The sequence below is a fragment of the Stigmatopora argus genome, chromosome 3 (assembly GCF_051989625.1).
Source record: "Stigmatopora argus isolate UIUO_Sarg chromosome 3, RoL_Sarg_1.0, whole genome shotgun sequence".
Taxonomy (NCBI): domain Eukaryota; kingdom Metazoa; phylum Chordata; class Actinopteri; order Syngnathiformes; family Syngnathidae; genus Stigmatopora; species Stigmatopora argus.
Window position 1 is genome coordinate 12,262,668 of NC_135389.1, and position 410,000 is coordinate 12,672,667.

The 410,000-nt window shown below is 40.1% G+C and overlaps 11 protein-coding genes and 6 long non-coding RNA genes across 48 annotated transcripts in view; 5 read left to right on the forward strand and 12 right to left on the reverse strand.

Moving 5' to 3' along the window:
- The first annotated feature begins 5,635 nt into the window (after positions 1 to 5,635).
- On the forward strand, positions 5,636 to 31,623 carry il34 (interleukin 34). Of its 2 annotated transcripts, none has more exons than XM_077596400.1 (9): positions 5,636 to 6,117; positions 19,151 to 19,438; positions 23,734 to 23,837; positions 25,239 to 25,316; positions 25,389 to 25,466; positions 26,046 to 26,153; positions 28,925 to 29,105; positions 29,611 to 29,703; positions 31,150 to 31,623. In XM_077596400.1, the coding sequence occupies exons 2-8, from the start codon at positions 19,393 to 19,395 to the stop codon at positions 29,658 to 29,660; spliced, it is 645 nt and encodes a 214-aa protein (XP_077452526.1). In that variant the 5' UTR covers positions 5,636 to 6,117; positions 19,151 to 19,392; the 3' UTR covers positions 29,661 to 29,703; positions 31,150 to 31,623. The 2 variants fall into 2 exon arrangements, with proteins under 2 accessions (XP_077452526.1, XP_077452527.1); XM_077596401.1 differs by lacking the exon at positions 5,636 to 6,117 and adding an exon at positions 6,762 to 6,847.
- Positions 31,624 to 32,097: 474 nt separating this feature from the next.
- On the forward strand, positions 32,098 to 55,681 carry lonp2 (lon peptidase 2, peroxisomal). 4 transcript variants are annotated; one of them, XM_077596983.1, is made up of 24 exons: positions 32,098 to 32,149; positions 32,452 to 32,671; positions 34,757 to 34,892; positions 35,085 to 35,198; positions 35,925 to 36,056; positions 36,193 to 36,315; positions 37,614 to 37,777; positions 38,268 to 38,362; positions 44,391 to 44,509; positions 44,591 to 44,730; positions 45,929 to 46,070; positions 46,397 to 46,547; positions 47,815 to 47,941; positions 48,056 to 48,192; positions 48,921 to 49,018; positions 49,787 to 49,994; positions 50,811 to 51,001; positions 51,496 to 51,779; positions 51,862 to 54,005; positions 54,188 to 54,288; positions 54,935 to 55,010; positions 55,089 to 55,171; positions 55,281 to 55,409; positions 55,552 to 55,681. In XM_077596983.1, exons 1-18 carry the CDS (start codon positions 32,119 to 32,121, stop codon positions 51,724 to 51,726), a joined length of 2,559 nt encoding a protein of 852 aa, XP_077453109.1. In that variant the 5' UTR covers positions 32,098 to 32,118; the 3' UTR covers positions 51,727 to 51,779; positions 51,862 to 54,005; positions 54,188 to 54,288; positions 54,935 to 55,010; positions 55,089 to 55,171; positions 55,281 to 55,409; positions 55,552 to 55,681. The 4 variants fall into 4 exon arrangements, with proteins under 4 accessions (XP_077453109.1, XP_077453107.1, XP_077453110.1 ...); XM_077596981.1 differs by having other exon boundaries at positions 55,281 to 55,387; XM_077596984.1 differs by lacking the exon at positions 55,281 to 55,409.
- Positions 55,682 to 55,931: 250 nt separating this feature from the next.
- On the reverse strand, positions 55,932 to 57,124 carry LOC144071815 (uncharacterized). The gene is made up of 3 exons (XR_013299739.1): positions 57,061 to 57,124; positions 56,174 to 56,258; positions 55,932 to 56,099 (listed from the first exon to the last, which is right to left on the reverse strand). It is a non-coding gene; the product is annotated as an uncharacterized LOC144071815 (long non-coding RNA).
- A 924-nt stretch (positions 57,125 to 58,048) lies between these two features.
- Positions 58,049 to 68,651, reverse strand: siah1 (siah E3 ubiquitin protein ligase 1). Of its 2 annotated transcripts, XM_077597032.1 has the most exons (6): positions 68,484 to 68,576; positions 64,485 to 64,541; positions 63,686 to 63,756; positions 62,859 to 63,040; positions 60,050 to 60,346; positions 58,049 to 59,427 (listed from the first exon to the last, which is right to left on the reverse strand). In XM_077597032.1, exons 4-6 carry the CDS (start codon positions 63,036 to 63,038, stop codon positions 59,056 to 59,058), a joined length of 849 nt encoding a protein of 282 aa, XP_077453158.1. In that variant the 5' UTR covers positions 63,039 to 63,040; positions 63,686 to 63,756; positions 64,485 to 64,541; positions 68,484 to 68,576; the 3' UTR covers positions 58,049 to 59,055. The 2 variants fall into 2 exon arrangements, with proteins under 2 accessions (XP_077453158.1, XP_077453157.1); XM_077597031.1 differs by lacking the exon at positions 63,686 to 63,756 and having other exon boundaries at positions 68,484 to 68,651.
- Positions 68,652 to 70,951: 2,300 nt separating this feature from the next.
- On the reverse strand, positions 70,952 to 79,252 carry n4bp1 (nedd4 binding protein 1). The gene is made up of 12 exons (XM_077596962.1): positions 78,700 to 79,252; positions 77,698 to 77,925; positions 77,414 to 77,587; positions 75,414 to 75,931; positions 75,006 to 75,330; positions 74,410 to 74,751; positions 74,083 to 74,300; positions 73,485 to 73,615; positions 73,080 to 73,176; positions 72,468 to 72,575; positions 72,279 to 72,380; positions 70,952 to 72,050 (listed from the first exon to the last, which is right to left on the reverse strand). The coding sequence occupies exons 1-12, from the start codon at positions 79,006 to 79,008 to the stop codon at positions 71,726 to 71,728; spliced, it is 2,877 nt and encodes a 958-aa protein (XP_077453088.1). The 5' UTR covers positions 79,009 to 79,252; the 3' UTR covers positions 70,952 to 71,725.
- Positions 79,253 to 123,075: 43,823 nt separating this feature from the next.
- On the forward strand, positions 123,076 to 168,317 carry LOC144071648 (uncharacterized). 4 transcript variants are annotated; one of them, XR_013299692.1, is made up of 4 exons: positions 123,076 to 123,146; positions 125,845 to 125,941; positions 128,973 to 129,110; positions 154,936 to 155,900. It is a non-coding gene; the product is annotated as an uncharacterized LOC144071648 (long non-coding RNA). The 4 variants fall into 4 exon arrangements; XR_013299691.1 differs by lacking the exons at positions 123,076 to 123,146; positions 154,936 to 155,900 and adding exons at positions 123,843 to 123,877; positions 166,931 to 168,317; XR_013299689.1 differs by lacking the exon at positions 123,076 to 123,146 and adding an exon at positions 123,843 to 123,877.
- cbln1 (cerebellin 1 precursor) lies at positions 145,230 to 157,009 on the reverse strand. The gene is made up of 3 exons (XM_077596920.1): positions 156,302 to 157,009; positions 155,171 to 155,290; positions 145,230 to 146,812 (listed from the first exon to the last, which is right to left on the reverse strand). Exons 1-3 carry the CDS (start codon positions 156,557 to 156,559, stop codon positions 146,615 to 146,617), a joined length of 576 nt encoding a protein of 191 aa, XP_077453046.1. The 5' UTR covers positions 156,560 to 157,009; the 3' UTR covers positions 145,230 to 146,614.
- A 4,994-nt stretch (positions 168,318 to 173,311) lies between the features above and the next one.
- Positions 173,312 to 174,509, forward strand: LOC144071488 (uncharacterized). Its single transcript, XR_013299650.1, has 3 exons — positions 173,312 to 173,365; positions 174,329 to 174,413; positions 174,481 to 174,509. It is a non-coding gene; the product is annotated as an uncharacterized LOC144071488 (long non-coding RNA).
- A 4,446-nt stretch (positions 174,510 to 178,955) lies between these two features.
- On the reverse strand, positions 178,956 to 203,274 carry peds1a (plasmanylethanolamine desaturase 1a). Of its 2 annotated transcripts, XM_077596653.1 has the most exons (7): positions 202,890 to 203,274; positions 201,739 to 201,822; positions 193,179 to 193,298; positions 192,872 to 192,963; positions 184,334 to 184,478; positions 181,974 to 182,186; positions 178,956 to 180,347 (listed from the first exon to the last, which is right to left on the reverse strand). In XM_077596653.1, the coding sequence occupies exons 1-7, from the start codon at positions 203,047 to 203,049 to the stop codon at positions 180,226 to 180,228; spliced, it is 936 nt and encodes a 311-aa protein (XP_077452779.1). In that variant the 5' UTR covers positions 203,050 to 203,274; the 3' UTR covers positions 178,956 to 180,225. The 2 variants fall into 2 exon arrangements, with proteins under 2 accessions (XP_077452779.1, XP_077452780.1); XM_077596654.1 differs by lacking the exon at positions 201,739 to 201,822.
- A 1,197-nt stretch (positions 203,275 to 204,471) lies between these two features.
- On the reverse strand, positions 204,472 to 295,584 carry znf423 (zinc finger protein 423). 5 transcript variants are annotated; one of them, XM_077596010.1, is made up of 22 exons: positions 294,686 to 295,584; positions 282,801 to 282,860; positions 274,137 to 274,328; positions 255,023 to 255,200; positions 254,247 to 254,371; positions 253,967 to 254,048; positions 253,804 to 253,879; positions 253,427 to 253,710; positions 252,371 to 252,654; positions 251,900 to 252,280; positions 251,272 to 251,453; positions 250,491 to 251,030; positions 250,241 to 250,391; positions 249,512 to 250,051; positions 249,240 to 249,424; positions 248,699 to 249,111; positions 248,392 to 248,605; positions 247,513 to 247,597; positions 245,018 to 245,038; positions 214,950 to 215,081; positions 213,754 to 213,869; positions 204,472 to 205,132 (listed from the first exon to the last, which is right to left on the reverse strand). In XM_077596010.1, exons 1-22 carry the CDS (start codon positions 294,723 to 294,725, stop codon positions 205,103 to 205,105), a joined length of 4,311 nt encoding a protein of 1,436 aa, XP_077452136.1. In that variant the 5' UTR covers positions 294,726 to 295,584; the 3' UTR covers positions 204,472 to 205,102. The 5 variants fall into 5 exon arrangements, with proteins under 5 accessions (XP_077452136.1, XP_077452134.1, XP_077452135.1 ...); XM_077596008.1 differs by having other exon boundaries at positions 282,801 to 282,863; XM_077596009.1 differs by having other exon boundaries at positions 253,427 to 253,707; positions 282,801 to 282,863; positions 294,686 to 295,583.
- A 1,150-nt stretch (positions 295,585 to 296,734) lies between these two features.
- Positions 296,735 to 297,334, reverse strand: LOC144070846 (uncharacterized). The gene is made up of 2 exons (XR_013299469.1): positions 297,199 to 297,334; positions 296,735 to 297,125 (listed from the first exon to the last, which is right to left on the reverse strand). It is a non-coding gene; the product is annotated as an uncharacterized LOC144070846 (long non-coding RNA).
- A 1,714-nt stretch (positions 297,335 to 299,048) lies between these two features.
- LOC144071794 (nuclear receptor coactivator 5) lies at positions 299,049 to 307,366 on the reverse strand. 3 transcript variants are annotated; one of them, XM_077597201.1, is made up of 10 exons: positions 307,291 to 307,366; positions 307,145 to 307,220; positions 306,904 to 306,984; positions 304,506 to 304,576; positions 304,105 to 304,225; positions 301,978 to 302,177; positions 300,963 to 301,241; positions 300,711 to 300,878; positions 300,211 to 300,417; positions 299,049 to 300,062 (listed from the first exon to the last, which is right to left on the reverse strand). In XM_077597201.1, exons 2-10 carry the CDS (start codon positions 307,204 to 307,206, stop codon positions 300,031 to 300,033), a joined length of 1,221 nt encoding a protein of 406 aa, XP_077453327.1. In that variant the 5' UTR covers positions 307,207 to 307,220; positions 307,291 to 307,366; the 3' UTR covers positions 299,049 to 300,030. The 3 variants fall into 3 exon arrangements, 2 of the variants coding, with proteins under 2 accessions (XP_077453327.1, XP_077453326.1); XM_077597200.1 differs by having other exon boundaries at positions 307,145 to 307,360; XR_013299733.1 differs by lacking the exon at positions 299,049 to 300,062 and having other exon boundaries at positions 300,270 to 300,417; positions 300,711 to 300,874; positions 307,145 to 307,363.
- A 2,299-nt stretch (positions 307,367 to 309,665) lies between these two features.
- On the forward strand, positions 309,666 to 310,989 carry LOC144071797 (uncharacterized). Its single transcript, XR_013299737.1, has 3 exons — positions 309,666 to 309,719; positions 310,519 to 310,603; positions 310,678 to 310,989. It is a non-coding gene; the product is annotated as an uncharacterized LOC144071797 (long non-coding RNA).
- A 69-nt stretch (positions 310,990 to 311,058) lies between these two features.
- LOC144071795 (uncharacterized) lies at positions 311,059 to 313,170 on the reverse strand. Of its 3 annotated transcripts, none has more exons than XR_013299736.1 (5): positions 312,777 to 313,170; positions 312,494 to 312,594; positions 311,768 to 311,841; positions 311,605 to 311,689; positions 311,059 to 311,278 (listed from the first exon to the last, which is right to left on the reverse strand). It is a non-coding gene; the product is annotated as an uncharacterized LOC144071795 (long non-coding RNA). The 3 variants fall into 3 exon arrangements; XR_013299735.1 differs by having other exon boundaries at positions 311,059 to 311,483; XR_013299734.1 differs by having other exon boundaries at positions 311,059 to 311,188; positions 312,777 to 313,169.
- A 2,208-nt stretch (positions 313,171 to 315,378) lies between these two features.
- On the reverse strand, positions 315,379 to 374,913 carry LOC144071792 (cGMP-inhibited 3',5'-cyclic phosphodiesterase 3A-like). The gene is made up of 14 exons (XM_077597199.1): positions 362,744 to 374,913; positions 334,724 to 334,774; positions 330,081 to 330,341; positions 328,357 to 328,514; positions 324,091 to 324,164; positions 323,022 to 323,170; positions 322,775 to 322,912; positions 321,353 to 321,464; positions 321,095 to 321,208; positions 319,621 to 319,820; positions 319,351 to 319,554; positions 318,945 to 319,106; positions 318,609 to 318,867; positions 315,379 to 318,218 (listed from the first exon to the last, which is right to left on the reverse strand). Exons 1-14 carry the CDS (start codon positions 363,539 to 363,541, stop codon positions 317,944 to 317,946), a joined length of 2,955 nt encoding a protein of 984 aa, XP_077453325.1. The 5' UTR covers positions 363,542 to 374,913; the 3' UTR covers positions 315,379 to 317,943.
- Positions 374,914 to 393,080: 18,167 nt separating this feature from the next.
- LOC144071791 (zinc finger protein aebp2-like) lies at positions 393,081 to 403,981 on the reverse strand. The gene is made up of 9 exons (XM_077597198.1): positions 403,391 to 403,981; positions 402,936 to 403,146; positions 402,695 to 402,802; positions 402,410 to 402,596; positions 401,668 to 401,792; positions 397,907 to 397,974; positions 394,856 to 394,969; positions 394,343 to 394,372; positions 393,081 to 393,764 (listed from the first exon to the last, which is right to left on the reverse strand). The coding sequence occupies exons 1-9, from the start codon at positions 403,909 to 403,911 to the stop codon at positions 393,734 to 393,736; spliced, it is 1,395 nt and encodes a 464-aa protein (XP_077453324.1). The 5' UTR covers positions 403,912 to 403,981; the 3' UTR covers positions 393,081 to 393,733.
- Positions 403,982 to 405,248: 1,267 nt separating this feature from the next.
- Positions 405,249 to 410,000, reverse strand: part of LOC144071086 (pleckstrin homology domain-containing family A member 5-like) — a 50,480-nt gene continuing 45,728 nt past the window's right edge. For 12 of the 15 annotated variants that reach the window (XM_077595875.1, XM_077595876.1, XM_077595882.1 and 9 more), the window contains 8 exons: positions 409,510 to 409,624; positions 408,787 to 408,902; positions 407,575 to 407,790; positions 407,332 to 407,493; positions 407,058 to 407,191; positions 406,768 to 406,907; positions 405,776 to 405,857; positions 405,249 to 405,614 (listed from right to left, as the gene is read on the reverse strand). In XM_077595875.1, coding sequence (XP_077452001.1) covers positions 405,557 to 405,614; positions 405,776 to 405,857; positions 406,768 to 406,907; positions 407,058 to 407,191; positions 407,332 to 407,493; positions 407,575 to 407,790; positions 408,787 to 408,902; positions 409,510 to 409,624 — 1,023 coding nt within the window. In that variant the 3' untranslated portion in view covers positions 405,249 to 405,556. Of the gene's footprint in view, positions 405,615 to 405,757; positions 405,858 to 406,767; positions 406,908 to 407,057; positions 407,192 to 407,331; positions 407,494 to 407,574; positions 407,791 to 408,786; positions 408,903 to 409,509; positions 409,625 to 410,000 lie in introns of all 15 variants that reach the window. The other 3 variants (XM_077595878.1, XM_077595877.1, XM_077595880.1) reach the window with 2 other exon arrangements.

A 410,000-nucleotide genomic window follows, 5' to 3' on the forward strand; every position in this document is an offset into this window, starting at 1 on the left:
TAAAGGTCAGTCCTAATCAGGTAGGTTTGGTCCTTCTTCATTAGTCTCGTCTGCAAGACACGAGGCTTCATTGTTCGGTACAGTCGGGATCATTCTGCAAATATCGATTGGAATTCTTAGATTTCCTGTTAGATAAATTTCGTACTTAGAGATGAATTATACATAGTTTTATAATTGGGTGGATGTTGACAATTTGTGTTTAAACGCTTCATTTATTTTTTGTACCAAATGGGTTTTTTGATTTTGGTTATTCAACATTTAACAAAAAAACTTCCTCCGTCAGTCCATGTTTGTAACTGGTCTTTTTCATTAACAGCCGCTTCAGGCCAAATTTCCCAAACTCGATGTGACTGATAAAGTTGCGATGAATTGAAAGTGGTGAATGTCTTTGTATTATGGTTAGTGAATGGTACACATATTTTCATTCATTTCGATTGATTCATTAGGTAATCTGCTCTTACATGGCTCCTTATGTTTTGGTTTCGTTTTCATAAATCAAACTGAAACAAGTCTTCAATGGTATTTCTTAACATTTAACTTCCTGACAATTTGCTGTAAATTTTAGGCTACCCGGTGGAAAAGTGGTTAGCGCATCGGCCTCACAGTTCTGAGATCGAGGGTTTAATCCCAGGTCCGGACCTCCCTGTGTGGAGTTTGCATGTTTTCATAGGTTTGCGTGGATTTTCTGGGTGCTTCGTTTCCTCCCACACCGTGAAGACATGCAAGGTAGACTGGTTCACATCTCATCTCATTTTCTGAACCGTTTTATCCTCATTAAAGCGGTACGGATAATGAATGAATGTCAGACTAGAAGCCGTTACTTTTTCACCAAGCTTTTAAACCTCTTAACTAAATGTACTCCAACACTATTCATAACTGATTTGATTGTGTGTGTATGATATTTGTAAGTATTGCTTGTTGCGAAAGAAATCTATTTAACTGTTATATCGCCAATTGTAAAATTAAATTAGTGCTTTCATCATTTCAGTGCTATTGACAATCAATTCATTTGAGCTGGGAGGGCAGTAAGCTCTCACATGGATTGCCTCTCCATCAACGCATTGAATCAATTCAACATTTTTTGAGGTTTTGTTGTTTGTGCAGCAAAAAAAAACACCAATGCGTCTTGCTTTCACGCTTGGAAGAGCTATTAATAAACAATAATACACGTTCCGGGCAAAGTAAAATTCCAATACCACCACAACATTTGTCACTGAATGCTGAATGAAGGGGGAAAATCCCATGAGAGACTCAGCAACATACAGATGGTCAGTTTAAACCAAAATGGAATTTTACTCCCAAGTATTATTTCTATGCTCCATTTGATCAGGCTATTATGATTTTCAAACTGGAAAGCGCAAATAATTGGGGGTTTTCAGAAACAAACAGTGAGCCCCAAATGGCAAAAAGTGCCAAAGGACTGGAATAACCAATGTAAAGTCGCATTAACCGTTAAGAATATTGCTGATAATCAAAGGGGAGGACAGTCATACCTCTACTTACAAACGCCTCTAGGTATTTTCAGGTTACGAAACCCTTTGATATGCCCCGATATACAAAAATAATATCCAAGTTATGAAATCCCCCTAAACGTCAATTCATTTCCTGTATCCGTTATTTTATTTTGAACTTGTCCTGGTAACATTATTGCGGCGATATTTCATCTTCATCATCATTGGTAGTTTTTTTGAGGGCCATGGAACAAATTACAGAATTTACACATAAAGTACTGCTCTACTTACGAAATATTCAAGTTCTGAAAAAAGCTCTGGAACCAATTAATTTTGAAAGTAGCAGTACGACTGTGTTCTGAAACAACACTAAAATAACGACTACACATTTGCACTGAAACAAGGCTCATTGAGTTTCCAAGCAAGCAGTGATGTTTGCTGGCACATGGATAAAGGCAGAATCCTTGAAATGGTGGACAAGATCTTAATACCGTGGAATTTATTTTCCAATTTGACCACGTTGACTCGATTAGGATGTTGCGAATGAAATTGAATAATTCTGTCTTCTGACATCTGATGCTACAAATCGTACAGATTTGGTTCAGCCTTGGTGGACGTTACACAGTATGCATTCCTCCAAATAAACAATGTGCTGAGTTTGTCCTCAGTTCATGAACTCACGACGGGGGGGAAAAGTGCTACAGTGCTCTCATCTGTTGCTAAATGCATCTCAGCTCAGTAGTAAAAGATTGTCACGCTTAGAAACAGCAATCCGAAGTCATTTCGCTTTCACAAAATAGAAGAATTATTGCATCTGGCATGATAATTTCTCCAACAATTTCTTTGATTAAGACCAGCTTCTTGCCTACTCTTCAATCTAGCTGCAGTTAAATTCGATAGCAGTAGCTACATTTATACGCTAACAGTATTCAGTTTTTGGCAGAGATTTAAAATTATGCATTTATATACCCGGCTGCCTAGAGGGCTGGAATTCAATCTACTTAATATTTGTTTTTATGTTCGCCACACTGAGAACGTGATTCTGCTGAACCCCCCCCCCACGAACATATAACTTTTTGCTCAGCTTCTACATTCTTCTCTATAAAATGATGAGACTAAATAATTATGTTGTCAAAACAACCCGATGGCCACTAATTTGAGTTAGAAGAATTGTTGCGGTGTTAAGCTACTGTGGGCTTACTTGGGCAACATTTAACAAAAAGTCTATTCTTGGAGTTTACAGCAGAGAAGACAGCAGTATTTCCGATCTGATTATGAGACCAAAACGCCTAAGGGAGATTTTAGAATCTATCAAGTGGGGCGATCTTCACCCACGCTATCATGTGCGAAGGCACATGCTCCATGACGTCGGATCTCCTCATTAAAAAAATAAATAAATGAAAATTTGTTAAGTCGTCACATATTTTGGCAATTTATTTTAAAACGCCAAGGTACGATCCTTGAACGCGAGATGCATGTGTTGTCTTGTTCAAGCGGGAGTCGCAGCCTGTTCTAGAGACAGTTTGGTTAAATGGTGACTGCAGAGCTTCCCACCAGAAACATGTGGTTCACCAATAAAACACTGTCTCAGTTCCATGTCTGCATTTGGTTAAGAATTTTTTTCTGATGCAGATAAACGTCTTTAACAGTTTTATTGGATAGCGCTAGACATGAAATGTTTAATTAATAAAGCAAATGTATCTTTTCTACGGGGCACAGTTGTAACAGGAAGGCAAATCTGAAAACTTGACTAAATCTTAGAGAAGTCTCACAATATCTTGCCAAAATGATGCTTGATGAGCAGGTTTTTTTGCTGAAGAAGTCATCTCATTGTAGGTAATTGTTTGCATGAGATCTTGGTCTCTGAGCTAAACCCTCTGTTCATCGTCCCGATATTGCTCAGAATGACCTGAAAGAAAACTCTCAAAGTACCGACATGTCTACGTTTACAGAAAAACATTTCGGCTCGCCAATTAGAAGAACAAGTTTGTCCTCTTGTCAAAAATCGCTACTCAGAAAAGAACCAGTCACCTCTTTGAGACCCTCAAAATTTTGAATTGAAATCTAATTAGAAGACAAACAGACTCGTTTTGAAAGCTGCAGGTCTCAAGTAAAACTGACTGGGTATTGACAATAAAAAATCAACTTCTGAAAATATGTTGTCTATATCGTGTTCCTCGAGATGCTATGTGTTTCTTCTCGAAGATAAAGCATGAAGTCGTTTCTACGCAAAAAATACCCACGTATATCATTACACATTTGCCTCAGCCACACAATTTAGAAAATAATCTGGAGTTAATGCAAGCCACATGGCCATTTTTTGACTAGTAAATTCCTTTTAATCTCACGAGACAGCATTTCTAAGTGTCTGTAAATCACTGCCACTCTGCCATAGCTTTATTTTTCTAAGCTTTGCTCGAACGTACAATTGATATTTCTGAGTTCTACTGATGACAATTGCTATAGCTAGATAAACATATCAAGCAACACATGGCTGACAAAACTGAGGAAGTTAGCCCGCGCTCATCCCATTTGGCTTATACTCCCAGGCCAATGGGGAGTTGGGATTTCATCACGGTGATGACTAGGGGAGGTGATATAGGGGTAAAATGGGAAAAATGTAAACCTTATGTTAAGCAGCCCGACATCTATTTAGTTGACCAAAGAGAAACCCAACGTTATTTACCTTATTTATGTAGAACAAAGCAATATTTATGTTAAGCAGTTCTTTTCACGTCATTTCTACCCTCTAGTTAATCACGGCTTGTGCAAATATTTTTGGGAAAGTAAAGAAGATACATTAACAGGACACCGTCCTTGCAGTGCTCGTGGCCACAAACTTGCAGCGTAATTTCTGATGCAAAGCGTTCCATCCGATGAGAAATGATTAGAGCAGTTTGAAAGTGTGACTAATATTCATGGCGTTCAGAGTTGAGCTCTCAAATCCGATTTGACGGTTGCCTTATTTTGAATTTTTAAGCTCCCTTGCTTTTTGTAGCTGCGCTTTGACTTTACAAGCTAGTCTCCTTGTGCTCCCCCCGACCAAATGTCCTCAGGGGTGAATCCTTCCTCCTCGTCAGTCCATGCGGGTTTACTCAGAAAGTTGTCACTGATATGTGTCAAGTTTCAAACAGTGGTCAGACAACACTGAGCCCACTGAACGTTTTCACGCAGCCTCAAGCGAGAAAAAGACTTTAAAGCTGTTAACCCATTAGATGACAAGTGACTATTTTGGGGGATTAAAACAAAAAACTAAAAAACAGGCGGCTCGTTGGGCGAGCGGTTGACGGGTCGGCCTCATTGTTCTGAGATCGAGGCTTCAATCCCAGGTTCGGAGTTAGCGTGTTCTCTCTGGGTTTGTGTGGGTTTTCTCCGGGTGCTCCGGTTTCCTCCCCCATCCACAAAACATGCATGGCAGGCTGGTTGAACACTGTAAATTGCCCCTAGGTATGTGTGTGAGCATGAATGGTTGTCCTTTGTCTCCTTGTGCCCTGCGGTTGGCTAGCCACCAATTCAAGGTGTCCCCCACCTGGTGCCCATAATTGGCTGGAATAGGCTCCAGCACCCCCCGTGCATGGTTGACTGGTTTAACGATCTAAATTGCCAGCCAATTGCAGGGCACAAGGAGACAAAGGACAACCATTCACACTCACACTCACACCTAGGGGCAATTTAAAGTTTTCTTTTTTTCTATGGAAGAGAATTAAAGCCACTGAAGAAAAAAAGGTGCCCAAGATCTTGATTTTAAAGTATTTTTAACGCTCTGGGGAAAATAATGAGGGTGCTGATAAAACTTCTTCAAAGTCACAATTCTGACTTTAAAGTCAAAATCATGCCCACCTTTTTTTCTTCAGAGGTCCTAATCCTCTTTTGTCTTGTGTTTTTATTCAATTTAAAATAATAAATACAAATAATAGAAAATTACAAAATGAAGAGAACGTTTGCATAAGTTTCCCTTTGGGTTTAGCAAGTAAAAAATATATAAATGAAAGGATAAAAACATTTAAAAAACAACAACAAATGAGGGAATATATTAATGTACAAGCATATTTTAAAGGATTAAATGAGATATCGGGGATGAGGAAAGCGAGGTGATAAAAGGGGGTTCGTTCGGTGGGCGGGGCCAAACACGTTGTTACGAAAGGTAAAAAAAATAAAAAACAAGAACGCGGGCGCCGGGCGACAATTGAATGTGTCATTCCACAGCAAGCTTCCCGTTAGACAGCAAACACATTATGTTAACATTTCAAAATAAACGTTTTTTATTGCAATCCGTTTGAGTTCCCCTTCCGCGGTATAAGGTTACGCCCTCATAAAAGTGAACGGAAACACTCTTAAATGAGTCGTCCTTTTCCCCCAATACCAAATGAAATGTTTTTCCCTCTTCAGAGCTCAAAACGTGTTTGGCGGCGTTTATTTTGAAAGGCGGGCGTGGGTGCGCAAGTCAACTTTTGACAGGATAACCTGTTGCGCGTCAGACAGTTTCACATTTGATTCCAAGTCACTGCTCACACGCAGGAACGGACGGAGCAAGTGATGGACTTCTCCTAAGGAACTCTGCACGGGCTCTTTTCTCAGAGGATTTGCTATCATCTCAGACCTCAAGCTGCGAGTAATCGACTTGGACGCACCTGACACAAGTTTAGGGACTTCAAATTAAAAAAAGGTAATGTGCCATCATTAAGGTGTTTTGCCAGGTTTTAAGTTTTCAGATTGGTTCAATGAACGGTATTAATGTGTGTTTTGCTTGTTTTTAAACATATTTTGTTGCTGAAATATTGAACAGCTGAGCCCACGTTTTGTCTACTTGTAAATTGTTTGCAGGGGTGCTCAAGCTGTGTTGATTCATTCATGATGCCGTAGATGGTTGTCAAAACCGGAAGTATATGATATATGTTTGTCAGGTGAAATGAATTGGACGTTTACTGTCGTCAATGGTAGGCAATGCGTTAATTACTACTAAAAGAAAACAACTGCGGAGGCCATATTAGACTCTGTTTGCATGGGTTTTATTTGGTTAAATTCTTTTAATATTTTAGTTATTCCTAAAAAAATATTGATTAATAATACAATAACTAATATAATTATAATTGAGACCTGGGGTCATAGGTGGACAAAATATTTATGGTCATTAAGGCCAAACTTGTATATTAAATGTTAATATTGTGTCCTAGATTAGCCAAAATGTGATGTCCATATTGTATCTATCTGTAAGCCAGGTCTTCATGAGGCAAATTATTATTATTATTATAAAATAGACACTTGCCCTTTAAGACTTTGAATGATGTGTTATAAACAAGTGTGGCTGGCACTAGATGTCACCTGTTGCCCATTTGATTTCATTGAGATTTGAATCCACCCTGCAATATTTCTTCACAGGACAACTCTTTTCAATGGTGAGAAGTGACTAAAATCAATTTTTAAGCACCCACTGGCATCATTAAGTTAGATCACAAGTAATGTATTCACGTTATTTAATTTAATGCATGTGATTCAGCTAATTCTAACCTTATAAATTTGGTCAGATGAGTGTGCATCCGAGTCTTGATGCTAAGTTGGATGCTCGGACCGTGGTGTGTATGTTTTTAAGTGTCATTAAATATGACTACACTCTTAAGTACTGTGATAAGATATTTTCTGTGTTGTTTTAATTCAAGCCAGGCGAGATATTTTGTCAATGGATTCTTCGTTGAGCTGAATGTGGGAAATTTCTAAATTGAGGCATGGCATAACACTCCTTGACTGGCAGTTTTTTTTTTGCATCTCGGACAAACTCAAGTTCCTAAACCAGGGGTCCCCAAACTTTTTCTTGTGAGGGCCACATAACTTTTCCCTTCTCTGATGGGGGACCGGTGTCAGTTTGTAACAGAAAAAGTGTGACGATCGTAGGGGAGCTTAATTTTCTTTTATTGTTTTCCAGAAAGCCACACATAACCAAATAACCCTTTCCAGGTTCTTTACAGAAAAAAAAGTCAGGAAACATATAATAACACTATTAATGAAATAAATAATAACTAAATAACCCTCTCTGAGTTCTTCACAGAAAAAACAGGAAATAAATAACACTATTTATGAAATAAATAATAACTAAATAACTCTCTCTGGGTTCTTCATAGAAAAAAAAGCCATGGAACATTAACTTTCTGTTGTGCCATGCACAATCTTCTCCCTTTGCTCTGAAGTTTATGCACGACACCACAACCGTCATTACAGAATCCCACGTCAACATTTTGCAGCACAGTGCTTGCTGGTGAATTTGGCAGTGGACTCGTAGCGGGGCGGTGAGACCCCTTTTTTCCAACTCCCGGTTCATGCGTCCCATTATTAGACCGCGAGTTTCGGCCACCATGCTAGGAGCCCCGTCAGTCGTGATGCTAGCTAGCTTTGACCAGTCCAGGTCCAACTTCTCCATGGTTTGGCACACTTTGTCAAAAATATCCTCTCCCATTGTAGTCCCTTTGAGACTTTGGAGGGCTGCCAGATCCTCGCAAATCTCAAAGTTTGCGCTAACTCCACGAATAAAAATGAGCAGTTGCGCTGTGTCTTGCACGTCCGTGCTTTCATCCAGTGCTAATGAAAAAAAGTCAAATTATTTCGTCTTCTGCTGCAGCTGGGCATATACATTACTCCCGATTTCTTCAACACATCTGGTCATTGTACTCACCGACAGACTTACCTCCTCCGCGACAGTATCCATACATTTCTTAACAAACTCTCCGTCAGTGAAAGGCTTACCGCTGCTTGCTATCAATTTAGCAACCCAAAAGCCGGCCCGAACGGATGCCTGGTTCTGCTGAGATAGTAGTCCACTTTTTCGCTTTGAGAGTTTGTCTGCTCGTATTTGGCCTTGCAAGCTATCGTACTTGTCTTTGTGACGGGATTCATAGTGTCGGCAAAGATTGTATTCTTTGAATACCGCCACCGTCTCTTGACAAATGAGACAAACTGCCTTTTCTTTGCATTGAACAAAAAAATAATCGTTTGTCCACTCCAGGTTAAATACCCTGCATTCTCAATCAATTTTTCTCTCACCTAACTTTTTCGCCATTATTCCGTTCTCAAACAGGTTGCAGTTTTAATATGCTTGAATAGTCCGCGATGGTCCCAGGGCTCCGCCCTCACCTGCGATCGTCCAGATGTCTCGGTAACACTGCTCGTGCATGCAACGGTGGACGTGCCCGCATGCATCAAAGGGAAGAAACACTCTCCCCGCGCGTGTCACCAAAGAAGCAATGCGAAGCCCCGCTTCACTGGGATGATTTGTGGGCTCAGCAGGGGTGCAATGAACCAAACACAAGATTAAAACGTCCCAGTCTTCAAGGCCAAATAGGAAAAAAAATCCGATAGCGTCTCTGGTATTGTTCATAGGGCCGGTCCAAATGTGCCGGCGGGCCGCATCCCAAAAATTAAAAAACAAAAATTTAAAAAAAAAAAAAAATTAAAAAAAAAAAAAAAAAAAAAAAAAAAATCCGATAGCGTCTCTGGTATTGTTCAGAGGGCCGGTCCAAATGTGCCGGCGGGCCGCATCCGGCCCGCGGGCCGTAGTTTGGTGACCCCTGTCCTAAACCTTTAGCTATTGTTGTAAAATCATACAGGAAAAAATGTCTTTGCCAAAATAGAAAACATTAGAAATTCACTTTTTAAAAAAAAAATTCTATTTTTTTTTATAGAGTAAAGTCGTATCCATTTTCTTTCCATTTTCATTTGCTGTGAAGAAAATTTGTGGTCTTCATTTATACCACTGCACTCCAATTTAAAAAAAAAAAAAAAATTTTTTTTTTTTTTTTTTTTAAATAAAAAAAAAAAAGGGCAAATGATTGACTGGTAACCACATCTGGCCCAAAGTTGATATCATACATTCCCCACCAATACTACTTTGTCATAAAATCCCAGCAGGAGACCGGACAAATCCAAATGCTGGGGTTTCCAAACGTTCTGCATACTCACTCATGCATATGTTTTAGGTTTGCGTTTCAGGGTTAAGCAACCGTGACAATTTGCTCATCTCTCCCAAACTGGCTTCACTTTGCTGCCTACATGCACACACACACACACACACACACACACACACACACACTTTCCAAATGAGTAAAGATGCAATGAAGACAAGGAATTCTTGATATTTTGACGAAAGACGCAAAGATTCCTGTTCAATCTCCGGTTTGGTCCGACCTTCCTGCGTAGGGTTTGCATGTTCTCCTTGTGCCCATGTGGGTTTTCTCTGGATACTCCGGTTTCAACCCACATCCCAAAAACATGCATGGTAGGCAGGTTCATCCCTCAAAACTGTCCCTACGTATGACTGTGTGTGTGCATGGTTGTTAGTGTTATTGTGTTCTGCAATTGGCTAAAATCCGATTAAGGGACCACTACGACACGTGTGAGGATAAGCGGAAGAAAGATATAGTATACATGTTTGGAAATGAAACTTCTCATTTGGTACAGCATGTGTGCAACCTTGTGTATGTTCGTCATTCCTGACATCTGGGAAACTGTTATATGGGTGTGAGGAATGTGGTATATCCCCCAATGCAAGCAACACAGATTTTTTTAACAAATGTTTTTTATCAAACATTGACAGACTCAAAATAATGATGTTAAAAATATGTAGCATTCCCAGTTAAAATGGATGGACGTCCATTGTCGTATTAGCAGTAAATGTGTTAATATAGCCTTCAAAAATTTGGCGGCAAGGAAAACATCCATCTATCCATCACCTTTGCAAACAAAGCAAGGTGACCTTTGGCGCAATCCCACCGCCTTCATGGAACCTAACCCAGCCCACTACGATCACCAGGCGAGAGACGCCCTGAATCGGTGTCCAGCCAATTGCACAAGGACGCGAACAGCCATGGGGGGCAATTCAGAGTGTTCAACCAGCCTACCATGCATGTTGTTGGGATGTGGGGGAGAGGGGAACCGGAGTACCTGGAGGAAACCCACACAAGCCCAAGAAGAACATGCAAACTCCACACAGGAAGGGCCGAACCTGGGATTTAACGCTCGATCTGAGAACTGTGAGGCTGACGCACTGACACACTGTCCATTTAATCAACCATTAAAGTAGAAGGAACTCAGTGAGGGTCGAACAAAAAGAAGCCAGATTTACGTCAAATTAAGTTACGTGATGGATGAACTTGCCACCCAAAAGTGAGAAAAAAATTGTCATTTTTTCCCCTTGCCAGAGCAACCTTTTCTGGGCCTTCTAGCTCCCTCATGATGGTTCGTTTCCAGCCAATCTAAAGGAATTCAGCACAATTATTTATCGCTCAGGGCTCTTTTCCGTACAGTGGCGTCTTGAGAATCCACCGATTGATTCTCTCCCATAAAATCTGCAGATTGGATAGAGACCAGTAACCTGATATGAAAAGAGGTGGAGAAATTCTGAGCCAAATTGACCTTGGGCACCAAATGAAGCCATATGTTCTCGATTAATGGAAGGGCATCTTCAGAATAAAGTTGTTCCAAATCAGAGTGGGCAACCTGCAAACATTTTTCAATTCGCTTGAGCTCCTATAGAATGACCCAACAGTCATTAGGGTTTTCGTGTTTGCAACATCAGTCTCGGAACTTTTCCAACACTTTTCTACATAAGTAACGGGTGGACTTACACGGTTATAATTTCCTCATGGTTAGTCATTTCCTACTTCCCTTTGTCATTCACAGACAGAAGCGGCTATTCATAGAAAATATATATAGGTCAGCATGTGACTCATTTTGCGTGTGTGTACGTTTGCATGTTGTTAAACCATCAACAATCTATAATTGATGATCAGTCTGAACAACACTGCCTCTTTGCCTCATTTTACCGCCGGCAAATACTTCTAAGGTCAGTCCACTGTTATGCATTTGCACTACCATCCAAACTGCAAGCATACAGCTGAGTCAAACTACCTGCAATGTGTCCTTAATGAAAACGGCAAGCCGTTGAAAGTGCGTCCCAACATAGACTCAGAAGCTGGAAAACATATGTATAATATTTTTTTTTAAACAAAGGGAGCATGCCTGAAAACACGAGGATGGCAAAGTACAAGAAAAAACAGCACCTCCGAGTCGCAGGGTAAACTAAGAAGGGACAACCGGCCAGCGAAAGTCCAAAGTAAGGAATTGCAATATTCCTTTTACCTTTTACCAAAATAATCATAACAAAAAATACAACCAGACCAAGGCAGGAGAACCTGGATGAACCGTATAACACACACACAGCGCTAAGCAAGGCAATAATCTGATTGCAACTGACTGTGTGTGTGTGACATGAGCCCTTAAATCCCGAGAGCTCTTTAAGCAAAACTGGTTTGTCGCTCAGCCCCGCCCATTAAGATCATCCAGGTGCAGGAAAAGAGGAGAAAAAAACAGAGACCAAAGTCAGACGAGTGAACCGCTACCCCATCAAGTAGCTAAAAGGTAGTCCAGAATTGAAATTTAACCAGGAAATACTTCCTTTGAAGTAAACATACTTGAAATCAGTGGGTTAACATAATCAAGCACTTTAGACGAGAAAATTATCCTCAATCATGGAGATGCAGTTGATTCTTTCACAAAGTTTCTCCCCCAAAAATAGACCTCATGGCTGCATGAATTGACTTTTGCACAGAATCAAATGTTTTGATATTTAGACAAAGTCCGTCTCGGGTTGTTTGTGTAAAATTCTCGTTTCCTTGTGAACATTTTTTTTAAATCCGCTAATTTAGGTTTTAAATGTCTCACAAATGCTGTTGTAACATTGGAGTAGAGCAAAGTAAGACGTTGCCATATCAGTTTATGATTTCTGGATCCCAGATTTGGTACACGTTTGTGCCTGTTTAGAGGAAGTGTCAAATTTTCCAATTTTACTCTTCGCCGATATAAAAAAAACCTAACAATTATCAAGGCAGATTTGGACCACGGCGTCTTGGACATCTGAATAAAGCTTTGAACATGTGCATATTGTCAATTTTCACGAGAACAACAACCTTTTTTTATTGAGGCAACTTTTCCAAGGAAATTGTTGTAAATTCCCAAGGGTCAAAGGCATGTGACCTCTGACCTTTCCCCTCAGGTTAAAGCTCAGACACCTGTCATTTCTCGTGTCTCTCAACAAAGACGCAAACGTCTTTCTTTCTCCCTCTCTGTCCTTTTGTTCCCTGCTTGCTGACTTTGTTTCCTCTTATCTTTTTGTCTGATCTTTCTGTGACTAAAAGGACCTAAAATTCATGGAATTGATCAGCTGCACTCCCATCACTATCAAATGATTTTTTTTTTCAACCCGAGGAACGAATAAGCCAGCCTACCCTGACAAAATCTTTGTAGCTGGATGTTTGATGGACTCCAGGAAAAGCAGAAGATCATGTGTATTCTGCTCTTTCGAATAAGCAGTTTTCTCATTCAAAGTTTAAAAAGTATTGGCAGCACTTTGGTCACCCGTCAAAATGGCTATTATAACTGAGGGAACAGACCGGGCTGTTAACACTCAGACCCGACCGAGGACTACTCAAGATCGATAGGAATTTATATATTCCTTAAGTTTTTTGAAAATAACAAATGCATTTTTTTCTGTAATTCCAACACATTTTCCGAAGTATGGTCACCAATGTTCCCTCTATTTTTCATATATCTGGGCATACAGACAAGCACACTGAGGACCAGTGTAAGCAACAGCATAAGTGCTCGCTATGGGCACACAACAGTATCCCACCTGCCATAAGCAGGTGCATGTATACTATCCACAAATGAAATAGTCATAATAAAATGTAATGATTAATATCTATGAATAAAACATCTTAATAAATCTCATTAGAATATGCACACATCTGACTTGCATTTTTCCTTATTTTTGAGGTCTGTCCTTCTCCCTTCTCATTCAAATGACATTTCTGCTCAATGGGTCACTTGAAATAGTCAAGCTTCCATTTATATCAATAAATATATTGCAAACTCCCTTGCAACTTTAGCTCCGCTGCATGTTTTGCTTGTTCTTCTATTGGCACATACTCCGACAGCCATTCCATCTTAAAATAATCGCATTTCTTTTTTTTTTTTTTTTACCATGGCTTGTTGAGTCGCTCTGCCACAGCCAGGTTGTTTCACCATGATAAAGGGTTGGCAGCAGCTCCAACTAACCTGCAAAGCACTGGCGTAACGCGTAACTAACGCAGCCAATCAATGTCGTTAACATTCACTCATGCCGCGGAAGTAAACACACGTGACTTGAACCGCATCATATCATTGGCTGGACACAGTGTTAGTCATAATTTTATTCGTAATTATCGTGTGTTGTCATTTGTCAGTGAGAGGCTGCCACTCTCTGAATTGCTTTGCAGAATGGCAAAGAAAAAATTCTAGTGTTTATTGTTTTTCTTTACAATTCAGGTTGGATTTTATTTTGTGCGCCGTTTGCTGTGCGCAGAGAACACGAGAGTAGTGCGCAATTGCGCAGTTTAGAGAGAACATTGCTTGTCACTATTGTGATGTGAATTTGTTGGTGATTTCAAAGGATCAAATGTGCTTTCAATCACACTTAACCAAGAGGTTTTCTAATATTTTGTGAAACATGTTTGGATGGAGGAGAGCTTTGACGTAGTTAAGAGGCATATAATAAAGTTTTGGAGCTTCCACACTTGCAGTGGATGAAAATGTAATGCACCAGTGCTAAATTTTTGAACTTTTCATCTATAAATACAGTCTTCCCTCAATTATCGCGACTTCACTTCTTTACGATTTTTGTTCTGCTAATAATTATTTTTTAAAAAGTAGTAGTAGTTACAATAGGGGTGACCCTATTTCACGATTTTTCGATTATCGTGGCCATGTCTGGTGTACATTAATCGTGATATTCGAGGGATGACTGCAGAAGTATTTTTGGAGTTAGGATAGAGTGGTATAGTGTTATGGTTTAAAGCACAAGTGGCCCTTGACCTTGTCTGGTGTGTTGAGTGAGGCTCTTTCTCCTGGTTCTAACGAGACAGCGTCAAAGTATTAAGTCAAATGACCAAATGACCTCCTGACCTTTTCCCCATTTTACTGTAGTCATGAGGTACACGCTCTCAAATTCCTTCCCAGGTGAGGAAATTCTGTAACAATATCATCTCTTTGTGAAAAGTGATCATATTTGTTTCCGTTTGAAGCTACTCAGGTCAAATTAAATTGAACCACAGGACGAAATTGTCCACTAGCCATCGGTACTTTTTCGGGGGGGGAAGGGGAAAGGAAATTAGAAATTATGTGTGTAATCTATTGAACAGTGTTGGAATAATGATTCAAACCTTTTAAATCATTATTAGTAATATTTAATTAAAAAAGGAAAAACATCTTTCAACAAACTCTGCCTACAACTTGCAAGGAGATGCAATGCGACGCCGTCTTAGTCCACAGTGCATTCTGAATTGCAGTAACTGAATCATTGTATTTAATCGCGACACTCGAAAAACATGGTTATGTAATCAGTACAATAACACCCTCGCTGGTTAGAAAAACAACAGTGTGAGGAATGCTTTCAAGGTAAACAAAGCAAAGCCGTATTTTCAAACAATAATGCGATTATCGCCATCTTCTGCTGGAGTCCCGTCAAAACAGTCCCGTTGTGTTCTGCCGAAAAGCGTGTGTGAAAACAATGTGTCCTCGAGCTGTGGGGCCTTGAGGAGACGATGTGGAGGAAAAGTGTCCATGGTTCCATGAATTGGTTTATAGCCTTATTACTTATTGAAAAATGCTTACAACACATAGAATATTCCATAATAATTCTAACATTCCCTCCTTTTACTATATGTTTGTTATTCATTTTATGACAAATTCAAAATGAGAGGGATATCACCGTTGGCTGTTTTAATTTTACCCGCTTAGGCTCTACTCGTTCGGCAGGTCTGAAAAGCAGAACACAAGATCATTTTCGTCCAATCCATCCTCGTAATTACCATGCTCCTGGAATTCACTGTTAGTGTCAGCACTTCAGTAGGAGATATAATTCATGCAATTTGGAATTTGTAGGGGCAATCGCAGTGGTTATAAGTCGGCTCATCAAAGATCTTAAGCAGGGAATAATACAACACCCACATAATGTCAAAATCGTAGCAAAAAGGGCTACCACAAATTAGGCCAAATCATTATTAGTGAGGCCACAAATCTGTCAGCGGACATTATTCTACTCCAGGATGCTTTTTCATCTTGCGGTTTAGGGTCTGCAGGCCATCGTTGGCCCTGGTGTGGGACCCAGTGGGGGGCGTGTTGTTGAGTGCAACATTTTCAAACGTTGCATACGCCCCCTGCTCCTTCAAGAAGCATTTCAACCGCTGCACGATCCTGGAACGCCGTCAGACTAGTGGCTGCCAGTTGTTCCTTTATCGCCACAAATCCCTGTTCAGTATAATTTCCAAGTTTTTGGACATTGTAATGCAGGTAATTTATCCAATCAACATTTTTGTTTGGAGTAATTAAAAGAAAAATATACTCCCAACCTGCTGCGATCTGATTAGCCAACTTATACTCATCATCAATGTATGTCGGATCACCCTCTCTCCATGCGACGCCGTCGCGAGGGGCCCGCCATCATACCGGATTTCTGTGCAGCCAATTGTATCTCCTCTACTGTAGATGGAAAAACAGACACTGGTAATTGCAGTGAGACCAAGGCACAAAGTCCTGCTGTCATTTTGGCAGGAGTCGTATAATTTGTTTTGACCCCACCACCACCATAGGTCAGAACGTGGAATCAGGGGTGCAGTCTGTTTTAGGACGTGGGCACACCACGTCACATTTATCGCTCCCAGTGCCGGACCGTGCCCTGTGAGGACTAAGCAGGTAAAATGATTAAACGCGACATGTGTTGAAAAGTTAGGCTTGTCCTTTGCTGCCGTTGTAACTGGGTAGACATTATTCCATTTCATACATTTTGAGTCGAGTCGTACGGTGTTTGTAAGGTTTTTGGGGGGTTTGTAAGGGGAATAATAATCATTTATAAGGGCAGTTATCGGCAGAGGTTGACAGGTATGATATTACTTCTCGTTGGCAAGTGGTCATGCGTTATCCTATTGTGAGGACATTTGTGTGCATCATTTTCGGAATATTTTTAAGGGAATACAAAAGCAAACAGCCCATCCATAGAGAAAGTCAGGGTGGAGGCGGGGCAAACAGCCAACCCGGCCCGAAGAACAAAAGGTATAAAAATGTAAAACAAAATGAGAATTAAGTTTAGTGTAAGGTTAGATTAAACTTATTTTTTGAGTGTGTCTGCATCGTAAATCAAGTTCATTTAAATTTGTTTATGTTATATTAAGATTCACCGGTGCAAAAAGTCTCCCCCGCTTAACACCCCCCCGCCCGCCTCCTTCTATGTCCCTCTCTCTACCCTTCACGAAATTCGTCTAATTTTAGTTCTATTAAACACTTTAGTAATATTAAACCACTAGTTATGTGTTACTTTGTTAATAGATTGCGATTAGAAGAAATATAACAATATTTTTCCAATCCAATATCCTGTTTTTTTTTTTTTTTTCAGAGGGTTGGAACGAATTAATTTGTTTTTAGTTCATTTCAATGGGAAATGTTCGTTCGAGTTACGAGAATATCGACATACGAGCTCAGTCCCGGAACAAATTAAGCTCGTATCTCGAGGTACCATTGTACTTAAAATGGGCCCCACTCAATGTTCCCTCTAATTTTTCGTTGGTCTGAGCAGAAAGTCAACCTCCCTGAGCGCACCGAGTACCAGTGTGAGCGACATCATCGGTACTCGGATGATTCGCCTAAAGACGTTTCGCCGACAGACGTTTGACAGACGGGCAGGTCGCCGAATGAACGTTCGGCGGAACGTCCATTCGGCGACCTGTCCGTCTGTCAAACGTCCGTCGGCGAAACGTCTTTAGGCGAATCATCCGGTCACGACATCATCATTGCTCGCTATGGGCACACCAGTATCACACCTGCCACAAGCAGGTGCATGTCAATGTTCCCTCTAATTTTTCATGTAAAACATGCTGTAAAACACGAAAAACATAAGTGGACAGAGCTACTGCCACTGGCTGCCGCTTGAACGGCGCCATCATGGGGAAAGGGGTAAAAAAAAAAAAAAAAAATATATCCGATTTTTTTTTTTTTTTACTGCGCGCCATATGATTGCTGCTGCGCAGAGAAGACGAGAGTAGTGCACAATTGCGCACGCGCGCAGCTTAGAGGGAACACTGGCCCCACTCCATTTTCGAGAATATTTTATACTTTTATGTGCGCCTGTTAGGTGTGAAAATATGGTAATTTATGGCGTCCAAGTAAGTGCACAACACAAAGGGTTTACTTCACACTGATAATATAAAGTACTTTAATTTACATTGAAAATTCTCAAATTATAAAGAGAAATATACATTTTATTTACTTTTTACTACTCACACTAAAAGAATTAAAAAAAATTGTATACACTACACGTTTGCCCTGCAATTGGCTGGCCACCAAAGTCAGATGGTGCCCAAAGTCAGATGGGATAGGCTCCAGCACCCCCAGCGACCCTTGTGAGGATAAGTGGTTCAAAAAATGAATGAATGATCGTTACATGTGATGTGGTACACAGCTTGATCCTAATAGAGATGAGACTTTCCTTAAAAACTTGAACATTTTGTGGTTTTGGTCGCACTTTACTCCTCACGTCATCTTTTCTTTTTCTTATTATCTGTTTTTTTCCCAAGATGGCGCCGTTCACGCGGCAGCCAGTGGCAGTAGCTCTTCCCACTCTTATGTTTTCCTGTTTTACAGCCCTTCTATCTTTTTTTAAATTACATTTTAATATTTCTTAATACTACATTCCTTTTTACTTTACTTTGTACTTTATACTTTTTACTTTAATGTTTTTATAACTTCCCTTGTTCTGTTAGCCTGGCTTCTTTCTGCTACTTCTTTTTTTGGAACCATTCAGCCATGCCTACGCTGTCATACACATGGGACTAGCTGTTACAATACGCAGCAGAAGGAGCAACACTTCAATGCCGCTGGAAATTCGGAGCTGGACAAAAGTGCCGGGAGAAGAAGCAACGCTTCTGACCAACCATTCCATCATGGGATAAGATGGAAGAGCTGTTGGCGCTTACTAGGCCGGAAACGGAGTCGAGGAGTTCTACTCTGCTACTGTTGTCTTCAGCTCCAGACTACTGAGGACCTGTGTGGATAAGCTTGGAAGAGTGACTCTGCATATTCTCTACCTCGGTCACAGTCTGCAGAAGTTCCCCATCTTGTGGAAGACTTCCTGTGTGTGGTTCCAGTTTTTGTCCAACTTTACAACGTCTTTTTGAGTCTGTATCCGTCTTTGCTACCGCAACCAAGATGGCGCCATTCAAGTGGCAGCCAGTGGCGGTAGCTCCGTCCACTCTTGCTCGTTTTTGTGTTTTTGCTGCTTCTTCTGTCTTAATGATTTGATTTGGTGATTCTTAATGATCCCACTTACTTAGATTTTCTTTGTACTTTGTGCTTTGTTGTTCTGTCTAATCACCCTCGTGCTACTGTCACAATGAAATTTCCCGAATACAGGATGAATAAAGTTATCCAATCCAATCCAAATAACAATGTGAGACCATTTCAACAGGGTACTTATTGTTGGCAGCCAAGCACTGCACTCACTTCACGCTCAATTGGTTAGACTGCATCCAAATCCTCCCTCCATCAATTACACTGAATGAGCCAAAATGATTATTTCTCTATTCATATGTCTAACAGCATTTCCTATTTTGCTTTTTAAATTCTTCTAGCATCCAAAGTATGAATCGCAGCTGCCAGCATGTACTCGGATTGCAATGAAGACCTGATGCCAACCACCTGTTTGGCGCGTTGACCATCCTCTGAAGAGGCCCGTGTTGCAGCAGTTGTCAGAACTCGCTCTGCGCCTGGACTCACATATACACATATATTCCTATATGTGCTACAAATACATCACAGGACGCACACTGCTAAATTCAAAGCACTCTGGAGCTGAGGAATTGAAAGCAAGAGTATGGTCCAACGGTTCACCCCAGTCCACCTGCTGGGAGCCCTCTTGGGTAAGATGCAATAAATTTGAAAAAGACGAGAAGCATTTCTTCCTCTGTCACATTTTTACAAATTATTGTTGTTTGGTCCATGGAATGAGAGCTTTCAGTCTTCAAACAGGAGCTGCAAGAAGATAAACATCAGGATGTTCACATGGGAAGCCTCGCCCCAGAATTGCATACCTAGATGTAAACAATTGTAGTTTACTGTAGCAAAACATATGTGAGGGTTTTCATCAAAATCAGTTGTGCCAATATGAGATGTGATGCTCTCTAAAGCAGATATTGAATATTTTTTTAAAGTGATATTTTCCTAATGATTAATGACTGGATCCATATTCAAATGGATATTGAGCGTCCTGATCTATTTATTTTTATTTTTTTTAGATTAGGTTAGATAACTTTATTCATTGTCACCATAGCAAGAGGGTGAGAATACAGACACAGGAAAAGACATTTTTGACATCTAGAATAGGTAATAAATAAGTAAATAAATAAGCTTGTTGCATTTATATATGCATATACATATATATATGTATATATACATACATACATATATATATATATATATATATACATATACACATACACATACACATATATATATATATATATATATATATATATATATATATATATATATATATATATATATATATATATATATACATTAAGTATCACACATGCTACAAAAGTGCTATGCCTGACACCAAACACATTTTCATTCATGCATTCCTGTTTGATTTGTTTCTTCTCTCGCGTCAAAATCTGTATTTGAGTTGCTATCATTTTTGATGTCCTGAAAAGGGCATGCTGCCCACTCGTACGGGCCTATTCAAAACAAATTGCCCTTCACCGCCATTGTCGGGTTTGAACTTTTAACAAATTCAATGGCTGGATTGTGTCAGCAATGTATTGCTTCTCATTCCACATGAGAAGCAGATTGCATTCTAGACCAAATGTTTTCAACGTCCTTCTATCCAATATGTTTAGAACGCCTCAGTCCATATTCATTATGTAGCAGTGCTATACTTTGGAGAAAAGCTGCATTAAAGAAAGACAGGTTTGTTCTGTTTACCATACTTCATATCAAAGTATAAACACAAGGTGACATAGGTTTACAAATCACAATCACTCCCACATGTGAAGTACTCCATCAGTCTTGGAAAATGAGTCCAACATTTTAATGTTGCATGTTATCCTCTGACTGGAGTGGCTGGACCTTGTGTGCAGAAGATTCCATGTTTTAATAATTTATAGTGCTGTACTCAAACTCCTCTCCCTTGACAGAGAGATTCACAGGTATCCAGGCTAGGCATGTTAACGTTGTTTTTTAAACTATCAATCAGTAAGTACCACCGAATGTAAACCATCATGTCTCTATATGGTAAGATTGACCATGTCTTTATATTAATGCCAAATGGGGAAAACAAAGACAGAAATCTCATCTCAGCCAATCCCAGCCAACTATGGGCGCACCATGTAGGCGAAATACTAAATCGGTGGCCAGCCAATCGCAGGGCATAAGAAGAAGAAGATGGACAACCATGTACCTTCACACCCCTACCTAGGGGCAATTTAGAGGATCCAACCAGCCTACCATGCATGTTTTTGGAATGTGGGAGGAAACCGGAGTACCCGGAGGAAACCCACGCAGGCACGGGGAGAACATGCAAACTCCACCGGAGGTATGTCTTTGTTCCAAGTGGAAAATTTCCAAACTCATGTTCAATAGGAATCTGGATACATCTGCCACAATTTAGTGTCTTTGATGATCTCTGAATGTTCAGATGTTGTTTCCTTTCCAACAGAATCACAGAGCTATTATTCTTATACTGATACTAATTTGGAACTGTTCATAGTTCCCTCCACCTTGACCAAGGTCTCAGTTCCAGCTGAAGAAAAGCCTGGCCAAAAGTTGCTATCACCATGGGATGTTGCTATTGTTTGTTCTGGGTGGTTATTTATTTATTTTTTGGGGGTGAAGAATAGTTGCTTTTAGAGGAGGACTGCCCTAGAATTTCAACTGGATTGCACATTTATCACTGTCAGCGGCACATTGACAGCTGCCACTGTTAGAAATAAATTGAAGTCAATCGATGTCACTGGCAGCGAATTATTTAATCATTCTACTCTCTCTTAACCACTGCAGTCATTGGATCGTCTTTTAGCCTTTTTATGAGCACAGCAGGGAAACGAGTGGAGAACAAAGATGAATAGTGATTTGGAATAAACATGAAATTGAATAATTACATTTGAAGTAGGTGAAATCCAGTTAAATTCAAGTCTCCGTGCAGGCTAGACATATCGAACGACTCGAAGTACACATCCCCAGACGGAGGAAAACACATGAACCTAAGTTGTTCCCAATTGACGATTACCGCCCTGCTTTGACCTGAGAGTGAAATTACACGGAGGATATTCTTCCTGGTGTTTGAATGTAAAATATTTACTACTTTCCGAAAATGTTAAACTTTTCAGCTCTGGGCTCTTGCCATTTTACACAAGCACTGTTTTGCCTTCCTGCCCGGACTGGCTTGTGATTGATGTGTAATCTAATTCTCTAGAGTTTAGCGCACGCCAAGAAAAAAAAAGATATAAAGACAAACACTTTGTTTATTTCCCAATGAAAAGGACTAACAGGGAAAGCCATTAGTCATCTGTTAGATATGACCTTTGCGATTCTCATATTACTCACTCCTTCACACTAGCATCCTGTTCATGTCAACAATCAGCCCCTTTCTTAAGATCCAAAATCAAAGACCAAAGTGGTACTCGGATCGGCGAAACGTCTTTAGGCGAATCATCCGGTCACGGACCGAAGTTCGTTAAAAAATTGAACTTTAGATTTATGTATCATGATGCAATTATTAGTGTCCCGATTCCAGGTCTCTAATCTGTTCTTGCCTTTAGTCACGTGCGTGTCCTACAGGAATGCTCTTAAATAGTGGGAGAAGCATGTGTCTCCAAGCACAGCTCAACTCAATTGTCCAGTCGTACTCTAGAAGTCTATAAACTCAGGTTAGATCAGTGCTTTTTGAAGATATTTTGCTTGGCTTGAAGAGAGATTATAGACATAAACTTGAATAGTTGTATGGTATGTCATTGCTTACAGCAACTCTCTATGAAGGAAGCGTGAGAAAGATGCAATAATGACTTAAAGCTGCACTGACAAAGCAGGATGTGATGGAAAATTTAAATGACTTGATCCTACTTTGCACGTATTCAGCCAAAAGACGATTCTACAGCCTTAATTTATGTATTTATTTATTTTATCACTGGGAGGTAGTACGCCAAGCCAAGGCTTCAATATGTGCCAAACTGTCTTCTCAACGTGGGTGATAATGCTTTAGGCATTTGGCAGAAATGATCAGAAGGTCCATTTTTTTCTGTGTAATTCAGCATAAAAATCATTTTTTTCTCCTGATTGCTCACTGTCTCCTCACAAGCAATTTTATATATTTCTGCGTGGTCTCACAATGGTCGAGGAAGAGGCTTGCTTGGAATTGTCATATCGGACATCCACATTTGTTTTTGGATTTATTCGTTATTATTCCGATTTTTTTTTAAAAACTAACTTAAGTATTTTACACATTCATAAATATGTTGTTTTTAAATCAAAAATACATTTGTTACGTCTCACACAGCGGTTCAATGTATGTATCTGGTGTAGAATTGTGTACATTATTCATTCATTCATCTTCCATGCCAGGGGTCTGGGACCTCTTTTAACGGATCGAGCCTTAAACAATTCATATTTTCTAATGTTATTCCTTGATAGACATAGTCAGAATTTAAAAGGATATGTGAAAATGTGTGCCTTTTTTTGTCATGCCACCAATTTTAAAGTAAAAAAAAAAAGTCTCAATTATTTTGACAACATTGTTTGTTACGCTGTTGCAGAAGAGTCTAATAAAAAAATATGATTAAAAAGGCACGAGAGGTAGTGTCAGCGCCACGTGACGGTCCTATTGGTGCGTTGGGACTTCGCTCTCTCGCCAGCGGTTTTCACATTTGACCTGACAGGTCTAAACAAAACAAAACAGCCAGATTTGAGTGTTTTTGTTTTCTACATGTAACATTTCAAGTTAGTGCAGTCATTTTCACTTTTTGATATGATTACCAGTTCATGACTTGACACTTGAACAAATGTGATCACCTCAAACTGTGGATAGACAGTACTTTTATAGGAAGTGATGTACTGTAGGCAAAATATCAACAGTTGCTGAATACCATCTCAAAAGGGTATTTGTTGGTTTAAAAAAGGCTCCCGTTCTAATGTTTATTGTTTGCTTCTTTTTTTAAAGGGCTGTTTCTGCTAGTGCCTGTTTTAATGGCACCAACACCTCCAAGCATGTGCACTCCTTTGAGGACACTTAATGAAAGTCTGAGCCACAGGCGACGATACATGGTAAGAAAATGATGGCATGTGCCCAAGAATGTGATATATATGTAACTCATTGGGGTGGATGTGTGCTCGACTGCGATGGACGGGTCGTAATAGCTTAAAATAAAAATATTTTCTTGTTTCCCATTGAGCATTCGTTGCAGGTTAGTTATACAGGTTAGTTTCGTTATACGCAGCTGTGTATAATGGCAATAAAGGCTTTTGATTGATTGATTGATTGTTAGTGAGAAAAAGTTCTTTGATACAATATTCCCTCGATTAGCGCGAATTCACTACTTCGTGATTTTTCCGCTATTAATTATTTAAAAATTATTATTGTTTTTTTTTAAGTTCCTAAAAATGTGAAAATCCACGCTGGACTCAGCGCTGAAGGAAAAAAAAGTTATAATAAGGGTGACCCTACTTTGCGATTTTTCGATTATCGCGGCCATGTCTGGTCTACATTAACTGCGATATTCGAGGGATTACTGTATTTGGAATAGTTCAAAGCAAGAAAAATGGTCTTGAAAATGCCACAAATGACAAAAGCCTCAATTTTGGGGGTTTATATGACTTTAAAAAGTTACATGTTCCAGCATTCAAAAATGCTTCACTAATAAAGCCAAAATTATTCTTATTCATGAAAGACTAGTACATGAAATGTTTGATTTGTTTCTCTTTAAAAAAAATACATGGATTAAAACATTTCAGGTTGCAATTAATTTAATTTCAGTTTAATTAGCAAATAATTTTACACGCATCAAAGCTATAATAGTAAATATAAATGTCCAAAAAGAGTATAATCATTCTTCATCAAAATGTATTTGGACATAATTTATATACTCATGACCACTTCAACCACTGGAAATATCACAATGATCACACCTATATTTTTCATTTTATGGACATTTTTAGTATCAAGTTGGTTTTTAGAATGTCCTCACCAAATCCCATTCAAAAATTCATCAGAGAGAAAAAACAATTGTAGAATAATGCTTGTGTTATCCTCTAAGATTTCATTTAGTTGCAACTTTTATTGGTCAGTACTGGTAAAATATACAACCAGATATTTCAATTGTCTCTTTTTTGACATCGGCATGAAGTCTAAAGTTCCTGAAATGCTCTATATTGTGAAAACTTAGAAATATGTTAATACAATTTCAAATAAGTTCAAGTTGGTGAAGTGTTGAGTTTTACAGAGAGGCTTTTAAAGGCATTCATAGCACTGCACTTAACCAAAAGGGCGAAGTTTGGTGACCGGGGACTTAATCGTGTGATTGGAGCCCTGACATACAATGCAAGAAATTCCTTCATAAATGAACAATATACAGTAAATGTGAAAGAATACGTGACAGATAATAATGAAGTTGCTGATAATTATATTGTGGAAAAAACGACAAATGTTGTGTTCTTGATTTCTTGCAGAAGCATTATTTTCCTGTCAACTACACCATTAGGGTTCATCAAGAGGAAATTTTTAAAATATCTAACATCAGGAAAATGGTAAGCCCATGAGGACAGTGTCTGAGTTAAAGATTTATTCCGGTTGGTGCTCACGTCTTCATCATCTTTTAGAAGTTACAGGTGAAGGATTTAGAAGAACTTCACCTACAGAGGATGTGGTTCCTTGTAAACCACAGCGTCTTAAAAAGGGTAAGCGTTTGGGTTGTCCTGGTTCACATATTTTTGGAACCAACTTCCAGTCTATGTCCTTTTTTGATGACCAATCTTATACCATGCTATTCTTATGATAGCTTCCCATTGTAGCCAACATAACATTTCACTGCTTGGAGTGTTTACTTCAACTTCCTCTGTTTTTGTATATTTTGTAATGTTGCAAAACACAACACACATTTCCTTGATCAATTTGTTGCTTTTTAGCCCCCAAAATACAGCAAGTAAAAAAAACATCTCTAAAAACTACATATTTTTCTTTGCATTCCGATCCTGTGAAAATGACTTCCCATTTCTGATCTCATGATTGCATCAAGGACATCCCTTGTAAGCCCGCATTTTGCTGTAATATATAAAATCATTGGAGAACATTACCGTGTAATCGTGATCTACAATATTTAGCCATCTATTAGAAAGTCTGTATGGTCAATGATAAGCAAACAAACTAGATTTATAGCTGTGTAGGCTACCAATTTGCCGGAAATCTTTATTATCAGTCAAATAATTCTTTTAAAATCATGCATGGCTTGTCTAGAACATCTAAAATTCAATTTCTAGATAATCCGGGTGTTGCCAGAGAGACATCCTTCGCGTCCCTACACGACAACGTTGGAGAGGCGTCTTCAAGACGCTGAGGGAGTCTTTGTGCAGTCGCATCCTCCAGAGGTAAGGCGCAGGTCAGGCTTCTCTGACATGTAAGTGGCTCCTTGATTAAAGGAATTTATCACATGATTGAGTTTGCCTTGGAACGCAAAGTTCCAAGGACATTTGAAAACAGACGGATGTCACATTTATCCTATTCAAGATTCATTGGAATGAATACACAAATGGGTCCAGAGAGTAATAAGGGTAGGGCAGTCATCATGAAGAGGAACATTTCTTTTGCCTTTTTAATGATACGATTAGGGTTGGAAGTTTAAATGTTGTTATAGAATGGCGGCTTTTGGGGGATTTGTTTAGAATGATGGGCCTGGGAAACTTGATACTTGACATATGGGCTAGGGCCCTCAAGTCAATTACCACTGTTTATGCCCAAATTACCCGGTGACCCTCATAAGTATAAATTGTTTGGAAGCTGAATGACCGAATAAAAAGAGCACACACAAACATGTATAGCTTGTCGCAAATTTCTATGAGAAATCAAAGACGCATTGTGGTCCTTTTTGTCAAAGCCAGTCCCCCGGTTAGTAAATTTGGTAAAATATTGGCACTAGCCCTTCAAGTCCACAGAAATAGAACAAGAAAGAATCAATGTCAGCTAAACTCTAAAGAATGAAAAACACACACAACTCGCTGGACATGTGATCCTATGTGTAATGTTCGTGTCAAATACCTAAGGTGTAGAGCAGGGGTCTCAAACTTGCGGCCCGCGGGCCAACTGCGGCCCGCGGGACGATAATTTGCGGCCCCCGTCTTAATATGAAAGATCGATTTATTTATTTTTAATTTTTTTTTTTTTTTTTTTTTTTTTTTTTTTTTTTTTTTTTTTTTTTTTTTTTTTTTTTTTTTACCCCTTTCCCCATGATGGCGCCGTTTAAGTGGCAGCCAGCGGCAGTAGCTCTGTCCACTCATGTTTTTCTTGTTTTACAGCATGTTTTACATGAAAAATTAGAGGGAACATTGACATGCACCTGCTTGTGGCAGGTGTGATACTGGTGTGCCGATAGCGAGCAATGATGATGTCGTGACCGGATGATTCGCCTAAAGACGTTTCGCCGACGGACGTTTGACAGACGGACAGGTCGTACTAGTATTTGTTAGTTTAATGATTAAATACAAATACTAGTATTTGTATTTAATCATTAAACGCTGTTTTCAGCTGGATTTGACCGAATTTGAGAGCATTTTGAGCCGTTTGGCGAATGGACGTCTATAGACGTTTTTTTGCCTCCATCGCGATATCATCCAGTATTTGTATTTAATCATTAAATGCTGTTTTAGGATGGATTTGACCCGATTGCTGTCATTTTACGGCTCGGTTCTGCTACATCTGCCTGCCCAAGAGTGCTTATTCCCGGACTGCCATTGATGGTAGACGAACATTGATTTTTACTATAATTTGGACAACACCGGCGGCGGGCCGGATTAAAAATCCTAACGGGCCGTATATGGCCCGCGGGCCGAGGTTGAAAAACTTGTACACACACGATCCGGCGGGGCGAGCGTTCGAATCCCGTTTCGGCAAAACCTCCGTTCGGCCGAATGAACGTTCGGTGGAACGTCCATTCGGCGACCTGCCCGTCTGTCAAACGTCCGTCGGCGAAACGTCTTTAGGCGAATCATCCGAGGACCGATGATGTCGCTCACACTGGTACTCAGTGCGCTCAGGGAGGTTGTCTTTCTGCTCAGACCAACAAAAAATTAGAGGGAACTTTGGTTCGGAGCTGAATGAACCAATCACGGTGAGGTATACGGCTCTGGAGGGCGGGACATTGGCCGGGCTGTCCAGTGCCTCGCTCACTCACTCATTCATTCCTCCAAATCAGCTGGGCGGAGGAGAAGCCGTGAGGCTGATCACTCCGCTCGGCGCGCACACTCCTCCGCTGCTCTCAGCATAGAACTGAATGTTTTATCAGTGCTTTTCTTGTGGAAATCCTGATGCGGCCCAGTCTCACCCAGACTCGGCGTCTAGCGGCCCCCAGGTAAATTGAGTTCGAGACCCCTGGTGTAGAGGGTCTTGCGTCCAGTTTGGATACGTGAGCGCAGCTGCACCATCTACAAAACTGGAGATTTTTCAAGTAATGTCAAAAAAAAAAAAAAAAAAAAAAAAAAATATATATATATATATATATATATATATATATATATATATATACACATACAATAAGCATGTAGATGAGATAAAGACTTTTTGGTCATCTATTCGTGAATGAGTCACACTGTTTTTAAAATTTACCAACCCGTAGTCTCCCCCATACTATTGTAAAATTACTCTACTATATATACGTACGATTTTGTTTATTCTTCTGGTAAATAATAGCCTGTAATAGATAAACCCAATGAGTTCATAATGATTTTATTGATTCCAAATTGCAACTTCCTTCAAATCAATGCAGTTGTACATATTAAAAAGTAACTTTATATAGCGTGTTAGTCATTACTGGACACAGATTGTTGCCCATCTAGATAAGCAGCCAACAAGACAGGCTATTGCTACTGCTCATGGGCTAAACAGATGCATTAAATTTAGCTTCAACTGACAGTCTGAGCTAATGAAAATAATGTTGCTGTCTGGCTTGCAAATCACTTCACCAGTCACAAGTTAGCTGCTCGTTTCTCTTTTCAGCCCATCCGGATTCATTCTACACATCGAATTTGCCATTGTAATAAATGTTGGGAATTCTTATTTAATTTGTCAAACAAGTTCAGTTTCTCGTGAGGTATTTTTGCACTGCCATGATGGAAATATGACTGAAAACTCTGGTGTTTGTGTGCAGGCATTCCAGCAGGAGCTTCCAGGTGCAATCCAGGACATTTGGGATTGTTTAACAGAAGAGTCAGGCAGAGTGCCTGAATCCAGCTGGAGGTCTGCTTCTCCAAAATCTCTTTTGGACAATTTGTGTCACACCATGCATTGCCTCTACAGTGAGTGCTTTTCCAACGCAGAAACACAGGACCGTGAGTATATTTGACATTGGAGAATAACAAATCTCTTTTCCACTTTTTGGACGCAAGATATAAAGGTGTAGTTTGAGTTTACTATATGGAAGTTGTCAGTACCTTTCCCCCCCCCCTTTGACTTTTCTGCTTTACCAAGTGACATCATAGCACTAAATTTTTGAACAAACCTATCTGTTATTGGAGGAAGGGGTGCAACAACAAACCGGTCGGTACCTCTGGTACTTCACTAAATTCTCTATATTCTAGAATTGTTTTCATATCCACCATCAAGAAGAACAATATGTAAACACGTCTTTTTTTTGTCCCTCACAAAAGTTGAGTTTTAATCTTGTTATCTATATCATGCACAAAATTTTGTGCAACTTTAGAAGGGTATTTTCTAGATGTTGTGACTTGGATGTTCATTTGCAAGGTTGTATATATTAACAGTCTAATATTTTCTATTATTATGTTAAAATTTGTAATAACCATTATTTTCTGTGTGCGTTTTTGTTTTTTTCAGACTTGGATTTCTCCAGTTGTAAGAAAAAGCCTCCAAGGGCAAATAGCTGAGAGGAGGTCAGCGGGGCGAATCGTCCCCTGTAATCCTGAATAGGTATTGTTTCTTTTAGCCTTGAGGGAACAAGTACAATCTATTTTTCCCAATCCATATCTGAACAATGCAGTGGCGTTCCGTGCATCTTCTCGTAGCGCCTTCAACGAATCAATCCAACCCCCAAAAACTATTTTATGGCTATAAAACCTCGACCGCAGCTACAGCTGCGACACGTAACAAAAAAATCAATAAATCCGTGCACAAAAATGGGGTAAGATCCACTTCCTAGCAGCATTTCATGATTAAATACAAATACTACTGGAGCTTTTCAGACAATACAACCGGGCCAGGGAGGTGATTTTCCCGGGAAAAGACAGCCTGCGACAAGGCAATGACTTATCCCTATGCCCGCGACAATACATTGTGGTGTTGCCAACTCGAAATCTGATTGGTTAAAGCAGGGGTCGGGAACTTTTTTGACATAGAGAGCCATAAACAATTCCTATTTTCAAATTGTATTCCTTGAGAGACATACTCTGAATTTAAGAGTAAAAATGTGAAAATTAGATGTGATTTGTCTTTTTTTGGGTCATTTTACCACTTTTAAAGTACAATTCTTTTGACAGCACTGTTACTTAGTTGCTAATCAATGAAAATATGCATGCAGAAAAGTTTAATGAAAAAGAAAAAGATGATTGAAGTTCGAGGTAGTGTCAGCGCCATAGTGCCGACGTGACGCTCCTATTGGTGCATTCGGGACTTAGCTCTCTCACCAGCGGTTTAAATACATATTTTACCTCACAGGTTAGCGAAGAGCCACATGCACCCATCAGAAGAGCCACATATGGCTCCTGAGCCATAGGTTCCCTACCCCTTGGTTAAAGCAACAGACTTATCGGCGCTTGTTTAAAGCGACAGAGCCCGCAGAACTGATTGTAAAGGCTTTGAGGCAGATTTCTGACCCTGGCAACAAATAATGGCTGAAATGTGATTGGTTAAATGCTTCAATATGAAAACACATCTGGAAGCAGTGCAACTAGGGGGAAAGGCAATGAAAGGAAGCTAACAGACAATTTGGAATTATTTAATAAGTATTGATGGACAAAATATAATATATATGATTCAGATATTTCTTAGGCCAGCAGAGAAGGCCTTGAAGCCCTGACGGCCCGCCACTGGGACAATGTGATAGTTGTCATTTGACTTCAATAACTCCTCACCAAAGATCTTGACATTGCTCTCTCAAAATGCATGATCTCCTACAACCTGGTTCACATGGGATTCATGACCATTTGATTTTGTGCTTGTGCTTATTTTTAGTTTAGATTTATTTGTCTTAGTTTTTTCCACAATGGGTATTTAAAAAAAAAACTCAAGATTTTTTTCAATGAAAGCTCATCAACATCCAATTTTAGGTAAATGTATTAGCTCACTAATTGAACTATCACCCACAAAATTTTGGATCTGAAACCAACTCAGTAAGGATGTTTTCATTCTGTTTTACAGGCTTCCACGCTTCAAAGAAATGTGTACCAGGCTAATGAATAAAAGCTGAATTGTGTGCTGTACTGTAAATGCACCAAGTAGTATATATGTGCTCACATTATCAAGCAAATGTAATGACATACATATGTTTGTAACAAATTGAGCATTTTTAAAGCCTATCTAAGAAAAACGGTTTGTCACAATGAAGTGTTATTTGCTAATGCTGAATAACAAGAGCCAACAGATAGATACCTGCAAAGACACTGATTGTTATTGTCTGGTTTGAACATATAGTATGTTTGTTTTTCTACACAGGATTCAAAATGTATTTATTTTTGGACATCTATAATGCTACTGTATGTGACGATACTTTTATAAAAAGAAGTATAATTAAATGGCTATTTTTATCAACTACAACTGTGTCTACACTGTTGTGAAGTGAGGACTTTGTTTTTAGTTATATTTACGTATATATAATAAATAAAATAGTGCTCATGTTGGGATATTGTCAAATTTCTAAGAAAATTGGGGTACAGAATTTTTGTTGCTTTATGTCTGACAGCTGTCATTTTTGGATGTGGAATCCAATATCATATTTTTTTCCCTCTATCCTGTCATGTGAATTCCTCTAATATGAAAGATATTGTACAATGCACTTGTTTTTTTTAAATATTGACGTGCAATGAAACATGAAAAATACAAGGATTACTGTAATGTTTATATAACTTTTTTTAAATAAAGAAAATAGCTAGTCTAGTAACATAGATAAACTGGATAAATTACTTGATTATTAATAGAAGACAAAAGTGAGATCAGATTTTTCTCCTATATAGACATATGATCAGGTAAATGTTCACTTGTAAAACAAACTTTAAAATATGTCATTTACCGGTAAACAAAACAAGATCAGATATTTAAAACGAGATACGTAGTTTTTTAAAATATATTTATACAAATTTTGTCCCTTACGACCTGCCGTTGTCAACTCGGATGGCTACAGGAAGTGAAGATCTTGTTTATGGTTGGAAACAAACAAATAATTTTATTTGAAAAAGTTTTTTGCAAAATCCCGCCGCATGTCATTTAATTTTTTTAAAGGAATTGAACTATTAGAAATTACGCCGTTTACTTTTTACTTAAAAATACGTTGCTCGTCCATGACCATTTTACTCTGAAAATAGGAAGGAAAAAAAACGTGATTTGACAATCAACGACCGAAAGTTCTGACGGTCAGCGTGAATGTTTACGAAATAGCGACTGTTTGTTGTTGATCAGCTCGCAACAACACAAGCGTCCTCGTTCAAAAAAAAATGTCCTCGTTAGGCGGAATTAAGATGCCGAGCCGCCTCCCGCTGCTCTTGACCCACGAAGGGGTTCTCCTCCCGGGCTCGACCGTCCGCTTCAGCGTGGATACTCCTCGGAACATGCACCTGGTCAAGCACCGTCTTCTCAAAGGGACTTCGCTTCAAAGTACCATCATTGGAGTGATTCCTAACACCAAAGACCCCAGCAAGGAGGCCGATGAGATCCCTACTTTGCACAAGTAAAGCTACTAAAACAAAATTATTGTTTTATTGAGGTAAACGTGAACTGATTTTGAGTCGCACACAAGTATGGACTTTAATCAGGACGCTCTTCCCACCAGCAGTGCACTAGTCAATTATTCATTCGTTTTCTCTACCGTTTGCCCTCATAATTGTTTTTGTGTGTGTGTAAATCGTGGCTTTTTCTTTGAGCTCATTTTCTGCTATTGACAGCGATAGATCTCATCTCTCATTTTCTGAACTGCTTTATCCTCATTAAGGTCGCGGGGGGTGCTGGAGCCAATCCCAGCTGTCTCCGAGCCAGAGGCGGGGGACACCCTGAATCGGTGGCCAGCCGATCGCGGGGCACAAGGAGACAGACAACCATGCACTCACAACCGCACCTAGGGGCAATTTAGTGTCCAATCAGCCTACCATGCATGTTTTTGGAATGTAGGAGGAAACCCACGCAAGCCCGGGGTGAACATGCAAACTCCGCACAGATGGACATGACCTAGATTTGAACCCAGGACCCCAGAGCTCTGAGGCCGACCCGCTAACTACTTGCACCATGTCAAATATATTTGAAGTGCCATAGCTCATTCAATCGCTATCAGCCGTTACAAATGATTTGGACGGCTACTGCTGTCAGTGGCTGCCAATGTTATTTTCTGAAATAAAATCAAAGCTGATAGAACCGTAGGAAGGGTGTTGACTTATGTTGATGACTTATTTATTGATTATTTATTTGTGCACTTCATGGTGGTGAAACTTTAAATTTCATTATACTTGTATAATGCCAATAAAGGCATTCAATCAGTGGCGGTCCGTGAATTTCCTAGCGACGCCTTCAGCTGACAGAATCAATCCAACCCTCAAAAACTATTTTATGGCTATAAAAACATCAATAATAACCTCATACAATTGAAATATTATTTAGGAATATAGCCATATTTTACTCACCAAAAATCCTTTTTAACTGTACACAATATCCATCCTCCTTTCTTTCCTCCTCCTTTTCTATCGCCATCGAAGCTAATGCTGAAAGTCGAGCCTATCCTGTCGTATTTCTGGCAAACGTTTTTATTCGATTTAGTGCTGAAAATGTTCGTTCCCGGTTGTGACAGGCTTGCTTGCTTTGGAGTTGTCTGACCTTTCTTAATGATCTCCAGCTTTTTTTTCTTGAAAAGTCCGTCTTGAAAATGGCTTTGACAGTAAATGTGCAAACAAATCAATTTCTTCTCCTCCTTCAACCAATGCGGGTTGACAAAACCGCTATTAAATCAACACAACAATATATTTGCTTGTGCAGCTCGCTCCAGATACAGTTTGGTAGCTCTGGCTAGTCCACTCTATCACTAGCCAAACATGGTTGGTGAAAGCGATGACGTATCCCTACGCCTGCGAGAAGGCAATGACGTATCCCTACGCCTGCGAGAAGGCCTTGGTGTCACCAAATCGAATTTAGGAATATAGCCATATTATCAACAAATAATGGCTGAAATGTACATTGGTTAAATGCTTCAATATGAAAACACATCTGGAAGCAATGCAACCAGGGGGAAAGCAATGAATGGAAGCTAACAGACAATTTGGAATTATTTAATAAGTATTCATGGACAAAATATAATTAACAACAGTCTGTGATTCAGATATTTCTTAGGCCAGCAGAGAAGGCCTTGAAGGCCCTGACGGCACACCACTGCATTCAATTGATCTGTTTTGACGTTGAGGATATATTCTCAGATTTTTCTTAATCCTATTTAAATGTAACTATCGTTTACGTGAAATTGGTATTTTAAAAAAGAATGTAGAAAAGATCAAATTCTGATTATTTTCATTTCATTTCAATGGAAAAACGATCACGCCGTGCCCTACAATTGGCCGACACCTGGTGCCCATAGTTAGCTGGGATATGCTCCAGCACCACCTGCGACCCTTGTGAGGATAAGCGATTCAGAAAATGAATGAATGATCGACATTCAAAGGAGCAACACTACAAAAGAACATTTTTAAATGATTCAAGTTGTAAAGCTAATCAATAGATGAATCGAATGTTTACATAAATTGACAGTATACATACTGTAATGTTTCTCTTTGTGCAGGATTGGTACGGCTGGAATCGCAGTGCAGGTTGTGGGCAGTAACTGGCCAAAGCCACATTATACTCTTCTCATCACTGGGTTGTGCCGCTTCAGCGTGTCAAGCCTGCTGACGGAACGCCCTTTTATTCTGGCAGAGGTGAAACCAACATGATTCTCAACTTTCTCCAATGTCATATCTGTCTGTGTCTTTGTCAAATGCAAAGTACAAACAAAACAGTCCTGAGCAACTTGGTGTTCGATGACAGCTAAAGAAAAAAAAAGTGGGCGTTTAAATCTGTTAGGAATGAGAGGATGAGTTAGTTATCTTAGTCCTATTTAAATAATGCAGGTGGAGCAGTTGGATAAACTGGAGCATTACACCAACTTGACACCCGAGGGTGTCGAAGCAGAAGACGGAGAGCTGCAGGAGTTGTCCCAACAATTTTACCAGACGGCTCTACAGGTGCGCCTTTTCTTAAGACATTGATTTAACGTCCAATTTATTTTATTTGTCATACTCTCAAGAGTTCGTGTCGAGTTGTACTTTAATCGTAATGTGGTCTGTGCTGAACGTTGACGTTGGAAACTAAACCTTATCCTTGGAAAGCCTTTGTGTCCTTTTTGCACATTTTCCTTCAAAAGGGTGTCCCCTGCTAACCTTTTAATTAATTGGCTGGGATAGGCTCTTGCAAACCCTAAAAAATGGCACTTCTTTATTCTCGTGCTCAGATTTTTAGCACCTCAAAGATCTTCTGTCGTGTTTATTATCCCCAGGCTCAAGTTTACTTTAAAAGCTGTTCATTTTACTCATTCATCTCGACTTTTTTTCTTTATTCCTTCCTCACTTTGTTAAGACGAGACAAATAATGCTCAAAGCCGTTTTTATCTAACCGCTGCCTTTGATATGTTTCCTAGAAAAACACAGCAGAGAAAGCCAAAGACATCACATTTCAAAACACACAAACACCATCACATATTCCTGTAATCTGTAAAAGAATTGCCACATTTAGACCAGATGCCTTATCCAGTCTCCAACATGTTTTATATTTCTGGCTTCCACATGTTTAAACATAGATAGCACAAGAAATACAACTTTAAGTCAATACTGTTGTTAATGGCTTTGTGCTACTAAACCCGGTTTACCTGTGTTAGTAATTTTATCCATTTGTCTTCTTGCATGTGTGTGTAGTTGTTAGGTATGCTGGATGTTTCTGTTCCAGTAGTGGCCAAATTTAGGCGTCTCTTGGACAGCCTTCCCAAGGAAACTCTTCCAGATGTCGTCGCCTCCATGATTCGCACCTCAAACAAGGAAAAATTACAGGTCAGGTGTCTCCTGTATTAGAGTTAGAAGTTAATTGCTAAATGGAAGCATTTCCATGTTCTACAGCACATTATCTCAAGGTTTAAAAGGCGCCAGTAGCGTGCTAACTTGTTCACCACTGAACTTTATCATAAAGGTCCTGGATGCTGTGGCCTTGGAGGAGCGTTTTAAGACTACATTGCCCATGCTCACCAGACAGATAGAAGGACTTAAACTGCTTCAGAAAACCAGGAAAATGATGCCAGACCCGGAAAAGAAGGTAACAAGCATATCAAGTACTTCAGTTTAACAGTGTTTTTTATTTTTTATGTTTTTATTAAGGCTGGACAAGTTAACATTCATGAACAATTACTGTAGTTTTCAGACTATAAATTGCACTTATAAGAGGAGGATAAATTATATATAACTCGCATTTTGGGAGGTCATTTTATTTTTAATTTTATCGAAAACCTACCAAAAAACATACAGTGAAACAATGTTTCCAAACAATGTGGAATGGTCAGGTGTGCTGTGGGAAATTGCAAAAAGTCTTACAATGTAATATTCAGAGAGATAAATGAATATGGATATAGCGAGATTAAAATTTAACTATTACAAGGTTATATTCAAAATATGATGAACGTTAAATTATAGATTATAATATTACAAGATTCAAATTGTGAAACAGTCATTCTGTTGCTTATTTTTTTGTTTGGTTTCTAGGGCATCAAGTTTTGGTGACGTAAAGTCTGTGTGAGCACAACATTTTTTGGCGTAATATTAGGAGATTGAAGTCATATTTGGAGAAACGTCATAAAATGATGCGATTAAAAACATGACATGACTTATTTTTTGCATCACTCGAACTGGAAGTTGTTCAGGATCCACAGACATCGACTTTTGGTGACATTAGCGAAGTCAGTGTGAAAAATTACATTTTGGAATAATGTTGGAGGTTTATGTGATTCCTGCTGATAAAACTTTGATGAGAATGACTATTGTTAATATAGGCGACATAGTTTAAAATAAAAAGATTTTCAGATGGTGGTGTCCCTTGGGATTTTTTCAATGCAAAAAGTGTGCTGCAGCTCAAAAAAGGTTGGGAAACACTGCAGTGAAGTAACAATAGTCAAATTTAGAACAACATGCTAAAGAGACATCTGTAACATTTTTAAGATAACTATAGCCTAAAAAAAACAACATTACAGGCTCTCAGGGGTCAGATAGAAAAATATAAAATAAATTGCACTTGAGTATCAGTCGCCGGCCAAACTATGAAAAAAGTGTGACTGATAGTGTGGAAAATAAGGTAGCTATTTTAACTATACATTGTGTTAAGTTTCAGTTAATAAAGACTATTTCCTTAATATGACAGTAGATTAAAAGTGCTGAATACTACTTTTGAGTTATTTAATCTCACAATGAATTATTTTTGTACTTCATTTTTTTTACCAAATGTGATTTATTGCATAAATCTCATGATTAATTGCAATTATTCTCACACGATCTATCATGATTAAGATTACTGTATTGCCCGCCCCTATTTATTGAACAACAATTGTGTACTTGTCATGCCAGGTGCTATCCGTACGCGAAGGTGGAGGTTTTCCCGGCCGGCATTTCAATCTGAACGTGGAAGAGGAGGATGACGATGGAGATGATACAGGCTCCTTGGAGAGGAAGGTTCATGCGGCTAAAATGCCAGACGCACCTCTGAGGGTTTGCTTAAAAGAGCTCAAAAGGTGAATCTGTCATCACAGCAAGATTCATTTCAACATATTCACAGCCATTCAACTAAATTATTCAAGTATTAATAGTGGTTGAAGTTATTTTCTCAAACTTTTGACTCACACACTCTTTCTTCTCTATTTTCCCGTCAAACTGTTTGGGTATTTTGTGTTTTAGAATTGCCCATGTGCCAGGAATTATAGTAGTGAGAAATCATCTGTGCCCCTTGAACTGCATCGATATACATCTCAGAATCTTTGATGCTTTTTCTGTGGTACTTTTGTGTTGCTTTCACCCAAATCACTGCTTAATTGATTCAATGCTGACCTTAAACAAAACATTCTTAAAGAAACATGAACTAATCTATATAGGGCATTTGACATATTTTCATCACTGAGACTGCAACTAATGAAATACTTAAAACCTATTTATCAATGCCTTAGTCCGAACCCTGGTTACGGATCTGTTGGTTACCAAATATTTCCAATGTTCAACTTTTTATAGATTGAAGAAGATGCCACAGTCCATGCCCGAATATGCCCTCACTCGAAACTACTTGGACTTAATGGTCGAGCTTCCCTGGAGCAAAAGCACCAAAGGTAAAGCCTTAAATTTTTACATGTAGAGATTGCTCCTATATACAAGATTTTCAGGTTACAAAACCCTTGCTGTTCCAATATAAGAAAATAAGACCCAGGTTACGAAATTCCCCAAAACGTAAATACATTTCCCATATCCGTTATCTTATTTTGTAACTATTGCGGTAACATTGTGTCCTGCTTGACAATTACCCTATACTCTGCTAGCTTCCCATTGGCTGTCATTTTTGAAGGGTTTAGTTGGTTTAGGTTTTTATTTAGGACTGTGGAACAAATGAGAGAATTTACATATAAAATAATGCACTATTTACGGAAAATCGAATTTACGAAACAAGTTTTGGAACCAATTAATTTTGTAATTAGAGTTATCACTGTATATTTTTATTATATAGTTGATTAATTGTGGCAGCCCCAATTGGAATAAATAATAATGCTGTGAATGAAAAGCATGATGATGTGGCCCATGTCAAAAATGGGTTTAACACCTCTGTTGTAAATCAAATTAGGAAGCGTATGGAGGCCAGAGATCTGCTGATTTTGGAAGTTCACACAGTAAAGTCATTTAACCTGACGCTTGACCTTCACAGCTTGAATCCTTTGCCTCTTTGTTTTACGTTAACATGCGGTATGTGTTCTGGCAGCCTATTGAGTCGCACGAGATTCCACGATACAAGGCAAAAAAGTTTGTCTACTCTTAACTTAGAGTTCATTGTGGGATGCTGAGTCTAGGTCAGAAAAACATGATGCGAGATTGTCTTATTAAAGACAAACTTTTCTCAAGGTAAAAAAAAAAAATATTTTTAAAAACATTTAACAGCTCTTTGGAAGAAGATAGAAGTTGCTAACTGTGAATTTGGATAGTGTTACTAGTGCATAGCAGTGCTGGTGCTCGTATGTCTGTGACCATATGAAGGTAGCGATTGTGAGAAATCACATGGGATACACATGGGAGTAGATCTCGTTGCATGACTTCATAAAACACAATCACAGTATTTCGAATAAGTGATCCTGGAATATAGTTGAGTTAAATGTTCAAAGGGACTGGTCTGCCCTGGGGAAATGTTCTTGACATATATTCAATAGGTGAAAATCACTGTTCAAAAGCTTAGTTAGACCATGAAGCTCCTATCATTTGAAGTGTTCTGACCTTTCACCTCAGCTTGCTGACATTTGTCCCCCACAAGAGAGCAACAGATGTCTTATACATCAGTGGAAACAAATGAAAAGGATAGCAGTCAAAATTGTTGATTCCGAACACCAAGGTTTTCAAGAGTAATAGGTGTCATCAGGACTGTTATTACTTGTTCTATTCTGGAATAGGTCACTTCAAGTAGAAAAATAAATGCGCCTGCATTTCTCGATGTACCACAGTAGTAGTTAAGAAATCAAGAATGGAAGCGGGATTTGTCCTCTTAATTACTTTAAGCTTGTGCGGTTTCTTTTAATTCAAATTCTTTGACGGCGATAGACATCCAATCCATTTTTTGACTATGAGGGATGGCAGTGAGTGACCTCTTACTGGGAATGATCGGTAATATTGCTAATTGCTAATATTGGTAATACGACAATTTTGAGGACTAGAACCCATGGCCAATTCATCGTCAACCAGCCTGGAGTCGAACGATTTGTTTCATGATTTCATTTGGGGAATTTATTTCTATTTTTTTTTGTTGACTCGCATAAAAACAAAAACAAAACGGAAATGGGGTTGTTTCCCGTTGAGAAATGAGAAGAAAACACGATTGGCCGAAGGTACATGGACCGTAGATGGTAGTGGTGTTGTTCTTGTACAGTTGTGGTCAAAAGTTTACATACACTTGTGAAGAACATAATGTCATTGGTCTCTTGAGTGTCCAGTTATTTCTACAACTCTGATTTTTCTCTGATAGAGTGATTGGAACAGATACTTATTTGTCACAAAAAAACATTCATGAAGTTTGGTTCTTATATGACTTTATTATGGGTGAACAGAAAAAGTGATCAAATCTGCTGGGTCAAAAATATACATACAGCAGCGCTAATATTTGGTAACATGTCCCTTGCCCATTTTCACTTCAATTAGGCGCTTTTGGTAGCCATCCACAAGCTTCTGGCTAGCTTCGGGTTGAATCTTTGACCACTCCTCTTGACAGAATTGGTGCAGTTCAGTTAAATTTGATGGCTTTCTGCCATGGACTTGTTTCTTCAGCATTGTTCACAAGTTCTCAATGGGGTTTAAGTCAGGACTTTGGGAAGGCCATTCGAAAACCTTAATTCTAGCCTGATTTAGCCATTCCATTACCACTTTTGATGTGTGTTTGGGTCATTGTCCTGTTGGAACACCCAACTGCGCCCAAGACTGTCAGGAGTGGCTCATTTGTCACTCCTAGCTTGCCGTCAGGTCAGAGCAGCTGCAGACAATCCTTGATTGCCTCCTGGTGTGGCCAAACAGCTCGATTTTTGTTTCGTCTGACCACAGAACTTTCCTCCAGAAGGTCTTATCTTTGTCCATGTGATCAGCAGCAAACTTCAGTCGAGCCTTAAGGTGCCGCTTTTGGAGCAAGGGCTTCCTTCTTGCACGGCAGCCTCTCAGTCCATGGAGATGCAAAACACGCTTGACTGTGGACACTGACACCTGCGTTCCAGCAGCTCCTAATTCTTGGCAGATCTGCTTTTTGGTGATTCTGGGTTGAATCTTCACCTTCCTGACCAATTTTCTCTCAGCGGCAGGTGATAGCTTGTGTTTTCTTCCTGATCGTGGCAGTGACAAAACAGTGCCATGCACTTTATACTTGCAAACAATTGTTTGCACTGTTGATCTTGGGACCTGCGGCTGCTTTGAAATGACTCCAAGTGACTTTCCTGACTTGTTCAAGTCAAGGATTCCCTTTTTCAGATCCATGCTGAGCTCCTTTGACTTTCCCATTGTAGTGTTTGTGGGAGTTTGCATCCAATGAGCCCTATTTAAATGGCCTCAGAGAAGTCACCAGCTGTAGTTACTCATAATCACTCACAAGAAGTTAAGAGGCCATGCTATGAAGCTCATTTCACTGACACAACTTTCTAAGTCACCAAAATTGCTAATTCGTGTTGCTGTATGTATATTTTTGATCCAGCAGATTTGATCCCTTTTTCTGTTAACCCAAGTGTATGTAAACTTTTGACCACAACTGTATGTTGTTTCCATCTGTCCTAAATACAAAACCGACAGACGTCCTGTGTCTCGTGAAAACCTATAAAATCATATCCTTATTTGACCAGACAGAGGGATCCCTATTACTTTGGAAGCAAAAAAACACACCTCTGGCTGCCTGTTCTGTCCACCAACTTGCTTTTAGATCAGTGGTTCCCAAACTGGGGGGCGTGCCCCCCTAGGGAGGCGTAAAGAGAATTCAAGGGGGGCGTGAAGTCATCTGCTAAAAAAATGTTTAAATAGATTATAAGAATAATAAAATCAAAGAACAAATATCTGCCATTAAATACATGCAAAATATGATTATAGCAGTCACTCCAACGGTCCAACCCGTTTTCTATTAACAGAGATCTGTTTTCCTGAACAATGCTAAGAAATAAATGCAATAAAATAAAATAAGTTCACATGAGCAAAAGGGGCGTGCGGGTCTACTGGAAGCAAGAAGGGGGGCGTCAGGTAAGATAGTTTGGGAACCACTGTTTTAGATGGTCCCGATGTTGTGTGTGGTGGCAAACAAATGTACTCTGGAAATGAAATTAATGAATTCCTGCATATTTTTTGGAATAGCGTGCTGCATTTTAATGGATCTTTCTACGCACCAAATTAAGCATGATGCTAAGATCCATGATGCATATATGCTTGTTTAAATATGCCAAGTTTACAAGTTTCAGCGTGAATTTTCACATTTTTATAAACTTAAAAAAATAATAATTAATAGCGAAAAATAAATCACAAAGTAGTCAATTTGCGATAAGTGAAGACGTGATAAGCGAGGAATTACTGCAGGGGTCCCCAAACTTTTTCTTGTGAGGGCCACATAACTTTTCCCTTCTCTGATGGGGGGCCGGTGTCAGTTTGTAACAGAAAAAGCCATGGAACATTAACTTTCTGTTGTGCCATGCACAATCTTCTCCCTTTGCTCTGAAGTTTATGCACGACACCACAACCGTCATTACAGAATCCGACGTCAACATTTTGCAGCACAGTGCTTGGTGGTGAATTTGGCAGTGGACTCGTAGCGGGGCGGTGAGACCCCTTTTTTCCAACTCCCGGTTCATGCGTCCCATTATTAGACCGCGAGTTTCGGCCACCATGCTAGGAGCCCCGTCAGTCGTGATGCTAGCTAGCTTTGACCAGTCCAGGTCCAACTTCTCCATGGTTTGGCACACTTTGTCAAAAATATCCTCTCCCGTTGTAGTCCCTTTGAGACTTTGGAGGGCTGCCAGATCCTCGCAAATCTCAAAGTTTGCGCTAACTCCACGAATAAAAATGAGCAGTTGCGCTGTGTCTTGCACGTCCGTGCTTTCATCCAGTGCTAATGAAAAAAAGGCAAATTATTTCGTCTTCTGCTGCAGCTGGGCATATACATTACTCCCAATTTCTTCAACGCGTCTGGTCATTGTACTCACCGACAGACTTACGGCATTAAATGCATCTTTCTTCTCGGGACACACCTCCTCCGCGACAGTATCCATACATTTCTTAACAAACTCTCCGTCAGTGAAAGGCTTACCGCTGCTTGCTATCAATTTAGCAACCCAAAAGCTGGCCCGAACGGATGCCTGGTTCTGCTGAGATAGTAGTCCACTTTTTCGCTTTGAGAGTTTGTCTGCTCGTATTTGGCCTTGCAATCTATTGTACTTGTCTTTGTGACGGGATTCATAGTGTCGGCAAAGATTGTATTCTTTGAATACCGCCACCGTCTCTTGACAAATGAGACAAACAGCCTTTTCTTTGCATTGAACAAAAAAATAATCGTTTGTCCACTCCAGGTTAAATATCCTGCATTCTGAATCAATTTTTCTCTCACCTAACTTTTTCGCCATTATTCCGTTCTCAAACAGGTTGCAGTTTTAATATGCTTGAATAGTCCGCGATGGTCCCAGGGCTCCGCCCTCACCTGCGATCGTCCAGATGTCTCGGTAACACTGCTCGTGCATGCAACGGTGGACGTGCCCGCATGCATCAAAGGGAAACACTCTTCCCGCGCGTGTCACCAAAGAAGCAATGCGAACCCCGCTTTACTGGGATGATTTGTGGGCTCAGCAGGGGTGCAATGAACCAAACACAAGATTAAAATGTCCTAGTCTTCAAGGCCAAATAGGAAAAAAAATCCGATAGCATCTCTGGTATTGTTCAGAGGGCCGGTCCAAATGTGCCAGCGGGCCGCATCCCAAAAAAAAAAAATATATATATATATATATTCAAAAAAAAAAAAAAAAAAAAAAAATAATTCCGATAGCGTCTCTGGTATTGTTCAGAGGGCCGGTCCAAATGTGCCGGCGGGCCGTATCCGGCCCGCGGGCCGTAGTTTGGTGACCCCTGGATTACTGTTATAGGTAATGGGTGTTTAATATCAATTTGCCTTTTTTACTAACAACATCAACACACTATGTGACCCAGCCTGGCAGTAAAATGAGTTAATATAATAATAACATTTGAATAAATGTCCACCGTAGTGGCTACTGTTACTGAAAGGGTTGGAAGAACAATATCTGTCATTCAGTACATCAAACAAATAAGCAAAAACATTCTTTACATAGTTATTGATTCATAGAAGTTGCTTTTTGGAGAATATTTTTTTCAGTTCTACTGTTATTGTTTTGGGTTTTTCCCCAAAGGAATTTGTTTTCTTTGAAAAAAGTAATTCACTGCCTGTGTACTGTTATTGTTTTGGGGTTTTCCCCAAATGAATTTGTTTTCTTTGAAAAAAGTAATTCCCCGCCAGTGACGGCGATAGACATACAATCCAGATCCATTTGAACTGGAAGATCTGGAATAGACATTTTTTTTCTGTCAGTGGCAATTGTAATTTTTCACCCATTACTTTTCCCATCCTTCCATGCACTCTCACAGACTGCTTGGACATCCGAGCTGCCCGGACCTTGTTGGATATTGATCACTACGCGATGGACAAGTTGAAGCGACGAGTGTTGGAGTACCTGGCTGTTAAACAGCTGAAACCTACACTGAAGGTTCTTACGGCTTCGTAGATGAATTCATACAAGAGGTCTGTTAGGCCACTAAACATTTCAAAACTTTGTATGTCTGGACAGGGTCCCATCTTGTGTTTTGTGGGACCACCTGGAGTCGGTAAGACCAGTGTGGGGCGCTCCATTGCCAAGTGTCTGGGCAGAGAGTTCCACCGCATTGCTCTCGGTGGTATTTGCGACCAGTCGGACATCCGAGGACACAGGTACAGTTGCCCTGGCTAATGTAACCGATTTCCTTTTAGATTTCTTTAAACTAGTGTTTTTTGTTGAATCAAATTCTGGTGAAAAATAGTCCACTGACTTTAAAGCACTCTTGAGCACAAAGCGTAGAAATGTGGGACGGAGCTCACAACTACATAGTCACTCTGGGTGCCTTCTCTCATGTCCTGCAAAGAAATTTGAGTATCAACTTGCAAAATGTGAAGTTAACTCATTGACGGCATTAGACGACCAATCATTTTCAACTGGGAGAGGCATTTGTTCATTGCCAGCCTGGATTGGATGTTTTTGGCCGTCAAGGACAGCCAATGAGCTTTGAAAAAATGGTCACTTCGGAGACTTTCACTGAAACGTTACAATTCTCTGCCAAGCCTCCTTGTTCAAATGAATTGGATGTATATTGTCGTTGATGGGAATTAACGAGTTAAAGATCAACTTTAACCTCAAAGTTTCATTTCCATTGAAAAGCAAACGTACTGTCAGCCTTTCCAGTTAAAACGGATTGACGTCCGTCGTCTTCAAATTAGTAAATTAGTGAAATATTTAAAAAAAAGTATATATATATATATATATATATATATATATATATATTTTTTTTTTACATAAACATTTAAATTAAATGATTTTTAGTTCCCCAAATGTGACATCCCATTGCTCCAAATTCAATGAGAAGGACAGGAAACTTGCGTCATGTATGTCAAGTAGTTAGTGTCTGCATGATTGGTATTGACACTGTGTGCACAAAGACATGCATGCGTGCGTGTTTGACCTTCGTGTCAGTACAAATACATTTAATCATATCAGTCTGTTCATTGTAATGAAGTTCACATGTTTTTATTAGGCTGTGTAGACCATTTGAAGTTGTTTAAAACTCAAAAAAATGAAGGGGAAAAATTGCACTAAATATCCAGATTGTCTTGATTCTTGTTGATCTGGTTTTGGTAATGAAAAATCTCCTCTCGGGGGCTAAGAAAGAAAGTTGTTGTTCATTATTATAAGAGAAACGGTCAAATAGTACTCCATGATGGCAAAAAAGTCTAGAAAGTGTGATTTGTGACTTGATTCATGATTGCAGCTTGGTTACATGTTGTATTTGAGGTTTTATGTGTGTCAAGTGAAAGCATCTCTCAGATTTCTTTGTTTCCTTGAGCATTTTTCTAAGATGGATAACTCTGCCTCCAGACGTACTTACGTAGGCAGCATGCCGGGCCGCATCATCAATGGTTTGAAGACGGTGGCCGTTAATAATCCGGTTTTTCTTCTGGACGAAGTGGACAAACTGGGGAAGAGTCTGCAAGGAGACCCGGCAGCTGCACTGCTAGAGGTCAGCTCTTCTCCTCACTCATCCCTCGCCCGTACCAGATTTGTTTCTGCAAATTAAATCCGTGGGCAGGAATAATAATACCCAGTTCTCATCCCCACTCGCCACAATAATCACTATCAGATGCGAAGCAAGCCTATCGCTGAAATTTCAGGACCTCTTCCACACCAAACAAAAGTGCAGACAGGGAGAACTGTTGCAATTTGAGCCTTTCAGCGCGAGAAGCTCTCTCCAAAGATTCTATGGAATGATTCATCTTATCTTGAAATCAGCAGTGTTCGATTTCCTTTTTGGCACACTTCAGCTGACGCTCGCCGTTGCTCTCTTAGGTGCTGGACCCGGAGCAGAACCACAGCTTCACGGACCATTATCTCAACGTGACCTTTGACCTCTCCCAAGTGCTCTTCATCGCTACGGCCAACACTACCGCTACCGTCCCCCCTGCCTTGCTGGACAGAATGGAGGTGTTACAGGTGCCCGGTAAGCACTTCGTTACACCATTAACTGATGTCGGCCCCGTCTTGGCAGCGGAAGCGGAACATATGTCCGGCACAGCAACAAAATGTAGTCAACGAAAACATTAAATGTGCATATCTCCGACATATGTCCAAATTTGTTCCGCCAGTTTTACATAATTACGCAGTTACTACCGTACGCACTGCTGAACATTTAATTTCCAAGCCAAAAATGGACAGATAATTGTCATCTAACACCAATGCACACTTGTCTCAATTCGACACATTCGGTTTTGATTATGCTGCACTTTGCAAACAAAGTGGGCGTTTCAGGAGTTTTTAATCCATCAACAAAAGTTGAAGTTGTTCCCTTCACGCGTTAAAGTTGAGCATTCAATTTAACAGACTATTTCACTAAGCTGGTAGCTCACGGTTGTCCAATTTAAGACCTGGGCCCAGATAAATTACGCATCGACTTTAAGGTTCTAACTAAAAGAAAAGTTATTCCAATTTCCTTAGTCCTCATTAAAAGATCCTAGTCTACAGAAATCAAAGTATCTAAAATGTTCTCCCCATTTTTAATCAGACAAAGAAATCTAAATTCACCTGAAAGGTGAACATGGCCTAAGATGGTGCTTAGTAAGAACAAGTCTGTTTTCTCCTAATCTTGGGAATAGAAGTGGGATCAACCAACGAACTTCCAGTTGAAATTTCTCAGAGATGAAACATCATATGTCAAATCCCCCATTTTTGACAAATGGGTCACTGTACAGTAATCCCTCGAATATCGCAGTTTCAACTTGCGCGGCTTCACTGCATCGCAGAATTTTTATTTATAAAAAATCTTATAATTTTATTTTATTTTTTTTAAGTTCATAAAATGTGAAAATCCATGCTGAAACCCGTAAGCGGAAGCCACTCCCATGTCTTCCGCTTGCTACTAGGACTCAGGACTGAAGGGAAAAAAAGGTAATTGTAATAGGGGTGATCCCACTTTGCGGTTTTTCATTTATCGCGGCCATGTCTCGTCTACATTAACCACGATATTTGAAGGATTACTGTAACTCATTTTGGGTACAGATGTAATCCTGACATCCAGCTAATGCCATTACTATACTGATGCATTTTTGAGAACATACACATGTTTCCTTTAATGCAAAGTGCCTAGAACTCACTGGAATGTCAATTAATCGCTATTTTTTATTTTTTATGTTAAGCAATGATGAGTACTTAAGAATGTTGTTTACATTCCCCCCCCCCCAAAAAAATCACTCCATCTCCAAATGATACAGGCTACACACAGGAGGAGAAGGTGGAAATAAGTCATCGTCACCTCATCCCTCACCAACTTGAGCAGCACGGACTATCATCTCAACAATTACACATACCACCAGACACTACCAAGGATATTATAAACAGGTGCTGTATTACATGCCAGCGGCTTTTTAACCTTTAGATCTGACATCGGATGAGTTCAACTATATTTATTTACCCTATGTTGTCTAAATGCTGCTTGTACATCCATTCTGACAGGTACACGCGCGAAGCTGGCGTTCGCTCGCTGGAGAGAAAAATTGGAGCCGTTTGCCGAGCTGTTGCTGTGAAAATTGCCGAAGGCCAAACGGATTCCAAGACTGAGGAAGTTACTGACCGTCTCACACAGCAGGGAGGTGAGATCTGTTGATTTGATACAAGAAAGCATACAAAGGTCGCTTGCGCAAGTTAAAAAATAAATAAAAAAATTAAAAAAACAAGACTGAGAAAGGTCTCACTGGATGGATTGGACATCTTATCGAACTTAGCTTCTTTTTTTCTCCAATCTGTTGGAGTTGGGATCACATCCAGCATGTCTTTTCTTTTTGCCTCTTTTGCTAGTCACTTGTCTCCGTGCTGACAGATGGAATTTGGAGTTTTTCTCCCCGCTAATTTAAAGCAAGTGCCTTCACATGTTAAGAATTGAATGATTTTGAAAAAAAACCATTTTCACCTCCAAAGGTTTATACTGGGTTATTGCATTTTCCATCTGAGCTGTAGTTTGGTAACAAGAGAATACCAGCATCAGTAAAGTATTGTTTTTATTGTTGGATAACCAATTTCACAGCTCCTGAGATTCCCAATGGGAAGAGCAATAGAACAGTTTGTCCTGCCAGTCAAATGATGGCTACGTAACCAAGAGCACACACATTTAGTTAGACAACTAAGAAACACAACCATTATGTGAGCCGTCAATCACAGCGGTCACTCGATGATAACCTTCTCAAATGAAATAAATTTGATGTTTACAACTGCCAATGGCAGTGAACAAGTTGAGGTCTACAAGAAAAAAAAATGCTAACTTATATATGTACGTATATGCGATCACTGTAATGACCCTTACGAACTCTTTTTTGCTGAGCAGAGAATGCAGTCCCCCTGGCGTCCCCTCCAGTGATGCCGATCGTGATTGACAACCGGGCCCTGAAAGACATACTTGGAGCGCCCCCCTTCGACCTGGAGGTAAGTGGCAGGCAGTGCACACGCGGATCACTACAAAACATGCGATCTGGGATCATTGATGTAGGAGACATTAAGCAAACAATAAAAAAAATATATATATAATATATATATATATATATATATATATATATATATATATATATATATATATATATATATATATATATATATAATGAAAAATAGCCTTACTATTTATGGTCTTTTTTACCAAATAAAACCCTTACTATACATGGTCTTTCTTTAAAGAAAAAAAGCCTCATGTTTTTTTTTACTTAATATACATGGTATTTTTTAAGGGAAAAAGCCATACTATACATTGTCATTTTTTAACAAATAGAAGCCTTGCTCTCATTGGTCTACCTTTTTTTAATGAAAATAGCCTTACTATACTAGGGCTTTAAAAAAAAGCGTTATTATAAATTGTCAAAATTTAAACATATAAGATCATATAACTGTCATAAATATTACTATATTAATGAAAATAGCTTAGTTATATGGTCTTTTCTTTAAGAAAAAAAGCCTTACTATACATGGTATCTTATTTTTTAATGATAAATAGTGATCTACTTTTTTTATAGGAAAACCACCCTTGTTATACATGGTCTTTTAAATAAATAAATAAAAGGTGGTGTGCTCGCTCATGAGCGCTCATTGCCGTGCGTCTTTCAGCCTTTCCATCTGCTGCCCATCGTGTGTTGATTTCTTCTTTTGTCGCGGTTTCAGCCTTTTCTTCTCTCACATTTGAATCTAGACGTGTATGTGCGACAGGTGTCCGAGCGCCTAACTCTACCCGGCGTGGCTCTGGGTCTGGCCTGGACCCCTCTGGGTGGCGAGATCATGTTTGTGGAGGCCAGCCGAACGGAGGGCGAGGGTCAGCTGACTCTTACCGGTCAGCTGGGCGACGTCATGAAAGAATCAGCGCATCTGGCCATCAGCTGGCTCAGAGCTAACTCCAAACGCTACCAGCTCACCAACAGTGAGTCCGCCGATGCATGCATTTTGAATTCAAACTGCACTGTTTAAAGCACATGTGTCAAAGTGGCGGCCCGGGGGCCAAATCTGGCCCGCCGCATCATTTTGTGTGGCCCGGGAAAGTAAATCATGAGTGCCGACTTTCTGTTTTAGGATCAAATTAAAATGAAGAGTATAGCTGTATATTAAATTTCCTGATTTTCCCCCTTTTAAATCAATAATTGTAAATTTTTAATCATTTTTTTCTGTGTTTTTAGTTCAAAAATACTTTTGTAAAATCTAAAAAATATATATAAAAAAGCTAAAATAAACATTGTTTTAGATCAATGAAAAACTGAATAATCAGGGCTTTTAATCCAGTTCTTTTAATCCATTTATAATAAAAAAATCTAAATATTATATCTAAAATGGTCCGGCCCACATGAAATCGAGTTGAGGTTAAAGCGGCCCGCGAACCAACCCGAGTCTGACACCCCTGGTTTAAAGGGACGGAGACAAAGAACTCGTTTTGATAAATTGAAAAGAATACAGAGTTTTGTTTTTTTCCAATGTGTATCAGTAGAGAAAAACGTCTATTTCCAGGAAGTGAGCGACGAATGTTCGTTACATCTCAGATAAATAATTATCAATAATTGTTGTACTTGAGGTCATTGTTTTCAGGATCCATTCCTCATGAATAGTATCGTATTTTAAACTTTATTTTCTCCATTATCGGAGTCGAAGAAAGTCGCCTTTTGAGTACCCGAATACTTTGAGCAACCATTTTTCACATGAATTTTTACTCTGTATTTTATGTTCTTTTAAAATTATGTTGAAACAGTGTCGGGGGGTCCGGATCCTTTAGAAGGAACAGACATCCATCTTCATTTTCCCGCTGGAGCAGTAACCAAGGACGGCCCCTCTGCCGGTGTTACTATAGTTACATGCTTGACTTCGCTGTTCAGTGGGCGACCGGTCCGATCGGATGTTGCCATGACCGGCGAAATCACTCTGAGGGGCCTGGTTCTTCCAGTGAGTGCTAATTATCATTTTTATTCATTTTTCAGGACTGAGTAGCTGCTTTTGACAAAGATATCCATTTGAACTGATTGCTCCCTCAGTTAAAATGGATTCAAACTCCATCCCAGTTTTTATTTGGCACCGGTAGAAATGCAGTAGGACAGATATTTCTTTTATTCTACTTTTTGAATCTTTTTTATTTCATAATTAAAAATACATTGTTGATAATGTCATACTGTGCAATCAATCTGGATTTTTGCTCTTGTTTATGTCACTCGAATATGCAACCTATTAATTCCAATTGGAGTCAAAGTATTAAAATCATTTTACACACCCAACATTTTTTTAAAGGGTGACAGTTATCAACTTTACCGATGAGGTGTACTTTATTTTTTTTTGTCATTCTACAATTTGGAAAACAAGAAAAAGATTTACGGGGAAAACTGTTTTTAGGGGGGCAGACTTTGTGCTTTGATTTTATCCGTTATGATTACGGTCCCCATCAGGTGGGCGGTATCAAAGACAAGGTCCTGGCGGCACACCGGGCGGGAGTCAAACGCGTCGTCGTCCCCCGACGCAACGAGAAGGACCTGGAGGAGCTTCCCGCAAACGTGCGGGACGACCTGGACTTTGTGGCGGCCGCCGACCTGGACCAGGTGCTGAACGCCGCCTTCGACGGAGGCTTCCCCGGGACGGACGGAGTGCGCCGAGACGCTCGGCTCAGCAGCAAGCTGTGACACGGACAGCTGGTCAAGGAAAGCGTCTTTCTGTATCCGCTGTTCTGTTCTAGGTTTGTTACTCAATTGTCACATAGTACATAAAATCCGGTGTTTGACGTCTAATAGACTTGATTCTGATCCTCTGTTTAACAGTGCGGCAGGATTTGAAGTTGGCCCTCGCATCCTTTGATTTTTCTGAAAGTGGCCCTTGGAGACAAAAGTTTGGAGACCCTTGACTTAACGGAAGTCTGGAATTTTTGACATTAACTTGACTTAGAGGAACCAGTTTGAAATGAGGAGAATAGCTGGATGATTTCTTTGGGAGATTTGGAATTTGAATTATGCCATTAAGCATCAGTGGTGACTCAGAGATCTTTCAAAGCAGTTTGGTCAGATGATGTGAGGGTAGTCAGTTGGTTTTGTAACTTTTTGTCCAGTTAAGAGGCAACTAATGCTATTTTCTATTATTTAATCAACTTCATTTGGCAATCAAACATTATATTGAGCTGACATTGACGTTAAGACGCAACATTTTTACGAGAGCGAGAATTGCCAAAAGTTACGATGAATGACCTTCAAAACAATTGTCCATTGCTATACATAAATTGACTTTAGTTTTATTGTACTGTGTGTTGTGATTGACAGGTGATGTGTCCTTGGGTGTTCCCCTATTACGACAGCCATCAATTGTCCCGGACTACGTTTTCCATTAGAAATGTTTTTAAAAAAAGCCCTTTGGAGTTTCCAACACATGCTTGTGCTTACCATTTGTTGATCTATAGGATTGTGCTAAAAGCACGTCACGTGTTTCTGGGTAGATCCTTTATGGTTTGAACTGTTGAACTGAGAAAATATACATATCGGGAATTCTGAAGTCTGCATTCATTCTCATTCATATTTTTTTCCCCACCCACCCACGTCATACCACAGCGGTCGGGATCACAAAAGTGTCAGGCGCCTTTTTGGAGTGTAAATCAGCTAGGTGCAAAGTAACACCACTTGGATCACTTGCTGCATGCATTCTTGTCTTCAGTCCACAAAATATTTACACAGTCAAAAGGTCCATTTTTTTTAAAGTTCATACAGTAGCAAGGGAAAGAAACTCCTTTTTTTTCCTCGACTGGCCGTTAAAAATATCGCAAAAAAATCCACGACTGACGGAGACTGTAGTCCATAGATTTGCTAAAGTGCTTTACAAGACATGTAAATCTGCAAAACACAATTGAGAATTGGAATCACAAATAAAATGACACATAAAAGTCACATTAAATCATTAAAGCAGGAAAGAGAAATAAGTCATATGACTTTGAACGACAAGGGCCGTTATGAATAATGCACAGTAATAAACAATATCGGTTATGAACTTATGACCCCGATTCCCACCTCAACCGAAGCATCTTTTGACCGTAAAGTTGAAAGCAGAAAGCTTTGCTTTATATCAGCCACCCTGAAAAAAACCCAAAACACTGCACTAACTCATCCCTCTTCCACAGTACAATAAAGGCTATGGCATATTCCACAAAAAAATGCATGCATAAAACACCTCTGGGCCATGTATAAATAAAGTCCACTTTATCCTGTGATAAAACCCCAGAGGTTAACCTCTCGAGAATACTCAAAGCTTTATCAAAGCACATTTTCCACTCGTGCTAGAAGAATGGTTTCATTGATATACAGCATCCATATAATGTAAAGAAAGACAGCTTTCATCTTTTTAGCCCAAGACAAGTTTCCAGTGCAAGATACTGGGACACGTGCCCGCCCGGCACATCTGCCTCACCACCAAGGAATGCTACTCGAGACTCTCGGCTCACAGCCTCCTGCACGTATGTCCTATTTACACAATTGTAGAATTATATGATTATGCATAGACTGTGACTGAAGAATGCTCTATATCATGCGTTTACTGTCATTGGAAAAGTATCAAATATGTGCTGCCAGTACTTGATTATTTTCACATTTGAATTCCGGTCACTAATTTGCTCACCGCGGAGTTAAAGTATGCAATAGACTATAGGCTGCGTGTGTAAAGTACAGTACACAGCTTGAGATTCACACAATGTGGTTGCACATTGAAAAAGTGACACACGGGTTTTAAATGCAGATTTCCTGTTAAAGCCATTTCCAAGACGGGCTTTTTTAATAGGCGTCACCGAGGTCAGAGTTCAAATAGCCTTCAAAATGGCGGATGAGCCAGGAGCTAGCTCCGGAGTGGACTGCATGCAGAGTAGGTCAGAAGTGACCAGTTACTGAAGAAAAACTTGACAAAGCTCTCGCAGGACAGTGCAGCGAATTCGGTACGTTGTCATTTGGGGATTTCGAAGCCCCAGTTCTCATTTTAAGAGTGCTTTATGACGGTAGCATGCTTCGATTGCGTGATGTGGCCAAACGTGGATGCAGACCGAAAAATGTTTGCAAACAAATTGGCTGCATTGCGTTACCTACAGCTCTTAATGTGTCATTCCATTGTGTGTTTCAGTTCCTCAACAAACACCGATTGCTGGGAAACATCAAGAATGGGGCCATAACAGCCAAAAAGGAGCAGCTTGTCGACGCCATAACGAGCTTTTTGTCAGCAACGTGAGTCTTTTTTTAAAATAGTAGTTTCTATTTACTCTATCCGTGTAATCATTAAATATCAGCGTTCAGTATTCACGGCTTTGCCAAAGTAGCTTGTTTTCATTATGATACATTCCAAATTTGAATGAAAACACTAACTGGCTTGGTGTTGATTTTTTTTAATGGCAAAAACATGTGTGGATAACTCACACCCACATAAATGCCATCAGTGGAGGTGTAAGGAATAAACCATACACTTTTATAGAATATAGACCTTTTCCATTCACTTTCTTAAAGACCTCAGAGCTTGGACCTTTTCATTTTTTGTTTTAAATGCGTTTGAGACAGTCAACAATAGCGCAGGGGTCATTTTTCATTTGAGTTTAAACATATGATAAAATAACAATTTTCCCTCATTATAGGTCTCCCAACTGGTCCTCGGGGGTTGCTGTGGGTGCAGGTTTTGGTTCCATCAGATCCAACATAAACAATTTAACCAATGGGGTTTCTACTGAAAAAAGAATCACCTGAGTGCAATCCAGTGATTGCACTTTTAGGACACCAGATTGGAATGAAAACCTGCACCCTCTGGCCCATTCTGGAATAGTTTGGGGACCACTGGTCAAAATGGTTAAATAAGCAATTGTATAATCATGCTGTTTTGTAGGTTTAAAGCCACGGACACGGTGGAAGAGGTGACAGCTTTCAAAATCGACGAGAAGACCCAAGAAGTCAAGGCAAAGGTTGTGGATGATGTAGGACCCGAGTGTTTCGGGTAATGTGTACTAAACTTACTCATTTTGTATCTTGCTTCTCTTCAGTGTCCAACCAAGTTGACCAGACAACCTTCCCCCAAGAGGGTGACATTGGCGGACCGCAGTTTTTGACACCAACATCCCCTCAGGTACTTGTCATTATAGAGCAGGGGTCCCCAATTCTGGTCCTCAGGGTTCCTATCCAGTATGCTTTCCACATCTGAATCAAATGATCAATATCCTGATTATTTGATTTAGGTGTGATGGAGGACATGGAAAACCAACTGGACAGGGACCCTCAAGGACTGCAGTTGGAGATCCATCTTATAAAGACTTTAAGTCTCCGTCTTTGCAGTGGACAAAAAGTACACCAGGCCATTGTGCAAAGTCATCAGAGGAGTTTTTAATATTTCTATTTTTTTCCCTCCTGGGGCTTTAATATTGTCTGCCTTCTTTTGCAGTGGGATTAAGGCCTTTCTGGTGTTGGTAAAACCTAACTTGTGTTTTTTATGTTGACCTTTTTTTCCAGAATTCCATCCAGTGCCAAGAAGAGATTCTTTGTCCATGGACTACAACCTCATCTTTAAATGCTAGATGGCTAATGTGATGCTATCTTGATAACCCCTTATTTGTGGAAAAATAAAAAATTTTGAAATGTACACATGTATTTTTCTTCATAACCAGCAAAAACCATGATATTTTAAAGAAAGGTACACATTTGCATCAATCATGTTTATTTATATGGCAAATATTCACATGTAAACAGTTATATAAAAAAAATACTAACACTTAGAATTTAAACAGCGAAAATAAAAAGACCAGAAAGGAGAAAAAAAAATTAACACTTAGAATCTAAACAGCAAAAATTAAAAGGAATAAAATATATTTTTTTTACACTTAGAACTTAAAGGAAAAAAAAGACCATTGAGGGTCTTGGGTCTTTTTTCTCCAAGTGTTTTAAGATAGACAATTGACACTCAAATCTCCTTTATTAAAATTTCTGATTAAAAAAAAAAAAGTAGATCCTCCTTACCCTGAGGATCTGGTCATCATGAGCCAGAGAACTCTGGACTTCACCTAAGAGAGGGGAGAAGTAAATTACAACTTAGTCAATAAAATAGATCTGGATGAATACTCTACAATAAACTAACCTCTCAGAAGACTGCCAGCAGAGTTCAGAGACACCACATCTGCAAGGAAGATCACTTGGAGACCCTCCAAAGTCTAGACATGGACCTGATGTGTACAAAAAAAGCAAAAGTTAGCATATATAGACACTGGAGATTCAACAGATACACTTACATTTTTGTTGTTGTTGCTGTATCTAGTTTTACCTTGACGAAAAGATAAAATGATGCTAAACAGGGAAAACTTCATTTAACAAAGCTATTTGGGAGTTGCCAAACAACTAATACAGGAAGCGAAATCTTACAAGAAATTTTATAAACGATCAAGATAAAGAATGTAAATAAGTTAGTGTTACGTGCTATTTTCCCTTGTCCAGACAAGGTGATTCAATATACAGACTGACGTTCAGAGGTAGGAGAAAGTTGGCTTAACCATTTTTTTTAGAAATGATTTTTAGTGTGAAAACAGAACAAATACAATTTGGAAACGGCTGTTTAGTACTCGCAGTGAAAACTATTAGTACATACAACACACCGGGAACTAAGTCGTACATTTTTGAGTGAGCCTTTACCTAGCAATCTGTCCGTTTATATCTCGGCTTTGTTTGAATCAATCAAGTCTTTCTACACGACTCGACAATGGAGAAAACGGACTAGATCTTTTATTATTAACATCAAGACGACGCTTGACGTGGTCAAATGGAAAGCGTTGTCGTGACGCTAATGCTACTGCTAAGATAGCTTGTCAGATGCAGCACACAGCCGGAGCCCAAACTTAAATTGTCAACGATGTATTTAACCTGGCATTAATCTAACAGATTTGTTGGCGTTTTAGCTCAATTGATTCCTAAAAAATCTGCCGGTAGCGTGATAAAAATGCACTTAGGCCAGTAAATTGCTCAACGACTTACCTCGCTGGCCTGCCAGTCGGCCATCAGCATGGAAATGGCTGTTGGAGAAGACGAGGCACTGCGCATGTGCTTAATTTACGCAGCTTCGTTGACGATAAGCCACGCCCATATTGTCCCGCCATGTTGAAAGTGGAAAAGATGGTGGCCTGCTTACCGTGCTCTACGAGGTGCTTTGTCTTCCCAAATCAATGTCTATGATTTGAAGATGACGTATAATGGTCATGATTTTTGTGATCTAGATTGGATTGGATACCTTTATTCATCGCTATAAAACAGTGTGTTAGTACACACATTTTACCAAATATTGAGTAACATTTTTAGTATTTTACATCAACTCACCTTTATTCCAGGCCATCTGACTCCATTAAAAGTTTAACATTTGAAACGCAAAGAATGCTTCATTCTATTGTATACAATAACAGTTATTAGTTATTATCATATTGTACTTTTCTTTTTTTGGTGAATAAATGAAATTGTAAATTTGTATAATTGTAATAATACAATTACAATGACTAAAACCAGGTTGATTAAAAAGTAACAATACCTAGTGGGGCAGCCTGGTGAGAAAGTAGTAAGCGCGTCAGCCTCACCTTTCTTGGATCGTGGGTTCGATCCCAGGTCAGTCCTCCGTGAGGGGAATTTGCGTGCTCTCCACGGGCTTGCTCCAGGTACACCAGTTTCCTCCCAATGCCAAAAACATGCATGGAAGGCTGGTTGTGCATTCCAGTTGGCTGGCCTCGAAGTCAGTGTCTTCTCCTCTGGTACCCATAGTTTGCTGGGATAGGCTCCAGCACCCCCTGCGACCTTTGTGAGGATACCTGGTTGGGAAAATGCATGACTGAATAATACCCAAAGAGAGACATCCTATTAAATAAAACTGAGAGGACTGGCTGGGGATTCAATCCTATTGATATCACAAAATATAAAATCCATTTTGTGTAGAGTGCAATAAAACTGTAGACTTTTGGAAAGAAAGGCTAACACCTGATATGAAAAAGATAAATTTATTTAATGACATGTTAAAACAGAAAAGGTCTAAGGTGGGTCCATTTGAGGGGAAAGCAGCAAGATGACGGCGACTCCACATAGACACACTTAAAAAAAAGTATAAAGAAAGAAAGAATGTAAGCAGACTTACAACAAGAGGACTGACGTACAAATGGATGAAAGGAGAAAACAATCCAACAGGCAAGAGGAGAATATAACTTGTGTTTAGCAAGAGGTCTGGCAACCGCCTTATTTTAGCAAATTCATTTCCACAAACAATAATAAAGATCATCTCCCTGTACGAACAACAGCATCCCGCTCAACGAGGAGAAACGAGTCCTGCGCAGATGCTCGGAGGAAATTGATGGAAGAGGTAAGTTTGTCCACCTTTCAAACTCTAACACACGCACTGGCAAAAGAACATTTAACACAACTGAAATTCTGCAATATCCCACCCACCCTTCTTTTTCCTCTCAAAATGACCAAAGACCCTTTTGTTTGTCGGTTTTTGGGACGCCTTTTTTGGGGGGCGCAGCTCCATACAAGAGGCGAGCATGATTCCACAATCGAGTCGTGCGGCTAAACGCTTGTCCTGGCGCGCAGTCAGACGGACGCCCAGGGTTCCGAGTTCCTAGTCGGAAGCGGGCGCTACGGGACCTCCGGCGACGACGAGTTTGTTTGCCTTTGTGCTGCGTTTCGGCTGGCGGGCGAAATGTGGGCGATTGGGCACTGGGCGGCCACGAAAACGAGTATGTGATACGGACAGATGACAAAACGCCCTACGACTAAATGATGCCAGACTGCAACAGTGGATCTCGCGAGTCCAATGTTTTGTTTTGCGTTTATAAGGCTACCACCTTGACACAACTGTACCCTGGAGTCTGTCCACCCCCCCAGCCCCCGGGCCCGCGGCTACTTGACAAGACAGTCCGCTTTCACGTCCGTAGTGTCTTTGAGGGGTCCGGCGGCAAGAAAGAAAGGACCCCCCCTCACTTATGTGGCGAGTCCTTAGCACATGGAGATGGTCACGTTAATGCCCAGGTTGCCGTTCTCGGCAAAAAGCTGCGCGATGGACGTGTCGAAGACCAGGCAGTCGCTGTTCATGATGGCGGTGGCAATGCCCTCGTGGATGGAGCGCGGCGTGGCCTCCCAGGTCAGGCGGCGCCGGTGGCCATTGAGCTCCAGCCGGTACGCAAAGTTCTCCGCTTGCTTGCGAGTCCCGATGAGCTGCACGATGGCAAAGAACTGCTGGTGGCCGTCGTACTTCTCCTGCTTCTCCAGCACCAGCATGAAGTGGAAGCCGAAGCACGACTGCATCATGACCCAGTCGACGGCCCCCGGCAGGTTGATGTCCGTGGCCAAAAACACGATATCCTCCCCCTGGAAAAGACGCTCCTTGTAAGTCTCCCTAAAAAATGGCATGGGATTTTTACCTACATTGAGCAATCGCATTTGAAAGATGACAACCACCGCAAAACTCAAATGGTCTAGCACTATCGCCCCCAAAAATGGATTAAAAAAAGGTGCTTCTAATAAAGAGTGCAGGGGTGGCGAACACGTGGCTCTCACCTACAGTTTCGTGCATGTCGTCTTTTTATGCGCATATAAGCCGCACCCTCGATTCTGTCATCATTTTTTTTGTCCGTAAATACCGTATATTGTCGCTCTTTGCCTCATGTTTCTCTTTATTTTTACTCTCTTAAAACATGCTCAAATTCATCAGGGTCCATTAAAAACAAATAACATCTATTTAAAAAAATAATTTGGCAGATTGGATTGTTGTTTTCTAAGGGGAAGAAAGTGATATGGCGAATACATTTTTGTGTGTGCGTCTGTCTGTTTTGGCAGGTGTGGCTCTTTGACTCACGGTTTAACATTTTTGCTCTGTGTTTAACTTGTTGGCCACCCATGAAATAGTGAGTCCTCGCTCTTCTCATCAGGCTGGTGGGATTAAAATCTTGGCCAGGGCGCCACCACGTGGCCACTTTTCACATTGACTGACCTGCAGCGTGGTGATGGACTTGTGCTGGTGCATCAAGTGAGGCATGACAGCGTCCAGCGAGCCCTGCCACTTGCAGGAGGCGCCGGGGCAAGGGCAGGAGTACGGCCGGAACTCGCATAGCTCCTCGTGCTCCGTCTTGTCCGTGTGCGGCAGCGTGACTTCGCAGCCCGACGAGGCGTACTTGCATGGGAAGAGCACCGAGTTGGCCACCTTCTCCATGGCCAGATTCCTGATGGAGCCCAGCGGCCCTCGACAGGTCGGGCAGCAGGTGAGTTTGGGTCGACAATTGGAGCACACCTGAGGGAGGCAGGCGGGCAAAATCAATTGAGGCGGATGGAAGCAAACAATCTCAACACCAAGTTGTCAAGACGGCCAGGGGAGAATTACGGTCTGCGTTACAGCCGCGCAATCTGGAAGGAAGCTCCCGTAAATATATGTGCGTCCACCAACGAACGTGCCTGGCTAACATTAGTCATCAAATAGTCATTTGCACTAATCTCAAGTTTCCTGGTTCATGACAAGACAAATGTTTAAAAGTCCGGCCAAAAACAATTCATTTTACTAAGTGGGTCACGGTGAAATTTGTCTGTGCTTGGCACACCAAAAGGAAGCATTCTTTGGAATTTCTATGTTGTTCCTTTTCCAAAAACATTTCACAGAACCTTCGCGGAGTGTTGATTTCACCGTTTCATTACTATGACAATATTTGGATTTTGCTTTACAGTAATACCTTGACATGAGTGCCCCGACATACGAGGAATTTGAGATAAGAGTAAAATTCCGAGCAAATATTTACCTTGAGATATGAGACAAATTGAGATTTTTCACAAGGCAACTGAATGAGTAAGTCTCTCAAAACAAGTTTACACATGTTATTTTGGATTGAAGGGCTTTCTATTTCCATTCACAACATCTTTCTTTGTCAGTCAGGGCGCTTCTTTAATTTGGCAGCATTCCCTTTTAAGTCACAGTTGCGACCCCAGAGATGTTTTTTTAAAATTCTAAATTCTAAAGTATGCAAATGAAAAACTTTCTGTGCCTTGTCGGGTGAAAATAAAATCACTTGAAATGAAGAGCTAAAAGCTAATTTAGCAGCTATAAAGTAACTGGTAAATAGTGAATGCTAATTTAAACTGTAGCTTTGTCCTACTTTTTAATGGTACCACTTTCATAACTAGAAATCTACAATGTAAAAGCCCATAAAAATAATAGCACTTAACATTTTGAAAATGACCTAATTTTTTTTTGTCTCATCTCATCATGTGCTTCTTACATTAAAGTAATTTGAGACTCTACAGTAAAGACAATGTACCGTATTTTCACGACTATTAGGCGCACAGAAGTCTGAAATTTTCTCCAAAATAGACAGGGCGCCTTATAATCCAGTGCACTTTATAGATGGACCAATACTAAAATTGTTATCACGATAAAATAAAATAAATCCGTCGATAGGACAACTATAGCAAGCAGCCCCCGACTCTACTATTTTCCCGTAGATAAAGTACTGCGCAGTGACTGCTGGGATACGTAGTTTTTTTGTCAATACACCCAATGGATTGTCCCTGCCGATCGGCATCAACACTAGCTAGCTACTATTTGTGAACGAATTGTGGCCTGGCGATCGCCATCAACACAGCTGCGGAGCATGGAAGACAGCCTTGGAATACTAGTTACGCTAGCTACTATTTGTGAACGAATTGTGGCCTGGTGATCGCCATCACCACAGCTGCGAAGCATGGAAGACAGCCTTGGAATAGTTACGCTAGCTACTAGCTAGCTACCATTTGGGAATGAATTGTGGCTGCCTGGACGAACGTATTAAACTCAGCGTTTTCGATGGACAGATGTTCAATTCGGACACAGATAATGAGGACTTTGATGGTTTTGTGGGTGATGATGACGTGAGTACATTGTAAAATGGCTAAATAAAGTACAACCGAACTCAGTCTTGCTTCCGTTGCCTTTTTAAAAACGTGTTTTTAGCGTGCGGGTGTAGCGTGCATTTGGTACATGTAGCACCAAATTAGTGTGTTCGCCGTTGTAGTATATTGATATTATTAGTGCAAAGTTTGTCACAGCCGTCAACCTGGGTGTATTGACAAAAGGACTATTTATCCCAGCAGTCACTGCGCACCGGAAATAGCGTCTGTGGCTGCTTTCGTAGACAGCGCTATTACGGTTCGATAATCATCCATAAATAATATATATATGCCATGCCTGGCTTCACGAAAAGTGGCAGGCAGCGCCTGGCTTCTTACGCTACGATTTGTGAATGGATTGATGGAAATGACGGTGACTCTGAGAACGAAGAGAGGGGACCCGGCTTTTTGGAAGGCTTGTTTGGGCAATTGTTTAATTCGGACACAGAAAATGAGGACTTTGAGGGATTTGTGGGTGATGACGTGAGTGAGTTGTAAAATGTCTAAATAAAGTACAACCGAACTCAGTTTTGCGGAACCCGGAAATAGGCTGCTTCCGGTAGCCAGCGCTATTGCGTTTCGATGTTCATCCATAAATAATATATATATGCGTCTAATGAAACGGTGCGTGCGTTGTGTGTCTAAAATACAGAAATAGCACTCGTTACTGACACTGCGGCTTAAAATACGATGCGCCGAATAGTCGTGAAAATACGGTAGACTTAATATTGGCACAACTCTAGTAATTTGACCACTGATATTGCACAACACCGCCCTCTGGAGGTTGAGTTCTAGCATGTGTGTAAAACCAACTGGGGTGACAATCATTCCCGCTCAAATATTTTGCCATTTAAAAAAAAAAAAATACACCAAAGCTGGAGATCACATACCAGGTGTCCCGACTGGCACTGAAGTATAGGTGGCAGAACATAGTCGAAGCACACTGGGCATTCGAACAGGCTGGCCAGGTCACTGTTTGAAGCAGTGGTTCCTGAAAGGGTGGGCACGCGCTGGGAGGCAGGGCACTTGGAGGTTCCTGTGGGCAGCGCGGTGGCAGTCTGGCGACTCATTTCTGGCCGAGAAACATGTCCCCACACATGGAGAGGAGAAAAAGAATCAGGAATGAAAAAGAATGCACCACCAAACATGTTTTCCTATGCCTGAAGAGGAAAAACAGTATTATTTGAAATAATAAAAAGCAAAATTTGCATGGCAGGGCTACATTTACACAAGTTGTCTAAAGAAATATTTTTAGAGAAATAAAAACATTCAATTAAAGAGATTATAAGGAAGGGTGACACTACGGTGATCCTGCATAAATCATCTGTTTTACAGCCTGCCCACAATTTGACAAAAGAGGACAACCCAGAGCAGAGAAAACCAAAGATTAGAAAAGGATGTGTGCGTGTGGAAAGTGAAGAATTAGGGGATTGGGTGATGGGAAAGCAATATCTACAGTCTTCCCTCGATTATCGCAAATTCCCTTCTTTGCGATTTTTTTCAGCTGTTGTTAATTTTTTTTGTAAAGTTCATAAAAATGTGAAAATCCATGCTGAAACTCGTAAGAGTTAGCCACTCTTGCTACAAGGACTCAGCACTGGAGAAAAAAATGGTAGTTATAATAGGGGTGACCCTACTTTGTGATTTTTCGATTATTGCAGCCATGTCTGGTCTAAATTAACCGCGATATTCGAGGGATTACTGTAGATTTATGTACCTCAAGATGAGCAATCCAAATGTTACACTAGGTTGCACTAGATGCGATTCGCAGGGAGGAAGTCAGGGAGACTGCAAACACACTGAAAATACTCAGCATACTATGTAGGTTTATTCTTTTTGAATTGCAAAAACCTAGCATTTAAATAAGTGTGTACACAGTAGCCTTGGTTAGTTTTACACCAAAGATGATGGCGGTAAGTGGGGGCAAGCTTATTGTTTATACGGACGGCGTGCTTGTCCATTGGTAATCACATCTGCTGCGTTGGGATGATGACTGCGACTATTAATATGGTTTGTTTAGTTGGCAAGCATGCCGACAGAAGCCAAAGCAATGTGACTGAATTAGCGCGGGGCATTGAGCCAAATGAAGGCCAGGGTCACAGCCATCTAGCATAGCGCTGCGTGGCTGTCAAGGCGCGTCGTTGCAAGCAAATGACTCAGTAAGATAATCCATTTTAAGGATAACGACATACGCTTTGACCTGGAGAAGAATGACAATGACGCATTGCCAAGAGTGCACAAATGGAACCGAAACTGTGCGAAAGCAACTCACTTATCAAAATTCCACTTTTAAAGACTGACAAGCTAAAAACCTAAGATATTTCCCAACAAAAATTCCATTTTTACTAACTAGAAGCACAAAATCGATACCAAGTGCACAGCTGCAGAAAGATTCTTCAAATTGATTTTAATTCCAAGACACTGATATGACTCGCATTTTTTCTTACTTTCTGATTATTTTTGCTTAAACTTCAGAAGAGGATATGCAGTCACAACCATATAAAGAAAGCACTCACCTTCGTCCATAAGATTTCCAAATAAGGCTTTCGTCTTCTCTTGAAATGTGGAGACCTCTGCAAAAACCGACAGACAAACACAGGCAAAGAATGCAGATTTAGTCTCATCACTTTTTAAGACTTAACATAAAGTCCAATTATTTAGCTTCAAAGCCTTTATGAATTCATTAATAACTTAACATTTCAAGAATACATGGGAACCCTGTTGAATAAATTGAGAGCCATGCTTTTTTTCTTTTATATAAGCTATTAAATGAAATTAAAATAAGAACATTTACTTTGTTTAAATATCAACTCATTGGGTGCCATTGACAACAATAGACATCCAGTTGTTTTTAAAACATGGGACTTCATGTTGTCTAAGCATCAACGTGGCAAACAAAGGATGATAGCAATTTTTTTAGCGCATAATAAAAACAGTGCCGAGTTGTAGAACTTTTGGAAACCGATCTAGTCGAGCGGTGCTCCAGTGAATAAGACGCTTAGACGTTCTGAGTACAGAAGGGAAATTCCCAAACTAAGTGTCTTGTCTGTCTTGCATGTTCTCCCGCTCCTAGAGTGCATGGTGTGGATTCTGTGGAGCCGAGCCGACTGGTGTCCAATGTCAACACTACCAGGGCACGCTCACTCGCACACTTATTGGCTTGCTGCCTTCCCCATCTACAGCAAGCTAACCAAATGAGTAACTTCATCTCTGCTTGCTTTGTCTTGCTCCTTGCGGCCACTGGTGTCAACAATCTCTGTTTCCAGCTGAACGACTGTTAATTTGGTTACCACTGTGGACATTCTCTCTTACTCTTTCCCCGTGCCACCCCCACCCCCTGCTCCCACCACCCAACTGGATGTGCAAAGCTCAAATTTCAGCCTGTCTAGCACCAGCTACCCTACTGGACACCATAACTCTCTTTCACTTTGCTCTTTACAAAGAGCCAAAACATAAGCCCTCCACACTTTTAAAGACAGCCAAACTGGTTCCCACCCAAATGCGTCCATTAACACTTCATATTGCACTTATTAAATTCATTGGCTGCCATCGACGATCATTCAATGCCAAACCTCGAAGTCAAAACTGGATTGGATGTCTAGCGTTCTCAAAAGAAAAAAGAGCTTTAACAGTTAAAATTTAATTGGTTGTCATTGGCTCTTATTTCGATTTTTAATTATTTTAAGAATGTTTTGATTAACAATTCAATAATTTATCATTCTATTATAGGCATCGATTAAAATAATATATACAGCTGACGAAGCACGCACACACACACTATCTTAAGGGTTGTCAAGCAGCAACAATCACTTTTCATCAACACACTTTCAGCCGAGGGCTTGATCCAATTTACTGAGAAAAGATAAATGGATGAAGGGAGAAGAATGAGAACAAAGGTCCGCATCAATAGGGCACAGGGGTCACTAAATAGGCTCTGTTAGAACATCTGAGACAGAGGCAGCAGCTGCACTTGCACATTTACTACTGATACAAGCACATTAACACAATCTCAGTTCCAAGATGGCTATAGGACTCCTGCCAATGGGCTGGTGCTTAAAACGTAAATCATTTCTCGTATTGTACTTATGACGGCATATTTGGTTTCACGAATTAGTTGTGAGAAATGTCATGCGTAACGCTTTCCATGGCCCACGAACTACTACACTTGCAGTGTGGTTTGGCGTAAAGGATTTAAGTTGTTGCTGGGCTCCAAGTCCCGCTGATTTTCAAACGAAAAAGTCAAGGAAAACTCCAAAACTTAATGTGCAATTATTAGTGTTGCACCGATATTACTATCGGCAAAGGCTATGATCCCGCATTAAAATGCATGCACCTGTATCAGTGAGTACCGAGAAATGAAAGAAATAAAAAACCATCAATTTGTATACAGTGAGAATTACTATATAGCATAACGAACTTGAGAAATGATGGTATATCTAAGAGTTTTATTTCATACATTTTACTTTAACTCATTGGCAGCGATGAACATCCAATCCATTTGAACTGCGAACTGCTGGTGGTGAATAATCATCTTTCAGTGGTACTGACAGCGAAGGACGTCCAATCAAATCGGATTGGTCTGCGGCACAAGTTAACATGCTAGAAACACAGTGGCTGTAGTAAGAAAATAACGGCGTAGTCAAAGACCGTGAAGATTTGTCAAAATCGTTCATGTTGCATGTCCCAAAAACAGAACTATTTCACACGCATAGAACATTTGTTGATATTATTTTGCATTAAGCCTTTATAGCAGGAGTCGGGAACCTTTTTGACAGAGAGAGCCATAAACAATTCATATTTTCAAATGTTATTCCTTGAGAGCCATACTCAGAATTTAAAAATAAATGATCATGTGCATTTTTTGGAGTCATTTTGTCACTTTTAAAGGTCTCTGAATTCTTTTGACAACATTGATACACTGTTGCTAATCAATGAGTATCAGTGAGATTACGCATGCAGAAAGGTCTAAATTAAAAAAATATATATATATTTACGGGGGGGGGGGGGGGGGCTAAAGGTAGTGAATGTGACGTGATGCTCCTGTGCAACCATCAAAAGAGCCGCATATGGCTCCCGAGCAATAGGTTCCCTACCCCTGCTTTATAGGAAGATCTTTGCTGACATCATTGTTTACATTTCTCACGTTGCATCGTAGTAATGTGTGGCAAGAACGAGCGTATTTCACATGCAGTTTCCTTGTTTAACACGTTTGGGGAAGGATTTCACTCTTGCTGTGTGTTCATTAGAACTACATACAAATATGAAAAATACTATAATGATTAATGAAAAAAGAAAAATGTACACTGAACTACATTGAAGTCGTCTGTTCATTCACAAATGATTGCCAAAAAAGGATTAAAATGTACAATTGAGACCTAATGACCTGACATGTTTTTATTACCCTTTGATTCAGTACTTGAAACACACATCGACCAAGCGACCAACAACGAACGCGTCTAGCTGGTACGCAAATATTTGTTTTGTAACATGCTGCGGCCCGACTTGTGTTGGAGAACATGCATAAAAAGAGCCCCTCGCGTCTACCAGCGTTAGAGCACCACTGTTGATGCTTGACTCAGTGGTTGTTGTTATGGCAACAAGCTACTCAGCTGATCACTAGCAGTTTATTCGCGAGGCCAATGAAGGAAAAGGGACGATGAGTCCATTTTCATTTCGTGCTACATAAGGCTCACTTTTGGTCCATTGAATATTCAGCGTTACAATGAAGCACAACGATGTCGCACAAACTCAGCCTGACGACAGCCTATTTCGCATCACGTTGCTATTACATGGAATAAAGATTCGAAACGTGAGGATTAATCCCCACGAGCACAAACAAAATGCAGCTTAAGGATGTCCCGCGTACGATCGCTCGGTACACGTATTCGGGTGTGCGTGTTAGGGTCAGTTCTACTCAAAGTTGTCAAAACCTAAAGATCCCATAATATTCGTTTCAATGACATATTCAATGCTGACATTCAAACCTCCACTTGCCTGCAGGTCACTCACAGCAACCATTCGCCAAGTCGCTGTGGATCATATTCCTCCCAAGCTCACAGAACTAAACCATACTCTGAACAGAGTGCATATACGGTGTGCTAATTTGAAATTAACTGCGCCCTAATAATTAATTGCGAAGCACATATTCCCAACTAGTTAGTGTTCCAGACACACAAGGCCTCATCGTGACGGAGAGTAGCTTTAGCAAGATTAGCATGTTAGCTCGCCGTATCGATGATTGGGAGCTTTGCGAGGCAGATAACCACCAAAACAAACGAAAACGGCCTCATTTCCAACAAAAACAACCCTTTCCCACTTGAATGCCACGACCCGAACTGAATTAGACGCTTGAAGCACGCAGACAAGTTTGCAACCCGGCTAGCAAATGTTAGCCCACCGCGCTAATGGATGGCAAGCGAACGCTGTTGTTTTGACCACAGCACACTGGTTCCCCGCAAATGAAAAAAAATCATAATTCCCCGCTTTTTTATCGCGAATAGCACAGTTCGTCTCACCTCGGACGGAATATCCTTGAAGAATTCGCGGAAGGGGGTTAGACAGAGGCTCGCTGTGGTGCGTATTTGCTTGGTTTGCTGCAGAGAAACACATTCGCAAAGCTGGTAGAGCAGAGGCGAGACGCCAGGCGCTAAGTAGTAGTAGCCGCCTCGTGCGCGCGCACAGTTGTTGAAGTTTGCATCGGGAGCGCGCTCCTCACGACCTACCAGGATGATTAGCGTGAAGTTTCCCCCATACAGGAAATTAAAAAACAACAACAAATTATTATTTTATTCGTTGGTGCCACAAAAAGTTTCGTTTTTTTAGATATTAGAGATTCGTTATTTTTTTCCTTTAGAGTCCCCCCCCCCAATAACGTCAGATTCACCCCCAAAATGGTCGCAAACGTTTGTGCCGAAAAATGTTTCGTTGGTGCTGTTTTAGTTTTCGAGATATTGAGGATTTTTTGGGGGTGGTCGTGACATCATATTGTTTGGGTGGTGACGTCATCGTCTAGTTAGCCCCCATACTGGAAATTAAAAAAAAGTGGCATTCGTTTATGCTGCTTGTGCAGGTTTGTAAGTGTTTTGTGCTGTTTTTTTTTTTTAATATGATTATTGAGAATTATTTTGGGGGATGGCGTCACCATGAAGTTGGCCCCCATGGTGGAAATAAAAAAAAATAAAAAAAACAGTGCCCTTCGTTTGTGTTGCGTTTGTGCCGTACAATGATTTGTTTGTGCTGTTTTAGTTTTTGAGATATATTCACAAGACAGAGAGGAACACTCACGTTAAACCAGGGGCTCTTGAGCCCCATGCGGTTCCCAGCCAAAATGTATGCGGCTCTTTGCTTCTTATCATATTTTGTATACATTGTGGTTCTTTGCCTGGTTTCATGTTTCTCTCTTTTTTTATTCTCTCTTAAAACGCACTCAAATTCATCAGGGCCCCTTAAAAACAAATAATAAATTATATTAAAAAAAATAATTTGGCAACAATTGGATTTTTTGATGCTGCTTCTGACGTAAGGTGTGGCTCTGTGGCTCTCACAGTTTAAAATTTAAGATTTAAAATGATCAATCCAGTGCGTACAGTGCAGTGGCTAAAAACAAAAGTTGGTCATTGATAACAGAACTACGGTTATAAAACTTTCCGGAGATACTGCAGCAAGTAAATATTTGAGATAGTTGAGGTAACTCAAGTGTCAAAGGTTGTATAGTTGCACTCAATAAAAGAAAAGGTCAAATGACAAATGATCATCTTGAAGGAGTAAGTGGCTGCTCCAATTTTATTGCAATCTAGGTAAAAAAAAATCATTTTTACGCACTTGAAATGGATGCAGAGAGACAAATGTGTGGAGCGAGCCAAACCTCAGTGTTATGATGCTCTGGTATGCTGGAATTTGACTTTCTGCTTGGATCGAACAACGCACGTATTGTTGGAGTGCTTCTAATGTGCGGGAAAATGAAGAAAAGGGTGGAGGAAAGCCACGGAGAGAGGGTTTCCGCAGGAATTGTGTAGGGACGAGAAGATGAGGTTTCAAGAAAAAAGGGGCGTAACTCAAGGTGATGGAGAGGTAGCTCTGTTCCCACTGCCATTAGCAAATTCCACGCATAACTCTGCGTGGCAGCAGCAGACTCTCATTCAAGCATGCAAATTTCGGACTCTGGCTCCTTGTAGAAATTTGATGAATTTCTTAAGGGGATTACATACAGTCCAAATTGGAACTTATTGAAAACTAAAACAACTAAAATAACTTGTGTACTTCTACACAAATAATTTATGTACCACTACGTCGCGTTTCCAAGGTACATGGATGTATGTTAGAATTGCCATTATTTTCAATGAGAACTCTTCCAAACAAGAGTCCAAGTTACTCTTTTATCAAGTTTATTAGACTGAATAACATCTTTAGTTAGGATGACTTGAACCCCTGTTAAAACCACAGCAGATACAGAAAAGTACAGTAGATTTGACCTAGAGCACGTTGACAAATTGAGAGTTCTCCTGTTTCTTTGGTTAAAAAAAGTCATTTCTAAATCCACTGTGGGATACTTACACTTTTAGACACGTGAAACCAGGATTCCAATTTAAGGTTTTTAAAAAGATGAATGCTATTAAATGGCATTTCTATAGAAAGTTCTGTTTGAGGTCCACTATATTGTAAAAATAGGGAGATTCACTCCCGTATTTTCAAATGCAAATGTTATTTGTAGAGCACCCATTCTAATCCAAAACACAAATTTGTAAGTGCATTCAAGTACTAGTTTCCTTCATGTTCTGGGGTGTGATTTTAGTCTTTCCTTCTTTTTGTAAGATTGTCATTTTGCATATTCATGATGGCATATTTGCACTAGTCACACAAATGGTGTCAACACCCATTGGGAGATTATTTACATTCTTCTGCTGCCATTCTGTACGCTCAATGCATGTCTGTCTAACCTTTAATTTTCTCATTCAGGCACCCTTGAAAAAATGAAATGTTAGTGTAGCTCAAAAGCCAATTGTGAACTGTGGCATTTATTTAATTTTGTCAAAACGCAAAACCACACCAACACCCCCATCCTCAAAAACTCAAATTTACAAAAAAAAACCCTACCAAAAGCCTGAACATCAATACTTAACAGCATGGTGAATGAAACATTTGCTTTGGGACAGTATTTTACATAACTGATGCACATCACGTATGCATGCAGGGGAACGCCATCTTCGTATTCTGCTTGGAGGGTGAAAGCAGCCCAACGAGTCGCTAACACAGGCAACTTAAATTTTTTAAACGTGATTCAAAAGAACCTATGTACAAGCTTCAATGCTACCAAAGTACAGTGAATAAATGCATGTGGTCTGCTTTGACAGCAATTTGTTTATCAAAACAAACAAATGCAAACCCCAGAATTGTTCCTTCTAGTGTTTTAAAATGTCACACAGTTAGAACATGAAAAAAGGTTTATTTGACTAACAGTCTTTAGGTGCCTAAATTTGTGATAGGAAACTAATCAAGTTATATGACCACTCTTTTAAACCTGAATCATGCTGGTCATAGATCTGGAGAACAACAAAAAAAAAACATTTTTTTTGGATTGCTTTGACCAAATTGTTCCAAACTAGAAAAAAACTCAAGGAACTTGGCAGGCATAGCAGGTGAAAAAATACCATTTAAGACCAGTAAAACAATAAATACGACTACGTTGGAAGAGTGTGAAAAATAAATAGTTAAATTGTGTTCTGAATCACGTTTTCCAAATAAGAAGTGGGCCAGCGAATCATCCCAGCAGCAGTCCTGACAGGGCGTTCAAGTCCCTCATGTACGGATTATCATTGAGGATGTGGTCAATCTGTTGGTTCTGCTCGGGGAAAATCAAGCACAGCTGCTTCTTCAGCTCGGATGTCTCCGCTGGCGAACGTTGAGGTGGAGGCGACCGGGAGGGAGAGGCGGAACGATGGCGTCCTGGGTTGGAATGAGGAGCCTGTGGTTGGACGGCAGGTGTCCACGGAGCTGAGTGAAGAGCCTGCACATAGACTGGATTCTGCTGGTGGATGGACGGACGCTCTGGGGGTCTCCAAGGGGGAGGGGTGATGGGAAGATGCCTGAATTGTGAAAGGGGCAAAAGAGAGAGAGGCTGAATACACACAGTATTTTAGGGATGCGCAGTTAATTCAGCTTCAGGCTGCCATGAATAAATAATCCATAAACCATACATGACCAAACCTGGTAAAGTTTAGCACACTCACTTTGTTGATCACATGACAGTTTGAACCCACACGTTTGTCAAATCTTACCAACGGTTAAAGTTTTACAATTGAGGAAGCACACACCTGTTTGTTTTTCGAAGAAACAAGTCCAGGTGAGGTCCATTTTTCCCCAAAGGGTCATCAGGGATCATGAAGTGGTCCTCTACAAAAGTAAACTGCAGTAACCTGCAATTAGATTGGTTTTGTTTTAAAATTTGGGTAGTTAGTTAAAGTTGATTTAAATTAGAATTGTAAAATACGATGACCAAATACCGCTCTTGAATGATCCGCAGCCACGAGTTCGAAGTTTTGACAAAGTCTCTCAGGTTGTCGTTTGTCACAATGATGCCATCTGTTTTCTCAGCTAAGTGGAGCAGGAATCTAATCGAGCATTCAATTATTAGGCACCCGTGATGTCCTTTGTCATAGAAAACAATTTTCCAATCCTATTTTTTTTCAGCCATACATAATTAGGGTTGCTTACAGATTGCCGGTACCGGTAAGTACCGATTCTAAAGCAAAAAAAAACCCACACATTTTGCATCTATCCGACTAACTATATAAAATTCTACACATGTAAAATAACATTTTAAACACATGTTGTCTGAATACATTTACATATTGTGTAGAAGACACTAAACTTAAGTTTGTGAGCGTTTTTACTTTTTTTTTATGTACTATGACCCATTTACGGCGGAACAGTTGTAAAAAAATACAGAGAAGTAACAGGTATCCCATAAAACCTAAACGTATCCCAACCTACCCATAATATGGGTCAAGACTCCAATTACGTAAGGATGTTTAAAACTATTTTCCTGCTTCTTAATGAGTAAAGTGTTCCGATATTAAAAGTCAGATCACAATTGTGTATTTTTAAGTATGTACCTGTCATCATGCGAGGCTATCCTTTGTCCACAGACCTCTCTGGATGGCGTGAAAGAAAGCAAACGAAGGTCTTCTAGTTGGTTTAAAAAATGTTGCTCTGCGGATTTAAGTCAACACATGGAATTAGAACAAACCCAATCACAAGATAAAACACTATCCCCACTATGAGCGCTGTATAATTGATTATTGTGAAGCTTTTAGTCAGTTTTGATCATATTCATGCAAATAGTCTTTGAACACCTAACAATTTAGCAAGTTCTCCCTCTTATTTTAGTGATGTCTCTGAGTGAAAATGCACATATGATGCAAAATTTCAGATCCCTCAGTAATTTTTAAGTTGGTCAACTTAGCAAATAGCAGGGTGTGCAAATACTTTGTGTTTCTAAATGTACAAGCCATGGATACCTGTTGTGTGTGGGTCTCTCTTCTGACGCCACTGCGGAACAAATACAGTGATCTCCCTGTGGCCCAACTTCCAAAACGTCTCCACCGCGAGAGCAATGCCTCGACAGGAGAAAAAACGATGTAGGCCATGTCTGATGAGAACAAAGATCTATTTCAACATGTGTGCTCTTGTATCTATCCATTTAAAAAAAATCTAAAATTACTGACTATAAAATTTTGACATGTTTACTACAACAGAAAAAAATATTCTCTTGTATGTATAGGTGAAAAATACAGGTTAATTATGCTTTCTTGGGCACAACATTTGATTTTTCTCCCTTTCCTGCCAATGTTTGCAGGTGAACAAGTGTAAATTAAAATGAAACTCAAAATCAGATTATTTCCCTTTTTAGTAGTCTGGTCCACCTTTGTGCTTACAATATACTTATGTGCTACACGATGATAATGTGCTTTGGCACAGTGGCTGCGAATCGCAATGCTAGATAAAATTATTTCGTTTGTATTTTTCCAAGTAGACAACATCACTGGAATTTAATTGGGACAATGAGCCTATTGAACCAAAAGAAAATGAACTGTAAAATTCTGTATTTCCACTCACGCCATAGCCACATTGCTTCCATCTATGATGATGTGGCGGAGGCCCGGTCGTCCTGGCTCGTTCTGCAACTTCAGGGTGTATGGAGTCTTCAAAGATTGTTGAAAACGAGCCAAACCCGTCACAGGGGGTGCCGGAAAAGTATCCCTGGCCCCGCTGCCGTGAAAGCCCATGTGCCCCAGGGTCTGGTAGGGATAGGAACTGCTTGTGATAGGACCTGACTGTAGGGGATAAACAAGTCCATTATGTTTTCCAGGAAGTGACTCTGAAATAAGAAACTTGATTGTAAACGCAAAATGTTTGATGACATGAAAAGAAGAAATCCATTACATTGGGGGTGGAAGCCACAGAGGTGGTGCTGGCTGTCAGCCATTGGGGTGCACTGCGTAGAGCCGTCACACTCTCAACTTTCATGGATCCGCCCAAAGTCCGAGTCTCGCCTCGTGACAGGTGATCATCGCTTTGTGAAATGCTCCCACCCCCCCGCGCCATATAGTCTGTTCTTGATCCCGTCTGGGTGTCGGCGTTTGCCATCGTCACTCTTGATGTTCGAGTATTGGCGGTTTTGCTGTTTGTCCCTCCAACATAATCCTCATCATCGTCGTCAATGGTGATAATGTCGCAGTTCCCGGCTCCTCCTTGTGCACTGGAGCTTCGTTTGATGGTAATGGCCTATTTGGGGTGAGAAATTGTATGACACAGTGCAATTATTGGAAGATCAGCCTAGCAAACATAATGATTTAGCACTATCCTGCTGCTCTATCCCAGCTGAATGGGTCAAGTGCCAATCACAGTTCACTTCAACCAATCATATCATGAACCCCAAAAAGGTAGGCTAATGTATATGTACATGATTCAACACATGAAATACTGGATTCTGTCAATAAAAAAAACGTCACTTAGTTGCCTTACAAGATTGACATTACCTGTTGAGTGCTGGACTCGCTACCACTGCACTGCCTCCGGTGACCAAGTCCATTTGTACTGGCTCTATGATTGGACTTGATATTCCCTTTGGACTGCCTAGTCTCCGGCTCGCCGTCAATGACAAGCGCGGAAATCACCGAGGAGGATGAGGGAAGATCGGAGGAGTACACGTTGTTCAATTTGGGTTCTTCTACTCCACTTTTTGTTTCTGTGGCACAACTGTTTGTTTCTGCCACAATTTTTTCAAGAATAAGGAAAGTGTCTTCTGTTTGTCCTGTATCCTTGATGACACGCTCCACTATATCTTGCTGGTAACCCATGGTTCTAAAAAAAAAAAAATGCAATTGCAGATGTAATTTGAAGCAAATTCATAGAGAATTGCCGTCATTCTCAAGACTAATGTTCACCTGAAGAAATTGACCAAACAACGCAGGTTGGTTTCTGGGCTGACAGCCTCGCTTTCATCCACAAAACCCTCGCAAGGGTCCAATCTTGTTGAAGCAGCAACAGTGTTAGATTTAGCTGAGTGTGAGGAGATTGTGCTTGATGCAGACGCATTTTTGGATCGATAAGTACTGGCCCCGAGGCCTTCTCTGCCCCGGTGGCGTTCTCTATCCCGTGACCTCTCCGGGGACTCGTCCCGCCTCTCTAGAGAGTATTGTCTCTTTGTGTCCCGAGTTTCGCTCTCGGAAGAGCGCCGCTTGTGTGAAGGCCTGATCCCATTGAACAGAGGGGCCTCAGAACCCAAACCAGTGCCTGCCCCTGTTTTTCCAGCACCATCATCAGAAGGCGTCTTGTGTGCCCCCCTGTCCTCAAAGCTGGTGTCCAGGATGCGAATAGAGAGCTCTGTCACAGGGGTGCTACTCTGTGAGCGGTCTTGCTCCAGGTCTGCCGTAGTGAGATGGAGGTTCTGATTTGAGACAGCCTGAAAAGCACAACCCAATATCAAGGTTGGGGTGAGTGTAATCTTAAAAAGACAACATGATTTATGTATTAGGATGCATTCAAGTGAGATGGGAACATTTTGTCTACTAGTTGCTTAACAATGCTGCAATCATTGCTGAGAAAATATACTACTATTTAAAAGCAACCCAAGTACTGTGTTTTGCGTAGCTGCAATTTTAAGTTTTTTTTAAAAGAGGAAAGAAAAATCTATGTAGTACAGTACGTAAAATATTTACCATTGAAAAATAGACCCAAGCATTGTCTATACGTATACGTGTGCATTTACTGGCACTTGTGTCTACTTCATGGTTTGTTAGCTATGCTAATGTGATATCGCTATGTTGCCAAGGCAAAAGAATTGGTAAATTATTTTAGGAACATGGATAAATGTTATCAATTTTTTTTTAAATTGCAAACTAACATAAAAATCTGCTTTCGTGTTCACATTTTCAATACTTTAGATTTTTTTTTTTTATAAACATTTGAATAAAAACTAAGCCCATATTTTTAAAAAAACATTGGCCTCTCAAGACTATTCAAGGGTCTGTAAAAACCCTGGTATGAATTGTGATTGACGTAAGATGGCAGGCAGTTACATAAAAGGCATCGCCTTGGATACATTTTTGCTGCCACTTCCTTGTTCCTTAATCATGATGAATAAGCAATTTAGAATTTTCCCTCTTCCTTTGTGTATTACTATAAATTCCGTATGTCTAATCTGAGAAGTTATTTACATGGTAACGGGGGGAAAAATGATTTCCATATTGTTTAGTGCGACAGTTTTACGGGGCTGGAATTGCAAAAATCTGAAAACTACACCCAGGGTGCAAACCTTTATAATGCTCCACTTTCGTTTCTATTTAAACTATTGAAAACGCAAAATTGAGATTTGGTGACATCTGTTTTCCATAATCTGGAACAGTAAATGGCAGTAATGGTCAAGTAAAAGGTTCCCAGAAAAGGGGATGAATATACTTAAGGTGTCACAATCATGAGCCAATTCATTGGTTCACTTAACAAGCAACTTCTAGCAGCGGTTAACACTTCTAGAACTCATCTCATTTTCTGAACCGCTTTATTCTCATTAGGGTCACAGGGGGGGCTGGAGCCTATCCCAGCTGATCCCGAGCCAAAGGCGGGGGACACCTTGAATTGGTGGCCAGCCGAGACAGACAACCATGCACTCACACCCATACCTAGGGGCAATTTAGAGTATCCAATCAGCCTACCGTGCATGTTTTTGGAATGTGGGACGAAACCGGAGTGAAACCCACGCAGGCAAACTACGCACATGTGGAAGGAGAAATAATGAGGCAAAATGGAGACATGCAAAGAATCAAGTTTTGGTGGAGCTCCCACCTGTGCACTGGGAATGTGGACTACATCTGCAAATTGGAAGTTTCATGTGCTGTTGCGTAGCCGTACGTCCAAAGAATTGTAATGATGACATCAAAATACAAACCTGTGAGGGTTTGAGTGAGCTTGTAGGACTGTGAGCCAGTCCAAGCAATTCTTCTTTCAGTGCACTAGGGAGTAGAAGAAGCTCCATGGTGTACTTATCGTCCCTTTCCTCCACAAACGACTTGAACTCTCGTTTCACGGCTTGCTCCGTGTCACTCATTAGACTTCGCTTTTCCTGTATAAGACACAAAACACAACAACATTTTTGACATATCAAACAGGAATTCTGACTTAGAATTGTAGTCATTACAAGAGCTTTGATCATTCATAATGGTATGGTCAAACCTGGAAAAGCGCCACAAACTGCTGAACTCTGCTCTGCGCCATCACAACAGGCTCAGCACGGCCCATCAAGCGCAGACATCCTGGCTCAGGAACTATAACCTCAGCACTTGTGTCCCGTATGAGGCTGTCCAGAAAGAGGCCACGGGCTCCGAGAAAGATACAGTGCATGTCCACCGGATAGCGCTCTTCTTTTTGCAGCTCTGGGTCACACAGCCCTCTTACATACTCCTGTAAAAGAACAAATGATTTGTATTTTTTTTTTAAAGTTTTCCCAAGAAATCTATTTGACACATTGTGGAAATTAGGTGATTTGGAGAGGGCACTTCCGTATCATGCAAAATACAATTCTGACTTTACCAGGGTTACAATGGACTAAGTAATGACTTGCTAACTCAAAACTTTTAAACACCAGTACAATGTTGCCGTATGTTTTGTATCACTTGAAAATGAGTTGGGGTTCATGATGAAACATGCACATTTGTTTTATCGATATTAAAGTGTGTTTGTACGGTGATGAGAGTGGCAACCCTCCAAATTTCTGAATAGTCGGGGACTAGCTGAGTCCCTTTGGAGAGCATTTCCAATATCATATTTGGGGGGCTCCCAGAAGCAGCCAAGTTATCTACATATTCCCAAGGCAGAGGAATATTATTGAAATCAAAAGCCGGTACCATTTTCCAATGCAAAATAATGCATCAAGTGAGTTTATTGGTGGAATAAAATGGACCACCTCAAGACCCTCGCCCCTTGCTAAGAAGTCCATCATAAGATGGTTTCTATATCAGCATGTATTGGTTTTCCTGGCCTAAATAAACACATGAATTTAGTCAAAGGCAGACATACTCGCAAAACAAGGAACTGATCGTGAACATCAAAAGGAAAGCAAAAACTCCAGCTACTAGCAGCCATTGTGCTTTTTGATCGAGGCATTAAAGCAACCAGAAAACACACCCTCACACCAGGGTCACATTAAGCCGAAGGTCATCGAAATAAAGACCTCACCTTTGCTTTGGAAACGTCGTCAGCCTTTCCTCTGAGCTGCAGCCATATCTGACGCGAAGCTGTGCTCCCGTGCGCTTGTCCCGTGTAATCCAATAGCCCAATGATGGTAAACGTCACTTTGAAAACGTGCTCCACTCTCGGTCGGACACATTTCAGTTCGTATTCCTTATTTTCCAGGACAGTAAACTCGTCCGTAACGGCGTCTTGCTTTTGCCTCGCGGCCGAGGTGGGGAGCCTACTGGTCGGCTGCTCGACGTACGCGAGCTCGGGGACTTGATTCTTACCGAGAAGGGGCCGCGTTGTTGACATAGCCACTCTCGGTGTTGGCGTCGCCTCGGACGAGAACGTCTTTATAATTCAACCTGTCGGCGTGCCTGGGTCACTCTGCTGTCTACATTGTATGATCAGGGAGTAATACGCGGCGACACAGCAAAGTTTATAACGTCTAATATAAAGAACACCACGGGAAGACTAGCTAAGAAGTCGGAAGCAATGAATGACGTAGGCGGAAAGTCCCACTTACTACGTCATCAAAGGTCGACAGTTGATAGGATGCAACAACTCAAGTCTCGTTTCTCTGTTCAGTGGTGGCGGAAGTTTTTGCGCAAAAAGCCACTGCCTACTTTTTATAAAACATTGGATGTCGGTTTGAAGAGCTCAAGGGATGTTTTTAAGATCAAAATGTCTAAAAGCTCCCTGCCATTGCTATGTTAACCAAATTCTGACTCATTATTTGTCCCATTCTATTAATGTTGTATTCATTGAGTGACTAATTACATTACGTATTACGGATGGCATATTAACTAATTACGCTCATCTAGTTAGGTAAAAATAATTACAATCATATAGTCAACTAAACATGTTTTTTACAGTATGAAATGTACTTTCAAATACAAAACTCAAAAATGTTCACCCTTGTTAATTCTATATAATGGTCATTTCACCAGTGCTTTTTTGGTGCGAAAACTCAGCAATTTATGCTTACACTTTTATTACAACTCTTGAAATATGACGAAAGAAAAAGAAAACTGACAAAAAGAAATAATTTTGGTTATCCTATCATGCTCTTTATTCATATCTATTACAGGATTATCACAGGCAGAATTATACAATATTTTAGAAATAATTCAACTATTAAACAGGAATTAAAAATAATTTATTGAAAAAATAAAGCAACTTTTATTTTATTATAAACCATAGAATATGTTATACTTTTAGCCACTTGATGGTAGTATAAGCCTCAACATTGAAGTGGATTGAATTGAAAGCGTTTTATTGTCATTGTACAAGTATAGTAATGAGATTTAAAGCTTCACCACGAAGTGCACAAACACAACAACAAACAGACAAATAAATAAATAATAATCAATTAATAACTAATTTTATATAATTAAGACACTCTTCCTTTTTGGGGCCCAGATAATGGAATATGTAGATCATGGCTCTCCAAACTATTCCACAAAGGGTCGCAGTGGTTGCAGGATTTCATTCGGACTAAGCAAGACCCCATATTTTCAACATTCTGAAGTTTTTCAAGTGTAATCAGTTCCTGGGAGCCAGGTGCTGCTTGTTTTTGGCAGAAACCAGATTAGTGATTTGTCAGTGCTAGATTGGTTGGAACTAAAACCAGGACCCACTGCGACCCTTAAAGACTGGTCTGGAGACCCCTGATGTAGATAGTGCATTTATTTTCTGAACCATTTATCCTATACATAAGGGTTGTGGGGGTGCTTAAGGCTATCCCAGCTGACAACAGGGACAAGTACGGGGACACCCTGAACCAGTGGTCAGCCAATTGCAGGGCACAAAGAGATGGACATTCACGCTCATACTTCTACGATAAAGCACAAGTACTTTGACCAATGAGATTGCTGCAGAAAACAAGAAGCACCCAGCAAAGTTAAGAAAATTTATATATATATATATATATATATATATATATATATATATATATATATATATATATATATATATATATATATATATATATATATTAGGGAGCTGGGAAATGCAACAAATTATATCCATGTATGTTTTCTGTCTTTGGAAAATAAAAGGTAAGCCACACCCACCCACTTAACAAATACACGTATACGCGTATACATCAGCAAAATTCTCCCACTGTTTTCCAAACTCACTGACTTAGTTCACCCTCCCCTTTCTTCAGCCTCATCACTCTTTCTCTTGCAGGTCAAAGCAGATAGTGAAAAGATAAATATCAGTGGCAATAAAAGGCTTGCATCATGAATAATAAAACAGCAGTAATCTTCTACCAATGATTTATATATCTACAGACTGAAGGCTGTACACGAGCAACACCAGCGCAGGGGGGAGTCGCTCATTGAGCGCTGTTAAATTGAGACGAATGGTGATGCAGAGTGCAGAAGTGGCTGTGGACATGTACCCACACAAATTCACAGGGCAGCAGTCATTTACCCTGTTCACACACATAGACAAGATACCCACCCACACGTGTCAAAAAAAAGAACAGGAGATTTATGCCGAAAATATGGAGACAGACAGACAGACGGAGAATGTCTCAGTGATTGCAATGCGTGATGTCGGCAAAGAGAGACAGGAGTTTACAGGCTTTTATTTTGTCAAAAGTCAAACTCACTTTAGCTGATGGAGGAGAAGAGGTGGGGATAAATATAGCTGACTGGGGCACATTTTCTCCTGCTGCTTCATGTTTGGCCCAGGACTTGAGATGCGAGGTCACCTTAGCCGTCAGAAGAGAAAGCTGGTCTACCTGTAACTACAACCTGCGTCACATTTCAATGTCTACATTCAATTTATTTTTGGTTTTATGCTATCTTTTTGCTGACCAGTCAGAAAAAAACCCATACATTCAATGAAAATAATTATAATATAATAATCCATTCATATTTTTATACTCATAATGACTCTAATTTAGTTTTTCTTATGTGCGTAGTACGCATGGGTATTTTTTTTTTATAATCCTTTTATCTCAAATCACCAAAATGTATGACATTCAGATGAGATCAAACATGCCAGCTAGTCTCTATATGTCACATCATACAGCATGCTGCACCGTTGTAATCCCTGTTGACATTCATTGGGGGACACAAATCATGCCGATGGTGTTAGGAGAGCCCTGAGAGACTCAGGTGTTTGAAGTGACAACGACACGTCATATAATCCTTTTTAATGTCACTTAAATCCATGCGCAATGATTTTATGGGATCACATGAGAGCGACATAATATATATAGAAAGCTGAGTCTGGCATCTGCAGCCTGTGGCAGAAAAGCCACATGTGGCTTTACATTAGATACAGTAAGAACAATTACTAAAAGTTTTAGTGCTGCATTATGTCACTTAGTTTTAATCTTGGAATTTAAAGTAGCTATCCCTGTTAAAAAATACCCATAAGATCTGAAAACATGTCTATGGCATGGTTAAATAAGTGACAGTAAGTTCAAAATGACTTAAACAATTTTACTATTAGGTTAACGCTATACGGCTACTTAATGCTCTGGGACTGGTTTAAGTACCTTTTTTTAATCACCCTTGATTACCGGCCTACCAACAATATTAATGCAACACATTATGGTAAACTGCCCTGCAATTGGCTGGCCACCGATTCAGGGTGTTCCCCGAGCTGGGATAGGCTCCAGCGACCCTTCTGTGGATAAACGGTTCAGAAAATGAAAGAATGAATGATTATGGTAAATACCCTGTTTAGTATTTCTTTTGTAAAATAGTTCAATGCATCTCTGAGAAGGTTTGTTTTCCAATGAGATAACTGTTTTGTAATGGCGGTTAGCCGTATTTGTGATTTTGCATTGATTTTACAACGGTCGTGAGGGTCCTTGGAGAGATCAATTTAGTTTTCTGTGTTGCATCACACAAATTGCATTTCACATGAAGCTTTGTTAAATCATTGGGTTAAGCTGTGTAGAAAATGTCAGCATCTTTTCATTCCAACCCACCGCCCGCCTTTACATTCACAGCTTTTCATCATCTCTCACTTCATTTCTTTTATTTCTTCTCGTCTCGCTCATCTCCCCCTCTTCACCGGCTCACACACACAGTCCAAAGATTAACATGCAACAAACACTAGTCATGCTGCTTCGTTGTCTCGGCTCATCTTTCTCCAGCCAGCATCTGTATCTTTATTCCTCCTCCTGGCTTCCTGACACTTCTCTTCTGTCCGCTTCTCCAGCCAAATCAAAACTTTTCTTTTCATCCTTTTTATTTTGAATCTCCATCTCTTCTCCAACAAGTCGCTCTTCCTTCCTACTTTCCTCCTCCTTTTTCCACTTCCCTCCTACTGTGTGATCCGTCGCGGACATGCCTGTTTGGCGTTGCAACCTATTTAGGATCCTGCTGCCGAAGCGGCAAAGTAATTGGAAGTGGAGTCACAGCCAGCACAGACAACATGGTGTGTGCGTGTGTCCTTTGAGAAAGGTGACCACTCTCTTTGTGTAGGAAGGGGAAACGAATCAGGAGTTGTAAGAGGAAGATAACATACAAGAGCTATTAGTCGTTTAGTGATCTCATCAATAAGAGCTTTCATTTCCACCACACTTCAAATTCTGTAGGTGGTTTATCGTTGTAAATCCCACCCTAAAACAATTATGAAAAAAGAATAGTTCAAAGCATATGTCGTGTCTGTTGGAAACGGTACTGAGTGGCTGGTAAGAGTACTACTAATATGTGTACTAAGTATCAGTATTTATTTAATTTTTGATCAAGGTAGTGGATTCAGCCCAATCTAAGTTCATCTTTTGCCTGAATTAGACTTAAATTTTACGATCAGGGCGGGCCGGCGGGTGCGTGGTTAGCGCGTCGGCCTCGGAGTGGGGGACCTGGGTTCAAATCCACCTCGGTCCTCCTGTGTAGAGTTTGCATGTTCTTCCCGGCCTGTGTGGGTTTTCTCCGGGTACTCTAGTTTCCTCCCACATTCCAAAAAAACGCATGGTAGGCTGATTGGACACTCTAAATTGCCCTTAAGTATGAGTGTGAGCGTGAATGGTTGTTTGTCTCCTTGTGCACTGCAACTGGCTGGCCACCAATGCAGGGTGTCCCCCGCCTCTGGCCCAAAGTCAGCTGGGATAGGCTCCAGCGCCCACCGCGACCTTAGTGAGGGTAAAGCGGTTCAGAAAATGAGATGAGATGAGATCTTAGAATCGATGATAAATAACAAATAGTACTCATTTCAATTGAAAAACCTTCTCTTATAGCAAAATGAGATTTAAAAAAAAAATTCAAACCATATAAACATGTACATAGTAGTATAAGAATGCCGCACTTTCACACTACATTATTGTTATTAGAGCACCATAATGAGACAGATTTTGTCTGTCTGGGTTTAATCTGTCATCTTTTATTTGTTTGACTCGCACAATCATCAAACATAGTGCATGTCAACCAGCATTCAGTGATTGGTCAAAGAATGGCCTAATCAATATAGGTTATGTAGGAAATTGTCCAATTATGAGTTTCAATAAACAAACATCCCTGATTTGTGACCATAAAACCACATTATCTGTGGTAGCAATACACACAAATGAATTTTTTTTGTCTTTAAATGTAAACATAAGCACATAACTGTCTTTCCTCATGACAGAGATATTGACATGAAACATGCTGGCGCGTAAAATGCTCTCACAGCCAACAAGGCTTTTGCTGATGATGATGATGTACGGACAAATAAAATGAAGACTGGATTGCAGCTGTACTTTCTTGTGTTATACGACGTGTAAAGTGATGAAAAGACTTTTAGCTGTTGTTAACCAAAAAGCTTCATGTCAGGAGTCATTGTCTGGTGAATAAAAATGGTTCAGGGATAATCAGTCACAAAAGTTTAAATGTTTTGAGTGCACCAAGCAGAGACATTAAACACAATAAACAAAAGTATATAAGTAAATCATCTTGTTTTAAAATCAGCACTTACAAAACAAAGGGTGTCAGCTCCTCAGACAAGGAATTTCCTTTTAATCAACTCTAGCCATACATGCATTCCAATGTTAGTAATATATATTTTCCCCTTCCCCATCCACTCACTAATGTGTCCATTGCTCAGACTTTATGCAGCGCCGTAGGGGGGAGCAGCAATTGGAGCTCATTAAGTAAAGTACTATGCTATAGCTTCTGTGTGTGTATGTGTGTGACATCAGTATTTTTTTAATTCATCATATTTATATTGGGATATCTCCATCTAGTCTGGATCCAGTGTAAAAACTACAACAAACATGGTAAAAAATGCTTTAATGCTAATCATATTCTTGTGCCCGCATAGATAATCGCAATAACCTTTGATTAGACTCAGAATAACCTCATTTTAAGCATGTCTTGAACAGAATGCAAAATGTAGTCAAACGCTCTGCTTATGTTGAACAAAACCAATGCACTCACATTATGTTTTTGAATGGTTGGGGGTGTTCACAAAATGGATTTGGCAGCCCCTGGTGTGGGAATGTGGGTGTTGTGGTGACATACTAGAAAACAAGATTCATCCCACCAATATCACTTTCACTTGATGTTGGAAGGAAGTCATTGACATGGATACAGATGAAGCAAAACATTTGACCCCAAAAAAACAAAACCCAAAACAATTTGATGAGTTTAAAAATAATACAAAATCAGAATAAAAGACCCCCAGTTTTGTGAGGATTTGAATCGCACCAAACAAGCAGCAGGAGGCCTATAATAGCTTCCTGGAAGGACGTATTTCACAAAAGTGTGTGTTTGTCATGTGACCTGGTAGCTTCCCGTATGCTGCCTGGCCAGCTTTGTTTGAACTCTTTGTTTTCTCTGCACCCTTGCTACTTTGATCTGATTCCATCTCCCTTCTTTCTTCTCACCCCCCACGGCGCCCGTTTCCCCTTATTACTTTCTGTTTGGTTAACCATTTTTTTCTATTGTTCACATATAGCCATTTTTTATTTCACGACATTCTTTATTTTTGCTATGTTTCTTGATATTATCAATCTTTCCTTCATATTTTCAAAACCAATAATCACTGGCTGCTCGACTACATTGTACCAGAAACAATGTTGGGTGAGTCCTTTGGGATTGCGGTGTTGTAGCTAAATAAACCAAAAGAAAATAACACCTGTTTCACACGTACACTAGATACCCAAACAAGCTGCCACATGGGATTCTGTCTATGGCTGTACCTCACACCCTCCGTTCTCCTGTATGTGGGAGAGAGCAGGTGCCATAGTCTGGGTGTGCTTTAATTGTCTTTTTTGGGATTGATGAGAGGGAGTTCGACCTACTGCAGTGTGTTTCTCAGTTTGCGTGTACTTGTGTGTGTGTATGCGTGTGTGTGAGGGGGTGTGGGGGTATCTTTGAAGAGGCAGCAGCAACAAATAATTGGAGAGGCACACCTGGACACTGGTCACCTCTCAACCTTGCCCCATCTGCCCTTCAAACAGCTCCATTCACTCAGGGTGCATTCTATGTGTGCCTACTGTAATTGCATTGCCTGTTCAGAATGGAATTTTGTCATGGTTATAGTATGTAAACCAACATGAAAAAGAATAGCAAATTAAAATATACAGCAAACATGGCCCATTGGGGCCATTTTTTGGAACTGTGGTTCTTACAGTAAAACATGGTGGTTACAGTGTTGTTATTTGAGGCTGAATGAGTGTTGGGGGAGATTCATTTAACTAATGGAATAATGAATTCTTAGAATACGTAATAACATTTAAAAACATTAAAAGAGAAGATGCTACATCACTCCATGTTTTTTCGTTGTTCAGATTTGCAGCGTGACAACGAACTCAAGCCCACAACCAAGGGCAGAGTAGCATTGATAGATTGATTCAGTAGCCTTGGCCTATGTTGCCTGTTCTGAACCCAACTGTGCATCTGTGGGGAATTCTGAATAGACAGTTAGAGCATCACTCTCTATCCCATATCAATAAAACAGCTCATTTGTGAAAAATGGAAAAAGCCTGATGATGTAACCTACCTTTCTACCAACCTAATTACCCACCACCCTTCTCCCCTACCTGAAAACCTAAATCCCGCCCACCCACGTACTTCGTCCATCCATCCAGATTGGCTAATCCTTTGCTGAATTATCGTCACCCTTTTCTTATCTGCTTTTCAGCGGGATTGAAACTAAACTTGGTGCCTTTGTGTCTTGATCCTTTAGTGCTTGCCCCTAGCTTTAACCTTATTACCTTGCACGCCCCCCGGGACATGTAATGAAACACTTCCCTCATTCAATGGGTCAATTTGCTCCATTTCCCTTATGAAGTCTACATTCTTCTTCATCCTCAGCAAACACGCCTGTTGAACTGCCTTCTGCAGGGAATCCACTGTAATTAGCCAATGTTGTTGTGAAGAAATCCTGTAGAATAATACCTGCTTTGGACTTATTGATTTTAGCTTTGAACTGTCAGTATTCTCTTTCATTCCTCATAAAATTTTAAAATAATATATGTACAGTCGGATAGCTTGCTTGCTCTCTCTGGCTGCTTCTGCAGCAAAACAGTCGTACCTCTCCAATTACAGAGGACATGCACAATCAACTATCGTCGTATTCTTTCACAACTGTCGAAGATTCAAAAGATCAAATGCAGCGTCATTAAGTGTCAAAGAATACAGATTTGCCAGTGATGAACAATCCGTTCCTTGACAGATTTTGTGACATGACCATTGCAGGCTGTTACCGTTCTAGAAATCCTGTCGGATGCATAAAATATTATTAAAAAGATACAATAAATAAAGTCACACATAGGGGACAGAATATTTTTTCCTCACTGTTGATGTAAGATACTGTACTATATCCGTGCAACAATCTGGTGTGAGACAATTGATTTTTATTTAAACACGATTGTCACTGTTTGAGTGTGTTGGTTAAAAGTTTGAACTAATATTGACTGGGAAGAAGACTGTAGACCAAAGATGTTAAAACAAAGACACTTTAAACCAGACGTTCACACTCTTTTTCCTCCGAGTTATGGGGCGACTTCTATTTTTTTTTAATCACCAAAATATTTGTCAATTCTTATGAAAATAATTTAAAGTTAGTGGTCATAAAAGTTACAACACAACATTTTTTGCATCTCTTTCTCGCTCACTGCACGGGCGTCCATCCTTTCTTCACCTTTGCCTTGTCTTGTGTGTTTGAAGAACAAAGACTGTCGCGGTCTAGCTGAGGGTCAGCGTGATATTTAGGTGTGATATTTCCATTGTCTGCTTTAAAGTCTGAAGTCACCCAATTTACTTGTCTGGACAAGAGGTAGCAAAGTTTAAAAAATACACTAGGCTGCTAAGAAAAGGGCATGGTGTACTACATGCATGTATGAGAAAAAATAAAATTCCAGGATTGCTTTTCATGTTGAGATAAATTTCAAATTATAAATATTTTTTCCAAAGGAGACTAAAAAGTGATTTTTTTGTTTTTGTTTTGGTACTTGCATGTTGAATTCCCTGCAAATATGTGTTATGTGTTGATATTGACTATTGTTGGGTTAATTCTGGGATGTTACTATATGTTCATTTGGAATTAATGGAATAAAGCTGAAAGGAAGTTTTATTAAGGAGATCATGTGCAAATTTATAATATAGGGGGGAATGATAGAATAATCATTATTATAAATGTGTTTGCAATGAATATAAAGCCTTATAATATTATGCTTACTATATTAATCAATATATTTGCTTATTAGGAATAGTAATGCTCATCCTAAATGTGTAACTATATTAAAATATGTGTTGATCGCTTCCAACGAAGACAAACGCTTACGCCAAGGTCGCTCTCCAGGACAGCTGGTTTCCAGCGAGAGATACAAGGCAAAGACATAAAACAATACACCGAGTCCTTGCTCCGAGGACTGAGTACTGGGAGATACACCTCAACCTTTTCCCCAGATGCGAGTTTCACAATGAAGATCGGTGAAGGACGCTTAAATTGTTGTTGGGTCAGCGGATGACTATCAAGCATATTGTTTTAATTTGTGACGCTAGGTTGACGCTTGGGTTGCTTGATTATGGAATTGTTTTGTTTCTTGCTTACGCAAATGGAATTGTTTTGTTTCTTGCTTACGCAAATGGAATCAATAACCTTGTAATTGTTTTGATTTGAAGCCTTAAATGGGCAGGACATAATGCCGTTCTTTAGAATAATCTTGGGTGGGCCGAGCTGCCGGATGTATTCTCTTCTTGCAAGAATTAAATGTGATGTGACTACAGATGCCTTTTTTATTGAAAGCTGAATTGGAAAAACCTAAGGAAACATACAATTGGATGAACCTAACAACTATGCTGATGTATTACATCTATATCAGAAGCATGAATTTGGCTTAAATCCATAGACGCGACTACCTTTTTTTTGTTGTCAAATGACATGATTTACCTAAAGTCATTGGTTGAAATCATCAGTTTATGTGAAAACAGTCACTGTACTATTAGTCATGAGTTTACTTACAGCAATAAGCATTTTCACTGTTAATATGAGGAGAAGATTGACATAGAGGATGTACCTTTTGTATCTAAAGTGACAATTTACTACAGAATGACCCAGTCAAAATGAAATATGGTGTTTGATGGTGATTATCTTTGTACCTGGCAAGGCCCATCATTCATCTGGCAAGAAAGACATAATGACTGTTACCCTGTCTACACCCCAATGAAAATACTGTTATGAATGAACGATAAAAACAGAAAAGAACCACGTTGAAATGATCCATCACAACACACAGGCTTCTCACTGACTATCTTTAAACTAGAGTGGAAAAATGTGAATGACTATTTACACATTCAAAAGCTAGAGTGTATTATTCGGACAATTATCATGGAAATCAAAATCCATGCTTATTACTGTTTCAAATCGTTGACAATTGATCTCCCTCAAATGCCACATGTTCATTTTATTCTAACCACTATATGACTCCAAGAATGCTAATAATCTGAACTCATATTGCACTCATTGCAAATGCCTTTTATCATTTGTTATATACTGTGGTTTTAACTAAAGCAATAGAAGCAGTCATGTCTAACTGTGATTATTATTTAGTATGTTGGCAAAAATACCATTTTCCTTCAATACTCACCATTTCATATCCAACTATTTATTGCAGGCTCTGTAATCAGAGGTTGGAGTTTAGTTCCAACAGAATAATTTGCCTTGAAGAGACATTTGGTCAATTCATGATAAGAAATGCTGAGGAAATACCCTTTTGCTTTTCTGGTACACAAAGCAAATCCATCAAAGTGGTAAAGTGTTAGCATGTTTTACAAAATTAATGCCACCGTGGCTTACAATAAAGTAAAAAATAAACTTTTCACTAAGATTTTAAAAATACACCGTAATATCTTACTATTTTCCAATGTTGATTGTGATGGAAGTACCTGAAGAATTAAATAAAAAGTTTGAGATCCACCATGTTATACAGCTATAAGAAAATATCCAAGCAAATACACATTTGCATATCTGTAGTATGAAAAAACAAATGTAAAAGAACATCAGCATTTAACTTTCAGCATGCAGCTCTTGTCATTCCTCCGTCTATCTCTGGTGGTTTGAACGCTTTATTGGATGCCAGCAGGACCCTTGAGGGAAACATTTTAAATGTCTCTGCAATTATACTTCTAATAACAGATACACACACAATTTCTGCCATGGGCTGACATTGACACAAAGGAATTAAGTGGAAGTTACTCCATGGGTCTGCAAGGCTATTAATCTTTTTCACCCCAAGCCGTGTGCAGTTAGCAGGAAGAGAATGTGTGCATGTCAATGTTAAAATTTTGATTTGATCAACAGTTGGTAAGAGATTCTCTATTCCACTTGATGTCTTTTTATACAGACAATAGGGATGATGCAAAATAAAACAGATTTTATCCAACACCTTAATAACATATTTTTTATATGTAAAGCACACCAGATTATAAAGCGGACTTTTGCATCACTGTACTGAATTTATAATTGTCCATTCTGTTTTCAACAGTTCTTTGAGTAATAATTAAAGTATTTGTTTTATACCACTAAACTTGTAATTAAACCACTAAAACTACTACTAGTACTACCAATACTACTATTACAATGTTTAAGTGGTTTACTTTTATTTTAAATTGATTTACAAAGATGATATGTGTTATATTCAAAGTATCTCTCTAAACCTCAAACATATTAGTCATTTGACGAATAATTTTAGAGTCACTAAGCACAATTAGTGACCTAATTTCTGACCTTGAATACAGGCATACACAAATCCTTATTTCCTTCATTGTCTTTGAATTAAATAATATATATTTTTGTGCCTTGTAAACACGAGGGTGAGTGATAGCTTGTTGTTTGTCTTGCTCTAAATGAGGCTTGTAATTGCCTTCTGTTACATCAGAATCAGATGTCCGTGCAATATGGGTGCCAGACGTTTCGTCCGTTTAATGAAATCTCACTTAATTGCTTGTTTTAGTGGCTGCTGTGCTCTGCCTTCAGACAAAATACATTCCATTCAATGCATTTCAACATATCTAACTAAATAATGTCTTCACAACTGCCTTGGAATTACACTGTAATTTTATATTAACTCATACAAAAGTATGTAGACATATATACTGCATTATTCCAACAAAAATTTGTCATTGTCTTAATTTACTTCAAGACAAAAGTGCTCAGATGAGAAATATGTCTGTTTTGCAGCCCAATTAAAAAGGAATATATATATATATATATATATATATATATATATATATATATATATATATATATATATATATATATATATATATATATATATATATATATATATATGAATATACATATATATAGTCTGTATATACTAAATTTATATTTGCCATTTTCCTAACAGTACCAGTGATAGTATTGAATCCGAGGTGTCCTTGCATAGTGAAGAAGCAGGGCTGCGATAAATGTTTCTTCCCGTGCTGCTTGCTTCTCTCATATATCTGTGTTAGACTACAGCAGCCGTGACTGCACAAGACAAGGCCAATCTGAATCCTCCGTGCTTTTGTGTCCCACATAATTGTTTATTAGAATAGATGGGGCAGGTGGGCTTTCTTGGTTGCGGATAAGTCATCAAAGCTGCCAGGAAGGCGTTGGCGAGCAAGGACAACATGCGCATAGGTAGATATTTCCTCTTGAGATATATTGTACATCTTTGCGCATTCAAGTCTTGTACGTATATGCCAAAGTCAGCTGTAATTAAGCATCAAATGCTGTGCTTTTTGAAAAATATATTTTTAAGATACTCTAAGATTTCAAAATACAGATGCTTATTTCTAGTTTATATACTCTATCAAATGCAAACTGATTGGTGTTTGAGCCTTTTGTTCTTCTAACACAGAGTGACAGCAGGAAACCAATTTCTTATCTTTTTCCACATGAATCACAACACTTGTCTTCTCTTATTTTAGCTCACATTTCCCCCATGAATTCACAGAATATCTTGTGCAAATTTAACTGCGCCATTTGTTTTTACAAAATTAAGTCATCGTTTTGGAGCTAAATTTTGTGTAAATGTAAGTTGTAGAAAATACATTTTATAGTAAGTGCAACGGTGACTTGCCGTTAAACTGAAGAAATATTGTAGTTGTAGAACTACATTATAGTTATAGCCAAATAGCTTGTCGTTGTTGCATAAGTAAATCAAAAATGTAACTTGAAGTCAGGAAATTCCACTCAAAATTTAATGCAAAAACTCACTTTTACCTCAATCACAAGATGGTTTTGCTGTAAGGGCAAAATGTAATTTCTGTAAGCTACTTTTGCACCAAATCTACCTCTTTCACAGCGAATTAAACTCTACCCCATTCTTATTATAACTATATATTAAGTTACTTTAAAGTGTCAACATGCAAGTTACTTTTGCATCAAATGTTCATCTTCGTTTTGTTACACCAACATTTCTCCCCAGGTTACCTTTTCATTTTAGCTCTCTTACTTTTTTTCCTCTGATTGGCCCAGCACCAATTAGATGAGCAGCCTGGTTTTATTTCCTAATGCTTTAATAAAAGGCATCCCATCCTTTGCATATTACCTGCTGATGTAGCATAAATGCTTTCAGTTGTCATAGAGAGGGAATGAATGAATGACTGCCCAAGATAAACTGTGTGTGAGGTTCATTCTGTAGCCTCACAATGAATTTCAATCCACTTTTTACAGAGGGATTTGTTAAAACCATGCAATCACAAAGCCACAATTTAGTCGTATATCCTCACCCTCTTTGTGAATTTCCATCTCTTCCTTGCCACTCAAAAGTCCATTACGCCTCCTGCCTGCAGCTTTGTGTTTATCTGCTCTCCCTGACATGTTCCCTGCCTCTGCCATGAACTCCTCACTATCTCTTCATTATTCTGCTCAAACCAGATCTGATCTTTCTCCACCGCTGATTTTCTTTATCATCTCATACTCCATGTGGGCCCAGCCACTTCTCACCATTAATATTTGTCTCTTGCAGCTGCCTTGTTTACAGCACTTTGCCATTCTTAAAAATATTCCTAACTCCACTTTTGCTTTCAGATGCTGCTATCAGCTTCATGCGTGCACTTAATCACTTTTGGCAGTACTAGAAACTTGCGAGAAAGTTATGCAGATTCACACCTGGAAAAAAAAGGATTCTCTGTTTGAATAAAAATGTGAAAGAATCAAATAAACAGCACACATTACAATATTGTTTGGTGCACTTGAATAATAAGATTTATATACTTCTCTTATACCTTATATATCTTATACTTTACACATAAAGATAAAAAAAAATCAACCTAAAAGATGTTTAACGTCAAAACAGTGTTTTGGTTCATATAAGTACTCATAAAGACAAAATGTCAACCAAGGGTCAAAACCGTGCTCCATTGAGAGTTTCGAATTTCCACAAAAAAAGTAACGCATAAAACAAAGCTGTGGGTGAACATAAGAATAAACCCGTTCTTTGAAATTAGCATGCCCATATGATTAAAAAGGGCTTTTGCACATCTTAAATGTTGCGCAATGCTTTTTTTTAAATAATACTTGAAAATTCAACACTTCAAAACTGTGTTTTCATAAACTTATATGGCTGCCAACTTTTCTGAATTATAATGCAGATATCACTGGCGGCTCATCAATTAAAATAATAATTGAAATTAATCAATTTTAGAAAAAGGTATAAACACTCCAAATCTAAACCAAGAAACAAAATTCATTCAAACATTTTATTCTTACTTTAAATGAATTGATCAAGGCATTTCATATTGGTGGTGAAGCTTTAAATCTCATTATACTTGTATAATAACAACAAAAGCATTGAATTCAATTCAATACGTTTCAATCGTGAGTGACATTTGTCAAATAGATGTGAAAGTGTGCTCATATATTTTTGGCTAACATTTGACTTTCTGTTACATACATCTCATGAGTCATACGTTGTGGAGTGCTGAGATGTTATTATACATTTTTGGGGGGCAAATTTTGGCAAAGAAAAATGGCTTCCTCTCTTAACTACACATCATCAACACAACTTGATGTTACCACATTCCCAGTAAGAATCACTTTAATATAAGTAGATAACGTGTCTCACACTGTGCAAGCCTACGTCCTCACGTCACCACATAATACATTTCCGGCCCACATTGTCAGAGGGTCCAGTCACACTAGTGGATTATCTCAACGGGTTAGCTGTCATCTATTTTCACACTGTTTGCGACGCAGCATTACTACTGACAGAGGCCAAGTAGCAAAGTGTCAGAGGTTAAAGCTACAGAGGACGTCACGTCAACACCTCCTTCTGACACATGGGCAGACTGGCGTATTTTACTTAAACTAAGCATGTGACAACCTCAGAGAGAAATCAAAAGTATCTTTCACCAAATAAGGGAACTACCTGTAATAATGTAGGAAAAGGGAGATAGATGGGTATTTGTATACCCAGCTTTGTCCTCTTAAATCTAGATCTTGACATTTGGAATTTGCGTGGATATTTTCTTTCTCTTGATAGTTGTTATCACTTGAATAGCGAGGAGTTTCACATTTTGAAATGGCTAGTTAGCTCTGTAGAACGCCTCATTTGGGTCACGCACTAAGCAATCCCGTTTGAAGGAGCCTTTAAGAGAGGATGAGGATCGCAGAGTAGTAGGAGGACGAAGAGGAACGAAGGGTCGCTGAGTGTGTTCTTGCTCCAGTTTCTCATTGCTGCCTGTCATGGTGAAAGGGGATAATGTGAAGAAAGGCGAAGCGGCTTGGGAGGAAAAAGGAGGATAAGGAAGTGGTCGGTACTCGGACGTTTTGTCGAAAGACATTTGGTCCCCGGACGTTTGGTCCCCGGACGTTTGGTCGACCGGACGTTGGGTCGACCGGACGTTTGGTAGAACGGACGTTTGGTAGAATGGACGTTTGGTAGAACGGACGTTTGGTAGAATGGACATTTGGTCGCCGGGTTGTTACTGTTGAAACCAGCTCTCAAAATTATAATCATGAGAGAGACAGAGAGACAGAGAGAGAGAGTTTAATATCTAAATATCTAATATCAAAATATCAACAGTAAACTCTCTGTCATAATTTGACAGCGAGCGAACCCGGCGACCAAAACGTCCGTTCTACCAAACGTCCGTTCTACCAAATGTTCGCTCTACCAAACGTCCGTTCTACCAAACGTCCGTTCTACCAAACGTCCATTCGACTAAACGTCCGGTCGACCAAACGTCAGGTCGACCAAACGTCCGGTCGACCAAACGTCCGGTCGACCAAACGTCCGGGGACCAAACGTCCGGGGACCAAACGTCTTTCGACAAAACGTCCAGTCACGTAACTGGTCATATTCCTTGCTAAAATGTCAGAACAAGTTGAAAGAGTAAAAAAACAAAAAAAACAAGAAACAAGACATGGCTTACAAAAATGACAAGGCAGACACACTTATCAGTGTTTTTCTGTTGGACATCTTCATTGTATTGAAAAAAGTGTTGGATGTATGTGTGCTGAACATCTGTTGTGTAGAACACTATGTCTGTGTGTACTGTTTATGCAAGGTAGCATTTCAGTTTTAATCGTGAAAGCAGTCTTTTGTTAGGGGAGTGAAAAAAAGGAAAGAAGCATATTTACTCTATTCAAACGTTCAGATGGAATGAAAGGAAAAAATTCAATTTGTCCGTGTCTGACTTGCTTGAAGGACGAACTCTTTTCATTGGGTGAGGACGCAAACGCACGTGCACATATTCGCTGTACACCTTTCAACTCTTTCAATGCCTACGGAACACGCACAAGCACACAAAGTTCTTCCGGAACCAGTGATGAATGTGAGAGAGACTCTGTGTGTCTCTGTGGTAAATCTGCATGCTGCAGCTAAACTAATAACACAGGCTGCAAACTTTATTTGACTGTAATAACTATTGAAATCCGGTGGCGAGAAAGTGCTTCTTCAGGATATGAAAGTGTAACTCTTTCGCAAGACCTCATGCTGGTACATTTGATGCTCAATTGTCTAATGTAATAACACAGTGTGAAGTCTTAATTCAGTGTAGAGGTCCAGCATATGCCACATTTTCATGTTTCTCAGATTAACTCATACACTTTGTGCTGGTTTCTGCCCGTGTAAAGGTTTATTGCAGAGAGTTTTGTTGAAAACCAATCCATTTAAACTTGGGGGTGACAATGCCACTGAAATAATTCACAGCCAAAGCTCCCAGTCTATCACGTCAATGGCAGCGCACTAGTAATAGAGACACTAACGTCTAATTTTCCTATCTTTTTGAATTTTCACGCACAAAGTTGAAATAGGAATCCGCCCTGGTTCAAGTGTGTTATCTTTGTATTTTTTAAAATTTGTATTCCAATCATGTTTGCAAATGACATCATTTTGCACATGATATGTCTTAATATGCAAGTATATACCTTCTTTGTTCTTCCACCACATACAATAATATTGAGCAGAGAAAAGCTATCTGGAGATGACCAAGTGAGTATGTTGACATAAAGTGAGTATTTCCTTTAAATAGATCCACTGCGGTATGTTAATGAGAAAGCACACACATTTAGGAAAGGCACAGACAGAACCACTAAAATAATTTAAATCATTTTAATGTGTACACCTGGTAAAATGGTATGAAAGGGTAAATAAATGTGAAATAATATACAATTATAACGCCAACTCCACTATATAGTTGTAGCAGTTTCTTCATGTGCATGTGATGGCTCATTACTCAACTAGAGGAGGTTGAAAATATCGGGAATGTAAATGGGTAAAATTGATTCTTTTGTCTATTCACATCACAGTTTGTCATACTGTGTCCAAAATGTCCTCCCGACAGAGCTAGCCTTTAGAAATACGATAAATATGTACATTCATTTTTACTCAGAGATATTTGCCTCGCCATAATCAGAACACATACAGAAAGTAAAAATAATTGAGCAACAATTTGTTTGAGAATTTAATTACTTACTTTTTAGTTAAATGATGTCTTTGTCAAGAAGGTCCATTTTTTTGCCTTTCACAGTGAGACGGTCCTCTTTACTTTCTTGACAATTTCAAATCTTCCAAACAATTTTCGGCCTTCATATGTTTGAGTGCAAATCGTTTTAGTAGAGGTTTTGTCATAGATACACTTAATTTCCTCATTAAAATCAGCACAAATAATGTCACCAAAAGCTCTTTTGACGGGAACTCATATTTTTGGTTTTTCCCGACCAATTTGTCATTTGTGGCATTCCACTTCTTTTTTCGCTTTGACTTCCCAAGTGTCTCGATAGCACTTTTGTTACGTCGTTAGACTTCAGCCCTCATGATATTTGCTATGAATATAACGTTTTCAGATTATTTTGCCTTAATAAAATGCATTGAATTATTAATAAAGATTAACATTAGAGTCTCATGGGAGTTGTAGCCCATATTTACCTGAATTCAAGGAAAAGCCATCCATGATACAAGCAAATGCAAGACTTTCCTCAAAGGACGTTTTAAGGGTATGAGACATATATTCACTTTTGTTTGCATTCGAACACAGAATGCTTGCCAAGGTCTTTGGTTATGGCTGTCATCAAAATGCCTTGGAAAATGCAAATAAATCATTAAGCACCCAATTGGCACTGACAACAAACACTTTTATACCTTTGCAATGTTTCGCCTGTATCCTGTTACTAGTTTTAACACACAATCGTTTTAGGAGCTTTATTATCCAACAAAGATCTACAGATCAGAGTGACGCTTTAAAAAAAAAAAAAATCACCACTGTTTATTTCCATCCATCCCTCTTTGCTGAGTTCGGAATTACTTTTGTTGTCATTCAACTCCAGCAGTTCATTTTTATTATTTTTTTATCGTTATAGGTATGTTCTATGCAGAACAAGTAGAATGAGACAATGTTTAGAACAAGTGCCGCGGGTGAAATATCTTCTGTTATCAATCTTGGTGAGATGTTTTGTCTTAGTTTTCTCATTCAGTGCCATTGAACTGATGGATGTCGAATCCATTTGAACATTCTTTCCACATAGGTGACATTTTCCTTGTATTGATAAGAGTAAAAACTTTTCTATACCGTATTTTGAAGATGACATCCTTTCTGATGGTTGTTGTAAAACCCAATACCAGGACTTTGCACTTTGCAAGGCTTTGCATTTCCTCCCTCTCTGTGTAGTTTATAGCGCCTGCTATCCCAAGACAGTCTTCCATCCAAGCACTGACCTGCAAAGTAACTAGAATCCCTTACCTTGCTACTCCAAACAGCTCACAGCCTTCATTTCCTGTCATCTCTCTCCTCTCCAATAAACATGCTGCTCAGCTCTTGTGTCTCCATGTGCACATTAGTGGACTTTTTGCATATATTTAAGAGTTCTTCATTTAGGCTTCATGAAAGCGAGAGTGTGGGAACGTCGGCAAGATTTTACTCTATTGCCGTGACTTGCATTTAAGCCATCAGGCGTAATCAAACGCTGTCTGCTTTTGTCTGACTGACAGTATTCTGATCTAGAGTTAAAAGTCCCACTGGCTGGTCAGCTAATTATAGACTGCTGGGTCTCAGCAGCAGTTAATACTGTTCAATTATGAATCAGCGAGAAGAAAGCAGCACAATCAATGAAGGAGAGTGTCGGCAGGATGGTGGGCTCAACAAAAGAAGAGTTCAAATGATAATCAAACCGGGAAGGATTAAAAAATACGGCAAATAAGGGAATTTATGGAGAAAGCAGCACAGCGTCTATATCCTTGTTTAAATCCAGGCCAAAGGCGACAAGGTTTCCAGTATTAGTTTTTATTTTTGTTCTTTCACTAGCCGGAGGCTCCTCATTCCCGGTTATGTGACTGATGCTTGTCATATTCTGATTTTGGATTAAAGATTTTCCTACCCAATTCTGCCACCACCTGCCTTACTCTTTGACTGAACATCAGCTTTGATAAAACCAGGTGAAAGGTTCCTTTTGCTTCCACAAGTCAGGTCTAATTTAGCCTATAGACCTGTAAGAGGAAGGAGTGTAATTTTTTCGAGAGAGTAACATGACTCTGCAATCGTTAAAGTTAAAACTCTTTAAATTTGTGATCACAAATCAATACGAAATGGTCAACACTCGTGTTTGACTGAACCAAACACTTAGTGATTGTGATGTGAAACTGAACATTGCTTTACATTTCTTTTCTTTTCCAAACTTTCTATTCCTCTTGTTGTGGATGTCAATTCAGCTGCTATTCCCAAAGTTTCTATGCACAAAGGCACTGTTTGATTCTATAAAAAACAACATTGCATGGCAAATTATACAAAGTAAATACAAAAAAGAAAATCAGTGTGAAATGCCACCGCGGTGTGGTTTTCCGAGCAGCACGGCTGATTAAATTGGCGAAGCAGGTCTGACCACAATGGCTGCGACATTCACCTTTTATGTGGAGGAGAGGGCAAGTTGAGGAATGAGGGGAAAAAAGGAAGGTAGAGCAGCAAAGAGGTGCTGAACTGTGCTATTTCAGAGTTTCTAGACCTAGAGTGTTGTGGGGGCCGAGAAACGGTTTACTTCGACACAAACAGCCACTTTATGTCCTGGCCATAGAAATGAAAGAAAATAATGTATGAGGAAACCGGAGTACCTCGAGAAAAACCACGCAAGCCCAGGGAGAACATGTAAACTCCACATTGTGAGCATCGACCTGGGATTGAATCCTCGACCCTGGAACCGTGAGGCAGATGCGCTAACCATTTGCTCCCCAGGCCGCCTCCACAAAAACATGTAAAACTTTATTATACAGTACAGTATCCACAACATGGAGCGACATACGTCCAGATCGCTTTACGACCGATCTGTCGATCCCGAATGTGGTCGTAAGTCACCAACTGCCTGGATCTCTGGTTTTGCAAAGCCGTCCAAAGTACAGTATGGATTGTTTTATTAATTGTGAAAACTGATCGTCGTAAAGCAGCAATTCTATCTTGAAGTGAGGTGTGTAAAATGCAAAAGGAAGTTGTCCCAGGCCGCCTGGTGGAGCGAGTGGTTAGCGCGTCGGCCACACAGCTCTAGGGTCCTTGGTTCAAATCCAAATGTGGAGTTTGCATGTTCTCCCCGGGCCTGCATGGGTTTCCTCCGCGTACTCCGCTTTCCTCCCACATTCCAAAAACATGCATGGTAGGCTGATTGGACACTCTAAATTACCCCTAGGTATGGGTGTGAGAGTGCATGGTTGTCTGTCTGTCTCCTTGTGCCCTGCGATCAGCTGGCCACCGATTCAGGGTGTCCCCCGCCTCTGGCCCGGAGTCAGCTGGGATAGGCTCCAGCACCCCGCGCGACCATAATGAGGATACAGCGGTTCAGAAAATGAGATGAGATGAAGTTGTCCCATATTATTCATTGTGCACTCTAAGACCAACCACAAGGCAGGCGATGAGGATTGCATCAAAAAAGACAGACGATGTCGCATACGCTCACTTCCGTAGACATAAGCTCTGATTAAATTGAGTGTGTGCTACCTGTTCGCATTTCAGGTGTTTGTGCGTGTGCAAGCGAGAGAACGGTAAGAGAGAGAGAGAGAGAGTGTGTGCGTGTGTGTCCCCTGTAATATTGTCTTCAGTCCCATGGGCTGATGCTGAGCAAACTCAATCAACTCCCACTCACCTCTGTGGCCCTCCCTACTATTGTCAGGACACAACCAACTTCTCTAGCTTGAGCGAGAAAAAGATACACTGTTTATACTGGTGTGTGTATGTGTGTGTGTGTGTGTGTTGTCGACACTGTAAGAAATACCCCATCAGATTGAAGAAATCAGCACACGTTTTGCGTTTAAGCATATGTGCAAGGGTGTAGATATTTGAGTAAGAATATACTGTATATCTCTGCATATTAGGACATTTGTATTCCTTGTTGCCTTGTAGTGTTTCAGGTCGTTGTTAAATATATTCATGAATTGGACAGATGCACCAATGTGCGACATGTATGCACTTGTCTATCGGTGGCAACGGCGGTGACAGGGTTGTCATGGGAATGGTGAGTCTCGGGAGGAGAGACAATACCAGTCAATCATCAGATCAATCATTAAATGGCCCGCTTTGCATATTTACTACATATTCGTGATTCTGATTCATGTATGCAAATGAGCAGCAGGCAATCGGGTCCAGCGGGAGAGGAGGTTCAGCACTGAAGTTGAACCTGTTGCATTGTGAGATATCAATTCGGGACCTTTATTTAGATTTATTCAGATGTGAACCGTAATGATATACAGTGGCCACATCATCCTTTTTTGGTCACTCATGTAATTTTTGAATAATTCAGTGAAGTCAAGTGAAAAAATGTGGATGTGCATCCTATTTAAATAAAAGAAAATACAGGAATATAATGATTTGCGATAAAAATGTGATTAATCGAGAGTTTCAGCAATATTGGACTAATTAATTAGACAACCTTTTGAAATCAAGGAACAATGGCTGGATGCTGTAATTCACTGTAAATGACGTATATCTTTTTCTTTAAAACCTTTTTAAAGAAAGCAGTATAACCTAAGATGATCCCACACAAAGACAATGATGCATAATAGACATCTAAAGTTTCTTTCCTCTTTCTTTTTGAGAGCACCACGCTACGCCACACTGTCCATTCTGGTAATTATGTGATGACTTTTTCTGTTTTCAAGTGACTAATGTGATGTGACCACAGTAAGCCGGCCTTCCTACCTCGATGCATGCTTTTTCGATAAGAGAGAAGTGGACGATTATTCAGAGTGGATTCTCAAAGCATTTAAACCAACGGGAAATGATAATTCTATGTGAAAGAAATAAGAAAGGAGCCCCATATCCAAAAATAAAAGCCAGAACGAGTTTGAGGTACATTAAGAGAAATTGGTGATGTAACAGTGCAGAAAAAAATGAAAGAATAAAAAGTACATCAAGAGAAAAACACTAAATTACTTTAAAACAAATATCACATGGAATAGAGCAAACATAAAAATGTGACAAAGGCGAGGACGTGGACATGTTATGTAGGTTTAAAAAAAAACATAATTACAGTAAAAGAAAGTGAGAAAATGCCTGACATTTACTTTTCATACTTTTCAGTCAACAAAAGGGACCAACTAGAACATTGGATTGAGATACTGTGTGTCCACAAAACTCGGATGATGAAAAAGGAAAAAAACCCTAAGCAGATGGTCACTCAGCACCAGTCTTCTCTTTTTCCTGTGTCCTTTATTCCTGTTAATATCTTGCCCTGTTCACGGTTCCATCGTTGTTAGATGCTGTCGCTTACTGCAGCTCATTTTTATTCAAACCAAAAGAGACGATGCTGACGTGCTGTCCATTTTACGTATGCAATGTCCAAATTCTCCCAGACATGCTTAAAGGGACAGTCAATACCTATACTACTTTAAATGACCTTCACATGAAAGATGGATGCTCAAAGTATTTCAGTATGCAAATCATACTCTTTTATTTTAGACCTGTGATGAGGGAGAAAAGGTTCGGACACAATAAAATGATGCTGCTTACTGAATATTAATTTGGCACAACTATAAGTACAACTTCTTTACAAAAAGTACAGGTTCCTTTTTGGTCAAATTTTCCATTCATAGTGTTGTGCTGAAACAATCCCACATTTGTACAAACACACATACACGCCAGACACAATGTAAATTAATGCATTTAATCCTTACTAGCCAAAAATGGAAATACACAGAGAGTGAGAGAGAGAAAATTGTGGAGTTTCAATAAATTGCAATCAATAATTCTTTTCAAAAGAGACATTGAATTGTACAACACACAAATAAAAGAGAAATCCCTGGATTAGAGTAACATTGAATTGAATCTGTAATGTTTTGGTCAACGACTGGATCTTAAAAATAAAGATGTTTTTTTTCTGTTAATATATGATATTGCTCATCATCCACATATAAACCCAGGTTTAAACCATTAAAAAAACATCAGAACAAAGTGAATGTTTGCAAATTCCAAGATGGTGTGTACGCAAGTACATATTTTTCTTGGGAGTTTTTGCAGAATATTCAAGTTTGCAAAAGTACATGGCTTGATTCCATTCTCAAAAAAATTCTGTACTTTGATTGCCTTAGAAACATGTTTTTTTTTTCTTGCCGTATTGAAGCATTTTCCAGCCAATGACCTTTTGGAATTCCTTGGACAACACATTTATAAAAGACTATCTCACCAAAGGCCACGCGGTCTTTATTGAACAAATAAAACATGTTGGGATATAGGCAAACCTGTATTCACATCCAAATGACATGTATACACAGGGACTCAAGGATTCTTAGGACTTGTATTGTCGGATCAAATTTATGTATGCTAACATACAACATAATGTTAGAAAAGTCTTTTCACACATGTATAAGCAGCATCTATTTGGTTTTCTGCATTACAGGAATGTGTGGGTGTTGTAAATAAAAGCACAACAGTGAATAGTTCATGAACCCGAGCAACATTTGTCTGAAAAATGTGTTTGCAAATCAATTTATTAGTGAACAGGTTAGATAAGGAGTTTAGTCTAAAAGTTGCTGGTACTCAAGGAAAAAACACTCATTAAAAACTTTTTGAACTACTTCCAAAATGCATCCATTTTAGCATTTAACTAATTTATCTGTCAACAAATTAAAATTGAATTGATTTAAACATCTAAGAATGAAGTCATGCAGATTTCATAGATTTGAATCCAAGGGAATAAAATATTCTTACATTATTTTTTAATTTTTTTCAAAAGCATCAGTAGACTTGTAGACTGAGTTACAACATATTGCAGATTCATCATAATTCTAACAAAATATTATGAAACCAAAATGTATCTCCTTAAAACACAGGGATCCGAGGCCCTCGAGTATAAGCGGCATGGAAAATGAATGAATAAAAACATGGAACATAAAAAAAATATTTAGTCCCCAAAACGTATTTGTACCTGTTTGACTTTTTTTCATACATTGAGCTTGTAGAAAACCTGATCCACTGTACATTGCAAATTTAAAAAACAAGGTTAACTCATTCCTTACCATTGACAGTGATCGACATCCTATTTATTTGAACCTTGAGGGGTTCATACATTCAAACGGATTTGATGTGCATCTCTGTGAATAAACTGATCTTCATATTTTCTGATTTTAGCAACAATAACATTGCCGTCCTCTTCCAAATGTTCTTGCTGTTAATTTAATTAAAGTCATCCCCTCCATGCAATGAGTCACGGCATGAGAAAAGATGGCAAGTGTACTTTCGTCAACTAATTGGAGAGCAGTGACCTGGTGTGGCCTAGCTGATAAATGCCACATTAAGGATGCTAATAGGAGTTGACAGAAAGCAGTGTTGAACATTCAGACCGTAATCACTGTCACACTGACCCAGAGGCTTCAGTCTTGGAGCTTCAGTCTGCACATGCTGCCTATTACATGGATCACTGGTCCATCAGATATATGTGGGGACTATGTTGTCCTTACATTTCATTTCTGTACTACCTAACTTTAACAGATACTGCAGGGTCATTTCATCTATATTTTCCATGCTAATTTTATTGTACTTTTGTAAAAGTAGCATTTTAGTTTTGGTGTTCCAGTGTAAAGGCTTTCCTGTATACTTCTTGTTGCTCAAGAGCTGTTTCCAATCTATGATAAAAATTCCACTGGCAGCATGAAATAAACCATGACAATGATCTGATTTGGCGGAAACTGGAGAACACATTTCCAAAAGCTAATACATCCTTCGTGTGTTTCCATCATCCCAGTGATGTTGCACACTGTTTGACTTTTGGATTTTTTTTTTGGGGGGGGGGACTTTTCTTCTCCCGTCTACCTTTTCTTGTCCATTTACCCATTTTTATGAATTCCCTGAGTATCAGACACATAAACTTCTGACCTCTGATTCTTTTTAGCGGTGTCCTCTTAAACATAGTTGCTTCATACAGTCGTCGGGGTCTTTAGTCAGTTACTTTGAAAAAAAAAGGGGAACGCAATTATAATGAACCTAACCCTGATTAATTACCTCTGTATGAAAGGCCTTAAGTGACACAAATCAAATGCATCTTTTATACAAATTTATTCCTCAAGGATTTTTTTTCTTCATCTATCTAAGCATGCAATGTTACAAAGCTGCTTTGAATGAGAAAAGAAGCAAGCAGGCTGCTATGAAAAGACAAAGTCCTTCAGGGCGACGTGTCAGCTCCAAGTCACACCTGTTCTTCTTTTACAAGGTAAAAATGCCCCTTCAATGCTCAATTTCACTTTGTTGTTTCTGTCCTCCCGTGCTCCCCTTTTCACCTCCTTCTTGTCTGCTGTCTCCCCTCCGCAGGTGGCAAACAGCTGGCCACAGTGAAAAACAAACCACTCTGATGTTGACAAGCATCTGGCATATACAAAGCACAGTGCAAAACATACAACAGGTTGACAAATGGTTTACATCTGCGGAGGACAAAGTTCCATTATCATTTTAGAAGCAACAGTGGTAGAATAAATGCTAAACATTTATTATCATAGCATCCTCAAAAGCCCTTTCTTAGTTTATTTTCTTGGGGAAGGGAAAAAAATCATTACCAATCATTCCCTCTTGGCTCATCAACAGGCATACTTAATCCATTTACGCCAGGGATAGCAAGTCAGTGCAGTTCCACACATTATTAATTTTGCGGTGGGGTGCTGTGTGTGTGTGCATGAACTGCATCTAAAGGAGGTAACTATCTAGGCTGAGTGCAGCAATTACAAGATTTTTGTTGGACTCCTGTTCTGTGACTAAAATTTGGAGTAACGTGATGTATATTTTCTAAATTAAATGTGTTCAAACTCCCCAAATTTTCTCAACCTGTCAAATGGATTTCACCTGGAGTCATACCTGTCAATTTATACGTTTTTTTCCGTATTTTATACATTTTTTTTGATCATTTCAAAATGTGTACAACTTTTGTACAGGAAAAAAATGTTTTAAAAAAGTAGGGTTTTTTGTATGATTTCTTGTTTTCCTAATTTTGGCTCTAACCCAGATCGTCTCGGTCACTTGTAGCAGACCTAAACATCATCATCGATTGCTAATGTTGTCATGCTATAAGCATGATATCCACATGCAGTCACTCCTGCCCTTTTCACTATATACATATAGCGCTTCAGCAAGCAATGTACCCAGACAGTCAAGTTGTCAGCGTGATACAGAGACATCTACAGAATCTTGAATTTAGTGCATACAAAAGGCGCACCGACTGATTGGGCACCCCGTTCACTTTCGGGAAAATTTTAGACTTTTAAGTGCGCTCTATGCGTTGCATTTGTATGGTTTATTATCACTTAAAAAGTGGCATTGCAATCATTAATAAGGGGAGCGATTGGCCGAGGTTGAAAGTTATGCCTGGAGTGGCTATTGGTCATGCCTTATTGTCGGAAAAAGTAGAAATATTCTTGCGCAGCCTCAAGCAGGACTCCTTTATTTGTCTTCCGTTATAGAGTCGGACCTGAATCCAACACACTCGAGTGGGTTTGTAAGTGCTTGCTGTATTAAGATTGTAGACAATGTTAGGAAATTACTATTATATACTTTAACATGTAATATGTTTTCAACTTGAAGGGACCACTGCCATAGATGAGTGGAATTTATTTCATACATTTGTGTAAACATTGTGTCTATACAGGTTACAAGACGGACAGTAAACAATGAATGAATGAATGTTAATAATTTCTATTGGACTGCCTTTTTGATTAATGTATATTAATAGGTTCGGCTAATGTTGATGTGTACAATGTTTGGATTAAATGAGCTGCCAGAGTTTGAAAGAAGATCAGAAGTTTGACGTGTTAGGTATATGACAAGCGTCCATAATTTTGTGCTCATTCGGTGCTGTGCGTAAATGCACAATAAATAATAACATCCGTATTTATAAAAACAGATTTTTGGATTACTTGTGTTGTCTTTGTTCAGATTTTTTGTCCAAATTCTTCACGATGCTGTTTTTATTTCTGTTGCTTTGCAGCAATAACAACAATTTGATAAATCGCGTGCTGGAAATAGAGTGAATTTGGCTTCACATTCAATGCGCAATTCTGGAAGTGCAGCGTAGGAAATGTTGTCATCTTAACTGCAAACAATATACTTCATTCAGAGGGTACATTTATAATACGCAAATAGATGCTTGTAAGGCCGTGTGTTCGTGTGCTCATTTGGTATAGTCGTGGGTCAAAGGTTAATTTAGCCCTGCAGTGAAGAGCCCTTGATAAAGAGCAGACTGATCCCTGTTTAATTACCTTCCGTCTACTTTTCAGCGGTTCACACAGGGGCATAGGTGTGCATTGGTGTGCGTGTAGGGAATAAAGGGTCTTGGTTTTTGCTGCATGCACACACACCGAACAAGGGAGTGGGAAAGATGTGTCAAGTACCATTTACATTCGGGGCTCGTTGCAAGAAGGCATGAAATGAGATTTTATTGGAGTACAAACAACAAAATCCAACCTAACGGTGGTTTTCTCTGTGTGCAACAATTTATGTATCGAATGCATTTACTATTTTCTAATTCATACCCATTTTATTCCTTAAATATAACATCAAATTCTTGCATACTGCAATGCTCTGTATCTTGTTCACCTCTTTGTCCAACTACAGTTTATACCCAATCAGGTGTGCTGACTATTGAGCCAACAGGACAGTAAGTTGACAAGTAAGCTGCCAGTACACTCTTTTAAACACTTTGATTCTTGTTTTCTTAACAGCGAGGCCTCCATTTTGTCTGCAGTATGTCAGTAGTTTGCACCTATGACTGGAAAAGTGATGGTGTGGGTTGAAATCCCGACTAGAGAGCGGGTGCAATGCATAAAGGCTAAGTGGGACCAAGACTGCCAACATATCCGAGTGTAAAAGTGTATCAATATTGAAATTTACAATCATGATTTTAAGTTAAAAGAAAAATAGAAAAAAATAAACGTATGTAGTAATAGATTTTTGCAGAAGCAGTATTTCATTTTTACATTTAATGTGGTTTTTGAGCACATTTGAGTTTTTCAGGGTATTGGGGTGGTTCATGCAAATTTCCAGAATAAATCTGGAGAGTAGCATAATGCTAAATATCAGCCCCGTAAAGCTCTGTGTTTATCCAAATGCTCATTATCTCATCTAAACGCAACACAAGTATTACGCACACACACCATCATAACAACTTTCCTCTGTGTGTTGTGAGAATGGAAATAATTTTAATTAAATTAGGCCCAATAAACAACTGACTCCCACAAGTGTAATGCCATCACTAGCGTGAGAATGCCGCGAGAATTAAATGACTGCGAAAACTTGAAGGCTATTTTCACTACCCGAATGAAATCCTATTGAAAATACATAGTTTGAATTGACTTTGGTACGTTTTTCATCCCATTAAATTGAATAGGCTTGTTTGTTGTTGACCCACACTATACTGTTCTGTCGTATTTTTGATATTTGAGAATGTTAAAGTTTTTGCATTTATAAGACTTTGTGTGAATTTGTTCACATTTTTTCCGTTTCATTTTCAGTTTTCTTTATGCTTCATTTCAGCACTTTCTTTCATCTGCTTGGAACTCTTCTTTCTTGTTTGGCTGTCCTTGAGCTGAAAATAAAGACATAGGGCATGTGAAGGGAAGCAGATATTGCTTTGACACTCGTCTAACATCCTTTTGTCCGCCCCAAACTCATTCCAGTTTGGGTGCGTGTGCGCTCGGAGCCTGGTCCTACGGTATGTGTGTGTGTGTGTGTGTGTTTTCATGGAAACGCTCAGTGAGCTGTCTCAAGGCTACAGCCGCTTACAAAAGCAGTGAACTATATGGCAGATTTCAATGAACATAAATGAACACGTGAACAACAGAAGGGCAAGGGGAAAAATAGTATTGATGTGGCGAACTAACGGTTGCTAGGCAATTTCAATAACCTTGATTGGTGGCTTTTGCTGCAAGTACACTGCGGTATGCTTACTAACCAATGGCGGGGCACTTCATTCCAGAGGCTAAGCCAATGGCTAACATAGTTCAATAATATCTACCCCACTACCTAAAAAAAAACTAAACAAGAAAAAACCAACGTTAAACTGCATCCCTAATATAGCTGTCTCATTAGACTGTTATTATAGTCACAGGCTATGCTTTATCCCCCTAATCCCTATATGTTAACCCCCATTCAATGAAATGTCTATTTAAGCACACTATAGAGATCATGCGTCAACCTTATTGTCTTCATCGTGGTACAATTTCAAGTCACTTCCCCTCTTGCTGATCAATCTTTCTTTAAAGCGCAGCCACAAGCCATTCCATTCCTCTCCATCTTGCCCTCTATCATTTGCCCCCTTCCTCTTGTCTGTTTTGTCCCAGTTGCTTATTAATGGTTTTAATTTACACAGACAAAAGACCGTGGTGCCGGCAGAGGCGCGTACCCTGCCCTCTCCCCCAGTGTGTACTTGCGCATGTAAAAGACGGAGTCCCGCTCATCCTGGTGTCACCAAGCTGCAATAATGCTTTATCTTCTTTAACTGTTCTGCATCTTCAAGGTATACCGTGTTTGCTAGGATTTTTCTACTTGCGCTTCTTTTCCTATCTTATTTTATTGTTGTTGTTGTTGTTAAAAGACCAACTTTCAGAATAGTTTTCAGAAATCCTAATTACTGTTAGTTTCTACTCAATCCCCCATTAACACAATAATCTGTGTTCCACCCTTGATTGGTCACCAGTCAGTTGCAGGGCCCAAAGAGAGACACTCACACATTTACATCAACAAGTGTGAGGAGAATTCAAGCTTCTTGCACAAAGTCAGGCAAATATTCCAAAATGATCATCATAAAACCTATTGTTTTTTCTAAACCTCTTTTGTAGTTTTTCGCACTTAATTTATTACCTTTGCTGGAACCTTCCCTCACAATCCAATTACTGCTAGTTTCCTTTACCTTCTTATAATGTGCATAGCGCCCAGTTCTCTGCTTCAGCAGCTTTGCATTTGGATCCTTCCCCACAAATGAGATGGCAGTAAATGCAATTAAAATGAAAGTAAAAGGCAAAAGAGAAAACACACCCTCTCAGCCTCTCCAGAAAACGCATTATTTGCCTCCATTAAAAAGTGATGGGTGAGCATCACATGTACACGAGACATATTACAATAATACACACACACACACACACACACACACACACACACACACACACACACACTTGACTTTGTCTTGTGGGCTTTTCTTTCACGTGGTGGTCAATATACAAAAAAAAGTAGATATTTGCAGCACCTCATTTTTTTTTATCACTGGTAAGGGCAACCAATATGTTAATGATATTTAGTTTATTTTTAAATTAAATATTTTTTTAAAGTCAGGAGGTAGCATTAAACTTTAGAAAATGAACATTTCTGAAATGGGTACAGTGTAGTGAAACATGGATTTAACTATACTGTACTTTAAAAAGTATTATACCCTAAAAAAAATTAAACAGAAATAGATACCCTTTGGAATATCTATAAAATGTAGAATTTTAAGAAAAGCCAGATAATGCAGATTGGCTAATTAGATTAATGCAGGACATTACTACAATTCACCAATTTGAAACCAAGCATTGAAATCTTTCAATATTTAGCTTGTCTAATGTCATTGAAACAGAATCTAATTAGCATTTTCTGCCTAGATTAGGCCAACCCCTGAAAACAGTAAATTGTGGTTCACGTAAATGTCAGTGCTTATGTGTGTACAAGTGAGAAAAACAAGTGCATGGAAATTCAACGTGCCTTTAATAAACAGTGTCGATACTTTGTGTTTAAAAATGAGACATCGATGGAAATTCATTGACCCTACTTTTCTATCAGTTTTTCATTTTCACATCTCGAGGACAAACGATTGGTCGTAGTGACACACCCGTACAGCGTCTCGGTCAAACGGACCCTGGGGAAAAGTGATGCCGCAGTCTATGGCACACTCAGGGTCATGTGCAGCTGCGTGCAAACAAAACCAACACAGTGGAATGTCTTTTGAGCATGTTGGGCCTTTGGTGCAGCATGCCTGACATGTGCGCTGCTGCTGGTGTCGCCCGGTGCTGCTTAATCACCCTGCTAATGTCACTACACTGATTGGTTACTCTGGTTATTTGGGATTTTTATTAGAAGAACCAGCACGCGACAATGTGACTAAGTGACTGAGTCATCGCTCAAAATGGCTGTCATATTTAGAAGCCTCGGCAACAGAGGGCGGAGAGGTTAGGGAGACAGGCAAGCAAATGAGGTAGAATACAAGATTGCTCCTTTTGAAATTGAATTAATGAATGGTGCGGTAGCAGAGGTTGGGTGCTAGAATTTGAAATTCTTGCGAAATAATTGCTGCCGTTGTTTATTTCTTGGAAAGTTGATTCTAAAAAGATGCGTTTGCTGTATATATTAAGAGAAGAAAGGAGATCTGGCGCATGTTTTTATCCTGCTTTTTGCTGACTTGCTTCTGACACAAATGTAACTTTTCACCTCAACTATTCATTGTTGGATTTAATTAAATGTGTTGGTATATCAGCAGTGTTTTAAAAAGTGAGGTAATAGGGTAGAAGAATAACTTGCTTTAGTTTGTTGGGTCAAATTCAATTCTTGAATGAATAAAAATGACTTGTTTTCTAGGTGAATTTTTCTAGAAAATGAAATTACAAAGCAGCGACATGTTACGCAAAGTTACAATCGTAAAAAAAAACAGATATACTCTCAGGTTGTTATAAAAATTTAGTTATTTCAATTTTAATATTTTGCTTTGCCTTAAAAATAGTCTTTTTTTCTGAAATGTTGGCCTCTGCGGTTTTAAGCAATGATGCTTGCAAACTTTCCATTTAAAAATGATACCGAAAACTACCTAGATTATTGAGGTTATATAGAAAACAATAGCTATGATCTTTTTTGTTTTTGCTAATCAGCCCTCAACTATATGTTGATCTGTATTCAATTTAAACATTTAATAGGCAGACTGACTCTATTTTGCGCTGCTTTAATACTCAAGGTCTTTTGTTGTGCTCAATCAAAAAAGAAACCCAGAGAAAAATATGTGAGAGCCAAAGAAGATGACTCATTTCTTCTTAAGTGACGACAAAATCTTTCATTCCTTGACCTGAGCAAAACTGACAAAAGAGAAAGGGAAGGTGATATACATTAAGATAAGCACTGATGTTTTCATTTGGCAAATTGAACTGAAATGTCACTTTTTTGGAGCTCCATGTTCTTTCAGTGAACTTTGTGACGTCTCACACCAGTCTTGAGCCACTGTAAAATAAATTAGAGTCAGCAGCACACAAAGCGTGTCGGCTTCACGTCCTCGTAACCTCATCAACCAGAGCACACGTTCAAATTAGGACGTTAGATTGAAGGAAAATTAATTAAGTGACAAGAATAAGTCATATTTAATGCTAAGCACGAGTCAACACAGTTGCCGTGTGTTCATTTTCCAGGTTGCTGTTAGGGTCATCTCATTCTACAGCAAAGGCTCATTCGTTCATTCATTTTCTGAACCGCTTTATCCTCACAAGGATCGCGAATGGGGTGCTGGAGCCTATCCCAGATGACTTTGGGCCAGAGGCGGATGACACCCTGAATCGGTGGCCAGCCGATCGCAGGGGACAAGAAGACTGACAACCATGCACGCACACAGTCATATCTAAGGAAAATTTAGAGTGACGAACCAGCCTACCATGCATGTTTTTGGAATGTGGGAGGAAACCGGAGTACCTGGAGGAAACCCACACAGGCCCACATGCAAACTCCACACAGGTGGAACGACCTGGATTCAAACCCAGGACCCCAGAGCTGTGAGGCTGACACGCTAACCACTCATTGAAGGCTCATCTGGACTGAAAATGTGAATCTACTTCACAATGAAACAATAATTGATTACATTTTTATCTTTAGTTGAAAGATTTAATGGATTTTGAGCCATAAGTTGGTTGTGCTAAAACCACCTTTAAACTTCTTTGTTTTGCCTCAGAGTCTCATGTGTTTTGGGAGATTATCTGGGTCACAATGTCAGTATTCACCCCAAAAAGTTTTTGTCTCTAGCAGGTCTTGGTCGTAGATGGTGTCGTCTTAATTCAACATTACTTTACATTATACATTTACTGTGGCAAACCAATGGTCTTTTCATGAAAATATCATTACTGAAACTGAAGGTTGGCTTGTGGCAAGCAAAATACTTCTCTTGCTACTTGAGGCAACATGTCTGGTGAATGAGGGTCTTTTTGCCATTAGCACGTAGCTATAATGCAGTAGATAATGAGCTATTGTAAGGAAATCTTTATCCTGATGTCATAGATTAACTTTAAAATGTATGTAGTCCGGTCATCAGAATGTGAGAGCTGCAGCAATGGAATACTTAATTCATAGTTATTGTCTTGGTTGGGAGTGGCGTGCAAAGATGAACGAGGACAAGCAGAGAGGGCGACGAGTTGTTTATTTAATCGCCTTACTGCCTGAGGTAGAGCCTATTGGCCTGGAGGTTCTAGCACACATAGACCTACACCCTTTCTCAGAGGGCAGCAATTTGAGGTGATGTCCGGGAAGTTTTATACCCGTCTTAGACACCAGGTTTCCTTTTGTAAATGAGTTGTGAGCAGAGTTGATCATAGAAAAAAAACAATAAACACCTCAAAAATGGACCTGGCATTTTTGCCTCAGCTCTGATAACAAAAACATCATCTTTAACACCGCTTATCCTTGCTGAAGCCTATCGTATCTGACTTGGGCGAAAGGTGGACTACACCCTTAACTGGTTGCCAGTCAGTCGTAGTACCCACACAGAGACAGATAACTGTTAACAAGCACAACCACGCCACCACTGAGTGAGAACCAATCACATGCTGCCTGCACTAAAGTCAGGTGAATGGACCACTACACCACCAGCCACCGATAACAAAAATGAATCTTAATAACCATTTGTTGAAATCATTTGTGATATCTATTACTTAAATTTCCCTACTCAGGCTTCAGTTTTAATCATAAAAAGAGTGAACCACACAACTCTAATCTCCTGATGATTGCGACACACACAGAAAACAACATTGTCCTTCACATCCTTGAACAACAGGTTAATAAATTGCTATTATTAGCTGTGCTGATCAATATCTTCTAAAATGAAACACACTTATCAGTGGACATGGCAGCCACTTTTACTTATAACTTCCCAATATGCTTAAGATGCATTGTGCGGTGTTAAAGTGCGGATGTCTTATCTCCCCAGACAAGAAAACAGATCACTGGAAACTCTTCATATAATAAATGGCTCACGCTATAAGAGAGCACTGTGTTGAGTTAACATTCTAGTATCGCTCCAGGACAGTTTTCATGAATAAAATAAAAATTTGCAACCTGTACATGCTTAACAAGATGATGGGCGGAGAGGGTGGAAGAAAATGGATTTTGCCGACCTTCGGTTTTTGGACAGGGTGGTGGTCTCCAGAAAAACAAGTGGAGGAGGATCTACAGATCGAAGGAGGAAAAGCAGTAAAAACAGGCTCGGTCCGTTAAAGCAGCTGCAGGGAAACTCAGCGTGCGTGCTACAGAGTAAATAGCCACCTAAGAAGGCAAGAAAATAATGAGGCGCTAAACAGAAGCGTGGAAAACACATGAAACAGTGTAACCTAAAGTGCAATGTACAAAGGCGGTAGAAGACAGAGGAGACATTTTGAGACACAAGGAAACTTGGAATATGTGAAAAGTGAAGTCAGAATAAAATAAATAGAGATGCATGAATGGAGTGTCGGAGCTCCCTTGTGTCATTACTTTTCAAAGTAGCTGTTTGGGCTCCACAAAAGAGAAATTTGTCTTCAATGTGGGAGCTTCCTTTATACCCAAGGCTAAGAACCTGAGGGGGTGTGCATGAATGTGTGTGTATGTGTGTCTGTTTGGGACGTACGTATAAAAGAATCTTGGCTCACTGCTCTGCAATGACTTCTTTTCATTGGAACCCAAGCGATAGCCTTTACCTTAACATAAAAGAAAACCAAGGCCAGTGTACGTCATTGGTCAGATCACATGCGCTCTACGCAAAAAATACTGCATGCATGAATGATAGTCTTCTGTCAACACATTTCCACATGTACTGTATGCTGTATGGAATTGGACAGGGAAGCCACAGTGATGAAATATAAAAGTACGTGCTTGTCATGCTTATGAACTGCGGTGCACTTTACTGGTGGTTAGATGCAGATGTTCACCAAAAACGTTAAAGTACTGAGCAGATTTGAATTGATATCAATGCCTTTATTGTCATTATACAAGTACAATAAGAATAAAAGCTTTACCATAAAGTGCGCACATAAATAAGTAGTCATAACAGGATTCATTCATTCATTTTCTGAACTGCTTTATCCTTGTGGAGGGTGCTGGAGCCTATCCCAGCTGACTTCGGGCACGAATTGGTGGACAGCCAATCAATTGCAGGGCTAATTGACCTAAAAAGACTGATTGGCTGCCATTGACAGTGATAGTGATCCAGTTATTTTGACTGCGTTAAAATGTACTTTGTTGTTTTGAGATGACAGACGATGACTGACTTTCATATCTTGAAAACCTGATGCAAGTGCAATGTTCCACTCAGTGCCAATTGATTGTTGCTTGACCATGTCACACTCAGCCCCCCTTGCTCAGAATTCGGTGTGCTTGACACTGTCTTTTTCCAATCTTCCTCCTCTGTGTGTGTTCACTGGTGCCATGGTGACAACACAAGCCTATATTGGGACCAGGTGTGAATCTAGAAAAATATTTTTGGACTGGCGAGAGGTAGGCGGGAATTTTGGAAGACTGGCAACATATGCCAGTTTTTGGTGTAGAAGGCTGCATTGAAACAACGTCCAGAGATAAATTAAACAGGTTTAAATTGATATCAGGTAATGATGAAGATAGACTGGACTTGACTGAGCCACAATCCCAGAGTTATTTTCTTTGTAAAACATGAAAAAAACAAAACGGAAAACACCGATTCAATCCCATTTCTCGCAGGAATGTTTTGGGGACTTACTCCTCTGTACACCTTTGATTTTGTATTCCAACACCTCGTCTGATTATGATGAGTCTTGACTGCTGCTTTTCATTGAGTCATATGCTTTTTCTGGAATCCTTACCTTCAATTATCCCATCGCTTTCAACTATGCAGAGGCGAAGCGCTACATCAAATATTTTTGTTGGAAAATTTCAATAATTATGGATATATATATATATATATATATATATATATATATATATATATATATATATATATATATATTATTTTATAGCCTATTTATAGAAGAAAAATGTGTAATTGACAGCCGCCATTATTCACTCACGGAACAACAATATCTTAACATTTATGAACAATGAAACATTAATTCATTGATAAAAGCAAACTATCAATTAACAATGATTGTTATTTTGCAACCATTTAAAAATGCTACTTTTAATCATGAATCTTTGGTCTAATAAGTGCATTATGAATTCCAGCTAGATATACATATATAAATAATATGAATGTGTTCACATAGCTGCTATTAATAGCATTTATATGTTGAAACGGAAATATTCAAACTGGCAACTTGGACTCCAGCAAAATACAGACACGTGATGATAGTCCTACAGTTGTTGTTGTTGCCTTTGACATCTCATTATCCATTGCTCTTTTACGGCTATAGACTGCAATAGACGTAAAATCCATTTGAACTGTGAAGGCTGGCAAAAATCCTTTTTAGTGCGACTGCCAAAGGCGTTCAATCCATGTGGACATGGATCAAGCTATCACTGCCAGCCCTCCCAGCCCAAACAAATTGCATATCTACTGTTGTTAAAGGCAGCAATTGGGTATTTTATTTTTTTAATGAAGTGTTATAACAGTATAGGGAGGTTGTTGATCTGTTTTCTCATTTTCAGTGTTGTCAGAGGTAATTTGCAAAAAGTTATTTTGTTGTCAATGTCAAAAGAGCTTATTTTTAAAGCATCTGTCTCATCTATCGCTGTCAGTGGCAGCCAATTAGTAAAAAAAGGATGTCAACAATGGATTTAATAACATGTCTGCAACCATCTTTTCACAGAATCGAATGAAGAATTGCAGTAACACAGAAATAAATAACTTGTTCATACAAACTGTAGTCATCCACAAGCCACAAGTTCAACTGACAAATTGAATCATTAACATAAATTAGGACCAGCGACCCTCAGCTCCATTTCCCTATTTTTTTTTAATTGAGCTTTTCGCCGAAGCCTACTTACTTCCACTCAAATATTGAGATGTTTACAAAATATGCTCTCTTCCATCCTTGACGTTTTGCTTCCTTCCACTCCCCTTTCTCCTCTCCCTCCATGCCCTTTGCTGCCAATCATCTGCCAGCATTTATGCACAATTTCCCTTTTAAAAACAAGCTGAATTCCCAATTTACACGCCTCTCCATAGCAGCTTAAATAAAGCCAATGACCTCTCCTTCATTTAGAGGAGCAATATTTTGCATTCATTTCCTTTCGTCGGCATCATTAAAGCCTGACCTGACCAAGAGGCGTGGTGCGCAAGAATAAAGGGTCCATTTTCGTGTCCTTGCACGCTTGTGCCAGTAAATGTCAGTTGTGGCATGATTGTGTACACCTCGATGTGTGTTCATATTCCGAGGTGTGTGCGTGTGTGTGTGTGTATGCCTCTAGTAATGCATAGGAGGGCTTTGGTTTCTGTATAATGGGTTGACATTAACTCTGCTTTTATACCCTTCAACCATGGCCTGAAGTATACTGGAGATGCTCTGTTGCATGCTGACCGCAGCAATGTTAAAATTAAGTGAGGTAAAGGTGAAAGTGTCATGCAAGGTTGATTCCATATTTTAAACGTGGGGATTTGTTGGATCCCTCAAAGAGGGCTTCTATTCAATTTTGTATGAATAACTTTGAAATCTAATCTTGGACAGTAATTGCATACTTTACTGTACTACAGCATTTGTGTAGTGCCGTATGCAGTGTTGCTTTGGAGGTGTTTTATAAAGGAAAAGCAAATAATCAGTTAAATGAAAGTGGAAGGACTTTTGGATATCATAGTTTCTAATTGCAATCACAGATTTGTCCAGATTTACAGAAGCTTTTGATGATGTCTAGCATTGTTGATGAAAAATCCTCATATTTTATATGGCAAAGGAAGATTGATTAAATGTCAGGCGAAATATGACCGAAAATGTGGTTTAAATTTTGGTCTGAAATGCTTTTTACAACATTTTACTAAAACTGTAAGTTGAGTTGACACAGGCAAATATTGTAGAACACTAGTGCAGACCTCTTGCTATTTCAGGTAAACAATGGTGTGTTGGTTGGGACACCAATTAGAACCCTCAACATTCACTTTACACCTTTAGAGCTCTTCTTATACTATAAATACCAGATTTTTCGATCCAGCATTGGAATTTTTTTATTTTGCCTTTATTGCAACATAAGGGCAAATTCCCTTCTCACTGTGACTTGGATTGGATTGGATTGGATAACTTTATTCATCGACTGCATTATAGATTGCATTGAAAAACATCTCTGAGAAAATAGTTTCAAAATGATCCCTTCAAAAACACCCAGAATCACAACGAAAGCAACAATATAATATAATCCGACCACTGAAAATAATGTACAAAGTGGTTGTTTGTGAACTATAATAGCAGATTATTATTAGCATGTAATTTCCTTTGTAGTGAGTCAAGTTAAATATTTAAGTTTATTTTTAGAGCAATTCTGGTTCATTTATCGCGGTTAGCAGCAGCCAATGAGTGAAACTGTTGGTCTAAAACACCTTTATTATGCAATTGTGCGCAAAGTGACAAACATTGCCCCTTTTATTTAAAATTTATCCTTGAAACTAACATAATGCTCTAAATACAGAAAAGAAAAGAAAATAACACTTGCAAAATTGTGCATTTCTGACAGGCCCACACTGCACTCACGCATTTTGTGTGTGTGTGTCTTTCTCTTCCATCCTCAGTCCTTGACAGTGGGGTGTCAGAATCCACTGACAAGCTGACCCACACTGACTGCATGACTAATGAAAACCACACACAAATGCACACTTCCTGAAAGTTCATCTTCTGTATTCATAACAATGCTTTTCACTTCTCTCCCTTCTTTCTCTGCACATTATGCCAGTCACTTTAGTGTAAGTGTGTGTGTGTGTGTGTGTGTATGTGCTTGTGTTTGATTCGACAGCTGTGCATCACCGATCTTCCTTCCGTTCCTGCGGACAGTTCACACTGTGCAGGTGTGCGCCTGTTCTCCTCTATGTGTCCTACACGCACACACATACCCACCCCCACATATCACTGATATGAGAAAAGGTGAGAGTGGAACAGGAAGACAGCATGTTGAAGGAAGTGTTCAAAATGTAACTTGTCATTCCGCTGTCATGACACCAATTCCCAATGGACACGCCTTACACAATTGATGATGCCCATTTCTTAAAGCAATAACGTACTGAAAATATCTAAAATATGGCAAAAATGAACTATTTTTACTCATCAAGGTGATATTTTGTATTCCCTATACACGATATTATTGTATCATAATATAACCTTATTACAACTGGGTAGTCCAATATTGACGCTTATGTTTTTCCCCCAAAAAAATTTCCATAATGCTCAGAAATCTTCCAAAAGTGTGCATTTTTGGGGATAGCCACTTTTGTAAGGTATGCAATATTTCCCGCACACATACGCACATTGGTTTAAAACGGTGGCGATTAACTATTTCCGTTTTATGGAGTCTTAAATCACCCTTTTATTACCTCAAACTACTTTTGGTGCGTGTTTTCCTGGCACATCTTTTTAAGCATTGTGTTGTCTTGTGGTAGCTTCAATGCCAAGTGTTGATGTGTTGACTGCATTAGTCACCTAATGTATGTATAGAAACCTTTTTTGACATTAATCAATTCCAGTAGGTTCCTTAAGGGATTTTTTAATGTTCTGTATGCATCCAAAACAAACAAGTAGGTAGTAAGTGTGGTTCGAGGTTTTCCAGGGGTCGGAAATTTTAGCAGATCACCGTTTAACTTTAATCTGGGGGCAGTAATGCACCAATTGTGTTCCAACTAACTATATCCAGGTTAATTAATTCACCAATCTTATCAACCTATTAGAAGAACTAGCATTAACTCACCAACTAGGTCAAGCTATCAAACTAATAAACCAACTAGCCTAATCAAACAAGATAATTATTAAAATCTAGCACTCAATAGACTTTACCAATTAACCTGACAGAACCCAATCAGCAAACAGGGAAAAGCCGACCTTTTAGATTCAATTTTGTCCACGAACCATGATGGTTCTCAGACAGATTAGATTGATCAACTTTTCATTTTTTCCTGCTATAAAAAACATCTCCCTCATCTATATGTAAATTCTTATTAACATTGCTCAGTGGTATGAAAAAAGGTATTAGTCCAAACCTGTGCAGTTCACAGCAGTCAAAATCAGGACAAAAAAGAAAATTATCGGAAAAAGAACAACAAACCGTCCTATCTATTTTTCCAAAGCAACGATATCAGACTAACTAAAGATACATAAAATACATAAAAACAATAATATTGGTTGGAATAAAGAAAACGGACTATGGACTTTCCTCGTTTGAATAATAATATGAATTATTGACAATAATTTGGTCCAACCCGAAGCAAGAACCTTTGGCACAATGCATGGTATTAGTAAGTATTGATTCAATTTCAACTTCATGTATAGTATATCCTATATATCAAATAATGCTAATTTAAAATAAATTAATAAACACAACGTATGCCTCCACACACTCACGAACCCGCGCACACACACCCCGATGTCTGTCTTTCCTATGAGGGCAGAGAGTCAAGTGTTGGACTGATGTTTTCTTGTTCTCATGAATATTAATGAATCACTTTCTCAATCAAAACACAATCTCATTTAAGCAGGATCCTTTGTGGGGAATAAAACTCTCAGCTACACTGATCTACATGCATGCCGACATAAGAAGTATTAGGATCGTACATGTGCCATTTACTATATCATGTCGAGTGTTTTTGACACGTGACATGTTTAATCCCAGACGCATGCCATGAGGCTCCTACTGGAGAAGTAGAAAACAGAAGTGTTGAAGTGTGTTTTAATATTACTGAAGCTGGTTCTATTAAAACACAAATGTAGAACATTGTTTATGGAAAAAAGAGAACCAGTGATAAGTTCAGGTGGTGTGCGAGAGTTGCTTGGCTGGCAAAGTCTGATTTGTGGTCAATTAAGTTGGATTTAGCGGGCCCATCATGGGATCTTCAGCGCCTTAGTGCATTTATATTGGACTGGGCTCCTAGTAAGCCTCCTGATTTCTTGCTCTCCCTTTCTGTGTGGTGCTGAAACGAGACACACAACCACTACCATAACTGACTGCCCTTTGTTTGTTAAATAGTCACACAATAAGATTTTTACAAATAATTGATTTGATTTGAATTTAATTAAATGGAATATATATATATATATATATATATATATGTATGTATATATATATATATATATATATATATATATATATATATATATATATATATATATATATATATATATATATATATATATATATATATATAAATAAATCGGGTTAATATTATGTTGGTGTGACTCTCAGTGGGGCTGGCTTTAAGCTGCTGCGGGAGGTTCTGAACGCTTGGTGTAATGAGCTTTTGAGCCACAGAGGGAATGAATGAAAAATCAGTGAAAAGTATTGCTAAGCATCCTCCTTCCGTGTCTGTAATGCAAAAATGGGAAAGGGATACCACATGAGTTGACGAGATGCAAACTGCAAGAAGAATTAGATGAGATGGCGTTCAAGAGTCACAAAATGGTCTTTCTATGTTCTATGGATTAGAACTTAAAATGGATATAGTAAGCACATGAATGAGCTTCAACAATTTGCAATAGCCATTTTCAACCTCATAACCCCAAACTGACAATCATTCTTGTGGCGATTGCTGCAGTATTTTGTTTTATTTTCTTATGAGTGATTTATACTGTATATAGGGAAGAGCTTGCAATACGAATGTATCACTTAGAGTGCATATACATGCCTTCACATGTATGTACATACATACAGGACTTAAAAACTTTTCACTAAGTAGGCATTCCTTAGAGTTTTTTTTTACAATTTTAAATTTCATTGTGAGCTGTGTACTTAATAGATGACCACATTTCAAGTACTGAAATAAATTCAACATACTGTAAACTACTCTGAAAGTGTTAGCTTTTAGAAAATTTTCAGAAGAATCCAAAATATACTACAAAAGTCTTTACAAATGATGTTTATTTGACCTTCCCTATATTTCACTGAACTAGCTTCAACTTTTTATTTTTTGGGTTGCAAGTGTTGGGTATAACATTAGGGGATTCTCTTGCCTTTTTTTTATTATCCCCAATAACCACAGGAGAAACAAAACAGAAATTCTGTCATGGATGAAAGGACTTTAAATGCACAGATGACTCCAAAGCTGACAGAAAAAACAAGCGATAACAAACAGGGTTTCAACCACGGGTCAAAGAGTTTTCAAACATGCCAAATTTGTAACTGCACAAGAAAAAATATGGTCACTGTATAAACTGTAAAGGAAGATGTGAACATTGTTTGACTGTGCAACTGAACTCCATACTTGTCAATACAATGTTTTTGTGACAAATACAAAAATCACCCATCACATTTTCAACTTAGCTAAAATGGTTAGTGGAGGTTTCGATATGTCAGGTTAATTAAAAACAGTTACATCATAAAAAAGCAAGTTTTGAAAGGTGACATTTATTTCTATATATCAGAAAAGCTGTCAAGTAAAAGAACTGAATTCTGCCAGAAAAATCAGTTGAGATGAGAATACATTAGTTTGACCCCTTCAAATGAAAACCTATTTATCAACAATGTGTTGTAAGAACGATGAGTGGATCACCATGCCATTTTTCCAGCCAAGAATGTTGTCTATTCTCTGCCGTTGTTGTATATTTCAGCAGATCACCACGGACGGATGCACAATGGCACATTCACGCACAGTTAGTCAATAAAAGTTGCACTCAGTCATTCCTGACCCTATATTTACGCATGCGCACAGGTCAATCCATACCGCATTATCCGCGATAATGCACAGCAGACTTCAGTCTTTTTCCGTGGGATATTGAAAGGGTGAGCGCACTTTTATTTTGCTGCTAGAGTTTCCCATAAACGTTTTAGAGGATGCTTCTAAAAGTCAGCTACAATCGTCTGCATTGTGCTGGCACCAACAATGACTGCGGCGAGTGACCCCAACAGATGTGGAGTCCTTTGCAGTAATGTGATACAAAGGTTCTCTGCGGGCCAGCACCGACCAGCCTGCTGTATAGACAAAACGTCCATGTATTGCTGAATATAGCCAGGCAAAGTATTGACAAAGGACGTGTGGCTAAAACTTGCTGATTGTACTCTCAAACAGCAAATATGTATATTGAGTCACGTCAGATTCGGCAATGACAGTGCAACCTTATAAAAACATTGCAAGTGCTTGTGTCCTTTTAATTAAAAAAAGTAGTTTCTGGAAAAAGAACATTTTAGTATCTTCAAATAAATGTGGAGAGAAGTTTTTAATAAATTATTCATATTATTAAAATGTACAACATGTAAAACTACATATGAGAATTAAAATAATGTTCTCAACATAACAAGGATTGTTTTGAAAGATCATGAGGTTTTTGAGGATATTTTAGATAGGGTGTGTTAGGGATTGGCTTTATGTTTTTTTTCCCCCTTATGTGACTTGCCCATGTGATTGAACATTGAGTTCACCTGTTGTGTTGACCCAAGTGTTTCTGATTGCCTTGTCAACTCATGTCAGATCATTGTTATGCCCATGTCCGGTGATCCTGGTTTCTCCACGTCAGGTTTGATTTTTTAATCTGATTTCAAAGTCTCTGTTATTCTTTTGATAATCCTGCCATGGTGATTAAAGTTTTTGTTGGCTACACATTCACAACCCTGCTAAAACGTGAGAATGCCAACAATGGTTTCACTATATAAATATAACAGCTTGCAGTTTGTGTGAATGTATTTTTTTCAACTGAATTACTCTTATTGAATGCCATGCATGTACTCCTTTGACAAACAATGTCTTTTCTCCCAAAATCTAAATAAAAATAAAACAACTTGTTTTCTCCAAAATCTTACCTGCATTGTAATTGAAATAATACATATACTGACATAATGCATGCATTTTTGTCCACACCTGAAAAAAGTATTAAAAACATACACTCCTTTTGAAGCCTCTACTCAGAATACATGCAAAATATGCAATTATTTCACAATAATCCCCCATTAACGGAAACCGGTTACCATGGAAATCATGCAATAACTCTCAAATAAAATGTTTAACTGATTGACAACTATATTCTAGAGTTAGTTTTGGCTGATAATCAACTATAGAAATTGCTAGTCAAAAAGAGCGTGCGTGGCTGAATGTGGCCTTGGTTTGCCAGGACAAACTATAGCGGTAAGAGCACATCTGTTGACATCCTTCCGCCCATCTGTCTGTATGTCCCTGTGTGGGAGGCCTCAGTCACCCTGTGCATCCCCTGCGTCCAATCAGCACCATTGACCCACTCACAATGTGGCAGCACCTGGTGCCACATGACCACATATAATTGGAAAGGCTACTCTGTGTCTAACTACCAAACAGTAAATGGTACATTGTTAGCACAGGAATCGGACCTTTACAAAAGAATTGTTTACTGACAGCTACAAAAAGTTGTCTAAAACTACCTTTGCACTGTATAGCTAAGCCCTTCCACCGGATGTCAAATTGAACTGTTACCCTATGGTGAAACATGCGTAGTTTACTCTCAAGGGAATAAACTCTCACTTAAGAAATTTCCATTTCAAGGTCTGCATCTTAAAGTTATTTTTTAAGCGTCCTTCAGTAAGAAGAACCTTGATAAATTTCAAAACCAAACATGTCTTCCGTCAAGCATCTTCCTTGGACATTTCATATTTTACCTGCTAGTATTTCATTAAGTTAGAAGGATAAAACTACGTTTGATTAGCTAATTCTAATCAGATATCCAATATTGTTACATTTTTCAAAAGCACAATAATAATCAATCATTTGATTTGATGTCAATGGTATGGGTGAGCCGTAAGTTTCAGCATTCGTATTTATGTCTTGCACTGCATGAGGTTCTCTGCCAAAGCAGATTGAGAGCTCATCTAAAGTCACACAAAGTGAGTTTAACTTAATTTTAAAATAGACTCATGTCCAACTTTGTGTCAAGAGGCCGCTTAGTGAAGGCCATCTTCTTTCCCCTATTGCCACTGTTTTGTTCTTAACATGATTAATTATTACTTATTTTTTAATACGAGTTTTCCTATAAGCCCCAGCTATTTTAATCAAATTTTCTCTAGCAGATGCTATATGTTATGCTAAGTATTAGAAATGGCATTAGATTTTGCCTTCCTATTAAATATACTCTCTCTGACAACTTTGTGTGCCTTTATGATGGAGCGGCTGCTTGCTTTTTTGTTTCAATATTTTTTATTCAGACAATAAGTGGCTTAGCATTGAATTCCATTGCATACACACATGCACACCCATTCATCTGCCAAGTCACGGCTCAAACTTGCAGGGAATTTATGTACAAATAATTACTTTTTAATAGTCGCTAATGTGATTTCCTGCCAAAGAAATATTCAAATGTGTCCCAGGCAGTCCGGTATATTATCTGCCTGGAGCTGTGAAGCCGACGTAGGGGAGACAGCACGAGGAAGACAGATTATTGTTTGTGTTATGATAATAATTATGTCACCTCTGTCATCTGTATGGAGAAAATGGGAGATAATGTTTCTCCTTTTTTTTCAGTGGCTCCGTCTTGCTTTTTGGAGAACAACTTGAATTCTGTAAGGCAGAGCTTGAAATCCACTGCTGATTGTCAACAAAACTTTATGCATATCTGAAGGTGAGGACTTTTTAGTTCACTAATTTGAATAAACAAAACAACAACAACATTTAATATTGATTGATTTAGCCAAACTGAGCGTGTTGGCCTCACAGCTCTGGGGTCTTGGGTTCAAATCCAGGTCACATCCACCTGTATGGAGTTTGCATGTTCTCCCGGGCCTGCGTGGGTTTCCTCTGGGTACTGCGGTTTCCTCCCACATTCCAAAAACTTGCATGTTAGGCTGATTGATCACTCTAAATTGCCCCTCGATATGGGTGTGTGTCTGCATGGTTGTCCGTCTCCTTGTGTCCTGCGATTGGCTGGCCACCGATTAAGGGTGTCCCCCGCCTCTTGCCTGGAGTCAGCTGGGATAGGCTCCAGCACCCCCCACGACCCTAATGAGGATAAAGCGGCTCATAAAATGAGATGAGAGATTTAGCCAAACCGGTCCACGGTATTACAGTGGTCACAACAGTAGTGTAAATTTAAACCTTTAACCCCTTTATAGAGTAAGGTTTTGATTATTTTAAAAAAGGATTTATAATTTATTAATTCATTTTCCGTACCCCTTATCCACACAATCCATTCTGCCTGTTAACGAGTGAACTGAAAAATAGTTTTTTTAAATCACGAGCTTCCACATTTTATTTTTGAAACAAATGAATACCAACAAAATTGACAGCAAACTGCACTTCATTTTAGTCTTTGTTAATTATTTTCATCCATGACTGTAGATTAATTTTCAAATAAAATTCTTCTGTCTGGAAATCACAGCCATTTGATTTCCAACAATGGTTGAGGCATTGTAATTCATTTCCTGTGTCTCCCCTAAAGCCAATTCATTGGGACTCAATCTATGCCTAGTAAATAAAAGCATAGTACACACTTATAGTGGATGGAAAAATTTTCTAACGTTAAAGTCCTCTTGAGAAGTTTTCAATTTACAGCAATAGAAGGAAGCCATGCAAATAAGGACTTCAATTTGAAATTCTCCTTACAAAAAGGCCATCAAGTTACATAAATACAGTAAAAAAAAATACTACAGCACATCTTTCATGACTAGTTTTAACATTAGAAGCTGTATAATGCACAGCAGCATTTTGTTTTTAATACTCGTGCCTAATTTCTGGTCAGTTTGTCTTTCACAAAATCTTCATTGACAAAAATCAATCGTTGTTAAATATTTAGGGTGCAAGGTGTGTGCTTGTTAATGAATTGTGAAAGCCTGCTTAAACTAAACCTCAGGGGGTCAAAGTACCTGCTGTGTAGCTTTTGCTCTGAATGATTGTGTGTGTGTGTGTTTTAATTCCGTGTGTGTAGCACCAGCCAAATCGCTGCTGTCATTGACACACTAAAAATTACTGCATGTTGATGCGATAATATCGAGACGCTCTGGGTGCGAGAGAATTGAAGATGGGGTTTGAGATATGAGTTATTGACAAATAAGTAGGGGTGAAAATGACAATGGCTCACTTATTTTCAGCTCTCGTCTCCTTCCATTTTTCTGTCGCAGCACATCAAAACTGCAGGAGAGCGTGCCCGTGTGTCAAATGTGTGTCCACGTGCACGTGTGCGTACTTACAGGTGTGAAGGTGTATGACAAGTTGGTAATGGGAATGGCTTTGGGCCACACCACCTACCTGGAAACACACTATAGTATCTGCCTCAAGGGAACACACGCACACATGCGCACGCATACACGTTGTGTCTTATCACAATGGCAGCCTAGCCAAGAGGAGTCGGATCACTTACAGTCACGGATCAGCACACGGGCCGAGCACGCTCACATGCACGTATGTCGTGGCTGACTGTGATGTCAGCGGCTCACTAAAGATGATCCCTTCAAATCTTCCTCTGACCTCACTGATGCTATCGACATAGTATATGAGGCCCCTTCTGGCCCCTAGATGGAAAAACTGTATCCTCTCCTAGTTTACCATGAAAATACAAACATTCGAGCATTTCAATACAAGTCAGTTTACAAATTTATTTGGCATATGGCAAGTGCATTTTCTTTCTTTTGTTATTTTACTAAACCATTTTTTAAACCAAATCCGATGGAAAAATTGTCAACTGATTGACATTCACTGTGATTGATTTACTATAGCCATACATATCTTTGCGTATGATCAAAAAGGAATTAGTAATTGTGAAGTGAAATCGCCCAAGGCTTTTGGTAGACAATAACACACAAAAAAGTCAAGAATATTTTTGCCCAACATATTTAATTTTGCACCACAATGACAAATCCCTGTGTTGAAAAGTACGAGATGACCTCTAACCACTTCTGCTCCCTTAATTTCATATTTGTGTGGTTGTTGTTTTTTCCCCACCCATTTGTCTTTATCCCTTTTTTTATTTTTTATATCATACTTTCATCTCTTTTTACTACCTCATGCTAATGACTCATGCTGCAGTGGTGATGGGAAGCCCCTGGCGCGCACACACATATTGCATGCATTCATCACTGCCACAACCCAAATTCTACTTTGTAATATAGGCACACATGTATTGGCAGCCTTTGGTCATGCATGTTTGAAATCAAGGCAGATCATGTATTACTGTCTTTGTGGTAAGAAGGACTAATGGCATTTCTGTGCAAAATTTAGTTAGGGCTTTCAAATCAGCACTGCGTTGTCTCAGCTGACTAGTTGACCAGACGGGAAAGTGCGAAAAGAGATGTTCAATATTGAAGACTTTCTGATGGATGATGGTGTTGGCTGAGGACTGCCTGCAGGGATTAAACATGATGTAACTTTTCGGATCCCTCCCCGAACGAAGCTTTTCCACATTGTTCTTTTTGTGTTTGTCTCTGTGCTCTCTGGGAATAGAGGGTAAACACAAAACTCTTTTTGCTGCTAAATGTACATAAAAACAAGTCTTGTTTTAACTGATAATTGATGCCGAAGTCGCTTTGGCGATCTACAACCTAATTACACGGAGTCAATTAATTACCTCCCCTGTATTTGGCCAGGAGATGGCCCTGATTCTTCTTGTTCCCCTTGGCCAAAATCAATAGATACAACAACTGTTTCTTTCTTTCTCTCAGTTTCAAGCATCCTGGGAGTTCATTTGTTGTCGAAAAAGTGCTTGGATGAGAAGGAGATGATAATGTATCCTCTGAGGATATACGCAGCGAAAGGCCTCTAACTGCAGCAGCTTTAAACGTGACTGACTGTTCAATGAAGTAAGTGATCACCAGTTTTAAAGCCTCCTCTTTGTCCACCGCAACTCACATTCACATTTCAGTCACTTGGTCAAATTGAACGTTGCCTTTAATATTCAAGTTAATATAAGTTACTATATACACTGACTCAGAAAGAAGTATGTATCACCCATTTCACTGTAGGTAAAGTTTATACATTCCAGTGGCCATTGTGAGTTTAATGGAAGAATACTCACACATTTAATTCATTTGCTGCCATTGGCATTTATTCAAAGTCCTCTCAGTTAAAAATCAAAATTGGCAGGGGTTTGTAACCATGTTGAGGGGGTCACAAAGTTTGGTGACCCAACACAATGCAAATTCCATTCTCCAGACCAGAGCTACAGTCTTTGGCATCGGCAGCCAAGGACAGGTCAAAACTAATCAAGTCAGAGTGAGGACATGGAATATGATTACAGTATCCATCTCTCAAACAATATTTTCTTATTAAAAGTTTAGACAAGTGGAATAGGGCTAAAAAAAGCACACGTGCAGGGTGCACGTTAATTGTTTATCCATCATAAGTCCTTCAAAATCGCGGGCAAAGCAAGAACATTTCAATCATCTCATCTAATGATGTTTAAAATCACGTTTTGTCATCCGTCCCGGCATGCAAGGTAAATGTTGAAACCAATTGCTCTACATTGACATGTGACGCCATCACAGAAGGTGCAAAGCAAATATGTGGCTGACAAATCAGCCTGATAGGTTAAGACACCACCTGCACGCAGCTGCTCTTCACAGAATTTACTCACAAAGGAACATTTCGACGCGCACGTGCTTGCTACTGTGCAGCAAATGTGATTTCTGCGGTAAACTTGGGCAGTCTGCAGGGTCTGCAGTCAATTATAAACACATTAGGTTTTGTTTCCTATAATGTACAACGACAGAATTACCTGTAATAACGCAGTCTCACACATCTCCTCCACAAATTCACTCTTATTGGTTACATCAATAGGTAGGCCTTTTCGAACTGCTTACATATTTCAACGTATTTCTGAGGTAACTGACTATTTCGTTACATTACCTTCAAAATATCTCGTGTTCAATCATAATTCCATGCGTCACACAATAATTCCCATATTGTGCTCACTAAAGAATTGAAGTAAACCTCTTCAATTTTTTTATTTTGATTTGAATCTTCCTGACTCATGTTAGTTTAATATTGTGAACTTCTTAACTAATTGACTGGAAATAACTTGCATAATGTGGTTTGTGGGCCATACAAAATGCTGAATTTAAATGAAATACTGAACTAACTGAAATCATTTTGTATTTGAAATGTTGAGTTGAAACTACTTTCGTAAAGTCCAAAGTGCTTTAACTTATTTTATTTTCGTTTTCCATAAAAACTCAAACATTCAATTGGTGGACTTAAAATTTAAACCCCCACTCACACATAATCACTGCACATAAAGAGCATTTGTCATAATACATAGGGGTAAACAAACTTTTTGATCCAAATAAAGACTGACTTTGCAATCGAGAACCTCACAGTTAAGTAAGAAAATTCTACTCGTAGAAGAGCTCTCATAAAAAAATAAAAAATAAAAAAATCACAGGCATGCGTTTTCAATTCCCAGCAGTCGTGTTGCCTTTAATGCTACAAAAGTATCAGCGAGGCGAATGAAATGAAACTGTAACTGACAGATGAGCTGAAAAGAAAAGAATATCTTTGTAATACTTTGCACTTTGATCCATAAAAACACAGGGGTATGGCATCAAGAGGTGTGTGTATTTGCGGCAGGCATTGCCCACATATTTATTTACTGGCATACTGGGAAAAGCTTATTTTTGATTGACACAATCTTATGAATATCTTTTTAAATGAGGGACATTTTTACTGACTGGACTAATGACAGCTAAGTTTTGATACACTGTTTGAAGAATAAAGTATAATGGTCATCTAATATATAGTAGAAAAGCATGGTTTGAGTTCCGCACAACTCTTTGGCGTTCATCATTTGTCTGTCATTTTCAATGAAAACAGCCCTTCTTCACTTGAGGAGGGAGGAAACAGGTTGGCGAAATATTGTATGTTGAGGGATAAAGAGGGGGACATATTTGAGGAGAAAAGAGATACTTTACATTCCAAGCTCGATACCTTTCAAGGCTGTAAACCTTTGTGCATGAAATTTGTGTTACCGGGATGTAATACAAAGGCCCAAACATATGTGACTTGGCATTGTAAAATCCAAAGTCCTATTGAGCGTGTGACACAAAAGGCCATGTTTACCATGCCAACACTTTTGTGATTTAAAGAGTGGGAGATAAAATATGCTACAATTCTGGAATGACCCATTAATACTTAATAATGTATTTTTAACAAATCAGAGACACAGTCTGTTTTCTTTCCGAGAAAAGGAATGTGTGCGAAATACACAACGTCGTCAACACTCGAAACACAAATTTTACAAAGACACATGCAAACATTTTAATCGGCTTCATTGATGCGCATGGCAGAGAAATGTCTTTTTCGTCAATACTCATTCTTTATCTGACTCAAAGAATGGATGGTGACCTTTACCCTGCTGAAGGCGGGACATCATTCATGATCTTCAACCATAACAAGCCATTCGGTACCACGCCTTGACGACTCTTTTACAAAAGTGAAAGGCGAACAATACAAAAGAATGTCGGATAGAAAACGCACACGAAGCTCATAATGGGAAACAACTTTTGATAATGCTGAGACAATAGTGTTTATCAACACTAAAAGGGAGGATGGTGCGAAAAATGAGAGGACAACAAATGGGGTGACAGACAAGCATTGAAAGATAGAAAGCAACAGAGAGAGAGAGAGCCATGCTAAAGGGAATAACTGAGTGACGCTCATTAAAACTGATTATTAAAGCAGCAATGCTGAAGAGCGGCATTCATGCATAGACGCAGCATCCCCAATGTGTCTCCTTCCAAGTGTGTGTGTGCAGTCTTGTGCATCAAGTTTGTGTGTGCAGTTGTTGTTGCCATCAGGGCTGTAGTATTACACATGCAGATAAAAGGAACTGTTGCTCATAAAACAAATATTTATCTTTTTTTGCATAAAGTTTGCCAAAGCCTAAGTGACAAATGTCATTTTAGATTTTAGGCACGTGCTGTTAGAACATTGGTAGACAAATGACTTGAAATAGTAAAAGTATGTGATCATAATTAATTGCATGACCTGGTAACGGCTCCAGCTTCCCCCGCGACCCTTGCGAGGATAAGCGGTTCAGAAAATGAATGAATATTTCCCTCAAAATGCTGTTGATTCTTTTGTGACAGCTTTTATTTTTGTGAATGATTGAATTATAATTCAGCCTTGGAAAAAATTATTTGATCCTTTTGATGTGCAATATCTATATTTTTTTTAACTCTCCCTTGGGAATTATTTAAGTAAATGACTGCCATTGACATTTGTTTATTTGCCCCTGCCAGTCAAAATTGATTGCAACAGGCTTCATCACATGGTTTTACTGGAGGCATTGCTGTTGTTGTGTGTGAGTTGAGGGAATACTTGTTTAGTTTTTGTTGTTGTTGTTGTTGTATATATTGGTTTGAAAGTGTGAGACATGGACTGAAATGGTAGCTGCCGCGGGGTGTTGTTTCTAGCATGAAGAATACAACAACAGTATTGTGCGACATGCTCTTGCCTTTGGCAAAGCCTAAAGATGTGAACTTCATTTTTTTCTGTTCCGCTCAAACAAATGTCAAATCATGGTAGGCCTCAATAAATTACCGCAAACGCACACAGTTTAAAGTAGTACGCAATCCCATTTATTTCATGTCTATGTTTACAATGCATGGATGACCCCCTCGCGAGCGGAAAAATTGTCAGGGTGTCTCATCGTAGTTCACCAACTCAAATGGATCATTAGTATGTGATGTCTGTTCTTAGGATATTAACAGGCAACGAACAGGACAGCCATTTATCCATCAAGATCATAATCTCAGGTTTTATGTACATAATCTCTCTGCATTTATCCTTCATGGTTTCTCCCCATCTTTCATCTTGCAATTGACCCCTCACGCATCCCTTTGACTTTCCTCTGATGGCGGTTAACTCGTTCAAGCGCTCGCGGCGCACGCCAACTTGATGGGAAGCTTACTGTGTTTGCTGTTACCTAATTGCTTCAGACGGTGTAAGAGAACAAAACGCTCTTTTGAAATGAACGACGGGGGGAAAAATTAAAGAAATGTTTTAAAAATAGATCTTAGACATCAAGTTAAGAATACAAGCAGTTATAATAGTGCCAAACATGTCTTTTCTACTCTTTGTATAGAAGAGCCAGCGTACTTGTGTATTTACGTAAATTCCTTTTCCTTGTTAGCACTTAGTACTCACGTCGCCGCTCTGATTTATCCAATGATTGATGTGCTGCAGTAAAAAGATCATTTTGCCAGGAGCGGTTCAATTCAAGATGGGAAGTAGAGGGCTTTTAAAACTATTATTCACTTATATCACCTGGAAATGAACGGGGAACTTTTTGTCAACATATGTCCTCTCATGCGCGCTAGTTATATTGATAAAATATAGGATAGATAAATGTTACACAATGACAGCACGTCAACGTTTGCTTGACATTTGAATGATCTCTATATTTTGCTAAAGTAGAATGTCAGCAGTTTATTGTTTGTTTGTTTTTCCCTGGGTCAATTAACGAAAATGAATGTGTTGCAATAAACAGTCAAATAAGAGTTGGCAGAGGAAAATCGGTATCACATTTGTCAACATTTGTGGAAATTTATGTAGTACATTTTCCATAGCGCCTAAGGGTTGTGGGTTATTCTATCCCAAATGACTTTGGGTGAAAGGAAGACTACACTCTAGACTGGTCGTCAGTATACATATACTATGTGTGTGTTTGTCAAGAAAATAGCGTCATCAGTGTGGCACATTTTCTGGATGGCATCTCTTTAAACTTAAAAAAGCACAATAGCTTTTTTGTATGGGCAAAGAAATCGAAAACAAGAATGTCATGCTTTGACCTGCTAACACACACACACACACACAAGGACTATCTTTTTCCCCCCTCGTCCATCCCCATTTCTCTGCCCAAAAGGTTAGTAAATGTCAGCTGGGAGTTGTCATCATCTTCAATGCCGTCATCTCTCTTCATAGAAACACTCTGTCCACTTATAGCAGCGTTTTTGTGTGTATGTGTGTGTATTTTGTGTGTGACAAGTTAAAGGAAATGATAATAAGTGATCAGAATGTACAGCATACTAAAAATGAGCAATTAACAAATTCAACACTTAGTGCACTAAAAAAAGTGGGCATCTTTATTTTGCCTTGGAAAGCTAATACAAAATTGGAAGGGAACAAATTCGGTGCAGCATCCTGTGTGTTGTCCGATAACACAAAGCGCACACATACACACGTTACTGTGCTGCGTCTTCACTATATTTTATGGCTAATAGAAGAAGCAAGCCTTTGTGGCGATGACAAATCCCCACACCTCGACACTTTTACGAGTCCTAAAGAGCCCCTTGACAAACGACCGTGCTGTTACCCTAATATTCTAATGTTGTGTGTTATTGTAATGGCGTGTGTGTATACAAATGACTCTTTTCGAGCTGTTGGCTATCACCTAACTATTACAACAATAAAAAAAAGCTTTAGCACTGCCAATAAAACAGGGAGGGATGGCAGTGAATGATCATGTTTCACTGCTGTCCCTGCCAGTTGAAATGGACTCTATTGCCATCAATACCAGGCAATGAGTTTATGACAATTGCTGTAATGGCACTTATTTTTGTTTCCCATTCGTTATTATTATCATTTTTGTTATTGTATAGTTATTCAACTCTGCGCAAAATACACTTAAAATCCAGTTTCTCTGTCTTTTGTCACTATCGATTCATGAAGAAAACATGTTTGGTTGTAGTTTAGTTTATTATATATTTCAAGCCCTAGTTGTAGTTGTACGTAGAAATGTTGTACACAAGCTCTTCTTTTCAGCCGCAACATTTTCAATGCGGCGGATCAGTGCCCAATCTGTATTCATAAAGATTTTGTCTAGCCTTTCAAAGAGCTTCTAACTTAAGCTAAGCTTCCCTAGGTTGGATTCTTGGCTTACTAGTGATTCCAGAACATTCTCAGAGAACAGTAAGTAAGAATAAGATAGAAACTCCTAGCTTAGTGAGGAAGCGAGGTTGACTCTGTAGCTAGGTGTGAGTCATCATTCCAAAAGCGGTGAATGGATGATCCTAAAAGCCTGATTAAAACAAAACTCTTGCAGATGAAAAGCAATTAAAGATGGACCCTCTGGTATTCTTACAATGTAATTGAAAAAAAAGGTGTACTTATAAATAACAATGTAAACAAATTCTGCCCTATTAGTTTTATTATGCATACGTACAATGTACAATCATGCGATTTGCAGACGATTGTACAACTTTCGTGAAGGTCTTTTCCTTTTTGCAACATAGAATTTGCAACCATGGTCATTGGTTACACTCAGGAAAAGGTGCACTTTGGATCTTATAATAGTTTCAGACATGTTGTGAAAAGATAGTTAGGCTCTAATGGGATTCATCTTTACAAGTTGCGCAAGCGTGGTCAGTGGTTACAATCAGAAAAAGGTGTAGTTGGGATGTTATGATAGTTTCAGACATGATCTGAAAACATAGTTAGACTCTAATGTGATTAATCTTTACAGGTTCACAGCTTTAAGACCCAACATCCCACACGTTCCAACGTCATTTTGTAAGTCTTAAAGGAGTCTCACGTCTCACACCTTTTCCTTGCTCTTCTCACTCTAATCCCCTAATGGCCACGTGCTGTTATTTCCCCCGAGGCCCGACGAGCCAGGCTGTTGCGGGAATGCATTAAATTCAAGAGTTGTTGACGCACGCTTAACAGAAAGCAATAACCTGAGCAGGGTCATTTTTCCCCCTTTCCTTTCATTTTCTGAGGGAGGAACTGAATTGCCTTTCAGAGAGTGCATGATTATGTTGCGTTTAGCATGGGAATTATGAGATCCAGGCGCACCTCCACAAGATTAAAACCTGTCGACAGGGAGCGGAAATAAGGGTCGAATGGGAGAAAGAGAAGCGCTGAGAGTGATGAGCGCCACATGTATCTTTACTGTTTTAATAATACCGTACCTTTTGTAGGGGTTGACAGCGATTATTCCAAATGTCAATGCTGTAGCCTGCAGCCCAAACAATGACCCCTGGCTATTTGAAAGAAAACAGGAGAAGGCTTACCGACATTTAGACTCCTAAGTCTCAAGTGTACACTTGTGAGCATATGTTCTATAATAACCAGAGTGCTTCCTTCCCTGGCCACCTGTTAAAAAAACCTCTGCCAGATCTGAAGGTGCCGGCCACTGCTCGAAGATATACAGTGATAACTGGGAAAGTAAAACACGAGTTGACTCAGTCATCTGGTTTCTTTACAGTCTGTACAGGAAGGAAATCTCTCTTGTCTGTTCTTGGAGGCTGAGGTTCGATAATGTTTGAGTGCCAATAACAACAAAACTTAAATCAGAACTCACACTGACTTTCTTGTCAAACATCTTGTTTAAAGGGACATAGAAAACCATTGTCAATTTTGTCAAACTCCTCTATGTCACGAGCCACATCATAGTTAGGGTTTCTTTGGGAAGGGCTGCTGCGACCAATCATTTAATTGACAACTAATTAATAATAAAATGAACTATTTAGTTTATCAGTTTTGAATTTTGTCAGCGCTTTGTTTACTCGGTTGATCCAAATATGGTCCGTATCTTCATTTATTTTCCTAAATTTCAAAATTCAGTAAGCAATTTTTTACAATTGAACACTCTAAATTGGCTGTATATATGAGTGTGAGCATGAATGGTTGTCTGTCTCCTCGTGCACTGCAATTGGCTGGCCGCCAATTCAGGGTGTCCCCCGCCAAAGTCAGCTGGGATAGGCTCCAGCACCCCCTGCGGCCCTTGTGAGGATAAGCGGTTCCGAAAATGAATGAATGCTGCTTTGATTTGCATGAACCCAAATGAGACAAGTGTTACCAAGCCAGCAGCACACGTCCGGTCATTCAGCAGGTATCGTCACTTTGTTACCCTAGCAACAGGCGGCAATCAATGTGTAATGTGTTTTTCTTGTTTATCGGGGGAAGGGAAGGGCGGACGCTCTCTGCAATTTGAGCACCTCCAATTACACCTAAAAAGGACTCACAGTCTGCCTGAAAACAAGCGGGCGCTGTGGAGACATCAGTACCGGAGCAATTAAGGGTGCTTGTTTTGGCGTGAACAGGCATGGAACCGTGTATGCACGCAGGCAACTTCTTTTTCCACCTGTAAAGTGGAAGTATTTGAACTTTTACTTGTGAAAAAAGTTTCTGCACTTAGTTTCATTAAAAAGAATTGGCTTTTGTCGAGTCAACGATAATGACAAAGCCTATGTCCAATTATTATTATTATTATTATTGAAGAATACTGTCAAAACAATTGTAAAAGAAAAAAAATAGAGAGAACCAAACGAATACAGGAACCTGGATGAATGGCAACCATGAAGCATCATCCGCAATGGCAAAACATTGGAGAAGCAAGATATTATAATTGAGCCTTACTTAAGACAAAAATAAATAGGTTATAAATAAATAAATAAGCGTGTTGCATTTTATTTACTTTTATATATATATATATATATATATATATATATATATATATATATATTACCATTTTTAAAAAGGTCATTTGCTTTTCATGTATTTTTGTTTTATTAAAATTCGCTTTAAGATTAAAAGCAATATAGGTTCAATCTATTTTAATCATAAGGATCTGGCAGTCAAGTGTTAATCATTAAAAGTTTTTTTCGGGCTTTGCTAATTAGAATATTTTAGTTTAATTAGAAAAAATCAAATACTATCATTTTAATTGCAATCTATTTTCATTGCATTTTGCTATTCGTGCAGTATGATGTTTCGTATAACCTAAAAGCCTAAAAGCGTTGCCAATTCTGAGGTTTTTCCACTTAATTGAATACCACCCATGTTGTAATTCTAGACATTTATTTTCCCTCTTCCACCTTATATAGTGTTTGCCAGCCAATCGCAGGGCACCAAAATGCAACTAGTGACAAACAGCAATGCAGCAAAATATGTGGAGTATAATACCAGGTCAAATTGAATCTTCCCTCATCATTCACACAAATAGTCACATCTCCCACACAATAATTACACAAGCTGCTCAAGCCCTTTTTATTTTTAATTGCCCCTCTCCACCCATCCATCCTTGTTTCCTCTTTGTCCTCCGCCCGATCCCAGGGCCCGTCGGCCCCCCGCCATTTGAAGAATTAGCCCATCTCACGTCACCATTCTTAATTGGCTGTCACTGTGCGCTCAAAAATGTGAAACCACTTCCCGGATATAATCATGTTTACATTCGAGCACGGGGTGGCCGTCCGTCTCTCTGCAGCTTGTACTGCGACTAATTTAGTGTAAAATTGACCATGATTGTCCAACAACGAGGGCGAGAGAAAGGAACTGGCTCGGCGTAATAAGATAAATAGATGTTGAGACGAACTGAATTACTGTTTTTTTCCTCGCCGTTAATTTGCCAGAGGGGTGGCATTGTAGTAGTAAGACAAGTGAGCCTCATTATCACCTTGTTACTTCAAATCAGCAGCAAACATGTACAGCTGCTTTTAATAACAACACGCAAATTTCATTAGATACAGCATAAAAAGGCTGGAAGAAAGCAGGTTGGACATTTACATTTGATTTAGTACTATTTTACCATATGCTGGGAAAAATCCTTTACTACACTTTACTTTTTTAAGAGTAAAATATTGGCAGCTATGGTTTCCAGTATTTTATCTTTAAAAAAGAACAACAGAGGTGTAAATAAAGCACTACGGCAGTCGAGCCAGCTGACTGCTGAGCTACTGGAGACCAGTTAGAGCAAGTGCTGTGCATGTAGAACTTTAGGCAAATCTCACTCCCCGAGAACTTAAAAGAGGCTATAGGCAAATGAAACTAAACTAGACTGGACTGTTCTCTCTCTGCATGTTTGAATGACACAGTCATGGCGTGGTTTCAAATGCTGCTTGAAGGCCTGGTGTACATATATAATTTAAACAGTTGTTTACAGTAAACAACAGTTATAATGTAGTTCTTTGCACGATATTATGTTGTTAACTTAACAGTAACTACTTGACAATTTTTTTTTAATGATTCAATTCTGGCAACCACAGCTCTCAATATTATCCCGTTATTTTTGCCGTATTTTTTTCTTCCAAGCCTACCATGGCACTAAATACTAAAATATTGAATTTTACTGCCAACCTTACCAGTTCAAACGGATGAGTTGTCTAGCAGTGTCATTGGTAGCTAGAAAGCAGTTCACCAAAGGGCATTTTCACATGCAGAAACAAAAAAAAACATTTGAATGATTTAACCAACTTGGGAAAAAAAACCATCTTGTTAATTGTGCCCCAATGTTCCTATTTTTTATCGCTTTATTAATAATTCACAGCTTTTGGAATGGAACAAATTTTTCCAGACACTAGAGTAGGAGGACTATATAAACATATGATCGACGTACACTCATCTCGCTGCCATCTGAATCACTTAAATCATCTCACGCCAATCATTCTAAATTTGTGCTTCTGTGTTCGTGGCCACTTGGTATTTGGAAACGTCTTCTCATAACTGCTGATCCATGAATAGCCCAGATAGCCGCTTCGCCACATGTCCTGTCATTGAGTGCCTAATTGGCAAAAAACATGCACACAAACAGAGAGATAGATGAATGAGTGTGTCTGCATGCTCGCACACACAAACGCACAACCTAGAAAAGGAGGAAAACACAATTAGAGTTTAAAAAAAAAGATGTCAAAACTACTTCACAGTGTGAGGATGTCTCCAGCGGGCTCCTCAAAAGGCGCAGCCCCCACTGTGTTGGGAATAGGAATTAACAGGACTCATAAATATGGTATGTACTCCTTGGAGAATTGCCCTCTGGTCTGCATGCTTCCAAACGGTGACATGTATTATCGCAAATATCCTTGCCACTTATGGTAACTCATTGCAGCAGATGTCTAATCCATTTTGACGGTGAGGGATGGCAGCGAATGGCATGGCAAATGTGGCATAGGTAAATTCACTGAGTATGTGCTGTGGTGGTTTGTAAAAGAAGAATACACTATGTTAAAAAAATGTTACCTTAACTGTAACTCTGTCATTGTTCCTTTCACATTTTGTCTCTACTTCTCAGCCCACATCTAGTATCGGTTTTGAAATCGAAAATTATAAAATTGAACTGAAACACTATTCAGTGCCCATTCAATCCACATTCCAGCCCCTGAAAGTAGATAACAAGGTGAACTTTTGATAAAGCCTTTTATTAGCAGCCATCATTGCAACGCCCAAGTGCCAATAATCAGTGAAGTTCATCCAGGTTTTTTTTGGTTCTTGCTTTTTTTGTATAGAGACAATTCCATACAGATGGGAGCAAAAATTGTTTAGTGCCTGGTTGTTCCAATGTTTTCCCACTGGATTCATGTGGTTTTCATCACCCGTTCCAAGAGTTTTCCCCCTCTCCTGTTGGGATGCCATATGGGCCTCCTCTTCCCTTTCCTGATTTGCACCAGGCAAGGACACAGGATGAAGGACTTTGGCTAAATTTCCATAGCCACATCAGTACCATGTTGTGGTTTTTAAAGAAAATAATCTGTTTAAAAATCTGATAGAGAAGATTTGAGATCGGTTGGGTTTCTGAATGCAAAAATTAGTTAAAAACAGCTGCCAGACCTTTTATTTTTTTGGATTGGCCCCTATCAAGGGAAACTGCCCATGTAAAACAAAAGCAGAAAGGGCTGCACTCTACTAATATGACTACTTTTAATGCTAAAATTGATAAATTAGTCGTGATTTTATTGTCATTTATCACATCATCTAATGTGATAAAACATGTTGGACTTTATTTAATCAATTTTATATTACGGCAAATGATGCCAGAACACACTATTTCTCTTCCATAACTATTTTCCCATAGTCTCTTGTGCATCTTTTGTCCGTGTGCTGAGATGTGGTTCTGAAAAAGTCCCTGTAAACATTTTTGTGCTTTATTCCACATTATGTTTTCTTATTTTGGGAAACGACACAAAATAACAACTTTTGAAAAGAGTAGTGAATGACAGCTTCCCTGATCAGAATGGATTCATAGGAGTCTTTATACATTATACATTTTCACGTTCTCTTTGCTGATACAGAAGGCCTTGCATTGATGCGGGAAGTCATTTACGATGAGATTTGGAACCTTTGTATTATTAAATCCAAACATGAAACCCCCCGACCGCATTCCGAGTGTGCTCGTCTCTGAACATCACTGCTGGAAATATAAGCTGTCCGTGTTCATTATCTTCCTTTCTTTGCGCTGTCCTGCGTCTTTCTATAACTCATGGTTTCGCACTCCCTCGTCACCTCGGCTCATAAGACACAATCTACAGTCGTGCACTTTTAGGTCAGCTGCAGCGACAGGCGTCCTACTTGACATTTTGCCACATTCCCATTTGGACACCGTCGTGGCGGCTAGTTTTCAAATGTTACCTTCAGGCACACACTTTTTTTTGGTTTTGTTTACCCATTCAGGCGACTAACATGGCAGTGAATGATCATGTTTCTGCACCATTTGGGATTAGTCACTGCCAACCCTCCCAATTCAAATGAATTGGACATCTGTCGCCATCAATAGTGGCCATGGATTAACCTGCTGATGTGTTGAGAAACATCAGAGCTTGGTTTCATGCATGAATAGTGTGTCCCATCACACAAACCTCCGAAGGCACATTTAGCTCTTATTGTTTTATTTATGTGTTCATTTTATGAATTATTGTTGCTTAAGCCATATAATAATTAGCTCGGATAAATTTTGCACACGGTCATACCGAATGCAGAGGAAAAAGCAACATACATGCATATCTGCTTTTTTTATTTTTCCAAAAATCAACATATGCTTTAGATAAGCATGCTAAAATTTAAAGTTGTTTAAGCACAATGCAAAACCAATATCATTAGATTATTGTTACCGTTGACCCCAAAAGACGTCCAATCTCGTTTCTAACCCTCCCAGTCGATCTGTATCACTGTTTTGAATATAATTCTTCTTATTTTACCAACTACCACAACACATACTGTATTTTTTGGACAATAAGTCACCTGAGCATAAGATGCATTAGCCAACGAATGTACAACGAAAAGGAAAAAAAATGTATAGGACGTGCTGGAGTACAAGTTGCAGTTTTGAGGGCAGAGTTTTAATTGAGCAGAAATAAAAAACAAATGTTATAAGTTAAAGTAATCAAATAGGGAACAACAGCCCAAACAGGCTCTTGTTAAAGTAACATATTAGCAGTTTTTGAATAACTATAGCCTCAAAAACACACCATAAGATGTTGGCAGTCAGAGTGGAAAAAATTAGACGTAAGTAGCACTTGAGTCTAAGTTTCAGGGCCAGCCAGACTATAAAAAAGTGTGACTTACAGTCTGAAAAATATAGAACTATTTTACTCCTACACAGCAAGATCTGAATATAGTTGATATTCCTTTGGAAATTATATTGAGTGGATCAGTGTTGTTTTACACTTGCAGTGACCAAATCGATCTCAGATCAGTTTGCCCCCAGACCTGTGTCATCTGTGTACATAGATTCAAGTTGGGTCCGATCCCCATTGTCCTGGAAAGTTCCAAATAAAAGCCAAGAAGACAAAAATATACATTTGGTGCACAGAGAATGTTATACTTGGTCACAACACTTGTTTAAGAACAGCTATTTAAGAGATTTACAGTATGAGTGTTTAAAATGTTTAATCCAGGTGACAATTGTATTTTCAGATTTGATGAAAACATGTTTACGTTTATCATTGCAAGGCTTGCTGTCGCGTGTCCTTACCTGTTCTGTGTAAGTGTTTGTGTGTGTTTTGGGGGAGAGTTCATTAGCACCCACTATACGACATCAGAGTCAGTAGTTTCCCACTCTAAAAGAATTCTTCTTGTTTTTTAACCTATGGCTCGTGGGATTTTTGCTCTCACTTGATTGGCCCCAGGCGTGAAAATTCGTTTATATGGGGCAAAATTTTACAAGCTCACCTTCAGGAAGTCTGGTTGCCTCTCTCAACCCCATGAGTCGGTTTCAATAAACATTGTGCTATATCATGCATCCACTGACTCGCCAGGTGCTTTGGGGTCGTCTTTCCCACACCGTAACACGGTGATGAACACGTTTATGTGTAGTGAAACAACACAGTGAATTTTTAAAATTAACATTCCTAGTGAATGCAAATAACTCAATTTATTTTTAAAAATACGCTTTTGTGTATTATAAAGCAACACAATAAATATGTCAAATTCTGTTAAGGCAAGAACTTAATTTGTTATTGAAAGTTCATTTTCATTTCATATTTAATACTGTTAAATAGTTTAAATATTAACACTTTCCAATGTGATATTTTCTTTCAATCATTCATCTTCCATAGCGCGCATCCTCGAAAGGGTTGGGGGGGGGGCGGTTGCTGGAGCCTAATCCAGCTGACTTTGGGCGAAAAGCCGACTACACCCTAGACTAGTCGCCACTTTTTGAACTGGGGACCTTTCGCGTGTAAGGCAAATATGATAACCACTACACTATGGAAAGACCATATTTTCAGAATTTATGAAAAATTATATAAACTTGGGGGAAAATGTGTAGATTTCAATTACTACATCTGAGTTGTCTTAAACTCATGATTTGATCATCAAATCCTTATATTAGGTTACAAAGCTGTATAGTACAATTTTATTGAACCACGAAACCCTAAAATTAACTCATTCACTGCCAGCCCAGGTCAGGAGAGAGAGAGAGATTTTTATTTTTATTTTACAGATTCTGTACTGTGGCATTTAGCAAAAGCATAACATCCATATTTAAAAAAATATATGTTCAGCCCATTTTGGCTGGGATTTTTCCAGTCGTATTTTACCATTCAAAATGGATTGGACACATTTTGCCATCAATGGCTGTCAGAGTGTTATTAAATTGAAAGGCAACAGCTTTATCATCCCGGTGGAAATAATTTTGCATAAGAATCTGAAAAAGCACAGAATTCAATTTTTCATTGTTTTTATTGTGGAGGAAAACTTGAAAAGTTGTCCTTGGAATAGTCAATTGTTTGAGGGGAGGGCATATTATCAATGCCAATACTATTTAAACCAATCAAATGCGAGTACTCCAAATTGTCTGTCTTGGTCACGACATCATTAATACCCATTATCACAAAATGGCTACACGCAGTAGCAGTGCTATGTTTTGGTGTCTCAACATTAATTTCTCCCTTGTTAGATACCTAGGAAATTCACATTATGCATAATTAACTGCTTTGAGCAACTTTCATGTGAATCTCTAAAATAGGTCCATAAAAGTTCTCTGAATAACTCATTCACTGTCCAACCAATGTATATATCAGAGTATTCAGTAATTAGGGCTGCCATCCCTTTCTAGTCAAGAACTAATTGCCGTTAATTTCCAATCCGATGGGATTTTGACACCCAGTCAAAATGGATTGGATCTCAATGACAGCCAGAGTTAAAATGGGCCAGGCAAACTCTTCCCCTTTTCATTAGTTATGTAAAAACACAGGCTGGTATTCTCCTTCTACAAGTTTGCCCTAATGCTCCTAATTAAAGTGTTCTATACATGCAGTGAGAAACAAACAACAATGAGATGAAGTTTTGTTTACAGAGTTACGATAAGACCTAAAGAGAAATTGAGGACGAGATCTTTAAAGAGAGAAGGACAAGTGGCGAGAACATAAGACATGGAGAAGGCGAGATGAAATGAAAAAGAAGGGAAAGAGAAGGAAGGAAGGAAGGAAGGAAGGAAGGAAGGACGGAAATGATGTTTGTGTTTTCTTTTCTTTCTTTTTTTTTATTCGAGCACAAATTTTCCCCCTGGAGCTCATTAGTCAGGAGAGAAACAAACCACGAAATCTTAAAAACCAACAGAGTGGAGAGAAACAGCAGAGAGGGGAAAGGGGGGTTCAGCCGGAGGAAAACTAAAAAGAGCGCAACTGAGGAAGTCGAAACAATTGCTACAAGTGCGACTGAACAGGTTACAAAATATGGGAAGTGAAAAAACTAGCAGCCCAGACGTGGAATAGATTAAAGAAAAATAAAAATCCATTGAAATTTTATTGATATCAGAGCAAGGAAAATAACAAAAACAGTTGATAAATACATTTGATTTCGTGATATATCAACATTTTGATAGTCTAAATATTCACGCCATTTACAGCCAAGAGAATTATTTATCATAATAATAATAATGCATTAGCTTCTAATATAATCTACAATGTATGTATTATCTGAGCTTTAAAGCCACAGTTTGGTTTGAACAAAAAATAAATAAACAAAAATGAGAAAAAAAATCCAAGAAGCAAAGAGAACAGCATCCCAATATCCCACACAAAGTCACTACAAGATTCCCTTAGACTATTTTTCTCTTTCATGTAACACTGAAATAAACAATATACAGACAAAGTCATCAGCCAGATTAGGTATTATTGTTATCATCATTATCACCATAGTAGCAGTAGAAATAGTAGGTTGGATCTTTTGTATAACATCTCGTATATTTTCGCTTTTGAATATCCCATAGTCCCAAGTCAGACGTCGAAGTAAAGCGAGGATTAGTCCGTGCGAGGGAGCGAACGTGTACAGCAGCAGATAAAAGTACACGTGGGGGGTGGTTGGCAAGGAGATGAGATGGACCACTCATGGAGGAGGAACAGGGGGGTCGGGTGAAGGTAAAGCTAAACAGTAGCCTTAAGACAAAGTCTTCCTGAACGATGTCAGACTTGTCGAAGATTTTGTAGCAGTTTTGGAATCTTTGAATTTTATTTGCGCAAAGCATTCCGTTCAATGAACAGCCCACCTCAATTTGGCATGTGTTTCGCAGTCAGTCACAGCATAATGATGAAAAATAAGTAGGCAAAACGTTAAGCTGACTAAAGCTGTGCTAGACAACCAAACAGCTTCCGGAGGGAAAAGGAAGGCGTGCGGACAATATTTATGATATATTCACACAAAAGGAGTAAGATACATGTGGACATGGTGGTGGGGGGTGTTACCTTGCTTGCTCTAAAAATCTCAGCAACTTTATTTACCACCAACAATAAGTAGAAAAAACTCAATGGGCGTAAAGGATGAAAGGAAAAATTCCTGAAAGCAGCGGATGAAAAGGAGGGAACAAATGGGAAACACTCATGTTATATTGGATGTGGATGATGTGTGGAAAATGATACAAAAACATAATTTGGCCGTTCACTGGGCAGCACGAGGAGGAGTAGAAGAATGGAAGGATGAAGAGTAGTGAAGATGGCGTTGCGTTGAAACTCTGAGGTGACATCCCAAACAGATGTCCGTCGTAACTGCCGTTCCGACATTTTCTCTTACCCCATCCCTCCATCTTGGCGCTTCTCCATTGTACTTCCCATCAACCTCCTCCTTTTTCCATCCCTTGCTCCTCTCCCTTTATTCTTCTCTACATGGGGAAGACCAGGAAGCCAGAGAAGGTGGAGTATTTCCATCCCCCCATTAAATTTCCTCTCTCCAGTTTGAGGTAGGCCCGGTCTCCCTTCTCCATCTGGATCAGAACGCCGTTACTGGCCGCCTCGCGGGTCACATCTTGGTCGCCGGCGAAGGCCGAGATGATGGGCCATCCGTTGTGCATGAGGCTCACCTGCGTCAGACGTGAGGATAGAAACAGAGAGTAAGGACTGACAGAAAAAAGTCAAGGGCGCAAATTTGTCAGTTGAACTTGCGACAAGCCTGGCCGTTTGGGGGAAAAAAAATGAGATCGATCTCGACGAGTTGTGTCGTATTGACTGACTGACTTGGGCAGATTTTGGACAGTGCCACAAAATAAAATAAAATAAAAGGTCAAAGAAAAATGTGAGTGTCAGAATGATATCGGGTTCCGTTTGGTGTCAAGGTACCATTTTTTGTGGATAAATTCGAAATTATTTATTGTAATTTTAAAGCCACATTTGCCATATTTTACAAGAGAAGTTATTCTGTACATATAGCAGTCAAACTGCAACATAGGATGGAAAAGTTTAAGGCTTACAGTTAAAAATAATGGTGTGAATAATCGTTAACCCCTGAAATTTTCAGCATTGTTTTTCTTTGTGATGCGTCAAATTCAACCCTTTGCACGTTTATAAGTTCAAAAAAAAATCTAATACAATTTGCATAAAAATGAATCAATGAAAAGTTCAACACTCGGAGTATTATTTAAGAACAAACAAGCCCATGAATCAGGCCGCAACCAAAATGGTGGCAACCTGACTAATATTTTGTGACCATACCCTGGGCCACATTTCATGAGCAAAACTCCAGGTTACATTTTTCAGGTTATCAGGCTTTCGATCACAGAAGACATCTTCACATCAGTCTGATGTTTTTCTCACCGCTATTCTGAAATTATTCCAACTTCGTCACTAAATCAACTAATGCTGCAGAAGCATAAACATCGGATAATTATACACTTAAACACCACTCCACCTTCTGGCGCATGTGCAGGCGTGTGGGCAGAATGAGGAGAGTGGAGAGCGCTTTTGGCCTTCTACTCCTCTTTAATGGACAACTTGCTGAGGGTGACGGATGCAGAGCACATGTGAGAACGAATGTTAGTATGTTTGCTCGAATAATTACGTAAAAACACCCTCAGACGCTACTTGAACTCCCTTTTTTTCATTATATCAAGATAGAGATGTGTCGTAGGTCAGCATGGGAGGACTGGCAGTTAACAGTAATATTTTGCTGCTATTGACAGCCATAAACGTCCAATCGATTTGAACTTGCGTTTTTTTCTTTGTTTTATAGTTCTTTCCAAAAATATTGCGTGATTTCTAAATGCAATAATATGATGGAATTTGGTTTAAAAATGCCCTCGACGCTTTGTATTACAGCTGTAGACCGTTTCTTTGAGGCATATTTGGGATGCGCTTAGTTTATGTAAATGCCATTCACTTTGATGAAAACCTTAGGGAGTCAATATAATCAAATATTCATGTTTTTCCATTTGGAAATCTGAGATGAACCCACAGCCAGACAAAATCGTGACATCAAATAGAAGATGATTAAAGGTGTCGTATTAGCCTCTCGACCTATAAAAAGGTGACGTGTTGGCATGTTGTGTGAGAAATTCACAGGGAAACACACATAGGCAGAGTTTTCTACACTCTCACAATTACCAGGCATAAAAATAAAAGCATGATAATAGAGCTGCGCGTTGGTCAGGCCTAAATTGACCTGCATTCATTATGCATAAGCATCAATTAAGTGCCTTATTATGGAGCAGGAGACAATAACCTACCGAGTGCAACAAAGGAGGATGCAGTTAAGTCAAAAATGGAAATGAGCCAAGCCCTCATTACAAAAAAAAAGTACAAATAAAATATATATCTTCCCTGGCCAACAGATTTCATTTTGGTTATACTTTTTATTCTGTCATTTTAAATCTCGTGCTATTTTCAAATACGGGCAATCGTGAGGGTTGCCTCAGGAAGCGCATCCGCTATTGAGAGAAACCACCGGAAGATTCCAAACGCTATGATGTCTTAAAAGTCCTTCCCGTATTCTTCGGGGCGTATTCTGTTCTTGTGCCAAAACATTACACACGCATTGTTTGGAGGTCTACTTTGCGATGAACACATCTGTCTGACAGATTTGCCGTTTTGGTTTAAAATCGAAATTGAAATTATTTTGTTTTGATCAAATATTTTAAAGTGTATTCATGTTGTTTTGCTTTGATTGAATTCAAATCCCATTGCTCCAATAGTGTCAGTAGTCACGTGAACCCTCGTGGGAGCAAAAACAAACATTGCAAGGAAAGCTTTAGTGGTGGACTCAGCATGCTTGCAAGTGACCTCTAGTGTCATGTTTGAACGCCATGTGGACTAGCATTAAAATGAAAGCGAAAAGTGCCAATATTTACAAGTCAGGTCGTCACAAGGAGCATATCTTCGCAAGCTATCTCGGGCTATGAATAACAATAGAAATTCCATTGAATTCCCTTAATCAATTATGGGTAAAATTAACAACCAAACCAAATGTTATATATTCATTGGCCAACACTTCAATATTTATCACTCAACTGTTCTTTATGTTGAAATGCAACTGACTTCCGAAACTACTTTAATCACCTATTTGTTAGCCACTTATATCAATCTATATATATCATATCCTTGCTTATTTGTAGCCAATCAGCTCTTTGCATTCTCATGTGTTGCCCTAACTGAATCATTTGGTCTAATTAGTTGGTGCCTTTGTTCAATCTGTACATATGCCTCAAATGCAATTAGTGGAACCTTAACGCCATGTGCGACATCTCATTAGCTTGTTATTTCTTAGCTTTGATTGTAGCTGATTATTGAGACTCCAAATCGGTTGGATAGTTTGTGAATGTGATACAGTTTCCATATCATCATAAAATACTTTATTATATTCTATTAACTAAGTACACTTTTCCCATCCTTTTTAAAAAGAGCCCTACAGCAATTGTATTAGTATAAATAAAACTGCATCTAATGTCTTATTTGGGTCTTTACATAAATATTTGATCAATGCAATTTTCTCTTGTCTTTTGGCTAAGTTCTAACTATGTTTACAATCGTACGAGCTAGATAATTTGGGAATAATCAAGCCTTAATCAAGCCTATATAGGGGCAGGTCACTATTATTGGGAATTGTAAACAACATCTTAACCCAGGGCTGGGCAAACTGGTCTTAATGAGTCTTGGTCTTTGTTCCATTCGACCCAATCCAGACAGTTTAACAAATACTGTGAAAAGGTGTCCTCTTGATGGCTTTAAACGAAGAAGAAAAAAACGCACACACAGCGGTCCTTTATAGAATAGTTGGCCCACCCCTGTGACTTAACCCCATGGGACTTGGCAGCTACATATGTGAACATTTACATTTTGAGTCATGTAGGTCTCAATATTAACATTTGCTAAACAAGTGCGGTTCACATGACCCAATATGTGATGTCCACATATACGTAGATGGCAGGTCTTAATTATAATTATATTTAATTATTAATAATCAATATGGTATTTTGATATTATTTTCATACAATTCTTTTATTAGTCAATACAATTATAACTGAATAATATATTTATTTAAACATTTCATCAAATAAATTAAAATGACTATAAACAGAAATACACCCGCTACCAAGTGTAATGATCTAAAGTAGGGAAGCTGCAAACATTTTGTGAATACTTCGTGTGAACGCTTCGGACACGACAATGTAGCGTTTCATGGAGTTCTTTCTCAAAGGAGGAGGCTACACTGTTTTCCCTCTAATATGGCAATTTTCATGGGATGCGGGGTGAAAGTGGCTCTTGAAACAAGCCCACAAAAAGCTCTGATGTTGAGCACCACGTCCTGAATGGAGTCACACATCCATCGTTTGTCATCCAATGTACCAAACAAACCATTTTGTCAAGTTCCTGCCTGTAATTGTCTCAGTTGCCTAATACAGGGGCAGGGAGCGTGCACTATTCATACTTTTCTTTGACACAGTGCATTTTCATACTTTTCTTTGACACAGTGCATTTCATTCCGCACACTGTTTATTTGGCTTTCTGAACATCCATTTCATGCATGTCATTTTGATTTTACAATTGGTAGTTTCCTAGAGTTTCATGTGAAAAAAATTTTCTTTGTGTTTATTATAGATTTTTAAAAAATAATTTTGAAAACGGTTTTAGTTCCCATTAGTACTGTCAACACAGATGCATACCCCAAAATGTAAATGTATTTTATTTTAAAATTGGCATGAAAGAGTTGCTCTCCTATTGGCCATCTCCCAAAACCTCGCTAGGCGATGCTTTTCGCATGCTTTCGGACCCTCGTTTGTCATGGAGTTCTAATACGCTGTTTCTAGAATTTTTTCGAGTGTGCTTAATGCAACTTTATTTTTTGCTTTTCATCATGGACCTAAAAAAAGTGTGACCACGTAATACCATGCGCGTTTTAGAAACATTTTCAAAAGTCGTCGTAGTCATTGGTGGTTAGATTGATATTTTACCAAACGTAACATTTTTGTTGTTGTGTGTGTACGAAATTTTTCTTAGCTGCCAAACGCTTGCCTCCTTCTTTCTCACCCACCACCAACTTCACTTAACTACCCACTCACCCTTCAAATCCCATTTCATACAAAATTGATATTGTTTTAAAGTTTTTAAAGGGTTTAGGCTTTGTGGACCTTGGAATGGATGAGACATTTAAATTGTGCTTTTAATGAGGAACAATAATTAAGTTGTGATTTGACAAGACTTGACTTGATCGTATTGAGACCCTGGCATATCAAGGTGGATTGTATCGTGAGTTTAAGTGTATCGTCTTATCCATACTCCCTATTGCATTTGCACTCTGACAGCTATTGTTTGAAAAGATTTGGGTGCGTAATCCAAAACAGATGTTTTTTTCTGTATCATGATTTTGTACATTATGATCTGCAATTTCCTTGAGAAAAAAAAACGTTTGTATTAGCAGCACAATGATTGAATTGAATTGAATTGAATTAATCTTTATCTTTATACTATATATGTCATTATCATTAATTGTCATGATGGGGAGTGTAGCAATCTATGTCAAACTTTTTTCCCCAAGAACTCTGGTTTCCTTTCACATCACAAAAACATGCTGCCAGGCTGGTTGAACACTATACATTTTCCATAGGTGTGATTGTAAGTGTGAAAGGTTATTTATGTTCCATGAGATTGGCTGGCAATAAATTCAGGTTGGTTCTGCGCCTCCTGCCCAAAGCGAACTGGACATGAACATGTTCTGCTCCCCTTGTGATTTGTGAATTCAAGTTGTATGGAAAATGAATGAATGAATGAATGAACGTACTTATTAGATGTGCTTGTTTTATATACATGACGCCAATGAAATATGAAAGAATGAGGCATGAATGCTATTATATTTTCACAAAGGATATGTTTAGTTGTGTCCAAGTAGTAACAACCAGTAGTTAATAAGCTGTGGAGAAAAATCTGACTGAAATTTTGGAATAAGGATGCGAATGTCAGCAGATTTATTACGCCAATATTGTTCCCAAGTTTTTTTTTTGCTGGGATATTTCGTTTCGTCACTGTAGCCAAATTATTAGCTCCCCCCCCAACACACACCATCAGCCCTGTTTGCCAGTCTATGATGGGAATTGGAACTTCTCCCAATCCAAATGTTTTTTATGAGTACTGTGAAGTACTCAAGCCTAAGTACAACTTGTACTCATTTTATGAAAGCGGTATCGCCTCATCCTTATTCTGTTCATGATACTCTAACTGTCCACTGTAGGAATTGGTGCATTCACAGAAACACTGGCATTGCTAAGCAAGTGTCCAGTTAAGAATAGAATCCAGTCATTCTTAACACTTTGCAAGATTGACTATTCATTTGTGAGGAGAACACCTTGTGGTTGAACTTGATGGGACGTATTACCTCTGTGGTTACGGTAGGGACCATCGGGTCAGCAACCTTGGCTAAAAAGTCACTTTCTACATATTGGAATCTAATCATGCTGTGCGGATTGATGTGTTTGGTAGAAACGCTCGTGAAAAATGGGACCTATAAGTGAAAGTGGGTCTAAGTGAAAGTCTACACCACGACCTTAAAATTTGGGGGGTGTTTGGGGAAGACATGAAGGGTTATCTTGCCTTCTACTGAACCACATATTTAAAAAAGCAAAAGTCTTGCAGATATTCTATTATGGTTTTTGGCTGTTTTTATCTTCCATATCATGTATTTGAATTGTGTGACTTCACTATTTCAACTGCTAATTTGAGGAAAAAGTGAAAGGTCACCTCAACTTTCAGTTTTAAAGCCTGGCTAATCGATGACAGGCCTTTGCACTTTTTAGAGCCGTTCTGCCAAAACTAGATGTATCTTGTACAGTGTAAAATATGATTTTGCACTCTTGGAGGCAATGTGTCTGAATGATGACCGAATAAACTGTAATCTCAAAAACTTTCATTCAGGTTTTGCATTTGAAAACTTTGTTTGAGGGTGCTTTTGTAAGCAGACTTGTCAAAAATATTGAGAAAACAGAGTAACCTACCAGCTTCCCTGATATCAGCTTTTATTGTCGAAAAAGTTACTTTGAAACAAGGGTGGTTTCTAAAGAAATTTGAAAGGCAAACATGTCTTCTTTGACCATTTCTAATATCTCTGTAGGGTTATGACAATTAATCGATCTGGATCGATATATCAATTTATTAAGCACAATCAAGTTAAAAGAAAAAACATATTTATGGATATTATAGGCTTTTCGATACCGTTTTTTTTAAATCAAATGTTTAAATGTTTCAGGAAGAAAATTGCCCAAAACATTTAGAATAGCTAATAGTAATTTTTGGACTTTAGGTGAAATAGAACTGATGTATTGTATTATAAATCGAATTGAATCGAATGCCCTTGGTATCAAATTAAAGCAGGCTTGCTGATATCGGACATATATCGTTGTCCAAAGACTCAATATCATATCGTCATGAAATTGATTATACACACCCTTAATTCTTAGGATCTTGAACATCTTCAAATTTGAAAACAAGACGTGTGATTACTTCGCCAATTCTACTGGGATTTGAAATATATTTGCAGTTTTGGAACACTCATCAAAAGGACACTCAAAACAATAGGAGGGCTCACATTCATTGAAAGAAAGAGTAGTAGTTGCTTGTAATCTGTTTAATTTCAGACAGCACTGATCAGTCATGAAAAATAATGCTACTAAAAAAAAAGTCTAAAGGCACACATTATTTTTATAGGAAGCAACCAAAATTGCAGAAATGGGTACAATTATTTGCAAAATAAGTACTAATCGTTGTCGGTAATGAGTTTGATGACTTCAGTTTCCAATAAAAAGTGCCTTTATTTTCTCGTCATTAAATTGACGCAAGCAAAATGAGTATGCTATATACCCTAGCGTCTTTCACTTAATAGGCATAAGCAGTTCCTTGCCCAGAAGAAAAACTTGCGTGTTTATAGATCAATCCTTTGTCAGACTTTTTTCCTTCTGCCCTCATTTTCCTAGCTAAACCGCGCTTTTCCTCACTAATGTCTATCATTAGCGTGTTTTCTCTCCTTACAATATCCAACCATCCCTCCTTGGAACTTCTATCCGAGTGTATTTTCACCTTTCATTTTTCTCACCCTCATTTCATGTGTTTTCACTCCCATCCCTTCATGCTTTGTGCCATGCTTTTTATACGCCGCCATGCACCACGGCAGATGCCTCTCAGCCAATTAAACAGTGGGAGTTTTGGACACACCAGGTGCCCTGAATGGATGAGAGCTAGAACGGAGCAGGCAGGGGAGGGGCGGGTGTCATCCAATTCAACACCCGTTCCTAATTTAAAACCAATTTTCAAAGACTGTTTTCATCGGCTTCCATATTTGGCATTGTTTTGAACTAACTTAAATACTTACTAGACAACAATGTCCTTTTCAATTTTAGCAGCACACAGCCAAGTCAACTCGCGCCAAACGTTTCCCACCTTCCTCTTCGTTGCTGCAGATATGCCACAGTAATTAATTCGGTACTACAATAATAACTTCTAAGTAGCGACACGAGGACAAATCTCGGGGGAGCCAACAGCATAATTACACAACAGTTAAATTTGCAAAGAACAAATTCCAATTAACACTGGTTGTTGTGAAATCCCTCATTTTCCACGTTTAACGGGTTTAGGACAGCTAAGAGTTTTTTTCGATATGACACAACTCATCGGTGAATGCGAATCGAGCGGTTTGAATGAAAGTTTATTAAGAGATATTTCTTTGTGGCAGAAAACCACACTATTTGTCCAGAAAGAAATGAAGAAATCGGTGCCGAAGCTGCAGCCGCTGCAGTATTCCGCCCTCCTATTGTGCTCCAGGCGCCCCATTTGCTTCTGCCCTCTGTGCATGTATGGATTAATTATGACGGTGCCTGCGGGTGGAGAGCAACTAACCTTCATCTGTTGATGCCCACCCTCATCATTGTCTCTGGGGAAAGAAGGCACACACATATACACACACTAACCTGTATTGTTTGGCGGTTGTAGACTTTGACTACGTGGAAGTTAAAACTGTAAATCCCTTTTCGCGGTGCAATGAAATTACTTCTCTCTTCGTCAAAATTCCGCCCGATGTTTACGAGAACCTGAAACCAAGAAAAGAAGAAACGGGATTTTCAATTAGTTGTCGTGTTTGACTTTAATGATGAGGTAAACAATGAACAAATCTGAAGTTTTCACTGGCAAGAACACTCAAGAACATTCCCGTTCTTGGTAGTACTGTAAGGTATCCGGATGAAAATAATTAAGTAGTCATTGTTCAATTAAAAGAACATGGTTCAAACAGGCGCTTCATGTCCACATTGTACTCACGTCCCCTAAATGAAGGCTAATAACGGAAGCCTTTATTCTCCATTGCGCCACTCATAAACCATAACTTGATGAGGAAAAGGGGAACAAGACTCAATCCATCTTTCAAATGAAATTTCAATTATGCATCTCCACAGTCAAACGTCTGCTTTAATAGATGGAAGCGGACCACGGTGGGCAGTCGTATGGCAATTTGAGTAAAAATTAACCTTTTCCAGCAAATAGGTAGGACCTCGCCCTTGAGACCTCAGTTACTAAATTATTTGACGTCACGTCAAATCACACCGCTAAAATCGTTGCCTTGAACAGCCAGACTGGATGAGAATAAGTATAGAATTTGTTATGGTTTGTAAGGATATAGACTATTGGATTGTTTGGCAAGGTTGTTTTTACAACACTTTTTTTAAAACGCTACATTTGGAAGCTTGTCTAATTTGAGAGAACTTAGAGTTTGGGAGACAAAATGTGAAAATTCCAACTCGTTTTTTGGACTTTTGTGTTGTGATTTTGGTTGTATTTGCATGTAAATTGCATTTGGTCTTCAGGGATTACAGTCTATGTAAGGATTTGATTTTTTTATTATTATTGTATTTTATCATTGTATTTACAAGAGGCAATCATGCTGACCACTCTCTATTTTCATAAAAATGAGGAATAAACTTACTGCTCAGTAAAAAATGAGTTGATGAGCATGTCATCAGCACAAAGGTATCTCCACTTTACATTCACAGAGTATACACATTTTGATTGCATGATGTCAGTTTATAAATGGGAAGAGGGTTCCCTACCCGATCAAAGTAGATAACCATAGTCCGGTTGCTCATTTCCGAAGGCTCGTGGTTGGTGTTCCGGACGGCCGAGAAGGCAACTTTGGCACTGCCCGAGCGCACTGAGATGCCCAGCGCGGTGCCCGTGGGGTCGGACGTCGGGTTGGAGTCGCACACCACCAGACACTTGCCCTCCAGGATGATTGGTTCCGTCTCATTTTGAGCGCGACTCGGGCTCGTCGCGAGCCACACGACACTCAGCAGGCAAAACGCCAACATACCCAGAGCCGCAATCGACGACTTAGAAGCGGGGCTTTTAGTCCACTTTAGAAGGGAAAGGACGGTGGGTGGGGTGTGCCCAGCTTCCCTCCAAAGTCAGGCCAACTCTTTCTCCTCTCAAAGAACTCTCCCGGTACGTCTGCCTGGACTTCACACTTTTTGTCCGTAGCTTCTCAGTGACTTGGAGTGGACGAGCGGAGTGTGCGTCGCGGTGAGGCGGGGCAGAGGTATGTGCACGCGGAACAAGCGGTCATAGCGCGCGCAGCGGAACGGGAAGGAGGTAGAGATGCTGGATGCTGAAGCTTGGCGAGTGGGTGGTAGCGGTAGTGGTGATAGGGGGGCGAACTCCGTCTGGCTCGCGTGCAACTGAATTATTGATACGTCACATATGAGAGTTTGATACAGAAAAGGCTGTGGAAGAAGAGACACGGCGACAAAGCTCAAGATGCCCCCACCTCGCCTTCAACCGCAGAGGCGTCCCTCAATCCCTCCCTCCATCCCTCCCTCCCTCCCTCCGGTCGCAAAGAGCCATCATCCGATTAGCGCGCCCTCCCTGTTTCCAATCGCCTCCAAACCCCCTCCCTCCCTCCACCCACCTCATCTCTTTCACGCCGCCCATCTTTAGCCAACCCAACTATCTCTCGCTTTCTTCCATCAAGCATGTACAAACTTTTGTGTTGAAGGACCTAATGCTTTCACATTTATAGGGCACTCTTTTTAATATTTTCATTTAAATCAACTTCAGAGTGTTATTGGGAGGCATAATCATATTTCTGTTTTTATCGGTATTAAATTCATTCATTCATTTTCTAAACTACTTTATCCTCAGACAATCATGCACACACATTCATACCTAGGGGCAATTTAGAGTGTCCAATCAGCCTACCATGCATGTTTTTGGAATGTGGGAGGAAACCGGAGTACCCGGCGGAAACCCACGCAGGCCCAGGGAGAACATGCAAACTCCTTACAGGCGGACCGACCTGGATTTGAACCCAGAACCCCAGAGATGTGAGGCTGACATGCTAACCACTCAGACCCCGGGCAGCTCCCGGTATTGAATTTAATTGGGTTTTATTAAAATTTTACTACTCATTTTATTTATTCATAAAAATACATACAAACATTCATCCATTCATTTTCTGTACTGCTTATCCTCACGAGAGTCTAAACTGGTGCCTTATGCATGTTCACACGAAGCAGGGCTTTATTTTGCCATCTTTGTCAACTAAAAAAAGTCTGCGTCCACTCCAATTCGTTTGTGGGGGAAAAACATGAGCAACAACCAACCGCATAATTGCGGTTTCAGAAATATTTTAAATAATTTTCTGCTACTGACAGCCACAGATGTCCAACCAATTTGAAGGAGGAGGACTATCATTCACTTTCAGCCCTCTTATCTGCTACGTAGGACTTTAAGAAGTCATGCTCCATGTGTTCGAACACACCTTCTTTCAGATCAACTAAAAGAGCAGCTCCAGCCTTAATCTACAGTTCAATCCACTATTATTAGATCTGAAGCCTTGTTGAAACACTCAGTTTCTTAGGGGAAATATATGAGTATTAAGGTATCAGGCCAACACTGAAGAAACACACACACACACACACACAAAGTCATGAAGCAATAAGCCTATTGTCAAAACAAAAGTCGCAATATTCCACTTGCATGATTTTTAGCCATTCTACACAAGCATAAACAAAATACTAGTCTGAAAGGGGGCAACTGGACCAAAAAGGTTTTAGAAGGACAGAATGAAAGGAAAAAAAGACAGGCCTATTGCCCATATTCAGCTGGGATATGCTCCAGCACCCCTGTTATTCTCATGAGGTAAAGAGGTACAAAGAGGTTGAAAGAATGCATGTGATATAATTTCCTGCCTTTCCCCTCATTTCGCATGAGTAGAAATTAGCTAATACAATACATATTAATGAATAAATAATGAGATGACATGTAAGACATACATTCTGGTAAAATACATGCTTCGATGTCGTTAACTAGGTCATTATTTTGCCATCCAGAGCCATTCAAACTCTTATTGCTGTATCTAAAACCACTGCTCAGGTGGAGGAGTTCTCTTGAGATTAAATATAATAGTTCTCACTATCTACAGTATGTTCTCTTGATAATTACTGAAGGACGAAAAATGTTGAATCAATGTTTTTCTTTGTGGTGGAGGGAGTCCATTCCTTCCCTTATTTTAACTACATATGAATAAGATTGCAAAATACATTTTTAACAAGCCCCCCGCTTGTAAGTTGACATGATGAGGAGGTGCATTAGAGCAGAAAGTGTACCAAACAAGCACCTTGGGGAAGCCAACGAACTGGGACGCACATGACATGAGGTATTCTCATAACTGTTAGTAGAAGGGTGGCTTTGCTGTCTTTGCCAATAACCCAAGCGCCATTGCTATCAGAGTTGAACCTGTGGTGAATAAACGCCTCACTGCAGCGACGTGAACTTTTTTCGTAGTCTCGTTTTAGAGATCAGGGTCCCAATTCCCTCTTGAACATCAGTCTAATAAGGCAGTCACAGTAACTACACAAAGGAAATGAATACATTAATTTGGAAGAACAGACTAAACAAATGTAACAAAGGGTTCCTGTGAGAAGGACTGACCTGATGCACGAAAAATTAACCAATGTACGGATTCCTATTTATTGTATTATGTGGTTGCCACGGCAATGCGCATGCACACGTTCTCTTATGAATTACATGTTAGTTTGCTGTCCAAGAAATGATCATGGTCATATTGAATGACGCTATTTACTGCTGCGTTTTGTAGTGTTTTGTAGTGTTTTTACTGTAATTACGTGACTATCGCAGGGAGGTTGTGTATATAGTGTTGGGAGATCAGGAAAATGGCATAAACCATCAAGATCAGAGTTCCTACTCCTCAGGGGAAAATAAAACGTGACTTCTTATATCTGTTCTAGTTCATTCCAAAAGACGACCCTGCCAGTCTGAAGTCTCCTGAGGCTTTCCTTCAGGCCTTAAATAAGCTGGCAGTGAAAGACAGGCCAAAAGAACTTATAGTAGACACATTGCAAGTTAAATCCACAAATTCGTAGACATTTAATTCATTTTGCCTGACAGCCCTCCTCGTTCAAATATATTTGATATTTATCAATGTTAGTTTAACAAGTGAAGGGTTCGCCTATTAGTTTATTACAACAACAAAATATGGACACATCTGCCAAGTAACATGACATGATCATTATCTGCCAAGCCTTCCAGTTTAAACTTTTATGATTGAAAAGATGTATTTACTCAGTTGGCATATTGCTTGCAATAAGCTGTGCTTTTTCTCACTTGATTAATGTGCGATTTGGACACAAAATAGGTGTGAGAGTTGTTTTTTTTACACTGAAACAATCCATTTTCACTTCATTTTTTGGTGTATTTTGAAAGATGAATACATTTTGGAGAGTCAAAAAAAAAGTCAAATATTCCCAACATTAGTATGCTTTAAAAATCTTTCGTGTGTGTGTGACTTTAGATATTTTATTTTCCAGAAATGTGTATTGCTATTCTCATGATTTAGTGGCAAACTAGAAATATCAGATTTTAATGGAACAATCGGTTATCAATCTAATTGGTTATTTCATAAACACTTGTCCTAGCATAAGATTAATCAACACCCACTGCGCATTTATAAGCATATTTTGAAGGGTAGCTGCCATTAACTGAGTTATCGTCTGTCACCACATCTAGCACTTCTGTTGAAATAATCAAATCACATATGTAAAGTCAAGCTCTAATCTCATTTTCAAAACCTGATTATGTTTTATGTTTGAGGGGCCTGGCAGACTCGTTCCCTTCAAGGTTGTCATGTCCTATATAAAGCCATACATTTGTGGAATATTCATGGGCTATAAAAATACCGTACATCTACATACTATATAGTGTTTTTTATCACAGTGATTCAAATCTGTGCAAAGTTTCTCTACTCCTTTCAAACTGCAATGTAAGGTTCGCATGAAAAAAATGTCTATGGGGTTTTTAAAGAGAAATTGATCATTGAGATGTAATATCCAAAAATTCTTGCGTAAAAAACGTATTTAAAGAACTCATAAGTCTAAAGAACATTTAAACAAATCTCAAAACAAGGCAACTTGTGGTCAGCTCAAGTTTATGGAAAACTTCACTCACTCTCCATTGGTATATATTTCGATTTAATTCAAGTTTCTTACTGTGTGTTGATCTGTATCAGGTCACTATAATATGACAGTATTTAAACACGCCACCAATGAGCTAAAAATGACTGGTTCCTTATTGTAAGCATAAAAAGAAGACATATTCAACCTGTAATATAAAAATGGAATAGGCTCTTTGACATCACAAGTGCCATTAATATTCATATGAAAGACAATATAGTGGAAAAATAATTGGTGATTTGTCAATCTTAATGTGATCTGATTATTAATAAGATTGAATAAAAAATATCATGCTACATTATAGTATAGTAGTATCTTAGCTGCAAGTTATCAGTATTCTGAGATAATATAAACTTCTACCACATGCACAATTTGAGCATTCTAATATTCTCAGTTCATCGTCTACAAGATGAAACATTTAAATCATTTAAATCGTGCCTCTTTAAGAGCCCCCCACTTACGTAGAAGTGGTCGGCGTGGGACACAGCAGTCTAATGTCAAAGAAAGGATTTTAGAGACAATCACCTGGTGAAAACAGCACAAAAACATGATAGTTACCTTTGGTTAAAACACTTCAGACATTAAGATGCCTCACATTTCCACGGATTTACTAAAATCTTATGCCTCTTTAGACTCTTGCTGTATTGCACGGAAAACCATCTGCAGTGACAAACTCCATCAATCCTGCCATTAATATTACATGATATTCTTCTACTATTAAGTAAATGCACTCAGAAGTGTTCTGTATCTGGATATGACTCTGCCTCTCCACATTTGAAATACTTCCAAATGCATTGACCAGGGTTATTAAAGTAACAGAGACCATTTACTGTAACTAAGTAGTTTTTTTTCCTTTTTGAGTATTTGCTGTTGAAAGGAATTTACTTAATGAAATTCTGCTGTTACTGCTGTGCTTATATTATAAGTAGTTGCTATTACATGTATTTTGTTAGCCTGCCCTGTTATTGACCCTTATTACTTTGAATTTGATTCAATTTTTACATGTTTACTCACTAAAATGTATTCGTACTTTTACTTGACTAGATATTTGGGTACTTTTTCAACACCTGGGAGTCTACTTCTGCCTTTTATTCTCTTGTTCATACTCATTTTCCCCAGTGTGGGCAACAATTCAATTTCCCACTCTTCCCTATGTGTCACATTACTACAAAAGAGTGAATAACCTGATGGTAAAAGTGGCGAATTAGGAGGAACATTCACCTTGGCGATGTCTTTCACGCCTATCTTATTAGCTGTCATCACCCATCTTCCAATGTCTTTATCCCCTTCTCACTTTCAGTACTTCCAGTAAAAATCCACTCCACCATCCAACTGACACGCACGAAAAAAAAAGAAAAACATTTTTAAGGTTCTTTTACTCGGTGTGAGCATCATTTTTTTTCCTGAAAAATCCCAACCTCTGAATGCATATCTAAATTAATGAGATTTGAGGGAGTTTGTGTTGCGTGATGTATGTCCCATGCGTGCCAACTCAGCCTCATGAACAATAATAAGTCTCTAAAAACTCACTACGGAAAAATTAAATCATCACCTGACGCAGCCGTCTGTATGCGACCTCCTCACACGCCCACAGTAAAACAGTAAAAAAAAGCTGTGAACACTATGGGAATAATATGTTTGATAGACTACTAATCATAATAATTAACGTAATTTCCCTAGGCCTGGCATGGGGCCCTCTGAGGGAATGCCACGGACCCCAAATTCCATCAGCATGCACTCATTTGCAGGTTACACAGTAATGTAAAATGTCATAGTGATTACTTCTTGTACACATTTTAACTCATTGGTGACATTATGACAGTGACACCATTTGCTGACAGCTTTCGTGGTTCAAATGCATTAAACGTCTATTGCGGTCCATGTCATCGAAATATGATTGGATATAAAATAAGATAAGGCATCTGGTGTAGAAAGGTGAAAAATAACTTGTCATCACTTTCCCCCCTCTTGTCTGCTTGCTCTCTTTCAATCTCTTCTTAAAGGCTGTTCTCTCACTCTAACCTTCAGTTCATCTTCCCACACGCGTTCTTATTCACACTTTTCACCAGCTCATTGCTCGTCTCTGCCAGTTTTACCCCTTTGTTGTTTTCTAGACAGTGATTGGCGTCTTGCTGTCTCCGTGTCAATAAAGAGACATAATTAAAGAGTAAGCCCAAATCCACGTAGAGACAAATCTAAATTCTGCAGTGTACGTACATTTCCAGTGTAGCCCACATGAGTGGATTGACATGAAGCTAAATCAAGAATATTGAAAGCAAAAATCCTTCTTAATTTTTTTTGAAGAGAAGATGACCCCCCCCCCCAAAAAAATTCACCTTCAGAGCTTATTTCTTAGTTGAAAATTCTTTTTTCGCATTTAAAGTTGACCCCCACTAAAAAAAAACACTTTCAGAACTTATTTTTCTATTTAAAATTCCTTTTTTGATTTATTTTTCAAGGAATTTTAAACAGAAAAATAAGTTAGGAAAGTGATTTTTTCCAATGTAGCCCACATGAGTGGATTGACATGAAGATAAATCAAGAATATTGAATGCAAAAATCATTCTTAATTTTTTTAAAGATAAAATGCCACCCCCCCAAAAAATTGTTTTACCTTTAGACCTTATTTTTTAGTTGAAAATTCTTTTTTTCACATTGAAAGTTGACCCCCCCCCTAAAAAAATCCCTTTCAGAACTTATTTTTCAGCTTAAAATTCCTTTTTTAATTTTTTTTCTGCTTTCGGGCCTTTCTGCCCATAGGGATAGGCTCCAACAACCCTTGCAAACAAAAAAAAATGGTTAAAGTGCAGACAAAAATAGGAACAATAAAAAGTACATTCTTGAAAGAAAAGTCAGCATTATATGCTAAAAGAAAATACACATTTACAGACTATTAGAAGATTTCCTGAGAGGCCAGCACATTGGTGAGCATGGCAGGTGGCAAGTGGAGGAAAGATGAAATTGAACGAAGGTGTTCGATGAAAGAACAACGATTTCTTGCAATCCTGGGAGCCATAAAGTAATAGAGCGCTGCACGGCAGTCGCTGCTTCGATAAAATGCGATTAGATGGTGATTTCTTCAAGACTGTGTGTCTCGCGTAAGTGCAACGGCCGACACATGTTACTCAGAGACCTTTGAACCGTGACAAAATGTTCCATTGAGCATTCTTTTTAGCACTCTATTCTGTATCTGCTACGACTTTGCTCGTAGTCCTACACGTGCGAAGTAGCATGGCAAAGAGAGCGCAAAAATAGAGCGACTGCTGCTCCGTAAGCCGCAGAGAAAGGCTATTTTAATGCCTTCGAATGGGAGGTGTGAAGTAGGCACTCAGTGAAGTCATTGTTGTCATCACAGGAGGAAGCCAGACATGTTGGAGGACATTTGGTGTGCAGGACACCCTGCAAATAAAAACATGGCACTGGTGCCAACGCTTAAATAGCCCTTGCTGCTTTTGGTTGCCAACACGTGTTGTGTTCACTTGCAGGAAGGCAGTGGGACAAGAGATGCTTGTGAAAGCCAGAATATCACAATGAATCTGTGCTCGCAGTCTTAGTCTTACTGCAACATTGTGTGTGTACACAGAGGGTAAGGTGATTTCATATGTGCAGACTTTTTGAATGTTTGCTTCCACCTTTGTGCAAATATCAGGAGAGTCCGAGGTGCCATGTTGACTCAGCGGATCCATAGTTGACCTCTCAGGAAAAGGAAAAGGCCAGTCCTCCACTGTAATGACAAAGATGTGCTATATGTACCTTGACTTATGGGAGGCACACCAGATGCTGATGACAAAAATGTCAAATCAGTATGAGCATCGTATAAGATGAAGGCATTCGTGTGACCGTGGCCATCATTTTTGAATGATGGGAAAATTTGGTCTCTTGTGAATTTTCAGCTGTAAGAAAGAAAAAGTCGAATAGTGATAAGGGAACATTTAATATTTTAAATTAATATGTATATGCTACCTCGCTATGATTAGGCTTACAGGATAATAAAAGGTAGGGGTCAACGTTTGAAGGAAAAATAACACAGTTAAGTCTACTTTTCGCATCTATGAACTGATGGGATAGGACAAGAGAAGAGAAGATGTCAAAGATATAAGTTTAAATACATACTATTTATCTATATGTAGCGTGACAAGATCATGAGGGTAGGGATGATAAAAGTTGAGAAGGAAAACAAAAAGTAGGATGGAAGAAAGGAATGATTATGGTAGGTCAGAGTGTGCAAACAGCGTTAATGATTTACAGTGAGGAACTCATATTAAGATGAATCACCTCTGTGAATGAGTGAGTTCTCATCCAAAATATTTATTGTTATCCCTCCCAGTACAAATGGATTTGATTTTCTTTTCCTGTCAATAACAAAAGATAACAACATCGGTTGTCATTACAATAAGCAGTATTGCCTGCATGTGTAAAATATAACTAGTACTGTGTAATACAACTGACACTCATTACTTTTTAAATGTTTCAACATCTTTTTATTTTCTCTGCAGCTATGGATGACAACATTTTTAAATGTTTAAAAACATCTGGATAAAAATGATCAAAATTGAATAGAAGAATAGCTAAGAAGAGGTCTGGTGCTGAAAAGATGAGCTATTTAAAATGTAGTCACGAGAGACAGACTAAGAGAGGTAGTGAGCACATATTCAAACAGCACTTATCTACAGGTCACACACACACACACACACACACACACACACACACACTGTTAATGGAAAAGATGGATAGATGGATAGATGGAAAGGAAATACGAGGAAGGAGGGTGAATGAATGGAGGGAAAAAGCTCGGCTCGTAGAGGTTAAGGAGAAAAAACACATTTTACTTCTACTTTTCGTTCAATCAATTATTCAAATTATTCAAATCTTGCACTGAAATGTTCCTTCTCGGTGAACTTGACTACGATTTGTTTTGATACGCTCTCATCCGTTCCAAATATTGCACAAGTTGTTACTACGGGATGATTGTTTTGCTGTAAAGTTATCGTCCTTCACTTTTTGATACACTAATTTAATAAATAACTTTGTTCGAGGTGGATAATAATGGTTCCGTTTAAAAGACGCTAATGTTTTCTGCCAAGGCAATTTTGGCTTAATAGTTGCACAACCGAGTGACCCTGCTAATGTTGTTGCTGCAACTAACTTGACACCTTACTGCTGTTTACTCAGAGATCATTCAGATGGATAATTAACACTAGACTTTGTGAGAGCTGAATTATGAGTCATTATCCGCTATTGACAATAATAGACGTCTACTACATTAGTGTTATATTTGTTTATTTGTTTTGTTATCATTTGTTTTATTTCTTCGTCAGTGCCCCAAACTAAAGCTGATGAATAAACAATAACTACGACAAGTCGGTACACATTTTAGTTGACTAATATAGATGAAACGTGAATTTTGTCGACTAAAAAGAGGCTTAGATAAAAATAAAATGATCATTTTATTTTACGAACTTAATAAGGGGTGTAAAATTTTTATTACATAAACCTGTACGCTCTCCTCCACATTCAGACTCATGAACACTTGAATTGGGAAAATGATTAATATATAAAATAGTAAAATTGCCATAATTCAAAGGGGGGTCAGGAATAGGAGGAGTATATTTTCGCTACATCGATTTATTGTAGCTGAATAAATTCAATATAGACGCAAAACAAGTGGGAAAAACAATACAAACTTTACCACACACGTCACATTCATCATAAAGAAATTCAAGTGTGTTAACATAAAGTTGCTGTGTTTGTTAACAGTGTATGAACATAGCGTAGCGTGTTAAGTTAATTTATCACGATAACACCTACATGGCGCCTAACTCTAACTCTTGGTACCTTCTAAGTGCGTTGCTAATTAATCATCTATGATCTATTATCTTAAATACCAATTTAAGGTGGCTCGTTAGCACGCACATCCACCTCACGGTTCTGAGATCAGGGTTCAAATCCCGGTGGGTTCCGACATTCCTGCTGTGAATTTTGCACACCCTTTCATTGACCAAAACACAGAAATAAAGAAGTTCCATATTATAATTATAATTTTAGTTTATTCTGTACAAAATAATGATTTATTTTTGCATCTTTGTGCGTCACAACTACACTCTTTTACAGAATAGGCATTTGTTATGAGCATGTTTTGGATTTATTGTTGTGTTTTGATCAACAAAATGATCATCCTTGCCTGGAAATTAGCATCCTCTTATTTGTGCACAGATGTGACATGGTGGCAAGCTGACAGCTGCATATACAAGCCCACTCTTCTACCTGTCCACTCACATTACAAGGCCGATTATTTGGCGTGCTCGGCGTACCCATCTTGCATCTGTAATACATTTAGAGTCCATGCAGCCTTTTGTCACACAGATCTATTTTTAACAGCAGCTAGGTGGGTAAGTGTAGACCACTACTCTGCAATATTTACCAGATGTACTACCCTGGCAACATTTCCTACAGCTTATTGGCTATGTGACTTGCAGATCCATAGAGTTTGGTTGAACTGTCATCTTATAATATTGCCAAAGGTCATTCTTTTGGCGTTGTTTTTTTTGGGGGGGGCGGACTAAAATCAATATCTGTTGTTTGCTCCACCTTTTTTGACTTTTCCCCCCTTCTTACTCCCCCTCATCCTTTAATCCATCTCCTGTTTGTTCTTCTCTACACACACCAAGAAGGTGAGCTTTCGCTTCCCTTGGTGTGTGCGCGTAGGCACTGTTGGTGGTGGAAGCTTTTGCGGGGTTGGGGGGTTGCTCATAAAGGTCAAAGCTGACAGCCTTTTAGCAAGGTTGGCAACAGCACGTTGGAGAAAAATGCTCAAGCTGTCCAATGGAGAAAGTGTACACGGACAGGCATAAAGACCAAGGGCACCCATTTATATACTATACGATATGCTGCATGGAGTGAGGAACTTTTCACACTCAGGCTACTAAAGCGAAATTTGATACAAAACCATAAGCTATGCTGTCTTTTAAGGCAACTGAACAAAATTGCAAAGTTTTCATTCTCTCCTACTGCAAGGCTAGAAGACATTTCTATATTATCTTTTTGTATTTTGTAAATGCATTCCTACTGAATTCACCGAAAACATACTACAGTTTGATTTTGAAATCAAATCACTGTGAATATGATGTGATATTCATACCATCAATGCTTCATTTCATCATCCTTTGTTGGTAATGAGACACGTCTCTGCTGCCCTCTCTCCAAACTTCATGCTTAGTGACCCCTCGATCTCAGAACTGTGAGGCCTGATGCGTTAACTGCTCGCCAACTAGGCTTTTTGACATTTTGCGATATTTCTTTAAATGTGAAAAAAGTGTGAGAATCCACATATACTTTAGAATCTACAGTTCTATATGAGCCTGAACACTGTACAGATGTTTGTTCTGCCCTCTATTGCCACGTAACTCTGATCAATAGCGCGTGTGGTGACAGTTACCATGACAACGGGTCATAGTTCCCCACAGGTGTGTGTGACTAAGAAAAGAAAAAGCCTTAGGCGTGACCTTGTGCATTAACGTGTCACAATATGTTCTATCAGCATGATGTGGGAAGAAAAATGACTTTTTGCTTCCACCAATCATGAGCAGCCAGATCGCCAAACCTACAGGCAGTTCACGCATTCTATCATCACCTTACTGCAGATCCAAAAAATCTATACTAATCTTATTAGGAATGACTTTGTCTGCCAATTAAAAGCCTCATGGACAGATGTGACCACTTTATGGTAGCAAAGGTAAAATGAGGACTTTATACATCTGTCAATAGACACTCGAAAAATGAGTTTTTGGCGGTCAGAAGGAGGAGTCATGCCCCAACGACCAGAAAAGTAACATTTTGTCTTGGCTTTTTCAGTGTACTGAATCAGCAATTTGGCGCTGGTTAGGTTCTTGATAAAAGATTGCCATTTTAGTAGATTATTTGCAACATGCCCTGCTTTGTCGGTCTCATGTTTTGTACTTTGACACCATTTTTTGTTAATTCCAAACACAAAGTTACGAACTCTTTCAGTGCCAATTACATGAAAATCTATCACCTCATTGATTTTTTTAATTTGCTAGAATTGAAAAATGTTCACACAAAGGCAGATTGTGATTGACCATTTCAACTTTATGTATTTAGTTTAGTTTAAAAAAATCAGGAAAAGTCATTTCCAGTGATCCCTTATTGTTCCTTGGAAGCAAATTATAACTTACTCTCAAAAACAAGCTAAGTGATTTTTTTTTTCACTCGTATTCCCGCGCATTGCACTCCCATGCCTGTAGAACTTGCGGTCGAAATTGGAACAGCTATTAAGAAAATTCATTTTTTTTAAAAAAAGGCAAAATATGAGGCCGCCAGAGCTGAATCTTCTTCTAGAGAATGACAACTGCGTTGGACAGTTTTTTCCGTTGTCCACTTTGTCAGTCAGTATGCAGTGGGGACTCAACTGAGGTTATTAGCTGACGATCAATCGGCCGTTTCTCTCAATTGATCCTGCACGGACATTTAGCGAGAGGCCAAGGGAGGGAGATTTAGAGTATAGGGCTCAAGAAAAGAAAGCAACAGTGAGGCGAGGAAAGATGGATGAGAGACAGGAGGGCAGTGAGTTTTGTCTCAACCTTTGTGTTTGTCTCAGCATTGATCTCTGTCTCACCTCAACACTAAGGTCAGCCCACACACACACCCAAACACACACACACACACACACAAACACACACACACACTTGCTGAGGCTCTGGCTTTGACTGGCTGACTGGTCAAATTAAACCTAGATCGCTGCAAGGCTCCAGAGACTTACACACAAGCACACACACACCCCCATGACTATGAAACCGTCGCGACCTGGGAGGATTTTATGCAGCGATTTGAGAAGATTTCAGAGTTTAACACAAACCACCGGGAAAGAACATGAGGATGTGACACTCAAACCACATCACTGCTGTGTGGTTTTTTATTTTTCATATCGAGCACTAAGAATGAATGTCGGTGTGTGTGTGTGTGTGTGTGTGTGTGTGTGTGTGTGTGTGTGTGTGTGTGTGTGTGTGTGTGTGTGTGTGTGCGTGTGAGATGTATCCTCGTAGGTCTGCTGTGTAAGCACCTTAGACAGACAGCGTTGTTGGGTATACACAGAGGAAATAAAATAACTGCCCACGTCTTTTCAACCCACTGACAACTAACTCTCCCTGTTTCTCAATTCACCTTCTTCCTTTGTTGTGTTACTTTCCATCATTAGCACCTTTTGGATTTATTTTTTTCTCCTGTACTCACAGTTTTAGACTTTTTCTTTAGGTAACTGTATTAGAAGACAAAAAAGTACTGATATTACAATAACATTCAAATGATAATTATTCCACCATTAATTACTTTGCCCATCACTGTAATGAGCCTATGCATGAGTACAAAATATTAATATTTAAATAGTAAAAGAAAGAGAAAATAAAATGAAAAATTCCAAAACAAATTGAACTATAAATTGGAGTATTCTCTCCAGTCTTGCAGTAGATTTTCTTTAAATACCTAAAGTTTTAAATATCTCATTTTAAATACCTAATGTTTTGAGTATCAATGTGTTAATATAATGATGCTTAAAAGACATGCTGATCTAAAAACTCTCCTCTCTTTGTGTCCATCTTGTTGTTTGGGATACAATGCTCCCATCTAGTGGACATTTGCTAAAGCGCTTGTACAATAATATACTCATTGGGTAAGAACTGAAGTAGAAATTCCCTGTGTCTAACAGAGATAGCAATTAAAGTTGATTCTCTCATTCATATAATGATGTTCACTTAAAACTCAACACAAGTTTTTGATCAGAATTTCCATCTTTTTCTGTTATATAATTGTTGACTAAACATAAAAAAGTCATCCCCTGGTACAGTGGTTCTTCCACCTGACTTTGGTGCATGGAGTCTGGGTTTGATTCCCACTCGGTGGAACTTTGAGTGGTTGTCTGCCTCTCTCTATGCCCTACAACTGACTGGCGGTCAGAAGAGATTAGAGTCTGCCTTTCACCCGAAGAAAATGTGAGACATGCTTGTCTATGTACAAGATGGAAAAAAGAGAAAGAATGTGAGTATTTATCTCCTTATTTTTCTTCTTTACCATCACTAACGCCAGAATGAATGGCTTTCAATTAAAATCAAAAGATTAAATCTGAAACAAATTGACTATGAACTAAGTAACTGTAAGACTTTTCAATTGTAGTTTTTGTATTTTCTCAATTATTAGAAACATGGTCCTCTATTAGAAAATCTATTGTTAGTATACACTCACATTTTATATTCGCAGAATGATTTCTAATATATTGAGGTATGTATGTCGAGAAAGTTGCGGACTGCCATCGAGTTTGAACATCTCGTAATTGGATTTCACGCTTCACCAACCACTTCTTTGTCTGTCACACATAAACACGCACTTCAATAATACATCACATGTGACTTTGTGAAATATTGACAGACCAACTGATATGTCAGGAGTGTGAGCACACTCCAATTCTTAATAAGCATCTCAGTAGGATTTTCTCACACAATCTCAAGTCACCTGTACTAACACTGAGAATTGAATTAATGAAGTTCTTTGTGAGTACCATTTCATTCGGATTCATAATGTTCATGTGAACTATGATCCTATAAGGGTTTGAACTACAAATTATCTTATTTTGCCAATTTAAAAAATAAACTCCCTTTCTTGGGGTAATCTTGCATTGATCTAAATTTTGGCTGGGCCTCGATGCAAAGGTTAAAAAACCAGATGGAAATTGGGAATGACAAAAGAGAGCTCACACGGTAAGACGTACAAAGACATGTGACACACAATGACACCTTATTTGCGCCGAGGACAAACGAAGTTGACACTCTTTATTGGGATGATTAATTAACAGTCATGTAAAGCCGTCAGAACTGCTGTCAGACCACATGTAGCTTTAGTTGAATTGAGTGCAAAAATAAACTGTGACAAGTACATGCGCGCCTAACAGTGTTGCTACCCCCTGTTAATGAATGTCAAACCCAAAAACTTTCAAAGCTTTTTTTGTCTTTAGATTTTGTGGTACCTTACATACATTCCAGGCACTTTTTGCCCAATTTAGCAAAGCCGTCATTTTCAGACAAAAGCAACATCTAAAAACTAACCAATGAGCCGCGCAAAGCATCTTTAATACCGTCGTAGCCCATGGCTGAGCAACTCAAAAAACTTTTTTTTTTAAATGTTCCACCCAAAAGTGGGTGTCAGCCCTTCGGGTATTTCTCGGTGGGCCCGATGGCCCCTGAGCAGTAAGCAATAAGGACTCTGTTTTCTTGCTAGACCACTTAAATAAGGCACAGTGAAGTGAAGAAATTGGCCAATCACAGCACAATAGGTGACCTTTTGATTTATCTTTGACGTACTGCAGGGGTTAAGTTAAGTTGGGACATTCATCAAAAAAAGCAGAGAGAAAAGATGAGAGCTTTTTCTTGTTTTCTCAACTGTCAAATGACAGGTAATCAACATGACACTGGAGGGCAGTATAGACATACGTACTGTATAAAAGACATCTTCAAGCGTTCAGTTTTCTATATTGCTACATCAGTGGTTCTCAGCCAGTTTCAAATGCGCATACACCGAACCTTTAGTGTAAAATAAAATTTGATTTTTTTTTTCAAATTCAAAATGTTGGGCCCGGCGGATGAGTGGTTAGCACGTTGGCCCCACAGTGTGGGATCTGGGTTAAAATCCAGGTCGGTTCACCTGTGTGGAGTTTGCATGTTTTCCTTGCGCCTTTGTCGGTTTTCTCCGGGTACTCCGGTTTCCTCCCACATTCCAAAGACATGCATGGTAGGCTGATTGGACACTCTAAATTGCCCCGATGTATGAGTGTGGGTGTGGATGGTTGTTTGTCTCTTGTGCCCTGTGATCGGCTGGCTACCAATTCAGGCTGTTGTCCGCCGCCTCTGGCCCGAAGTCAGCTGGGATAGGCTCCAGCACCACCCGCGACCCCAGTGAGAGTAAAGCGGTTCATAAAATGATATGGGACACATACTGTTTTATTGCAGTGTTTCCCAACCACTGTGCCGTGAGCAATGGTCAGGTGTGCCGCGGGACATTGCAAGAAATCATACAATGTAATATTCAGAAAGCAAAATTTATATGAATATAAAGAGATTAAAATTGATCTATTACAAGGTTAAAATAAAAACATGAACGTTATATATATATATATAAATATAAATATTATATATATATATATATATATATATATATATATATATATATATATATATATATATATATATATATATATATATATATATATATATATATATATATATATATATATATATATATATATGTATAAATGACCAGGTATAGTAAAGCTGTTTAAAAAAAATAAACACCATGTAAAGTAAGGCATTACAGAATAGTATGATATGAGACAGATACTGTTTTATAGGATGAAGACCACAAAAATCATGACCATTATACGTCATCTTCAAATCATAGACATTGATTTGGGAAGACAAAGCACCTCGTAGAGCACGGTAAGCAGGCCACCATCTTTTCCATTTTCAACATGGCGGGACAATATGGGCGTGGCTTATCGTCAACGAAGCTGCGTAAATTAAGCACAGGCGCATTGCCTCGTCTTCTCCAACAGCCATTTCCATGCTGATGGCCGACTGGCAGGCCAGCGAGGTAAGTCGTTGAGCAATTTACTGGCCTAAGTGCATTTTTATCACGCTACCGGCAGATTTTTTAGGAATCAATTGAGCTAAAACGCCAACAAATCTGTTAGATTAATGCCAGGTTAAATACATCGTTGACACTTTAAGTTTGGGCTCCGGCTGTGTGCCGCATCTGACAAGCTATCTTAGCAGTAGCATTAGTGTCACGACAACGCTTTCCATTTGACCACGTCAAGCGTCGTCTTGATGTTAATAATAAAAGATCTAGTCACTAGATCTTTTATTATTAACATCAAGACGACGCTTGACGTGGTCAAATGGAAAGCGTTGTCGTGACACTAATGCTACTGCTAAGATAGCTTGTCAGATGCGGCACACAGCCGGAGCCCAAACTTAAAGTGTCAACGATGTATTTAAAAATGGACTAGATTCTAGTCCATTTTCTCCATTGTCGAGTCGTGTAGAAAGACTTAATTGATTCAAACAAAGCCGAGATATAAACGGACAGATTGCTAGGTAAAGGCTCACTCAAAAATGTACGACTTAGTTCCCTGTGTGTTGTATGTACTAATAGTTTTCACTGCGAGTACTAAACACCCGTTTCCAAATTGTATTTGTTCTGTTTTCACACTAAAAATCATTTCTAAAAAAAATGGTTAAGCCAACTTTCTCCTACCTCTTAATGTCAGTATGTATATTGAATCACCTTGTCTGGACAAGGGAAAATAGCACGTAACACTAACTTATTTACATTCTTTATCTTGATCGTTTATTAAATTTCTTGTAAGATTTCTCTTCCTGTATTAGTTGTTTGGCAACTCCCAAATAGCTTTGTTAAATGAAGTTTTCCGTTTAGCATCATTTTATCTTTTCGTCAAGGTAAAACTAGATACAGCAACAACAAAATGTAAGTGTATCTGTTGAATCTCCAGTGTCTATATATGCTAACTTTTGCTTTTTTTGTACACATCAGGTCCATGTCTAGACTTTGGAGGGTCTCCAAGTGATCTTCCTTGCAGATGTGGTGTCTCTGAACTCTGCTGGCAGTCTTCTGAGAGGTTAGTTTATTGTAGAGTATTCATCCAGATCTATTTTATTGACTAATCTACTTCTCCCCTCTCTTAGGTGAAGTCCAGAGTTCTCTGGCTCATGATAAGGAGGATCTACTTTTTTTTTTTAATCAGAAATTTTAATAAAGGAGATTTGAGTGTCAATTGTCTATCTTAAAACACTTGGAGAAAAAAGACCCAAGACCCTCAATGGTCTTTTTTTTCCCCTTTCATTTTTGTGGTTTAAATTCTAAGTGTTAATTTTGTTTTTTTCCTCCTTTCTGGTCTTTTTATTTTCGCTGTTTAGATTCTAAGTGTTAATATTTTTTTTATATAACTGTCTACATGTGAATATTTGCCATATAAATAAACATGATTGATGCAAATGTGTACCTTTCTTTAAAATATCATGATATATGCATTGTTTTTGCTGGTCATGAAGAAAAATACATGTGTACATTTCAAGAAATTTTATTTTTCCACAAAAAAGGGGTTATCAAGATAGGTTCGCATTTAAAGATGAGGTTGCTGTCCATGGACAAAGAATCTCTTCTTGGCACTGGATGGAATTCTGGAAAAAAAGGTCAACACACAATAGACTAAGTCCAACATAAAAAAACACAAGTTAGGTTTTACCAACACCAGAAAGGCCATCATCCCACTGCAAAAGAAGGCAGACAATATTAAAGCCCAAGGCGGGAAAAAAATAGAAATATTAAAAACTCCTCTGATAACTTTGCACAATGGCCTGGTGTACTTTTTGTCCACTGCAAAGACGGAGACTTAAACAAAGTCTTTATAAGATGGATCTCCAACTGCAGTCCTTGAGGGTCCCTGTCCAGTTGGTTTTCTATGTCCTCCATCACACCTAAATCAAATAATCAGGATATTGATCATTTGATTCAGATGTGGAAAGCATACTGGATAGGAACCCTGGGGACCGCTGCTCTATAATGACAAGTACCTGAGGGGATGTTGGTGTCAAAAACTGCCGTCCGCCAATGTCACCCTTTTTGGGGAAGTTTGTCTGGTCAACTTGGTTGGATACTGAAGAGAAGCAAGATACAAAATGAGTAAGTTTAGTACACATTACCCGAAACACTCGGGTCCTACATCATCCACAACCTTTGCCTTGACTTCTTGGGTCTTCGTCGATTTTGAAAGCTGTCACCTCTTCCACCGTGTCCGTGGCTTTAAACCTACAAAACAGCATGATTATACAATTGCTTATTTAACCATTTTGACCAGTGGTCCCCAAACTATTCCAGAATGGGCCAGAGGGTGCAGGTTTTCATTCCAATCTGGTGTCCTAGAAGTGCAATCACTGGATTGCACTCAGGTGATTCTTTTTTCAGTAGAAACCCCATTGGTTAAATTGTTTATGTTGGATCTGCTGGGAACCAAAACCTGCACCCACAGCAACCCCCGAGGACCAGTTGGGAGACCTATAATGAGGGAAAATTGTTATTTTATCATATGTTTAAACTCAAATGAAAAATGACCCCTGCGCTATTGTTGACTGTCTCAAACGCATTTAAAACAACAAAATGAAAAGGTCCAAGCTCTGAGGTCTTCCTTTAAGAAAGTGAATGGAAAAGGTCTATATTCTATAAAAGTGTATGGTTTATTCTTTACACCTCCACTGATGGCATTTATGTGGGTGTGAGTTATCCACACATGTTTTTGCCATTAAAAAAATCAACACCAAGCCAGTTAGTGTTTTCATTCAAATTTGGAGTGTATCATAATGAAAAACAAGCTACTTTGGCAAAGCCGTGAATACTGAACGCTGATATTTAATGATTACACGGATAGAGTAAATAGAAACTACTATTTTAAAAAAAGACTCACGTTGCTGACAAAAAGCTCGTTATGGCGTCGACAAGCTGCTCCTTTTGGGCTGTTATGGCCCCATTCTTGATGTTTCCCAGCAATCGGTGTTTGTTGGGGAACTGAAACACAATGGAATGTCACATTAAGAGCTGTAGGTAACGCAATGTAGCCAATTTGTTTGCAAACATTTTTCGGTCTGCATCCACATGTGGCCACATCACGCGATCGAAGCATGCTACCGTCATAAAGCACTCTTAAAATGAGAACTGGGGCTTCGAAATCCGCAAATGACAACGTACCGAATTCGCTGCACTGTCCTGTGAGAGCTTTGTCAGGTTTTTCTTCAGTAACTGGTCACTTCTGACCTACTCTGCATGCAGTCCACTCCGGAGCTAGCTCCTGGCTCATCCGCCATTTTGAAGGCTATTTGAACTCTGACCTCGGTGACGCCTATTAAAAAAGTCCGTCTTGAAAATGGCTTTAACAGGAGATCTGCAACCATATCCATTTCTTCTCCTCCTTCAGCCATCGTGGGTTGACAAGAGCGTTATTAAATCAACACAACAATATATTTGCTTGTGCAGCTCGCTGCATAGTTTGTTAGCTATGGCTTGTCCACACTATCACTAGCCATAGTTTGTGAAAGCGATGAGTATCCCTACGCTTGTGAGAAGGCCTTGGTGACGTCATCTCGAAATCTGATTGGTTAAATCAACAGTTTTATTCACTCTTATTTAAAGCTGCAGTGCCTGCAAAACTGATTGTGACGATCTTCAGGTAGACTTCTGACCCTGGGAACAAATAATGGCTGAAATGTGATTTAAATGCTTAAATATGAAAACACACCTGGAAGCAGCGCAACCGGGGGAAAAGCAATGAAAGGAAGCTGACACACAATTTGGAATTCATGGCCAAAATATAATAAACATCAGTGTGTGATTCAGATATTTTTTTAGGCCAGCAGAGGTCCACCACTGATGTATTGTAAGGTTTTTACTTATTAAAAAATAACCATGTATAGTAAGGCTTTTTTACTTAAAAAATACCATGTATGGTAAGGCCTTTTCCTTAAAAAATGACCACGTAAAGTAAGGTTTTTTTTTTATTAACTTAAAAAATGATCATTCATAGTAAGGCTTTTTTTAAATTTAAAAATGACCAAGTATAGTAAGTATTTTTTAATTTATTTAAAAATAACCATGTAGTGTAAGGCTTTCATTTTTTTACTTTAAAAAGTATCACAATGTGTAGGAAGGCTTTTATTCATTAAAAAATTGACTAAGGCTTTTTTTCCTTTAAAAATTACTATGTATATATATCGTAAGGCTTTTCTTTATTTTCAAAAAATGACCATATATAGTAAGGCTTTTTTTAAAACAAAAAATGAGCATGTATAGTAAGGCTTTTACTTATTAAAAAAATAACCATGTACAGTGATGCTTTTTTTCTTAAAAAAAATGACCATGTATAGTAGGGCTTTTTTTTTAAACTTAAAAAAGACTGTATAATAAGGCTTTTTTTCCCTTAAAAAATGACCATGTATAGTAAGGCTTTTTTTTTACAAAAAAAATGACCATGTATAGTAAGGCTTTTATTTATTAAAAAAATGACCAAAAGGATTTTTTTTACTTATAAAATGACGAGGTATAGTAAGGCTTTTATTTATTTATTAAAAATGACCATGATTACTAATGCCTTTTTACTTAAAAATGACATATTATATATTTAGTTTTTTTAACTTAAAAAAATGACCATGTAAGTCTTTTATTTATAATAAAAAATACCATGTATAGTTAGGCTTTTATTTATTTAAAAAAATGACCAGCTATAGTAAGGCTTTTATTGATTAAGAAAAAAATGACCATGTATAGTTAAGCTTTTTTTTTATACTTAAAAAATGACAATCTAGTGGTTCACGCAAGTGACTTTGAATCGGGCAGTGTGGGATCGACTCGTGCCCAGTTGTGGTGTGTCAGGAAAAAACGGCTTACTATACATGGTCATTTTTTAAAGTAAAAAAGCCTTACTATAAATTGTCATTTTTTAAGTAAAAAAGTTTTAGTATACATGGTCATTTTTAAATAAATAAAAGCCTTACTATACATGGCAATTTCTTAAACCACAAAAAGCCCTACTATACATGGTCAATTTTTAGGTAAAAAAAAAGCCTTACTATATATGGTCTTTTTTTCAGAAATAAAAGCCTTACTATACATGGTTAATTTTAAGTTAAAAAAGCCTTACTATACATGGTCATTTTTTTAAAGGAAAAGAAAAAACCCTTACTATACCTATTCATTTTTTAAGTTAAAAAAGCCTCACTGTACATTATATCAGCATCTCAACAAAAAAAGCCTTAATATGGATGGTCATTTTTTAAGTAAAAAAAGCCTTACTATACATGGTCATTTTTTAAAAATAAATAAAACCCTTACTCATTTCATCTCATTTTCTGAACCGCTTTATCCTCATTAGAGTCACGGGGGATGCTGGAGCCTATCCCAGCCGATCGCAGGGCACAAGGAGACAGACAACCATGCACTCACCCACACCCAGGGGCAATTTGAAGTGTGCAATCAGCCTACCATGCATGTCTTTGGAATGTGGAAGGAAACCGGAGTACTCGGAGGAAACCCACGCAGGCCCAGGGAGAACATACAAACTCCACACAGGTTAACCGACCTGGATTTGAACCCAGGACCCCACGAAACACGAACATTTGGAAGTTGTTGTTTTTTTAATTCAAATTAAAGATCAGATAAAAACATTAAGGCAGACAAGCAGCGAGCGTTGAACTGAAAATGCAAAGTGTGTAGTCTAAATGTATACGGCTCGATTCATTGATAAGAAAGTAGAAAATTAGAAATCCCAAGAAAACAGCTAAACAAAATCAGCATGTGTGCACTGATACATTTTTGGAATTAAGAGCAGTGGGGATTGACCGACATGAATATTGTTTTTTGGGTTTTTTTTTAATACTGATTCCAATATTGTCAGGGGAGAATCATTCATCCCATTCATTCATTCATCTTCTATACCGCCCGTCCTCAAAAGGCCTGTGGGGTTGCTGGAGCCTAACCCAGCTAGCTTTGGGCGAAAGGCAGACTATACTCTAGACTGGTCGCCAGCCAGTCACAGAGCTCTCGTTCGGGAGAATTGCAGCACAAACATAACACAGCACTGGAAAAGTTACAGGGAATACGGACCAAACACTGAAACAACGTTATCAACATCTCATGAAAGATGCTTATTGGATTAAATTACTCTGAACCTCCTATAGTGGACAAAAAGCATGGGAACATTGTGTTACATTTACTGTTTTAGTGAGAAATTAGGGTTAAATCAGCATTTCCGATGCCAATAAATTAGAATTATTTTGAAAAGTGTTCAAATAAAACGAATAATTAGGTCTTCCGCCGTACTGATGCATCTAGAATAGTGGTCCCTGATTTCCTTTTGCAAAAAACACTGGTTTAATGCAGGCAGAATTTTCAAAGACCAGCTTTCATGGTGTGACATTAAAATAATGCACGTATAAAATGAACCTTTTCATGCACAAATTGTTACTTCAATTTTCTGTGTGATTTCAAGACCATTACTGTTATTATTCTAAACTAAGTACAATTGCAGGGATTATTCACTATTTGATTCAATTTGACGTGTGCATTTGTGTGTGTGTGTGTGTGTGTGTGTGTGTGTGTGTGTGTTAGGCAGCACGGTCACCATCACCCCTGGAGAGCCCAACCTCCAGTTCTTCCTACACCTGGACATCGACATACTTGACTGCCTAAATTGGCCCTTCAAAATGCTGCTTGGTTCTTACCAGTCTAGCGAAGGTACATTTTTTTTACTAGACTATACAGCTGTGCATACTGAGAAACTTTAGCAAATACACGGGAAGCGCTAAAACACACGTAAATTCGACAGGGTGTGCTTTCCTTTTGACAGTTAATCTTTTCTAATTTACGTCCATCTTTGAATTCATCTTTCAGTCAGTCCTCTTGGCCCAAGCCAGGTCATCGGATCGGGGTTTTTGACCCGTCAGACGCTCAATTAGATGCTCCATGCACCTCCAGAAGCCAAGCTGGTCCAGGGGATAGTTACACCAGCCTGGTTGGACACCACAGCACACAAGGAATTTAATAAGAAAGGAGGGATGGGATTGAATAAAGCAAGCAGGAAAAATATATCTCTTTCATTTTCTACTGAATTTCAACTGGGGTCATTCCCAGCAAGCTTTGGGGTTGCCAGCCAATCATAGGAAATAAAATAGTAATGTCAAGCATGCAAAGAGCAAACGCTGCCTAGCAGTGCCTGAACTCTAGTATCAGCTAAGCTTAAATCGTTCTTCTGCTCTTTTAAAGTGAGATAATATTTGATTACGCCTTGTTTCATCTTTCGTTAGTAACTTTAATGTCTATCTATAAGTGTCCTGATCAGTTCTCAGTTGCATGTCGACGTCAGTTTTTTTCACTCATCTCACACAAGTTTTTTTTTTAATTGCTATAACTAGTCATTGCTGTCACACACTGATGCGATCAATTAGTGAGTAAAGACTAAATGATCATGTCTTAAGTACTCAGATGATGACTTAACAAATTACCCAGGCACAGCGAGCTACCCATACGCAATGCCCGCAGAAGTGACGTGTTTACATAGGGTGCAAGATATGTGGGTACGCCGCGTGCGAGCATGTGTGTTGTGTCCCTTCGGTGACCCGCCCTCTGCTAGGAGACGGCAAAGCAGCCAGAAGTTGTGTTTGATTTCCCTCCGCCTTCAACCGACGCACTTCTACCCCCTCTCCTTCAAAATCTCTGCTTCCTACCCTTCCTCATCCTCCCTCTGCCTGTGAAGTCCTATTTGTTAGAACAGACAGCAGGTTAGCATTAAATATACATGGGGATTGTCAGCTAGTGGCAAACACAAAGGCAGCTCGGCGAGCCCCAGTGGAATCGGAGCCCGGCCCGGGCTGCTGTGCTGGGGGAGATTGAGGTGGTGGTGGTGGTGATGGGGGCTGTCACATTCCCCTGTGGGTCCTGGACTGCCACCAACGCACACAGGCACACACACAGGTTAGAAAACTGTCAAGAGGTCACAAAGACTAGGTTGAAAGCAGATGCTCAAGTATGCAGAGGCGGGCGAGCGCGTGCATCTACAAACATACACTTTCCCCCCCGCGACACCCCCCTCGGCTCGCCGGCGCGCATCTGGCGTCCGCTGGGGCGCTAGGGTGACGTACGAGCTCGGCCCCCCTGGTGTATCCCGCCGCTTCGCTTCTCCCTCTCACACACACGCTCGGAGAACAGCCAATGCAGTTCTAATATGGGCCCCGCGTCCCTGAAGACGCAAATGCACGCAAACATTTTCTTTTGAGTTATTTAAAAGCGCCACCATTTTGTCTGACTTTTTAAGTGGAGTCATTCTGCACTCATTGGGTTCCGTTAAGGCAACGTAAAATGGCCGGCCCAGTCGTGCGCTCACATGAGACATTTCATTTTTAAGAAGTAACTTATCTTACTCTCCAATACGTATAGCAAATATACCACATCGAGGCTTATCGCTGACCCAACCCAGTTGAAAAGAAATGTCTATTCCCGTCAATGGCACTGAAATAGGATTTTCACTGCCAGCCCTCCAAGTTTAAATCGATTGGACATCTTGTTGTCAATAGCCTCAAGTGATTTAATAAAAGTATGCTCCTGCAGTACATTAAAGCAATTGGGGGCACAGTCTTACCTGTAGTGATACAGTAGTAAGTCTCGTGTGGCGAGACGTGGTGGATGCGGTGGTGTTTCCGTGGCAACACCACATGCCAGTCCTGCAGCAGCATGACCCAGCGCGGGAGCCCGAAGTAGGAGTGGCTCCACTTGTGAATTTGATTGGTCAAGGTGACGAAAACGGCCAGGGCGAAGACGTAGCAGTGCCAGGGATAGGACGCCGCCAAGGCCTCTGAAAGTGTACGTGAGACGGCGACAGAGCGAAGACAAAGTGATTAGAAGACTTTTGAAGTGTTACGACGAGGGCCAACACAAAGGCGTAGCACTCCCACGGAGAGAATGCTGGCGGGAGCCTCATCGAGATGAAGGAAGCGAGGGAGGGGGTGAGGAATGTGGGAGACAAGAAGACAGAACTGGGGAAGAATGGCAGCAGGGGAGAGATGAGGGGAGGACAAGTCGGTTACCACATGACACCACTTGGTGCATTTGCACTGTTGATGATCAAAATTGACTGCCAAAGACAAAAACGGAATGGGCTGTGAAAAAATAATCATTATCCAAACAATCAATATAGAGTAGTACTATTATGATGAAATTGGTCATTTACACCCTTAATTAAAAATTGGACTGTCAAGGTTTAAATTTTTATGTTTAAATTTCATTGCAGTGTCATCTGGCAAGCCATAGTATATCTGTTTAGTTTGACTACTTCTGACACTTTGTTTTTCTCTTTGTCCGGCTCGCATGTCCAGTTTTTGATCCTGCAAACGTATCGACGGGATTTCCGTTCACTTTTTCGAGAATCTCCGTCTTTGTCCGGTGACCACTTGCCACCGTCAGGACTTGACATTGTGTTTAGATGTCACCTCACTGCGACATGACCGTCATTCCCCCCCCACTCGCCCTTGTGTGGGGTCAAAGCCGTTGGTTGAAGTCAAAACGACATCCTTGAATCTTGTGAAGTGATGCAATGTCTCCTCATCTATTTCAGGGCATATCGGTCACCTTTTGACACGAAATGGTGGCCTGCTTAATAGTAGGTCGCGCTTTTTCCACGTGTTGTCTTCCTCCAGACCCGCCCTTGTCCCTGTGCGCTTTTGAGGTCAGCGCACATGATTACCAGTACAAGTCCCCCAATGTTTTCCTTCACTTCAGCCAACCTCGCAAGCTGTGCCATCTTGAGTCAAACGGCAACATGTCAACATGCTCAAAGTCACGGCCTGACACTGCTAGGGGCAACTTTCAGAAGTTTTTACACTCCCGTTAGCCCGTTGTCAATGTACACCTTCTGAACCAAACGATCTGATGTTCCCCAGTCCAAGTGTTGAATGAAATGTATATTCTCATTGTTAATATTGTCTCTTTCATATAACAAAGAATATTAAAAATTCCTGGAAGTATGATTCAGTGTATTACTGTTTAAATTCAAATGCTTTTGATAAGATTTGACCGATTCATGATTTAAAATTATTTCACACATTTCTATTGTCAAGATTGGTAAAGAAAGGGATGAATGGGCAATTATTGTTATATTTTAAGCCTCTACTGATAAAAAAAATTATAACTATACACACAATATAAGCCAGTTTAAAAGTATTTTAATGTTAAAGTGACCATATGTCACCTTTGGGGAAAAAATAATGTATAGAAAGGCTTTTTTCTGTGCCGTGAGCAATGGTCAGGTGTGCCACGGGAAATTGCAAGAAGTCATACAATGTAATATTTAGAGAGAAAAATTAATCTGAATATAACAAGATTGAAATTCAACTATTACAAGGTTAAAATAAAAATATGATGAACGTTAAATTGTAGATTATACTATTACAACATTCAAATTGTTAAACAGTAATTTTGTTGCTTTTTTTTCTCCAACATGATGTAATATTAGGAGATTTGAGTAATATTTGGAGAAAAGTCATAAAATTATGCGATTAAAAGAAATTACATCACTTATTTTTGCATCACTCGAACCGGGAGTTGTTCAGGGTTCAACTTTTGGTGACATTAGGTCAGTATGGAAATTTAGATTTTGGAATAATTTTGGAGGTTTATATGATTCCCGCTAATAAAACTTTGATGAGAATGACTATTGTTAATATAGGCGACATAGTTTTAAATCAAAAGATTTTCAGATGGTGGTGTCCTTTGAGATTTTTTCAATGCAAAAAGTGTGCCCCAGCTCAAAAAAGGTTGGGAAACACTAGCTTGATGTCTACTACATTAATGAATAACTGTTTACCCGACACCCTTTTCCTCCGGACCTACTGCCAATGAAACAAACACACATTTTAAATACAATCAAAGTGCCCCTTTTGCCTTGTCTGCGTTCCTAAGCTTGCAAACTTACGTTGTACTGGATGTACAGAATGCGCGTGTTACCTGGGGTATAAGTGGAGAACTTGTAGGCCATGTGCATCAGCGGTAATATGGGGAACATGCAGTTGTCTCCATTAGTTTCAATGAAGTCGTGGCGAGTGATGGCTGTCGGGTCAATGTGGTGCTCCCGAAATGGTCGAATAAATGCCTGCAGAGACAGAACACCATGTTTTACTTCTCATTTACAGACTTTCAAATTGCTCCCTTAAACATGTTAAGACACAGAGCCGGTTTTCAATACTTTCCACAATGTCTTTGGGAATAATAACCTATTTCCTAATGAGAATTTAGTGGCCTTGTGCACTCAAATCAATCGCACAAATAAATAAATAATCAAAGTAATCCCACTCTGCCTTCTTTTTTTTTTTTAAACATGTACTCCAATTAGGAGAATTGATGTACATTTTTATCAAACATTGAGCAAAGACAAATCCAATTTAAGAGTGCGAACACAACCACGCACACACAAAAAGTCAGTGCATGGCGCTCAGCAGAGGCGCAAAACCAAAACTCACATCCAGCATCTTAATAATCCGCAGAACAGCAGTCAACTTGCACAAATCGTACACATAAATGAGACTGGGACAACGCGTACACATCCAAAAGTGTGCGCTTCCCAACACACACACACACACACACACACACACACACGCGCAGCGCGAGGCATTCACCTCTCTGGGAGTGCACGAGGGACAGCAAATAAAAGAATCTGCATCTCAGACGCACAGAGGGCACAAAAAGCAGCTCAAACACTCACACAGAGCATAAAGATAATTTATTTACAAGTGTGAAGAAATCCAAAAGGGAAGGTGTGTATCTTTACAATACACGAGGCCGTGGAGACATCAGCGGGAAAACTCATTATCGTGGCACGTCGGCACAATGGCGCGTGTGTTACACCCTGCATTCGATCTTGACACACAGGGGGAAATAATCAGAACAGCGAGATGTTGTTGTTAGTTCAATCCAAACTTTTACTGTAATCAATTAACACAAAAACCCATAACATACAATTACACCCATATATATACATTATCAACACGTTAGAACCCAAAACATAATGTACAATTACACCTATATATATAAATATATATATATTCAACACTTTAGAACCCAAAACACAATGCACACACACACTCGTTCAACACACGGTCATAACTTGTTATATCTTTTCCTATTACAACTTCTAGTAGTCCTACTATTATTCAACAGGGCAAACAATGCAATATCAACAATATAACATCCTTTCTATGACCGTTATAGACACTGTCAACGATAATGGTGGCCGAAGGTAGCGTGCTAAATGCTATTCCATGTGCGTGCCCCGAGACTCTCACATTCACGCCCGTAATTCAAAAGTAAATAAACATTAATAACCATTATCTCTTTTCTCACACGCTAAACAGTGTATATTACAAACCCCAAACTCAAACAGCCTTTACAACAAACAGCATACCTTGACACACAGGGGGAAATAATCAGAACAGCGAGATGTTGTTGTTACTTCAATCCAACTTTTACTGTAATGATTCAGCACACCTCCCGTGCCTCAAGCTACTTGCTAAGACATCAATAATCGAATACCGATCTACTTTAACATGCCCCACACTTGCCATGTGGATCCAAGGATCACCAATCGAACACCGATACACACATTCAATCCAAACTCGTCATAGCTTCTTTACATGCAATCGTTAATAAATCAAACACTCTAGCATGTCACACTAATAAATCAAACACTCTAGTATGTCACACTAATAGATCAAACACTCTAGTATGTCACACTCTCCCCCACAAAAACAAATGTCGTCCCGACATCAGTATATTCCAAATATCTTCCCCTTGTTGGTTGTTATGCTGAACAGTCTAGCGAACTTGTCATTTCACATCCTCTTCTGTAAACTGATACTCATGAAAACTCCAGGCGGCAAGGGCCACAGTTCAAATATAATCCACAACTCGTACGGTCCACGTTCACTGGATGGAAACTGTAATCACAGTCGTAACAGTCCATGTTCGCATAATACATGCCACCCTTGTAGGCTCAAGCCCGTTGGAGTCCATACATAAAGGGTGGTTGAATGTAATATGGCTGCAGGTGTACTAACCAAGGAACCACTCCTGGTGCAGGGTAAGGAGGTAGCAGCTGATGTGGTGACTGAGTACTATAGCAGGAGGGGACACCAAGCTGATCATAGGTCGTTCGTCGTGGTGGATGTCTCTCCCTTCTTGGCCGTTCATAAGTCAACGCCTCAGGTTCATTCACAGTGGTTGGCGGAGAGGTCTCTGATAAATGATCATCACGAGGATCTTCAACAGCCAGATTTGTTCCCTCACCAGGCAGGTCCTCCCGCTGATAGTCATCTTCTCGTTGTACTGGTCCGGAAGCAGGGCCCTTCACTCCGAGTCTCCGATTCGCTGACAGTGGCCTGTGCTCAGACTCCATCCCTTGGGCATCTCCCTCATTTAGCACCTGGAGGGGCTTGTAGTGAAAGTCATCTTCGTAACCACTGTCTTGGTCTGTCTCTTGAAGATGAGATACCGGCTGCTGTTTATTTCTCTCCATACTCTTGTCAATTTTTCCTCCTTCTGGTGTCAGGTTTTTTATCAGGATGCGCTCTCCTGGTTGTAGCACGGAGCTCCTCACTTTGGTGTCATAGTGCTTTTTACCTCGTTCTGCAGCTTTTCGTACACTCACGGTGGCAATGGTGTACGCCTCCTCCATCCCTTGTCTCCCTTTCTCCACTTTGGCCTTGTATAACTCCAGCTTGTCAGCTTTGATTGCGCGTTCTCTCAGCGCATCCAGTTCATCGCGATAGGCGCGGGCTGCACGGGCGTCTACGAGCAGCTTCAAATTCTCCTGCTGGAGCCTCTTTATTTCTTCCTCCATGTTTTCCTGCTGGTGTCTGTTGTCCAGCAGTTGTTCATTCCTCTCTTCTAGCTCTTGTCTAAGTCGTCTGATCTTTGCCTTTGAATCGGCAGGTTCCACCATCAGGTGTTGCTGAGTTCCCACCTGCTGCTGTTGCATGCTGGGAGGATTGACGATGGCCAGTGGACTGGGTGTGCCACAAAGCACACGAACCACACCTTCCCTTTCCCGAGTTAGCTCTGCTATAGTCTCTTCTTTTAGTGGTCTGCCTCCTCGGATTTTACATCCAGCTTGGAAATGTTCTCCACTCCCACACCGATAACAATGTGTGCACTTCACATCTCGCCCTCCCTGCTGACAAGCAAAACACCTTCTTGGGACATAAGCAGGGCGGCTAGTGTTCCAGGGGGGTGCTGGGGGCTTGCTGTAGTAATTTTGTTTTGCAAAAGGTGGCTGGGGCTCCCTAACTGGTCTTCTAACTGAAGGTGGGAGGTAGGACTGAGGCTGAAACATAGCCTGCTGTAGTGTCTTTCTGATCTGAGCTATCTCTGCACTGAGATCTTTAAGAGAAGCAACACTTGCCTTAAGTTCAGTCAACTCCGCTCGTACCTCACGGGACACTTTTGGTTTTTCTTCTCCAGGGCAATTGGTAGGTCGTAGTTCTTCTAAGTGCACCTTGCTAATATGTGTCGCTGCCTCTGGGGTACTAAACTTCTTTTTATTTCTCCTTTCTGTTTCATTAGCACAGGCTACATTTAACCGCTCTAGCAAAAGCTCATCTGAAGTCTTACAGTTCAGCAAGAGAGGCTGCATATCTACTCTAACACTGTCACTCTGGAGACCAGTGAGTATCGTGTGCAAGCACATACGCTGGACTAAACTTGGGTTGTACTGGATCCCTGATTCTGATTCTCGAGATGCAAACAGTACCTTCTGCCTAAGAACTAAGACTCGCATTAAGAAACTTTGAGGAGTCTCTTTGATATGCTGCACTTCTGAAGCTAACTGCACATAGAGGTCGGTAGCACTCCTTTCCTGAAAATGAGCGCGTAGGATGCGTTTGAGTGTGGGAAGAGTGAGGTTAGGTTTCTCTTCCAAATAATTACGTAGCTGCAAACTGGGGGAGATAGCTCTGATAACTGCATCAATAATTTCCACATCTAAGTAACCCCTATTCAGTCCATTTTCAATTTGATGAACAAGGCTGGAGAATGTCAGCTTGTCCCTCTGGCCTGGTTCACCTATTTGGCCGGCAATTTTGAAGTCCTTGCGCCAGTATGAGCTTGGCTGGGGCTGGGGAGACACACCCCCTTTAGGGTCCGCAGCATCTGGTAGCTGGGGCAAAGTTATTGGAGTCTCTTCCAATCTTGATCCTTGCTTTTCGTTTTCATCTATTTTGACTTCATGCTTCATATCTGATATTTTATCTTTCAGTTTCAACAATTCAGACATGCCTTCATCCTGCAGTTCCTCTAGTTCTTCTCTTTCTAGGTACTTTACAATGTGAGCCACTAATGATAGACGCGATTTCCGTTTAACACTTCTTAATATGTTAAGAAAATCACATATTTCCAGTAGGTTATTTTCCGTCAGGTTGTTCAATGTTCCTACCACCTCTTCGAGTAACTGTTCCATTTTGTTGACGATCTAGGAGCTCTGTTGACTGTACAGGAGTGAACTCTGAACTGGCACGTCTTTACTGTCCATCTGATGATCTCGTAGGCCTCAGATGACAAGTACTCAACCGCCAACTTCCAGTTCTTCTTAAACAGCAACACCTCCTCTCACTGCCATCGGCCTGGTTTGTGGGGGGATTTAGCTGGCTCAGAATTCAGTGAGCAGGTCTTGGACACTGGACATCTGAACAGCAATCCCAGCGGTGCCTCCAAAATGTTACACCCTGCATTCGATCTTGACACACAGGGGGAAATCATCAGAACAGCGAGATGTTGTTGTTACTTCAATCCAACTTTTACTGTAATGATTCAGCACACCTCCCGTGCCTCAAGCTACTTGCTAAGACATCAATAATCGAATACCGATCTACTTTAACATGCCCCACACTTGCCATGTGGATCCAAGGATCACCAATCGAACACCGATACACACATTCAATCCAAACTCGTCATAGCTTCTTTACATGCAATCGTTAATAAATCAAACACTCTAGCATGTCACACTAATAAATCAAACACTCTAGTATGTCACACTAATAGATCAAACACTCTAGTATGTCACACGTGCCTATTTGCCGACTTTGTTGCTAGTCGCCACTGGTATCTTGACAATTAGAAGCTCTCTCCTCCGGCCGCCTTTTTCCACCTCCATCACTCCCGTCTTTGCGCCGCAGCCCTCAGCCACATGAAAGCGGCGGAGCTCGTGCCGAGAGGGGCAGCCTCACTCGCTCCCGGTTAACGGCGGGCCGCCGGCCACTGCGTGTCCTCTAATCCCAAACCGTTTAAAGGCCCACCTCGCACGACGTCTGCTAATCACCATCTCACATCGCCCATCACCCTGGCAACCAGCGCCATCCCATTGCTTGCACAGAAACGCCCTGCCGCCCCCTTACGCCCCCTTCTCACTCGACCTTCCTACTGTAATTTGGCCTCAATTTCTCTTGGATTCTTCTCACAAACCTTGTTGCTATGCTCCTGGCACAATTTCAATTGACACAACTGGCAAGATTCAATATTTGTATAAGTAAATTTATACATCGTAATGCATGAACACTAGACGGCCTGGTGGACGAGTGGATATTGCACCGGCCTCACGGGTTTGCGATCGAGGGTTCAATACCAGGTTAGGACTTGTTTGAAGTTTGCATGTTCTCCCCGGTACACGGTCGATTGGTCGCCAGTCTTTTGGTCGCCGATCTTTTGGTCGCCAGTCTTTTGGTCGCCCGGAAGGAAAGTGATAATCACAATTTAAATCGTTGCTCAAATTCCCTAAATACAAACTGCGAATTACTATTTAGTCATACTTAATGCCCTAGTAATTATTAGGCTAAAGAAAAGCTCCAAATTTCCCAGACTTTTATTGTTTTTTGTTGGAGAACTTGTTAAGACCCTGACTGACGTAGCTTCTTAAAGGGACAACGCATGTACATACAAACTCTTATAGACTGACACGTCAGCTCAGTGAAACTTCGCATGGCCATTGTTGGCTTTTATTGATGCATAGACCGTGTTCTTTTACCTTGTTTTGTCGCCGGTCTTTTGGTCGTCGGTCTTTTGGTCGCTGATCTTTTGGTCGCCCGTTGTCGCGGTCGGGGCGACCAAAAGACCGGCAATCGATCGACCGCACACGGTTCTCCCCGGGCTTGCGTGGGTTTTCTTTGGGTAATCTTAATCGGTTTCTTCCCACATCCCAAAAAATATGGATGGTAGCCTGAATGAATTTGGCTGGGATAGGCACCAGGACCCCCATGGCACTTGAGAGGCAAAACGGTATGGAAGATGAATTTAAGTGCTTTCCTATAGCTTTTCAACAAATGCTTATTTGGTAAATGGTAATGGGTGAACTATTGAACGGCCCGGACTGATAAATTTGTGGTACATTTGCACATATGCAGGGAGAGAAGACAAAATAAAATGAAAATGTGTTTGAATGGCTCGACAGCCACTGCAAGCCACCGCTTTTAGCCTCGGGTGTACCATAACCTGCTTGCTTTTCATATTCAAATTAGCTCCAAATAGGTAAACAGGACATCTTCATCCTCAGCCTCAAAAGACGAAGAGATTCAAAAGCAACTGTGGTGCATCTCGTATTATTATTATTATTGTTATTTTTTTTGTCCACACAATCCAGCCTTCCTACAGGTCCATTCTTGTGGTACGCGCCATGCAAATGTGGGGCTGCAGCAGGGTCTTCTGGGCTGGTGGCGTTCCCAGAAGCCCCAAAATGCCTCATCAAAAATGAAATTCACACACACATTGCCTTAAGCTAGAAAATACGATTAAAAACAATTAATGTTATAATAATAACTAATGTTAAATCATTCAGTATTTTGTTGCTCTCTGGAAGGTATACCAGACAAAAAAATGCACCAGGTTTTCCACACGTGGGCCATGTCATTCGATGCAGTACTGAAGTTGATATGGCTAACATTTAATGAACAGCATTCCCCACATTGACCCATTGCCAGTATGTTTTGTTCTATTTAAGCCCCTAACCGCATATTTACATTTGGCATAGTCAACTTGAACTACTTTGAGTTGCCTCAAGATGACAATGTCTGATATACTACATAGTGTATATATAGATGATGGATAAAAGTGCTATTGGAAAGCAGAGAGATGCTTGTCAGTTTACCTTGGAATTACTATGTGTCCAATTTTATTTACTCGACGTGAAAGCAAACCAACCAAATTGTCCTAGATTGGATGGAATCGATAAGGAATCAAGCTCTTGCTGAGGTAATCATCCTAGTGACGTTAAATTGATTGAAGTAAACATTTTGCAATAATGTGAAAGCGCAAAATTGAACTATACAACATTTTAGGTGTTCCAAAAGCCTGCAACCACTGTGAAGTTATTATGTACAAATTAAATATAGATAAATTAGAACATTAACCATACACTGATTAATTATGGCTTTGACAGAAATGATGGCTCCTTGTGTAATCAGGATGCCTCAAGTCTCCAAACACACACCACGTTAGTGCCATCATGTAGGTATTGTAATAATCCAGCTGTCCCATCATGGGAGTTTTGACATGAATTGTACAGTATATATATATGAGTGTTTAAATACTGTACTGGCCAGGTCACCCTGAAGATCTTGATTATCTTTGTACAGTAATACCTTGACATACGAGTGCCCCGACATACGAGGAATTTGAGATATGAGCAAAATTCCGAGCAAATATTTACCTTGAGATACGAGACAAATTTTGAGATACAAGCACTGGGCAGAGCGTTGAATTTTTTCTGTGTTTTATGTTGCGTTATTCAGTGCAGAATTAAGGGAAACACAATGGATCCAAAGCAAACCGGTGCAATGAAGGGAAGTGCAAAGAAAAGGCGTATGATGACAATCGACATTAAGCACGAAATAATAAAAAAACACGGGTAGTGCACGTGTGACTGAGCTGGCTTGTCAATACGTATGGCGAAGCAGGAAGTTCACCTCGAAAGCGGTGGTGGAATACATTAACCTCTTTGCCTTAGTTATTGTACAAGAAGGTTTACATTTTGTGTAGTGTAAGATTAAAACTTGTGTGTGCGCATTGGAATCTAAGTTCATTTAAGTTAAATTTATGATATGTTACGAGCAGATCTGTCAAGTCTCTCCCCCCCCCCCCCCCCATTGTATTGAATAATGCCTTATTTTATTATTAAACATCATAACCACTAGTATTTGTTACTCTGTTAGTAGATGGTGAATTACAACCAATAAAAATATATTTTTCCATTGTAATATCCTGTGTTTTGGTGTTTCTTTTTTTCTCGAGGGTGGGAAGAAATTAATTTGTATTTAGTTCATTTCTATGGGAAACGTTGATTTGAGATACGAGAAAATCGACATACGAGCTCAGTCCCGGAACGCATTAAGCTCGTATCTCAAGGTATGACTGTATTAAAATACCTGCCTGTTTTTCTGCTATTACAACAAATAGCCCAAATGGTACATTGGTGTTTTTTTTCTTCCCAAAATGTCTGCTCGAGCTCACCTTGCCGATAAGAGGGATGTTGACAGATCCCCAAGTATCTGCCCCCCAGTGTACCATCCCAGATGCAAAGTCTGCCGTCAATATTCCCAGCACTACAACACAAACAGAAAAATAATACATATATACATAATCATAATATTATTATTTTATGGTCATAGGGGTACAATACTCTGAAAAATGTCCAAAGATATTTCATTTCATCTCATATTTAGAAAAGCTTAACTTATTACTCACAATTTTGCCATTTTGATTCCACTCAAATATATCACTCAGTCGTGTTTTTATTATTTTATCCCGTCCAACTCACCTACACCGAGGATGATCTTGTAGACGTGTAAGGCGGAGAAGTGCAAGAGGAGCAAGGTGAAGTTAGCCACAAAGAGGACGAAGCACACAATCACGCAGACCCACTCCTGGAGACGCTTACCTGAGGACACACAAGCATTATTTGAACCAATCTTTGGAACGATTTGAGCGAGGTCACAAGAAAGTTGAGTTTCATCCACTGGACGGTCACAATGTGTGTGTGTGTTTAATATAGAATGGGTCATATGAAGACAAGTGTTCTCTGGACAGTGGGGTCAGGACCTCTCATATGTAAAACACCGATGCTGATGCAGCACTGAACCCGCTCGGACTCGAATAGTGGGCCCGTTTCAGGTGGGATGTCGGACTCATCAGAAAGGTCAGCAGTATTCATTTAAAGACAGCGCTAAGCTTTCTTTTATTCTAAATTCGCTTATCAGCACTTTTATGAGCAAGGGACTTGCACTAAGTAAAAATAAATTATTCAAAAAACACACATCCCACTGATCTCATTAAATATTATAGAAATAGATTCGGTCCCTTTCCAGAATTCTCTTTCTATCGAGTCGGGATGGTCAGGTGACGTCTCACAGCCAATCTGATTTTACAAGTGTATAAACAAACAGAAATTGTCCTTATTCATCTTAAAAGTTCTTTTTACTTCTGTCTTTTCGTTCTTCCTCGTAAAAGTTTAATGTGCTCAGATCCTCCATTATGACAGCATTAGCAGCCTATAAGATATTAATGACAGTTTTTGAATAAAACGCACAGATCTTCGAGCGTTGGCGCCTATAGACCAGAGCCGCTATTAATATGCTCTCATAAAGGATGCAGTAAAGTGGTCACGGGAGATTTGAGAGATCTGATTATGGATATTTCCCGAATTGTCAAACGTGACCTTTCACCCTCTCGAAAATGAAGTTGGAGAGAGAAAGAAGAATTAAGTTAGGGTTTCCTTCATGGCTTTAACTTCAGTCAGTAGGGGTTATTTTTGGAATTAAACACTCGAAAATGAGTTCTGCATCAGCAGCATCTAAAAAGTATGAAAGCGATGGACCATCCACAGCACATCATGTTTGTGTAAGCACTTTTACGAGAATGGCGTTGCGCGGCAGTTCGAGGCCTGTTGATTTCCATTTGCAACAACCACAACTGTAGAGCAAATCCCTAGAGTGGAATAAAACCTCCCGAAAAATCTTACTAAGCCTACTGCTTCTTAATACAGTGTACATCGGCACATATTTGAGTCGTAGAGCGGTTGATATTTCATTGGACACAGGAGCACACGCGTGCATGATCCAATGGATCAGTAGGACAAAATTCACCGTTGACGCACAATGACACTCCAACTGACGGCATCCCTAACTCGCTCTCACATCATCTTGGCACACACTCGTGTCAAACACACATTCAAACACTCCATTAGGAAACTGCACGCGCACACAAACACACACACACACGCGGCGTAGGGTCGCGGAGCAGAGGGGCGGCTGTCAGGTGATGTGCGTCAGTCCTTGGATCCTCGGGCTCCCTGGTGGGGGGATGGAAACTAGGACAGGTCTCCACTGAGCGCGTGCGCAAACACACTCGCGTGCACACACATAAGCTCATGTCCCTCAGGCCGTGGCATTGCTGGATATCACACAGCAACGGACAGACGCACAAAAACAGTTTTCAAAGAGAATGTGGACAAAAAAAAAGAAATAAAATAAGCCAACTGCAAATGCTTTGCAATTTGAGATACAATAACTTAATTAGAGTGCGCACACATGCTACGTCAATTACAGCTGGCGCACGGACAGCAAAATTTAGAAGTTGCACACACAAGCGCACTTAAAGTTGGCACCAAAACAGAAAAACGAGAGGCCCCACACACACATACACGCACACACACGTGAACACAGCAACCCTCATTAATATTATTCTGACAACAACCCTCCGCGGTAAGCCCTCTGCCATCCCTCACCCTGCAGCACCCCTCGCTAGAGAGCGTGCACGTGGGCGTGCGTGGCAATTTAACCTGGGCGGGGCCAGGGGAGGCAAAGCAGGCGTGCTAATAGGCTGAAATTAATCAACGCGCCTGATTTGCCGTCTGGGGGATGAGTGGCGGCCAGCAGGCGGCCGACACATCCGGAATACTAATGCGGGATGCGCAATGGAATACACAACGCAGTTTTCACACTATCATATGGAGAGAATTACACCAAATAAGAAAATGGCTTCTCTGTATTGTTTTGAAGGAAAGGTGAAGTCTGGGCCAAATAGAGGCCATCACATTAAGAATGGCATAAAATCACTTTTTCAGCTTTTGGTGGAGCTCTGCGCTACACTGCCTCCCCGAAGTCATGTACTTTAGTTTTTTATGAGACCGCAATGACTAACATATGATGTGTAAAGAAACAAATGACCAATCAGGAGCTCGTTCAGACACACAAGTGCTGCTTTATTAGCTTTATTGTGATTTATTCCTGGCTTCTGAATTTAATAATGTTCAACGAAGAGCAGTCATTAAAATGTGCTTCTTCAATAAAAATTCAAAACATAAAGTGTAAAGAGGAGTGGAGAGAACGGTGCAGCTTCACCCAAGAAAAGGGTGATGGCCAAACAGTGAATGAAGTATGTTACTGTTTAGTAAAAACAAAGCAGAAAGTGAATTGGGATGTTTTTTTGTGGGGGGGTTTCTGAGGGCAATTTGATTACTTTAAAGTGGGCAAAATGGTGTACAGACACTCCTCAACTTACGAACGCAATTGGTTCCGAGCGATTGTTCATAAGTTGAATTTGTTTGTAAGTTGATTTAGTGCTATATTTTGTATTATAATTTATGTTTAAGGCCTATATAAGTATATTGAAGGTTTATATAAGTGCATTTGTATGTTTAAGGCTTGTATAAGTAACACGCATTGGTTTGTACTGAAAAAAAAAACATTTAATAAAATGGAGAGAATATGTACAGTACTGTAGAGAGAGAGATAGATTTATGTATTAGAAACTGGCCAAAAGAAGCGACCTAATGACGATTGCATAGTTTTCTTCTTTTTTTCATCATAAATGATGCAGTAGCACTGTATGGCATCATTCAATTGATTTGCAAACTTTGTGCAACGTTCAATATTTGGGTCCTGCTGCTCGATCTTTCTGTTTATAAATGGTACTGAATGTGCAACGCTCACCACTTTCTGACGCGCATCAAGCTTCGTTATTATTGCCACTCGTTTCAAATGAAATGGCTTGCCTCTTCCTTGCAACTCCCTCAATAGAAGCCTTTAGCTTTTTACCAACCATATTCAATATTGGATGCATGAGATATTTAATGATACAAATGAAAAAGGTTCTTTGCACACTGGAGATACATTCACGCACTTCCGCATTGCAACGAAGAAGGTGGATGCTGGGTGAGCCGAGGCGTCGGTATTAGCGGCGGAAAGAAGTACTACTCCGAAAAAGACGCGACATACAAAATTGGACTTGCGAACATTTTTGGACTTAAACGCAATTTGCAGACATGTTCGTATGTACCGTTGTTCGTAAGTTGAATGTTCGTAAGTAGGGGAGCGTCTGTATAAGTAACCTGTATGTGTAGAAGAAAATATTTGTACTTGAGACAAAACTTACTCGTAATGGAAGGAGTATATTTGGTGCAAAAGTTGCTAAACTTAGTTGTTGCCAGAAGAACCTTCGTTTAAAAAAAAAAAATTGTCGTTGGGGCAAAAAGTTGTAATTGCACAAAATATTCTTTGTGTAGGGAAAATTGAAGCCAAACCCTTGTTCAATTTAGCAGCAGATAAACATGGAGAAATCGGCTTGAAAGCAAGCAACATTTCCCAATATGGTCTTGTGAAGCTATTTTCTCAATCCTCAGTCTGGAGGTACAAAATCTCCCTTGCAGTAATGGAGATGAATGTTTCTGGGCTCAGAGTTTATTCATGACATTTTCTCATATGGGGCATTCAGAAAGTAACCTTTCATTCTCAGAAAAAACACATTCATGGAGGTATGGAGAGTGATTGCCATAAGGATGCAAACACCAAAGGACAATAACAAAACGCAGACGAATGCAACTGTTTTCATTCTGCGTCTCTCTTTGTGTGTCCCTGGTTTGCTCTCAGTAGACCATCTTCAGATGGGACGTGGAGCGAGCGAGGGGGGTTGTGGGTGGTAAAAGTGGGTCACATGCTTGGAGAGAATGAAAGTGGCATAGGGAGATGGGGGAGACAGTCAGTATCAGGGTGAGCGAGGCGAGGGAGGGACGCACAGAGGATGGGAGGAGGGGGGGGGGGGGGGGGGGTGTTAAATTCCCTTGTTCAGGAGGAGTGGATCAGTCACAGGCCTCATTCCTTTCATGTGATCTCGATGGATCCCAGAACTTGGGACATGCACACACGCACTTATTGGCGCACACACAAAACCAACATGAATGCAAAGTACACATTCAAGAGAAGACGAAACAATTCACACACACACATTGGTGCCAGACAAACTTAATAAATCTATTACCCTGTAGATTCAACAGCAACAAAGAGAGGAATGTGGCAAATGAGATTCACCGAAGCACACACGCACTTTTTAAGCCACATGAGATTGAGTGTAAGTAGGCCCTGCTCCAGCCTCTCGCCCCTGTAGAGACATGCACACATACACACACAAAAGATTGGACGAATCCAATCGTATGTGTGTGTGTGTGTGTGTGTGTGTGTGTGTGTGCGCGTATTGGATGGCATCCTGTCATCCCTTGGGTTTTCATCTACTGCCATATTCATCTGTGGCCCTCATCATAATAATTGCACACACACACACACACACACACACACACACACACACACACACCTATACATACACGGTCAAGGTCAAAAGCAGAGTGGTCGCTACAAGGATCGCCTGAAGCCACCGTGTGTACTTTGGTATATTTGATGCTGTTGTGTATCATTCAGAAAAAGAGGGTCTCTCAAAAGCATCATTTGCATTCCTCCCAAATGTTTGGCTTAATACAAAACATTTTATCATCCAAGCTAAAAATGGTAATTGTTTCCAACTAACTGCAGAGGGAATTACATTTACAAACTATGCAATACAATATCTGCACTAATTAATGCTTTTAAAGGGATTTTGCTGCACATCATTCAGGCTAACTCAACTATTCACCTGACAAAATAACAACACACACAAATTTTCTTAAATTACTCAAAATATATGTACATTTCTTCCCCCAAAACACCAACTAGTTGAGGCAGAAGCACTCTAGTTTGGTCTCATTTAACCACAGCACCTTCTCACCGTCTCCGTCAGTCATTAATAGATTCATTGGAATTTCAAGCTATAGTTCCCCAATAATTTTCCTCCGTGAAGAATATAATTCTACATACAAGCCACCTCATTTGTGGGGTGAAAAAACAACATCCACGACCACTTTCACATCTTTTTCACATCTCTACTCAAAATCTCGACAAAAACAGTTCAACACGAAGCTAAGCATTGTCAAATCTCTGGGCAGACCTAATACAGCACTGGAGACTTAAAAGGAAAACATGCCTTGGACGTGTGATGGCAAATATAATAAAATCATCTTTACATTGTCCTGTGTCTGTGTTCTTGAATATGAAGCGATATGTAGACTCTTAAAAACAAGCTACTTGACTAGAAGTGGCATCAAAATCACCGAGTTAAAGCACATGTTCCTCTGAACGTATTATGTGACAGGCAGTTATTTTTTTACATTGTATCTGTGTTTTAGGTATAGGTATATTTACGTATAGTGTGTGTGTGTGTGCGGGTGGTATTCGCCTATCGCGTCCTATCGTACGTGTAGGGCAGAGCAACGTGATGAGGAACAAGCAGGCCGAGGGTGACTGACTCTTCGGTCCCTCGGGGACGGTAGGAGATGACAAGAGGCTGAGGGGAAGGAGGAGAAGTGAAGCGGCAGAGACAAAACGCAGACGTCTCCAGCTGTTTGTCCATCCAGGCTGTGCCGTAATGAGGCTGCATTTGGCTCGACGGAGCGTCTCGGCCGCCTCATCTAACTTGTCCAAAGTCTAACAAGGCAAACTACTATTTAGATTTACCTCCCGCCAGCGCCGAGACGGAGCCAAACATCTGAGCGCGTAACAGTGTGGCGCTGCCTTAAATGGACTCTTTGGCATTTAGAATTGAGCCTGTTTAGTTGTCTTTAACAGACACTTGTCAGCATGTGGGAAGCATTTTTACTTTTAAGTCTGCCTTAAAATGTCCTGGTGGCATTGTTAGTGTGGATGAGCGCAAGCTCCGCCTGCGGCCTGCTGGGCCCTTTGCCTGTGAGCACCAAAACAAATCAGTCTTTTTTATTCTACCTGCTCCAAAAAAAGGAACAGTTACACTGTCTGACTGGAACTTAGACACCGGTATATTTGATTAAAATAAATATAGAATTTTACAGGTGTTTCTGTTGGTCTTTTTGCTCAGTGGGTATTTGCATACATTTTATCTACTGAAATAATGACAGAACACTTTTTTTGGAGCACAGGACATTTCATTTATTCATTTTTCGTTCCGCTTATCCTCACAAGGGTCGCGGCGAGTGCTGGAGCCTATCCAGGTCAACTAGGAGCAGCAGGCAGGGGACACCCTGAATTAGTGGCCAGCCAATCGCAGGGCACAAGGCGCGAACAAAAATTAATTCTCACATTCATACATAGGGACAATTTAGTGTGTTCAACCAGCCTACCGTGCATGTTTGGGGGATGTGGGAGGAAATTGGAGCACCCAGGGAAAACCCACGCAGGAAAGGGGAGAACATGAAAACTTCATAAAAAGGTCGGAATCCACCGGGGATTTAACCTTTGATCTCAGAACTCATCAGGCGGTCCTGCTAAGCACTCTTGCACCGGGCCGCACACATTTAATTTAGTTATGCTTAAGTTTACTATCAACTCACATTAGAACAGTTAACAGACTACGTTTAATGGAGGGAATTTATTTTAACTGAAAGTGATCCACGTGTCCGACTAGTCGGGATTATTTTGACCGTTTGGGCAGTGTGCTAACTAAACAGCCACTAAGTGAGGGGATAAAGTGCTGGTACCCCAAATGCCTGCATGATCCTCTTAGGCATCAAAACACTCAGAAACAGTGCAAACATGACTAATCGCTTTTTTGGACAATCACATGAAAGTTGGTACGGCTTGTTGAGAATAATCCACCGCATTCAAAAGGGACACAAGTTTTTGGTATATTTTCCAGTTGTGCAAGTGGATGTTCATGTTTCAAGTGCCATTGACGCCAATAAAAGGCCGATCCATTTTAACTGGGACCGACTGGCAGTGAATCACATACTTCCCCATCTGTAGCAGTGAATGAGATAATAACAAAAGTCAATGGAATGAGCAGCTTAAGAGTTTGTTTTGGTGCACGACATTATGGCGACAGATGTTCGACCACATCAAGTCTTAAAAGGTCATGAGCGACCCGTAACATCAAACGATTTGGAGTTCAGTCAGTCAAGGCAAGGCCATGCGACAAGAGTGAAAGGGGAAAAATTTTGGGGGGGGGGGGTCTTCATTACCTCATATCAGCCTATCTAATGATGGCATTAAAGCCCCACTTTCACAATGGTGGTATGGTGGAATAATGGTTAGCACATTCGCCTCAAAGCTTTAAGATGGAGGGTTCAATCCCTGGTGGGTTCCAACCTTCCCGTGCCGAGTTTGCATACTCTCCCCGTGCCTGTGTTGATTTTTTCTGGGTACTCCGGCTGACTCCCACATCCCAAAAACATGCATGATAGGCTGGTTGAACACTCTAAATTGGCCCTAGGTATAAAGTGTAAGAGTGAATGGTAGTTCATCTCCTTTTGCCTTCTGATTGGCTGACAAATAATTCAAGGTGTCCCCCACCCATTGCCCTCGAATATTTGAGATGGCTACAGATTCCCATGCGACCCTTGTGAGGATAAGCGGTACTGGAAATGAATGAATGAATGAACATTGATCAATACAGTTTTGTCAAGGATTTTTTCCTCACTAGTAAGACAATTGGATATCCTACTGGTGTGCTTCAATTAAAGTTCCAATTGCTTTATTGTGTCAACAACAGAGGTTTTCTCGCATACATGCCGAATTTGTCGCACAAAAAATGATGACTCAATCCAGGGTATGGCTTCTATGCGCATAAATTAGACTTGAGATGCAAGAAACTGCAATTGACAAAGACGAAACGCCATAACGCAAGATAAATGACCGATATGGTCATTTATTTCAAAATAGAGAAAAGATTAACATATAAAACGCTTAACAAAAATTATTTTGACGTCTATGAATACATACCTGTCAACCTCTGCCGATAACTGCCCTTATAAATGATTATGATTCCCCTTACAAACCGCCAAAAAAACCTTACAAACACCGTACGAGTCGCATGATGATTTTTCTTAAGATTTTCCCTTCAACGTAACACATTTGTACTCCCTATTAAAACCATGAATATGGAGGTGAAAACTGTGAACCATACAACAGAAAATGTAAAATTCAACAGTTTTAAGGGTACGGCTTATACGCAGAGGCGGCAAATATGTGAGAAAATACGGTACTTACTGGCTGCTTCACTTTCTTCTATGTCACAGGTGTCAAACTGATTCCAGAAGGGGCCAAGTGGGTGGGTGCATGTTTTCCTCCCTACTGAAACAGTGCAGACAGGCCAATGAGGTCTGCTGGAAGAAGCATCACCTGACTGTAATCAATTCATTACAGTTGTAAGAGAACAGATTGGTGAGAAAAAAGTGTCATCTTGGTGGGTTGGAACTAAAACCTGAACCCACTTGGCCCTTTCTGGAATGAGTTTGACACCTATGTTCTGTGTTTAATTCACTCACTTCACAACTCGGTCCGACAGAAAAAAATTGAGCCTTATATTGGCAGTGTTTGTGTTGTTTCAATATCTTACACAACACATATTGAACATTTTCCAATAGAATCATTGAATTTCTTGGTGAAAAAAACAACAACAACTAAAAGCAGTGCCATCACTGTAATATGTAGTATTCCAGTGACTCGGTAACACTTGTACCAAAATGTGTGTCCTTTTTGGGAAATGAAGCATTATATTATCCATTACCGGTGGGCTAAGAAATGTGTGATTTGCATCATTCAGGGGTGGGCAAACTATTCCACAAATGGCCGTAGTGGGTGCAGGTTTTCATTCCAACCCATAAAGAGGAAGGACACCTTTACACCAATCTGGTGTCCTACAAGTGCAATCAGTGGTTGCAGTCAGGTGCTTCTTGTTTTCTGCAGAAATCTTATTGGTTAAAGTGACTGTGCTGGATCGGTTGCACCAAAAACCTGCACCCAGAGCGGCCCTCGAGGACCGGTTTGGCCAACCCTGGCACAATTGACTACTTTGTGCATCCATATTTCACATGGTCATTTGTACAAGGTGTGGCCAATACCTGAGTGCCTGCCATTGACGGCGATACAAGTCCAACCCATTTTGAATGGGAGGGATTGGCAGTAAAACGTTTTAAAGCCATCAACGGCCATAGACGACCAATTATTGACTGCTGCCAGCTCAGCTGTCAAACTGGATTGGACATATATCGCCGTCAATTAAAGTGGATTGTGCGCATATAGAGTACGTTCTTGCTAGTGAGTGTGGATATCAATATGGATGTATATTATATATGCAGTGATGACAGCTGCAGCACAAAAAGGCGAGACAATGAGAGAGTCGACTCGTCGGTGCTCACCGCGAGAGTAGAGCCGAGCCAACTGCCGGGCTCCAGCGTGTTGCGGTCCCCAGCGGGGCACCGCGCTGCGTGCGGCCGCCCCGTGCTCGTTACCGTTCGGATCCTCCTCCGCCATCGACCGGTGCCTGATGTCGCTCTCGGAGAGTAGCGACGCCGCCATAGTAACACAACGTGCTTCCCTTGCGTCCCACCGTTGTCGTCTTTCAGCCAGCCCGCGCCATGTGTGTCGTGGGGTGGGCTGGAGGGGGGTTTGTTTAGCCCGGCCTGGACGAGTTTGTGGCGGACGAGCTGCACGGGACAGCCCGCCGCCGGTGACAGCTCACTCGGTCTACCTGAAAAATGGACACGCGGAGCCGCTGTTTGGTCCTTCGCGGACTCGTGCCTAAAAGCCGTTTCCAATCTCTACACAATAAAGCTTGGCTTTAAAGGCAATGTTTTTAATTCACAAATAATTGGTTTGCTTCCAGTGTATAAAAATAAAAAATAATACACTATATATGTATGTATATATATATATATATATATATATATATATATGTATATATGTGTATATATATATGTATATATGTATATATATATATATATGTATATATATATATATATATATATGTATATATATATATATATATATATATATATATATATGTGTATATAGATATATATAGATATGTATATATGTATATATATAATTTTGAGAATAGCAAGAGAAAGGCATTAAATAAAATCAAGTCTTGTGACCCCCTAATGGCAAAACATGTAGTTTTGTGTTTGTAAAGTAAAGTGACTATTGTGCAGATCGTGTTCTGCACAAAAGTGGTACTTAAGGTAACTTTCCTTTACTTACGTTGTTGACAAGATACCATAAATGTATTGTGCTGGTCGTACATCATTCCATTTACTCCAGCAGTTGTCTCTCTTGATCCCAGTTGACTTAGAGCAAGAGGATGCTAGGAATGGTCGCCAGTCCATCAAAGGGCACAGAGAAACAAGCACTCACACTTACATGTGTGGCACATTTTTAATTAAACTAACATATACAAGTTTTAGAAAGTGGGATGATGTGGCAGAAAACCAGCAATGAAAATAGAACCATTTACAAACACCACAGGAATTCCCGAACTCAAATTTAAATGACCCTGATTGGAATTGACATTGAATGTTTGTCAATAAAAGGAACTAAAAGGGCATTACAATGTTCTAAGTTCGACACACAAGTTAACCTGTCTATACATCTAATCCTAATGAGAACATCAATTTGCAAATGTCTTCTGCGTGATTGTGATCATTTACATTATTGCTCAATTTCATTTAATCCAACTGAATATTTCCCACCATTACTATACAATGACAACAAATGATAACAAAGTCACTCCACACAAAATGTTTTCATTTGTCATGTATTTATTTTTTACCTTGTTTTTTTTTGTCTAGACTATATTATTGCCACCTGGTCCAATCACATTTTAAAAGCAGTCATTTACCAGATGCACTGAAATTTATGACAGTTTTTGTAATTTTTTTAAATGGATTTTTTAAACAACTTTCAGAGGCCACAGGTACTGAAAAAAAAAGAAACATCAGCAAGGTTTTCTGCATTTTAATTTTTTCCTTTGTCTTTCTTTCATAGTAATTACAAAAAGGGAAGAAAATATATATATAACAATAATCATAGAAAGGAGATTTGGGAAGGGAAATTACAACTGGAGGACAGACAGTCACAAGTACACGGCACGAGTACCTACTTACGGCGAGAACTGAAAGACAAAAAGAAACAAAATCCCAAAGTGTATGAAAGAAGAAAAAAATACATTTTTTATCACATATAAATAGTACAGATGAACTTGAATACTAACTGAAAATGACCCAAGGTGAGAGGTTTGTTTTCCTTAAAAAAAAGAAAAGAAAAGAAAGAAAAGGTAATAGAAACAGAGATTTGGCAGGGACGATTAAAAATACTGCACATACAATACCTTGTTTGACTCCACTCCTTGCTCCCTTTCATCCTGCCTGCCTTTCTTTATTTAATAGCATATCCCATTAATATTCCTTTACCCCGCTGCTGCTAATAGCCACACCCAGTGGTGCGATCGTTACACTTTTACATTTGAGTGGCAAATGACACTTTGATTGGCTGTGATGTGGAGATGTAGCTCCCCCGTCGGCTCTGGGTCGGGGGCCCCGACTGAGCCCGGAGATCCTGCCGGGCCTTGGTCTCACTGCGCGTGCTGACTCAGTGTGTGGTTCTGGAAGGGAGGGAGAGAAGGGAGAAGTGAGAACACATGATGGGAGAAATAATGGGCTCTGTAAGCACGATGCCGCTCTCTCGCCCCCGTCGTACCCCACCCCTGATAATGAAAGAGACCTACCAACAAGATGGGCGGCGAGGACGTTGGGTTACTGAACAGCTGATGACCCGAGATGGAAAAATGGAGGTCAAAACAAAGAGCAGATCATGCGATGCTCACTTGCTACATCAGCATATCCAGAAACGCAGGCCGAAATTCAGCTCATGAGCATGATTCAAAATGATTACTATGGCATTGTCTTAAAACGTTGCCCATCTATCATTCTAATATGTGGTCTATTTATCTGCAGGAAGTAAGATATGTCGTACAAATAATGCATGTGTGTGTGTACGTGTCACTAATCGCTGATGATGACCAGAAATCACCAACTGTGATACGAACCACAGGAAAGCTATTTTCCATATTTAATCAGAGCGGAATAGCAATCCAACTAGAGAAAAGCGCGTTTTCAAATGACAAATGAAATTAGATGAAAATCCGTAAACTACAACTTGAATGTGGCATTCCAACAAAGTCTTTCATTAACATTTTTTTACAGGGATAGGTATGACAGAATTTTGGCCGGTGTTGACATTCATATAATATTTGAAAAAGTACAGAAAAAGAGGCATGGTGGTTTGCACGTCTGTCTCACAATTCACGGGCCCCGCCTTCCCGTGTGGAATTTGCATCTTGCTTGGGTGGCTGCATGGGTGTTCTCAGGGAACTCAAGTTCTCTCCCATATCCCCAAAACATGCCAGGTAGGCTTATTGGACTCTCCAAATTCTCCACACATAGGCATGATTTTGAGTGTTGAGTGTGGTTGGCAACCAGTTCAGAGTGTATCCCGCCTTCTGGCCATAGTAAAATGTGATAGGCTGTAGCACAACCACAACCCTCATGAGGATAAGCGGTACAGAAAAGGAATGAATGAATGTCAACAAAGGGCCGCTTTTGACTTCCATCACATTAGTTGTTACAAAAAGGTGAGAAGGACAAAAAAGTATCCCTTCTTGTTAGGTGCAGCATGTACAGAAAATGTCTCGTGAGACTGAAGCACACATCTCCTAAATCAGTCCCCTGTGGATCCTGCATTTCAGCTGCTGAACTGATAATCTGGATTTGTTGGTTTGGAACGCAAAGCCATCCCATCAAAAGCAGGGAAAATACTCCACTCGACACTCTGTGTGCACGATGGTACGATGATTGGAAAGATTTCCCTGGGAATCAATGTGTGTATCAGAGAAAAAAAAATCTTCCCACATGCTTTTCTCCTCCTCTCCTAATTTTCCCTTGACTGTACAGCTTGTCCCGTGAAATGTTCCTTATCGCTCCTCACACATAGGCATGCACTCCAAGACTTTTCCCAGTGAGATATTCCCAATCAACGCCCACCCTGGACCGCACCTCCCATCAGCACCCCCTAAAATGCAGCTTCCCTCAGATTAATCACTCTGGTTCTCCGATAGGCCTAACTACAGACGGCAGGAGGGGGGTTGGGGGGTGTTTGGTATAGCTTTGAAGAAAGAGAGGAAAAGAAAAAGAGAGAATGACACAGAGGAGAGTTGAGGACACAAATGTGAAGGATTATATGTGGTTTTGGGTTGATAATACTTATTTGTCATTCTGTGGCCCTTATCTTTTCGAGCATGTTCCAGTGAGCCCTTTGCTAAGCATGACAGAGATTGAGCGAGTGCAAGACAGAAAGAGAGAGAGAGAGAGAGAGAGAGAGAGAGAGAGAGAGAGAGAGAGAGAGAGAGAGAGAGAGAGATTTTTGAGAGAGACTTTTTAGAGAGAGAGAGATTTCTGTCAGTTGGTTTTACTCAGGCCCATATGGGGGAAATGAAAGCATATTATTGAAACACACATACAAATACATCCATTTCATATGATACATTTGTCCTCAATCAAGTTACGGGTGAAATGGCTCATGTCCCCGTTGATATTGGGCCTAGAGGCAAACTAAACCCCAGACTGTTCACAAGAAATAATAATGGTAAACCAATGAAATAGAACAACATTGATTGGCTTGACTTACTTCACATTTAGGATATGTGATATTAAACCAGATCAGACCATTTTTACTCATTTAGCTAATGGTAAACTCAAAATTGTTCTATTTAAAATGAAATATTGACTTTAGATTATCCTAAAATATTATCATAAGTATTTTTATAGTATATAGTATGAATTATAAAGTTTTTTTCCCATTATTCTTAACTGAAATTACTAAACCAGGCACACACAAACCTAAAAGCACAGACAAATATGTCTGAAATGTTTCAACAATAAAAAGGTCAAAAACATGCTTATTATTCTGCATGTTTCATTACCTGAAAATGAAATGTAACAGATTGTGTTAAATGTGTGGATAACATTTTATCAAATCAAACAAAGACCCTTTAATTGAATCGTGGCGTTATTTATGACTGTAATTCATTTTTAAAAATAATCCCCCTCCCTCCATGTGTGTTGTTAATGTGCGAAGATGTCTCAAGTAACATCATCCCACCACACATTGCACTGGAAGGCTACTGACCCCATTATGACAGAAAGACCATCTCTCTCTGCCACTCTGTTTCTTCCTCCCTTTCCTTGCAGTTCTTATCCAAACCAGCGGAGGTCATGCTCATTCCTGTTTCAGGGCTTGAGAGGCAAGTTCTATCCTTCAAGACCTCCACTAGGTTCAAACCCATTCTCTCCTCCCTTAAAATAAAGTTGAGCTCAACAAGGGAAGTATTCAAGGGACACTTTCATCAAGTGTGCACAAAAGTTAAATACAGATCACGTGTAAATTATGCTACTAAATCATTAAAAAGTTGTGTTTTTGGCTTTCTTAGAAGTTCGCTGAAAGCTCACGTGGACATCTTAGCCTGCTGGTGACTTATTGATTGGTAGATGTCGAAGTGAAGCATGAAACATGAGGGTGGGGAAGGTTGGCGTGATGGAGGAAAACCTCCTAGAGGGAAAGGATGACCAAATAGAAAGCAAATGTAAGATGACACTCTTGCTACCTTCTCCTCATGTATGTGTTTGTGTTGTGAGCTTATTATTGATCATCTGTGGGGTGGTTAATCAGAAGTGTGCCTTTATGAAAGTGTATGAGCATCTTGCTAGGTAATATACAGGAAGGATATCGATATTTGTTTCATTGACGGCAATAGACGATGAATCCATTTGAACTGACACGTGAACTTCATCTTTCACGACCAATCTTACCAGTTCAAATGGGCTGAACTTCTAACGTCATCTATGGCAGCCAATGAGTTCATCTATGTATGAGTCAGATATTGTTTCTATTAAAAATGCAGTTTCTTATGTAATATTTACATTTCCCAAGATAGTGAATTTCAGGTCCAAGCTAAGCTAAGGCGGCATGAAATGTTTTGATCTGTGTGCGTAATAAGGGCAGGAAAACATTTTTTTTTTTTTTTTTTTTTTTTGCATGTCCTCAGATGAGATGTCTTCCAGGCACGACCAGACCGGTTGGTATCGAGGCATGTCATTGTTTTTCCTAAACTGCTTAGAGCGAGCGAGTCGAAAGCCAGCAGAGCCCCAGGCCTGAGGGAAATATGGCCTTGTCGCATTACCTACCCACAGCACTGCCAGACGCACACATGGGAATGAATTCATGGCCTTGCACTTGCAGCTAAGAGCACATGCAAGCACCCCCCATCTACACACACACACACACAAGTATACACTTATACACATTGGATATGTACACACATGCACCAACACACAGTCTCCCGTGGAAAGGTAGAAGGGGACAACACAGGGAGAGAAGATGAGATGGAGAGAAAATGTAATCTGCTTTGTCGTTGCGCACGGAATGCATGCGTGTGCATTTGGGCTGGGTTTTGTTGTCACTTTGCCTGATTATCTCCACATGTGTGTGCATGCATTGATCATGTAGAAAGGTTAAAAGGAAGCAGTGCTAATGGATGTCTTAAAGCAGTCAATTTTTCCTGTATTATTATTTTTTTACTCAATTTTTTGAAAAGATTAATTTGCTCTTTTCACGTGAATTTTCCTATTTATATTTATAATCCATTTTGATTGGGAAGGGCTGCCAAAACAATGGACGTATATTGCTATGAATTATAAGCGACGAGTTAACTCAGTTAGTACTTGAATTTGTTCGGTGTGTAAAGACGCTTGTGTGTGTGTGTGTGTGTTTGCAAATGCTGGCCTCATGTGTAATGGAGTGTCTGTCAGCACATAAATGTGAGTCGAGTACATGTACATCTGAGGGTAATTGGAGGCACTCCAAATGTGTGTTGCCCTTTTTACCAGCAAATGAAAAATCACCTGAGTGGCCTTGTGGCCTGCTTTGAGTTCAACATATTTATAGCTCAGTTAACATTCTTCCAACAAGGTGTGTCTGCGTGGCTCCGGGACGAGCAGATGGGCCACCCCGTTGGCCCCCCTCCCTGGCTTGTCTTTAGTGCCCCCACCCGTGCTGCCCAGAACAGGACGCTGCCTCAGGAGTAGCTTGAAAATGAATGCACCCTCATTCCTTGCTCCCCTCACACACACTTGCCCAACTCCCACGTTGACTTGTCCACGTGTCTCCCTGTACTCCTTCATCTTTTCAGCTGAGTGGTAAACGACAGCTGCTCAATTATCCAAAACATTGCTTGTTTAGCTCACAGTGCAGATTTTCCTCCTCCACCAACTCACCCTGCATGACCTCCTGTTAGGAGTGTTTTCTCCCAATGGGACTTCCACTCCCCTCTGCCCCAGACAGTAAGACTTGGACCCAGTAAACACGCCCAAAATAAACTCACAGTACGAAAGGGCGTAGACCCAAAACTGCAAAACGAAAGGCAAAGGCACTTGGTGCTCTCAAAGCTCACCACCCCACCTGTGATTCACAGCAAAGGTGCGAGATCCCTTTTGGAAGCGGTTACACAAAGGAGGAAATGACCTCACTTCCAGCACAAGCAGCGAATCACAACGGCGCACCACACGACACAAGTGAGTCACTCCAAGAGAGCATTATGCATATGCAAAAAATGTGATATAAATGCAAAATAAATCACACAAAAACAAAACAATTCCTAGGATTGTGTATCAATCTGCTAGACTCCAGACTTGAGCGCACACACAGAAGTTATAAGGCTAAACGGCAACTAAAAATACAAAATGAAAAAACAAATACTAAAATAGAGGGCCAATTTTAGAAAATTCAAAAGATGCAGGGGCCAAACCTTTGTGCAGCGTTATGCTCGTGATGTGGGTGCCCGCTGCCATATATAGACCCACTGAAAAAGCTCAGCACAACAAAATGCCACATTTTGAGCCCCCTGACCACCTCACCCCTTTTTTGTTTGTTTGATAAAATGTGCTTATTTATTGAGATTTCTCTATTTAGGTTCTCATTCAGTGAGATAATGTGCATACCAGCTTTGTCACTACACCATAAAATTGTGCATTGACAGGTTTTGGATCTGGAATGCAACCTGCGATTAAAAAGTGTGAATTAAAAAAATGTATTAACCTTTTTTAATGAGCTAAACATAATTAATCAGTTAAATTACCGGCCCTAATATCGAATTTAAAGTTCAGCTGCATAAACATTTGTTAGACCTGAAACCAGTAAATCAATCATTTGTATGTGCTTACCAATACTAGATTTTGACAGACTTTCTAAAACCTATTTAACATAAAATGACTAGAAAGCTAAAAGAAATGCTGACCATTGGTCTGATTGTGAAGGCAAAATATTGGATATGGTTCTCTATAGTCTAATTAAATAGTGAATGTGTACATCCAAGCTTTGGGCCATGAGTGCAAAAAAAAACCCAAAAAACGGTACATGCTCTTTAATTGCATCTAAAACTACTATTGCTACTACTGTGTGAATGCAAGACAATAATATTCAACACTGCAGGGATGCAGCACTGCTAGAAATACACAACACATGTGCAAAGCAAACTATCTTCCCATCCATTCGCTGACCAGAATCAAACCCATCCAGTGCTGATGCAATATTAACTAGCGCTAAAGGAAAACAACAGAACCAGAGGAATCAAAAAGCGGGATGACCGGTGGAGGTTTGCTGATGAAAGGATGAAGGCAAACTGCAGAACAGCACCCCTCGAAGGCTAAAACAAGCAACGTGAATGGGAAAAAATGTTGCATTGACAGGCAAAAATCTGAAAAAAATAAATTTAAAAAAGAAGGGAAAAAAACTTGGGATCAAATGAAATGGAGAAGAACCTCGTTGATCAGGGCAACAGCATTTCTTATTTACTTACCCTTCCTTAGTCCCCCCACATAAACACCCATGCACAAAGACACGTAGCAAAACATCTCTTATTTACAAGCTTACGTCTGCACTATTTATGTGGCACCAGGGAGTGGCACAGAGGAGAGGAAGAGAGGAGAGGGGCTAAAATATGCATAGGGGCTGCTTCTTCTGGGACACACGGGGGGAGTCAGAAAGCGAGAGGCAGGAAGACAAAAACGTGATGCAGGACAGACCGGAAGAATGAACCAGTTCGATAAAACACGGGCAATATTGAGGCGTGACGTATGACAAGAAACGGGACTTTGCATGCAGAATGAAGTACAGAGTTGGAAGTGAGGGAGGAAGAGCGCATGATGATGCAGAGGAGTGTCCGTGCTGCAGTGACCCCTGGGTATGCGTGCACGCGGGTGTGTGTGAGCGAGATAGAGAACGACGGTGTGAGCTGGACATCATATAAACCCCTCAGGGCTTGAAAGAGGCCAAAGCTTCTTTTTCTGAGCTCGCCAAGCAGCCGTCTTCATCCATCCGCACCTCATTAAAACACGCACACAAATACCTCTATTACACACACACACACTCACACATGATAAACACTAGCAGTGGCATTAGACTCCTTGGTAGGCGCTCTCCATCTCCGCCAGCCGGCCTTTTTTGTCAAAGCCCACTTAGAGAGGCCTCCCGGGGGACGACGGAGCCGTGACAAGGCACACTGAGGCAAATTATCACAAATGTACAAATGCACACTTGGAATGGGAGCTAAACAGTTAATGAGGTGGATACAGCCTTAAGTGTAGCGGCCAAAGGGGAGAGAAATGGACTTGGTTGAAGTGGCTCCCCCCACAAAATCATATTTCGCTGCCTTACGTAAATGTTTTGCACTTTGATGTGAACTCCTAATTGGTATAATTATGAATTAGTGGACCAATGCAATTTTAGTTACTAGGGTAGAAAAGATTAATCATGACTGCTCAATACAGCACTGGTATAAAAAAATCTTATGTGGATACATATTCAATCCATTTGAAATAATTAAAGGGAGTGGAATTCTGTCACCGTCAATGGCAGCAGCACACTTTGAATTTACAGCAGAGCAACCTTAGACATCGTACACCCATCCCCTGGTTAAAAAAAAATAAAATAAAAACTTTAGAGATGTATAAAAAACGTACTTAAACATTCTAAAATCTCCCTAGGTATGAGTGTGAGCATGAATGATTGTGCCCTCCAATAAAGCAATTCAGGTTGTCCACCGCCTACTGCCCAGAGTTGGCTGGGATAGGCTCCAGCACCCCCTGCGACGCTTGTGAGTATAAGCTGTACAGAAAATGAATAAATGCAAAAAAAAGAAGGAAATTCATTATTATTATTTATTTTCAATCTTTTTAAGGTATATTATTGCCATAAGTGAGGAACTACCCATGACTGTGTTTAGTGATTAAGACGAATGACAATGTCTGAAGTGTGAGTTGTGTCTGAAAGGCCATTATCCGACAGGGCCCAACAGTCATCCTGCTGTTAAATGGATTGGCAGACCATATGCCAGAACCTTGAGTCCTATCACTTTGCTACTTTGTGGCTTTTTGCTGCATGTAAGTCTAAATGTCGTATCTAAATAAAAATATCAACTGCCAATGGATCAAATATGGTCAACTTTGAATTTGTTTATAAATTGAATCAGGCATCCAGTACAGTTGCACTAAATGCTTCTGAGACAGAATAAACGTGAATGCTTAGTTCAAGAAAAGTGTGAAATGATAGATTGCAATCATTCTTTCAATGCAAAGAATGAATACTAACTAACAAACAGACTGATTAGTTTTGCAAAGTAAAATGACAGCAGTTGCAGTTATGTTGCAGAATTCAAGAAAACTATGCAATGGGACGTTTAAATTGTGTTTTGTTTATCCTGCATTAATTATTAATACTTTCATCTGTGCGCTGCAAACAAAATGCTCATATTTATCATAGTTTACCAATAAAACCGCGGTTTGTGTATAGTTTGTCATTTTCTTCCAGCATTAAGATGTAAAAGGTCAGACATCGTCCCTCTTTAGATTAGCAAGGGGGCAACAAGCCAGGCATGGTGGACAGGTTCAACAGTTCACTGGTCTAGTGCAAGATGGCTCCGGTAGATAATGACGCGATGAACTGCAAAAGCGGTACTAATTACTGTTTAACTGACCAGACCACACGCTTGCTTGCCTATGACATCACACTTGCCATGAATCTGGCTGTGGCTAAAACTCAAATTAAGGTGGCTGTGGCCGCTGCTCTCATTCAGACCAGATTACAGTCCCCAAAAAGTAGATCGAGCCAACCCACCTGCAGTTCAGTCTGAAAGAAGAACTTCTGAGGACACTGCGAACAGTCGTAAATCTTGTCTTCTTGACCGTGGACTGCAAAGATGTGCTGCTGCAACTTGTTGGCTTGTACAAACACTGGAGGAAGATTTCGTAAACATTAAAGCGGAAATATTTAGATGAAAAATATAACATCAACAAAATACAGTGTGCTATGCAATTTTAGTAAGATCAGAAATCTTAAAATATGTGCAGTCTCACAACCATTTTTATTCTCTAAATCTCATTTATGCACTGAGGAGCTAAATCAGTAATACTACAATAAATTGCAACAAATAGCACAAATAATCAAACGATTAAAGGAAACGTCAAGAAATGGGAGTGCATAAAGGAGGAGGAAGCGAGGGAAATAAGCAAAGAAAACAAAAAGAACTATCCTCAGCAGACCTTGTGATATTTATCAATAAATTATCTCTTCAATTTAACTGCTGCACAAGGGTTGTTTCATGTTTTTTTTTTTTTTTCCAATTGGTACTTCTTTTGTTCGCCTTTTGTTTCAGTAAACTTCTAGTTTTCACTGAGTTGTGTATGTGTTGAATTATTAAAACCTCCCCATAGGAGGGGTGGCCGTTTTACTAATTCATATCCCACTGAGGAATAGAGTAAAAGTTTAAAGCATGCTTGTGCACCTGGGGATGGACACACAACACAAGACACAACTCAGCAACTAGGGAAGGCTAAGCAAGATGAAGTGACATGGAGAGCAAGTGCACAGGGACGGACGCTAGTTGGTTCGGGAAGTTTCTATCCTTTTATCTATGTCAATGGTCTTAGCTTTTTAACGTTTTAAGCATCCCATTTGTGAAGATGCTTGTAATAACAGAGGTGACGCGATGATTCTGGCAATTTAATACACGGAATATCTCACGCAACATTAATAGTGGAAGACAATAAGTTTCGCACCTGCAACCCAATTGAAAAAAAAAAAGGTTGAAAAAAACCTGAGAATTTCGTTCTTTTTTTAATTGTCTAATAATGAAAAAAATACTATACAAAAAAATGCAGGGTTTCCAAGGACTGGCTACATTTCCTCTTCCGTAAGGGTTGCTGGAGCCTATCCCAGCTGACTTGAGGCAAAAGGGGTAATCAAGCATAAATAGCCTCAACGGTTCCCTGCGGACTGTCCTTGAAGGTGAACGTGCGGTGTTTTTCCCTCACCTGTGAAGCAGACGGGACACTTGAAGGTACCTCCCATGCCTTCAAAACTGTGTTCTATCAGGTGGCAGAGCAGCTTGGCAGGTGAATCAAACATCTGGTTACACAGCTTGCACTCGTGATTGATGCCCTCCTCTGCAAATAGGACACAGATACATATGCACGTGAAGGTTGGATTGAGCAGTATGAGAAAAAACAGGAACATATTTTACACTTAATAATACAGCATTCATGACAGATGTTTGGTGCAGATTCAGCAGGTAGAGCAACACAGTCCAGTAGTGACAGAAGTGTATATGTGCTGTCTCTCAAAAAATGTGAAGCCTATAAACATCATCAAATGAAACAGATATTGATAAACCATTTACCTGAACATTTCATGAGAGCAACCATGGGGCTTAAAAGTGATGACATAATTAATCAAAGCACTAATTTTCCAATTGTATTTAGATGTTTGTTGCAGTGTAACAAAAGTCCATCAGGACAAAATTTTCTCCACGCTAATCACAAAGCAGTTGCTTTAAAAAAAAAACATGAACTTGCTGCAGATAACAGATGAAAAAAAATCCCTTTTTTTTTTTTTAAATAATGCGTATTTTCGACTGTGGGGGACATTGGCTTTGAGATACATCAGTCTGGTCCATTCTCTTCTCATCACTGCCACGTTTTGCTTTTATTTTCCATTCCCTCTTGTACACTTAACACCCAACAGTCCCAGTGCTATGCATGCCCCAACTGGTAATTGCCTGTCCTCCCCACTGGGGCTGTGAGTGATCTATCTCCATCCTGGAGCCACCCGTCCCTCTCTTGGTCCTCGTTATCCTACCACCCCCACTGTCAACTGCCCATCACTCACTTCATTTATTCTCATTTCTGTCCCTCAGTTGCTGATTAATTTCAATGGCCCAAAACCCATTTCCTTGTCCCATTAAAAACAATTGGACATAACGCCATAATCTGATGATATTATAGTATGATACTATTCAAGTTTTTATTTTACATTTTATGAGTGCACATCTGCATGATTCTTTGCGTCATGGATTCTCATAGCGTCCTTTACATGGTCACAACTCACAAAAGAGTGGCAGCTCATTTTACAATGCCATGTGTCCATCTGCTGTCTCCATCTGCAATTTCTTTCTTTCCTTCTTGCTTAGTGGCTCTGCAGGTTGGCAAGAATTCGACTCGGGAAAGTATGAAAAACTAAAACGGATAGGTGTCAACGTCACTGTCCCTCAAATGAATGTTTGCTATCTGCAGTACACAGACTTCAATATGAAATTCTGAGGGGGAAAAAAGATACACTACAATTCCACCATGTGCATTTCAACTAATACTACATAATATGATATGAATAGAATTCCTACTCATATATCATTTGACATCTCAAGTCTTAACATCATGCGTGATGAGTGACATAAAAGGCACTACTTGTGTACGCACGACCCACTACAAGCTATTTGGAAGTTGATAACATCTTCAGGCATACATCCATGACATCCAAGTTGACAAGTACACACACAAAGACTGCATCTAACAAAGGTCCCTAATCCTGGTTCAATAGACGTGACATGTGTATTGTGGGTGTTGGGTGCTAGACAGGCTTATGACGATGGTATTGTCCACCACCGGTGTCCCCAATCACCCTCAAGTCCACACATAAACAACATCAAAGGTTGCTAGGTTGTGTGCGCCAGAGAGTCCTAGGCCTAGCTAGACTGACAAGAGTTCATTATCGTTGACTACGAAATTAAAGTGGTACAGGCAGCAGTCACATAAAAGGTGGCACACACTGAAAGCAGGCGTATGCAAAGCGGAGACGTTTTTAGTAGTGCTGGGGAATATGATGATATACATATCACCAAAATGTAAATTCTCACAGGTTTCCTTCTATCGTCACTATCATCTTGAAGACAATAGGTTTTGGAGCTGGTCACTAAAATCTCCCATATTACATAGACAGTATATAAATAAGGCATTATTTAAAGCCAAACGTGCAGTTGCTGTGTTTAAATAAATTTTGTTTGTCGTGCAAACTGTTTCTGTTTCAAGGAGTTACAGACATAATTGGGCTGTCCGCAACAAGGGAAAGGGCAGCAACCACTGCACAGTTATGTGTGTGTCATGAAAGAGTCTTTTGTTATAAAAGCATTGTTTTGATCAGTATATTTGGGGACCGTACACTCGGCATGCTGTCTCCCTCTGAGATTGAGCCCGTATGACAGCGTTTGTGTGTGTGACCCATAGTGAGACGACAAAGTCTCAGAGCATCCTGCCGCTACACTTTGTTTCACAGCGTGCCTTAGACGCACATGTGTGCACACAGGTCTGCACACACACACACACACACACACACACACCCATGGAAGGCCCATGCTGGGACAGAGAACCCAGGGAAGAGAAGGAAGAAAGAGAGACCAAAAGAGACAGTTTGGGTGAAGGTTAATACTGGGAATTTGTAACAAAACAATAGACAATGCATTTTAGGTAGAACTGCAGCTCTTGTAATTATTTTTTTCCATAGCCTTTTCTGCCTACATGCGGTAACTTAATTAAGTAGGGTGATATTTCAAAGGCCTTTTCCAGCTGTTCTTAAAATTCTTATAATATTACTTTTTTATTTTTTAATATTATTACCTAACTATTTATGTCTAAAATGCCTTTTCCTATTTCTGCATCCTCACCCCCTTGCTACTGTGACAACGAAATTTCCCGAATACGGGATGAATAAAGTTATCCAATCCAATCCAATACAATATTGCTCGTATAATAGTATTTAATTGGTTGCTATGACCAAAGCTAATGAGTGAAGCAACAAATGAGGAAGAGATGTTGTCTAATTTCATTATTTGTGGTAAATTGGAAGTTCTTGTTTCAAAGTGAGAGTTCTACGTGAAGGTGAAATACGATTTGCATTTTATTTGCTTCTGTGAATATAAGGAAATTCCTGATAATTAGAAAATGGTAAGAAAACAGACAGAAGGACATATTTGGATTTTAAAAGTCATTGGCAATCATCCCAGTATATAAAGATAGGCTTCTCACCGAAGTTTTGATCATTTATAGAACAGAAAAATGGCAGCTGAGGCGAAATCACCACAGTTTTTTCAGCTATATTTTCTGAGTGGTTATGATAGTTCTGTCGGCAAAAATAAGGTAAAACACAAATGGAGTGCAAACTTTGAAGTGGAAGTTACAATTGCGAGCTGTAACGTTGGTTCAGGTCATTTTCTAATTTGTTATATAGCCGTCATGAATATTGAAACATGCTTCTTTCAATTCCTGGCCACAACCCATTTCTGATATCTTTGATATCATTGCCTTTTTTCACTTGGATTGGAAGACATTGTCAGTGTCTATGTATACCCCACTTTACCATGAGTTTTTCCTTCTTACCCCTACACTTCCTCTGCTAATTGACCAGAGGAGAGGCATGAGGAGGCATCAACATACACACTATCACATACACACACTACACACACTGAGTGAAACATACAGCATAGCATAAATGAGCTCCCTGATCCCTAAATTGGCTGCCTACCGATTTCATACCACACTCAAACACATGCATATCGTGTCTTATTATCGAGTCCTCGGAGTATTCAGGCACCCACTAACCCTAAAAAAGCCCAGACCCCTTTTTCCTCTATTGCTATCTCAACACTGGCTGCAGGCGTTCCCTTGGGTACTAACCCTCCATTACTACCCCTCCTTGCACTTGTGAAGACCCTCCTTCCCAAAATATTGTGAAGCTGTGTGTGGGGGTAAAGTAGGGTAGGGGCGCATGTGTGCGTTTGCTCCCTCATAGCGGAAAGACCGTCAAGAATGTCAGCCGATAGATAGCGAGGACAGGAAGAGGGCTGGTGGCCAAAAGCGAGAAATGGAGCGAAAAAGAAGGATGAAGTCGGGATGGAGGGAGAGATGCCAGGATGGAAGATGAGTTGGGAAAGGGGGGGTTGGGGGGTGACGGAGACAGTGGGAGTTAAAGTGCATCCGGGAGGAGAGCGCTGGATGGTAGGTGGAGGAATATGGACCTCTCTAGGGGGTTTGCTCAAGGTGTGTTGCCATAGCAACCAAGTGATGGGGGTTGCGGGGGTTCAGGGAGTGAGATTGACCCATTGGTAGTGTGGGGGCTGGACAATACACACACACACACACACAACCTGCTGCAGTGCTGGAGGGGTCCCAAGTGTACCCCACCTTACTCATACTCTCTGTCTCTCTTGCTCCCCCTCACACACACTCACACGGACAAAGAATGCTGCAGTGTGGGGTCCCTCGGGTCTCCTACACCCACACACTTTCTCCCTTTCTCATTTTCTATCTCACCTCTAATTCTATCACTTGCGCTGTGAGGTAAATGTCAATATTTTCACCATCTGAATACTCCTTATCTCTGTGTGGATTTTTATTTGTACTTTTTACTGAATGATAGTTGCAGTATATCATTGCTATGGAGATGATTTGTAGGTATCAGCAATAAAAAAGACCCTCTAATTGCAGTAGTGAGTAGGTTGGCAAGTGTTATTTTCTGTTTACTTAATTGTGTTGGTTTTGGAATCCGCCTTGGGGTCGACAATCCTCACCACATCAATAGAGAAACAGAACAGAAATCAAGACGGCAAACAACTCAACACTGTATTTTCAAGCAGTAGCAGTTCAAAGGTCCATTAGGTCAATTAAAAAAGCTAGCAATAGGAATTGAAGCTATAGTAGAAGATTGTAAATCAAAATCCTGGAATGCTTTCATCAGAATATGTTTTACGGGACTTAAATGTTACGTGTTTGTGAAAGTTTTGCAAAAAATAAAAAATCAATTGAGGAAAAACAACAACAACTAATGATTTAACAAGATGAAAAAAAATCTAAATCGTGTGCATCACAGAGGAAGAAAACTAATTCTAATAGAGCACAATTAAATACTGGTATATTTTTGCTGTTTGAATTTGTTCAATAAAAAAAGTTACATATATACACAAAACAAGTAAGACAGGTATTTCGCGATGACAATTAAGGTTTGTGTAAAATGAAAGCAAACACAAATTAAGCAAGGCTGTGTGGTGTCTTGAGGACAGGATTTGGTGTGTGTATGGGTGCGTGCATTTACGTGGGCGTTATAAATCCCTCCAAGATTACATAATAGTAGAGTTGCGCTGTGAAACCCAGTAGTCCAAAATACCAAAAACTCGCACACCGTTCTTTATCCAACCATACAACTCCAACAAAAATGCACAAAAATGTTGTAGCACTCTGTGCTACGTTGCCCGAATATTGACAGGAAAAACAACCAAGCACAAAATGAACAAACAAACAAAAAATCATCATCATCATCATCATCATCGTAACACCATCACAGGATAAATGTGGAGAGCGCTTGACCGCAACAACAAACAGCTAATATGAATGTCTCGTATCTTCCTATCATAATGAGAATTTAATTAGCATTCAACGAGGAGAGCAGCACACATCATTGCCCCAGCCTTGGAATCATCGCTCAGGATTTCACGGGAAAATAGGGAATTACCTCTTCCTCCAACAAACACAAAGAAAGCCAAATGCACAAAGCTGCACACACACGTACACAATCTTTTTAGCTTGTTAGGAGGGATGAGGGTAATGAATGCAGAGTATATTTCTGTTTAGAATCTTAATTGAAAGCTTGAAAGTAGCCAGGAGGGAATAAGCTTAATCAGTGTGAATAAACCATAAACACACATCCGCGAACATGCAAAGAATGAGAGAAGACTGATGCCTATGATAGTGTTTAGGAGGTAATGACCACCCTTACTGTAGATAGATTTGAATTTTGTGCAAATACTAAAAACACTCGCGCATAGTACCCATTTTATGTTCATGATATTCCTCACAAGGGTAATCTCTGGACTAGATGCCAGCCAACATACGTCATGACAAGCATACCTTCACACCTAAGGAACATCTACAGTTCTTTAAAGCACTATTTAAAGGAACGGTTGGTACGCGATTAAAATGATCTGACTGTTAAGGAGGAATCTATTCACTTTTTGCTGAATTATGAACTTGACTACAGGGCAATTTCTCAGCAATGTTGAACACAGACTAAATTAAAAAGGTAATGAAAGATTAGAACGTGCGTGCTGGCCTCCTCGTCAAGGTTAGCACGCATGTCTGCATCTGAGGAAAATCACTATGGCAACCCCTATCAAGGATCTGATCACATAGTTGTCAAGGCAAAGAAAAAGCGTCATCTTTTTGTAAAATATGCGATTTTTTGTGTGCTGTCAAATAATATAAAGGTAAAGCATGTAATATATATATAGTATATATTTATAGTATATATATAGTATATAAATATATATATATATATATATATATATATATATATATATATCTCGTATATATGATGTATATAATCCTATCCTGCAGCTAGTGTGTGCTGTTATATTATATTGCTTAAATCTGCTCTCTCAAAGTGGGTGGGAGAGAGCAAGGTGTCTTAACCCAGCCACATACATATTTATTACACTGTACGAGTGTAACACGCAAACACTTTTTGTTAACAGATGTAAAAGTAACGCACGTTCAGTCCACCTTTGTACGGTTAATTCCAAGTCTTCACAATCACACCTTTGATGACCCCGTAAACTGGCTTGAACAAAAAGCACCAGTCCTAAAAGAGCAAGGTAGGAATAGAGGAGTCGAGCCAATAAGCATGCACAGCAGGATGCTAATAATGCAGCTCCAGCTGTTCGGGTTAACCTGCAAGCTGCCCATCTGGACCCAGAGAGAGGGAGAAAGGTGGAGAATGAATAGACAGGAGATAATAGATCGAGCAGGGTGTTTCACTGCAATTTGACAGCTAATTTAGTCTCAATTAAAACCATTCCAATTGAACTAATAGTACAGCTAACCTTTATGGAACTTCAAGCTTGAGCTAACCTTTATGATTAAAAAATGTTTGTTTTTTCCAAATCAAGTGCAACAATATTCATCACAAAATACAGAGAGGAAAAATATTACATTTGCTATCGTGGTCATGCCTGTGGACCATGAAAACACACACACACAAAACACACTAGGAGTGACCTTGCTTCTAGCCTGTCCGCCATGTCCTCGCCCTACATGCCCCCCACCAAGACCAACTGCCTGCATCCATGAAGCCCTCACTAGCAATGCCAGGGCAGGGCATGCCAAGATGCACCTTGCTGTGGTCTACAAACAAAACAAACAGGGTTTTACCACACGTATTTTCTGATAATAGAATTACAAAGACATTTTTAGTGGGCCTAACGCAAGGTTCTTTAGATTCATATCGATTCCAAACTTTCGAAACACAGCAACATGAAACTCAGGAACTCTAACCCCCCTCCTCCCCCCAAAGCACTATGCATCGCCCACACATACACACCCACAAGCCCACTCACAGCAGAGTGATGCCTTGCTAATGAAGACATTAAAACATGACTAGGTCACATGTGGAAACGCTCGCCAGATACCTTCAACATGGTTGGAGAGATCCCCCCCGCATGCTTACTGTATTGCGTGTGCATGTGTCTTTTATGTGATGCCTGCTGGCGGACAACATAACTCCTGCAAGAGTTTAGAAAGAGAGCAGACTTTTCACCAAAATGAACAATTTATGCACTGTTTAAATAAGTGACCGTGTTTCCATGTGTGGGTCGTCCAACGTCAGGTGATCATGAAATGGACAGAGGCTGCTTGTAGCAGAGCTAATCCACAAGTAAAGGCAGTGCATTCTTTGAAGGGTCCAAAAGTAATTTAGAAGTTTCAAGGTCCAACGCTAGGATGTAAAAATGCTGAGCTGACATGAACACAGGTCATTGCAAACACACACAGATCCGAAAACTGATCCACTAATGGGCCGACTAGACTGTGGCTGTCAAATACACTTTGATTGCTGTAGTGTCCAAAGTATTTCACAAAGGGCCACAGTGGCTGTAGGTTTTTGTTTCAATTGATCCAACATAGGCAGTTTAACTAATGAGGTTTCTTCTGAAACGAGCAGCACCTAACTGCAATCCACTGATTACACATTTAAGACCCTGAATTGGTGAAAATATATTTTCTTTAATGGTTAGAATGACAACATGGGTGGCTGCAGCTCTTGAGGACCAATGTGGACAATAATGCCAGAGGGTTTTCAGCATCTTAGCAATAACAGGTACTGACAAAAAACAGGTTATGGAGATATTTTAAAATATTTGTATAAAAAAAGGAAATGAAAGAATATTGTTCATATAGTGCAATACAGTGTTTGCCACCAGAAAAATCTAGCGATGGAGGAATCAATACCCTCAGAATGAAACAACCTAGATTAACGAGAATATACAAAGGCGGTGCAGTGATGAGCGTAATGACCTCTACACTGAAGAGACTAAGCAGCTGCAACACAGACGCATCGTGCTTCATTACGGAATGGCTTTTTCAAGTCTGGAATCAGTGTTTTCTGAGAGGATTTAGAAGTTAGGCTGTCATCTGTCGATAATAAAAAAAATCCTGATTTTCCTTCTAGATTTGGCCTCATTTAACGGACAAAGGGACCCTGACCAACTGTTTTAACACGATATGAGTGAGTGACTGATTGGTATGAAAGACCGCAATATTGAATAAGACCTGCATTTATGCAGACAAAAGAGGCAGAAAATACAAGTGAAAATTATTTTCTAGATTGGTTATTGTCCATAAACATGTACACATTGGCACACCTGATCACACGAGTTATTTGCCAAACACAAAGGAATACATTTGCTAACCATTTCCAAGAGTGGAAACCTGGCCAAACTACTTAAAATGCCAATGCACTTCATTTAAATAATAAACTACGTGCGTTTTCTTTCGCTCACTACTACTAGCACACAAAACACACTTTTCTTTGTCTGCTTCAAATACAAACAAATAAATAAATCAACACATGGCTATTAATTATTCTGAGGCAGGAATCAAATATACATGTGCCTAGAGATTTGTGTGTGTGTGGGCGTATGTGTGTATGCGTGGAAGTGAAACTCGTAAAGAGAATCCCCAAAGATGGATGGAAAAGCAGCCCCACAGAGCAACTGACACACAGGAGCAGAGCAATGAAGAACAGTCAGGTAAACAGTACCATTTGAGAACATAAAATGGTAAAATGATGTTGTATTTTGCTGCACTAAACCATTCGGTTCTGATTTGTTAATTAAACAGTAAAAAAGGTATGCCTAAACAATCATTTAAATTAGTTGGATGGAGTCTGTTCCACCAAAGACATAATAATCCCAAAAGACATCTTTGGGAATGTCTCGTTCATTCCGGTAAGCAAGTGGATGAAAGCTACAAAATTACATGAATGGAATGAGAAATTAAAGCTTCATTAACATTGGAACAATTGAATCCAAACCATGGTTGGGTAATTTCATGGTTCATAATTGACGCTGTTTTAAAGCCATTAGATGTACCCCACTGAAAGATTGTTTAATTCACATTATTTGCATAATTACAGAGTAAATTCTGAACTAAAGTGGTTCAAACTACAGCTGTACAAAATAAACATTGTAGAAGTAATATTTTTTGAGCATGTCAATTGCAATTGATGTCATTGGACTGTGGAAGGCTACTTAATGAAATGTGCGGTAAATGTGTTAATATATCTCCTTTTGTTTCTCTGATTCTAGTCTAGTTATAGTTTGGGCACTTTTTGAATACAGCAAATCAAATAGTGGGATAGATCATGTTCTTCAACAGCAATCTCACCACTGTTTTATCTATCTTGGAGCTGGAGTTCAAATTTAAAGATGGCAATGACATACAATTGCTTAAAAATGAATTGGATGTTTTTTTTGCCATCAATGGCATTCAATCAGTTCATGAAAAAAAACTGTTAAATACGCCATAAAACACATAGAGCAATTGAGCAAATGATATATTTTACATTCACCCAGCTTCCAACCCAGTGGCATACATTATGTGGATCAAACGGAAAAATATATCCTTTGCTAAAAAATCATAAAGTAGCTGATGGAGGATTAAACATTTGGCTTGATGCGCACACACATACACACAAGTGCTCACTCATAGACAAGAGCTCAGTCAAACAGTTCTCCAGCCTACTTAAGAGAGTTCACATGTAGAGCAAAGTCACTACTGGGAATCACAGTTTAGCCTCTTTCTCTCTCATCGCCTGGGTCTCTGTGACTCACAAACACCCAGAGATGCAAGAACACACAAATGGATTTATATTCACAAAGTCTCACACATTTTCGACACAGCGACTGTGTCTCTTTGTCAAGGTTTCAGGTTTTATCATTAATTATATTTGACGTCTCTTGGTGTGTGCTGGATGTGTGTGCCTCTCCTTTACAACATGTCCCGAGGGGCTGAGCAGGGAAAGTGAGGTTCAAAGACCCCCTGACAGAATGCTAAATCAATATTAATACATGCTCGCACACGAGCGCTTCTAAGCATACACACACCTCCAACAAAGAGACGCCGGTATGGTGGTTAGAGGGTATTGTTGCATTGTCTTTGCTCTCTTTTTCTTCTTCAGCAACTCTTTGTCTTCCCTCTCCAAAAGAAACATGTGTTTATGGATGTATGATCCTAGCAATCAGGTCGTCGTAAGTTTAGACACACTCGCTCGCCTTATTGTTAATCCCGCAATTCTTCTCCAAATCAATAAAATACATAATGTTTAATCTTTCACTAGTCATGAAATATCCTCATTCTAAAAGCATATTATGGTGCAATTTGCTGGTTATTATGCAGCAATATAATATATCTATATCATCTATATCAGGGGTCACCAAACTACGGCCCGCGGGCCGGATACGGCCCGTCAGCACATTTGGCCCGGCCCTCTGAACAATACCAGATATGCTATCGGATTTATTTCCTATTTGGAAAAAAAAAAATCCAGAATTCCCCCCCCCCCCCCCCCCCCCCCAAAAAAAAAATCCCCCGCCCTGTCAAAGAGAGAACGGAATAATGGCGAAAAAGTTAGGTAAGAGAAAAATTGATTCAGAATGCAGGGTATTTAACCTGGAGTGGACAAATGATTATTTTTTTGTTCAATGCAAAGAAAAGGCTGTTTGTCTCATCTGTCAAGAGACGGTGGCGGTATTCAAAGAATACAATCTTCGCCGACACTATGAATCCCGTCACAAAGACAAGTACGATAGCTTGCAAGGCCAAATACGAGCAGACAAACTCAAAGCGAAAAATTGAACTACTATCTCAGCAGAATACATTTGTACGCCAAGCTCAGCTGAACCAGGCATCTGTTCGGGCCAGCTTTCGAGTTGCTAAACTGATAGCAAGCAGCGGTAAGCCCTTCACTGACGGAGAGTTTGTTAAGAAATGTATGGATGCTGTCGCGGAGGAGGTGTGTTCCGAGAAGAAAGATGCATTTAATGCCGTAGTCGGTCGGCGAGTACAATGACCAGACGCGTTGAAGAAATCAGGAGTAATGTATATGCCCAGCTGCAGCAGAAGACGAAAGAATTTGACTTTTTTTCATTAGCACTGGATGAAAGCACGGACGTCCAAAACACAGCGCAACTGCTCATTTTTATTCGTGGAGTTAGCGCAAACTTTGAGATATGCGAGGATCTGGCAGCCCTCCAAAGTCTCAACGGGACTACAACGGGAGAGGATATTTTTTGACAGTGTACCAAACCATGGAGAAGTTGGACCTGGACTGGTCAAAGCTAGCTAGCATCACGACTGACGGGGCTCCTAGCATGGTGGGCAAAACTCGCGGTCTAATGGGACGCATGAACCGGGAGTTGGAAAAAAGGGGTCTCACCGCCCCGCTATGAGTCCACTGCCTAATTCACCAGCAAGCACTGTGCTGCAAAGTGTTGACGTGAGAGAGATTCTGCTCTGACAACTGATCTGAACTTTTATCTGTTAAGATTGTGCATGGCACAACAGAAAGTTAATGTTCCATGGCTTTTTTTTCTATGAAGAACCCAGAGAGAGTTATTTAGTTATTATTTATTTCATAAATAGTGTTATTTATTTCCTGTTTTTTTCTGTGAAGAACTCAGAGAGGGTTATTTAGTTATTATTTATTTCATTAAGTGTTATTATTTGTTTCCTGACTTTTTTCTGTAAAGAACCTGGAAAGGGTTATTTGGTTGTGTGGCTTTCTGGAAAACAATAATTTGTTTAAGCTCCCCTACGATCGTCACACTTTCTGTTACAAACTGACACGGGCCCCCCATCAGAGAAGGGAAAGGTTATGTGGTCCTCACAGGAAAAAGTTTGGGGACCCCTGATCTATATCATATCTATATATATACACACACATGTATCTATATCTGGCCTTGCTACATATACTGGGGGGAAGTAATACTAGTGTGACAATTTTCAACATTTTACTGGATCAAATATTTCTCATGGATGGTGTAAGCATGCATTTGGGATGTTGTTGAATACCTGCATTTTGCGCACATGTTACAAAACAAGAAAAAAATGTTTGCTAGAGTGTAAAATTAGTTCAAGCCCAGCATCTGTATGTGACAAGCAGATAGTAAAACCAAATTGGTCTTTAGAATAATAGCATACATCAACACTTGTTTGCATTAACTGGAGCGCATGCATATATAGGCGCGTGTACGCACGTGGACATAATGGGCTGATTTGTAGGTACACAACAGCTGGAGTTGGAAAACCACTGTCTAGCCAGCCATGCACATGTAGCTTTTACTAATTGCCTCTCCAGCCAACCATGCTCGACCAAACATTGTCTCATGGCTGATTTCATAGCAGAGATACTCCGTGTGTGTGTGTGTATTGTTAGTTCATTGTTCTACTCTTTGTCCCAATATCATTCTCAACCTTCAATCCACATCAAAATAACATCTGTCCGTTTTGGTCTAAACACACCTGAAATACACAGCTGTTGTCACATCGACAACACACACACACACCTTTTACCACATAGGAGCACATCTGGGCGAAAAGAGACCCAGTCTGTTCCAGATGCGTTTTCAACAACAACAACAAACCTGAACATTACATCAACCTCCTCCCCCATTAAAGGCAAAGATCACAAATAATTATTCAATACCTGAAATGATACCTGAAAAGCAGCAGCATAAAATAAACATCAGATATCTATTCTCTTGTAATAGATGCAGTGATGATGTAAGGGCATCGTAAAATCAACGCCATCTCGATCTACAATCCTACTAAGAGCGCAAAGGTGGAGGACGCTGCCTGCGAAGCCCCAGGAAATGAAGTCAGAAGACCCTTCTAATGACATAATTGAACTAATTAACAGTGATAAGACATCCAATCAGTATGCTGCCTTCCTGCAAGGCTCTTGTTAGAAACTAATTAAAGAACCAATCACAGCAGGCAGGGAGGTGGTGCGGAGTCACAGTAGTTGAGCAAGATGAAACACAACTTTCTCACTCTTTAAAAAAAGCACTTGAAGAATCAATGTACTGCCTTATCTATTATTTTGGTTTCATAGTTATAGTATAATATGTGATAAAGTATCATATATTTATTGTTTTAGCGCCATCTTCACTTCACTTGAATTTTCTTTCTTCTCTTGTCTTCCAGTGGTAGTGTGCATGCAGTGTGTCATTCTCTCTCCCTCTCCTACTGAAACCCCCCCAATCCGGGCACCATGCTGCGCCGGTTTAATTGCAACAGCACCCTCGTGCGCAAGCTGGGCACTACAGATGTGTGTGTATGTGACTGACGGGGGTGGGGGCAATATAGAAGGAGAGACCTCCTAAGAGTGTTCAAGGATAAGCAGCAGGATGCAGGCCACCTTCCTATTTCATCTCCCACCTCGTTTCCCTTCGCCTCTGTAGCTCCACATTCGCTTTCAAGCATACGCTTGGCTTCCATGTCACCACTTTTGCGAGTCAACACTGCTCCCTTTGGTAATTTGGCCAGTTTTCATTTCCCAAAATAAAATGTGAGGGCAGGATTCATTTTTAATTATTACTCTCTCCTTTTTTTGGACTTATTCCCAACAACCCCCACTTTATGTCCGCGGCTCTCTCCTGGTTTCACCTCCCATGATTCCCATGGAGATGTCCTGTCAGAGCATCCTGTCTTTCCTTAATCAGCTGTCAGATATCAAACTCCCAATGAGCTCTTCTCACGCCCTCTGTCCAAAATGATAAACACACCCACATATAAACACGCACAAGGCTGAATGCATCTGGCTTCCAACACACATGACTGACACGACTATACAGTGGTACCTCGTCATACGACCGCTCGTCATACAAAATTCTCGTCTTACGGCGGAAATTTCGATCGAATAATTCGCCCGTCATGCGATCAAAATTTCGTGATGCGACCAAGCCAGGTGGCCATGGCACTGTCTTTTTTGCATATCTTTCGTGTATAACAATATCTACGAGCACGGAACGATTAATTCAGACGAGTTTCTCCTAAGACCAGGAAACGCACAACGCGAATGCGCGGGCAAAAAGAGGGCTCTCTGGGTAATGAAGTATACTCGTGCACACAACACCCATAGCAATGGCAACCTTTCTCAGAATAAAACTTCATTACCCACAATCAATGCGTGGGTAAGCTCAACTATTGTATTTCCTGTTATTCTTTCTAAGGAAAGAAACTCCCGCGATCGTTCTTTAAAGACTATTTCTCGTTGGCAAGTGGTCGTGCGTTATCCTATTGTGAGGACATTTGTGTGCATCATTTTGGGAATATTTTGAAGGCAATACAACAGCAAACAGTCCATCGATAGCGAACGTGAGGGTGGAGGCGTGGCAAACCGCCAACCCGGAAAACGAAGGTAACAAAAGATTACAACAAAATTAGAATTCAGTTTTGTGTAAAGTTACATTAAACGTATGTTTGAGTGTCTGTATATATTAATCCAAGTTAATTTAAATTTGTTTGTTCCGTTTACGAGTGCGTTGTCGTGGGAAAAAAAAGAACCCCACCCCCCCAAACGTCTCTGTCTCCCGTCGGCGAAATCTGCCCAATTTTAGTTAGATTAAACACATTTTATTACTATTAAACCACTAGTTATGTGTTACTTTGTTAATAGATGGCGAATTAGAAGAAATAAAACTTTTTTTCCAATCCAATATCCTGTTTTTGGTGTTTTTTCAGAGGGCTGGAACAAATTAATTTGTTTTCCATTCATTTCAATGGAAAACGTCCGCTCGAGTTACGAGAATCTCGTCATACGATCTCAGTCTCGGAACGGATTACGATCGTATGTCGAGGTACCACTGTATAATGTGTCCATATCATACATAATATTCATTTAACTGAGTTTTAACCTGAGTTGAATGCCACTGAAAAGGGCCACTATTTCTCCAAAATAAATTTAATTTTACACCACTAAAAAACAACAACACAGCAACAAAAAAGAGCTGTTCATACAGTAAATAAAATTTGAAGTAGCATGACTCTAAAACAAAATTAACCAGTATAATAACCTAATTGAAAAAATGATTTTTTCATGGTATGTTTTAACTATGGACTTAAGTGAGGGTTTAAAACAATAATTGTGTAGTTCAAGAATATGGGGAGATCTGTGTTCCATGTTGGTGTTAAAAGTTGTGTCATAGGGGGATGTATTTCTTTTCATTATTTTTTTCTCTAGATGTGCACAAAAGACAAAATAACATAAAAAAATCATCAGAATTGACTTGGCATAAAGGAAAAAAGTGTGAGTCCTTAGTGCTTGTTTAAATTCACTGATGAACTGAATCACAAAGACTGAACATTTGCATCAAGTATTTAGTAGTTAAAGAACAGCAGATTACTACTGACAGCAACACATTTGATGTCAATCATGAAACCGTGAGAAGGAACTTGCAAAATAAAGTGCATATGCTTGTCAGTGTGTGATGTCGAGTACGTTTTGCTGAAGTGACAATTAGACAACAAGAAAGACAACAAAACAACAACAACAACAAAACATTGTCGTGTTGAGTCCTGATGTTTAAAAGTAAGTCCTGATGTTTAAAAGTAACTGCCTTTGGACATTTAACTAGGCAAACACACAGCACCATCTCTGAATGTTTTCCATAACTTACACTGATAATGATGAAGAGCTGGATTTTCCAACTTAATGACAGAAAACGATGAAGCCAATCTGTCAGCCCTGCTGTGTGCTCACGTTGGAGTGTGTGGGCTTTATTAATGCATTCATCTCCTAATGTTATACAGCTGGGGAGGAAACCATGGAATGATGATTAGCAATGGTACATAAGGAGGAAGAGGAAGGAGAGGGTAGGGAGTGAAAAGAAAAGGGTCGAGGCAAAAAGAGAGCACCATGAACGGGTGGTCCAAAGATGATGAAGGGTTGAGGGAACGTTGTTTAATCACCCCAGGAAACATCAGCTGTTTCCAGACATGCAACAATCACACTGTCTAAATGATTAGTTATTAGTCTGTGATCACTGGCAGATGGAGCTTGCAGCCAAGTGGCAGGAAATAATAAATTCCACACAGCCATCGTTGTATATTGAAGGAAGAGCCAAACACAGATTCCTTTCAGGCTATGTCTCATAATAATAGAGTCTGAGATGCTCGGTAACATTAGGAACCAAACAGAAAGCCAGCGTGACTGCAATTTCTTACAGTATTTCAAACTCTGATAAACATTTACATAAGCAAACTTTTTTTTTTTTTTTCTTAATTCAAAATATTCATAGGAAATTCATCGTATTCTGTGCTTACAGTACAGGCTGGGTGCCAAAATGGAACTTCTAATTGCCTGAATACACATTGTGCACCAAGCTTCTCTGAAAACTACCAGGTCCCATGTTGTGTCCTGATCTCTCAGTGACCAGAGTCGCTTCTTTTCCACGCTTTCTTTCATTTTATCGGTCTTTCTTTCAAACAATAAAGCTATCTGGTTAGTGGCCTCACATTAACAGGGCCACACAAGTATGTTAAAAAGACACAAAAGAACAGAGAAAATGGATCTTAATGACTGGACAAACCCCCTGCTTGCTCCCTCAAAACAAAAAAAGTGCATAGAAGGAATGATGTAGGCAGGTACGGCACTGGGGCAGCAAAGGGGGAATAGCAAAATGTAACAAGCGAGGAGATGGAGGTCTAAGCGGGATGGCTGTTTCTAGTTTACCCAACCGGAGAGATACAGTAGAGAAAGATCAAGAGTGGATGTAACAGTGGGGGTTGGGAAAGTGTGAGGGACATGGCTACAACTAAAGAGGGACAAATATGACACAGTGTGGGTGTTTACTTTCTATAGAAAAAAAAAGTTAAACATTTGATATCTCTGCTATCATCATCCTACACAAGTTAACAAATCTGACACATTAATGTGATACGATGATCATAGAGGGTGTTTTTATAGTATGCGACAAAAAGCTTTACTCCTGTCTTGTTTAAACCGGATGTCCAACATGATAGAAACGTCTTATGAGGCCAAGTTGGCAGTTATAAGCAAATAAATAAATAACATGAATAATTATGTAAATACATGGATTGATTATGTTCCAATTAGATGCATATCCACTGTAGAAGTGTACCGAGTCGCTCAACAGAAGAATGAAAATGGAATGGTAATGGGGAAAAGCCAAGGGGAAGCTGTGTAATAAAAAAAAAATTAAAAAAGGGATGGAAAAGGGAGGCATAAAAACATAATTTAACATGAACACGCGCAGCGGATGGGTGGGGGGTAGGAAGAGTGGCAGGAGGGGGTCTGATGAAGGGATGATGTGGGGGGCTGAGATCTAAGCCACACCACTCCTCCCTACACTCCTACCTAGGAAAAGAGGGATTTGCGCTCCCTGGGTGGGATGGAGAGATGGAGGGAAGAGAGATGAGCAGAACAGGAGGACTGCTGAGATGGGGGTGATGCGGAGGTGGCTGCGGTGAGCTAAGCGGAGTAGGGGACTGGGGATGAAGGTATAAAGATCAAGAGGGGAAAAAAGAAAGGAAATCTTATGAACATTGTTGAGGGCAAAAGTTTGTATTATGCTAACCTGGTTACGGGTGTAGGGGAGACTTAAGTCAATCATCTAAACTGAATTTTGTAAAACACTTACTATAACAGTAACCTACGTTTGAGGCAAATAGCGTTAATTTGCTCTTTTACTCACCTAACGCCCAATTAGTAAATCAACTTCCACCTCGCAGACAGTGTCCAACATTTACGCAGACTGACCTCACGTTTACCATATAAAAATTTGGATCCAAAATATTTTGAGAGAACGATAAGGATTGAGTAGAAGAGATGTAGTTCCTCTCTCTACTTTGCAATATATTAAGAATGAACTTTGGCGAAATCCCTGGGTCATTGCCCCTCAGGGATGCTGGGAAATACGAAAACAGAAGCAGCTGGTACTGACATGACTCTCCTTACAACTCCAGCCAAAACACCCCCTTCACCTCCCTCACCAGACCCACCCTTTGCTCACCTCCTCCAAGCAAACGCTCAGTGTCTCCCCGTTGTCGTCTTTGCAACCTCCAGTTAATACTGGCATCCTTCCTTCTTGTCTGTTTTTGTATACTATTGTGTACCATAGTCTACCTTTAAGTCAGGTCTTACACCAAAAAATGAGAGTGGTATGAATAATATTAAATTCAGAACATACTTCGATCATACTCCTAATGCACATCTTGTCATGTCCTGCTGGTATGAATTGAGTGATATGACAGCCTTCTTTATAATGTGGCAGCAGGCTTGAGAAGCCCCTGTCAGTAACACAGCAGATTTACGCTCACAGACATTGATAGGATGCCAAGTAGTAGCACGGCACACTGCACATGAGCAACTAGTCCATGCCATCTATTTTCCGACTTTCTTTTTCCAATGAGCCAAGTTTGCGTCGGCCCCAAGTCTTTATTTTCAAGCCCCCTTTCCCAGTCTTCTCTTCCATCACAAAACTCAATTAGTAAATTAGTTCCAGCTCGCCTAGCGATAAACAGTGGCCTGGGAGCACATAAACACACGCGGTCTACCCCATTAGGGCTTTACTAGCACCACACACAACACAAAACCTTTGTTACACAGGTATACACTCATCCCAGAGTAATTAATTTATCAATTCACCAAGGGGTTTACGCTGAAACGAAAAGACTGTGTATACTGTACAGTGTATGCAGGTTTGGCTTGACTGGGAGTCAGCTATACACAGTGAAGGGTTGGTGCTTACTGCTTTGGCATAGTTATGCTAATTTGTGTTTGGTGACCATATTGGATGTGCCTTGAATCATGCAAAGGAATTATTTTATTTATTGGCATTTTGGGCATTTACGTGCGTCATTTCGACTTAAGATGACTAATTTATAGTATGAGTTTCCTTAAACGGGTACTGGGAATTTATCTTACATTGATAGATGAAGCTTAATTCAGAAGTGAAATATGGTTAAATATTAACAATTAAAGGGAAATGATAAATACAAAATACAAAAGAGGCAGTGGCAATCATCAAAGACAACAGCGGATGCCAAAACGGTGTGCAAGGTGTTCTGATGTCATTGCAGCAAAAGAGTTTGATGTGGGGTTAATTCATTTGGTTTCAGAACAAGCCCTGCAATTGAAATTCTACTTTGGAGCCTGCATTCCAAAGCTAGCGACTTTGCTCTCCATATTGACCATTGCCGTCAAAACGCAACGCCATCCACCAACATAATTGTTGCAGATTGCTGTCGCAGCGTCTCTGTGAAAACGGCCCCTAAGATAAAATGACACAAGGCAAATACACACGCACAACAGAAATGTGCATGTGACCAAGAATTGAGCCTGAGGGTTGGAAGCATTACACACTGTCATGCAAAAAAAAAACCAGGCAGACACAGAGTGTGCACACATAGCCACAAAATGAAATGTAGACAAAGAGAAGCTTGGTTTAGCACCAATGTTGACTGTATGAATGCGAAAGGCATAACAGCCTGTGTTGTTTGAACTCCTCAGAAATTGGAGGAGGAGGAGGCTTCCTGTTGGGGTTTCTGAACCTACAGTTAAACTAAACAGACTCCATTCACTATTGCTTCTCTTCAGAAAAAATACAGACACTTGAATTTAGTGAATGAGTTTACCGCTGGAACGAACAAGTGAAAGACAGCTTGAGTGGTGAAAATGAAAGACGGAAAAAGGAAGAGAGTTTTTGTGGAGCAAAGCCAGCACTGAACAAAGAAGTACAGTAAGCGTCCGCTGGCCTTCCAGCTGCTCACTGTACACACAGTGTCGAGGTTCCACCCTTGGGGACCGGCTTGTGTATGTGTATACATAAAAATATGTGTGTGTGGATTTGTGCAGCCTAAATCCCTATAGGAGTCCATGCTTTCAGTGGTTGGACTGCCAACTCCTAACCCTCCCGCTTCCCATTTCCAGTTCTTCCAACAGAAGAAAAAGGAGGGGAGTTAAGTAAAAAGAAGAAAGATTGAAAGGCGGAGTTAAAACTCAAATACCACATGGTTGAAACATTGAAAAACAATAGTATGAGATACACCCACACAAAGCCTAACAAGTGTCTAAACCTATGAGACCTATCAGATACTGTAAGGCGGGTATGCCAACCATTTGTCCACCATACTAACATCACATGTTTATTAATACATAACCCTACAAACACAGGACAACCTGCTGCTGTAATTAAAGGTGTCCTTGATAATGAGACAGGCCACTTTCACACTGTCGCACCTTGGAATGACGTCTGATTTACAAACACACACACACAATTTACTCCGATATACAGCCCACTTTTTTGCATGATCCATCTGTTGAGTTCACACAGCTGGCAGTCTGTCATGACTGGTAAATGTGCAACCCAGGTGCTTTTGAAAAGAATGACTCTGAATATTGTTTTCTTCATTTTGGATGAACTTAGGTACAATTAGTAAAATAAAATGGCACCTCACCAATGGGGAATAAGTATTGTATGACCTAACTTGTGCTGAAACCTTAGTGTTCCTGCAGCACACTGAGACTGCTGTGCATATTCAATCTGTATGCGGAAGGGGGGGTGAAAAAAATGAAATGACGGTAGACGGGGTCAATGAGTGTGTGTGTGTTAATCTGTATGATAAATTCAGGTGGTGGGACCAAGCATATCCCTTGGCAAGAAAAGCATCATTCCCCGGACTCCTCTCCACTCTGTGCTAACGAGATATACAATATACACATCTCCACACACCCACACGGCATGCACATTGATCAGGGCAAGGATGAGGGTCGCTCTGCATCCCCTTAGCCAAACACTAAGGACCGAGTGCCTGGGGGCACGCTGAGCCTCCCACCCTCGACTACACCCGCACACACAAAAACATTCATGCAAACACATGCCTATCTCATCTGGATTCTCCTGGAGTATAAGACTCCCAATACTGTGTCACATACTAAACAGGTACTTGTGTGTCATTACTAGAATATGGAATGTGTGCCATAGCAACAAGTGTTGAATTATAGCGCAGCTTGGCTTGAATTGACTTTAAAGGGAAGATGTTGATGTTTAATGCAAAATGTAGCATGGGTGTACCTTAATAATAATTGATTGAGTACATATGCACCAGTTTGATTTTAGTTAATGACTAAAAAATAGGGAATAAAACATTTTAGTAAATAAAACTTGTGTGCTGTATTTTAATTTTTTACTATTTATTAATTTATTAAGAACTTTTAATAAAGGTGCTCAAGAGGTTAGCAGTTACTGTATCGGTACTTAATTTTGCATTCCTATTATTCCATTTAAACAAGTTTGTTTACTATCATTAAAAAAAATCAGTCATAGTGTATGCCCGAAGACAATTTATTTACTTCCTTGCATTAATAACCCTTCAATACATGTAGTTGTTTCCTAGAGGTTGTAACCGCAAGAACAGATGTGTCTACTGCAAAACCTTTTGTGTTTTTGATGTCAATATGCAATTTTGCTTGCCAGTTTTCAACCAAAGCAAATATTGGATTGAGGATGATAAACAAACGGTAAGACTGCACTCCCAATGTGTGTATATGTGTTTACTTGTGCACACACGTTTGTGATGGTTCGGCTGTATGAATAATTCAAATCCATGGAGACGACAGCCTGCCGTGTTAATGAGGAGGACATGCAATGATACCAAATATCGCTGGCGGTAAGCTATTGATCCGATAAGCCATTTGTCCAAATTTAAATCGAGAAATTCAGGCTCAAACGTTCTGTACAGCGACATACTGATGGAATGGCATACTGTCGCATTAGGATTTTGTTAAGGTGTATTGCTGCATTAGTTGTAATGTTAAAAGAGAAAAAAAATAGTATCATAAAGACTTTGAAGGACACTTATTCTTGTTATTTCAGTTTTTAACAGTATATCCAACAAAGAATGCAGTGTGAAAGTAATACCATGGGTCCTGTCATGGTAATGACTGGTCTAAAAAGAACAAGTGATTGAAAAGATAGCGTGTTGATAATGAGCCAAATAGCTAGCAGTTCTGGTTTCAAGAGAAAAGTTTGCTCTAAAATTGAGTAGGTCTACAATGCTCAATTGCTTCCATGATTAGATCCCTGGACGTCATTCATAGAACTGGTGCTTTTTAGTCACCTGCGGCGCTGAAAGCATGCATATGTTGGGTATCATTTTTTTTAAAAGTGTGGGCGGTGTCTCTCGACACTTTTACAAAGCCCAGTTGCTTTTGGCGCTGCGGTAAGCCTGGGATATAATGACATTGGGAGTCAAACACAACAGTACCGTGAGCCACCACAGCAGGTTGTATGGGAGTCTGACACACACCCACACAAGTGCCTGACAACTAATCACACTATGAAAGCATGGATCAAGGTTCAGTATAATTAAGGACACACTAATACTCGCCTCCAACATTTTGTCGGCTAGTAGAGGGGTATAAATTTGGCACCCCTTGGCGGCGGCCGGGCATGAAAACAATAGTGTGCTTTTTCAAGGGACATTCACTTCAAGGCAGTTTTACATCAGAAAAAAACATTCACCTGGATACATTAATTCAAACATGAGCCGAATGCTTTACTTTGTTTACACTCACACTTTGTGTTCAGTGTGATTTAGCCACAGCAACTTTAAAACTCATAGTCTTTGAGTTGTTGTAGTTTAGAATGGTATTCTGATGAAGGTTTTAGTAAAATATAACGGTGGATTAGGAGAAGGAATGTCTTATTATAGGAGTACTGCCAACTAACGTTTCGAAAACATTTTCTCTGTATCTGTGTATTTTAGACGAGCACAATTTTCTACATGCATACATGCTACAAATAAATAAATAAAGCACTGTGTGGATATATGGACTGGGCATGTAATGTGTTCTTGTAGAATTTACTGAAGATTGGACATTTGCATGTTGAGCCACATTTTCCTCTAAGGGGAGTCCAGTTTGATGGATTTTCTTCGTTTGTTGATTGTATTTGTTATCATTTTGCCTATAGTTGTGTCTTTCTTCAGTCAACTGTTGGTTAATGGCCTGTAGAAAAGCCACGTTTGACCAAAACACATATGGTGACATAATCAGCACATGTATATATGCAAGACCAGATTCTGAACTCAAATGTGATATAGATGCCCAATCCATTTCGACTGCAAGGCTAGCAGCGAATGATCATTGCGATTAATCAGCCAATTGAGTATTTTGATGTTCAACACTGCCAATGGCACTGAAATATGATCCATCTTTGCTAGCATTCCCAGTTCAAATGGATTGGATGGCTACCGTCAATGGTAGCGAATGAGTTAGAAGAGAGATGGGCAGTTGCATCTAGGACACATCCAACTCTTCAACTATAAAGAAAAACATCTGGATGCCATCCAAAAGTACCATGCATCAACACACTCTTGCACGCACTCTAATGAAGCCCCGGTAGTGACGCAGGGAGCAGCGCGGATCGCCGAAGACACGCGCGCGTGAGCTTTCGTCACAATGTATGTGTACGCTTTGCACGAGCGCGCGTCTCCGGTGGGATAATTATGTTGCTCCTCGGCAGCTGAGCGTGCCAGATGTACTGGGAGACGGAGGAGGCGGGGGAGGAGGGCGAAGGAGGAGGACGACGAGGAGGTGGTGGTACGGCACAGAGCAGAGAGGGAGCACAGCACCGGGGGCGATGCAGCGGGGAACATACCGAGTGTTACGTGAATACATGTGTACCCATGTTGTGTTTGGATGCACTGATGTGTGTCCGTGTGAGTCCAGCTTGCAGCAATGGCTGTGTGTTAGCCCGCATAAGAGAGCATCTCAGCGTGTGTATTTCCAGACGGATGTCCATGTTTGTACACACTAATGCACTATGGCGAGTGTGTGTGGATTTGGCACGGGTGCATTAGTTGCTCGCCATCCACGATTAGCAGGCTGGATCAGTCGCCAATGAGAAGCTCTCATCCAGGACAAATGATAAGAGGGGATGGAGAACACCAACTTGGTTGCTAGAAAATATTTGGATTCAAATGTAGTGACTGGCCTCTGGCACAACATTGTCCTACTTTTAACTGTTCTGACGTCTGAGGTTTAGAGGTTATGAAAATAGTGGCATGAAAAGTATAGGGCTTATTTTTCTTAAGAACATTTTACAAATATTTACCACCTGCACTTCTGCATTTGTGTTGCAGACAAATTTGGCTTATGTCACCCCTCCCAGTAATGTAACGCAGTCGTAAAATGAGGACCCCAATTCCATGTTAAAAGAAAGCCTATAAAAAGCGAAAACACAGAGGAAACAAACGAGAAGAGAGGCCATAAAAATTCAAACAACAGCTTAGAACAGCAGAACAGAAAGTACGAGATTCTCTCCCCTGGTTGGCTTTGTCACCTCACTCACCCGAGAGAAAAAAAAATACCATGGGAAATTACTGAAAGCAGAATGCATTGATTTATCTCGGGTGATGTGTGTGTTTCTGTGTGTGTGTTTATGTCACAGCAATAAACAGCCTGAACAGCAATAAAGAGAAAAGCCTGGTCGACATCTGCTTAGAGACAACAGATAAGTGTCAACATATACTGTTATTTTTCTTCTATTCCTCCGTTTCCATACTGGAATCTCCTATACTGTGCTATGTAATTAAGAGTCAAACACGACCCCCTTCAACCACTCCCAGCATGGCTTTGCATTCCATCTCCCGCTGTGCTGGTGCTGCTTTTTTCTCCTTTCCTTTTATGGGATCTGCAACATATTGTGAATCTTGCCTTGAGCACAATTTGGGAAGGAGCCGTTAAAAATCAACATCTTTTAATCTTCACTCATGATAGCTGACGTAACACATCAATTACCTCACATTTGATATACATTGCTTGATCCACACTGAAACAACCATCAACAACGGGCACAAAAGTCCAACGTATGCACAATATGTATACATATTGAAAAACATCTTAACCTGATGGATCTAATCATTTTACACCGTGAGATGATGCCAAATATGAATGGTCAAAATGTCTGAGTGCCTAGCGCCATCCACCAATCACTCTGCTGGTTCAATCAAAGCTAGCTAGCAAGGTGACCCTGAATGCAAGTGTGTGTGTGAGTGTGCATGTGTAACTGTGATTCTGTACTTATATAGGCACATACGCTGTATGTGCACTCGATCCCTGTAATTAACACAGGCCATTAATGAAGTCCAGCTGCTCAGCAAGAGGACTGAGAGCAAGCCAAAAGCAGTCGCAAATTACTCTCCTGCCTAACTGTTCTCCATCCTTCCCTTCCTTCATGTTCGTCGTTCAGAAAGGCGTTTCCCTTTACTACATGCTCCTCTTTATCTAATCTATTTTTTTTACCTGAATGTGAGGAAGAGCAATTTTAACTTCCTTTCTCTTGCCTTATTTGTTATATAGCATGGTGACACTAAACATAATGACAAAAACATAGCCGCAGCGCAGTGAGAGCTTTCGCGAGTTCAAAAGTTGACTCAAATAAATGCGATCACAAGTCCCGATGCATTTCATATTATGTGACATGATATGCATGCAGTGTGCCTTGAGAAAAAACAAACAATTGAACATATGCCATGGGCATTTGAAGGTAACTGTCAAACCACGTGGTACCGTTCCTACAAAAAACTAAACGCTTGATGAAAGCCATACAACCTAGCCTTTCATGATTCACTGTTATATTTAACGATACACGATGAAGAGTTAAAAACAAACAAACAGCCCCATAGAGAAGTAGCAAATTTAGTTAGTCTTCTCAACAACAAGAAGAAACAAGAACAAAGTGAGTGTCCTTTTGAGCTCAACCCTTGGTGGTCTGATAAAAGTAAGCCCAATTACAATTGTATGGAAGCAGATTCTCTTCCATACAAACACACACACACACACACGTTGCCACCTCCCTACCAGCTGTGGCAGATGCGCCTGTCATGGCAGAAAATGAATTCAAAATACTTAGCGAATTAAGCAATGAGTTAATTGTTGCTCGGCCTCTGTTTATGAAGTGCATACAGGCAAATCGCCTCGCCAAGGAGAAAAACTACAGCGTGTTTTGAGCATGTGTATGTGTGTAATTGTTGTTTCGCAGCTGGCGCTGCCACACCTGGACGGCTTGCGTTAAGAACGAGAAGACAATCGGGGAATGCAGGTAAGGAAGCTATATAGTCGTCACAATACAATACCGGAAACTTTCATGAAACAAAATGCATGAAAAATACACAAGAAACTCAAAGAACAATACTTTTACATACAAGAACATCTAAGTGTTCCTGTAGGTACAAATATCCTCCCAGGTACAAGTTTGCTGGCATGCCAGACTTGACTGTGTTCTACTGACTATACTGCTCATGTCTCTCCTGTCTATTTGTCAACGTGTCCTATTAGGTTTCCAAACAGCTTGTAATGACTGGTAATAAACAGCAGAAGAAAGAAGTAAATCAAGCGAGAAGACGACAAAATGAGCTCTCCTGGGCTCCTGCATGTTCTTTGTTTTCAACACACACACAAATTTACAAATGGAGACACTAGCAACTCTTCTCTAGTGGTGTAGGTACATTTCTAGTTGACTTTTAATGTGAGCAATGTTCTAGACAATTGCAGAGGAAGTGTATACTGCAGCGTGGATGTCTGTTGTTTTCAAATGTTTGAAACAATGGAGAATCCAACAAACTTAAGAATAAATATATGATCAAGATGGTTGATTCTGAGTGAAAATTCTCAGATCTTATTTAATTTTCAATCAGCCTCATATAATCTTTTATCTTGTCTTTTTTCTCCCTTCATCTAACCCCTGTGATCCTCCCTTCTCAGTCCCTCGTCCCTTCACTGTCGCTCCCTCCCTCTGGTGTCACGGCTCACTAGCTCCAGGTGGCGAGGTAAGATGGGAAAGAAAGAGGAAGGGCTTTGGATGGATGAATAGATGGAGAAAATGCATAACGGGATTAAACTAGGTTAAAAAAGTCTCACCAGCATAAAATCCTGTTGACAAAGACAACTATTAAAAGAACATATTGTTTAAAAATTTATTTGACAAATGTTCAAATATAATATTAAAAACACTAAAATCCAATGACTAATGTTTAGTTGAAAGGAAAAAAGATTTGGCTTTTCTTTTAAAGTTTTTTTTGAAAATGAAAACAGAAGCTGTGACATGGAAACTGGCACAATGCACTTGATAGATGAGGGAAAGCGGTGAGAACAATGAAGAAAATATTGTAAAAATTATCAAACTAAAACTTTTCTTTTATACTGTCAAGGTTTGTTTTCCTTATTTTCCAAACTGAGTTCAACTTGATGAAAAATTACATCGTTGAAATTGAATGTTATATCCTATTGTATTGGTCAATGTATGTAAAAAGTATGTATTTATTCATTTTCCATTCCGCTCATCCTTAAAAGTGTCTCGGAGAATATACCAGCCAACTTTGGGCGGTAGGCCGGGGACATCCTGACTTGGTCACAACCTAATGGCATCAATGACGTCCAAAAAGTGTTTAATGGTTTTGTAAGGCGGGAGGACAACTACTTGTGCCACTTTACCGAGAAAGTTGGTTCATTTTCAAGCGTTTCGGTTCAAAAGCTCTCAATTAATAGACTACTGCAGAGAGTGCAATTGGGGGTCAGTGTATAAAATTGCTTTTAATGCTTCAATCTTTTAAGAAACAACAAGTCATTTACACATATCCACAGAGACAGGACATTTCCTGTGGCGGTTCAAAGTCTCTCAGACTGGACGCTTGTGCCTATGATGGGATTAGCCATGTTTCTTAAGTACCTTTTCCCCCCCAGTTTATTTAAGATTTTAGTCTGCTTTGATAGTTGCTGTTGAGGAACGTTGGTAAATCTCCCTGTGCTTGTTGTGATATCAATTTCATGTAAGACTGGTGAGCCTAAGTGTTTTCTTAAGTACAGAGCATTAGTGAAGTCACACACCAAGAGAAAAAAGGCAGATTAGTCTAAGGCTTATTAGTTCAGGTGTGGCACAGCAGAAGAAAACACCAATGTGTCTAGCTGGTAGCAAAGACACACACACGCGCTACATGAATGAACTGTGCACCACATTATCCACCTCCTTTCACTCTAAAAGCCTCTTACGCGCCTCATTAAGTCTTCAGCGACACAAAAAGTAACCAGGACAGACCATGCTTATCGGGACACATACACACACACATACGCATACACATACGCATACACAAACATATTGTTCAGTGTATTCATGCACAAGTGTAAAAGGAAGGTTAAGTCCAGAGGACAGTGAAGCAGAGAGACACCAGCTCTGCAACCGCCACTGAGATGGCTGCTTAGACAGAAGACAGACATCACAATTCAAGCGCTTCAGTGATTTCACTGCAGGCTAATAGAGTGGATGACAACAGGTTGACTGATGTTAAATGGCACCCACATAGAAAGCAGTCTGTCGTGTTTATTTATGGGCTTACTTCCCACATAGGGTTTTATGAATGTAAAAATAAAAAACAACAACAACAAATAAACAGGCCTATATTTCGCGCCTTCGCAAAAACATGTACGGTAGGCTGGTTGAACACTCTAAATCAGGGGTCTCAAACCGGTCCTCAAAGGGACGCAGCGGGTGCAGGTTTTCATTCCAACCCAAGCGGACACCTTTTGCAAGTGTAATCAGTTGATTGCAGCAGGGGACTACTTATTTTAGAAGAGCCTGATTGGTTAAAATGTCGACACTGGATCGGTTGAAACAAAAACCAGGACCCACTGCGGCCCTTTGCGGAATCGGTTTAAGACACCTGCTCTAAATTGTTCCTAGGTATGAGTGTGAGCGTGAATGGTTGTCTGTCTCTTTGTCGCTCTGTGATTGGCCAGCCCGCGAAATACATGCAAAGTCCACATGGAAAGGTCAGAACCCTCGATCTCAGAACTGTGAGGCGGCGAGCAAACCATTTGAATACATGCCACCCACATATATACGTGTGCAGTGTATATATATATATAGTGAATATATATATATATATATATATATATATATATATATATATATATATATATTCACTATAGCATTAACGACTTCAACCGGTGAAAAAAAACAACCCACTTCAAATATTTTTGATTTTATGAATGATAGTTTTTTACGCTCTCATCAAAATGCCATACTATATTCATTCATCATACTATATACACACTTTTGTATTTTTTTGTTTGTGCATGCTAATTAGATTTTCCCCATTTAAATATACGTGCCTTCGGCTTGAGGAAACGTTGAGAAACACTGCCCAAGAGCTACGGGTGATTAAGAAGTCATCAGTAGAATGTGATTAGGTAAGGACAGCTAGTGTCAGAACATTAATGAAAATAGTAACGTTCATCCAAAAGACACATCATTAGTGAGCTCAGTCCACTGGGAAATCCAGGTGAGTGAACAACCAAATATTGTTTGTGTGTCTGCGTGAGTGTGCGGGTATATGGAGTTGGAAGGACAATGAAGCATGCAGGTGGGATCGGGAGTGTGGATGTGAAGGACTATAATCAGCTCTCACTCTGTCAAGGTTTTAGATAACTTTTCCATTATAAAGAACATCTACAGTACTGCCACAATATGTTCTGCTTTAAAGTGTTGCTCGACACAACATGCAGTGTGGTTGAGAAGCAAGATAGGGGGGCATATTAAATTAGGCATAGCAAGTCATAAACTGTCAATGAGATGCTGATGGGTGGGCAGTGAGGCAGTAGAATGCTTGCTGCCTTGCTCAGAGGGTGAGACAGAAAGGGGACAAACCTTGCCGACAGGTGGGCTCTTCTACGGGCCGTCCCGATGGCAGGTAGGGTTGGGGAGAGTGGAGGAGAGAATGGTCACGGTTAGTAATATGTACTGTTAATGTTGTGAGTGTGTTTGGGGACGGAAGGCAATGGGTTATTACATAAATGACTGTCCTAAAGACTGGTCATCCACAGACAGTGTATGAAAGGAAAATTAACAATTGGGCTAGTGAATTTTAGACAAAAGTACCCCCAAAACAACCTAGTTAAAATGAGCTAATACTGAAAGTAAAACAATTGTATTCTAAAAGGAAAAGTTCATGCACAGGATTACTGGACTATCCAAAAACAATGGCCACAATCAATATGCTAATTGGTGAGTTGTACTGATTAGAAGCAGCACAAGTGGGGAGCGAAAGAATTGCTCAGTATGTAGTCACAGAGTGCACATCGCTTGATGTTAAGCATGTGTATTATAAGAGAGAGAAGACATACATATTAAGAGGGCGTCTACACGTATAGTAGAGGTCAGACATCATGCTGAGGAATTCAGATTGGGGGATATTAGGGCGACATTAATGTCTGCTTGCAACACTGGGAATGCGGAACGACTTGGCTGTGCCACTGAACACTAAAAAGGAAAAAAAAATGGTGGCCAATGACATAATCACAACCCTTGAACGTTGACAAGGAAAAACAAACCAGCAATAAAAACCCAACTACATTGGAAAAATAAATAAAACAACATTTGGTAGATTCAGAAGTGATTAAGGATTCCTTTAAACTTGCTAAATGCTATCTTATTTTAGGATTTATTCAATGAAGCCACCATAATAGAATAAAGCAATACTTGCTTAGGACAATTCTATTTTAATGTGGTAACCAGCAACTTGTTTATAAGCACTTAGGAACCATGGAAAGACACTTAAGTAATTGCATTCAAATTGAAACAATTTGTTCAGTTGTGGGAAAAAAACTTCAATGCAAGAAAAACACATGCTCCGATGGTTCCCCTTCTGACAGGAAACAACGAACTTCTCCTTTCTCTATCTGCCGAATGTTGTCTATTTCACCCTTTATCTGACAGCGTAATTAACAGGGCCACAGGGGGTATCATGTATTACCCATGGAGCCATGTGACAGTCACATTACTGGCCTTGATCTTCTCTCCACAGCCAGTCAGCGCTATGATAAGTTACACATTTGACACATCTTTTTTCATCTGTCATTGTTAGCGTTATCGATAGTTAGCATAAATCCAAAAATGAGAATGGATTTCTTCATTAGCTTCGGGCTTGGAGGGTGGCAGTTACAACATGTATGTGTCGAAAATTGTGTCATTATGAGTCACAGGTCATAGGTGGTATGGTGGACCGAGTGGTTAGTGTGTCGGCCTCACAGCTCTGGGGTCCTGGGTTCAAATCTAGGTCACGTCCATCTGCGTGGAGTTTGCATGTTCTCCCCGGGCCTGTGTGGGTTTCCTCCGGGTACACCGGTTTCCTCCCACATTCCAAAAACATGCATGATAGCCATCACTCTAAATTGCCCCTAGGTATGAGTGTGAATGTGAATGGTTGCCCGTCTCCTTGTGTCCTGCGATTGGCTGGCCACCGATTCAGGGTGTCCCCCGCCTCTAGCCAGCTGAGATAGGCTCCAGCACCCCCCACGACTGTAATGAGGATGAAGCGGTTCAGAAAATGAGATAAGATGAAGTCATAGCCACAACTTCATTTTAAAGCAGCAAAATGAAAGAATAAAAAAAGAAATCGCTCAACATTTGATCATGTGATCTGCCACAATTTGATAATTACTCTGTACTAAGCTTTCACACAATTAGTATTTTAATAAATCCAAACTACTATGACCATGTGTGTCTGTTTTAGTGAGTCAAATAAGAAACAAGAAGAAAATTATAACTAATGAGAGAATGGAGAGAGCAATGGCTACGTGGAAGACATAGCAGAGAAATTAAAGAATAGGGAATTTAGCAAAGTGAAGTGAAGCAGTAGAGAGTCCAGTATATAATCAGAAGTGGTCAAGAGAAAATGGCATAGGGTTTTTGTGGATCTTGTGAATTGTAAGGTTGTGTGTGTGTGCGACAGGGAAATATGTCAAAATGACTCAAGCGGTGGGTTACAATGCTCATCATGTCTCCAGATGTTACTGGAAGATGTTGAGCGATGTCAGCAAATGAACACTCGCAGCTTCTTTCACAAATGTTTTTTTTCTTCCCTTGAGAAGCACTCATCAGTCCACTTTGTTCATCTCCATGGCGACAGAGATGATAGGGTAGCATTTTTAGTTTGAAGAGAAGAAAATTGTCTTTGCAAATGTCATTTACTGTGTACGTGTTTCATGATATTATGTATATGTATAATATTAGATAAGTGAAGAAGAGCACACATTTTACTGTCATTCATTTACTGAATGACATAACACACAGAGACAAATATGCATTCCCACACGTGCACACGAAGGGAATGCTAACAAACGGGAAAAATGGGGCTCACTCACCGATCATGTGATTTGCAACATGAATCTGGATCTCCCGTTCCGTCTCAAACGTCATTTGGCACTTAATACACTGGTAGGTCTTTTTCTGTCAAACACAATAGGGAAAACGGTTTTCTTAATATTAATTGTCAACACACAGACTATAAAAGAATGAAGGTTTCAACGTGAGATTCATGAGCATAAACTATTACACGCTAAGACAATGAATGCTAATCACTCTAAAATCCTGAAATAAGCTGAATTAAATATCTGTATAGAGAATGTGTGTACAGGAGAGAAATGAAGATACCAAACGATTACAAAAAGCTAGAAGGTCCTGTTTACCCATTCATTGCACACTGATCACTCATGCACAAACAAAATACACGAAGGCCCCAATACCACTGTCTTTGTCATTTGCACCTTGATAGACATTCATGCGCAAGCACACAAAAACACACACAGCTATCCTATTTGGACGTCTATGTGTTGTCAGACTATACCGAAACAATGGTACTATAAAGACAGAGGGTCTCTGAAAAGTCCCCCCCACACACACCAATACATGCTCAAACACAGACATGCGTCTGGTCCCAGCGAGCCTAACTGTCAATATCAAGTAGAGCACATAGCTCCCATCATGCCACAGCATGCCACTGCCACAGAACCCAGTGGGCAACCACAGCACACACCCCTCTGCACACTCACGCCTGCTAGCTTCGGAAAACAACAATAGTCCAACATAGCAACACTTATGTTCTAGAGGAAGATTGACCGCATGACATCAACTCCCAAATTCTCTTTTTCTATATGCTACATTTCCACATTAAGTTACACGGTGTACATTTGCTTGTCGTTGTTTTTGCCTCGAAGTGACGGTTGACAGTAATCACATCTCACCTTAGGTGCAGGTGAAGCTTCGGGCTTCTTTCCTGCTGAACTCGTGTCAGGGCTGACCTCGGGGTGATCTGTCTGGACGTGGTTCTCCAAGTCTTCCAAGCTTTCAAACTTTACCCCACACTCGGGACACCTGAGCCCAGATACAGGTTTCTCTCCCTGTGTGTCTCCAGGCGTGTGTGTCCCTCCTTGGTTGGGACTCTGGCCATTAGTACCCCTGATGGAATTGAAAATTCAATATCCTCGAGTCAAAACTAATACGGGTGAAGGCGGAAATAATTATAATACTCCATAAGACCGTTTTTATTACCTGCTCATGCAGCTGGCGCAAAGTCCATAAGGCAGGCCATTGACATCAAGCTTGAGCAGCTCGCCTTTGTTTTTAAACTCCTTTAAACAGAAGGCGCACTTATACAGCTTGTGATGTTGCAGCTGCCCATTGGGAGAGGATGATGTCGAATTGTTCCCCGCTCCGTTCCCAGAGCCCGCTCCGGTTCCTCCAAGACTCGAACCAGCGGACAGTTTCTGCATGTGGAAAGTGCCGTGGATCTTAAGTTCCAGGGTGGAAGTAACGGTCTGCATGCAGACAACGCAGCGGAAGCCCGTAAGGGAGTTTCGCAGGTCAGGGTGCATCTGGCAGTGCTCGATAAACTCCTCCTCACTGTGCAGAGGCATTTTACAGATTCGACAGTTTCCTGTGTCCAGGCTCTTACTGTGGGTCACCTGGGTAGTGTAAGGTATAGGAAATATGTCACCATAGTTGAGATTAAAATCGTGCTCAAGATCTTTCAGGAAAAAATAAAGACTAAATATTAAAGAGTCTACTGTGTAAATCAATAGTGATAAGATACCTTGTGTTCTGTCAGGGTTAACAGAGAAGGGAATCGTTCGCCACATATTGGACACATGTAATGCTTGGCGGGTCCACGGTGCGTCTGTGCGTGCTCACGAAGCCCGGTCTCGGAGAAGAAAGTTCTGGAACAGATGTTGCACTTGTGGTTCCCCTTGATGAAGTCGGCCTTCTTTTTCCGAGTACCTGTTTGTCAGGTTTCCAGTTGACACATCAGAACAAATAACCTTAGATTTTTAACAAAACGTGCATTTGAAGGAAATAAGCTCAAACCGGCATCATCTTCTCCTGGTCTGATGTTATGGTCACGCAGCCGATGGTTCTGAAGAAGGGACTCCATGGTGTAGGCCGCACCACAAATGTCGCAGGCATACATGGGCTCAGAATTGTCCAGCTCCTCCTCACCGCCACTGGCTTCGTGACTGTTTGCTGTATCTCCTCCTCCACTGGCGTTGCTGTTCTTCAACAAAATGCTTTGAAGGTCGGCCTGCTCCGTCGCCACAGTCGTCCTTTCGCCAGCACCTGCGCCACCGCCGCCCGTGCTGCCTCCTCTCTTCACAGACTGAGTCAGTCCGTTCGGTGTGCCATTCTGGCTGCCACTGCTGCCCGTGCCACCTCCGTTGCCTGTGACGTTAGCCCCGTCGAAGATGCAGTGCTTCTCCCGGAGGTGCCTTTCTAGCAGTGAAATGGCGTGGAAGGATTTGCCACAGAAGCGGCATGTGAATTTCTTGCTATGAGTGGTGATGTGACACTGTAGCTCCACCTCTGTTCCAAATGTCTCGCCACAGAAGATGCACTTCCTGGGCTTAAGACCTTGAGGGAAGAAAAAAAAACTGATTGGAAAAATGGATTCATAGTTTATCTAACAGTCTTACAGACCTATAAACACTGGTGTTGTTACTACAACTTTCAAACTCCCCTTCACTGTACAGATTTCTTCCCCTTCATATTTTTAAAAGTAACAGAGTAATCCCCACATCATACATACACTGGCAGTCATACCTGCACTGAGCCCTCCTGGGAGGCCTGACCTCTGGCCCACATGGTTATGCTTAACGTGGAGCTGAAGTTCTGTCTCTTTCCTGAAGTCCCATGCGCAGGCTGTGCAGCGGAATAGCTTCTTTTCATTGCTGTGCTTCACTGCCAAATGAACCTAAAGAACAAATTAAGGTCCTTATACACCATTTTATCAAAACAGCTTAAAGAATGATTCAAATAACATTACTCATCCATGTAGTAAAAGTTTCTTCACCTGTATGGAGACTTTGGAGTCAAAGACCTCTTGGCAGAGTGTACAATGGTACAGCACAAAGGTGTGCATGTCCAGCAAGTGTTTCTGCAAGTCATCCACTGAGGAGAACTGCTTATCACAACTTTCACACATGTACTGAGTGGATGTAGTCATGTAGTGCACAGTCAGGTGTTGAAGCAAGGCCTCCTGGGATTCAAAGTCCTCTTTGTTACACTGGGGGCACGATTGGCGCCTTAGAAGCATCTCCAGGTGTGATTTCAGGTGGGCTTGGAAACCCTCAAAGCTGGCAAATCGCATATCGCACTGGTTGCATGGATAGTCCCCGTTGCTCCCTACCGAAGGCGTGGAGTCCCCTCCGAGGCGGTGCCGTTTTGGGGAGGAGATCTCTACATCGGAGGAAGCGGGGCTAAGGTCAGCCACCTTTGCCTGTCTCTTGTTGTTAGCCAACGGAATGTTCTTGTGGTTCTCCTTTATGTGCTTCGTGAGCTTGAGGAGTGACCCGAAGATTGGAGAGTTGGTGCAGTATGGGCAAGAGTAAACCTGCATGTATAAAATAAACGTAGAATGTCCTTAGAGCATAAAGGGAAAAATGGTCTAGCTCCCATATACACAACATATCTTTTTAGTAGACATACTCCATTTTTCCCACAGGGGAAATTAAGTAGATAATAAACTAGGCGGCTACATTGGATTTGGTGGTCTAATGAGAAAGCATCATAATGCCAAGCAGACAAAGGGCTGTAGTTTAAATTTCCATAGTATGTATAGTTTTGTGTTTTACCTCCATGAATGATTGGGATGCAGACTGTAGTACGGGAGACTCGAGTTTAGCCAGCGCTCCCCCAGAGGTTGCCCCACCCCCTACAGCCGAGTTGCAATGAGTCTGTTGAATGTGTTCGGTCAATGAAGACTCTGTCAGGAATCCCATGGAACATTGGTTGCAGAAGAAGGCGTGATTCCCCTCTATGGTGAAAAAAAACAATTTATTTTGATATGGCTGTGCTTAATGAAACTCGGCCAAGATCATTCCTATTTGAACAATGACAAGAAAATACTATAAACAAAAAGTAACGATCTCCCATGTGCACCCATCAAACTGCAGATCAATATAGGAACAACTTGCACACTGATTTACTTTAAGTAAGTAGATGAGAAAATGGCATTGACTGTTCTTACAACAATTGGGGATATAAACAATTTGATTCGATCATTCTGAATGTCACGAAAATCTTTTTAGTTGTTTAATTCCCCTAAAGCATAGAAGGGCCATAGTTCCATTGTATCAAAAAGCCTCTGCAGCTAAGTGGCGCCCTGACGTTTTCCTCAATACGTCTTCATGAAATCATCCATTCTTCAAAATCTCAAGCATACCATTTATTTAGCATTTACTTCATGATCTTATTTCTTACCTAATGTGGTGGAACCTGCCAAAATTCCACCAGGCAGACAGTGAGACACTCGAATATGTTCTTGCAATGAGTTAATATCGCTGAACATATCGGGGCAGTAGTTACAATGGAATGCTGTCACATTAGTGAACTGCAGAAGGGGGAAAGCCGCTGCTGCGGGGCTTGCAGTTCCTCCGCTGGAACGGTGAGCTTTGCGCACATGCTCGTTGAGATTGTAGAGTGTCGGCAGAGTGTCCAGGCAGATCTGACACGTGTGGCTCTGCTGTGGTTTGTCGACGTGGATGGTTTTTAAATGGATCTCTAACACTGCTAGGCTATTGAAGTCTCTCTTTGAGCAGTAAGGACAAGTGTACGTTACTTTAGCCCAGTTTCCTCCTCCACCTATGGAGGTGGACAGTGAAATGTATGTTTAAGCAAACTTTGTAGAGTACGTCAAGGGAATGTCAGAGATACAGCTTGTTCAAGACGTACCTCCACCCGGATGCACTAAGCTTATCCCCAACTCCTCGCTGCTGTCGTTGCCTCTTCTTCGGCCCCGTTCGCTGCCTTGGCCGGGCTTCAGGGTAGAATCAGGGGTGGATCCTCTCTCCAGGCTGGCACTGGAGTCCGGAGTGGCCGAACTCATTGAAGCCACACTCCCCAATGCAGGATCAGGGCTGGCGGCACTGTGATTAGAAGAGTCAGGCTGCCGGTGGCTGTCGAGGTGGCAGTAGACGTCTTCCACGGAGGGGAATTGTTCTAAACAAACAGGACATCTGGAGATAACAAAAAGCAGACGGTCACTCATTCACTTCAATTGACTGACACAGCCATTTAAAGCATTTTAACTGGTATGGCTGGCATTCAGGGATTATCTTTCAGTGCCATTGATGGTAATAGGCATCCAAAGATTTTAATACTTTTACAACTATTGCGAGCTAAAATATACAGTAAATATAAAGGGACAGACAAAACCTAGTATAAATGAACTTAATGTGAAAAGACAGATGATCAAAGTATTTAATAAGGCAAATAGTGAATTTCTTAGACCCTTTATAAGGGAGAAGATCATGTTTAAAAAAAGAAAAATTACATCGCCTACAAGCAGCCAATTTGTTAGCAGTCTCATACCAGCACAGAGACCCCTCCCCATAATTTGGGATACATGCAGTTAATTGGCTGAAATAGTACTAGGGGTAGCCACTTCTTTTCTTATCCACTTACAGATAAAAAAATGAAATTCTCAGCTTTTTCCAATTCGCTAAACAAGATTATGCTCGCTGGGATGCACACGGTAAAGCTGTTGGCTGTCCTTTGATATCGGCCAAACAGTTGTCTGCTGGCCTCTTTACTCGTTTACTAAAACTAAATGATTTCCTGAAATTATGCCTTTTTCTATCCGTGTGCCACTCCAATATCTTAAGTGTCTTCACCTGGTAATTTGACAATTTTAGGAGGTGCCACTGAGTCACCATCAATAGCAGCCAATGAGTTAACATGCTTTGTCTTTCTTCCAAAATGAGAGTGAAAAGGAATGCAGTCTTATACTTGTGTTTGCGGTTGGCGTGTTGTGTGTCAATATGAGTAAGGAGCGAGGCCTCATCCAGGAATATCTCAGGACAGTGGATGCATTGCAAGTCTGCTCGGTCAGACAGCTGGGGGTGCCGGGTCATGACGTGTTTCTCCAACTCGTCAGTTTGGCTGAATGTCTCTTCGCAGTAATCACACATGTAAAGGTCCTGCTCCAGGTCCACCTCTCCAGCGGCTCCCTTTTTGCCGCCGTCCTTGTCGCTCCTCAACGCAAGATGCTCACGGTTTTTACGGTGTGCCTGCTTGAGCAAAGTTTATTAGGAAAAACTAAGTTGAAAAAGATTATTCAATTATTAGTTGTAACAAAACCCGTGCAAGAAGACAGGATACCGTACCTGCATGTGGCTCTGCAAAGATGATGTCGAGGAGAAGCCTCGTTTGCACACGCTGCACTTAAATGGTTTGCTGGAGCTATTAAGTAGAAATTTTATATAGATAAATACACTATAACATCAAACATTTAAAAGGTCAAATATAAATGACACATCATATGCTTACCTGTGAGTCTTGAGATGGATCTTTAGATGGTCAGAGCGGGAAAATGCAGCCTCGCACTCTTGGCAACTATATTTCTTGTCTCCTGCATTAGTTCACAAATGAAGAATAGATAATTATCACACAAAAAAAATAACTCAATAAAATGAATGGAGCTGCAAAGAAGAATTCATTTCAAACTGCTCTTCAATCTCTGATGAGGCTTATCCTAAACTTTCTTATTTCGGGTGATCCGCCATATTATCAATAATTACAAAAAATAATGTGTGATTCCCTTGTCTACCTGTGTGGAGTTTGACGTGACGGTCTCTGCTCCGCTTGTGTTTAAAGAGCCGGCTGCAAAAGGTGCACTTGAAAGGCAGTTTGTCACTGTGGATCTGCTCGTGGCGTTTTAGGTAGCTCAGCCGGCTGGAGAAAAGAATGAGAGAACTGCACAGTGAAAAAATGTGCATGTGGGATGACGGGTACAAAGATGTTCATTCGTTTGTTTTACTGGCTATGATTAGGAAGGAAATTGGAGCTTAGTGGAAGAAGTAAATAAAGTTCCAATACGATTCAGACAGATTCATTAAAAAGAGAAAATACCTACAGCTTGCACATCATAATATCTGTACCAACAATTATATTCCATGGTTTTATGTCATATTCAATGTTAATATATATATATATACATATATATACATACATATATATATGTTATTTAATATATATACACATATATATATATGTGTATATATACACATATATATATATATATATATATATATATATATATATATATATATATATATATATATATATATATATACACACATATATAGTAGTGAGTTTTGTTATTTGAACAAAACCAGTGAAAAAACATTATAATTTTGTATTTTACCAATTGAAGTGGAGAGCAAGAATAATGAAATAATAATGGGTAAAATTTTAACATGACGTTTAATTAATTAATAATCACATTAGAATGATTCTAGGTTGTATACAATTTAAGTTCAAGCATATGATAAATTTTTGTTCATTTGACTGTCGCTAGGAATTCAAATGTGTTAAATATGATACCTGAAGGACTTGTCGCAGAATTGACAAGGATATGGCAGACCGGCACCTCCTTCCTCCTCACCACCTGTCGCCATGCCGAGGTCACAACATCCGTCGGGCATCTGCGAAGGCGACGCCACGTCTTTACTGGAAGGCGAGGAAGGCACCCAGGACAGCCCCGCCGGGTCGTCATCGCCGTCTGGGGGGGGGGGATTGAGAGTGTCTCGTTGCTTTAAAATACTTCATATTGATGTGCCGCCAAATAGGAAAAAGTACATAACCACAGGATTTCCTCCAAAATTGCAATTAGAGCACAGACAGAGAAGGGGGTAAAACAGGGAACATTAGAATGATTAATAAGAAGTTACATCGTTCTTGGAAGGCAAGAGGCAGCCTGTGGGAGTTCTCAAATATGAGAGAGGCTATAAACAACAAAATAAGATAAATACATTTATCCTGGTTATATACAACCATGCAAATACAGACGGCAAATGAGGGTGGCAGAGATGAAGCGCAAAAAAATAGAAGACACACTCCGCCGCAGCAGCAACATCTAAATAGAAGGCTCCGAGAACTATGTATCCCCAACGGGGCCCCGAAATAAGGACAGAGTGTATTTTTTCTCCCTTCATCCTCCCTCTGCAGCCATCCCTCCCCTCGCAGCCTTTCACTCATCCCTGCGGACCCGAGATCCGCCTCATCATATTTTCATTAGAGCCTTGGCAGATTGAAATGTCTGAATAGCAATTAGGATATATTTCCAAAACTGAGAAAGACTGATTTACTCTTACTTATGTTGGTGGGAATTAGTCTTTTTTTCCTTCCCTTTCTTATTATGCAATAGGTTGGATCAAGCGGAGTTTGGTGAAGGGCAACCGCAAGCTTCTTTAATGCAGTGTTAAAAATTTTCACACAGCTAAAAAGGGGCTGAATAATTGTTTGCCATTGTTCTATATGTTTTAATGAATATGGGTGGAGTTTTAAATATAGTTTTTCGACCATAGAACAGAATAAAATGAAGAAGAGGAAAATAAGTGAAGGACGGATTCTTGTAGAGGCAAATTTCTGCATCTATATTTGCAAATCGTAGAATAGCATGTGTTCCATTTTTAAATGTGTTTGCTGTCAACTAAGTAAACCTTACAAAGAGTGCAGGGAAATAAATTCTTGTAATGAATCGATTGTCAGGAAAATGTAGACAGAGCGACGAGCAAATAGAACTCCACGAGGGGTTAATGAGACACAGAAAAAGTATGAATTATAAATTTGGCAAGAAAAAAATTATATATATAACTGATAACTTACTCTTTAAGTAAACTAAAACTATTATAAAAGAAAAGAAAAGGATAGACACATTGTTTTGTCTTGTATGAAAGAAAACATGTTATATTTCATTTGGTAGTTTCCATGAGGAAATGGTGCTGATATACAAAATTTTAGTGGGCCACAAAATACCCTAAATGGGTTGGCACTCTCGGGGTTGCCCTTTGGGAAAATGGCTGGCACTGAAAGAACACTAGATCCCGATTTGAATGGCCATGTCCCCAAATGTTTAATTGTTAGAGTCGGAAGGCAAGGCGGAAAAGCAAAGCAGCTGGGGTGAATCAACTCTTTTTAAGACAGACTGAGCCGGTTAGAATGGAATACTTGTAAAGTCGGAGAGTAGGAGCAGTGAGGATGTGGAAAACAAGAGGAACTGAACAGACCGATTCGGTCCGAGCCAAAGGGAGAAATCACTTTTTGAAGGGTGGGGTGTTGGGGTGTCGGGAAAGAATGGGAGCAGAGATTAGCGTCATTAAAGAGCCTTAATCCTCTGACTAGCGTGGCTGGCGCTAAAATGGAGGATCACACGGTATTTTAACGCCGTCTTTGTCAGTCGGCCACGAGGGGACCTGGCAAGACAAGGCCGAATGGCAAACTGGGAGGAATAGCGTGATGCAGAGGGGAGGGGGGGCAAGACATTTTCAGTTTAATGTTAAATTATAGAAGAAAGCTCAAGAGGCCGCATTAAAGGGTGGATTGATGTCTTTTTTTTAAGGGGAGATACTTTAGGAGGAAATGTGGAAAATCCAGCTTGAAAAAAAAAACGGGGATAAGAAGTCGAGTGGGTTAATACATAATATTCATTTGTTGACGCCCGCCCCTTTTTCTCATCTTCTCTTGTTAAGGAAAGGCAACGAGGGGACAAGCGTACACGTGCGACTCCCCAAGAGTTATGTTGACTACACTAATGGGGTCCTCTTGGGTACAGCCCGAAGAGGCTACGTGAGTTCCCCTTCCCATAGGCTCGCCGCCTGTGGGAGGGGCCAAAGAGGTCGAGTGTGCAGACAGTTGGGCAGCAGCCAATGGAGGGGTCCTTGTCGGTCTGATCCCTGGCTGCAAAGACTGGCTCTTTGGACGTGGGATATCACCTCTCTGTGCAGCTGAAATGATTCCAAATGTAATTATGGTCACTTTAATTTACTCAACTCCAAAGTGTATTCCTCCATCAGCCTCGCTTCTCCCATCAATTTGCCTATTCCACCTTTCTGTTTGGCTATTGAAAAGAAGACTGTCTTTACCCTGCTTCCTTCCGATACCTCTACCCTTCACCCTCTCCCTTGCACTGCAACCAGGCCCCCCTGCGATGGCCTGAGGCCACTCTAGCACTAGCATGCACAGACTCAGACTCACCATGGGGAGCAGAAAAACAACTTTGCACTCTGGGTAGCACTGAACAAACTCATGATTGCCAGGCTTAAGGGAAAAAAACCTGAATGAAGTTTTATTTTTTTTATTATTATTATAATGGGTTTCTTTTTTTGATTTGCAGCAAAGCAGCCCACATGGTGAGGATGAAAATACAACTTGTGATTGGGTTTAAAGAACATGAGAAACAATGCGAGAGTCCTGCCTGTTTGTGTGATTATCATGTGAGTTGGCATGGCAACTGATAATTTAAGCACAGATTTGTGGTTGCAATGCATCATGTGAATTGCACAGTAGGAACGTGTATTGGACCAGTCAGATTGTTTGGCTGAAACTACCTGTTGCTGATGGAACTGTGAAATAAAATTGGTAGCAGACTTTCCTTTTCCTTCAAAGCAATATTGACATTGCAACTGATTCTACAAATATTGTCTGCTTGACATATTATGCTGGACTGTTAAATGAAACCCTCAGTTCATCACATATGTTTAAGAGCAGCTCTGATTTATGCTTGTGGGGGAGCAAAGACCTCTGCTGGCGTCCTTGAAGTTCACATGGGACGCAGTCTGTTGGGACATACATATACTCTACATACTGGAACACAAGGACGAGAATGCAGTCTGTCCCGGGTCTTGAGCTCTTGCCGATACAAAACACACACAAATGCGCAGTAGGCAGGCAGTGGGGACCCTCACCTTCTGCCCTGGGAAAGGGTCCGGCTGCTTCGGACGCTTTTGGGCGCCAACTGCTCCATATGGGCAGTGACTATGTGTCTGTTTGTGTGTTTGTGCCAGTGAGTCTGAGGGCAGAAGGTTAGGAGCAGTGGGCTAAAGATGGGGTGGGCTGATAGTCGATTTCGTGAATTTCTGCTTAATGTCACATATAAAAGAGAATAATAATAAAAAACTTGTTTTAGGTTTGTTAATAAAATTGCCAATAATGGGTGTCCTTTCCTTCCTGCTGAAAGTCAAGCCTATCCAAATTTGGGCAGTAAGCTGAGGACACCCTGAATTGCATGTCAGGCAATTGCAAGTCACAACGAGAGAAACAACCATTCTCGCTCACACTACATACATCGGGACAATTTAGAGTGTTCAACCAGGATACAACGCTGTTTTGGGGATGTGGGAGGAAATCAGAGTACCAGGAGCATACACAGGCAGGCACTCTGAGAACATGCAAACTCCACTCAGGGAGGTCAGAGCGTGTTTGGATGATAAAGGTCTTTTTTTTGCCCATTACAAGCATAGTAAATCCCTATTTTTGGTACGTGTCTCCGTGAATGATTAACAGATGCTTGTCCCACTTTCTGACGTTGTCAACTGTCGGTATTAGCTCTTTGCATCTATATTCGATAATCGGGCAGGCTCTGATACTTGCAGTGTGGCCATACGTCTGTTCCAAGACACTGAGCATCATGAACGACCAAAATTTGTGTGGTCTTAGTCAGACATTTGTCATACATAGACACAAGTAAGGAGACCATTGATTTTTACAGATTCAAGAGTTCTAGATCCAACTCGGGTTGTTCTTCTTGTGGACAATAACTTTGAAGTCCTTCTCCTCCGTCATTCGTAAACCGCTCGTTTTGAAACTTGGTAGGAAAGGAGAATGTAGCAGAATTTTTCGACCCTTGGAGACAGACTTGTATTTATTTTTGTAAAAGGGCATGTTAATACATTGCAGATTAGTGTTAGCTGTTATCCAAGAGAAGGAAGCCTTCTACAGTTTAGGACTTTGAGGGTATAGAGGTAACCGCGGAATATATATATTAACTGAAGGTTATGGGTTGCCTATAGGTGACGGGTTACCCAGTAGAGGGCAGCCTTCAGCCTATAATACCACAAGTACGTTGTAATAATGCTACAATAATAGCAACCAGGTTACTTTTGAAATACAATTGTGAGCATAAGCAATAGCATCCTTTAAACCCATGGGTGTATTTATTTTGAGACAAACATCTACGATACTGCAATTGGACCTAACTGATCTGAAAATACATCCACTGTATTACTTGGCTGAATCCAGACGCCCTTCTTCATTAACCAACGTGTAAATGAGATGTATAAATAAGTGAGACAGGCAGCTGGAGCTCACAATTCAAAACACAAACATGCAACTATGTACATTAGGGCACATGTGAAGGAATGAAGCGCTTTCTGGTGTGAATATGGCATAAATATGCCAAACACAATTTTATCTGTCTGAACCGGAAATTTACTGAAACTTCTGTACCAAAAATCTGATGCAATGCAGAAACATAAATTCCTGATGATAAGGGGCAGACTGGAGTGATAAGAATATAAAATGAGGGGAATGTGAGATAGTAAGGCAATGAGGCACTTAAGACCCAGGGGACTGTGGTAGAGGGGGTCTTGTGCTCTAGGGAGTCCAGAAAGCAAGCTGTGGGATGCGGGTACCTCCCGCCTGCCATTCCTCTTCCCTCCCATCCCTTCTGGAGGATAGGATCCTGGACAGCCCCCTAGTCACAACTCATAAACCCCCCATGAGTGGAATACATGTGAGCACACACACGTACACGCTAAAGAGAGGATCCCAGGGGAGAGGAGAAGCAGAGCAGAACACCTGGACCTGCCATTAGTGGCATATTCAGGGATTAGAGGCGCAGACGGCAAGAGAGAATGCACACTGGGAGAGGTGCTTATACACTATATGCAGAGAGTAATAAATAATAAACAGCCACAGATATTTACAATCCGAATGCATATTTGTACACCATAATTTTTAGACTATAATTGGCACTATCCAAAGAATGCAAAATGAAAGGGAAAAATATATAAATGTCACACTGCAGTATTGGACTAGAAGTTTTTGGGGGGCATTGTTTTTATTTATCAGAAACCAAAATCAAACATTATATGTCAAAGACATAGTAAAATGAGGGACTACAGACAAAATGGGCGCCTGCCCATGTAATATAACTTTTTGGGGGATAACTAGAACCAAAATACAAAGGTTTATAATAAACGCCTTCCAATAAGGTAATCAGAATATTACACTAAACACCTCTTATAATGTTGTAGTGCCTCTCCACACCATCCAAATTAAAACCAGATGTTGGCACCACGTTAACATACAGAATAGCAGACATAAGTTAAACTGCTTTGATGCCACCTGTACCTGGTGTGGAATAATTACTGATGCAACAAATCATTCAGTCCCCAAGAGAGTCGATATTAACAGTTGAGGGTCAAGCACGGACATAGAAATTAATGGGTGAAAACGGCAAACAAGAATGCAGAAAGAGAACGCGAGCGAGAGTGAAAGAGAGATAAAAAGACAAAGAGAAAGATTAAGACAAAAAGAGAGAAAGAAAAAAGAGAAAGAGAAAATTTATTCATCTTGGATGAAATTAATCATGTTAAAGGCACACTAAATAGGTAAATACATATAATCACCTTATAGGGAATTACATTAGTATTAATGATAAATATCCATGTATTATCACAAAATAGTTCTTAGTGTATACTTACCATGTTTTTCAGGACCTTATTTTAACACATTGTTTTTCACTTTGTCCGTTAACTCCTTTTCTACTAGCTATTGACTTTTTACCAGACAAATTCGCACAAACTGGAATGGAATAATCCCCAAGTATCAAGTCCAAAGTGAGTAGGACGTGGACGTTTAAAAACAACTGTCCTGAAAAAAAAGGCCCCTGGGTGAATAAAAGACCACACGCTGGCTTTAACAAAAAGCAAAGCTCAGACACACACGAGGAGGGATGCATGGACAGAAACAAAGGTGGGCTTAGTGCTTCGGCTTGTGTGTGCGCGTGGGTGTGTATGTGCGTGTGGGTAAGTGTGTGTGTGGGAGAGAGAGAGAGAGAGAGACAGGGTGACATAAAACAGATCAAAGTGAAGGGAGGTCAAAAGAGCAGGGAGGGAGAAGAGGGAAAGGGGGTCCCATTATTGCAACCTGCATCTGCAAGTTGGAGTGCAAGTTTGTCATCGTTTATTCTAATAGCAGCCTTAGAAAAAGCCTTTTTTAAAAGTAAATTTAGCAGAAGCATGTACTCTGAAAATGTTTAACCAACATAAAAATAATAATAATTATAATAAACGTAAAAGCAAAAGAAGAAAAGCAAGTTCTGTTCCAAAATACCAAACACACTATAACACACGTAGCCTCTCCAATGAATATGTCCCCAGCCCGTTGGGGTGAACTGAACTTCACCAATACACAACAGAATACTTCGATTAGAGCACCGCTGAGCTGTTAGTCCACACATGGCTGCAAGTTTTTAGTTAATGCAAACAATACGACTTGTTTTCACCAATACAGTGAGTTACAAGTGTAATCAGTTTGATTCCTCAGAACCCCCCTTGGTTGAACTGTCTGTACTGCATTGGCTGGAACAAAGACCATGACCAGACCCACTGCGGGCGGCCCTTTGTGTAATACTTTCCCACCTCTTTTTTTATAGCTACACCAGAGTACAATGTTTAAACATACTTTCATATGCGGCATCAGAGGAAGCAAACCACATTTTTGCTTAGGCCAACCGAAGCCCAACGATTGTGAAAGAACCTCCTTTTGGATGGTCCAGCTGCGACTGCACTACCAAGTTATCTCCTGTCTCTCCCTCTCTTTTGTAGCCACCGCTCTTCAGTGGAGGAGCAAGTGAAAAGCACAAGCCTGGCCCAAAATCAATTTAGATGGAATTAAATTAAAAGCATAGCCTCTGGAGTTTTGTTATGTACTAATGTTTGAACCGTTAACTTGGATTGTATGACTAAAACATGAATAATTAAGTACTAATGGGGTTATTATTATTTCAGGCAAGACAATCACATTATGGGACTTCAATGGGTTTATTAGTCTTTGAATGTGTGGGTTAGGGAGGTAGGAATTAAGCAGAAGGGACAATAGAAAAACGATGACTGTGTGGGTAGGCTTTACCTTGAAAGAGTTTATATCACCACGAATCACATTAGGGATAATGCGTCAATAAGAATTTTTAGTCCATATTTAAGGTGTTTGTTAAAGTGGAGGGCAAGATTCTGAGCCAAAAATAACTTCTGGTTATTAAACTGTCTGCATAGAAAAAATTAAAAAAGGCCTTTCTGAAGCTTTTTTCATAGCTTTTGAAGCATAGCATGCAAATATTTCAAAAGGTGTTGATCAGGGAAGGGGAACTTGATTAGTTGTTTCCCAAAACTTTTGAATTAGGCCTGACAAGCATCACTCAGGTTTTCCTCAACCTGGCTCTGGTCAGTGAGGCGCACAAGTGTGTTTGTGTTAGGCACAGCTAAACTATTAAGCGTCTCTTCATGTCACTAATACAGAAACCCCTCCCTTATCAGTCAGCAGCAGTCAGCCCCAGCACCCCTTCGGCAGCTGTCACTGCAGCCCTCATCACAAACAGTATACACAGAGGACAAAATCCCCAACACACAGGATAAATACCCACATCTACTCAAAGTGTATAGTATAACAAACACAGACGCATATCTCTGCGCCCAAGACTGAAGCATTCTTTACTCATATTCACACACAATTTTATCTGCTAATTCACAGACCGCATGTTTTGGCAGCTGACAAGGGGGAGAAATAACCACTTAGCCTCTCACCCTAAACCCCCAAAAGTCTGCCATCTACTATGCACACACTCAATACAATGAACAATCTAACCAAATAATATCCGTTCATTCCTTTTCAACGCCGCTTATCCTCGGGTCGCGGGGTGCTGGACCCTATGCCAGCTGGGAGAAAGTTGGACTACACCCTAAACTGGGCACACAGAGACAGACAAGATAGCACTTAAAATCACTCCGCCACATAGTGGGAATCGAACCCACGCTGCTCACAGCGAAGTAAGACGGTTAAACAGTCCTCATTAGAATTCTGAGGAAAGCAAAAAACTGAGAATCTGTCAAAAGAAGAGCAAGGGAAAGAGATTTATTGGACATAAAGTAGTTTCTGGGTGGATGTATGGATTGACACGAAGATTAATAGATGGGTCCATTATCAATGGGATTGCCTTTTATTATTGTTGTGTGTGTGGTTTTATTGTTTATTTGAAAGGTCCTGTGTTACCACAACCCTCAGCAGCCCCCAATCTTGACTTATTTAGTAGTATGTTTTCGATCATATTTGAAAAATGAAGAGCAGTTTGGTTAATATTTCAAGACATCCCACTTGCACTAGACAGAGAGACACAAAGAGAGAGCGGGAGTGCTAACCACATCAGGGGAAAGGAAAGGAGGGAATACGAAGGAGAAATTCTCTGGTTACCTAACCTCAATTCAAGTAGATGTGAACAGAAACATACAGTGCAAAATAATAAACAACACATTCAACAACTAATAATAACAGTGACAATAACCCTTAAGAATGCATTCATAGATGACTTCAAAAGTTTATATGGAGACAAAAATACATGCCATATTTCTGAAAGTAACCCATCTTTAATCACCAGTAAGAGCGGTCTGTCATGTTTCTACTCTGCACACTAAACAATCACTACATGATTGTTAACAATTTGTTCGTAAACTACACTATCTTCATTCATTTTCTTTTCAGTTTATCCTTACAAGGGTCACGGAGGTGCTGGAGCCTATCTTAGCCAATTATGGGCAATAGGCGGAGGACATCCTTAATTACTCGGTTTCCAGCCTAACCACATTACACTATTATACTATATACTGTGTGTAGATATATAAATTCTTTTTTTTATTATCATGCCACATGTTTGTTCGTAAACTACACTATCTTCATTCATTTTCTTTTCAGTTTATCCTTACAAGGGTCACAGAGGTGCTGGAGCCTATCTTAGCCAATTATGGGCAATTGGCGGAGGACATCCTTAATTAATCGGTTTCCAGCCTAACTACATTACCCTATTATACTATATACTATATACTGTGTGTAGATATATAAAATCTTCTTTTTTTATCATGCCACATGTTTGTGTAGTTTGATTTGTACTTTTGGGCGCTTTAGATAGGAGCCCGCAAATGTGTTCTTTTGCGAAAACCTGCAGACTGTTGACAAAATATAGCACCGATACATTTTCTACCACACACATCATAATGATGTGATTCACATGAGAGCAGAGGACAACCTTTAGTACAAGTTTGTTCAAACTATTCCACAAAAGGGTCATAGTGGGTGCATGCTTTTGGTCCATCTGATCCAGCACGGACAGTTTAACCAACGAGATTTCTTCAGAAACAAACAGTACTTGACCGCAATCCACTGATTACACATTTGGGACCCCAGATTGGTGAAAAAGTATCTTTTCCCCGGTTTGCATGAAAGCCTTCAGAAGTCCCTGGCATTCAAAAAATTATGCATACGTACTATGACCATCTCACACAGAACTACAGCTACATATTTCCTTGTGTACCCATATGCGGAATAACAATCTTGACAATGGAGTACCCGTGAGACTTCCCACAGTGTAGTGAATTCCAATCAGGCAGTTTGGAAGACAGCTATTTCAGGGGGCGAAGGACAGAGAATTAAGTGAGGAGGGTGGAAGGAGAGTGAAGAGAGGATATGGAAACAAAAGGTTCTGGTAGCACCCAGGGGAGAAGGCCCGGAGCAGCTGACGTCAGTGTGCGTGCATGTGTGTTCGGCATCAGAGTGGGTGGGGAGAAATGGGAGTAGGGGGGCTGGCAGAGACTGTCCTGATGCTCCTCAGGGAGCTCCTGAGGCAGGGAGAGAAGAGTACCGAGCAGGACTCCCAGCCCCCACAAAACCAGGTACCCAGACAGACAGCTTGGCACAGACATCTCATTCACTAGACTCACCCCTCACTTGACAGAGATGTGTTCATAATCTATGAATACATTTTACTAGGTGGCTGTTTATTTCAGAAAAGGTTGTGTCAAGGCACGCAGTGCACATTCCGGAGGGTAAATCTATCCCACGTCACGCTACAATTGCATCATTTCTACTTTGTCCAATTCAGTTGCTCCCCAGAGTTGTGCTTTTCTCTGACATTTGGCTGGACAAAGGCGACTCACACCTCAGTGCTAGGTTAAAACTATTATAAGCGGTATCCCTGTGGTACGATGCCCTTTGCCACAACTGTCTGTGACTGAAACTGTGCATGAATGCATGGAAACCTGGTGATAGGAAAACTGAGCTTACATTGGCTAAATTCAAAGAGTTTTCAGTCACAGCTAATAGGCACACTTTGTAACCAAACTATTCACTCGAGTTCTGGAAAAGAATAAGACCTGATGGAAAAATATCTCACACATAAAAAGCCTGCACTGTTCCAAAAGAAACGGAATCAAAAGAGACTGGAAACATATCAAATGTTTTTGTATGGGTTGGACAAACTTAAGTTACCAACTAAGACTTACCTATTTCTCTGCCTAAATCACTATGACTACAGGGTCCGGTCTAATAATTTACACTCTAGTCTTTACTTTGCCATCATGTTTTATGACTTTTTTCAGTTGCAAAATAAGTGTCCGGAAATGACCGAATAGAGCCATAATAAATATAAAGGAGAGAATAATGGTTAGTAAAAAATATCTCTGAAACCCAACTCGAATCAAGGGCATAACAAATCAAAGACCTCAAAGCGGGTATGGGAGACAGAGGTGAGTTCCAAAAAGCAGAGGAAAAACAGAGGAAGGAAGACAAACAGGGGCTGCTTTGGGGCTACTCGCCACAGGGTGTGGGTGTATGTATGTGTGTGTGTGTGTCTTGGGATGCACAGTGGGGAAGTTTGGGGGCATGGTGGAAAGGATCAGAGCTTTGGGGCCTGCTCGGTGGGGAACAGAGGAGTTTGGGAGAAAATGGGGGAGGAGGCTAAGGGGGAAGGGGAGTCAAAGGGTGAGCGGAGGGGATGCGGTCAGTTTGGGGTTTGAGAACTCAGTGGGGAGTTACAGCAATGAGGGAGGGAGGAAAGGAGGAAGGGATGCAGACACCGGGGCCAATGTGCTCGGAGGCGAGTGACATGTGACTTGTGATCCAAAGATGAGTAGGAGGGATGAAGAATAGGGAGGGAAGGTAGAAAGAAAGAATGTATAAAATAAGGGGGGACATGTGTTCCACTTGAGAGGGAGAGAAAAAAAGGGAAGCTGGGCTGGAGGGGGGAACGGAGGGGAAAAAATCCCAGGTGTCAGCAGGAGGGGGGAGAAAAAAAGAAAAGAAGAGGGGGGTTGAGGTTCTGGGGGTCCTGGTTGTTGGCAGGGGTGCAGGAATCCAAGGGAATGGCCTGTTCCTCATTATCCAGACACCCCCTACACACAGAGGCCCCTCATGGCCCCATGACAACTTTATCCTGGCCCATTTAAACACACTGACAGAGACGTAAAACACAAAGATACATCAATTATATTTCAAATATTGTGTTGTCTATGCTCCCAAAATGATTAAACCACAGGTTCAAAAACATTGGTGTGGATTATGTTCCTATAAAATTGGTATTGTCATCTTTTACTTTCTGGAAGTTAAAAAAAAGGCGCAAATCCTTGAGACTTTATTCTGAAGCGATTTTGGTGACATCTGCTGCTTTAGGTGGCAACAACAAGTATTTTCTTCAGGCTGTGCAACTGAAGCTTGTATTCTTCCTAAATGGAATATTAACCCATAGCTTTTCAACTAGGTGCTACATGACATTACACTTCTTTTATGGCACCTTTAGGAGGCAGAGAGGATAGAAGGGGGGGGAGGGGGGGGGGGGGGGGGGGGAAATATTAAATGAAATGGTTCTATATTTCCAGTGATTTTTTTAAACATTATCAATCCAGCATCTTTTTAATATTATGTTTTAATTTTCACGTTTACCATCAAAATACAGAGACAAGACTACATAACGGGCAGAGCACAGCACCCCACCGGCTCCGTCTAGAGGCCAGATTTGACTGGGCATGAGATAAGAGTGAAGCTCTCTTTATCATTCATTCATTTTCCGAACCAATTTAGATAATAAATCATGTTTTTGCCAGCAACTATTTTTCTCTATTGTGTTTTTTGTGTGCGTTACAATCAGTGGCAAAGAAGGATTAGGGTTCCCAGCACTGGCCTCCAGCTAAGGGACACTAATGATGCTAGGATTGGCAGTAGAATAAGTGATTTAAAGGCAGAGTGAAACCACAACATTGCTCATGCTTGTGTACTTCGGTTCCAGCTACTACAGTGTCAGCGGAGAGTTCATTTTCAGTGCTAATCAGATTTGAAACATACAGCACTGACCAATAATGACTTTCTTTCCTGGCACCGATCTACATCGAGGTAGAGAGACTTTCAAAACTTAAGGCACAAAAGGAAGGCTTCCACAAGCAGGTCATCGATGCATTCATTCAGAAGGAACGGTGCATGAATACAATTGGTAAGGAATAGCAACGACGTGGGACGAGCGTGACGACTGACGATGTGGTGTAAATTGACTTACACCACATTGCATATTGCCGATTATCGAACGTCTGCATTCTTGACTTAATCAACGAACCACCTGAAACCCAGAAACAGGTTTTTGGTTTTCAAACCCTTCAGCATCAATGATGACTGATGTTAATATACCTCTGATTGGACAACAAACACTTTCCCTGAAAGTAACATCTCGTAACTGCTTCGTAACAGACAGTAAAAGGCAAAAGCAAATAAATCTGAAAACTAAACAGAAATGGTGACTGCAGAGATCAGGCAATTTATTTATTCAAAGATATGTAAATGTATATCTTCTTAATCTGACTGTGTAAATATTTGATCAATACACACAAACAGAGATAGAAAACAGAAAATCTGCAAAACCCTTTGGCTGAAGAATTCTAATGAATGTTTGGAAACAGAAGCTTTTGCCTGGTTGTCTCCCCTTCACTCACACGCACACACACTGTATAGTGGACCAGGAATGGAGGCTATTAGCTGACTACATCCACAAGCACACACAAATATTTACCCTCTGCAAGATCTACACACAAGGCACACGAGGACACAGAGTGAGAGAGGCAAGATGAGAGAGAAGCAAGAGGGGAAGTTACATTTTTAATTGAGTGCTTCTTTTCCTTTGAGCAAACTGGGGCTGAATACAAGGGGGCAAGCCGGTGCCAAGACACACGCGTACATGCACACACAATCGAGTGTCTTTTGGCAAATTCTTGCTTGCACTCTTGCTTAAGTCAGAGAGAAGAAAAATAGTTGAAGTAGTAGGAAACGGGGAAGGAAAAGATGAGAAACGGTAAAAAAAAATGAAGGGATATGGGTAGCGAAAAGAGAGAAAATGTCCCCAAAGAGTCTTTCTCCTTTCCTGGAGCGAGCTAAGGCCCCTGCAGCGCCGCCTGTGTAATTTCCAGCGGCAGTGAATACAGGTATTAATAAAAGCCTCACAGGGAAGAGCACACAATATAACCCTACATTTTCAGGCATTATGAAAGGACGCCCCTAGGGGTGCTCGGGCTCAAATTTCTGAGATGCAGGCATTGTAAAAAGACGCCCCTGGGGGAGAAGCCCGCAATAGAAATCTGCTGAATTCAAAGCATTTCCAGAGCCCTGGTGGGAGCCATTACTCCCACTGGAGGAGGAGAGATCTTTTTCACGCTCTCCTCTCCCCTTCCAACCGCTCTCTATTTTTTTTTTTACCAAACATGTGTTGCTGACATGTTGACAGATTGCTCAGTGAGGTGTTTAGGTGCATGCACAAGGAGTTTCTGCCGAGACACCGGCTGCATCCCACTCCCGCCCCGTCTCTTCTTTCCCGTGCCAGTTCCTAAGTTGCCCCCCACCCTCCCATCCGCTTTCCCCGAACTGCAAACCCTCTCAGCGCACCCAAAACTGCTCCCATCCATATTTCATAAAGGAGAAACTAGGCTGAAAGAGAGCTGGGGAAGGAAGGAGGATGGAAAGAGTTTGGGTGCAGAGGAGAGAGAATGGGGGGAGGGGGGGACAAGAAAAGGGGAAGATAAACAGAGACAAAGCGGGATCAAGGGAGGGGAGCAGGAGGAGAGGACCGATAAAGAGGAATAGAGCGATGAAGTCAGTAGAAGAAGTGCGGTGAAAAATGAACCCTGTGATGAAAAATGACTCCACAAGAGCCCTCCACTATTGCTGCATGCTGTGACAACGTCCCCCCCCATCCCCTTTCTCCTCCTTCCACTGCTCCATCTCTCCTCTCCACCCCCTCTTTTCTCCCTGGAAAACTTGAGCAGGAGCCAGCTGTGTCTGTGTGGTGTTATCGTGCACGTGTGTATATGTGCGCACACGTATATGCCAAGGGCTAAGCATAGGAATCTTTGGGCCACCCCCTGGGTACACGCACACACAAACACACACAAACACACACACACACACACACACACACACACACGGAGGAGGAAGACAAGTCAGGTAAGGAGAAAAACAAATCAAAAGAAATCAAAAGATGAGGTGTGATTCCGAAACAAGAGTAATATTTATTTTGTCATTCACTTGCGCCTACTGGATGAGAAACACACACGCTGATGGAGTCAGAGTGCAGGAGGTGGTCTGTAATTCTGCTTCAGATGAAGCTCCTCCTCCCTTTCCTGCTAGTAGAAAGTGATCTGTGGTTTTAATAAGAGTCCTGGCCTCGTAGGATTCAGCTGCTATGCCGTCGACAGACGCAGTGAGGTGCGTGCAAAAGAGAGAGAGTGAAAGAGTGAGAGAGAAAGAAAGTGAGAGAATGAGAGTGAGAGAGAGGTAGACAGCGGGTAGCAACAGACGGTTAGAGCTTAGCAGAGAGCAGACATCCCACGGGGGGCCAACCAGTCACCCAAGGGCCCCTGCACTAACAGCCCTGCTCTCCTTCCTGCTTTCCATTGCCTCCATGTTTTTTTTTGCCTCTCCTCATCGTCAAACACTTTTCTTCACCTCACCCAGCTCCCCTCCTCACTCATTGCCCCCTTGATTTGACTGTGAACATCTCCCAGTAAGACGGCAGAGTCCTTCTTTGCTTGACTTAGAGAGGGGAGGAAAAAAGACAATTGTGCAGCTGACTAGCTCAGTTGAAAAATACTTTGCAAATACTTTCCTCGGGAAATTATGTGCAGCTCTGACATACTGGCTTCGACACACTATCCAAGATGCGACCGGCTGGATTAATGACTCGCTATTTGTCACTGACAGCAACTGTTTGGGCCCTCCTGCTTTGAAAGACAGATACATCCTTTTCTATTTGTCAGCTGCTTCTTTTTATGTCTATTTTTTTAAGTGTCACTAGGTGTGTTCTTCTGGCTAACATTATAAATATATTGTTTTTGTATTTGGGTGGGTGTGAGTCCTGGGGGGAGGGACGGTTTCACTGTGGTCACAGTTTTGAAAACATTACCTAGAGGAAACTTGAAAAACAAAAAAAGAGGGTGCTTCATTTAACAATGTACCATTTAAAATGATTCCAGTAAGTCTGATCATGTGATGTATTACATTTTTGGGGTGTGAATCTCAATTTTATTGATGCTAAAATCTATTCTTCTTCAACTGTACCATATCTATCTATGTCTATATAATGTATGCAACAATTCAATTCAATTTAATGGCCTTCGATCGATTTAAGACGAAATGCCACGTCTAATGCAATCATTTACATTTCAGCAAAATAAAACTAAAAAAATACAAAGGATATTTCGTTGTTTTTGACAATTTGGTTGCTGAAGGGTTTATTATAATATTTAAAAGATGATCAATGTTTTGCATTTTGATTTCAATTTGATTGTGCTTAACTAATCATAAAATATATCCATATCTAGGTATCCTTATTCCCGTGTTCAACAGAATTCTCAGGAACTATACATTTAAAATATTAGAAATGCAAACTCATAAAGAATGCTCTAAACATGCAGATGAAAGTAATCCTCTTTCTTGTTTTGGAGAGTAACAGATTCTAATGCTTATACATCATAAAAGCTGTCTTCCTCCTACAAGAAACATACTAAATTGTACTTATAAAAATCAGAGAATGGAGATTTGAGGTTAGATTTAGGTTAGATGTATGTGAGCCTGTGGGCAGAGTGAGGCCAGAAAATGTTCTTCATTTGATCTGTGGGATTTTTTTCCTGTGCTCCTTCTCTCTTCAGGGAGCCTCTGCTCCACATTCTGACTCCTACTGAGACCCATCGACACTCCCGTGACTCTCTTGCTCACTCTTTCTCTTGCATGCACCGCACACCCACAGGATGCATACCCCAATGTATAACACAAAAAGCACCAGACATACACATATACACACATCTGTTTGATGAAAAGGCATATCTAATGAAAAAAAAGAGAGAGAGAAGAATCTAATCTAATCCTATGTATTTGGTGGGCACAAAGAAAAGGACAATGCTTGGAGTTATGTACATGGTTTATTAGGTGCACACACATTAACGTGTCATTGATCTGTGCCACAGTGTGTGTACGAGTGTGTTTGTCCAATTTGTTCTCAAATTAATGGTGCCTCTTTATAGGCCTTCTGCTAGAGTGCCACTGAATTACTTGGTGCTTCAAGATTGCACCTGGGACCCATTCAGTGTTATAGCTGTAGCTCCATGCTAACTCGGGACTCATTTGCCACAAGAGTATACAGGGTATGCTCCTACGTCATTTCCTTGCCACAATAAGCCGACTCAGGCAGACTAATTGGGGAAATCTGCTGCAAAATGGACATGAATGCAATTATCTGTATTTTTGTAGGATTCACCTGTATCTTTATGGTGGCTAGCTTATTAAGTAATAGATATTAGATCTTTATAAAACGGACGTTCTTGCAATGAATTGTGAATCCAGCCACTGAGTATATCTTGTCCACAAAGTTGGGGGCCACAGTAGAGCAACATTAAACATTCCTATATCTTTGACAATGAATAATATGTTGTTATGATTGATTTCAACAATAATTTGAATGAGTGATAGTTGATATACAGTAGTTAATGTGTGTGCACTTCTATTCGCCACCTGTGTATTTACTAATGAGGAAAACTGCAATTTCTTTGAGGAATTCAGAACTGACTGATGTAATGATATTCTATTCTTGTCAATTTTAAAATGAAGAAGCATATGTAAACTGTCCCCAAACCTCCTTACACAAGAAGATGATGTTCATGCATTGCATTATTTCTGAAGTAAATACGGTTGCCACCGAGGACGAAGAGAACTTTTTTTTTTAATTTGGGTATTGTGTTTATCCCTAAAAGGCGGTGGGCGTACATCCCATAGGTCCGGGTACATTGGCTCCCAGGAGCATGAAATAGAGAACATAAAAGGATTCTTTAGTCCACGCTTTTAATTCAGGCTTCTCCACAATAATAATCAGAAAGCAGTGGTCCCTCAACAACATTCATACACACTGTTATACCATCAACTCACGGATGAATCTACATACATAAACCAGCACATGCCAAACTGTGGGATTACACTCTAATCTCAATATTTCTTCAGGGAGCAAAAAAGATTCATCATTTCATTCCATTTCTTTCTCCTACTCTCCCAGTTGCCCTCCGTGTGCTCTTTCACTCACTAACATCTCAGCCTCCCTAGACTCCTGTGCTGAAAATCACAGGGCACATCCAATGCTCTGACAGCGACACTGCTTCTAACAGAGCGCAGTAGGAAAAAAGACTCGAAAGACAAACGCGTGCTGCAGGGCCTTGTGTGTATTGTAAAAACACAAAGGCAGTTAAGAAAGCTGTACGAATAAATCCTACATTCTTCTTCATTTTCTGTCACGTCACAATTCACATTTTTCTAATTAAACTGATGCATATGCATTCTAAATTGGAAAAAAGCAAAGCATTCAATACAGTTGACTTTTTCCATTGAGATTTTTGGACGAGAAGCAGAACACCCAGAGAAGGGTTTCCGTTTCCAAACGGAGAAATAGCAGCCGGTTGACATCAGGACAAAGAACTCAAGCATTCATTGACTGAACTAGCACATGGGCCTGTCTGCTATGACTGGATGTTGAAGCAGCAGGTGAATGCAACGTTGCTTACAACTCACAGTCTGTAAAAACACCATCTTTAGCACTTTCAACAAAAACACCCCCTTTACTCCCATATCAAAGTCAACACACTCGGACGCTCGGAGGCAGCACACTGTCTTGTAGCCTGAATGTGTGTAAGTGTGTGTTGGGGTGTTAAGTAAGCATTTGGATTTAACTGAGGGAATCACATTCCTCTGTCCAATTCTTTCAGTTACACCAACATATATGTATACTATTGATTTATTTATAAGAGAAATATATAGTGTTGCTTAGCATTGGTTCACATGGCACATGTTAGCAACGGACCAGTCAAACTCACCTTCAGGATCTATCGAAATTTTAGACATTAAATTGCATTTTCTGCATCTTCTTGGAATGTGAGTGAAAACCCATGCAAACCCAAGGACAGTCAAACCCATAATATCAAAACATTGAAGAGAATGTGCCAACTACATGTTACCCTCCACACAAGCACGAAGATAAAAAAATAGAGACAATAGGAGATCCATAGCAGATGACGTTGTATGAATGGATGTCATTACCCACCTGCTGGACAGTGGTTTGTTCTGTGTTCCGTTAGCTCTGCCAAACATTCGAAATCTTGCTGACAGTTGTCACAGGTGAATATAGAGTCATCATCTAGCTCGTCGTCATGGTCACCGGGCTCCTCTTGTTCCCTATCGTCTGGTGCTGCTCCGCGGTCGTCCTTCGACTCGAGTGCTTTGACTGATGCTGATTCTGAGGAAAGAAGATACACGTCAACTATGTTACAGATTTGCATCAACTTTCCTATCATTATATTGTGGAACCTAACAAATGTTTGTGGCTTACTTTTGATATTTAGACAAGAACACTAAACAAGTGGTTCTCTTTAACCATGGTGAAAAAAATAAATTACTTTGCAACTTGTGATTTTGTTTCTGTTGAGTTGAAGCACCATTTACTTTCACTTTTGTAATTCACTGATGCCCTGTCATTTTTTATTTTGTTTGCATTTCATTAAGTATTCTTAAGCAGCTACACCATATGCTTTCTTTTCATTTTTGTAAGCTGAATTAATTACAAAGGCAAATGACATATCTGTAAGGCGCTACAGCATGTGAAATAACTGTAATATGTATGTGAAATAACTGTAATATGTATGTGGGCATGAGAGTCATATGAGGGGCAATCAGTGGAGGGTTGCTGTGCCCCAATGCTCTATGCCCTATTTTGTCTCCATTTTCACACCTTATTATCACTTTTTAAATGCGAAGATTCCATTAGGACTAACTCTGACGACACAGTGGGCACAGAATTAAAAACGGCCAAGGAAAATATAGTGTGCACCATGTGGACTAAGGCACGGTCATGGTGTAACACAAAAAGTCCCTCCACAACCATAAGGTTCAAGTTAACTGTACAAAATCTATTTGTCAGTTGAAATGGCGAGTGTAGGGTAAAGAAAAAAATCATTCAATCATTGGTTGACTAAGATGTGCTCCCAGATGACGCAGTCCATTAAACAGCTCTACCTTAAGAGCAAAAAAAGCGAAGCTGAACATGAGAAGTTACAGCCACCCAAAGATCCAACCATCACATATATTACTGACTAATTTATTATAGGACGGTGTGATGGGAAAGAGGGATGCTGGGAAGTGGGGAATGAGGGACTGCAGTGATGGGATGCAGTGGGAGAGGACATTAGTGACGGAAGGATAGAAGGAGGGCGAGATGAACTGATGGGGTTGAAGAGAAGGAGGGTGTTGGCCATCTGTCCAGTGGTGAGAATACCGTCTGGCCAGCGAGAGTGCCTAGATTCTGCACACACACACGTGCAGAATCACATTTATACCCATAAATACAAAATCATTCATGTCAACACAATAAATGGAACTACGGATCATAAAAAAACTAAATGTTGTGCTACTTTTAATTCCATAGAGAATTTCTGCCGCCAGTAAATGCATGCATAAATGTTATACATTTTTTGGCTTCAACACTCAAATACAGTGCTTCAAAGGGAACATTTTCACAAATACACACAGGTACATGCACACCCCAGTTAATAGCAGGGGGTGGTGGTGCCAGAGGTGAGGGCAGTGCCAAATCCAGTGCATGCCAACACAACCTGCTGTCATGGCAACAGTGGGACAAGCCAGATGAAACCATCGCCTCTAAACTTAGGAAGCAACTTAATATTTCGGGGGGGAAATAGTGTAATTTGAGTCATAACATTTAGCCTTCAAAAAAGAGAGGAATTTGATCATCGATTGGTCGTTTAATTAGGGTAAATCTAGTTTATAATAATGTCAATTGCAATATAAACATTCACCAAGATCTTATGAAGTGGTTATTGATTACATGCATGTAATTCTTGATAGCAAGTAAGCCTGGATTTAGATGTGGAAAAATGCCTGTTTGAGGGCCTGTTTGAGGGCCTGTTTGAGGCCCCAAGGGGGGTATGCAATAAGTAATATTCGAGGTTGTAGTCATCAGCCTGAGTAATCTGAGGACAATGGCTGTTTATTAACAGGTACAAATATAAATATGCAAACTGACACCTCAGGAATAATTAGGTCACTTTGCATATCTGCTGGAACGATTCATGCCGTGTTCGTGTGTGTGTGTGTGTGTGTGAGGAGTATTACTGACGCATGCATTTATGTGTGTGTTTGTGTACACCCTGGGTAATTAGATAAAGAGAAGTGAATTAGCAGTGTCCACGTGCAGCGTGATGTTACGCATCCTAACCTCGCCCAGCTGAGACCCGCTAATCACCACTCGTTAGGCTCATAGAGGAGCGTGTGTTCATTGCATGAGCATGTCTATGTGTGTCTCTCTCATTAGCCAAGTTTAAATGAGGTAATTGTGGGATGTAGTAACTCATAAGTGATAGGGCGCGCTATAAAATTTATGGTCATATTGAGCGGACTTATTGAAAATCTAACGAAGCAAAGCAATCAAGAGTAATCATCTGTATTTCACAATTCCATTTAGGCAGAACGACTGTGTGATCCCAAATTGTAAAAGGTAAACCGTCACATTTAGTGATCTCCTAAAATAAACAATTGCACGATTTTATTATTTACATTCTGATATCATATTTTACAGCATCATGCCAGACATTAGACATTCAATTCTGAGAATACAATTTGAGTGAGAGAAGAAGCAAGAAAAGTTTTACGACTACTTGCGTTAAGTTTCTAAAAATAGGTGATTTTAGCTTCTTAGCAGCAAATAAGGATTTCTTTGAGATTTGTTGATTAGAATCAACAGTACGTTTTTCAACATATTTTAAACGTCAAATCACAACCATTTAATTTTAAAACCAGTTCTATGGCCATTTTAAGAATTACTGAATTTGGTTTGGTGTCCTTTAACCACATTATTTTAAGATTATGTTTATCTTAAAAACTAATGTCTTAAAGACTTGGTAGCTTAAAGTATTTGTCAATCTTTAACTTCTTCATCTCGACTTTTTTAAAAGAAAATAAAGTTAAATTTACCATCTCTTCTCTTGTTTTAGTAAATTTAAATAAAACAAAAACAGTTTATTTATTTACTACCAAGGAGGTGTGTTTTACAGAGAAGAAGTAAAGCTTTTTTTAAAATTATTATGTGTAGTGGACTTAGCCACAGTCAACATGACCATCACCCGGGGAACTAATGAACTGGGAAATGTTCCTGAGCTGTTCCTTAGTGCTAGAAGTCAACTGAAAGACAGTCCCAAATCAAAAGGCCTTAAATGGGAATAAAACAGTGCAACACTGCGAAGGAAAGGGGCTTACTTACAGTACGTGTTAGATTTGGCAAGCAGAAAGTGGTACTTTGGCCTGACTTGCACACCGCTGCTCGGGGGGATGAATATCTGCAGGCCAAGTGTACATAAAACACCTAGATCCACATGCGCATGTCTGCATAACCCTTAAAGGGGCATCAAAAGGTGTGTAAAAGTGTGTGTGCCGCTTCCAGCTGAATATTTAGAAAGCAAACAGCCCTGACACAAGTCTTTCATTCTGCTCCACGTCGTCACTGTAGCTGAATTCACAGGCACCTGGCTGTATCAAGCACCTTCAGCACGGCCTCCAACAACAAGCTGTGATGTTCAAATCAAACCTGCACTGGGTTGCCCACTGATGTTATTGATGTGTCTTCAGACACATGCGACCAATGTCACACACACAGTATGAATCGCACGCAAGCTGCCCACAGCACACATGCTCTAATTGGAATGTTACATTAAGCAGGGGGCCAGAGCACACAGTACCAGAACATCTCGCATGTGTGTTCTTCTCAATCTCTTGTTTAAGGTTATAATTAAGGAGTCTGTGTGTCTTTGCCAGGTGGGTAATGACATTGTTGACTAAAAGATTTGTTAAGCATGATTCACAAAATGAAGTCGACGTACGAGGGAATTCCAATACTCTACTACTACCTGTAATGATTTATTAATGGTCCCTAAGGCAAAAAAGGAGGGGGGGGGGGGCACATTTGGTGCCACAGACTGTTATAGACATCCAATTTGAAATAGGAAATATACCACTGATCATAGCTGAATTAAAAGATGAATTTATTTCTTGTTTGTGGGACGTTCTGCTAGGCAGAATAAGTATTTCTAACTTTTTTTGCAAATATTTTCCCATATCTGCCATGCAAGCCTTAGAACAGTGTACCAAGCCTAGATTCAATCACTGAACCTGATTGTGTGTCAACTATAGCACAAGTGTAATTAACACAACACTAATGAGAGAACATGCAAAAAATTAAAAACAAATATTACAAGCTGTTTTTTAACAGAAAATCGTACGTCTTAGTTCTGAGTTCGACATGCTCAATGAAATAAATGGTTGCTTTAACTGCACTGAAATGCGCGTGCAGACACACATTCACGCACACACACGTGCACATGCACGCAAACACTAGCTGAACAGGTGCAGATGGACACAACACAGCCCCCTGCCTCAATCTCCCTGGGGAATGCCCCCACCCTCTGCCTAACTCTGTTTGTTAGTGTGAGTGTTTTTGTTGTGTAAGTGGGGAGTATGGGTGTGTGTTATGTGGCTATATTAGGAAGACATCTCTCCTCACCTCTTCCCCTCTGCATCCCACCTCATCTTGTTTGCCCCAGCAATGCTGTGTTGTGTCTGTGTTTTCGCAATAGAAGCAAGCATACCCCCAAACGCTCCCTAACCCACCGTGCCAGGAGGGGATCTGTTGAAGCACAAGAGCTAGCTGCAATTGTACACGAGAAAACACAAACCTGTCAAAACTCACAAACATATCCACTCTCTCGCATGCACCCACTCAGTTGAATAATTGCGTCAAGGGAGCAGAGCACCCACAATGCCCACTGCGCCCAGGTCTGGAAATAAGATGATGAAAGAGATGCTCGTGCCAAGAAAGGCTGAAAAAACGGACACTAACAAACAGGCACTAGCACCTAAAAGTTGGGGAAAGAAGGTGAAACAGTATTACCAAAAAGAAATGTGTTACAAACATAAAGAATCTGAACAAATGCAAGTAACAACTTCCTAACAAAGGGTTTAAATGCTGCAATACAGAGAAAAGCCTGTGCATTGTTGCAAGCAGGCAATAATCGTTGACACACAACACACGAGCGTGCAGGAACTGTTTTCCTGTGGTATAGCCTTGGGGAAATTAAAACTACATTATGGACCTCAAGAGAGAGCCAGTGAAAGAGGGATGGGGGGAGTGAAAAAGAGGGAAGAAGAAAGAAGGGCCGGTGTCCTTCTTTGCGGCCATCACAAAGAACCAGGATGACGTGTTATTATTGCCTTTTATCTCCTCTTGCCATCCCTCACTAATGTTGACCTTAGTTCCTACCCAATAACCCTTTACTGTAAATGGAATTCTATTGATTCAAACAGTCGTTTTCTATTACGTGGAAGACACGAAGATGATATTGATAACAATAGTGGATCCTTTGGAGAATTAACAATGATTCTTCTCAAAAGATATAAGAAAAAATGTTTTGGGGAAAAAAATCACTTGATTTTTTGGTGATTCCCAATGATATGTAGGTGGGATTGTGAATGTGAATGGTTGTTTGACAATATGATCCCTGACTTTGGCGACCCAATGTGAGTATACGTCTATTTCGCCATGCCAGCTATGATGGACTGCAGGCTAATGAGGTTGAGCTGTATATATTATTATTGTCTTCAGTTTAAAAGCTGACAAAGTGTTTTATCTCATCAGGGTGTTTTGGCTTTTTTTGCAGGCTTTTAGTCACATGAGTATGCACACTGTACTCAAGCTGTGACCAACTAACAATAGAGCAAGAGGTCCCAGTCTCTCACATTGTACTTGGGGAGCTGACAAACCTTTTCCACGATGACTCACTGCCTGGTTCTGCATGTGACTCTTTAGTGTTCTTCAAGAGAAATACTTGATGTGTGTACAGACAGAATGGTGGCTTCAGATGACGGACACAACTTAACAAAACTGCCTTTACTTGCAGTATTTTCATGTCTGAACAAAGTTGGGTGGTGAGGCACCTTTGGCCTACGACTGGTCCTTTGTGGGGCAGAGAGGCGACAGAGGAGGAAGACGAGTAGGAAATAGCAATGGAACAAAGGAAAGATTGAGATGTAGGATTTGGGGAAGAAAAGATTGTCTTGATGCAATTCCCTTCCGAGGCTCTCTCCCACCTCCCTCTGCCTTCACTCCCGTGGGTCTTTCCAAACTCAACACACATTTTCCAAAGAAAGCAAGGGAGAAACAGACAGAGGGGGTGGAAGCTTGTAAATTTAATAGCAGGATGGGGCGGTATAGTGTATTCCTCCAAATTTCCTCTTTTCTCCCTTCTTCTGGTTTGCTCACCCGATCCTCACTGACTCTAAAAGAGCCCACAAATCAAGGTCTAGTTTCATGATTTTCAAACTCTCATTCCTACACCGCGCAGACCATGAACATTAGAATGAGATCCAAAGGAAACAGATGACAGTGAGAGAAAGATTTACAAATAGGTATAAATAGAGTGAGAACTACAACAAAGATGTTAGATGGGGGAACCATCCATGCAATCTAAAATGTAAGAGTGGCTGAATAAGGAAAAACAGGACAGTTTGCCTTTTGGGGGGGGGGGGGGGGGGGGTTGGGTTCACGTTGAGATAGCACCGTGGTGCATGGCATGTATTTGTGTGTGCATGCGTGTGTGTCATGGGACTCCAGTTTCCTGCAGGAACTGACACACACAGCAGTTCTTGTGAGCCACCCAGGACCTCAGTCAGCACCCCCTGAAACACACACACAGACACGGACCCGTATAGCTGCCCCTGGAGGAGCCTGAGCTCAGGTCTGAGTGAGCAGGAGGGTTGAGGGAAGCACAGGCAAGGGAGGCATCTCTACATTACAGACCCCCCACCCCCAAGGGTCATTCTATGAAAGTCTCCCAATGGAGCAGAGCAGGAGACAGGGCACGAGAAGAAGCAGGGAGAGTGATAAGTTGGTATTTACTGCATTCAGCAGTATCTTATTTCCCTGCTGAGCTGCAGTCGGAGGAAGTGTTTTAACTGTTCTCTGATAGGCTGTAAAAAGTAGCCACAGCTGGCAAACACCTACAGTAGTCCTACTGTTTTTCCCGTGTGTGGAGAATTTGGGGATTTCATCTTTGCTAAGCACAAACTACAACAAAAGGGGAATCTTCATTTGGGGCTTCTTCCATCCTTTTTTCATTTTTGATTCACTTATTTTTTTGTGGATTTATTTTTCCTTTTCCCTTTGTTAATAAATAATATGAGATATTCATTGGCACATTTTCTCTTGGTAAATGCTAATCATTCACCCAAAAAAGTGTTTTTGAGACCAGATTACACTTGCTCATCTTCACTCTACGTCAGCAACAATTGTGTACTTACTACTGTCCAATAGCTTGGGTTTGTAAAAAGAAAGTAAATTGCACCAGCCAAAGAATACACAATGAAGAGGAAAAATATATACATAAGTTGCACCAGCAATAAAAATATCATTGTTGGGAGAGCTTTTTTTAAATATCAGAAACCAAGAACGAACATTCGCAACAATAATAAAATGGAGAAAAACAGACTAAATAGGCATCTATTAACATAATTTTTCATATTTCCCAATTTTTTCAGATACCTATAGCATAAAAAACGAAATAACTGGCTGTCGGTAGTCAGAGTGAAAAAAACACATTCAGATCATTCGCACTTCAATATTAGTCGCAGGGCCAGGCAAACTATGAAAAACATGCAATTTTGTCAGGAAAATATGGTACTTTAAGTGCAAAAGGATTTGTAATGCCTAATATAATATATAGTATCTATAAGAACAATAAAACAAATTTAAGATTAAGCATGAATCAGACTTGTGTGCCCATTGTGTAATCTATGCAGACATTAATACTAATTCCTTCGTAAATATCAGAAGCATCACGCAAATAATAGTGTTTTTCTTTTGGTTTTACACAATCCTAGAAATTGAGGTACGTGTTTTGGGAATGCCAATGCTCTTATTTAATTTGCTGTGCCTCAGATTTAATCCAAGATTAAACATATTTTGAAGGATGATTATGGGGTGCGTACAAAGTACAAAAATATATACTTGAGAAATTGCTGCAATACAAATCAAATGTGGGAAGAGTGAACCTAGTTAAAACACACGGAAAAAACACTTTCAGTATAACAAAAGATACAATAAAAAGCCGGCCATCTTGCCGACTTCCTCCCAGGATATCACCATACAACAGAGAGCAGTGAAAGAGCACACAAATCTCTCCTGTCTTGCTCTCCACGTCCCCTTTGTCATATCTCTTTCCATTGAGTCTTTCTCCTGGGATCAACGAGTTCACCGTCTCTTTCCACATCTTGCTGTGCTTCTTTCAAATCTCGTTCATTTCACCACTTTTGTTTTTTTCTTCATCTATCTTTCCATTCTAATCCCTCCCAATGTTCAAGCCATCTTTCAGCCTCTCTTTCTTCACCCTATCCCGTGGAGAAGTCCTTCATATACCATACGGAATTGAAATTACAAAGGCAGTGGCGGTCACTGTGTTTTATGTGTGAGGGTATCTCTATATATATATTCACCTTCAGAACTGTGGGCCTGCATGCATGACTGTGGACATTGGATTGGATAACTTTATTCATCCCGTATTCGGGAAATTTCGTTGTCACAGTAGCAAGAGGGTGAGGATGCAGGAATAGGAAAGGCATTTTAGACATATGTGTGTTTGTATAAACTAACCTGTCTGGAGAGTTGATTCGTCCCAGGCTCCTCCACACTCTGAAGATTCGCCTTCTTCCACTGCTGAAAAGGAAATTAGAAGTTAGACAGAGAAACATACAAGGTATTCCCACGAACAAGAATGCATGAAAAACTATAACTAGCAGACCAGAACCAAGACTCCAGTAAAAAAATAATGCACAACAAAACAATATACTCTTAACCGTGAATTGGACACTACCTCCCATGCTTGAACAAAAAGGCACACATTAGCTTCGTGGACTCTTGGAAAAAAAACCTAAAATAAAGGAATGCGGTGATGACAGTCTGAAGAGTCATTGGAACACTCAGAAACCTGAACAGACCTGGAATGAGACAGAGACTTCCTGGGTACAACAGGAAGGAGGGAAGTACTGCTGCCACACAAACAGGAAATGGCTGGAGCCACCAAACAATGGAGCTTCCTGCGAGCCCCCCTACGCAACACGATTCTTTTCAGTTCTCACCTCTGATCTCCCTTTTTCTCTCACGAGTCCCACACATCATAATGCTCCTTTTTCCATATCTGTCAGCCCCCCTTTGGCAACAACAACATCAATGAAATACTGCAATTTTATATACAATTTCTTCAAAGACAACTGTTGTAGAACAAATAGGTGACGAACTGTTCACAAGACTGCACCTCTTAGTTAGACATGCACAAATGTTTACAGATCATGGTTTTAACCATTCATTGCAGTCTATGTATTTGTGGCAGGATTCCTCTGCTGGCAATCATTCTACTTTACTTGAAATCTTGTTAAAAGTACAGGTGACATACCTAAAAGTACTGGCAGCTCCACAGCTAATAAAAACTACTCTTTCTTGATGAGACTGCGGGGGATTCAGTGTGTTTCATTAGCCAAGCACAGTAAGCTTTATTTAGATTTCCACATCCTCCTCAGAGACATACACCGTTAGTGTGAACCTTGCACACACCAGGGGGTTGTAAAGAACGCGAATGTGATTGTGAGAAGGCCTCAAGACACAAGTAGAACCATGAGTAGGACAAAGAAGAGAATGTTCAAGCATTTAAGGTTTATAAAGGATAACCCAAACAGAGTTACGCATAGTATACATAAAATGGACACAATGAATACACGTACAGCGGATCGATCTTGCTGCTGCTTTGTCCATCTTTTTTTATATTTATAGTAGAGAACACACGCACAGCCGCCTCTTGGTGTAGAGGTTCACTCGCCTGACTCTGGTGTGGGCAGGCGTGGGCTCAATTCCCGCTGGTGGCGGTGTGATTGGGAGTGAGGATGGTTGTTTGGCACACAAGCCAATTCTTAATCAGATTTGTATTTTTTCGTGCTATTTATTAATGTGACTTTCTTGAAATATCAATTATCAAATTGTACCGGTATTTCAACAAGGCAGAAAATGGAAATAAATGTAACAAATATACAAATGTATTTGTATATGAACTGCAGAAAAGCCATTTATAGTTCTTGAGGTAACCTGTCAGTTTTTTTTTTAACGAACGTCTGTTCCGCCACTCATCGAGAACGTGCAGTGGTAAATCTGCTTCTTTATTCCTACATGCAAGTAATGCTCTTTATCACGCGTGTCCAGTAAAGTTGCTAGGAAATACACAAACTCCGAATAGACCAGAGTTAAACGTTCGCTGGCAGACTCCAATAGTAGTTTTGTTTTCACTCCGTGTTCTCCCAACTTCAGTGCTTGGAAGACAACGAATGAGTGTCGTAATTAGAGATGCATCAAGAGTGCTATCCCTTTAGTTAGGTGTTCAAGCGGGACAGAAGGAAAGGAGATATACTGTTGGGATGTGAATGTTGCAGGAAGACAGTCATCTTCGCAATTCAATACATATGCAGCCAAGACTCTTTTACGAGAGCATTTAATACGTGCTGTTCCACTCAAAGTTCAAACTGCTGCATCGAACCACCATGCCCTCATTCACCGGACAGGTTGCAGACTACTAAGTTATTTGCTTGCTCTGATGGAGCATCCAGTTTCTGAAATTTTATTTCGGTAAGAGGAAAAAAAAACCTTCCAGGCCGAATACTATAGAACACATTAATGATGAAAATTTAGCTGAAGATTTTCAACCACAGAATTTACAGCACAATTCTCTTAGATATATTTCGAAGATGTCATTAACTCATTGGTTGCCATTGACGGCCATCTTCATTCCCTCTTTACTTGTCTCTTCACTCACTGGGGTTCCCTGACAACTGCTTGTTGTCATGCTTGGTCTTATTCCATCATGTGATTTTTGTACCATTAGCTCACGTCTTCCACACATCCCTCAAAAGTCACTCTTGATCCCTTGTCTTTGTCTGTTCCGAGCCTCACAAAAACAGTTACAACCTTAACAAGGAAGTCTTTTTTTCTCCAAAAACAACAGGCACACATGCACAGACGCACACACCCGGAAAAGTGTATCAAGGCCACGTATTCCCAAAGCAGCCCAAGGCTTTGGTGTTCCCAGATCTAGCTGATGAACAGGTCACAGCGGCCAATCACACGCCGGCCATGAGGCCCAAAGGGGCGGAATGTGGGTCAGTACAACCAATGATAAACTGCTTTTTCCCAGGAGAGACAGCTGATTGACAACTGGTACTGGACAGAAGTCAAGAGGGTAATTGTCATCCGACTCCCTCTCACTCTCTCTCCTTTCTGACTCTCTCTCCTGATCCCAGATACTTTCCTCTCTTCCTTCAAATGCATTCTCTGCATCCTCTTCTCTCCAACCTACTTCCTGTTCCTCACCTCCCCTTCCCAACTTTCTACGCCCCACCAACTCCACACGGACCCTCTCATTGGCTGCCCTCTCGTCCCCCCAGAACATCTTTATGACACTATTGGCAGAGGATTGATGCCAATCTTTATCCCCAGCTCGCCACCCTTGGGAGTCTCCCCAACTTCAACCGTCTGTGTTAAACACACGCACATGCTAGGCTCACTTGTCGGGGGACAAGGCCAGAAGCTGATTAACCAAATACTTTTATCAGCACTAAAACCGCTCTCTGTATCCGCGGCAGTTGGAACAAAACCGCCTTAAAATACAAAACAGTGCATGCACATAGAGAGTGCCAGGCCAGTTGGAGGTTTGGGAATGTTTGTGTTTTTGCGCTTTTGTTTGCAAGTGCATGTGTGTGTGCGTGTGCAAAGGGACAACGGGTGCAGAGGGCTTAGATGGCTGGAGGAGAAGCAACATCACTACAAAGCCTGACGGACAAGCTTCATTGCACCATACATATTTTTCCCCAACTCCCTTGACTGTTCTTATCCTGGTCAAGCGTCCTATTTTTTAACAATATTTGACTTTCTTCAGTTACCACATCTTCCCCTTTTTGCCATTTATTAGATCCTTATGGTATATGTGGACATTATGGCTTTATCATGCTCAGTTTCCAAACAACCTCTCCAATTTTACTGTACATTGCACACTGAACCACATAAAACACAACAAATATTATTTACAGCAAAATTACATAATTCAATGGTAAAAAACATTTTACTCTACAGGAAAATGCATCACTGGTTACTAAACTGTAGCAAAATGCTCCTCCGGAAAAAAAGGAAGTGTCTCACACATGACAACAAACACCGTGTTGATGTTTCAAGGCCAAACAACACAGCGTGAGAATAAAGAGCCTTCTGATCTAACATTTGTTTTGTTTTTTGTTTTTTGTTCCTTTTTCTTTAGCTGTCAGAGTCAATTGGAAAAGAGTAACAAGAGTAGGAATGTGTGTGTGTGTAATCTTGTCTTTGTGTGGCACAGCCCTTGGCATGCCACTTTGATTAGACCTTGTGTGTGTTTGCGAGTGAGAGGAGGACAGTGCTTGAGAAAAAAAAATTGGACAGAAAGAGGGGAGGGAGCCATTCCTCTTGAGTACATCTGCACTGGGGAGGTATACTCCAGAAATAGCTTGAGGAATAACTACAAGCTCCCCAGTAGCTTCCCCTCAGCCAGGAACAAGCCACTTAAAACAGGTACCAAGTTCAACAATGCTAAGCCTGAGTGCAGGCTAGTGAGGAAGAGCAGAAACAGATCACATGCAAAGAAGTGGAGGAGAACAAGGTGGAGGGTGGAGGGCTTCATAATTGCCTTCTCATGTAGTACAGGCTGGGGAGCATTTCGTGACTGAAGACGCCAATTTCATGCTTAGGCAGCATTTAGCTCGATACATACTTGATTAGGAGAAGAGGAAAAGGCAAATAAACCGATTTGTGTCATTTCAAGGCAGACAACAAATCTGCCATGTTTCTTTTGAGACAAATGGAATACAGTCATGCCTTGAGATACGAGCTTAATGCAATCCGGGACTGAGCTCGTATAGAGATACTATATTCCCACTATGCCCAGAGCAAAGGAATCAGGACAGACCACAAAGAGTGAAAATCAATGAATAATTGACACTGCATTGGAGAAAAAGGAAAATGTATCGCATTTGTGTATTTTCAAACCCTAAAAGTGAGTAAAGTTAAGAACCAAGAGGCAAAGTTTGTTTCACCAAACCTTAAAAGATCAAATATAAAACAAACAAATATCTTTGAAACGCTGAAAATAATAATCCACAAATATGGGACTCTTTAGGTCCCAAAAGACAAACCTGCTCAGCAACAATATTTTCTCTTGCCTTGCGTATTAGCTAAACATATGTGCTTTTCAAAAAACATAATACACAATGATTTTCCCAAGACCTTGCATTTGTGCCTTTGTGGAAAAAAGTATTTATTCTCATATTGCAATTTTTTATTTAAAAATGTATCTAAAACTGAATAATAATAGTAATAATAATTATAGTAATAATCATAATAGCAATAAGAATACCCTACAACTTTGGGTTTTTATTCTCCGAACATTTTTCTCCATAATTAAATCACCCATCCCTCCAACCCTTTATAACATGGCCTTAATACCTCACATTAAATGGAAGCATTATTGTAGTCTAAAACATATCACTAATTAATGAGCTTTTAAGACCAGCTAATGGGGGAATCTAGTGGAGCGAAATGTAATATTTTAGCAAGCAGGATTTTCTTCCTGCTCAAGTGTAATCACTTGTGAAAAGTTAATCAAGTATTCACCAAAAAAGTTTACCAGTAATTACTGAGCTAGGCGCTTTCGGAATTAGCCATAATTGTACAGTACCTTGATTTCAGCACGTTTGACAACCTTTTACAATGTCATTAAACTGAGCTGAAAACCTTTGTTTTGTCTGCGAAGATCTAAAAAATATATATATATAAGTTCTCTGCTACCAATTCTATTCTGCTTAATTTCATTAGTTGTCACTATTGCTTTCAAATTCTCTTTTGCTGTCACCCCCACTCATTCTATTGTGTGGCTCACAGGGGGGGCCCTCTTGCCTTTTGACTGGAAAGTGAATAGAAAGGACGTAGAAAAACCAACTAAAGACTCTAGCACTAAAAACGGGCAAGTGTAGCTCTATTGCGAACCAAACTACAAAAGCCAGTCAAAATGTCCATTGAAAAACGAACATGACGTAGTTAGCTTGTCTTCTTTAACACTTCACAATTGACACTGGCTCGTCTCACACAAACAGAAAGGAGATAAAAAAATAATCTGGGTGGCCAGAGAGCTACAACAGTGCGCTAAAACGTTACATAAAAATTGCAGACCTTTGAGAGAGACAAAAAGCACTGAATCTAATAAATATATCATGAAACAGGGACGTATGAAGAGGGGTGCTGGTAATTGCCCCCACCAGTAATGTTTAATGTACAGCCGTATCATTAGAGAAGGGTTGAGGATGGAGTCAAGAGAGAATTGCTATTGACTGGAGAAAAGCTTCCACCATTGTGCATTCATATCGTGCAATGATATTAACTCATTCGCTCTCATTGGTGGCAATCGACACCCAATTTATTTGAACCAGGGGGTTCTGACAGTGAATGATTACCTCCAGCTCTCCCAACTCAAAGTTGGGCATCTATTGCCGTCAATTGCAGCAGAAATAATTTAACGTTAATCGCAAATACTTGTGTTTTGCCATGAGTTAAGTCTTTTGGGACCACCACGTAGGGGAGTCTCCAGAGGTATAGGAGTTAAGGTCCAGTGAGTTAGCAGGAGATAAACAAGGTCCACAAAGCTGCAAAAATGGCACAATCCTAGTCCGTTATGCCTGGTTTCCCCCATACACACACCCCTGCACGAGCGTACCAGGTCAGCCGCTGATAAGGAATTTATGTTGGCATCCAAAAGCAATTGCCATTTCTGGTTGCAATCACACAAATACCACAGAATATAAAGTGGAGTGCGGCCATCAGATGACATGGCCCTCACACATCAGTCACCATCAATCCATTTGCAAACCTGCTGGGGGATCAGTCACACGCTACACTGCCAAATGATATATAAAGAACCATCAACCAATGCTTATTGAACACTAAATCACAGATTGAAATTGAACAGCTTCACAAACCAAAAAGCTCATATTAACATTTGTCAACAAGGTAACAAGAAAACTCCAAATTCTTTACAACCGCAAACGCAATAAAGAATAGAAAACGGAGGAATAGGAAGTCTGGGGAGAAAAAAAATGACGTTGCAAATTTACTATACTATTTCAAGTATAAGTTGTCATCTCTAAAAGAGAAGCAAAAAATACAGCAAAAAATACAGCAAATAATCCGGTTTCCTCCCACATTCCAAAAACATGCATGGTAGGCTGATTGGACACTCTAAATTGCCCCTAGGTAGGAGTATAAAATGTGTCCAAAAAAAAACTTCAGGTTTGTCCGATTCTGAGCCTTCATGAGTGTTATAATTTGCTACTAATTGGGTCCGGATCAACGTGAACCCCATTATATTCAATGCATGTGCCGCTGGGTTCCACCAATCACCAAATTTATATTAGCTTGCTTTCTCCCATTAAAAATAAAAATTCAAATCTATTCCCCGCTGAGTAGTCAAAGTCAATACAATTTCGAACAAAGCTTTCCAAAAAGCCATTTAATAGTTTGACGAGCCATTTTGCAAATCCAATACAACCTTTTACGCAGGAGCAGCCCCTTACAGCCCAAACAATGCTTGCACTATTACTTTTAAAGTAACATGACATGATTGCTATTGATAAGCAAAAATTAGATGTTGGAATTTCTCTTCAATTTTGGAACAAAACGGTTGTATGCCGTACACTACTTTCAAAACAAGCTCTCACTAATACAGCTAGAACGCCTCAAGTGGGTTATTTAAAATACAGTCCGTTTTCCAACTGTTAAAAATAAATACCTTCAGTATTACAAATTGACCAGTGCAAGAATAGGTTTTAAAAGGGCCAGCGAAGGACCGCGTGCATTAACGCTACTCTAATTATAAAGCCAGATGTGACCGGAGAAGAAATGGTGGAAAGCAAAAACCAAGCAGTGCTTGCGCAGAGTAGAGAAGGACAGACGAAACGTGCAATAACAAAGCAACAGTGTGGACGAGCACAAAGCTTATAAAAAGAAGAGTGACACAACAATCTGTATGTTGTCACGTAAATCAGCCGAGTCTCGTAAAAATCAAAGCTCTAAACTGCATCGGAACTTAATGATATTTCCCGACCACAATTAATTTTTACTTTTTTGGCAGCTTGGCGCCACTTAATTTAATGTCTTGAACACTTAATTGACAATAACTTTAACGTGCAGTAATGAATAATGACTGCCCTAGCGTCTCTTTTTAGATTGAGATCACTTGAAATTAAATTTCACTTCAAGTTTATTCATTTAAAAAAAGAACAAAGAAGAGCAAACAGGCATCGTGTGAAGAGCATCCAGGCTCAGTTCTTAATAATTCAACTCAAAATCTGTTTACATGGTGCCAAAAACAATGAGACAGGGTGAAAACAGTAGGAAGATGCTAAAAGGAAGCGATTGAGTGAAATTAATGCCATTAGCCTGGAGGAGTTGACTTGCTTGCTGGTTTCTCATCCGTCGCTCGCTTTCACCGAGAAAAAAAACTCGTCGGGCTGGGATGAGTGTAAACAACAATCTAAACAAACCTAACAGACGCTCAAGAGTAAGTGCTCCCTGTTTCACCCCCTTTTCCCGTCTCCCGCCGACCGCCGTCTCCCTGTCATATGTGCTCAACTCTAGTTTAATGTCCTGCAAATGAAGCGGATTTATTAATGTGTAATTAAGTAATAATCATCACTACATAATGCATGAGAGACTCACGAGGGACTAAGAGCTGAGAGCGTGAGGAGAGATAGGATAGAGAGGTTTGCGGAACAGACCGAGCAGGAGGTTTTTGCCGCTGCGCCCCACTAAAGACGCACATTAAAAACGGATTAATCCACTGAAATAATATTTTGATAAGAGAGAAGCGGCTCTTGCTCGTTCGCTACCTCCTCACCCCGCCTCTTCTCTTATCCCGTCATGCATTTCTACCGCCATTTGTCCATGTTCAATTAACCAACTGCAATTAGCCGAGTGCCCTACTGCTAATACAGACCTAATCTAAAGATGAGACGGGGTGAATTATGTAAAGATTGAAACATAAAAGAGTTCAGTTTGCATATTTAAACATTACATTTTACAAATGAGAACAAGGTGACGAGTTTTCAATAGACAGAAATTAAAGCTTGATGGACCATTACCAGCTGTTAAAACTTGAATCTAGTGCATTATGCTATATTATGAAATCACGCATCTGATGTTATGTTTGGGCTACTTTACCAATACTATGATATATGACTGACTAAAATGGTGTCTCTGCCAAGTAAAACCCTCTGTTTTGCATCAACTGCTTTAGAACACGATTAACCACCATTTGTTAAATTAACAGACTTCATGTCTATTCTTTTTTTTTTTTTGCAATCAGCCTTTAAACCGAGCGTCCAAAAACAACGTGCAATTGTTGAGGATCAATGCTCAATTAATTACGGCCTTATGGCAGCCGAAGTGCTAGTAATACAAAAAGATTTGGTTAAATGTGATATTGTAAAATCACAGTGTGTCCCCGTAAGCAAAGCACTTCCTAAAATGAAAAGGTGATTTCATAGTGTACTATCTGTCAGTGGGAATGGAAAGCAGAAGATGGATGAGGTGGGTGTTTTTCCTCCTATTGTTTTGACTCGCCAGCACAAGCCAGCGAGTTAGACTTGGGTGAGCAGGTGAAAGACAGAAGAACATGAAAACACCGATAATCCCCCAGTGATGTTCACCTCACTCTGGCCTCCGTTGCTCCCTTTCGCCTGCCTACTCACCTGCTCTGTGCAAGTGTTGCCCACCCCAAAACACCTCTCCTCCCCTTTACCCTTCACCCCTCTGTGTTCCCCTCCAACTCAATCTCCCACCTTCTCCCTCCACATCCCACAATGTCAGTTCTTGTCAAGCTGTCAGTAGGCCAAGGTGTGAAGGGGAGATAGCAAAAGGCATGAACACACGGATGCGCGACTACACATCGGCTTAAGCAAGCTAAACTACAAGGCCAGCGTCACCTGAGGTGGAGATACACAGAGTGCCAGAGGTGGTAGTGGTAGTCCTTTGCCCTCGACTTTGCTTCGCTCTGCTTCACCTGACTAAAGCTAAGCTGGTTATATCCCATATGCTGAGATCAGACTGTTTTTTATGACAGGGCCAAAAAGCTTGAGAATGCAGATTTCCCAAGCAGGTAACACACAATGTCTGTCCTAAACAAATGATCTGTATGTGAACACTGGACAAGCATCACTAATATTAAAGCAAAATACCAAATCGTAGATGTAGGGAAGGAGCAACTCAATGTCTGAAGACAATATTACCTCAAACTGCAGTTTATACGGTCAGCACATATTTTCACAAGCGGTTCAGTAAATGAATAAATGTTTTGCCAAAACATTGGCTACACCTGCGTAATGCACATCATTGAATAGTAAAAGGTTTGAGAGAAATTAACATAACCTTGCTTTATAATTTCAATAATAAGTATAAGCAATAAACTGATTGGCTGTGCCATCCAAAATAAATCACATTTCTGTAAAGTCAGAGTATTTGAAACAGCGCATGCGAACTACCGTAATTAAACTAACATTTTGACTAATGGGTTAATAATTATTACAACGGTGACAAGACATATTTTCTAATACATACTGCACTTGGCACTATGATAGTAAGACTGTGATTAAGGGCATGATATTGTTTTTCTTTTGCAAACAACTACAACACTGAGGAAATGTAAAACAGCCCATTCAAGAAACTGTCTACATTTTTCCATAGACTACAATGTTGAAGTTTATCGACCCAGCTTTATTAGTGTAATAAAAAGGGGAAAGTACGTGCTGTAAGTCACATTTAAATGTGAAATTATATTACATTTAACATCATTTTTTCAAGGCTGTTTGTTTTTATATATTAATACAAGCACTATTTTATTCACCTTTTTTCGCAATACATTGACGCACACCTTTTCACTGATCGTAGAAATAGGAAATGTAGAAACTGAGCACATTGCTGTACTGGCTTTCAATAATATTAAATATCATTTTTGAAATTGGAGTACAGTAATTTCTAGTTGATTCACATTCAAACGACTATCACATTATATGTTCACCAACTGGAAAATCTGCAGCCGATATTGATTTTCGAGACCAAGTAAAAGTTAATTGAATTTTTGCATTACCACAACGAAAAAGCTTCACAATTTTGAAGCGTAGAAAGTTTAATTTGTCAGGCTTGACTAACAATAAGCTTCCACTGTCACGGCTCGTATGCATGGAGGTGGTCATAAAACTTTAATTTTAAGAGGAAAAAAAAATGATACCACAAAATGTTTTTTAAAAAAACAATTAACCCAGTGAGAGATATTTAAAAAAAAAAACAGCTTTCCCCAAATTGCTTTTAGTAAAAAAAATATAAAAACGTGTTAAATTCAGGACCAGGTTTTAATCACATGCAACAGTTTTCCAAATTTGACCATTTCATTTTGTCTGAGCATGACATATCACACAAGCCAGGCGCCAAAGCTTTTTGTTTGGATTTTGCACATTGACAAATAAACCACACACTGGCTGACATCTTACAGGACAATAAATCGTCCTTTAGATCAAAAAGTTCGGTCAAACCCAGTAGCACGTTGGAGTTTGTATCAGGTCCGGTGACTGCCTAGAGAGTCCGATTGGGGCAAGCTCTATGGAGAAGGAAATGGGAAATGGGAAATGGGGGCGGGGGTGTCGACCACATGGTCAGCCCATCCCGTTGCCCATCTGGGTCCCATAAAGGAAACATGGAGGCCAAGGCCACCACATGCCCTCGTGCATGATGCCCACTCACCCGTGCACTCAAATGAATACTATATTGAAGTAATTAAAAAGTAGGCTCGTTTCATTCAATTGAGGGGGGGTGTGGGAAAAAAAATCTGAATTTTCAACATGATGGGAAAATAATCTGGCAATATTACAATAAAGCAGTCAGCATACAACCAACGGGCATCACGCCAGCGTATGAAGAAGGCACATGTAAAAGCGTGGAAAAACAAGAGTGATGACTGACATTCCTCAGATCTTGGATGAGAGGCATCAACACTTAGAGGGACGAAAAGATGCAAAACAAAACAAAAGTGTGACGTGTATTAAATCCAACTCATACAATAAAAATCCGGCTGACAAAACAAGGAGGCACAACACACTGCACAGTCGAGATTTTACAGGATGGAAGCAATTAGAGGACGTCAGGGGATCCAACATAATCAATTTGAAAAAATTGATTTGAAAACTATTGAGTTGACCAAATGCACTTTTCTTGTCTTTTACTAGATCACAGAAAACAGTTTATACTCAGTTCCACTTTCAACCTTAGTCTAAATTAAAAGTCAAGTGACCAAAGATGCATCAGAGTTGCGCGCTGGATTTTAAAATGGAAAGTACATGACGCGTGTTTTTTCTTTATTTAATTGATTTTCTTACCTTTGACAGAGCGCGGCTTGGCTTGTTTCCGTCTGGACATTTCTGCTCTCGATTGAATTCGTCTGTTGTTGCTTTTTTGGGGGGGGTGCTCCGTTCCGTGTTTTCAGCGCACCGTGCAGGCGGGCACAGCCGAGGGTTAAACCGCCCTCCTCCGCCTCCACTCGGCTTCTTCGCCTGTTGCAATGCGGCACCTTCGCTCGCTCGGGTCGGCGTAACGGGGGGCTACAAAAAAACCCACCCCGTGGGTCTGGCGAAAGCGAACCCGGAATGCGTGGAGTCTGCAGCAATTTGCGTCAGCGGGTAGCTCGATCTCTACGAACAGGAAGCAACCTGTAGAATAAATGCACGCTTGGGCTAAAAAATAAAAATAAAAAAATAAAAAGCCCCGATTCCGAAGGAATTAATGTTCCCTTTACTAATGTGAACTAGTGTCTGTTTCTAGTTTTGAGTTGATCTTTTGCCCCTCCGGGAAAGCGTCAATCGGGCTCCGTCCCTCGGCTAGTAGTGCTCGGGTGGCACGGACATGGCGCGTCTGCACCCCCCACGCGTGAGGAATTTGACAAGGAACGTGTTCTTATTTCCCAAAGCCCTGTGCCCTGCGGTGTTAATAAGAGCCAGATATTCGCTAGCCTCTGTCTCCCTGCTTTTTCTTTGTCCTGACTCTGGCTACCAGTCTCCCTCCGCCTCCTCTGCCTGCCTCTGCTGGCGGGGCTGCGGCGCAGACACACATAATAAAGCCAAGGCAGGCAGTGCTTGGCTGGAAATGTAGCCGCGTCCCAGCAGGGGGATGTGAGAGAAGGGTCCCGGCGGGGGAGCGCTCTGATCCCGCAGGGAGCAGCTCGGCACAGCCCGGGTTGGCTGAGGCAGAGAGGCAGGCAGGGCTTGAAGAGGGAGAGGGAGAGAAAGAGGAAGAGAGAGAGAGAGAGAGGGAGGCTGAGAGAGAAGCGGTGAGTGCACGAGGAGAGTTGGCCGACAGTGCCTACCCGTGGCCAAACTTGGTCACTACGCTTGGATGCGAGAGACTGAGCGAAAAGATGGAGTTGGATTCCAGTGGGTTCAGTGAAACGGAATTATAGCTGGAATTGTTTCCCAAGTAAGCGGCCCGGTGGATTGAATGGTCAGTGCGTCGGCCTCACAGCTCTGGGGTCCTGGGTTCAAATCCAGGTCGGTCCACCTGTGAGGAGTTTGCATGTTCTGTGGGGGTTTTCTCCGGGTACTCCGGTTTCTTCCCACATTGAAAAAAACAAGCAGCCTTCTGATGATCAAGCGGTTCAGAAAGTGAGTGAATGAATGTTCTTTGGCCAAAAGTTGGGAAACTGTCATTCATTTTCTGAGGGAGAACATGCAAACTCCACACAGGTGGACTGATGTGGATTTGAACCCAGGACCCCAGAACTTTAAGACCGGCATGTTAACCACTCAGCCGCCGGGCTGCCCGGACAAAGGACATACAGCAGGGGTGGGCAAACCGGTCCTCCAGGGCCACTGTGGGTGCAGGTTTTTGTTCCAACCGATCAGGAACAATGAGATTTCTGTAGAAAACAAGAAACACCTGACTGCAATCCACTGATTGCACATGTAGGACACCAGATTGGTGAAATGTGTCTACTTTATGGGTTGGAATGAAAACCCACAGCCATTGCGGCCCTTTGTAGAATAGTTTGCCCACCTCTGACATACAGTTTTTGCACAAGCATTCACGATGTCTAGCTCAATGGTTAAAACATAAAAAGATTGAAAATTTACAAGAATTCATTTAATTTGCATGCAATAGAAAACAAAGCAATGGATTCACTTAAACATGAATATTTCTTTGCGGCATTTGAGCATGTTCCACCTCTAAATGCCTCCCTTTGTCTTAAAAGGGTTTAATATTTTACTCATTTGTAGCAATTTCTTCAGGGGAGTCTCTGAAAGGATTAGTTTTAAGCCCATTCATTTAAGCAGAGCAGAGCCTAACCGTTATAATTAGCATTTTTTACACTTTGGGTCCAGACCATAAAATATATCTTCATATTCAGTCTGCTTTCGATACAAACCCATAAAAAATCAATTCTTAAAGCTGTTTATTACAGGGGGGAAAAGAAATATACATAATCCCATGGAAAGAATCCAATTTTAAAAAAATCAATTGGCCACTCAAGTATAGTATGTGCATGTTGGTGTAGGGTGAGATTCTTCTTCAAAAGCTTCTTTATGTCCAGTGAAGAAAAGCGGGACACTTGTTTGTGTGCGTGGACAAAGTCAAGCAGACAAAAGAAGGGAGGGGGGAAATGAAAATCACTGGCTGCTTTGTTCTTCCCTCTGTGCTCCAACTGAGTGCTCAGTGGCCACAGCTGAGCTTTTGCATGTTCCCTCTCTGGTTGTCATGGATAACTGGGTAACGTGGAGCTCCTGGTGCTAAGCTGCAGGACCACTAGCCTCTGCAGACCGCGTCCTCCTGTGGAGAGGCAGAACAGCCATTAAAATTGACCCCCACCCCCCCACACACTCTGCGTCTCCCTCTTCCTCACCCGCCGACCCTCACCACTCCCTCTTCATGAAATGAGTGCACACCAGGAGACCCGTGTGTGCGTTTCTGTGTGCAGCGCTTCCCTAATGTGACTGCCGTTGGCAAAGAGGGGCCAAAAGCCTTCACTCAGTGGTTGGTCCCCCTTCGACTCCCCTTTTTCCCCTCTGCTCGTTTCTGCCGGTAAACACAAAAGAGTGTGGAGGGGAAAAAAGGCCACATTACAAGCTCCTTAAGGGTCAAGGACAGGCCCAGTGCTGAATAGTTTCTAAGAGCGGCATTGTCAAATCACATAGCTTGCGATTACACCCTCTGTCATCTGCGCAAGGATTTGACACCCTTATGCACACAAGAGGAGAACATCAAGTAGTTGCAATAGAGTAAGCCGCCCGACTGACGGCCCACTGATTCTGACTAGACATAACAGACCAAATCAGCTTGGATTTGAGTATAGGTTGCTCAATTTTTGGCTTGGCTTTTCATAAACCACACCTTGGCAGTAATTTTACCATAGTGCATATTCAAAACATCTAAACAAAACAAGAGCCAATAGTCAGTCTGGATCATCACCAGGTGAAATTGTTATGAACGTTTGTAAATTTGTCAATAATTCAGCAGGTTACGTGTACATTTGTCAAATAACTAAGTACATTAAACATATATAATAATATAACAGGCAGACTGAGTCACATCCATCTCACAGTTTTGAGATCTAAAAATCAAGTGCCGGTAGGTTCTGAGCTTCCAGTTTGGAGTTGGTATGTTCTCCCCCGGGCCTGCATGGGTTTTCTCCCGGTTCCTTCACACATCTCATAAATGGTAGGCTGGTTGAACACTAACTTGCAACTAGATGAAAATGTGAGTGTGAATAGTTGTCTCCTTGAGCCCTGGGATTGTTTGACAACCAATTCAGGATATCCCCGCCTGCTGCCCATAGTTGCCTGAGATAGGCTCCAGCACCCCCACGATCTTTGTGAGCAAAACTGCACGTAAAATGAATGAACCCTTTGTGACCTTGTCATTGCAGAAAAACCTAACAGCAGCACCATATTAGCGACTATTTGCTGCTCTCTACTGGCAATGAAAGGTACGTCCAAATTTAACCAATATACTATACTACCTCGTTTTGAAACCCTTTAAATAAACTATAGGCGTGCAGCAAATTAAATGGAAAACATGTTAATATTCATCTGATATGCAGCTAACTTTTTTTTTACAATTGCTTTGAACATTAATTTTTATTCTATTATTCAGAGTGGTGAACTTCTAAGTTTCTTCAGCCTCCTTAAACATTGTGCAGTCAATTCAATTCCACCAGGTGCCAAAAAACAAATGTCTAAAAAGTAGTATTTGTCTAGTCATTGGCCCCTAAATGCAGGAAAGATTGGCACAGAACATCCAGGGATTCTGGCATCAGTTCCTCTCACTCTACAAGTGCTATCTGTGGAGGACAAACTTAACCCAATTAATTGGAGTTGTTGTGTTGAGGCTTGGCTCGGGAAAGAGACAGCATTGCCAAGGAGGCATCAAGCCAGAAAGCCAGGAAACCAACCAGCTGCATGCAGATGACATGACAGCTAACCAGCCAACAAACCAGTCTGCCAAATGCTTAACTGGGGATTCTGTCAGGTAGGCAGCTTACAAAGGAGCTTGTCTACTTACTGGCTTAACCATGACTGGGTTTTAGCTGTTGTAAAGCTCATTTCAACAATTCTTCAGGTATAGTGGAAATTATCTAGGCACACCAAGTGAAGGAACGCACCCCAAATACAAGTGGATAATTGCAGCCTAGTTATCGGAAAGGACACTGCCACAATAACACTACGTTTAAAAAAAATTCTTAATGATACGGAATTAGTTTGCTTTGATATTCTGGATTTATTCTTGGCATCAAACCATTTCTTGGGGTCCACGATGATACACCATCTATTAGATCATCATTTTGCTGAAGATTATTTAAAACCTAACAGTTCTATCGATATAAATTGAAATGGTAAGGGAATTATCATAATTGAGGGCATTTACAATATTAATATTTTTGTTAAGTATAGTGACAACGAGGGAGTAGTTGTAGTTTCACATTACACAAATAGTGAAACCTAGCACGTTTATTACAAAATGAAAGGATGGCATAAACAAAACTAAAAAATAAAACAGTAAGCCTACAATGACTAGGTCTTTAGTTGAGACAAATCTTCCGATCAATTTCTGGCACATGCCTAAGCACATTAAAACATCGAAGATACAAATTCTCAATTTAAACTGTGTGCAGTTTTAAAAGAAAACGAAACCAACTTTGTCTACCCGAATTGCAAACAACTGAACAATTAACATGAAATTATTAGCGTCACATTTAATTATATAATACAAAGTGATTAAAAAAGATAAACTTTCAACTTGACACACAAAAACGTTAACATGACATGGAATTTGTTAATTCTTAGCAAGTTCCATGTATTGTGCAACTTTTTTCATACCGCCAAAGGTTTTAAAACATATTTCATCTTGAAGCCCATTTTTTTTTTACACTTCTAGAGATTTGGACCATACTGCTGAGATAAAAACAAAATATTTAGAACAAGAAAAAAACATGAAAAAAGTCCCTTTCAATTAGCACCTCTACATTATTTTTGTGTCATTTTTTTAAAGTGAATGTACAAAATACCATACTTTGAAAATTGCCCAACAAGGGAAGCGCCATTCTAAGCAAGTTAACTTGCCGAACCATAAATAAGTGTATTTTCCTAAATTACCCAAGCCTCTGAAAAGCTGAATCCTCCAGAGACGTACAATTCCATGTCCATTCAATACTGATTGGTTGTTGGATGCTGCATGCTTAGTGCCTGGGGCCAGTCAGAGGAGGGACAGCTTCAGAGACACAAGAGAAACAAAATTATGACCAAAGTCCAGGTTTAACACATAATCAACACCATGATTATGTAGTACCCAACCAGACAGAGGTAACCATGAATTTTCATATGTATCGATTTGAATGGAAATATTACATGTAACCCACCTGGAGTTGCTAAAAGTGGAGGGCGAGAGCTTTTGAGAGAGGGTGGAGCAACTCTCATGCCGTGGGACCCTCTCAGGGCAAGGTTACGTTGTGGAAGAGGACGCATTAAAGGGGTACAAAGCAACCCGGGGCCACCATAGGAATTGTGCAAAGATTGGGGTCGATGGAGTGATAGTAGAGGGGGAGGCTTGGTTTTCGGAAAGGAACCTAAAAGTGAGGAAACCACAAATGGAGCGAGTGGCTGTGATTAAAGAATGACACCTCTTAAGCATGCAAATCAGTTAGAAATAACTGATTCTTATATTAACCACTATTTGCTTATATATGAATATATACACATTTATAAAGGAATACAAGTTGAAATTAGATGTCATGGAAAAAAAGTTAAGTAAATTCAGTATGAGCTAAAAAGCAAGACGCATTTTCATTTGTTGACTACAAAATGTGACCGGACCCAAGAGCAGGCTTTGAGTTTGACACCTGTGGTCTAAGCTTTTCACCTGGGGAAGGTAAGAGTGGCATTGGTGTGGGTAGGGTACAGTCTAGCAGTGGTGGGCGCCCTGCTTCACTGGGACACTGAGGTGGCTCTAGCGGTGTCGGGAGAAGAGGAGGTGGCTTTCCCAATCCTGAAGGCAGAATGTTACGTGGTTGTTCTCTGTCATTGCTTGCTGGTGAGAAAAAAAGACAGGCAGAGTCAAGGTAATAACCAGAGATGTGAAGAACCAACAGAGGACAACAGAATCGCATCCCACCTCTTAAAAAATCTTGACGGGAACGAATATACTCCAAGATGCCCTCTAGCTCTGCAGGGTAAATATGCATGCCGTCGGACATCATCTGGAGAGACTGACGTATTTTTGTGGGAACGACGTGGCGCTCCATCTTTTCCCGATCCAGAAAATCCCCGAGCAACTGTGACGCTTGAGATGCAATATCTGCGGGGTCCCTTGGCATACGTCCCTTACCGACACAAAGTCTATGCTCTGTTACAACAAAGTCCATAGCCTGGTCTTTGGGCATGTTGCGGTGTACTGTGGGTGAAAGTCAGGGGTTAATGGTAACGTGTCCACGGACCTCAAACGGTGTGACTCCAAACCCAGAGGGAAGTGAATTTACTGAGTATTTAACCCTCCAGTTGATTCTACACTGAAGTGGGTGGGCATGCGCAATCTCGGGTGGATTCCTTTAAAGTATGATTGGTCGGCTTGGTGACATGTTAATGAAAAGCTAGCAAAAATCCCATTGGATTTCATTTCTTATTTTTTTTAAATTGAATTGATTGCTTAATTTTGGGAAATGTGTGCATTGTGATTGAACTTGTTGGATGTTATGATTTTGCTTTTATTTTGTTTTGCTCTAAAATGTCGAAAACAATAAATGATTATTGGTTTGAAATTAAAAATAAACTTCTCATGTATTTTTAAATGTAAATTTGTAAAGAGATATTGTGTTTGAGTTGAATCATTCACACTATGCTCTGTTTTTGTTGAAATGAATTGATAGTTGAACTGTGTATCAACTTTGTGCACATTACAGTCATTTTGAGAATTGAGAAAAGTGAACATGGACATTTTATGATTTTATACTTAACACAATGAACTAGTGTCAAGTGTGAATTATAACTTTTATGTGTTGAACTGTGTTTTTAGATGATTTGCATGATAATAATTTGGGGGGGGAGTGTATTGTATTTTGAACAGTCAGTGGTGGGGACCTGGAAGGAAGGAGGTTCATATTTGGAAGTGGTTTTGTGGGGTAGGGACTTACTTTTGAGGGACTCTGAGAAAATGATAACAGTGCAGGAGGACAGAGCTATGTTTGTCTGCTCCACCAGAATACATAACGGGGAGCCGACACCTCGGACATCCTGCAGGGCTTTGGTCAGGCCCGACTCCGCCTGCAGGTAGAGCATATCCACCGATAGGCCACGCTCCTGCAAGCACTGGTTTAGCGATTTGGGGTAATCCCTTTGAGAGGAAGAGAAACACATTAACTCAACACCTCTATGTTGACTAACTCAACTTGATTGAAAACCAACTTAAATCATATTTAAAAGAAAATCAATTATCTTTGGATGACAGTATGAAGTCTTAGTCGCAGAGTGAGACCAAATGATTTGTCGCTGCTCAAAGAAAACTCGGGAGTATGACATGCATTGTGTTGAACCAGTGGACTTAAGCAACTTATGAAGCCCAGTTTATACTCTGGGTTTATATTCATCATCCAATTTAGCATTTAAAACCCTGGATTGAAAATGGGATGTTGTCCGTATGACAAGTATGAATGTGTCCCACTCAAGTGACAACATTGGGAACCAGGAAAGTTATCAGCTTTACCCACTGAAACGCTGTTGGCAAACCCCTCCCATTCCTGTTGTGTAAAAAAATAAATAATAATAACCTCCATCTCTTACGGAGGCTCTGCCACAGGAGTTACATGTAAAAGGGGAAACACTATCACGCCGAACAGCGCAGCGTAAATGCCGAATAGACGTACTATGTCCATAGCGGCGCTAATTCGATGCTCAGCAGCGGCATCGATGCTCGGCATATTTTGTCCTCGGCAACATCGAAGCTGTCAATGTTGGGTAATCAGACAAGCTGTGGGAGGCAGTAACGCACCATGTGGCTGTATTGACAATTACCATTGACCTCCATAGAAGAAAGAGGCATCCAAGAAGATTCAACCAATCTGAAAAAAGGACTGCGACCAAAGTTCAACATGTGTGTCGGGGGGAGGAAGGTGGATGCGGGCATATCGGTGCAGGGAAGGGGACTCAGTAATTGTAACAGAGAAAAGTCGCACAGTTTCCAAACTGCTCGTTTTGGCTTCAGTTCTAGGAAAAATGGCCAAACAACAAAATTATTGGACCGAATTTCATCATGTTTGTCTTCGTCATCAATGGCATATATTTAGGTTAAAATAGGGTGATAAAACCATAATACAGGTTTTTGAAATCATGTATTGAGAATTTTTTTGAAGTATGTGAGTATGTAATTTTACCGAATTATTATCCATCATAAACTGAGAACTGCATTAAACAGAAATATTTGTGTACAATAAAAGGCTGTGAACAATATTTAAAGTACATGAGTCAAACAGTATGTTAGCAGTTGATATATCAGGTTGACATTTTTGCAGCCACATAGTTGTCAATTGTGGTTGAGTTGTGAAAAGCAATGTCAACTACAGTGTCAGTTCAAGTGGTTTCATGCTGTGGGCATGGTTACAAAGTAGTAGGATTTTAGTTACATATATAAGATTGCACTTGTCAAAATAAATGTGTAATAAGATAACATTCTTAGAAAGCATTTAAGATTGTTAAGTTCAGTAACGGCGAAAATGTCTGATTTAGGGATTTGTGTTCCCTACTTATATTTTCATGGACAGTAGCTTTTATTGGGAGAGAACTGATAAGACTGAGGAATTTTGACGATATTGCTCTTGTTATGTCCAAGGTGATATGTCTGACGTGATACGGTGATGAATTTCTTCAATTAAGAGTAATTCGAGATGTGAAGGATTGAGAAGCAATAAGGAATGAATTTAATGATTTTAATGATAGTTACAGTAAAGGATTTACTCTAATGTTAGGGAAAAAGCAACTACTTATCATTAAAACTTTTTGTAAATCAAAACATAAATAGAAGTGTTATGAAACCTAAGGTAGACCAGATTTTAACATTGTAACTTTTAATGTCTGAATTTAAATGAAAAAAATGTATTCTTCATGAATTTAATGTCAAATAATTTATTTTTAAATGTTCCTTATGAGGCACTGAAAGGTTATATCAAAGTTGAGAGTTAGCAAACCTCAAGTCTACTCACTCAAGTCATCAATCACATTGCTGAAAAGGTTCTTAGACTTCCGGAATATTTGCAATTTGCACTTACAAGCAATGGTTGGTTAGGGAGATGATCACACAGTCAGCCACAGTCTCATCCTCCTGCACTTGCTTGTAGAACTTCTGATACAAGGCTTTCCGTCTATCTGCTGGAGTCATCTCAAGCTTGGCTGCAAGTACCCAAAGACACAAGTTGATGAAGAAGAGAAAGTGCATGAAATCTGTTGCTTGGGATAATAATAAGATTTTTTTCAATATACTAATGCAATGCATGTTAACAGGGTCTCTTTTAATTCACTTCCGTATAATAATCTGGAGAAATCTGTTGCTTGGGATAACAATAGGATTTTTTCCAATATACTAATGCAATGCATGTTAACGGGGTCTCTTTTAATTTACTTCCGTATAATAATCTGGAGAATATGCGAGAAGAACTTTTGAAAACCTTACCATTCATTTGATGTTTTGCGCCATCGTGCTGGATCACATTGTAGAGTTGTTTTTGCTCCAATTCTTTGTAACTGAAAGAGAGATGGTAAACAGTTTATATATTTATTTTATTTTGATGGTTTCTCTAAAATGACTATTCATTGATTTGAAAGCTTCACTTTACACTGAAAAAAGTTGGCATAGTTATTTGAAAAATATCACATTTAAAATACTATTCTTTTCCCAAACATGATGAATTCTCATGCTTAATTATTGACATTTTGCAAGTCGTGCTCCAAATATGACCATTGACCAACCAAACGTCTTAGGAAGAGTTGTTAAGGGATAGCCTCGGTCAAGCGCTACCATTCCCCCATTGTTCTAATGCTTATTTCTGTGCTTGCTGTTATGCGATGCCATACAACTTTCCAAAAGCATCAACGAACAGTGTCCTTATAACTCGATCTGTTCATTATTACTTTGTTATAGCTCCAAAACAAATACAGATGCTCCCCTACTTACGAACATTCGAGTTACGAACAACGGTACATACGAACATGTCTGCAAATTGCGTTTATGTCGGAAAATGTTCGTAAGTTCGATTTTGTATTGCGCGCCTTTTTCCGAGTAGTGCTTCTTTCCGCCGCTAATACTGACGCCTGGCGCTGTGACAGCTCAGCTCACCCAGCATCTACCTTCTTCTGCCCACTTCGCACGCGGAAGTGCGTGAACATATCTCCAGTGCGCAAAGAACCTTTTTCATTTTTATCATTAAATATCTCGTGCATCCATTATTCAATATGGTTGGTGAAAAGCGAAAGGCTTCTATTGAGGGAGGTGCAAAGAAGAGGCAAGCCATTTCATTTGAAATGAGTGGCAATAATAACGAAGCTTGATGCGCGTTGTACGGGAATACAACTTGAATCGTTCAACCGTCAGTACCATTTATAAACATAAAGATCGGGCAGCAGGACCCAAATATTGAACGTTGCACAAAGTTTGCAAATCAATTGAAGGATGCCATACAGTGCTACTGCATCATTTATGATGAAAAAAATGCAATCGTCATTAGATAGCTTCTTTCGGCCAGTTTCTAGTAAATCTCTCTCTCTCTAATGTATGTATAAAGTACTGTATGTATTCTCTCCATTTTATTAAATGTTTTTGTTAGGTTCATCCAATTGTACGTTTATCCTTAGGTTTTTCCAATTCAGCTTTCAATAAAAAAGGCATCTGTAGTCACATCACATTTAATTCTTGCAAGAAGAGAATACATCCGGCAGCTCGCCCCACCCAAGATTATTCTAAAGAGCGGCATTATGTCCTGCCTATTTAAGGCTTCAAATCAAAACAATTACAAGGTTATCGATTCCATTTGCGTAAGCAAGAAACAAAACAATTCCATAATCAAGCAAACCAAGCGTCAACCTGGCGTCACAAATTAAAACAATATACAAGTTGATTGATAGCCATCCGTTGAGCCAACAACAATTTAAGCGTCCTTCACCAATCTTCCCTGTTGAACTCGCATCTGGGGAAGGGGTCGACGCGTATCTTCCAGTAATCAGTCCTCGGAGCAAGAACTCAGTGGATTGTTTTATGTCCTTTCGAACTTGTATCTCTCGCTGTCCTGGAGAGCGACCTTGGCGCAAGCGTTTGCTTCACATATTAATTCAACTCTAACATAAAGGCGATCAAACACATATATATATTGTTTAATATAGTTACACATTTAGGATGAGCAAATATATTGATTAATATAGTAAGCATGTATATTATAAGGCTCTATATTCATTGCAAACACATTTATAATAATGATTACCCCAACAGTTTTTTTCCGTACAAACCAATGCGTGTTACTTATACAAGCCTTAAACATACAAATGCACTTGTATAAACCTTCAATATACTTATATAGGCTTCAATATACTTATATAGGCCTTAAACATAAATTATAATACAAAATATAGCACTGAGCAACTTACAAACAAATTCAACTTATGAACAATCGCTCGGAACCTAACTCGTTCGTAAGAAGGGGAGCGTCTGTAACCAACATACGCCATTTTACACACCCTGCCATAGAATTTACTGTACGGTTCACAAAGCTTGACAGAATAGCAACAGTATTTAAGTGGGGCCGAACTTTTTGCAAAAGGTCAATTGTCATTCCAATTTTTTATTAATTATCCTACAGCTTGAAAATAATGTTGAATGACATTTATTTGTTATTTTGAGATTCGTCTGTTATGCAATTAATTCATTGCTCGATTCAGGTTATTTCAGTAATGCTTGATTTTGGATGAATGGATGGATAGCTAGTTCGCAGGGTTACTCTTAGTCTTTTGATAACTGAGTAGGAACTACAATTTTAGAACTGACACACCGTGTACTGTGACGATCGCATCGACTAACCCACCTGTCGAGAGCATCCTTGAGATCTTCAGTCCTCTGGTCCCTGTTGTAGGGCGTACTTCTAAACAACCTTAACGCCTGTGCGCTGCATCACAAAAGTGATATTTTCAGATAAAACAGTTATTCTTCAGTTCAGTGGAGACGCACGGTCGCTAACATGCGAAAACAAACATCAACGGTCGTCAAAGACTTGATTGTTTCGGACGCCAGAATAGCATGCTAATGCTAAAAGCTTAAGAACTGACCTCCCGTTTGAGTTACCCTGCTGGCGCCGGGATGCTTTGGAGGATTTTGGCCAAGATGACATTTTACTGGAGCTCCCTGGCCAAAACAATTCGGTAAGCTCGATGGTCAGTTAAGTGAACAAATTCGTCGGTTGTATTTTCCCCACCCGTGGCACCCTTTTACTGCAAGTAACCCAACAGGGACTGGAGACGTACCGCAGCTACAGAAATCACGCATGCAGTGAGACAACCTGGGCAGAGCGTTATTACTTATCAGCCATTTTGTGTCAGAACCATTCGATTAAATATAATACCGTTCAACGTCAATTGAGCGTGTTTTTTAAAAAGATAAAACGTGCTGCATTTTCAAACTTCTTGGTACTTCATAAACATCAGGTAGGCAGTAACTTAACTACATACTCAAAATGTGTTTTTTCAGCATTCGACTTGAATCATAGTAGTAGCAAGTCGTTATTAAATAAACCTTTTGAAAATATGCCTAGGTTTTGTCGTGTTGAGTATTATACATACTGTGAAAAAATTACAACCTGAGCACTGTTTTAAGATGGCTGCCGCTTTTTAACGCTGTCATTGTGCAGTTAGCTCAATGTACAGATGCTATTTATGATCACCGCGGCAGTGAGACAATTCTTCTTCTACGGTTAGATTCATCGGCATTTGAGAGTGGCAGTCTAAAACTTTGCCAGATTTCTGACATTCTACCAGTGGCGGACCATCAGGGTCTGCAAGGCCTTCTCTGCTGGCGTAAAAAAATATCTGAATCACAGACTGATGTTAATTAGGTTTTGTCCATGAATACTTATCAATTAATAAAAAAATGTCTATCAGCTACCTTTCATTGCTTTTCACCTGGTTTCGCTGTTCCAGGTGTGTGTTTTCATATTTAAGCATTTAACTAATGACATTTCAGCCATTATTTGTTGCCAAGGTCAGAAATCTACCTGGAGGCTTTCACAATCAGTTCTGCAAACCCTGAGCATAAAATAAGCGTAGATAAAACTGTTGCTTTAACCAATCAGATTTTGAGTTGGCGACACCCACGGCTTCTCGCAGGCGTAGGGATACGTCATCGCTTTCACAAACTACGATTGGCTAGCAAATCTATTTCCTAAAAAATCTATTGGTAGCGTGATAAAAATGCACTTAGACGAGTAAATTGCTCCGCCTTACCTCGTCGTGACCGTCGCCATCAGCATAAAAACGCTGCCCAAAGGGTGAGATACTGCACATGTGCTTAATTTGCGCAGCTACTTCGCCAATAGGCGTAACCACGCCCATATTGTCACGCCATATTGGAAAAGATGGTGGCTTGCTTACCGTGCCTCACGAGGTGGTTTGTCCTCCCAACTCAATGTCCATGTTTTGAAGATGACGTAGAATAGTCGTGCTTTTTGTGGTCTTGATGCTATAAAACAGTATGTGTATTCTAAAAATGAAACTAATGCATCTTTAAACTCAAAGAGGGATGCTTTAGTAACTATAGCATCCCTCTTTGAATGAATGAACTATAGTAGAGTTCATTCATTTTCTGAACCGCCTTAACCTTACTCAGGTCGCAGAGGGTGCTGGAGCCTATCCCAGCTAACTTCAAGCCAGAGGCGGGGGACACCCTGAATTGGTGGCCAGCCAATCGCAGGGCTCAAAGAGACAAACAACCATTCACGCTCACACACACCCAAGTGGAGTTTGCATGTTTTCCTTGCGCCTTCGTCGGTTTTCTCCGGGTACTCCGGTTTCCTCCCACATTCCAAAGACATGCATGGTAGGCTGATTGGACACTCTAAATTGCCCCGATGTATGAGTGTGGGTGTGGATGGTTGTTTGTCTCTTGTGCCCTGTGATCGGCTGGCTACCAATTCAGGCTGTTGTCCGCCGCCTCTGGCCCGAAGTCAGCTGGGATAGGCTCCAGCACCACCCGCGACCCCAGTGAGAGTAAAGCGGTTCATAAAATGATATGGGACACATACTGTTTTATTGCAGTGTTTCCCAACCACTGTGCCGTGAGCAATGGTCAGGTGTGCCGCGGGACATTGCAAGAAATCATACAATGTAATATTCAGAAAGCAAAATGAATATGAATATAAAGAGATTAAAATTGATCTATTACAAGGTTAAAATAAAAACATGATGAACGTTATATATAAATATTATATATATACATATATATATATATATATATATATATATATATATATATATATATATATATATATATATATATATATATATATATATAAATGACCAGGTATAGTAAAGCTGTTTTAAAAAAATAAACACCATGTAAAGTAAGGCATTACAGAATAGTATGATATGAGACAGATACTGTTTTATAGGATGAAGACCACAAAAATCATGACCATTATACGTCATCTTCAAATCATAGACATTGATTTGGGAAGACAAAGCACCTCGTAGAGCACGGTAAGCAGGCCACCATCTTTTCCACTTTCAACATGGCGGGACAATATGGGCGTGGCTTATCGTCAACGAAGGTGCGTAAATTAAGCACATGCGCAGTGCCTCGTCTTCTCCAACAGCCATTTCCATGCTGATGGCCGACTGGCAGGCCAGCGAGGTAAGTCGTTGAGCAATTTACTGGCCTAAGTGCATTTTTATCACGCTACCGGCAGATTTTTTAGGAATCAATTGAGCTAAAACGCCAACAAATCTGTTAGATTAATGCCAGGTTAAATACATCGTTGACAATTTAAGTTTGGGCTCCGGCTGTGTGCCGCATCTGACAAGGTATCTTAGCAGTAGCATTAGCGTCACGACAACGCTTTCCATTTGACCACGTCAAGCGTCGTCTTGATGTTAATAATAAAAGATCTAGTCCGTTTTCTCCATTGTCGAGTCGTGTAGAAAGACTTAATTGATTCAAACAAAGCCGAGATATAAACGGACAGATTGCTAGGTAAAGGCTCACTCAAAAATGTACGACTTAGTTCCCGGCGTGTTGTATGTACTAATAGTTTTCACTGCGAGTACTAAACAGCCGTGTCCAAATTGTATTTGTTCTGTTTTCACACTAAAAATCATTTTTAAAAAAAATGGTTAAGCCAACTTTCTCCTGCCTCTTAACGTCAGTCTGTATATTGAATCACCTTGTCTGGACAAGGGAAAATAGCACGTAACACTAACTTATTTACATTCTTTATCTTGATCGTTTATTAAATTTCTTGTAAGATTTCTCTTCCTGTATTAGTTGTTTGGCAACTCCCATATAGCTTTGTTAAATGTTTTCCCTGTTTAGCATCATTTTATCTTTTCGTCAAGGTAAAACTAGATACAGCAACAACAACAAAAATGTAAGTGTATCTGTTGAATCTCCAGTGTCTATATATGCTAACTTTTGCTTTTTTTGTACACATCAGGTCCATGTCTAGACTTTGGAGGGTCTCCAAGTGATCTTCCTTGCAGATGTGGTGTCTCTGAACTCTGCTGGCAGTCTTCTGAGAGGTTAGTTTATTGTAGAGTATTCATCCAGATCTATTTTATTGACTAAGTTGTAATTTACTTCTCCCCTCTCTTAGGTGAAGTCCAGAGTTCTCTGGCTCATGATGACCAGATCCTCAGGGTAAGGAGGATCTTTTTTTTTTTCTTAAATCAGAAATTTTAATAAAGGAGATTTGAGTGTCAATTGTCTATCTAAAAACACTTGGAGAAAAAAGACCCAAGACCCTTAATGGTCTTTTTTTTTTTCCTTTAATTTTTGTGGTTTAAATTCTAAGTGTTAATATTTTTGCTGTTTAGAATCTAAGTGTTACAAAAAAAAATCTCATGTAACTTTTTATAATTGTCTACAGGTGAAGATTTGCTATATAAATAAACATGATTGATGCAAATGTGTACCTTTCTTTAAAATAACATGATATATGCATTGTTTTTTCTGGTTATGAAGAAAAATACATGTGTACATTTCAAGAAATTTTATTTTTCCACAAATAAGGGGTTAGCAAGATAGCTTTACATTAGCCATCTAGCATTTAAAGATGAGGTTGTTGTCCATGGACAAAGAATCTCTTCTTGGCACTGGATGGAATTCTGGGAAAAAAAGGTCAACACACAATAGACTAAGTCCAACATAAAAAACACAAGTTAGGTTTTACCAACACCAGAAAGGCCTTCATCCCACTGCAAAAGAAGGCAGACAATATTAAAGCCCCAGGAGGGAAAAAAATAGAAATATTAAAAACTCCTCTGATGACTTTGCACAATGGCCTGGTGTACTTTTTGTCCACTGCAGAGACAGACTTTGTTTAAGTCTCCCTAAGAGGGATCTCCAACTGCAGTCCTTGAGGGTCCCTGTCCAGTTGGTTTTCCATGTCCTCCATCACACCTAAATCAAATAATCAGGATCTTGATCATTTGATTCAGATGTGATAGGAGATATGGAAAGCATACTGGATAGGAACCCTGAGGACCAGAATTGGGGACCCCTGCTCTATAATGACAAGTACCTGAGGGGATGTTGGTGTCAAAAACTGTGCCGTCCGCCAATGTCACCCTTTTTGGGGAAGTTTGTCTGGTCAACTTGGCTGGACACTGAAGAGAAGCAAGATACAAAATGAGTAAGTTTAGTACACATTACCCGAAACACTCGGGTCCTACATCATCCACAACCTTTGCCTTGACTTCTTGGGTCTTCGTCGATTTTGAAAGCCGTCACCTCTTCCACCGTGTCCGTGGCTTTAAACCTACAAAACAGCATGATTATACAATTGCTTATTTAACCATTTTGACCAGTGGTCCCCAAACTATTCCAGAATGGGCCAGAGGGTGCAGGTTTTCATTCCAATCTGGTGTCCTAGAAGTGCAATCAATGGATTGCACTCAGGTGATTCTTTTTTCAGTAGAAACCCCATTGGTTAAATTGTTTATGTTGGATCTGCTGGAACCAAAACCTGCACCCACAGCAACCCCCGAGGACCAGTTGGGAGACCTATAATGAGGGTAAAATGGTTATTTTATCATATGTTTAAACTCAAATGAAAAATGACCCCTGCGCTATTGTTGACTGTCTCAAACGCATTTAAAACAAAAAATGAAAAGGTCCAAGCTCTGAGGTCTTCCTTTAAGAAAGTGAATGGAAAAGGTCTATATTCTATACAATTGTACGGTTTATTCTTTACACCTCCACTGATGGCATTTATGTGGGTGTGAGTTATCCACACATGTTTTTGCCATTAAAAAAAATCAACACCAAGCCAGTTAGTGTTTTCTTTAAAATTTGGAATGTATCATAATGAAAAACAAGCTACTTTGGCAAAGCCGTGAATACTGAACGCTGATATTTAATGATTACACGGACAGAGTAAATAGAAACTACTATTTTAAAAAAAGACTCACGTTGCTGACAAAAAGCTCGTTATGGCGTCGGCAAGCTGCTCCTTTTTGGCTGTTATGGCCCCATTCTTGATGTTTCCCAGCAATCGGTGTTTGTTGAGGAACTGAAACACACAATGGAATGACACATTAAGAGCTGTAGGTAACGCAATGCAGCCAATTTGTTTGCAAACATTTTTCGGTCTGCATCCACGTTTGGCCACATCACGCGATCGAAGCATGCTACCGTCATAAAGCACCCTTAAAATGAGAACTGGGGCTTCGAAATCCCCAAATGACAACGTACCGAATTCGCTGCACTGTCCTGTGAGAGCTTTGTCAGGTTTTTCTTCAGTAACTGGTCACTTCTGACCTACTCTGCATGCAGTCCACTCCGGAGCTAGCTCCTGGCTCATCCGCCATTTTGAAGGCTATTTGAACTCTGACCTCGGTGACGCCTATTAAAAAAGTCCGTCTTGAAAATGGCTTTAACAGGAGATCTGCAACCATATCCATTTCTTCTCCTCCTTCAGCCATCGTGGGTTGACAAGAGCGTTATTAAATCAACACAACAATATATTTGCTTGTGCAGCTCGCTGCATAGTTTGTTAGCTATGGCTTGTCCACACTATCACTAGCCATAGTTTGTGAAAGCGATGAGTATCCCTACGCTTGTGAGAAGGCCTTGGTGACGTCATCTCGAAATCTGATTGGTTAAATCAACAGTTTTATTCACTCTTATTTAAAGCCGCAGTGCCTGCAAAACTGATTGTGACGATCTTCAGGTAGACTTCTGACCCTGGGAACAAATAATGGCTGAAATGTGATTTAAATGCTTAAATATGAAAACACACCTGGAAGCAGCGCAACCGGGGGAAAAGCAATGAAAGGAAGCTGACACACAATTTGGAATTCATGGCCAAAATATAATAAACATCAGTGTGTGATTCAGATATTTTTTTAGGCCAGCAGAGGTCCACCACTGATGTATTGTAAGGTTTTTACTTATTAAAAAATAACCATGTATAGTAAGGCTTTTTTACTTAAAAAATACCATGTATGGTAAGGCCTTTTCCTTAAAAAATGACCACGTAAAGTAAGTTTTTTTTTATTAACTTAAAAAATGATCAATCATAGTAAGGCTTTTTTTAAATTTAAAAATGACCAAGTATGGTAAGTATTTTTTAATTTATTTAAAAATAACCATGTAGTGTAAGGCTTTCATTTTTTTTACTTTAAAAAATATCACAATGTGTAGGAAGGCTTTTATTCATTAAAAAATTGACTAAGGCTTTTTTTCCTTTAAAAATTACTATGTATATATATCGTAAGGCTTTTCTTTATTTTCAAAAAATGACCATATATAGTAAGGCTTTTTTTTTTAAACAAAAAAATGACCATGTATAGTAAGGCTTTTACTTATTAAAAAAATAACCATGTACAGTGATGCTTTTTTTCTTTAAAAAATGACCATGTATAGTAGGGCTTTTTTTTAACTTAAAAAAGACTGTATAATAAGGCTTTCTTTCCCTTAAAAAATGACCATGTATAGTAAGGCTTTTTTTACTAAAAAAATGAGCATACATAGTATGGCTTTTATTTAGTATTTAAAAAAAATGACCATGTATAGTAAGGCTTTTATTTATTAAAAAAATGACCAAAAGGATTTTTTTTACTTATAAAATGACGAGGTATAGTAAGGCTTTTATTTATTAAAAATTACCATGATTACTAATGCCTTTTTACTTAAAAATGACATATTATATATTTAGTTTTTTTAACTTAAAAAAATGACCATGTAAGTCTTTTATTTATAATAAAAAAGACCATGTATAGTAAGGCTTTTATTTATTTAAAAAAAATGACCATGTATAGTTAAGCTTTTTTTTGATACTTAAAAAATGACTATCTAGTGGTTCACGCAAGTGACTTTGAATCGGGCAGCGTGGGATCGACTCGTGCCCAGTTGTGGTGTGTCAGGAAAAAACGGCTTACTATACATGGTCATTTTTTAAAGTAAAAAAGCCTTACTATAAATCGTCATTTTTTAAGTAAAAAAGTTTTAGTATACATGGTCATTTTTAAATAAATAAAAGCCTTACTATACATGGCAATTTCTTAAAGCACAAAAACCCCTACTATACATGGTCAATTTTTAGGTAAAAAAAAGCCTTACTATATATGGTCTTTTTTTCAGAAATAAAAGCCTTACTATACATGGTTAATTTTAAGTTAAAAAAGCCTTACTATACATGGTCATTTTTTTAAAGGAAAAGAAAAAAACCTTACTATACCTATTCATTTTTTAAGTTAAAAAAGCCTCACTGTACATTATATCAGCATCTCAACAAAAAAAGCCTTAATATGGATGGTCATTTTTTAAGTAAAAAAAACCTTACTATACATGGTCATTTTTTAAAAATAAATAAAAGCCTTACTCATTTCATCTCATTTTCTGAACCGCTTTATCCTCATTAGAGTCACGGGGGATGCTGGAGCCTATCCCAGCCGATCGCAGGGCACAAGGAGACAGACAACCATGCACTCACCCACACCCAGGGGCAATTTGAAGTGTGCAATCAGCCTACCATGCACGTCTTTGGAATGTGGGAGGAAACCAGAGCACCCCAAGAAAACCCACGCAGGCCTCAGGAGAACATGCAAACTCCACACATTTAGACAAAGCTGGATTTGAACCCGGGTCCCCCACTATGAGGCCGAAGCGCTAACAACTCATCCGCTGGGCCGCCAAGGTCATTGTTGATGCCACTCACCTCAGCTATTTTAATTATTCCATATATGCATCGGCTTGCTTGCATTGTTAACATGGCAGCATACATTACATTCAGCATTTTACATCATGTAATCAATTCATCATGTTTCCAGGCTAGTAAAGACAAACACAGGAATTCCACAGAACTTCTGTCTTATAATTGAATGTATTCACATTACAACATCAACTTAGATCAATGTGTGACAATTTCTAATGATCTTCAAATATATCCATATATGATTCATACCAATAGGCACTTCCAGTAAGTCTGGCAATATCGAAGCCACAGTATAGTGTCTAAATTACAAAATGGTAAAAATAAATAATGCTTCTCTAAAAATGTTTTTGTAGTTTTAAATTGTCTTTACTGTACAGTGTATATTCATGTTGTACAAAATGGAGCATCACCCTGTAAGGGAAAAACTGTGTATTTGGACAAAATATTCTGAGTAGACATGGTAAGTGCAATGTACTGGTGAGAGCAAACATACTTACTATATGATTATGTTGATGCTATACAAAAATATCAAACAATTTTACTGATGCATTTTTTTAAAGCTGGTTTAGCTCTCGTGAATACAATTATACTTACTATAAGTGTGTGATGATTGACTAAAAGGAAAGAAGACAAATGATGTAACACATCGACTTAAATCATTATTATTACCTTCTCTACCTCCAAAGCAATTTAATTGTTTTTGTGACGAGGTGACAATTGTGCAATGAATGTTAAAAAAAGAGTCTATTGTTGGCATTGAAGATGAATACAAAGCAGCTGTTAGGTCAGAGTGGAAGCACAAGGAGAAATACTGTATGAACACAGGGTCTTTGGAGAGCAACTATTTCATCTGAGCACCTCAGAGGAACTGAATGCATCACCTTACCAATATTTACTAAGTGTACGAACGTACTGGCTGCCAGAAAGCAGCTTCAGAAACAGGACAGCATTGGTCATATACACCTTTGCAATTGGACAGTAAGATGAAACGAGCATTGTCGTGGAATAATATACATTCACTAAGCAGTCAAATTGATCCTTGTGGAAGCACCCGCTGTGGCATATATATTGAAATGGAACTAGGGCAGCAATAAGCTTGCTAATATGAATCTGAAAGGAACAATCTTATGTGAAGTCATCGGAATGATGTCTACCAAAGTCAATGACACATTCTTTCTTTGGGGCATTTTTGCTCCAAATTCAGCTTTCAATTTGTGATGATTGACATTATTTTCCATAGAAATAATTTGTTTTGTTCTTACAAAACCAATTGTAAGAGAGCAAAGTCATATATCCAACTTCAAAAGTGAATAATTACTTCTCAGATTTAATTAACATGCGTTTTGGCACAAATCACCCAAATATGCATAAAGGCCTACAATATCACTATCAATGTGGCAAACATTTCCGAATGCCAATTTTCTGAGGCATCAACTTACAGTAGTTGATTCGATTTTTCAGTCTGGACTCATCGTGGTTACAATTATGGTTGTTCTTAACTTTGCTCCCTGATTCATATTTCCTGTGCTATGTGAGTTAAGGACATCATGTAAAGTACTAGCTTGCAATAATATCACAGCATGCATTTTGCTGTCTGCGCAGGTCAGAGAAGAGCTTTAGCGTTGAATCTCAACAGTGGAAAGTTTCCTGAGGGTTAAAGGTTCACATATGGAGGAATTTGGTACACACAGAGAATAAAAAATTCAGAGCCATGAAGAAATAAGACAAAAATAAAAAGGTATTGCGTTAGTCGTCTCGTATCTGCCGGACACCCCAGTCAAAAGGATTGGACGTCTATCACTGTAAATTACAAGCAAATATGTTAATCAAATTGTCCATTTATAGTCTTTTTTTCTACTCTCATTGATGTGACTGTCTACACTTGAAATTTGCTACATTGCATTTGACTTTTTACTAGATTATTCCCTTTTTTTACTAATCTTTCCAAAATTGTTACGGTGTCAATTCTGAATGCCTTTGAATTTCAAGTATTTTGTACTTTCTACCACTATGACACAAAAGGCGAACCTCATTCATGTATTACATGACTACGACAGTGGGAGTGTGATGAGAATGAAGCATCTGGATTTAAACATACATGTGTATACAGTACTTAAAAAATGTGAAGTATAACATTTACAAATATTTTATTGTGTGAGTAATTCATGTTGGCCGAGTTTAATGAAATGACAGTTACACCAATGCTCCTCACTGGATTGCCTTATTTTATATGCCATAAAGATATTATGGAGCATTTTTTTTACCCACACTCAAAAATTCCTGCTGAAACTGAAGCACAAGTACAAGTGTCCATGTCTAGGTATAATTGCATTCAGAAAATAAGGATGTACTGTATAAATTGGCAGCAAATCTTAGCAGTCCTGTGTTACCACACTATGGTTGAGGTCTGTATAGCCAGTGTGCCTCTTGTCTTGACAGTAACAAAAGAGTCTGTGTTTCAAAGTACATGCATAATCTCATATTGCAAGACCGACAGCTCCTTTAATTAAATGTTTGGTGAAGTCAAATATTTTGACAAAATGTGTAAAGCACAAAATTTCCCACCCTGTTTTTTTTTTCTTTGTAGGCACAAATTTCCCAATCTACAGTGTTGTGTCTAAAGTGATGTGCTGGCAAAAACAGGATTCAGTAAATTAGTGTAAGAAAGCAAAAAAATACTTGTCCAATTCCTGAACGTTTCTGTCACTGCGGGTCTTGCGTAGGTGCAGGCCAGTCGGGTTCCTCCGCTCCTTCCTCGGGATCCTCACCTTCAACTGGCTCCTCTCTGCTGCCTGGCTCCTCTTCCTCCTCATGTGTAGCTAAACTCAGGTCCGCTACACTGTTCCCGTGGATAGACTCTGCTCCTTGGCCCTGCTTCTGCGCCTCCTCCCCGATCACTTTCTTCCACATCTCGTGGTTCTCCATCAGGTGATGCGTGATCTGACAGAACACTTTCCTCCTCTTCTTGGCTGCTTTCTCTGAGATAAAACAATAGAAATGAAGTGCTTAAATAAATGAGTGACCACAATGTATAACAGCCAGGATCATCCTAGAATGCAAACATTCTTAAATGTACACTTCATTGAATCAGCGTGATGTTAAAATACTATTTCACACACAGCACACTCATTACTATTCACGAATTATGTGCTATGTTTGAATTTCTAAGGCTGTTGTACATTGAATTCTAAATTTGTAAATAGGGTTCATCCACTCGCTACGCCGGACAGTGATAAATGTCCAGTCGATTTTAACTGTGCTGCCTGGCAATGAATGATGACTCCCAAATTCAAATGGTTTGGACGTTTATCGGCATCAGCGGCATGGAAACACCATCATTCACTCCAAATTAAGCGCAATGGCTTTACGTGATGACTCCGAGCTGGTGGATGCATCTTCCTCCGCTGTATCTTCCTCCTCCTCCTCCTCATTCTCTGTACTCTCAGGTTCCTCCACATGTACCCTGGGTTCCACCCACCGTCCCGGCATGAGGCAGGCCGAGTCATAAGAATTGCACAAGGGTCCCACGATGTGCGTGATGAACGACTCCTGGAGTTTGGCCAACTGCGGTGCGGCTCTGTCCATGAAAGGGCTAATGGGGAGACCCTGACTTGCCTCTTCGTCACCCTGCGTACAGCACGACCCTCATTAGCACAAGGTTGCAAACAGAAATATGTGCCACCGATGGAGCAGGTTCCTCCCACCTGTTCATAGAACTCATTGACAATGCCTTCTGTCCACTGGAGATGCAAGTCCTTACACTTTAGAGGTCCGTTGATGTCAGCCAACTTTATGCACATCTGGCAGACCAGCAACCTGTCATTCTCATTGGACCAATCAATACCTGAAGAAGGATCATCCCCCACCTATGGGAATCAACGGAAAAACATTACTTTTGACTTTTACCCAAATACCTAATGAACTGTAAGTTTCATTTTAAAATCCTTGGCAGGTATATTGGTAAATAAACTGACTTATTATTAGACTGTCGTTAACATGCACATGTGTGAAGTGATAACTGACAATGAATGAAAGAATTCAATTAAAATTTTGAAAATGTAAGGTATCCTTACATTTTTGCGTCCCCATGGATATCCATAGCATATATACCTTAGCATTGAATTCTGCCAAAAAATCAAAGTGCTTCTTTAAATCTGTGGCCAGAATGGCCTCAATGACCAGGAAACGGAACCGCTTGAACTCTCTATGATCCAAGTTGAGGAGGAAGTTGAACTCCGGTCGTGACAACAAGAGGTTCCATGCCGAGGCAGCGTGGTGGTTTTCCAAAACCGAGCGGTCATTGTAGAGCACTGCCTGCACAGACACAATAAATTTGACAACACTTGCAAAGATACTGTAGAATGTAGTAATGTAATTTACCTGTGGGGCGCTGGTAGCTACGAGGAAAGCGTTAGTCCGCCCTGGGTGATCGTAGTCGTGCATCGCAGCGGCCACATAGAGAGCCATAAGCTCCAGGGCTGGTATGAGGCCCGACAAGCAGCCATAACCATCCTCTGACACAGTGTACGTCTTTGACACCAGGAAGCCCATATGACTGTGAGTTATTCCGCTGTCTGAGTCTGGCCGTGGGGGAAGCAGAGGTAGGGGGTAAGGTGAAACATAGGGTAGTGCAGTATCCACAAACACTCATCTATTGTTGTGCTTTGAGGGTACAAATTCTTAAGCACACACACTTGGTTTATTCAATGTGCGCACCAAGAAACAAAGTTTTGAATTCACGAATCCACTCGCTTTTGGATCAAAGGGAACGTCTTGGTAAGGCATACAAATGAGGGTATGAAAATATGGTTGTGAAGAAATTCTAATCTGCCTCCAATTTCATGCTGCTTGGGACTTCAAATAGTTTTCTCAATGGAAGCGCCCTAAGCTGGAATAAGATCAGACAAACTTTGAAGAGTAGAAAAATTAAACTCCTAAAGGTTTCTCTCAAAAGCATTAACGAGGTAACTTACTGTATAGTAAGGCTCTGGATAGGTGGGAAAGGGAAAAAAAATAGTTTGAAATAGCAAAACAACCAGTGGAAAGACAAAAGAAACATTATTTTTAAAAACCCATTTTAATTAATGGAAAAAAACCAAACTTGATTTTTTAAAAAAATCTACAATAATCCAATTGATACAGTACTGGAAATAAAGGGGAAAAGACGGGGTACGTACTCAGCTGCAAACACGTGGGTCCTACGGGACTATACCACTGGGTCTCAAAATTACCACCCTTGAAAATACTTTCGTTCTCCAAGTAGCACCAACATGAAAATAGTTTAAATTATCGTACTTCCAAGTGTGTACATAAGACGTGATTTAAACACTAAATGTACTCTTAATCTAAAGTGACCTTAATATATTTAGATTCACAAAAATGCAACAGAATATTTGATAAAAGTTACCAATGTTACCGCATAACACCGATGAAATACTCATAAATTTACTGAAATACTCACTAAAAGTCATCTTAATATTACTACATATATTCAAATGCTTATTTAAATTATTATTTAAAGACTCCTAACCTATTCAGTGCCAAAGACGTGTTTTTACAGCATTTGCATATTTTCACATGGAGGATTGTCTAAGGCTGCTCAACTGTGAATTCCAAGTTGGTAGCCAAGGTTAACATTCACTGACAGCTCCTCCCAGTCCAAATGGATTGGACGCCTTTCACCATCAATCACCCTGAAGAAATAATTCACTGCCATCCCACTGAGTTTATACATATAGTTATGCACGGGGAGAATATGCAAAATGTAAGGCTAAGTGAAACCAATTCAAAAAGCATAACGCTGGATGACAATTAATGATCTTGACAAGATGTGCGTGCATTCTGAAGAACTCACCTGAGTCACTAGCAGAGCTGTGGTCAGCAACAAGGCTGGGCAGACCCGGAACCGGCTGTGTGGTGAGGTACCAAACTGCATGGAGCACATCTGTGGCATGCACCCTGTTATGATCTGGGTCAGACAATAGTTTACAGTCAGAGTTATTTCTCCACCAGAGTGCAGTGTTGAGTTGCTTCATAAATCCAAAGTTTAACCCAATTAACTGTGTGAAGCTCCAAAATTTAACAAAGGCAGAGAGGATGTGTATGCGCTTACATGGTATATTTCTGTAACCATTTTCAAGGGCGTGGAAGTAGTTCATGAATTCTTGGATTGGAATTTTGAATGTCTGAAACAATCCGGTGTCCTCAAAAAGCCTGTAAGAGACCTGGGGAGGGGACATACATCATCAAAATCTGTTCAATTGCTATATTGCTTTTCCTCAACGTGTCATTGGCAAGATGGTGTTTCTCCTAGCTAAACTCTACAAGAACAAGGAAAATAGCAAACTCCATACACCCCACTAGTGCCTGAAATGATAGACAAACTAAGTGTATCCTTGCACTTCACAGAAATTAGAAATTCAAGACGAAACAAGAATTTCTAAAAACTGTTGGGAATTTTTTTTAATGATGATAATTATTAAGGGCGGCATGGTGACCCAGTAGTTAGCCCAACTGCCTCACAGTTCTGAGATCGAGGGTTCAATCCCCAGTGTGTGAACACTAGGTATGAGTGTGAGCGAGAATGTTTGTTCGTCTCAGTGTGCCCTGTGACTGGCTGCCAATCAATTCCGGGTCTCCCCTGCCTACTGGTTGGCTGGGATAAGCTCCAGCACCCCCTTGATCCTTGTGAGGGTATGTGGTAGGGAAAATGAATGAATGTTAATAATCAGGCGGCCCAGCGGGTTAGTGATCAGCGCATCAGCCTCACAGCTCTAGGGTCCTGGGTTCAAATCCAGGTTGGTCCACCTGTGTGGAGTTTGCATGTTCTCCCTGGGCCTGTGTGGGTTTCCTCCCACATTCCAAAGACATGCACGGTAGGCTGATTGGGCACTCTAAATTGCCCCTAGGTATGGGTGTGAATGTGCATGGTGGTCCGTCTCCTTGTGCCCTGGACACCGATTCAGGGTGTTCCCTGCCTCTGGCCCGGAGTCAGCTGGGATAGGCTCCAGCACCCCCCGCGACCCTAATGAGGATAACGTGGTTCGGAAAATGAATGAATATTAATAATCATTTACGTGATGACAACAATAAAACATTCTAATATTTTTGTTTCAGGAGATCATGGAAAGGGTTATTTGGCTGTATTATATGTAGTTTAAATAACAAAAAGTAGTTCACCACCACACAAGCAAATTATTCAGCCGCATATTTAACCGTTTTGAAATTCACAGAACTAGATTAAATTGCTCACATCTACATACATACCTAAAGCTACATTTAAAATTTGGATGAAACAAACTAGAGCCCAAATATAACGCGTTGCCTGGAAAGTGGCTTTCCCGGGAGGAGTTTGCATGTTCTCCCAATCTCCAAAAAGATGTGAAATTCATTGAGGCATCTAAATTGCTATTAGTGTCTGTGTGTAAATGTTATGTCTTGCAATTAGTTGGCCAGGTGAATCCTGCACTTTCTCTACAAGTACTTTGAGATATGCTCATTCACACCCGTTGCACTGCAATGCTACGCTACTAACCTGACTGAGGATCCGCCCACATTTTCCATTCGTCTTCTCCATCAAGCTGAAGATGGGAAAGTTCCAATTGTTCAGCTGACTCATCATCGGCTCTAAATCTTCCATTAATAGCGGCTCAGGGGCCAGAATAGGTTTGTCCTATGGAAGTGACACATGATGAAAAGGGGTTTATTCATTACACTTATACCACGTGGAGCACTCTTGACCCCTAGGGCTATTTGAGGGTCTTTACGGCTTCCTCTCTTACCTCAGGAGATATTAGTGGGTGGAGAATGACATTCTGGGAGATTTTTCCTTCTTCTGTGTCCTCCTCGGTGTGCGCTACATCACTGCTGTCACTGTGATTGGCTTCGTGGGTACTGTCATAATCTGATGACACAACCACTTGATCTTCGGCTATTAGAAGAGGCAATAACAACAAATCACGTCTGAGGCCTCCAGGAAATGTCTTGTATTTAGCTTTAGTAGGATTTAATATTACATGTGTTCTTGGAACACCATGATGTAGGGATGGAATAACATGAACAATACTTTTCAAGCTAGACAATCTAAATATAGCTCCTCATGAAAAAATCATCCCAGTGTGCAGTTTGCATTTTGATATTCCTATTTTTAAAAAAGGTACTTGAGGTCCCATGGCGGGCTGATGAAAAGCATATGATTTATACGGTGCCCTTTGATTTGAACAAAATCATCTTTCATTGAATGGTTATTTTAACTATGATTGCACAGTTCTAAAGGAAACAGACACATCTTGGCCAAACCTGAGCTATTTAAATGTTATTTACTGAATACACTTTACACTTGTTAGTTAAGAGGTCTACAATACAATAGGTATCATCATTTAGGTATGCTGTTTTATTAAAAAGAATAGTTGTAAAAGTTTGACATTTGTTCAGCAACATAATTGCCTTTTTTTGTAGGTTTCACGTGAATTATGTGTCAAATGTGCAACTAATATTGTATTAATCAATTGATAGCCTTAGAATAGATTCAAATCATGGGAGATTTTGCAAATATCGTATCTTTGCCCAATGAATCAATATTCTATCGTACCCTCATGAAATTAGGGATTCAGACACCTGGCCTACAACAGACCCTAATATATACAGTAAAGTCATAGACAACTACAATTTCATTACAAATGGAACCAGAAAAGTTTGAAAACAAAATATTGATGACCCAACAAGATTAGCTACAATCAAATACTTAACTTGAAAAATGTCCTAACCTCGTCAAAAAATAATTAGTATATACCAACCTCTACTCCATACACACTACATTTAAAGCAAAAGTGCAACTTCTGTTGAGTCTACCTGAGCGTGGTATCCTGTCTCCTTTGTCTATGGAGCCCTCACCATGGCTCAGTCTGATGTACGGTCTTCCACAACTGTATGAAATAATAAGGGTGAAATAAATATTATCGACACAGTGCTTGGAGGAACCAAGTAAAATCAAAAACAGGCCTCCAAATTGGCTGAGCATATTCAACAAAATACACTAGGGGTGGAATTGTACACGTGTTTACTTGTCAAAAACAATGCGCACAAGGTTTTACGGTCAGCCACTGAGCTGAAAAATTCCCTTCAATATGTCTGTCTTGAATGTCAAGATGTTGACAGGAAAACTTAATTACTTTTGTTGCTTCTTCCTATGCTAGAACAAGCAATGCGTGCACTGACAAAAAAAGATTAGGGAAAATAATGGGATGTAGACACAAGGTAGGCAACATTCTATGATCTGAGTGCTGTGAGTCCATCTTAGGCACTACAGGTACCCTCTCGATCAGCCCTCAAGGAACTCCTCGTTGTTGCTTCATTGCAGCCAATGTCAAGCTGGAGGTGTTTCCAATTAGAATAGCTCTCTCCAAATGGTGTGAAACGCGGAGGAATTGCCTGCCGTTGGAGCATGATGTCACAGGGAGCACAAAGGCATGCAGTGTGTCTCCCTATCTCCCTCGGATAGCTCGGATAGATTGTTTGGCGAGCTGTGCCGTGCCCACCCTAGACTAATGGTTCCGAGACCCCGACAAAGAGTTCTGTTGTGTCTGAGCGGCTGGGTCGGACCACTGCGCGTAATGTCTAGCAGGTGTGGAATATAAAATAGTTTGATAGTTTGGCGGGCGAACAGTTAGTGCATTATTGTCAAGGGGTTTGCACAAGGTAGGTACGAGTGCTTGGCTTAAAAGCTTTGACTTTTAATGAAAGTTGAAAATCTGGCAGCCATGCTTTCTATTCTGCTAATGCAGCAGAATAAGCGCAGTGACTGACATTGAGCTCTGAGAGCAAAATAACAACGTTGGATGTGTTCGCATGCTGCCGGGTATCAGATGACTTTGCTTTAACAGCAAGAACGTCCTGAGTCTCCGCAGGTTCTTGTAAATAACCAAGAGTGTACTCAAGGTGTCATTAGAATTGTTGTAGGGCAAGTATTTGACTCGGTGTGACTTCTCCGTGAACTGTATTTGTTCAATACATACAATAGTTAGTAGCAGCGTACGTAAAGTGAAGTGTATATGTACTGTTCATATGGAAAGATTGCTTGTGTATATGCGAGCGTGAGCAGGAACTTCTCGCCCAATGCCAAAATTAGACATGATGTCTGACGTTACATTCTCAAGGCGACAGGGTCCGAGATCAAGACCGTAACATTTTATTTTTTCAGTCATTCATGGGAGTTGTGGATTGTGGTGGAAAGTGCTGATCTAAACAAATAATCCCAAATCCGCGCTACTAGTTTGTCCGGGGTCAAGACGAAACCAGGATTTTCAAGGCCAAAACCAAAAAGGGCTGCTAGTCATCATAAAGATGATACCATGTATCAATTTATGTTCTTTCATACTTGTCATCATTTAACCCGTTCACCGCTATTGGTGACTAATAAGTTCAGTGACAGATGGGCTACAAAAAAAACAACTAATAATTACATTTGCACCCAGCCACCCGATGGTGCGATGGTTATTCCGCCTGACTTTGCTGCGGGAAGTCTGGGTTCGATTCCAACTCGGTGGCAATGTGAGTGGTTGTCTGTCTCTCTGTGTCCCCTACAACTGACTGGCGACCAGTATAGGGTGTAGTCTGTCTTTCGCCCGAAGACAGCTGGGTTAGGCTCCAGCAACCCCCGCAACCCTTTCGATGATGGGCGGTAAAAGTTTTTAGGTATACCTAACCTGTATAATTTGGAAATATGACAGATCTGCAATACTCAAAGATAACTTTATCAATAAACAAACATAACTAGTTTCTAAGGGTAAAATGTCTGGCAAACCATGAAATGAAATCCAAATATGGCATGCAGTGCACATATTATTCTACTAAAGTACAGAAAGACTCACACATTGCGTAGTGCAAGGCATGGAGTTCATCAAGTTAATTGGCCAGTAAAAACAAATTTTAAAGAAACATTTTCCTTCCCCTTTGTTTATTTTAAGGCTTGTGGACTATTCTGGCTGGCCCTTGCCGCCGTCTCCTCACACTCTGCCGCAGATTTGATGTCTAACCAATCACAACTCACTGACAAACTAGCTTTGTTTCGTGGTCCAACCAGACAACAGCCAAACCACAGTAAACACAGGAGCCATTTTTTTCTGCTTCCAGTAATCCACTCTTTCTTTGAGCCAGATGACGTAGAGTAGATAACAGCACCGCAGCTGCAATATGGAAGATATTCTATTTCCTCACCTTATAATAAAAACATGTATGGTAGCTTTGAGGCTGATGTTATTCCTAATTCTAATTCTAAACAGTACATGTAAAATGACACAATAGCGATATTCAAGAGGCAAGGAAAAAAGCCCTAATGTCTAATTAAGATTTCAAAGATATGATGATGAAGCAGTAAGAAGGAAATTGAAGCCATGTGTTTGTTTTTCTTCCCTACAATCTATTCTCCTCAATGCCTCATACATTACAGGCATGATTACAGCACGTCAAACTCTAAAGGTACAGGTTACCTCAGGGCACACGTTGAGATTATGTTATTGAACAGGCCAACGACAGTGTGTGTGTGTCTGTGTGTGTGTGCGTGCGTGCGTGCGTGCGTGTGTGGGGTCACTTAAAAAGTACTTGCACAATACATTTTTCAATTCAATAAATAAAATGAGAGCACTCTTTTCGACAGTAAACTAAACCTGGGCCTCTCGGTACACTCCGATTTCATGTATGTTTTTTCCACAAAAAAGCACTGGTGACAGAGTGGATCCAAATGAGTATGGGTGTGATAATTGCGGGGTTCTGGTGACAGGGGGAGGGCCTGGTGTTTGTTTATACTCAACACTACTTAAGTGGTCAAAGCTGGAGCCTTCAACAGTTGAGCTGAAGAGCAGTAAAAGTGGGTCCTTTAAGAGCTTCTCAGTGTGTTTACATTCATTTTATTTGTTTTCGTTTAACGCACATTCATTGTGTAAATACACAGCCAAACAGCCTGCTGACAGGTTTAGTCCTCATACGTTTTTCACGGGATACCCATAAATTCAAAGCTCAAAATTATTAAAAACTCAATTATCATGTCTTGTAAAAGCCATCAAATGCATTGGGTAACAAGTGACATTTTTTTCTCCAGGTTCATTCAGAGAACAATCCAGCATATTAGAGCTGGGCGACGTTAAGATAGAGACTTTAAAAGTGCATTTTTTTAACATTTATCGAATTAACAGTGGTAACACAATAGTAGTACCCATTGTATAAAAGCTACTTTCTCAAGGACAGTTGAACACAGGTAAAGTTGAACCAAGTGCAGGATATGACAATAGGGAGTGGGATGTGTGCTGGATTAGAAATACACTGCATTGATTGATCATTTTAAAGTGGTCATTTCAAGTGGCTGGCTAGGCAAAAAAAGTGTGGTCATCTCTGCTGTATATCATATTGAAGCACACAGCTGGGATCATTGGAAATGAATCTTGACTGAACGGCATTTGGAAACAAACTCAAAGCATACTCAGCTGTCCGGAATTCATCCAAACATAATTGAGTAGTTGCCACAAACAAGTTGTGTGTAAAAAAAGGGGGGGATTATTTTTTACTGATCACAAAATATGCCGTAAAACAAGAATTCTGCGTCATTATTTCTAGGCAAGCAGCTATCTCTTGACTTGCTTTACATTACTTTCCAAACAAAATGCAGTCACGTGAAAGCAGCTAACTTAACTTTCAAAACCACCCAAAATGCAGAATGATCTATATACATCCCCAGTCATTTGGACCCATTTACAGAGCATGTTCTTGTGTGATCTTCAGCACTAATGTGCTGAGAGTTTATGCGTGTCTTCGTATTCAGGTTAATGCCTTTGCCTGTGGGCCTTCTTTCCATTCTGGCTCTGGTTATACACGCATCTCTTTCCTGCAAACTACTCTGCCATGACTGCGCAGTCATGCTGGTGCATTCGGTTAAATCGCAGCCACACCGTTGGGAATAAACCTAATAACCTCAGTGTAATATGTCAAAAACGAGAAAGCTATTACGAGGGGTCTTGCATACGATCTAATGATGCATGGGATTTATGAAATAGAGCGAACAAAATGTGCTCTATTCAAATAAAAGGTGGCCTATGTGGGTACGTGAGCCGTGTGGTGGTGGCCTACCTGCAAGTGAGTGTTTCATGGTAGGGTTTGATGCTGGCACTGCGGTCCCTCCTCACAGGCCCCGGCTCAATTGTTGGCAGGCCTGTGGCGGAGGTGGTGGTGGTCCACGTGGAGGAGATCCTCCTCAGGAGACCCGGGTGGAGACTCCGCCTTAAACGCTGCACAAAAAATAATCAGAACAAGAATGAGTAATTGTGTTTGTTTTACCTCGGTGGCTGCCATTGTTGATGATAGACACCTAATTTATTAGAACTGGGAGGGTTGGCAGTGAATTATCTGCGGAGAAGTCATACATTGTAATATTCTAAGTGAGAAGGAGACCAATTTGTTAACTATCTGGTTTAAGAGTAACTTTAACTTGACGAAAAAGCATTTACTTTCATACTCGGTCTTCTTTTCTGAGAATGTGTGGAAACAAAAGAAAACATTATTGATGCTGCAATGTGCTCCATGTCATGCTGCAGCTTGGCAAAGAAACTCGAAACATGGCAACGTGTTTCCCTCTCTCACTCCGTCCTCTGCATGATGACCCAATAAATTTTGGCTCAGTATAGTAAAGGAGCCCATTAAAAGCAAGGTTGCTCACACTGATGCTTCTGGCTTTGCTCAATTTCACTCCAATTAACAATAGCATCTGTGTAGTAATAGTGAAATAAAACTTAGTAAGATAAGCCACACGTATGTAACTCCACTACATAAGCAATAAAATATTGAATTTCCACATCTGACCCAGATCAGCACAATCAAATGAAATCCAATCCAATTATCAATTGTTGTGTCTTATAGTTTGTATTAGACGAGACATACCACATTGAAATTTTCTTTCGTCATTTGTCAAATATTATAAATTGCCCTCACATCTACGTGTCTAAAACCTGATGAGTGCAGATGAGTTGAATTGAAGTCCTACGACGCACATTAACAAAAGTATTGTCACCAATTAAATCCATGTTCTCATTCAAATATATTCACTGAAAAAATCGGCAATGCTGCTGTATGAAACACACTTAGTACTTGGGAATTTGTACCCTTAAAATCTACAGTAAAAATATTGTGCATCCCCAAATGACTTGTATTTTTAAATGGAGGTGTCACAACATTGTGATGGCTGACCTCCCTCTTTGTGCAGTCCAACTTTGGGACTCAGCTGAGTTTTAAAAAGTGCTGAATCACGCAAGTCGAGACAATGCTCCATCAGGAGACAGCCAGAATTGGTGTTGCCTTCAAATACATACTAAAAGATATCCCAAACAACTAACGTGTACATCCAACTTTTTAACATGCAATGTCTTCTTAACCTTTTCGTGAGACGTATTCAGCACCATGTTGTTCGTTGCTCTTCTGCAATACACACACACACACGTGTCTGACTTGGACACATCTGTCATGTTGACACAGCTGTGGCTATGAAAAGGAGAAACGAGCTCCAAGCAGTAGACGTGCTCTATTTTTCTTCACTCAACTCTAAGAAAACACACTCCTTCATTCGATGTTAAAAGGTCTGAGAGGCAGCAGCAGCCATTAGCGGCAAGTCGGGCTCAAAGATTAACATGTGTGTCGAACGTTTTGTGCCCTTTAAATCGTTTCGGCCGTAATAACGTGGACCGCAGTTTCATCTCGAGGTAAATTTACACACTTCACAAAGACAACTGTAAGGTTCCATGTGTGGGTTGAAAGCTCTCTTTGTCATTTGCACCACATGTTGCCTATGTGAAGTCCCTTACTTTATGGATGGACGTCTTCTCTCCTTTCTCTGGTCCCTCCTCGGAGTCGGAGCAGACGTAGGCGTCCGAGGGATTAAGCAGGGGGGCGGGGCGGGGTCGGTGCAACGGCTGGAAGGTGAGCTGGGTAGTGAGCAGGCTGCTGACAGCCCGCAGTGAGGTGCAGGTGTTGGAGGGCAATGAGGGGTCAGCCAGCAGGTCTGTGATCAGTCCGTGCGCTTCTCCCATCACGGCAATATCCACCATGACGCTTGTGCCAGACGACTGGAAGGGAGAAAGAAACACAATGGCGAGTCAACATTCAGGGTGGCAATATTTGAGCAATCCATTTTTCTGTCATCACCAAAATGTCCTGTGAGATGTCCTGCTGAGGCCAGAGCTGTTAATTTTATTCTGAGCATTTTGAGTTTATTTATTCCAATCTTGGACATTTTAAATCTTGCACACCAAATGCATTCAGGGTTTACACCGCATACTGCGCATAGGTAGCTGTGATAGGCTCCATCACCACCCACGACCCTTTACAGAAAAAGAAGACTACCATGTTAATGCTGTTGTAAATATACTGGACCTTTCTTAACAATGACACGTTTATGAGTTTTCTCCTTTTAGCCCCAACATGTGGAAGCTTTTCACCTTTTATTTCCCATTTTCCTGATTGATCAAAGTACTGTCCTGTATGAAAGCTCCCTTTTAGTCTTACTGCACTGCTTATTCTTCAGCCGCACCCTTATTTCCCTTTTATGCATGCTGTCAACATTGGATGCAAAAAAAAAGAGTTTTGCTTAGGTTATTTAATAGCCGATTCAAAAGGTTCCAAAGAAATGTGGCTGCCGTGCAACATCTGGTTGGAAAAAAGAAAACAAGGACCCCTGGCGCGTCTCAAATCTTCACACACTCTTGCACGCACACATCATCTGAAATAGCTTAAATAAATAAATAAAATAAATAAATAAACAAATAGATAAAACTGAAAATTTCATTTGGAGTTATATTCTGAAAACTACATAAGAGCAAATTACACATTTATGACCTCTAATGCTACAAACCCTAATTCAAATCAGAAATAAATCTGCAACAATGTTGGTAACAAGCTCATAATTTTAACAGTTTCCTGCCATTTTTTCTAATCATCAAGCGTGTGACATTTACTGTCTTAATCGTTTGAGTCAATCTCTCTTTTTTAATTATTTTTCCCAAACTGTCATCACATTTTTCATTTCTTATTTTCATCAGGCACGAAACAATTCTTTGACTTTCCTGGATGAATGTACAACAACTTAACGTTTGTAGCCTTTCCTAACAGGTTATGAACCACATCTGAATCACTCTGCTGATTTCTGGAAAAACACTCTTCTTTTATGGCAAAATATTTGGATTGATATGACAAAGAAGTGGGAGTGTGAATTGATTGATGCTCGACGGTGACAATCAGTTTTGTTGACATGAAACGTTTAAACCGTGAACAAGTATCAATAAACACTGTTTTATGATCAACTCACAGCCAAGTCAAACACGAGGCGACGCGTGAATATTCGGTGGTGACACGGATGAACGATGGCGGCCTGTGCGAGTTTTTTTGTTGTTGTCCGTGTGAACTGTTGGATGAGTACGTCATTAGGCGTGCGGTGGATGAACGCCCAGATTAAGGCCCATGCAGACAGGAGCCAAGGCTTGTCACAAGAAATCAGCAGACAAATCTGAAGCCTTGTTTGTGTGCACTTTCAGCTTTTCCTCATTCGTTTACATGCGCCTTGGTGCACACGTCCAAGTTAACTATGGTGAAAATTAACTAACAAAAATACATTTGCAATTTAAGACAGAGGTTTAAATACACTGCAGACTTTTGTCTCATTGTTTGAAGTCAAAGCAAACTAAAGTTTATCGGTTTTAAATAAGTCAGATTGGCAATTTTTTTTAGAATTGTTAAATGAGAACTTTTTAGAGAATTATGTAGAATTTTCAAGGAGGTCAACATTTCTTGACCTTGCATCTTACTGTCCAGTTTTGCCTATATACATGGATGGTGTGTCTTTTTCAGTTAATGTTTTTTAACAATGTTTTTCCCATTGTGGCTTATATTTAAACAAATACAATTTTCTTGCTAATTTTGGTGGGCTATTAGTCTCAAAATTACAGTGTTTAAAAAAATGAACACACATTTTAATCGAAGGTTACGTTCCAAATGTGGAAGCTTTAAACAACATTGAACATTTGACCAGGTACGTATAATAATCACCCCAAAGGTTTAATTAGTTCGGTTAGCAACCACCAAAGTGGAGAAAACGGATTAATTAAATTTGTAGGAAGCAAGTAAGTCATTTAAAAATGAAAATGAAAGTGGGTTTGTGCCGATTTAAATATTGTGCTGTTCCTTTGCTGCCATGCCCCCAGTAAAACAAACAAAAGTTAAATGTTTATCGACATTTTAACTCTAACAGTTGATTCGAGGAAAATCGCGACTAATTGAAAATGCAATAGCTGCCAGAAATATCGTAATTATAGATTGTTTCCTACCCTACTCCACATGCTTTGTCTAACTAAATCCATTGAGATCCCTGATGAACTCTTGAGTTATTTTGGCAATGTATTTGGAGTCATTCTGCTACATCATCCCTGACACTGGGTGAATTCAGTACCACGTTCAATGACGATTATTAATGGAATACACAAAATGAGGTCACATATTTGCTATTTCAGCTTGTGTCCTCATTGTGCACTTTTAACCCCCGTGCTCTATTGTCTAAACAGGCCATGCTTGGAGTCTGCAGTAAAAGGACAACGATGTGTGGGATTGTTGAAACTGGGCAATAGTGAAAAAAAGAATGTGTCTCCAGGGGGAGGTAAACCCTGGGACAAATGGCCTCAGGGGCCTAATGGAGAGAAAGTGAGGTGTTTGATCTTCCAAGTAAACACATCTTAATCCTACACGCTATGCACGCTACATGAATGTGGTCTCATTTTGGGTTGTTTCTTATTCTCTCTTTCAGTAGCAGCTCAAATTTACTATAGAATATCCCTGAATGGATTCGCTGCCGAGTTCTCCACTTAGAATAACAAAGCAGTGATACAGTGTGAATCATAGCAGCGGACTAACACACAAGTCTCTCTGGATTCTCCCGGTTCCCAGTTGGGCTCCTCAGGCCAAAACTACACCCAGCACTCAGCTTCCAACTTCCCAAACAAGCCCGAGCCCAACTCCCTTTATGAGCTCTTTAGAAGCAAGCAAATTACTCAAACTCTGCTGAACCCAGTTCCTCTGCGGCAGCACAGAATCTAGTTACTGCTGTTTTATTCAAGATAAAGCCATGTATGAGGACGCAGGGGCAATCAAAATCAAATCAATGTAGTACAAAGTAAAATGCAGTGATTCCAAAAGAGGCCTGCCTTGCATGTGGCACATTGTAGTCTATTTGACACGGTGAGTGCACGCTACTGTTATGTTAGAGGATGATTAGAAGTGCCGTGCTGCATGACGTAAAATGTTGCCAATGTATGGATTGATTTTTACAATTGCTAACAATATAGAACACATCTACTGCATTCCAAAGCTAAAATAGCCACAATGAGCTTTTGATTCGGGGGGTGGCGGCTAATGAAAGGCGACGTGACGAGGTGCCATGGCACGGTGAAAGTCAACCAGCCACAGTGCACTAAGAAATTGGAGCTGAGGGAAAATAGCCTGCAGATGGAGACCCATGCCAACAAAAATGTCAACATCCTGCACATCTTGTCATTCAGTTTCACAGTATACCGATAGACACGAGCTTTGCAAAATGACCAATCACTAACAGGGAGCATCAATTAAACGTGGCACACTGTCTGGCATACTGCCACCACAGTGAGTCCAAACACTAAATTAGACACCCATTGATTGATTACGAGGCATAGCAAGAGTTATGATCACATCATTAAAAAATAATTAATGTTACCATCCCACAAGAATTTGGCAGGGTTTATTATTACTATCTAATCTCATGCTGTCATCGCTGCCTTTTTTCGTTTTCTGCTGATAGCAGCACCGTGCACACGGGCACGGATAGTGCCACAACAACATCCAAGGGCATTATTTGTTCCCTGTCATTCGCCGTGGTGCCCTGCGGCACAGTGGGAGTTCAATACATTGATGATGCCCCCCACCAAAAAAATCACCTCCAAAACATGGAGGAGGTAATGTCAAAATTGTGCATGCCTGTGTGTATAATTGTCCAACACTAACTTGTGCCGTGCTGCAGTCCACAGACCTTTAATTACAGCAAAGTGACCATATGACACTGTGACCTAGTGTCAACTGCAGGCCCTTTTTAGACATTTGTTGTGATTAAGGGCTATAAAAATATGACTTCACAAGCAGATAAACACACCAAGACGTTTCACAGTGACATCATAAATTATTTCTAGTGGCAAGAGTAGATTAGTTTGTTCAGTGGAAATTTGTTATGAAACAGATTAGGCCATGATTGATTTTAAAATAAAATGTCCAGTTCAGAAGACTTTTTTTTAGATACAAAGATCATTTTCAGTGACTTCAGTGATTTTGCAGATGAAAAATGTTTAAACCTTGTCAAGAGTCTTTGTCTGTGTGTGTGTGTGTGTGTGTGTGTGTGTGTGTGTGTGTGTGTGCACTTTGGTGAGGACAAACCCACCTGTGATCCTCGGGAGCCTCTTTTGTGTTCCCAATCCGAACGGGCCAGCATCTGTGAAAAGCAAAGATAAAACTTTTGTCAAACCATTGAAAAGCGACAACATTATGGATGCAAGGTATTATTCATGGGCCACAAGTGACCAATTCTGTCACATTGAAGTGATCAATAAATAACTTAAATAAAGCCATCCCAACACCATAGCCATATGAATGGATTATTAGTGCAGCAATGCTTTCAACAAGAAAAATAAATAAATAATCCCAAATCAATTCAGTTGTTCAATACAAAACAAGGTTGCAAACATTCATCTCCTGTACCAATTATCCAAATTACATTGAAATATTTTGTTTCACATGAATAAATAAAGTTGGTCATTGATTGGGATTTTCTAGACTTTTTTGCATTTGCAGGACATACCTCTCGATTATTTTGTTTTCCTATAGTACTTATTTACTGCCAGTGACTGTCATAGGCATGAAATCCATTTCATATGTGAAGGCTGGCATTAAGTGCTCACGTTTTTTGCCACCCGTTGCATTAAGCATCAAATCCAATACCTCCCATTCAAATTGGATAAGATGTTTAAAGTTGTTGCCAATGAGTTAATAGACATTCATTAATTTTCAACTGCAACAATTATCTTAGTCAGGGTCGCGGGTATGCTGGAGCCTAACACAGCTGGCTTGGAACGAAAGGCTGACGACACCCAAGACTGGACGCCAGTCAGTCTTAGGGCAAATGTAGAGATGGACAACCATTCGCGCACACAATCATACCGTCAATGAGTAGGAATTGATCCCAGGCATGCTCCCGCCAAAGTCAGGTGAAAGAACCATGTTTAATAAAATTAACATGTTTTAAAAACCTGATCCTTTTTACTCGATTCCTCTGAAAAGGATGTGATCAGAGACAATTTACAATCACGTGATGGAATCGGCGGCAAACCTGTAGAATACATCATTGTATATTTGTGTAAGAAGAATTACTAAGGGAAGTATGATAATGCCTGCGATTTGCCGGCAACCAATTCATTGTGTCCCCTCCCTGGTGCCCATCGTTGGCTGGGATAGGCTCCAGCCTCCTCCGCGATCCCTGTGAGGATAAGCGGTACAGAAAATGAATGGATGAAAGAGTATGTAAGTGCAAAAATGAGTTTGTATCCTTTCTCCGCCACGTTCGACTAAGCGCGAACATCTAATGCAATTTCACAGTCAGGTTTGGTTTGGTTTGCTCTGGTTCCTACTGGCTGCCTGAGGGTCTGGTGGAGGCGGAGGATCTGATTACCAGCCACTGTGTCCTACTCAGCCCCCCCTCCAACCCCTAACACACACTTATTTCAGAGTTACTGCATTCATCAGAGCAATGATGCATGTTACAAAATTTCTGGACAGCTAAGTCACGACTAAAAACTCTGGATGTGTGGCGGCTCTGTGCCCAAAAACGCCTTGACAAAGACAACTGTGGCAAATCCCCTTGAACCACACACCAAAATCAAGCGTCTCGGTTTCAGTGTCAAACCTAGGATTCAGGTGTAATTTAATGTCTGGAGGCTTATTGAGTTGTCGCATGCTGTGGGGCAACACATGAGCAAAACAGAGGTGAACAGCAGGTCCAGGCTAGAAAGCAGCTTGGATTGACAGTCTGTTTGATGTGCTCCTTTAATGCTGCTTGACACCAAAACAGACAAATGGGATGAATGTAGTATATACTTGGACCACAATGCCACCACACAAAAAAGAAAAAAACAAATAAACAAGAACTTGTAATTGAAAACGATAGTTTACTGCAAAAAAATCAGGAGTCATGGGATTTATTGGACCATATTTTGCGCAATATAAGGCGCAGTGCGTTTTATAATCCCCATCTCATCTAATTTTTTGAACCACTTTATACTCACTAGGGTCGCGGGGGGTGCTGGAGCCTATCCCAGCTGACTTTGGACCAAAGGCGGTGGACACCCTGAATTGGTGGCTAGCCAATTGCAGGGCACAAGGAGACAAACAGTTTAAATATAGTACGGAAAATACGGTAATTGTCAAAACATAAGCGCACCCAACCAATTGGCTAAGAAAACTATATTTAAGCCGCAGGTTTCCACATTTAATTATCGGATATTTACACAAAAAGACATGCAACTCATTACCCTAAAAAAAATCCATAAATTAGCCACAGCTCTTTAAGCCGCATGGTTCAGAGCGGGTGGTGGTGGGTAGTAGTTTCTAGTCCGAAAATGAAGGTAATCCTCTCCTGTCATTATGGGCAACAAAGCATGAGCTTGTTTCATTGGTTAAAAAGAAATAAATACATGCTGCTCAGTATTGACTGGGTCAGGTCATCCAAGGTCTCAGAGAACATTTGTCTTAATGAACACAAGTAGACGTACGTGCAAAGGTTGGTGAACAATCTTTATGCTTGCAAGAAGCCGCGCTCCCCATCGTCAGGCTTCTACTCCATACAACCCAAGCCAGGGAGACTCATCATTTGCGAGTCATTTGTTATAAAACTGTCTCAAAAATGAGCCGGAAACTGCCTCATCCCAAATATAGATACGCTAGATACAGTATGCGCATGCGTTTCTTAATCATTCATTCACCATGAGCACTTCATTTGTCCTCACTGCTCATTTCGTATCACACTTTTCTCTCCATTCTAATAGTCTTCGCACGTGAACGTGTGCACATAGTCCTTGAATGTGTGGCCTAAACTGACTGTGACTTCACTTTAATATCCAGTAAAGGCAATTAAAGGCAACTGAGAGAGAAAGGACTGCCAAGTTTACAGTCATGTTAAATGAGATCAGGATTTAGTAGCCTTAACTAGGGATTGTCTGTGCAATTCTGCACTGTCCAATTAGGCTCAAAGTCTCCTAACCTATCGCACCAGCTTGGAAAGTCTCTTCAAGTTCAAATAAACATCTGCGGATATAAACAGGACACCTCGTTGAACTAATATTCAACCCAGGCGACCTTGAGGAGACAGACTTCCTTTTATTTTAATTTGTCCTTTCTTCTTCTATCAGCGTGCCTTGTCGTCACAAGTAAGGTGACGTCTACGCCGCTCTCCTCTGACTTACCGTGCCACTGCCAGAAACTAGGTCACATCTTGCTAAGTCTTTGACGATGAGATGAGCTATTCACATTACAGCGGTTTAGTGTCATAGTGATCCAGGGAACAATATTAGGGGAAAAAAAACATTTTTTTACAGTTGCTAAATACTAGATAGATCATGATGGCATGGGCAAGATGGATTTTGATAGTGAAGGCAGCGTTCTAGGAAAGATTAGCTTTTTGCAGATTGCTCCAAAATAGATCAATATCATCGAGAGAGAATGTTGGTGTCATTTACTGGAGCGTAAAATAGAGCTGGCTATTTTGGTAAAAATCATACTATATAAATCACATTATAGTGATGGCAGGATTTAGTCATCTCATATCACAATAATGATATAACATTTCTATTGCAAAAAGAAAAAAGTGTAATAGTAAGTGCATGTTTGTCTTTCTTAATTGCCAAGTATTCACTTTCATTTACTGTGATTTACCACACCCCTGGTTTTGCAGATATAGGGAAATAGGAATTCAATTCAATTCATGATTTATTATCCTTTTGGCGATATAGGTACTTTACATTGTCCGGCACTCGTGTAAAATACATAATGTCAAGTGTTTCGTGAAAAATGAACTATCTGGATGTAAGAGATGCTTTAAATGTAAAATTGTAAATCATGTGCTCTTATGTCAACAACAACAAAATTGTCAAAGCATTTTTTTTACTTCATAGTTTTTTCAATGGGAAAAAAATACTAACGTGGATGACTACTGGCCATACATGAACTGTACCAAGTTCAAAAAAGTCCCCAGCAGTGCAACAAGTTAAAGGGTTTATATAGAAAAGTTCAAGTCAATCTGCCGTATCTCAGAACGTGCTAGTCCACAGGAGTGGCTCAGTGGGGAGGAGTGGGTCTCGTCCACCCGCTGATGGGAGAGTATGGTGAGTGAGAGTCATTGCTATTCAAGCTGGCTAATGTTTTACAGGTTTGAGCACGGGGGGAGTCATCATAGGTCATTTGCATCATCACTGGAGGGAACTATTAAGGTGGGCTGCCAAAGCTGAGGGGCCATGCACAGGAAATGAGGAACACACTTGTGTCTATGCAACGTTTAACACCCTCAAACCATTCTTTTGGCATCTGCTCCACTCTCACTGTGTACTTAATAGGCATCCAAATGCTCAGATGTACTAATATCATTCAGAAAGTCTTTCAAACACAATGTGGAACATCTGAACTCCCCTTCACGCTTTCTTACTTCAATTTAGACTATTGTTGACTAATTGCGATTCATGAGCTTTATTATATTTGGCTTCCCCAGGGAAGGATTTGAGTGTACATAATCCTGACTGTGTGAGCCATGAAAGGTCACATTGACGCTACATGACCTACAGTAATGTATGTAACCCTATTCTGATTTGAAAATGCCTGGATTGAATAAAACACTTTACAGACATCTGCTCTACACAATGCAAAGATGAATCATTATTTCACCGATATATTGTTGTTGTGCTCACTCATTTATCTTGCGCGTAAACTCAAATGGGATCATGGAACAACATTCTGCACTCGATGCATGTAAAGCAGGATTACACCAGTTGGTGAAAAGGTGTCGTCTTGTTTGGGTGGGATGAATCTTGCGCTCACTGTGGCCCTTTGGGGAATACTTTAGGGACCCCTGCTTTTGGGGATCTGGTGTTGTGAGACCTGCCAACTGACCTAAAAAAAACAGACAAAACCAGTAGAGCATAACGGTCCAGTCAGGATAACCACGAGGCGAAGGAGGGAACAGAGCGTTCACTTGTTTGTTTGCTTTACAGGCTTCCGCTCTTTTCGGTCTGCGAGGTGCCAGTTTGCTGTGTGTGTTTTAAATGGCTATCGATTCATTTCAGTGGACAGTGTGTTTGCACCTACTCGTTCACCAAGCCATTCTACAGTAGAGGTGTAACTTTACAGTCGGTTCATGTCAGTTTCTTGAAGTGCTCACTTCGGTTAATTTTTGGTTTTGAAATAATTAATAAATATTAAACGGCCTTTATTATGAAATGTAAACAATAGAGATACAGTAAATATATAAAGTTGACCCTTTTGGGAGATATTTCTAATACATGGCACTCATGACTTTCTAAATTGAAAAAATGAATTGCAACAATTAAGAATGTGAATAAACTCACAAATAACAATAAGCAAAACTGTAAACTTTCAACAAGACAATATTTTTGCTACAGACCATAACATATCCACATTTTTGAGGACTTTACTGAGTCACAACCTCCTTTTCTTTGTAAAATATAACAGGGGTACTGGAATCTATACAGATTTTTCTTGCAGTTAGATGATAAAATGTAAAAATGCAATGTTATAATGTTTTGTAGGTATATTTTATATTGTGTTCATAACCCTAATTAAAGAAGTCATAGAGGTTCGCACTACCAAAGCTTTGAAAGTGCTCACATTGACTTCAGATTTCATAAATTATTGGCCGCCATTGATTTTGACATGTCCAATTAATTTTGACTGAAAGGCTTGGCAGTGAGCACTCACCACCAGCTTCCCAGTTCAAATGGATTGGAAGTCCACTGTCATCAGTGGCAGCCAATGACCTAAAAGAGACCCATGAGCAAAACATCCGACAAGAATGTTTGGCAGACATAGTATTCTCTGTTTTTGATGACTATAGAGCGTATTAAAGCGATTAAATTTGATTTGTGCAAGCGCTGCAAAGCATTGGGTGCAGTTCCACTGTAAAATGTTTTTATGAAGCCATAAGTCTGACAGGCATAGGCGACAATATTTATCTTGGATGAGTGTGTCTACGTCAAGAACAACTTAATGGCTAGTTGAACAACTCGGCAATTTGACCTCAAAACGAGAGCTTTGGAGTCCAGGCAGGCGGTAATTTGGGATAGTGGAGCGAACTGCACGTAAACCTTTTGATGTAAAATCCTTTGGGATTACTAAACCGCGACTTGGCTGTGAGTTAGTTGACGGAGAATAAAACAACGGAGTTGAGACCAAAGGCAATGAAGACAGAATCTGAGCGTGTAATGCGGCCCTTGTTGCATACGTTAGTTCATCTTTTATTCACATGTTTGACTCAGCAGGGTCTGTACTCTGTCAATGCTCATCAAGGAGGACCACACAAACACAGGCTCACTGCATGAAGAGCATTTACAATTCCATCAAGTTTCCCACAGGACAAACACATAAGCCGGTGACGAGCCACTAATGCATGCTTTTTTAAATGACATCCTCAATAAATCACTGATAAGTAGCTCCAGAAGAACAAAGCACGAGTACCAAGTCTCTAATAAACGTGGACATGTGAAACGGCATAAATCTCTGCTTCCCCTTTTTTTTTTGCAGGTGGAAAAAGATTCTGAGCTTGAAGGAAGAGACAAGCACACATCTCGTGAGTAGTTTTCCAACATTAGGCTTGTAAGTGAGAGAGTTGTCCGTGACATTCCCAGAGGGCTCTGGTTCGCCATGTGGCGAGAATGCAGGAATCCGCAGATAGCGTGAAGATAGAAAGACCGCTTTCCGTGACTGACGGTGCTTTGCTTCTCAAAGGACAACATCGTGGCATGGCAATGGAGCTTGAAGCCGCTAGCTAGCCTATAGGGAAGCAAAGCTAAATGCATGAGAAGCTTGTGGTCTTCTGGGAAACACACAAACTTCTAAACAGCTTCTTAAAGCTGCACATGCCACTATCAAATATTAAGATTTTTCTGAAGTAATACTACATCCCTTTGGCAACGTATACCTTGCTCATGTTAGAAAAAACTTGAAAAGTTGTCCAAGGCATTGAATTGACATTTCATCAAACTGAATATAATTTCAAGTTGTTAAATTGTGTGTTCACGTGCATTTGTCCATATGTTTTCTCAGTCGCCAAATGTTTGCCTCATCCTCCCTCACCCTCCACAAACTTCACTTCACTACACACTCACCCTTCCACCCCAGTGGAAAATGTTTTTGCCTGTCTTATTCATTTTAGTAGCATAATAAATACCTTTCTTCTTCTTCTCCTTTTTTTCTTTTTGTCTTTCTCACATTTTTCTTACAAAGTTGCATTTACATGTAAAATGTACTCGACTTCAAAAATTTCCAGTTACAGAACCACTTCTGCAATGACTTAATTCCGTGAGTAGAGGCACCACTGAATTATGAATACACAGTAATGATATAATGGGTTTTGATTATGACTTTCAGAGCGGTTTTACTATGATATTATAATAATGGATACATGCATGATATCATACTTAAGTGAAAAGTGCTTTCATTTAGCCTCTCTGGCCAAAGCATTACAACTGTGTTAAGTGCCAAGGCAATCACAATTTCATCATGTTTGTTTGTCAAGCAGCTGGCCTTAAGCAAACATCACTGAACAAATTTCCAAATACTTATTGAGAGCTGGAACAAGGACTGCTGAATGACCCATTCAATAGTCTCGAATCACAAAAAACAAGGTTTTAATGATATTTTCTAATGTTAATATGTTCTCCCATCCGGAATTATAAGGAGGGAAAAAAACAAAGGATTCTTTGGTAACAAATCTTTTAAATACTTTGATGGCTCAATGTTTTTGAAATAGGTTGAGTTGGTCCTTTTTCCTTGTTTTGTCATTTGATTTCCTGCATTTTATTTTTAAACTTGTGTGCGCACAGTGTGCTGAGACTAACACAGGTCAAAACACAGCACTTAAAAAACTGCACTTGTTGTGTTTACCTAGCCATGTGACTGGCGCTGCAGCGACGTCATCGTGCATTCCGCGCATTCATTAGTTTTGGTTCTCACTGATAGCGTGTCGGATGCGGTGGTGGGTTGAGCTTGGTTTGAACTCTACAGCTGCTCCCAAAAATGAATAAGCATGCACGCTGCTTTGAAACCAAGAGCACAATTGTGAGGAATATAGCATAAATATAGTAAATGGGAAGACGAACGCCAGCAAACATAAAACGTGCAGATAGAAGAAAACAACAGCTGTGTTAATCATGTATTTTAACACACATAAATGTTAATTTAATTGGCGCTGATAAAGGATACACTGTATACCAGGGGTCAGCAAACTCATTCTCAAGGTGGGTCCTGGATTTTGTTCTAACCAATCCATAGAGAAACCTTAACAAATGAAATATCTGCGAAAAAACAGTTTGGTGATCTGGTGTCATTTTGTTTGGTTATAATGAAAACCTGCACCCACTAGTTTGGAGACCCCAGATGTATACAATGACAATGTCCATATTTATACCTCTAATATCCTGGAATTATATTTAACATTTTTATTTATTTAAATGAGAGCACCAAGTTAAGACTTGTGGATCAATCTATTGTCAATGACCCAACACCAACCAGTACAATAATACTTAGCACTAATACAATTATTAGTTAGTGGGTTTTTTTCAAAAACTGCATGATTATAATAATAAAGGAAGAGACATATTAGAAGAAACATGAAAAGACATCAAAATGCTTCACTTGTGAGCACAACTGTGGAAACATTAGCCAATGACATCACTCTTTTAGTGCCTTGCAACAGAGATAACAACAACAACAGCCTCATCATTCTACCTCCAAAACAGTAGACCACTACGCAAACTATAATGAGCACTGCTCTCCACAATTTGATGTTTTATAAATTAGCTAATTTGTTTTGCCGGTGAAGGCAGCCTATGTCCAACTGAGAATCACAATCACAAAAAGAAGTGTGCAGCCAAAACCTGGGGCAACTAGAACAGCTCAAATTACATTTTACAAAAAGCAAGCCGAAACAAACATCAGCGAAATTCCAGAAAAATAACTATAATCAACTAACAATGTTTTCAAAATTGCATTAAAATAATAGCCCCAATGGAAGTGTTATACAGTGAACTACTTTCATGAATTAGTATGGGATACCATAAAAAGGAGCCGTAAACATCTGCCTTGGATAAACAAAATTGAAAGCGTGTTTTTTGTAGTGTATTTGCGCATATATACTACTGTGATGAATTAGTCCTCAACAAGATAATAGATAGCATCAGTTCAATTGAAAAGGGCGGGTGGAGTTTTGGAAAGGGTTAATATATCACAATTCATTAGGTCATGACCAAGCGGTCTTACTGAATACTAAATAGGAACGCAAATGTCTTTGTAAAAACATCTCAATGTCGGCATATTGTCCTATCTGCACTTGTGAGGACACATCCAATGACTTTGTCCTTTGCCAGGTTCGATCCATCTGCTGAGCTAGCACTTTTACATAAATGTGTGTGTGCGCGCGTGTGCTTGAAAGGTGGCTTTGGGAGGGCCCCTGTTGGCAGAGCACAGCCTGCCTCTGGCAATAAAGTCCTGAAGTCTACCTCATTAGATTAGAGAGCCAGACAGATCTCCTAGTGTCAAAACTCCAGCAACATGTAAGTCCATACCAATGTAGATTTCGGGCAGGGTATTGCAGTTGGAGAAAGAAATGGCAACAAGAAGCCAAATCATAAATTGTGATGGCATTTTTGTATATATTTTATACAAAAACCATGGTGGAGTAGAGGGAAACACATCTGCCTCAAAGTTCTGAGGTTGGACTCGTGTTTCTGTGGGGAGTTTGGGCTGGTTTTCACAGAAAACACACACACACACACACACACACACACACATACACATACACACACACACACACACACACACACACACACACACACACACACACACACACACACACACACACATACACATACATATACATATATATATATATATATATATATATATATATATATATATATATATATATATATATATATATATATATATATATATATATATATAACGATTAATTCAGACGAGTTTCTCCTAAGACCAGGAAACGCGCAACGCGCATGCAAAAAGAGGGCTTTCTGGGTAATGAAGTACACTCGTGCACACAACACCCATAGGCAATGGCAACCTTTCTCAGAATAAAACTTCATTACCCACAATCAATACGTGGGTAAGCTCAATTGTATTTCCTGTTATTCTTTCTAAGGAAAGAAGCTCCCGCGATCGTTCTTTAAAGACTATTTCTCGTTGGCAAGTGGTCGTGCGTTATCCTATTGTGAGGACATTTGTGTGCATCATTTTGGGAATATTTTGAAGGCAATACAACAGCAAACAGTCCATCGATAGCGAACGTGAGGGTGGAGGCGTGGCAAACCGCCAACCCAGAAAACGAAAGTAACAAAAGATTACAACAAAATTAGAATTCAGTTTCGTGTAAAGTTACATTAAACGTATGTTTGAGTGTCTGTATATATTAATCCAAGTTCATTTAAATTTGTTTGTTCCGTTTACGAGTGCGTTGTCGTGGAAAAAAAAAAACACCACCCGCCCACACCCCCAAACGTCTCTGTCTCCCGTCGGCGAAATCTGCCCAATTTTAGTTAGATTAAACACATTTTATTACTATTAAACCACTAGTTATGTGTTACTTTGTTAATCGATGGCGAATTAGAAGAAAAAAAAAATCCAATCCAATATCCTGTTTATATATATATATATATATATATATATATATATATATATATATATATATATATATATATATATATATATATATATATATATGCATATATAATTTTGCATTGAATTTTTGTACCACGGGAAGCCTCGGAAGCAAGTGGCCCATTATGCACCTTTGTCCAACACAAGGCACTTTCGCTGCAATTCAGCCAAAGGACCGCTGAATTTCAACAGAGGCAGCTTCTGCCAAGGTTTCAGAGAGAGGCTTTTATAACTGCAAGCAACCACAAAGCATCACTGGCACGGAAGAAGAATTGTGTAGGCATAGGATCAAAGTAGAAGAAGTAGCATCCACTTTCCACATGCGATTTGGAACTCAAGCGGGGCCATGGCTTGAGCACTGTCAGCAGACACGTTAAGGGCTGCGTGGGAAGCAATGTTTTGTGGAAGTGTTGGACATTATTAACAAAGAAGAATTCAACCGAGGATCTACAAGGCATGACAAATGATAGTGCCTGAGCCAAAGAACTCTCTTACGTTATTAAGGTTATGTCTGTCTGCCTCGAGTGGCTGGCGGTGGGCTGTCTGATCATAGCCCCAACTACCTTTCACCCATGGTCCTGGGCCGTGCAGAGGCGGGTGAACACTTTTTGCCTTCCCTATTCAACTTCCTAATGAACAACGGAGAGTGGCTAAATCGAAAGTTGTGTCACATTGCTGCAGGGATATGTTAACCCACTTAAAAAGGAACCATCTGACAGTGGTTATATTTATAAATAAGGAAATCATCTTGAGATTGTCACTCCAACCAGATATGTGCTTTCTGTAGAAAATGTGGAAATGTTTATCTTTCTAGGAAAAAACTTTAAGCTTGGATATGTAGTTACATGTGTCACGTTTAGTTTCTTGCTGCTAAGGCTATTTTTTTTCTTTTTTCTTTATAATTCTATTAACATTTTATAATCATTGCAATTCATTATTTTTCTTCTCACGTTTTATTTAATTCCAAGTTTAATTTATTTGATATATCATTAATCAGGGTTAATTTTATTTATTAACGCAAGTTTTACTGTTCAGAAAATCCTCCCTGTTTCATAGGACATTTCTATCATTCAAAATAGGGCATCAAAGAAGTAAAAAAAAAAAAAAAAAGAGGGAAAGAGAGAAAAAGAGGGGCCGACGCTTGTGTGGACTTGATGGGCCAAAGACAGAAAGGATATGTCTGGTGTGGAAAATGCAGAGCGGTATGGTCAGGAGTGGCTGAGTTTGGAGAGGGGAAGAAAGGAGCCGCTGCGGCGAGCATCAGAATGTGGGTCTTTTCATAAAAGACCTGGAAGGCAGAAGATGACTCAAATCAAGAGAATGAGCATGGATCACAGTGAGTGTGAGAGAGATGGAGGATGATGAAGAGGGAAAAAGACAAGATAGAAGAGTACAAAGTGTGGGATTACAGATCATTATGACGGCTTCTTGCGAAACTATGGATCGGGATTTAACTGAAGTCATCCTGTGTGGAGAGTTGTCCGGGAGGGGGGATTGGGAAGCACTGCGTTGTCATGGAAACAGCTCTGACGTCAGACCGAGCATTATGTGATTACCCATAGTCTGTTTAGGAGCAGACCAATAAAACAGGGGCCATTACTCACACACGGGGAGATGGCCAAAGCTCAGGTTACACACACAAACAACACGTGTGCGCACGCAAAATGGGCTGATGAATACACACGTGGCTGCCACCCTCAATAATTCCCACTTAGGGTTGGGTGAAATTTTCAGATTGGTCTCAACGATCAGCCATGTCACATTTCATTGTCCATTTTGCATATGTGGATGCAAGGTGACCCATTCAGCAGAGCTTGAAGAGTTTCGCCAAATGAGTCTAATTTTGATGAATTTCAGGTAAGGTAAACTGTAAAGCTAAGCACACGCTCTAAAGTATTAAATATATTTAATTTTTCAAGAAGCTGTTAACTTAATGCTAATATACAATGCTTGATTTAAAAAACCTACCAGTTAAAAAAAAAAGAAACACATTCAAATGATATGTACGTATTTATATCGTGATCCAGTTTTTGACCAGATTGCCCACCCCTGTTTCCGCTTGAAGACTAAATAAATAAAATGATAGTATTGCTAATTGAAAATTTGGTCATTGTAGATCCAAACTGGTGAAATGACAAATTTCAAAAAATAACAATTCTTATAGAAAATTAGGATTGTGAAATGTTGTGATTTATTACAGCAGAGAGTGACATTGTGGAGGCACCTGCAGTTTGCTAAAGTGCATCAAACACGTATAGCGACACGTACACTGATGTACGAAACACTTCCACATTCCGCCAACTTCCTCTTAACATCTCTCAGACACTCAAATGGGAGTTAAAACATTGTTCGGGCTGATAAGGATCCTGACAAACATTAAGGATAAACAAGCCTTCTGGTCATTAAGACCAAGCAACCAATCAGAAAAGCAGATGCCCAGAGAAGCATGTGACGCAGACTCCATTACTGATGTGTTGGACATTCCTAACCCAAACACCATTACTGTATATACATCAGGTAAGTGTCCTCATTCAAATATATAATAAACACAGTGTAGCAGTTTCCAAAATAACATTTTTCTTGTCCGCACCTTTGCTTTTAAAAATATTCCTGTTCAAAGTAAAGTATCATTAACTTAGTTAGTATTTACTTGTGAACAAAGCCTAAAAATCAAATATACTGCCACTGGGCTCCAACCGTGACTGGACGTTTGGTCACCGGACTTTTGGTCGCCGGACGTTTGATCGCGGACGTTTGGTCGCCCGGACCCAAACAACGGGCGACCAAACGTCCGGCGACCAAAAGTCCGACGACAAAACAAGGTAAAACAACACGGTCTACGCATCAACCAAAGCCAACAATGGGCCTGAGCAGTTTCACTGAGCGGACGTGTGAGTGTATAAGAGTTTGTATGTACATGAGTTGTCCCGTTAGGAAGGGATGTCAGTCAGGGTCTTAAAAAGTTCTCCAACAAAACACAAAAATAGTACGGGAAATTTGGAGCTTTTCTTTAGCCTAATAATTAATAGGGCATTAAGTATGACTAAATAAGAATTTGCAGTTTATTTTTAGGGAATTTGAGCAACAATTTTAAATGGTAATTATCAATAACCTTCCGGGCGACCAAACGTCCGGCGACCAAACATCCGAGTACCGGCTCCAACAGTGCTCAGCTGGGTATTCAAGAATACTGACAAGCACCTTAACTGGAAGTGCTTCATTTCAGAATTACTAACCGCGGAAATTGATTGCAATATTTCCTTCAAAGAGTCTAAACTGTCATAAATGGTTAGTTTTACCTGGACAGTCAATGTTTAAAGGTAACATTTTTCACATGATTACTTGACATTTAAGTTGAAGCATGACTCAAATAGTCATCTAATTATCCCCATAATAGTTTTTAGTGATATTTGAGCATTAATTCAAATCCTTAAATCCACGTGGCGTTGGTCCAAGCTGTATGACCTTTACACAAGGAGGATTTTCTTTTGCATTTGCACATGTCCTAACATGTTATTCCAGAGCAAATAAAAAAATCCATGTTCAATGTTAAAACAGTGCTATCTACAATTTATAACTCAAGTTCCTGTCAGCAATGATGGATGATCATGACCTAAAGAAACTGCAGTGCTTGCTGAGTGACTCCAGCATATTCAGGCAGACAATTTTCACCACGACCAATCGCACTCTGTATATGTGCACTGCGTCACAAATTGCCAGCGTCATCACGCATCTCTTCCATTGGAGCATCTGTGGCCAAGATTGCTTTTAATGTGTATGATGCCAGACCAGTTATTACATTTGGGACAAGTGTTCCGTGTCAATTCTCTTCCACAAATGTGACTGAGCGCCAGCCAAACCTAATCTAGCGCACACTGCATCATGGCTAATTTGGTTACAAAGATTGTGTATCTGGGCTGATCTGGTTAAAGGCTTACGATCCCAACAGATCACGTCTCTCCATCTGTCCCCGAGAACACCCATCACAGTAACGCCGCAGTATGTGTATGCAGGTGTGTGTTGTGTGTGTGGATGTGTGCAAGCTGCAGTGCACCTATCAGGCCAGTGTACTTAATGAGTGTCAAATACACAGCCTCCCACCAATCAGAGCCTCCATCATCCACCACACACGTCATCCCTCGATGTGGTTTGTACACTAGTTTGTCCATTCAGCCTGATATTTACTTTGAGTATGTGAATGGTCACATTTGTTTATGTGCTTATAAATTAAATTGAAAGATATTTTTAATGCATGTAGATGGAGAGTTAGATATGTACAGCAAAACAATGCATGGATATACGTTGCAAGTTAAAATGACAGATGTTTGTAAAAAAAAAACATATACATTATATTTGAATGTCAGTGAACATCAAGTCGAGTAAGTTATCTAGTTTTTTTAATTTTATGTGCTATATTAACAAATTGAATTTAGAGTGAATGTAAACAGGAGATAATTTTACATGCACTAACAAAATTCTGTTTACATTTTGTGTTCATGTCAATAGAATGAAATTTAATTACCTATTACCGCTCTCCACTACGACACTAGCATACTCTACCGAGTCAGTTGCCAGAACAGTTTGGTTATAATGAGAATTGTTATCGCTGGAGGAAAAAGGAGAATACTTGCAACCATGACGACACAATTCTAACTGTGAAATTGATTGAATTATTGAAGCAACATAAATCTTACAAATACATTTTTTCATTATTCTGCCATGTAGAATTCTTTTTGTTAATCCCAATTGTTCTAAAACAGAAATGCTTAGTTTGACCAAAAAATGCATGTTTCTTTTTATCTGTATAGTGTATTCCGAATACCTAATTTAAACCAGCCAGGAAGAATCTGAGGTAGGCAGACATTTCAACTGATTTACACTCCCTTTAATTTGAATTCACTGCCCATTAAATATGATTTGTGATTAGGCTTGACTGCTGTGATTAAACCATGACAGAAATCTGTGGAGGCTCAACCAGTGTAAAATCAGCTTGTCCACAAAAACGTCCCCACAAAATTGCTGTAACAAAATCTCAAGACTAATGATGTTTTCATTGGGCAACAGTAAAATCCATCTTACTTAAAAACCTAACTCAGAATATATTAAGATACGCCTAATGATTGGACTTCAATGCAAGAAAGAAAAACAAGCAATTTACAGAACAGTAATAAATCAGCATCGAAATACCTTGTGTATAAGTAAGCTTTTCTGCTGAGAAGAAGCGGCGATCCTAAATCAACAGAAATGTAAGACCGTATAGCTATAGCGGCACTTCAAAGCCATTAACGGTTGCTTCATTAAGCTGCGGATCACTTGAATCTAGACAAAATAGTTCAGCACGCAATCTTTTTTTCCTTCTTTTGGAAAATCAAAAGCAATTATTACGAGCCACTAATGCATAGTGAGGCAAGCATCTTCCATCCATTACACATGTGAGAGGAATGTTGTTTTGCGGTGGCCTTAAAAGTCAAATAAAATACAAGAGCTGAAGCGTGTTTGCCCAGTAGAACACATCCTGGTCTGGCCTGTATCCATACTTGGTCCAGGTCTCAGACCTAGAAACACAAATACTCTAATGAATTGCAGCTGCGAGGCTGGAATTGCCGTGCTTCCTCCTCACTTTCCATCCTTAAGACCTCGCTGCTTACACCCACCCTAATCCTTCACTCTCACTAACATACAGTAAGACCTGGCCACAAGAGAACAATTTCCCCAAATATTACAGTAGTGTGGAGTTTTCCTGCTCGTAACCAAGTGGCTACTTTTTCTTGATGAGTCCCACTCTTGCACATCCCTAAAGGCTGCTTTTCTTCTGACTCAGAGAACCGACTGTGTTCAGAGGTCAAAGCAAGAGCTTAATCGTGACCCCGTCTCGCTAATGTGCGCACGCTGGGTGTGAGTGCTGTCCAACATGCGTTACGTCCCCTCCTGTGATGTTTCCCGTCAAATGTAAACCCGTGCTTTCACATCCTCTCTGCAGATCACTGCCATATGTCAAAGTCCCTGTCTTTCTAATGGGCTGCACAGATGCCACTTTCCTGGAAGGATTCCTCCTCTTTTTAGCCGAGCATGTGTGTGCAAACAGTCCTACGCGTTTCTCTCAATGTTTCACTGCGGTCTGGAAACAATAAAAAAAAAGGTGCACAGCGAGGCAAGATGAGGGGTGTGGAGGAAAAAAATGTGGAAATTGGCGCAAGGAGAATGTGGAAACAGCAGGAAAGTTATGCTGCTGTTTGGATGAGCCTTGGTAAGGGTAAGCGAAAAGAGGAAGAACAAAAGGCGATGGAGGTCATTTGGGAGGCGAGGGTTTATTGATTATTGACTTTGTGGCATGATAAAGTTGGTGAGGGGATAAGAAGTTTCGTTTTTTGGACCTGACTGGTAGGATGAGTGATATCTTAAGATGCTTCAAAATAGCCGCGTTTTGTCGCAAAACGTGTCGCTTCAGCTGTGCCAGATGCTATTCTGTGTTCAGACCGAACTTTACATTGCCAAAAGTTGATGTCACAGACTTCCAGTTCACGCAATATAAAAACTATTAATGACGACATTACCTCGGTAATCCTGTAATATAACAATGTATGACTTAATTCTCACAATATTATCATCTCCCCGTAATTTCATACTATTACAATATATAACTTTATTCTAGTAATATTGTGACTTTAATCTCCAAATATTTTGGCTATTCTCGAAGTCCTATTTTTGTTTTTCCTTTATTGTTTGCATTTTTGTTGACTGGATGATGAGGAAGGTTCCGTCTCCAGCAACTGAAGTCACATAATGAGAAAACATATTTGCCTCTTTGTAGTTGCTGATATCTGCCAAATAAATATCAAGTCTGCGACACGGAAATTCAACAGGCCAATGTTGATCATCCAAACATTGACATTGACTTTGTATGGCTACCCATCGTGCAACGAAAAAAAGAAAAATACGGCTGGTCTGGACGCAGCATCACACTCAAAACAAAACAGTTCATCTCATTGGACCATGGATCCATTCGGTTGTAATGGGCCAGAATCCATATCATAAATACTTGATGAATACCCAAAAATAAGAAGTTGGACACAATTGAATACAGTAGAAGACACATTAAAAGGGGCAAAGTATTATAATTGCATCCTTAGGGACAAAGACAACTTTAGATTGGATTAATAAAACAAAAATTTTGAATACCAAAATGACACAGGGAAGATGATAACTGAGATCAATAGGGATCTATGTTTCCTTTTTCAATAGCTTTGGATTTACTTCCCAGAAATATCGAAGTCAGTGCCAGTAGCATTTTGGCAGAAAACAGGAACAATCTGTTAAATGTGAAATGCTATGCTCCCATGTTGAGGAGACTCATTCATATGTTGCATGGATAACAACCTCCAATACATGTGAACCGAGGCTCGATAATGGCAAAGCCAGTTTGCAAAGTGTTTGCACAGAGGATTAGTCAAACTGGTGACGCTCGGGCAAACCACAAGAACTCTTAGATCGCTGGCAAAACGGCAAACTCCAATAAAAGGACAACAAAAGGGACTGGCTGGTGGAGGGTGGTCTATTCATTTATTTGATGGAAAAGTAAAGTCAAGTGAAAGGCATAAGGTTTGAAGGCTTGTCATGCGTGTCTTGGGAAGGAGTACTTGGATGTTTTTCTACAGAAGATGGAGCGAGCAATTGGCTTCTCAGCATTACACATGCAACTGGGGATGCGTTCACACTTTGCCTTTGCTTTCTCTGGCCTCAATTAGCTGCTTCATTTTCCATCTGTTTCAGTTTCTTTTCGCTTAGTCGAACGATACGACTGAATAATATGAGATCCCTCGCTTTCTTACGAGAATGGTAAAATGGACAGCATGTTATATAGACCATCTGCCAAGCTTTAGAAGTTACTTATAACTTTTGCCAATCTGAATCGTTCCAGGTGTTGAACACTACATTTAGGGAGCTTGTTGATTTTGTAAACTCACTAACTGCCGTTGGCGGTGATCATTTGCTGCCGGGTTTCCCAGTTCAAATGGACTGGAAGGGTCTGAGTATGCCCTCTCCCTCAGACACAAGAAGACCGCAATGTGACCAAGTTTGTCAGACATGACATGAGAAAACTGAAAAATATTTTGCAGCTCCTACTTCCGGCTTCAATCAAGCCTCCAGGCGAGTTCAGTAAGGAAAAAAGTCCAACAGACTAAGGATTTTTTTCCGTCTCTTCTGTTAGGTCTCAAGATGAAGACTGCATCGGTTCACGCCTGTACGCAACAACCAAAAACCCCAATGAGATCCGGCGATTGTTACCAGATTATTTTCTGTGGTTTCTCTTTTTTAACAGAAAGACCAAGGCCGAGTAGGTGCCAGTGTATAAAACTGCACATACACGCAAACTCATCTGCTCAACATCTGCTCGAGCCCCTCCAGGCTCTTTGCCACTGGAGAAGTGTGTCACGTTTCCCGGTGACGTCAAGAGAGCCTCCTACACCTCCACTTGGTGGAGCTTGGCCAAAAGCACCACACTCCACTCCTCATCCTCACAATGAAGGAGCTCTCTGTTGAGCTCTGACGGACCGGCTGTCAAAAGTAATTGCTAGTCTTACTTCCTCTAGACGGTAAGACATAACGCTATAGTAGATCATCTCCACAAGGCCAACACAATATGGGATAAAATGTCAATAGGATGAAAGTGAAATCAGAGAGAACGCTGCCGACAAAGAACTCAAGTCTTGGATCAAATCCCGGATCATGAGATGCTTGAACAGTTGACAATTTAACATCAAACTGCTCTCATTGTCATTGACGTCAATAATAATAAACAACAAAGATTGACTGACACTTTCCGGTAGAATTTGTTAGAAAAACTTGAGCTGAATGTCAGAGAATTGTCAATTACATAGTTACGCTGCTTTCACATTTCAATTTGCTGCACAATAAAAAGACTTAATACGAGTGCAATGCAGAATATGTGTTGTCCAAGAGATGAATGGCTCTGAATTTTATACTTTCCTAAATTAATGCTGTGCATGGTCATAGCAATAAGGTTCCTGACCCGAACCCTCAGATGTACAGTGGTAGAACACAGTGGTGGCACGTTGACTTTTTAGTTTTCTATTCAGTTTTGTTTTAATTTGCCAGTTTCTTGCTTTGTCTTAGTGTTAATTTTTTGTACCTATTGGCATTTCCTCAGCTATAATTCAGTCTTTAGACATAATTGTTTTTATTATTTTAGTCACAAATTCATAATACTTTTGAGTTGAGTTTGCTGGTTTGACAAACACAGGTCCTAAAAAAATAAATACAAGATGATAAATCAGAATTTAGCTCGGCTTTGGTCACGCAGATGATTGTCCCTTGGTAATTAGAGATTGCAAACGTGATGAGATGTCGAAACAAGCTCCCAAATGGGGCAGAACTAAAGCATAATCAATATGGCTTTCCATCCATGAAGATCTGAAGGGTTCGGACACTGAAAGAGCTCCCGTTCATGTTTGTCCATAGGGGTTCATGAGAACAACTGCACATCTCATTATCATTTCCACACACCGACTTTAAATTCAAATTCATTTTCTATTGCAGTAGCCAGCCTATCCCATCTGAATTGGAACAAGGGGCAAGTAACCAGAATCAGGCACAAAAAAAGGTGTAAGGTGCATGTAAACTATGGAATGATAGACTCTGATGATATGATAACCTTGAGCAAATAAATTGCTGTTTCACTGTATTGTGATTTCCAATTAAAAAGTATTTCATTTAGATATTTATATTTGAAATAATAAAAAGGCACATCAAGCCTGCTAAGCTTAAGCAGCAATCATTTGTGCTAAAATTGCAATGTATATTAAACAGAAAATCATTAGGCCAGTTTCCCCACCTCACATGCTCCATTGGAGTGTTATTTGTATTATATTTAAGTGTATGAATGCAGCATATGGTGTGTCCCAAGTTTCTTCAAGTTGTGGATCAGCATTAACAATGTAAATATTACCGATATTGAAGCACGTTTAGCAGATCTCAAAGTGCCCTGAAACCAAATATTTCAGTCCCTGCCAGAGATGAAACAAGCTAATTGACACATGGGACATTTTTCAGCAAGTGAGTAAAACATGGTATTGAGCGCAGCGCTGAACAGCAGAAGCCTTGTTGGCTTTGGGGCCAGACGAGACGCACGGTCAGCCAGTGAGGCAGCGGCAGGCAGGCAGAGGTTACAATAACACATTTGCTTGCATCACGCCAACAGCAGACGCACGAACGCTGATGCTTGAACACATGGAGCCTGAGAGTTAAATACAGGTCTGCAGAATATGTCGCCACATTTCAAATAATTGGCATTGGCAATTCATCTGAGCCAAAGTTTTATTCAAACATGCACAAAATCTGTGAAATGAAACAACATGACATTTCCAGGCTGGTCCACCACACCACTGACTGCCAACTATTGTGCTTGGAAGCTTTTTTGGAAAGAATTGTTCACTATTCTGTTCACCATCTAGTGCTTGTGTCTCAAAATGGTGCTGGTAAATCAACTTTATCACCAACTCGTGTCTCTTTTTTAATTTTTATTTTTTTTAAATAATTTTTCAGTATTTTCTTTTTGCATTATTTTTGCTCTCTGTCTGTATCTCTATACACACGCACACACAACCACACACACACACACACACACATTTGTATATTTACATAGATTCATGCTGCTAGTTAATAACGGTGTTAACGCCACCCCTGTTTAAAGCCTTTTTTAAAGGTGTGATTAGTATGACCCTTTCCTCAACCCATAGTACGGAATTCAAGACAGTGCACGCGCGTATGACCACCAGCTCTGGGATAAAGTTAGAGTGGGTGAAAACCATCTGATTACTTGATACTGTTAAAACTTAATTTGGGGTTTTAATGGCTAAAATGGAGTATATGTATTTTTTTGATTGAGAAAACATGAACCTCCATTATGAAGGCGCACTATTTTGGGGCTCAACCTCAGGGAAAAATTGGGGCAAATCCTCATGCTTATGTGGAGCGTAACTTTGGCTTTTTAGCCCAAAATATGAAACTTTGAGTCGAGAAGGGCGTTATACCTGTACATAGTTTTGATAATTTCGGTATTTTTATTTTTTATTTTTTTAATGAAACGCGAATATTTGTCTTGTCAGGCTGTTTTAACTATGTGTGTTGTTAGGCTATGCTCATTCTTCTATGAGAACGGACAGCCAGTGTGCCTACGTGAAAATAAAACAAACAGAAGCACGTTGCCATAACTGGTACTGTCCAATCTATCAACACTGCTGTACACTCACTCATGCACTCTTCATACAACAAATATGGCTGGCGGTGCACTGTGAGTAATGGTATGGGTATGTTGTTTGGGTTGCTTCATGTATGCGTGTTCTTAAGGTTTCCCAAACTTTGGGATGCTTGAAAAAGGCCTTCATAGCACATTCTTTCTCTCCTTCTTGAAATGAAAAATATTTCTTGTCCTACAATGAAAAGTTAAACCAATAGTCTTGGCACTTGTTGCTTTTGTCGTAATGTTGGATTCCCCGTCCTCTGTCTTTAGCCGTTGCCTCAAACTGTGGGTTTTTATAAGCGGATTATTTCAAATCTGATCTGATTATCTAATATCTTCTTGGAATGAAGCATTACATGACTCCTCCCTACCCTTTCATGTACATGCAGCCTCCTGGGTTGGTCAGACTTGTGAGAGTGTCCATTGATTGAGCGGAGTCCGCCAAACACCTGCTGACAGCCCCGGATGTTGCTGTAGGGCGGGGGGTTCTTGGCTGAGCAGACCCAGTGGCCAGCTAAGGAATGTCCCCTCATGTAAAGGGCCAGTGTCTAAAAGGTGGCCCCCGTTTGGGATTGAAAAGGCCCTTCACGAGCACCCGCACACATTAAAGGTCCCTCGTGGAGCCTTCACTTCCGCAAAGTTAGGTGCTGAGCTACCGGATACCAATTGGCAACAATCAACCTTCCGTCCTTTAGGCATTGAAAACATTTTGCACACACTGCATGCTTGGTTAAAAAGGATATTCGAGTGTGTGGCACAGACAAGTAGCTAAGGCAGCATAATATTAAAACATGTTTTTTACCCTCCTAACTGAAACACTGACATTTGTATAAAGTGTCTCCTTGTTTCCCCATAAATATTGAAAACATTAGCCTGACGCATCCAAGTAATATGCGGGGGTTTAAATTTGCGTGACTTTCTTCCATGTTAAGATCTGAGCTGCTGTTTTTTTCTTCAATTTTCAAACATAAAGTGCACCAGATAAGATATGTTAGTGCAGCAATGATTTGATCAAAATCTTTTAACTTTGTTATGATTTTTTTTCATTTATTAGTGTGTTTATTTATTGTGTTGACTTACTGTAAATTAATGCTTGGCCCATTTTGTAATTGAAATTCTGAAATTCACTTGAAAGTAAGTAGGTAAGTTATATAATATATAATAAAAATATTATTATTATAATTATATAATAATTATATATATATATATTATTTTTTATTATAAATAATAATCATATAATATATAATATAATAGTTATATATTTATATGCATTTTTATTATAAATAATAATTATATAATATATAATAAAAACTAATAAGGTAAGTAAGCAAGTACAAAAAAAGTATAGTAAATCCACAGTATTTTATTGAGTCTGAAATACCAGCATCCTTCTCTGAATGTGTTTTGAGGCATCGGTTTGCCCTGTGTCCTTGGATGGCTCCTTTCAAGCAACTGCTATTGTTTAAAAAGAAAATTGCGGTCTGCAATGAATGATGACTCCAATTAGTCTCGACAACAACCAAGAAAAGGAGTGGGGGCCTAATGCACCCTAGCAAAAATCGTATTTTTTCCCTTTCTTCTATGAAAACTGATTCTGCAACAATCTAACGTCACACAAGCACATTTCAAACAATACGAACAGTCCTTTTGTGGTACGCACTTACAAGCACATATGCAAATGCATTCAGTGCTTTTAAAACAGAAATCCACACTCTTTGCTTCCAGGAACATTCTGTTCACCTCATTGAATTCTCTTATGCTAACTGATAATGATTGTTTTTGTCTCGAGCAGACAGCAGAAGGAACCACTGCATGTAACTGGAGAAAACTGTAATTCCGTTCGGTATCTGGTTGTGTTCTAAAGCTCAGTATTTCATAAGCTCCTGAGGTGTTAATACGTCAGTCAAGACAGGAGGCCCGTGTAGCGCTTCCAGCTGCATTGGGCCGAGTCTGTGGTTTGAGGCACGACGTGGTTGTTGGGGGCGAATTCAAACTCACGGCCTGCAGCAGATGGCAGCCATCAAGCCTCTGGCAACGCACGGACACGCACACACGCACACACTTGCTTACACACAGTCACCACTTCTGTTATTTCAATAGTAAACAGTAGGGAGTCAGATTAGGTTGATTGTCATGGGTTGTGGGGAAGAGGCCAATGAGAGGATCGCAGATAAATTGCCACAGAGTAAGCTATTGGACAGTTGGTGCCAATTTTGATCTGGATACGTCCCAATCATTATTGGGCCTTTGTTATCAATAATGACCACAAAACATGGCATAAGCTTTTCAAATTAACAAACAAAGTAACAATTGTGGACTCCATTCGTGAACATTTTTGCAGCCATATTTTTTTTAAATCAATTGTCAAGGGACATGCAATTAGAAGGCGAGAACAGGATTTGTTTTACAGCTATAAAGTAGGGAAAGTTCCACATTTACCAAGCTGTTTATGTGCCTCTGTGCTGTGCAACTGCCACGGAGGAGGTAACACACACAGGCACACACACGCACATACATCAGAAAAAGAAGCAGAAGCATGCTAAAAGTTAGGACAGTCTATCACGAAGTACTCGTCTACAATTTGGCGGCGTAAAAGCACTTTTGCTGTTTTGACTGGCTACTAAAGCAAACCTCCAATGACCTACTTTCATTATACCCCCAATTCCTCCACTACTCGTCTCCTCTCACATTCACAGCTAATAGACTGAGACTGCATGTGCACCGGGAGCGTGAATGGGATCGACCAATCACAATTGGCATGATGCTCAGATGGCAGCACTGTTGGCCTTTATCTTAGAGTGTAGGCTATTTGAAAATGACATTTTAAGCAAAACTCGGCTGTGAGTTCCCAAGTAAAAACTGTGTTTTAGGTCAAGCACATGTTAAATCTTTGCCCCTCAGGCCTTCGAAAGCCTCCCCCCATCCAAAACAGAATTCAATTACGGAGGGTGCAGCCAAACTTGCGTAGCAGGAAACATTTACTACAGTGGCAGTAATTGTGTTTGGATCCCATTCCACAGGAAGTCATTAACATAGATGTCAAGAATATCTCGATCATCCAAGTTATGGAAGAATTTACTCCCCTGGCTATGATAATATTTGTGCTGGTGTCAGGGCGAGGACATTGCGCAGCGTAAAAGGGGAGGAGACGGAGATGGATAAAATACTGTCTTTCAAAGCAAAATGTTTTGCTTTCAACTTTTTGGATTGGATTGGATTGGATAACTTTATTCATCCCGTATTCGGGAAATGTTGTTGTCACAGTAGCAAGAGGGTGAGGATGCAGGAATAGGAAAGGCATTTTAGACATAAATAGATAGGTAAAAGTAAGTTAATAAATAAATACATGAATAAATATATAAATAAATAAGCGTGTTGCTTAGCACATATATACATACATACACATAAATATACATGCATGCATGCATATTTATGCATACGGTAGGTCTCAACACTCAGCAAAGTGGCTTCTACTCTGCCATGTTTATTTGCAGCAACAACAAAAAAAATCATGAGCAACACCTGCTGTACATACAGTCAAATCAATAAATATTCTTTTTAAACTGAAAAGTGACCAAACTGTTTTCGAAGGTGGGCTTAAAAGCACACAGAATGGTATTCAATAATTAAATCTATCACTTGACCTGAATCCGAATGAGCATGCATTTTAATTGCTGATGAAAAAAACAGAAAAGAAAATACCACAGGAACCAAAGACAGAAACAACAATAGAAAATTTCTTGCCAGGTCATTTAAAAATTTAAAATAATCCATCAACAGAAAATCTGATCGACCTATGAGCATCAAGCAGCGGTTCATGGCACAAGTACTTATCAGCTGCTATTCAAGTTGACAGTAAAGTGATGAAAGTTGAGTTGACTACAACTTCGGCAAAGTCACGTATTTTGGGAATTTGCGGTGGTAGGGGACAATCAAGGACATCTTTGCGAGTGGCCAATTGATTTTGAATTATGTTTTCCTTTCTTTTTGATACTGCTGCTTTAGCCACTAAAAATATCTAGAGACCAGGTACATACGGTCAAATTTCGACTATGGCAAACTGTGTGGGACGTAAACAAACAAATAAACCACACTGATTTGATTTGTTTTCATCCAAGCTTAACACCCCAAAAAATCTTTGCACAGAGTAGTACAGGCAATCACAGCATGCTTGAGAGGAACACCCTGGAATTCTTCTCATGGCTTTATTTATTTTGTAAGTAAACTCTTTTTAGACACCAACAATCAATCTGTAAAAGTGCTTTTAGGAAAAGGACTGAGAGCAAAGAAAACAAAAGTCATCACATTATTCTTCAGCACGAATGTGAAAACCACCAGGCCAACAAAGTGCAGATATCCCCCTGCTACATTTAAACATCCTGGCTTTATTGAATACCTCTTTTCTACCAAGAGGAAGCACATCACGCACACATTCGACTTTGACACTCACCATGTGCTAGTCCCATTGTAGCATCTCAGCCCCTCCGCGAGGGAGGCGATGACTAGCGCAGGTCACTACGGGCTTGTTTACACATTACAGACCACACAGACAAGAGACTCCTGCGACGGCATGTGTCGACCATGTGTGTCTCAATTACAGGCAGGTCGTGACTGGTCAAACACTGACCCACTGAGATGAGAGGGCCTAAGGCGTGCATCCATCGGGGTGGGTTGAGGACAAGCGGATTCATTATCTTAACTAGATCAGGAGGTAAAATGCGGCACGTGATTACTCTGCAGACCGAGATGATGGCGCTGCTTCAAAGGCCAACAGCAAAATAAGAGCCAGATAAAAGGACTGGCCTCCAAACATGACAAACGTGTCAAAGAAACAGTAATTCAAGCTACTATTGGCTACAATCTTTTTGGATGGTAGGCTTCTCTTAAAAAGACAGCAGCATGTGGACCAATTCATTATGTGTACACCTGCTGCATTTTGAAATGCATACACAAATAACTCATGTAAATATCAAGCAAAAGGCACAACATCGCAGCAGGATTGTCTCAAGTGAACAATGCAAAAATTGGAGAGTGAAAAACAGTCTGTGTGACCACTATGAAAACAAACAGCACCACTAAAGCGCTAACTAGCACCATTAGGGCAGCCCTAAGTGAACTGACCGACAGTACACAAACTCTCCTCTCTCGCAGCTTTGATCACACCTTAAAACCTCACACCTTTCACACACTCAGCACAGCCATTGATGTTCTCGCTCTGATGGGAGCTTGCATGATTCCACCATGTTCATTCCTTAACTTTGACAACAGAAAGCACCATTAACTCGAAGAAATGCTACGTGGGATATTAATGGATTCATTATTTTGAAGCATTTCTTTCTTTTTTGTCAGAACTGGAAAACAACAACTTTAACTTTACCGTTAGAATATTGGCAGATGTAGTTGCTACAATTGTACCATTGAAAACAAGGAAAACCATTACAAAAAATATGTGAATTTAAAAATGTTAAAAGTTACAGTAGTGAAACAAAAACAGTATATTTTTCTAGATTTTCTTTAACTGAAAACATTGGTAGTAAAAAAAAATATATATATTTTATACGGTAATCACTTGCAAACAGTCTCGATTGGTATGGCGACATCACGTCACATCTTTTTTTGCTGTCCGGCACCTCTTCAACCAGGGTTCAAACCCACAACGTTATCTTGTCAGTCACTCAGTCTGCTGAGCTACTGCAGACTAGCTGAAGCAAAAGTCGTGGTACTTTGATAGCTAACCTTTTATGGCTTTTAATGGAATAGTTCTTATTAATTCATATTTTTATTCTCATCTCATCTCATTTTCTGAACCGTTTTATCCTCACTAGGGTCGCGGGGGGTGCTGGAGCCTATCCCAGCTGACTTCAGGCCGGAGGGGGCCCGACACCCTGCGAATGTTGAATATGAATCCTTTTTTAAACTCTAAACTTTACTGGTTGCAGCAAGCGCAATATAAATAAAGGGGACTTCGTAAAAGTATTTAAAAAGAAAAAGAAAAGAAATCAAATCCACATTCAGGTGGAAATGCAAACAATAAGGTGAAATAGAGAAAAGTGAACCTGACAAAGTGTTGTAAACTGTGACAGAGTCCCCCAAATAGATGAATATACGACGTGGCTATTGTCATGATCCTGTTAAAGGGCTAATTTAAAGGCAAACTGCAATGGAAGAACGGCGGAGTTGGATACGGGTTCCTACCTGGTCCCGTTGGATGCATGGCAGAGAGGTCCTGCGATGCGACTTGCTGTTGGACTGACTGTGTGCCATGTCTGTGGATACGACCGAACTGGACCTCCTGCGCCTTTTGAAGGAGGGGACGACGTCTTCCTTGGCTCCGCTCACGTGGTTGCAGCCCTCCTCGAGTGTCCCTGGGCCGGCCAGGAGCCCGTCAGCATACCTCGCCAGCAGGATGCCCACCACTCCCAGCAGGTAGGCCACGTAAGGCCTCCACGCGGCGCGAACCTTGTGCAGCGAGAAGAAGGAGAGAGCGCGCACGATGCCCACCACCACCACCACGGACGTGCCCCGTTCCAGGCGCGCGAGCATGGGCGCGCCGCCGGCCGCGCACGCCAACACCAGCGCGGCCGCTACTTCATGCGGGGCGCCCAGGAGGCTCCGAGCCGCGGCTTCGGCCAGCTGGAAGGCGCCGAGGAGCGAGAGCGCCGCACGGAGCGGCACGCCGCGGCGGATCAGGTAGACGCCGAGCCAGAAGAAGGCGCACAGGAGATCGAGGACGGGCGAAAGCGCTGCCCAGAGAGCGAGCGGCAGCTCCCAGTGTGCGCACCTCAGCAGCAGCGCGGCCAGCACGAGCGCACACGCCGCTGCCGCCGCCGCCGCCGCGCAGCCCACTCCGCTATCACCGCCTCCAACGCCGCACGTCCGCGCGCACCTCACTGGCTCGCGTCTCAGTGCGCTGACGACACGTGTTTGCGCGTAACCGTTGCGTCTCGGCGTCCCGGGCCCGCAGACTTTTTCGCCGCCCCCCTCCGCAGGCATGGCCACCGCCACCGCCACCGCAAGGCTCCCCTTACGCACAGGCGCCCATAGCCGCTGGACGCCTGCGCATTCTCCCCGATTTTCTTGCAAATGGCGAGAGAGAGAAAGAGAGAGGTTCAAATGTCGCGGGGGTTCTTAAGTCGACTCTCCTTAGTGGTGTAAAACACTGTCCCGTTTGTCATTGTTACACCGCGATTGTCCCGTCCGTGTGTATGGAGACCACAGCCCTACTCCCAACCTCCGTCACGGCGTCCTTTGCCCCACTACTTTTTCTCTACAATCTGCGAGCTCATTTCAGCCCCAACGACTTTCGACTCGGCTTCGGGAGAGCACCCCCATTTGTAAATGCAACCCCAACTAGCCCGGAGGAAGTTCTATTACTCTGTATTTCACTGAATGGAACCCTATGAAGCAGTTTGCATAGCAAACCACACCACACCCACTTTCTGCATGTAAACAAGCGTCACCTTGATTGCAGAATGAACCATTAGTCAAGTCTGAAATGCAAATAATCCGAAAAACGGGGCAACTGCTACTCCAATGAATATCCTAAAATGATATCAGTTAGTGTCTCCCACCTCACACACACGACACAAAAACATTTTAGAATTGAGGTTTGATTAATAATCACTCTACATTTGTTTAGTTTTTTTAAATCCTTAATAACGTTGACGTGGGTGTGAGTGTCAATAAAAATGCAAATATGAATGAATGAAACTCCCCTTTATTTTTATGCCACTGAGAGTGATAAATGTCCAATCCTTTTGGACTGAATAAGGCTGCCAGTCTTTCTGTGCCAGCACTCAACGGCCAATCTATTTTGTGTTTAGGCAGCAAAAGATCGCTGCCTGCCTCTCCAGGTCAAAACAGATTGGACATGATGCTCAGTGAAAGTGTTAAATCATTGCTTCATGAAGATTAAAGTACTACGCCACTAATTTTGAGTTTGCATTTTAAAAAGGGGGGTTAACTAGACAATAAGTAGCAGGTGGGTGACCTGTGAGGCCGCTGATTGGTGGATGCACAGAAGCAGGAAAAAAATCAAAGCTATCCATTTTCAACACCACTTATCCTGTTCAGTGGCGCAGGGTGCTGCTGTCTATCCCAGCTGACTTCAAAATGAGGATTACACCAGTCAGTCATAGGGCACACAAAGACAACCAACCATTCATACTCACAATCACACTGCCGCTGAGTGGGAATTGATCCCATGCTGCCTTGTTCCAAAATCAGGTGAATGTACTACTATACCATCCGCGACTTGATGTCAGACAAAAGCAAAATTCAAAATAACACAGAGGCAATATCAAGTATGGACTTAAACAAAAAAAACACAAACTATGATACTGACGTCACGAACGTCCTGATCTGGAATGCAAAGTGGAATGCGCTGAACCTGCCACAAGCCTCAGAACTTGACTTAACGCCCTCCCCTCCCTACGTCTTCGCTAGGTCATTAAAATATTTATCTCAGTTTAAGTGTCACCAATGATGCATTTTGTCACTCTGGCCACTTTCCATTCATGTTTCAACGTTCAGGTCTCGAGAGAACACAGCGACTCAACTTAATTCAAAGCAAACACAAATAGTCGTTCTCATAATGCTATGGAAAATGGATGAAGTGAACACACACCTGTCCGTCTCCTTGTGTCCTGCAATTGGCTGGCCATCAATTCAGGTTGCCCCCCGCCTGGTACCCATAGTCGGCTGGAATTGGTTCCTGCACTACCCGCCACCCTTAGCGTTACGAAAAATGAATGAATGAATGAACACAACCCTAAACCAGGGCAGAGTTGGTGGAATATTATTTTTTGTGTGGGAACACAAGGCTGAGGGTTATGGGCTGTGATGTAGATTTTTCAAATGTCACTTGTGAGGCAAATGCCCAACAAAGGGGAGTCCGTATATTCCATGTCACTTGTGATTACTAAGAAGCAGAGGGGAGTAAGAGGCACTAACATGAGGTCTCGATCCTGTCCATCAAGTGGCTGTCAAACAGCCTCAATACAGTACACAGCAGCCGGCTCCACGTGTGAGCACATCCCTGAAACAATGGGACCCCCCAACCCCATCTTTTTTTCATGTTTTTTTCCTTTTGAAGATAAGAGTGGGAGTCCAGAACAATTCTCTCTACTGTTGCAACTTCTGATGACTGAAACAGAAACAAACTCATGATAAAAGCCTTAAACAAAGATAACTTAGAAATAACAAGAGTACACTTGTATAAGCTCAATGTTCACATGGTGACGGCAAGACTCACAAAGAAGAATTCAGGACGCTGACAGGTTAATAACTAGATTAGGAAGGACACCTGAGAGCAGAACTTTTCAGTTTTTATTAAAGATAGGTTTTACAAAAAAAAATGTGATTAAGCATTAGCTTTGAAAATAAACCACCTAAAAAACGTTCAGAAAGAAAAGCAAAAAAAATCTTGTTTAATATTTGTCTCTGGTTTTTCTAGAAGGGCTCACAAACGGACTTGGGGAGTTTGAACTTGGAATATTATGATTATACTGAGTGTGGCATGGTGTTGGAGTGGTTAGCATGTCTGGCTCACAGTTCTGAGCTTGAGGGTTCAATCCCCTGTGGGTACCGACCTGCCCTTGTGGAGTTTGTATGTTCCCCCAGTTCCTGCGTGGCATTCTTCCCACATCCCAAAAAACATGCAGTGCTGCGTCGGCCTATTTACCGGTCGATCTATGTTCCAACCCTCACTTATGGTCACAAGCTGTGGGTCGTGACTGAAAGAGCAAAATCCTGGCTATAAGTGAGTTTTGTCCGCAGGGTGTCCGGGCTCTCGCTTAGAAATCGGGTGAGAAGCTCGGTCATTTGGGAGGGGCTGGATAATGTGGCTGGGGAGAGGGAACTTTGGGAATCCCTGCTGAAGCTACTGAACTCGCAACCCAATGGATAGATGGATGGATAACAGCATTCACAATATCCCAAACTGACAGCACACTGCTCTAATACTAGCACGAGAATATTAAACTAATACATTCATACACTCTTTTCATTTCAATATGTCTGAGTATAAGAAGGTTGAAAAATGAAATGTGTGTTTTCAGCATGCAAATATGGAGAGAACATGAGTGCTGTTCCATTCCCGCAGAATGATGGGGCAGAATATTGAAATGGAATTAGAACTTCATTCAGTGGTGTGGGTGGCAGCGCTTCGGGCCAAGAAAGACAGAATGTTGAAACACTCCCTCAGATGAATAATGCAATTGCGTGCTTTGTGGGAGGGAGAAAGGAGCCCCTCGTTTTCTTGCTTATATATCCAAGTCAGAAAAGTTGTGCAGTAGTTTTAAATATTTCACACCTAAGTTTTCAAAGGAGGATTAACAAATCACACTACAACACAAATGTCTGCTTGAGATGAATGTTATTGGTCAGGAAGGTAGATTCTATGCTAAGCGGACAAATTCGCCGCTTCATCCCAAATAATGTATAAGCCAATTGCAACTCAGCAAAGCAGCACATTTTAATGGGTCACTTTTCGGACAAGTGCACGTGCCAAGGAAATCACAAGTGTCCACACAAAACTCAGCTTTCATTGGAGCATCTGAAACAGACGCGGACAGACGAGAGCCGGCGGCCCACTTCTGGCTCTTTTTGACATGGGTTTACATGTTTTTGTAAACACCGGGGATGCCATAGGGAGCAGGGGCCCAGAAACACATTCTTAGGCTCCATTCACTTGTCAGGGAAACACAAGCTCATGGGCAAAGTGCTTCGCAGCAATTTTCCAGTCAGCCAAAAACACGTGTGTAAAGCTCTTCTGTTGGTCCAACATGCAAACACTGTACATGTTGTTAGTGACTCAAGTGAATGTTCACTGCCAACCCTACATTAAAATAGATTGGATATCAATGGCCACAAAGCAGCAATAATCAACATAGCAGATAATCTGCAAACAAATCAGCACATGTACAGAGAAATACGACGCAAACGGCACACAACGCCGGTTAAGACTGGTACGCGATGCAATAGTTTAATTATTATTCGAAATTGCCTGACTGGCTTTGTACTTCCTCCTGTAGGGGTGTAAATATGCCACGAGAAAATGTGTTAGTCTCTAAAGGGAGGATTCCACAGGCAGGCCAAGTTGTGTATATTTCTTTTTTTTTGTCTTAGATGCCAGGCCAAAACATTCAAGTCGGAATAATGTAGGGTTCCGTTAGGAATAGTACGATTGGAAATCGACCTTCCTATCTTGAGGCCAAGTCTTGTGAAACCTCGACAGACCATTGAATTTTACTCCATCCCTCAACAGGTCCTGAATGATCCGTAAGCGATGCAATGAAAATGTGAGGATTAATTACAGTTGGATGTCCTTAAAATACAAAAAGATCACTTCAGCAAGGCCAAGAGACTATCCTATCCTTGAGAAAGAACCGCAGCAGATTCTGTGAAATCCCATGAGTCAAATAAGTTAGCATCTCATACAGTAGGCTTTTAACTTTTCCTTGTAAATATTAAGTGGGCTGGTGGAGCTTTTCAGGTTGCTATGCGTCTGCTGACGTCCAGGGCGCTTATCTGCATCACCATCCTAGAGCATGGCGCCAACACATATAAGGCTGTTGTCGGATTAGATCAAAAGAAGGAAGTGAAACATATACGTACGTAGTACGTCACTCCTTTCGAAAGAGCCCCCACTCACGGAATCACTATCAATAGCATTTTATGAGAAACACTGTACCCCAAACACAGGCTTTTTAAGGCAAAGACTTTTCTCCTAAATGAAATATATTTAAGCAGGGAGGGCAACAGACTTGAAAACCCCTATTTAGTCTTTGGCAGTGGTTGTTTGACGTCATTTAATGGTGGAAAGGTTCCCTTAAGTAAACAGGCAAAAATGAGAAACCTCTCAAACAGCTTACAGTTGTCATTTGGTTAAGCCGGAACATTGTAAACAAGGAAAAAATGTGCGCGCGCCCTCCTGTTCACGAGGCACGGCACAATGAAATAAAGGCTTTAACCAAAGCCTCATCTTAGAGGACAACCATGAATCAAACACATTTCATTTTTTTAACAAACTAATTACTGGTTTGGCAGGGGTATTTTTACTAACTAGTGTTGAATCATTTTTGAAAATTTATGTGAACAGGGATTTTGTTGTCTACTTAATGTTAAAGTCATTTTTTTTTTTTTTTACATGAAATCAACTCCTTTTAAAAGTTAGGCAATGAAATGAAAATACTCATTGGATGCCATTACAGTGATACACAAAACAGAGCTGCTCTAAAAATGAACTTTTCTGCATTGACCACACAGTAACTTTGGCATATTAACACTTGCAACAAGCTTCCTACTATTGTAATTGCTTTAATGTTTTTTCATATCTCAATATGTAATTGTACTGCAACATTTAAAGCAACAATTTCAAAACTAACAACAATAACTGATACCTATTGTGGAGATGCCTTGCAATGAAAAGCTCCCTACACAGAATATCGGTATTCTTTTCTTATCCACGTTTTTCACTGCCGCACAGCTAACGCACTTTGATTGATTCCCAATGTTCCAACTTAAAAAAAATCACGCTCTTTACATTAAAAATGTGTGTTTCTCAAAAAAGATCATTTCCAATGGCAATAACATTATACATTTGAAAATATCTTGTCCTACATGTTTTTTATATGATATCAATCACACAAATGTTGCATTCAGTTATTTTCCCCACAAAAACTACTTTACGGTTCTAGCAAAATTTGACAAAAAAAAAACCTTCCTGTCCTAGACGTCCAAACCATTTGAATGGGAGGCGCGAATGAATAAATGTTTATTTGCCCCCTTTTAAAGTTCGATGTATTGGATTTCTAGCACCCTCAATGGCAGCCTAATGAGCGCCCCAAACTTAATAGGAAGTGACCGAAAATCTACAGGAAGTGACCGAAAATCTACAGGAAGTGAGCCATGGGAGAAAGAGCAAAGCATCCCCATGGAATTTCTCCAGAAATGGCATTTTCTCACTTAACTTATTATTCTATCGTCAACTATTCTCTCGTTTGTGCAGAATAACAAGGAACGGAATGCAAGATGCATTTTTCTTCTTCCTGTTTCCTGTGTGGTAATTGTTTATCCAGCATCTCTTGTGTTTGGAGCTAAAGACTCCTGCTTCAATTTACAGCCATGTCAGCCTGTAACACTGAACATTAGCAGTAGTGTCGGCAGTGTTTATAAGAGCCTGGTACATTCACACACACTCTGTACCAGTACATCAACGTTGGCCTTTAAAGGCAAAGCAATCCGGTGACAAATGCTCTTGTTGAAACAATGATTGAGAGTCCAGAGTTGGACATGCTTTTGGGACAAGCGAACTTAAAGAACAGTAATAATGTTCTAGCCACTATAAGAGAAAAAATCCTTCACATGTATAGTTGGGATAAAAAAATAAAATAAAAATAAAAATAAAATACATAATCTAAGGTGGGGAAAAGGACATCTGACCCACCTGGAGCCTTTAATCTGCACTGTCTTGCTCTCATATCAATGAGATAGACCGTTTTTAAATAAATCAGTGAGCTTTATGTTAAGGTCATTTTGCATGAACATCTTGGATAACTAAAGTGCTATTGTGCAACCAAAGTCATGTTTTGTTTTTATTCTACTTTACAGCTGACAATCCAAACCTACTGTATTAGGTTGACACATTTCTCGAGGTGCATTATGCCCAAGTTATTCACACCTCACTGGGTGCGTTCAATAATTAAAGTACCAAAATGGCAAATGCATAAAAATTTAAACAACCCCCACTGCGTTACTGGACCTTTACACTGTTCATCTCACTATAACTCTCCTGCGTCTTTTATTGTCTTAAATAGGGTGATTGATGCCTCACTAAATAAACATATTTTGCAGCATGTGTGCCCTCAGGGCTGCAGATAAGACAGAGAGTACTTCGGGGGCAGGACTGGACTGGTTGGCCCCAAATTGGGAGGCAATAGTGAATTTCAAAATACAAATCATTGGTCGGCAAGCATCCCAGACCAACTGTGGTGACCCTAGACTTCTCCCCTTTCCTTAACATCTATACAAGGTTGCTGGTGCATATTTTCCTATTACTGACGAAGCAGCTTCAAGAAATGTGTTTTAATGCAAGTTACTGACGAAAACATGATATTTTGTCCTTATTTGAAACCTTATGTTAGCACACATTTCTGGAAGTTTGATTTAATTTACAGTATAGTTTCAGGATTACTTGAAAGCATTTTGAATATATATTTGTGTGGTGCAGGTTTACAATGTGAAATTACAATATGGTTTAATATCTAGTTTTCACTTTCTCATAATTACTAACAGAAAAATATTACTTGTTGTCAATATTTTACTTGCATTTTCCATTGACAAGCACCACATCCATCCACTAACTCGTGTACATACTAATTAGGTTCTAAAAGAATCCCGATGAGTATTCTTGGATTGGCTGAAACAAGTCATCCATCGATCGTATCCCCGAATTGAATCTTGTAAAAACAAAATTGAAAACATCCTCGTGCTTTACGGCCCACACCATGGCCTTCAACAGGAGAAGCAAAAAAAATATGATGATTCATTTATGTTAGCCACAATGGCAAATCATTTAGAGCACATGTGTCAAACCGCTTCTAAAATAAGTAGCACCTGACTTTAATTAACTGATTACACTTGGAAAAGGTATCCTCTTGTTGAGTTGGAATGAAAACCTGCACCCACTGTGGCCCTTTGAGGACCGGTTTGACACCCCTGATTTAGAGAGTATTAAGTCTCGATGGCCAAAAACAGGGATTTGGAAGGAGTGCATTAAGCGTCCATGGCGGCAAAAAGAGCTGCTGAAGTGTACCCCTGCGCTATCAGATGGCGGGTCTAATGACTTCCAAAGGCCCAGGTCATTTCCCGTCTGCACATCCTGGTGTTTGAAACGAGTGCATGTCGGAGTCGGACTTTTCAGACTCCCCGAAGCACTGCGCTTGGCCACACGCTCCCTGAGGAGAAAAGAGCCTCCACACGGACCGAGCGGTTAAAGCGTAGAACTCACTCAAAGCTCTCACACAGCCCATACCATCAGACCCAGGCCCTGATCTAATCTGTTCTGGCCAAGGAAATGTCCACCAGGGATTGTTATTACTAGGGTGTGCTAGGAAAGAGCTCCTTCCTCCAACACATGCACTCTAATTTTGTCCCCATCAGCCTGATAAGCCCGCAGACTGACTGACCACTCAGGAATCCTAAGATAAAGTGTGTGAGCATAAAAAACCAAGGCTGAGTGCGCTTGTCAAAACTGAGCTCTGTTGTTCAATCTAGTGCACAAAAACAGATACACAGAGCAATGTCATGTATACGAGCACAACTGTTTTTTGTATGTGGGAGCATGCAAACTGGAGCGTGCAAACCTGTGACGAGCAAACTCGAGATTTGAATCCGTAACCTCAGAACTGCAAGGCAGAAGCACAAACCACAAGGTGATCATGCAAGGAAAGCGCAAAAATATACCAAATATAGCTGGCTTTTATTTCTTTGCAATCACAAGCCTGATTTTGACCATGTCAAACCATCATAACACTAAAAAGTGCTCATTCCTTTCAGGTTACTTTGCATGAGTCATTGTGGTTACTCGAACACATCTTCCCAAAACACTACTTTCTGCCATATTTTCCATCCCACATTTAGGAAATAGGATTGGGTTTAGCAATCTGCTCTGAGCCTTATTAATGGAAATAATTACAAGAATCACCACGGCAGCAAATAGTGAGGTTACCTGTTCTTTCCTGATGGGGAGAAGTCATAACCGCATTGTTTATATGCAAAAACCCCTCTTAAAAAAATGACCATCTTATATCACATTTTTGGACAACTGGTCCGTACTTAACCAGTTCCAGTAAATACAAGTGATCTCCATGCAGATGTTTGGCAGTGCGCTATGTTTTAAAAGCTGTACATTCCTAGAAACCGCACCAAAAATCACTTGAATCAGATCTAAAGAGCCATAACAGACGGCCTGCACGTGTGGTGTTAGCTCACTATCACTTTTGTTTTTGTCTGCTCTTTAAACATTCGATCTTTGCTTCAGTTTAAGCCTATGGAGGATTATTGAACTTAAACAGCAGACAGTAAATTAAGGTAGCTACTCAACTGTTTGGCTTGCTTCATCGAATTTTCTACTACTCTTCCTTCAGCACACAAAACAGCTGCTGTTGAGTTAGAGGAGTCAGTATGTCTCAAGCATGAATGAGCACTGCTTGGATGCTCTGACAAATCATCATCATCCATCTGTACTTGGTAGTGACTGTTACACTTCTTAGCGGACACTTTGTACAAATGTGAAAATACTAAGTTCAATTCTGTTAATACATTTACTGTTATTGACTGGGAAAGTTGACAGTGTTAATTCCAACTTGTTTGACGTCATTGGCACCCAATGAGTTCATTAATGAAATAACAATAAAACAGTAGTTGGTCAAATATTAAACATATAAATCAAGTACTTTGATCCCAATTTATGTTCAGATCCTGGCAGCGTTGTACACATCACACAGGAGCAAAACAGTGCTACCCTATTATTTTCCTGTATGACATCCCAAGAAAGAACAAATCATTTTTTAAGGCGGATTCTGTTTTCCTTTGTTTTAAAAGAGAATTTTGTGACGGCGAATCTAAAGTTTAAAACCATTTTGGAATCAATCTGAAAGAAACTATTGCGAACAGATTATTTATTGTTGGCAATACTTTCATTTGAATTCTAGCTATCCACCCTAAAGGAGAAATGGCCATTTGTTTATTGATTGCCCTTACGGCGCTGTCGGCAGGAGACAATGACCGCACCGAGCTGCGCTTGCTGGATGGTTTTATTGCCAGAAGTGTTCTGTGGCACGATATGTGATATTTAAAGCGCACAAAAAAATATGACCGACTGCCTCATCATTTATTCACAGGATAATACCAAAGTGTGCACTTGCTCACTCAGCACTCCTGGGCATGCGCACACTGTGCTCTCATGCACATACAAAGCCTCAGGTACACAAGGCAATGCTGGCAACACTGTTTTTCTTTTCATCCCTGTGAAAAAGATTGTCTCTCTGGGATTTGTTTACTCTCTTCCTATCGTTTGCTTGGTGCAAAATAGCCATGTACAATGGCAAAAAAAAGACTGCAGTTCTACCTAATTTTAGTACGTACAACAACAACAACAACAACAAAAAGCATGTTCCCAAGAGTCACACGAGACTCCTTCTAAGTCACTATTGTTTGAGGAGCCCTGGTTCAACATTTTGAAGGTGTTGGACTAATCTTTTACTCAACTCCCAAATAACTCAGCCTTGGTCTTGGCTTCCAAAAATCGTGACCTTGATTTAGTAACGGTGATTTCTAACTTCGGGCATATCTTGGTCCAGAATTGGAGATGTTCTTCATTCCTGAGCACAAGACAATATCCTTAATTATGAATTCACAAAGGCATTCACCTGTTGTGTATTCGTTTTGTGATTACTTTAATTTAATTGTTAATTTATTGAAAGATGAATCAAGGATTCAACAGGGGCATGCCCAAGGATGAGCATCAATATGAAACCTAATAAAAAAGGGCTCAACTCTAAAAGTTGGCCTCCATTTTTACTATTTGAAGGCAAAGTTGTTTCCGATCAAGGGGTCACAACAGATAGAGTGCTTCAAGGATTACTGAGACTAAATTAAGAACAATAGCTGTCCTTATCTATTTGTACTAGGTGTATGAATCACAGTGACAGCAGTGTATTGAGTGGATAGTTACACAGTGAGTGGTAAGCACTGTGGTGTGTTTATGTCCACATACAGTACAAGGCTGGCTCATGCAGGTGGTTTCAGGCTACCGGGACTTTGACAGGCTCCATTAGCCAACACTTCACTCTGACACTGCAGAGTGAACACAGACCGAAGCCCCAAGACCCCCCTGGGTCCTTTGTACCTTACCAGATGATAGCCCGTGTCACAAGGAAGAATGGAGAATGTCAGGCCAACGCAGACAGAGACACAGTTTAACAGGAAAGAAACATCAGGGAAAGAATAGCACAGACGACAAATGAGTGGTCACTTGAATAATTCAATATTGATTGGCGCTATTTGCAGCATGTAATTATGCATGTTGTTATGATATTTCCTCTAATACGCAGGCCCAAAAAATGGTAGGCCACCCTGAAATAGTCAGCCTGTACTCTCAAGAGCTAATAATACAAGGAAAACTTTTAAGATGGTCTGTGTGAATTTGTTGTAATCAAGACAGGAATCTGTTTGGTTAGCAATGTACAAAGAGTTGGTTTTAAACTGGCTTTATTGCTGGAGAGAAGCCTATAATTGGAGAGGATTAAGTCTAGTGATGAAAAAGGACTCGCCAGTTTTCCAAAGACCATCTTACCATGTACAACAGGGGTGGCCAAGTTTGGTCCTCGAGAGCCCCAATCCAGTCAGTTTTTCATTTCTCCCTCCACCAACACACCTGAATCAAATAATCGGGATCAGTATGAAGCTTTTGGACAGCTTGCTGATGAGTTGGTCATTTGATTCACGTGTGGTAGAGGAGGGCGATATGGAAAACAGACTGGATAGGGGCTCTCGAGGACCGAATTTGGCCACGCAGGATGTCCAACCTCCAATCATAAATGTAAAAAAAATGAAAAGAAACTGTGTGAAAGAAAAAGTCAATACAAGTTGAACAATGTGACTTCAATCACTGACAATATATTCAAATACAAAGAAAAGATCACAATGGTGGTGTCAAATGTTAAAATATCCTAATTAGGATCAGAGTGGATTTTCTACCACTTGGCTGTTTATTGAAAACCAGCCATTAACTCTCGCTCTACCATATATTTTTATAGTTACTTGAAGCCAGCGGATTAATGCCACTGATGAAAAAAATGGATTGTATTTTTCAACAGGTAGGTAGGAAGGGGGGTCTCACTCAGCCAGTCTGTGAAATTGAAAATTGCAAAGCACAGAATCAGAGTTATAGATAAAGATCAGGCGGTGAGTGAGGGCGAAATGACACGTTTTTGGAAGTTGGACAGGTTTAGTCATTCGTCAATCTGGTAGTGTATTTCACTATACGGTAAAATCAGGTGCCAATGTTGTTAGAAGAAAAACTGTACGTATTATGATAGTGAGGGGGAAAATCCATCACTCTCATCCCCACTTGCAGGAATATTGGAAATCCCTACTTGACACTACATGCTTTTGCTAAAAATACAAATAAGTAGATTGGCAGTGAAAATTTTATGTTAACTTGACTCAGTTCCAAAAAGCTGCCATTGGCAAGCCGACATAAAATGTCTGTTTGGATTCCATCATCTATCGTGGCGCTAGTCAATGACTAAACCCATATAGTCCAAGTCTTGTACAGTACGACTCCTTACACAAGGAAATGTTCTGGCTTTGGGTTGTATTTGTTTTCAATCCAGACAGAGCTTGGAGTAGAAACTTATGTTCCGGCTGTAGATCAGACAGAAATATGTCAAGAGTGTTGCAACTTGCTAAAATATACATGTTTGATTAGCGTGCAAATACCTAAACAAGTTGTCTCAGCAGTTTGTTGCCAATTAGAACCAACAAGTAAGTCTCTTCTGGGTATGACATACCCTTATCTCGACACTAACACTGTAGGGGGCGGGGGGGTCTCGGGCTCTTTCCAAATTGCGTCAGAGCAGCGCCTCACAGAGGTGCAGTCTCCATAGCCTAATTAGGCACTCCACTAGCCTCTATCAGCAGCACCACCGTAGCTTTCAAAGCCAAGGCTCCAGCTTGTGATCTGCCCAAATATTTCTTGCCCGAAGCCCTTCTCATAGCAGGGCCCCGATCACAAGTCGGGTCAGTGGGAATGAGGATGAGATACCGGATGAAGTCAGAGGAGCAGGGTAAATGCATGAGAAGCCCGTGCATGCCGCCAGTGGTGCCTAGAGAATCTCTGCCATGCATAAAAAAGGCCTTTCATCACTTACACTCTGATGCGGCACGCCACCGCTTAGTAACTCATTTTCTGCTATTGACGATGATAGGCATCCAAGCCATTTTAACTGGGAGGGGCTGGTAGCAATAATTCCCAGTTCAGGGTTATATACGTATATCATTCATTTTCAGAATTGCTTATCCTCACAAGTGTCGCGGGGGTCAAGGAGCCTGTCCCAGCTAACTACAGCCACCAGGCATGGGACACCCTGAATCGGAGGTCAACCAATCCCTGGGCACAAAGAGACAGACAATCAGTCACGCTCACAATCATACCTAGGGGCAATTTAGAGTGTCCAACCAGTCTACCATGTATGTCTTTGGAATGTGGGAGGAAACTGGAGTACCCGGAGAAAACCCAAGCATCAAACCTTCGATCCCAGAACTGTGAGGCCGACGCACTAACCACATACATATATTTGTCAGCATCAATGGCACTGAACCCATATACTGTGTGCATACTTCATAATCCTGCATCGGGCGATTTGAATACATGAATGAATGTATATATTTCTATGATTTATGTCACCTGATTCTTGTGAGATATAATCGGGTGTTCAAAAAACATATTGAAATTACCGGCAGAAATATTTAACATAAAGTTTTATCCGGCCGATAAATTTCAAGTCATTCATGATATGTGGAAAAACCAAGCATAAAAAAGCACAATCTGTGGTTGGACCATCGTAAATAAAAGGCAATCCACATTAGTTGGGGAAGAATTAGCCTACATTACTGGCACTGAGGCTGGAAAGATGGTCGAGAGTGAGTCCTCCAGACATTCTTGGAGTGTTACTGTCATTACGAGGGCCTGACCATAGCTTCGCAATCTGACAGACCCTCTTCTGCGTGTGGACCCCCAGGCATGCTCGTGGTTTTGTGTCTCTTAAAAAAAGAGACGTCTGCAGTTGGTTAGTGCTTACATAAGATGGAACTTGGTGGTGTTGTGCCGCTTAAAAGAACTGCAGCAGCGGCTGATGACGGCATGCGGCGGTTGCGGTGAGGCTGAAGCGTTCGGAACGCATACAAGCTCAGGAGGTGTTTTGTGCGAATGAAATCAGGTAGCAACGTTAGGTAAGAATTGCGTTCAAAGGTACTGAATTTAGTTTAAGTGTTCCTTGTGATCGTAAAGATATGATGACATATGCACTATAGAAAATGGATTGATGCACATGGAGGAAAAAAATGCTGTGGAATCTCTGAAGATTCACGTATAACGAGAACATGCAGGCGAAGCCACATTATAACTTTTTTTTTTGGCCTGTTTTTTTTTTCTCCCTCACACTGACTTCTGCTTTATGTAACTTGCTGTGTGGCCATGTTGGCCAGGATTCTAACCTGACCACCCTGCTATAAAGTAATAGCGTGCTTCCCCTCACACAAAACCTCCATAACAATAAGGCATGTGATCATACACAGCTCCATTTTTTTGCAACAAAGGAAAAAAACTCAACCACAGTGTAATGTGTTGGAATTTCTCCACTGTGAAGTGATCTCATTCACTTCCTGCCCATGGTATATGTACATTCTGTATAGTAAAAATGTGTTGCATACTTAAAAACTTAGAGAGACCATGAAGGTTATTTATCCTATTGTTGTCATTTCCTTTAAAGGCCGAGATAAAAAGAAATGACAACTGAATATGTCCATTTGTCTATTGATACACCGTTACAGTGAACGTTCAAGATCGTATCACCCCGTCCTGGTTAGCGCCACATTGTAGTATCTTACAATTCATTAAAGATAAGAGCAAAAGTAAGACAGGTGAAAGGAGGTGGAGAAACAAGTTGGATTTAAAACAGGATAACAGCAAAACACAGTGCCATAAAACTCCCAAGCAAGTCCACCGCACACTTTTTCCCAGACTCTATATCAACATGTTATCTGCAGCCCAACTGCACACTTCCTCTTAGACATCCATAAATTAAGTGAATTTTTGTTAAGTCTACTTTCACAGATTGGTTGAAAAATTGTATTTTTCTTCCAAAGAAAACTGCTTCCTGTCTTTAACTAAGACCATTCGATTGCAAGAAGTAACATATATATATATTGTTATTTCAATATATAGTGAGGGAAACGGAGTATTTCGACTGATTTTTATAGTTTTTGTATCAACAAATAAATGAACGGTATCTGATTTTGATGGCGCCATTTATTTTATTTATTTATTTTAATAGTACTATGTCGAGAGGCCACTTTCTGGAAATACTGGCTTTTATTTATTTCCCCCCCCAACTATTTCACATGGAAAAAAATAGAACTGTTTTAAAATTTTAAACAAAATTCTTTCCACAGGGATGCACATGATGACGGTGTTGTCTGTCCCTTTACAGTCATAATTCATAGATCAACTGCCACCAGAATTGTGTGTTTCAAACGTCTGCATGCTTGAGAAGGAAAAAAAATGGAGGCATTCTAGTTGTAGACAAAGAGCGTCGGGGGGCACAAAGGATAGGGCTGCCAGTTTGGTACAACACACCACGTTCTGTGTGGTTCGTGAAAGACGCTAATCATTGTCCTGCAGTCCTGAGAATGAAAGATCTTTGCTGTAAGTCAACCTCATAAATCAGCCATGAGGCCACTTTTATTCGGGCTCTCACACTATATGGCTTTATCTTAGCTATTTAACTGCACCAAAGCCTGGGAGTAATGAAGAACCAGACCAGATAAACAGTGCTGTCCGTTTTATTAATCACAGAACGCACCTATAGATGTCATGAGTTGAGTCCATGACACTCAGATCCTGACTACACAATTGAACTCCATTGGAATTTTAATGGTCAACACATAACAAATATTTGAGATCACAGCCTGCTACTATTGTGAGGCTTACTATGTTTACATGGAATGCATTTAATCTGACTTGTTGATTAGACGAATAAAACAGTGGACAGAACATGCTGCAAGATAAATCATCAGCTGTATTCGAATCAAAATACCTTCTGAGCCACTTCTGTAAACATAAATAGATGAATAAATAATGAGCATTTTCATATTTAAGAAAACAAGCTTTAGTACGACTATTTGTCTCTACAGATTTGATTGCACTATCTTCGGGAAGAACTGATGTGTCAAAAGAAAACTGAAGGGACGATGATCTATCTCCCATTTCAACATCACAGCTAATCTTCTTTGTGTTACATTCTCAGACAGAACATTCTTTTGAAGCCGAGAGAAGGAAGACATTGTTTCCATGCTGAGCCACTGTCTGGATCTGTAGCAAAGCCTCCGAGAGATAAAGAAAAACGGCCGTCTCCCGTTGATCTTTCCTCACTTATCACACACAGAACAGTCATGGAAAAAGGCTAATTAAATGAAGTACTCTTGCTTCTGTGTCCTTGCCCACATTTAATAATTAATGACACTTTTACCATAATTTTGACAGATGAACACCAACCCCACCCAGAAAAGAAATGAGCCATTAACACTGTAGAGGTTAAAAAAACCTAATCAATTCACTGTTTTTATGTTTTCATTCATTCAGTTGTGTGATAGCATGCGTGTGAACGGTTGAAATGTAAATCATGCCTCTCAGCTACATCATTTTTCAATAAAAGCTGGCTACGTTACACCTAATCCAAAGTGACAGAGCAATTGGATAGAAAAAAATAAAAAATAAAAATCACAAAATTACCATTTAGCTCCTCAGATTAGAACGGGAAATTTCAATTAAAATGATTATTGCGGTTGGCATCCAATCCTGTGGAAATTTTTGAATCCATCCAGACAGAACAGTTCCGTAAGTGCTCTAATACCAAAGTGAACGGTGTCACATTACGGTATTGATACAACCTTTTAAACCCAATTGGAAGAAAAAAGCTCGCCTTTGCGAGAGAGGAAATATAAAAGTGATCAAATATAAAATATAATAAATAATTTAAAACAATAATAGATATTTTGCGAAATTTGCAAGATTTAGTTGTCTATTTTTTGGGATTAAAAAAATGGAAGAAAGAAAATTGGCTTGTTAAGTGCTTTACTACCTTCAAGGTACTCAAATGGCTTTTCACACTCATTCACTTACTGGTGATGCACCACCAAGAGCAACCTGAGGTGCAGTATAATGCTCAAGGAAACTTCGGCGTGATCAGCAGATCGAGAAATTGAACCCGCAAACTTCTGATTATGAAATTAATCTAGCACTGAGCCATGCCGCTCCAAGGAAATGACAGAAGAAAAATTGTGACTCGCTTACAAAATACAGTGGACACTAGCTACCTTTACTATTCTTCTCAATGATCTGACTGCCTTGACAATGTTTGCCTAATTACAAACAATACCCTTTTCCTTTTAGCTGTCTGGCGTTTTTCCCAAACATTTTCTTGTGAAACAAGCCATCTGCTGTCTCAAGTTAAAGTGGTCCATCTCTGTATATAGTATATGCGGTTGGGCTAACTGGCCAATGAAAAAAAAATATTTAGCCAAGTTACTTGATCCCACCATGTAAAACAGTGTACATGCAAAAGCAGTATGTTTTGAAATGTTGATATGTTAGCCCTGATAAATGCACATAACCCTGCACCGACAGCACTGCTGTTATTATTAACGAATTGGCTGCCACTGACAGCAATATACATTCACCGATCACATTATTAGGCAGAACTGTCCCAATGCTCCGGATAATCTGCTGCTGTTCAAATTAAGCATCAGAATGGGTAAGAAATGTGATGTGTGAGTGATTTGAAACGTGGTGCCAGATGCGCTGGTCTGAGTAATTAAGAAACTGCCAGAGACTACTTTTTTTCCACCTCCATTGGACAATAGAAGATTGGAAAAATGTTGCCTGCTCTGAGATGCTCAACAATATGAACGCATGAATCCATCCTGTCATATAGCAGTACAAGCTGCTGCTGATGGTGGTGCAACGGTGTGGGTATTATTTTCCAAGCAAACTTTGGGCTCCTCAGTATCAATTGAGCATCGTTGCAATGGCAGACGAGGATAAGCCAGAAGACCTAGGCCACCCTTGCACATCCAAAGTCACGCAAAAATAGGCTGAGGATTGAGAAAAACAAATCAGCAGCTCTTGCAACGGTGATGGGAGGACTAGATAGGTTTATGTATCCTATCTTTGATAATTTCCCCCGTGACCTGGAAAAGTGGCACAAAATTAGTGGCTGTAAGAGTTCTATTTGAGTCGCTGCTGCAGCATCACACACAGATGAATGCAGGAAGAATTGTATATTTTTCTTCACTTTGCTCCATCCATCTCATTTAGAATATGACTTCCTAAAGTATTCACTACCTTGCCTTCATAAATGTACAAGTAATCAAACACGCGGGGTAACTTGTGTAAACATTTGGCATTTTTTTCAGTTCCACTGACTTAAACTTAGCTCAGCGTCCCTACGGAAAGAGAATAGGGTGTTCCCGATGTCCCTGTAAATGTCACATCATACCTCGCAGAGAGTGTTTTGCGCAACCGTTGTAATGTATTATGGAGGCTATGTTGCGCATCAAGACAGAAAACAAGTAAAGGGGGAGTGAAAATCCAAGAACGTGGTGGGTGGTGGTGTACTTTAGCTCTGGAGGAGCTGTTGGCTACAGAGGTTTTTTGCTGCCAACATCAGTCATGCCAGTTTCTGGGATACATCTAAGAGTTGGCGCAGTGTCCCAATCTCTGTTCAGTGGAATGGAAAAAGCAGGACATCCCAACCAAAGTCACTTTACTTTAATGCCAGGTTTTCCACGGCAAAGAATTACTGATGTTCTCTATCTGTCCTTTCTGATTTTTATCTGGTTATTTATTTTTGGATCGTGTTGTAATCACAATCAGTTTGGGATAAGAGACGTTTATGTCCCGGTCCCCGTGCTTCGGAGTTCTCTCTGGAGTTGGTGTACTTTTGACAGCGCCTTAGGGAGAGGAGCTATCACATTGACCACTAACATAAGTCCTTGTTTTTAAATGAGGCATTTTGGACAGGGTTCAAACTGGACAAATCAGATGGGGCTGCATGTCAAATTTAAACTATCAATGTTCTGCCAATTTGCGGAGAACAAATATAATGTGAAAATTCAGTTGAAGCCTATGTGTCTGTTGGATTTCATTATTAGTGGAAGTATAAATCAACAATTTCATATCCATATTAGTGATTTCTTGTATAACAAAATTACATTCATCACCTCATAATTTGCAACAATTCGAAAGACATATGGTAAAATTATTTTAGTTCCTGTGAAAATCAGTTGCTCAAAATATTTACGTATGCAAATGTTGAATTACTTACACCTTCGGTATTGGAGAAAATAATGTTTAAACACAAAAATTGACACCAATGTCAGTTATACCCATACACATTCACTGATAAACTTGAGCAAAGGTGCATGTGATAATCAGTATTGATGATGTCACGAGAAAAAGTTAGGTATATTCAAACTTGATTGCCTAAAATGTGAATGCTTTTATTTATTTTTTTCTCCACTATTACATGTGTAAAAAAAATAGCATTCTGTCGTTTTTTTAAATAAAAATCTTTCCACTTAGATCTACATTTTGAGGTGTTGACAATCTTGTTACTGAAACATGGACATTTTAACTAACACCATTCTTTATATGAAAATGGCCTGACAAAATGATGGCAATTTTAATTGCTCGCAATTCAGTTGTGCTTGACCAAGCGATTTATCACTTAAGATATTTTGGTTAAACCCTATTAATTATTGTTAAGTTTTGGCCTCGTGCTGTAAAAGGTTGCGGTGGCGTGCCAGCGAGCACGTGTGCCACCTCTGTCCGCACTTTGCAGATGGAACTGCTTGAAGATAACCTGGCAACGTCACAGATTGAGTCAGGTCTGCTGTCTCTTTCCGACAGCAGGGCTGTGCGTCACTACTGTCCCACTGCCAGCCGGGGTACAGAGTAGGGGGGCTGGGAGGGTAGGGGGTCAAGAGACAGTACAGGGCTGAAGCCCCGGCAGTATTCCACGAATTATTCAGTGAAGGTGAGTGGGACCTGCGCCAGGGTAACTCCAACGTGAGTGTTTTGCATAAGATGAGGAAGGGCAAGGTGTGGAGGACAATAATATGCAGACCAAGTGAAATTTCAAGTACTGAAAATGGAAAAATATTGGATACGACTACAAATAAACAGACATGTGCAGTCCTAGGTAAATTTGCAGTTCGCTGTATTATGGCGCAAGACAATTAAGAAAAAAATGGGGCATGCTTCGCTTCTAGTGCATCTCCACTCATTAGAGGCGTTGTGTGATAATTACATTCAGGAGCTTCCCTTTTGAAGAACACATCTTCTCCCAAAGGACTTGTTCCCCTCATAGTTGCTCCAAATCGGCACACAACCACAAACATGCTTTTCATTATACGAGGGGAAAGGAGGCCGTGAGATTGCGGCGAAGTCAAATATGAGCAAATATGTGAAATACTAGTCTTTTGGAAGAAACAAAAAAACTAAAAACTGGCAATTCCTCGTAATATCAGTGACTTATTTCCGCCAAAATCTTTAATGTTTGTATAGCACAAATATGTGTGATGTCATTGAGGGATCAGGGTGAAACCACAGTACAAACTTGACCCAGAAAATCGAGATTAGATGTACTTGATAAGCGTGAAACCTGCATTTTTGCGAAATATAATGCAGATAGATAACATGTGTGAACCGTAAATGCTCAGCATCTCCAAATGTGTCAAGTCAAAATCAACTACAGTCTGGAGCTTTTGAGCGTCAGTAGCCAAGTCAACACTGTAATTATTATTAGAAGTTGCAGCAATCCTATAATATATTATTATTATTATTATTATTATTATTATTATTATTATTATTATTATTATTATTATTATTATTATTATTATTATTATTATTATTATTATTATTATTATTATTATTATTATATAGTACTGCCTCTGTCATGGGCAGATAGTAACTTACCAGAATGTAGCTCTGTCATGCTGCTCTAATGTTACCTGCTGGGTGTTAGTATTGGTATGGTATGTCAAAATTAAAAGATATTTTCATTTTACAAGGACTTGGAAATGCACCAAAATGGTTGTAGTTTGAAAAAGAAAAGCAGAGTCGGTTGAGTAATTGCTGCCTTGGATGAATATGATGGAATATGATGAAATAATGTGCATGTTTCCGAACTGCTGGGTTATAACATCATTTATTCAAGCAAGTCTGTAGCTCCTCACATCAAAGACACAGGGACAAGTTTGCTGGTGAGGCAAATGTTGCCATTTGTTCCTTTTTTGAGTCAGCGAGCTAACACCGGGCTGTGCGTCATCACAACACCTGAGCGTGTTTACAGACAACTTGCGCATCAGAGGATATGCATGTGAAAGCTGCACTGAAAGAAAACCTGAAGTCACTGACTTAACCGTCTATGAAATATGCCACTGTAGCACATAAGAAAATCAGTTTTCAGACATGTTGAGGGTGATATATCAACAATTTAAAAAGGTGACGGTTAGTCCCCTCGGGATGTCAGTAATTGTGAGGTGAGGGACGCATCATTAACTTAATAGCATGCACGCTCGAGTGTGGCCACCTTTTAGCTTGAAGAAATTACTAAGTGCTATTTTAGTGCTCCATCTGAGGCACACCTTGGAATTGATGCACATTAAGGTGCTCCAAACCAAAGAACGCATAAAATCTAAATACACTAAAGGTGCAATAAAAAGCAAACTAATGCAATAAGCTGGCACCAAAACTCATGTTGGTGATTCGGGTGCATGAGAAAATAATACGAAAAGAGATTAGCCATGATCTTAAAAATAAACAGTACAATGTAATGCCATCCAAATGGGAGCGTGAAAAACTATTTGGCTGCCTTAAACATAACTGTTTGTCTTCTTTTACCACTGACCAAAACACATTCTTTGCATACTATATACACACAGAAGTCGGTAAATGACATTCAATCCATTTGAACTAGAGGCCTACTAGTCAAATAGGATGCCCATCGCAATCACTACCAGCTAATGATTTCTTGTGTTGTACGCCTTTAAGACGCTGTACAGTAGAGCATGTTGAATGGATCCTGATGCTCCATTAAGGTCGTTTTCATTCAGAGAACTTGAGGGGGGTTGCTACGTGCCCACTCCTATGAAATATTCATCTCCCCATCTCTTCATTTGCATTTTCTTACAAACTAATTCATGCATGAGGACGGCAGTGGCTATTTTTACCCCTGAAGTGTGTTTTAGCACTTCTGCACAATGGGTAAAACTACTGGATACTGTGTAACCACGATGCAGTGGAGCACAATAGAATGACATCAATATTGCATGGGCAGTTTATTTGTTCCTACAGATACGGACTATGAGTTGTGTGATCAAACACAGATGATGAAGCAAACCAATGGACAACAAGAGATTCAGCACAGGCGAAAGAAAGTAGGGAAGAATAATAAACTAAGGAGGAGCACGTGTGAAGAATGGGTGTTTATTACTGGACGGGTGATAACAACCAGACAAGGTGTAGTGGACTTTGTGAGGGGAGGAAAAAGAGGAAATACGGCCAGAAAAGGGGAAAAAAAGAGTCTAGTTTGGTACGCCTGCTTTTAAAAACATCTGGGAACCATCAGAAAGAAAACGCTGGACTCAGCTGAAAGCAACAGCAATCCTGGTTGTACAGTTAGTTGCATGCCGCATGTCCAGCTCACACTCACCTTCCCTCCAAAGACATAAAGAAGTATCAGGGGTGGGGGTTGCAGCTTCTTTTACGTGCACATCACACCTCTGCTTTGTACCAATAACAGTAAGCACTGTTATAAACGTGCACATGCTTGGGCCAGTGTAGAATATAATGTAAACAAGTAAGGCAAAATAATGGTGGGCACACCTAGGACCTATATCTACTGTTGAAACCAGCTCTCAAAATTATATTCACCCGGGCGGCCGAACGTCCGGGCGGCCGAACGTCCGGGCGGCCGAACGTCCGGGCGGCCGAACGTCCGGGCGGCCGAACGTCCGGGCGGCCGAACGTCCGGGCGGCCGAACGTCCGGGCGGCCGAACGTCCGGGCGGCCGAACGTCCGGGCGGCCGAACGTCCGGGCGGCCGAACGTCCGGGCGGCCGAACGTCCGGGCGGCCGAACGTCCGGGCGGCCGAACGTCCGGGCGGCCGAACGTCCGGGCGGCCGAACGTCCGGGCGGCCGAACGTCCGGGCGGCCAAACGTCCGGGCGGCCAAACGTCCGGGCGGCCAAACGTCCGGGCGGCCAAACGTCCGGGCGGCCAAACGTCCGGGCGGCCAAACGTCCGGGCGGCCAAACGTCCGGGCGGCCAAACGTCCGGGCGGCCAAACGTCCGGGCGGCCAAACGTCCGGGCGGCCAAACGTCCGGGCGGCCAAACGTCCGGGCGGCCAAACGTCCGGCGACCAAATGTCCGGCGACCAAACGTCCGAGTACCGTCTCTCTCCTCGCAACTCCCTCGTGTAATGTCTTTGGTCGCAACTCCCTCTTTGTAATGTCTCTGCGAGCAGTGGGCGGAGCGTTGCATTTTTTCAGTTTTTCCCCCGTTAGTCAGTGCGAATGGCGTATATACTACTTCTCATTGGCAAGTGGTCGTGCGTTATCCTATTGTGAGGACATTTTTGTGCATCACTTTGGTAATATTTTGAAGGGAATAAAAACCCAAACAACCCTCGATATTGACGGGGCAAAAAGCCAAACCGGGAGAAGAAAGGTATCAAAATGTCAAACAAAATTAAAATTAAGTTTAGTGTTAGGTTCGATTAAACTTATTTTGGAGCGTGTCTACATCGTAATCCAAGTTCATTTAAATTTGTTTATGTTATGTTCCAGCGTGTTGCCGTACAACAAGCTCTAAAAGCAATGTCCCAGAATGCAGTGCCACCAGCAACAAGGGGCACACGAGAAGAAGAGTTTTAGGGGGATGTGCACCGCCATACATGGTCATTCAGAGTTTCACCTCTGCAGGCCTTCGGTGGAAAACAAGCAGACATGCACTTTCCTGTGTGGTCGCAGTGGTGGTAGCACATGGTGGCAGTCGTCCATGTCTTGGCCAAAATGGCACGCCTCATGAGATGGCATTAGCGGGAATGTCAATCTCTGAGTCCCAGTGGTTGTGTAAAGGCCACAGTTTCTTTCTCAATGGGAGCGCTAACCGCTATCCACAGCCAGTGAGTTCCCATAACTTGTCTCCATTGCATTGTAAAATGAGCAGATGGACATATGTGGGTGAACTTTATGTGTTTGGACCTGAGAATCATCTTTGAAGCATGATTTAAAATGGCTCAGTGGTGTTTACTCATAAAGGCCTCGCTTTTGTAAAGGGAAGAAAAGTTCTAAAGGCTTAGGGATACTCTGAAAATATAATGAAACACTATGACGTACGTACAGTTTTGGCGATAGAAAGGTTCAAATACAGACCATTTTTTAAAGATAAGAATGATCAAGTCTTGTTGCCACTTTTCCCATCTCAATTCTATTCATGTGTAATGTTTTGAGAATGTTGTCAGTTTTGCGTATGTTTATGGAAAAAGGATCAACTGAGCTTCTGAGAATTTTCCATGCAGACGATCAGTTAATTTTTTAGCCTGTGCATTTGTATAAATGGTTTGGAGAACATGCGTGGCTGAATTTCCTTTCTGAGTGCAAACTTGCTCTTGTAAACTTGCAATGTTTTAACTTGTTGGCTGTCTTTGAAAGGGATAGACATCCAATCCATTTGAACTGAAATCTGATCATTCACCTCCAAGTTGAAATGATTTATCTATGTTAGGCATTTACAGTCACCCTGACATAAGTATTCATGTCGGAGGCACACCATTTTATTTATTCACGGGTCATTTGTAGAATTCTACTTTCGATTAAATCTGTAACATGCCCAATTTCTGTTAGTAATCCCTCTCTGAGAAAACACATTGGTATGCAAATTATTGTCTCTTAGTGGCAAAATGGATATTAAAAGGCAAAACCCAGAAAATGAGTCTGAGAGGAAGGCGGTAAAATATTAACGCAGCTGGTTGGCGGATAGTTTGAATAAATCACGCGATCTTTAATGTAATTTTCTTTTTAAAGCTTGCCAGCAATCAATTATATATATTTTTTAACTGTAAGATTATGTCTGATCTTATTTTCAGATTTCAGATCATTAGATTCAGTGGAAAAAAATTGTCTTGTCTACTTTATGTGACTATTCAGTTGTGAATTGTAAGCTTTGTGGGATTGTAAGTCAACATATGAAGAAGAGCTACTTAAGTCTAGAATTGTCACAGATGTACTGAAACTGTGTTGTCACATTTTCAACACTCCGGTTGCGCATCCACATAAATTATGTAGCTATAGCCCACATATTCGTGCTCCTTCTACAATGCATTGGAGACCACTCTTGTGGTAACTAAGCTGCATTGTTGCCTGCAGCTGGCTTCAACATGACTCTCTCTCTCTAAATATAGAGTAGATTTTTATTATTATTATATTTTGCTTCAATTGATGGTGATTGATGTGTAAACTTTTGAACTGGGAGACTTGACAGTAAATGATCACTCGTCAATGGTAGCGAGTTAACAATAATGCCAAAACTAAGGGAAAAAAATGTGCCCGTCAAGTCACACAAAGCGCCAAAATTACATAGGCTCACATTGCAAACACATAATCAGTAGGTTGTTTACAGCAATCCCGTATATTTCCTTCAGGTTAAATGATGGCTCAAGTCTGACTATGGAAGTGATTATTTTCACTTTTTTTTTTAAGAAATATGAGTCTCCCACAGCAAAGTGTGTTTAATGAGTTTTTCTATCATACTTTTTCACCAATGACAGATTTCAAATTACAAGCCTCTTATCAATTTCTTTTTTGCTTATTCATTTGAAGCAAAAGCCCCTTTTTGCGAAGACAGCGTTGATAAAGAGTATGGGGAAGAAACATGAACCTCATCCTCATCATCAGCCAGATGAAGAGAGCCAAACTTGAGCTGCGTCTGTCCCCATCAAGCCGACTGACAGTCACAAATGCATCTCTTATTCACTCTACTCATCAATTATACACAGGCCAAAGGAGCCCTGAGAGGCAGAAGGCTACAAAAGGCCCCTCTGCTTGTGCCCAACCCCCCCAAAGAGTTGCATTACCGTGCTCCATGCCACTTCCTCATCAGCCGTGCTCTCCTGTGCTCCCTCTAAGAGTGGAAGGCAGCTTGACATCCTGCCTTTAGCCACTTCTGATATGTGCAAATCATTTCATGCTGAGGTGAGGGTTACGTAATCTGGCCAGCAATGAGACAATGTTAGAACAGCATCCATCTGGGAATAGGTCGCTGTCAAGATGCGTCGTGTTCTATGGAAATTGAAGCTGTCATTGATTGTACGTTGAAACGTTGCCAACATGAATCACGTGTAGGTAGTGACCTGAAGCGCAATGATGCTTGTAAAGCACACAACTGCCACTGATAAAGACAAATGACATGATATATTAAGACATTAACCTCGACTGGCAAAGCAGCTGGCCATCCATTTGACATCTATTCAGAGACTGATTTGGACCACGAGTCTTTTCCCATATTGACAAATGTAGCTGGCTAGCTTAAAGACATGGATGGAGAGGCGAGCATCCATGCTAGAATGCCAATGTTCACGTGACATGTCCAGGTGTGTGACATAACTCTGTGTGTTCAGAGTTGGAGAGACAGCATGCACCACCTTAGGTAATCTGACCAAAGCAGGCAGCCAATAAACCCCAGTGACTCAACTGGATAACACAAGATCAAGCCTGTCTGTCTTTGATATCTTAGTACCTCAGGTCATTGTCATTTTTAGGCAGTACTCAACATTTGGGTTGATTTATGTAGCAGTGAGATGAAACAAAGGCAGAAGAAACTGGTTGGTCAAATAGGAACGATTGGGGTCACTCGGTGGATCGCAGTGGCACGCTCACGAGAATAGAGGAAACAACGTCACAGTGAAGAAAGAACATGCAGCAATTCTTAGAAATTGCTGAAGTGTTTAAAAAAAAAGAATAAGGGAAGGCCATAAGCACAGTATAGTCGGCCAATCACATTTCAAGGGCAACTCTTTTAATCATCTGAGAGAGGAGGAGGCCAGGGAGTTCACTTCAGATAGCAACTAGACAGCCTCTCAATAATTCCACTGATATCTCACAGTGAGGGTCTTAATACAGATCAATCACATGCTCAGTGGTGCTTCACCTTCTTAGACTCACCACACAAAGGTGACACCACATTGTAACGTCGGAGCTATAACATCCAATAAGACAACCGTGAGGCACTTATAACTCACCAGCTGACACTGACATTACTAGACAAAGCAGTATTACTCTAAAAACGACGGTGCTAGACGTCCGATCCATTTGCAAAGGGAGAGGCTGCTCAAGATCGTTCGATCCAGTCTGAATAGATTGGATGTATCCAGCTGTCATACAACAGCTTCTCTTAAAAGTTGAAGCTATTCATTTCCCCAGTGTCCTATTTACTTTGGCATACGATGAAAAATCTTTTTTTATGATGTGTTGGGTCAGTTCATGTCTCTTGGTGTGTAGTGGACTTCACGCTACTATGTGTTGCACGCTACAAAGGGAACATATTGAAGCACATTTCATTTAGCCTGAGGTTTCAGAAGTGCTTAAACAGAAGCCGCAAAACCTTATTCCCATATGGTGCCCAAAGAAACATGTTAGGGCATAATCCATTGGCACTGTTTCACAGAAAGTTGAAAAAAGATGATGCTAATACGCCTTCACTAATTGGTGCTCCCGGAGGCTCTGTGTTCAAAACGTACACAGAGGGGGGAAAAAAGGAAACATAAATGAACTCGGGCTAAGTATTTCTGCTTCTGTCGTCACTGCACAGATCGTTGCAAAAGGCCCATTCTATGCCCTTGACCCTGGCGATTCCTTCTGTCAAGCTGCTAGATTTAAAGCACCTAGTCAAAAATGTTGGGCAGATATCATGAGCAACATAGCAAAGATTGATGAAATCAGTGATTCTGATTGAAAATATTCTACTGCTACGATTTGTGCCAATTTAGTCGACACAATGAACAACAATTAAATTTACATAAAGGAAAGTAGGATTAATGTTTGGATTTAACCTGCCACGAGTCATGCCAATTTAGTCGATTCAGTGAACAACAACGATCTCAATTACTTTCGGGGCGGTGGGATTAATGTTTGGATTTGACAATTGATAAAGCTGCTGCCTGTAGAATACCAGTCATGAAACAATGTAGATTGCACATAAAATACTGTTTCCCTTTAAAAAAAAGTTACTGCAATTGTTAAAATTAAGAAGCAGGTGAAAAAGCAGGCATGTTGGGTAAATGGCTATAGAGGTCTTGGCAATAACTCATTAATGGAGGACGTACCAATGCTTGCAGGTCAGATGTAATAATGATTTGTCATTTGTGTAATCTCCAACTAAATCTGAAGTGCTGATATTTTCAAATCAATTTACAGTCAGTGTTTGTTCCTCAGAACCATGCTATTTATGATTATTAGGACTGTAACCTAGTTGAACACAGCTAATGAGAGCATACTGTGCCTAAATACAAACAGTGTATGACACTGATGAATAGTGATGATCAGGATGTTTCGTTTTCATTTTCTAGCAGTACATATTTGCTAAAAAAAACGGTAGTACATCTGTTGAATTTGCCTGATATGGACTCTTGGACAAACTGATCAGTTTTTAATAATAAAATGATATATACCGCATAAGACATTTTAGGTCATTTTTCCTACAAGGAATGAAATTAAGGACATTTTCAGTACTTGTTAGAAATGTACAGTGCCCAAGTGTGGAGATTCTTAGAATAATACTGTAACTAATACATTATTTTCCGAGTTCATAGCAAATCCGAGTAACTGCAACTCTAGGAGTAATTTGTTTGACTCGATTTCATATCAACTCTATATACATACACGCACACACACACACATTAAACTTTAAGTGCTCCTGAAAAGAAAAAAAAGCAGTTTCTCAGCAATTATGCTGAACTAACAATCTTTCAGTGGAGGGGGCAAAAGTACTAAATAAGGAGATTTATAACATTGACAATATGCATGAGCAAGAGAGTGTAACGAACCTTAATCCAAATGAGAATTCCAGTTACCTGCTATCAGATGCGAGTTCATCAGACTGACTTGTGAAAACTGCCATTATTTTAAAGCACAGCACACAGTTCTCTTACCCTGCATCTGTACCTGGAAATAGTGTGACGCGTCATCTCACCTATTGCAAAAAAAGAAAAAAAATGTATCTAAATTTGCATCAGAATACATCTAAAAAATATATTGCCCCGCCCAAGACCCCCCCCCCCCCCCCCCACACACACACACACACAAACAACAGCACAAACAATTGACTTTAAATTAAAAAAAACTATAAGCAATTAAAAAAATCCCAATTACATGCAGCTACAGGCGAGTGAATAAAATAATAAAAAGGGAAAAACCTTAGCCTGAACTGTTTTTAGCAGAGGCCAAGGAGCATTTTGCCTGCTGGCCGAGTAATTAGTGTCTCCGCAGCATGCTTACAAAGCTTTTTGGCAAGAAGATGCCAAATAAGGAGGCCATTCTTTCCAATGAAATAACAAGAAATTCACCAAAAACACAGAAAAAGCACAACTTTTTTTTTCTAGAAATTCTTCACACATAATACAACCAATTTATCAACTCCTGTCAACGAACCTGTTTTATTAGAAACATGATAGCCAATTGAATTGGATCAATATACAGTAGAAAACACAGCTAATTTAAATGGCCGATTTGTAAGAATTTTGATACATACAATAGATAGTGAAAAAGGAAAGATTGGGAAAAAAACAAGGTGACATTCGTTAAGAACTTTTGATGGTTGCTCATCCAGAATATCATCAGCAGTTTTATTTTCTGCCACACACGTACATACTTTCCACAGGTTAATATAGTTAGTCAGAATTACTGCATTTAAACAACAGAATAGTAATACTTATAGGATACACCAAGTGTTCCTGCTAGGGAGGATAATAATAGCTTATCACAGTAAATACGGTTTTACTGAAATTGCCCAGACATATTGACAACCATGTCCGTTTTGTTTTTTGTTATAAAAATAAGTTAAAAATGTGCACATACAATTTACACAACACATTGAAAATGTCTTTTCCACAAAACAGTTGTCACAAAAAAAAGCAATATTGTCAGATTTCCTTTTCGGGGGGCAGCATATTCCCTCGACTTCATCACAAGACACATTGTTCCAAGTCCCATTGTGGCGCAAAACGATGAGAATCGCTCCATCCAGATTAGAAATTACTGCTAACAGCAAGGAATATAAATTCAAACCAACGGCGACTCCTTACAGGCTGAGCTGAATGTGAGAGAAAGTGAGAGATGCATTTAGTGAAAATAATAGTTGTTACACTTAGAGATGATCTTTGTTGTTCGATTGATATTCAAGTATTTACTGTATGTTGAAGTAAGCTTTTTTATTTTATTTAGCTTTTCGAAAACTTGGCTATGATCCGGTTAAACATCGGAACATTAAGTAATATACCGAAATTCCAGGTACAATATGTTGACGACCAGTGTTGGTTGTAAAGCATTATAAACATCTTACTAAAATATGACATTTTTTAGTAATAAGTAGTGTAGACGAGTAAGCCTAATATGAAATATTTAATATATTCATTTCTTTGATGAATGACACCCAACCCGGTTTATGACCAATTAATGGTTAGTGGATTTTAAAAGATTAAGCTTGGTTAGAAAAATAAGTTGGAATGTACGGGTCAGATTTTTTTCAAGGTGATGTTTCAAAAATATTTTTTTACCCAACTAAATGAAATGATATGCTGTATCAAACATAGGTTAAACTTTTCATGGACATACCACACATGACTGACTTACTAGAAAGGAATAACATACTGCAGAGTTGGTGCAACTTACCTCTGTTTGACTCGTTTCTGGGGAAGAGCTCTGAAAGGACATTAAAGGATTGTCTTTAAGAATGAAGCGATGAAAATGAATGAGATCATGTAATAACCACTTAATATCCTGTTTCTATTGTATTAAGTATAATTGTTCTACTTAATCACTAAACATTACCCAAGGTCATAGTGGTTCTTTGATTAACTCCGTTCAGCTCCGTAGTCATTTACAAATTATATCATTTTAGAACTGTTTGCATAGTGTTTCCAAGCTTTACATAAAATCACGAAATCACCAAGTGTTTACATTATTTAATAGCATATATAGTAATTTGATAAGTTTTAATAAAACCCTTAATAAGGTTAAGCTGAGGACTACAGTTCACATTAGTGTGTTGCTGACGTCAGGAACTTGTGCCCTCTGGTGGTTAGGATAACCTAACTTAGTTAAACAAAACAAAAGAAGCTTCTTTTGAATACAAATAACTGCGCACATATCAAATGAAATAAAGGGCATCAAAAAGACTCTTACCTGTATATGTTTGGGTCCAGCAGCATGGCGGTTTCCTGCGGCAACTGGGATAAGTGTACCACTTTGGTCTTCATCTGAGATCTCTCAGTTTCGTTCACCCACACGTCAGGCAGGCTGGAAGGAAACGGGACCGGGAAACATTGTCAGGCCGTAAGATGTAAATGAGAAGAGGCGAAGAAACGAAGGAACGGAGTGATAGTCAAGAGGAATGGGCCGGCATGAGTGAGTCTGACAAAGCGTCCCTTGGAGTCGCAGGCAGGTTACCACTTTTTTTGACTGATCATACACAGTGCCAAGAAATAGAAAGGTCAAATATCCTACTCATTTAAATCTATATCTGGCCTCTGCATACAGTGGTGGGGTAGGACACTAAGCTCAGGCAACAACACGCTGTTCAATATGCTGCAGTCCTAAACTGCACTTTGTGGACTCAGGTTAGCCTAGTTCCCTGTGCCAGCCTTTGGCGTGGCACGTTAGGTTGCAGAAGTCGAAAAAAAGAGCTTAGCCGACTACTGGGCCTCCTCCTGCTTCAACACTCACATCTGTCTCCGCCCCTAGCATTCCCATCGTCACTATGTGCGTCATCACTGGAGCCCCCTGAGACAGACGGACGGACAAGCAAGCACACAAAGCTAAGCAGGCAACCACCTTGCCAAATCACTTATTCACATGCTTAATCAGTCTGTTTTGAAGGATGGTGTGAAGGTAGTTCACGTACAGTGCATTTGGGCCACTGAAGGGAGAGCTTGTAATTGAAAAGTGTATGAAATAATTTAAAAAGGTCAAGAAAGGGACATACGAGATGTACTCCATGTGCTTCGGTAGATTTCATGCATTAGCAAATGACTTTTAACGTAAAAAGAAGCTGGCAGGCCAAGCAAGAAAGAACACAATTTTTGAACAGTTGAGCTTATGGGTTGATACTTTAATTAATGGGATTTTTGGACTACAAGCTTTTCCTTTTTTTCTCCATTTGAACTCTTAGGCTTTTGTAACAATGGATTTTGTGGAGGACAAATTTACTTCATGTATTCATATATATATTTTTAAATGACAGTTTGTTCTCTTATATTTTTTACTATGTTGCACTGGTTGCTAAAACAAGAGGGTGCCCAGACTTAGAACATAAATTGATGGCTACTGCCAAATAGAGACACATTATATACAGTATATGTTGACAATGGACGTGATCTGATTGAGGTGTTTCGTGGTATAGGCAGTGTCAAGTTTGCAAAATTGATATAGGCTAAAACTTCTTCATACATGACTGATAATTTTTTTAAAAAGGAGATGAATTAACAAGTGATGTATTTTAAAATGTGCTTACAATTTACATATAAATGGTGCAAAACAGGTTAAAAGGTGACTTGTGTGTATTATAGATGGATGGATATTTTCCCGAGCCAAGTAATGCAGCCAAAGTAAACAATGTGCTGCTGAATGTAAAGAAATTGGATATTCTTCACTGGCTTGCACTAAAATCTTGGCAAAACATTTCAGGGTCAGGCAGGAATTGACTGCACTGAACTTCGGATCCAAGTGAATACAAAAAATCCCATTAAAACACAATAGTTGATGAATTTTTTTTCAAAAGTGACTACTATTGCTTGGAGGTTCTCTGACTTCCCTTAGTTTTAAGGTTAAATTTAAACTTTCAAAACGGGGGCTTGAACAAAACCATACTCAAGACTGTGGGGCCATCTCCCTTTAAAATAAAAAGGAAAGTTGCATCGCTGTTAAAACAATCACAGGCGAAACCTTAACACGTTGTCATTACTTCCCTCAAGTAAGATGCAATTGAGACTTTCTTGAATAACCAAACATCACTTTGTTCCTATTTACTATGTCTGTCACATCGTGCAGGGCAAGAAGGTGTAGAACTACCAAGGGACACGAGAGAACTAAGGAAGGAATACCAAATCAGAAAAAGGGTTTGTCTTCAGAATGTATCGCGGAAGCACTAACTGCCACCTTTGTTCTTCAAGCACAATTTTTTCTGCCTTTACTATCGCCATTATTGTCTGGCCTCCCATTCATCCTCTCACTTTGCAACTTTTCTGCTTGGTTTGGCACTTTTCCTCTCGCCCGTGCTCCTTTGCTCTGATCATCCTCAGATGCTGTGCAATCAAAGCCTTTAATGGGAGTGACAGTGGGCACCCTCAAGCAACAACACAAATAGACAGAACAGTATCTTGTGAAGCTCACCAACAATGAACTACTGCTTCGTTCATAGGCATGGTGCTGACAATGCATTGCATCTTTAATTGGTCAATAAGCTTGCACCAAAGTTCCTTTCCATTATGATGGCGTTGTTGTGTGAACCCTTTAACTCTTTCACTGCCATTGACAGGTATACAAGTCTGTTCCATTTAACTGGAACAGACTCCTGTTATTTACCCAAATATTATTATTAACAATTGCAATAACTGGCAAAGTAATCAATTACTCAAGTAAACATGAGTTGGAGCCCAATAATCACTTTTTGATCACAATTAATATTGGCGATGGCATTTCAGTTAGATGATTCAATTTGACTAATTGGGATTACAATAGAGAAGCATATCATTTGATATTCATTCATTTCTTGTACAGCTTATTCTCAAGGGTCGCGGGATGATGGTAAAGAGCATCGTGTAAACGGAGAATTTCCTGAGGAGCCAGCAGGATTCACTTTAATACTAAAAATATTGCCGATGCACTGGCACCTTTCACATCAAAATTGACTTGTCACAAGTTAAAACATTTTTTGTTTTGTTTTGATACACCATTAGAACAAAGTGGTAATGTCACTTTCAGATGAATACCAACCATTCACAGCCACATTATGTAAAATTTAAAAGTTTAATTTGAGATAAACTATGTTCTTGGAATGTACTCGAAGAGAAACTGTTAAAGCATGAGAAGAACATCTAAAGAAAAAGGCCCAAGCTAAGAGTGAGACAGTTGTACTCCCAAATAGGTCAACACAGCTGTGCTGCTTTTGATTTCTCTTCACGCATGAGTTATGTAGAAATGTTATCAAATATTGGATAACTATGCAAATTTACTCACATGTCTTCAGGTGTCCAGTGTAAGAGAACCTTCACTTTTCCTGAGCCCTCTTTCCTTTTGGCAAGCACCTACACAGAGACAAATCGAGACGCAACAAATAAGCTCCTGTCTGTAAAGCTATTTGTTTTGTAAAAAATATTTGTGAAGGAAAAATGTAATTAGTTAGACAAAAAAACAAACATAGCACACTTAATTTAACCTACAGATTCAAGAAGTTGGATACAATTTCAAAGCAAGATGTGATCAAGCAAAGACTTTGGAACTTGTCTCCCTGGTGTGAAGAGAAGTAGCTTCAAAGACATGCACCCCCCTCCGAGGAATAATGAAGCTTTATAATTTAAACATCTCACCGACTTCTACAGAGGCTGATCATTAACTGCAAGCAGCAATGTAAGGCCTCTTAATAATGCATTCCAGAGTAAAGATGGAATTGTAGCTTCAATGGAACTTTCCTCCGCTACCCTTCAACGGACAAGGGAGGGGGCCATTGATTTTTCCATTGATCAGAAAAATGAACAAGCACATATTGATTCACTGTTGTCGTTAATATCGTCCTGTACTCAAGGCTTCAAACTGCCCATTTGTTAATCTAATTTGGCTTGTGAGACTGGTGTATTAAATCGTTTTTATTATGGTTTCATATTTTTTGATTGCTTATAAAATTCGAAACCACACTTGGTGATATTGAACAAATGATGTAGTTAAGTATTTATCAGCACCATAGTAAAAATGAGAATACATTTTGTCCCCCAGGTGTCGGGCAATCTGTTTATACTAGAGGAACTGAGATGAAACTTGCTCTCAAACCAATCCAAGCGTGATTGTCAACAATTTCCAGTTTTAAACTTGTGAAAATACAGCTGAGACAATAAAGTGGCCTTTACTTTACATAACATTCCAACTCTCACGTTGCGACAGTTTACAGTGAAACTGGTCTGGAATTCACAGATATTGTCAGTAGGAAGAGAGAGCTGGAAAAATAACCAGCAGCAAAAATAGCCGCAGATCTAACCTCTTGCGTCAATCCACTCTTTTATGTTAGGAATCTCTATTTTTAGGACGGCAAATGAGCTCACATTGAAGAAGTTCTCTTACGCACACGAATAGCTGAAATTATTTTTGTTACCCCTGAGACTGTCTATAACACAGATGGAAACTAGTTTGAGGAAAGGATGGAGAGCACTCCACCAAAAACTGATTTTCTTAGTTTTCATTCCTAAAACAATTGTTTAGTTTTGCGTTTTTATTTTATTTTATCAATAAGGTTTCTCTGCATTTTACTCTTAAGAAAAACAAAAAACATGTCTTTGTCTATGTGAAGAAATGAAATCCAAACAAAACAAGAGATATTTCGAATGTCTACCGAAGGCACTTGCTATATTGAGTGGAACAGCTGCTTTACTGTAAGAAAAGCCAAAATTGGTCAATGATCACAGACTAATTACTGGCAATGAGGGAATGTAATGTATAAGTAAAGCGTACAGGCTGAAGACAAATTTTGGCCTGTGTTGAAGTTGTACAAAGTGATTTGTGATTTGCTTTAATTTTACCACGTCAGTCCAATTTGTCGAGAAAAAGGGAGGATGAGCATCATGAGTTGCTCCAGTGAAAAAAACACCAAACCAAAGGCGGGGGAGGGCAGGCCCGTTCAAAAGGGTGCCTGCGTCGTGTCAGCAGGTCGTGCGCTGGATGACGCAGACGGGTGCAATAACAAAAATATCCCATCATAAACATGGCTGACTTGCTGTGGTGTGTCAGCAGGCTCACTGGCCAAACGCCACAGAACCCCCACAGTTTTGCTCCATCCCATGCTCAGAGAGTCCACTGCGGCCTGTGGTCCGTCAAACAGTCTATTTGGCCCACAAATGTTCAGGGGTGGAGGGAAGGAGAATGCAGACTCAACAGGCCCAATCCCATTGCCTTGCGATTCCATGACCCAGGTCTCTCGGACCACACAATTTAAGAACCAAAGAGTTTCTCAGCTTGCAGTCAGTGCAATAGCTGTCTGCCCACTATAAATATCTCAAAACACCCTCGGTTAGTCTAAAACTGTTCTTCTGTAATGGCATCAAGCATCGGATGGCGCCTTTGTTATCAGTAAAGTCCACTGAATGCTTTTTGAAATCAGCAAATTACTGATAACATACCATCTTCTCATCCTAGCAAACAATGGATACTCATCCTTATAAAATGGTTGTTTTGTACTGGTACATCCCAACAAAATAAGCCCTATTAATTTATTTTAAAAAAAGTTTTTGAAGCGGCTGGCAAACCTCCACACAAGATGTTCAACAATCCATGGTTCAATTTAAACAGTTCTTTTGTAGTGGCACTAAAGATCTTCAGTTGACATTTAAATGAAAAAAGACCACCTTCCCACAAACGCAATGCTAACACGGAGTTAGGGATGCAGTTGTATTGGAGCACACAAGAACTCAAGAGTGTAGTCAGGTCACGGTTGTTTGAGAATATGAATATAGTGACGTCATCATGATACGCTGGGCCATAGAGCGATATCAAATAAAAATAAAGATTTTTACTAGCAAGCAAAAATAATTAAATTTGTCTGTCCCCAAAGAATCCATAAAAACGCTGCTTCAGTATGAATGCCGCAGGGTTCAAATGGTCTGAAAATTATGGTATGAATGTCGACTTGGATTGCACAGTCCATTTAATGTGACAGCATGCTGCTACTATGGGAAAAACATGTGCTTTATGTATGTGGAATACTGTATGTAAAAATGATAAATAACTTATCGTTGATGCAGTTTTTCTGTATTCGGATTTAAGATCAAAAGCACTTCAGGAGGCCGATGTCACTTTTCTTTAGGGCTTAAATATGCTTTGCAGATTTCATGAACACTGACAGTTTCTGCTAGGTTAGCTACTAGATTAGATTAGATTAGATAACTTTGTTCATCCCGTATTCGGGAAATTTCATTTCTGGTGAGATGTTATAGCAGCACAGAACAACTCCAATATAGATATGTATATGTGTATGTATATATGAGATATGTTAACTTAGTATACATGATTTATTCAGCACTACATTAACATCTACTACCTTCAGTAACGTAATTACAATATCCTTCAAGGAAAAATAGGTACAGTACAGATTTATTGTACTCTATGCAGCAGGGCAGGGATTCTATGTTGTGGAAATGCATAGAAAAAGCAGTTATTCTAATCTCATTACCAAAACATCATAAATGTTGCATGTTTGAAAAAGCATTTGAATGAAATACTGCTAAAACATCCGCATTTTATAACTGCTAAATGGCATGATGCTGGGCAGAAGCATCATATTAAAAATCAATTTTCTTTCCTGTGATGTTTGATTTAGAGAAAAACAACGCAAAGCCCTGCGGCAAATAAAGGTTCACTTAAAGTGCAAAGGAAGAACAAAATTAACAGCTTGAATCAGCTGTGCCTTCCACAAAAGTAAATCTACAGCGTCCCCTGTCGATCACAAATATACACCATTAAAAAAAGTTATTTTATTTAAATGTTGTGGCGGTGGTAGACTTTCGGCGGATCCCTTCATGTACTTATGGTATTTGTAGTGTTATTTGTAATTTAGCAAGCAAAGGAGTTGAGGGAGGTGCTACACCATGAATATTAAAAATGTCTTATTTTTTCATGAACAATTCAATAAACCATATTTTTTAAAAAAAAAAAAACATCAAAATCAACTGGCTGGTGCATTTCATCATTAAAGAGAAAGACAAGTATAATTAATGAAAGAAAAGAGATGGACTCACTGTGCTGTTAAAGACCACACTGTGGCCGTTGCCTACGCTTTCGATATGAGTAGCGAGGTTGAGACAGATGGCTCGATGACGGATAGCATCCATGGTTTGTGCATCAAAAAAGTCATGAGGTCTGGCTGGTTGGGTCAAAGGCCAGTTGAAAGAGAAATAAGCAATACCAAATTAACATGCATCGTCAATCAGTGTTTCATTAAATGTTTTGTAAAGCCTGCAATATTTGTTTCTAAATAAAATTCATTCAAAAAAAACTTCTGCTGGCACTTTTGTGGGTGGCCCTAATATACCATAACAGATATTAATTTATAAAATACTATATACAATTGAAATTATTCTAAGAGACTTCAAGTCATTATATCATTGTGATAATAGTATAAAAACAGTGGAGCCAATTTCTTAATTTTCTAAGTATGTAGTTGTATGATGTATCCAAAATATGAGCACATAAAATCAGCACGAAGAGTGAGCATTTTACATTTTAAAGATATTTGAAGAAGAAAAAATCCCTGGCCCTAAAGAGTTTGCAATATCATGCTTTCACTTTTTTTCCCTTTACGATGTAGAAATGGCTTCACTCTTTCAATACTTTTGAACCGTAATGTACGTGTATGCACATGAAAGATGCATGGCTTGTTGTCCATGCGTATAAAGTTAAGACATATTTAGAAAATACAGCAGTCCAAGTGTGAACGTGCATTGTAGTCTGGTGCTAGTGTGTCTTTTCATTTATACGTACGTAGGGAGAACCGGCGTTTGTTTTTGAGCTTTTTCCTCTTGTTGAGACCAGCCTTGGAGGTTGACTCCTCCTTGAGTTTGGCTTGGCTGGACATTTTGGAAGAGCTTTGCTGGCTAAAGTGGCTGGGGACATGACGAGCCAACCCCCCCTGCGAAGCAAAACTTGCTGTGCAGCCACCAACAACACACTAAACCACAGAAAACAAGACAAGTGTTTTACTGCATTGTGCAAACAAAACATACTGGATCCAGTCATTTTTTTTGGATGACAAGTGTTTTTTTTTACCTTGAAGGGCTTATCTCCACTGTGGGTTAGCATGTGTCTCTGAAGCCAACTTTGACTGGTAGATGGAGTGTTGTATACCTTGCAACCCTTCCATAAGCACACAAACACCTGGAGAGCAAGATGGAAAAAGGCCAGATGTGAGGAAGACAAAAATTTCTCATCTATCTCATTTTCTGAATTGATTTATCCTCACTAAAAAAACAGTAGGAGAGCACATCCGCTCAAATGTACTACTACGAACCCCTCCTCTCTGTCCATCCACATGGATGCCTCTGATATGTTCAGCAAGGTCAGGGCTGGAATTGAAGTACTGAAGACAAAGGTCCCAGCAACAGGGGTACGCCACGGTCTTCACAGTGGACGAGTTGGCACTGCTCTGCCCGTTCATCATAGCTGGGGTGGATCGCCCACTCGACACTGTGCTCTCCATCTCCATCAGGGTGCTGCTTATGCTAAAAAGAACAGGAGTGGATGAGGTCAAGTGTTGGGTGAAGAGAAAACCACTATGAATAGTCATATAAACATATTTGGGAAGTGCCACAGGATAACATGCAGAAAAGGATGCAGCGTGGTTCCCGATGAGGCACTTCTGAGATGATGGAAGTCATTCTACCTCTCTTCAAATCTTTTTGTTTTGTTTTTTGCACCATGTTTTCGATTGCTCTCTCCGCGTTCAGGTGAGATCAAATTCCGTACCTGTCTTCGGAGTCCATACGGCTGAGTGGTTCTCCATCGGAGGAGGAGATCTCCACGCTCGGCCGCCTCTTGTCCCCCGGCGCCGCGTCTCCACCGCTCAGTTTGTCCCCGTCCTCGCAAGTCGCTTTACTCCTGTCGCATTCCTCTATACCCGAACACTGGCTCTCTTCTTCGGGCTCGTCTTTAGCACATTTTTCCGCGTCGCCCACAACGCGTTCGACGTTGTCGTCCGCCAAGTTCTGCCGGGGCTCGGACGGCACCTCATCGGATGGTAACTCAGTGTCTCCGAGAGCCGATGTCTCCACCGGGTCGGCCGCCGATGAAGCGTCAATCGGGGGCGTCTCGCTCGCGGCCTGCTCCGCCACCTCACCGACCTCCACCATTTTTGGCTCATCACAACCGGCTGCTTCGGCTATTTTCGCATTGTTTTCGCCATCAGTCTCGGCATTAGCTTGATCCGCGACGGACCCACAGCCCCCAGGACTCACCGAAGGCGTTATCTCGGAGCTCGGAGCCGCCATTACAGCGGACGAAGCGCTTTGGGTGTCAAAATTGGACCGTCAGTGCAAGGGGCGGGGCATCAAATGAAATGCCCGCTGATTGGACAGATTGGACACGTTTTTAATGGCATTTAAACGTTTCATTACTGGCATTTTATTTAAATCATAGAATGCCTCCTTGTGATCGGAGCCACGCACTTACTTTTGCAAAACAAATTCCAACATTTGCAAGAAATTCCTAAAAAAAAAGCTAGTACTAAACACAAAAAACTATCAAGTTCTATTCTAGATTTGTTGTTTTGGGAGGTAACACTGGTTTTTCTAGAAACAGAAATCATAGTATACTGGATTTCTTAGATGGGGAAAAGAGCACGTTTTTCTGGCCTCTAATGGATCATTCACACAAGTGTGTAGATCTTATAGTATGTACGTTAGAGGGCGCCATTGCGCTATTTAAACTTGGGTTGAGGGTTACTATACGTAACTGGAATCAATGAATTGCTTAATATTTTCAGCACATACACACGCACACAATCACACACACTGGTAAAACCTTTGTTGATTTTTTTTCGTTGCAGTTTCTATGTCCTTTCGGTTATTACGTGAGCATCATCATATCATATCATCATATCATCCTCACATGTTAGATTGATAGTTGTCAATTTAAGTGAGAGATAATTTTTGTCTAATGAACAAACAACTGACTGGTTGTCAGTTCACGGTTTACTACATGCCAGTGGAAACAGATTTAAATTCACCCATGGTGCTAATGGGAATGACAGTTCCACAAAATGGATCATTTCCGGACATGGACTCAACTCATCAGTCAGCGCTTGGAGTTCAACCAATTAACAAGACTGGAACAAGAACACTAAGCATTTTTTTTTCTTTTTTAAGAATAGGAACATTTATTTTATATGGTATAAAAACAGATGGGATATGGGGTACATTTGTAAATTGAATCTATTCTGTGACCATTCGTTGGATACATGCTCCCATCCTGCCGTAGCAACGACCTTATATAGATAGTAAGCCTCTTAATTACATTTTGTACAACTGCGAAATATGCAAAACGCATCCACTCTTGCATTTATTATTGCTTTTTGAAAATATTCCAATAAATTCTTTTAGTTCTAGGCCTATAAAAAACCCCATTTCACAAAATAGAACCAAACGTAGTAAAATTTCCCTCTCTCCTTCCTTCTTGAAATATAACGCTCATTTACAAAGAAATAAAAGATATTTATGAAACAGAACAGCCATAAAACGTTTGTCAGTATTTTTTAAACACACTGCCAGGTCTTAAATTAAATAATTACATTCAGAAACAGAAACCAAATTAGTCCAGAGTACTAAAGTGGGGCTTTTCTTCATTATATTTGAAACACTCAAAATTCCAAGCAACAAATGTTCCCGTGTTAAAAATATCAGTTTAAATAAAAACAATTCCACCAAAAGCTTGGAAAAATACCTGTTAAAGTCTATAAATAATTAGAAATACAAGTCATAACTTTTCCAGGGTTAAGAACAAATAAAAGCAGTGTAGGCGTCCCAAAGATATGAAATGTTATTGGTGATGGGAAAGGACGCTCAGATGTCACAGTGAGCACAAGCAACTCAAAACAACCAAGCACACAAACAAATCAGGTTGACACCTTATAGATTCTCACGTCTGTGGGGATGTTTCTTTCATGTGTACGTTTTGACTGATGCCAGAGCTTGTGCTGAGGAAACAAAAAAACAAAAGGTTCAATCAACCTTGATGTCGAGGTAGTAGAATATCTATTGTGAATGCTTCTAAGTTAATCAATCTAAAACAACACTGATATTTGATGGACAAAGGACAACAGGTGATTAAGGCCCTTACTGGTGCTACTACACACACATGAAGTGAGAGCCGTCAGTGAGCTGAGGCGGGGTATTAGGAGATGGTGGGAGGGGTGAGGAAGATGGCAACGGACTTTTCACTGCAACAAAACACAGCAATACATTCAACACCACACCACACCAAACAAAAAGCATGAATAGTCAAAAACTTTAAACAATTTTTAAACAATTGATCTAATGAAAATTGCCAAACTATTTTCCCTTAGAATATGCATGGAATGAGATATTCCTCACGAACAAAAAGGACAAAAGTATTGAGGTACCCATGAATTCATTAACTGCTGTAGAAATGATTTTAACTTGAATTCAATTGTTTTAGTTGCCGAGTGTGTTTTTCTATTGTTAAACATGGCAATGGGTCTTGCCCATCTTTTGTGCAGAATGTAGATCCTCAAGTTTTGGATGCAGTGCCAATACTTTTGTCCGCATATTGAGGTTAGTGAAGGGAGCCAATCCAGTGGCTACTTTTCTTTGAGCATTTCAGCAACGTGGATTGTCTTGTATTTTTGTTTGTTTGTTTGTTTTTTTTGTTCCACACAGCAATGTGTGCTGGCAACTGCAGAGGCAAAGCACATTTGCTTCACATCTGTTACATTTCGAGTGTCCCTTTTAGTTAGAAATCTACTGCTCCCACCGCTAATCATAGACGTGGATCAGACCACGGCTCGGAGAACATAAGTGACGCAACCCCAGTCCTAGTCTTTGATGCATAGATGCTTTCAAGTGGGCAGCTGTGATCTAATAGAGAAAGATGCCACAGACGTGGCGAGCTGCACTGCTCATTCAAGTCAAGCCAGATGGAAAAGTAATCCCTAGAAGTTCATGGAATTTCTTTCACTTTTCTAACAACAGTGATTTGAGTACCACATTTCTAAAATCAGAAACACAATCAAACATTTGATAACTAAAATATGTGGATGGTAATGCAACAAATATTAAAGTATGAAAAAGCACACTTCAGTCAATAAACTTTTTCTGTTTGCAGCCTACCTGCAACCAGCTTACTCCGTTTTGATGCCTCTGCTGCCAGCTCGTAAGATATATTAATCATCTTCTCTTTTTCTTGGATGGTAATCTCCTCTTCAGTCTCCACTGGACTCAAAGCTACAGCAGGCTTTGTATTCTGCATGCTTGGAGACACATTCATGTTACATTAAAAACAGAATCCTTTTACTTGAAATTGTGCTCACATTAAAAAAGGCAGCAAATCTGTTGCAAAAAGCTCACGCCAAAGTATCAGTAATAATAAATATTGATTCTATTTTTTTATTTATTTGTACCTGTTTTTGGCTATGAGAGCTTTGATGCGGTCCACTTTCCTCTGCTTGTCGGCTTCCTGTTCCGGGCTCAGAGTCTCCTCAGGATCAGACTCCACGTAGCGTTCAGGTATCAGCACTTTGTCAGGCAGAGACAGCTGAAGCACAAAGGCATTCAATTTCATTCATTCATTTTCCGTACCGCTTATTTTCACTGGTCGTGGGGCGCATTGAATTTGTCAATAATTTTCGAGAATGGTTTGTGATGATGTCTGGTTTAATATTGATTCAGCCTTACTTCTCGAACCACATTAAAGCGCTCCGAGTTTGAGGCTTCTTTGAGACGTGCAATTTCCTCGGCGGGCGTCTCCTGCTCCCTCACCACCTCCTGCTGCCTGAGTGAGGCTTCAAGTTCCAGAATGTCTGTGCTCATCACCTCTTCCCTACGTCTCAATTGAGGCTGCAACATTTCCAAAAAAGAGCAGATTATGTGATAAAGTCCAGCATCCATTGGGTGTTGGAATAGCATGTGTCTCTGCACCTGCACGTTGCGAGAATGGTTGTCCTTTGTAAATGAATTGTTACGGGACAGTGCATTCTCTTCGCTGCCTCCCCTAATGCGGATGCCCTTTTTCTTCTCCTTCAGGGCTCCCTGCTGGTGGCGGCGAATCCTCTCCAGCTGCTCCTCCACACTCATCCGGGGCCGACCGCTCTCCAGCACGCACAGCTGATGCTCCATGGCACTGTGCGGACGCTCCTGCAAATTATTGAGAGTGTAATTTATTGGCTGTTAGTGATGACAGACATCCAGTTCATTAAATGTGTTAAGAATAGCAAGGAATGAACATGTTTTAGTGCCACTGATGATAATAGATTACCAATGCATTTGAACTGAGAGAAACCGGCATTGTAGCCTTACATCTTAAGTGGATTAGATATGTCACCGCCAATCTATTGAAAGATTCAAGTAGAGCTTGGCAATGCCATCCCTATAATGAAGTTGTGTCTCAATACTTTTGTACGCATGATTCATTTTCTAAGGAACATCTAATTAAGGCAACAACAACAAAACAGCCACAATAATGGTGGTTAATGGGTCTTTGATAGGGGCCAATGTGAACTTGTCCACCATGCGCTCCACTCCATGCTAGAAGGAGTTCCTAAATCTGGATTACATCCAGTGCTTCAGGACACTTCAATGGATGTCCAAGGAGCTGTCACCCAAGGGCCTGAGATGAACTCTGTGAGTTACTCTCCTACCACTGCGGGCTATCTTCAAGTAAACTAGAACAAAGGCCTTGAATGTATGAGTGAATGCATGATGTTTTTTTTCCAAAACAGATACGCAGAAACAAACAAGATTTTAAAAAATGGACAAACCCTGCCATATGGCACACTAATAACACGGTTTGATAGTGAGCGTGGGCAGAAATTGTATTAACTGAGTTTCTCATTCATTTTACAAGAGGCTGTTTCAGAATAGGCTGGACACACCCGGGCCATGTGGTGAGTGGCCTATTTGCCATGCACAAGCTGTAAACTGTCAGCTTGATGAACACAACAGGCAGTTAAGAGGCCTTTATCGAATCAGCAAGTGGCGCAAAGGCCCACAGGAAAAAAGCACAACTATTTAATAATATTTTCTATTGCTTGATTTTGAGTTATAACATATGCACAGAAAATAGCCATTTGAACAACTCCTAGGTTTTGGGGAGTTGATCCAGTTTAAATACTTCAAGACAGGCTGATTTACCATTCTGGAGTCAGGCTTCTTACTCTTCCTTAGAGTAACATATGAAGCAACTGAAGATGATTCAGACACAGGGGATTTGGTTCTAGGTGGAACAATGCCAACTGGGTAGGATATCCCTAAAATGGGAATAAAAGGGAAATAGGTAATGTGAGGCACTGGAAGCATTCATGGTTCATTATTAAATTGTATCACCCCTGCAAATCCTACTAAAAGAGTATTTCATTAGGTAAAATGTAACTATAATTGTGCTAAATATGTTCATGATATATTGAAAATATAATACTTTATATATATATATATATATATATATATGTATATATAAAAAAGATTGACTGCCCTTGAATCAAATCGCAAAACATTCATAGAGATAATTGAACAATACTATCAAAAATATTTTTGAACCACTACAAAGAACAACCAACAATATTTCACAAATAAAGTAAAAACAGTCAAATTGGATTCCATGTCTATCGACGTCAATGGCAGTTAGCAAATCATGACTCAAATACTACAGGTTTCCAAATTGAGATGGATTTGAACTCTATAACTGTCAATAGAAAAGAATGAGTTCTGGGCTACAAGCAACACAATATTACAAAAGTATAAGGATATTCCAAAATATATAAACTAAGAGTAGAAGCAATGATAACCCTAGCGGACATTTAGGCCAAATGTTATGTAATCAACAATCACATTGGCTTTTTGCATGTCATTGTCCTGTACCTTTGTTTACAGGATGCTCTGCTATGTGTTCTGTCCGGTCTTCTCCATTGCTCTCATCCACTTCAGCGACAGTGGTCAACTCTGGTTCGCTCTTGTACAGTCGGTAGTCTGGTGCCTGCCAATGAATAATCAAAAGCTTCTTCATCACATATTGAGAGGCTAATGGCTTTATTGAGCAACTGGACATTTCCAAAGCAAGAGCAAAATGGCTTTTTCCTCCCATGGAATGGCTTCACAAACAGGGGCCAACTAACATCTGTGATGATGTTCTTTGTATAGACTTGTCATTTTTGAATAAGTTTATATAGAATTTAGAAGAAACAATTCCATGTTGAATCAGATGGACACAATGTTGTACAGCAGCCTGCAGACACATTGAGCCCAGGATGAAAACACAAGCTGCCAGTTATGAAAACAAAAATGTAGCAACACACTGCAGGGTGTGTTTCCTTGGACACAATCCAACAAAAAAGATGGAATTATGGAGATGC

Coding starts and splice junctions, on each gene's coding strand:
- siah1 (XM_077597031.1), bottom strand. CDS start 68,577: ATGTGTTTCTCTGCAGCAAACCAAGCAAATACGCACCACAGCGAGCCT. Junction 63,041..64,484: donor TGGAAATCTTATGGACGAAG/GTGAGTGCTTTC, acceptor TTTCTCGGCCAG/AAATGAGTCGCCAGACTGCC. Junction 59,428..60,049: donor AGTCCATCACCACGCTGCAG/GTCAGTCAATGT, acceptor CGTCTTTTCCAG/GGGGAGGATATCGTGTTTTT.
- LOC144071791 (XM_077597198.1), bottom strand. CDS start 403,911: ATGGCGGCTCCGAGCTCCGAGATAACGCCTTCGGTGAGTCCTGGGGGC. Junction 397,975..401,667: donor GTGTGGTCTTTAACAGCACA/GTGAGTCCATCT, acceptor GTCTCTGTGTAG/GTGCTTGCCAAAAGGAAAGA. Junction 394,373..394,855: donor CTGGACCCAAACATATACAG/GTAAGAGTCTTT, acceptor ATGTCCTTTCAG/AGCTCTTCCCCAGAAACGAG.
- znf423 (XM_077596008.1), bottom strand. CDS start 294,725: ATGTCCAGACGGAAACAAGCCAAGCCGCGCTCTGTCAAAG. Junction 249,112..249,239: donor TAACCCTGACAGAACACAAG/GTATCTTATCAC, acceptor TACACTACCCAG/GTGACCCACAGTAAGAGCCT. Junction 247,598..248,391: donor AAGCTTCACCTGCACCTAAG/GTGAGATGTGAT, acceptor TGTGTTTGACAG/AAAAAGACCTACCAGTGTAT.
- peds1a (XM_077596653.1), bottom strand. CDS start 203,049: ATGGCGGCGTCGCTACTCTCCGAGAGCGACATCAGGCACCGGTCGATG. Junction 192,964..193,178: donor CAAGATCATCCTCGGTGTAG/GTGAGTTGGACG, acceptor TTTGTGTTGTAG/TGCTGGGAATATTGACGGCA. Junction 180,348..181,973: donor TTACTACTGTATCACTACAG/GTAAGACTGTGC, acceptor GTGTCCAACCAG/GCTGGTGTAACTATCCCCTG.
- LOC144071794 (XM_077597201.1), bottom strand. CDS start 307,206: ATGTCATCTTGGCCAAAATCCTCCAAAGCATCCCGGCGCCAGCAGGGT. Junction 306,985..307,144: donor CAGGGTAACTCAAACGGGAG/GTCAGTTCTTAA, acceptor TTTGTGATGCAG/CGCACAGGCGTTAAGGTTGT. Junction 302,178..304,104: donor TCCCTAACCAACCATTGCTT/GTAAGTGCAAAT, acceptor TTCCTCTCAAAG/GGATTACCCCAAATCGCTAA.
- cbln1 (XM_077596920.1), bottom strand. CDS start 156,559: ATGTTGGCGTTTTGCCTGCTGAGTGTCGTGTGGCTCGCGACGAGCCCG. Junction 155,291..156,301: donor TGGTTATCTACTTTGATCGG/GTAGGGAACCCT, acceptor TCTTGGTTTCAG/GTTCTCGTAAACATCGGGCG. Junction 146,813..155,170: donor ACAACCGCCAAACAATACAG/GTTAGTGTGTGT, acceptor CGTCTGACGCAG/GTGAGCCTCATGCACAACGG.
- n4bp1 (XM_077596962.1), bottom strand. CDS start 79,008: ATGTCAACAACGCGGCCCCTTCTCGGTAAGAATCAAGTCCCCGAGCTC. Junction 75,932..77,413: donor GCTCACTCAAACCCTCACAG/GTTTGTATTTTG, acceptor TGTGCTTTTCAG/GCTGTCTCAAATCAGAACCT. Junction 73,616..74,082: donor GGAAGCAATGTGGCTATGGC/GTGAGTGGAAAT, acceptor TGTTCTCATCAG/ACATGGCCTACATCGTTTTT.
- lonp2 (XM_077596983.1), top strand. CDS start 32,119: ATGGCTACAGGAAGTGAAGATCTTGTTTATG. Junction 44,731..45,928: donor TCGGACATCCGAGGACACAG/GTACAGTTGCCC, acceptor CTCTGCCTCCAG/ACGTACTTACGTAGGCAGCA. Junction 46,548..47,814: donor GGAGGTGTTACAGGTGCCCG/GTAAGCACTTCG, acceptor CAAATGATACAG/GCTACACACAGGAGGAGAAG.
- il34 (XM_077596400.1), top strand. CDS start 19,393: ATGGTCCAACGGTTCACCCCAGTCCACCTGCTGGGAGCCCTCTTGG. Junction 25,467..26,045: donor ACCACAGCGTCTTAAAAAGG/GTAAGCGTTTGG, acceptor TTCAATTTCTAG/ATAATCCGGGTGTTGCCAGA. Junction 26,154..28,924: donor TGCAGTCGCATCCTCCAGAG/GTAAGGCGCAGG, acceptor GTTTGTGTGCAG/GCATTCCAGCAGGAGCTTCC.
- LOC144071792 (XM_077597199.1), bottom strand. CDS start 363,541: ATGCCTGCGGAGGGGGGCGGCGAAAAAGTCTGCGGGCCCGGGACGCCG. Junction 322,913..323,021: donor ACCCACTAATATCTCCTGAG/GTAAGAGAGGAA, acceptor TCACTTCCATAG/GACAAACCTATTCTGGCCCC. Junction 319,821..321,094: donor CAGCTCTGCTAGTGACTCAG/GTGAGTTCTTCA, acceptor CCCCACGGCCAG/ACTCAGACAGCGGAATAACT.